At 42.8% G+C, this 576,716-nt stretch overlaps 1 long non-coding RNA gene across 1 annotated transcript; it reads left to right on the top strand.

The window, feature by feature from the left end:
* The first annotated feature begins 492,434 nt into the window (after positions 1 to 492,434).
* On the top strand, positions 492,435 to 493,969 carry LOC144798927 (uncharacterized). Its single transcript, XR_013603700.1, has 2 exons — positions 492,435 to 492,739; positions 493,456 to 493,969. It is a non-coding gene; the product is annotated as an uncharacterized LOC144798927 (long non-coding RNA).
* The last annotated feature ends 82,747 nt before the right edge of the window (positions 493,970 to 576,716 follow it).

Consider the following 576,716-nt stretch of genomic DNA (forward strand, 5'->3'; position numbering starts at 1 on the left):
GGCATTTTATGCTTTTAAGTAGTGCATCTCTGTTTAATCCTTAAAGATTCATTTAAATTAAATATGGTAACCAGTCACAAACAATGGGCGCTCTGCACAATCAGGGAAAGTAATACTGTCCAAGTCTCCAGTGGTGCTCCAAGGGGAAAAGAGGTTGGTTACCATGCAACCCCACCACAATCCACAAATGTAGAAAACAATAAAAACACAAGCTTTCCCCGAGCACCGGGTTTCAAAAAGTACATATTTGCAATAATATTCTCTGACACTGAGGAGAACTAATTTGTGTGTAGATATGTTCCCATCGATAAATGGAAGAATGCTGTCACTCACAGTGAATGGTTGCAGTGGGGTGACGCATTGCCCTAGGGTATGATGTTGTTATTGGAAGGAAAATATGAATGGTATAATGACAGGCCAGTGGACAAAGAGGGCTGGTTGAAATTCCACCCTACAGATATAAATATCTCTGGTTTTGTACGAGTGAAATGTTAGCCTAACTAGAACGTCCCATAGGTAGAACATCTACAGAAAGAGGAAGAAAGGTGCAGAAAGAGGTAGAAAGGTACAGAAAGAAGCAAGAAAAATACAGAAAGAGGCAACAGAAGTCATGAAAGAGAAAGAGAAGTGCAGAAAGAAGCAACAGAGGTGAAGAAAGATGTCTACCTTGGCTGTACTTTTCCACAGACTCATAGAATGTAGCCTAATCACTAATCCTTCCACCAAGATGTCTTAAATTTCACTTTTCTCATAAAGATTCACTATTCATCAACTGCTCAGAATAATAGGCCTACCAAATGTAAAACAGCAATCCTAACTATATCACTGTTGTAAGTCTGACCATGTTTGTGAAGGTATGCATGTGTGTGTCTCTGCTTTTACCACATGACATGTTACATAAAAATAAACATAAACATACTTGAATACCTGTGTTTTGAACAGCATACTTTTTACATTTGTGTACAAACAGTTGTATGTATTTCTTTCTGGTCTTAATTTAGGGCACATGGGTATTCAATAGTATATTTGAGGGTCTCTATCACACCTATATATAAGATATGTCTGCCTGTGCAACCGAATGATAGAGCCGAACTAAGAAGATTTGACCTCCTATTAGAGAAGGTACCCAATTTTTTACGCTACCATCTCCAGATGCATAACACATGTGAGAATACATGTGCAAGTAGACAGATACCTCAGTCACAAGACCGCTCAAACCTTTAAACTTGACAGCTTGCACTTCCCATTTAAATACAGAAACAGGTGAGAGAAGTACAGAAAGAAGCAGGAGAATTGCAGAAAAAAACAAGAGATGCGCAGAAAGAGTAAGAAATGTGCAGATAGAGGCAAGAGAAGTGCTTAAAGAGGAAAGAGAAGTGTAGCAAGAGGCAAGAGAAGTGCTGAAAGAGGCAAGAGAAGAGAAGACAGAGGCAAGAGAGGTGCAGCAAGAGGTAAGTGAGGTGTAGAAAGATGCAAGAGAAATGCAGAAAGAAGTAAGAGAAGTGGAGAAAGAGACAAGAGAGGTGCAGAAAGAGGGAAGAGGGGTACAGAAAGAGGCAAGAGAGGTGCAGAAAGAAGCAAGAGAGGCACAGAAAGAAGCAAGAGAAGTGTAGAATGACGCAACATGGGTGTAGAAATAGGCAAGAAGGGTACTGAAAGAAGCAAAAGAGGTGCAGAAAGAGGCAAGAAAGCTGTGTAAAGAGGTAAGAGAGGTGCAGAAAGAGGGAGCAGGGTGCAGACAGAGGCAAGAGAGATGCAGAAAGAGGCAAGCGAGGTGCAGGAAAAGGGAAGAATGGTGCAGAAAGAGGCAAGAGAGGAACATAAAGAAGCAAGGGAAGTGCTGAAAGAAGCGACAGAGGTGCAGAAAGAGGCAAGAGGGGGCAGAAAGAGGCAAGAGATGTGCAGAAAGAAGGAAGACAAGTGCAGAAAGAGGCAACAGGGTACAGAAAGAAGCAGAGAGGTGCAGAAAGAAACAAGAGAGTTGAAGAAAGAGGCAAGAGAGTTGCAGAAAGAGGGAAGAGGGGTACAGAAAGAAGCAAGAGAAGTACAGAAAGAAGCAATAGGTGTGTAAAAAAGAGACTAGAATTGTGTAGAAAGAGGCAAGAGAAGTGCAGAAATGAGCAACAGGTGTAGAAAGAGGCAAGAGAACTGTAGAAACAGGCAGGGGAAATGCAGAAACAGGCAAACAATGTACAGAAAGAGGGAACAGATGTTCAGACAGAGGCAAGAGAGGTGCAGAAGGAACAACAGAGGTGTAGAAATATTCAAGAGGGTTACAGAAATCAGCAAAAGAGATGCAGATTGAGGGAATATGGGTGCAGAAAGAGGCAAGAGAGGTGCATAAAGAGGCAAGAGAGGTACAGAAAGAGGCAAAAGGGGTGCAGAAAGAGGCAAAAGGTGTGCATAAAGAAGCAAGAGAAGTGCAGAAAGAAGCACGAGAGTAGTGCAGAAAGAAGCAACAAAGGTACAGAAAGAAGTAGCAGAAAGAGGCAAGAGAGGCACAGAAAGAGACAAAAGAGGTGCACAAACAGACAAGTGAGGTGCAGAAAGAGGGAAGACGAGTGCAGAAAGAGACAACAGGTGTACAGAAAAAAGCAAAAGAGATGCAGAAAGAAGCAAGAGAAGTGCAGAAAGAAGCAACAAAGGTGCAGAAAGAGGCAAGAGAAGTGCAGAAAGACCAAGACAGGTGCAGAAAGAGGCAACAGAAGTGCAGAAATAGGCAAGAGAGGTACAGAAAGAGACAAAAGATGTGCACAACGATACAACAGAGGTGCACAAAGAGGGAAGACGAGTGCAAAAAGAGACAACAGCGGTACAGAAATAATCAAGAGAGGTGCAGAAGGAGGCATTACAACTGCCGAAAGAGGGAAGAGAGTTACAGAAACAGGCAAAAGAGGTGCAGAAAGAAGGAACAGGGATGCAGACAGAGGCAATAGATGTGCAGACAGAGGGAACAGAGGTGCAGAAAGAGGCCAGAGGGGTGCAGAAAGAAGCAACAAAGGTGCAGAAAGAGGCAAAAGAAGTGCAGAAAGACCAAGACAGGTGCAGAAAGAGGCAAGAGAAGTGCAGAATGAAGCAAAAGAGATGCAGAAAGAAGCAAAAGAACTACAGAAAAAGGCAAGAGAGTTGTAGGAAAAGGGAACATGGGTGCAGAAAGAGGCAAGACAGGTACAGAGAGAGGGAAGACAAGTGCAGAAAGAGGCAAACGTGGTGCAGAAAGACCCAAATACCAAAAGTGTGACCCCCAAGGTCTTTCACATGCACTGGGTGAAACAAATGAGGAAACCACATCGAGGCTAATACATATAGAGCAACCAAGGCCTTCGACAGGGTTAACTGGATGTACCTGTCGGAGGCCTTGGCCAAGTTCGGCGTGGGAGCGGGGTTCCGCCGGACAGTCAGTCTACTGTACCGTAATCCAACTGCTTGTTTATTAGTAAACGGAGAGCTCTCAGACCCATTTACCAAGGGGGACACGCCAGGGCTGCCCGCTCTCACCCTTACTTTTTGATATCTACATTGAACCCTTCGCGCAACAACTGAGGGATGAGGGTACTATTAAGCCTTTTTCATATAGAGGGTGGGAGAAAAAAGTTGCCCTATATGCCGATGATGTGCTTATTTTCACCTCGGAGGTTAGCTCTGCACTTCCAGCAATTCTAAGAATAGCCTCCGCTTTCGGTGAAGTTTCTGGGTATGAGATAAATACAGCTAAGACCGAGATGATGGTTTGGAACGACGAGGAGAGCGTCATCGTTGTACAGGCAGGCTCGTCAATGTGGTATTTGGGCTTGAATATCGTAAAAGATATCAACAAAATTTCCCAAGTCAATCTTTTAGCTGTAGTAAAGGAGTGCCGTAAGCTTTTGCAATCATGGTCTCACCTCCCTCTTTCTTTGATTGGGAGGATCAACTTGATTTTACCCAAAATATCCTTTTTATTTAACACTATTCCCTTATATTTTGACCAATCTTGCTTAGTTAAATTTCAGTCAGACATTTCATCTTTTATTTGGAACAATCACTTGCCAAGAATAGCGTGGAAGAAACTCAGGAGGCGAAGGGACAAGGGGGGCTTGGCGGCCCCTGATTTAAAACTATCCGCATGGGCTTTCCAGCTCTCCCATACCTGAATGCTGTTCAAAATCCCCACTGATCATGGGTTGGGCTTAATGTTTTCTGCTATGTTGGATGGTGAAGGTCTTAGTCACTCTGGTTTTCTTTTTAAATTCGGTAATCCGAAGTTCTTTAAAAAAATTACATTGAAGGTCTTGCAAGGGCTTGCAAAAATGTGGGCAGATGTAACAAAATCCATAAAACAGGTGTATTTTTGTGATAAAGCACCATTATGGGGTTTGCCTGAAAGTCCGGCTTGGCTAGGAGATACCTTAGCGCACCCTTGAGAGATACAGGTTTGGAAGTTTGGGGAGACCTATTTTTTGATGGGGACCTACTCTCATGGGAACACCTTTGAACTAAGATCAGCCCCAATCTCTCACGATTTAAATACCTGCAAATGGCCAGCTGGACTCAAGCACATAAACCATCACCCCATAGAGGGAATACACTTGTTCTTGGTGGCTATAGCCTCCTTATTACCAACTTAGTGAACAGAGAGCCAGCAAAAAAAGAGGTCTCTCAATTGTATAAACTTATACAAGAGGAAACGGATGGGGACTTTAGCTTACCTGACTTGTTATGGGGCTCTTTAATCATCGGTCACAACTTGCAAGAACTGTGGGCTGCCTCTTTCGAGCTTTTATGGAATATTGTGAAGCCCTCTTGGCTACGTAGAAATCATCTTTATACCCTTCACAGGGCTTATTATTCTCCACTTAGGTTATCTAAATTCACCGAGGGAAACTCAGTTTCATGCGCTAAGTGTGGGCTTATCGCTGCATCAGACGCACATATGTTTTTCGAGTGTCCCCGATTAGGCACTTTCTGGGCAGCCATTGGCGACACTCTTACAACATCGTTGGGATTCAAGATAACTATAAATTTGCCTTTGGTGATATTTGGGCCTCTAGATGCACTTCAGATTTCAGCTAAGAGTTTGGTGTTCTACGCAGTACTGATTGCAAGAAGGGAGATATGCAGAAGATGGAAAGACCCTCTACCTCCCTCGTTCAGTGACTGGCAAGCCTCTCTCTTGCAGACCTCTCGTATGGACCTTGCTAGGTCTGGTAACCAGAGTAAAAGGGCCTTTTGGTATATGCTCTCATGGATGTAATGAACTACCCGGGGTTTTTTTTTTCCCGGGTCCGATGATTACACTACCATGGGGTCCTTTGGCACACACCATCTGCACAGCCGTTGCCCGGTCCTAGCCCGGCCTGTGTTGGGTGCCATTCTTACTTAGACTTGGTCTTTGCTTTTCGGTGGGGTCTGTGACAGCTGAGGGATGTTTGGCCCCCACCATGTCCGTTTTTATCCCTACCAGTTTGGATAAACTGAGACAGCTGTTTGTTGGCTAATCCGTTTTGGCATATAGACTCATGGTGGCTATGAGATCACAAAAGAAAAAAAAACCATATAGAGCAACCAATGCTGATTAATGGAACTCACTTAGATACTTTTTCATATTTCAGCTCTCTTACAGATTCTCTTACACTTGAGTTTGTTGTAGTGAAGTGAAGTTATTTACATTGTCACAAGTAAGCACTGGAGCCAGTTCACGGTGTTACATCTCTTCATACCATTTTCACTATATGCTTCAGCTTTGGTCTAGTTACTTTACAGATTGCAGTCAGATTTCGTTGGCTGGTGTTTTGCTGTGAGTGTGAGCACTCAAGCATGTTGAGGTACGATTAGTACGATTATTTTTTTCAGGGCACATTTTCATTTAACAGAAGGTGGATGGGAGCACACTGCATCACCTCCCAGCACAGTTCGCCCCTTAGCATTGTGGTAAATGCAGTTAGTTCACAGTGATTTATTACTTGAATTTTAGCTGTAGTGGTTCACCAAAGTTGTTGCAGGTTAGTGCTGTAAATGTCTAGACACAAGTGTTTCTGGATATTATCCTTCATCAGTAGAGATAAAAATGAAAATTCCTTCTGGGGTTGCTGGAAAGGCTGCCACAGTCTCTCAGGTCTCAGTACCTCTCTTTGGCGCACAGGTGCATCTCCAAAAGCTCATCAGCTCAGTGGCTCAAGGGAGCCTTTTCAAACAGAAGGGGGATGGGAGCACACTGCCTCACCTCCCAGCACAGTTCGCCCCTTAGCAAGCTGACGAGCTTTGGAGATGCACCTGTGTGCCTGTGTGTGGTACTTTGACCTGAGAGGAACTTCGCATCATTTCCAGCAACCCCAGATGATATTTCTTTGCTCTCTAAAACTGCTGCTCTCTACTGATGAAAGGCGCAACCCAGAAACACGTGTCTAGAGATATACAGCAATGTCTGCACCAACTTTGGTGAAAAACTCCAGCTATTTTTAAAGTAAGGTTGAACTGTGCACTGCATTTACCAGGATGCAAAGGGGTGAACTGTGCTGGCACTGTGAGGCAGTGTGCTCCCAACCCCCATTCTTTTTAAAAGGCTCCCTTGAGCCAGCAAGCTGACGAGCTTTGGAGATGCACCTGTGCGCCTGTGAGTGGTACTGTGACCTGAGAGGAACTTGGCAGCATTTCCAGCAACCCCAGATGATATTTCCTTGCTCTCTAAAACTGCTGCTCTCTACTGATGAAGGGCTCAACACAGAAACCTATGTCTAGAGATATACAGCAATGTCTGCACCAACTTTGGTGAAAAACTCCAGCTATTTTAAAGTAAGTTTGAACTGTGTCCTGCATTTACCAGGATACAAAGGGGCGAACTGTGCTTGGACTGTGAGGCAGTGTGCTCCCAACCCCATTCTGTTTAAAAGGCTCCCTTGAGCCAGCAAGCTGACAAGCTTTGGAGATGCACCTGTGTGCCTGTGAGTGGTACTGTGACCTGAGAGGACCTTGGAAGCATTTCCAGCAACCCCAGATGATTTTTCTTTGCTCTCTAAAACTGCTGCTCTCTATTGATGAAGGGCTCAACCCAGAAACACGTGTCTAGCGACATACAGCAATGTTTGCACCAACTTTGGTGAAAACTTCAGCTATTTTTAGCGTAAGTTTGAACAGTGTACTGGATTTACCAGGATACAAAGGGGCGAACTGTGCTGGGACTGTGAGGAAGTGTGCTCCCAACCCCCATTCTGTTTAAAAGGCTCCCTTGAGCCAGCAAGCTGATGAGCTTTGGAGATGCACCTGTCTGCCTGTGAGTGGTACTGTGACCTGAGAGGAACTTGGCAGCATTTCCAGCAACCCCAGATGATATTTCCGTGCTCTCTAAAACTGCTGCTCTCTACTGATGAAGGGCTCAACACAGAAACTTGCGTCTAGAGATATACAGCAAAGTCTGCACCAACTTTGGTGAAAAACTCCAGCTATTTTAAAGTAAGTTTGAACTGTGTCCGGCATTTACCAGGATACAAAGGGGCGAACTGTGCTTGGACTGTGAGGCAGTGTGCTCCCAACCCCATTCTGTTTAAAAGGTTCCCTTGAGCCAGCAAGCTGACAAGCTTTGGAGATGCACCTGTGTGCCTGTGAGTGGTGTAGTACTGAAAATTCTGGACCCGTGTCATAAACCTCTTCGTATCATGACGATTTTGGCATCAGCAGACCGAGAATGACGAGTATACTATATACAAGCATTTTCGGCGTATTTGAGTGGCGAGATCACCCTGAAACCAGGAATTCCGTTCTGAACCCTCGGGTTCCATTTTGTATATGGGAGCCATTTTGTGGTTGCCCTCACATAGGCTGATGACTAAGGCCCAATAAGTCTTTTGGGACACGTACACCTTTAGCTGACTTCTATGTGACCTGGGCAAGCTGACTCCACTGCCCGAAGCCAAACCTGTTCCGCCAGTTCCTTTCCCAGTGGCCGACCGAGATTAGGATCAAGGTGCCACATGCCATAAACCTTTCATCGCACACAACTATGCCTAATCTTTCACACACCTGTCTCTGTTTCTTGCTTTATGGCCTGCTTTACGAGGAGGAGGTGCCCGATTTTATTAGGGGTCCGTTCGATATCTGATGAAAGTATTGGGCCTTGCCGGGAAATTGACTGTCGGCTGGGCGAACTGAAAAATGGGCTTGTCATCATGATTCTGCTTTTTCTTTGTTGTGAAAATATGTGAATGGTCAACTGTAAAATAAGGAATGTTTGCCTAAAGCATAATACTTTGTATAAAAAGGGATGGCTGGCTTTGTAAGTTGAGCAGTCTCCTGAGAATATACACCGTGTTGTACTTCTAGGATACCTGTTACTGGCTGCAGCCAATGAATTCAATCTTTGACTTCACCAAGAAGACTCAGTGTTTCTGTAGTCTGGGACATGAAGGACTCGAAGTCCTAGGGTGTGTTCCCTGGCACCGCTGGGTTCTTAAAAACCCAGTACTTCAGTGGTACTGTGACCTGAGAGGAACTTGGAAGCATTTCCAGCAACCCCAGATGATTTTCTTTGCTCTCTAAAACTGCTGCTCTCTACTGATGAAGGGCTCAAACCAGAAACACGTGTCTAGAGATATACAGCAATGTCTGCACCAACTTTGGTGAAAAACTCCAGCTATTTTTAAAGTAAGTTTGAATTGTGTACTGCATTTACCAGGATGCATAGGGGCGACCTGTGCTGGGACTGTGAGGCAGTGTGCTCCCAACCCCATTCTGTTTAAAAGGCTCCCTTCAGCCAGCAAGCTGACGAGCTTTGGAGATGCACCGGTGTGCCTCTGAGTGGTACTGTGACCTGAGAGGAACTTGGCAGCATTTCCAGCAACCCCAGATGATATTTCTTTGCTTTTTAAAACTGCTGCTCTCTACTGATGAAGGGATCACCCCAGAAACACGTGTCTAGAGATATACAGCAATGTCTGCACCAACTTTGGTGAAAAACTCCAGCTATTTTTAAAGTAAGTTTAAACTGTGTACTGCATTTACCAGGATGCAAAGGGGTGAACTGTCCTGGGACTGTGAGGCAGTGTGCTACCAACCCCCATTCTGTTTAGAAGGCTCCCTTGAGCCAGCAAGCTGACATGCTTTGGAGATGCACCTTTGTGCATGTGAGTGGTACTGTGACCTGAGAGGAACTTGGCAACATTTCCAGCAACCCCATAAGAATTCTCTTTGCTCTCTAAAACTGCTGCTCTCTACTGATGATGGGCCCAACCCAGAAACACGTGTCTAGAGATATACAGCAAAGTCTGCACCAACTTTGGTGAAAAACTCCAGCTATTTTTAAAGTAAGTTTGAACTGTGTACTGCATTTACCAGGATGCAAAAGGGTGAACTGTGCTGGGACTGTGAGGCAGTGTGCTCCCAACCCCCATTCTGTTTAAAAGGCTCCCTTGAGCCAGCAAGCTGATAAGCTTTGGAGATGCACCTGTGTGCCTGTGAGTGGTACTGTGACCTGATAGGAAATTGGCAGCATTTCCAGCAACCCCAGATGAATTTACTTTGCTCTCTGAAACTGCTGCTCTCTACTGATGAAGGGTTCAACCCAGAAAGACGTGTATAGAGATCTACAGCAATGTCCGCACCAACTTAGGGGAAAAACTCCAGCTATTTTTAAAGTAAGTTTGAACTGTGTACTGCATTTACCAGGATGCAAGGGGGTGAACTGTGCTAGGACTGTGAGGCAGTGTGCTCACAACCCCCAATCTGTTTAAAAGGCTCCCTTGAGCCAGCAAGCTGACGAGCTTTGGAGATGCACCTGTGTGCCTGTAAGTGGTACTGTGACCTGAGAGGTACTTGGCAACATTTCCAGCAACCCCAGATGATATTTCTTTGCTCTCTAAAACTGCTGCTCTCTACTGATGAAGGGCTCAACCCAGAAACACGTGTCTAGAGATATATAGCAATGTCTGCACCAACTTTGGTGAAAAACTCCAGCTATTTTTAAAGTATGTTTGAACTGTGTACTGCATTTACCAGGATGCAAAGGGGCAAACTGTGCTGGGACTGTGAGGCAGTGTGCTCCCAACCCCCATCACATTTTCATTTAAGTCACAACTCGGGTTGCGTTTCTAGCACTTTTTCTCTTTGGTTTCTTTCTGGATTTATGCTATTTTCGGTGTGGCTGACACATAGGACTGGGTGATGAAGATGGGAATAGTTTTTCCTGCTCTCTTCTGTACCCACATGTTTCATGATTAATGTTAACTCCATGTTTTTGTACATTGTTCATTAAAATCAGCTGATTGACATATTGAAGATTCACCCAATGAAGGGCTTACGTGAAAAGCCCAAAATGCATTGGGATATGTGAAGTTTTTTGTTGTTACAAGCTGAATACGAGCTACATATTTTCGTTATTTTTTAAATTGATTTAATCTGCGACTATCAAGAATAATTCTCAGCTAATGATTCATTGACAATTGGTTGGAGTACTGTCATTTATTGAAGAGTAATAGGATATTATTTATTATCACCTTTTGATAACATTGTGTACACTTTATAGTGACTTGACAGTAGTGCACTTTGGTATTCCGGATACATTTCCGGGTTTTTTCTTTTCACTGAAACCAATATAAGGCATGTGAGCACAGGATGTTAATAAACTTCATGTCCAGCCACCGTGAACAAGACTGGAATGGTTGAAACATGTAGGTGTTATTCTGGTTACAGTTGCCAAATACATGCTGTGAATTTTAAGCCCCCTGGGAGTGCAGCATTGTACTTTTGTACTCTTTGTTTGCTGATATCATTGGGGATAATGGTCATATCCCTATGCTAGCACCAGCAGTAAGAGCACTCTGCTTTGTATATATAGTATATATCATTTTAGTAAAATCTTAAATGTCTTGGCTAACAGCAGATCTAAAAGTGATGAATAGCTTAAAAAAAAAAAAGTGGAACCAATAAAAAATTGTGCAATTTTCTAACTCATATTTATGACAGTTCATTGTTTCATTCTCAAGTAAGGTCTAGCTTTTATGTCCAAGACACGTTCATAATTTACCTTCGAAGAGTAAACATAGAGAGGCCCCCTGTATGACTTTCTAGCCTTTAATTATGTCTCTATGATCATTGGGTTTGGGAGAGGCACTTGTTCCATGAATGAGCAGAGCGAGCATAGCGGACGCACCAGTGATTATTTAAAGAAAAATGAATCCCTTTTACAAGTGCTATATGGCTTGGCAGGATCAAAGAAGGGAGACACGCTGAATTGTTATGACACTGCTGAGTGGTTTGAAATTTTTCAAGAAAGAAAGAATGACTCTGAAAAATAAGTCTTGCTAGGGTTGAGGTTTGGAATTTCAATATTGCATTAGTAACGCTATTTTCCTTACGAGAAACACTTTTTGTGTATTTTGGATTGACTTTACCCATGTGCTTCTGGGAAAAAATTCCATACACCCTTATGAAAACGAGGCAAGCCCCTCTGCTCAACCACAGAGGACGCTACATTGCGTGCTAGTGCGAACGCAGGCGTTTGTTCTGGGGTTTAATTAATTAATCTTTGGCTGAGTGGCTGTGCAAATGTTGGAACGCAGGCCTATGAGTTTTGCCAAAGACAGTTCCATCCAAAGTGCACTATTTTCCAGATGATGCCTCATCAGAAATGACAGGCAGCTTCTGTCTTAAGGGATTCAAAACCTGACCGCTTGTACATGTTGCATGCAAGAAGGAGGAGGCTACTAACCCACAAAATATGCACTCACAAATACACCAACACATTCAAGGAAAGCAAACATCACAGCTGAAAACACACACAGACATGAAATGTACCCTACGTATACACAGCAATATACCGGCAAACACCTACAGACACAAACATATGCATGCACACATCACAACCCGCTACTCGCATAAACATTTGCGCAGTCACTCATTTCACCACTCACACACTCTCACACACTCACACTCATCAACACAAATCAGGACATCATCATCCACAAGCACCAATATACACAGCACCATGCTCAAATTAAACCGACCCCCAAAATAACACACCCCAAAACCTATCCACTAACAAATGCTCAACTGAAGCAAACAACACCATCCAAATCACACACACAAAACCCACACCAATACAATCGAGTAAACATACCTTCAAGCCAACACTTATACACACATGCACCAAAGCTCACTACATATGCTAATGTACAAATGTACGCACACTCATTAAATTCCAAGAGGAACTTATAGAACAACACAAGTAGGTACATCATGACACTGAACAAACAACATACAGGCATCGTGTCCCATTAAGCTCAGCTAGACCTTGAGGTTCTTCATGGCCACTCTTGGCCCCAGTCCCTCATTCCAGCTAAGGGCACGGCCTTCAGGCTACAAAATTCCCATGGCCCACATGCAGCACAAACACACAGACAGGCTCGGCCAAGTGCTGGAAGTCTGTACCAGTCATTGCCAAGAAATCAACAGTGCAGCAGAAAACTGTTATCAGGTGGACAATAGGCAAGGTCGTAACTTGCCACAACATCACTAAAATGCTATCTGTATCAGGCAGCAGAGAGGCCACATCTATGGAAAATATAGCCATGCAGGGGACATGCCAAAGGCAAGCCCATCTGTGCCCATCTGTGACTGGACCACGACCAGCACCAGGGACCCTGGCCCTCCGACCACCCACTGCTATACTCAGCTGACCTCCTCACTCTCAACCCCGGAAGGAACACCAACTGCCAGCTGTCTTCGCCAAACACCAGCCACGGCCAGTTCTCCTGCTGACACTGCCGACAATCCTTCACAATCCTCCGCACCACTACAACTGCCATACCCACGCCAGACAACAGCACCACCTGAGCCCTGAAGTGCATCCTCCTCAATGTGTGCTCGCTGCACAGACATGCTGTAGATATCTGGGACCTCCTCGACACCCTGTCGCCAGACGTTGCCTTTTTCATGGAAACCTGGACCAACGCCTCCTCTCCCCCTGGCATTGCCACCGCCATTTCTGACAGATACAAGATCCAGAGGAAGAACTGCCCAAACTGCCAAGGAGCAGGACTCACCATCGCACACAAGAGCCCCCTCCGACTCTCCACCTCCAGCACGAGCATCTCCCCTTCCACAACCGAACAGCTCCACTTCCAGATACAGACCAGCCCCAGAACTATGCTACACGGCACCCTCGTCTACAGACCCCCCCGGGCCTCGATCTTCATTCACCACTACCATCACCAACTTTATTGCACCCCATGCCATCGCCTCCATGGACTACATACTCATAGGAGACCTGAATTTCCACCTTGACAACCTCAGCGACTCCAACTCCACCGCCCTCCTGGACTACCCCGCCAACATTGGACTCAAAAAGCTTGTCACCAGCCCCACCCACAAGGCAGGACACACCTCGACCCCATCTTCACAGGAGGGAACAACACCTGCTTCAGCTACAAAAGCTACAACACGCAGCCTCTCTGGACAGACCAGCACTGTGTACACTTCTCTATCAACACTACCACCACTCACAAACCAACTTTGCGCCCACTGTGTGAAAACTGGAGCAAGGTCACAGACAAGCACCTCAACTCCACCCTCATCCACAACCCCCTGCCTCACCAGACGCTAACTTTGCCACCAAGGAACTACACCAATGGATCACCACCTGTGCAGAGAAGCTCGCACCCCTCCGCAACCCCGACAGACAACGCCCCTTGAGGAACACTTGGTTCACCACCGACCTCCAACAATCCATGCGCATCTGCAGATAGCTCAAAAAAGGATGAAGGAACAGCAAAAGCACAGAAGATCAGACCACCTTCAAGAACGCCATTACAGAATACCACCAACTCATAAGTTGACAGACTACGCCCCTTGAAGAACACTTTGTTCACCACCGACCTCCAAGAATCCATACGCATCTGCAGATAGCTCAAAAAAGGATGGAGGAACAGCAAAATCACAGAAGATCAGACCACCTACAAGAACGCCATTACAGAATACCACCAACTCATAAGATCCACGAAAAGGACCTTCAACCAGAACTAAAATCCTCACCAACTCCAGCAACTTGAAGGAACTCTTCAGCTTCATACAGCAACCCACCAAACCCCTCAGCGAAGCCACAAATGTCGCACCCTCCAAGGACCTCGGCAACAAACTCAGCTCCTACATCCACCTGAAATTCAAGGCCCTTTACGACAACTTCCGTGAACAGACTCCTGAAATCTTCCTTCCCACCAGCAATGACAGCCAGCCCATCATCACCACCTGGACCTCGGTCACCACTGAAGATACCACCTCCACCACGAAGAGCACCCACTCAGGAGCCCCCATGGATCCCTGCCCGCCGCACATCTTCCACAGAGCAGTCACCAGCATAGCGCTTGTGCAACGTCGCACCATCAACACCACCTTTGAATCTGGCACTTTCCCCAATGAGTGGAAACACACAGTAGTCAAGCTCCTCCTCAAGAAACCCTCGGCTGACCCGACGGACCTGAAAAACTACCAACTCTTCTCTCTCCTTCACTTTGCAGTCAAAGTCACTGAGAAGATCTTCAATGCCCAGCTGACAAACTTCATCAAGGAGAACGCCATCCTCGGCTCCTCCCAATCCAGATTCTGCAGTAACCACAGCACCGAAACCATCCTCCTCGGCACCACAGATGACATCCGCACGCTCCTCGACCAAGGCCACACCGCAGCCCTCATCCTTCTAGACCTCTCCGCAGCCTTCAACAACATCTCCCACTGCACTCTTGCAGCCAGACTCCAAGACGCCGGCATACAGGAAACTGCCCTCGACTGGATCTGCTCCTTCCGCGCCAATAGAACACTAAGGATCACACTCCAGCCTTTCCTCTCCAAACCCAGAGATCAACTGTGGAGTTCCCCAAGGATCGTCGCTCAGTCCCACGCTCTTCAACATCTACATGGCCCCCCTCCTCACCATCGTCAGACAGCATAACTGAAATATGTTGTAAAATAATGGAAGATATAGCTTGCATGTGAGAAGTTTGATTAATTCTGCTCGGGTTGCCGGAACTAGACAACCACATACAGACCAAATTAACTAGGTACAATGTGACCAGTGGCGTAGCTAACCCTTGTGCCTGCAGGGGACTTGAGACAGTCTCACTCAACATCCACGCCACCCGCCCCCCCCCCCTCACTACACCACTGAATGTGATTCAACAGCGTCTAAAATGTGTGACCCTGAATGGGCCAGCATGCCTCCTGTTTACAGAGGAAATAGGATTGGGGAGGGAAACTCGAAAACAAAGCAGTCTCGGCCACAATACACTTAAAAACACTTCACAGTTCAAAATAAAATAAGACTTTAAATGAATGATGTAGAGTGCAGAAGCTTAAAAGCCAAAAGAAGCAAATTCTGATCAGTGTCAGATTGGGATCACAATTAGGCCCATGCACACCACAAACAAGTGGACTACATTCCAGAATCATTCATTTTTTGTAGTTTTATGAAGGAGAACAGCAGAGATTAATTTTTGCACCTCCCCCCTTCCATGATGGAGAGGGACACAAATAACCTGAGGAACTCCTTAACATGCCCTAACCAGCCCCCCACCAACCTAACTTCCCATTTCTCCTCTGCAAAGCGAGTGATAATAACTTCCCATCAGCAGTTCACTGAGGCCTATGTCACACCTGGAGGGAGCTAGGGGTCAGGGGCATCTGACTGACTGAATATTTAGTAAGTGCACTATTGCCAAGGCGTCTTGGTGCTGAGGTAAGTATAGTCCATGCAACTGCCGGGTCAAGAGTATTGAGAAAAGCCAGGTTTTGATAAATTTTCTGAAGAGGGTCCTGCTGGACTGTAGTCTCATATGAGTGGGGAGGGAATTCCACAGTTTATCCGCATGGGCTGAGAATCCCTTTCCTCCCCATCTAGCTCTTCTGGTCTTGGGGACAAGGACCAGTCCAGTATTGGATGACCTGAGGCAGCGTGAGGACATACAGCGGGGAAATAGTAGTTGGATGCCATCTGCGGCTCCTGCATAAAGGGATTTGGGAACTAGACAGAGGGCTTTAAATTCTATTCTCCATCTGACAGGAAGCCAATGGAGGTGTTTTATACTCGTGAACATTGGATGATGTCTGGACAAGTCGAGCAGTACTCTTGCAGTTGCATTTTGTAGTGATTCGAGTTTAGAGAGCTGCCCTACACCTGCCCCCAGGTATAGTGCTTTGCAGTAATCTATCCCTGACAGGACTAATGCTGCAATTACAGTTTTCCTTAGTGAGAAAGGGATAAGTGGAAGAATCTTAGGCAGGACTTTCAGCTTGTGGAAGCAAGCAGAAGACACCTGGTTGACTTGGGGGGCGAGTGGTAGGTCTTTGTCGATCAGAAAGCCTCAATTCCTGGCCTTAGGGACAGGGGCAGGAAATGTTCCGGCTTCTGATGGCCATCACAGTTGGCTCCAGACCGATCATTTCTGGCCAAACTCTATGACCTCGGTTTTTCCTGTGTTTAGTTTCAGGAAATTCGAGTTCATCCATGTCATCAGAGAGGTTAGGCAGTTCTGAAACCGTTCCGCCATTAGGTCCATGCTGGGTTTGACTGACACCACTAATTGGGTGTCATCCGCATACGACACAAGCGAGAGACCATGGATTTTTACCAGTCTCGCCAGCGGTGCACCATACACATTAAACATGGTGGGAGACAAAGCAGAGCATTGTGGCACTCCACGTGGGAGAATGGACTTTCCTGATTGAAGTCCTTTCCAATGTATTGTTTGTTCCCTGGATGACAGATAGGATGCTAGAAGGGCTAGGGCCTTATCCTTAATGCCAACCTCTTCCAGCCTCTGCACCAGTACCGCATGGTTTACAGTGTCAAATGCTGCGGTTAAGTCGAGCAATATGAGGATGGCCCTTCCACCTTCATCCATCATCTTTCTGATCTCTTCTGTGGCAATTATCAAAGCGGATTCTGTTGAATGCTGAGCTCTAAAGCCATGTTGTGTGGAATCAAGAATTTTATCTGATCCAGGTAATCCGCCATCTCTCTAATTAGTGCTTTCTCTAATATCTTAGATGGAAAAGGGAGACAGGATATTGGCCAATAATTTTTACTATTGAGTGGATCAAGAGTGTTTTTCTTTAAGATAAGCCTAATACAGACCTTTTTCCAGCCTATAGGAAAGATCCCTGAGCTCGTAATTTTGTTTAGTATAGGGGTCAGGGCAGCACTAATCTCCTCCGGGACAAGATGTAATATATGAGGGGGGCATGGGTCAAGAGGACAGCCATATTTGGTTTGCACCAACATATCCGCCACCTGTATTTTTCATAACGTAGAAAACCTTGATAGGCTACACTGAGGAGCAGTTTTTTCCTGACCTGCTCTATTTTATTTGTTTTATTATTTATTTAACGATGTGTAGAGCGCCTGGTGACCCGGAGGCATCCCCGCGCTGTGAGAACTTGAGTTGGCCAAAGGGGGAAGTGGGCTTATTTTGGAAAGAGAAGAGTTTTTAGCTGTTTGCGGAATTGTAAGTAGCAGGGTTCCAACCGCAGACAGCGGGGGAGCGAGTCCCAGCGTCAGGATGCTTTTACTGAGAAACGCCACCCTCCAGTGCGTACCCTCCTGAATTTGGGGACATTAGCCAGATGCTCGATGTCCGAGCGCAGAGGTCTCGAGGCTTTGTACGGGGTGACCATGTCTCTAAGAATGGAAGGGCCTTGACCCCTAAGGAGTTTGTGGGCGATGCACATTGCCTTAAACTCGATCCTCTCTCGCACTGGCAGCCAGTGGAGAGCCTTAAGCGCTGGTCTGGCAGAGGCTCTAGAGGGAAGGCTCATCAGCAGTCGGGCAGCCGCATTTTGGGTACGTTGTAGCTTGGTCAGAGTATTTTCGGGGGCTCCTAAGTAGACGGCATTGCAGTAGTCCAATCATGCAAGGATCAGTCCTTGAATCAGGAGTTTCCTGGATGAGGGGGGGAAGCAGCGGAAGGATCTTACGGACTGATCGCATGAGTCCGAAGCAGGTTCCCGCTGTTCTGGTTGCCTGGATTTTCATAGACAGGTCTGGTTCTAGCCAGACCCCCAGACTCTTGATTTCCTTCTTCGGGGCGGGCACCTCACCCATAGCAACGGGCCAAACAGATGGTGGGATTGCTGACCATTTCTTGCCCATCAGCATGACTTCAGTTTTAGACCCGTTGAGTTTGAGTGAGGAGTCGCACATCCAAAGGTGGATTTCCTGGAGGCAGTGCAGGAGGTTGTCTGGGCAGTGGTCAAGGTGTGAGAGCGAGACGACCAGTTGCGTGTCGTCCGCATAGCTCACAATCTTGATGTCGAAGGGGGCAACTATGTCCTCTAAAGGGGCCATATAGGCATTAAATATGGTAGGACTAAGTGAGGACCCCTGGGGCACCCCACTAGTCAGAGGCAGGGAATCAGAGCGGGAATTGCCATCCCAGACCTGGAAGGAGCGGCCCGACAGAAATGACTCTATCCATGCCAACGCGGTGCCCCCGAGTCCCGCCCTGGCCAGCTGGTGGAGCAAGACACGGTGGTTCGCCGTGTCAAAGGCTGCACTCAGGTCCAGGAGGATCACTGCCACTGACCCCCCTGAGTCTAGAATGCACCTTGCCTCCTCGATGACTGCGAGGAGGGCGGTGTCCGTGCCTTGGCCAGGACGGAACCCAGTTTGGGACTGACCCAACAGGTTATTGGATTCCAGGAACTGGAATAACTGGGCGTTGACCAGTTTCTCGGCCATTTTGCTGATGGCTGGGAGGAGCGAGATCGGTCTGTAGTTGGCCAGATCGGTGGGGTCTAGTTGGGGGTTTTTAAGAAGGGCTTTAACTACCGCCCCCTTCCAGCTAGGAGGGACAGCGAGGTGTTGATCAGCTCCATGATTGGGGACACGATCGCAGGGGCAACTGCTTGCATAAACCTCATGGGAGCAGGGTCACACGGGGAGCCGCTTTTTACCTTGGCCAGAGTCTTTCCAACCTCGTCCAGCGAAACCGCCCTAAAGGCGGTCAGCTGTGGGAGGGAGGTGTCTCCTGGACGGGTGGCAGGCGCAGCGTTGTCCCTGTCGGTTAGCTGGGTAGGCTGCGGGAGTGAAGCTAGGATGTGGGAGATTTTGGAATCAAAGTAGATTGCAAGTTCATTGCTCCTGTCTGGAATGGTCCTGTGGGAGGGTTGTGGTATTTTTAGGAGCTCTTTGGCAATGAGGTAGGATTCCCTTGCCGAGTTGGAGGCATTTTTTATCCTCTCATCATAGTAGGAGGCTTTAGTGAGTTTCAGAGCAGATTTATATGCTCTCACCGACCCTCGGTAGGCTTCCTTACTAGAATGGAGCCAGTCCTTCCTCCACAGTCGCTCCGCTTTTTTACAATCCTTGTGGAGGGTTCTGAGCTCCGGGCTGAACCAGGGGGCTGACCCTGTCTTTCCGCTTTTATCTTCGCGGGTTTTTATAGGGAGGATGGAATCGAGAGAGTTGGAGATCCACTTCCTGAAATTACTGTCTGCTATGATAGGATCCTCTGAGGGAGCGGGGATGGTTGATTCCAGGGCTCTGGCCCAGTCCTCTGATGAGAGTCTGGACCATGCCCTGTCTTGGATGTACGTGACCGGCTTGTGGGGCTTCCTAAATTCTACTGGCCAAAAGAGAGGGACCAAAAAGTGGTCCGTCCAGGGGAGGGGGCAAGAAGCTTTGGCCTGGAGGGTGTGAACATTCGTAAAGACTGGGTCTAGCAGGTGGCCCTTGATGTGGGTGGCTCCAGAGTTGGCCAGTTGGAGACCATAGGCAGCCAAGTCTAGAATCAGGTCGGCGGCCCCTGAGTCTAGGGGGTCGTCAAAGTGGATATTAAGGTCCCCTAGCACAGTGAAGTTGGGGGTGGAATGGGCCAGTGCTGATATAGAATCTAGTAGGGCGCTCGCAAAGGGGCCAAAATGCCCAGGGGGGCGGTACACCAGAAGGCCTGCCAGTGAAGTTGTCGGGGCCAGATGGATGGTAAAGTGGCAGCTCTCTGAGTCCATGATGTGTGCGTCGCTGATTCTGCAGGAAAAGTGATCTCTGTGCAGGATGGCTAGTCCGCCTCCTCTGCCAGAGGGGCGTAATTGGGACTGGATGAGAAAACCCGGGGGCAGGGCTAAGACCACATCCGAGTCTGAGTGTGTGGTGAGCCACGTTTCCGTAAGGAACAGAATGTCTAGCTCATGTTCCACAAGTAGGTGATTGATAAGCAGGGCGTGCATGGGGAGGGACCTGCAGTTCAGTTCTGCTAGTTTTAGGCCAGAGCATGAGGTCGGTGCCTGGGTGAGTTGTAGGTGAACTGGGTGGCAGAGTGTACAGTTTGTAAAAAGTCCATCTGAGTCATGTACATAATTACACAATGTGTTATTTGTAGGTCTAAGACTCAGAAGGGCGCGGCGCGAGTAACTCACCCTCTTGGTGTCTGGGTCCAGCATAGGGTCTGGCCCAGAGCCCGTTCGAGCGCGGACGGGCGCAGACGGGCTTGCCTTAGGCGCGCCTTCGGCGCGCAAACGGTGCTCCCGCTGCGCTCGTCCGCTGCGCTTCCTGGCCAGGCACATTTTATGGCTGATTGCTGGGGGGAACGACCAGGAGGCGTGGCCTAAAGGGGGCATGGCCACCGTCCTCGCGGTGCCGAGGTCGTTGGGGGTGTGGGAGAGGGTCAAGGCGGCGTGGTCACGCTAGGGTCTGCTGCCCGTGCCGAGTGCCGCTCTACAGTGCCCAGGTAGGAATAGTGATTTTAAAAACAGAGTGGTCTGAACACAAGTAATATTTTTAAAAAGAGTAAATCTGAACACAGGTAATTTTTAAAAATAGCGAACAAAAGTCCCGGCTTTCCGCCTCAGGACACAGCAAGATCTGAACGCCAGATGCTAGTAATCAGCGTTTTATGCTGGTCTCTGGAAGGGGGCGTGGCATAAAGTTGGCGTGGCCACCGTCCTCGCGGTGCCGAGGTCGTTGGGGGCGTGGGAGAGGGTCATGGCGGCGTGGTCACGCTAGGGTCTGCTGCCCGTGCCGAGTGCCGCTCTACAGTGCCCAGGTAGGAATAGTGATTTTAAAAACAGAGTGGTCTGAACACAAGTAATATTTTTAAAAAGAGTAAATCTGAACACAGGTAATTTTTAAAAATAGCGAACAAAAGTCCCGGCTTTCCGCCTCAGGACACAGCAAGATCTCTACTATTCCTCTCTGGACTTGAGTCTGTTTTCAGAAGTTCGTTGTACACTGACTGAACTTTATTTAGAAAAAAATAGGCCCTTTTTATCCACAAAGTGTTGGTCGGGTGTAAACGTTGTTTCCCGTGGGCACTTGGCTAGGATGGTAATTGTTTTAAACAGTTCCTTAGATGAATTAGTGGACTCCTGAATTTTGGTTGTGTAATATTCAGTTTTGGAGAGTTTTTTTGCAGACATATTCCTCTAGTACTGCGTTATAGCCATTCCTATGTCCCATACTGAAGTCTGACCTCCATAATTGCTCCTGGTATCTGCACTTGATTTTAATTAGTCTAAGGTTGGTCGAGTACCAAGGTGACGAGGCTTGTCAAGGTGACTTTTATGTGCTGCACTTGCAGTGGAGACATGGATGGTAGTGGTTTTCTTAGTCCACCCAAAAAAAGGGCCCTCCAACTGGGTTTGGCAACAGACCTAGCGGCCCATGTCCGATTATCCACCTTGCCAATCCGAGCCCAATTCTGAAGCACATGCCGATAAGTCTTATTCTGGCCGAATAGTATACTAGATTCTGGCGGTAGATGTTGGAGTAGATTGGACATTCATTGCACCCCTAAGGATAACTAGGAGGGAGCTCACCCAAAATCTAAAGGCAGCTCAGGTGAATACATCAGCAGAGATGGCTGGATAATGTTTTTCGAGAGACCAAGCTATATCTGCACAAGCTAAGGAATGCAGACTGTTCCCTTGGGTTACTCTGATCAACTTCACTTACATGGGATAAGAAGGCAACCTGAAGAGCAGGAATAAAACATGAATGCTGCATTCCAGGAAACACGCAAACAAAGGTGAAATGGTGAACCTGACAAGTGGTGATAACACCAAGAAGGGAGAGAGTGGTAGTGTCAAATAGAAATCACGGATAGCCTATGTCCCCACCAATTCTATGATTAATTGTCAGAGAATAGATGGAAAATCTGAGAATCAGTATCGTATAGATGATTGACTCCTTTCAGTTCCTGATGTAGTCACAAACCCGATGACAGCAGGAGCTGGAGCAAGGATACAGGTCTTTCCCAGCAGGATCAAATCAATTGTAAATAGCAGAGATGAAAGTAATAGTTAGAGTGGACCGCACCTTTGGAATCTGAACATTTCAAGACGCATGGGTTGTAGAGCTGCCAATAATCACATTGTGCCAGTTTATTGGTACAGCAGAAGGCAACATAAAGCTGTCCATGCTTAAGAAAACAAAGTTTGATTTGCTCTACAGCTATGTTCACTTTTGAGACAAAGAGAGTGTGTGTGTGTGTGTCAATCTGCTTTATAACCTTCCCTACAATCAATGTGAACATGGAGCTAGGGAAGAAATTACACATTTCTTTTGGTCAATGGGCAGTCCTCATAATAATAGGTATGTTATGTTTTGTGTGTGTGTGTGGATTTAATAATCATTGAGTGATGCCAGCCTCAACCATTAGCAGTTCTGGATGAAGATGAGGGTTCTTCTCATTTTTTCCTCTAACCTACAAACTCTAAGTTTCATGATCCATAAGTCTGTCTCTTTGTGTTTAGCTTAACATAAAAAATGCTGGTTATTGTATAGATCCATAAATAGCTAAACAGAACTCCTCAAAGTCTTCTTTGAAATGATGTACACAAATATACTTTAAGTTGGAGCTTCAAACTCACAATAATTGTCTGGGTATTATTTTTGTCAGTTTTTGCAAGGGTTTATGCAGCACATGAATAGTAGGAGGTAATGTGTGTAGGTGGGTGTGTCAAAGCTGGCGTTCTCCGTGGCTTTTTGCAATAATATTGTAGTTCTGGTAAACCTTGATGTTATAGCTTTTATAAAGTACCCAAATATCTCTGCAGATGTTGCTGGTGCTACAAGAACTGCATAATAAATTCAGGGGAGAAAAGATGAAGGCAAGCTTCTTTAAAGCCAGGTCTTCAAAGCTTTTCTGAAATGCAGCAAATGAGATAACTTAGTGTGGTAATTCCGTTCCAGAGTTTGATTGCCATTACCGAAAAGGATTCACCTCGGGAACGAGAATTCCTAACTTTGGAGATAGCTACTAGAAAGGCGTCCTTGGAATGATGTCCTGAAACAGGCACATATACATGGCGGAGAGATTTAAAGACAATTCATTTTTTCCACCGAGGCCAGTTTAGGTTATTAAGTGCAGAAGAATCAGATTAGTGCTTCGTTAGCCCTAGGGCCAATTTTGCAGCCACAGTTTGGATCCTTTATAACTTTGCATCAGTCCCGTAGCCAAGCCTAAAAATATGGAATTGCAATAATCCAAGCAACTCAAAATGGTTACCTGGATCACCACTGGATGGGCTGATTTTTGAAGAAAAGGTACAATCTTCCTTTTTGTCCTAAGTAGGAAGAAGCATGTGGAAGCAAGATGATCAACCTGCTGCTTTTCCATCAAGAGCCTTGGTTCTACATAGAACCATAGAATTTTTACAGTTGGAACTGAAACCAGAAAGATGGACCAGGATGGAGTCCAGCGGAAAGGGTGAGGCAGGTGATAATCATTTATCCCGAGAACTTTGATTTTGTCAGAGTTAAACCCTAAAGAGTTGAGGTGCAACCAAGATGAAACAGATGGACAGATTAGAAAAGGCAGCACTCCGCTGGTCCATTGCAATAATTAATCAGGTATTGAACAAATTGGGCTATTAGTTGAGTCAGGTGACTACCCACCTCAAATAATAATCATAGCCTTTGTCAGTGTGAAGCGCAAAAGTCACTAAATTAAGCCGAGCTCAACCCACAGGTAGCTGTGACACAGACTAGATAGTCCTAATGTAGAGGCAATGTGCAAAGTATTATGCAGTACTAGAACAGTATTAGAGTTGAAAAGCTAATCAATAAAAATCCAAAACAAATTAGAAAATAGGGTAAAATGTAATAAATACAATGAAAAAAATCCAGTAAGGGGGACCAGAGACATTCATTTTTAAAGGTTAAAAGTAGAAAAACACATGAAGCCTAAATTGCCAATAATAGTCAATAGTTGTGGTAGAACAGGACCTAGGTGAAATTTGACACTGACTGCAATTGAGCACGGATCTGACACATTAACCAGATTCTTCCTGGTTAAAGAATTTACCTTTTGACTTGAGTCTTTTAGGTCCTAATCCAGAATAGGAGTACACTTCTAAAGCCCCCAAGACCTAATAGGAGGCACATAGAGACTCACAGGATGTCATGCAGGGTCCAGTCCAGGTCCAGTTGCCACTGATTAGCTGGACAGTTGCAGGAAAGGCCTCTTGCAGTTTATTGTATCCCTGTACCTTGAACAGATAGTTAGCCTTATGACCCTTAGAATCCACTTCCTGGAGAGCAGGTTTAGTCTTCTAGGCTCTTCTCGAGGCTCAGACAAAAGGTTCGGTCATCTACTATCTTCCACAGGTTCAAGAGTGTTCTGAAGTTGGTGCATCTAGATGTCACATTTATGTCTGACGTGATTAGAGAGTAGGAATGACACCATCTGAGGACTTCCTGACCAAAGGGGCAGTGTTTCCCAGGGCTAATCCTTGCCACTTTGGGCATTTTCAAGATGGTGGAAGTCTTCGGCCACACTAAACTTGGGCTCCAAGGGCTGTGTGTGTATGTGGGAGTAGGAGGTGTATTATGACAATCCTAACGTTAGCCCAATACCAACACTAAAATCCAGGTCCTGTACCCACAACAATCTCAGAGACAGAAGTCTGGCAGAACAACAGCTGAGTGTTCAGCAACCAGACACTGGATACACAAGAATTGTTTTAGCATTCTGTTTCCTTTCTTTGAAGTATGCCGCAATTGCTATATAAAAACCATCTGCAAAAGAAACAATTGATGGACGGAATGCTGGACAATGCAAACATTCACCCCCAGTCACAAGGATCTGGGTTTGATCCATCATTCTTTTTCTCACCACACCACCCTAGTTTGGACCCAGCCATATGCAAATCAGTCTTGACCCTGTTCCTTGTGGGAACAGTCCAGCCCGAACTGCCAAGCCAGATCCTCCCAGGACAGGAAATGAGCATCCTAGGACAGGTTTCACGGCATCACCCTTCATCAGCCAGGATAGCTTGAATCCAGTGGTGTAGTGAGCACAGGACCCACGTCTGGGCATACCCTGTTGGGATGTAAGAGAAATAGGGCTTGGGTGCCTTCCTTTTGTCCCCTTCGTTTTTTCCTGCATGATTGCCTGCATGATTTGGTGCACATAGGAACTTGTTATCCCATAAAAGGACCTACCTCCAGGATACCGGCGCTTGGTTTCTTTTACAGTCCCTTGCCTCGCAACTTCCGGTTCCTGTTTTGATGTCCTGGTGCCTTGCTGTTGGATTATTGCTCGTAGGGCTCTCGTGTGCCTACTTAGTTTACTTCCTCCCTGTATTCTGGCTCGGGATGAGTCATTCATTCGGACCCACGGAGAAGAAGAAAAGATAACTGAGAGACGCGTCTGCGTGTCTCCACATTTCCTGGCTTGGACTTCCTGGATTTCTGTAACCCATCCGCCTTGTTTTGTTTGTGTAGGCAGAAACACGAAGGAGCTGAAATTCGTCCGTTTTTCTGTGCTCCTCTTATTCTTTCGTGCTAGGGGCTTTTTTGTTTCTCGTGAGAGACTTCTGAGACTCTTTTTTCCCCCTCCTTTTGGTCTACTTGGAAAAGGTGCATTTTGTACTGCTAGAGACAAGGCTGTATTTGGCATTACCGCAGTCCCCCTTCCCCATCCCCATTTACGTTATTGTGTACTTCTCTACCCACTCAGGACAAGTGGAGTCAATTATTGGGAGAACTTACTCCTCTTCATACAGAGAGCGTCTTTATCCACATGATTGGGTAAGGCAGGGGTTCTGTGAGTTCTTGTGTGCACTTAGTTATGCCTGTAGTGTATCTTTAACATGGTGTGTGATCCCAAAGTAATATCTTGTTGTCCTTTCTTATTTTTAAGGTCACAGCTGTGGTCTTTCAAGTTCTGCTGTACGTGAGAAACCTCTGAAATCTTTGTTCCCTGTTTTATTCCCCCACCTTCTCCCTGCATTGGGGTCGCCCATCACCCTGATTATTTAGTCGGGTGTAGGGTGTCTGCGGTGGGGGTAGTGGACTTGGATATTCTTCACTCCTGCAGTGTCGGGCAGGTTGGCAAACGGAACATACCCTTCCCACTTAGGGCGACATATGCAAAATAAACAATTGATGGACGGAATGCTGGACAATGCAAACATTCACAAGGATCTGGGTTTAATCATCCATCATTCATTTGCTCATCACACCACCCCAGTTTGGACTCAGCCATATGCAAATCAGTCTTGACTCCATTCCTTGAACAGTCCGGCCCGAACTGCCAACCCAGGTCCTCTCTGGACTGGAAACAAGCATCCTGGGACCGGTTTCAGGCCATCACCCTTCATCAGCCAGGCTTGCTTGAATCCAGTGGTGTAATGAGAACGCGACCCACATTTAGGCATACCCTAAGTGGGATGGGTATGCCTAGACATGGGTACCTTGCTCACTGTCTGGACTGTTCCCATGAGGCACAGGATCAAGACTGATTTGCATATGGCTGGGTCTAAACTGGGGTGGCTTGGTGAGCAAAATAAAGATGGATTTAACCCATATCTCTTGACTGGAGGTGAATGTATGATTTATTCAGTATTCTGTCCATCATTTGTTTGCATAGCGCGTATAAAAACCATGAGCAGATCTGTCAATCAGAATTTGACACTCCACCAAGGCATGACACTGTGATGTGAAAAAGAGGCCCACTGTGGTTGGAGCTGAAGAACTGGGATTTCAAGTACCCAGTGGCGCCAGGGACACGCCCGAAGTCCTCTGGGTTCCCTTGCCTTGGTATATAGAGACACAGAATATTTCTAGGTGGCGTCAGAGATCAAATGTATTAGCTGCAGCTAGTAACAGTAATCCCAGCAATACAACACGGTGTACAACTCAAGAAACTGTTCAATTTTTGTAGAGCAAGACTTCAGTATTTATACACAATATTCACATTACAAATGGACACCCACTGCAGCAAATTCTGACCAATAGAAATACATTTCTATACATTATCACATTCTAAAAGGTTCACTTTACATTGTACCAACCCAACAAGTTAATTATTAGGATCGTCCCAAATTCAATTACCAAAAGCCGGACAAACCCATAATTGAAAGCACAATGCATATAACGCAGGAACATAAAAAGGAAACGATGATAGATAACGAGCAAGATAAAGCATGCGTAGAAAAGCTAAAAATTAACAGTGTCCTGAACTTTGACTCGCAATGTCAGACAAGGATCAACTAAGGAAATTGGCCTAGCAAAGGGTCAGTTTCAGATAAAGAGGTCAATTTCTTACAATGCACCTTAGAGTCAAGAAAAGGCTTAGTTAATAAGTGTATGAACAATGAAGCCCATGCAACTTTGTTCGTTTGGTTACTTCCACAGGCCTACGTGAGGCCAACACAAAATGGAGGTAAAGACAAAATGGAACATATATTTGAAACAAAGTCTCTGAATACGTAATGAACTCGTTAGTTAACATGACGAATTCACTCCACATTAGTCGTACTCGCTAAATAGGGTACAACATCACCAAAATCGTGATGGAACCATAATATCACAGGACAAGGCAGATTTTACAGAACCTCAGCCCCTCCTTTTGCCATTATGTAGGCAATAACCTAAACTCACGTCAATCTGAATCTAGGTCTATGTCTATTCTCATCAGGTCATCAAGATGTTGCTGTAACATCATCTTATTATGCTTCACTTCTCTCGAGACGGGTCTTCTCACACAGATTGTAGCACAAATGCCACAAATGGCGGGACCACACTGGATGCATAAACAACACAAGAAAAGGATAGCTAACGCCATACCAAGGAACATCAGAACCTTCCATCCCCATTTGGACAACAATTCCCAAAACTATCCCATCAACGACCAGTTACCTTCGTCCACATGAATAGACTCAGAGATCTTATGTAGTCTAGAGGTGGCATGGTACACTGTCGGGGCATTATCTGGTATGAAAACGCAGCAACTAGATCTAATCAATTTGCATACCCCACCTCTATCTGCAAGTAGAATATCTAAAACAAAGCAGTTTTGTAATGTCATAAGGCGATCCGCTTGAAGCTCAGCTGTAATATTGCTAAGGGCACCTGCAGTCTCATTTATAGTGGCCTCAACCACTCTCGTAAGCTGACGAATATTCCTACTATTAGCCATAGGACCCCAAAAGGGTAGGAAACCCTTAAAGAAGTCTCCAACTTCTTGTGCAACAGTATCTTTCGCATCAATTACACCTCTACCATATCTTGTCTTATGGTAATCGGAAACAGCAGTGTATGTAGGGGGAAGCAAAAAATGCCACGTAACATGTGCCGGAAAAATCAGATGGCAACCATGTGTATGCTCTATCGTGACAAACAAAATACGTGCCTTTAGCTGGCACGAACGGAGGAGATTTCTGGGACGTATAAACGTATGTGTGAACACACACACTCTTACCAAGCTGAGCTCTCGGATTCTGACCATTACCTTGCAAACAAAGATGACCTCGGTGGGGTACAATCCAAATAGGAGGAGACCTTCGCTGCCTTTCTTTCTCCGTCAAGCTAACACTATATGTCGTCTTATTCCAACCGACCTATGCTCGTACCTCATCTTTAGGGATAGCATTATACGCGTCAATATCTCTAATCATATCGACTATTCCCCGTATCAAAGCATTCTTGCTCACGTTATCGTTAACAGAACGTACTGGAGAGACTTCGTTCGCATAAAAAACATCGATTGGAGTGCCCATACTGACCCATTAGGTGAAAAAGGCAAAACCAAATATGGCATTCCCTTGTCTGTAGTATGTGGCAATAAGACCACACACCCAACAATTCGTGGTATTTATGACTAGCTGATGCTGATGCAACATCTGTATAAACGAATTGTTCACAAATTCTGATCTTCGTGTCTGTTCATGTTCAGGTAACGTATGAAACTCATGTGGAGAAACAGTAGAAAAAGAAAGAGTAGGTTGGGAGGTAGATGTAAGCGGCAGTTGTGTGACATAGAAAATCCAACCCACACAAGCTAACGTAATATTCACAAGCATAAGAAAACACATTATTAAAAAACATTTGCTACGAATCAATATACATATTCGGACTTTAGAATCTACTTTCCTAACACTCTGGTCAGCATCAAAAAACTCCATCCTCTAACGTGCTGCTCACGGTCGTTACCTTCTTCACTTAAGTGTGTGCCAAGATCGTACTAACGACCCTGGACCACGGACCTTGTGTCACTGCGCGGTTCACCCCTTAAGAACTTCCTACCGTGACCCTGCAGCGGAGTCCGGATGGTGACTCAAAAAAGGAAAAAGCAAAACAAGTTTCTTGATCTGCCAAAGTGTAAATTCACTATCTAAAAAAATATTTCAGTTTCACTTTATTTGTCCATATGTACAAGCTTTCGCGGTCTTAGATCGTAGTGTTCTTTATCAGGTACAGTCTGGTCCTTGAATAGAAGATCCGGATTGGTGGTGTCAATCTTTAGATGAGGAGGCAAAGCAGCTTGCAGAACATCATCATCCTCGCGTTCTGACCATGTCCATGTCAAATGAGCATCACTAAAAGGCACAAATCTGGGGACTTTCTCACAATCTGTGTCAGCTATTCCATCCCTCACCCACTGATCATACGGTAAAGGCAAAGGAACTTTTTTACAGTGGGTGGCATGCACCCAGTTCTTTTTGCCAGCTACTCTAACAGCGGTTCTAGTAACCAAAAGGACTAAGTAAGGACCAGTCCATCTAGGTTCCAAGTTCTTGGTGTTGCTGAAAGTTCTTGACGAGGACGTATTGACCAGGTTGTATTGAATGTCCTGGATCTGTAGTAGCTGTCGGCAAACTGTCATAGACATGTTGGTGGAGAACACGTAATTTAGCAGTCAAGTCATGTAAGTAATCCACCAACATAGGGTACTCAATATTGCTGTATTCTTTAGGACGAGGCACACCCCAAACATTGGCCGGACGACCAAACACAATTTCATACGGACTAAGTCCCACTCGAGAATGCACAGTCGTCCTTGTTGACAAAAGGGCCAACGGCAAGGCATCCGGCCATGTAAGACCAGTGCTCGCTTGTACCTTAGCTAATTTCAGCTTCAAGGTACCATTGTAACATTCAACAAGTCCAGCAGACTGGGGGTGATTCGCTGCATGGAACTTCTGATTTATTCCCAATCCAGCACACACTTTCTTCATGATTTGACCCACAAATTCACTCCCATTGTCCGACCATACAATTCTGGGCAAACCATACCTAGGGAAATATTCTTTGAGCAAAACCTTGGCTGTAGACAAGGCAGTATTATCCTTTAGGGGGTAGGCCTCTATCCACCTGGAAAAGGCACAAACAACCACAAGGACATACTTCAAATTATTGCATCTCTCCATATGTATATAATCTAGCTGTATCACCTCAAACGGATACGTCGGAGGAGCAAAATGACCAGCTTGAGTTGGAGTTCCCTTACCAGGATTATACTTCAGACAAATCATACAATGTTTCACCACGTTCTCTGCACATTTCGGAATTCCAGCATTCTGCCAAACTGGAGCCAACAACTTGCATATTCCCTTCGATCTAATGTGAGCCATTCCATGAGCCATAGTAACCACTGGGAGCACATACGCATCTGGCAACAGCCATCGCTGGTGTTCTGACAACTCCACCCAACAACCTGTCGAATCCAACATACCCGAAGTTTCTCTCCAAACACTCACTTCTTTCTCAGTCGCTTCAGCCGGAATCATTTTCACACTTTCTATTGTGTCTTCACATATTCCACCAGCCATAACCCAATTAGCTGGGCCTGCAACATACATACGGCTCATCATGTCTTTCGCCGTTTCCTTCGCAACTTCATCCGCAAACGCATTCCCTCGACCAACATCGTCCACAACTTTCTTATGAGCACTACACTTCACAATTGAAATCTGCTTTGGGAGAGTGAGAGATTCCAAAAGTTCATTCACCAACTGCCCATGCTGTATTTTTGTCCCATGCGAAGTAAGGAACCCACGCTCTCTCCACAAATGCCCAAAACTACGGGCAACACCAAACGCATACTGGCTATCGGTGTAAGCATTCACTCGCTTTCCTTCTGACAACACGCACGCTCTAGTCAGTGCAATCAACTCTTCTGCTTGCGCAGAATTCTTTGGTATGCGTGCTGTCTCAACAACTGTATGTAAAGTTGTAATAGCATACGCTGCAGTCGTTTCACCTTTCGGAAGCTTAGAACACGAACCATCTACCCATAGGGTACCATCAACATCCGTAAGGGGAGTATCCCTCAGGTCAACTCTAGCTTTCGTTTCTTCCTCTGTACGAAGAAAACAATCATGATGTTCCGGAGGATCCGTCTCTGTAGAGAACGGTAACAACGTAGCTGGATTCAGCACATTACATCTTTTAATGTGAACATGACTAGCCAACAATGTCAACTCGTAACCTGACAGACGTGCACTAGTAAGGTGCTGTGTCTTAGTCCTGTTTAATAAGGTATCTACTGCATGTGGGACCATCACAATCAACGTATTATCCAATACCAAACCAGCAGACTGTCGGATAGAAACAGCCGCTGCAGCTGTAGCTCTCAGACAACTCGGCAACGCCTTAGCAACTGGGTCTAAAGTTGCTGAAAAATACGCACATGGACGCTGCTTGTCCCCAAATGGTTGTGTCAATACTGACAACGCACAACCTTCTCTCTCGTGCACGTACAACGTGAAAGGCTTACTATAGTCTGGAGTACCCAACACAGGAGCCGAACACAATGCATCGCGTAGTTCAGAAAAACTTTTCTGACATTCGTGAGACCAAGGAAGAGGATGCGGAGTATCTTTCAGAGTCAATGCTAACAGAGGTTTCGCTAGCAAGGAAAAATCGGGAATCCACTGTCTACAATACGATGTAATACCTAAAAAGGCACGCACTTCTCTCTGTGTGGATGGTACATTCATTTGCGCAATCGCTTGAATTCGTTCTGGGGTCAATCTCCTTCCCTCCTTCGACAAGAGATGACCTAAGTAGGTCACTTCTTGGCGACAATATTGCAACTTTGAAGGTGACACTTTATGATGAAGGTCAGACAAATACCGCAACAAAGAAAGAGTAGCCTCTTTACAAATCTTTTCATCATCAGCAGTAATCAACAAATCATCAACGTACTGAATAAGAGTAGCACCAACAGGTAACACAAAACCGTCATGCTGAGTTTTCAACGCCTGACTATCGATGGAGGGACTTTCACCTTAACCTTGGGGAGCTCTCTTAAACCGGAAGCTTCGGCCTCCTAATGAGAAGCCAAAAATATCCCTGCTATCCTCAGCAATAGGAATACTGAAGAAAGCATTCTTCAAATCGATGACAGAAAACCAAGCTGCCGAAGCAGGAATCAAAGTCAACAAAGCAGTGATATCAGGTACCACAGGAAACTGTGGCATGACTATCTTATTGACCTCTCGAAGGTCGATCACAAACCTGTACACAGGTGGCTGAGAAGCATGAGTACGTTTAAGGACAGGCAAAACAGGACTGTTACACACATTACCTCTCGTTTCCTCAACTACACCCTTCTCAACCAGATCATAGACAATCACTAAAAGAGCTCTCTCACCATCACTCAAAATCTTGTATTGTGGAATACGAGGTTGCCTAGCATTCGACTTAAGGGTAACAACATACGGAGGACTCTGCAAAAGACCAACATCATTTGGACCTGTGGCCCAAAGTGTATCAGGAAGCGAACGCAATTCCAGTGACAAACAATCCTTAGACAAATACATTGGAGAAATCACTCTCTTACCGAGGGTACGTTTTACTCCTGAAGGAGAACAATGCAATGTTGCATACAATCTTTTCAGCAAGTCCAAACCCAACAGATTCTCACCACAACCAGTCGTTAAAATAAGTGGAGCTTCCAATTCACAAGGGCCAATGGTAAGAGACAAAGGACTAGAAACCGGATTATGAACTGGGGCGCCTGAAAATCCTACTGAAACATTGGTCAAGCCAGACAAAGGTGCGCCAGGAAGTTTAGAGTGCATAATAGAACTCTTCATCGCACCAGTATCCAAAAGAAAAGGTTCTTCCACACCTGATGTAATCACTTCAACATAAGGTCCACTCTGATCTACTGGAACTGACACTACTCCCTCACTTTGTCCTTGGCTGTCCTAGTTATCATTATAACCAGAACTCTCACCTTCGACATAATAATCCTCAACATAATACTGGGCGGACTGACCACTCGGAACATTCTGTCTATCAAAATATTTCGCAGAATTCTGTAGGGAAGAGGAACGCTCATTCTGAGGGATCACACCCACCACGTTCCCTACCCCTAGGAGCTTGCTGAAAACTACCACGACCTCTCTGACCAGATACACCATTCGCACGCTGTAACAAAGCCAGGCAACTATTCTTGTAATGACCTTCCTCTCTGCAATAAGCACACGGATTAGGACCAGGAAAGAATCGCGGAGCATAGGGCTCAGGCTTCTGTAACAATCTCTGAAATTGTGGAGGTTGCTGAAACTGAGGCTGATTCTGACGAGGCGGATAAGCTTGCTGCAAAAGAACTTTCGTCTTTAACTCTTTAGTTTTCTTCTCCACTTTATCCTTCTCATCTTTATCCCTATTCTCGTAATATTGTGCAGTAGCCAATATCTGGGCCGACAAAGAGACAGCCCATGAACTCTCAGAGTCCTTTAACTTATTAGAAAGTTCGGGAAGCAAATTAAAGACAAATTTATACACAAACAACCTTTGACCACCCTCAGTACTCATATCCTGACCACTATGATCAATAAACATCTCTTCAAACCTAGTGAAGAAATCAGATACACTCTCGTCTCTCTTCTGCTTACATGCTGCTAACTTATCCCAATTCACTCGTAAAGCGGGCATCATCGTTTTCATCAGATTAATAATTCTACCTGGTAATTCTGAATCTAAAGGTTAAGGTTTAGCACCTCCCTCCTGTCTACCATCTGCGGCAACGATATTCGCCCATGTATCACCTAATTCAGCAGCATGATTCTCATGACGAATCTTCGCCCACAAGGGTTGGGGGAGTACATTACCCATCAACATATCGATGTCAGCTGAATTCATAATACACGCTTCAACTGTCTGGGACAACTCCTTGTAATAACCAGCAGGATTCTTACGAGGGTCAGGTAAGGTCTGCTTAAGAGCCAAGACCTCTGCTCTCTTCCAAGGGACATGTACCCATACTCGCTGAAAATGAGCCGGAGCGGCCTGAATACCCAAATTTACATTAGCCTGAACAGCTTCTTTCCATACAGGAGGAACTTCTCTCATAGGATACTGTTTCACTTTCCTCCTAACAGAAGAATGAGGTTCATACAATGTCTGAGGCGGAAGTCTAGATCTGAAAGCAAGTATCGTCTCTACGGCATCTGTAACATCGGATTCCACTATCATCCCTTTAGCAAAATCTGACTGAACATCGAGCACATCCTGCGGAATCGGACCTAACTCATTATCTTCCCATTCCTGACGCAGAAAAGTACACATTACATCAAAAACATACCTTTGCTTAGGCGGTTCCCACTGAAAGAAAACATCCATAACTGCTGGCAAATCATACCTCGGAGCATTTAAAATCCACCTACGAGCCAACAAATCCAACACTGTCCGTTTTTCAGAACTAGGAAGCTGACTACGACTCTGCTTACGTTCCGAAACAGGGGTCATATTCAGTGACCCAAGCAATGGTGACAACAGATTAACAACAGTTTCGGTCATTCGTTTTCGAGCAGAAGGAGAAGAAGTAGACATAAGAACAGGAGAATAAGTATTCTGAGGCAAAGAAGGTGTAGAGACAAGAACAGTAGAAGTCGAAGATGCAGAAGGCAAAGGAGTTTGAGGCAAAGCTGGTAGCAAGGCTGGCGACCCTAGAATGGGTTGCGCAGGAGGAGGCAAAACCATCTGTGGAGCACCGGGTGGCTGAACAACAGCAGGAGGTTGAACAACAAAGGGTGGAACAACCAGGGGTAATGGAGGTGCAGTAGCACCCTGTACATAGGGAGGTGGCAATCTCAGTAAATGAGAGATCAAAGGATCTTTTTCAAGGTCTTCACTCACTTTTGGAGGAGAAGACGGCAAGGCCGGATAACATTTATCTATGGCCATACAACGCTGCCTATCTGAGACTTCATTCACACGCTCTTCTCCATCTTCCTTAAACTGCCTAGCAGCTTGTAATACTGACATATTCTTATCTTTCCTATCTCTTTTTGCTTGTTTAATTTCTCTCTGTTTGGCTTCCTTACGCCAAAGGCGGAAAGAGTCAAGCATTGCCGGCCGGGCTTTCTTCTTCAACAGCACAACTTCCAGATTATCTAAAATATTTGATTCGAAACTACCATATTGGGGCCATAGTAAGACACCATCTTTTTTAGTGTAGCGGACCCATACTTCATTATAAGTAATAGGGCCCACTCCGTGTTTTGAATAGAGCTCATAAGTCGCAGTTCCAACCGGAGGTATCGGACACGAATCCTCCAATCGGGAATCCCTGTTACTACCACAAACAAACCAATTACCAAATTTACCAAGACGAGGCATCTTGCTCACTAGTCTGGTTTCAAACTTCAAAGGGAATAAAAAAAATGATACACTCGTAAATATACAAGCCCTTCGGCTTTGGGTACTGTAGCAACCAAATGAAAACCAAGGAACCAAACAAAGTCGTGGGAGCGACCCACTTATACTTAAACCAAATATCTGTCACGCCACCAGAAGACCGTCTATCGTCTCGCTTTACAAACATCAATCAGAGGGTCCAAGACAAGGCGACAGTCAGGGCAGCAGTCCTTCGTAGCCGTTGGAAAGCTGGAAGCCTCGCCGAAAAGACCTTCGGTCCAGGTCGACATGCAGGGTTCGATGAAGTGGGGGCCCTCCTCCAGAGTTTCCTCACGTGGCTCCTCGCAATCTTCGGGCTTGGACCGGTACCACTGAAGTCGCCCCACGTTGGCCGCGCCAACTGAAGAACTGGGATTTCAAGTACCCAGCGGTGCCAGGGACACGCCCAAAGTCCTCTGGGTTCCCTTGCCTTGGTATACAGAGTCACGGAATACTTCTAGGTGGCGTCAGAGATCAAATTTATTAGCTGCAGCTAGTAACAGTAATCCCAGCAATACAACACGGTGTACAACTCAAGAAACTGTTCAATTTTTGTAGAGCAAGACTTCAGTATTTATACACAATATTCACATTACAAATGGACACCCACTGCAGCAAATTCTGACCAATAGAAACACATTTCTATACATTATCACATTCCAAAAGGCTCACTTTACATTGTACCAACCCAACAAGTTAATTATTAGGATCGTCCCAAATTCAATTACCAAAAGCCGGACAAACCCATAATTGAAAGCACAATGCATATAGCGAAGGAACATAAAAAGGAAACGATGATAGATAACGAGCAAGATAAAGCATGTGTAGAAAAGCTAAAAATTAACGTTGTCCTGAACTTTGACTCGCAATCTCAGACAAGGATCAACTAAGGAAATTGGCCTAGCAAAGGGTCAGTTTCAGATAAAGAGGTAAATTCCTTACAATGCACCTTAGAGTCAAGAAAAGGCTTAGTTAATAAGTGTATGAACAATGAAGCCCATGCAACTTTGTTCGTTTGGTTACTTCCACAGGCCTACGTGAGGGCAACACAAAATGGAGGTAAAGACAAAATGGAACCCATATTTGAAACAAAGTCTCTGAATACGTAATGAACTCGCTAGGTAACATGACGAATTCACTCCACATTAGTCGTACTCGCTAAATACGGTACAACATCACCAAAATCGTGATGGAACCATAATATCACAGGACAAGGCAGATTTTACAGAACCTCAGAGCTGGTCTATCTTGGGGAATAAAAGAGGGGTGCAGCCCTGGGTGTTAGCTACATCTACGTATGACAGGACAGGCCTCTTTGAAAGTGGAAAGGTTTTTGGGCCCAGCTCATAAGCCATCCTGTCAAGGGCAGGCTTGCACCTCCCCACAATGAAGGGCTTTTGCCCCTGTCCTAGGAGCAACTTCACACTTCATTCACACCTTTTCAAATTCTAACTACTGCTTGGCAAAGTGGCAGAACAAAATGCAGAGTAGCATCCAGGGACTTCAGGCAGAGCAAAAGTTACTTTCTAAAAGTGCCTTTCCCTTAATTGGCATTACAGATTCAATTATTCAATTTTACCCATGAGTTAGATTTGAAATAACTGTAAAAAAGAGTCCTTGAATTACAATTATAGCTCCTTCTAAACCGAAATTAGCATAATTAACGGTAATAATATAACTCATGCCTTTCCTAAGAAACAGCCAGATAAACAAGAAACTTTCAACTTTTAAATACCATGCACTCTGCTTTACTTGCTGCACGGCCTACTTAGTGGTGTCTTACTAATATTCAAAATGAAGGTTTAGCTCTGTCAAATTATTTTGATAATTTGAATTTACAGTTTATAACTATACAGGCAAGCTACAGAGGGTAGGCCGGGATTCATGTTTACATGTTCACTGTAGTGGATGGCACAGCAAGTGCTGTAGTCCTTTTGTGACATTTAACATACAGGCTCTGGGTACACTTTGTGCCATATACTTGGGACTTCTACATAAGTTAAATATGCCAATTAGTAGTATCCCAATGTTATCATGTTGAAAGCAGGAGCATAGTACTTTGTCACTGGTTAGCAGGGTTAAAATGCACAAAGTGCTATAGCCAGCAAATATAAGGTTATTCAAAAAGGCAAATAAATCCAGGTGTCCTGCTGAAAGAACAAAGTCCAACAGGTATGGTCTGCATAATTCATGCATTTAAAATCAAAATATTTCAGACAGAAACAGAGGCACATAGACAGCCTGGAACCTATCCTCCAAATAGGACTTGCACGACTGACGAGCCAAACACACTACCAATCTCCAACAGTCTGGATAACTAGATAGTGTTTGACATAGTACCAAATGATGCAGCCAGGATCAATAGCTAAAATGCTGTTCGCTCTGCCCTGTCTGCCAACAGTCACAGGTCGTTTACGACTGACAAACTGTACCTAATTCAAGATCTGATTTTGTTTCATAAATCCATAAAACAGCTGATTGACATGTTTCTCCAAAATCTTAACTGCAAAGTGCAATTAGGATATCGGAGATAAATTGATTAGATGGCTGGGTCTGCATTTTATTTTTTCAATAAAGGGACTATTAAGGACTTTTTCACTCAAGTGGAACACAAGCACTTGTTTAAGAGGTGTTGCATACTTCAAGTAGAGATAGCGTATTGTATTATATATGCTTTATTTTGACAACTAGGGTCATAGCAAACATTTTATGTAGCAATAAAAGAGTACAAAATAAGCATAATAAAAACCAATATACACAGATAATCCATAAAAGTACACTATTGCACCCTCGGTGAATTATGCAATTGCCAAAAGCTGCTAGATAAAAACTATTATAGAGTTCATCAATACAAACATGAATTAAAAAGATTTCAAAGGAGAACAGCATGACAATCTTTCATAATATAGGCCTCATGTGTGGGGGCCTTGTTATGGGCCCAGTATGGGCCCAGTGTGGAACCCCCAATGCTCACCTGGTTAAAATAGATTAAGCCCTCAATGGGATAACAACAGGGGAGATCAAATATAGTGTATGCGCATAAAGTGTGGTCTCAGTGCATAGCTAAGTGGCCTTCAAACAGTGCAACAAAATCATCTCAGTTTCAAATAATACAACGTTAGGCCACTCTTCACAAGGCTTTTCGTCTAATTTGCCATGCATGACTTAGAAACTTGGCCACGCCACACACAAAATAAGGTCTGGGGTCAGCACTGAGAATGCGCAGGGCTACCTGATGTTGCTGTCTGCCCAATTGTCGGCAAATTATTTTTAGCCACTTGGACCTCGAGCGTATATGCCGGAACAGCAAACATAACATGTTCAACACTTTCCATTGGAACCCTGCGGCATGGGCAATCCTGTGATGTTTGTTTGGGTGGTCACCATTTTGCAGTTGTTGCGCAGACAGGAAGTGTGCCGAACCTAAAATGGGTGTACAGCGTTCTGTTCCTCGGGACCTGAATTAGGTCTAAATAGGGCTCTAGGCATCTAATCTGCTTATGTAAATAAAACTCTGCCTTGGTGGTTCTTGCCTATCCTAATATTATTGGAGTCCCAGTGCTAACATTGTTTTCTTGACATTTGAGATCCATCCTATTTTGCAGCCAGTGTCTATTCCTATGACCTCAGTAAGCGCTTCAGCATACAAGCTCAGGGGTCCGCCTAATGCGACCCCAAAAGAGCAGTGGGCGCAGCCTTGCTGTGTCGCCGATCAACCTCATGTCCGTATGAAGCATTAAAGGTGGAAGTGGGGTAGATTGGGTCAGCATCACCAGGTCCCTAAAGAACTTATGTTTGGATCTGCAGAGGTCGTCAACAATATCAAATCTCCATATTTATGCATTGTGGGGTTCCTGAATGATCTTCCTTGAGTTCCACTTTGTCTAATATCTATTTGTAAACTCTGGCAGGCATTGTCAAGGCTTGGGGATTTCAAATCCTTACTTATGCTGATGATACTCAGCTGGTTATTTCCATTGATGATAAGCACACTGAGACTGACGGGAACTTAGCATACTTCCTCTTGGAAGTAGCAAGGTGGTTGCAGGAACACTGTTTAAACTTTAATGAAGACAAAACTGAAATGTTGCTTTTGGTGGGACCTGTAACGTCCGGAATGAATCTTGATGGTTTGTTGTTAGGTCCTTCACCAGGTCAAAAAGGGTGGTGAAGAATTTGGGTCTACCAATTGATTACTCTCACAGCAAGATTAGGTAAGTACTGTGTAGGAGCTGTTTTGGACTTCTACACACTCTTAGCAGACTATTTTGGTGGAACCCAGTAGAATGGCAAAGAAATATTGTTTAAGCTTTGATTATCAATATGCTAGATTATGGAAATCTGTTGTATTTTGGTATGGTGGATTATTGGTTTACGCACCTTCAGTCTATTTGATTTGTAATAGGCCTAGCAGGAGCTTTGCTTCTGCCTGTCCTCATTCTCTTCACTGGCTTCCAGTCTGCAAGAGTGTTATTTTTAAGTTAGTTTGCCACGCTCATAGAGCACTTTATGACAACGGTCCAGCAATTGTACATGGTAGATTTACTTTCTATTAGCCAGCATGTGACCTCTGCTCCGCTAATCAAGCTTTGATATAGAGCAGGCAAATTAATAAATCTAAAATAGGTGGCTGCGCCTTGAATTTTTTGGCAGCTGCCCACTGGAATAACTTGCCTCCGAATTTATGTTTGACATCAGATTTGTTAGTTACTCAGAGGATGTTGAAGACTTGGCTGTTTCCGCTCTAATGATTTTTGAGATGGTTGGAGTTGGGCAAATATGAGGTCTAGTGCCGGGATATCTCTTTGGAGATGATGATTCACTTTATAAATACATTAAATAAATAAATCATGGAAACGTGATAAAGAGCTATTATAAAATATTTGAGAAAACCATAAGATGTCTTTGTCAAATGGTTCTTCCAGAACAATGACCTATTATTCGTTTTAATGAGACTCTGATACCATATTGTACAAATATAAATCCAGTATTTAGAAAAAGTTAAGAAAATAAAAATGAATGCAAAATATCATGAATGTTTCACAAGAGTAAGACTAGGACACTTTTGGGTCTCTGACCATGTGTAAGGAGATTCAGTATTACTATCTTACTTGTGGATCTGTGAGCCACATACATGTTTACTTTTGAGCTATACAGAGCGATTTTATGTTTTTACCAAGTAACTCTGAATGCGTCCCAACTTTGAATAGAGGTGTGGCATGTGAGTATTTAAATGCTCCATTACAGAGTAAATGTGTGTGCAAATAAACCTCTGCCGCATGCACCCAGTTTCTTATGAATGTTAAGTCATTCCACCAGTGGGTCTCAGGTGTGTGGCTTCTTGGAACTCCTCAACTAGGATACAGGTATTTATGATCTCATTCTGAGTCCAACTGCGAGTTTGGAATCAGACGTAAGATGTGTGTTCAATACTATTTGTGCTTTGGTTCTTCTGATTTTCACAAAGGTATATCCCTTGAGGTATTACCTGGAGGGCAGTGCATCTAAAAAATGGGCTAGAAAGAGGAATTGCAAGCAAATTCACCATGTGGGAACCCCAAAGGTCAACATTAGTAACCATTCTGCATTAATACATTGTGAACAAGAATTTCTACCTTAAAAATGTTATATTACGAATAGTGAGGGTTGCATTATATTAAGAATAGTGAACTTAAAAGAGTGGAAGGAACTATTGATATGAAGTTTGAATTACTTTCATGGCACTTTGGAATTGTCCCTGTCAATGTCCAACTCAAACCCCTGTGCTTGTTGTAGTTGTTGGATTTGGCTGATTGCTAAATATTTGCCTGTCATCCCCTTACCCCGTCCCGCCCCTGCTCCTGTGTCCACTTATTAACTACCCAATTATCTCGTCACTGTCCATGTCCTATGATTTATCTCTTTCCTCAGATGTTTCTACTCTAACTTTCCAGGGAAAGGATTTTTCTTCACAAAACAAGGATTTTTATTTTCAGGATGTCATCATAATTTAGCTCTAGGATATATCTTGCCCATTACCCTTAAAATCCTGACTCCAGCTTTTCACTTTCAATTTTATTGTATATACTTAAGAGTATTACTTTCCCAATTACATACATCTTCCCATAAAAAATGTATTTGAGCTGACGTTATTCTAATAAACTGTTATCATATAGGAAGTAGACATTCCTTGAAATTTACGGGTGAGGCAATGAAAGCTCGCCACGGTATGGGAATCTCTTGCTAGGCTATCTTTAGTGAGACTGGCTGGACGGGCGTATTGTACCATAAACACTGTAGCAAGAAGACATTTTGGTAGCACGATTTGCCATGAATACCACCATGTAATGTTCTTTTGAAAGACACGATTTAAATGCGTCCATCTGTACAGTTATATAATTTTGATACAGGAATCCTATTGGCTTACGAATGATGACATCTTCAACTTATATGAAGACATTACGCTTTAACTTCCGGTCTGAGGGGGAAGCAGTGGTGGATGTATATGCATGCCAGGGCCTTCACTTTGGAAGGGATGGGTTACTCAAAAACTGCCTTTTACTTATCTGTGCTGCACAGTGGCTGCTTGCCACCATCCAGCACATAACTAAACAAATACATAAACAAACACATTTATAACTATCGATAAAGGTTGTCTCTGGTTTGGAAAAGTGAAAATAAAAATATAGGCAAAATAGATTGTGAGTAGTGATCCATTCAGAGGAGCTTCTGTTTGCATTCCTATGCCTAATCATAGCACCAAGACTATAGACCAGGGATCATTACTCAAAATAAAAGCTGATTATTGTCAGTTTTTGTAACAATATTAACAGCTCATCGACAGTAGAAAATTGTGCATAGGGACAAACAGCAGGTATGGCTGGGTTGCCCCACCAAAACACACGATACTGCATTGTGAACATGTCGATTAGTGTAGGGCCCAAATTGGGTATGTCGAGGCGAAGGGAATGCCACAAGTCTGCTCTATTCGTGGAGTTACAGTCAATGAATTTGTTCAAGTGTAGAACATATAAGAGCTAATAGCACACCAAGAATTGAGACGTAGATGTGTCACCACTGACGCTTTCCCACTAAAGTGGAACTAAGATTATTGAAGATAATGACTATAAATAACATAGAGTAAACGATTACTTAATATTCTCTAAAACAAACTATTGCAACATGGAGTTCATGCACCTGAGTCCTGCGTTTCCCATCACGATTTTTGGATAACTTAGATTTTGGCCACAGCTCACTCAACAATTGTGCTTTGTGTGAAGACTCACTGTGACATGGAGTGCGACCCACAGGGGGCTCTGTGGTCTGAAGGAGCACCATATGCATCCCTCTTTTGCTAAGTGTGACTCCCGTCAGCTGACCGAGCTGTGGAGGACCGACAATGGTGGCACCAGCAGACTGTGGTTATAGGACAGGCCCTTTGACCACTCACCTACCAGGGACACTTTCCTATCGGCCTCTCCCATTTTTAGGTCGGGCCTAAAGTGTATGCATGCAGTATTCAGTATGGAGTGGAAGCTCCATGGAAGTTTCGCCCACTCGCCACCCATCGTTTTCATTGGCTTGTGTCTTTGTCATTCCTAAATGCTGCCTTTCAATTGGTTTTAGGTTTGTTAGTCCCTCCTTATGACGGCCATGTCATCATTTGTATCCTTCCATGGCTACTGGCCCCTTTACTAGAGTGTTGCACAGTATGTTTTATTTAGATTGGGGGCACTATTTCCTTCCCGTGCCTCCCCCCTCCCGCAGTCCATGCCTCCTCGCCCCCCTGCACTCCTGTTGCTGTGCCTTTTCGCCCGCCCACACTTCCGTTTGCAATGCAATATGTCGCGCATAAATGCGAGTCCTATTGCTTTGCAAATACTTGTTAAATTGGTCTTTCTGTCCCCTGCAAGCCGAGAAATTTGCTCCATCCTCAAAGGAATTGAATAACACATGTATGTTGCAATCTCAAAGGATGGCGCTCAAGATTCCATTTTAATTTCCTATACCGAAGTGGTACATAAAATGGAGTTTGGAGAGTTCCTGCCAGACAACAATGTGAATTACACGTCCTCTTCAAAGGTTTATAGAGAACCTTTGCAAGTATCCTTGCACAGAAGAAAGAGTGCCTAGAAGCGGATGGCTGGATGAGATAGGTAACAGTAACAGAACACTTGCAGGTTGGAGCCGATTAGAGGATCAACATCAACAGGCTGTGGTAAGGCTATGTGGCTCTTGTCCCTGTGCAGTGTGCACCAGAGCAAAAATACTCGTTCCATAATGCAGCTAGGCACCATTGAGGCATTGCAGCTGTTTTTCACAGTTTCATCGAAAGAAGTAGAAACAAGTATGTCAGAGACTATATGAGATGGTGACTGCATTTGGCATTTATCTTACCAGTGGCAGTTGGTGGTTTTATTCTTTGCCTTAACAGAGAAAAAAAAAACAAGGTCCTGTCTTTCAGCTGGCCTTTGGACTTTGGAACCACTACTTTCAATTACTCTTGTTGAAAGAAAATGACCTGGTATTACTCAGCGACTGTTACTTTCATTTACTGCATAAATCGAAGCATTACACAAGGATATCAACCACCAGCTTTCCTTTACGCCAAAAAAGTTTACCTCTACTTGAAGCTGACCTCGGAGTAATATTTAACAGTGGTTTGGACTTGGCACAACTTAAATACTGTTACATTATATACATTGACCACCACAATAATCTCATTGCAAAGTTACATAGAAAGCAAAATCAATCGCCAAACTGTGCCTAAGTCTCTGCATGTGCAACCACATTACACCTGATCTGAAAGCATTCAGTGGTTTTCCTGTTGACACAAGGATGAAATAAGAATCTCTCTTCACAATCCATAAAGGGCACTGGAACTCAATCCAGGAATAGTTTTACAGACAAGCAATTCATTTAACACATTCCAGTTTTTTTTAATATAAAGTATTGTAATACACTATTTTGAATTTAAAAAATGAAAGTAACTATATTCTTTATTAAGATTACATTTAAAATAAAAGTAAATACATTTTTAATAAATGCTATATATATGCTTGTAAATAATTATTAATGCATAATAGAAAGATGATTATTCTTTCTTTAGGTGGCAATTGATTTTAAATTTAAATTTCAGAAAAATGATTTGAATTTGATTTGATATATTTTTCTTTAATTGCAGATTTATTTCAAAATTAAGTTAATAATGTTGAATTTTTATTTTGTTCTACAATTTAAATAAATATAAAGTTAATTTGCAAAAATGTTTAATATAAAAATACTTGAAATATTTATTTTCAAGTTAAATATTTTTTTTCCTATATACTTTGCCATAGGGAGTCTATGCAGTCGGTGGGTGTGTCTGTCAGCAAATGGCTTACTAGCTTCGGAAGGAGGAACCCTTTCCAACTTATAGAACACCTTGCTGTTTTGTCCAGGTTTATAGAAGTCAGGTATACTCTCACCATGCTCTTGCTGTGGCCATTGGGTTTCGTGGTGAAGGCTGCAAGCAAGACAAAGCAGGATTCCAGAGGTGCCAAGATTGCGTGGCTGCTGGGATAGATTTGTTACCTCACCCGACTTCAAGCTTTTATTTTCGGACCTAGTTACTTCGGCTGGGCAAAGCTGTAACCTGTAGCCTGGCAGGCATCCATAAGGCCCAAAACATTTTTTGTATGGCAAAAAAACTCTAAAATGGACAAACATGGTTTCTTGCCTGCCTAAGAGGGATCCTCCCTGAGGAAGTCTTATCAACAAGAGGTGGAAAAACACAACTAAGTCCCACTTCTCTCCAGCTGCTGGAACAGATTTTTCTTGACACTTCTTGACACTGCCAGAACCCTCATGTTTGAAGTCAGGCTTTTAGGCACCACATCTCTCTCCCGTAGATGGGCCCGTGAACAGAATCTCTGTCAGTGCTCTGGAGGTTCCCTTGACCAGTTAGATCCTGTTGGTAGAATGACTTGTCTGCCCAGAATAGTACACACTGGGTGGTATATATGTTAGGTGAAGAATGCCCATTTTATTACTGTCCTATGGGTATGGCTTCCTTAAAGTAGTGGGGGATAGTTGCCCAGACAGAGGTAGCTAAATGGCCCTGCTTAATGATACATTGCATTCTTGGTAGAGAGCTACTGCAGTTGGGAAGGCAACATGTGAGTGAAAGTATCAAGGTTGACCCTCCATAGTTCTCTGAGGGTACTGGCCCCGAGATTAGAGTGCATGGATCAAAGAGGATATTAAGGGGGGAGGCAGGTGGCACCTCCAGTAGGAGGATCAAAAGGTCATGGGTTACCTTTTCCAACAGGGGAAGACCTAAGACTGTCCCTGGTCAAGCCTTATTTCCTGGAAGTGCTGCCTGTACTATCAGAGAGAAAGGTAACAAGAGGCCTTAACCAGGAAGACCCTTGAAGAGATGAGGGTGCTACTCTCAATGTTGGCTATGGGTCCATGGCAGAATATTTGGAATGCCAGGCAAACATTCAGCCTTAGGGTGCAGACCATGAGCAGATAGGCCAGCAATGGGGGTGTTGCCCCTGAGATGGTTAAGAGTGAGAGTGAAAGGATGTATTTTGTAGTTTGAGACTGTAGCCTCAAACTCTGAAACAATAGGTAGTCCGAGATATGTTTGATACGTTCTAGAGCCAGTGGCTTAGCACAATAGAAGCAGTGATGCATTTTCCTTTTTGAAGCTTTTCAGGGATCCAGGGGGCTCAGTGGTGACAAGAAAGAAGGGAATCTTATGCTCTGTGACTGACTCTGTCCAGAGAGACATCTGTTGTCCCCCCTTGACAAAATGTGTTTAAAGGATCTGGTGGTGTCTGTATAGGCCCTAGCGACCATGAGGTGACCCCTTGCAATATCCACCCCTCTGTCCGTCTGCGTCTCTTGTCCCAGACAGACAGGAGGTGAGCAACCTGATCCTTGAAAAGCGAGTTCAGCTCAAGTACAGGAGGAACCTTGAAAACTTCAGTTTATGTCATTCAGCTGGGACTTCTTTCTCTTTCTTTAGGTATTGTCTTCCCAAGGCCAGGAGTGTTCTGAAGTGGGGGGTGGGGGAGTGAGGTTCAAGTCTTATCATATGCATCAGACATTGATGGAAAAGATTTTCCTATCCAATGCCCACCTTCATTTTCAGCACCTTCACTTTAATTTACTGTAAAGATTTCCATAATCAGAAATATCTCTTAGCCCTTTCTAAATCACTCTGTTATGTACATGAGGTTTCTTACCTCTGTCAGGACAAAAACTGTTTTCCACCCTACCTGGGCCTGGAGACAGAAAATCTAGAAGAGTTACTGGTTTACTGGTAGCACACCTACAAGCTGATATGCTTATATTGTAAGGTGAAAACACCGTTTCCAGCACATGCTAGAATTACAGTCCACATGTGTGTAAAAGCCAAAGTAGACAATCAATAAATCTTCTTTTATTTCTCTTTTCTTTATTGCTTTTTTCTTTTTTTGTCGTATTGAATTCTTAACCAACATATGTTTCGTCGCCTGGTGGGCACAATATCCCACGACTTCTTCAAGGCTAAGTGAAGAAATAAAAACAAACACCATTGTGGCACCCTACGACTTTTTGGTGTGTATTTCTAAAACATTTACTTCACTGTGACTTGTGAAGCCCAGACATAGATTGGGTATTTCTTCTTCTTCATGCACAAGGTGGAAACGAATGCACTTCCTATGTCATCATTATATTTTATGACTAGTAGTTTTTACCAAATTAAACAAAAATAAAAAATGTAAAAAATGTCACTCAGAAAGTATATAATTCTACATTATTTGTGGCTCATTTATAAATCAGCATGAGTAATTCAAAGTCCCAAGTGCACATAGAGAGGGCAACATATACCTATCCTGTCCCCAATGGACATGTAAAAAGTTGGTACCAAACAAATACCTCAAACTTCCATTCGTGAAACCTGATGATATATGAAGGGGAAAGAGGAAATATTAAAAGCCTCAGAAATCGCTATCCTAATCTAATCATGTGAAACACTCTTACACCTACTTCTCTTTTGGTGATAATTCCATCCCAAACGATAATCAAATTGAAATTTCGTCCACGTATTATAAGGTAGTCATCAATATGATTTCCACTACATATCAAAACGCCCTGTGTATAGTAATAATACACACAAATCTTCAGGTTCGGTCCCTAAATTAAAAAAATAAGCTGTGACTGTCGCTAGGGCCTCTCTTCACATAAGCCGTGGCCCAGCACCATCCCCTGTACGGGGATGTCTATTTGTCCAGTTCCTAATGCAAACAACAGTAGGAGAAAAAACACAGGGTTGTGTGTTAAAACCAGGGCACAAGTCCTAAAAAAAGAAGTGGGGGGACGCTGTCACCAGATGTGACGTCACGGCAGGAAGTGACGTCACGAAAGGTGGCTTGCACCATCGGGCCCATTGCCTCCCCTCGCTCACCCCTTAGATGCGATTGCATCTGAGAAGTCAGCGCGTGAGCAGCGTGCTGTGAGCTCTGAGCTCATCGTCCCAGAGAGACCACAGAGTGAAGTCCAGCTGTTTGGCAGGGGGGACTGTGTCTACCCGGTAAAATAAGTGGGGGGACGCCCTCTCCCCGCGTAGTACCCTGACTCGAGCCCTGGTTAAAAAAGACCATTGTTCTATAAATATCTGCCTGTCAGCTATGGAGAAGTCCCTTATTTGACCCCTGATCCACTCCCTACCGGGATAGGGAAGCAAACGTCCCTCAATTTTCCTCTCTGCGTTCCTGAATGCGATAAAAGCCACTCTACCACAAGGTTTTTCATAGAGCCCGCGTTATAACACGTAATCGACATTGAAATGGGACCAGAGTCCCTAAGGGTTTTCAAACAGGCCCCATGTTGTAATATACAATTGGCTAATAACGCTATAATAATATCAGCAAATGCGTGATGAATTCTGTAGAATGAACCTGTCAGTTGGGATATCTATTGATACCAAATTACAACTGATAATTTCTCCAAATTACGCATTATATAAAACCAATCATCACTTAATCCATCACAATACATTGCGAATATCCATACAGACTGGACTATTCTCCATTATATCTAGTCTAATTGCAACACACTACATAATAATTATCTCACATTTCATATTAGAACGTACCAGAGTAATTCTGTATAGTACCTCAGTACTCCTAAATGTCCATAGTTCTATATTACTTTCCCACAAAAAAGGGTTTATATATCTATCTATCATAGTGTATAGAACTCTGAATGTGGACTCATAGGCGTCCATATTATGTGTATGCTAAAATTCTAAACATCCAAAACATCTATAGTAATTAACTATAAGCCAATTATGGTTCATAAAGATATGACATCCATCTAATACAAACAATTGTATTAAGCAGTTTCAAAGCATATAAGTCATCTCTATTGTTCAATTAATATCTATAACAGTATTCTAGGTGTCATTGATCCCGTGTTTCGCCAATAAAACATCTGGAACATTCTACAGATATATTCATGAATGAACGCAAATACATCACAACATAATATGAGTCGTAGTATTACTGTAGTGTTCAAGCTATCTATTCTTTTCCCCTCGCTGATGGCTAATCCCTGTTAAGAGAGCAGGGTTGTTAACTCCAGCCAGAAATGTATATGGGTTCTCTGAAGATGGGACAAGCGGCAAACTGATTCTATTCTACTTTTGGCTTAAGCAGGACGAAGTATATTTTCATAACGTTTCTTCATCCTTAGGTTATCAAAAATCTGCATTCACCTTTGAATTAGATTTCTGAAATTAAATAGAAAAGAAAACAACTTTGAATCAATTTGCATCCATTTTCCGAAGCAAAGATATACCAATAAAGTAAGTAGTTACATCTAGGTCTTTTCATGAAAAATCTAGTCTAACCTACAGAGTGAAAACTGTGGGAGGACATTATTCCTAAAATGATAATAATAATTTTTAACCTACAAATTAGTAGTGACTTATTAATGTATAAAAATATGTTTTCTCCATTGGCAAATAACTTTTGATTACTATTTGGCTCTAGGGTGCACTTTAACATCCACCTACTAAACAGCTGTATTACTTCTGACAGTCATGTATATTTGGCATTGATGTGGATGGTGTTAATAGACACTGCAACCTACATATTACATATAACTACCATGTCACTGGTGCAAGTTGTGCGCCAATGTAGAGGCATTACTGGAGATTTAAATACACCAATTGAAGGAATTTGATTTTATAGTACCATTTTAGGGACCAAGCATCATACTCTAAAATGACCATGTAAAATAAACAGTGAACCTTGTAATATAGCTCCATTTTGTCCTTAAGTGGTTCATGTGGCTTCATAAACAATGACTCCAAAGTCTGAGTAGTTTGTAAATGTCACCAGACACCCCAAGGATATATTTTTTATATTACATATTTATATTTACATGGTTAGATGAAAAAGCTGTTTTCTTCACAGTGCAGCTAAGAATTAGCAAACAATTAGCCGTGAATGGAGTTAGAATTTCTAGGTCCTTGTTTTCTTTAATGAATTAGTTGTTGATAAAACAATGGACAATGGTGAGGACGGGTAGATTTATGTGATTCTTTGTCTGAACTATTTACTGCTTACTTATGGGTTTGCCCCATTTGTCACATAATTTGTAGATGCCACAAAATGTTTATTGAAATGAATAAAAATAACACTGCCAGAGAATGTGCTGCATAATTTGCATATTTGCCCCATAACATAAACAAGCTTCCCTTATATTGATCCTCTATGCTGCATAATTCTCGTTGCACTGGTAAAGCTCTGCAGATTAGTTTGGTGGCTGTCATTATGATGATAAAAACCATGTTTCACAGTGAATGGTGAAATATTTTCTATGTTTCATGAATCCCTGTAATAGGGGTTTTATATCACTTCATTTTGTATATTAAAATGACATACACTAAACAATAATACACACACCCGCACACACATTTTCACCTGATATATTCACCTAAAAGTCTATAGTTAAAGGGGAGCCAACATTACAGCGCAAAGATACTCACCATGGAAGAACCCTAACAGAGGGATGTGGGCAACCCCGGACAAATTCCTAGACTCCTACGAACCCCCATGAAGGAAAAAAAAAAAAGATAAGTAAATAAACAGCCGGTACTTTCCAGCGGATTCATCTATAAAAAGAGCGGTGATAGCAGGTCAGAGTAGTTGACTCGACAGGGGGCTGGACAGACATCAGACTCGATCACTCATAACAGGCAGACGGTCACCCCTAGAACAAAAACTACTACCTATATTTTTCGTGTTAAATGTTGCACCTCTGGAACCTAGAACAAGTGCCAATACCTATATGTTTAAATGTTAAATGTGGCAAGTCGGTGAGGTAAGGAAGCGCAGGAATATGTACCCGCCCAAAGGCCTAAGAAACCCAGCGGCCAAATATCATAGGCTGGGGTCCTTGCGAGAACGCGCGCAACAACGTTTACATGTTAAATGTCATATGTTGTAAATGTGAAAAATACCAATAAAAATATTTTTTTTTAAAGTGTGTTTGCTATGATTTTGAATCAAAACCAAAAAGGAATTCACATAAAAGCCATTTAAATTATAACTTGCACACAAAGCTCATGCCCTCACCTTCGATGTAACAGATGAAAATACAAGTGTTATCAATAAGCTTGGATATTAAGGTACATATCACATTACACTCACCACATAAAAAAGGGATGACTTTGAATGTAGTATTATTTATTGGTTTAAGAAGGTGTTGTCATTTATTGGTATCAATAATGTAAAGTTATGAATGTTGTGCCTGATGTGTGAGTTAGGTATTGTGGTTCTATTTTGGACAATAGGAACATTTTAGCCATGGGTGTTTTTAATAACAAGGGTAGGTAAAGCATGCAGCCCTTAATGCATGCAGAAATGCATGTAATCTTCACAAGCAAAGAAAAGCTGAGCAAGGTGTAAGAAGGTAAAATCAAATGGGTGTGGCAAATTTTCAAATTTCGTTTGTAGGGAGGAAGGAAAAGTGGACATGAGAAATGAGGTGACTTTAAAATTTGTCTAGCTTTCCCAAAGGTAGTCTTTTTGTCGGGGTACTTTTTAGAAGTGGAAAAAGGGAGTGTTAATTAAAATCTTTACAAAAACGCAAATACTCCATTATGTACATTTGATTTACAATACAACATTAAAATCGCATTTTAAATATCAGTGCATCTTTAAAATTGTAAACATTCGTTATTGAAGGTGCTTGATTAAAACAAATTCATATATTTAAAAGTTAATGGAGAATATATTCATTCTAATATCCAATTTCATGTTGTTCTAATTTTTTCCATACGATCGTTAAAAATTTTGTCAAGGCAGAATTAATGAGTACATAGTCTGAAGAGAGACATCAAATCAATGCTTGTCTGCATGTCCTTATTCCTCTTTCATTAAATAGCTTTTTTAGTAATGTTAGTCTTTAATTTTTTAATTCTGGACAGAGACACAAGAGATTTATAATATTTTCCTCTCCGGATTCGCACAGCCTACAAATTATGTTATTTTCAAGTTTTTTCCAAGGTGGTGCATGGGATTCTCCCGGCCATACTCCAAATCGCGCTTTGATGAAAATCTGTTTACTTTTAAATGACCATGCCGTGTCCAGATATTGCTGAGGCCTCTTTTTTGTATAACCATTTGTTATGGACTATGCATGTTTCCTTTTAACAAAGGTAGCTTTGTCGCTTATCAATGATAGGTAATCTGTTGTTTTATTCACAACTTTTTAAAATGATTCCTAGGTTATGGTAGAGGTCCAAATCCCCCGAACCTCAAATTCATCCACAGCCTTATCCAGGTATTTCCAGGCAGATGATTTGTTGTTTTCTTCAATTTCTTTCCATAAAAGCTGTGAAATTAAGTTATCCTTATCATTTTCACTCTGTTCCATACTTTGATTATATGACCCTTTTGTGCAAACAGTTGATTATTCAAGCCAAATTCCAGCCTGATTTGGGCTTGTGATCCATTTTTTGGAAGGAGAAAGAGGGATCTAAAAGTTTTTGAAATAGCATTGTTAACAATCATTGCGTCTTTTCCGTTTAGGGCCTCACTGCCGTAAGTTAAGGATGGTAATAATTTTGCCGATATCACCTTAAGAAGTGGTTGATAAGTTAGATTACTCGTTGACTTTTTGATAATTCCAAATGCAGCAGTTGAAGCATTTGCTTTCCTAATGGTATCAAGCTTCTGGGGGACAAAGTTGCCATTGTCATTGAAATGACTCCCAGATATCTATAAGTTTCAACTTGTTCCATGTTCTCCTTTCCCAGAAACCATTTGGAATTATACTTCCGTCTGGAATTTTTTGCAACAACCATAACTTTCGATTTGGTCTCATTTATTACCATATTATTTTCTGTGGCATATTCCAGTGTGCGTGTAATTAGATGTTGTAAGCCCACCTTTGTGTTGCTTAGAAGAATAACATCATCTGCATAGAGTAGATTTGAAATATGTTTATCAGCAAGTTTAGGTGGGTGAGCATTTATGTTGTTCAAGGCCTCCATCAAATCGGCTAAAACAGATTAAATAACAGGGGAGCCAATACACACCTTTGCTTCAGTCCACCTAGCGTTGGTATTTCCTTGGTTAGTGAATGACCATTACCAATACGTACTCTGGCCCAAGTATGTGTATGCAGAAGACGAATCAAGTATAGTAACAAAGGAGGAATCCCTTGTATACTTAATCTTCCCCACAAACGTTCTCTGTCCACACAATCAAACGCTGATTGAAAATCAACAAAGCATAGATACAGAGGTTGTCTTTTTGTAATTGCTTTGTCGACTAATACCGATAGGGCTAAGATGTTAGTAGCTGTTCCTAGGCCTTTAATAAATCTGGTTTGAATAGGTGGAAGAATGCTGTTGTCCTTTGCCCAGTCAGATAAAATTGATAACACGATCCCTGCTAACAGTCTTGCATCGGTGTCCTGTAGGGTTATTAACCGATAGTTCCCAGGCAATGCCCAATCGCCTCTTTTGTATATGCGGGATATTAAAGACCCTCTCCAGGTTTCAGGTATCACCCCTTTCCTGACTACTTCTTTGAAAACCCTGGCAAGATGTTCTGCCCATGTGTCAGGATCCTCCTTATACAGGGCAAAGGGTTTACCGTTTGGCCGCGTGCTCCATTTTTCTGTTTTTTTATTAGCTTGGCGACTTGTACTTGAGTTATTTCGAGAACAGTTTCTTGTTTTGGATTTAAAGTTTCCTTCCATCTATAGTGCAATTCGATTCCGGTTTCCGTAGACTCTGGGTTTAAATGGTGCCCCAGAAAATTCACCCATTCCGTCTCGGTCAGTACTGATGAAACTACAGCTTTATCTGGTCTAGTTAAGCTGTTTATCATCTTCCAAAACTCCCTTGAGTTTCCTTGGTTGCAGGCGTAAAAAATTTGAGTACAACGATCATTATTAGTAGCGGTTTTTTCATTCCAGATTAATTTCCTTAAGTTTTGATTTAACTCCTTTAAAACAGCTTTCGTTTCTTCTTTATTGGGGAACTTTGTCAGCTCTTTCCTTAGTCTATTTCGAGTCCGTTTCATTTTTTGTACCGCATGAGATAGATTAATATCGGTTACCCTTTTTTCTGTCTGAGTTATATATCTGTCTCTAGGGTCACTGTGGTTACGATTATAGTTAGGTAGCTTGGATATAAAGCTTGCCCATTGATCAATTGTTGATGTAGCTAGTCTATCTTGAAAGCATTCCCTAGCCAGTTTTAAAGCTAAGTCACTGGTCATTCTTTTGTTGTTTGCTTCCCAGTTTAGTTTCCGATAGTTGGTGGTTCCAATTTGACCTTGCGTTGTTGCGTAAATTTGATGTTTTATTTTTTTAAATGATGTGGTGATTATTTGCTGGCTGTGATCACTCTCTGGGACCTTCTTTAAATAGTACGCGGTGCAGTTGTTAAAAATATTCAGCGATGCCATAGTATAGTCAATTCGAGATTTCGCGTTGTGGTTATAGTAGGACCATGCCGGCGGCGTGTCAGTTGGAAATCTACCATTGAGTGTTCGTAGCCCAAAAGCTTCCATATCCTTTACTAAATTTAGGCCTATTTGATTTTTTCTCGGTTTAGATGTAAATTCTATTATTTGTGCGGGAATGAGCCATTGATGATCTTGTGACTGTGTCACATCATCTCTTGTAAAAGATATTAGCAGGTTTAAATTGAAGTCTCCTGTAATAATAAAGTCCATAAGGGCATCCTCTATCCTTTGCTCTACCAGGTAGGTGGAAAGAGTAGCACACATGGTCTTCCTAGAGGTAAGTGTTGGCGGAATATATATGTTAACCAGTTTTAACGATCTTTCTTGTATTTTGACAGCACAGACTGAACATTACTGTTGTTCGTAACAAATTGCATATGTTCTGTGTTTAGATCAATTGAAATTAATATAGCTAAGCCGCCAGAAGGGCGACCATAGTTGCTTTGCTTAATAGCAGGATCGAAATATCCCTTATAACCATGAATAATAAACGGAGCTGTTGCCCAGGTCTCTTGTAATAGGATTATTTGATAATTCTTAAGTAATTGAGCTATATTATCCACATTTTTGCCTATACCATTTATATTCCATGAGCAAATGGTTATAGTGCCGTTGCCATCGTTTAAATTTTCAAGTATTGTTTTAGTTTTTACTTGTCATTGTTTATTGTTTCCATGTAGGGCCGTTTTAATCCATGGCTCATTTATCCCATTTTCCTTCTCTTTCTTTTTGTCACCAGATGGATTTGCGACTCCTCTATCTACTTGTTGTATTGGATTTTTTAGCACAGAGAAGGTTGGTAGCCCCTTTTTTTCTTTCTCAAAGCTTAGCATATTTTCTGTTTTTATCAATGGTGTGGGATATTCCTTTGGTGCAACTTTACTGATCATTATTCCCCAACTACGAAAGATGACTTCTTCCATCATAATTTGTTCTGCTACAGAAGAAGATGTTACTGTTATTACTTTTAATGGCAGTAAGCCTTCAGGATTTTGTTGAAAGCCAACACATTCAATTGCATTAGTTGTCAGATTTGCTAGACATGGTATCGATTTAAATAGGCACAAAAGATTGCCTCTATTTAACGTATCTTGTTTCCCTCTGGACTCATATACTGGCTTGAAGATTAGTTGTTCCGTCCTTTGATTTACCAGGACCCTTTCATTGCTCTTATTTAATTCTTGTTTAACTTTATGTATGAGTCGTTTGTTGTTACCACTTCTGATTATTACTAACTGATCTCTTTTTATAGAATCGGTTATATTCTCTATTTGGTCATTTGCATCAACTGGTTTCACCAGTTCGTTGATTAGAAGTTGTTTTGCATTTGTTTCTTCTTTAAGAGTTTGCGTAAATATTTGTTGTTCCATAATGTCAGCGTTCAATTGGCCTGGATTCTTTTTTCCAACCACAATTTCAACTATTTCTGGTTTAAGTGAAATAATTGTGAGGTCACTTTTTATTTGTATGCCACTCGGGATAACCTTTTCTGGCATTTTTTCCATGCAGCCAGCTCTGGAGTTATGATCCAGAGGCTCCTTAAATTGGAAATTTTTCCAGGCTTTGGTAGATTTATCAGGTGTGAGGTCAACTGTGTCACTTTCAGATTCTTTGTCTATATCGGTCTTCTTTTTCAGTTCATTTTGCGTGTTCCTATGGTTTTCATGTTGTACAAAAATAGCATAATACTTAATGTTTGTTGTAATGTTTTTTTTTGGGGGGGTCACTACCTGTGACCATTTTGTTTCCCATTATTTCCTTTAATGGTGGTTTCTCATTATTGATTTTATTTTGTTTTGTTCCCCCATATGAGTTTGGGTCTATTTGATCCTGCACCTTTGCTTTGTTTCGTGCTTTGCGTAATTCTTTTCTATGCCTTTTTTTCATTATGAAGGGATTTAGGACCGCATCTATTTCCTCCTCATCATCATTATCACAATTTTCATTTTCCACCATTTGGTTAGTTGATCTATTACTTTTGGATTTTTGGTTATCCTGTTGAGTATTTAGGGATGTTTTAGTAAATGTCTGATTTTTAACATCTAACTCACTTTAAACTGGTAAGTAATCCTTTTTTGTGTGCTTGGTTTCTGTTGTGCAACATATACCTTCTTTATCAGGTATTTTTTCGCTTCGGTCCCATTGTAGACTTGCCTTAACATCCTCTAATATAGTTCTAATGACATCTGGTATTTTAGTTAGTTTGTTAATTATTGGCGCACAAGAGCATTCTATATAAGAGGTGGATGGATTCGCTTGAGCTCTGGTTATCAAGCAATTAAGGTTAGCTAGTTTAAGATCTAATCCTGCAACCGCTTTTGCAATTGTTCCTAATATTTCAATTTGTATATCCATTTTGTTGGACTGAAATGTCAGTCCATCAAGGGTAAGTGATGATGTTTGATAAAAAATATCCCAGATGGAACCCAAATCCTGATTATCAATGGATTTAATGTTTTTATTCAGCCCTGCTTACTGTTTGGTATTAGGGGATTTTGTTAAGTGGCTCCTATTATAGCCATCAAATTGTACTAATTGTACTGGTTCAGAATTCCGTCTTATTTTTATTTCTACAGGTTGTATCATTTCCGTGAGCAAATTTGATTTATTCGGTTGTTTAACTAGGTCGGTAGGCAATAATTTCAATTGTTCGCTTTCCAGAGTGCTCTGATCGCTACATGTTGTTTGCAGGCCTATAGCTTCATCATTGTCTGAACGCATAGCTGTCTCCAACGTGGTGAAAAAAATTATTTTTTCCTAATTGACTTTCCTGAAAGGAATCATCCGATATATTATGGTTATCAGCTGTCGGTGCCATATTTTGAGCAGTAATTTTCCTTATTTCAACGTTAACCTCTATAGGCATCCTAGATGACATGGGTACTACACCAGATTTCATAAACTGTTCAACATGAAGGATCTCGGTTTTTGTTTTCTCTATAGTGTTCCCTTCATGTAGGTCCCTTATGCACATTAAAGTCTGGTTAGGAGCTTCCGTAGATGCTTGATTTATTGACTTATCCAGTTTATATAGCTCGATGTCTCCATTATTTATTTTTTCCTCAAGGTCTTGGATTAGTCCAAATTGTCGAGTCATAGCTTCCTGATTGCTAGTAGGCATGATAGGTGTCTGTAAGTTTCCAATTCCTGGGTCACTCTGTATTGACATCAAGGCCCCCGTTGGATCTTTTAGAAAATCAAATTTATAAGGGATTTTTACGCTTTTTTCAAACATTCTCGCAATTGGTGATATAAGCGTCTGGTTCAACTCCTTAGGTTGTGCTTTCGCTTTTTTTAATATATTTGGTGCTTTAGATTTTCGCGACCTTCGTGCTGGTAGACCAGTCACCCTTTCCTTTCCTGAACGCATTTATTAATTTATTTGAAAGCGTTTTAAGAAAAATACGGGAGCAATCAATCCCCCGGTAATAGACCAACCAATATTACCTTATAACCTTATACAGCAGCACAGCACAGCAAATATTTATCCTATGCAAGTATATGCAAATATTCAGCTCACACCATCAAGTATTCAGCTTCTACAGCTTTAGTGCAGTTTTGTAGATAGTTTGGCAAGGTGAAAAACATATATTGGTTCAAATAGCTTCAAATAGCTTCTACAAGTTACCTCAATTGAACCATGTATTCCCAGAACTCCAGGAGTTCAGTGAAGTCCATATATTTCTATGTGTCCCAATGGCCCCCTTTTCCAAAGGAGCCATTTCCTTTTCTTCCAAGTTGACCGAGGACTGGGACTAGGACTGGGACTGTACCCCCTCTCCCTTGCCTCCCCTGCCTTCACCCTGGTACTACTCCCGCTCCCACACCCTCTAATCACTTTGCTCACTCTGTTCTCCAACCCCTGCAACCAGCAGTGTGCTCTTACCAATTCTGTAACAATGCTCCCTTCACCAGTTTCACAGAGATTCACAGAGCATGTCAGAGCATTGTCACTGTCACTGCCACTTTTTAAAAACTTCCCAAAGCTTATATTGTATATTGTATAATGTATTGTATAATGTATTGTATTGTATGTATGTTTGTGTCCCTTTATCACTCCAGGGCGAGTTTTATCCACAAGAAAAATAGTTAAAGGTGAAAAGTCAGAGGACTAAACACTCCTCACCACATCTAGCAGGTGCCATTGCTCCTTTCCCTCGTTCTTTTCAGGGGATGCTTTTCACCCCACCTCCGCCTTGACCGCACCAAAGAAAGACAAAGCACGGCTCACTGGCTCCGGCACGCCGCAGCAGCTTGCCTCCCAGCCTGTCTGCTCCCGATCCTGTGCCGAGCACAGGAGGAACTCCAAGCCGTAAAAACCGCCAACCGCAAATAGCCGACAAGCAACAAGGCGGAGTGGCGAGGCGGAATGGCCGCGGCAGTAAAGCACTGGAAGCAGCAGCCGTCAGGGAAAAGCAGCGGTAACAAGGCGGCGTGGAGATCAGCAATCGGCAATTCAACAGCAGGATGCACGGCAACACGGCACAGCACACAGCACAGCTACGGTACGTGGCTCCTCCTCCTTCCTCGTCACTATTGCACTGCAAAAAGAGAAGAAGGTGGGTGAGTCGCTGCTCCTGGGAGCGCATTTGCTCATCGGTGCAGTCAGGAAAAAGGGAGTGGCAATTCTTAAATTCTGCATGTAAATTTAGATGGCAGGACTATAAGGAGATGAGTGGTGCAGGGCATTTGTTATTCCCCCAATCCTATACATTTTCAGGCCCCACACTCATGTTGCAATGTTTACCTATTGATTTTAAGGAAAGTCTGCCCTTTTTTTATGATGAGGCAGCTACCATGGCAACTACCACTAGCTAGTGACAGACATCCTATCTGATTTCTTTACTTTTACCTGTAGGGCTTTTTTTCGAAACGGTATCCTATGAGAGCCCACTTCAGGTTGTTAAATCGAGCCCCACAAAAACGCCTGACAAGCCTGGCCGGTGGTGGGCATTAGCTCTCATTGTTGGTAAACAGGATTTATTTTCCGTCATCTTACTTTAACCCAGACCAACAAAGAAAAAGGCATAAAAGGGAGAAAAAAGAATGGAGAAAAAGATAGGAAAATAGTATTAAAGGGAGAAAGGAAGGATAAAGAAGCTGCAAGATTGAGAAAAAGATATTTTTGGGACGGGAAGTCTCCTGCATGTCTCTGGAGAGAGTGCTTCCCCTGCCTTATGCTAATCTCCAGGCAAGTCACTCCAAAGCTACTGTATAGTTTCTAGATCCCTACCTCAGTGAGCATGACAATCATACATGTCTACTGAGGGTCTCCCTGTTTACATGGATTGAGACCCTAGAGCTTGGCCATGAGGTCGAGGGGGCATGCCTAGTGCACCCCTATTTTTCAGAGAGTGGCTACTGCCCTCTCTATTAAGGCTGTGGTAGACTGACAGTGGTGGCAGCAATAAATCTATAGTCAGTAGGGGTGAGGCCCTAGGCACCCTCCTGACCAAGTCTGTGCAGTTTGCCATGCCTGTGGTCCTGTTGCCTTTGTCTGACTGATGTGTGTTTGAGAGCCCGTGGGTGTACAGGGGAAGAATGGGGATTTGAGCCAGTGTGAGGAATGCGAGCTGTCCTGCTGGACATCCCAGCTCCCCCGCCCCCCTCCCTATTTCCTTGGAAAGGCCTGGTGGGCTGGGGGAGACACTCAGCTCCTATCTGGGTTTAGCTGCACTAACTGTGTGGAGAGGACCCTCCCCCACTGGTCAGGGCCTCCTGGGCTGGAGTTAATTAAAATTCCTCTCTAGGGGGTTGCACAGCCTGATACCAGAACAGGACCTGCTACATGCTTTACCCATGCATTGAACACGCGGTGAATGGTCTGTGATTGGAGGTGTATTCAGGATGCAAAAAGTAGCAGACCCTCTGATTGGATGAGCCTATCAATCAGAGGTGATAAAAGTCTGGCCTGAGTGGTCAGCTGTTGTTCAAAGACTGGTCTATGACAGAGAAGATAGCCAGGCACGGACCCCGCGGTGTGAAGACAGGAGATAAGACTGTTCACTGCGGTCTGGAAGGAAGGCAAAAGCAACATTAAGGACCAGCTGTTTTGTGAGGCTTGGAGGAGCGTTCGCTTTGGACCAAATAAATTACAGACAGCTGCCCAAGGTGTGGAAAGGTAGCTTGCGACACATCACCCAGTGTGGAAAGGAAGCTTACAGCACATCACAGAGGCTGGTGGAAAGAAGCTTGCAGCACATGACGAGAGCCAGAGAGGAGGATGCTTGATTCTAGTCTTTGAAGGTGAGATCAAATCCCCTCTAGGCTCCTCCCTTGCGCTGTGGGAGCCTGTACAAGCAGTAACTGGGAAGAGAGGCCAGTGAAGCAGACCCCCACCTTTCTTTTTGTGATCTCTGAGGGTATCAGGGTGAACTGGCACTCTGTCCAGCCACTACCCTTCTACAGCTAGCCAGTGGCTACTGGACTAGTGGGACTCCAGTAAACTGTGCCAAGACATCCGGCACCTTTGATTTAGATCCCTGACACCACTAGAGCGGTGTCCTCACTCACAATGGGAGGGCACTTCTGTTGCTTTGGGTGGGGGGTTATGGGGCTGATCATGAACATTTGACTTCACATCATATGCTGAAACTATATCCTTTCAATACAAAGTTTGGTATCAAGGCTCTAGTGAATGAGAACAGCCCTGCGTAACATGATCTGTAATATGCAATGCTTACTGTGTGTTTTCATGTTAACTGTGTTTTTATAGTGCTTGGCGTCTAGGTGATATAATACTGTTTGGGGTCAGAACTCTGCCCCAGAGGGTTGTAGAGACTTCTGGTTTTCACTGTTTATCCTAGTTGTATGTGTAGAATAATTATCTTATTCGTATTAAAGTACTTTTCTTTTATAAAAAGTAAAGCACTGACTGGACATTGAGTTTACCAGCTGGTGGTACGGTTTACACTGTATTCTGAATGTCTAACCCCACCTCACCTCCTTGAGTAAGCCTTGGACTGCTCTATCTCGCTACCCTGAGAGAGTCAAGTGCTGGAGAGGAGTACTTGGTTATCCAGTTTTGGGTCCCTTAGTACTGAGGCCCCAGGACACCAGTGAGGGAACACTCCAGTTGATGCGATTGGAGCGCAGTTACCCCTGAGTGCCCTGGTACCCAGGAAGGCGGGTCTAACATTGGTGGCAAGCGGTGACGGATCACTAGACTTCAGACTCAGTGGACACTGAGGCCAGTTGATAATTCCAGCAGATATCCATAAGCTATATGTAAAATGGCAGATAACATTGGAGAGGAATTGGATTTGCAGAACTTGACTGTGGAGCAATTAAAGCAAATGTGTTCTGAAAGGGGGTGGAAGGTCCCAAGGTCTAAGGACAGGGAGCACTTGATTAGCCACATGACAAAATGCTATGAGCAAGAGGTCACTGTTGTGCAAGAGTTGGAGAGCACTGTTACCACAAGCCTGCCAAGTCAGTCAGTGCAGGCTTCTCCTGTACCAGCCCCAAGGCATTCCCCAAGGCTTTCCCCTAGGTATTCCCCTAGACCTGCCCCTAGACTTTCGCCTCCCCCTATCTCCAGGGCTACTTTTTCCCCTGTCCCAGGATTCGCCTCCTTAGGAGGGACTGAGCTAGCAGAGACCCTTAAACTGCAGCTGAAACTCCAGGAATCTAAGGATTTAGCAGAGGAGAAAGCAAGGGAGTTGGAAAGGGAGAAGCTAAGGATGGCCCCCCAGGCAGAAGAGGAGCAGCGAAGGGTCAGACAGGAAGAGTGGGCTTGGAAGGAGAAGGAGAGGGAAAGGGAGATGCTGGAGAAAGAAAGGGAGAGACAGAAGAAAGAGAAGGATAGGGAATTGGAGAAAGAGCGGATAGCCCTAGAGAAAGAGAAGCTCAAGTTAGCAGCTGATAGAGGGCTTAGCTCTGTGGATGGTGCATCCACTTCAAAGTCCCATGGAAAGAAAAATACCACCAAGGTACCATAAGAATTGATACACATGTATGTCCCTGGCACTGATATTCTCAGTTGGATGCGTGCCTTTCATCTAGCATGTAAGGCTCAAGGTCTTTATGGTCAGTCCAATGCAGCGACTTTACTGAGTCGCCTCCCTCTGGAAGGGACTGAAGTGATTGAAAGGATGCCTGAGAAAGACAGTCTGGCATAGAAGTGCATGAAGGATGCTTTGATTAGGCGGTTTGGGTTGAAACCAGCCCAGTACTTGCAGAGGTTCCGGGAGAACAAGAAGGCAGAGCGGGTTCCTTTTGAGAATTGGGTCCATGACATAGTGAGAGACTGGAATGAGTGGGTGAGAGGGATGGAAGCAAATGATTACCAGTCCCTAAATCAGGTGATGATTGCAGAGCGTCTCCGGGAAGAGTGCTGTGTCCCACTCAGACAGTATTTGTCTGACCTTCCTGAGAGGGATCCTGAGAAACTTGCAGTGATGGCAGATAAGTGGCTTGCCAACAGAGTGAACAGGGGGCAGGGGCAACCCCTTTCCAAGCCCAAGGGGGAGAAGAACTCCCAGCAGGCTGGCCCTAAACCAGAGGGGAAGGGCCAGAACGGTTCCCAAGGCTCTCAGTCAGGACAAGAGTCTAAGGGGAACGGGGCCTCTAGTCAGTACCAGGAGGGTAAAGGAGGAAAGGGTCCTTTCCCTCCCACGGTGATTAATTGCTATAAGTGCCACCGAGAGGGACACTTAAAGCCAGACTGCCCAGTGAAGGATGTGGTGCCAGTGGCACCCGTGATAGCAAGTGTGCTTTCAGTGAGGGCAGACATGAAGGGAGGCCCAAGTGAGTTTAACTTAGTCACCAGGGACATCTGGGAACTTGACCCAGAAGCCCTTAAGCATATTCACCCTAACTCAACGGGGTATATGAGTGTGGCAAGTATCAATGGAAGGAAGGTTCCTGCCATGAGGGATACTGGTGCCCACAGGACTATGGTTGAACGTAAATATCTCAAACCTGAAGAGATCATTCCTGGTTCCAAGGGGTATGGACTTGTAGCTAGTGGTGATGACATGGAGTACCCTCTTGCTAGAGTGCAGGTAGGGGTGAATGGCAGGAAGGCCATGGTCAATGTCGGGGTGCGAGAGAAGCAGGGTGCTGGGTGCTTTCTGGGGAACTATCTTGTTGAACCTGGGTTAGTAACAGGCCCTGAGGCCTATATGGCCTGGATTTCATCAGCTGTGCTTACTAGGGCGCAGACTGAAAAACTGCTTCCTAGTGAAGTGGGGACAATTCTAGCGGAAGAGACACTAGAGGAGAACAGGACAGAACAAGGACCAAGGGCAGATTCTGAGAAGGCACCTGTCCTGGTGTCTGCACCTCCTGCTCCGGTTTGAGAGGAGGGCGAGCATCCAGAGGCGGATAAGGTGTTGGAGTCTGGGTCCCTGCCAGAGCTGCATGAGCTGCTTGTGGCAGGAGGACCGTCCCGTGAGGAGTTTTGTAAGGCACAGGCTGAGTGTCCTACTCTTGTTGGCCTGCGGACGACTGCTCAGGAGCAGGTCTCCACTGGAGTAGTCAGAAAGCACAAGGTGGCTTGGGAAGATGGACTCCTTTACAGTGAGCCTCCTGACCCAGAGCAAGGAACCAGCAAAAGGTTGGTGGTTTCTCAGGTACACAGGAATTTCGTGCTGCATCTAGCCCATGAAGTACCCTTAGCTGGTCACTTGGGCATCAAAAAGACAAAGGACAGGTTAGCACCTCTGTTTTACTGGCCAGGAGTAGGTCAGGATGTGGAGAGGTTTTGCCATACCTGTCTGGTCTGTCAGGCCAGAAGCATGTCTGGTGGCCCGCTGAAGGCACCCTTGGTTCCCCTACCAGTCGTGGAGGTACACTTAGAGAGGGTGGTGTGTCTTCCCAGGAATGACACGGTTTCTTTACTTTGCAATGGCTGAAGAGTTGGAAGAGGAGAGTGAGTCCCTCCCTGACTTATTGCAAGGTGATGAGAAGGATGTTTCACTTGAGGTAGTTAAGGTTGCCTCTGAACTGACACCTGAACAGCAGGTGGAGTGTAAAGAGCTGTTGGGGAGATTGTCCTGTCTCTTTTCACTTACCCCTGAACTGACGCCTGTCTGTGCGCTTGACATAGACACAGGGGACACCCTGCCTGCTAAGAAGCAGCCCAGGAAGGTGATCTGGACTGAAGAGTGTCAGAAGGCATTTGATGGATTGAAGGCTGCACTATGCAATGCACCTGTGTTGAAGGCCCCTGATTACAGTCAGACCTTCATTGTGCAGACAGATGCTTCAGACAAGGGAGTTGGGGCAGTTCTTGCCCAGCTCAATGAAAAGGGAAGGGAGCATCCGGTGGCCTTTATCAGCCGCCGACTACTCCCCAGGGAGCTGAACTGGTCTGCAGTGGAAAAAGAATGCTTTGCCATAGTGTGGGCCCTTCGAAGAATCAGGCCTTACTTGTTTGGTGCAAGGTTTGTGGTTCAGACAGATCACAAGCCCCTCAAGTGGCTTATGGCAATGAAAGGGGAAAACCCAAAGTTGCTCAGGTGGTCCATATCTCTGCAGGGACTAGATTTTTCAGTGGAACATAAAGCAGGCTTACAGCACGGTAATGCAGATGGACTTTCCCGCCAGTTTATCCAATCAGATGATCGGTCTTCTCCCACTGGGAAGTAAGTACCGGCCATTCTGATCTGGAGAGGGCATATGTTGGGACGAGAAGTCTCCTTCTTGTCTCTGGAGAGAGTGCTTCCCCTGCCTTATGCTAATCTCCAGACAAGTCACTCCAAAGCTACTGTATAGTTTCTAGATCCCTACCTCAGTGAGCATGGCAATCATACATGTCCACTGAGGGTCTCCCTGTTTACATGGATTGAGACCCTAGAGCTTGGCTCTGAGGTCGAGGGGGCATGCCTAGTGTATCCCTATTTTTCAGAGAGTGGCTACAGCCCTCTCTATTAAGGCTGTGGTAGACTGACAGTGGTGGCAGCAATAAATCTATGACCAAGTCTGTGCAGTTTGCCATGCCTGTGGGCCTGTTGCCTTTGTCTGACTGATGTGTGTTTGAGAGCCCGTGGGTGTACAGGGGAAGAATGGGGATTTGAGCCAGTGTGAGGAATGCGAGCTGTCCTGCTGTACATCCCAGCTCCCCCGTCCCCCTCCCTATTTCCTTGGAAAGGTCTGGTGGGCTGGGGGAGACACTCAGCTCTTATCTGGGTTTAGCTGCACTAACTGTGTAGAGAGGACCCTCCCCCACTGGTCAGGGCCTCCTGGGCTGGAGTTAATTAAAATTCCTCTCTAGAGGGTTGCACAGCCCGATACCAGAACAGGACCTGCTACATGCTTTTCCCATGCATTGAACACGCGGTGAATGGTCTGTGATTGAAAGTGTATTCAGGATGCAAAAAGTAGCAGACCCTCTGATTGGATGAGCCTATCAATCAGAGGTGATAAAAGTCTGGCCTGAGTGGTCAGCTGTTGTTCAAAGACTGGTCTATGACAGAGAAGATAGCCAGGCACGCACCCCACGGTGTGAAGACAGGACATAAGACTGTTCACTGCGGTCTGGAAGGAAGGCAACAGCAACATTAAGGACCAGATGTTTTGTGAGGCTTGGAGGAGCATTCGCTTTGGACCAAGGAAATTACAGACAGCTGCCCAAGGTGTGGAAAGGAAGCTTGCGGCACATCACCCAGTGTGGAAAGGAAGCTTACAGCACATCACAGAGGCTGGTGGAAAGAAGCTTGCAGCACATGACGAGAGCCAGAGAGGAGATGCTTGATTCTAGTCTTTGAATGTGAGATCAAATCCGCTCTAGGCTCCTCCCTTGCACTGTGGGAGCCTGTACAAGCAGTAACTCGGAAGAGAGGCCAGTGAAGCAGACCCCCACCTTTCTTTTTGTGATCTCTGAGGGTATCAGGGTGAACTGGCACTCTGTCCAGCCACTACCCTTCTACAGCTAGCCAGTGGCTACTGGACTAGTGGGTCTCCAGTAAACTGTGCCAAGACATCCGGCACCTTTGATCAGATCCCTGACACCACTAGAGCGGTGTCCTCACTCACAATGGGAGGGCACTTCTGTTGCTTTGGGTGGGGGGTTATGGGGCTGATCATGAACATTTGACTTCACATCATATGCTGAAACTATATCCTTTCAATACAAAGTTTGGTATCAAGGCTCTAGTGAATGAGAACAGCCCTGTGTAACATGATCTGTAATATGCAATGCTTACTGTGTGTTTTCATGTTAACTGTGTTTTAGTAGTGCTTGGCGTCTAGGCGCTATAATACTGTTTGGGGTCAGAACTCTGCCCCAGAGGGTTGTAGAGACTTCTGGTTTTCACTGTTTATCCTAGTTTTATGTGTAGAATAACTATCTTATGTGTATTAAAGTACTTTTCTTTTATAAAAAGTAAAGCACTGACTGGACATTGAGTTTACCAGCTGGTGGTACGATTTACACTGTATTCTGAATGTCTAACCCCACCTCACCTCCTTGAGTAAGCCTTGGACTGCTCTGTCTCGCTACCCTGAGAGAGTCAAGTGCTGGAGAGGAGTACTTGGTTATCCAGTTTTGGGTCCCTTAGTACTGAGGCCCCAGGACACCAGTGAGGGCACACTCCAGTTGATGCGATTGGAGCGCAGTTACCCCTGAGTGCCCTGGTGCCCAGGAAGGCGGGTCTAACAGATATATAAAATGCAGTGTGGTGGAAGAAAGAGGCAGTAGGTGGACTTAACACTAGACAGCCTTAGAATTCATCACCCCAACATTCGGCAGCTCGATTCTAAACAAGCATTAGTGAAACTTTGAGCTATTGTCGTGGCAAATGCTAATGTTTATTCTTTTTTTGGGGGGGTGAAAAATATCCAAGCAGTAGCATAAGAAATAAAATATATTTCATGAAGAAAGGAAAGGGTGCAGTACCTTATATGGCTTTTAGAGATCCCTTTACAACTGCCACAGGTACTCCTAGTAACAGCGTGTGGTACTGCACCCTTTCCTTGTTTAGTGGATTTTTATTTATATTACTTATGATATTGCTGTGACATTTAAAACAAAACAAAATTAACATTTACAATGCGAACAACTCAAAGTTTCAGTAATGAGAGACCTACTGCATTGCAAATGCTTGTTTTATCATCACTATTAGCAGAGTAAAGGTATGGACAATCACTTTTGCTGACAGGCGAAACCTAAAGTGGACTAAATGCAACGCAAAGCCATGCTTGGTAGCCCAACCACAAGGTAGGGATGTAGAATGAAATGGTCAACAGTCAAAATCTTCAAACAAATTAAGCAATAGTAAAGTGCAACCATTCTCACTAGGCAGATGTTTACAAGGCCAGAGACCAAAAATAAGATAGCCCCCAGCATTGACAGCTGTCTTACCTTGTAGACAGTATTACCAAATGAAAATACCAACCTTAAAGTAAGCTCAGACTTCTCAAGGCCAGATTATGTGCAAGGAATAGTTTTTAGTACCAGATGCACAATGCACATTCCGCACAAAGGTGCACAATGCACATTCCTCACATGTACCGCAAAGTGGCAACGCACACTTGGCAGAACTTCATAAAATGCTAGTATATGCTATCATATGTGCACTGCAAAAAGGAGGTAGCTTCTTCATACGTATTTTTGCCGTGATGCGGAAAAAAGTATGGGGGAGATGATGTGACAAATAGGAAAGCATGAGGAGCAGCCCAAAGGCTAAAGAACGGTGCTAAGCAATAACTCACTGGTCCAGGTCTGCTCACAGGAAGACTAAGACCTAAATGTAGTTGTCCAACCTCATTGGCTGGAGGTACAGGATGTCACTAAAGATGACAACCCTTCAACAGATGTACCCGATGAGATGTTGTCCTAACATTCATTTTGCTCACACACGGATGTATGTTTACCACGTGAGACTTTCAAGGATCAGGTAATAAGCACAGATAGGGATTATCTCAGCATGTCCATGTTGCTCAGCGAGCCCCACTCCATTGAGAGAACACCATCAGACTTGAGGGATTCAATGGGGCACTTTTGTTCTAAAAGATTCTGTAGTGGGCAAGGGTGTGGAAAGCTGCAGGAAGTAAAAACACGGTTAGTTTGCAACGTTCCTATCTTGGGTTGAATTTATATGTGTCTTTCATATCATTAATGTTGGTTGAATGGCTGAGACCAATCAATGACAATCCACCTTTAGAAGAACATCCATCACAATGCGGGGATTACCCCGCACTGCCAATACAACGCAGGGATTACAACGAAAGTCGTTCCAACGACTTTCGCTGGAGGGCACTGTTGGATAAGGAATAGTTTAATTTTCTATCTAACACCTTCCCTACTGTCAACGTGGGCTGGAGTTGGAATAGAAAATTAAACTATTCCACTATCCAGCGCCCTCCAGCGAAAGTCGTTGTAATGACTTACATTGTAATCCCCGCGTTGTAATGGCATGCGGGGTAAAAGCCTGCGTTGTAATGACATACAACCCCACCTGTATACCCTTCTCAAACGTCTTCATTTATTCTAAGCCTTTGTGTGTAACTGAAAGGGAGGCGGGTTTACATTGCCTGCTATGTTGGGATGTTTGTGTGGGAAAACAGCCTTTACAACGAGGTAAATACATGGAATGCTTGTGCCTCTCATTTTTTTTTAGCACACATATTTTTACCGCGAATATGCATTTACAAAGCATGCCAATACCACGTATTTAAGGTAAGTGTGGGGGAGGATGTGGGGTCGCCCCCCCACAAATACATTGTTTTTAAATCTAACAACAATGTGTGGTATTGGCATGCTAGGTAAATGCATAATCACGGTAAAAACATGCGCGCTAAAAAATGCAAGGCAAAGGCATACGATGTATTTACCAGTGTTGTACTGTTGTACAACCGTTTGTGCGCAGAGTACAGATATCAGCATAGGGATCGAAGCCCTTCAAGTACAGTATAAACCTGAGGTCCAATAACATCCCAATTTTAGAGTTCCCCTAGGATCCTGCACGTTGATATCTCCTGAGGGCTCCTGCGACCTAAATCAATAATTGTGAGTATCATACAGCATGCTTCCTTCCGCAGTTGAAAAGCACAGTCAATTATAAATTAATTAACATCATTGTTTCGCATAGGGTAAAAAACAAAAACAGAAAACAGCACAAATACCTTATCTTCTCAATTTATGGGACAGTAAAGGAGGTATTTTATTTAACAATGGTCGATTAGATGGTTTGAGGTTCCGTGATTTCGAACCAGACTCCATTTTGTTTGAGTTGTTCAAGACTCCTTTTTTGTGTTGCCCTCACGTAGGCCGTGGAGGTAACCGAACAAACAAAGTTGCATGGGCCTCATTGTTCATGTATGCATTAACAGGCCCTTTTCTGACTTGTGAGTGAATTGCAGAGAAACTGACCTCTTCACCTGAAACTGACCTCGCAAAACCAAATTCCCTTAAGTTTGATTCTTGTCTAAAATTGCCAATCAATGTTCAGGATATCGTTAACTTTTAGTTTCTTGCACATATCTTATCCTACTCAACATCTGAATTGTTTCTTTCCTTACGACTTTTCATTACATGGGTAGTGCTTTCAATTATGGGTTTGTCCGGCTTGCAAAAATTGAATTTGAGAGAGTCCTAATAATTAACTTTTGGGTTGGGTTACTGTAAATTGGGTTTATGCTAATGTGATACTCAGTTAGAAAATGTGTCCTATTGGTCAGAATTTTGCGCAGGTGGTGTACATTTATAATGAGAATATGGTGTATAAAAAGCGATGTCTTGCACTATGAAAATTGAGCAGTTTTCCTGAGTTGTACACCATGTTGTATTGCTTGGTTTACTGTTACTAGCTGCAGCTAATAAATTTGATCTTTGACGTCATCCAGAAGTATTCCGTGTCTCTGTATTCCAAGACAGGAGAATCCGAAGACTTCGGGTGTGTCCCTGGCACCGCTGGGTTCTAAGAAAACCCGGTTCTTCAGTTGGCGACCAACGTTGGGCGACTTCAGCGGTACCGGTCCAAGCCTGAGGATCGTAAGGAGCCTTGTGAGGAAATTCTGGAGGAAGGCCGCCACTTCATTGACCCCTGCATGTCGATGTGGACCGAAGGTCTTTTCTGCGAGGCTTCCCGCTTTCCAACGGCTACGAAGGACTGCTGCCCTGACTGTCGCCCTGTCTTGGACCCTTGATTGATCCTTTGTAAATCGAGACGATAAACGGTCTTCTGGTGGCCTGACAGATATTTTGGTTAAGTATAAGTGGGTCGCTCTCACAACTTTGTTTTGGTTCTTGGTTTTGATTCGCTTGTTGCATTAATCGAAGCCGAGGGGCTATTATATTTACGAGTGTATCGATAGTTGATAACCCCTTGAAGTTTGAAGCTAGATTAGTGAGCTATAAGATGCCTGGTCTTAGCAAAATTAGGAAATGGTGTAGTTGTGGTTGCAACAGGGATTCCCGATTGGAGGATTCGAGTCCGATACCTCTGGTTGGAACTCCGACTTATGAGCTCTATTCAAAACACGGAGTGGGTCCTATTACTTATAATGAAGTATGGGTCCACTATACAAGGAAAGATGGTGTTTTACGATGGCCCCAACATGGTAGTTTCGAATTAAATATTTCAGATAATCTGGAAGTTGCGCTATTTAGGAAGAAAGCCCGGCCGGCAATGTTTGACTCTTTCCGCCTTTGGCGAAAGGAAGCCAAACAGCGAGAAATCAAGCAAGCAAAAAGAGATAGGAAAGATAAGAATATGTCAGTACTACAAGATGCTAGGCAGTTTAGGAAAGATGGAGAAGAGCATGCAAATGAAGTCTCAGATAGACAGCGTTGCATGGCCATTGATAAATGTTATCCGGCCTTGCCGCTTTCTCCTCCGAAAGTAATTGAAGATCTTGAAAAAGATCCTTTGATCTCTCATTTACTGAGATTACCACCCCCTTATGTGCAGGGTGCTACTACGCCTCTATTACCCCCGGTTGTTCCACCCTTTGTTGTTCAACCTCCTGCTGTTGTTCAGCCACCCGGTGCTCCACAGAGGGTTTTGCCTCCTACTGTGCAACCCACTCTAGGGTCGCCAGCTTTGCTACCAGCTTTGCCTCAAACTCCTTTGCCTTCTACTTCTGTATCTTCGACTCCTACTGCTCTTGTCCCTAAACCTCTTTTGCCTCAAAATACTTATTCTCCTGTTCTTATGTCTGCTTCTTCTCCTTCTGCTCGAAAACGAATGACTGAGACTGTTGTTAATCTGTTGTCTCCATTGTTTGGGTCACTGAATATGACCCCTGTTTCGGAATGAAAGCAGAGTCGTAGTCAGCTTCCTAGTTTAGAGGAACGGACAGTGTTGGATTTGTTGGCTCGTAGATGGATTTTAAATGCTTCCAGGTATAATTTGCCAGCGGTTATGGATGTTTTCTTTCAGTGGGAGCCGCCTAAGCAAAGGTACGTTTTTGATGTAATGTGTACTTTTCTTCGTCAGGAATGGGAAGATAATGAGTTGGGTCCGATTCTGCAGGAAGTGCTTGATGTTCAGTTCGAATTTGCTAAAGGGACGATAGTGGAAACTGATGTTACAGATGCCGTGGAGACGATACTTGTTTTTAGGTCTAGATTACCGCCTCAGACATTGTACGAACCTGATTCCTCTGTTAAGAGGAAAGTGAAGCAGTATCCTATGAGAGAGGTTCCCCCTGTATGGAGAGAGGAAGTTGTTGCTAATGTTAATCAGGGTATTCAGGGTGTACCGGCATATTTTCAGCGAGTATGGGTACATGTCCCTTGGAAGAGAGCAGAGGTCTTAGCTCTTAAGCAGACCTTACCTGACCCCCGTAAGAATCCTGCCGGTTATTACAAGGAGTTGTCCCAGACAGTTGATCCGTGTTTTATGAATTTAGCTGACATAGATATGTTGATGGGTAATGTAGTTCCTCAACCTTTGTGGGCGAAGATTCGGCATGAGAATCATGCGAAAGAATTAGGAGATACGTGGGCTAATACTGTTACTGCAGATGGTCGGCAGGTAGGAGGTGCCAAACCTGAGCCCTTAGTTGCAGAATTACCTGGTGGGATTATTAATTTATTGAAAACTATGATGCCTCCTTTACGAGTGAACTGATATAAGTTAGCAGCATGCAAACAAAAGAAAGACGAGAGTGTGTCTGATTTCTTCACGAGGTTTGAAGAAACGTTTATTGATCATAGTGGTCAGGACATGAGCACTGAAGGTGGTCAAAGGTTGTTCGTGGACAAATTTGTCTTTAATTTGCTTCCCGATCTTTCTAATAAGTTAAAGGACTCTGAGAGTTCATGGGCTGTTTCTTCGTCGGCCCAGATATTGGCTACTGCATAATATTATGAGAATAGATATAGGATAAAGATGAGAAGGATAAAGCAGAGAAGAAAACAAAAGATCTAAAGACGAAAGTTCTTTTGCAGCAAGCTTATCTGCCTCGTCAGAATCAGCCTGTTTCAGCAACCTCCACAGTTTCAGAGATTGTTACAGAAGCCTGAGTCTTATGCTCAGCGATTATTTCCTGGTCCTAATCAGTGTGCTTATTGCAGAGAGGAAGGTCATTTCAAGAATAGTTGCCCGGCTTTGTTACAGCGTGCGAATGGCGTATCTGGTCAGAGAGGTCGTGGTGATTTCCAGCAAGCTCCTAGGGGTAGGGGACGTGGTGTGTTACCCCAGAATGAGCGTTCCTCTTCCCTTCAGAATTCTGTGAATTATTTTGACAGACAGAATGTTCCGAGTGGTCAGTCTGCACAGTACTATGTTGATGATTATTATGTCGAGAGTGAGAGTGCTGGTTATAATGATAGTTAGGACAGCCATGGTCAAAGAGAGGGAGTACTGTCAGTTCCAGTAGACTAGAGTGGACCTTATGTTGAAGTGATTACATCAGGTGTGGCAGAACCTGTTCTTTTGAATACTGGTGCGACAAAGAGTTCTATTATGCACTCTAAACTTCCTGGCGCACCTTTGTCTGGCTTGACCAATGTTTCCGTAGGATTTTCAGGCGCAACCGGGTTCGTAATCTGGTTTCTAGTCCTTTGTCCCTTTCTATTGGTCCTTGTGAATTGGAAGCTCCACTTATTCTAACGACTGGTTGTAGTGAGAATCTGTTGGGTTTGGACTTGCTGAAAAGACTGCATGCGACATTACATTGCTCTCCTTCGGGAGTACATCTTACCTTGGGTAAGAAAGTGATTTCTCCTATGTATTTATCTAAAGATTGCCTTCCACTGGAATTGCGTTCTCTTCCTGATACACTTTGGGCAACAGGTCCGAATGATGTTGGTCTCTTGCAGATTCCACCCTATGTTGTTACCCTTAAGTCGAATGCTAGGCTACCTCGTATTCCGCAATATAAAATATCTAGTGATGGCGAGAGAGCTCTTTTGGCGATCATTTATGATTTGGTTGAGAAGGGTGTAATTGAAGAAACGAGAGGTAATGTGTGTAACAGTCCTGTTCTGCCTGTCCTTAAGCGTACTGAGGCTTCTCAGCCACCTGTGTATCGGTTTGTGATCGATCTTCGAGAAGTGAATAAGATTGTGGTTCCACAGTTTCCTGTTGTCCCTGATATCAATGCTTTGGTGACTCTGATTCCTGCTTCGGCAGCCTGGTTTTCTGTTATCGACTTGAAGAATGCTTTCTTCAGTATTCTAATTGCCGAGGAAAGTAGAGATATTTTCGGCTTCTCTTTAGGAGGTCGAAGCTTCCGGTTTAAGAGAGCTCCTCAAGGTTATTGTGAAAGTCCCTCCATCTATAGTCAGGCATTGAAAACTCAGCTTGATAGTTTTGTGTTGCCTACTGGTGCTACTCTTATCCAGTATGTTGATGATTTGCTGGTTGCTGCTGATAACGAAGAGATTTGTAAAGAGGCTACTCTTTCTTTGTTACGACATTTGTCTGACCTTCATCATAAAGTGTCACCTTCAAAGTTACAGTATTGCCGACAAGAAGTAACCTACTTAGGTCATCTCTTGTCGAAGGAGGGAAGAAGGTTGACCCCAGAACGAATTCAAGCGATTGCGCAAATGAGTGTGCCATCCACACAGAGAGAAGTACGTGCTTTCTTAGGTATCACCTCGTATTGTAGGCAATGGATCCCTAACTTTTCCTTGCTAGCGAAACCTCTGTTGGGACTGACTCTTAAAGATACTCCGTATCCTCTCCCTTGGTCTGATGATTGTCAGAAAAGTTTTTCTGAATTACGTGATGCATTATGTTCAGCTCCGGTATTGGGTACCCTGGACTACAGTAAGCCTTTCGCGTTGTATGTGCACGACAGAGAAGGTTGTGCATTGTCAGTATTGACGCAACAATTTGGAGACAAGCAGCGCCCACGTGCGTATTTTTCAGCGACGTTAGATCCGGTAGCTAAAGCATTGCCGAGTTGTCTGAGAGCTGCAGCGGCTTTTTCTGTCCGACAGTCTGCTGGTTTGGTATTGGATAATACGTTGATTGTGATGGTCCCACATGCAGTGGATACCTTATTGAATAGGACCAAGACTCAGCACCTTACTAGTGCACGTCTTTCAGGTTATGAGTTGACATTGTTGGCTAGCCATGTTCACATTAAGAGATGTAATGTGTTGAATCCAGCTACGTTGTTGCCGATTTCTGTAGAGACAGATGCTCAAGAACAGCATGATTGCTTTCTTCGGACAGAGGAAGAAACGAAGGCTAGAGTTGATTTAAAAGATACTCCTCTTACGAATGTTGATGGTACCTTATGGGTAGATGGTTCGTGTTTCAAGCTTCCGAATGGTGAGACGACTGCGGCATGTGCTGTCACAACTTTACATACAGTTGTTGAAACAGCACGTATAGCTTAGAATTCAGCACAAGCAGCAGAGTTGATTGCATTGACTAAAGCGTGTGTGTTGTCAGAGGGAAAGCGAGTGAATGTCTATACTGATAGCCAGTATGCGTTTGTTGTTGCCCATAGTTTTGGACGTTTTTGGAGAGAAAGAGGATTCCTTACTTCTCATGGTGTGAAAATTCAGCATGGGCAGTTAGTGAAGGAACTTTTGGAATCACTTACTCTCCCAAAGCAGATTGCAATTGTGAAGTGTAGTGCACATAAGAAAGTTGTGGATGATGTAGGTCGAGGAAATGCGTTTGCGGATGAAGTTGCGAAGGAAACGGCGAAAGACATGATGAGCCGTATGTATGTTGCAGGCCCTGCTAATTGGGTTATGGCTGGTGGAATGTGTGAAGACACAATAGAAAGTGTGAAGTCAATTCAGGCTGAAGCTACGGAAAAGGAAGTGAGTACGTGGAGAGAAAGTACGGGTATGTTGGATTCGACAGGTTGTTGGGTTGAGTTGTCAGAGCAGCAGAGATGGTTGTTGCCTGATGCGTATGTGCTCCCAGTGGTTACTATGGCTCATGGAATGGCTCACATTAGCTCGAAAGGGATATGCAAGTTGTTGGCTCCAGTATAGTAGAATGCTGGAATTCCTAAATGTGCTGAGAATTTGGTGAAGCATTGTATGATTTGCTTGATGCATAATCCTGGCAAGGGAACCCCAACTCCAGCTGGTCATTTTGCTCCTCCGACATATCCGTTTGAAGTGATACAGTTAGATTACATACACATGGACAGATGCAATAATTTGAAGTATGTCCTTGTGGTTGTTTGCGCCTTTTCCAGATGGATAGAGGCCTACCCCCTAAAGTATAATACTGCCTTGTCTATAGCCAAGGTTTTGCTTAAAGAGTACTTCCCTAGGTATGGTTTGCCGAGAATTGTATGGAGCGACAATGGGAGTGAATTTGTGGGTCAAATCATGAAGAAAGTGTGTGTTGGTTTCGGTATTAATCAGATATTTCATGCTGCGAATCACCCCCAGTGTGCTGGACTTGTCGAGTGCTATAACGGCACGTTGAAGCTGAAACTAGCTAAGATACAAGTGAGCACTGGTCTTACATGGCCGGATGCCTTGCCGTTGGCCCTTTTGTCAACAAGGACGACAGTGCATTCTCGTGTGGGACTTAGCCCATACAAAATAGTTTTTGGTCGTCCAGCGAATGTTTGGGGTGTGCCTCGTCCTAAAAAGTACAGCGAGATTGAGTACCCTATGTTGGTGGATTACTTACATGACTTGACTGCTAAATTATGTGTTCTCCACCAACAGGTCTATGACAGTTTGCCGACAGCTACTGCAGATCCAGGCCATACGATTCAACCTGGAGAGTACGTCTTAATCAAGAATTTCCAGCGAACTAAAAATTTGGAACCAAGATGGACTGGACCGCATTTGGTGTTATTGGTCACTAGAACTGCTGTTAGACTAGCTGGTAAAAAGAATTGGGTGCATGCCACCCATACTAAAAAAGTTCCTTTGCCCGTACCGAATGATAAGTGGGTGAAGGATGGAATAGCCGATTCTGAATGTGAAAGGATTCCTAGATTTGTATCTTATAGTGATGCACATCTGACATGGACTCAGACAGAATGCGAGGATGATGACGTTCTGCAAGCTGCTGTGCCTTCACATTTGAAACTTGACACCACAAATCCAGAAATACTTTTTAAGGGCCAAACTGTGCCTGGCAAAGAGCGCTACAATCTGAGATCGAAAAAGGACACGTAAATGGACAAATAAAGATTGAATATTTTTATATAGTGAATTACACCTTGTCAGATCAAGAGACTTTTTTACTTTTTTCTTTTTTGAGTAACCATCCGGACTCAGCTGCAGGGGCGTGGTACAGCCTTAAGGGGTGAGCCGCGTATTAACATAAGGTCTGTGGTTCAGGGTCGTTAGTGCGATCTTGGCGCACACTTAAGTGAAGAAGGTAATAGCCGTGAGCAGCACGTTAGAGGATGGAGTCTTTTGGGTCTGATAGGGGTGTTAAGAGAGTTGATCCTAAAATGAAAGTGTGTATATTGATTCGTAGCAAATGTTTTTTGATATTGTGTTTTCTAATGCTTTTGAATATTACGTTAGCTTGTGTGGGTTGGATTGTCTATGTTACGCAACAGACGCTTGTATCTACGTCCCAACCTACTCTTTCTTTCTCTACTGTTTCACCACATGAGTTTCATACGTTGCCTGAACATGAACAGACACGAAGATCAGAATTTGTTAACAATTCGTTTATACAGATGTTGCATCAGCATCAGTTAGTCGTAAATACTACGAACTGCTGGGTTTGTGGTCTTATGACACATACGACAGATAAGGGAATGCCATATTTGGTTTTGCCTTTTTCGCGTAATGGGTCAGTATGGGCACTCCAAGCAATGTTTATCTATGCGAATGAAGCATCTCCTGTACGTTCCATCAAAGATAATGCGAGTAATAATGCCTTGATACAGGGAATAATAGATATGATCTGAGATATTGATGCGTATAATGCTATCCCTAAAGATGAGGTACGAGCATATGTTTGTTGGAACAAGACGAGATATAGCATTAGTCTGACAGAAAAGGAGAGACAGAAAAGGTCTCCTCCTATTTGGATTGTACCCCACCGAGGTCATTTTTGTCTGCAAGGTAATGGTCAGAATCCGAGAGCTCAGCTTGGTAAGAGTGTGTGTGCTCACACCTATGTCTATACATCCCAGAAATCTCCACCGTTCATGCCAGCTAAAGTCACATATTTTGTTTGTTACGACAGAGCATATACATGGTTGCCTCCTGATTTTTCAGGCACATGTTATGTGGCATTTTTGCTTCCCCCTACATACACAGCTGCTTTCAATTACCATAAGACAAGATATGGTAGAGGTGTTATCGATGCGAAAGATACTGTCGCACAAGAAGTTGGGGACTTCTTTAAGGGTTTTCTGCCCTTTTGGGGTCCTATGGCTAATAGTAGAAATATTCGTCAGCTTACGAGAGTGGTCGAGGCCACTATAAATGAGACTGCAGGTGCCCTTAGCAATATTACAGCTGAGCTTCAAGCGGATCGCCTTATGACATTACAGAACCGCTTTGTTTTAGATATTATACTTGCAGATAGAGGTGGGGTATGTAAATTGATCAGGTCTAGTTGCTGTGTTTTCATACCAGATAACGCCCCAACAGTGTACCAAGCCATCTTGAGGTTACATAAGTCCGTTGAGTCTATACATGTAGACGAAGGGAACTGGTCATTGATAGAATGGTTTTGGGAACTGCTGTCCAAATAGGGATGGAAGATTCTGATGTTTCTTGGTATGGCTTTAGCAATCCTTTTCTCGTGTTGCTTATGCATCCAGTGTGGTCCCGCCATTTGTAGTCTTTGTGCTACGATCTGTGTGAGAAGACCTGTCCCGAGAGAAGTGAAGGATAATAAGATGATGTTACAGCAACACCTTGACGACCTGATAAAAATAGATATAGACCGGGATTCAGATTGACGTGAGTTTAGGTTATTGCCTACGTAATGGCAAAAGAAGGGTCTGAGGTTCCGTGATTTCGAACCAGACTCCATTTTGTTTGAGTTGTTCAAGACGCCATTTTTGTGTTGCCCTCACGTAGGCCGTGGAGGTAACCGAATGAACAAAGTTGCATGGGCCTCATTGTTCATGTATGCATTAACAGGCCATTTTCTGTCTTGTGAGTGAATTGCAGAGAAACTGACCTCTTCACCTGAAACTGACCTCGCAAAACCAATTTCCCTTAAGTTTGATTCTTGTCTAAAATTGCCAATCAATGTTCAGGATATCGTTAACTTTTAGTTTCGTGCACATATCTTATCCTACTCAACATCTGAATTGTTTCTTTCCTTACGACTTTTCATTACATGGGTAGTGCTTTCAATTATGGGTTTGTCCGGCTTGCAAAAATTGAATTTGGGACAGTCCTGATAATTAACTTTTGGGTTGGGTTACTGTAAATTGGGTTTTTGTTAATGTGATACTCAGTTAGAAAATGTGTCCTATTGGTCAGAATTTTGCGCAGTGGGTGTACATTTATAATGAGAATATGGTGTATAAAAAGCGATGTCTTGCTCTATGAAAATTGAGCAGTTTTCCTGAGTTGTACACCGTGTTGTATTGCTTGGTTTACTGTTACTAGCTGCAGCTAATAAATTTGATCTTTGACGCCATCCAGAAGTATTCAGTTTCTCTGTATTCCAAGACAGGAGAAACCGAAGACTTCGGGTGTGTCCCTGGCACCGCTGGGTTCTAAGAAAACCCGGTTCTTCAGGTTACAGTGAACGGGAGTGACAACAAAGGGGCACACTGCCATAATCTTGTAGAACGAAAGTCAACTTTGAAACCAGCAATTGTTTATTGGAGTTCCACTTGAAGAATACGAACAATCATGAAAACATTAAGGCGATTAACTTTATGAAACGTTTAAGTCATCTATGCAGGCAAATGGCGAAAGGGTCAGGAGAGCGGCAATGCTGGGCCAAAGATTTGAAAAGGTTGTGCTTGTATAGACACAGGGCTTTAAGTGGCCCAGTACCCGGCAATGCTAGAAAAGTAAGTTCTGAGATGGGGCTCTATCGGGCTCTCCAGTTTTTGCCCTCACCCTCGGAGAAAACAAATCTTAACTCTGCAGCAGAATCACCCTTCACTGCCTTTGATGTAACTTCAGAGAGACTCCTAATAGTTCTGTCACAGTCTCATCATTTCAGAATGGAAGCATTTTCAATATTTTATACATCGAACCCATAGCAACTAACAACCATTGACAAAGCCAATAGTCCAGGCACGGCTCGTGCAGGGCGTTACACCGGGCGGTGATGTCAGGCAGAGGAGGGGCAGGGTGGGGGGTTGTAAAATGCGGGATATAGACGATGTCAGGTAAGTACCCAAACCCCCCCACCCTGCCCCTCCTCTGCCTGACGTCACTGCCCAATGTAACGCCCTGCACGAGCCGTGGCTGCAAAAGTCTAGGCTTGTTTTAGGTGTAACGTTACTTGTATTATATATCTCGATGCAATGACAAAAGCAGTACAGTATTCTAAACATAGATTTTTTGCATACCTGTTTTTAAGCCACGCCCTTAATTACATTGGTCACACCTCTGGGAGACCCCCCAGTTTTTTCATCCCACTTATTTTATGTTACCACACATTTATAACGCGCGCTGCTACCCGGAAGTGTCGCGGCGCGATAGACCAATCCAGGGGTGAGCGGAAGTAGAAGTAGGAACCAAGCCATCTAATTAAAAAGTAGGGTTTTCGATTGCTTCCTAAAAGTCCTCAGATCATGATTATTTCTAAACTCAAAGGGCATACTATTCCAGGCCCTAGCTGCCCTTACAGAGAGGGAACTCCCTCCTGTTCTGACAAGGCGATAACGTTGAATGGCAACAAGACATTGGCCTGTTGACCGGAGAGGCCTGGATGATGTGTAGAAATTAAAACACCTCCTGAGATAACAGGGTCCAAACTTGTAAAGGGCACTGTGAGTGATAGTTAGTGCCTTAAACAAAATGCACTGGTCAACAGGGAGCCAATTCAAGTCGCGAAGAGACTGCTTGATTCCAAGGGTACGCGGAATGCCTAAAAGCATTCTAGCGGCTGCGTTCTGTATGGTCTGCAGCTTTTTTGTCTGATAGCACGGAAGGCCAATATAAAGAGAATTGGCATAATCAAGTCGCGACGGAATAAGAGCGCAGGTCACCATTTCTTTGGCCGCTTTTGGCAGGAGCGGCAGGAATTTCCTAAGAAGCTTCAATTTCCCAAAGCACAATCCTGCCAGCTTGTTGATCTGAGTTCGAAATCTAGACAAAATGTAGATGTGCAGAGATAGTGAAGATAAATAAAAATTGAGCAGAATCATAACCAGAAAACAGAGAGATTTGAGGGATTGAAGGTGTGGGAAGCCAACGTTCGGCAGTTGGGGGAACAGATGTGTGCAGATGTTGAAGAGAATGATATACTAGAGCGCAGTAAGGACTGCAACATAGAAAGGATTAGGGAAGGAGACAGTGAGCTGACTGATCTTAAACACTTTAGTGAACTGCTGAATCAACTGACAAAACGAAAAGTTCAGGGGTGTTCTGCATCACATGTGAAGCAAAGTGTGATTGATAGGCTTGAGGACATTTATGGAAGGCTCTCACAAGTTGGATGTGTTCTCACTGAGGGTTGCAAAGTCTAGAAGCTTTGAGTGGGACACGTCATAAGGGTAACAAGGGTAGGGTCCCACTAGTGGTGCATTCAGACTGTCATTATAAAACTGAAAGCGCACACAGCGCGCGTAAAAAAAAATGAGAATCGTCCGCCATTGCTCAAGGGCAGCGTCACGCAAGTAGTGTATTTGGCGGCAGCTGCCATTGTGAAACACATATAAATGTAACTTGATGCACTTTGAGCACTGAAGATAAAATCAAGAAGCGGATGACATTGCTTAAGGGCAGCGTCTTGGGAGTGGTGTGTGCGGCAGCGGCTGCTATTGTGAACCTGAAAATTATGCATGGTGTGCTTACAAACAGAAGAAAAATGGAAAGCGTGCATGGCACGCTGAATATATGAACAGGAAGTGGCCGTCATTATTGCGTGGGGTGCTGGGCTGCTTGGAAAAAACACATGGTTATTTAAAATGCAAGGGGGCTAGATTCCATGCTAAAGCCTGCTTTAAAGTGGCAGTGCTGTGTCAGGCTGGATATGAAAGAAGTGCCTGCCTCTGCAAGACATTCATTAATTAAATAGTTCTCTTTAGCTGCAAATGAAAACTACAGAGGAAGGACAGATGTAAGAGGGGCTGTCCTTATGGGAGGTAACAAAAGGAGTGAGGGAGGTACTAAGGAGGGACTACTAAGCCTATTGACAAATCAAAAGCCATAATTTACAAAGGACAGAAGAGTAGCCAATTGTAATGATGGGCGGCACACAGGCGGAGCTTAATGCCCATGTCCTTAAGTGCAAGCGCTGCCTAGGTGAGACCTAAAAATCACCTTGGGTCTTTGTGCTTGGTTTCTTTGTTAAATTTGGCATTGGACAGCGGTCTGGATCTCTGTGAAAAGTTTAAAGGAGACAGTAAAGGAGTTTGTAGTGTTGTAATTTAGCAATGATTAGGTTAAGCATTAGCAGAAGACATCTTGTATTTAGACACTATCTTGTCCGTTTTAGGGAATCCATTTTGTATTTCCGTCAGCCATTTTGTTTGCCATGTGTTCTGTCCTAACTTCCTGTTAACTGCTCTTGAAATCTGCCTAGAGACAAGATATATTTATCCTCTTCTGCTTTGCACATGCCCAGTTGAGCTTACAGCTGTCCCCAACTTGTAACTGTCAAGATGTGTCCACCAGAATTAGCTGTCAGCCCCTCCCACTTGTTGCTAGTACACTCTCTGTATGACCTTATATGTATTTGAAACCAGCATTCTGTACCTTGTACTACCTTCATTGAGCCCCTGTGTGGGTTTCAAAGGACCGAGCTCCTTCCAGTCAGTGTGCTACCTCATACTCTACCGAAGGGTGTTGTGTGAATGTAGTTCCACCTCATGAGGTTTAATAAACTCTGTCTTTTCTATTCCAGTTTCTGTGCCAACTTCTTTCTATTGGTCTGAGGACTCAGAGCAAAGAAGGGCGAATCCCTTGCACTGGTAGGCCTGGCTGAGGCTTGCTACTACAGTAGTGATGAAGTTAGTGAGACTATTGTGAAAATTAGTAAACGCCCAAATTCCTATCAGATAGAAAGGGACTAGAAAATGGAAGGAAATACAATCAGAGGGGTCAACAAAAGTACCAAATTGTTGTTTTGAAGAAATTAAGATTCAGGCACCTCATTTAATCCAGTGGCAAGTGGCAGCAAGGCAGATTGGCTTGAAGGTGTACTGTGCTGAAAGGCAATCTAAAGAACAGTGCAAATATTTGAGTTAAGTATTGACTCATTTGTTGCAGTGAAAGGTGTTGCATGTTCTGCTCTGTGAACCTCTGGACACTAATGCAATATTTATGTTATGTTAATTTTTATTGACACAGATGAAGCAACATGACTCGAAGCTGCGAAATGGTAAAAGCATTGGTCAAATCTATTACAATTATATTTGATTTTATTTTACATTAAGACAACGTAGCTAGTTAAATATTGGAACGGGTTTGCAGTAAAATGTGGTGTTTTTACTGGTGATTCCTACGTGCAAACAAAACACAAAATAGTGTAACTTTAAAAGCACTTTGCAAACCCTGGCCTGTAAAATGAAGCTAATCAGGAGAAACCAATCTAAAAATGAAAGTATGTTAAGCAAAACCAAATCATATAGAAAATAGATCCCGGCCAATATTGTTAACCTAATAAAATATATTCTACTTTCTCTTTTTGTGAGCGTGTTAATCTATATTCGAGTAGATTAAACCAAATGTGTCTCATTACCTCGATATTAATTAAGGCAGTGATTATTTCAGAACAAGTATTAACAGTTAAGAATCGTGAAATTAACATTATCGATACTTATTTAAAAAAGGCCCCAATTTGTGAGTTATTCTTGATGTTAATGTTACTGGTAATATGTTCTTCCTATATTTATGAAAGAAGGTGTTAAAGGGCGCCCACAATCTGCAGATGAGCATGAAACCCCAGCCAGCTGTAGATACTCCCTGTTAGTGTTTTAAGCAAATGTGCTGCTCTAAGTTGCAGTTTATGTAATGTAAACAAATAGGAACAAATTATCTTTAATGGAAAATCATATACAACTTTACCCAAAGTGTCCTGTATCACATTTCTCCTGTGGCTGCAGCTGGCACACATATACATACAGTATGCAGGCAGGAATGAAGTACATTATAATGAAATATCTCCATGTAATGTACCTAATGTATATCTAAACATTTTTATATGGGAACTTGGAGGGAGGTTTATTTGGACAGAGTACTCCATGCTTTCCTATTCTGCCTGGTAAAACTTGGGTTTTATGTTTACAGCCAAACCAAAGGTCGGCAGCCACTGTAGCAGGGCAGTTTCAGTAAATCAGAGTAACAGCAATCTGTTGAACATTACTGCAATAAACGACCCATCCTAATCAAAATCAGCACTTTACCAGCTTTATGGGCTGCAGTGTAAATTCCTACGAGTCTTGATGTTATCAGGAATCACGTTAGAGATATTTTCTTCATGGATTCCAAAGGACAAGACTCAGGGCCTTTCATACACATCGATTTCTAAAACAGACTTTGGCAGTTCTCTCTGCATACCACTTATGTAAGGTTCGTGTATAGGACTATTTAAATGGGAACATGTTTACGTGAAAGCACTTTTGCTTATTAAATGCATATTAGTAATTATGTGTGTATCGACCAACAAGCTTTTACCCCCTACTAGTTATGGAATAATAATGACTGCTGTCATCTGTGTGACATGCACAAGTTAGGCTGCAATAGCATGTTTGATTGATAGGTGGCTGGCATTGTACCATTCCTCGGATTGCCCTCCCAACCAGAATATCAGCCAGTGAGCATTGTCGTAACCTCATCTTTGCACCATGACGCAATGATCTTTTACAATGCATTCACCTTTACAATGAGTTGCATTATGTTGTAGTACTTTACCATATATATATATATATTGCAAAGGCTTTGCGCCGAAACACGTAGATGCTATTTTACCGATTATTACCATGATGGAATAAGCTACATCCTGATTCAAGCAAGCCCTGTGGAGTGCCGTTCCTTCCTGGTGGATATTTTGGGTTGGAAACTTTCAGCAAAAAAATAAAAATAAATATATATATATATATCTATATATATATATATATATAGATATATATATATATATTACCTACTGGTGGTCGCCAGTAGGTAGTTATAGTTAGGATTGTTTTCCATAGGAAATCCGCAACATTCTATTGGGAATAACTTTGGCGCCGGTGGACGAATCTTTGCGAATTTCTCAAAGAAGATGGCCCGCTCCGCTCTGCTCCTTCCCGGAAAGTTTGGGGGGGATTCGTCAAGCGGGGGCCGAGATAAAAGGGGGGTCCCAAAACGTGTTTTCCCCATGTTAATTTCCATAGGGCGGTTGGACTCACTTTTAGCCCGAATGGCTGAATGGATTTCCACCAAACTTGGCAAAATTGTAGGGACTGGTAGCCCGATGGGCCTTTGCTATGTCTGAAGATATGTGCTCCAGTGGATTTAGAGTAATTTAGGTTCAAAAAAATATATATATCTATAAGCGCGCCCCGGTACGCGCACCGGGGCGCGTACCAGCGCGCTATGCGAGTTCGCGAGCGGAAAGCTGATTGGCTCTCGGGTGTCTGTCAACATTCCAAACAGTCCGGAGCAGCCGCCATCTTGTGTCTCGGTAGGATCGAGACACAAGAGGTGGCAAAAACAAAGGGGGAAATGACCAAAAGGGGGCAGGGTAGACCCCCTTGACCCCATAGGCTTGATGTGGGGGCCATAAAAGGGCTTCGCGGGGCAAAAAAACAATTGGTTGTTTTCGATTTTCGCGGGGGGAGTGCCCGGTACTCGCACTGGGGAGCGTACCGGGGAGCGTACCGGGGAGCGTACCTTGGGGAAAACCCAGTGAAACAGTAAAATAATAATTTAAGCCACTGCTCTTTTCTTACCCTTCCACACCCCCGTTCCTTTACTACATTTTATTCGCATATCCACATTCCCCATGTTCACTCTCCTTCACCTCACTCTCCTTCCCCACACTCACCTTCTTTCAGTCCCCCTAGTTCACTTCCCTTCTCCTCTCGTCCCTTTCTGTGCTTTCTCACTCATTTTCTTTTCGTTTATCAATGCACTTCACTTCACTTACTCTTTTTCATTTTTTTAAGAACACAGCTCTTTGATGAGAATTGGAGGTAGTTCTGAAAAGAACTTTTTTTTCTTCTTTTTTTCTTTTTTTAGAACAAAAACAAAAACAGTGAATGGGAAACTGCTCAACAGGAGCAAAAAAACAAAACAAAATTAGGGCTGGGAACGGCAGCGATGGTTATCCAATGCTCAAACCATGAGCAGAACACTTTGTTCCCCATAGCAAAGTAACTTATCGCAATATCTGCATTTAATAATGCCTTTATTAAAAGCAGGCTGGATGTTGGGAATCTGTTCTTGTGATTGCTCCGTCCCTGATGCAGTTTGTCCTCCGGTTGAAGTAGAGGCCCCATCACTGGGAGCCTCTTTTGCCAGAGCCCTGACACTCTCCCGGGCAAAGTTCTGGGGGTGCCTCCTCTCGACATGTCGAATCATCGTCGAGTTTCCAAATGAATACTTCTTTCTGGGGTCACCCTGTGACAGGACAGTTTTACAAATCCGGCACTCCACCTTTGGAGCATTTACTTTTTTCTGATCAGGTAGAATGGAAAAAAACTTCCATATGAAGTGTTCTTTTATTTTCGGCTGAGGAACCTCTTCATCCAGAAATCCCTCTGACTCATCTTCACTGCTGGATGCTCTGGCAGCCATGGTAATGCAAGATATTAATTCAGCAAAGAGCCAACAGCAAAAGAGAGGTCTTGCAGTCACAAAAGTGAAAGAAGAAGTGAAGGAAATGGGTGGGGATTTCATTCCTTCTTAAAGAAAAACTGTTAGCAACCAATGAAAAGAGTTATTTTCAGGTCACATGACCCGACGCGCTTACGCTACGCGCCCGGGGGCGCGCCCGGCGGCGCTTACGTTGCGCGGTGATATGCGCTCGGGCGCTTCCGGGTGCGCTTACGCCTTGCGTCATGAAACGCATCACGCGGCTACGCGATACGTCACAATGTTGTTTTTGTTCGCGGCAATAGCGCTAACAAGACGCTCACCGGTACGCGCACCGGGGCACGCCGTAACACTGCGCTTACCGGTGCGCTCACCGGTACGCGCACCGGGAGCGCCCCTGGGCAAAAAAAAATAAAAAATAAAAAAATGAGTATTACATAAATATACAATATAAAATTCATTATAAAAAATATTATATTTGCTATTAAAAAACCTTTGAAATTCACTGAAAAAAACATAGGTTCGAGGCCCTATATTTAGTTAGGAATTAGCATTTAAAAAAACTATGAAATTCATTGAAAAAACCATAGGTTTCACACCAGTTATAGTTAGGAATTAGCATTTAAAAAACCTATTAAATTCACTGAAAAAACCATAGGTTTCACACCAGTTATAGTTAGCTGGAAATTTTACTCGCATAAAACCATTGAAATTCCCACGTTATAGTTAGTTGGACTCACTATAACTTGCGCGTGCAATGCACTGCTGATGACGTCACATATTACATCACTCATGACATGGTCAGTGACATCACTCATGACATCACTGATGACACCATCCTTGTGACAGAGTGACAGACCTCCTTTCACTGTAATGTAACCCTTGAAACATATTCAATAATAGAAACTAACATTTTCAAAAAAATGGAGATACCCATACCAGTTACAACAACCAATTCAATAATTCCACCATCTATATACACATCCACTCATTCACCAACAGTTCTATATAGTCACTCATACATATACTCATTCATCATATGTAGTGATACACCTATACATCCTGTTACACTCTGACAGTCATCCAAAAGATACTCTCACACATACTCACACATGCAAATACACTATTAAACATCCATTTATTTGCATATACAGCTATACACAAACTACCACTTTACTTCTAAGGAAACTTACACATACTTACTCCCTTAAACAATCACTTATAGAAACACATACTAATTTAAACAGGAACTCTTACATTCCCTCACTCTCACATATACTCACTTATATACATCAATATTCACATATACTAGATTAAAACATATGTAGTTACTGATAAAGACACTAGCGAGACAGTCATTCACTCACTAACACACACATATACACACTCATCCGCCCATACAGTCCTGCACATATGCTGTCTTCAAAACACATACAAAGAGAGAGTCAGTCATTCATGCATCTATGTGCTAAGTAATACCCCTACCAAACCATACAAACACTCATACTGATACTAAGAAAAACATCTAATAACCCATATACATACACATGTAGCTACTCACCAACCCATGCAGCCACTTATACACAAAGTGAAACACTAATACATATCTTTAAATATTTAAACATTACTCTCTAATATATGTATTCACTATGATACACTTAATAAACCAGTTAACCAATCATTTTTTTATTAAAAACATCCATGTAAACACTTATTTAAACATTTATTCTTCCATCAACTTTTACATATACATATATAACACATATTTATTTTGTAAAAAGACACACATTCACTGGATGGTGTCATCAGTGATGTCATGAGTGATGTAATATGTGACGTCATCAGCAGTGCATTGCACGCGCAAGTTTTAGTGAGTCCAACTAACTATAACGTGGGAATTTCAATGGTTTTATGCGAGTAAAATTTCCAGCTAACTATAACTGGTGTGAAACCTATGTTTTTTTCAGTGAATATATATATATATATATATATATATATATATATATATATATATATATATATATATTTAATTCGAAAGAGTTGTCCACTCGAAAGAACCCTCAAGCTGGTGCATTTCAAGCGTTTAATGCATGCAAGGTACAGCCAAGTTGTTGCGACATCACCTCCTTCTTTATTAAATGCCGACGCGTTTCGTGCTTGCAAAGCACTTTCTCACAGGCTGGAACAGAGGGCAAGTCGTCGAGCAGAAAGGCACCTGATTTATGTTCTGAAACCCGCCCATGTGGGCGTGCACAGCCGCGCTGCACCCTGGTTTCTGTAGTGCTTTATAGTTTTACTGCAGTGAGTTGCTCGTCGTGGCCCCAATCAAAGTTCAAGTATTACCCCAGTGGGTTGGGAAATATCACAATCATACTTCGCTGCATCATAATTCTTACAGCACGCCTCACCAGTCCATTTTACGCTGTAAATCGACTTGCGTTTTCAGCGATGGTCCGTTCCTGTGCGGCGGGGCTTCCTTCACAGCAGGACTGGCCGTTGCATAATTAATTCGAAAGAGTTGTCCACTCGAAAGAACCTTAAGCTGGTGCATTTCAAGCGTTTAATGCATGCAAGGTACAGCCAAGTTGTTGCGACATCACCTCCTTTTTTATTAAATGCCGACGCGTTTCGTGCTTGCAAAGCACTTTCTCACAGGCTGGAACAGAGGGAAAGACGTCGAGCAGAAAGGCACCTGATTTATGTTCTGAAACCCGCCCATGTGGGCGTGCACAGCCGCGCTGCACCCTGGTTTCTGTAGTGCTTTATAGTTTTACTGCAGTGAGTTGCTCGTCGTGGCCCCAATCAAAGTTCAAGTATTACCCCAGTGGGTTGGGAAATATCACAATCATACTTCGCTGCATCATAATTCTTACAGCACGCCTCACCAGTCCATTTTACGCTGTAAATCGACTTGCGTTTTCAGCGATGGTCCGTTCCTGTGCAGCGGGGCTTCCTTCACGGCAGGACTGGCCGTTGCATAATTAATTCGAAAGAGTTGTCCACTCGAAAGAAACCTCACGCTGGTGCATTTCAAGCGTTTAATGCATGCAAGGTACAGCCAAGTTGTTACGACATCACCTCCTTCTTTACTAAATGCCGACGCGTTTCGTGCTTGCAAAGCACTTTCTCACAGGCTGGAACAGAGGGCAAGTCGTCGAGCAGAAAGGCACCTGATTTATGTTCTGAAACCCGCCCATGTGGGCGTGCACAGCCGCGCTGCACCCTGGTTTCTGTAGTGCTTTATAGGTTTACTGCAGTGAGTTGCTCGTCGTGGCCCCAATCAAAGTTCAAGTATTACCCCAGTGGCTTGGGAAATATCACAATCATACTTCGCTGCATCATAATTCTTACAGCACGCCTCACCAGTCCATTTTACGCTGTAAATCGACTTGCGTTTTCAGCGATGGTCCGTTCCTGTGCGGCGGGGCTTCCTTCATGGCAGGACTGGCCGTTGCATAATTAATTCGAAAGAGTTGTCCACTCGAAAGAAACCTCACGCTGGTGCATTTCAAGTGTTTAATGCATGCAAGGTACAGCCAAGTTGTTGCGACATCACCTCCTTCTTTATTAAATGCCGACGCGTTTCGTGCTTGCAAAGCACTTTCTCACAGGCTGGAACAGAGCGCAAGTCGTCGAGCAGAAAGGCACCTGATTTATGTTCTGAAACCCGCCCATGTGGGCGTGCACAGCCGCGCTGCACCCTGGTTTCTGTAGTGCTTTATAGTTTTACTGCAGTGAGTTGCTCGTCGTGGCCCCAATCAAAGTTCAAGTATTACCCCAGTGGGTTGGGAAATATCACAATCATACTTCGCTGCATCATAATTCTTACAGCACGCCTCACCAGTCCATTTTACGCTTTAAATCGACTTGCGTTTTCAGCGATGGTCCGTTCCTGTGCGGCGGGGCTTCCTTCACGGCAGGACTGGCCGTTGCATAATTAATTCGAAAGAGTTGTCCACTCGAAAGAAACCTCACGCTGGTGCATTTCAAGCGTTTAATGCATGCAAGGTACAGCCAAGTTGTTGCGACATCACCTCCTTCTTTATTAAATGCCGACGCGTTTCGTGCTTGCAAAGCACTTTCTCACAGGCTGGAACAGAGGGCAAGTCATCGAGCAGAAAGGCACCTGATTTATGTTCTGAAACCCGCCCATGTGGGCGTGCACAGCCGCGCTGCACCCTGTTTTCTGTAGTGCTTTATAGTTTTACTGCAGTGAGTTGCTCGTCGTGGCCCCAATCAAAGTTCAAGTATTACCCCAGTGGGTTGGGAAATATCACAATCATACTTCGCTGCATCATAATTCTTACAGCACGCCTCCCCAGTCCATTTTACGCTGTAAATCAACTTGCGTTTTCAGCGATGGTCCGTTCCTGTGCGGCGGGGCTTCCTTCACGGCAGGACTGGCCGTTGCATAATTAATTCGAAAGAGTTGTCCACTCGAAAGAACCCTCACGCTGCTGCATTTCAAGCGTTTAATGCATGCAAGGTACAGCCAAGTTGTTGCGACATCACCTCCTTCTTTATTAAATGCCGACGCGTTTCGTGCTTGCAAAGCACTTTCTCACAGGCTGGAACAGAGGGCAAGTCGTCGAGCAGAAAGGCACCTGATTTATGTTCTGAAACCCGCCCATGTGGGCGTGCACAGCCGCGCTGCACCCTGGTTTCTGTAGTGCTTTATAGTTTTACTGCAGTGAGTTGCTCGTCGTGGCCCCAATCAAAGTTCAGACCATCGCTGAAAACGTAAGTCGATTTACAGCGTAAAATGGACTGGTGAGGCGTGCTGTAAGAATTATGATGCAGCGAAGTATGATTGTGATATTTCCCAACCCACTGGGGTAATACTTGAACTTTGATTGGGGCCACGACGAGCAACTCACTGCAGTAAAACTATAAAGCACTACAGAAACCAGGGTGCAGCGCGGCTGTGCACGCCCACATGGGCGGGTTTCAGAACATAAATCAGGTGCCTTTCTGCTCGACGACTTGCCCTCTGTTCCAGCCTGTGAGCAAGTGCTTTGCAAGCACGAAACGCGTCGGCATTTAATAAAGAAGGAGGTGATGTCGCAACAACTTGGCTGTACCTTGCATGCATTAAACGCTTGAAATGCACCAGCGTGAGGTTTCTTTCGAGTGGACAACTCTTTCGAATTAATTATGCAACGGCCAGTCCTGCCGTGAAGGAAGCCCCGCCGCACAGGAACGGACCATCGCTGAAAACGCAAGTCGATTTACAGCGTAAAATGGACTGGTGAGGCGTGCTGTAAGAATTATGATGCAGCGAAGTATGATTGTGATATTTCCCAACCCACTGGGGTAATACTTGAACTTTGATTGGGGCCAAGACGAGCAACTCACTGCAGTAAAACTATAAAGCACTACAGAAAACAGGGTGCAGCGCGGCTGTGCACGCCCACATGGGCGGGTTTCAGAACATAAATCAGGTGCCTTTCTGCTCGACGACTTGCCCTCTGTTCCAGCCTGTGAGAAAGTGCTTTGCAAGCACGAAACGCGTCGGCATTTAATAAAGAAGGAGGTGATGTCGCAACAACTTGGCTGTACCTTGCATGCATTAAACGCTTGAAATGCACCAGCGTGAGGTTTCTTTCGGGTGGACAACTCTTTCGAAATAATTATGCAACGGCCAGTCCTGCCGTGAAGGAAGCCCCGCCGCACAGGAACGGACCATCGCTGAAAACGCAAGTCGATTTACAGCATAAAATGGACTGGTGAGGCGTGCTGTAAGAATTATGATGCAGCGAAGTATGATTGTGATATTTCCCAACCCACTGGGGTAATACTTGAACTTTGATTGGGGCCACGACGAGCAACTCACTGCAGTAAAACTATAAAGCACTACAGAAACCAGGGTGCAGCGCGGCTGTGCACGCCCACATGGGCGGGTTTCAGAACATAAATCAGGTGCCTTTCTGCTCGACGACTTGCCCTCTGTTCCAGCCTGTGAGAAAGTGCTTTGCAAGCACGAAACGCGTCGGCATTTAATAAAGAAGGAGGTGATGTCGCAACAACTTGGCTGTACCTTGCATGCATTAAATGCTTGAAATGCACCAGCGTGAGGTTTCTTTCGAGTGGACAACTCTTTCGAAATAATTATGCAACGGCCAGTCCTGCCGTGAAGGAAGCCCCGCCGCACAGGAACAAACCATTGCTGAAAACGCAAGTCGATTTACAGCGTAAAATGGACTGGTGAGGCGTGCTGTAAGAATTATGATGCAGCGAAGTATGATTGGGATATTGCCCAACCCACTGGGGTAATACTTGAACTTTGATTGGGGCCACGACGAGCAACTCACTGCAGTAAAACTATAAAGCACTACAGAAACCAGGGTGCAGCGCGGCTGTGTACGCCCACATGGGCGGGTTTCAGAACATAAATCAGGTGCCTTTCTGCTCGACGACTTGCCCTCTGTTCCAGCCTGTGAGAAAGTGCTTTGCAAGCACGAAACGCGTCGGCATTTAATAAAGAAGGAGGTGATGTCGCAACAACTTGGCTGTACCTTGCATGCATTAAACGCTTGAAATGCACCAGCGTGAGGTTTCTTTCGAGTGGACAACTCTTTCGAATTAATATATATATATATATATATATATATATATATATATATATATATATATATGAAAAGCTCCGAAAAATGAAAGCCAGCACTCGCGGGGGGTTAAATCCTGATAGGATTTATTAGGCACAAAGGAAATATGCACAAACGCGTTTTAGCGGTACGCCTTCGTCAGTGTAAGGCGGCCGCCATGACGCTTCTCATTAAGTAAACAAAACAAACATCATAAAGTCATTTGGGATGTGTCACTAAGAAGTGCCATCTTGATGTCAGGCATAACGAATGTTACTTGCAAACAATTAAATAAAGCATTGTTATTAAAGAAAAATGGCATGGTATATCAGCGTTAGAGCACAGCTTAAACCAAAATTCATAACACGTAATCGAGGCACAGAATGAATAATTGCCAAATATAAAGAATAATTGTCCGTTGCAGTCACATGATGAAATTATAACTTGATAGCAAAAAATATATCCATAATTCGTTCAAATTGAAGACACAACATAATATCAATCTGGGTGCACTCGCTTAATTCATGATTATCCCAGTAGGTCTGTCACTTGATTTCATATTATAGCCCTGAATGGGTCACCTTTTCAAAGGGAAAACTAGTAGCTACCATAGATCAGACGAGACATTCAATAAAGCCCTTAAATGGGCAATGTTGCAGAGAAAAAGGAAAACCACATGATTGTGAACATTACACACTAAGACTGCTGGAAACGCTAACTTAATTCATTACTAGGTGACCTACAATCCCACTACTGACTACTGAACCCAAGTTGTGGTATATACAGTATTTACAAGTGTACCCTGAGTTCCTTCCCCATGTTCAGTCCCAAAGGTGTCTTGGTGGCCAGATCTATAATATAACGAGACTCCAATCTCCTCAGGCGTTTCTCCCTATCGCCGCCTCCTGGGTCTCGAGCCACGTGATCTAGACAGAAATATCTCAGAAGTCTGTGGTTACTATTGTGATAAGCTTGGAAATGGCGTGCAATGGGATAATTACTGTCATTGTTTTGGATGGCCCTCTGATGTTCCAATATGCGTATTTTTGCTGGGTGGATCGTGCTGCCTACATACCTAAGGACACATGGGCAACTTAGGCAGTGGACAACAAAGGGTGTCAGGCACATGATGAAATTTTAACTTGATAGCAAAAAATATATCCATAATTCGTTCAAATTGAAGACACAACATAATATCAATCTGGGTGCTCTCGCTTAATTCATGATTATCCCAGTAGGTCTGTCACTTGATTTCATATTATAGCCCTGAATGGGTCACCTTTTCAAAGGGAAAACTAGTAGCTACCATAGATCAGACGAGACATTCAATAAAGCCCTTAAATGGGCAATGTTGCAGAGAAAAAGGAAAACCACATGATTGTAAACATTACACACTAAGACTGCTGGAAACGCTAACTTAATTCATTACTAGGTGACCTCCAATCCCACTACTGACTACTGAACCCAAGTTGTGGTATATACAGTATTTACAAGTGTACCCTGAGTTCCTTCCCCATGTTCAGTCCAAAAGGTGTCTTGGTGGCCAGATCTATAATATAACGAGACTCCAATCTCCTCAGGTGTTTCTCCCTATCACCGCCTCCTGGGTCTCGAGCCACGTGATCTAGACAGAAATATCCCAGAAGTCTGCGGTTACTATTGTGATAAGCTTGGAAATGGCGTGCAATGGGATAATTACTGTCATTGTTTTGGATGGCCCTCTGATGTTCCAATATGCGTATTTTTGCTGGGTGGATCGTGCTGCCTACATACCTAAGGGCACATGGGCAACTTAGGCAGTGAACAACAAAGGGTGTCAGGCAATTCATGAACTTATTAATGGCTATCGGATCTGTCCTCCCTGGTATGGAATAGGTGCTATTCAGGTGTCCGATGTATTCTTGGACTGACTCTTTGCTGCCTCGCCAGACCAAAAAGAGGTCGTCAATGTACTGTCTCCAAATTATGGTATATATATATATATATCATTCCAATTACTGCTATCGCAGTTCTCCTTCCAACTGTGTCGGTGCCTGCGGCGGCAGCTGCCATAATTAATTTATTCACCAAAAGACTTCTCCTCCAGAACTCCAGATGAGAAAGACAAGCGGTACAGCAGGGATTTTAGCACAATTATTTTAATGTGCACCAAGATGATGCTTTTCGGAGTTAGCCTTTTTCGAGTCAAAAAAGGCTAACGCTGAAACGCGTCGTTTTCTTTATATACTGGTGGTCGCCAGTAGGTAGTTATAGTTTCTTGTTTTGCTAATAACTTTGGCTCAGTTTGACGAATCTTCACCAAACTTTCAAAACTAGTTTGTCAATCACTTCCACTGCTGATTAGAAAGTTTTGGGGGGATCCATCTATTGAGGGCCAAGAAAAAGGGGGGTCCCAAAGGATTTTTTTAGACATGATTCCAACCCAAATAGCTTAACAGAATTACACTAAATCTATCAGAATGCTAAATCTTGGTCCAGGAAGAGTGCTTTTTGTAATTTGGTGTAAATGTGTTCAGTAGTTTTGGAGTTATTCAAGTGAAATGATTTATGTATATCTAGAGACACAATTCCATTGTGGATCAACAGCTGTGAGGTAATTGGCTGACCGCAACCTGACAAGAAATTTGCGGCTGACATTTTGTGCATTAGGACACAGTTCTCAGGGTAGAGCCTTTTTTAAGTGATAGAAGGGGCCAGGGTAGAGGTACACTGACCCCATGGGCATCCGTGGCCGGTAGTGGGAGTACCGGCCGGGTGGTGATGTGGGGAGGGGGAGGGGCAGGGTGGGGGGTAGTAATGTATGGAATCCGGACCTTAACAGGTAAGTAAACATAAAAATAAATAAAACGAATTTCATTGCGCGCACTGCATTGCATTTGGTGATGCAGTGCGCGCAACGAAATTCGTTTAATTTATTTTTATGTTTACTTACCTGTTAAGGTCAGGGTTCCATACATTATTGCCCCCCCCTGCCCTTTCCCCTCCTCACGTCACCGCCCGGCCGGTACTCCCACCACCGGCCGCGGCTGCCCATGGGACTGATGAAGGGGTCTGTGATAAAGCCATCATGGGTATGGAATTGTCCAAAAACTTGTTTTTTTAGCACACAAGGATCTGCGGAATCACCTTGATCCACTGGATCCTCACAGATGTAGGTGGATACAGGTGGATCCATGGATCCTATCCCAAATGTAAAAAACACATACACCCACTCACAGACCCGCACATCTACTCACACACCCTCTTACACTCACAGTCCCTCAAAACCACTCACAGACCCACACACCCACTCATGCGCACCCCCACTCACAAACTCACATGCCCACACACCTCTCACACAGCCACTCACACACCCATATAGCAACTCACACACCCACACAGTTGCTCGTATTGCTACTCCCACACCCACACACCGGCATTGATACACTTATAGAAATAACAATAGCATATGTTTGTATTAAATTGTTTTTGTTTTATTATTAAATGTGTGCGATATAACCAGCAAACCCCTTATTTGTCTAAGGATAAAAAAAAGTTGTATAATTTATAATAAAAATGAATATGTGTATAAAATCTATTTATAAACTTGTGAAAATGTATAGTAAACTGAACTTAAGGGTCAAATTGTAGTATAATTTATATTTTTTTTTAAACTGTGAAATTCACAAAAAATCAAAGGTTACATTGATGTTCTAGTTAGGAAACAGCATAAATATATGCAGGAATTCACAGAAAAAACAAAGGATGCAGAAACATTATAGCTATGAACTAGAATAAAAAAAGTTCAAATATCACAGAAAAAAAGCAAAGGTTTCAGGGACATTACAGGTGGTTCAGATTTTACACACACAAAACCATAGACATTCAGCAGTTATAGTCATCTTAAGTAATTAAAACTCATGCTCTAAGGTAACTATAACTTGTGCCCTTCCTCTCACCTTGCACTGCTAATTACCCCACATATTACATCACTCATAACATCATTGATAATGTCAATGCAACATTTGCAGTGAAAGTATTGATGAGAAAACTGTGCATGACGGGCCACAAGTTATAGTTTCCCTAGCAAGTTTTTTAAAATTCTATTTCCTAACTATAATGTCCTTGTAACCTTTGGTGTTTTTTTCAGTGAAAAAAATAAAATTATATATATATATATATATATATATATATATATATATATATATATATATATATATCAAAGCTCCAAGGTTCCCACCAGTTGGAGACGCACTCTGACATCCACGGCAGCAACCTTCATGAGGTAAAAGCCAGATCCGTGGGCGGATCCAGTTTACAGCATGCCTGTCGATTCACGCGTTTCGTGCTCATTGCACTCTTCAGAGGCACGACAGTCATTTTGGCATACAGGCCACACTTCCCAATTAAAAATATAAGCCCTCCAATGGGCGACTCAAATGAGTCAGCGTTGGTTTGTGGGTCTTGTAGTGTGTGCCTCAGTAATGTGCCGCTGTCTGAGACGTTTCAAGCCTACCAATGGGCCTCCACTCGCGCATCCGGCTTGTCAATCCTCCATTGAAGAACCGGGTTTTAGAACCCAGCGGCGCCAGGGACACGCCCAAAGTCTTCGGGTTCTCCTGTCTTGGCAAACAGAGACACGGAATACTTCTAGGTGGCGTCAGAGATCAACTTTATTAGCTGCAGCTAGTAACAGTAATCCCAGCAATACAACACGGTGTACAACTCAAGAAACTGTTCAAATTTCATAGAGCAAAAATAAATGTACACCCACTGCGCAAAATTCTGACCAATAGGACACATTTTCTAACTGAGTATCACATTAACAAAAACCCAATCTACAGTAACCCAACCCAAAAGTTAATTATTAGGAATGTCCCAAATTCAATCTTTGCAAGCCGGACAAATTTATGATTGAAAGCACTACCCATGTAATGAAAAGTCGTAAGGAAAGAAACAATTCAGATGCTGATTAGGATAAGATATGTGCAAGGAAACTAAAGGTTAACGAGGTCCTGAACATTGATTGGCAATCTCAGACAACGATCAGCTAGAGAAATTGGCTTCGTGAAGGGTCAGTTTCAGGTGAAGAGGTCAGCGTCCTGCAGTTCACTCACAAGTCAGAAATGGGCCTGTTAATGCATACATGAACAATGAGGCACATGCAACTTTGTTTGTTCGGTTACCTCCACGGCCTACGTGAGGGCAACACAAAAATGGCGTCTTGAACAACTCAAACAAAATGAAGTCTTGTTAGAAATCAAGGAACCTCAGCCCCTCCTTTTGCCATTATGTAGGCAATAACCTAAACTCACGTCAATCTGAATCCAGGTCTATATCTATTCTCATTAGGTCGTCAAGGTGTTGCTGTAACATCATCTTATTATCCTTCACTTCTCTCGGGACTGGTCTTCTCACACAGATCGTAGCACAAAGACTACAAATGGCGGGACCACACTGGATGCATAAGCAACACGAGAAAAGGATCGCTAAAGCCATACCAAGGAACGTCAGAATCTTCCATCCCCATTTGGACAGCAGTTCCCAAAACCATTCTATCAATGACCAGTTCCCCTCGTCTACATGTATAGACTCAGCGGACTTATGTAACCTCAAGATGGCTTGGTACACTGTCGGGGCGTTATCTGATATGAAAACGCAGCAACTAGACCCGATCAATTTACATACTTCACCTCTATCTGCAAGTATAATATCTAAAGCAAAGCGGTTCTGTAAAGTCATAAGACGATCCGCTTGAAGCTCGGCTGTAATATTGCTAAGGGCACCTGCAGTCTCATTTATAGTGGCCTCGACCACTCTCGTAAGCTGATGAATAGTCCTACCATTAGCCATAGGACCCCAAAAGGGCAGGAAACCCTTAAAGAAGTCTCCAACTTCTTGTGTGGCAGTGTCTTTCGCATCGATAACACCTCTACCATATCTTGTCGTATGGTAGTTGAAAGCAGCTGTGTATGTAGGGGGAAGCAAAAATGCCACATAACATGTGCCTGAAAAATCAGAAGGCAACCATGTATATGCTCTATCATAACAAACAAAATACGTGCCTTTAGCTGGCACGAACGGTGGAGATTTCTGGGACGTATAGACATAGGTGTGAACACACATACTCTTACCAAGCTGAGCTCTCGGATTCTGACCATTACCTTGCAGACAAAAATGGCCTCGGTGGGGTACAATCCAAATAGGAGGAGACCTTTTCTGTCTCTCTTTCTCTGTCAGACTAATACTATATCTAGTCTTGATCCAACCAACATATGCTTGTACCTCATCTTTAGGGACAGCATTATATGCATCAATATCTCTGACCATATCTACTATTCCTTGTATCAAGGCATTATTATTCGCACTATCTTTGACAGAACGTACAGGAGATGCTTCATTCGCATAGATAAACATTGACTGGAGTGCCCATACTGACCCATTAGGCGAAAAAGGCAAAAACAAATATGGCATTCCCTTATCAGACGTGTGTGGCATAAGACCACACACCCAACAATTCGTGGTATTTACAACTAGCTGATGCTGATGTAACATCTGTATAAACGAATTGTTCACAAATTCTAATCTTCGTGTCTGTTCATGTTCAGGCAACGTATGAAACTCATGTGGGGAAACAGTAGGAAAAGAAAGAGTAGGTTGGGAGGTAGATGCAAGTGTCTGTTATGATGCATAGAAAATCCAACCCACACAAACCAATGTAATGTTCAAAAGCATAAGAAAACACATTATTAACACTATCAATGCTACAGCAATTTATCCTCTGTGCTGCAGATCCTTCTTTCCCATTGTTCATGACGAGCTCAGCTTGTCATGAGCACACAAGCAGTGTACTGCATGACGAGCTGAGCTCGTCATGAGCATGGAAGGGGTTAAAAAACATTTGCTATGAATCAATATACACATTTGCACTCTGAAATCAACTCTTTTAACACCTTTGTCGGACTCAAAAGACTCCATCCTCTAACGTGCTGCTCACGGCAATTTTCCTTCTTCACTTAAGTGTGCGTCAAGATCGTACTAACGACCCTAAACCACAGACCTTGTGTCAATACGCGGCTCACCCCTTAAGAACTTGTACCGTGACCCTGCAGCTGAGTCCGGATGGTGACTCGAAAAAGAAAAAGTAAAAAAGTCTCTTGATCTGACAATGTGTAATTCACTACATAAAAAAATTCAGATTTATTTGTCCATTTCAAACGTCCTTTTTCGATCTCAGATTGTAGCGCTCTTTGCCAGGCACAGTCTGATCCTTAAAGAGGAGTTCCGGATTCGTTGTGTCGAGTCTCAGAGAGAGAGGCACAGCAGCTTGCAGAACATCATCATCCTCGCGTTCCGACTGAGTCCATGTCAAATGTGCATCACTAAAAGGTACGAATCTAGGAACCCTTTCACACTCGGAGTCAGCTATTCCATCCCTCACCCACTTATCATACGGTAAGGGCAACGGAACTTTTTTCGTATGGGTGGGATGCACCCAGTTCTTTTTACCAGCTACTCTAACAGTAGTTCTAGTGACCAGCAATACCAAATAGGGACCAGTCCATCTCGGCTCCAAATTCTTGGATCACTGAAAATTCTTCGTCAAGATAAAATCACCAGGTTGGATCATGTGCCCTCGATCTGCAGTAGCTGTCAGCAAACTGTCATAGACCTGTTGGTGGAGAACACGTAATTTAGCAGTCAAGTCATGTAAGTAAACCACCAACATAGGGTACTCAAGGTCACTGTATTGTTTGGGACGAGGCACTCCCCAAACATTCGCTGGACGACCAAAAACTATTTCGTATGGGCTAAGTCCAAAACGAGAATGCACTGTCGTCCTTGTTGACAAAAGAGCCAACGGCAAGGAATCCGGCCATGTAAGACCAGTGCTCGCTTGAATCTTAGCGAGTTTCAGCTTTAATGTGCCGTTATAGCATTCGACAAGACCTGCTGACTGGGGGTGATTCGCAGCGTGGAACTTCTGATTTATCCCTAATCCAATACACACTTTCTTCATGACTCAACCCACAAATTCACTCCCATTGTCCGACCATACAATTCTCGGCAAACCAAATCTAGGGAAATACTCTTTGAGCAAAACCTTAGCTGTAGACAAGGCAGTATTATCCTTTATGGGGTAGGCCTCTATCCATCTGGAAAAGGCGCAAACAACCACAAGAACATACTTCAGATTGTTGCATCTCTCCATGTGAATGTAATCTAGTTGTATCACATCAAATGGATACGTCGGAGGAGCAAAATGACCAGCTGGAGTTGGGGTTCCCTTGCCAGGATTATACTTCAGACAAATCATGCAATGCTTCACAACATTCTCAGCACATTTCGGAATTCCAGCATTCTGCCATACTGGAGCCAACAACTTGCATATTCCCTCAGAACTAATGTGAGCCATTCCATGAGCCATAGTAACGACTGGGAGCTGTGCTATGCGTGCTGTCTCAATAACTGTATGTAAAGTTGTGACGGCATATGCTGCAGTCGTTTCACCATTCGGAAGCTTAAAACACGAACCATCTACCCATAGCGTACCATCAACATTCTCAAGAGGAGTATCTTTTAGGTCAACTCTAGCTTTCGTTTCTTCCTCTGTACGAAGAAAACAATCATGCTGTTCTTGAGCATCTGACTCTACAGAAATCGGCAACAACGTAGCTGGATTCAATACATTACATCTTTTAATGTGAACATGGCTAGCCAAAAGAGTCAACTCATAACCTGACAGACGTGCACTAGTAAGGTGCTGTGTCTTGGTCCTGTTCAATAAGGTATCCACTGCATGTGGGACCATCACAATCAACGTATTATCCAATACGAAACCAGCAGACTGTCGAATAGAAACAGCCGCTGTCGCTGTAGCTCTCAAACAGCTAGGCAACGCTTTAGCTACCGGATCTAACATCGCTGAAAAATACGCACATGGGCGTTGCTTGTCTCCAAACTGTTGAGTCAACACTGACAATGCACAACCTTCTCTCTCGTGAACGTACAACGTGAACGGTTTACTGTAGTCAGGAGTACCCAATACCGGAGCTGAACACAATGCATCACGTAATTCAGAAAAACTTTTCTGACACTCATCAGACCAAGGGAGAGGATGCGGAGTATCTTGAAGAGTCAGCGCCAACAGAGGTTTCGCTAGCAGGGAAAAATTAGTGATCCATTGTCTACAACACGAGGTGATACCTAAGAAAGCACGCACTTCTCTCTGTGTGGATTGTACACTCATTTGCGCAATCGTTTGAATTCGTTCTGGGGTCAACATTCTTCCCTCCTTCGACAAGAGATGACCTAAGTAGGTTACTTCTTGTCGGTAATACTGTAACTTGGAAGGTGACACTTTATGATGAAGGTCAGACAAATGTCGTAACAAAGAAAGAGTAGCCTCTTTACAAATCTCTTCGTCATCAGCGGCAACCAACAGATCATCAACGTACTGGATAAGAGTAGCACCAGTAGGCAACACAAAGCTATCAAGCTGAGTTTTCAACGCCTGACTATAGATGGAGGGACTTGCACAATAACCTTGAGGAGCTCTCTTAAACCGGAAGCTTCGTCCTCCTAAAGAGAAGCCAAAAATATCCCTACTCTCTTCAGCAATCGGAATGCTAAAGAAAGCATTCTTCAGGTCGATAACAGAAAACCAGGCTGCTGAAGCAGGAATCAGAGTCAACAAAGCAGTGATATCAGGGACAGCAGGAAACTGTGGCACCACAATCTTGTTTACCTCTCGAAGGTCAATCACAAACCAGTACACAGGTGGCTGAGAAGCATCAGTACGCTTAAGGACAGGCAAAACCAGACTATTACACACATTACCTCTCGTTTCCTCAACTACACCCTTCTCAACCAGATCATAGACAATCGCTAATAGAGCTCTCTCGCCATTACTAGAGATTTTATACTGTGGGATACGAGGTAGCCTAGCATTCGATTTGAGGGTAACAACATACGGTGGAATCTGAAAAAGACCAACATCATTTGGACCTGTAGCCCAAAGCGTATCAGGAAGAGAACGCAATTCCAGTGGAAGACAATTTTTAGACACATACATCAGAGGAATCACTTTCTTACCTAGGGTAAGATGTACTCCCGAAGGAGAGCAATGTAATGTCGCATATAATCTTTTCAGCAAGTCCAAACCCAACAGATTCTCATTACAACCAGTTGTCAAAATAAGAGGGGCTTCCAATTCACAAGGGCCAATAGAAAGGGGCAAAGGATTAGAAATCAGGTTACGAATGGGGGCGCCTGAAAATCCTACGGAAACATTGGTCAAGCCAGACAAAGGTGCGCCAGGAAGTTTAGAGTGCATAATAGAACTCTTCATCGCACCAGTATCCAAAAGAAAAGGTTCTGTCACACCTGATGTAATCACTTCAACATAAGGTCCACTCTGGTCTTCTGTAACTGACACTACTCCCTCTCTTTGCCCATGGCTGTCCTAACTATCATTATAACTAGCACTCTCACTCTCGACATAATAATCATCAACATAGTACTGTGCAGACTGACCACTCGGAACATTCTGTCTGTCAAAATAATTCGCAAAATTCTGAAGGGAAGAGAAACGCTCATCCTGGGGTAACACACCACGTCCCCTACCCCTAGGAGCTTGCTGGAAACCACCACGACCTCTCTGACCAGATACGCCATTAGCACGCTGTAACAAAGCCGGGCAACTATTCTTGAAATGACCTTCCTCTCTGCAATAAACACACTGATTAGGACCAGGAAAGAATCGCTGAGCATAAGGCTCAGGCTTCTGTAACAATCTCTGAAACTGTGGAGGTTGCTGAAACTGAGGCTGATTCTGACGAGGCGGATACGCTTGCTGCAAAAGAACTTTCGTCTTTAGATCTTTTGTTTTCTTCTCTGCTTTATCCCTCTCATCTTTATCCCTATTCTCATAATATTGTGCAGTAGCCAATATCTGGGCCGACGAAGAAACAGCCCATGAACTCTCAGAGTCCTTTAACTTATTGGAAAGTTCGGGAAGCAAATTAAAGACAAATTTGTCCACGAACAACCTTTGACCACCTTCAGTGCTCATGTCCTGACCACTATGATCAATAAACGTTTCTTCAAACCTCGTGAAGAAATCAGATACACTCTCGTCTTTCTTTTGTTTGCATGCTGCTAACTTGTCCCAATTCACTCGTAAAGCAGCCATCATAGTTTTCATTAGATTAATAATCCTACCAGGTAATTCGGCAACTAAAGGCTCAGGTTTGGCACCTCCAACCTGTCGACCATCTGCAGCAACAATATTAGCCCATGTATCTCCTAATTCTGCCGCATGATTCTCATGACGAATCTTCGCCCACAAAGGTTGAGGAACTAACAGCCTGATTCATCAAGCTTAATTGCGCTCGCAAAGGGCCAGATTCTGAGAATCTGGCCCATTGCGAGTGCAATTTTTGCATTTGGGATTCATCATCCCAAATGCAAAATTCGCTATTAAAGAATTCGCATATTTGCGAGGAATTGCATTTACGGAATCTCTATTAGAGATTCCTTAAATGCAATTCATGAACCATTTTAAAATACCGAAATCGCTATTTTGGGCCGCTATTTACCGCTAGGTCAAACCTCGCGGTAAATAGCGAAAACTTAGAAAAATGCATTTAAATGCATTTTTCTAAGTTGCATGTTACACACACACATGTCCTTTGGACATTTATGTGCGCAACACCAATGTAGATTACATTTCAGGGGTGCTACAGGGTGTCCTTTGGACACCCCAGGCACCCTTGAAATCTCTATCTTATTTGCGATTAGCAAATTGCTATTCGCAAATAAGGAATAACTCCCCATTGATTCCTATGAGCCTTTAGGCCCATAGGAATGCATGGGGAGTTATTCCTTATTTGCGTTTAGCAAATTGCTAATCGCAAATAAGGAATGTGTAGGAATCGCATTTCTTTATGCAATTTCTACATGAATCCCGTTTTGCAAGTCCTTAATAGCGATTCCTTATGAATCGCTATTAGGGGCTCGAAAAACGGGAGAATGATGAATCAGGCTGTATATTACCCATTAACATATCTATGTCAGCTAAATTCATAATACACGCTTCAACTGTCTGGGACAAATCCTTGTAATAACCAGCAGGATTCCTACGAAGGTCAGGTAAGGTCTGCTTAAGAGCCAAGACCTCTGCTCTCTTCCATGGAACATGTACCCACACTCGCTGAAAATGGGCCGGTGCGGCCACAATACCCTGATTAACATTAGCAGCAACTGCCTCTCTCCATACGGGGGAACTTCTCTCATAGGATACTGCTTCACTTTCCTCCTAACAGAAGGATCAGGTTCGTACAATGGCTGAGACAGGAGTCTAGTTCTGAAGGCAAGTATCATCTCTACAGCATCAGTAAATCAGATTCCACTATCGTCCCTTTAGCAAACTCTGACTGAACATCAAGCACTTCCTGCGGAATCGGACCCAACTCATTATCTTCCCATTCCTGACGCAGAAAAGCACACATTACATCAAAAATATACCTTTGCTTAGGCGGCTCCCACTGAAAGAAAACATCCATAACTGCTGGCAAATTATACCTGGAAGCATTTAAAATCCATCTACGAGCCAATAGATCCAACACTGCTCGCTCTTCGGAACTAGGAAGCTGACTACGACTCTGCTTATGTTCCGAAACAGGGGTCATACTCAGTGGCCCAAACAATGGAGACAACAGATCAACAACGGTCTCTGTCATCCGTTTACGAGCAGAAGGAGAAGAAGTAGGCGTAAAAACAGGAAAGTTAAAATCTTGAGACAAAGTAGGAACAAGAGCAGTAGGAGTTTGAGATGCAGAAGCAGAAGGCAAAGGAGTTTGAGGCAAAGCTGGAAGCAAAGCTTGCGACCCTAGAGTGGGTTGCGCAGTAGGAGGCAGAACCATCTGTGGAGCACTGGGTGGCTGAACAACAGCAGGAGGTTGAGCAACAAAGTCTAGAACAACCGGGGGTAATGGAGGCGCAGTAGCACCCTGCACATAAGGGGGTGGCAATCTCAGTAAATGAGACATCAAAGGATCTTTTTCAGGATCTTCAAGTCACTTTCAGAGGAGAAGGCGGCAAGGCCGGATAACATTTATCTATGGCCATGCAACGTTGTCTATCTAAAACTTCACTCACTCGATCTTCCTCATCTGACTTAAACTGCCTAGCAGCTTGTAGTACTTACATATTCTTATCTTTCCTATCTCTCTTTGCTTGCTTAATTTCTCGCTGTTTGGCTTCCTTTCGCCAGAGGCGGAAAGAGTCAAACATTGCCGGCCGGGCTTTCTTCTTAAATAGCGCAACTTCCAGATTATCTAAAATATTTAATTCAAAACTACCATGTTGGGGCCATCGTAAAACACCATCTTTTTTAGTATAGCGGACCCACACTTCATTATAAGTGATAGGACCCACTCCGTGTTTTGAATAGAGCTCATAAGTCGGAGTTCCAACCGGAGGTATCGGACAAGAATCCTCCAATCGGGAATCCCTGTTGCAACCACAACTAAACCATTTCCTAATTTTGCTAAGACCAGGCATCTTATAGCTCACTAATCTAGCTTCAAACTTCAAGGGGTTATCAACTATCGATACACTCGCAAATATACGAGCCCCTCGGCTTCGATTTTTGCAAAAATCAAATCAAAACCAAGAACCAAAACAAAGTCGTGGGAGCGACTCACTTATACTTAACCAAATATCTGTCACGCCACCAGAAGACCGTATATCGTCTCGCTCTACAAAGGATCAATCAAGGGTCCAAGACAGGGCGACAGTTTGGCAGCAGTCCTTCGTAGCCGTTGGAAAGCCGGACGCCTCGCAGAAGAGACCTTCGGTCCACGTCGACATGCAGGGGTCAATGAAGTGGTGGCCTTCCTCCAGAATTTCCTCACGTGGCTCCTCACGATCCTCGGGCTTGGACCGGTACCGCTGAAGTCGCCCCACATTGGGCGCCAACTGAAGAACTGGGTTTTAGAACCCAGCGGCGCCAGGGACACGCCCAAAGTCTTCGGGTTCTCCTGTCTTGGCAAACAGAGACACGGAATACTTCTAGGTGGCGTCAGAGATCAAATTTATTAGCTGCAGCTAGTAACAGTAATCCCAGCAATACAACACGGTGTACAACTCAAGAAACTGTTCAAATTTAATAGAGCAAGACATCACCTTTTATACACAATATTCTCATTATAAATGTACACCCACTGCGCATATTCTGACCGATAGGACACATTTTCTAACTGAGTATAACATTAACAAAAACCCAATCTAGAGTAACCCAACCCAAACGTTAATTATTAGGAATGTCCCAAATTCAATCTTTGCAAGCCGGACAAATTTATAAATGAAAGCACTACCCATGTAATGAAAAGTCGTAAGGAAAGAAACAATTCAGATGCTGATTAGGATAAGATATGTGCAAGGAAACTAAAGGTTAATGAGGTCCTGAAAATTGATTGGCAATCTCAGACAACGGTCAGCCAGAGAAATTGGCTTCGTGAAGAGTCAGTTTCAGGTGAAGAGGTCAGCATCCTGCAGTTCACTCACAAGTCAGAAAAGGGCCTGTTTAATGCATACATGAACAATGAAGCCCATGCAACTTTGTTCGTTCGGTTACCTCCACGGCCTACGCGAGGGCAACACAAAATGGCGTCACGAAAGACGCAAACAAAATGGAGTCCGGTCCCGAAAACCACGGAACCTCACCATGGATGCCTCCACATTGAGACTCGGTGATTCACTCTTTATATCCTTGTTTAAGCGTCACTCACAGACCCATTCACTCATGCACCCACTCACATACAAACTCAGACATATACACCCACTCACAGATACAGTCAGACACTCATGCACCCACTTATAGAATCACTCCTACTCTCTCTCACCCACTCATTGATCTACTTAGAGACTCACAGACACACTCACACACTCAGATACCCATACACTCTCACACCCACTTACAAACCTACTCAGAAACTCAACCACCCACTGAGACACTCATGCGCTCACTCACACACACAGTGTCAACGATTAGTGTTTATAGTTAGGAAAAAACACAGGTTACAGAGACTTTATAGTTAGGAAATGGAATTTTTAAAAAAACATAGACATTTACTGTAAAAGCTGAAGGTAACAGACGTAATAGTTAGGCTGAGATTTCACTCACCCAAAACCAGTGGAATTCAGCAGTTATAGTTAGCAGAGCTAGCTATAACTTACGCCCGCAATGCACTGCTTATGACCTCACATATCATATCACTCATGACATGGTCAGTGACATCACTGATGACAACTCAAATTACATCACTGACAACATAATCCACAGACCCACTCAGACACCCACTCACACCTCAATACAACCTCTTGTACACTGACTCACACACCCACACAGCCACTCACATGCCCATTCACAGACCCATGCTAGACTCACACAGTCACTCACTCCTCCATAGAGCCACTCATACACCCACTCACTCACTCATACAACCACTCACACAACCATTTACTAACCCACACAGCCACTCATACAACCAGTCACTCATCAGTACAGCCAGTCACATAGCCACACACTTACCATACAGCTACTCACACATCTACCTTTTTACCTACACAGTCACTCACACACCCACTCACTCACCCACACAACCACTTACATACCCATTCATACATCCATTCGAGTATTCACACATATACTTATTCTCCAATATAGCCACTCACACACCAACTCACATTACCAAACATCTGCTCATAAAGCCACACACTCACCCATATAGCTACTTACACACCCAATCACTCGCTCATACAGCCATTCACACACCCACTCACTCACCCATACAGCCACCACACGCCCACTTACCCACTCATAGAGTCACTTACACTGCTGCTCGTTCACCAATACAGCCACTGACACACCCACTCACTCACCAATATAGCCACTCACATAGCATCTCACACACCCACACAGCTACTCACAAATCTGCTTATATGCCCATACAGCCACTCACACACCCAAACATACAGTTACACAGCCACTCACATAATATATGTTAGAAGTACTATCACTCAGTAGGAGTGCACCAAATATACTAATTTAACTTTTGTAGTAGGTTAGTATATATATTTAACACCCATAAACTCTTAAAAACACCTACACTCACTTGATGATGTCATAAGTGATGTCATTTGAGATGTCATCAGTAATGTCACTGACCATGTCATGAGTGATGTAATATGTGAGGTCATAAGCAGTGCATTGCTGGGGTGTAAGTTTAGTTAGCTCAGGTAACTATAACGGCTGTATTTCTATGGTTTTGTATGAGTAAAATCTGAGCCAAACTATAATGTCCTGTAACTGACCATGTAATGAGTGATGTAATATGTGAGGTCATTAGCAGTGCATTGCAGAAGCGTGAGTTATTAATTTCACTGGTTTTGTACCAGTGAAACCTGAGCCTTGCTATAACGTCCCTGTAACCTTTGTTTTTTTCAGTGAATATATATATACATATATATATATATATATATATATATATATATATATATATATATGTGTGTGTGTGTGTAAAAACCACTGCGTAAATGCTATTCACTCACCAAGCCCTGCAACCGCAATGCCCAGCAGGTTAAGCAGGCCTTGTTCCCGGTCAATGACGTCTACTCAGCAGAGTGCAGCTGCTGCTGGATGTGAGTGATCCCAGTGCAGTGGTGCACAGTTGCTATGCTTGACAGCAGCGCACTTGACGCTCCCACAATGCATAGTCCTTACCGGGCCTGTGACCTGCTTCCAGTATGTGGGGGAAGTGGTACTGAACCCAGAAAATGAGTGGGGCCAGTTTCTCCATACCCCTGCCAGTCTATGCAACCCACATTGTGTAGGGCTGGTGCTCATGCTGCCTGCCTCTGCCATCGGGAGGAGTGGGAATAGACTCAGAAGGGAAAGTGAGAGAAACAGAAAGCAAACAAAGAGAGGACAGGCCAGGAAAGGAAAACAAAAACCAAAGTACAAAAAAGTCACCTAAACATATAATAAACACAAAAATAAACACAGTTAAAATGAAAAAATAACAAAATAAGTGCAACAAAGTTGGGATTGAGAATAGGGAAGAGCAAATGGGATTGGATTGGTACTACTAGCCTCAAGTAATGTTATAGTTAGGTGAATATGTCAGTGACAACATTCAAGTTTCGAACTAAAAAAAGCACAAAAATTCACCAAACTATAACTTGCGCCCCCACCATTCACTGCTTATGACCTCACAAATCACAACACTCATGACATGTTCTGAGACATCATTTATGAAATCACTGTTGACATATCAAATGGCATAATTGATTACATAAGTGATGACTTCTTCCAATGAGTGTGGTAGTTTTTTTTATAGTTTATAGTGGCAGGCAACTACCATGTTACTTTTCTACCTATTTTTTGTGCGTCCAGTTAATCAGTAATGTATACACCATAGGTGTGTAGAGGTAAGAAACATATTATACATCTTTGTATTGAAGAGTAACTCTGTGTGCAGGTTGTTTTGAGTTATTAATTAAAATCCTAATTTATATATCTAGGGACTTGAATGCTAAATGGATCATGCTAAGATCTGGGTGGCTGCCACCACTTGAACCAGGAAGTGCTTGCAGTCATTTTGGGACTCAGCCGAGTCCCCAAACAAAAGTTTAAAAAAAGAAGGGGGCAAGGTAGGCACACCTTCACCCCCTAGTCCTGGTGGTGGGGTCTCACAGGAACCATGCCAGTGCCAAGTAAAATGTACAACCCCAGGGACCACCACCTCCCCGGGGCAAGGCTTATGTTTTCAAAGGGAAGGGGGGCCACATTGACCCCCTTCCTGTGCCTATTTTGGCCCGGGATCACCCCCTCCCCATGGCAGCCTGTGTAATGTGAATGGATAGTGGCTGCAGAGACCCACACCTGGAGCCGTTAATTGCCCTGAGAACTGCCACCTACTGGCTCCCTATGACCCGAGGATCCCACCCTCAGAAAGATGTTTGCTTTTGTTTGGTGCGAGCTATGCCAGCTCCCACCAAGTGAGAGCAAACAGTAAGTCTACTCCCAGCAAGCAGGAGCAGGAAAACTATTCCCCGCTCACGGGAAGTGGACTTTTATTCTGTTCTCCTGCCTGCTGTCAAAATACAGATGAAAATATTGCTCCCGAATGCAGGAAGCAGCAATCTCTTGCTGCTCCCTGCTTGCGGCAGCAATGGCAGCTCCTGCTGGAGGCGGTGGGTCGCAACGACCACATGGACATTGAGGCTCCACCTGCAGGCCTCCAACAGTGCATGCTGGGTGCCCTGGGTAGGGCCAGGACACCCAGCAACAAGTGGCTGGGCCCCGGGGGATGGGGTCCCTGGGGCCATAATCAGCCTGGGAGAAGGGCTGCGCAGCCCCCCTTCCCATTTAGTAATTGGGTGGGCCCTGGGGCCATATTTGGTGCAGGAGCAGGGCTGTGTGTCTCCCTCCCAGGTTGCCTACATATGGGGGGTTGGCCATGTGAGGCATGGGGTTGTGTGCCTGAGAGGGGTTGGATGCAGGGACTGGCCGTGTGTGTTGCATGGTTGGGTGTTTACGGGGTTGGCTACAGAGCCTGGCTGCAGCCCAGGCCCTGCAGCCAACCACCGATGCACATGGTCAATGGTCTTGCATGGCATGGGGTTTGGTGCCTATGAGGCATTGGCCATGCTCATGGGGGTTAGATTAACGGAAGGTAATTAAATATTACTCAGTGTTAAAAACAAACCTTGAAATTCACTGACAAAAAGCAAAGGTTACAGGGATGTTATAGTTAGGGAATTGAATAAATAAAAATCTTAGAAATTCACTAAAAAACAAAGGTTAGAGGGATGTTATAATTAAGTTCAGATTTTACACGCATAAAACAATAGAAATTCAAAAGTAATAGTTATACTTATCTCAAGAAACTATAACTTGTGCCCTAGCCATGCATTGAAACTTACCCCACATAATATATCAGTAATTACATCTTCTATGACATCATTTATGATATAGCTGCAACATTTGCATTAAAATTATTGATGATAAAACAGTGCATGGCGGATATGCAATGTATAGTTACCTTAGGGCACGGTTTATAGTTTTTTAGATAAACATAACTCTAAGTGTTGAATTTCTATGGTTTTGTCTGTGTAAAATCTGAACCAAACTATTACGTCCCTCTAACCTTTGGGTTTGAGTGAATATACATATAGTGTCAAATACTATATTTATTAAATTAAAAATGCCATAAAGAAATGAGTATATTTTATAGAGTGGCTGTGGCCATTATATAGTTATTGTTCGGGTAACCAGAGATACGATTTCCTCAGATTTTTCACCATTAACAAATGTGTGCCTATTTGGCAGACCTCAACGAAACTTTGCAGACCTAGTCTTCCTTCTACATTGGTGGATGAGCTAAAGTTTCACATGGATTGGTCAAGGGGGCGCAAAGATTAAAGGGAGGAACCAAAACACGTTTTTCCACCAATGTATATTCCATAGAATTTTGTATTGGATGTAGGCCGAAAAAAAATTGGGTAGGATTAGACATTGCAGTTTGCAAATTATCCTTTTGGGTCCTACAGGTAAGTAGGATAAGTTATAAGGAATTTTAACTCAGTGATATCTGTTGTCGTGGTACTTTTACAAGATTTCACAGTATTTTGCAGAACTACTGCTGTACCTAGCAATGGCAAGTCATTAGGTGATTTGATAATGACTGCCTTTACAAAAGTTAAAGGCAGCCATATTGTTTTTGATACAGTTTGACTGTGTTCTGTAAAAGATATGGAAAAATATTTATCAATAATAAATCAATCAGCATTTGTATAGCGCGACACTGCCACTCCTAGGGGTATCTGGGTGCTGTGGTCGCTGTGTCTCCATTAAAAAAGCAGGTCTTAAGTTTATTTCTGAAGTCTGCCAGGGAAGCGGCTGTGCTGAGATGGAGAGGCAGGTTGTTCCAGGTCTTGGCAGCAATGTAGGAGAAGGAGCGGCCCCGCTATGCTGTGACAGATGCAGGGGGTTTGGGCAAGGGCTAAAGAGGAGGAGCGCAGGTGTCTGGTGGACAGATTTAAGTTCAGTCGATGGTTCCTCAGTTATGTTAGCTTTGTAGGCACGTGTGAGGATATTGAACTGGAATCTCTTCAGGATTGGGAGCCAGTGGAGGTTTCTGCGGAGTGGGTTATATGGGTCCATTTGGGGGGGTCCAGGATGAGTCTGGCTGCAGCATTCTGTGTGGTCTGTAGTCTTCTCAGGAGCTGGATGGAGGTGCCGACATAGAGAGCATTGCAATAGTCGAGACGGCTGATGACAAGAGCCTGAGGGACGGTCTTTCTGGTTATCCGTGGGCGGTAAACTCTGTTCTGACAACGGAGGTCTCGAAGTTTTGCATACTCCGCACTTCGCTTAGATTGCGGAGTTTTGGCAAAATTCTGCTGACCCAGCAACTGCTAAACACGCTGGAGTAAAATCTCGGTGGAGCAGTTCCTCTAGCCCCAGGGTTTCGCAGCGTGCCGACTAAGTGCCGGCCAAGTTGTGCTCTCAGTTTTTTTTGTGGGTTGGACTTGTTTGGGGCTTTTTTTCAAAGACAACGGAGCTTGTTGTGAGATTGTCTTGGCAACCCAGTGCAAAGCTTGTTCTGACATCAGTCTGACTCCTGGCTTTTCCTCACTCTGGAGGATATGCTGCTCCCTCTGCCCCTATGTGTGATCGCAGGCAGCCTGCCGTTCTTGACCCACCATCGCTGCCCCACCTGGAGCCTATGGCCACATCTGCTGCTTCCATAATTTCTTTTTTCCATGGACTCTCTTGGTACGCAAGAACAGAGAATACTGTAAGTACCCATTATGGCTATGAAGCAGCCTTAGGGTCGTAGTGGAGAGGGAGCGCGAACATTATTGCGCATGTGCAGGGTGCTGCGGAATTGATGGTTACGGCGATACGGAGATGGAGATACATGCGCACAGAGCCACAAACATTATTACAAATTTCACAATTTTGCTTTTGCAAGTATAATTATGGTGCTGCTGCAAAAATTACTGCTACAGGGAAAGGGTGAGGTTTACTGTGTGATTCGGAGCCAGAGTGCCGTGGTGAAAGGAGCCTGGGAGGGAAGCACTCCGGCATCTGCTTATTCAGCCCATGATCAGGTACTTTGCTAGTCATTTGTATGAAAAACCCCAAGGAAAGGGAGAAGGTATGCGTGTTTGTGTGTGCAGTGTTTTAGAGCACGTAGGAGTCTCCCAGAAGGATTGTGTTTTCACTTCGTGAGAAGCAGAACTACGCATAATCACACAGGGTTTTCAGGTAACTCTGCAGAATTACTCAGAGTGAAACGGTGCAAACTCCACCCATCCTTACTTCTGGTGTTGACTGTGATCCATCTGAAGGTTCTATGGAGCATGAGAAGGTTGTGGAAGCAGGAGGCGATGACTGCATTGACGTCATTTCATGATCAGATTGCTATTTAGGAAAATGCCTACGTTCCATGCGTGGTCGGTGGGTGTGGGTGTTAGTCTGAGTTCTGCTGGCCACCAGCTTTGGTCCCAGATGTAGGTGTTCTTCCTGAAGATCAGTAGTCCAGTCTTGTCGGAGTTGAGTTTGGGGCAGTTGTCTCTCATCCAGTTGGCTATGTTGACCATGGCATCGCGGAAGATGGTTTTGGTTCTGGAGGGGTCTTCGGTGAGCGAGTGGATTATTTGAGTGTCTTTTGCCTAGGAAATTATGTTGAGGCAACGGAATCTGACGATGTCTGTGAGGGGGTCATGTAGGTGTTGAACAAGTTGGGGCTGAGGGAAGACCCTCTGGGTACACTGCATATGATGTCCTTGAGTTGGGAGGTGAGAGGAGGCAGTCGAATGCTCTGGGTGCGTCCTGTGAGAAAGCAATTTATATGTTTCTATATATTTTTTTTAAAATGCACAGAGTATTGCGATACTAACCCCGGGAGTACAGAGTTACCAAATACAATGTAGAAAAATAAATATGGTAAAAAATGTCAAATAAAATATACTACATACACTATATTTTATAAATGTATTGTACTGAAGTGTATTTTCGATATTAAACATTTAAGTATGCACAAAAATGTCTACAGAGTAGCGCAGTAATACCTACAAATGTCTGCACTACTTAAAAAAACTGTATATGTAGAAATTCTAAATACATTTCTCGTCCTCTCTTGCTACTTTAATAAAGTGAACACCAATAAAACCTACTACTTTCCAGTATTTAAGACCCTAACCCAAAACACAGCGAAATGCAACCTGCAGAACACAACAAAACTGTGCTAAAACTACATGGCTGCCGACGCTAAACACAGACATCAGCCAATTGCATATTGATTTTGCATGAATGTACTGCGTTATACCACAAACTTACCACAGCATACCGCAGCACAATATATAACTACTTTTTAAAAATGTATAACTTTAACGCTACTTACACACTTCACACGTATTACTATTACTAAAAATTACCATTACACCTCATATTCCTACCATATTACATCTACATCCGTTAAAACACTTTCTCGCTACATCTGTTTCATTTAACACACTCCAGTCTACACCACGTTATTCTATGTCACTCCACTCTACATCACTTCACTATATGCCACTCCACTATACACAACTATAATCTACACTACTTGACTGTGTGCCACTACACTCTACTCCACTCCACTCTACACACTCCAGTCTATGCCACTCTACTGTATGCCCCTCTACTCTACTCTACTTCATTGCACACTAATCCAATGTATGAAACTCCACTCTGCTATGCTACAATCTCTGATACTGTAGTCTATGCCTCTCTATTGTACGCCATTTCAGTGTAAACCATTGCACTGTGAACTTTTCCACTTTACGCCTCTCCGCTCTATGCCACTCCACTCTACGCCAATGCACTACGAGCTACTCAACTCTATTACAATGCAGTGTATGCTATTACATTGCACACCACTACATTCTATGCCACTCTACTCTGTCACTATAGTCTAAGCAACTACACTCTACGCTATTACACTGTACTACACTGCACTCCATGTCACTCTACTCTACGCTACTCCGCCATATACCACTCCACTCTACGTCACTACACTGTGTGCCACTAAACTCAACGTTATTATACTCTACCCCCTCCACTGTATGCTACTTCATTTTATGCCACTCCACGTCACTCCTTTTCTACGCCACTACACTCTATGCTATTACATTCTGCGCCACTCCACTATACAACACTCTACTCTACACCACTCCAGAGAACGCTAATGCACTCTTCACCTCTGCAGTCTACTCCACTCCCCTCTACTCCACTCCTCTCTATGCTATTCCACTCTACTGTACGCCACTCCACTCTATGTCACACAGTCCATGCTATTGCACTGTATAGCACTACTGTACCTCACTCCACTCTATGCCACTCCACTGCACGCCACTGCACGTTACGCTAGTCCACTCTATACGTTACTCCACTCAATGCCACACCACCCAACCCCACTCCAGTGTATGCTATTTCACTGTACACCACTCCATTCTATGTCAATCCACTCTGTGATATTACACTTTACTCCACTCCACCACACTCCCCTCTACGCCACTGCATTGTACACCACTCCAGTGTACTATTCTACTGTATGCTGCTTCAATGTACGACACTCCAGTCTGCGCTACTCTGCTGTATGCCTCTACAATGTAAGCGAGTCCACTCTACACTATTCCACTGTACGCAACTCCACTGTACAACACTCCATTCAATGCTATCCCACACTACACCACTGCACTCTATGCCTCTCTACTATACACTATTCCTTTGTACGCCACTCCACTGTATGCCATCCATTCTGCACCACTCTCCTCTACCACACTCCATTCTACTCCACTCTATCACACTCCACTCTACGGCACTCTGCTCTATGCCACTCCAGTCTATGCCCCTCCACTGTACACTATTGTATGCTAGTCCACTCTACACTATTCCACTGTATGCAACGCCACTCTCCCCACTCCACTCTATGCTATTCCACTGTACCCACATCCACTCTCACCACTCCACTGTATGTTATTTTACTCTGTGCCACTACACTGAAGTCATTGCAATGTATGCCATTCTACTCTAAGCTATTTGACTCTATGCCACTCCACTCTTCACCACTTTGCTATACGCCACTGCACTCTTTACCACTGTACTGTATGGTATTCCAATGTACTTAACTCCAGTGTATGATATTTCTATGCATGCTAGTCTACTGTATGCTATTCCACTGTATTCTACTCCACTCTACGACATTCCATTCTACGCCACTCTACTTCATGCCACGCCACTCTATGCCCCTTCACTATACTCTATTCCACTCTGTACCACTCTACTGAACCACACTCCCTTCTGTGCTAGTCTACTGTACACCACTACACTGTACTTCACCCCACTGTACTCCACTCCACTCTTTGCCACTGCACTCTGTGTTACTCCTCTGTACCCTAATACATTATACCACACTCTATTCTACGCAACTATACTCTTTTCCACTCCACTGTATGCTATTCTGTTGTATGCTACTCTATTCTACACCACTACACTGTACAACACTTCACTGCATGCTATTCCTCTCTATGCCACGTCACTGTACCCCACTTTACTCTACGCCACTTCACTCTAGCCTCTCCACTGTACCCAAGTCCACTCTATGACATTCCACTATACACTATTCCATTGTGCACAACTACCCTCTACACTACTGAACTCTACGCTATTTGAGCCTATGGGGCTTCAATGTACCCCACTTCACTGTATGCCACTCCACTGTACCCTATTTCACGCTATGCTACTCAACTATACCCTATTCCAGTCTATGCCATTCCACTGTACACTATTCCACTATACATTACTGCATTTTAGGCCACTCCACTGTATGCCAATCCACTCTACCAGACTACACTCTCCCCTATTACACTGTATAATACTCCATTGCACGCCACAGTACTGTACGCTATTTATCTATATACCACTCCACTCAATGTCACTACTCTGTATGCCAGTGGCACTCAACGTTATTGTACTCTACACCACTTCACTCCACAGTGTGCTAATTTACTGTACACCCCTCCACTCTCTGACACTACACTCTATGCTATTTCACTGTGCACCACTCCAATCTACAATACTACACTCTACGCCACTCCAATTTGCTATTACACTGTAAGCCGCTACATTCTACCCCAGTACAGTCTACCCTGCGCCACTATACAACACGACACTCTACAGTATTTCACTCTACAACACTCCACTCTGTGCCACTACAGTGTATGCAACTTCACTCAACGCTACTCCAGTCTACGCTTTTCCAATGTATGCCATTACACTGTACCTCACTCCACTCTATATTACTCTACTGTACGCTAATCCACTGTACGCCACTCCACTCCTTGCTAGTCCACTCTAAGCCATTCCACTCTACAGCACACCATTCTACCCTACTCCAGTGTACAGTGTCCATTCTATGCCACTCCTGTGTATGTGACTCCACTCTACCCTATTCCATTGTACACAACTACTCCGTACCTCACTCCACTTTATGCCAGTCCACTGTGGAACACTCCACTCTACACTATTCCACTATATGCCACTCCACTGTAACACACTCCAGATTATGCTACTGCCTTGTACAATGTTCTACTGTACGCCAATCCACTCTACACCAGTCCAATGTATGGAACTCCACTGTACGGCACTTCACTCTATGCTACTCCACTGTACGCAATTACACTCTACCACACTCCACTATTCGCCACTCCATTATGCATTATTCTACTGTCACTCCACTCTACACCACCCCACTCTACAACACTCCACTCTACGCTAGTCCACAGTACACCAATCCACTACATGCCACTACACTGTACCACACTCCACTGTACAACACTCCACTCTATGCCACTCCACTCTACACCCATCCACTGTACCCTATTGCACTGTATACCACTCTATGACACTATACTCAACACCTCTCCGATTTATGAAACTCTCCTCTCCTCCACTCTACTGTACAACACTCCCATTAAGGAAACTCAACTCAACAACAGTGAACTGTACGATTTCAAAATTGTTTTCTTAAAAATGAAAAAACTATTAGACTGCAATGAAAAAACCAAAGGCTGAACCTTGGTTATAGTTCGGAAAACTTAATTTATTCTTTCTATATAAACGAAACTTAAACTATACAAACATTAAATATTCTAAAATTATAGTTATAGCTTTCATTTAGAATTACTCACCACCTCCAAATTGCTATAAATTACACAACTCTATTCAAAATATTGTCACTGCTTATAATCTCACTTATTACATCACTCATGATATATTCTATCACATTACTGATAACATCAATACAACAACTGAAGTTACATCATTGAGGACAACACTGAGCATGGCAAGAGTGAAATAAAGAGCCAGGTAGTGTTTGATGGAGGGGTAAAGAAGAATGATGAGGAATCAAGTCTTTGCATCCTTGGTATGTTGCATCCTAATATTTGATTGTGCCTGCTGAAGAGTTCTGAGCAAACGTTTGGCCCCATACACTTATTCTTTTACAAATTAATAACTCAGAGTGTAAAAGAGCAAGTGCGGTCCCTTCTGCGACACCCATGAATTTTGTGAATCAACACCAGTAGAATCGCCGGAGTGCTCACAAGCACTTCCACCAATTTGAAACAGTACATTGCTATTCATACCATGAATGGCCACCACATCACTAGTTTGAGAATTACGATACCATACTTGGAAGAACAAATTAGAAAGCAAATACCACCTCACATCCTTATAGAAACAGGTCTCTGGTTTTCCTAGCCAAGCAATTATCTGTCAACATTTACCACTGATTAAACATACATTGTTGATTGAAACCACATCAACAAACGATTGTTTATGTTGCAATGGTTCTCAGGGCTAAGTATAAAAATAAGGAAATGAAAGTAGACTAGGGTGGCTTAGAGCTTCATGGGAACAATATGCTTCTTAAAGCAAATATATTTGTGCATTTAAACACTTTTATACTTGCCGAACAACTTCTCCATGTAATTACAAGCGCAAAGCTATAATTTATGTATCCTTGTTTAAAAGAGTACACAATGTTGCAATACATTGTGAAGAGAGCAAAAAGGAATAATAGGCTGATTTAGAATGTTTTAGGGATGTGTGGAATCTGCAAAATTTGTTTTCACATATTTACACGAAATGACGGAAAGATTGAGTGAAATTATGCAAAATGTAAATCTGTCATCTCATGTTCTATTTTACCACATCATGTGACCTCGCAACAATTTTTGAGACATCCGATCACTGAAATATGCTCCACTATTTTTGTGATTGGATTTCTCGTCACCTTTTTATGCCATGAGGATAGAGGTTTCTCAATGCTTAGGAAACAAAAGATAACATTTTACGAAAGTTTTCCACTCTTTTCAATGTCATCTTTTACATTTTGTTTTCACCGTCACAGAATTGTCACCATCTTTGGCAGAGAAGGTAGAGCACATTTACAGATCCAGTGATAGCGGCATGGGTTTCTCAGCAGTAGGGACCTCTGCCACTGAGGCAGCACTAATTCGGGAGATTCGACTGTAATTGGCTAGGATGCAGGCAGGACTAACTTTTGGGGCAGTGTGACCGGTGCAGCCGCAGCTGGTGCTGACATTGGAGGGCACTGTAATTAGAGAAAGCAAAATACCTTATGCACCTGCTGCAGCATTCCTTGGGCCTCATTTATGAGGCCTTGCGTCAGTTTTGCGCTTACGATGCGTCACTTTTTGTAACGCATCGGTGGCATAAAACATGCCTCCTGTTGTGCACTATTTACAAAGTGACGCATCTAAGCAGATGCTTCACTTTGTAAACCCCTGCGCTACATTATACCTGCGTCAGGTATAATGTATGCAGAGGGGGCGTTCCCCCGCAAAAAGCCTCGTAATAGTGACGCAGTGAAATCTATGAGATTTCACTGCGTCACTTTTAGGACGCTGTTGCGTCAAAATCTTGCGCCTGCCTCACAGCAGGCGTAAGACTGACGCAAGCCCTTTCACATGGGGCTTTCCCCATGTGAAAGGACGCATTGCTGGAGTTGCGTCACTTTTGTGACAAACTCCAGCAATGTGTGACTTTTGCGATTACAGGTACGTCAGAAATACTGACGTATCTGTAACTTCTTGCGCCATGATGCGTCATACTGTAAATATGACGCATCATTGGTCTCGCAAGGAGGGCGCAGTGAAAAGTGACGCATCACTGTTTTCACGCAGCGATGCGTCACTTTTCATAAATGAGGCCCCTTGTGTGGCCACCACATTTCAGGCAACAATAAAAAAATGTACTTAACTTAGGTGCTACATGTTCATGCTGGAAAGAGTTTTGTCTAGTGGCAGTTTGAATCCTCATAATGTAGCAGAGAAAGAATGTGTACTGTGCAGATCACAGAACTGTATTTTATGTGGCTACCTCAGTGGGCTATTGCTTTTGTCACAGAGATCATTTTGTTACTTGCAGTTCATAAGTTGCAATCCTAATTTAGCACAGTGACTCATGAACTGTCATCAAAGAACTGAATGCAAACTGCATAGTATAGGTTAGACTGTTATGTTTCTATTCATAATGTTGGAGAAAAGGTTTAGTTTGTGTAGACATGTTTAGTAACGCCAACCTCAGACAGATCTTTAAAACAAATGAAATGTATGTGATTGGGGGACTATCGAGAGCTGACGGCACTCTTTGAGGGTGGTAGTGAGGGAATCCATGGAGATGAAGGTCATTAGGGGGGTGCCAAAGATATATCGCACTGGGCTCCACCAGCACCAAAGCCTGTGTGTAGGATTGTAGGATAGATCATAGATTTGTGGGTGCTCTATTTCCACTTCCCTCGAAGAACCTAGAGCAGCCAGAAGATGCAAAATTATTGAGAGCATATTATTCACGCCTCTCATGCTTTAAGATTCTCTTCTTACTCCACACACAGGCGAAGCAAACTCAAAGGTTCTTCCTATTAAAGGTTCCTCCTATTAAGTTTAGAATCAGCCAACAAACATAATCATGTTCTTGATTCCCAGAGTAATTTTCACCTGGATTTCCACTTCAGGTCTATATTAGTACTTTGGAAAAGGTTGCAGATGGGAGAAGAAGGCCCTAAATGTAATCTGAAAATCCACTTGCATAATCAAATTATCCCTACTTACTCTGTCTCTCTGCTAAATTCATGTTTTGCCAGCACTGACAAAAATGGTGATCTCTATATTACCAAGCAAGTCAAATACCAATAACTAGGACGAGATGCTCCTTGCAAAAAAATAATTGCTTTCTCACCCTACTGTGAAAAGTGAGAGGCGAATGAGAGAAGAGCAACAGGGTAGCAGTCGCCACATTGAGGCTCACAATGAGAGCAACCACATTTACTGCGAGCACAGATCCACCCAATATAGCAAAGGAATAGTGTCAGACAACTTCAAATTTGGAACGTGACTGCCATCTCTTTGTGGAGCTGATTGGACTGTATTATATAAAAGTACTATACCAAAGCTGCAGTGTAAAATACTTTGCATTATTTTCTTGACACATTTATGCTTGGATAGTTTCCTGTACTTTTTTTGAGAAGTGTTTTTTATTGATTCAATTGTGCATTTGCACTGTATTAGTCCACAGGCTTTTTATGTAAGTGGAGTTTATTTGTACATTGAACAATATTGTTGTATATTTTATTCTGTACACTGTAAACTTTGATAAGTGTTTTTGTAGATCTTTGGGTGTTTTTTATGTGTACCTATTTGAGTTCCAAATCATAATAAACTGGACTTGACTTCACATATAATCCGCACGTGTGCAAACAATGCATGAACAAGGAGATACACAGAAGACCGAACAAAAACTCCTGATATGCTGACAGCTTTCAAGGAAGCTGAAAATAAACTTCAAGTACTATGGGGAAAAGTCATCTGAAGCAAGGTCAAAACAACCATCAGTAAAGAGTGACGGTGAATGTTTTTTATGGATGCCCCAAAAGGCAAGTGCCTTCTCTTATATTTATCGAAATCAATGAACCGTATCATTTCCCTTCGCGACAAGGTAAAAGTTACCACCCAAGGGCATTACAAAGCCCAGCAACCAGTTGAGAACAACTGCTTCCTCCTGTCCACAGAAAAAAAGAAAAGAAAATATGTGTATTACAATTTGTGGAAGATTAAACCAGGGAAGAGATTAACATAGAAAGCCATAAAATACTGAAGGAATCTATATGACAAAAGATCAACTAGAAAGAAATACAAACAAGTGAATGGTGGAAAGTTTGATTTAATCTCAGCTACCCGTAATTATAAAGCATGACAGGGCAGCTTCTGATAAAAGAGAGATAGATTTGGGCTACAGCAGCAGTACAGAGGAGCCATTTATGCCCTTACCCATAGTGACCTGACTTAAACGCTGTGGAAGCTGGGGGCGCAGACAGCTTTGTTCCTTTTAAATACGCTCCACTGATTTAGGGGCATCATCTGTGGCTTTGGCCGATTATTCTGGAAAGGGTATATATTTTAGGGAGAAAGACAAAGTGAGGCACTTGGCTTGAAATCCAGAAGGATCATAAAAAGTGAGAAGGAAGAGCTTCCCAACAGGCCTCTAATCCACCAAGGAAAGTGGACATGGAAAATGGTAAGACTCACACAATTGAGAGAGAAAATATTATGAAATGTAAGGTTCAAAGGTCATGTATTGCAAATAAAAACTTGTAGTAAGACTAGAAGATAAAAAACCTGTACCATTATCATTATTAATATGGAAAAACTATCATTAAGTAACCCTTGAAATACCCTGAAAAATGAAATTCTACTGTGGTTCAAAACACAAAGGCCCAGATGTAGATAAATCTGATTTACCGACTCTAGAATACAGAATTTTACCGATTCGGTATTCTTGATTCGGTAAATCAGTTGTAGGTAAAAATTTGGTAATTTTTACCGAATCTGTATGATTCGGTATTACCGAATCGGTATTTACCGATTCGGTAATTGCCATTGACAGGCCCATAGGAATCAATGTCAATTACCGAATAGGTAAATACCGATTCGGTAAAATTACCGATTTTGCAAGGGTGACAGGGTGTCACTTTGACACCCTGTTGCACCCCTGATTTTGACTTGTGTGCCATGTGACACACATACATGCCCTTAGGGCATGTCTGTGTGCCACATGGCACAGGTGTACATGCACAGATGTGCATGTACACAGGTATTCGTTATTTACCATGCAATAGAATTACATGGTAAATACCGAATCGGTAAGGGCCTCTGCCACTGTTTTCTGTGCCACCTACATATTGATTTACCGATTCGGTAAATTTACAGAATCAGTATTTTACCGATTCCCGATTCGGTAAATATACCGATTCTGTACATTTTAAGGCCCCTACATCTCCATTTGTAAATACCGGTCGGTAACGGCCGAAATCGGCCGTTACCGACCGGTATTTGCCGACCTACATCTGGCCCAAAGTTGTCTTTGGCCTTAGAAAAACTAAAGCTACAAGAACAATGTAGATAACTCAGTCAAATGAGTCATGCACAAAATCAGATTGCATTGGAGAGCGCTGTGGAGCAGGTAATTGCACACTTTCTAAGGATGAGAAAGCAGCTGAAAATGTCAAACTTTTAAACAAGCACAGAGATTTCCAATGCCACAGTAATCTGAAATTGCAGGATGAATCAGAAATAAAATAGACCCTTAGGTCATGCTGGAAGCATACAAGAGGACAACCCGGGTGATGCCTGATTATGCAGTTGTTACATTTGGCAGAAGATTATGCTCAGCACCTTCATATAACTTTTCGATCTGTCACCAAACTGCTCTCCTGTTTCCTTAATTTGAAACAAACATTCATTTGATTTGAACTAATTTTCAAAAGTTAGTCACCAATAAGAACGATCCTTAGTAAGTCCTATCACAAACTCAGCAACACAATAGCAGCTAATGTTTTTATTATTAATGTGTTTGTTTTCAACGTATCTGTTTTGTGTAGCCCTATGGACCATTGGATATATTTTAAATGTAATCATGCTTGCTAGTATAGAGAATATTTTGTAAACTTGCACATGGAAGCCCTTTTACTTAACAGTCTCTAATATTAATAGCTCTGGTGTTAGCCAAGGGCTTTTTTCATGTTACTAAATTATATGTGTGACACTCATAGGGGCTTTTAGTTAGCCCTCTTTAGCCATTGGTTTGATTTTTGTCATTTACATGTTCTTCCAACCTCTACAGCATACTTCATGGGTCAGTTGGTCAGCCCACCTCACCAAATGGCTAACTTCAACGTGAGTGGTCATTCTGCTCTTTTAAAAGGATCACATTGTGTGAGAAATTGGGTTGTTGGTTGACTGGGTTGTGAGCCTGGTCAAGCGAAAGTAACAATCCATTGCAGGGTGAAAACACAAAAAGTCACTAAATTAACCTATGCTTAACCCTGAGTAGCTTGGCCCAAAAGCAGTCAGGCTTAACTCAGAGGCAATCTGTAAAGTACTTATGCAGCACACAAACAGTAATAAAGTGAAAACACAACAGACAAAAAATCCCAAACCAATTTGGAAAAATAGATTATATTTATATGAACTATTTGACGCCAAAAGACAAGCATTCAATAAGTACAACTGGAGATATTTATTTTTATGTTTTAAGTGACAATAGCGCCAAAAAGTACAAAGCGCCAACAATGGGTATCTGGTTGTGCTGGACTGGGATAAAATTACGTGTTTAGGTTGATCGCAATGGAGTGTGGGCCGGCTACAGGGCCCAGGCTTAGCCTGCTGTGTAAAAGTACCTTATTCTGGAATGTGTTGATGTCACGGATTTTTTCGAAGGCGAAGATGCAGGGTGTAGGAGAGGTGATGTGTCGGCTCTGATAAACGTAGCAGCGACATTGTGTCAGCCCCAATGAGAGCAGGGGCTCTGATGTGGAGTTCGCAGGGTCATCGTATTGGATGCCGTCAACGGGGATGCGAGGACCTTGTGCCGGTAAGAAACATCCTGCTGTGGTGGTTCCAAAGACGATGTGTTGACTCCAATTCAGCAGAAGTAGCGATATGCCAGTTCCGATACACGCAACAGCTGTGATACATCGGTGCTGACCCATGCAGTCATGATGATGTACCCATTCTGATCTCCGCAACAGCAGCAACACATTAGTTCTGCTGGAGTAAGCATCTTAGGTCCACTTCAAGGGTCCAGGATAGGGGTGGCAACACTTGGCTGTGCAGACTCGTAGAAGGCAGAGTCCAGGTGCAGAAGCAGGGGGGTTGAAAGTCTTTTATGTCCCTGATACATCTGATCAGGTGACCAGCCAAAGAAACCCTTGGATTCACTCTGGGATCAAATGATGCAGGTCCAGTCCTTCTCACCTAGGCCAGGAGGGAAGCAGGACTGCACTGCAAGGCATCATTTCTTCTGGAGCATCGCATCAGTCCAGCAGGGTAACAATCCTTCAGCAGCACAGCAGTCCTCCTTCCTGGCAGAGTATCCACAATTCCAGAAGTGTATCAAAGTGGTGGGGTCTGAGAACCAGTTTTTATTCTCAGTTTAGCCTTTGATGTGGGGAGGACATCAAAGACAGGCCTTTGAAGGGCATAGAGGTCCTCCCTTCCTGCAATGGCCCCAGACTCTCTACAGGTGGGTATGAAGTCCTTTGTGTGTGGAAAGAACACAACCTATTCAGGTGTGAGTGAGGCTGTGTCCAGCTCATCCCTCCCATCCTGCCAGAATGGCCAATCAAGTCACGCCTAAGCTCCCATTGTGTGTGGCTGTTTAGGGAGCATAAACAAAACCGAGCTGTCACCCAACCAAGACATGCAATCAGGGACAGGCTGCTCACAGGGATAAGGGCAGGAAAATGCCAACTTTCTAAAAGTGACAAATAAGACTCTGCCATTAAAGAAGATTTATCCATACGATTCCATAAGTACCAAACATGATAGCTCTACCTTTTTTCAATTAAGAATTACAACTTATTAAATGTAATAAGGAATCACCAATGTTATCCTATGTGAGGGGTCAGCCTCACAGTAGTGAAAAATGAATTAGGGAGTTTTTCACTTTCTAGGACATGTAAAACTTAAAATGACATGTCCAACCTTTTAATTACACAACACCCTGCCCAATGGACACCCTCGGACCTACCTTAGGGATGACTTATATGTAATAAAAGTGGAGTTTAAGGTCAAGTCGAAATTTGCAACGGACACTGCATTCGCACTACAATAGCAGGCCTGCGACATGTTTTAGGGTCCTACTTAAGTGGATGGCACAATAAGTTGCAGCAGGCTCACTGGTAGCATTTAATTTACCGGTCCTGTGTGCATGGTATATAACACTACAAAGTACTTACAAGTACATTAAATATGCCAATTAGGTATATGCAAATCAAACCATGTTTAGGGGAGTGAGAACAAGCACTTTAGCACTGGTTAGCAGTTGTAAAGTTCACAGAGTCCTAAGGCCAACAGAAGTAAAAAGCCAGCAAAATTAAAGGCAAGCAGGCAAAAAGTGTCGGAGAAAATTACCTTATGGTTGACAAGTCTAACACTTTGGCACACAAAGACATTCTTTTCTATGCCAGGTACTACAGTGATAATGTTTCTTTGGAGCCAAACATATTTCTCCTTTTAGCCATTCTTGTATTGGAAAGGGCCTTGTAGCTCTACTAGCAGTAATGTTTTGCATTAACAATGGCACTACAAGAATTGCAATAGCCAAAAACTCAGCAAACACAGACCAATAGGCTCTGCCACTCTTTGTTTTACTTATATTTTTATATTTGTTTTGTACAGACCCTACTATATAATCAGCAGAGCAATATATACTGGTAAAGGAGACATAATATACAATGTGTTCACTATAATACTGCATGCAGGAACATTACAGTTGAGGAGTTAGGTAGAATCAAGTTTCTGTCCGAGGGTGGTCGAGACAAAGCTGAGCCTGGATGAAGTCCATGAGGATAACTTAAAACCACGGTTCTCCAAAAAGCTTGTGAGCTACTGATAGCTCTCCAATTACCCATAAGAAGCCTTCCTGTGTGCAGCGCATACTACTAAATTAGAAGTATTTGCTTGGTTAAAGTCATTTTTGTATACCAAAACTGAAAAGCATGTATTCAAGGCATACATTCATGTGCTTTCAGAACTAATAAGCTGATGTTTGGAGAGAAGTGTTTGAATTTCTAAAATATATATAAAGCTGATATTTCCGTGGTAAATCCTGTTATGCTGTGGAGACTAATTACTAATATTGACTTTGTTATAAGGGCATTGTTGCTATGACTATTGTGTAACTCATGTAGAGGTATTCTACTTTGACAACATATTTTTTACATTGTAGCTTGCAACTGTGTCTGATACACTGAGGTGGTGCCTGCAGTGAATCTTGCATATTGTAACCACTAATGTAATCTTGTCTGATGTGGTCACTATTACAGCACTAATTGTGTTAGTAGCTGCGGAAGATTTTTATTGAACATAAGAAGTTCTTTTTAAAGAAATGGTTGGAGATCCTTGACTTAGATTATCGATGTGGGGAATTGAATTATGTTCCAGTGATGCTCAACAAAACTTGATGTAAGCATTTGCTGTGATTTGGAGGTCAAAATGTAGGATCCTAGCATGACTAACTCAGCGTTCCATTTGCAGACCGTTGCTAAATTGAATAGCATTACATTGGATAGGTATAGCACTAGACGTGGTAAAAGTATGATAAGGAGAGCAATGGGGACAAGTTATTAAAATTAATGAAGTTAGACCCAAATGAAAACTGCTTTTTACATATGATAGTGTAATTATTAGGAATGTAATTTTTTTTTCAGTATCATTTGATATAGACCTACAAGTTTGGTGATGCTGATTGAGAAGTACTGTGCACACTGTTAGAGGCTGATTCGTAAAATGATTTACGAATAAGGAAAGTAATACTGCATAAGTATTTATCTAAATAGCCTTACAGGCATTTGTGAATGGGCCTGAAACATCCAATTCCCCATTACTAAAAGTGCAAACAGGGCACAGTTGTTTAAATCTGTACAAAGTGTACATTAATATTCCATGAATTTCCCATTTTATTCCCATTTTACATATTTTGGAAACGACTCCCGGAGACATGTAAATGTACATAAAAGAGCACTACAGGAGCACTACTTTCCATGCACCACAACAGCCTTGTGCATAGGTCCCTTGGATTTTAAAAGTGTGCTCTCACTGTTTGTGTTGGACTTTCTGTGTCATTCGTCACTCTAATATTGAATTGACCATCCAGAGGACAAATCCACTTCACTGTTATTCTCTCACGAAAGCAGACTTGTTCATAGGTCAACGGCTTTGTTCCTGTTATGTTTAGAGGAACAAGTCCATATAGTGTAAACAATTTATATAATAGGTTTGGATAGAATAAACCTTTCTCCATGACACATTGCTTATAAACCAGGGGAAGGAATGGGGCGGATCCTCAAAAGAAACGAATGGCTTCTTCACCGATGAAACCTCACTCATAAATCAAGATCTTCCACTACAATGTTCAAGCATGCATCTTGCATGGCACTTCCATGCTTGAAAATCGATGTAACTAAAAGGTTCAGGATGCAGGCAAGTTTATCAGTACCCCTCATTCCATTGGGAGAAATTCGGTAAAGAGCAGATTAATCTAAATATTCTTTATTGCTGGCTCATCCTGCAGGCCTAGATCTACGGAACCAATCTTCACAAAATATCCATTTATACCAAAATGTGTCTTATACGAAATGCAGCACCATAATTGTTCTGGATTCCTGGATGGCCATGCAGACTAAAGGAAGCAGAGAAGGTTTTAAAGCATGGGGTTCCATGCCACCTTTTCTCAGTTGATGGGGTGACTAAGAGAGGTTTGCAGTAATTCCATCCACAGATCTTTCTGGCAAGGTAACTGCTAATCGCAGTCTATAATGAGTCTCTGCTGATACCGGGAGGGGGCGGAGGGGGCAGGGAATTTCGGCTTCAACTCAAATCTCTCCCCATGTAAAAGTGGTGTTTTCTACCTCATGGCCTGCACTGATAGCCTCCTTTTCTTTAGAAACCATTGTTGTTCTTTAAGATGGCACCACTCAAGGCTGCTGGTAGTGGGGTACCATAGATGCAAGAGCCCATCTGAGTCTAGCAACCTTTCCAGATAACTGCCTGTGAAACTTTTGTGTCTGCACCCCACAGCTTCCTGTGCTCTGCATTGTTTCAGCATCCTGCAGTGAGGATTCCCAAGGTTCCAGCCTCACTGCACCAGTGATGACTTTCCAAAGCACTGGCCACTCTTCACCATTTTTGGCTCCCTTTGGCTCCCAGTGCATTATATTGCCTTTGTGCAGTACCAATCGCTCTGCATCAATATCATCTCCCTATGGTGCTTGTTGCAGTTTACTAGTGTTGTCTTAAACATCACTGGCTGCTCTGCTTAACTGTAGGTTCTTCTTGGCATCTGCCTCTCTGCAATGGCGGCAGCTTCTCGTGGCTCCGGTCACTTTCTTTTGGAGCACTCACGCACTGGACCATAGATAGCCAAGAAATACAAAGTTGTTCATTTCTGAGTACTGTTGCCAACTTTCCTTTTGCTTTGTGACTTGGACTTGTTTTCCAATCTAACTAGAAGTGCATCAGTTTATCAGGCTAAGTTTTGCACCATTCATAAAACAAAGCATTCAAGCAACAACATCCCCAGTATTTCCTCCAATGCAGAGTTCATCTCCCCAAATGTCAATGTTGAGTTAGGTCTAGGATTTAAACTATGATTTATTTTTAGCACATGGTTTTTCGGTGTTTTAAAATTTTCAATATTTTCTGGACATTTCCCATGCAGATGATAATGACATTTTTTGCAACAGTCAACACATATTTCACTCCGTCTGCTGGTTGACTTAGTGCTATTTCAAGATTTTTTAGGGTCTTGTGACAGCAAATCCATTTAGAAGTCAAGTACAGTATGGCTCTGGTCCATTGCAGTGTGGACCTAGGTACGGGAGGATTGCAGCTAAAACGTACTTATAGTCAGACCACAATGCAGCATAGTCCGCAAAAGTGAGATAGAGGCAGGAAGTGCAGGGTAATGGAAGGAAGACGTGTGAGGCGGTATTCAGCAATCCCGGAATTCAATCAACACCTCCTCCATCTGGCTACTATGAACAACTTTGGGCCTCTGCACATATATTTATCTATTAACACATTAACAACTACTGTGGTTGTGCTGCAGCAATCATACAAGGAAAGAGCTGTGCGGTGCCACACCAGTGGTAGAAGCATGCTAAATCAGTGACTGGACACAATACCACCAACAGCAAAAACCTCAGCAGGTTTAGATTGGTATTTAGTCAATTGACTCACAGGAAACAAAAAATGTACCCTCTGTTTGGGGGTCAATGAGCAGGTCAGGTGATTAGATGTGGCTGAGGCAAGGAACATTTGCATAATTCATGTCTAGGCCTTAGGCGTCCTGCTCGGTCAACCTTTCGATTGATTTAGGCTGGTGCAAAGCAGACCCCAGCATTTAACCCCTATAATATGTTTTGGGTTCACGTGTGTTTGAAAACAATCGCCACCCCAAACAGCATTTTTACAGAGTCACAGGGGTATATGGGTTTCAGAATTCAGAGCACTATCCTTTGCCTACTTTCCAAAACCCTAAACAATAAGAAATGCACATTTTACTATAACATCATTGACAGGCGCGATTAGCTTAAAAGTATTTCAAATGCAAATACTGCTAGCGATGGAAGACGAGAAAGGCCCCATTCTCTCCTTAAAACAACACCAGACCAAACCCCTCCAGGGAAAGGGAGCTTTGCAACCAGGACATAGAAGGCAGACTCTGGCTCAGTGTTATCCTGTTATGCAAACATTGCCCTTGCAAACCTCCAAGTAACCAATTCAAGCACAGGAGACGGTGAAGCCAGCAGTTTGACCCCTGACCCCTCTTGTTCAATGGGTCTAGTTATTGAATTTATCTGTCAGTGAGCCAACAAATGACCTATTGAGGTCATCCGAGAAGAGACTCATTTCTTTGCCCCGTCCTGGAAAGCTCTAATTTTATCCTACAAGTACGGGAGGTATTTAAAGGGTGTTTAGCGCGAGCTTGCTTTAGATGCTGCACTACATAGCTAAGGAATAATCTGTTATTCAAGCAATGAAGTGCGGTTTAGTAATGGCGAGACCGTTGGTAACGTTCTTTGTTGAGAACGCACAAATAATACCGTTGACCGGCCTCCAATGACGTAAGGGCACGGCAGGTATATTTAAACTACAAGCATGCTCTGAATTCCCTCAGATGATCTATTGCACAAATGTTCTTTGGTGTAAAATAATTTTCCGTTTCTGGTCCTAAAAAATAAATTGCAGCCTTCGAATATTAATGTAACAAATTAAATTCATTTGGCTTCTATTTGCTGGACTGGGAGCAATTCTGGCCACCAAATACAGTTTCCAGGCAATTGTGGCTGCTAAACTTCATGCATGTACACACTTCCCAAAACCACAGACGCTATGCAGAACAGCAAAGAACACGATTAAAAAAACAAAAAACTAAATTATAATCCATTATGGTTAACTAAAAACGACTCGCTGGCTTGTTATGTAGACCCCATAATGTCACCCAAGGGTCTGGGCAATTTATTACAGCTCTCTGCTCTGCAATCTCTTCCTGCATCCAGTCAGCACTGAACAAGATTCATAATCCCTGACCAGCAGAGTCGGATTGGGAACAAACATAGGCCTGGGCATTTCACAAAAAATGACCCACATTTGCGGATCCCACCTTCTGCAAACCATTGTTTGGGCAGGGCAATAATTAAAGGAGAACTTTGTGGTTGATAAAAGATTTTTTAACCTGTAGGGCCAGTTACAATAGAAGGGACTGAAAACGTAATCATTTAATGCATCTCCCGTTCATCTTCAGGCACATGAATCTCCCTACTCCTGTGCTCACCCTCAGATCCCTGAGTCATATTCCTGGTCTTGGGTATTAAAGCTTCTACTCATTCATAGGAATCCTCATTGTACTCTGAATGACAGGTCCCCGGAGGATCATGTTCACCCTTAGGTCAACCTTCTGTTCATTCTCAAATATCTGGATACCCCAGTCACCCTAAGGCATTAAGGTTCTTGCTGATCGTTAGTTGGTCCTAAAACTACCCACTCTTTCTCAGGGCCCTTAAACTTATTTCTACTCTATGGTCCTAAGAGGCTCCGGCTCACACTCACATCTCTGAGGCTCTTACTCACATTGAGAACCCAAGAGGCTGCTGTTCACTTTCAGGTGCCCTTTCAGTTGGGCTCATTCCTAGGTGCCTTGAAATCCTGCTTGCCCGCAGGTCCGCTTAGATCCCCGCTGACCTCAGGCCCTGTATGTCTTGCTCAATCTTACCCAGAAGCTGCTGCATACTCATTGCATGTTCAGCAAGAGATTCCCTGAGGCTTCTGGGTACTGTCAGCTCTCCTGGTGCTCTATGACCCTGAGGTTCTCACTTCCTGATAGAACTCGGAAGCTCCTGCTTACAACTAAGCCGAACAGGCTTCTTCTCACACTAAGGTTCCCTGCAAAAGCCCTTCTAAATGCAAGTACTTGAGGCTCTAACTAATACTCAGGTTTTCAAGGCTCCAGCCTCAATCTTTGTTGCCAGAAGCCTGTGTTAAGAAGCTCCTGCTTATCTCCCTTAACCTCAACTCCCTGAACAGCCTGCACTCTAAGATCTTGAACGAACAAAATGAATCATGGTCAACCGTTGAAAGAGATTTGATTGATGGTTCTATGAGTTTGAAACAGAGTTTAGGGGAACAATGGGACTTCAACTTATATGCACGCTAAGTACGGAGTAAAATAATATTTGAATATGGAAAAATATGGAGTGCCAACACAGAGGTTTCTAAATTCAAAAGTACACTGCCTCTCACTTACTATAAGCAGCCTACTCACTACAAGCCATCAACTAGTAGAACCCCATCTCCTGCAGTGAAAGTATTGATTCATTAAAGCACCTTCCATAAGTGTCTTTAGGAGAACACACCATTATTTTGAGGCTCAAAATGTTTTTTTGTTTGAGTCCCTGCTTCCAACCCAAAGCTTTCAACTCATCAAGTATCTGGCAGGAATACCTCATTCAGTCATGGGTTTTATTTTGTATTCTGGCACTTGTAGTTTGTATGGTTACTATAAAGGAAGTACTAGAAATGCTCAAATCCAAAGGAAAAAAGAGCAGTACCCATACTTGACATGGGGGACGCCAGAGAGCTGTGTGACTTGAATTGAAATCCCATAACTGTGCCACTTTGCCCTGCATCAAAATGTCACCTTTGGACTGTTTCAGAGGACTTGGTGACAGTAATGGAACTCCCCAAAAACGTGGGTAGTCACATTGTATCTATTGTTCTTGAGAAGGTGTGAGAGGGGAGTTGAGATTATGAGTTTATAAAAACAGCTGTTTGCAAATTGCTCTCTCGACATCGACCAATTGAACTTTGTCATGTGTGACACCATTGGCCAACTTAGTTTTATAACTGACAACACTTTGCATAATTATATTTTAAGGTCATGCTACTGGTTTTAATATGGAAACGCAAGTTCCAGAATGCAATCTGCAGTCGTTGAAAATGCCCAAACTTGCTGGCTGTGTCATATAAGACATGGAACCATTTAGCAGCTCGAGATGCTATGAAAATAACAACAATCTTGATTGTTTTTGTCTGTGGGAGGGTCTATACACATTTGTTCTATTTAAAAAAAAGCCATCTGGTCCTAACCAGGACTGTTCCTGTGGGGTGTTAACAGAGAGTCCTAGGAAGGTATTGAAGACAACAACTTGTGATTATTGGCAAATCACTTAATCCCAACCCGTGGCTACAACAACTGGAATGTCCTTGTGTAATGTAACCTGTGCTCGTGCTCAAGTGAAGCGTTCCGATAACTTTGTGTTGAATCCCCACAATATAAAACTGCAAATAAATAAATATAAGCCCCTGGATAAAAGTAGAACCCTCTCAATTGGCCCCCCCACTTCCTTTGGAGATCATTATGACTGCCCAATGAAGCCTCACCAAGCAGCCTCCTTGTACTGGCATGCCCTACAGCTTGTGCAGAAGGATGCGCGCTGCATGCTGTGCCTGTTCAGGCTGGCCCATTGATATTCTGCATGAATAATGGGTCGGCTTGGCTTACAGTCTGTGCTAGACCGGGGAGGTCCTGCTGCGACATCTCTAGTTCACAGGAGCAGAGCAAGCCGGCCCCAAATCTGACAATTGTACCAGAAAAAAAAATGGCCCACATCTGGCTTCGGGCACTGGGCCTCGGGCAAAGGCTGAATGTGCCCCTGACAAATCTGAGCCTGGTGACCTGCACCTCTATTCCAAACAGTGCCTCAGTTCATAAAGTGCCATTCAAAGTTGCGCAAGAGCTGCATTACAAAAGCCTGTCCAACAATGAGCATCTGAAGGTACTTATGTCTTATCTGGAAAGCTTTCACTTTACTCAGTAGCGTAGCAAGGTCAGGTGGTACCCGGTGCGGAAAATGACAAAATGGCAAAAATATGCGTTTAAAACACATATGTTTGCCATTTTGTCACCCCCCTCAGTGATGACACTTGTCACCTCGGATTGACAAACTGGCCAAAATATGTTTTTAAAACACATCTTTTTGCCATTTTGTCTCCTCCCTCATTGATGACACCTGGGGCGACCCACACCCACTGCACCCTCCTTCTTACGCCACTGACTTTACTCTGAGATAAAATGACTTGTCCCACAGGAGACAGACAGCTGCTGTTATTCAGCTTTGTGCCTTTTGAACCCCCCTTGGACCAAATACTAGCATGGAGAGCTGTGAGACTTAGAGGATTGGGGAGAGGGTAGAGAGAAATGGCAGTAGCAAAGTAGGAGTGCAAAGGAAACAATAGCTGCTTCCCACTGTCTCTGAATGTACTGTCAATGAGAGCAGGAGGTGCGATCTTGATGGCAGAACTCTCCACACATCATGTCTCAGGGCGAACAATCACTTGCCTTGAGCCAGGGCATAATTACCAGGTACACCAGTACCTCCTTTTCCTCTCTGCTACCTAATTGACACACACTGTTCCACATGCAATATTTGTGCCACATCGAAGTTGTAGACCTTGCATTTCCATTGAGTCGCTAGACTGCTCTGCTGAACCACAAGGTGGATCTGATTACATTGTAGCTTAATTGGTCAGAGGTGAGATCAGATCTCCCTGATGTTGAAGACTTAAAGACCTCTTGAATACATTTAAGGTAGGATTGTGTGTGTTTTGAAGGATTAGTATGAAGAATTTTGGAATGAAGATCATTGTTATATTATACAATGTGTAGTTGTAAAAAGTACTATCACTCGTGAGGGTATCCTGCCACTGAGCAAGTGTGTGTGCTTAACCCTGCCTACAGTAGGTTGGTTAATTGAAAAGCCAGGTCTTTAGCTTCTTGTAGAATTCAAAAAAAGGAGAGGAGCCTCTAATGCAGAGTAGGAGGTCATTCCATATTTAGGAGTGAACGATATGCCTCTTTATCTGGTTCTATGTATGCATCGGATGTGTGATTTGGATCCCTGCAAAGTGAAGGTGTCTGGGTGATTGGTGGGAGATGCGACTGTTCAGGTAGGTTGAACTTGAGTTGTGCAGTGCCTTCAATGTGTGTGCAAGTCTTTAAATTGAGCATGTTGTGTATTGGGAGCCAGTGTAGTTCCCTGAGGTGTGCTGTGATGTGCATTCTGTGTTGGAGGTTGAGGATGAGTCTGGCTGCCAAGTACTAGATGGTTTGTAGACTTCTAGAGAACTGCTTGATGATCCTGACATAGAGGGCATTCCCATAGTCGAACTTGCTGGTGACTAGGGCATGAGTGACAATTTTTCTAGTATAGCTTGAGAGCGATTTGAAGATCTTCCTCAGCATCTTTAGAGTGTGGAAGCAGGATGCAGTGATGGCATTTAACTTGTGCGGTCATGCCTAGTTTGCTGTTGATTATTATTCCAAGGTTCATGGAATGGTTTCTGGGTGTGGGTCTGAGTTCGGCTGACCACCAGTTGAAGTCCAACCATAAGGTTTTCTTACCGCAGATCATAACTTCTCTTTTGTCGGTGTTGAACTTGTGATAGTTGGCCTTCATCCAGTTATCAAATTTGGTCACACAGGCGTTGAACTTGTTTCTTGTGTGGGGGGGTCTTTTTCGAGAGGGAGAGTTAGAGTTACATGTCATCTGTTTAGGAGAGGATGTTGATGTTGTGTGCATGGATGAGGTTGGCCAGAGGGATTGTGTATGCTTGAAGAGGGTAGGGCTGAGCAATTAACCTTCCGGCACTCCACTTATGAGTTTGCTGGCTTCCGAGAAATAAGGTGCCAGATTGACAACTTGTTTTCAATCCATTAAGAAGGAGCAGGTCCATTGGAGAGTGGGTCATTGGGTGTGAATCTTGTGCAAGCAGCTAATTAAGAAGGGGTGTGAGATCCTGTCAAATGCTGCAGAGAGGTTCCGGAGAAGGAGGGCAGCCATATCTGCTCTGTCAAGGAGCATGCAGATGTCTTCTGTGGAGGTTATGAGTGCTGTTTCTGTACTGTGGTTTTGCATGAATCTCGACTGTGTGGCTTTGAGGAGTTGGTGGTAGCTAAGGTGGTCAGTGATGTTCCTGTTGAATAGCTTCTCTAAAACCTTTACCGAGTAAGTTAGGAGAGAGACTGATCTGTAGTTGGAAAGCGTGACTGGGTCAGCAGATGGATTCTTGAGCAAACCAGTTATATTAAACACAGTAAATACATTAATCATCAATGTCTTCGCATGGAATATGTGTGCGGGGGCTTTCCTTACCTACCTCTTAAGTTCACCTAACCAAACTTTTGAACCTCTTCAAGAGGCTTGTGCTCTGATATGCGTGCATTAATGCATAGGTATTGTGAGGCAAAACTGAACAAAAACAAATGTTATCATTGCACACCACAATGGGTACTATGGATGCCAGCCCCCCCACCAATGGCATAAATTGGGTTATTAGTTGTGAAGGATGTGAGTCGTTCATAAGTAATAGGTCCACAATTGCCTTATCGCTAGGAACCAAGCACCACATTGTAGAACTTGAAGCTCTCAGGGTAGCGAAGTAGAGCAGTCCAAGGCCTACTATGGGGAGGTGGTGATGTCTAGTAATCTCAATGATCATATTCTGCCCTTAAAAAACATACTTGCTATTAAATACTGTACAAAATCAATTGAAATTAATTTGAGACATTGTTATATCAAAGGATATTTTCAAATTTTATTTCTATTTTTGACTTCATATTTGATAAGTTTTTGATTATTTTTTTCTCATTTTTTTACCATAAAACATTATATAAAGTTCATAAAGTTTAACAATCAATTACATATAATAGAAATAGGTTGGATAAGACAGTGCAAATAAACTAACAAAACATATAACAGACACAAAAAATACTATACGGTATAACTAGTCGATGGAACATTAGATGAAGGCAATGCGGTGGAAATAGAACATTACGCGCGTTTCGGCCAGTTGGCCTTCGTCAGGTGACCGTCATTGATGATTAAGGCCTGATTAAAAACTGACATATCTATATTTTTCTATAGTATTGTCTGTCACCGATAATTATAGAGACAATACGGTACATAATTTGCCTTCGGGATAGTATTATATACCTTGAATATTCCGAAGACATGATATAAACTAATTTTTATGACAAGTTCTAGGTGTAAATTTTGATAACTAAGATATATAATAATAACGGATATATCTTTATTCACATTTAGTACTGTCTGTTACCCACTAATACAGAGACAATATGCTATACAATCAGCTACCAGGATAGTACCATATAAGACCAATACATGTTCTGTGACCGCAATGATTAGTATTAGTCTACTATACAAATGCCGTCTATTCTGTCTCCAAACCTAGGCCACTATAGAGACCGCCCATCAGGAAGAATTGTTTATAACGTATTTGTAATTGTAAACAAACCATCGAACAGCATAAGATATCGCCAGCCATAGGGGAAATCAAAAAGAAAAGCCAACAGGTATATCTATATGATGAGCCTTTAGCTTCCACAACGTAACATAATATATACTAGGTTGTGTAAATAAGTTCGTATGCTTGCCTTGCAGTTTTTAAACAAAGTCGTCGCATCTAGAGACAACTAACCCTCATAGGAAAAACAGTCTATATGCTCTATCAAGCATAGTTTTTGTAAGTATAACACCTGCCTCTGACTTATTTTGATAAATTGGATTAATGAAAACACTAATATCACCTTCACCCCACTTACAGTCATGTTTGTTTTGATTTTTTCTCTCCTTCTTTTCTATACCTTTAAATAAAAGAAATACTCAGAACTGAAGCATCTAAAAGGATAGATGCAATACATTTAGATATAAAAAAATGTAAAGATATAAATCGTAGAAGGTAGAATGTTTTAATGTGGATGTTTAATGAGACATAAAATAGAAATCAATCTATATAAATAAATGAATGATCAAACAAATGTGATATCAAATGATAATGATTTAAATAACAGGCAACTGAGTACATCATAATATATATAGATAGACTGACATGACAGTACTGTATATAGTTTGAATCTGAAAGAATAAGGCTAACTGACCCTGTAGTAACTGTACAAATAACAAAGTATATTATTGATTGAGATGATAAATATATGTGATTTTTATATATACTATTTATATATTTTTTGTCTAGGTATATGTTACACGTTATTATGTCTGTAACGTACGAATGACGGTCACCTGACGAAGGCCAACTGGCCGAAACGCGCGTAGTGTTCTATTTCCACCGCATTGCCTTCATCTAATGTTCCATCGACTAGTTATACCGTATAGTATTTTTTGTGTCTGTTATATGTTTTGTTAGTTTATTTGCACTGTCTTATCCAACCTATTTCTATTATATGTAATTGATTGTTAAACTTTATGAACTTTATATAATGTTTTATGGTAAAAAAATGAGAAAAAAATAATCAAAAACTTATCAAATATGAAGACAAAAATAGAAATAAAATTTGAAAATATCCTTTGATATAACAATGTCTCAAATTAATTTCAATTGATTTTGTACAGTATTTAATAGCAAGTATGTTTTTTAAGGGCAGAATATGATCATTGAGTTTGCTATATATTTCCTTTCTCTAAACTGTTTACATATTCCCTACGAATAGCAAACTAAACATTTTGTAGGGGTCCCCCTCTTTCCATTTGATGTCTAGTAATCCCCATTTGCTGGCACACAACACTCAAAAAATACTTTTCCCGTTAGTGCTTTTTTATAGAAAGGGTAAAACATTTATTACACACACACACTACTAAATACCGTGCATTCAATTACAAATCTATACATCAGGTAAATGGAAAGTACCTTTGGTGACACCTACACATTATTCAACACCTCTAGTTGGTTCTGAACACCATAATCACAATACCCACAACCTATACCTGATGTAACATCCTATTATAAGGGGGTTATTATACATAAGGAAGGCTTATGGATTTGTGAATGGGTCAGCACATCAAAATATAACATAGGCTAACTGGCTTTGTCAAAGGGTCAATTCAATAATAATTCAATCACATGTGATGATCTACCCGTAAACCAATGAAATCAATAACCATTGTAATGCATTTATTTTTAATACAAGCATTTCAGCGTCAATTAATAATAATTGTAAAGAAATTGTTTGAAATAAAATATTCTGATTCAAAACAACCATTACCATGTGTGTTTGGGGCTTCTTTATGGCCTATGGGTTACCGAATATAGCCATAGGACCAACGAGGATTCACCTCACTCCAGAGCCCAAGAGTAAATCCTAGCGCTGCCGCGCCGCCAAACGCACAGCGGATCCTAGCGCTGCCGCGCCGCCAAACAGACACGCCATTCCCGGCCCGAGAGAGGCCACGCCCCTTTTTAGGCCACGCCCACCGCCGACTTAAATAACCGCTGATTACAAGCGACTGCAGACAGATTGCTACACCCTCCTGAGGCGGAAGCAGGGAGGCGCACTTGCGCTCGATTTATTTTTAAATTGTTTGTGTCACTGAGTAAAACTTGATTTTAAAACCACTCACTAGCTACTGGGAGCACTTCCTCTGTCCCTGGCACGCACAGCGGATCCTAGCGCTGCCGCGCCGCCAAACAGACACGCCATTCCCGGCCTGAGAAAGGCCACGCCCCTTTTTAGGCCACGCCCACCGCCCCTCTCCCTTTCCAGGACATATCATGTGCATCCACCGGAAGCGCAGCGGGAGCGCCGTTTGCACGCCGAAGGCGCGCCTAAGGCAAGCCCGTCTGCGCCCGTCCGCGGCCGACCGGGGCTAGGGGCATGCCACTCTGCTCAAATAATCTCTTACTCCTCCACTCAACTCCGCAGTCTTCAGGGCCCCTGGCCTCTCCCTGCCTCTACTTGCACTCTCATATCTACGTACAATCTTTCACCCGCCCCTTCATCCCCCAACCTTCTCGTTCCCCCCATTTCCTCCCACCCTCCCAGAGAGGACGACAGCCCAGTCTTATCTCTCGGCCTTTTACCTTAACACCCGGTCAGCAGTAGCCCACTCACACGAACTGTCGGTACTACTAGACCTCCACGCACCCGATCTCCTCTTCTTAACAGAGACTTGGTTCTGCGAGGATTCTCTTCCTACCTTACTGGCCACCCTTCCTGTCCCATACTATGCTCTCCGAGCAGATCGTTCCAATGGCAGAAATGGAGGCGGCGTAGCAGTGATCGCCCGGTCCGACCTCCCCTTCCAATGTCTACCCCTGCCAGATATCGCTACAACCGAGTACCTAGCCATTCGTACTACTTCTATCACTCCTCCTCTCACCTGTGTCCTCACCTACCGGCCCCCTCAATCACCCCTATCCTTCCTCCCCGATTTTCAGGAGGTAATTTCCACACTGACGGTCAATAACTCCTCCATCCTATTACTGGGAGACTTTAACTTTTGGCCTTCAGACCCTGCGGAATGCCCTTCTTCTAGGGAATTCTCAGAGACACTCCTATCCCTTAACTTTGTACCACATGTTCATTCCCCCACTCACGTCAAAGGACACATTTTAGACCAGATCTGGTCCTTGAACTGCCCTATAGACTCTCTGACCATCTCGCCATGCACTTGGTCAGACCATCACTTGATCTCGTTCACCCTTCCCATCATCCCCTTTACCAGGCCCCCGCTTCCAAAGAGTGTTTGGGTCCGCTCATGGAGCCGAGTGGATCCAGAGAATCTATCCGCGGCATTAGCCTCTTCCTACCCTTCCCTACAAGGCCTTTCCACCCTTTCTCAGGCCGCTGCCATTGAACATTGGCTCTCCTCTAGCTGCGATTCAATCGCCCCGTTGAAGCGGGTGTCCTCTAAACGGGAGAAAGATGCCAACTTATGGTTTAATGAGGACCTAAAATCCACCAAACTTGCAGTACGCCGCGCCGAGCGGGCCTGGGGGAGGAACTATTCCCCCTCACTTAGAATTGAGTTTACTACTCTCCTTGCTCAATATAAGAACGCCATCCTGGCTGCAAAAACGGCCTATTTTTCTGCAAAGATCCATGCTGCTGAGAATAAACCGAGGGAAATCTTCTCAATTGTCCACAATTTGGCTTTCTCTGACAGGACATCTCTCAAGCCCTCCCCGTCCCAGGACCTTTGCCACTCCTTGAATACATTTTTTATCGAGAAGATTGCTACTATTAAAGCCAACATCCCCTCTCCCTCCCCGACTTTTGTTGACCCTCAGTACCCCCCACCCAAAGGACAACTCAATGCTTTTCCCCCCCTGACCAAAGATTCCCTGGCCTCAATAATTCCTCTTGTTAAATCTGGATCCCCACTGGACACTTGCCCTGCACACATCCTTCGCCACATCTATACAACCTGTCCAGACCCCCCCTCCACTTCCTTAACAGTTCACTTTCCCAGGGGGTTGTTGCCAATCCACTGAAAACCGCTGTTATCGTCCCAATCTTAAAAAAACCTGGCGCTGATCCATCGATCTCCGCCAACTATCGTCCTATCTCCCTCCTACCATTTCTGGCGAAGGTGCTCGAACGCCATGTCACCAGGTCTATGAGCACCTTTGTGGAGGAGTATGGGATCCTCGCCCCCCGCCAGGCCGGTTTCCGCCCCGCACACTCTACGGAGTCCGTAGTTCTCTCGGTCCTTGACAAACTCTGGGAGGGAATGGATACCAACCAGACCCAGGCCTTGGTTCTCCTCGATCTATCAGCCGCCTTTGACACGGTGGATCATACCATCTTACTTTCCCGTGTCAGGGCGGCGGGGATCGGAGGTTCCGCTTTGGTGTGGCTATCCTCCTTCCTGAGGGGCCGCACCCAGGCTGTTCGCCTGGGTGAGTTTTCTGCGGACTTCCAGAAAGTTCAGTGCGGGGTCCCCCAAGGTTCCTCCCTCTCACCTCTCCTGTTTAACCTTTATATTGCCCCTCTCATTTTTTCACTACAACAAATGGACGTCAGCATATACAATTATGCTGACGACCTCCAACTTGTTTTCAACCTGTCTTCTTCCCCTACCTCCATTTCAAACTTCCAGTCTATTATGATTTTCATCCAGGACTGGATGAATTACAACCACCTGAAACTTAACCCGGATAAGACCGAGTTAGTATTAACAGGTGGTTGCTCCAGTCCTTGGTCCTCACTCTTCTGGCCCCCTTCCCTAGGCTCCCCCCCGGTTCCCTCTACCTCAGTTAAAACCCTAGGTATCAAACTCAATTCTCAGCTCACCCTGCACTCCCAGGTCAGTTCCGTGGTATCCTCCTCCTTCCTGTCACTCCGCACCATCCGCAAGGTATCTCGCTTCTTTACCTTCGAGGCCTTGAAACTGATCATTTTGGCAATGGTCATCTCCCGCCTGGATTATGGCAACGCCCTATATGCAGGGATCCCTGCATATAGCTTACGGCGGTTGCAATTAATCCAAAACCAGGCGGCACGATTAGTGTTCAATCTCCCGAAATTTCACCATGTAACTCCCCTTCTCAGATCTCTACATTGGCTCCCAGTCCGTGAACGCGTCCAGTTTAAACTTGCCTCCATTACCTTTCAAGCTAGACTGGGTGCGACTCCGGCCTTTATAACATCTGAAATTGTTCCCTATGTCCCAACCAGAGAATTACGCTCCTCCTCGCAATTCCTGCTATCAGCCCCCCGCTTTCGGAGAAAGAAATGGGGTGGATCAAAGTTCGCTACTCTTGCCCCACTTCTGTGGAACTCCCTCCCTCTCGAGTTCAGATCTACAACCTTGTACACCCAATTTCGGAAGAAACTTAAAGCCCATCTATTTGCCAAAGGTTTTAACTAAACCACCTGGTGTTCCCCCCTCCTCTTCTGTTCCCCTACTCCCACCTCGGAGATCTGTCTAATGCAGCGCCATGAAACCGCTGGTGAAAGTGCGCTATACAAATATTTTAAACTCAAACTCAAATGCTCCAGCTCAGACATGGCTTAAAATGAAGGTAACTTTATTTTGGGGTTATAATTTCAGTTCCCCATGGCTCTTAGGGCCAATTTATAAATGTTTTTGGGTGGCGGGGGAATGCTACTTCTCCTACAAACACCCACAGCCCTTTGATTAAACATTGGTGATGCCCATGCCCATTTAGGGCACCACAAGCACCAAGAAAGAATGCAAATAAGCCTGGTTGGGGCTTTATGGGGTGATCTTTGCTGTGTTTTAGACGTTTTAGTGATTGGTGTCTCTCTCCGCTTGTTCCTGTGGCCTCACGTTGCACCTGTGCTCCATTTATTGTTTACATTTAGGGTGCTTCGGTCCTACTAAGGGCAAAATCAGCCTCACATAACATTGGGGCAGCGCGAGGAGCCCACTTCTGCACTGACTGGCCAGCTTCCCAACCAGCTGACAATGTCTCATACTGGCACAGGCGCCAGATGCTCCCTTCCCCGCTGACTTCCTCATGGCTAGGTTACTGTTTCTGATGTGCATCCCCACTCCCCAAGCTACAAGCACTGGGAGCAGGAGGTGGTGAACTGCACTCAATAGAATTGTGCCATTCCTGTCCTCTTCAGTGTCACAGGTAATGGGGTTCCTGACCATTTTAGGTTTGCCTTGGGCCTCCCATCTTCTTACATCCTTTGTCCCACTGGGGTGAATGGTGTCCCCATGACATTTCTTGCCTCACAACCAAATTAAAATCTCTCCTCCTCATTGAAACCCCATGCGTCATCTTCCACCTCGACCACCTCCTCCACCTTTTCCTCACTTTTTCTGACTCGGCATGACCAGTCACCTGGCAGCACCCACTCTGAAACCAGTGTGTACGAAACAAGCTCTTGTATCACAATTAAAGACTGCCCAAGCACCAGAGTGTTGGACTTGCCTTCTCCCTATACTCACATGCCATTGAAACACAATGCTCACCCACTAAAGCTTTCAACAAGTATAATCTTGGAAACCTCAGGTCCATTAACTACCCTTCCTCTACATCACTTTCTCCCCAATGAGTGCCCAACTCATCCACTATGCTCCCCAACCCACAGGCTTCAACTAATCTACCACACAAGAGGTCTTTTGAGGAAACTAATCTGACACCTTTTCCGACCCCTCTTCCTCTTTCCACCTCCACCTCCAGTACACCATCCACTAACCCACAACTTCGCATCACCTCCCCTACTACTTACCTCCTTACCTATGAGGAATCCACACTGCATATCATCACTCCTTCTGAAGGATTTCATTTACTATCTACCCCTAGACCACCCACCCATACTTTAACCCCCCCTCCATTGAGAATAAACAGGCAGACCTCAAGCATGATCTTCAACTAGTTAAATATGGCCTTCAGCACCTATTACACTTCTCTATGAAGATGGAGAAGCTTTGGAATCTAAATATGATCTCTTAGACTAACCAACCTTGCCTTCCCACAATGGCTGAAAACAACCGTAATAGAACTTTGTCCATGTAAAACCCGTTGAGTCTGCACTGGAAATCACGGCCACATCTTAATCATCACTCCAGGCCCTATAGGATTACTGACCATTTGTCTGATGTTGACATCCACCCCCTTCTACTTTCTTACAACGGCTCTCATTTCTGTCCCATCACCCGCACCATTCAATATCCTAAGCACTAATAACTAAATCGCATGCAGCTGATATTGCTAACGTCATACTTACACAAGATCTGGACCTCCTGATCTTAACTGAAACTTGTCTGAATGACACCTCCTCACCAATTTTGGATATTTTTGTTGACCCTGAATATGACATCATTAGACTGGATAGACCTGTTAAAATTGAGGGCGGCGTAGCATGCATCTTTCACTCCATTCTCACCCTGAACTATACACAAACTGCTCCAATGCCCACCTGTGAACACCAGACCACCAAAATCTGGAACAATCACAAGATGGTTTGTACACCCCACATGCTTTATCACCCCCAGGTGATAATCTTTTTATTGAACAAATAATGGAGGCCATATCCTCTAACTCTGACCAACATCCTAATCATATTTTCCTTGGGGATTTCAACTTACACTGGAACAACGCAAATTATCCCTTAGAGTGCACCTTCAAGGTTTTTCTCTCTCACCTAAACTTCACCCAGTCCTGCAACGGACCTACTCACAACAAGGGCTCCACCCTTGATTTAATTATAGCTAAAGATAATGTAATACAACTGGATGGCAAAGCACCTTGTGACTGGTCAGATCACTACCTAATCTCTTTTCTCATCTTGGAAAGGGTGCTGATTAGACAGGGACAACCTCGTGAGTCCAAACAGTAGTCTCGAAATCTAAGAAACATCAACAAAAATGATATAACCTACATGAGTATTAATCCCTTCTTCCTCCACCCTCTAATATAAGAAATCTGGATGACCTTACTGAACATTACATCCTCTCCATGATGCATGTGTTTGACTCAATTACTTCAAAGTAACGCAAAAGGATTCCCAGCAAACATTCCAATCCCTTGTTCAATTGCTTCCTTAACATGGAGCAACACAAACTAAGGCTGGTGGAGAAATCATGGAGAAACTCTCCTTTAATAACAAACCTCCAGTAGTTGAGGATGGCAAGAAGTGTGTATAACAAAACACATCCATTGCACCAAAGCTGATAACTTTAAGTTACAGCTTGAAAATCCTAAAAACAGACCCAAAACACTTTTCAAAATCATCCAACAACAAGCTAACCACTCAACTAATCAATGCTGTGCACTCAAGGACTCATTCCCCAACGAGGAGTTCTCTACACACTCCATTGAAAAAACAAGAAAGATTGAACTTGAACTGCAACTCACATCTCCAAATACGCATTATCATCCCCAACCCACTCCCTCTCCATGGCTATCTTGGAGAGTTCCCCTATTTCTTGCTCTATGGACTACACTAAGAAAAATAATGCACTGTGGAATACCTTTATACTACAAGACAATGCTGAGCTACTCAAAATTATAACTTTATGAAAATCTTCAAATCATTTCAATGATCCTCTGCCCGCCAAGTTCTTCAAAGAGCTTAGATCTTCCATTCTATCACTCTGGTCTAAGATTGTCCATGAACCTCTTATGCAAGGCTTGGTTCCTGATTGCCTCAAGCTAGGACAATTCACCCCATCCCAAAGAAGCCAAATGCAGACGTATCTGAACCTAACAACTTTTGAGCGATTTCTGATATCATGACTTTAGCCAAACTACTTGAGAAAGGGTTACACACACAGCTCTGTAATCACAAGGAACAGTTTAAGCTCCTTGACCAATACCAATCGGGCTTCACTTTGGGACACAATACTGAAACTGCTGTAACACACATTGATGATGACGCCCTGAGACTGCTTGAGTAAAATTAACTTTGCATACTTATAGTTCTTGATCTTTCCGCAGCATTTAACACAGTCAAACATGACAACATGATTGATATTCTTGAAAAAAGGATGGGGTTATCGGGTCTAGTTCTATCTTAGTTTGCCTCGCTCCTAAATAGCAGAGTGCTAATAATCAAAGTCAACCATTTCTTTTCCTACAGTACGCCGGTCTCAATTGGAGTGCCTCAAGGATCCTCACTCCCAACCACGCTTTTCAACTTGTTCATGGAACCTCTCAACGAAATTCTGAACCGCTCAAACATACAATATCACATGTATGTTGATGATACTTAATTGTCCTTGAAAATTTCTTCACCGGATGATATCAAAACACTTAACTGTGCTCTTCTGAAAACTCAACATCACAATCACCTCTGCTAAATACACTCAAGACGGAATTCCGCATGATTGCCCCCACAATCACTCTGCCCCCATTCAAGACTGGTTCAAGCAACTAACAGCTCGCAATAGCGCTCCACTTGTTGTTGACCCCTCTAAATAATTAGGCATAACTGCAAGACAACATCAGTGCCACAACTCAACAAATTTAAGAAAATCAAATCATTCCTGCCTCCTGATGGCATGCATCTAGCAGTCCAATTCCTAGTTATCTCCCACTGATTCGGTAATTTACCAAATCGGTATTTTAAGGAATCGGTAAATTACCGATTCCTTAAAATACCGAATCGGTAAATTACCGATTTTGCTATGTAGGGAGCACTCAAATGAGTGCTTTTCCCCTTTTAGGATTCGTTATTTACCACCAACTACAAGTTGGTGGTAAATAATGAAAACCTTGGAATTTTCCAACAGTGCCATGTTGCAGACATACATGCCCATAGGGCATGTATGTCTGCAACATGTGCACCCATACACAATTGAGGGGTGCAACAGGGTGTCAAAATGACACCCTGCCACCCTTCAATGTTTCCCCCTTTTACCGAATCGGTATTTACCGATTCGGTAATTACCGAAACTTACCGATTCGGTAATTTTTTGGGTAAAATTACCTACACCCCATTTGCCTGTTCTTAAATACCGAATCGGTATGATTCGGTATTTAAGAATCGGTAATCTGGCCCTTAATCTTGAGAAAATAGAATATGCCCAGAGTATCTGTGATTTACACTAGCCATTGTGTTCCATATTCAACATGCAAGAGGCTCAAATGAGAAATGTAATACTGTAGATGTATAACTAAATTTGGAGGACATTTTTTATTTTTTTGAAATTCTCTTCTTATGTGTATTACTAGTCACTTCAATGTGAATTTTTTGCATGGGCAAATATGCAAATTGTACCCTCATTCACCCTGCAAATGCCGGGCCCAAGTACAATTGCACATGTCAATTTATATATTTGTTTCTTCATATACTTACCCTTGCCCGTCACAGGAAAAACTCTTTGAATATCCAGGGCGGGAATGTTCTTGCCATAAGTTTGAGATTACCAACAAACTGGTATGGTTGTGAGTATTCACCTATTCATCAAGGCACCCCTCCTCTAAAGCCCCTTGTAGTAAACAAGCTTACAGTGAGAGGTCAGTTATGAGTAGCGCATTAGGTCTGGAATCACCAGTTTTTTTTCTAAATAATTCCTCCCTTCTGCACTGCTCTATTATGAGTTCCTGGGTCTGGATTGGGGGAAAAGCATGCACAAACAGTTTGGCCGTTTGTTTTTGCATGCAAAATTCTAACAAGGGCCGATTCTGTAGGACGTTCTGTGCAGAAATGGAGGAAGAGACACGGGGGACTAATCTGTGAAAGGCCTGCGCCGCTGTTGCATTACTAGTTTAGACATGAGGCCTGGCACAGCCAGCACTCCATATTTACAATTTGGCAGACATGGACAAATGCATCAGTTAGGGTATACCTGAATCAGAAATTACCAGCACCAGAACTGGATGTGTCATACAGACAATGATATATTCAAAGTAGGAGTTCCTTTGTAAAATCCAGCTTAAAACCGACACAGTGATACTTATGGTTTTGACAATGTGTGATGCATTATCAGCAAGCGGTGCACAGAGTCTGAGATGTGACAAAACTCCTGCTCATCAGCAGCCCAATTGTAGCAAATGATGCCTTGGTACATTAAGACAAGCCACACTAAACAGTTTTGCTCACTCAACTACATCATGGAGGTGCTATTTTTGCAGCTGGGTGTTGTGAGTAGACCACCACCACGCAGGCAGCACAGGAGAAGGAAGCACATTTTTTGTCAGCGGAATATCCTCATTGATCACAGGGAGGATGAGGTAATCACATACTACTGACTCAGGAGGAAGTCCATAATAGAATTACTAAACCAGATAGTGCCAAGGCATCAGCCACCAACAGCCAGGCCCTCCAACATCCCACCGCAGGTAAAGCTGATAACTCTCCCTCATGTGCTGGCATCTGGTTCATGCCAGATCACAACAGCCACAGTGGCAGGAATATCACAACCATTATTTCTTCCTTCCTACCCTCTGTCCTGGATGCTACCACCCACCTCACACCACTGTGCCTCCTCTTCCCCAAGATACAACAACAGTAGCTGGGCACCAAGCAAGGTTTCTATACCATTTCCAGATTGCTGGGTGCCATGGAGTGCACATATGTTTAACTGGTTCCCCTGCAGCAACATCACATCTGTACAGGAACCGGAAGCGCACATACTCTATTAACATACATGCCATAGTGGACCATCGGGGGATGCTTTCAAATGTGCTGGCTAAATATCTATAGAGAGCGCATGATGCCTACATCTTCAGGCACTCCATCATCAATGACCGCTTCCAGAATGGACAATATGGGAATGGACTACATCTTGGTAAGCAAAGCTGAAGTACATTAACAACCCACTAACTGTAACAAATGTATGACATAATACCCATCTCTCTGTCTGTTGATAAAGGTGCCTCTTACATGCTCTATGCATCATGGTACACATGCAATGCAAATCCCCAAGTTATACATGTAACGATATGCAAAGCCACTTTCTGCGCCTTTGAATGGCGTAATAATACAGAGCTATGCAATGCTGGCCAAAATTAAGTGTAGCATCACAGTGTGCAAGGGAGGGATACCATGGGCATAGTTGGGGTGTCTCCATGCAACTCCCATGGGCCATGAGGCATGTAATGTATGCCACACCAGGTAGCATTTGGAATGTGACAAATCGAATGATTTCCTCAAGTAATTTGTAACAAGGAAAATTAACTGAAGTCATCCAAGTCACTCCCACTTCCTGTGCTGCAGTGTGCGGGAAACAAACATAGACGATCATGGCTCAGAGGATATATCATGTGCATGAATTTGACCGCTCCTGCACAAAGACAATCCTTGCATTCAATGCAGGCACCCAAGAACCATGGTGCAAGTGTGTCTGTGCTTGTGCTAGGCAGCACACTGTGTGCCAGGGTAGGGGAAAGATAAGGAATATGCTATATGGCCAAAATACTGTAGAATACTGCCCTTTCTCAGTAACACAGTGCAGTTCATACAAGTGACTTGCTGCACTGCAGAGTGCTACTTACCAAATAATCTGGGCCCTTGTCTCATCTGCACATACTGGTGACAATGCACTGCAACGTGGAGAAAATGGTGTCCCACATTGACTTGCACTTACTACTCTGTCAAATGGCAGTAGCAACAGAACTTCAGTGAGTAGTAATGGGTAATTTCACTCTGTTTGGATGGATAGAACCACATCAACTGCACTGAGTAAAGAATCCTGAATGAAATCATGTACAATGAAAGACAAGGCAATTATGAGTACAAAGGCAACCCAATAGAAATCTGAGGTGAGAGTTTTCTCAATGGCATACCTACTCCTGCTATCAGTCAAATTCATATATTCTTTATTCGGTTTTTAAAATACATAAAAAACCATAAAAGTAATATCACAAATAAAAACATTACACATAATTAAAAATAAAAACGTTACAGTTCATTTAAGCACATTATCCATAAGTACCAATTGGGGATCCCTCACCATGCTAGCTAATATATCAACATTCTTACTTTTTAAAATTCGTTAATTTTCACAGAGATGGGACTTGTAAAAGGTTTACTCTATGTTTAAAATGTATTTTCAGAAATTTGACAGTATATTTATAAGTCCATTCAGTCTCTAGAAACTGAAATCGCAGCATGGCTGGGCGACATCTTCTAAGACCCAATAATTTTAGCAACAATAGCAGCCAAAGCTTACGATGACCATCATAAAACTTACAAAAGAGAACAGTGTGAATGGTTGTCTGCTCTGAAGTTTCATCGCATGGACAGGATGGGAGAGTTCGATCCCAGCTATTTTGCTCCGGAAAAACCACCAATCGGTGAAAGATGTTAAACCTAAATCTTATCAAAAGGAAACGGTCAAATTGCGTCAGATCATATGATAGATATGGCTGAATTGAAAGGGTAGTCTGGACCGCCAGTGAGTGTTGAACGGAAGCTTTCGTTACTTCCTTGGCCATGCGCAGCTCTTCTAAATGGCCCAGGGCCCTTACTTTCAGTTCCTTTCTAGATATTTTACAGATCGTATTAGGAGTGGTGTAACAGTTCCCCAATCCCAGATCAGTCAAAAGATTTTTCACATACCTAAGCCAACTGATTTTGAGTGAGCGATCTAGTGACATACAGTCTGCCAATATTTTCTTAGTAAGTGAGTTTTCCCTTGATGACCAGATTCGGCGCCAAAGTAAAAGTGGTTGAATTTTTGCTAAATCCACCAAATACGGGATCCCCAATTCCGTATGACATGCAAACGTGGAAACACATTTAGGTGCCGCTAATAGAAATCTTAAAAAGGTGTTTTCTGCCACTTGTAGGGGACTAATGTTGGCATACCCCCACACTCCGGCCCATACAGGGCTATTGCCTGGCATTTCAGCTCTATAGATATGTAACAATTCTGTGGGTGGCCTTTTTCCCAGCTTCTGAGAAAAGTTTATAAGTGCAGCAATTGCTCGCATCAGATGATGCTTCCTGGCCTCAATTGCGGGTTTCCAATTCATTCTATCATCAATTATAATGCCTAGATAGGGGTATTGGCCAGTACTTTCGAGTTTTTCTTTGCTAAGAAATATATCTTTACCCCCTTTTTTCCCTGTACCTGCTGCCATAACATAAGTCTTTTTTATATTTATGCGTAAATCTAGGCTCCCCATGAAATCAGCATACCTGTCCAGGACCTTCTGTAATTCGCGTGGGGTGCGAGCCAGTATCACAGCGTCGTCTGCGTAGAGCAGAGCAGGGACCGGGCGATTTCTTACTTGCGGTAGGTCTTGGCCCCCCCTCAACATTGCCACCTCCAAACCATTTGAGTAGAGTGAAAAGAGAAAGGGGCCCAAGACACAACCCTGCCGGACTCCACGCTCTACTCTGAACGACTGCTATCAGTCAAAGTTCAACAAGGTCAGTGGTGTGAGGACAAGTACTGTGGAAACAAACAAGTGTGTGATACATGGCAGTAACCGTGTATGTTGACCAAAGTGTCAGGAGCAACATAGGAAAAAGTGTATGGAAAGGCCAGTTATGGCCTGTCATGTCAGTGTAGACCCCAGACATGTGTAAATGTCAACACTGGATAACATTGCGATACCAACAGTACAAAACACACATATGTCTCAGCAATACTGAAAGTCTGCTTACACACATACAGGTAAGTCGAACACAATGCTGCCAAACATGTCATACATCAGTCACCACCTTAGAATAAATCCCAAACTGGACAAGGCACAACAATGTACTCAGAATACCAATGTCAACATACATTTGCCACAGCAGAAAGGAAAAAATCAAGGCATAGAACTACACATTATCCTACAGGTTAGAGCCATACACATACATGTGAATAACCGATGGATTGTGTCTAATTGTGGAGTGTACAACTCATGCTAACAACATCAGTGTGTGCCATATAAAGATGGGCCACAAAGCAATACATATGTGTATCAAAGTGCACCATGAGAACTTCTCTGGAAAAAGCAATAGTTGAAGGATGACAATAAATAGCAGAATAATGCATCTGACAGGTTTGAACTGCACCTAACTGATGCATCAAAATCACATGGCAAACTCAGTGAACTGTGAAATGGCTGGGCCAGTGTCATGTAGGACACCAACAAAATCTGTAGTATAACATGGAGCTATGTATGTGTGAGTGTTAAACATATTGGCAATGTCACAACCTACCCAGGGAAGAACAACTAGCCAAATTACATATCAATAATCTAACACTTCTCACATGAATGGAGTGCACATAGCATAGTGTGAGCAGGCCCATTTCTAAATAGCCATCACAGTAAGCTACTGTATAAACATAAACAACCGGATGTAGAAGTATACAATGTATCAGGTCATGCTGAGCTTTTGCTATTACACAGAGAACTTGAACAGACATGTGTAAATCTATTGCCTACTCTATAAGTAACACATATTCTCGTGTATGAGTCATCCAGTACACATGGTCCACATGGACAGGAATGTAGCTGTAACAGACAGCAAAAGTATTGACAATTGTAATTTCTGTTTAACATTCAGCTGACCAAATACTTTGTCTTCAGCCATGGGTCCTGACCCCTATAGCACATTCCCGCACTGAGCCAGAATGACACTTCAACCAGGCACTGGTCAAGACCTGCAACATTGTGGAGGGAAGTTTTGGTGTTCTAAAGTCCCAATACAGATGCCTGGACATGTCAGGGGGGAGATTGTTATACTTGCCCCCTATGGTCTGCAATATCATCCTAGTATGTGCTATTCTCCACACCCTCTGAGTACGGACAAATGTCCTGTGAGAGGTGGGCCATGATGAGCAGGAACCAATTGAGGATGAGGATGAGGATGGAGGAGAGATCCAAAATACAGTGGCTGGTATTAGGAGATGCACCCACATTGTGCAGAATATCTTCACTTAAAGCACATGTAGTACGGTGGACAGGATTTATAAACATAATAGGAAGGTCCAACTTGGGAATAAAAGTTTTAAGCCATTATTTGTGTGGGCGTTTATGTCACTGTCCCAGAAAACGTCAACTTACCCACATCTTGTCAAATAGGCCTCGAATTGTAATAATCATGATATCAGACCTGTTCAGCAACATGGGGCTATGTGTTTCAGGTATCAATTACACATACACAGAGATGCAAAGTAAAGCAGTGTACTGAATACAAGATCCAGGGTAGGCATGAGACTTTTGCTATTCAAAAATAATCATTACACTCCCCTTGCAATTGAGCAATGCAGAGCCACACAACTGGCAGCAGCAAAGTGTAACACAGATGTCACTCAGTGAATTTAGGAACACAAGTCACCAATTACAATATCTGAGGATAAACTCACATTGTAGTGTGTCATAGCAATGTGTCAGCATTCAGAATTATAATATTTAGCTGTAAGTGATATTGTTAGCAAATACCATCCGCAATAATGAGTGACATGTTCCATTGACAAAGGCCTTGTGTCATGCAAATGTGTACAACCAGACACTTGTCAATAATGCATACAAGCATATATGGCTTACCAGAAACACAACACGTGTAATATTTCCTGCTTACTTTGTCAAATAAAGCACATCATGCTACAGTAGATAAAGTACACATTTGCAATGCATTGCTACGCAATGCAATGACAAACAAAGGCATGTATGTAATTGGATGGGTTATATGCCAACATCAGAACACATTAGAAATACTGAGATCTCAAGAGTGTAATCTCAAATGCTTATCAAGGCTGACAAAACTGTATGTGCATTCACACTAAATCATTGACCATGGTCAGATGGGGGGCTTGTGATGGCAATTTCCCTTTGCATGGCAAACGTTGTGTGCCTCTCTCCTGAGTGTGCAAGTGTATAGTTGAGCGGATCACAAATCTCGTACTCACCCAAAGGTGAAATATACATTGAGTGTGTGCCATAACATAAGCCTGTGTCAGGGAATGCAGTATCCTTGTACCAGTAGGCACACGCAAAGGCCTGCCCTCAGAGTAGATGTACTGCTACTAACGTTGACAGGAGTAAGACAGAGACCATGTATGAGTGCCAGCATCATGTTAACTGTACATAACAAGTTAAATGGACTATTTAACCATATTTCACTGCAGTGATGACTAATGTCTCACTCATCTGCTTGAAAGGTCTGTTGCTATGTGACACACTCACTCCAGACCCGAATATTACTAACTGACAATTTAGTACATGATAACACCATGTGCAGAACATGTGTGCCTGAGCAAGACATACACTACATAAAGGTAGCAATGTGTATCAGAGTGTACATCCGGAGATTGTGTGTGCTGCTACAGTGTGTTCAGCTACAGACTCTCTGTCACAGTACAAAGTGAGTGTAGTACCAATGAGTGTGTGATAACTAAGAATGAGACTTCATGATGGTTTCTGACTCACATATATGGATGACAAATATACCACATCATACATGGTGTCCTGTGAGTGTCAAGTGAGGGGAGTATAATGGCCATGGCCACAAAGTGCAGCACAGATAGACTCCTTATGCACAGCCATGTTACCAATCACATTGCAAGAAATCTAAGCTTTATAACTTAACATATGCAATTGTGTCCTCTTGCCCAGTGCTGGTCCTGGATTGTCCATCTATGCCCAACACGGGCACCCATGTACCTGGTGCAAGTGCCCCTGCATTGTAGCTAGGCTGCTGGAAACACACTAGTGCAGGGTGAAAGGACAGGAATGAGCCATCATTGATGAACATGGTGGAATCCTTCCCTTTAACTCTGACGTAGGGCAGTGCAGCAAGGTACATAACTGTGATGCCCTATGCCAACTGCCCATTAATTTGGCCCTATGAGAAAGAGAAGCAAGCAAAGTGAGACCAAGGTGTCTTTTCCTGCATTGCATTAGTGCCTGCAGTGTATCCCAGACAATATGCCTCTAGGGGTCCCGCAATGGTCTCCATCCCCAACCACATCTCATCTACCAGCTGCCGCTGGACTCCTACCGCTAGCCACTGGAAGACAACTTGAGGGTTTTTGGAGTCCAGGCATGGGCTTTGGCTAGCAGATGGGGCATGTTCTGTGGTAGGTGGTTCCTCTGGAGACCCAGCAACACTGTCACACCCTAGAGTAAGTGTTCCAAAAGATTCCAGAGGTTTCTGAAAGGTGTCATCATCCATGGGGCTCAGGATGTTATTGCCAACAAACTGGTAATCCAGGACAGGCTGCTGGTCAGGAGGTGTTGTTTTTTTCACCCCTATGAAATGGGAATATGGTAATGGTGATCTATGCGGGATGTTGACAGGAGCTACCTTGACTGACACACAGATGTTATTCTAATTCAGTTTCAGTTCAACATTGATGTGTAGGACATATGTTACTCATAGGAATTTTGGGCAAGATTCACTGATGCAGCCTTTCAGATGGCAATATCTCTACATTGTTCACAGGACCACTGTGAGACAAGGGTGATATTTTGAGTTATACCACACATTGAAACACAGTTACACAGCTTGCTGGCCTGCCCTGCCAGGGAGGGTGAGTTGAGGTAAGGTCCACGTCTGCCTGGGCAATAGCCTTTATCTTTTTTCATGATGACGATAATGAATGTAGTTTAATTTGTTGACACCACTGCTGTACACATTGCACCAAGTCACCAGGATGCCTGAATTTCCTCTGGTCAATACTCATCCCACAGCCCCTGGGTAAGTGATGTAGCTTTGGTCATGTATTATTGTTGTTCCTGCAATCTGTCTTTCGCACACCACACCAGTCTCCCTTGTTGTGCTGTCTTGCATGCATATTGTGTATTCGTATGGCCCAGGGCTCATATTTGACACGCATCCAGAAAACCGTACAAAACTAGCAACTTGTTACACTGCAGGTATGTGTAAGGCCATGTACTTGCAATGGTTTTCTTAATTGTGTTTACTGATGTGATTTCAGTACACACACAGTTGTCCCTATAGCTCTGTACCGTAGGCACTGTGTACCAAATCTGAGGGGATAGGCCCAGGCAAACTAGGAAGGTTGCTACCACTGACACTCACCCTATTTTGTAATTGTCAGATTTGTTTATCTGCAGATTATCATACATCGCTCAACTCAGTCACACTCACTTGTGCCTGTACATGACCCCCCTGCCAATCCTCTAGTGGACCCAGGGACTCTGCTTTCTGTCACAAACTGATGGCACACAGATGGACATTTGACTCTTGTGTGGCACCAACACCTCTGATGTGAGTCACCATTTGCAATTGACCAACATGGCTGCCTGTATCTGAGGGCTATGGCTGAAGCTGTGGCCCACCTGCGAGTAATTACGATATTCTGTGACATGTACCTACCCAGGTTGTCCACCCAACTAAGGCCATACACCTCACCATCCAAATTTCACTTAGACCTGCCAATTGTTGTGGAAACATATCTCATCCAGTCACTTCACAATTCCCTGTTTGCCATCCGTCTGCTTTGACATATGTGGCATAATCAGATACTTCTCTTTCATAATCCCTCCTGACAGGTGCTATATCTTCACTAAGGTCCACATCACATGTAGGATGTAGTACACTAATGTCCTCTTCTATGGCATCTCTTCCCAGCTGCATCAGAAGTGTGTTGATGCAAGGGGGCATGCATTGTCAAAGTCAGGGTTGGCAGGGTTCAAATGTCCATGCATGCTGTGGTGTTCCAGTCCAGATTTCTGGCTTTGCATTGTGGGACTTGTAGTCCTGGCCACTAATACTCTGTATTCTACTACAAGTACAAGTAAACAAAGATGAACCAGGATTGGTGCTGCACATCCCACATGGAATGGACAAACTTGACAGAACTGGACTGGGCTGTGCAACATTTAACTAAGCAGTTTGATTGACACTTATATGATGTATGACTGGACATGTGAGCAATTCCATCCCTTTCCCTTACACTCAGTATAGTGCAGTGCAGGAATGTAGCATGCTGCGCTGCAGAGCATTACATTTTTGGTCATATTGTCCCTCCTTGCCACTTACCCTGTGGGTCTTGTTGGTCCTCATAGCTAGCATTTTCCTGCCCGGGAACTCCTGCCACAAACTCTGCTGGGATGACAGCTGCCACCTGCACCTCCAAGAGGGTCAGCTCCTCCTGGTCCTCAGGCCCTCCTCCTCCGGTCTGCATGGCTGACTTCAGGTTCTTGGTTCTTCAGTTTCTCCTTTGTCCTATGCTTGCATTCTTGCACTGTCCTTTTGGCATGCCGGACACTGTTAATCACGTCCTCTATGGACTGCCAAATAACCTCTTTATTCCCTAATGGGAATTTTGAGTTGACAAAGAGTTGATATTCATACTTTTTAAACCCTGTTAACAAAATTTGATTCACGTCCTCACTAAAATCACTCTTCCTCATCCTCTTCCCCTGGGATTCTGTCTGGACATCCTAGCTGGGCCTGGGGTTTTGCCCTGGCTGCTGCTGCCTGATCCATCTCTCCCTTTGGTGGTATGGGGAAAAGTTTTTTCTTAAAATGTGTCACTTATTAAGGGATTTTTGACGCATGATGCATTCCAATGTGATAGTTGAGTGATCTATGTTGCTATATGTGCCTCAAAGCAGCCTAGCATCACTTTGGCTGCAGATACGTCAGTTTTCTTTGTGGTAGTCATCCCACGGAGGAGTCATCTTCTGGACGCACCATGGAACCTTACACCATGGTGTACCATATCATAAATACAACCCATCCACACATTTTAAAACATCGGAACACAGCACAACTTTGTCTGACTCATCACTGCCTTGCCACAGCGATGGGTCAGTTCTCATGAATGAAGGTCCAGGTATAGCAAGTGAACATGTAATTAGGCGGGGCGGCATCCTACCTGAGGGCTACCTTTACACCGGTCTCAGAACTTGCCCCATAATATTATACCATACTGTTTTAAAATTACCTGTCATAGGGGTGTGCAAATTTGCATTTGTTTTGTTCTTGCAAGCATTATAATTTTGCCAGAAACTACAATTAATACACATGATTTGCATCCTTTTCAGCCCATGGATTTTTTGTTAAAACAATTCTATTGTGCCCTTTTTAATTTGTTGCCTGGAAAACATAGATTATCATCATCCACCCAGCACCAACATCCATACAATATTAAAGTTACCTCACTACAAAATTGCATCTGCATTTTCAGCGCCAAATAACAGCAGAAAGGAGATATCGTGAGATAGTATCCAGAATTGTAAAGAAGATAGGAAATTAGAAAGCTCAGCAAACTATTGATAGGACAGTAAATTCATTACATTAGTTTAGGTAATCAAACCTTTGCACACTCCTACTTGTGAGTAAATCATATCACAAGTTTTTTAATCCTGATTTTAGACGACTATATGGAGATTTGGGTGCACATAAGTATAACTTAACCAAAATCTTAAAGTGCGTCATAAAAAAAATCTGAGATGTCCACCTAACTTTCTAATTTGCTCCAAATGGAATCTTTGTAACCGGGCTCTCGGTGCATTCTCCTCCAATGTACTACAAGGTAGATGTTCTAACTTCCTAACATAGATAGTACTTTTACTTACATCCTTCCTTTCTCCAATCACTCAAACACGGACCTGCTGGTGCAAATGTTTTCATTAAAAAAAAAGGCCAAGAACATACATTTCTAACTCATCATGCTGCTAATGTCCTAATTCACTCCCTCGTCATCTGTCCGACTGACTAGATACACCTCTTAATCACCGGCCTCCTCCTCCAGGCAGCTGACAACAATGGTCATTCATCAAACCACTCATTCATGCCCAAGTCATTCCTCCTCTCCCTCCCCCGTGTCTGCTGCCTCCCCAGCGCATCCGCGTGCACACTAGTCACACTCATCTACAAAGCCTTGTTCTTTCGACTCAGTCTGCGGGTCACTCCTGGCTGCTCCCTCACGACACTGTCACCTGCCCTCTGCCCTGCGACTGCTCGTCTCACATGTACCCGTGTCTCCCACTCAAGCCTGTCTCTACCTCGCCATACACTCATTCCTTCTGTCTGAAATGCCAGTGACTCACTAGTCACGTCGCCTTTCCAATCTTTAGCCTTAATTCACTTAGCAAAAGTCATTCATTTCGCAAATTAGGTGACCTTGTATGAGTGCACTCACTCCCTCGGATACTACAGTGTGCATTGCAAAAGAAGGGTAGACATGATTACGTGTGGGCAGGAACACGGGTAGACAAGCACACATACGGAAAGTATAGTGCTGTTGACAGGACATTTATTTATGAAATTTGTTGATGCGCAATAGACCTGAGGCCTGATTCACAAAGCCATTTCCAGGCACAAAACTATGTTTCAAGTCCCATTGGTTGAATTTATGAGTACGAAGCAGTAGTTAATTTGTAAAAAAAAAAAAAAAAAAAGTGCTGTGGCTCTTGTCAGGAGGCAGCTTACACCAGCCCATTCCTCGCCTTAGCGCCGCCTAAAACACAACCAACTACTAACCATGAAACTGGGAGGAGTATGTGGCATATAACGACCAGAGCTGCCAATTTCGGAGCTGGGGAACCAGGTTCAAGGCTCGGCTTGGGCACACAATCCACGGCCGTGAAGAAGCCCGGAATCGGGTGAAACGCTTTGCCACTGAGTAGATTCTCTTCATTGGAACCACACTCCGGAGTGCAAGGCTTCCTTCGGGTTGATTGACTCCATTGTTTCTTTTTGTTTGTGTGTGTGTGTGTATATATATATATCGACACCATCTCACACGACAGACTGCTTACCAGGCTGAGTGAGGATGGTGTCGGAGGAGCAGCGCTGGACTGGATTAAATCCTATTTGTGCAACCGGACGTTTCAGATCTCGTCTTCACAGGCTCAGTCAGACACCTTTGTCTCACCCCATGGCGTGCCTCAGGGCTCAATTTTGAGTCCGCTATTTTTTAATCTGTGTCTCCGCCCTCTCGCCGATCTAGCAGAGCGAGTTGGTCTAGAACTCATGACCTATGCGGATGATTCGCAGATTATTTTTTCTCTTACCAATTCGGACCCTTCATCCCCCTCTGTGCTGAAACTAGGTCTTCATGAAGTCTTCAGCTGGATGTCATCGAACCAGCTGAAGCTAAATGGGGAGAAAACGGAGATCCTTCTCTTAGGCAAAAATAGAGACCTTTGGCAGGATACTCACTGGCCGCCATCCCTGGGCGCCTTTCCCATTCCAGCTACCCATGTCAGAAATTTAGGGATGCACATCGATGACACATTATCGATGAAACAGCAGGTTAACAAAGTAGCTGGTACTTGCTTTACCATCCTCAAATGGCTGCGGAAAATTATCTGGATGCTGCCTGTTGATACCCAGAAGACCGTAGTCAATGCCCTTATTACATCACGGCTTGACTACGGTAACATCCTTTATCTGGGTTCCAACTTAGCCGTGATCAGACGGCTCCAGCTAGTCCAGAATTCCGCAGCCAGGTTGTTGTGTAAAATCCCCAGGAGAGCAAGGATCTCTAAGTACCTCAAGGACCTGCATTGGCTCAGGGTGGAGAACCGGGTTCGGTTCAAAGCCCTGAGCTATATGTTCAAAATAAAGGCAGGTACCGCACCAAAGTACTTGCAAAAGTTAGTTAGGCCCTACACCCCTGCACGTAATCTCCGTTCCTCAAATGGAGCAAATTTTGTGGTACCTAGATTTAAACTGGCCAGAATGGGAGGGAGATCCTTTTCCTATCTGGGACCCGTCCTTTGGAACTCCCTTCCCCCAGCTCTACGTAAGGAGGGAAATTTTGCCAGCTTTAAGAAAAGCGTTAAAACCTGGCTCTTCAATAAATAATCTGGTCTCTGACCGTTTTTGCTTTCTGTGTTGCTGGCTTCTTAGTCCTGGCACCGGGAAACCCTTTGTGGGTATCTGCGCGCATTACAAATGCAAAAAAATAAATAATAAATAAATAAATAAATATATATATATATATATATATATAATTTTCACTGAAAAAACAAAGCTTGAAAAGATGTTATAGTCAGTTGAAAATGTCAGTCACAACATACTATTTTAAATTAACAAAACAACTGAAATTCACCAGCTATAGTTATCTCAAGTAACTATAGCTCATGCCCTAAAGTAACTATAAGTCAGGACCCCACAATGCACAGTGTTATCATCATTGATGTAATTTGAGATATTGCAGTCATGTTATCAATGATGTCTTAGAACATGTCCCGAATGATGCATTATTGGAGGTAATTAACAGTGCATGGCAACCGCCACTGGGGAATTTTACAGATATATGTGATACTTCATAGGTGGACCCACCGGTTTTAGCTGTGGCCCGATGTGTGCCCCCATAAATTTCACTTCTAAATACACTACTGCAGAATTTGTATACTAGGTACAATTATGTCCAGGGAAATATCAATCCACAGATGGGGGCATCATTTGAGAAAAGCTTTCTGAGAGTACACTTGGAAAGCTGTGAATGATACAGCTTTCCTAGCATACTCCATTGAAGGCGTCATAAATAGTAAAAAAAAATCACAGATCTGCACGCAAGCAGAGATGTAACTCTGTGAGATGCAGAGCTACAACGTTTTTAACCCCTTCCCTGCTGCCGCTGGCTCACTCGGCGAGCATTCCCGTGGAGGCTCGTGACAGACGCGCTTCTCCTCTGACGACCACGGACCTAACTTCGAGGCCCGTTTTTGCTGACATCGATCAAGCGACCCCTCTACCCGAGACAACACAGTCTTTCAGGCCGATTGATTAACTCACGAGGAGGTGCCTGATTTTGACACCACCCAATACTTAGGATTGGGACTGGAAATTAAGACATGTAGTGCCACATGATTACCCATCGGATAAAAAACCTAACAAGAACATAGAGACTACTTGGATAACTTCCCTGGAAACTTAAGGACTGAGTATATGTGGATTGGTACACTTGACCATTATCTCCTAGGAGGGGTCACCTATGGGATCCCTATTGTCCCGTCCCCACCTGTCCTGAAGAAGACTCGCATGGCCCAGGAAAAAAACGACCGCATGGCCGCTAGTCGAGTCGAAACGTCGACATTTCATTAACTAACCTGGACCACTAACTGTATCACCCTTGTAGATATAGTGCAGACATTTTTTGCCATCTGTTGTCTAGTAATAATTAAGGAATTTATGTTGACTAATTGAAGTGGCCAGGTTATATGGTTCCGGCCTTCCTTGGCTGGTGTTTCTTTTGAATTGCTTGAAGTATAATTTCTTAAATCTGTGTGATTCTTTTCCGTTCACTTCATCACGCTCACTTTCCTTTGACACCCCTTTGTTTGCTTTACTGCACGTTCTCAATACGGGACAATGCATAAAAAAAGTACATAACACTGTGAATTTTGCTTTCGCTTCAAGAATTTGACAATAGATTGAAATATTGCATATTGTGTTTCCGTTCCGAATCCCAGACAATAGATTAAAATATTGTGTATACATCTTGAGTTTGTTGCTGTTGCCTCTCTCTCTTTATTAATTGATCTGGCCGGTTAAAATAACAGACGCCTTTTGATTAATTAAATTTTGATTTTTCGTGTTTAAAATAATAGGTCTCGGACCACTGTTTGTTTATCCTAATACGTTACCCAGGTCCAGTACCGTTTTGGGTCACCCCATTTCTTTAATGGGGCCGCTGGCCGTTGGCAGTCACGAGCACTCCCTCCCCAGTGCTGCGCACGACCAACGGCCAACGCAGCCCCACCCACCCTTTAGAACGCCCGCACTGCGGCGGAAAAACCGCCGCTCTTAAGGCATTAATCAATTGCGCCTTGTTTTGAGCTTGTTCCAATGGGTGAGCTAAGGGAATGATTGCACTACTACATTTCGACACCTACAGAATTGTGGTACAAGAATATCGAGGACAGGATATCAACGGACAAAATATTGAAAGATAAGTAGATATAGGGAAGTAAAGATTTAGTTAAGTATAGAAAATCTAGACTTTTCACCTGTCAATATTTTATTTCCGATATTCTGTACTCACTATTGTGTCCCTTCAATACTGGGGTTTCAATATTAAGGGTGCGCACCCTAGAAGTGCAAAACAATCTCCTTCTCTAATTGTAGGGATGTTTTTCAGCTCCATTGATAAGCATGAGGCCCACTTTGTAAAGGCCGCTGCCTTCTAAGGGTTACAAAGATGCACAAAACACTAAATAACTCGTAATTTAAAATTTTTTGATTCTGAACCTGGATCAAGATTTATGAATTTTTACAATTTCATATTGCTCCGAAGATGGCTGAAAATATGGTAGATTTTCAATGTTTCTACTGTGGCATGTTAACGGTAGGGTGAAAAATGTATCACTGCATAAATCCGTTCATAATATAGTAAACATCAATAAAAGTCTATGTTTGTGAGTGTTCACAACCATTTTGCAAGAAGCTTCCATTCCTGAAAACATGCAGATATTTACTTGCATAAAAATCTGGACTCGGTGGAACTTTGTGTTGGGGAAGTAAAGGAATGCCACACAATTCATTTGGGCTTTCTGCACACTCAAAATACTTCCCCGTGGAAGTTTTACTCAATAAGCTACTCATGCAGGCTTTCCTCAGTTATAAAATATGCAGAAGTAAATTTGATAAAGTGTCCGCACTCCTGGAAATTGACATAGCTTCGTTGTAAAAAAAACACTTGGTCTCTTTGTGAATCCCATACAATTTGAGCATTAACTATATTTCAAACTTTCATACTCCTGCTGCCTGAACCTCGGCTCAAATTGTTGACAAGTGAGCTGCTTGGGAGTTGAATACCAGGAAGGGGGGCGTTCCTACTACTGAACTCTTTCAAAATACATTTTTGTGTATTTGTTGTTGTTTAATCACACTGTGAAAACCTAATTGATATTATCAAAAGTGTCTACATATTAGGAAAAATCATACACAATAGCTAGCAACAATTCCTTCCATTCCCTCCACTCTCTACTCCTCTGATGTTTGCTTTTGGTTCCAGCCTCATCCCTTATTGGGAGCAGGCGAAAGTCGGCACAATTTTTCAGAAAATGTTCCAGATGAAGGCAAGTGGCAGCCACTAAATTAATTTTCAGGACTACCTTATTCTGGAGTAGTATCGCTTCAAGGTGCAGCCGTAGTACTTGCTGTAGCAGAATTCGTCTCTCTGGACTGCTCTGCAGAAACAGGCGCATTGCACCCCATCTGGAACTCTTCAACTTGATGAGTAGACAAATGACCCCGGACTTGGACTATTCTGTTGTCAATTATTAAGCTAAGTGTTGCATTAGCAAGTCCCGGGGTTTCCTGCAGTCCTTTTAGATGCTTGAAGGACTTCCCTCCACAGGGAAAATAAGATTTGACAGAAACCTGTTAAACTGCCATGTTAAGTTGTAAGAGGAATCACAAACTGGAATGTCTTCAAAGAGTAAGCCTTTTCAGCACATGCTCAACAGTCTTTTTGGTTCTACGGTCTGGAAACCAAGTAACAAATTCACAAAGAAGTAAGGTATCCCCGCTTGCATGTTTGAGCACTAATGACTTCTGGAGATTTGTGATTCCGAGCCTGGGTTGTGGGTCAGGAACATCGAATACAGAATATCAAGGGGTCACAATATGTGGAACTGAATATCGAGGGGAAAACATGAGAAAATATCAAAAGGTAAGATTGTATATATTTTCTATACCTAGACGGACGGACGGATGAACGGATAGATAGATTGGTAGGTAGGTAGGTAGGTATATATATATATGTATGTATATATATATATATATATATATATATATATATATATATATATATATATATATATATATATATATATATATATATATATATATATATATATTACCTACTGGCGGTCGCCAGTAGGTATATATAGTTAGGATTTTTTCTCTATGGGATTTTTGAAAATTCTATGTCTAATAACTTTGGCGTTTGTGGACGGAATTGGCTGAAATTTTCAGGAAAATGGCACATTTTGTTTCTGAGCAGCCCTTGAAAATTTGGGGGGGGTTCGTCAAGGGGGGGCTGAGAAAAAAGGGGGGTCCCAAAACGTGTTTTTAACATTGAGTTTTCCATAGGGCGGTTGGCCTCACTTTTAGCCCGAACGGCTGAATGGATTTGCACGAAACTTGGCAAAATTGTAGGGACTGGTAGCCCGATGTGCCTTTTGTAGGTCTCAATATATGTGCTACAGTGGATTTTGAGAAATTAACGTTTAAAAAAAGATATACATCTGTAACAGCGGACCGGGCAGCGCTCCAGGACGCGTACTTTTCGCGCAACGGAGCTTTGTGAAGCGAAGCTGATTGGTTCTCCGGCGTCTGTCAACATTCCAAACAGTCCGTAGCGGCCGCCATCTTGTCTCTCGGTAGGATCGAGAGACAAGAGGAGGCCAAAGCGAAGGGGCAAATGACCATAAGGGGGAATAGTAGATCCTCGCTGACCCCGTAGGTTTGATGTGGAGGTTTTAAAAGTGCCCCGCGGGGCAAAAAAAAAAAATAATAATAATAATCGAACGGCTGAATGGATTTGCACGAAACTTGGCAAAATTGTAGGGACTGGTAGCCCGATGTGCCTTTGCTAGGTCTCAATATATGTGCTCCAGTGGATTTTGAGAAATTAACGTTCAAAAAAAGATATATATCTGTAACAGCGCTCCGCTTCGCGTACTTTTCGCGTTACGGAGCTTTGCGAAGCTGATTGGTTCTCCGGCGTCTGTCAACATTCCAAACAGTCCGTAGCGGCCGCCATCTTGTCTCTCGGTAGGATCGAGAGACAAGAGGAGGCCAAAGCGAAGGGGCAAATGACCATAAGGGGGAATAGTAGATCCTCGCTGACCCCCTACGTTTGATGTGGAGGTTTTAAAAGGGCCCCGCGGGGCAAAAAAAAATAAATAATAATAATAATCGAACGGCTGAATGGATTTGCACGAAACTTGGCAAAATATTAGGGACTGGTAGCCCGATGTGCCTTTGCTAGGTCTCAATATATGTGCTCCAGTGGATTTTGAGAAATTAACGTTCAAAAAAAGATATATATCTGTAACAGTGCTCCGCTTCGCGTACTTTTCGCGTTACGGAGCTTTGCGAAGCTGATTGGTTCTCCGGCGTCTGTCAACATTCCAAACAGTCCGTAGCGGCCGCCATCTTGTCTCTCGGTAGGATTGAGAGACAAGAGGAGGCCAAAGCGAAGGGGGAAATGACCATAAGGGGGCATAGTAGATCCTTCCTGACCTCTTAGGTTTGATGTACCATTTTGCCAAGTTTGGTGTAATTCCGTTCAGCCATTCAGGCTGTAGACGTATGTAAATGTCCTATGGAAAATTGCATGGGGAAAACACATTTGAAAGTGTTGAAATTTAGAACCAATTAAAATGTTAGTTTGGTTTTGTATTTGTGTGTGATGAAAGTTAATTGGTTATGTATATATTTCAAATGAGAGGAAACCACAGCCATTTTGTGATACTACTGTCTGAGGTACATTTGTGAGGAATTTTTGGTGGTGAATTTCTGGTGTTTGATTTACACAGTACTAACACTTCTCCTACTTTTAAAAAGGTGAGTTGTTAATTTGTAAGGGGAACTATGTTGTACACTTGAAGATAATTTGAAAAATGTTTTCTGTTATTTATTTGCAGTCCTTCTGTTATACTAAATACTTGATAAAGTTAGTTTTATATTATGTATTACTAAAAACGATAAATGAAAGTGATTATTTTTTTCTGCAATTTACAGCAAGCAATTTCAAAATAAAATGGCTCACAATGAAGAGACCGTGGCAATTTCTTTTGAATTGTCCACTACATTGATTGAAATTGAGAGCACCAATAATGAAATATTGTCACAAGGAGGAGATGACTTGTATGATTCCATTAGATTGATTGAAATGGACAGCACCAATAATGAAATATTGGCACAAGGAGATGACTTGAATGATTCCACTACATTGATTGAAATTGAGAGCACCAATAATGAAATATTGTCACAAGGAGGAGATGACTTGTATGATTCCATTAGATTGATTGAAATGGACAGCACCAATAATGAAATATTGTCACAAGGAGGAGATGACTTGAATGATTCCACTACATTGATTGAAATTGAGAGCACCAATAATGAAATATTGTCACGAGGAGATGACTTGAATGATTCCACTACATTGATTGAAATTGACAGCACCAATAATGAAATATTGTCACAAGGAGGAGATGACTTGAATGATTTTTTTGATCAATCTCTTGATGGCGAATTTATCGAATGTTTGGAGACCATAGAGTTACAAGAATCATCATTGCAGACTTTTCATGAGGACATTGCTGATGAGGACATGTTACTAGTTCTTTCAAATTTAGAAAATTCTGAAGAATAAATTTATATTTAGAAATCAAAAATTGTTTGAGACATTATTCATTTTTATTTTTAATTTATGAGGTTGTAGCGAAGTGATTGTAGTATAAAATGAGACTTATAGTATAGAGTGCAACATTTTTATGTTACATGGTAAGTTTACTCATATTTACTTCCCTTCTGCCACTATATTATCTCCAATGTGTATTTGACATCTCTTCTTCATCTCCGGCCTCCTTTCTCTCACTGTGTGTCTCCGATGCATCTTATCGCTGCTATTTTGTGTAATTACAGAAGAGAGTAAAATAAAATAGTTCGGAACGTGAAAAGGGGGCAAAGTAGAGTACTCCTCACCCCCTAGGCCTTTTTAGGCGGTCCCAAAAGGATCAGTTTCTGCTTTCCTGAGAGATTATGGTATGAGTTCCATATACCACAATAACTTGCATTACAACATGCAAGATATCTATCTCCTTTTGGAGATATTCGCGCTAAGCGCGAATATCTCCAAAAAGTAACACCTGCCCTGAGCAGTTCTTAGCCATGTTATCCAATGGGAGGTGGATAACATGGCTAAGAGCATTAGCTCGGTAATGCATGAATATCGCTGAGTTTTTAGCGATATTCATGCATTGCGGCCGTTTATTATCGCATTTGCGATAAACCTTGATAATAGCAAGGTTTATCTTCGATAATTTCTGACGATGCTTAGCGGTAAAAAATTTGTTGGTAAGCATCGTTAGCGATAAATATCGCTTAACTTTGGTAATATGCCCCAACGTCTGTTAACGTTCGATTCGAAGGAAATGAGGAAGTGTTGAAAAACATTGTTTGCGCCATCTTGCCTTTTTTGAAATGCCACACTTTTGTGGTGCACGGCAGCCATTTTAGATGCCTTGACCAGACCCACTCTCTGCACGCTGTCGATTCGTAGCATGGCTCCTCACCCTCGCAAGCATCTTCCCCAGGCACTGGTCACCCCCGCTCTCTGTCTTATGCATGGGCAATAAACCTCCCCCCATCTGCGCTGCTCTTCCCTGAGAATCACACTCTGTGCCCGCCCGACACCTCCCTTTCGCCCTATTCACTACCGCACCCTCTGACACTCCTCTTCCTCTGTGTCCGATTGTCCAGGCTATCAGCTAGCCCTGCAGATGTAGTTTATGGCCCCAGCTGTAAAGAATCACCCCTCTTCAAAGGAGTTATAGTAGATCAAGGCCCACACCCGATGAGATCCGTCACACCACACATGTTCCTGCTATCTGAAAACCATCCTGTATTGTGATTGGGGAGGGGACCGAGCCTGAAGCGGAAGATTCCAGGAATGACTCTTGGTACATCAAAGTTTTTACAATTATGTGTCACATTAAAAATATGTAGCACTCCAACAAAGTAGTAGGAATATAAAACTTTAATAACATATAAATATATACAACAAAACAAAAACAGTAAAAACATTTAAACAACAAAGAGACCGTGGCAATTTCTTTTGAATTATCCAATAGATTTATTGAAATTGACAGCACCAATAATGAAATATTCTTGTCAGTAGCGGTCTGTTGTGCGAATAGTTCCAAGGCAGCAGAACGCGCTGAAATCTAGATGGCACGAAAGTGATGTCTAGTAAGTTGCCGCCCAGCAAATAACGGCGTGGGGCGCCGCGGGGGTGAGTGAGTCCAGTAGGCACCACAGCTATTCTTACCGGCATCGCAGAATTACTGCTGGGGACAATGCCTGTGCTGTAGCAGGGTCACAGCAGAAACAAAAAGGATTTTGTTGAAGATGTTGTTGGTTTTAAATTTGAAAACAGTTCTGGTGTCAACTGCTATGCTAATGTAGTGGTTAATGTTTTGTTTTCTCTAGAAAATGTAAAAGAGGGGGAGGCAGTCCAAAGTTCCGTTAAAAGGGCAAAGGAAAGGATCGGTGGTTTGAACTATCAGTGAAAAAGGGGAGGGGGTGCAACAATTTTTCCTACCGGGTCACACTGTGCTTTCACTGGAACTGAGGTCTGCAGGATTCTAGTAATTCAAAGTGAGGCTGGCGCCAGCATGGGAGCGCCGACGTCCCACGGATACAGTTTCGTCACTCCACGGGCGATCCTGGCAGTCATTCCCCATCGGGGGTCGGAGACTCCCGCGGCTCCTCTAGAATCTTCAAGGTCGTGGAGGACTACGGTGGTGGAGTCAACCAGTGACCGGGCCATTTCTTTATGCTGGGCCCGCTCTTGCCAGGTCGACCGCCATTTTGAGAGTTCGGTAGCTACTGGCGATCGCGGGGTCAAATGAGCGTACGGGCTCCACCCTGCCGGGCGAGACGTTGCAGCATGGCCACAGTGGAAGAACCCTTTTCCGGGCGCCTGGAGCGCTGAGGGTGCAGCTGGGAAGCCTCCACCTGGGGAGGCGGGAGAGGCCTGTTCGCACCGTCTCTCCCTCCCAGTGCACCCCACGGCGTCTCGCTTGAGATTTGTTATGGCCGGACCAGGCGAGGAGGACGAGGGGGGGGGGTCGGAGGCATGTGCAAGACATCCCCCCCCAGTGTTGTCGCAGCCATTATTCATGAAAGAAGAAGTGTCCCGTCCGTCTTCGGGCCGGGCTTCCGGTAGATGTCGGCCGGACGCCCCTGGCTCTGGCCCCATGAACGGGTTTCTTGGTTTATCGGCTGCAGCCGGATCCCGTCGTCCTCGGCCCCCCGACCGTTGGTGGCCGGGCCGGAAGAGCATGTGGCGGGAGTACCTGCAACTCTCAAGGGCCACCGCGGCCGGACTGGGAGAGAGAGGGGAGGGTCGAGGAGACATTCCCCCCCCCTGCAACTGTTCAGCGTTGTAAAGGCAATCCCCTGGCCGGGTCCCGCTGGCCTCGGCCTCTCCTCCGGCTACACCCTACGTTAGGATCTCCTGGCCGAGGCGTGGCAGCAGGACCTGCCTTATATGGGCTGCTCCCGGCTGGGCGTAGCCGCAACCCTGCCCCACCTTGGAAGTTTCCAGAGTGGGGGCGGATGTTCTACTGACTTGCATTTTCCCTAGTCTATCGATTTTTTTGGCGTGGCAGGCGGTGGGACAGCGAGGGGTGATTTGGTTTCTCTTACTGTTTTTCTGGTCTCTCACCACTGGCATATTTTAACGTTTTCTTGTTTCTAGGACATTAATAGGTTTTATCATTACGTTATGTTATCGTTTCTTTGTTCGTTGTTTAATAAATGTTCATGTTCATCAGTGGCCTACTGATTTTCGTTTTCCTATTCTTTTCTTTCCAGGTTGTTTCATGCTAAAGTTTCTGTTAACAGGATACAGTGATCACTTCGTTATTATTGCATATGTCCTTTTCACTAGGGGTGCTCTCTGGTCGGGCCAGATGACGTATCTCTAGTAAATGGTCCGGGTGAAACAGGTGCATCAATCAGTGGGGAGTAGATAGGCATGACAGATTACAACGGGGGAGAAAGGTCCGCATTACGTACCCTTTCACTACTTGCAAAGATTTTCCTACGTTTATTTGCAAACAGGGAATACCTCCAAAAAGAACTAATTCCCAAACAGTCAATGTTCGGACAATCAATCAATCAATGAGGAATGAAATAGGTACGACGTGTTAAAGGCTTGCGTTACCTACCCTTCACTATCTGCAAAGGGAGAGAGAATATTCCTATTCTTCCTCGTTTGCAGGCAGAGAAGATCCTCAAGAGAACCAACTTCGAACAATTCAATGCTCGATTGAAACAACCAACAAGGGGTACTGTGAACACAAATGAACGCCGCTTATGTACATACGCATTGCTATTTTCAACAGGTTGTTCCTAATGTTTCTATTTTAGCGAGGTCAAAAAGAGATCCCATTAGTGGCCTACTGATTTTGTTCGATTCCTTTTGTTTTTTTACACGATTTTTCGCTATCTGCAAAGACTAAACAGAGTATTGCGACTCTGTGCTTGTTTGTAAATAGAGAATGAACCAAAGAGAACAATCAATCAAATGGAGAGAGAAGCAGGCACGACGGATTACAAAGGGGGCAAAGGGCTGCGTTAACTACCCTTCACTATCTGCAAAGAGAGAGTACTCCTAATAGAAATGAGGGGTGGGGGCAGCATTCAAAGCAGATCAGTGTGCATAAACACGAAAATGTTTTTACTTACCACGTACTTGACATTCGACAGCTTATGATATTTGCTATTAAAAAACCATTGAAATTCACTGAAAAAACCATAGGTTATAGACCATATATAGTTAGGAATTAGCATTTACAAAACCTTGAAAATTCACTGAAAAAACCATAGGTTATAGACCATATATAGTTAGGAATTAGCATTTACAAAACCTTGAAAATTCACTGCAAAAACCATAGGTTAGAGACCATATATAGTTAGCTGGACATTTTATTGACATAAAACCAATGAAATTCCATATATAGTTAGTTGCACTAACTATATATCGCGCACCCACAATCCACTGCTGATGATGTCACATATTACATCATTCATGACATGGTCAGTGACATCACTGATGACATCACTGATGACATCTCAAATGACATCACTGATGACATCACTGATGACATCTCATTTGACATCAATGACCACATCACTGATGATATCATTCATGTGACAATACAATGCATCTCCTCACATTTTAATATAACCTCTGTTTCACCCAGTGTTAAAAAGAGAGTATAATTTTTGAAACCATTGACACACCAATACTAGTTACTACATACGCACTCACTGATTGCTACGTCTACACACACCTTCACTCATTCACCCATACAATCATTCATACATAAAATCACTCATCTTTACAACACTATCATATGCACTCATACACCTATACAGACACTCACAGTCTGCCACTCATCCATGGAGTTACTCACACACCTAGTCAGTCCTGTAAAGAATCAATGACACTTCCATTTTCTTGTCTATACAGTTAAACATAGAGCACCTTACATTTTCAAACATATACTAACACATACTTACCTTCTTATACAATCATTGATACAAGTACAGATTGATCTGCACAGAGTCACACACCTCCCAGCTAGCCACACACACACTCAGTCTCCCATACAAATACTTGGGCAATCAATCAATAACCCATATAGTTACTCATATAGCTACTGATCAACACATGCAGCAGTTTACAGAACAACAGACATAATGATGCACAAATTAAGACAGTTTAGTCACTAACCCATGCACTCAGTGAGACACATTTAATCACTCACTCATACAGTCAGTCATGCACCTACTAAATCCTTCGTCCAGACACTTACACATCCACTCATTCTTCAATATGTAAGACATATTTAAACTTTACAGAAACAAAAAATCACTGGATGTTGTTATCAGTGATGTCATCAGTGATGTCATTTGAGATGTCATCAGTGATGTCATCAGTGATGTCACTGACCATGTCATGAATGATGTAATATGTGACATCATCAGCAGTGGATTGCGGGTGCGCGATATATAGTTAGTGCAACTAACTATATATGGAATTTCATTGGTTTTATGTCAATAAAATGTCCAGCTAACTATATATGGTCTCTAACCTATGGTTTTTGCAGTGAATATATATATATATATATATATATATATATATATATATATATATATATATATATATATATATATATATATAATACCTGGTGGCGGTCACCATTAGGTAGTTATACATAGGTGTGCTTTTCCACAGAAAACACGTTTTTTGGTTTGCTAATAACTTTTCCCTGTAAGAAGAATCTTCACAAAGCTTTCTAAAAGAAGGTTTATCCACCTCATCTCATTCCTGGAAAGTTTCAGGGTGACCTTACCAGCAGGGGCTGAGTAGAAAGGGGGTTCCCACAACTCAATATCCCCATACATTTTCTACAGACTTCTTTAACACGGGCTACAGAAAAAACTGCTGAATGGAATTACACCAAATTTGACAAGAAGCTGGGTCTTGAACTGTAGGTTGTGCTTTTTGTCATGTTGCTTGCTTCAAGTTCTGTGCCCGCACGAAGGTGGCACGTTTAGTCAGTGAAGCTGCCAATCATAAATCATACAACTGTTCAGGAAAAGGCACACTCAGCTGTGCTGTGTCATGGTTTTCTAAGGCGCCATACTGGCGCATTACAACCACCCAGGTTCTTGTTCAGAATAATAGCATAACATTACAAGTGCTCTTTATATACAGTGCTTAATTGAAAATAAGCATAAACATAAAAGGGACAAGATCCTATCTATCTATCTATATACATAAACATACATATTCTCTGAAAAACCTGAAAATTACAGACTCAGGTTTCAAACGCACAAAGCCATAGCATTTCACCAGTTTTAGTTACCTGAGCTATAAATAACTTACATTCCACAATGATGCACTGTTTATTACTTCACATATTAAATCACTCATGACATGGTTAGTGACATCACTGATGACATATCAAATTACATCAATGATGACAGTGAGTGTGTTTGTGAAGCTTAAAGATATATACTAAGCTACAGCATTAGTTAAAATACTATTCTTTCCATGCTAATACTGAGTGATACTATTTCTAACATATGTCATGTGAGTAGCTATATGGCTCTCTGAATCAGTGTGTGAGTGGGTGTGTGAGTGGCTGTATGGGTGTGTGAGTGGCTGTATGGACATTGGTCTGTGACTGGGTGTGTGAGTGGTTTTGTGGCTTTGTGTGTGGCTGTGAGTGTGACTGTACGGGTGTGTGGGTGGCAGTGAATGGATCTGAGTGTGACTGAATCAGTGTGTGAGTGAGTATTTGAGTGACAGTCTGTGTGTGTCAGTAGCTCTGTGCATGACTGGGCAAGAATCAAACCTCATCTGCTCCTTTATCCAACAGTTTTACACAATGTCTACCCAACCGGAGAACTTTCTACTGTTTAATTAGTCAGTGCTACTTTGTTGGGTAATGTCTAGCTCCTATTCTACACTGCAGCTGCGTAATGTACCAGAAGGAAACGTCTCCTGTGACCTTCTGTGCATTTCATTTTGGCAATGTGATTGTTCCTCGAGCATACAGTATTTATAACAATCTTACATATTTCTATGATGCAAACCATAATAACCCTGGGCGGAGCTGGCCTACAGGGAGTGCCACGGAGTTGGCAACAAAGTCTGTGGAACTCCGCATAGCTCCGCTAAGCTGCCCGCCTCCACCCCCCTATTAAGGTATACCTTAAGAGTACATTAAAACAATTAAAAAACCACTTACCTTAACCGCGATGTCCCCGGGCTGCCCTCCTCCTCTCTTCTCCCGCATTTGTATACAGCTTAAGAAATCTGTGCATGAACGCACGGCAGCGCATGTGCATTTCTCACATCTCAGTCAGGGGGGCCCATCTCCTCAACTCTTCCCCCGTTTCCCTTTCCTTAAATATATAGCTTTATCCAGATTATAAATTGCTAGCACCCGTGCTAGCTATTGCTGAAACACTGGAGGTTTTGGGTCCAACCAAGCGGAGGCAATACATAGTTGCCAAATTGTCATGGCTATAAATAGGAAAGATTTACCTATTTTGCCCACCTCCCCTTCTTGTATTCCAAGTAATATCAGTGCAGAGGTTAGCTGGATCCCTATCTCTAAGTGATAATTACCAAATGTGGAAGTCTCCTCTATCACTCCCGCTAAAACTCTACAATTAGCGACTATGTGCACACATTGCTGGCACTTAAGGCATCGTGACCCTTTACGCTCCCCCCACGTGATAATCCTACTGTGAATATATTATAAGTTAAAACAGGTTTAAAAATATTGCACTTGAAGTTTTGAAGACAATAAGATTGTTCTAGCTAATGAGAAGGATTTATGGAAAAACGACTAGTATACATTCAGGGCCTCATGTATGAGGTTTTGCTGTAGAGCAGCGCAGGCCTTCCTGCTGCGCTTCCCTACGGCAAAAGAAAAGGGCATTCCTGTCCTTTTCCCCTGCGCCGGAGCACAATGGGCTGCCTTGTGCAAACGCAGGCACCTTTGCACCACGACGCAAGGGTGCCTGCATTGAGGAGATGATTATTTTTGTACAGGAAGGGAAACCTTTCTGTACAAAAATAATCACAAGAGGCTTCTTCCTCTTTCTCTTCTTTCTTTCTTTTTTTGAAAAAGGAAAAATGAGGACGAATAAAGATATTTCTCCTCGCTGTGCCTCCCTTACGCCTCCCCTCGGGAGATGTAAGCTTTTGGCGCTGCCTCAGATTTATGATTTCTCGTAAATCTGGGGCATTGTCAAAAGGCCATGGATGTTGCTGATAACGCCCCCAGCAACACCCATTGCACGCCCCTTTAACGCAGAACACTACATTAAAGGGACTGATATTTATGAGGGAGAATTAAGCCAAACAAGTGGCTTAGTGCTGCCTGATAAATATCATGCAGGCTTCTGCGCCACAGAACGTCCAAAAAAGTGATGATCTGGAGGTGCAAGGAGTCTCATAAATGAGGCCCTCAAGTTCTCTTGCATCTCAGGGAATGCTTATTCAAATCATCTCTTGTTTCTGCAATCATTAAGCGACAAATAACTCCAATAGGGAATCTCTGTCTACTGATAGGGCTGTCCACTAAATTGACTCTCTGGAAGCCCACAGGGCTGTCCACTAAATTGACTCTCTGGAAGCCCACAGAGCCACACCCTTTCCGTATGATGAAGTTCAGCACTTGGAGATACTTAAAAAAAATCTCTATGTTGTAGTCATTCTTAAGATCTGCAAACAAAATAATCCAGATAGAGCAGAAGTGTCCTAATCTCTTTAACCCAGAAACAGTCCATCGTGAAATACATAGATCACTAAAAATATCTGGTATTAACTTATTCTTCCATATGGGTGTTTAATAGTTAAATCTACCAATCCCATTATTCTGCATACTGCTGACCAGACCTTAAAGACACTCTGAAGAGTCTTATAGTGAACTCTTTTGTAATAACTAATTTCGAGTTGCTGCCACATGATCCCCCATGTGTCAGCGCCAATTAACAATTTGACTGGAGTAGGAAAGTGGTAACCTGCATCCACCTCCATTCTTTCTTACAGTAGGACTATTGTTATTCTGCAACTGGTTGCCCAGTAATAAAATGTAAGGATGCTTCAGGAGCAAACAGTCACACTGGAGCTTCAAATGCAGTCTGGTAATCACCAAAGAATCCTGCACAAACATGAACAAATGGATCACCATATTTTTAAAGAAAATAATGGGAGTGCCCCTTTAAAGGTTGTATGGGATACATTTAAGGCAGGGTTTCGGGGGAGATGTTGCAGTTTACTCTAAATAGAGCTAAGAAGGAGAAACAGAAATGGGGTGAGCTATATGCAGCGCCAGCTGCAGAGGAAACCACACTCGTTATTGCAACATAGCTGGGTGACAAGATAGCTGAAGTTCAAATGGGGGTCACAATCAAGGTATGAAGGGAAAAAGTTTATGAGTGCAGCGAGCAGATAGGGCACTGATTGGCCATCAGAAAAAGGGCAGAATATGTGTGAATTGAGGTTCAGGAAATAAGAGATCCAAGGCGGGGTTGGTATCTGACCTAATGAGCATAAAGGAGTTTTTCCAAATATTTTACAAAGACTTATATACAGAAAGTATGGTGAGAGAGGAAGAGAATATAACACACTATCTGAACTCTGCTTTCCTTGATACACAAAGTAAAGAAGAACAGGAATTACTGGAGGGGCCTCCTGAATGGGAAGAATACCTAAGTACAACTTTGTGGACACAGAGTGTGTAACTACAGATTTTTATATGATATTCGCACCTCCGCTTAAAGAAGGTTTATTAAATCTATGTGGGTACATTTATAATTAGACTACCCCACCAAACTCTAGGTCACGTACTAAAACCGTTGTGTTTCCCCCAGAAAATATACCAATTGTAGAACATGGATCATGTCGACCAATTACCTTGATTAATGGAGATTCCAGTGTACTCTAACATTTTGATCACCCGCCTAACTCCAATTATCAATAAGGTTGTCTCTAGACAACAAAACAGGTTTATCCTAGGGAGAGGCACAACTGACCACACTCACAGGCAGCCGCGGTCGGTAGGGGAGTACCTGCCGGGACGGTGACGTGGGGAGGGGGAGGGGCAGGATGGGGGTTAGTAATGTATGGATAATGGAGGTTTGCAGGTAAGTAAACATTTAAATAAATCAAACAAATTTCGTTGCACGAACTGCATCCCCAAATGCAATGCAGTGCACGAAACAAAATTTTAATTTTTGTATTTTAATAATAAGTTAAAAAGGTTGTTACTTATTCAAATTAAGTAATTTGTACACGTTTTAACAAATTAGTATTAATCAATTATTATATATTTTTAAATGTACAAATAATTTAAATATTCTAACAATTCCTTTTGGTTATTATTTTAATTATTTGTCTCCACTTAATTCTAAAAGAGTGTTTTGCAGTTTGAGTGGTTGGTTATATGTGTTGCTTGATTTACTCCAAGTCTGTGTTTGAGTACGTTTACGCATGTTTTGACACCTTTCATGTATGTTATTGATATTTGTGTAGCTGATGAAGGCAATTGGCGCTAAAGGATCCCTGGTATGTGCATTATCACAAGCCTCTGGGTTGTTTTAAAAATGCCTTTCAAATCACACTTGTCTTTGATTTTTCTAAAACTGCACCTTAGTGACCCATCTACTGGCCTATAAGTACGCTCTGCAACGGGAATGATGGTCCAGTTGTTTTCCTTATGTATTGTTACAGATGAGGAATAAAGATTTTCCCTGGAAACATGTTGACAATTAGAGATAGGTCAAGCCTGTAAACCTCCACCACCTACAACTAAGTTATATCGGAAATATATCGAACGGACAGTCTCCACAGGATATGATGCACTTTTTAATGTTTTGTAGTTTTTTTTTTAGGTTCCTAGGAGGGCTTTTATTGTTCCTATTCTTCAGAAAGGTTGTTTTAAGCAGTTTAGTCCAGCTTTCCTTTTTTTACAATTACTGTCTTGCGACTCAGTATTGTATACACTTGGTTTTTTAAGAGCTGCAATCAGGCCTAGGTCCAGTTGTGACTAAATTTGTTGGGTTGGACTCTCTTTTTAGCTTTGTATTCATGTGATTATATTGATTACGTTGTTTTATTCCCTGTATTTTGCTGGAATTTTTAAAGATGTTTGTTCTGATCTAGTGACTTTTATGGTTTTTCTGCAAAAAAACAAATAAAGTTTATTGATTGATTGATTGATACTGACCATTGAAAAATTCAAGAAATTTTATGTTTTTCAATATCTATTAAAGCAAAATAAAATACCAATAAATGCTTCAGTCAATCACTCAGGTGGCTTGTAAAGCATGACTACGTACCCTAAGGGTCTTAAGGCAGTGGCGGGGTGGGTGGGGGGTGGGGGGGTAGGGCTACTGGTCAATCGAAGGTGCTGTGGTTCAGTTGAAGAGCCAGCTCTTGAGGTCCTTCCTAAATTGAGACATTGGTAATGGTTGCCTGAGGTGGAAAGGCAGGATATTTCAGGTCTTTGCTGTGAGGTAGGAGAAGAATCTTTCTCCAGTTGTGGTCTTGCGGATACGTGGGATGGTAGCCAGGGCAGTTGGACGGATCAGAGGTCTCTGGTGGGTGCTATGAATGCAAGTCACTGATTGAGGTACACAGGTCCCATATCATGTAGGGCTTTGTAGGTGTGTGTGAAACACTTGAAAGTGATTGGTTTGTTGACTGGGAGCCAGTGGTGGGCTCTAAGGTGGCTGGTGTTGTGGCTAAGGTGAGGAGTTTCGGGGTGGCATCAGTGTAGAGTGCATTGCCGTAGTCGATTCTGCTGCTGACAAGTTTGTGGCTGACTGTCTTACTGGACATAGTGGGGATCCACTTGAAGATCTTTCAGAGCAGGCATAACGTGTGGAAGCAGGATTATGAGACAGAGTTCATCTGGGGGTTCATAGTGAGTGATGAGTCCAGGATGAGGCCAAGGTTTGTGCATGGTCAGTGGGTGTGGGGGATTTCAAGTTCTGCAGGCCACCAGGAGTCATCCTAGGTGGAGAGTGTGGAGCCTATGATGACGACATTAGTCTACTCTGAGTTGAGCTTGAGGCAGCTGTTCTTCATCCAGGAGCTGACAGCCTTCATCCTGTTGTGGAAGTTGTTCTTGGTGACTATGGGTTCGTTGGTGGGGGAGAGAATCAGCTGAACGTCGTCGGCATAGGAGACAATGTTGAGTCCGTGGTTCCTGACAATGGCTGCGAGCGGGACCATGTAGATGTGGAAGAAAGTGGGTCTCAAGGAGGAACCCTGAGGCACTCTGAAGCTGATCTTTGTGGGTTCCAAGTGGAACGGTGGTAGTCTGACTCGCTGTGTTCAGCTAGTGAGGAAGGAGCAAATCCATTCCAGGGCTTTGTCATGGATGCCGGCATGATGGAGTCTTGTGCATAGGGACAGAATCTAAGGTGGCTGAGAGGTCAAAGAGGATGAGGGCTGCAGATTTGCCTCAGTTGAGGAGGGTGTCAACATCTTCTGTGTCAGTGAGGAGGGTTGTATTGGTGCAGTGGTTGCTTCGGAAGCCAGATTGGTAGAGGTCCAGGATATGGTTTACTTCAATGAACACAGAAAGTTGAGTGTTGAGTGCCTTCCCGATGACCTTGGCTGGGAAGGGGAGAAGAGAGTTGGGTCTGAAGTTCTTGAGGTCCGTCAAGTTGGCAAAGGGTTTTTTCAGCAAGGGATTGATCTCTGCTTGTTTCCAGTATTTGGGAAGGTGGCAGAGCACATGAAGTAGTTGATGGTGCCACAGAGTTCAGGGGCGAAGGTGGTTCTGCCTCTGTTGAAGCTGTGGTGCGGACAAGGGTCAGAGGGTACGGCGGAGGGAATGCTCTTCATGATCTTGCGAGTGTCATCAGTGGTGAGGGTAGTCCAGCTAAGTACGGTCAGTTGGACTCCAGTGTCATAGGGTGTGGTGGCTGCAGGTGCAGTGGGAGGGTCTTGAGTATCAACGCTGTTGAAGTTGTCATATATATCCTTAATATTGTGGTGGAAGTAGGTGGGAGGTCTTGGGCGGGTAGGATGTCTGCTTTCTCTAGGTTGGATTTGGTGAATTCTTTGACCACGGCAGAAAGTTCTTTACTACTGAGTGCATTGCCATTGATCCTTTCTTGTAGGGCTGCTTTCTTTGTTGTTCTAATGAGGTGGTGGTGTGAGATGACAGCAGTCTTTAAGGCTGAGTGGTCATTTGGGGTCTTGCTGCTTCTCCATCTCTTTTTGAGCCATCCACAGGTGTGTCTGGACTCATGAATAGTGGGAGCAAACCTGCTGGCTTTCTTGGAGTGTCATTGCTTGGGGCATTCTTCAGGCAAGCCAGAGTGTTGGCACAATCGGAGATCCATCAGTGGAGGTTGTGTGTTGAAGTATTAGCATCAGTGGATATAATCGGAGGGATTTTGCTGAGGGAGGTGGTGAGCTGTTCTTCAGAAACCTTGTTCCAACTTATGCAAGGGTAGCGATGTGTGTGGTGGTGTATGGTGGGTTTGGTGAAGGAGAAGTGAATGCAGCAGTGGTAGGTCTACATGAGCTCTGCAATTTTGTCACTGGTGGAGAAGATGGGGTCGAGCTTGTGTCCAGCTAAGTGAGTTGGGGAAGTGACCCATTGTTTGAGTCCAAAGATGGTGAGGTTCTCCCACAGGGATGAGGTGTTTTTGTTGTTGGAGTTGTCCAGGTGAAAGTTGAGGTTGCCGAGGAGGATGGAGTCCATGGAGGCAAGAGCGTGGTGTGTGATGAAGTCAATCATGAAGTCGCTGAAGTGTGGTTCGGGTTGGGGGGACTGTAGATGAGGGTTACAGTTAATCTTAATGTTAATGTTATTGACATTTCTAAAGTGTGAACTGCTACCCGAAGGTGTCCGGGCGCTACATGGAGTCCTACAATAGTCCTGAGCGAATGGGGTGAAAACCAAAACCTGAGACTAGACAGAAAAGAGCCAAGTCTTCAAAGCCTTTCTAAAGGCAAGCAGGCTTGGCAAGGCTCTAAGATGCAGTGGGAGGCCATTCCATGTCTTGGTTGCACCAACCACAAAACTTCTTCCACCCCATGCCACGAAGGGTGGTATTCGGGTTGGTCTAGATCCGAAAGTTGAGGTGCACCATGTTGGTCGAGTGGTCGTCCGCGTGGGTAGTGAGGCGGAGGGTATTATTGATGCAGTCCTTGTGAATTATCTTGTAGCAGTCCAGGATGGCGGTGGCGATGTACAAGGCAGAGGTGGAGTTCATCTAGGTTTCAGCGAGGAAGGCGATGTTGGGATCAACAGAGTTGAGCAGGCCCAGAACTCCATGGCATGTTTGTGGAGAGGGTGTGTGTTGAGCAGAATGCAGTTGACCCGGTCGCGTCTAGTGTTTGTCAGTTGTGTAGTGGGCGGGGCTAGTGTGTCATGGAAGGCGAAGATGCATCTGAAGTTCCAGCAGGAAAAAGGGCACTGAGTGTCCTTCGGTGGTGCCTTGTGGCAGGTAGTATGGTGTCCTGTGTTGAGGGCATGGAGAGTGCTGGGGTTGTAGCGGTGGATGGTCCAAGAACCAGGGTCCGTGGTGTTGGGCGCAGTCCACGTCTGGTCAGGTACAGACAAGCTTGTCTTTGGTGCACCTTCAGCAAGTCCGCTGCGTGCATCCATTGTTGGCCACCATAATTAAAGTGAGGGGGAGGGCAGGACAGCTGGGAGGTCGGTAAGTGAGAAGTGCCACTGGAGTGGTGCGGGTTTGCAGGAGATGAGGATGGAAAAGGAGATAAGAAGGCAGAAAGATAGAGGGCAGTGCAGTGGTAGAGCAGAGATGCTCCCCACTGGACCACCAGGAATTAGGCACAAGAGGGTGCCTGTGGGTAAAGGATGGCCTCTAACGTGGACCAGCAGGGGTCAGAGGCCGTAGCTACCTAGGCGGAGCTGTGCTGGAAGGGAAGCAGTTCACTGTCAAGGTCAGTGAGATTGCTTTTGTAATGGGCGAGGAACTTATCATGCAAAAACTGTAGAAGCATTCTCCTGCAAAAAAAACCAAAAACATTTTAAGTTGAAAAAACTTTCCTTCACTGTAAGGGGTGGAGCAAATTCACTTGACAGCTTTTTAACAGTGAAATCTTTCATTCACATGCAAGCACCTTGAAAGTAGTTGCAGAAATTCTGAGAATACATATTATTTATCAGCACCCCTTTGGGTTTGGTCTCAGTCAGACAATAATTACTGCTGAAGCATTGCTGCTACAAAAACACTTAGCTGCCAATGTGCTCTTTGCACATGATACATGGGAAGCAGAGATTTGTAGCGTAACATAGGCCCCAGCATCCCCGCAATGCGAAGGGCCCCCAAGCTCCACAGGGTGACCGTAGCACGGTACTCTGGCCAGAGAGCTCATGATTAAGTCTGGAGGGGACCCCTTCATGTACCTTGCAGTGGGTCCCCCCCTCAAGTTTTCTTACACCAGCGGCAGAGAATTATTTTATGGCACTTTGCTTTACATACAGAAACATTAGGGTGACAGAACCCCCATTTATAAAAACATATTTCTCTGTTACAGCTAGAGGTGCCCTTCTCAGGCCAGCAGCCATTGCTGATCTTTTAAACCTGAGTCTCTTACAGTGACTAGTCAATCTGTCCTCCTGCAGCTAAGCCGTGGAACTCTGTTTAGGTGAAATACCCTCCCATTTAGAATTATGCATATTTACAATTATATAATTACAGGCAACGTGTGAATACATGATGTTTTCTGCAGTTACGTAACTATTCAGCAACTATATTGCCAAAATGCTTTTGAGGCGAAGTATGCCTAAAAATGTTGTGTGGTATTATTAATTCAGTTCAGTACCCTGTTCCCTACTCTAAAGCTATACAACCTCCATATTTGTGGATATGCCTTGCAGTGCCTAATACATTACTAAACCCCAAATAGACCACCTCAGTGCCATCTCTTGTACTCAGACAGGCAAAGACCTCCTTAATGTGCCACCAAGTTGTCAAGAGTTATGTAATATTGTTGTATGAAGACAATCTATCAATATTATTAAAGTTTTTGACTTGGAATGAGGAGTTCCTAAAAACTAATATTTATCATCCAGACCTACTTTGAGCTAAACAAATTTGGTTGCTGCTATGGTTGCAAAAGGCAAAATGATGAGCATAAAGAGAGGATGGAGATATATTTTAAGTCATTTCAATAGATTCCTTGCCCTGGGAACAATTCATTCCTATAGTAATTTGAGTAATAGATGGCCATGGCAATTTTATGGAGTCACAGCTAATATAGTGAAGATTTATGTGAAGGTATGTATTGTTTTTCCCAAAGGTGTGTTGAAAGATATGGTGTCATGTAGTTCCTATCAATCCGTAGGACCTGTGCATTTTTCGGACAACATAAACTAAGGGCTTGGTGTCAAGACTGATTCCGGACACCGCGCAGGATATGTTTGCCAATAGACCAGCTAGCACACAGTGCCACCGTAAGCCCCCCTAACCTAACATGGAGCAAATGGTTTCTGGCAGCACTGAACATGACAACCCTGACCCCTCAGAGATTGTGGAAACAGTAGAGTACCATTCGCTCAGTCACTCGTGCTCACTTATTCTCAGAGAACTATACAAAGAATACACAGTGGGACATTTTCAATAATAGTTATTAAACCAGCGTTATTCTTGCATAAAATACATGTGCTGCAATGATTAGTAGACAGAAGCAGATAAATATGATTACTAGCACCAAAAGCATAAATAGTAGATATAGTTATACCACGGTGCTAAACAATTGTATTTATGCAGGCATATCAATAAGACAGTAATCAAGCATACTCCTACTTTGCGGATCCTTCTCTAAGTGTACCTAGAGTGTGTGTAGGTGTAGAGCCAAGAATCCCCCCAAGGGACGATCCAACCCCATTCATTACCTGATGGGATAGAGTGAAGGGCCCCCTCTTGGTCACAATCTGGACATCCTTTTCGAGATGTCAGGTTGCCAAGTGGGGATTTCTCAGCATGTAAGGACCCTCGGTGTCAGAGGAAGTACTGCCTCTACTAATCTATTGTGATGCTCATCTGTTATGATAGAAGTTGCCTTGTGATGTATCCATAAATTAGTGATGCTGTGGATATTTAGAGAGCCCTTTCGCCCTGAGGATAGTGATGACTTTAGTACATAGTAAGGAACAAGAGCTTGTACATGATGTTCAGGGTGTTGTGATAATGTTGTATGAAGGTAGTTGTAAACCAAGTTTATTTTCAGAGACCCTAATCCAAAACTGTCGTACGTACAAGTGTATGAAAAATGTCACAGCTTGGAAATGTTATTTGTGAGGACAATGTATGAAATAAGTTGCTTAGCTACATGGGCCTAACCCAGGAATATAACAACCACTCCTCATACTAAGGTTCTATATCTAAAAAGCTATCTAAAAAAACAGCAGAATGTTTAAAAAACATTTAAAAAAATACTCTTTAAAAGCATCAAAAAGCAGGCTTCCGAATAAAATATATAAAAAGTTTTATAAGTCATTATATTATTTGAGATCCCAAGCACTCACAAAGCCATGGTGCCTAAACAAAGAAAAAGTTGTTTGGGTACATTTTGTTTAAAAAGAGATCAAATTGTTCCCACATGGAAAGATGCCAATTGTTTATGTGTTCTAAGTGGTAGATGCAACATTGCAGTTGCCCACATCCACAGACGTTCCCAAAGGCGCACCTCATAGTATTTTTAAGGAGCAAAGTTGATTCCATCGGGTTCCCACAGCAGCCGCTGAGGGAGGAGTTGTCCCACAGGTTTTCTGCAGAGACTGTGTTCACAACAGTTTGAGCTGAAGCATCCCAGGGTGACTCTAAGAATGCATTTATCTTCAATATGAGATGCTGGGGACAGTAATACTCATGGGCCTTTAAGGAGTCTATCAGTACGTCAATGTTTGGGGGTGCAACCACTTCTGATCTGAGAAATATATCCAGGACGATTGGTGGCTGCAAAGCAGGCAGCGGAAGACAAGTTTTATCCAGTCAAGCCAGACCATCCTGAACAACAAGAACCAGTGCTCATTTAGTTCTTGAAGCCGAGGTGTGCCAAAGCAATGTATCATGCGCGCATGGAAAGCAGCACTAGGAGTTGAACTGGGATGCCTATTGTGGAGCAGATAGAAAAAAATCAGTATTGCCGCCACAAGTAGAGGGAGCCCTCCAAAAACACTTCCCACCACAGAGTGTGTGAAAGATGGTATAACTTTGAATATCTTCTACAAGGCACTAACCAAACCAGAACAGACATTTAAAGAAGTACACAATTCTTTTCGTATCGGACATGTTAAAGATAGAATGCACCAGCTCCCCAAAATTCAACGGGAAGTTAGTGTGGAGTAGTGTCTGAATCTCAGATGAGGTCCTTGCAACCTGGATGCCAATCTTTACCTTAGCTGAAATTAAGGCAACATCCTTCTGCAAAAGCATGCATTTCAGTTTGTTCAGGGAGTCAAATTTTATGTTGGAAACATTTATTGAAGGCCATAGCGCTGCCTCCCTAAGTGTGCGGGCAGGTGGAAACAGCACTTTTGTACAACAAGTGACTATGGAAGTACCCGCCACTAGATAAGAAATGCCCTATTCCATTCTGCAGCAACCTTGATCATTCAGCATCAAATAGCTCCCATTTGAGTGCAGCCTGAACACTGGCTAAATCACAGCAACTGGGAAACCCTTCCGATAACAAGACAAGTTCGCCATTGAAGCATTGCATGCTCCATGAAGAGAAATGTCCTTGCAAATCAAGGAACCGCTTGAGGCGTCTTCACAGTCAGAGCTACTAAGAAAAACTTCTGTGTCCCATTCCTGCATCAAATCAGAATGATAACTCGCAATACTCGTACACATATCCTTCCCCTAGAACGTCATATCTGTCTACCTGTTGATATTGGAGCCAATATTGGAATTGAAAGGTCATAACCGGTAGGTGGATGGAACGATGGATTATCCAATCAGTCACGGTGAAAGGTAATTGGTCACATTATTTTATGTGAAACATGGTATATATATCACATCTCTATGTGCTATTGTCATCTGTCTTTCTGTTACATAGTATGCTGAAAACAGATTTGTACTGTTGGTGTAACACCATGGCACGTGGCCAGAACGTAATGTTTGTAACGTCCAGCTCAGTATTAGTATTGACTGTAATTGCTACTGTCTATGTTGTAATATAGAATTGTCTTGCTGTATTATGTCAATTGTTGAAGACACTATGTTGCCCAGAGAATGCATTCTGGATAACAGTGGTTATACTATTGTCAACCATAGCCAAAGTCTTTACTAAATTAATTCTATCAATCTCTCAGCTGCGTCCTGTTGAGAAATCTACCACAGCTCTTTGTATATTCCACACAAAAAGCGCTTTTTGTTTAAATTAGTTTTATTGATGTTCAGCGCATCAAGCACAATACAATATAACAAACATGGACCCCGAGGGCAACCCTGAAACTCATAGCTATACCCCTCTCCTGCATCAGTGAGACAGCTACGCGAGTTACCGTGTGATATGATGTGTCCATGCAAACAAGTAGCGGAAAGCCCTCGGTCAGCAGTGCGTCCAGATACCTCATAAACAAACAAACAAACTCCCCCCCGCCCGACCCCCCAACTACCTCCCACCCTGCACCTCCGGTGTGTCGCTTCCTTCCTCCTGATGGTGATCAGGTATCTTGCCTGTGCGGGCCCTAACTTGGGGAGACGTCCCTTTTGGCAGGCTCATTCATGAGTCGCAGCAATCTGAGATATTTCGGGCACGTGAGTTTATTGAATTCCCTAGCTAACAGTGTTAGGAAGGGTTGCCATATAGTGGTAAATGAGTCCGAGGTTTGAGTTAAGGTGTCCTGAATCCACTCCATCCCCAGTATATACTATAGCCTATGAAGCCAGCCCGTGTGTGTAGGTCTCCTTGTGGTGCCCCATAGTGAGAGGATTTGATGTGCCACCCCCCACCCGCCAAGCCAATCTGTCACCCCCTGTTCCGTTTAAGTGGAAATGTCAAGGCGTTTGGGAGGCCTAGTAGCGTTTAGGCAGGGAAACGGGGGATCTCCGTCTCAAAATGCATGTCAATCTGATCTAGTACTTCCTTCCAGTAGTCCGCCACCTCCGCACATTCCCATAATAAGTGGTTCAGCGTCCCTACTTTGCTGCATCCCCTCCAGCATGCCGAACTGCACTTCAGGTTACCTTGATGCAAACTAGCCAGCGTCAAATACCAGTAGTATGCAATTTTAACTGCAAACTCCTTACTTGCCTCGTTCCTAGCTGTATGATGGGCCCTATGATAAATATCACGCCACTCTTTATCTGTGAGACTCCTTCCGAGCTCCGATTCCCAGCGCTTCTGGACAGCAGAGTGTGAGATAGACATGGGCGGGCTTAACATTTTATATAGGTCTGTGATCACTTGCCTGTCGGTCTGTTTCGTGATGAGTCATTTCTCATACGTTGTGAGACGACGGCTCACCTGGGGCAGCATGTCTCGTTGTGTCAGCCAATGACAGATCTGAAAGTATTGAAACAGATGCGGCTTTATCAAAGTATACATCTCCTGCAAGGTGTCAAGCGGATAAAGCCGTTCAGGTCAAACAGGTGACCAGCTGACTTGCATTCCGAGGCTGGCCATGGGTCAAACGTTCGAGACTCCAACCCGGGGGGAAACTCCGGGTTATCAAACAGTGGTGTAATGGGAGAAGGGAAAGTAGTAGGACCCCTGTTGACCGCAACCGCGTCCCACAACTTGAGTAGCGAAAGGGTAATAGGCGACTTTTTAAGATACAACGGTCTGTCTGACCGATTCAGGAAGGGGACCTTCCAGAACGACATTTGCGTCATTGCTCTGTCCTGGAAAAGCCACCACTTTTCTGACTCCTGACGGTTCCATTCCAAAAGGGATTGAAGGGATCGAAGCTGCGTCGCTTGGAAGTATCGAAAAAGGATGCCCAAGCCGCCCTCCACTGGAGCCCGTCTAGCCAAGTCTCTGCGAAGCCGCGGGTGCTTGCTCACCCAAACGAACTGCCGTATGGCGTCCACCATTTTCTGAAGCATCCCTATTGGTGGAGTCACTGGAATGGTTTGGAACACGTAGAGGATCTTGGGTAATAGGGACATTTTTATCGCCGCCACTCGCCCCAACCAGGATAATGGCAACTGCCGCCATCTCTTCAGATCCCCCTGAATCTGAGCCAATAGTGTTGCATAGTTGTGATCAACCGTTTGCGCTGTGCTGGGCGTCAAGGTAATCCCCAGGTGCGGCAATGACAAACGGGAGGAGAGTCCCCCAAACTTTCGCTGGCGTCCAGCGGATCTGCGAGCGTTACGGCCCAGAGGAAGAATCAGGGATTTTCCCATATTCATTCTGAACCCCGAGACCCTCCCAAAAGCCTCCAAATCAGAGAGAAAGCAGGCACGGAGCGCATGGGGTTGTCCACTGCCACCAGTATGTCATTGGCGTAAAGGCTTAGGGTGTGTGGTTCACCCCCAAACATGATACCCGTGATATCCGGATTATTGCGGATTTTTTGCGCAAATGGTTCCATGTATAGCGCAAACAATAGGTGTGATAGGGGGTATCCCTGCCTGGAGCCCCGTCGGATATCAAAGGGCTGCGAGCCAACACCATTTACCCTAATTTGCGCTTGAGGGGTGTCGTAGCAGCTGGCAACCCACGAGCGGAATTGTTCCCCAATGCCAAAGCGCACCAGAGTCTTGTCTAGGTATCCCCAGTCAACTTTGTCGAATGCCTTCTCGGCATCAACAGATAGGAGAGCCACGTCCGAATCATTAAAGTGGGCTTTATCTATGACTTGGAGGATACGCTTGGTATTATCGCTGCATTGCCGATTGGGAATGAAACCCGATTGATCGGGCTCTATAATGCCTGGCAGGCATGGCCCAAGCCTCGATGCCAGAATGCCCGTGAATATTTTAAGATCCAGGTTGAGCAGGGAAATAGGCTGGTATGCGGCACACTGTGAGGTGTTCTTGCCCGGTTTGGGCAGGACGATGATATCTGCTGCGAGCATGTCAGGCGGAATGGAGCCCGGCCCCTGGAAGGAATTAAACAGTCTGGTGAGGACTGGCGCCAGTAATGGGTAGAAAGCTTTATAAAAGCTGGCAGAGATGCCGTCCGGCCCTGGTTTCTTTTAGAGGCTTGAGGCGTGCTATTGCCGCAATCACTTCCTCTGTCCGTATCTGGGCATCCAGGGAAAGCGCGCCAGCTCTGTTAAGTACAGTAACCGCTGCCTCGCGAAGGTAAGCCACCCCTCTTTCAGGATCTGTGTTTGGGTCCGAGGCGTACAGCGAGGCATAAAACACCCGAAACGTTTTCGCTATCTGCTCGTTTTCAGTAAGCATTTGCCCACCTAGGCCTTGTATACTGGAGATCTTAGATCTTTGGACCCGAGTTCTAAGCTTACTGGCTAAGAGGCGGCCTGTCTTATCCCCTCCCACATATTATGTATGTCGTTAGCGTAGGGCTGCGTGTTCTGCACGATCGAGATTGAGGCTCGCAAGCTGCGCCCTAGCCACTTTGAGCTGTCGCCAGATCCTAGGGGCACTGGTCCGGCTGTCTACCCGTTCTAATTCCCGCACTTGTGCCAAAAGAACCTGTCTTCTATCCTTACGTTCCTGAGCTTCAGCTGCAGCGATTGCTAGGAGGTTCCCTGCGCAATACGGCCTTAAGCGCCCCCCAAACCGCCGACACCGAAACGTCTGCGCTGTCATTAAGGCTCAGGTAATCCGAGATGCTCTTATGTAACTGCTGTGTGACCCCTTTGCGCTGCAACAAGGCCTCCTGGAGGCGCAATCTTCCTCTATATGATTTTGTGCGAGGGACCTTCAAGTGGAGTGTGACAGCGTCGTGGTCAGAAAGGGCGACTGGGACAATGTCCGTGTCTGTTACTGAGGCAGCTAAGTCGGGGGTCCCCAGAAAGTGATCTGCTGCTCATGTGAATAAAAAGTATACCCCGTAGAGTTGAGATGTGCCTCTTGCCAAAGATCTAGAAAGCCTCTACTTGTCAACCATTGCTTACCCTCTAGTGAAATTGCCCCTGTGGCGCCAAAGCGGTGGCCCGATCTGTCTCTGACCTGATCCATCACCAGATTCATATTGCCACCCACCAATGTCTATTGCGATTGACCTGCAAGGACATCAGCCAGGGCCCCTGTAAGGAAACTTTCTTGCTTGGTGTTGGGAGCATAAATCGACCCGATGACTAGTGATCTGCCACCCACTTGAACAGTGTACGCCAGGAGCCTGCCCTTGTTTTCAGCAACCTTGTCACCCACCTGGCCCTTGAAATGGCTAGCAAAGAGAAGTCCTACCCCGGCATTTTTCTTTGTAGTGGAAGAGTAGTATTGCTGGGGGAAAGCCCTGGAGAGCATTCAGTGCCAGTCCCTGGAGCGCAAGTGTGTTTCCTGCAACAGGCAAATCGAGGCTCCTGAATTCTCTAGGAAAGATATGACAGCCCTTCTTTTTATGGGGTTGCTAAGCCCCTTCACATTCAGGGTGAGAATTTTCAGGACATCATCAACCATGGTGGGAACCTTATCAAATCACTCTGGTGCTACAGAGAGTTGAGGTTCCCCCTGCCCTGCCCACCCCCTTCTGTAGTGCGACACACTGAAGCCCTCACTCCCCTCCCACACCCCCCTTCCCCCTCCAAAAACCCCATGCCCAACAACCCAAATTCCTCCCCACGTCAACCCTCATGCACCTCCACCCGCCACCCTTCTCCCAAACCCCAACTCCAACACCCCAACTGATGATCATAGTCCCAGGCCTGATGCCCCACATCGCAGGCCTGTGGTGAATTTACTTTGTGGAGCTTGCAACCGTGAGGACCTCTGTGTTCCCCCCACCCCCTCCCCGACCTACATTGCAGAAGTGCTATAGAGCCCTAGCCCTTAAACCAATTAATCCGTCGGTGAAGTGTCTCTCGTAACTTCTTGGATAGCACTGGCCCGCTCTTGCGTCATGGTGTGTGAGTCCAGCTTCATGTCCTTGAGTGGAGAGCGTCTGCGGCAGACCCTTTGCCAACCTCCATTGACAGACTGCTGGGATGGCCTTCGTGACATGTGCTCCTCCGGCCGCTCTAAGCCCAGCAGGACACAAGTATCCTGGAGTGATCTCAGCTCGTGCAGCGTGCTATTCCATTTAAATATTAGCCAAAAGGGGTGTCCCCTAAGAATACAGGATCTCTTTATCGCTTAACAAGTCCATGGCCACTTTGAAAACCTTTCGTTTTTGGAGCGCTATGGTTGAAAGATCCTGATACAAGGCCACCGGCTGGCCCTTGTAATGAAGGAGTTGCTTCCGTCTTGCCTCCCGTAGAATCTGTTCTTTAAGCGGGAAGTCTGGCAGAAAGGCCAGGATATTGGGGGGGCGCAGGCGCATGCCTCGCCAACCCCATCCTGTGCACCCTATCGAATCGATTATGATGACAAAGTCCTCAGCTTCCTCTAGGATGTCTCGAAACAAACCCTGCAGGTATCCGGTGATATTCGCCCCCTCTTCCTTGAGTGGTACGCCTCGGAACCGTATGTTGTTACGTCGGGACCTGTTCTCCAACTCTTCCGCGTGTGCCTGTAAGTCGACTTGCTGTTCTTTAAGATGTAGGACTTCCTGCTGGAGCTGCTCTACCTCCACGGTTCTGGTTTGGTCCGCATCTTCTATGGCTGCCACCCTCTCTCCAAGGCCATCCACTTCCCTCCTAATCTCCCGTAACCTCCCCCGCGACCTCTTGCTTCAATGACTGAAAGTCCTCGCAGAGGGAGTTAAAGAGAGACTCTAAAAAGGATTTTGTAATGGGCATTCGCTTTCGTTAGTGTAATTTTGGTGTTTTCCTTCCCCTGGGGAGGACGGCCCCTTTTCCACTTTCAGCGGGCCTTTATTGAGCATCTCCATGAGTGTGCGCTCCCTCTTCCTCCTCGAACTGGCCTTGTTGTGCCTCTGGACGATGCACTCGCTGCCTACGTGGTATCACTCTCCTCGGGAAGGCCTCCACAATGGACACTCCGTGCCTTCTGTGCACACCCTCGTCGTCCCCTGTGCCCAACTGGACGTATGCTCGAGGTTCCTCACTGCCAAATGCTGAGGGCAGGGCCTGACTCACCTCCTCTCTGGGTGCCCCCTCCGCTTGTCCGTCACCTCAACTCGCGTCTCAGGGCTCCCCGCAGCCCAGGTCCCCCCATGCGGGCACTCACCTCTGCTGGCCTCGTCTCGATGGCACCCGCCTCTTCCCAGTCCTAATGTGTGAACTCTGTGGGTGTACACTCCGCTGTCTGAAAGTCCTGTGGGAGGGCTATCCCCAAATAGCCACCCGCCTCCCTTGGTGTGCGGGGTTGTAGGCCATTTTAATACCCTTGATGCACTACTGCTGCCCAAATTGTTGCACCGGCCGCTGCTCCTGGGGCTGGGTTTTGATGATGCCTCTCCGCTGGTGTGTCGTGGCTGTTCCGGCGCTCCCGGGCACCGTGCCAAGCCGCTACAGTACTTGGGGAAGCACCCGCCCCCGCGCCACCCACGAACGGGCCGGGTATTAGGTATCACCCCACTAGATGACTTCCGCACTGCCCACCGGGCCTCACCACAAAATGGCACTGAGTCACCTCTGGGGCCGTGTTCCCTCTCGGTGCCGCCCCAAACCTCCTCACCTCCACCACTGAACGGATGCATCTGGCTCTGCTGATGGTCCTGACTTTTGGCGGGCCCGGTGGGGAAGAGCACCAGATGACTCGACTGGGCGCTGGGGGGGGGGCGCCGCCTGTTCCTTGCATGCCGGGCCACAAATCCCCGGCCTGGATATCCGTGCCCCGGCCTTCTCTCCTCACACGGGCCTCGGGTGAGCACCTGCCGCCCACCCCACCGCTGGAGACTCACAACCGCCCCTGGGCCGGATGCGGAGGCAGCTAGTGCTCGTAACACTGCCGGCGAGCGTGGAGGGCCCCGTGAGCACAGGGGCTCCTCCGCTAATCCTCCATTTGTTCCAGTCACCAAGCATGATGTCCGGACACCAGTTTGCGGCCACCAGCAGCTGAACACTGGATTGCTCGTTCACGACCCCCTAATCTCCGTGGGCTCTCATCTGTGGCTCAATGTAGTCCTCTGGCTTCCTTACCCCCGGTAAATCTGTGTGGTGGGAGAAATAAGTGCGATTTGGTCCCCGGAGAGGGTTTGAGATGGGGAGCCTGCAAAACCCACTACCGCTTAGACCGCCATCTTGGCCACGCCCCACAAAAAGCACTTTTGATGTGGGTTCTGAGATTCCAGCAAAAAAAAACCTGAGATCCATGTAACAGGAAAGAAAGGACAAGTGTTGTTTTATCTGGGAGAGTGTTGAGGTTGTTAGCCAATCTAGGCATAACTTGCTAACACTATATGACGTCACTGCCTCAAGTGTTCAGTCTGTTTATATTGTTATTCAGGCCAATATGATCCTAGACCCTCCAGTGTTACCCAGGAATCTAGATTGACAACCGTTTATATCTACAGGCCAAACTAACCTTCCAGTTTTGGTCCGATTAATTGAAAGAATCATCAAGTATCATGGTGTCTAGTGTATCCTCACTAAAGTGTGTAAAGTGCTGCCAATTCCGAAACGTGAGAATGCGGGAATACGAGGTGTGTTCAAATCCTTTGATTTTGCTATACCTAGACGTGAAGTTTGTTGCACTGTCTTGTTCTGGAAAATCATTTGGTGTGGTATGAAGTATTCTCTAAATAAAGCCTCCATCCTCTGAACATGTCAATCTTTAGTCCCCAGATAGATTTAGCGTCTTTTGTGTCTTTAAACCCTGAAAATACATTTGGGAAATAAAGGAAGCACAGTATTTTTAGCTTGGTGTTTGTTAGCATATTTTTCTTTGCAGGTGTAGGTGCAAGCCTATAGTAATATGAGGCCGGGTCTGATGTTTCAAAACCTGAAAAATAAGCAAACCTTTATGCAAAAGTCTTTGAACTACCTTTTGGCCGTGTTCCAAGTGTGTGTAATTATAAACAGCACATAGGATACTGGCTTTATGTAAAAAATAGTGACCCTAATGTTGGTAACAGAACATGTCTCTAAAATTACTTATAACATCATACAATTAATCTTTGAAAATTCAGCTGATTGTTGTACATCTGAAAGCAAATTATGCACAGTTTCAATGTCTCAATCATCAGAGAAAGTACTAGAGGTGATGATATCATTAAAAAAATGTGAAAAATAAGGAATTTTCAAATGTTCAGTAGGACAATAAACATCATACGATACCCTATCCCATAAATTTCCTTCAGGAACTGGTACTGCTGTAATGTTCACCAGAGACAAGTCTCTTAGTTCACGGTGTGATGATGCATGTGGCTTAAGAACCAAGTTCACAGGTTGCACTGCAAAGAGTTCTGGGAGAAAGCGTCCATTTAGAAGTAGGAAAAAGACAATTACAATACCAATCCAAAGTGCCAGGAAAAGTGAGCCAATTGTATTCCATAGATGTATCCAGGGAACTACAAAGTTAGACTTTTTCAGCGAAAGATAGAAAGCATAAACTCGAAGCTTTAAAGGGAGAGGTGGCATCAGCAGCTCAGGTTCACTTGGGTCTGATGAGAAATTGTCATAATGCACGAAGTAGCCAGATGCCGTCCGGTCTATTCTTGGCAGCTCAGCATGTTTTGTGGAACTGGGAGATGGCATGTTGACATAGACGTTGTCAATTTTTAAAATTGAAATTACTGTACTTGTTGGCTGTACAGGTATAGTTGTTTCAATAGTGAAAAGCAGGATTACATTGTCATTCTCAGCTTCTCCTTGGAAAGTGGAGTCTTCAGTTGTCATAAAAGCATCCCTCTGAACTTCCTCTGCAGTAGTGAGAGGAGTGTGGTGGCTTCCCAGGAACCCACGTGGCCTACTGTTGAGAATCGACCACATAGTGTGGTTTGATCAGATCAATTGAGACAAACCTTTTATCTCGACAGTCAGCAAAAAGCAGAAGAAGGACAGTTCTGGTACCTTTGAAAGCTTGGACAGGTACAGGCGCTTTGTAAGATGGCCCGATTTTTTTTTTGTCCACTATGTTCTCTCTGACCAGGTCCACAATCTTTAGGATCCAGGCAGGTATTGTCGTTACAATTTCACTTCCCCAGTGGCGGTGCATTTTGCTTGGATGCTGCTTTTTAAAGCTCAGTATTGTTTTAAGTTCTGTAAAACATCCAAACGATCACTGAGGTCAAATGGGTTTTCAGCCACCACTATGCTGACACGTTAATGAAGTTGGGTGCCCACATTATTACCACAAACAGGAGCTCATAAGGTGTACGACTCCCGAGGGATTTTCTTGGCATGTTGTTAAGTGTCCTCTAGGTATCAAATTGGTGATTGACCCACCTGCCACCCAAACCCTTGCTGTTAAGGACTGTTATAAGTCACAGTTTATTCTCTCAACTACTGAATTTCCCTCAGGATGATAGGATAGATGAGTACCGCAAGGCCACACCCAAACTTCCCATGGCTTCTTTGTAAGCCCGAGAGCTAAATGCCGTGCTCTGGTTGGAATGTAGTGTCCCAATTGCGTATGTCCTGATAAAGACTCGTAAATCCTTTATAACAGTTTGAGCATCAGCAGAGCGCTGGGACCAAACCCACAGGAATCTAGAGCATGAATTCACTGCCACCAAGATGTACTTGTAAGTCCCGTCAGAATGTAAGGGGCTGCAGTGATACAAATTGACACATATGAGAAGTCTGTCTGAGATCAATAAAGGTGTTTGTGGTGGACGTTCTATGGTGGAGCCCTTCAGCTGCAAGCAGATGTCACATTTGAGGACAAAGTTCTTGGTCTGTTTAGTTAGGCCTGGCCACCAATAGCGCTGCTTTAGTAGTGAAATAGTAACAGAGATCCTTGCATGGGCTAAACCCAGACCCTCATGTGCGGCTAGTATTAAACCCAATCTGCGATCAGTGTTTGATATCCCTCTATCCCTCACTCTTGGAATTTGAGAATACGGAATGTTTTGCACATTTAATTTTTAGGAGTACTTTAGTGGAAAGCCTTTCAGCAAAGCTGAGCTGCTGCACGTGGCATTGACAGCTATCATAGTTGTTCAGTCTATTCTTGTGCTAGAATGAGTTATTGCAACAATGGCAGCAGTGCACACTGTTGCCTTGGCGTCCTCTTCTACAATTGAATTCCCATCAACGTGAATGACAATACGCTGATGGTTCAATGTATGAATAACATGAGTTTGTGGCAGTCCTTCTTTCAGCTTTGCCACTTGTTCCCAGAGCATCCTATGCTTTACTGTGCAACCTTTGGAATCCATAAACCCATTCTGTCCCCAATAATGTAAATATTTGTTATAGTATTTGACACAGTAAAATGAATCACGTACTCTGAGTATGGGGAATTCATGATCCGTATTTTGTTGTGCCAGTATAAGGGCCTTTAGTTCAGCCAGCTCTGCCATACAGTCTCCTAGAGACTTTGTGTGTGTTTTCCAGGAAGAAACATTCTGTCCTGCATGTGCCCTTTTTCAATTACACTTGCTGCAGAATATTGCTGTTTCATTCCTATGGCTGGCTTGGCAGATCCATCGGTATAAATGATATATTCATATCAATCTTGAGCAATTATTTAATTTGGTAAAGGATATTTTTGTTCGTACTGCAGAAATGTTTGTGTCTGTAATATAGAATCAAATCTGTAATTTACATCTGTTGCAGTGAGAGAGTTAGATCATTGAATCCATTGTGGATGAAGTGCTTTAGCATTCAAAAAGCTTGCCTTCATAATGGCCTCCAAGCTCACTACCTGGGTTTTCTCTGCACTAGTGCTCTCTCTCTCTCTCTAAAGCAGTCTGTACTGCTGTCTGTATTTTTTCTGTTGGTGCAAAATGCATTTCAGCATTTGTGTACAAATTTGTTTTGTATGCAATAGATACTGAATTGCCTTCATTAAAAGTAATGTAGTTGTAACCGTTGGTCCAGTGACTAAGTGACTACGCACACACCAGGTTAGTCGTGTTGATGAATGTATGTAAATGTCTGTAAGCTATCGTGTCAGCTTGTCTGGAATGTAGGGTATCATTATGTTTCTGTGCCCAATGGTGCACTTAAAAATCAGGTCTAATTAAATCATAGAAATGTTTCACCTTTTCTCCATAATCCAAAATGTTTGTCCTGCCAAAAATTAAAAAATCCTTAAATGGATTTTAGTCTTTTCAGAGCTGTTGGAGGCTGGAGCAGTGCATATTTGTCTAAAAATTGTGCAGCAAGGATTTTGCCTTCACTTGACAATGCATACCCTAAGAACAGGACACTAAGGTGGTCAATTTTAGAGATTTTTTAATTCAATTGTTATCCCAGGTGGATGAACCTAGGAATTATGTGGCTCACCCTATGCAAGTGTTCCATTAATTCATCATCCGTCAGATATATGTCATCAACATAGGACAATGCCTCCTAATCAAATTTTGAAGTAACTCTTTTACCCTGGCTAAAAAGCACCCTGGGCTATTCGTATAGCCCTGGGATCATTTACAAAATTGGCATTAAAAGCCTAGCACTGAGAGTGCAGTCAAATATCTGATTGTCGTTTACTTCAGGACCATTCGCAATGAGACTGCCTACTTTTTCAGGTTTATCAAGACCTCCAACTGTTTACAGAACGTGTAGTGAGAGAGGATTCCTTTCACTCTCTAGACTACAGGTGTCACACGTTCAGCGCAGGTGGTACACGTCTTACATGGACGTAGAACTCTTAATTATACAATGGCTCTCTTTGGGCATTAGCCTTGAGAAAGTCCTTTCGGAAGAAACCCATGTCGGCTGCCTGTTTCGGATTATATGAAAATTGTACTTGATTTCGAATAAAGGATACACAAGAAAAATGAAGACTGTTTTATGGACTTCTTATCTACTTGAATGGCTAATAGACAGCTGCACAGTATTGGACTTCTTTTTGTGCCTCGGCATTTGTGCAACTCTAAATATCTGATTCTAGGTGCTATATTTTGGCAGAAAAATCCATTTGAGATGTCCAGTGTTGTTTTGTATTTCCTCTCCACAATGTTATTCATTAGTGCAGTACTGTGTGCATTCTGTACTGCAAATGTACATGTGGATGTGCTTACATATCTGAAATCTAAGACTAGATGATTTGAATTATCGTGTTTCACTACTAGAAACAAGGGATTATTCATAGGTGCGGTGCAATTTTCAATCACACCCGATACTCATATTGATGCAAGATCTCCCTGACTTGTTGCTTTGCTTCATGTTTGATCGGGTATTGTCTCTGAGGTTGAGGAATTATTTAATGAGATTTTGTGATGATGTGACTCATCATCCCACCGAACATGATTGCGATAAAGTGCAGGAACTAATGCACACTCTTGCGCGCATGAATTTTTAACAGATTCTTGTGCAAGGGCAGAGAAAGCAGGTTTAAATAACTTCTTTTCCCATTGGTCAATCCGTTACGAACTCAGGAGGCCAATCCTTTTCGGCCAACAGAATGTCGTAACTGTAGGTGAGGTTCTCCCAAAAGAGACCCTTCACTTTGCTGGGTATATCTCCCTCTATCTGGAGCGGTATTTCGTATAAACAATGTGGTACACTTATCCTTGTATTACGTGTTTCCACCGTGATATGTGCTTCTCTCCCCAGAAAGTCCATCAGGTTCTGCCCAGCTATGGTGATGTGCTGTCCAGCATCATAGCATGGGCATTTCTAATTTTAATCCCGGCTACCTTCTTCTTTTTGAATTGAGGTTTTGAAGACTTTTGTTTGTCTTCCTGTTTAATGATGTAATCCGAAGTATGATGTGTCTTCCTTTTCAGCTTGACTCGCACTTCTGATTTGTACTTTGACCGCCTGTCTCTCTCCCAACGCTTTTCAGGTGTCTCCTGAAAGGAACGAGATGAACATGTGTCAGTATCCTAATACCTGTCATGCTTTTTAATGTTTCATGGTTTCGTAAATTGTATGTCCAGTCAGTGTGTTGCTGTTAAGGAGACCCACACCATGACAATGTTTTTTATTTGGTTATTTTTTAAGTTTATTATACCATTTCTATTTTTGAAGAATCAGGTGCTTGCTTACAATTATCTTTTTTAGAGCCACTATTAACTGTTGCTTTCCCAGGCTTGACTCCCAGATTATCTCTGCCTAGAGAGGCATATGTATCTTTTATAATCTGAGGCTATTTGCGCTTTTGCTGTGCGGAAGTGAATTCCTTCAGGTGTTGGCCTATAGCCACCTCTGCTGCCTCCCTATTTATGTTACTCAATATAATGGTAGATACCTGGGCAAAATTGACCATCAGTTTCAACCCCAGATCTAAGGCAGGCTCTGCCCCGTAATCATTCTGTTTATGGATTTGAAGATTGTACTCCAAGTGGCACAATCTTCTAACTGAGGAGCCATCCTCATTAGCAAGCAAATTGTCAGTATTCTGTGTTTTTCCTGTGGGCCCGTATGGGAAAGACTGCTTCATTCTGTGCTGTTTTCTGTGCTATCCAGATTGGGATTTGCTCCCGGCTGGTGTAAACCTTTTCCATAATGACAATAGGGGCAGATTTACAAGCCCTTTGCGACATGTTTACGACACCGGTGCATCAGCAGTGTCGTAAACAATGCACCACCATGCGACAGATCTACAACGTGACACATCTAGTGAGATGTGTCACGTTGTAAAGCCCTGCGCTACATTATACCTGCATCAGCTATAATGTATGCAGAGTGGGTGTCCCGTTACAAGGAAGCCCCGTAAAAGTGACGTAGTGAAATCTACAAGATTTCACAGAGTCACTTTTATGTCCATGCTGCGTCAAAACCTTATGCCTGCTTGAAGCAGGCGTAAGTAGTGACGCAGCATGTTAAGCATAGGGACCCCTGAGCATTGCTGGAGTTGCATTGCGCTTGCAACATGACTCCAGCAATGGGCTGCCCGTGCACCAGAAGATGTGACAGACATCTGACTATCCTTGTGCCATGGTACGCCTCATTGTAAATGCGATGCATCCATTGTGGTGGTGCAAGGGGAATTCCTGTGTGTTGCATCCTTACTGTCACATCCCTGCTAATATGCAGGGATGCGGCAGTCCTTGTAAATCTGCCCCGTAGTGTTTGTGGTCTAATACCTGTAGTAGCCATATGTGGTTTTGTAGCCTGAGCATCTCCTGCAGGTTGGACTGTCAGTGTTCTTATTATGTATTTTGTTAGATTTCTGTTCATCTTTACAAAATCTCTGTAAAGTTTGCCCATTCCCGCTGCAACGTTTGGATGCGGTGTGCATGATGCTAAGACTGGCCAAGTGGCTCCTTCTCAGCTGAGTGGACCGAGTCTCACTTGTTCTGTTGTATGGGGTAGGGCACCCTTAAACATAAGAATGTGCTCTTGGTAAGTTAATGGAACTTCTAAATCCTTGTATGGAAATGTTCATCAGGTGGTTATCTTCAATGTATTCATTAAGAAACTGAGTGTGTGCATCTGCAGGCAGGAACTTAACCCAAGAATAGAGTACCTCTGTTCTGAATGCTTTGTGTGCCTCAACAACGAAGGTAACATATCCAGCCATTGCCAGGAGGCCATGTGGTGGCAATATCATGGTAACTGCCTGTGGCAGTTTCATGAAACATTTAGTCCATCTATATGTTCTCCAATTGTCGTGTAGTTCCTATATGGCCTATACTGGATCTGCACGTTTGGATAACATAAACTGTCGGACTGGAGGCAGACTGATTCCATGCACCCTCACCGGGTATGTTAGCCTGTCTGTATCAGGTAGCTCACAGTGCCACTGTAATCTCCTCTTACCAAGGAGAGAATAGATTCTGGCAATCTCAGAACATGACAACCCTGATCCCTCAGGACTGTGGAAACAATATACTACTTTTCGCTCAGTTTCTCGTGCTTACTTAGTATGTCTAATACAGATACACCGAATAAGAGAAGCTGGGCGTTTTCAATAATCATTTATTGAACAGTTGTTATTCTGGTGTAGAATAGATGTGCTGCGACAACGTTGGACAGTATAAGATATAAATGATGAACAGTACTACAAAGGTGAAAGGATGATAGAGTTCTACCAACTTACTAAAATCATGAATACATCCAAGTATATAGAACACATGATAAAAGATGGTACTCCTACGATGCCTCCCTATATAGATGTACCTAAGTGTACCAAGCATGGGCGTAAGTGTTAAGCCAAGAATTCCTCTAGGATTCAGTCAATCCCATTACAATCCCATTACATTAAGTGAGACTGTCCAGCTCGAAAACAGAATGGGGTCCCACAGCCAAGTTGACAAACAAATTTTTTTTTTTTGTGTTTGCTAATGCCCATGCTGCGCTTTCACTTTAATGGCGGCCGCTCCCCTTTCCTTAGACTTGGCTTGTTTAAGGAAAGGGGTGCGGCCTCGATGAATGTGAAAGCGCCACATGAGCATTAGTAAGCAAACAAAAAATAAATAATAAGCAAGCGCGGCCTCTATACTTAAAGCATTTTGCACTGCTAAAATATATATATATATTTTTTTAAAAGGTGGCAGCTATAGCTAAAGTAGATCGCCATTAGTAAATAAAATAACAGTGGGCGACGTGCTGCAACATAGTGGGTGGAATAGGGGCAAATCATTAAACAAAATAGTGCTCACAGCCAAGATGAAACAAGACAAGTAAAAGGTCCAGCTGTCATGACGAAGTGTATATATAGAGCAAAGCGACTGAATGTTTAAAAGTTATAAACATCGAATCAGAAAAAAGCAAGTGGCATCACAGAGTCATACCGAAACCCATAGCACAACACATGGACTGAAGGGACTGGAAGACTTCACTCACTACACGCTTGCTGCCGCGCGGTCCTCTGAGTTTGCGCCAATTAAAACTGGAAATTGAACTGTGATAGAAATATTGTGGGAATTTTTAACTGGGATTGAAATATTGTGTTTTTAACCTAAAACTTACTTACCGAATCGCGTGGGGCACTGGAATTGAATTAGAACACTGCCTGAAAACCTCACAGCGGCCTTAGCCAATCAGCCAAAGCGGGGCGGAGATTAGAGGCGGGGTCAGAGCACGTATATATGTGCATAAGTACGCGGGAGCGCAGCGGACGCGCGCAGCTTGTGCGCCGGCGACGCGCCAAAGGCGCACCAAAGGCAGGCCCATCTGCGCCCGTCCGCGCCAGCCCGGGCCCAGGGGCCACAAACCTTGGTCAAATTATGGCGTATTGCTCAGATGAGCTTAGATCTCTGGAGCAATATGAATCCAGGTTACCATCGGATATCATGGACCGGATTGGGATGCTCGGTATCTCCCATGAACAGGTAGATTATCCTGCCCCCTCGTCAGAGGCGTACTCTGCGGAAACCGTCGAGTCGTCAACTAAATCTAATTCGACTTCCCTTCGGGTCATGTACCTTAACACTCGCTCGCTGGTGAGGCATCAACTTGACATTTTTTTATTGTTGGCGTCTGTGAAACCCGATGTCCTACTGCTCTCCGAGACTTGGCTTACTCCCGACTCCACCCCTGACATCTTAGCTGCACTTCCTTCTGATTATTAAATTCTATCAGTCAATAGGCGGGCAGGGAAGACGGGAGGGGGAGTTGCTGCCATTATAAATAAAAGCCATAAGTTCAACAAGTTGAGCTCCTTGATCCTCCCTGAGGTTGAGAATATGGTCATCACCTTTGATACAAATTATGGTTCTCTGGCGTTGGTACTCATGTATCGCCCTTCCCAGTCTATGCCCTCATTTCCCCTTTCACTTAGTGAACAGATAGCCAACCTCGAATGAACCACGCTAGAGACATGCTCATTGGAGATTTGAATTACTTGTTTAACGATGAAGGGGGAGGGCCTCAGTCGGAAGAACTGACTGAAATGCTTTCCAATCTAAACTTGGTCCAACATATCTTGGCTCCCACGCACATAGAAGGCCATATCTTGGATCAAATATGGTCGTATAATATCGAACTGTCACCTCCGCTCATTTCCCCATGTATTTGGTCGGATCACCATTTAATCGAATTCACAGCTACTTTTAATTGAAGGGTTAAGCCATCGAAGGTCGCAGGAGGCATGACTAGGAAATGGAAAACACTTGCTACCCAGGAATTTATGGCTACCTTAGCTAGCTCCCTCCCTTCTGTTGACACTAATTCTAATGTTGACTCTATGGAAAAAGGTATTTCTAACTGGTTACTAGCGGCTAGTGACATCCATGTCCCTCTCATTAAATTCTTCCGGGCGAGAAAGGCCGAAGCACATAAATGGTTCACTTCTGACCTGAAATCACAAAAACTATTGCTGCCTCAGTCAGAAAGGAAGTGGAGGCATAGTTACGCCAGTGATGAAAGACAACTTTATCTCACTGCCCGCAGGGACTACAAGAAAGCCCTACTGGCTGCGAAGACTCTATACTTTTCCACAAAGGTGCTCGCAGCGCCCAATAAATCTAAAGAAATCTTCAGGATTGTTAATGACCTCAGTAGCGAAGATAGAATTGCCCCTTGTTTGGTCCCTACTCAAGAGCGGTGTAATGCATTAAACAGCTTCTTTGTGGAAAAAATTGAAAGCATCAGGGTGAGTATCCCCTTGGTAGCGCCTGAGGAACTACCAGGGGTTAATCCTGATAACCCATTTATCATAGATCAAATCATGGAGATTGATCCTGATACCCTACTTGAACTAATGTCTCAAGTCAAGTCGGGCTCTCCCAAAGACTGCTGTCCTCCCGCTATTTTGAGGGAAGCATACTCAGCCTTACCGCACAGCCTCCTTCCCCTCCTCAATGAATCTCTGAGTAAAGGGGAAGTACCTACGGCTCTTAAAAAGGCCATTTTAGTCCCCCTGCTCAAGAAACCAGGAGCAGATCCCTCCGTATCTGCAAACTACCGCCCGATCTCGCTTCTTCCCTATCTCTCAAAAATATTGGAGGCCCATGTGGCCAGATGCCTTTCTAAGTTTATCGAAAACTCCAACTATCTAGAACCGAATCAAGCCGGCTTTCGGCCTGCCCACTCTACAGAATCGGTAATCATGGCGGTGATGGATACACTAAGAGCTAATGCTGACAAGGGGACCCCGCAGGCACTTGTGCTGTTAGATCTGTCGGCCGCGTTCGACACGGTTGATCATAACATCTTAAAGCACCGTGTCGAACAAGCGGGAATCCGGGGAACAGCACATGGGTGGATAAAATCTTTTTTAACAGGTAGAACCCAGGCGGTACGCCTTAGGAGTTATAAGGCTCCTAACCTGACTACCTCATGTGGAGTTCCTCAGGGTTCATCCTTGTCCCCATTGCTATTCAATTTGTATATCCGTCCCTTGATTCACTCACTCAAGGCTAGGAATGCTACAGTATTTAATTATGCTGATGATCTCCAGTTGGTCTTCAAGCTGGATTCCCAAAATGCAGTCGCTGAATTTCAAGCTACAATGCTGCATATTCATGGTTGGATGGATCAGAACCAACTGAAGCTTAAACCCGGGAAAACCGAATTGTTGCTGCCTGGGAAGAGTCTTATTAGTTGGGGACCTCACTTCTGGCTGGGCAAATTAGGCCCCCCTCCTGTTCCGTCCCCATCAGGGAAAAGTCTTGGAGTGACCATAGATTCTGATCTCTCCCTGAGGGGTCATGTCGGCACTGTGGTCTCTTCTTCTCTGTTCCAACTACGTAAAAGAAGAAAGATCGCTTACCTGTTGTCTCATCAAGCCTTGATCCAGGTGGTGATTGCGCTGGTGCTCTCACGCCTTGATTTTTCCAACTCTCTGTATACCGGCCTCCCCGTAGGCCTGGTCAATCGTCTACAAATAATTCAGAATCAGGCGGCGAGACTGATTTACAAGCAGCCGAGATGGCAGTCTGCCAGGATGTTATTGCGCACCTTACATTGGCTACCTATGGCGCAACGTTCTGCGTTTAAGTCGGGATGTATAATTTTTAAGGCTTTGCATTGCACCAGCCCTAAATTCCTTAACAGTTTAATCAGGAGACATGTCCCCACACGCAATCGTCGCTCCGCCCATCTTCATCTTTTGTCTATCCCATCAATAAAACTAAAACAACTAGGCAGTCGAAGGTTTGCCTATTTGGCCCCCAAGGCTTTGGAACTCATTCCCACTCTCATTCAGGAACTGCGTCAGTGTCTTGGGATTCAGAAGGGTATTAAAAACCGGGCTTTTTGGACAAACCGATTAATCTGGATCCTCGCAGCTGCTAGTGTAGGAACAGCGCCAAGAGACCTATGGTATAAGTGCGCTTGACAAGTTTATCTTAACATAACATAACATAACTCAATCATCATCATCCCCATCTTTGTAACACTGGCCGCTCATGAGCGACCTTGACTAGATGTGGACCTTCTGGTTTTGAGTACCTCCCGTGACATGGTTCCAAGAGCGATTGTCATTGGTTTACTGTTGGTCTGTATGTTCCACACCGAATGGCTATTCTCTGTAATTCTTGAACTGTTATGTAGTACCTGAATACTTATGTGTACTATGCATTTACCCTTCCCTTCTGCCCTCCCCAATGTTCGCTCTTTTCCTACTGTATCCTGTAAACTAAATAAACATTTTAAAAAGATTGACTGTGGGAGGGCTGTGCAGGACTCCCGTGGGTGAGAGGGACACAGCAGAGTCCTGCAGGAGCCATTTTACACTTCCTCAACGTCAACTTGTGTGGCATTCATTGAGTGGGGCTCTATGTAGAAGTGAGGGCCTGCTCTGATGAGGTTCCTATTCCCCACCCCACATGAAGAAGCTGTTAACTGCAGAGGGCAGTCAATCTGCTGCTGACTTACAAAGTAACTGATACACGCAATGTGATATATAGCAGTACATCAGTTTAACGCTTGACACCGTCGTCCAAGTGCCTTTTGCAGCCTTTTGTGGAAAGTTAATGATTTGTCTGACCTGTATTAAACGTACGAAAGCATGTTTGAGAGAGCGATGCAGGCATTTCTCTTCACCAAGCCCATCTCTGCTCTGCTATTGGAGTTCACATCAGTTAAGACTTCCAGGGCCACTATGCTGCATCCTTTCCACACCTCTAACACATGTAAAGATCCGATACGTAGGCAGCGGACAACTTATCAGTCAAGTGTACCAAGTAGAGTTGGGGTTATGGACGTCAATTCACTGAAATGCCAGGGGTAGGGAAAGTGGCATCACACGCTGTTTGTCCTTCACTTTCACTTACACACACGCATATTTACACGTGCACACAAATTCACACATATACACTCTCTCTCTTGCAAGCACGCACACAACATACATTTAACAGCAAGTTTTTCTTACTTAGCTGCAATGGGAGGGCATATTCCATCTAATTGTACTCAATTTTTATTACGCTATTAGTTGATAATATATTTTATTTATTCATTATTACTGTAAAAAAAATGACAAAAAATAAAGAGAGTGGCGCCCCAGCAGCCTCTGTGTTCATGGCATTGAATTTGCCACCTCTGAGGCTAGGGGTCGCAAGGGGAGCTAAGGGCAAGCCAGGGGTCGTAGCTGCGTCCCCTAAAATTGTGGTGATTTCAAATGATTTCACGTTGCAATTTCTTTGCCTCAAAGTTGCAAAGCTGAGAAGTGTTGGATATCGGTCAACACAGTTGGTTAAAACAAGTAGGAAGTTCTGCTATGTCTGCTATTGCTGCTACTACAAAAATTGTTTACTCAGACTTATTTATCTTTTCTATTTTATTTTAGCCACTGGTTTCTTATTCGCTATTTGCTCCCCACAAGTTGACATTTTCGTCTGAATACAGCTTTCAAAGCATGTTTACGAGGATATTGGAAGATTGGAACATATTGTATTGAAAAGCCGGAACAAAAGCTCTATATTTTATAAATGTTTTCTACACCATTGCTTAATTAGCACTGAAAAACAATACAGGGACCTAAAGAGTTTCTCATGAGTCCTCCACCAGCATTGCTGAATGCTGTGTTTCTAAATACCAAAGCTCTGTAGTCTTGGTTCCACCTCTTGCCTCATTCTTACACTACCCTAGTTTCTGACTCTGTATTGCATGTTTGCAGGCTCTTTTTCAAACCTCCTGTCTCCCCTTGTCACTGTTTTTTAATCTTTTCTTCCTTGTTCTTCGTTTTCTGCCTCTCTTTTTCTGGTGCCTACCATCTACAACCACTAGCTCAAACTAAGCACTGGCTACCATCACATCAGGTCTCTCTCAACGGTACTATGGCCATTCGTGTCTGTCAGTCTGAGGTTGAGAGTTAGCAAGGACCTGCACTGCCACATCCTGGGTAGTTTCACTTTTCTATGTTGTACATTAAGCAAAAATGAAGTTCCCGTCATTAGACCAAAGTACATCCATGTCAGTGGAAAACAGCAGGTCACCACTGAATATTAATGAGATTAGAAAGCTGAATTTGTCAGAAATGATTGAGACTAAACCTGTAGAAATATTAAGACCATATTTGCATGTTCACTTTGTGGTTAGCCCTTCATCAGTAAAAGGCAAAAATACTGCATGTGGATATTATTTAGGTAATGTTTGGGGGTCAATAGGAGGATAACTCATGGATAGACGAGTGAAAGAACATTAATTGAATGGTTGGTAACATATCACTGACTCCTCCTAGTAAAACAATGCCTCCTCCCCTGAGAGAGGTCAGCTCCACACCCACCAAGCAAGGGTGGTTTATGTTGTCTGGTAGTTATGAGGGTCTTAGCGGTTTTGAAAGAAGAGGAGTATTAAGGTGTGGGAAATTAAGTATATAGGAAATAAAGCAAGGTGATCGCCGGACCTCTTTACTAGAGTCAACTAGGGGCTGTGGTGGACAGACCCAAGAATTTGTAACAGGGTGGATAAAGAATGATTTGAGTCAACAGGGATCGGTGGTTTGGTTCAAACATCTGTGGATTGCCTATCTAGAAGAAATGCACAGGAAAACTAATGTGCAATGACAATGTGCTCAGAGGCCTTGGTTATCAGATGGTGGCAGAATGATGTCCCTCATTGTCCTCTAGCAAGAAAACAAAATCTTTCCCCTTCCTGTATACTATGGCTTGTGGGGATGGTTGCATTCAGAAGCAATCGCTCTCTCTCAGAATCGTATATTGAAACCTACTTCTGCAAAGAACATGTGCATCCAAATTTTGATCGGCAGTTCTGTGAGTAAGGTGCAAGAACATTAAAGCAATTGGGAAGGCATAAATGTGTTCACAGGGATCTTGGGTGATCAGATGTGAGAGCTGGGCAATTTTTATAAAGAGCAATTGTGAAAATGGCAAAGTTAACCGTGGACTCAGGTAAGAATTATGCAAGATGTTGGGTGGCTTACAAGGGTGACGGTGAGGTTGATAGAGTAAGTTAGACTATCTACCTGTTTCTGTTATAGAGTTTAGCTGTCAGAATAATCCAGTTATTAAAGATTGGACACCCATTGTGATGGTGAGAACATTAGTGGTCAAACATATTCAGGCTGACACTGACTTTAACTGATGGAACATGAATGTTGGACTTAAACATGCTCATCAGGGTGGCATTTCACTCATGGAAATGTAGTGGGAATGGACCGATGTGGCTACATGAAAGTGAGTTCAAGTATGATGTTTGAGGGGAGGTATTGAAAGAGAGAAGGTATAGGTTGAGACATGATATAACATTTACCTATCTCAGACACAAGGGAAAGATGTACTGCCTGTCTCATTGGCACCAACGCAATACGCCTTGTGATGGCATGGAGGCAGAAAACATTGTATAATGCAGACCAAGAGCTGCAAAAACAAGAAGCTTGGGGTGTTTAACATTCACATTGGAGGCAGATGCAAAGGAAATGAAGACTCAACAAATCACTGAAGATTTATATTACACATGGGGACAAGGATGTGATGGCCTTTGCAGGCAACATGCAAATGAAGTTAATGAAAATGAGGTGGGGGGCGCTTAAAAAGGAGATAGTGTGAATGACAACATGGATGGCCCAGGCTCTGTTACTGTAGAAGGTTGTGTCTTTGTCATTGACATCTACATGGCACCCATCCTGGGTGTAGTTTGAGAAACAATTAGATATTGCAAAGCCTGTAGCAAAAAATACGATGTGAATACATGTTTGATTAACACTGGTACAGTTGTGAAGAGATTGCAGATAACAGCTTCACCGCAACATCCAACATTACACATAGAGACAGGGACACAATGAACTGTGCATGTGACATGGGAATGTTGAAAGGGATAATGTGGTGTTTGTTGACTTTCATTGACGACAGTGTGGGTGATGCCAGACACCAATACACATTCCTGGCTGTGGCACAGAGTTTTGGGTGCATGACCATTTTACATTTAAAGACTGTGACACTTTAGATGTTTGATGTGGCAATGGAAGGCCTCTTAATATGTCATGGTTGGAGCAAGCCAACTAGATACTTTGATTATGTATTGTCCTTATCTGGCTTTATGACCATGATCTCAAAACAAGCAAGTGATGCAGCATGTGTTGGTATATGGCATTGACAACTCTTTGCTTTGTGAGGGTGAGACCTCGCTGACATGATTCATTCCAAGTTGGCCAACAAAGAATGGAGCATCCATCTGTATTCTGCTACAGTTCTCATTAACAAGCATCTTCTCATACCGCCATTACTTCGTGGCCTCTTCCTCAGAGCATCTTTTCCACTCCAATGGCACACAGCCAACGAGCCCCTGAAAATAGACAACCGCAATGTCTGCCCCCTAACACCATCAGCAAAATTTCTCTTCATTGCTATTAGCTCTCTCTTGTGTTTGTGTCTGAAGAGCACAGTGCTGATGGGAAGAACGAGGGTGAGGATTTATCAACAAGATATTTAGATGCTTGATTACTCTCTGTGAGTGACATTTCTTTCAGGTATGACTGGTTTCCTGGTCACTTCAATAGATATATTTGCATTGTCTAATAACATAACGCCTTGGCACAGGCTTAATATTCTCCCTGAGCTCTTATTTTGCATTCGCTTAGTAAGAAAATGGGTTCCTAGTTGAGGGGGGTGAACCCTTCTCAAGCAGCAACTACAATTCTTCTCAGGGTGAGGCCACAAATAAACTCTAAATTAATCTGTGCTCAACCCTTGGGTAGCTTGGCACAGAGCTGTCAGGCTTAACTCAGAGGAATGTGTAAAGTATTTGTACAACACTTCAAACAGTAACATAGTCTAAACACACCACAAAAAGAGCCCACAACAGACTAAGAACAATTGAGTAATTTTCAATAAATATCAAGACCAAAATGACAAAAATGCAATTAGTAGAATCAGAGATATTCAATTTTAAAATGTTAGATAAAATATCACCAAAAGGCATAAAGTGCCAACTGTGGATATCTGTCGCCTCGCACCGGGACAAAGTCACAGGCCGACCACGATGGAGCACGGGCTGGTTACAGGGACACAGTTAGGCCTGCTGAACAAAGTTCTTTCAATCATAGTTTGCAGAGTGTTGCAAGGATCAGTGTTGAAGATGTGGCACACTGCTGATTCGATCCACCAGTTCCGGGGTACTGTAAGGGTGTAGTGCAGGGTCGTGTTGCGTCATTGTCGAGGATCTCAGCAATGAAGGCTTGCGATGAGAAGTCTGGAGTCGGGGATGCAGGGCACTGTAGGGGCATCGGTTCCGAGGTGCTGCGATGCTGATTTTATTGTCGTTGTCGATGCTGTCTATGATGAGGGATATGAGTGAACGCACTGAGTACGCATCATGCCGAGGTGGTTCTGATGCGGCGACTGGCTGCGATGCGATGCAAGTCTTTGCGATGGGTTCAATTCACACAGTGGGGTTGCACTGCACAGCACAGGAGATGTGTTGGTTCCACCGGATCCACAGACGCTGGCAAAGCACCTTAAGCACGCTTCCAAGGGTCCAGGACTAGGGTGGCAACACTTGACAGGGTAGGCTCACAGATGACAGAGTTCAGGTGTAGGTGCAAGGTTCTGGGAAGACTTTTATGTTCATGAGGCTTCAGATCAGGAGGCCAGCCATCTTACCCTTGAAGTCACTCTGGGTTCAAGAGATGTAGATTCAGTCCTTCTCACCAAGGCAGAATTCAGCAGGTCAGCAAAGCAGCAGCACAGCAAGGCAGTAGCCCTCCATAGTGCAGTCAAGAAGAGTGGCAGTCCTTCAGCAACACAGCAGTCATACTTTCTGGTAGAGTACCCACAGGTCTATAAGTAGCCTGAAGTGGTGGAATGTTAGGTGTAGTGTTTATCCAAGTTGCGCCTTTGAAGTGGGGGAGAAGCTTCTAGAGGTTACCCTTTCAAGTCCCCATGCATCCTGCCTACCTGTCCTGGCTAACTGAGGGGGTATACATCCCTTTGTGTGGAGGCAGGACACAGCATATTCGGTGTAAATGTGGTTGTGCCCTCTCATCCTGCCAGTAATGGCCCATCAAGGCACACCTAAGCTCCTTATTGTGTGTGGCTGTCTATTAGGATTAGACAAAGTCCACCTTTCAGCTACACCCAGTAATGTGGTCAGAGACAGGCTATAGGCACTAAGGGCCAGATGTAGCATGCATTTTACCAGTCACAAACTATGTATCAAGACTATTTTGTGAGTTAGTAGCCTATTAATATCTAGTAAAATAGGGTTTGGTAATTGCCTTTAGGAAGGGGAGTGTAAAGAGCGTCCCTTCCTAATAGCGAATTGCACTGGTATGTATGAGTGTTTTGTGGCCGAAAATGAGGTCGCAAAATATTTGCAGATTGCCACCAATTTCAAATTGGTGGTAAGCCATTCGTAAACGTGAAGGGGCCCCAAAGGGACTCCTTCCCCTTTGTGAATTAGGTACCCATATTTTTATCAGAGTAGACAGTGGTCCCACGAATCACTTCCTATTGTACAAATTTTTTTAAAGAAAACTATACATTTTATTATTTTTAATGCACTCCATTTCCCTTTAAGGAAAATGGGCTGCATTTAAAAGAAAAACTGAGTTATTTAAAAAGCAGTCACAGACATGGTGGTCTGCTGACCCAGCAGGGGAAACAGCAACTACAATGCGGGCATCACAACGCGATGCCCTTACAATGCGGTTGTTGCAACAACTGCATTGTTACCACGCACTGCCATTACTACGCAAGTCATTACATCGACTTGCAGTAGCTGGCATGCTAACATTAGAAATAGTATAGTTTACTATTTCAACACCTTTCCTACTGTTACGTAGGCTGGAGTTGGAATAGTAAATTATAAATTTCTAATGTCAGCACGCCATCTACTGCAAGTTGATGTAATGACTTGCATAGTAATAGCTTTGTGTGGTAACAACGCGGTCATTGTAACGACCGTGTTGTTATGGAACGCATTGTGATGACTCGCGTTGTAATGAGTCATATTCTCCCAGCAGGCCTCCATCCCTGTTAGTGCTGGCCATGCCCAATGGGTTGCAAATTGCGACCTGCTTCATGAATATTAATGAGACATGTCTCTTGCCACCCATTTGTGAATCGCAAACAGTTGCTGAGACACTGTAGTAGATCAGGTTTTGGGACTTGTAAATTACGAGTCGTTAAAAATAGTATTTTGCGAGTCGCAAAACTTGACGGTTGTACATGTGTCCCAAAATGGCTAGGGTAAGAAAATCCCAACTTTGTACAAGCAGCACTTTCTAAACTATAACTTAAAATCAAACTTCACAATAAGTTAGTATTTTAAATTAGGATTCCAGAGACACTGAGCATGAACTTTTTCCCATTTACAAATTAAAAATATAAAATATAACAAGGTATCTCCAATGTTATCTTATAGGAGAGGTAAGCCTTACAGTAGCACACAACTAATTTAAAGATGTTTTACTACCAGTACATGTAAAACTTTAAAGTACATGTTCTACTTTTTATAATATTGCACCTTGCTCTCTTGGCTGTTGAAGGCCTACAATAGGGATGACTCATATGTATTAGAGTGGAAGGTGCGGTCCTGGATAAATGTTTATTGGCAAAATGTTTATTTTGCCAGGTCAAAATGGCAGTTCAAAACTGCACACACAGGTTGCAATGACAGGCCTGAGACATGTTTAAAGTGCTACTTAAGTGGGTGGCAGAATCAGTGCTGCAGGCTCAATAGTAACATTTGATTTACCATCCTTGGTACATGTAGAATCCCTTTTCTATGGACTTCTACGTACATTTAATATGCTAATTAGGTGTAAGCCAATTCTACCATGTTTTCTACCAAGCACGTTAGCACTGGTTAGCAGTGGTAAAGTGGTAAAGTGCAAGGAGTTCTAAGGCCAACAAAAGCGAATACAGCAAAATGCGGAGAGTAAAGACAAATGTTTGGGGGTGACCCAGCAGCGAGAGCCAGGACCAGCACACTTTTTTACACGCGCTTAGACTTTCATATGCAAATCTGTGCACCATGAATTTGCAGATCTAGGCGTACGAAAGTTGACAGTCCTCCCATGTTTTTAATATTCAAATCGGTAATGGCATATCAAAGTCCTCCACTAGCGTAATTCGGCTTGAAAGTTGTGTGGTTTAGGCTCAGTGGGAGATTTTCGTACATTTATTTCTGCGACCCTCTGTTATCTGCTGTCTGCGATCAGTAGGAAATCACTTATGAGAGCCACTGTGGTGAAAACCGAGAATGGAAAATAAATTCAGAGTGCACTTTGACACTGCACTGAAAAGAAGGGCCGCGAGGCACAGCCCCGGGATGTTGGAACCCACAGAGCGAATCTATTAGCTGTGTTGATTTAGCTTGGTGAGAACAGTAAGAAAACATATTTTTCATAGTTTGACTGATGCATGAAGTGAGCCTGGGATTGCCCCAGGGCCAGGAAAGCCTAACATTGCTAGTACACTTTCCGACCTCCTCAGAAATCTTACTCCCTCCCCAGGGCTTTGCTCTGAATACAGACATGTTTTTTTTAATCCTTTTGCTCGTACTATGCCTGGTGGAACTGGTCTGAAATAATGGTGATGATCTAAGAAAAGACATGTTTATTAATAGGACCTCCTTCGCTATTTCATGCAGGATTTCTTCTGTGACTTTCTGTGATAATGTTCAGACAGACGAGAAGTGTAATTCAGTGGGTATCACACAATGTCTGGGACCTCCCTGGAGAGTGGGATGCGGTACCGCAGAGATATTGATTGGCATTTAGCTGAGAAGGGCCCCTATTTGAAAGTTGTGGGGCACCTGGGGGGTTTGAGCTCCCCCTCCCGTACCACAGGGGTTGAAAGAGCATATGTTACTCCCCTGGTTAAATTGTACCACCCACTGCCTTCATTTCACTTCTAAGCAGCTAGACATTGAACTTATAGGCCAAAGAATTGAGATACCCCTGTCCTGTCTTCTGTAACGCTGAATGTGATAGTACACAGGCTTCTGATGCATGTACTTTGTGCCTTTGCTGAATCATACAAAGATGCTGATCCGAGATCTTACAGCACTGTGAAAAAGGCCACTTGTTTCTTTTGAAAAGATATTTTGATCTTTGCTGCATAGATGCATTTTTAGATATTTAGGGTTCTCAGTTGCTCTTGGTCTACATGGGCACAGTCTGAGCAAGTCCACCGCTAGGTCACAAGGTCACAGGGATGGTAGTGCCGCCCTATTGAGTTGAGGGCTATGGTCACTGTTTTCCCTTCCTGAGGCTGCCATGCAGTTCCAGGAAGGAAAATGCTCAAATATTCATGACATGAAGGAAGAAATGTTCCTGCATGTTAGGGACATGTGTTTTACCTTGCAGCAACATGCCTTCACTTTTCTTTTATAAAGCAAAAGGGAAATTCAAAAGGACCAACTCAACGTTGTAGCTCTCCTGTCAGTTTAGTAACCCACATGGTCAGCGACTAGCTGCCGCCTCCCCCCCAATCCGGCACCCAATACCCAGGAACGTGGACACGAGACGTCTTTACTTTTTGGAAGGCGGGCGCTAGTCGCCCGGCCGTATTTATTAAAGTATGAAATTAAAAAAGGTTTTAATTGCATAATCAACAATTTATACAAAATTCAGCAGGACATTTAGGTACATAATTCTTAGCAACACTAAACATCCTCATCTAGAATTTTGTACATTTCTGGCCATATGGCAGGGTCACTACCGGTGTCAGGTCCTACAAGCCGCGCCTCCCCTCTGGATGTGCGCATGCGCAGTGTTACCCCGGGAATTGCCCGGTCTACGCCCTGAACTCCATTTACCCACTAAAGGAGGGCCCTTACTCTGCGCCGGTGGCGTCATGAGTCCACGCGCGCGGGGTGGCTACCAGCCTAAGGAAAGCGTGAACTACTCCTACCCGCGCTCCTTTGTTTTGCAGCATCTATTACCTTGCCCCTGGAGTTCTGGGAGTGGCCCGCAGGCCCCTCCCCCTGGGCGGGAACCTCCATAGGATGATGCCCGCCCCCTCAGACCTCAAATATGTGCTCACCGATAATGACCTTACCGCATGCCCCATACCTAATAAATACGACGACCTATGGAAAAAACACTAAAGGACAGCTACACTGGCTAATCAATAACAGCATCACCGTATAGCTACAAAGGGAAAAAAGGCCTAAAGACACCTGGCATCAAATACAATTCACTTCACACAATGATTGCTACAAAGGGAAAAAAGGCCTAAGGACACATGGCATCAAATACATTTCACTTCACACATTGTTTGCTACAAAGGGAAGGAGGCCTAAAGACACATGGCATCAAATACATGTCACTTCACACATGGTTTGCTACAAAGGGAAAGAGGCCTAAAGACACATGGCATCGAATACAATTCACTTCACTCATCGTTTGCTACGAAGGGAAAAAAGGCCTAAAGACACATGGCATCAAATATATTTCATTTCACACATCGTTTGCTAACAAAGGGAAAAAGTACCAAACAAAAGCATCACAAAATATACCAACGGATCCATCTCTACTACCCTGTGAGACCTGTGTATCGTACCTTCAAAACTTCACCATTCAACCAGACATAAAACTGCTACAAAACTTTTGTTCCAAGGGATGGTGGGTGGGTAAACAAAGAAGCCCCGAGCGCGGGGCACACCGTTACGGCGAGGGAGCGTCCAGGGACAAGGGGGTCTCCTGGGCGCTCCCTATCTCTTTATTCTCGAGGGGCCAGGTGGCCCCTCCTATCGCCCGCCCCCCCTGACCCGGACCCACTTCCCAGGATCCGGGTCAGGGAGGCCGCCAGCCAATCGGCGGTGGGCCGCGCCCCCCAGGGCACGCCCCCACCGCCGAATGGCGACAAAGGAGAGAGTGGGGGCGACGGCCGCCGCGCCGCCATGCGTGCGGGGGGGCCGAGGGCCCCCCCTTTTCACATGGTCAGCGACTAGCTGCCGCCTCCCCCCCAATCCGGCACCCAATACCCAGGAACGTGGACACGAGACGTCTTTACTTTTTGGAAGGCGGGCGCTAGTCGCCCGGCCGTATTTATTAAAGTATGAAATTAAAAAAGGTTTTAATTGCATAATCAACAATTTATACAAAATTCAGCAGGACATTTAGGTACATAATTCTTAGCAACACTAAACATCCTCATCTAGAATTTTGTACATTTCTGGCCATATGGCAGGGTCACTACCGGTGTCAGGTCCTACAAGCCGCGCCTCCCCTCTGGATGTGCGCATGCGCAGTGTTACCCCGGGAATTGCCCGGTCTACGCCCTGAACTCCATTTACCCACTAAAGGAGGGCCCTTACTCTGCGCCGGTGGCGTCATGAGTCCACGCGCGCGGGGTGGCTACCAGCCTAAGGAAAGCGTGAACTACTCCTACCCGCGCTCCTTTGTTTTGCAGCATCTATTACCTTGCCCCTGGAGTTCTGGGAGTGGCCCGCAGGCCCCTCCCCCTGGGCGGGAACCTCCATAGGATGATGCCCGCCCCCTCAGACCTCAAATATGTGCTCACCGATAATGACCTTACCGCCACAGGCCAGCATTGTTAACCGACGATCTGGCCTCCCCCTGCCTAGACCTACCCTAGAAAGTTCTCACTTTAGCAAAAATCTTCCACCCAGGCCCTGACATCATCAGACCACAGGACCCTTCCTCCCTCCGTCAAATGGACTCCCCTCACCAGGTAGTACAAATACACCCATGTTGGATCATCTGCAACCGAGGGGGGGCTTGAAATAATTCGTCCCTCTGTGTGTCGATCCTCTTTATCGAGTGATTCAACGCCCTGACAGAGTTCCTGCCACCACGGGATAAGTTGAGACCCTACTACTGTGCCACCCGGGCAAGTCTTGAAGACCCACCCCCAGTGGAAGATGAACTCATCAATGAGTATTCGCCTCGCCAGTTTGGCCAATTCAGTCTCCCCTAGGTGAAGTATCACCACTGACAAGGGGTCGGGCTGCTGGGCTAAAAGTCCCTGAAAGAAGTTCCTGAACTGACCATGGCACAGACCCTCAAACCAACTCTTCCCTGACCTGCGTCAGCCTGTTGCCTGAGCTGGCACATTGTAGCTCCTCCACTTCTGGTGCTGAGTTCCTCCCCTGCGTGACAGGTTTGAGAAAATGCAAGAACCAGAGAAAGACCAAGAAAACCTGGGTGACAATTCCCACTTCCACCTTAGGGAATGGGTAGCACTTACACCTGCCAGCAATACTTGGGCCCTTGGTGTCCTCTTTCTCGACGTATTCTTTCGCTTTTGACGTCCACCCGCTGCTGATGTTGCGGTGTGGGGCACTCCTCAGATATCCGCCATGGACCCAGCCGTGACTGACGTAAGCCCCCCTTGGGCTGTCCACCTGTTGCCGCTGTTGTGATGTGAAGCGCTCCAGGTATCCACCCGGTCATACATAAATTGAAAAGATAGACACACACCATTAGTGTTTCCGGTGATAACTGCTGTACACGCGTTAGACTTACATTACCATCAATTGCTAAGTTTTAGATAATCTTAGTGCCAGATTACAACACATTAACACGTCGACAGTAAATGTTAAGCATAGCCTCAGTTTGTCAGTTTGCTAGTGCAGCATCTATGTCGCTAAGCATAGGATCTGCGCCGCCCCAACCATGGTAGGCTGTAAAAATTGGCTTCCTATTTTCACAATCATTGTTACACAAGAAAGTTGAGCTGTAGGCGAGGCCATCGCCTCTGAATCCTGGTTGTCTACCCACGTCACTATGCATAGGGTCCATGTGTAAAACCAAGACAGTCTATTTAACAGTGCAGCATCACCGTCTTTAGCTAAAAGAATTAGCACAGCCCCAACTCCGCCAGGCCATAAGCTGGCGCAAGGACCTTTTCCGCTCGCCACTTTGGCTTCTGGGAACTATCTTCCCAGCCAACCGGACATGATCACATGCATCCCCAGGACTATATGAAGCCACAACTAGGCTCTTGGGCACCTCTTAGGTGTGACATCAGGGTGTGTAACATTATCAGGACCCCGAGTAGTCCTTCTTTAGGCTCTAGGCCCTGTCTCTTATGCCATTCGTGGTTCCCCCACCATATTAGTAATATATGGTAAGGTACACCCCTAGAGCTCAACGTATATGGTGCTAAATTACTGTGTGCCATATAGGTTTTCACACTGTAATTATTCGCCTCAAATCTCATTATAGGCTCACGTATATTGTGCTAACTTACTTGTGTGTCAAATAAGTTTACTGACTGCAATTTCTTGCTTTTAGCCTCGGAAAGCAACTAAAGGGGTGTGTTTAGTAAAATTACATATATTTGCTGTTATACTCCTGTTCTTCCTTCATTTACTCATTCATGATATTAAAGACTAGTAAAACAAGCTGCTCTATATTCCCTCAAGACTTAACCTGAAAGCTGCACGCAATACTGCTAACCCTGGGATAGCTTGCTAATGATGTTGACTTTAACCTATCATCCCTGAAAGGTCGTTTGGACACCTATCATCCATGAAAGGTCTTTTGGACAGGTGCCATGTTTGGACTGGTGCCACTTCCCCCCTAGAATAGTGAACAGCACTTCACATGGTAATTACCTCCACAATGAAAGCAGTCCATTGTTTAGCTTACTGTTTTGGCTTGGAAAGTGAAGTGGGACCTGGGAAATTGGCTCTCTCTGTCTCGTCAAGCCCTACCCGTAGAGTCGTTAATCCCCAGGATGACCCCGGGCGAAGGTGGTATACCCTATTCGTGAGTGGTTCCATGACTGTTCTAACTATCACCTAGCTGGTACCAATGATAGTTGTTCTAGAGTGTCAAAATTGACTTATGTCAATGACTGTCCCTTGCGTGAGAGACATAAGCAGCAACCATGGCTCAGATCAAGTATTGCAAGTGCTTAGAGGACATCAATAAAGCAGCCCAGGAAAGTCAACATCCATCCTACTCTCCAGGTGAAATTTAATGTCCCATGTAGCGTCAGCTCCGATTTTGACAATGAGTTTTCCAAAACTGAATTCTGAAGCAGCATTTTCACTGTTTCTGACCATACTATGCACTCTGCGAAAAACAATTTGCCCCTGGTTGGCAAAAAAGCAATTAATAATCAATTTAAAGGCAATGAATTGCCGTTTACATCACCACTCCTTAAACCAAATGCTCTTTCTATGTTAAGCCTATATGCAACAGCCAATGCAGTTACTAGGCAGCATTTTATTTAACTCTACATGTAAATTGAATGCAGGATTTCATGCCACACTCCCCGGGGTGATGTATATGGATTTTTAACCAGATGGCAAAAGAGTTAATCACAACTTGAATTTTACAGACCTATTGCTTTCTGAAGTTCGAGCTCACCTTCCTGTCGGGCTCCCCCCTGCCAACCCGGGCACCAACAATGTGAATTGAAGACCTAAAACGATGCCTCAGACGAGGGGTGCATCGGTAATTAGGAAGCTATTAACCTCTCTCATAGGCCCCACATCAACATACCCATGCCGCAGGAGACTCACATGGACAATGGAATAAGCCACCCCGTGGCGGGAACCTATGCACCCACTTGCGATAGTGTAAAGACCGGTGTGTACAAATGATTTGGAACAGAGATGCGAATTAATATCGTACCCATCCAATAGGAGGCCTAGAGTGTCTGCCTTATTTCTCACACCCAGGTGGACAGAACCTAAACCTTCTAACGGCAACCATAGCCCCTTATTAGCTGTACCTTGTAGACAGCAGAGTCTTAATTGTTTATTTGCCGTAGATCATATAAACAGTAGGCAAATCATTATGGTACAACAACAAATGTAGGTTTAGTTAGATCATTTTAGCTAGTGGCCCGTTTACTAGGGTACAGGTGAAAGGAAGGGGCCACAGTATTCTAGAAATGTTCTAACACACGCATAGGGAAAAACCTGTTAACTGTTCCAAAGCACATCAAAACATCTCTAATTATATATATCAGCGGCATGGAAAGCACAATCAAGGTACTTAAGTCGGGTGATGTCGAGTTACATGCCGAGGGCCCCCCCCTTCTCATTTAGGCTGGCATGGACTGCTAAACTTGGGTGAAACGACGCACAGGATGTAAGTGATTATAGAATACCTGACCTCCTTGGATGCGCAAGATACGTTCCAAATATGGTTTCGTTAAATGATTGAAGACTGCCTATTGACATAAATGTGTCTGTACCGTACATATATATGGCAAAATAGGATTAGAACATCAAAAGAGAACGGTTTCTCATGTCTATAGTTAAAGCCCTGCTGGTGGGAGAACAGGACGGTTTGCAAACATCAAATGAACATGTTCTAGGTTCATTGTACGGTGTCTATGCAGCTCGTAGGCCGCTTCCAAGAGTGGAGGGCTCGATATTTCGGGATGCGAACGTGAGAAAATAGAATTGTTTTATGATGTGGGAGAATACGCCATTGCCATGTGGCAATGGCTCCCACTAGTATTCAGTGTGCAGTTCACTATATGAAATTGAAGACCCCTAGCCCACAAACGCATTTTTTGTCGCTTTTTGATTCATAAATAAGCAGGGGGCGCACAGAGGCGTTTCTAGTCCCTTCCGAGCTGTAGAGAGTGATGTTGCCGCCTATGGCGCCTCCGTGTTAGCTCCTAGAAATGTCTCTCTGGATGTAGTGCTGTGATTAATTTAAGAGTGCTCCATCATGAGATAATAAAATAAACCAAATAGCCCTCGCATGGGATTTGCAGCATACAAGCACTAGACAACTCACTTCGTGGCACTGTGACATAAAAAGGTGTTCATTAATCCGCACATTACGTCGGAAAGCCTGCCTCCACCCCCGAGCTAACACGGCATGATCCCGTGACACCCAAGTGTCCTGAAATACAATGTAGCGCCCAGAGAGGCCTCGCACGCGGCGCTTATGTGCTAGTCGAGCCTCTTCATGTAGTAGTTCACTTGTCCACTATGTGATTCTGACCACATGCCAATGGGACCAATCGCAACTCTACCGTGGCCATGCTGGCCGTCTAGCTCCTGAAGGCCGTTCAGTATCGCGCTGTCCCGATGTCCCCATCCAAACATTCATTCTATGCGTCCCTCTCTCATCCCGTCAAACAAAGGGGGGGGGGGGACCTATTGTACACGCTCCTTGTGCTTGTCCCACCGTGTTATGTAGCGCCCAAAAAAACAGAGGATCTTCCGCTAAGCCGCCAAAATCTCAAGTTCAATCCCAGCACAATTAAGGAGAATTGGCAACCACCTCCCATTCCTAAAGGCACTAAACGCATGGCTCATCTTCTCACTGTAACCAAGGGTGCTGGCGGTGATGAGTATAGTGGGTAATTAGGTCGGCACCATTGTGGCGCGGGTCTTTGAATCATATTCGCTGCAAACACCACCCACAATGTAATTAGAGCGCCCTGATGCCCCGTAAGGATAAGCAACATACAACCTCACCATTCCAATACCCATTGGGAAGCAAAATTACACCCGCCTGTGAGCATTTCACTATTCGCTATAAAGCGACCGCATCACCCCAGCACCAGCCACTCCCCCATGCAGGATTTTCCCCGGAAAGTTTACCTTTAGCTGCGCGCTTCTAGTACACCGTGACAGAACAATGTATATTTCTCTAGTACATATTATGGAGAACCATATATTGCTACCCTTCGAAATGGAAATGTGCAAAACAAAGTGCAGCCACATCCGTTTTGCCGCCCATGAAAAGGGGGGCGCACAGAGGTGTTCCCAATCGGCGCTACGTGCTAGTAGTATATTTGAGGCAGGCATGATGAACAGCACCACAGTGCACCTTTCCCCCTTTGTTCCGCCTACATGAGCACCACATAGGCGCCTAGCATGCACAGGCCCACGGCAAGCTCACCTTTGTTTCGCCCCCAGACCGAGTCGTGCCCCTACTGGAGCCCTATGCTGGGTTGGCGTGTTGTTCCTGTTCGCCACGGCACTCCATGGACGCCTCCACACCCGCCGCCTCTGCTGCCGACTCACGTCCCTTTAAAGGCGATGATTTCCCGGCGGCTGCCCAACGACGCTGGTCTTCCCGGCGACGCTGCTGGGCGGCTGTTCGTAGCTCCACGCGGGCTCCCTACACAAACATATTAAAAAATTCCACCACTGTCGCCTCGCGTCCACGGTGATCTCGGATCCATCTCTACGGTCCGTTTTCCCGCCTGAAAAACAAAGGGAAAAGATTAACTAAACAAAGAAGCCCCGAGCGCGGGGCACACCGTTACGGCGAGGGAGCGTCCAGGGACAAGGGGGTCTCCTGGGCGCTCCCTATCTCTTTATTCTCGAGGGGCCAGGTGGCCCCTCCTATCGCCCGCCCCCCCTGACCCGGACCCACTTCCCAGGATCCGGGTCAGGGAGGCCGCCAGCCAATCGGCGGTGGGCCGCGCCCCCCAGGGCACGCCCCCACCGCCGAATGGCGACAAAGGAGAGAGTGGGGGCGACGGCCGCCGCGCCGCCATGCGTGCGGGGGGGCCGAGGGCCCCCCCTTTTCAAGTGCATCGGCCACACCACCGATGCACTTGCACTAGTGATCTCCATGATGCACTTGGTGATCACTAAACACTGCAAGCATTCCTCCACATAGAGAAGAAGGGGCTGCTCCATCTTCTCACCCAGTGGGGTTGAGGGCCACCAGTCATAGTCTAAATGACAACCAAATCATTTCAAGACCTAAATATTTAGATCCAAATGATTTTTAAACTAAGTGTTAATTTCTCAAAGCCATTTGAATATTTAAGTTCATCTTACAAATGTAAATGGAATGGTTTGAGACGTGATTATCAAATGTGACTCACACTGATAAATCTATTTCTTCACATGAGATATATCCTGAGAATAGGCTACTTGTACATGAATTTAAATCTCCTCCCAATGGAGAGTATTGGACTTTCTTTGGATGTATTGGAAAGGAATAGTTTGTGCGCTCGCAGAAATATCTGAATTTGTGGTTATTCTCAAACCTTAATTGGACCTTACGAACTAGAAAAATCAGAGGATTAGCAATGTTACTGGCAGAAGTAAACACTTTTCAGAATGCATTTGGATGGAACACACGCAACATTGATGAGTTATGTGGGCGGAAGGAGTTTTTCTGGGATAAATAAAAACTATAAGTGAACTTGCATTTGCTCTGATAATTTCAGTCGAGTAAGAGTGCACAGAATGCTCTAATCATGCCCCTTCCAAACTGCTATTCGGTATGTACTCTGAAGACTATGCAGCATTTTGGTATCATGTTGTGGAATCTAATTTTCAGCTTGTACTTCCCCATATGCTATTTTGCATTTGCAAAAGCTCCGTTTAGCAAATCAGAGGCTTTTTAGCCTTGACTCAAAACTTCTGATTGTCTCCTCCTTTTCTTTTCTTTAAATGGCCCTCAGATGCCTTTCCATCCTCTGTATGACTCCTCTCTTTGAGTCCAGTTTAGTATAAGTCATGTGCATGTTTTCCTTAATTTCTGTTGTAGTAGTTCTGCAAATTAGCCTCATCTCGTCTAAAAGATCACAACCTCTCCTTCTTTGAAAGTCATATCCTTCTTCCTAGCAATGCCTAATCTCCTCTATCTCGTCTACTAATCCCACTAACCATCTGAATGAATTTGCTTATCCCCTACATGATTAAATGTTCCTATTTTTTTTAATCCACCTCAAAAACACAGCATATCTTTCACACGTTGATCTCTTTTGAATCAATCAATGTGTGTTACAAAATATCAAAATAGTGAGATAACAATTCCTGAAATGCATTGCGTCATTTGCAATGTAATGCATAAAGTACCATCTAATATTTCTTTCTTTGCCACGTAACATTCCTTTTGTTTGCCATAGAAGTTAGACAAGTATGCCTCATAATTTTACATTTTTCTGTATAGTATCAACGATCCTGGTATGAGCTTAGTTTAGTTCTTTTTGGCTTCTGAGTCTTTGAACCCATAAAATGTATTCAAGTCACTAGTGCATTTCAACCACACCAGTGGTTAATTTGTAAAAAAAATAAGTGCCAGGGCACTTGCACCAGCCCATTTCTCCTGTTAGTGCCACCTAAAAACAGAACCAACTACTAACCATGAAAGTGGGGAAAGGATGTGTCATAATGGACAGAGCAGCCAACTTTGGAGCTGGGGAACCTGGTTCTCGGTATCAGCTCAATATCCTGTGATTCTGGGCAACCGTAAATGAATGTGTCCTTAACTGGTGCTCATGAAAAGCGCCGTTGTTGGTGATTAAGTGCCGGTGCTGTGCACCGGCAACCACAGGTTCAAATTAAGCAGTGGACCACAATCATCAGACGTTTTTTACTTGCCCCTATCCCAACCTAACAGTTCCCTCTCATTGAGCTGAGCATTGTCTGACATGCAACATGGTCCCTGACATCACAAGATGTAAATATATTTTCGAAGTTAATGTGAGTTGAGATTAGAAAGATTTTGGAACATTTTGGGACAGAGCACAAGATGGATGCGAGCTTTACACCGGAGGGTTTTGTTCCTGACAGAATAACAAGGACATTCATAAAAGGAGTGACAGGTCTCTCTGGCTGGAGAGTGTCTCCGGCCCTTCTGGGCTCTGTTCCTTGTCACGTGTTCATGCCTGTTTCTTAGTTACTGCTTTGTAGGAGACACTGTAAGGTTAGCACACTCCACACTGCACTGCTTAGGCTCCACGTTCAAAGGCTGCAGAATCGTCGCTCTGTCCTTTAAAAGTTTCAGCATCCAGGCTACATAAATAATGCCCTCTTAACTGGAAGGGAAGTGATGTTTAAACTCTACACGCTGCACGGAGAGTAGAATGCCACTGTATTTTCACTGGAGGAATGACCAGGGCAAGTTCAGGCATCCAAAACAGGCTTGTATAAGCTAGGGCAGGGCAGATTTTGCATAGTCGTGCTAAGCAAATCCCCGCGAAACGGTAAAAATCTACACAAACACGCAGTGTTCTGCGAACATGCGGAATTGCTTGTTCCGCCCGTTCGCGATGCTTTTTTCCTGTGCGTGAACGCTGTTTGCGTGCTTTGGTGGAAATATCTCGCGAACATGTATTTAGAAAGCGCGAACAAGCAAAAAAATATGCGAAGCTGCAGATCGTGGAATTTTTGGCAATTCCGCGTTCTCCGCGGAACGCTAAATTATCCAAATTTTGCAAATTCCGCGAGCGGAACGGAATTTACCGCCCAGGCCTAGTATAAGCTCCACACACATTGCAACCCATCTGGGCTGTTCACAACAGATTCTTCGTTCAATCTTTAAACTATTTGTACAAAAAGACTGTTCTACATAAAACAAATGTGTCCTAATCTGGCATTGACATTTATAAATATTGCTTCTGCAAGTACCTTGACTTCCTTTTTTGTTTTCAATGGATCTCTCTGCCCAGGTCTGCCTGATCAGTGGAGACAGAGCCGTTTTAAGGCAAGGGCAAAGTGGGCTCTAGTCCAGGACCCCAGCCTTTCGGGGGGGCCCCTGATAGAGCCGGCTCTGAGAATCTTCCCCTGAGGACTTATGTAATTCTTAAATATATTGTTTTAAATACCATTTTCATGGAGCATCTATAAAATAGTTTTTTTGGATCCAAACAGGTCCTCACATATGAGAAATGGAGGATGTCACTGAGATTATTTGCAGTAATATTAGTGAGCTGCTGTTGTATTTCAAAACCTAGGTAACTATCCCAGACTATTAGATTTAAATACATTTGGAATTTGGACGAGTGTGCCTGTGGCCTGTCAGTGACCTGGCCAAAGAGGCCATGAAAGGGCTGAAATTGGATCATAAATCAAAAGTTGTTCACATCAGGGGCCCTCAAAATTTGTTTGACCAAGGGCTCCCAAAATCCTTAAAATGTCCCCTATTGCAGACACATCTACCCACACCACCTCTCCCCTCCTCTGTTCCTCCTAATAAATGGATGACTATGATTTTCAAACCACACAGGCTGTCTGCAAAAGAGATTTGCCCTGCGCGGAAAATGTTTCATAGCCTTTTTCACTTTCTTTGTATTGCTGAAATCTTGAGCACGTGCGTTGATATCCCTTAACATTGTGAAATTGTATGACTTGGGTATATTGAATGAGTACATTTTGTAACACATTTTTAAAAAGTCCCATCTGGCAGCTCATGAAATGAAGATTTTATTTTGTGGTGTGTGAAGTAACAATGTCCAGGACTACACAACTTTGCAATTTTGTTTCTAGACATCATAGGATAGCAGAAAGGGGGCAAAAATGGGTTTCAAGCAGCAACAGGAACAACCCCACTGATTTCTAGGGCCCCTCTGCCACTCAGGGCCTCAAGCACTCAGCTTTGACTGTTGCCTACATTATGGACACCTTTCTGTAATGGGGAAGAAGATGATGCTGCCCGGAAAGATAAATACTGTCTACTCTAGGCTAGGACAGCCTTGAGTGACAGCGGATAAGGTTTGTTCCCTGCATCCTGAGGTCGTGTCAATTATGGGCCAGACATACAGCTGCAGACAGTGGGTCAGCTGATGTGGACCCTTGCTTTGGGAGTAGTCAGGAAACTCTGACCACCTTTCAATGCGGAGAAACAGCGGCCCTCATCCTCCTAGACCTCTCCGCGGCATTCGACACTGTCTGCCACCGCACCCTAGTACAGAGCCTCAGCAACGTCGGAATCCAGGACAAGGCGCTGGAATGGATCATCTCCTTCCTCGACGGAAGAACACAGAGAGTCCGCCTCCCACCGTACAAGTCAGAGGCATCCGAAGTCATCTGCGGCGTCCCTCAAGGATCCTCTCTGAGCCCCACCCTCTTCAACGTCTACATGAGCCCACTCGCGGCCATCGCACGCCAACACAACCTCAGCATAATCTCCTACGCCGACGACACCCAGCTGATCCTCTCCCTGACCAACGACCCAGCCGCCGCCAGAGCCGACCTGCACGAAGGGATGAAAGAGGTAGCCGAGTGGATGACGACCAGCCGCCTGAAACTGAACTCCGACAAGACGGAGGTCCTCATCCTGGGCTCTTCACCCTCCGCCTGGGACGACTCCTGGTGGCCTCCCGCCCTGGGCACCGCACCCAAACCGACAGACCATGCACGCAACCTGGGCTTCATCCTGGACTCCTCCCTCTCCATGACCAGGCAAGTCAACAACGTCTCCTCGGCATGCTTCAACATCCTACGCATGCTACGGAAGATCTTCTGGTGGATCCCCACCGAGACCAGGAAGACCGTCACCCAGGCCCTCGTCACTAGCCGACTGGACTACGGCAACGCCCTCTACGCCGGTACCACCGCCAAACTCCAAAAAAGACTCCAGCGGATCCAGAACGCCTCTGCCAGACTCATCCTCGACATCCCACGAACCAGCCACATCTCCGGACACCTGAGAGACCTTCACTGGCTCCCCGTCAACAAAAGAATCACCTTCCGCCTCCTCACCCACGCACACAAAGCCCTACACGACCAAGGCACGAGCTACCTCAACAGCCGAATCAACTTCTACGCTCCCAAACGCCACCTCCGATCAGCCAACCACGCCCTCGCCGCCGTCCCCCGCATCCGAAGAGCGACTACAGGAGGAAGGTCCTTCTCCTACCTGGCCGCCAAGACCTGGAACTCCCTCCCAACCGACCTGCGCCTGACCCAAGACCACCTCTCCTTCAGGAAGAAGCTGAAGACCTGGCTGTTCGAGCAGTAGCGGCACCCCCCCTCCCCCAGCGCCTTGAGACCCTACGGGTATGTAGTGCGCTCTATAAATGTCATTGATTGATTGATTGATTGAATGCCATAGGTGCCTGACTTAGCTGGCATATGATTCACTATCCCTACTGCTAATATTAATGTAAAATAAAAGTATAAAATGAAATTATAATTTATATATCTGGTACTGTAATGGCTTGAGCAGGCTAATTCCCGCTTCAAAATGTTAATTCTTTGAAAGAAAGTTTACCTTAAATTAAGAAAAATTATACTGTACAGAATGACAGTGAACACCAGGAATAAAAGGATCTGACAGAAACTGACAATGAGGTGCACCATTAACTTGGATGTCAGTGTTTGTAGCCCCTGGGACCAGGGGCGGCTCCTCTGTAATGGCAGAGGAGCACCGCCCCCCTGCTAAAAGAGGAAAAATAAAATTATAACAAAAGCATTTTATTATCATTTTATTTTTGCCTAAAAGCTACAGACCGAGTCTTCAGTGGGGCGGGGCGGGCCAGGCAATCCTGTTGGAGAGGTGTGGCAGGGGGACGAGTGGTGAGCACTTTTAAGTGCGCAGGTGTGTTTGGCCAGCTGTCCTAGGCTGGCCAAACACACATGTGCACTTAAGTTTCTCCAACCCGGCTGTGCTGCACAGCCAGGTTGGAAAAACACCCAAGGCTACAATGCACTGCCTGAGTGGCAAACAAAGCCGCTCAGACCAATCCCAGAACTTCTCTCATGCTTCTTGCATCTAAGAGCCTGCATAGTCACAGTCCAGGATCTGCAGAGAGAAGGAAGGTCGCGGCTGTCAGAGCACAAGGTAAGTGTGTTTTTAAATATTTTTTTGTTGTGTGTTTAGTTTTTGATTTGATTCCCCCCGCACACCACTAAGCACTAATAGTAGCCGCTACTGTCTGTGACCTACAGTGCGACCCTTGGGATTTTACAAATTTGGCTATTAATGCATCCCTATCATCAGATCAGTCACTGTTAATTAAGATGCTACAGCCTTAGGTGTTCAAAAAGAACCATTTAAACTTTGTGTGGTGTATGTCAATTCCTAATATTTTGTGGGTGTATAAAGGCATGAAGTTTCACCTGTACTACCCATGTAATTATGTAGAAATGACACCACTGTAAATAATCTGGAGCTGGTTAACAATGCTTTTACTAGGCTTAGCAACGTTGATGACAGGTAAACAAAATGAGATATTAATGGGACCTGAATACACAAATCTATTAGTTAATCAGTGATCGGGCAAACATTAGATGATATATAATATTTGTAGAAACCTAACGCCTGAAAATCAATGCAAAAATTATCCCTGCCTATCAGCAACTGTGCAGTTTTCTATTAAAGGATTATATTTGTCTGGCGAGAGGCTCTTTTTGTCCCTTTGGCAGTATTTGGTATAATGTTAAAGATCTAAGTGCATTTATTAACCTGTGGAGGAAAGGTTGCACGTTTTTGGATGTGAAGCTTGAAGAAGAAAGGGTTCGAAATTATTCTATTTTGCATGGGCATTTGAGAGCAAAATAATTTATATTACTTACAGGTAAGTGGAACCTGGGAACACACTACTGGAATGTAGTGCATCCACCAGTCCATGCTTCTGTCCCTACATCCTGCCACTGGTTGGTCAATATCTCTATTCTTATGAGCACTCATACATCTGGCCATTTATTCATCCCTAAATCTATTAATCCGAAAACCTCAGTACACCCATTGCTCTGTACACCCCTCTGTCCATCCAGTAATATATATGTGTGTGTTTAGAGCCGGTTCCCAACTGGCTAGCATCCAGCTGCTTAAAGTTGAATGGGGACAAAATGCAGGTCCTGGTGGTCGGCAACAATCCATCAATATGGGACAACTTAATTGGCCCACTTCCCTAGGTGACCACCCACCCCACAAATCAGAAGTAAAACGTTTCAGATCACATTGGATAAACATCTCACCATGAAATCCCAGGCAAAGAAGGTGGCAGCCAGCTCCTTCTGCCTCAATAGACCTTTGAGGAAGACCCTGAAATAGCTCTCCATGGCGATATGCAGAACAGTAGTCCAAGGCTTAATTCTTTCTCTCCTCAACTACAGCAATTTCTTTTACTTGGGCAGCCTGCACTCTGTCAACAACAAAAAAACTGCAAATCATCCAAAATTCTATTGGGTATCCCTAAAATCCTATCAGCATGCCCGGCCCTTACCTCCTTCCACTGGCTGCCAATAAGTAGTAGGATACAATTCAAAGCATTATGCATTACACATTAGGCCAAAGACAAAGTAGATCCGAGTATCCTTCATCACCTTGTCAATCCTCACCAGGTCAATAGAAATCTTAGGTGAAATAACTTGGGCCTTCTTGCTGTCCCCAGGATCCTCTAGATGTGACATTATGAGCCTTAACCGCTGTATGCCCTGGGACTCCTGAAATATTTCCCTCACCATCACAATAACAATATTTTGACATTGTGAGGTTATGTATCTCCAAGTAGTTAATCACAAAATAAATAAATTAAGCACAACTTTAATATCTGAAATGAGGCAGTTCAAATGTTTGTTAAAGAGCAAGTTGTAACTCCATAGCACATATTTTTTTTTTTTTGCAGAGTTTTATAAAGCGCGAACTAGACCCGAACCGAATCGGGTATCAGAGCGCCTTACATAGCACCAGTTACGTTACATAAGGACACACATTCATTTAAAAAAAAAAATTTTAGGCACGGGGAGATTAAGTTATTTGCCCAGAATCACAGGAGGTTTCGGCCTCGTTACCGAGACTCTAACCCAGATCACCAGGTCCGAGGTAATACTTCCCTTTCCCCCTGCTATGTGATGTGTGATAGGGTGCGAGGAGAGCTCATTCACAACAAGCACTTCAAATTTTCAATCAGATTCGCCCTTAGGTCTCAAGTATTGTTCATCCCATGTTAAATCCAAGCACGGACACAGACCTTCCTGGGACATCCATGAAGATACACCCCAGAATATGGTAATAGTGGAGGAACTCATGACTCCAATTGGAGAGAAAACAATAAAATATGGGTACTTTTTCCAGCAATTTTTGCCCATGCTCAGCAGCACACAGCCTCAGTCATCCTTTTTGCAGCACATGTGTGTGACACGGGGTACCTTTTCACTGATCCTTCCAAGGCCATCACTTGTGTGGTAATGAAGTCTTACTCCTTTCCCAAATTAAGACATTACCATCATGTGGGGTTGAAGCATAGGTTGCGTTTATGCTGCCTTTGTTTCAAAGGGAGCCAAAAGTAACATAAATCTGTTCATTAGTTACAACAACAAAAAATGCAGGTCCTTACCAAGAGACTGTTTAGTTAAAACCTAAAATTAAAAATCCTCTTTTTGACGTATTTGAGCCTCAGCATCCATTTTCACTCCCTCAGTGGGTCCTAAGAGATAAGTCAAGCAAGGGACAAGTAGATGTGCTGTACAGTACACATACATTCTTACCATCCACCTATGTGCATCTTAAGATACCCATCAATGTGGCCTCCAGTCATATACACACTTTCATTAGGTGTTTTTTAATCCCACTCTATATTGCAAGAAATAGACCTTGTGTCCTGCCACACTCCCACCACTGTCTTTATGCAGCCCCTTGAAATATATAGTATACTTCTCTTCCTGTTTCTATTTATTTTTGAGCAGACATCTTGCACAGCAGCAACTGAGCCAATGCAGACTGCATGTGCATGTCTACCATTTACCCCCTGTTTGCACAGACCTGCATACCACTCTCCATCTGCATGCTCCCTCTTGTAACACATACCTGGTGTCCTTCTATTCCATGATCATCAGGGCCACTCTATTTGTTCCACACACAGAAGCTATTATACCTGGTTTACTGCCCCAATCCCTGCCTATCCGTGCCACTCTATTCCACCCTTCAGAGTTTCTGGAGCGTTGTGCTTTCTTCAGCAGAAACTTAGCCCCTGCTGAGTGCAGGTGCAGGTCTCCTTTCTCTCATTCTCCATGGAATTGAGGGAGCCAGGAAATAGTAGATGGAGCTAGGGCTAAAGCGCCCAACTCACATTTCATTCCTCAAGATTGTGAAGATCAAAGAGTAGCGTCCTGCCAGCTCAGGTACTCACCACACAGGGAAAGTAGTTGTACATGCCTATATTCAGCTGCATAAAAGTCAGAACTCCACATTCTAAGCCTGCCTTCAACTCATCTCTTTAACGCTTACGACACAGGCCTACAGTGGGAAGCAAAAGAGTTCCAGTGTTCTTTAGCTTACAAGACACTACATTTCCTGCTTTGTTAAATAACGTTACAGCTTTTTAAAAATAGACAAATAAGTAAATAAACAAATAAATACATAGATAAAAATGGATGTACAGGCAATTATAATTCTTCAATTAAGCATCCTGGCGCATGCATCACACGCCCTTATCGGGCCACTGGAAAACAGGAAAGGGCAGTCGAAGTGTCAGTGATCTGCACAAGTGAACTGATATTTTCAGGAGACACAGAGTCATCAACAGTCTGTCAGTACCCAGTCTCTACATTGGCATCAATGTTTGGTGACTGATGGGCCACATATCTAACATGAGCGGAATCTCCTGTAAGGGACTTTCCAGGACGCTAGGCAGTCACTATGTGTGCTTTGGTGTTAGTGATGGTATTGGTTCAGCCTCAAAAGGAGTATCAGACATTATTTTTCTATGTTGTCTGACAAGCACCCGAACGCCTCTTGGTAAGGTGACATCTTTTACATGACATCGTCTCTCAGCACATATTTAATCTTCTGTTCTGGTCCATTGGGGTGGCTTGGACGTCATAGCTCTTACAAACATGAGAGTTGCAGGGGTACGGGTAAAATGTCTTTATTGTTTGGTTAGTTAAATCCTTTAGAATTATATTAAAACATTGGCATGCCAGCTGGTATTTAAAATTGCATTGCAAGTAAAAAAACATGCACAAGTAACAAAGAGTTAACATTTTAGAAGTAATAGGATTAAAATTGGATGTAGTGATGTTTTTGGTCAACTAAAGTGCAAGGTCCTACTTAAATCACCATCAGGGGGCTTAGGCAAGAACGATTAATATTGTAAGGCACTTTGCTTTTGTAAAATTGGGATATAGTTCGGTATAAGTGGAGCTGTCCCGCAGAAATAAATAAGCATTGCATCGAGTGGAATCGCATCATAATTCGATTTGCCACATTGCCCTCGCTGATGGCCTTCCACGAGCTGTCTGATCCATATGGCTGAGTTAGGCAACCCAACAGCTCTGCTCCAGGTGTGGCCCCTGGTCTGATAAAACCGTGTGCAATTTTGAAAGACTCAAATGGTACAGATTCCCACTTGTTACTGACGTGCCGTTGTGGCTTGAGTAATTGTGGTTTCAGTTTTAGTTTCCTTTCCATGTGTCACACAGACTCTCCCAGACCTCTTGCTCTCCTTCTGCTGTGCTTGTAGCTGTTTGTTGACTGAAGAAACTTTGTTGCCCTGCAAGCAAGCTGCAGCAACTGGCTATTCAAAATTGTATTCACAGCTGGTCAACAAGACCGCAGGGCTGGTAGTAATAGTTGCTGTCTCAGCGTGCTGACCGCGAGGCAGATGCACAGGAGATGTAATATGGTTTTTTCAGAGATGCTGCATAACCTGCAATGGGGCTTCTGCCAAGTTTGACTCCAAGATGGGACTTGGGGGCATATTACCAACAAGTAGCGATAATTATCGCTAAATAGGCTTAGCGACGATTTTTTTTATCGCTGCCTATCGCTGGATATGTTAGCGGAGAAAACATGCTATTAACAACATTTTTCTCCATTGTGCTAAAATATCCAGCGATATTGGCGAAATGCGTGAATATCGCTGAGAATACAGCGATATTCACGCATTAGCGATGAAATGCTCTTAGCCATGTTATCCACCTCCCATTGGATAACATAGCTAAGAACTGGTCTGGGCAGGTGTTAGTATTTGGAGATATTCGCGCTTAGCGCGAATATTTCCATCGTTACGCCTGCCTTGCTAATAGGCGATAGCGACGTTAGCAACTGCTTTCAGTCGCTAACTGGTTGGGTACGCCCACTTTGTATGTCATTAGTGATAAACATCGCTGACATGCAAAGCGGGCCCCAAACCGCTCGCTATCGCCTAAAAGCTGTCGCTAACATCAGTTAGCAACAGCTTGCTAATGGGGGGATAGAATTATCGCCGCTTAGCGGCAGAAAACGGTCGCTAAAGCGGCGATAATTGCCTATAGCCCTGCTTGATAATATGCCCCTTGGTCTTTTGATGTAAGGCTCCCAGGCGAAAAAAGGAGGAGAAAACGCTGTACTGATGAGGACATATGACTTATGAGGTAGGGTTGTGGGCTCGAGCTCTCACATGATTACAAGACCATCCATCCGATTTTTATCCATGTCATCTCAGCTTTATTGAGTGACCAGGCTTGTATTTTTGATGCTTTGTTGGTGATTTTTTTAAAGGCGGAGAAGCTGATGTTAAGGTCCCATGCTTCATTTAATTTGAGAGAGGTTAGCGCCTGTTGGAGCACTGTTGGCCAGTCATTCTCAGTTTTTGGCTGGTTCTCTATTTCTGTCCAGCATAGGGTGGTCAATGATTCTGGCTCTGCTGCTCTCAATCTCCAGCACAGTTTAATAAGTGCGGAAATCCTAACCATAGACTGGTGGATAAGGCTGAATTCCAATTGCACCAGTGCCTGAGAAATGAATTGCGGGAGGCGGAAGATACATCTAAACAGAGTGGGTTGCTGTTGGTTCAGTATAGTAGCATCCTTTGCCTTTAAGAGTTCTGAGCCATACCTTAGTGCGGGAACAAAGTTGGCTGCAATTACTAGTAAAAGTTTTTTGTGGGACGGGCACCACAGCTGTGTTCGTAGTGTGTTAAATGCAAATCAAAGTTTATGTGCCTGAGCCCGTCTGTGGACTTGGTGATTTTTGTATTTAAATTAAGGGTCCGGGACCACCCTTAGATATTTATGCGATCCAACCAGATCTAATTTTTTCCCTGCTACCGTCCACTTGAATTGCACATCGTGAATGTGCCCATTTGCAGAATAACAAATCACCTTTGTTTTGTTATAGTTTAACTTAAAACCAAGCTCCTCCATGTATTCGTGTAATTTATATATCAGGTGCTGGAGACCAATTGGTGTCTGGCTGCATAGGGCTATGCTGTCTGCATATTATAAGCACCTCACTGGATGATTCACTAGCTTGGGTGGATCGCTTTGAGTTTCCAACAGCCATTTGTCCAAGTCTGCCATGTGGATAGTAAATAGACTGGGGGCGAGAACACACCCCTGTTTTAGGCCTGTGTACGTAGGAATCTTCCCTGTTGCCTAGTTTGACGCGGACCTATGTTTCTGAGTAAAAGTTAACTATGGCCTCGAGTAGCTTGGAGGGAATACCCCATTTAAGCATATTTGACCATAGACGCTTTCTCGGAACTATGTTGAAAGCCGCTTTTAAATCGAAGAAGCAGGTATACAATTTGGTGGTTTTGTAAACAGCTTTTTCAACAAGCAAGGTAAGGGCCAAAGGGTTGCTCATTGTGCTGGTGCCCGGTCTGAAGCTAGTTTGTGTGGTTGGAATGATGTTCTTGTCCGTAGCCCATGCACCAAGGTCTAAACCATGCCAGGAAGTCTAAAAGAGTTTCAGGGCTTTCCCCTGTCGTTGAGTGAGGGGTCGAATGATAAGCTCAAAGAGTAGTGTTCAAAACAACTTTGAAGTTGAGCGTCTGCAATGCAGCATGCTGAATATCTCTCTTTAGAGTACTTATGAACTGTTCTACCAGACCATGGGCCTGGGGCAAAGAGGAGTGCTTTTTTCATATTTTATATTGAGTTGATTTAAAAAGTCTTTGAACTCTCGACTATTAACCCCTTCCATGCTCATGACAAGGTCAGCTCGTCATGAGGCACACTGGAGCTGTGCTAATGACGAGCTGACCTTGTCATGAACAATGGGATTCTCAATAAATCAGCACCAAGCGGGAATTGCCTTAGCACCAATGTGGTTAAAAGGTGGGCCATTGTCATATTTTGAGATTGCAGGTACACCACATGTCACAAAGATGCCATCTAAATTCTGAATAACCTTTTCATGTGTAGTGGATGAAAGGTCTTACACCAATGGAAAATGGGAGTATTCATCAACAATAACTAGGAGAGGATGTCCAGGCTCCAGAGGATCAAATAAATCATTACTAATGTTCTCCCAAGAATGGTGTGGCAATTCTGACATGTTCAAAAGATGCTGAATAACTTGAGATGCTCTCTTAGTGCCAACTATTCCTAGTTGTCCCTCATGGGCAATGTGGATTACTTGTTGTCTGAGACTCTCGGAATAACAATTTATGTACCTCACAGAATGAGGCCTTCTTAAGTCTCTGAAAGCTTATCTCTTTCATTTTCGAACTTCAAATACTCACAGTCATTAGTGAGAAGTCTAGAGTGCAGGATCCGCGATTTATGAGCAATAATATCTTTTAACTTTAACATGTAACTATCTTAGCTTGCGGCAGTGACAATTTACTCTAAAAACATTCCCGTTGGGGCCCCTTGATTTCACGATACAATTGAGTAAGCCTCTGCTGTCTTAGATGGGGTACCAGAGCATTGCAATGGCACTCTTGAAAAATAATCAGCACGGTTCTGATCTTTCCCTGGACAATGAAGAATTGTATAGTTGTATTTGTGTAACCTCAAACCCCATCGTTCCATTCTAGGAGGCATTTTGGCTTTGGGATTGCTGAATATCATCAGGAGTGCTTGATGATCAGTCACTACTGTGAAGGGCTTTACACACAAAAACACATGGAAATATTCGCAAGCCCTAACCACTGCCAAACTTTCTTTCTCAAGCTGCAAGCATTTTGTGACAGGCTTTTGGTGGTGTATGCCACAATATGTCTCCGGGCATTTGGCTCTCCATTGTGCTGTGCAAGGAGTGCATCTAACCCAAAAGGGCTAGCATTAACCACAACCTCTGATTGCAGTGTGGTATCAAAGTACGTCATTTCCCTGGCACTCTCAATGGCTTGCTTGATTTTTTTGAAGCTCTTCTCACACTCGTGTGACCAATCAAAAGACACATTCTTTTTTATTAGTTCTAGTATCTGGGAACTGACCCTAGTAAAGTCTTGTATGGATCTAGAACAGTAACTTGCCATTCCAAGAAATGATCGTTACACAGAAATGTATTGTGGGGAATTTACAGTAGAGAAGCCATGTCCTTTAGCTGGATCAGGTTTCATACCGCCATCAGAAAAGGCATGCCCAAAGAATTTCAAGCTTTTCTTGTGGAATGGACATTTGTCAGCATACAGAGTTAAGCCTGCATCGTTCAGCAAATAACATACTTGCATAAGACGTTTGCCTTGCTCTTTCTGTATGGCTCCAAGAACCAATATGCCATCACTATAGTTAAATGCATTTACTACAGGTTGTATGATACGTCCAATGACTTCTTGAAAAAGTTCTGCAGCATAGGCTATACCAAAACTCAATTGCTTGCAGTGAAACAAACCAATATGACCAGACAAGGTTGTAATTCTCAATAAAAATTGGCATCTTCTAAAAGAAAATCCCACAATATCGGAAGTACTACATGAAAAACCTCAACTTAGTTTATCCAGAAGCAGAAACCTGAGGGACATCTTATGTACTTCCTTCCTGGATATAAAACAAGAACCCATCAAGCTTCTACAGCAGCCAAAGGGCTTTTATACTTACTCTAACTGTTAAATATGCAAGTTGGGAAAATCTTAGACAAAAGAGATCAACATCAATAACAATGTCTACAAAATAAATGACTTCATCAATTGTGAAAGCACTAACACAATCTACCTCATTCCTGCCCCTGTAACCAACATTACATTGGGAGCAACATCAGGCCATTGAAAATTCGCATCCAAGAACATTACCGTAACACCCATAAATCGGATACCCGACAACCGTTGGTGGATCATTTCTTGAGACACCATTACCATCAACAAAATTTCACTTTTGTTGGCCTAAAAAAATTAAAGCAACACAAACAAGGTAGAAACTTGGAATCACGCCTTCGCAAATAAGAGAGTGCACTCATAATAGGCTTTGGACCAGGGGAAAGAGGTCTGAATATAGAATATGAATGGCATCATTGGCTCTAAGAGAATCAGAGGAACCTTTCCCTTGCTACAGAGACTGCTACACTTTTGGACTGTTGTCCCCTTTTTTGATACGACTTGAACCAATTACAAATGGTAAAAAAATCTGTGTATTATAGAACCATGATGCCAAGTAATACCTGTATGTAATATAGAGAGCTATTTTGGTTCCTAAAAAGTTACTGTGAATATTTTTTCTGGCACAATACAAAATGAAACCGGTATATTCCATCTAGTTACTCTACGTTAATGTATCTAACTCTATAAATTCAATGTTAGTATACCAAATGTAAAAACACTCTGCCTACCTCTTTTCTAACAAATCGGTGAGGACTAGTATTCTCTTTATCTAAAAACAGGTTTTTCACCTTAGGTAACTGTGAGAAGTTTGTCGGCTATTGTAAACAGTGCATGAAACACTCTGTCACTGTCTCCACATTTTATCTTCTCATAAAGTGGAACACTCTTACTATAACAAAATAAGGCATTCATTTTGCTGAATAATTAGTCTAAAAAAGGTTCTATGAACCATAATGACAAAATTAGGTTTCCCAAAAATTTTGTGTCTGAAATTCGTTATATTAAGAATATGCTCAGCTGAGACTTAAAAAACCATTGGGTCTCGCTTTCCTTGCCTATTCCAATATGGCACCCGTATATATTTCTTTCGTAATATCCCTTTCATTAACACTTGAAATTTTATACAAGGGTTTCGTCAATCTCTCCAATCATGACTTTTGACGTAACATTTTGAGGGGTCTTATGACTATAGAGGAGCAAATGCAGTTTTCTCTCTCGCACGCGTCTGGCTGAGACTCATACTCATACGGTCTCAATTTCTTTGCCCATTCCATCATGGCGGCTGTGCATATATTCTTCGTATTACCTTTTCCAAAAATATTTGGTTTTCTAAAATATGGGTTCCCCCAATCGATATAATCATGATTTTAGAATAAAATTTTGAGGACTATGATGATAAACTAGGCACAAATGCGATTTCTTTCTCGCTCGGCTATCTAGCAAACTCCTTGTGATCATGTGGGTGAGTTTTTACTTCCGGTTCGATAAGGTAAAACAGGGTATTTCAAATGGCCACTTAGAGATTGATATTAAGCATAGCGGATTTATCCGGTGAAAAGAAGTGACACTCCTCTTCGATTGCGGTTCAAGTAAGTGATCCTTCTGTTAAAAAGTAATCGACGAGCATGAACATCACCGGCGCCATCTTGCCTAACAAGAAGCCATTGTCCGCACGTAAACGGCATCCATTTTAGGTGCCGCGGCCATCTCGCGCTTTGCAAGTCACCTATGATTCACCCTGACCCTGCAACAATCCCCGGTGCCCTGATTCAGCATGACCAAATGCACTAGGTCATAAAACCTTGTCAGCCTGACAAAGCCCCGGAGCCACTTCCCACCGTAAAACACATTTGTCCTTTTATCCCCTGCACATGAGCCAGGCCTTCTGATAACCCCCAACTGCACCTGGTCACTTGATCCGGTCCCAAGCTGTAAACCAAGCCTTGCGGACGTACTTTATTGATTTACTTTACACAGCAAGACATTGTTGCACAAACAGAAATGCTTGATCTTTTCACTTGCACAACCTTTAGATCTGACCGATCCCACACACTATTATGTCCTGTTGGAATGTCCAGCTGCAAGATGGCAATCATCTGTTAGATTTGGAAGGGGGAACGACAGCTGGTGGGTCTGTGTGGGAACCGGCTGGAGGCAGGAATTCCTAGGATGTTTGGCCACTAATAAAGTTACTGTAAATGGTATAAAAAGGAGGGCAGCAGAGAAATTGTTAGAACACCTCCTGAAGACATTGATTGTGTCAGGCCTGTTGTGCTCTCCTCTGGAGTAATAAACCTGTTCTTGCTTTTCAGTTCCCAGCGCCTGTCGCTTTATTTGGTAATTATTGATATTGGGGATTAGAGGCGTCTTGCGCCAAACAGCCTTGGTATTCGTTAAAGATTGGCTGTTTTCCCACACTTCGTGCTACTTCTGGTTGAAAGTTGCGTTAGCCCGGTTCTAATAAAGTCTCGTAAGAGATAACTTCTAAGCAACGTCCGTTATATAACTCGGCAGTCATAGAATGTTTTTCCGATTCACTTACTATGTCTCGCTCTTTACTTAATCACTTACGGAAATCACTCTTCCGAAATAGACTTCGGCCAACAGCACCCCAGTATGCTTACACTCTTTGTAGCTATTTATGTCAATACAAGGTTGTGCTCGCCTCCGTCAAAATATGTTTTATCGGTTTTTCCAGCCTCATTTCAATAGTGACAAATAAGGCCGACCACCGTACAATATTAATAACCTGACCATAAGCGCATCACTGATTAAGATGTATTGTCGAAAGCGGAAATCAGACCATAACTTTTATACTTGAAAGTAATTTTTAACTTTGAAAGTATCACGCTCAATACCTGGCGTAAGATGTTCATATACACAAAAATGCCAAAACGTTTCACTGTTTTGCCACATTATTATGAACTATGACTGCGAGTGTGCTTACGTAACATGATTATTTTCACAGACTTGGACACTTGCTGATAAATTTCAACAAAAATATGTGAAAATGTAAGAATTTGACGTTGAAACACTGTACACATAGGAGGATTGTAACTAGGTATTATACTTTGGGGTTTTTCCCCATTGTCCATCACTAAGCATGATCTGACCCTGCATGACATCTTTTCACACCTGCATGCCGCTGTTTTTTCGGCAGATTTTTTAGAAAGCATTTATCTCTTACCTGTCACTCCATTCAATTTAAAAAAATGTGAAATATCTGCACGCCAGTACCACCTTTTTTATGGACTATAATTGGTTTTACTAACTAGCTATAGCAAAGAACCATGGAAATAGATGTTGGACCCTAATGAGTGTACTCCCTTGACCTTTTTGATCACATCACTGTCTATAAACAAACCGTTTTACCACTTTTTCATTTTCCTTTGGCACTTTCGGGATTAAGTGACACCACAAAACATCTCCCTTCAATATCCCTCTCCACTTTAACACTTAGTTGGTATCCCTCACCTTATCCAACAAGAGTTATTGACCCCAATAATTATAAAATTTCCCTTGTTTTTCTCCCCCTCCCCTTTTTCTTTTCTCCCCTGCAATTAACAGCCTTGAGAAAGCCCTGGCTCTACTCGCCAAACAGGGCAAAACACGTGTCGGCTGTTCCTTTTTGCTTTATCAAGAATATTTAATATGGTAAAATTACATATGAGTGAAATGGATGAAATGAAGTGAAAAATATAAATAAAAAACCATCCTCACACCAACGAATATGTACTGTGCTGTTTTCCCAAAAAAATACAAATAGAAGATTGACCCATTTATGGGGGTGAACATATGTATCTGGAAAGGAGGAACAAATGCTCAAAACTTTTTCTATACAAAGTTGTAATGTACCTGGCCCCAATTGGTGATATCATTTATTTAGGTCGAGTTGAGAGATGAACTTCGCACCCTTCAATTGAGTTATCATATCAGCAATGTGCGGACTGAGATGTCTCTCTCGCTCATTTGCCTTGTTGACCGGATATATGTCAAGGCATATGTGTACAGCTCCTTCACTGCCTCTTTTAGGTACATGGACCACTTGAGCATTCAATGATGTCATGCTTAAGCAACAAATCAAGTTCCTTTTCAACAGCTTCCTGCAAGTGAAACGCAACTCATCTGTGTCTTTGAGCAACATGACGAACATCCTCATTAATTTGCAACTTTACATTCATTGTTTCGAGTTTTCCTAATCCATGAAATAATTAAGGAAATTGACTTACAATTTCATGATGAGCATTCATATTGTAGTTCATTGATATCATTCCCATATCAGCAGCAGTGTTGAAACTCAGCAAACAGGCACTTGAAGATGTTCCTTGAAGTACATGAATAGGATGTTGCACCACAGTTTTCTTATGTTTCATCGTGGCTACACATGAACCTTGATTCTTTAACGGCATTGAGGCAGTCCATGTGTATACCTTAGTCTTCGTAAGCTGTGGTAAATGAGATCATTATTGATACTTCTTCTCAGGCATGGTATCAATTATGAATGGCCTTGAAGATTCATTCATCTTTAGAGTGTTCTATGGACAAAGTTTTAATGACTGGTGCTTTTTCACATCGATTTTTCTTCACTTTGGATTTTTCCTCATATTTTGCTGGTCCCATATAGGCATGCCTTTTGGAAGTAAGCATCGATATTGCTCAATTGTCATTGTCACTTTCACTGGAAACTGATCCTGAGGAACTCTTTTTCAATGATTTATATGATGAGCGACTTTATTTGATGTCAATTTGCCTCAGTTGTAGTGTCTCTGCTTGACCTGTGTAAGCACGTCGAATGTCGCTGAGGTCGCGTTCAGTCAACCGTTTTCACCCTATGATGCACTTACTTTTCCCTTTGTCTTGCATGTCACCACAAAATGGTTGCTTTGCCACAGTCGATGCATATCTGTCCAATGGCGGGACATTTACCTTCATGTGGAAATGACAGTCTACATCTGTAACACATTTTCTTGTTCTGTGTAGACATCACCTTGTGTCTCTCGCCATTCTACCTTGGCTTACTTTTCATGCTCATGACTGATTTGGGCCTCCGGCCTCCATGTCAGTCACTTGACGATCAGCGCGCTCTTCAGCATGAGCTACCTTCAGGGCTTGTTCTATGCTCAGATGTTTCTTCAGCACTCATCTTCGAAAGGAATCTGACAGACATCCATTGATTACTCTGAGGCAGGTAGCTTCCTCATCGTTGAATTCACTGAGCTTGGAGTGCCTCAACAGAAAATCCAGTCTCTGAACAAACTAATCCATCCTTTCACCTGGTCTCTGGCGTTCTTTACTGACTGCATATCTTTCATAATCCACATTTGGCACTTAATTAAATTTGACATTAAAGGCAGTTTTTATTTGATCGTATGTCACTTCATATTCATGTGGTTTCTTTTGTATGGCTTCTTTCACTCCTTCACCAGCCATATTTTTCAGGTACTTTATAATCTTTTTATCGTGTTTTTCATATATTGTACCTATGAAATCTACAAAAGTCTCTATCCATGCAGACCATCTAATGCCAATATTGTGATTTTTGGCAGTATCAAATGCAGATGGTATTTTTAAGAATGTAGCAGCCGATATACATTGATGGACAGTAGTGTTCTCAAAGGGACTTCTTTTGAAACTGGATCAGAGAGAGTCTCTCTAGTGCCTTGTGACGTGCTGGCTTCGGGGTCACCCTTAACTCTTCTCAGAGCTTGGATCTCGCCCTGGCTATCCTTCGGAGATCTTTACTTGATGGTAGTCTAGGGAGTTGTTCTGAGCCCCTGCCCGGCAGCCTTGGTGGTGGGTTGATTCATTTTGGGAACAGCTCTGGTAGTACAACCCGACCATCTATCTGGGTCCTCTCTGCAGCACAGTTTTGCATGATGAGTCATTAGTGGTTGCGGTAAGTTAATACATCTTTGTACACTTAAAGTCCGTGAAAGCAGATAATGTTATATTTGGTCAGCTTTATGCTTAAATATTTCTTCACAAACAACGTATTATTCTCACCTTCAGAGCACATGAATTTCAGTTTGACTGGTACTGAACTATTGCTGTGCACTGCTGTCATAACTGGGCTGCATCCGTCTTTAGAATTCTTACTCCGTATAGCTTATGGCGTTAATATTTACCACTGTTTCATTCACTTCCAGGCCACCAACACATACACTTTCAAATGTTGCTTTCTTTATCTTGAGGCATTTTATACAGGCTTGCATTGCGCTGATACTCCACAGGTGCCAACGTTGATTCTGCACTTCGACTGCGGCACACATAAACAGTTTGTTGGACCACTGCAAAATCTTTGGAAGAGCACTTTCAGTGTAAGGGCTTCACATCCCATATCTCATAGCCATTTGGAGTGTCCTGCCAGCCTAGTCACTTGCCATTTACCACGTAACAAATGGAGAGTAGTTGCGCACGTCTTTATTCTGCTGCATGTAAGTCAGAACTACACATTCTAAGCTTGCCTTTAACAAATCTCTGTAAAGCTTACGTCACAGGCCTACAGTGTACATTTGGAACCTAAAGAGTTCCAGCATTCTTTTATTTACAAGATAGTACAAGAAGTTACCCAGAAAAAGAGTGGTTCACACAATGTGCCTCTCCCCCCTGTTCCCACATGTCTGCAAATCTTTAGTAGGGACCAGTGAATATGGGAAAAAGTGGTGTTGTCCCACCTTCTTCATCTCCATTTCTTGTGGGTCTGTATAGATGAGGGAGTAATCAAACTAGAATCAGACTTTCCCACACTTCCCTCATTTGCTAGGATACTCAGAGGAAGAGATGAAAGGCAGTTGCCATCCCTGGGGGGTCATGGCTGTTGACAAATAACTTGGTGTTTACTTTAGGTGATGGCAATGTAGTTGATAGCAACTGCCAGAGCCTTGGTTTATTAAACAACACAGCTTTTATTTCAATCATATAGAGCATGCTGTTCTCGAACATTAGAGAAGAGGTCTCACATCTACGACATAAACACCTGATCTAAGACTCTGTCTGTGTCTCATGACATGTTAGCTCTCTAGCTTCATGGGGACTGCTCTTAGGGCCTCTCCAGTGACCATAAACTTGGCTTTTAGCCCCCAAGATGTTAGCATGTTCATTGTTGGAAATTGAGTTTCTGGCTTTCAGAGCATGCACCATGTACAAGAAGGAACCACAATCCTAGTCAGTCATTATCAATTAACTTTTTCTATGAACAAGATACATGTACTTATGTTGCTATTCATAGAACATCAGAAGACTGAGGTGAGACCAGCTCCATGGCTCACCCAGCACATGATGAACATCCAGGCACAGGCTTTGAGCAGCAATGTTCTTTGTGGTGAGTACAGGGATGGGGCTAGTCAAAGACACGAGGCCTTTCTTATCTAAATTAGTGGTCCAAAATCTTTGAAAGACCTTTCCCTTAAGAGGCAATGATAGCAATAGTACAGGATCACTGTGCCTGGTGTAATATGAAGGTAGATCAAGTGGCCTTCCTCTTAATATTCACAAATAATACTGACCATATAATTACCTTCCTTCCGCTCCACAACATTAAAATGTAATACCTCCATTATTTAGTCGGGGTCCTTCGGTCTCCTCTCTAAGGTTAGCTCTGCTCCCTAGCTGACGTGAGACAGTCAGCATAAAAAAGCACAGTGTTTACTATGGACTGATATTTCAAAACATTTGGTAACACAGGACACGACTCTTGAAGAAAAAGGTTTATTGTAGATGAAACGCAACGACCCCCAGAGACCAAACCTCTTAGCTCCACAGCCAAGCTTCTCTGCTGGACTTCACAATCCAGATTCCAGCAGAAGAACCTTGTTACTAGGAGCTGATAAGAATACAGCAATAGCAATAGAACATAACACATCTCCTTTCTCAATAAATGAAGCAAAACACAAACATAAATCTAACAATAAACTTGGTTATGTACACGCATAATCTTCTAATTTCTTAGGTCTTATTTTAAGTCGTTCACTAGGATTTCTATTAAAATCTTCTGTGGAATTGCTAATGCTTGCAGTACTATTCTTCAACCAAAATCTCACTTCAGCATCATTGCATTTGACAACCTTACAAATATTCCACCATTTCCCTTCAGAAACTTTAACTAAATTACCTTCAACTTAAAAAAAAATTCTTAGGATCCGATAATTTAGAATTTCCCATTTCACAATGGTGCCTGGACAAACTCTCACAGTCTCCTTGAATAAATACTCTTTTACACTTACCAATTTTGTCATTGTGTCTTGATTGATAACCATCCTGATATTTAGCAACTTTTGCACGTACTTCTCTTCATTTATATCCTTCCTACCACTCCTACCCATCCATGCCGGTACAGCTGCAGTACAAGGAACCCTTCCTTTTAGTAGACAGAAAGGAGTTTCTCCAGTTACAGAATTTGGATTAGTTTTGTAGTTCCATAGCATTTTTTTTACTTGTGTCCTCCAACACATATTTAAGGATACAGCCAAATGAACACTCGCTTCTAAAACACGGTTGAAGCGCTCAACTAAACCATTTCCCCATGGATGATAAACTGGAGTTCTCAAGTGTTTCACCCCCCATTTCCTCAGGAATTCACTAAAATCACTTGAAATGAATTGAGGGCCATTATCTGATATGATAGACATCCTTTTCTCCTAAACATTTCTTCACAAAATGCAATGACATTATTAGTTTTAACATCAGTCACAAAACCTACTTCTGGCCATTTAGATTAATAATCAACCGTTACCAATCCATATTTTTCCGAAGTACCTAAACCTTCAAATGGTCCACAAATGTCAATAGCTAATCTTTCCCATGTTTTTCCAGGAAATGTTGTTGCTGTTATGGGAGAATCTCTCAACACATGAGATTTATCACTACAAGTACAAGATATGCATTCCCTCACAAACCTTTCTATATCTCTATCCATTCTAGCCTTTCTTTTGACAGCAGACATTCCTCTGTGACCTTCATGTAGCAAACCCATTAACTTAAGTCTCAATGCAACATCTACAACCAATTTGTCACACCATCTAATCACACCATTTACCACAGATAATTCCTCCCATACATCCTTGTACATCAAAATATCATTCTCCAACTTCCCACCAAAAGCAGTGGATAAAGTGCTGATCACTTTAACCAGAACAGAATCAGCAGCAATAGCTTATTTCCATTCTTCCTCACTAATAGCTTGATAAACATCTACAATGTTAGTTATCAACAATTCTTCATCTTTACTGGCATCTTCCATTTTATCATCCACTGGTAACCGCGACATACAATCGGCATTAACATTCTTCACTCCAGGTACAGATCTTAAATCCAATGAATACTCTTGCAACCGATATATCCATTTGGCTGTGAGTGGAGTTGCCCTTCCTGCACCTGTGTTAGTGAAAATGTCTGGCAAAGGTCTGTAATCAGTACACAGTTCAAATTTGGTGCCCCAAACATAAACACGGAAATGTTGTACACCCCACCAACAAGCCAATGCTTCCTTTTCAATGGTGGAATAAGACAATTCTGCACCCTTAAGAGTATGTGATGCAAATACTATAACACTCTCTTTGCCATCACATTATTGCATTAAAATCGCGCTTAAGCCATATCCACTAGCATCTGTTACAATTATTGAATGACTTCAAAGCAATAGAATTAGCTACAGCTTTCTTCACTGTCTCAAAAGCTGTTTGACACTCTTTAGACCATAGAAAACGTACTCCTTTCTTCATGATTTCACGGAGTGGATGTGCCATTTCAGAAAAGTGATGCATAAATCTGGCATAATACTCGGCTAAACCAAGAAATGATCTTAACTGATCCTTGTCCTGTGGTGAAGGGGCATTTTCCAAATCTTCCACCAAATTTAACTTAGGTTTGATACTCTTGTGAAACAGTGTATGTCCTAAATACTCTACTTCTTGTTGACAAAATTTACATTTTTGCAAACTGATGGCAAGGCCAGCAGACTCAAGCTTAGATAGTACTTCTTTCAAAACGTCATCATGTTTATCTTCATTCATTCCCATACAAGAACATCATCTTGAAATACTAAAGCATTTTTAACATCCTTCAATATCTTTTGCATAATCCTCTGAAACACAGCAGGTGCTGAGGCTAGCCCAAAAGGCATTCTGATAAGTTGATACGCACCTTCAGGTGTAATGAAGGATGTTAAATGCTTTGATTCGGGTTGTAAACACACCTGATGGTAAGCACTCGATAAATCTAATGTGGTGAAATATCTACCACCAGCAACACTCGATAACATTTCATTTATACGAGGTAACGGATACCTGTCAACCCAAATACAATTGTTCAAATCTCTCAAATCCAAACACATGCGGATCTTGCCATTAGTTTTGTGTGCGGTTACATTTGGATTTAACCAATCTGATGCCTCTATAGGTTCAATTATCTTCTCCTTGCATAATCTCTTTAATTCTTTGTTCAACTTCTCCCTCAATGCCATTGGAACGTTCCGTACTTTGTGTACCTTAGGTATAGCATCTTTCTTAACTATGATTTGATGCTCAAATCCTTTTAGACATCCCAGTTCTTCCTTAAATAACTTGGGATATTCCTCCACCCATTTGTTCGACTTACCAACTTCTGTCAATAACACTTGCAAAGGATGATTTGGATTAAGAACAATGCCTAAGTTTTTCTGTTCCTTCCACCCCAATAAACACCTGCCAGTTTCTACCACGTATATCTTTGCTATGGTAGTTCGTGCTTTAAAATTTACGCTGGAATTATTATACCCCAACACAGGTAGTCTAGTTCTACAATACCCTAAAGGTTCAACATCATGATTTACTGGTTAAAAATATGAATGAACGATGAGATCACGCTTAATCATTCAATTATTAAGGATTGTCAGACGCTGGACAATGTTCATAAAATCCCCTGGTTGGCATATATAAGAACTGGATTCCAGAGAATAGGACGTACGGGTTTATTTACATCTCCAGAAACCATAACTAAAAAAGACATCAGTTTAACGAAAAAAGCCCTCTTGGATCTTCTCTCTCTAGAGCGGGAAGGGATTGAGATGGGAAAATCCAGGGTACGAGAAAATTATGCACTGATAACTTGTACAGGGCCGGAACCGTATCTAGTCATAGTAAATAAACCCTATCATCGGTTTCTTTTGACCAGATTCCGGCTCAACTGCTCCCCTGAAGAAGCAGTCCCCTGCTCTTGTGACAGTTTCTCACCCCAAAATACCCTACATTTCCTGATGTTCTGTGAACAGTTTATTGAGTGCAGGAGGAAATATTTGCTGCCAATCCTGCGAGAGGCAGGATTTTTACAAGTTAGACCGGCACTAGTGTACCTAAAACAACTTGGTTCACCAAAAATAATGTTTCATGTTGCCTGTTTTCTAATTGCAGCAAATCGAATAAGAAGGAGAAATGTCGCATTCCCACCACTCTTAAATATTTGTGATAATTAGACGCCTTGAACACGTATACTTAATTTTACTAAGTCATGAATTGATTTTTAAGGCAAACATTGCTCTATTTTTATGAATCTTCTAATCTTATTGAATATTTATTGCAACTGTAATCAATTGTACATTTTTTAATTCAATTTTCTTGTAATTACTTGTATGTTTATATGACTGTGCTTTCTGTCTTTATATGATATTAATTTATCGAGAATAAAGGAAATTGACTGACAACATCAATAGGGATTATTTTGATTGATCCCAAATTCTGCCAATTAATCCTGTCTATCAAAGTAAATGGGAAACACGAATCTGCCCACACTTGCACATCAGAATTATTATTGGTTATGATACACTTGGGAGGAGAATATGTCATAGATTGATTATTATGCAAGGTGTTGACATGTTCTAAAACCATAACTTCAATGTCAATGTCATCCTCAACATTTACCTCATCTCTTGTGTGTGTCACTATAGGATTGTCTATAGTATTTACCCTTTTCTTCATCTTAGAAGCATCATTGGTTTTGCATACCCTTGAGAAATGACCAATTCTCCTGCAACAACGACTTTTAACAGCAGGACAATGCATATCATCGGAATTGTGTCTATAACTTCCTCTCCTATAACAAGACTTTTGGTTATTCCATTCCTGTTTTTTATAACATTAGTATTTTCATCATTATCTGCTTTAACACATTTTTTGTATTGGAATTCAATGCGCATACTTTATTTGGATCTATGTCGCCCCTTGGAGTTATTTTCAGTTAATTCTTTCACATATTGGGAAGTATTTTCAAAAAGTCTAGCAATTTCTATAGATTTGTCCAAGTTGAATCTTTTTAATCTAACAACTTTTCTTGAACTCTCTTGTTGTTAGTTCTATTTATAAGTTGATCCCTAATTATGCCATCCCTTATATCTTTAAATTTGCATGTAATAAATAATGTCCTTAATGCAGCCACATATTGTTAAATTTTTTCTCCTTGTTTCTTGGATCTAGAAAACAAATGGTGTCTTTCTACAACAATACTTAATTTCTTTCCAAAGTTATCAGCTAATGCTGCTAAAGCATTTTCATATACATCTTCTCCCTCTTCGTCTGCAGAATCATCAATATTTCTAACACTAGGTAGAAAATTAGGTAGCGTACTCTAAACATTTCAGAAGGAAGAAATGTATTGAGTATGTTACCTCATTTTCATCATTATCTGCTTCAACAACATTTTTTGTTTTGGAATTCAACGTGCATACTTTATTTGGATCTATATCACCCTTGGAGTTATTTTTAGTTAATTCTTTCACATATTGCAAAGTAGTTTTAATACATCCAGCAATTACTATAGATTTGTCAAGATGGATCTTTTAAATCTAACAACTTTTCTTGAACTCTCTTGTTGTTAGTTCTATTTATAAGTTGATCCCTAATTATGTCATCCCTTAAATCTTTAAATTTGCAGGTAATAGATAATTTCCTTAATGCAGTCACGTATTGTTCAATTTTTTCTCCTTGTTTCTGGAACCTAGAAAAACATGTGTGTCTTTCTACAACAATACTTAAGTTCTTTTCAAAGTTATAAGCTAATGCTGCTAAAGCATCTTCATATACATCTTCTCCCTCTTCATCTGCAGAATCATCAATATTAGGTAACGTACTCAATACATTTCTTCCTTCTACTCCTAAACACACTTTTAGAATAGCTAATTTTCTTTTGGCAATAAACACATCAACACCAATTGCTTCAAAATATGTTGTAAAAGATTCCTTCCAATCTTCCCAGTCTATGCATGGAGATCCAGGTTCTTGTAGGAATGTTGGTGGAGTAGAAATGGATGATTGCGTAGCCATATCCTTAATGATAGTAAAATAACTAACTCTAAGTACACCTTCTTAAAAATAATAACTATTCGCAAATTTAAACAACTGTACTTTGTCAGGAATCAGCAAATGCACTTAGTCAAAATTGTCTTATACAAAATTTTGAATGGTCACACTAGGTCTCAACAGTGCGGTTGATCGATCCAGTGCTGAAATATCGTAGTTGTAAATATTCATAAAAATAGCTCCCTGCATACGAAATGTACAGTCACGGAAAAAAATTGTATTACAGCAGAATCTGCGATGTACAGTCATAAGGGTAAATGCAAAATGACGTCTACTCTTACTGATTGTAGCTCATGACCCCTTCTTTAATGTAATTCCACTCACCGGATAACAAAGCTTTTTGTACCGTCTTCTACCACTTCCAAATTGCTTTCAAATACAAATTGGACCCAAATACAAAACAACTTCTGTATGTGAAGCTGTCCACTAAGGTATGGTAACTCGAACAAATTGGAGATTAAGTCAAAACAATCTTTTTTTAAATTAAAAAAATATGGCGGAACACGCGCCTTCAGGTCACGATAGCACGTACATCGTTGGTTCACACTGAAGTAGTAAAGCTAGATCCGTTGCTAAGAAACCGCTGTTGCATGGTAAACATGCTGTGACATCTCCCTAAGCGTATCCTTGAGTCTCCTGTGATGTCTGCCTGCGCGTATACTTGCATCTTCTACGTGGAACAGCTCGGCTCTCACCTCTCGAGACAGAAATCTCTAATTCATGTGATGCTTCTTGTGGAACACCACCAAGATGAGAACGTTGGATTCCACCACACGACTACAGCAGTCCATGCATGCGACTGTCCCTCACAACAGTGCCATTGCCAGGTTGCACCGCCTCGCACTCAGGTAAAAGTTTACCTTTAAACTGCAACTGTCACACCAAAAGATCGTGGCTCTAATGACTAGGAGTATGCTTTCAAAAGTCAAAATCCAGTCTTGGGCACCATCCACACGACTGACCTTTCTATAGGGCGATGATCAAGCTGGGGGTCATAAATCCAACATTTTCCGATGTTTTTTTTCTGAAAATCATTCCAAAAAAATGTTCCAAATGCAGTCTTTTAGATACTGAGCGTGTCCTCCATGGTGATGTATCCCATCCTCGTCGCCATTTTTGGGAAAATGGGACACAACTCTTGAAGAAAAAGGTTTATTGTAGATGAAACGTAATGACCCCCAGAGACCAATCTCTCAGCTCCTTAGCCAAGCTTCTCTGCTGGACTCTACAATCCGGATTCCAGCAGAAGAACCTTGTTGCTAGGAGCTGATAAGAATGCAGCAATAGCAATAGAACATAACACAATTGATCCAGCGCCCCTATAGAAATTCTGTCTCAAATACATTACCCTACATCAAATACTCACCATTAATCATAAATCACTCACAAGGCCCATTTACTAACGAGACAGTTTTTGGGCAACTGAATCATGTGACCTAATTAATCAGAACTTATTCATAAACAGTTAATATATTTATATACATTACCATGGTTTTAAGCAAATAACATATTAATTAAGTCACTAAGGTAAATGGATCAACTAATGATAACAAGACCATGAATAAACAAGACCTGCTTGTTGTTTCAAAATCTTAATTTTATTAACTTTAATAAAATAAGTGCATTTTATTTAATACTTTATTAATAATTTTAGCAGCTTCATTGAGGAATAACACATTAGACTGAAAATTCAAAGTAAATCAATAAGCATATTTTTAGTAAAATAAACGGTTTCCATCACCTAAGTTTCCTGTCAAAAACTCACTTCATTCAAAGGAAATAGTCATTAACCCTATTGATCCTTACGTGCTCCAAAAAGTCCTTCAGCATGACACGCCTTTCTGGATTCAGGAAGCGAGAAGCGCCCTCCCTCCAAAGGGGTCAGTGTTTATACCTTTTCTGACTAGCTAAAGTAACTTTATCACACATTCTTTCTGAAAATCCAAACTTCTTATTGGCTGAGCCATGTCAGTCCACCATTAGGTCATATTCTCCTGACCAAGTCCGGGGCCTCATCTTAGCCCTTATTGTTCTTAGTTTCTCCATCCTTTTTGCTTGCTCAAAAAGAAACATTCTCCGAGCACGAAACATTTCAATTCCTAATCTTGGCAGGCCATGCCGAATCCTGTCCTTGGAAATGTCACCAAGAACACATTCGACTCGACCACATTTACTTCTGCATTAAAACGTTGTCAGTTCAGCAAAATTGCTCTTTCATCTGCGCATGAGTGAAGGCTTCACTCTGGTCAAGTTTCATATTCTGCAGCATTGGCAGCCATTTTCTTAGGCCCATTCGTAAAACTAATGTTTAAACAAACACAAAACATCAATTAATGAAAGAATTAGAAATCATTCTGGTACCCAGCCTCCTTTGCTAATTATTAACCCATTAATAAATATTACCTAGCCAAAGCATTTCTTGTGCAGCATAAAGACGAAAAGACAAAACATAAGCGCACACAAATAAGCACATGCCATTAGTTAAACAGCCACATTTAATACTGACAAAGACAATAGACAAGGTTAGTATATTATTTTACAAACATATACTTGCAACAAAGAGCACATGTATTAGTCCCTCATGTCATGTATGCATTTTAATCTAGGTTGGTTAATACATTTCACTTCATACCGATTAATACAATTATTTTATTATTAAAGTTTAACTTTGCGAGTCAAAAACAAATATATTTCTGAATCTCGCTCCATCAACTTCCTCATCTGGTGATTTTAAAATCACCAAACTACACCCAAACATTTAGCAAAATTTTATTCCAAGAACATGTTTTGATTTACACTGTATTAGTATTTCTAAAGATTTGTCCCAGCTGTTTGCCTACAATTCTCATATTGAGTTGTACGAAACTCTTCCAGTTCTATCTCCCTCTCTTGTTCCTTTCTAAGCTTATTAATTCTCTTCTTCTCCCTTAGGTACTTCTTTCTCTTGTGTAACATGCAACTGATCTTCAACAAAAGTATCACAAAGACTATAACTAATAAAGGTGTCAGTATTGTGCCTAAAATTGAACCACCTAACTCTTGAAACCAGGTTTGTTTTGATTGCTGTAAATCTTTTGCTCAAACATTCTGAAAAGTCCTCCTCCTCTAAAGGTTCAATTTCTGAATGAATCTCTGAAATATTCTTGATATACATCTCAATACTCTGACTCTTATCAGGGATATAGGTACAGCAGTGTTGGACATGTAAAATGCCACAAACTCCTCCTTCTTTTGCTAGCAGAATGTCAAGTGCAAGACGATTCTGCATTACCATAGACCTTATAGCAATAAGCTCGGTATCCACTAATTGGAAACCACTAGATGTATCAGTTGACAATCTGTCAACTATTGTGGACAGTTTTCTGATTTTAACCACATTCAAGGTTATACCTACTAAAGGTATTACTGCTTCAAAGATGTCTCCCAACATTTCTGAGAAACTTTCTCTTTTAAATCTACTCAGATGACTGTTAATCTCAAATGAACCCTCTGCATTTCTGTCAACATGAAAGATTTTTGGAAAAACTAAACCACCAAAGCAAGCCCCATACCAGTGAGCTGGGAGGTTGTAATAGGCTTTATCTCCACACACAAAATAAATTCCAGGGAAAATTGGATCGTTGCCACCTTTGAATCCCCAACCCCCCATGATTTAATAAGTGTCTTCACATTGACTAGCACCCACAAAGTAATTATCAAACAACGTATTATCTCTTCTGATACAAAATTTTCCACTAACAGGTTTATCTATGTGAATAGCAACATTTTCATAAGATTTGCCATTTAACTTTTCATCCTCTATTTGACAAAATCTCGATTTGGTTTGCTTAAGCATTTAATTTCTCTTATAAATTGCTCTTCTCTCTTCAACTAAATTAAAGAAAGATTTTTCTTCAGTTCTCAACTTACAAGTTAAATTATTTTTAAAAGCATACTCATAGGTAAGTTCATTAGTAACAATAAAGAATTCCCTCATCTGTTTAGCTTGTTTATGCTTATTCAAGCTTTTGTCAATTTTCAAATTTGCAAAGATTTCATCATGGTTCGAATAGTAATATTCTAGACGATCAGTCTGATAAAATAAGCTAGCTATCACACTACAGGTTATGCCATAAGTAAGAGGTAGCATGTTGTATGTCACTCCCTCTGAAAGAGAAGCAGGCAATTTTACACAAATATAACAGTCTTTGACTTCCATCACTTTAACATACTCTGCTAAAAGTCTTGAAAAAGTATTACTAGAAAAATCACCAGTAGATCTATCTTGATGAATCTCTGGTTTATGATCAATAATTCTGTTAGTTTTACTTATTACAACATGATTATCTTGTTTCACTGAAGCTTTACTTGTCATATTAGTTTTGTGCGTTTCCTTTTCAATCCCAAAAGGGAAAATGACAGCTAAAATTAACCAAAGCAAGATTATTAAGATCAGACAAATATAAGACATTTTACAGCATCTCCTTAAAATAGAACATCTAGAATTGGTATTAGTATAAGTATAAGGCATTTTCACTCTGATAACAAAAGCCTTACAAAGAAAACAAAAATCAAAAATTAACATTCTTCTAAAATTTCTAAATTATTCACCCCCCTATTTTTTTTTTAAAGAAAACTTAACCTACTAACAGCTTTTCTTCGACCTAGCGTCTTACATCAATTGTATTTTTCAACTAACACAATTTCTTCGACCTTGTGTCACCTAACACATTTTCTTCAGCCTTATGCCAAAATTAAAACCTCAAATTTTTACAGGAACATTTTAATCATTGTCACTAATTTCATCTATCTCTTCCTGACTACTACTGTTCACCTCCACCACAGGTGGGATGATTATATAAGTCCATTCAGGGGACTTGTATTTCTGGTTTGGTTTTACAACTCTTTTTGCTCTACTGCTAATAACTTCTATTTTCTTTCCTACTTCACTTTTCTTTTCAGAGTCACCTTTTTGACTTGACACCTCATTCACTTGTCCTTTTGATCTGTTCACCAATTTGAATTTTAGGCCTTCATTTTCACTTGGCCAGTTATCACCTTTTCTTAGAAGTTTCTTCTTTGGCTCCGTTACATTGCATTCAGTTCTCCAAGCTCTTTTTCTGAAATTTCTTATTTGAGAATCTTCATCACTCTCATCTGAGTCTGTATCTGAAATTTCAAAACTGATTTTAGGATCTTCTTTACTCGGCAGCTTCACTCTGTTAGGTACATTATCCTTATGGATGTATGACATTACAACGCATACTTTTAGCACGCATACCTTTACAACGCAATTTTTACAACGCAGGATCCATTACAACGAACTACCATTACAACGCATTTTTTTACATCGCAGATGCCTTTACAACGCATACCATTACAACGTAAGTATTGGTAAGTATATAATATTTTTAAAAATGTAAGTAATTAAAATTAATATAATTTAATTTAATTTAATTTTAATTTAATTTTATTTAAAACCCAAACCTAGCCTTCAACCCTAAAAATACCCCTGTACCCCAAAACCCAAACCTAGCCCTGAACCCTAAAAATACCCATGTACCCAAAAACCCAAACCTAGCCCTGAACCCTAAAAATACCCCTGTACCCAAAAACCCAAACCTAGCCCTAAACCCTAAAAATACCCCTTTACCCAAAAACCCAAACCTAGCCCTGAACCCTAAAAATACCCCTTTACCCAAACACCCAAACCTAGCCCTGAACCCTAAAAATACCCCTTTACCCAAAAACCCAAACCTAGCCCTGAACCCTAAAAATACCCCTTTACCCAAAAACCCAAACCTAGCCCTGAACCCTAAAAATACCCCTGTACCCAAAAACCCAAACCTAACCCTGAACCCTAAAAATACCCCTGTACCCAAAAACCCAAACCTAGCCCTGAACCCTAAAAATACCCCTTTACCCAAAAACCCAAACCTAGCCCTGAACCCTAAAAATACCCCTTTACCCAAAAACCCAAACCTACCCCTGAACCCTAAAAATACCCCTTTACCCAAAAACCCAAACCTAGCCCTGAACCCTAAAAATACCCCTTTACCCAAAAACCCAAACCTAGCCCTGAACCCTAAAAATACCCCTTTACCCAAAAACCCAAATCTAGCCCTGAACCCTAAAAATACCAATGTACCCAAAAACCCAAACCTATAACATTTTTAATATAATTATATACTTACCAATACTTACGTTGTAATGGCATGCGTTGTAAAGGCATCTGCGATGTAAATAAATGCATTGTAATGGAAGTTCGTTGTAATGGATCCTGCGTTGTAAAAGTAGTCCGTTGTAATAGTTGCATTGTAACGGTTGTTTACCTTATCCTTATAGCTGGTACTTGATAACTCGTCTTCTTCTTGAATTAATTCTAATTTCCCAGTTTCAAAATTTCCGTTCTTGCTTTCAGAGCTTCTATTCTGCTTTTCAATACTCTCCTGATCATAGGTCACTTTTTGCTCAGACTCTTTTTCCACTTCTTTTTCTAACAGATATTCATCATTATCAGAGTCTACTACCACGATTTCTAAATCTTTTCCATTCAATGCCTCATTCGCAGTTGAATTTCCCAGATGTCGAATTTCTTGTCGATCTTTAGAATCTGGATTTTTCTCAGGTTCTCCTTCAGAATCTGAATCTGCTGTAGTGTCACCTTCGTCAGGATTTTCAGGTGGTGGTACACGAATTGTATGACTTGGATGAATCCACTTTTTCAAACCCTTACACTTTACTGCATTTGTTGTGACAAGAATTATCTATCTTGCTTTTTGCCACCTGGGTACTAGACAATTTCTTCTTCGGTGAACTTTTGTCCTCACCCAGTCTCCTGGTAACAGATCATGTGCTTGCTCTTTGTCTCCTGATATCACTTCAGTTCCCACCTGATGGAACACAGAAGTCACGACGTCAGAAAGATTCCTGCAGTACTCCAAAATGACGCTATCATTTATACTCATCAACTTGCCTACAGGTACAAATGCTTGTCTCATGACTCTGACCATAACAATGTCATGTGGACTTAAACCTGTCTTTTTATCAGGAATACTTCTTAAAGACATCAAAACAAGTGGAAGTGCATCCGTCCACTTCATTCCTGTGGCTAGACACATTTTACTAATCCTGTTCTTAATTGTGCCATTAACTTGCTCAACAACACCTGATGCTTCTGGTCTGTAAGCATAATGTAACTTCTGTTTTATGTTCAGTGCTTCACAAATCAATTGTAATAGTCTGTTTTCAAAATGTGTTCCACGATCACTTTCTACAGTCACCGGAAAACCGTACCTTGGTATGATTTCCCTTAAAGCAATTTTGCAACAGTAACTGAATCATTGTGACGTGTTGGGAACGCTTCAACCCACCTTGAAAACAAACAGATTATCACAAGGACATAACGTAGTTTGTTGTGAGGTGGCATATCAATGAAATCTATTTGCTACCTAGTGAAAGGACCACCCTCCCGTCCTATGGTTCCCATGCTTACAACTGTTTTTCTGTTAGGGTTCATTTGCTGACAGATTAGGCATCTCTGACAAAAAGATTCTGCAATTATCCTGAACTTTGGATTAAACCAAGTCTGTCTGAATAGCCTAATCATGGAATCTCTTCCAATATGTCCCTGACCATGATACATTCTGGCCATATCAGCAATCATGCTATTTGGTAAAACTGGTCTGTCATCTTTGTAGACCCAAATTCCATCTTCATCTCTCTGTCTACATTCTGCCTTTAACCATGAATCTTTCTCCTCATCATCTGCCTCATCTTGCAATTCTTTTACTCCTTGCCATGTCTCAACTACAGATGTTAGCATAAATGAATTCAGAACATGTTCATAATTTTTCTCCCGATTAATTGAATAATTGTTTTTTACGCAATATTTTGCGATTTCATCTGCATAAGCATTCCCTTTTGTGATATAATCCTCACCTTTCTTATGAGCTGCACATTTCACGACAGCAATTTTTTCTGGTAATTGAATGCCATCAATTAATCTCTTGGTCAATTTTGAATTTCTGATTGGTGTTCCTTTTTTTGTGACCAGAGCTGACCATAATCATGGACAACTCCGTATCCATACTGACTATCAGTCACTATGGTGATCTTCAATTCTTTTGCTCTTTCACAAGCCCGAATCAAAGCAATCAATTCCGCTACTTGAGCTGAACGAATTCCTTCGAGACATGAAGCTTCAACCACACTTGCAACTGTGCGGACAGAATATGCTGCTCTCAGAAACCCTTTGTCCGTCCTCAAGCAAGAGCCATCAACAAAGTAAACAAAATCTGATTCAGGCAAAGGAACATCTTTAATATCCTGCCTTGGCTTGGTACAATATTCTAAAAAATCCAAGCACTCATGATCGATGTCATTTTCATTTCTGATTTCAGTCACAGTACCATCAGGCAACAATGTGGAAGGATGTAAATTTACACACCTTGCTATCGAAACATTATCTGATCCCAGAATAGTTTTCTCATACTTTGTTAACCTGTTACTTGTCAAATGCTGTGTTTTGCTTCTAGTAAGAAGAATTTCAACAGAATGTGGTACGTAGACTTTTACAGGAAATCCCATTATTATTCCCTCACTTTGCTCAAGGCTCACACTTGTTGCAGCTACTGCTTTTAAGCAACCTGGTAATGCCTTCGCAACAGGGTCAAGAACTGCTGAGAAGTATGCTATTGGCTTTCTCAATTTTCCATGTCTCTGAATAAGGACTGATAATGCACATCCTTCTCTTTCACTACAGTACAACTCAAAATCCTTTTCATAATCTGGCATGCCTAAAGCAGGGGCTTCACACAAGCTTCTCTTTAGTTTCTCAAAAGCTTCCATCTCAATTTCTGTCAGAACAATTGGGTCTTTTATGTCAGCTTTTGTTAATCTCTGTATTAGTTTTGCAATTACTGAAAATCCACTAATCCATTGGCGACAATAGCCAACCATTCCTAAAAACACTCTGACCTGTGTTTGTGTTTTTGGAGGTTGCATTCCCTGAATCATTTTTATTCTCTCAATTGTCACTTGTCTAACTCCCTTTGCAATTCTATGACCAAGATATTTTACTTCTTGTTTGAAAAGCTGTAATTTTGCAGGAGATACTTTATGTCCTTCATCTGCCAGATGATTCAAAAGAGTTATCGTATCTGTAACACAATTTTCTCGTGTTTCTGCAGCCACTAGCAAATCATCTATGTGTTGGACCAATGTTGACTTTCCAGGTAAATCTAGGTTTTCCAAAGATTTTTTAAGCAACTGATTAAAGATAGATGGACTCTCTGTATACCCTTGAGGGATACGACACCATGCTAGAATGCGATCCTGGAACCTGAACGCAAAAATGTGCTGGCTATCTGGATGCAATGGAACAGTAAAGAACGCATTGCAGAGATCAATGACTGTATACCATTCTGCATCATGTGAAATCTGGTAAAGAATCACTGCTGGGTTTGGAACAACTGGGCAACATGGAACAGCTATCTGATTAACCTTTCTCAGATCCTGAACTATCCTGTAAGTTCCGTTTGGCTTTTTAATCCCCATAATCGGTGAATTACAAAGACTGCTTTCAATTTCTTTTAATACACCCTGTTTTATACATTTTTCAATCACAGGAATAACACCTTTAATTGTTTCTGCTTTCATTTTATACTGAGGAATATTTGGAAAATCTATTCCCTGTTTCACTGTAATTTTAACTGGATCAACATTTTTCATTAAGCCCATTTCATTTCCTGTCAGATCCCAAATTTCAGCTTTCACTGTCTTTTTTTATTTTTCAGGAAGATTATCCTTATCAAATGCAGGAAACGATTTACTTTCCTCTGCCTCAACCATTAACATTGTTAATTTGTAAAGTCCATCCTCTTCAAGAGTTTGGAGTTTAATACCTTCCGGTGAGCAATATATTTTGCAGTTCATCTTACATAAAATGTCCCTTCCTAACAAGTTCACAGGACTGCTATTACAAACTACAAATCTATGTTTGTCTTTGAATTTACCAATTTCGACCTTTACAGGTTCTGTTAAATCTGTTTTAATTTGTTGATTAGCTACACCAACTACTTGGATACAATCACCAGAGAGAGGCAGCGTTTCTATTTCCACTGATCTAACAGTAGAACGGGAAGCACCAGTGTCCACAAGAAAAGTGATTTCTACATCATTCACTTTACCATTTATAAATGGACCAGACTGGTCAACCTCAAGAGTGGCTCCAAGCACACACTCTTCCTCCTCTCTCAGGCACCGTCATAAATAATCCTCAGAATCACTTCCTCCATTTTCTGTCATCAAAAATTGTCGAGAAACATTTGGCACATTCACTCTTTGCGGTCTGATTACCTAATCACCTCCGCAGCATCCCGTTTCCGAATTGAACCTCTGCACATTCATACAGTTTGGAAGCGGTGGTTGTGGTATCTGACTCTGCTGATTCACTAACTGTTGCTGTAGCTGTTGCTGCAGATTTAGCTCATTTAACTGTCGCTGTAGCTGTTGCTGCAGATTTACATCATTCTGCATCTGTGGATTCAATGATGCATTTTTTAAATTTCTGGACGGATTTTTACATTCGCGCTTCCAGTGTCCAATTTTGCCACAATTAAACAAGGCAGCTTTTGTTTCAACTCCTCTATATTAACATTGAATTTTGGCCTATTACCTTTAAATGTATCTTGATTTTGATTCTGATTAACATTAACACTTTTACTTTCTAAATTTGCAATTTGTTGTTCTGCTACCTTCACTTGTGCCCACATTGCCTTTTCTTTTAACTTTTTCTGATTCGCATCTGTCTCATCACTGCAGTATTTAGCCTTTCTCAAAATGTCGTCAACCGAGAGGGATTGCCAACCGACAATCCCATTTCTAATCATCTCCCCGATTTCAGGTCTTAAGCCATAAACAAATCTGTATATAAAATGGTTAATGTCCTTTTCTCTTAACTTTTCATAGCCACTGTATTGTTTAAATACTAACAATAATCTTTCATAGAATGAATGTACTGATTCTTTTGGCTCTTGATTTGTTCTGTCAATTTTAACCCAATCCACTTCTTTCGGGGGAATCTTGTTTTTCAACCAATAAATTACCTTGTCATACAGACCCATGACTTCTGATGATGGAGCACCTGTTGCTGCATCTCGAACAGGTTCTACCTTAGGCCAACTTACAGGAACTTTACATTCTGTCCAAAGATCTGATGGGACAACTATGTCAAAGAATCCGACAAGATCAATCCACAGAACTTTTGAAACTTTAATGAATCTATCTACCTGTCGATACCATTCCACTGGCTTTTCTCTCAGCCGAGCAAAATCATTTGTAAACAATAAGATGTCCTGTCTTGACCAAGGAATATGCACATATCCACCTCCTGCTATTTCCCTCATTGGATACTGATTTGCTACCATACCCCTTTCTCTTCTTTCTTCCTCTCTTTTCTTTGTCCATTTTACTCTCCATTTACTTAAATCTCCCAATCTTTTTATATATACGATCAAATCTTTTATATGCAATATTCTTCCCATTGTGTTGAAGTTCTCAATGTCTCTTTCATTGAACTCTAATCTGTAGTGTTTACCCAAATCCTTCTGTTTGGTCAAATCAATTTCTAATTCATTAGCTAACTCTTCCAACTGTTCATATTTATTTTTCGTTTTCCATTGTACACTTTTACAAATAAATAATAACTCATCGTCTTGATAATGCTTTAAATTATCAGGTCCAATTGTGCCAATTATTAATTCCTCTAAATCCGCGTTTAGTCTTGCAACATCAAGTTTTGGGGAAGTTACATTTGAATTTTCAACACTTTTTTCTGGGGTTTCAGTATCAGATTCTGCACCAGCTGGAGTTTTACATGTTGGACTTTGATTAAAAGTTAAATCTGGCATCCTCATTGACCTATCTCGGTGAATTTCTGACAAATCTGAATAACATTTTTCAGCTACTTTCTGAATTTCTGTATTCAATGGAATAGTTAAAGCTGAATGTCCCATTTCCTTTTGACCAAAAACTGGGTTAACTGGACCAATCGTTATTGGAACTGTTACTGCTTCCATACTTTTAGTTAATTGCTTTACTAATTCTTCTTTCGATCGGAAGTAATCTGAAGTATCTGGTATTTCCTTACTTTTTTCTAATCTTGGGGTTTCAGGGAAATTTCTACTTTCACCATATGTACTAGAATTAGTTCTCGAATCTACTCTTTCAGGAGTTTCTTTATTATTTGAGTAAAATCTAGATGATTCCTCATTGAGTGGTGGTGCACTTGGAGTGGTTTCTGTAGAAACCATCGGGGTAGACCATGCACAAGCTGGTTTAAAAGGAGTCTGTTTTCTATTTGTAAGATAAATTTCTTCTAAGACTGAATCCTCTAATTCACTTTCTTCAATATTCTTCTTCTTTTGGGTGTTCTTTTGACCTGGTATCTCTGTAACCATCACTCTTACTGGGTACAAACCATCACACATGTCTGCTTGTCTCCATCGACGCATTCTATCTTCATGATTTTCTCTATTTATATTTAATTTTGGGCCTCTTATAATACCACTATTTTCTCGTGCCAGTTCAAACATCTCATCTTCCCATTCAACAAGAGCTTCAAATTGAGTAGGTCTAGGCTTTGGCACAAGAGCCATCATTTTTTCTCTCAAGTTTTTCAAAATCCTCATATTAAATGACCCATCTTCCGGCCATGCTAATACACCATCATTTTTGGTATAATCCATCCAATTATCAAACCAAAGGCAAGTATGATAACCATATTCACCTTCCATATATGCTGCAGGTGACTTGTATTTATGAAGCAATTTCCCACCTCGCGTTTCGATTTTCTTATCAGGTGTAAATATATTTTTTAATTTCTGAAGCCATGTAAGCTTCTTCTCCTCTTTTTTGTAGTAATAGCTCATGTTTCTAATCAAATCCACTTAATTCTAAATGTTTGTAAACGTTTCCTGGTTGTTCCGCAAAATCAGCCAATCCGTGCGCGAAACTCACCAACAAGCCAATCAGGTTAAGCTACGTCACCACCTTGCTCAACCAATAGAATTGCCGTTTTCAGAATGAGCCAATCAGCTAACAGCTCGTCTGAGTCACGTGAGCCAATCAGCTCGCTAGCTGTGATGTATGTTAGCCAATCACAGCGCGGACCCTGTGACGTACACTGCCGCTGCAGCTTCTCGTCTCTCACTCCTAGAGCTCACCCCTCCTTTACAAAATATTTTCACAGCGTCATTTTAAGAAATCTTTTTCAATGAATTTCGATTAATAACAACAGAAAAAACATACCATTTGTCTGTTTCACTAAATAAAGTGATAGTTTATACAATCACTCAGGTATTCTTTTGCGAAGAATAGACAACGCTATCTTCACAGAATATTCAATCGTTGATAAAGTATCACTACTCTACCCTTCAAACAGGCATTAACAAACTCATTTCCCTCTGAATGCACATAAAGTAACAATTCATAGTTTGACTCGAACGCAATTACAAAATCATTTACGCACATTCAAACGGAAGAAACCCTAACCATGCATAAATGAAATCTTGGTAGGACTTTAACCAACGATAGAAATCCACATTTGTCAGTAAAATAAACGACGTTACCTTACCCGTCACTCAAGTTTGGATAAATTCTACTACTCTTTTCACAGTGAGTTTTAAAACAGGCACCAAGTCCTTATTCTCAAAAGCTACGATTTCATAGACAATCCTCACTATACATTCTACCTAGCACACCTAAAATCCCTAAACTTGTGCTGTACGTCCACAACACTAGTGATATATGACAATACCACTATTTTGAAACAGAACAAATGCACTGTGCAACATTACCTGTCACACTACTCCTGTACCGGTACACAACCAGGAATTTTCACACTGCTAGAAAAAACCTTTCGACTACATGTAACAAGTGAACAAACTCAACATATGTTAAAACATCAATCCTATGTAACTACCATGTAGCATGTCTGTTACCATAGTAACCATAACTCTGCTACCAGAAAATTGATCCAGCGCCCCTATAGAAATTCTGTCTCAAATACATTACCCTACATCAAATACTCACCATAATCATAAATCACTCACAAGGCCCATTTACTAACGAGACAGTTTTTGGGCAACTGAATCATGTGACCTAATTAATCAGAACTTATTCATAAACAGTTTATATATTTATATACATTACCATGGTTTTAAGCAAATAACATATTAATTAAGTCACTAAGGTAAATGGATCAACTAATGATAACAAGACCATGAATAAACAATACCTGCTTGTTGTTTCAAAATCTTAATTTTATTAACTTTAATCAAATAAGTGCATTTTATTTAATACTTTATTAATAATTTTAGCATCTTCATTGAGGAATAACACATTAAACTGAAAATTCAAAGTAAATCAATAAGCATATTTTTAGTAAAATCAACGGTTTCCATCACCTAAGTTTCCTGTCAAAAACTCACTTCATTCAAAGGAAATAGTCATTAACCCTATTGATCCTTTCGTGCTCCAAAAAGTCCTTCAGCACGACACGCCTTTCTGGATTCAGGAAGCGAGAAGCGCCCTCCCTCCAAAGGGGTCAGTTTTTATACCTTTTCTGACTAGCTAAAGTAACTTTATCACACATTCTTTACTGAAAATCCAAACTTCTTATTGGCTGAGCCATGTCAGTCCACCATTAGGTCATATTCTCCTGACCAAGTCCGGGGCCTCATCTTAGCCCTTATTGTTCTTAGTTTCTCCATCCTTTTTGCTTGCTCAAAAAGAAACATTCTCCGAGCACAAAACATTTCACTTCCTAATCTTGGCAGGCCATGCCGCATCCTGTCCTTGGAAAAGTCACCAAGAACACATTCGACTCGACCACATTTACTTCTGCATTAAAACGTTGTCAGTTCAGCAAAATTGCTCTTTCATCTGCGCATGAGTGAAGGCTTCACTCTGGTCAAGTTTCATATTCTGCAGCACTGGCAGCCATTTTCTTAGGCCCATTCATAAAACTAATGTTTAAACAAATACAAGACATCAATTAATGAAAGAATTAGAAATCATTCTGTTACCCACCCTCCTTTGCTAATTATTAACCCATTAATAAATATTACCTAGCCAAAGCATTTTAGTAACAAACATGATTCTTGTGCAACATAAAGACGAAAAGACAAAACATAAGCACACACAAATAAGCACATGCCATTAGTTAAACAGCCGCATTTAATACTGACAAAGACAATAGACAAGGTTAGTTTATTAGGGAAACAACCATTACATCGCAACTTTTACAACGCACTACCATTACAACGGAACTTTTACAACGCAAAAACCATTACAACGCAGGTATTTACAACGCAGGTATTTACAACGCAGGTGCTATTACAACGCATACCATTACAACGTAAGTACTGGTAAGTATATAATTATATTTAAAATGTTATATGTTTGTTTTTTAAATGGGGTATTTTTTGGGTTAAGGGTCAGTTTTGGGTTTTAGGGTAAAGGGGCATTTTTAGGGTTCAGGGTGAGATTTGGGTTTTTGGGCAAAGGGGTATTTTTAGGGTTCAGGGTCTGTTTTTAGTTATTGGGTAAAGGGGTATTTTTAGGGTTCAGGGTCAGTTTTCAGTTTTTGGGTAAAGGGGTATTTTTAGGGTTCAGGGTCAGTTTACAGTTTTTGGGTAAAGGGGTATTTTTAGGGTTCAGGGTCAGTTTTCAGTTTTTGGGTAAAGGGGTATTTTTAGGGTTCAGGGTCAGTTTTCAGTTTTTGGGTAAAGGGGTATTTTTAGGGTTCAGGGTCAGTTTTCAGTTTTTGGGTAAAGGGGTATTTTTAGGGTTCAGGGTCAGTTTTCAGTTTTTGGGTAAAGGGGTATTTTTGGGGTTCAGGGTCAGTTTTCAGTTTTTGGGTAAAGGGGTATTTTTAGGGTTCAGGGTCAGTTTTCAGTTTTTGGGTAAAGGGGTATTTTTGGGGTTCAGGGTCAGTTTTCAGTTTTTGGGTAAAGGGGTATTTTTAGGGTTCAGGGTCAGTTTTCAGTTTTTGGGTAAAGGGGTATTTTTAGGGTTCAGGGTCAGTTATGGGTTTTTGGGTAAAGGGGTATTTTTAGGGTTCAGGGTCAGTTTTGGGTTTTTGGGTAAAGGGGTATTTTAAGGGTTTAGGGTCAGTTATGGGTTTTTGGGTAAAGGGGTATTTTTAGGGTTCAGGGTCAGTTTTGGGTTTTTGGGTAAAGGGGTATTTTTAGGGTTCAGAGTCAGTTTTGGGTTTTTGGGTAAAAGGGTACAGGGTAAAAATAAAGTAAAATTAAATTTAAATTAAATTAAATTAAATTAAATTAAATTAAATTAAATTAAATTAAATTAATTAAATTAGAATTATTTACATTTGTAATTAAAATTATATACTTACCTATACTTACGTTGTAATGGCATGCGTTGTAATAGCCCCTGCGTTGTAAATACCTGCGTTGTAATGCCATGCGTTGTAATGGCACCTGCGATGTAAAAGTTGCGTTGTGATGGCATGCGTTGTAAATGCATGCGTTATAACGTCATACATCCGTTTATTATTGTACAAACATATACTTGCAACAAAGAGCACATGTATTAGTCCCTCATGTCATATATGCATTTTAATCTAGGTTGGTTAATACATTTCACTTCATACCGATTAATACAATCATTTTATTATGAAAGTTTAACTTTGCGAGTCAAAAACAAATATATTTCTGAATCTCGCTCCATCACAATCACTTAGAAAGTATTAGACACATAAATCATTCAATATATAGGCAATATTATCCCCAACAAAAATTAACTGAAAAAATGTATTTGTTAGTACAAATCAGTGCTCAGAAATGTGATCAGACAGTGTGACAAACATGAGAAAGTGAAATGTGTGTATTTATTTTTTTTTATTTATTTTTTTTATTGAGAAAAATACATTGGTACAGAACAATATTTCACAACAAAAGATTGCAAAGGGGAGAATGATGATTCAAGACACAAGTAAATTATAGATTACATCCATCAACAAGTCCCGCTGTACCAGAAAGTATACCATTTTACAAAAAAATGTCTTACATCAAAGCGGTAAATAAAATAGAGATACATACAAATGCAAAAAAACCTAAGAAACTAATAACCTAGGCAGGTCAGGGGTAATCAACCATTTGTTTCCATATATGAGCTAACCGAGCCCCAGATTTGTTGTCCCAAAAGCCTTTTTCGTCGCCCTTTCATGGCATATAAGCTATATTCAGTGTTAAACATAAAGAGGAACCTCATCCGCCATGATTCAAATGAAGGAGCGTCTTTTTGTAGCCAACACGAAGCTATACAAAGCCTCAGCACAGCGGTGGCTACAAATATCAGATAAGCAGTGTTACTAGAGGCCGGGACTTCACCCATCCCGGTTTCTATGCCCAATAAAATCTGTGCCAATGAAAGCTGGACAGGAGTACCCAAAATCTCAGACAAAAATGTGGCCACATGCCCTAACAAATGCCTCAATTCTACACAAGAGCCAAAAATATGTAGCACATCCGCCTGTGCTACACCACATCTGAAACATTTTCCATCCGGGTCACCCCCCCATTTTGAGATTTTGTCTGGCGTGTGATACAGATAGAATATAGTCTTATAATGTTGTGCAATCAAATTAGCAGACATAAGTATTTGTCCAGCTAAATCAATAGAAGTTTCTAATGAGATCCCTTGGCATCCTAATCTATTCTCCCACTTACTAACATGTGAATCTAAATCATTAGGCATAGCATCCAACATTAAGTTATAAAGCACCCCTATCCTTGCTGCTTTCTTACTGGCTTCAATTAGCGGATTAGATTGGATAGATGGGCGAGTTTTCAACAGATAGTCGCGTATTTGTAAATATTTACAAAAATGCGAGTTTGACAGCTGATATTGTTCCTTAAGCTGTTCATACGATTTAAGTCCGCCTGCTGTATATAGATCACCCAAACATTTTAGACCTTTCCTTCTCCAACTACCCACTACGCTATCCCAAAAGACACTAGGGAGAAAAAAAGAGGCAGTCAGTGGGGTATATCTGGAAACCTTTTCAATTTTATATAATTTTTTTATAGCACTCCACACTTTATAAGCTGCCATTACTACCTTAAATCTTGTGTGTTTGTAGTAATTCCAATCAAGATTGAGAAAAAGGCGATTTCTTACTTCAGTACCTAGCAGTATACTGTATATTGAAGGTTGTTCGGCTGGGTCAGAGGGTCCCGCCCCAGTGAGTAGTATATTCATGTGTTGGAGCATGCAAGCATAATAATATAATACAAAATCAGGTACCGCCCAACCACCAACTGCCTTTAGTAAAACCATGAATTTTTTTGCACGCCTAGGTTTTCTCCGGGACCATAAAAATTTCATACAGATTGACTGTATTTGCATGAGACTGGCTAGAGGGATCTCTAATGGTACGCACCGAAAGAAGTACAACATTTTGGGGAGTACCATCATTTTTAAAATGTTACGTCTGCCTACCAATGTCAGGTGCAGACATTCAGCATGATTAAGTTGTTTGCGAATCCCAGTCAATAACCTCTGCCAATTAGATTGTACCAAAGCAGCTGCTGAAGCTCTGATCTGTACCCCCAGATAAACAACCTCTGAACAAACCCTCAAATCTTTATAAGATCCGATATTCACACAAAGAATCTGAGTATTAGCAGTATTTAATTTGTACCCAGATACCGAGCCATATAAAACTGCTATTTCTTCAATCTCAGGCATTGCCACCGATGGTTTGGGGGAGATTACAGCCACATCGTCCGCATACGCAAGTACACGATAATCTTGCTGGTGTATTCTGACTGACGGGATCTTGGGATTACTCTCGATCATTTTTAAAAAGGGATCGATATAAAGGGCGAATAGCAATGGTGAACAAGGGCAACCTTGCCTTGTTCCCCTCTGTATAGGAACTACAGCCGATTGTAACCCCATTATAGAGATCCGAGCGTTAGGTTGCTGACACAATGTCTGTATGGATTTAATGAATTGTGGCCCAAACCCACGCCTTCTCATCACGTCCCATAAAAAGGGCCAAGAAACTTGGTCAAAAGCCTTCTCGGCATCTAAAAGTATAAGGCTCAGGGCTTCACCCATACCATTAGCGTAATCTATTAAAGTGATCCCACGATTAACGTGATCTGTTGTTCCACGCTTCGGTATAAACCTGTGCTGACGCGGTGACACCAGCAAAGGAATCACTCCTGAAAGCCTTGCCGCCAAGATTTTAGAATAAAGTTTACCGTCCACATTTAACAATGAAATGGGCTGGTATGAGGCAGGTTGATCTGTAGGTTTTCCCTTTTTGCTAACGACCACTATACTGGCCTCGTCCCATGATTTAGGATATACACCAGTCTGCGCCAGCCTAAACATCACTAGCATATCATACTTCAGGGCCTGAAAAAAACTTTTATAAATCTCAAGCGGAAGCTTATCAGGGCCCGCCGCCTTACCCGCAGGAAGTCCCTTTATTGCCGCTTCAAGTTCTGACATCGTTATCGGAGCCTCTAGCCTCGATGCTATATCCATGCCCAAGTCATGTTTACAGAATCGTTCTAGTAGTGCTGCAGCTTTGTTAACATCATAGGCTTCGCAAGTATATAGACTGATATAAAACTGCCTAAACACTTCCACTATTTCCACATTGCTCTCTACCAGTTGCCCACTGGAGTCCCTTAAAGCACTAATTCTTTGTGAGGCTTCCCTAGATCTCATCTTCTGGGCCAGGCACCTGCCACTTTCCTCCCCATACTCATAAAGCAATTGCTGTTTAGTGGTGTATGTTTTAGCCGCCTCTTGACTCCACTGGTAATTTACCTTCGCCTTACACCGGGCCACTTCTTCTTCAGAGTCCTGAGTGTCTTTTGCTAAATGTATATCCTTTGCCAACCACTCTTCAGCCTGCCCTAGGCCTTGATATAACAGCTGCAACTGCATCCGTGCCTGCTTTTGAGCGTATAGCCCAAAACTAAGAACCTCTCCCCTGAATGAGGGCTTAAACTCATCCCAAACGAACCTCATCTCTGTGCTCTCCCTGTTGTGATTAAATAACTCAGCAATCCAATTCATCATATAATCATGAAATTTTATATCTAACAACAATTTACGGTCAAAAGAGAATTGCCGGGACTTGCTAGCTGCCGATATAGAGGTTAAAGTCCGGACTACAGGACCATGATCGGAAGTGGCTCTTGGGTAGGCCTGTATATGTGCGCCAGAAAGTAGATATTGTGGAGCCAAAAAATAATCAAGCCGCACTAACTTCTGATGAGGTGGAGAGTAAAAAGTATAACCGGGGTTGCTACCCCTAAGATGAGACCATGAATCAATCAGCCCGTGTGCAGTAAGGAATGCTTGCAATGACTTGAACACTTTTGGTTTTCTACCTACATAACGATAACTTTCATTGCATAATGAATCTGGTTGTAGGTTTATATTCAAATCTCCGCATACTATTACAGGAGTAGGCCAGAGTGCCAGCTCAACATTAAGATAATCCAAAATCACAGATTCATCAAAATTAGACCCGTATATCGAGCATAGCGTACATTTTAAAGAACCAGCAACACATTCTGTTATTGCCCATCTTCCCAAACCGTCCTCTAATACCCGGCCAGATCCTATAATATTATTTTTTGCCAGAATAGCTACACCACGGGAAGTACACGTTTGTTTAGTGCATACTAAAACATTATACCCCAATTCAACTAGAAGATTCCTTTTGGACCATGCTACGTGTGTCTCCTGGAGACATACAATGTCACAGCAAAGCCACTGAAGTTCCCTAGCTACACGCTGTCTTCTAGTCTTAAAGCTCTAGCTATCATTACATAGTTTCAAATACACAATAATGTCATTCATCCACCACCCTGCATACCAAAAATAAAGAAAGAAAATGCACTCATGTATTGCTTTTATGTTTACCTACCCCCCACCCTGCCCCCCCCCCGAGCCATCCCCACCCTCCCTAGTGCCCTCCCCTCCCCTACCACCCAAAACAGGGCTTAAGGACATTGTCCTCAGTGATGAGAGTGTGTGTATGCTCCACGCCCCCCCAGGGACCGTACCAGACAGCCACCCGCTATTCTTGCTTAACCCACTTCCTAAAAAAAAACATATATTTCAGCACTGGTTGGCAGAAATGAATTCATATCTTCAATAATGAACAGTGTATGATGTACCATGTCAAAAAGAGAAAGAGGAATCTCTAATGCATTTAAACCTTTAATCAAAAAGAAATTGCCATCCAGTCATTTTCCCTCAATAACAATTATCCTTGTTGATCACCTCACAGTTGAGTTTTTGCTTATGAATACATAATTTGTGTATGTAGTTGAACTATTAAATAAAAAAAGAGTACACAACCAAAGAAGAGTTAAGAAAAACATTACATAAGCACTCCTATACCGGTGGAGGTGATTTTTAGGGCCCAGCACACAAAAAAAACCTGTTAGAAATTATATATTACATTGTATCATTAACCATCCAAGGACTTCAGAAAGTCTTGCGCCTGTATTTCAGATATGAAGTATTTAGTTTGACCTTTATAAATCACTTTGAGTTTGGTGGGATTTAACAGAAATACTTGTGCCCCCTTAGCTTGGAACAAAGAAATCAGCTTCCGCAATTGCCATCTCTGTTGTACAGTGGCAGGGCAGAAGTCTGGATGCACGAAAAACTCACACCCTTTACCTGTGCGACGTCTATCTGGACGCGCCAGATCATAAATTACCTCTCTCAGTATGAAATTGTTGAGACACATTAAAATTGCCCTAGGCAGGGGGTTTGACACCCCTGCTGCACTAGAGGTTCCTGATTTCTTTCGCTGGGTGAAAGGAAATCTGTGTGCCTTAACAACCTCATTCTCCCATTGCCAATCACTTAACTCAGGGAAAGCTTCTGTAAATACTTCAATAATGAACTTGCGGACATCTTTCCCTTCTGTAGACTCAGGTATGCCCAAAACGCGTAAATTATTGCACCTTGCGCGATTTTCTAAATCTATTATTTTCCACTCGACATCCGATCTTGTTGTCTGTAATGTCTCTATAGCTGCTTGTTGTTTAGTCAGCGAGTCCTCTGCGCTAGAAATGCGCTCCTCAGTTTCAGTGACTCTGGTGGCTAGCTCATTGTACGACTTTGCCATGCGTCGCATTGTGTTTTGGAGCTTCCGCACTGCTCCCTGAGTACGGCTACTTTCTGCCTTAGTCTCTGAGCGGTGTGCCATTATGTGTATGCAGTAATACAGCTGACTTGAGGCTCAAAATATGAACAGACAAGAGCACAGTTTTGGAGTCTAGCTATGAAAACGTCGACAGTGTTTTGGCCTCTTATATTACTTGAAGGTCTTCATCAGAACTAAGAAGAATTTGAGCACTATGGGGCTGAAAGAGGGGGATAAAAAAGAAAAAAAGTGAGATTAGACATGCGGAAGAAAAATAGCAAGAACTGTAGGAAAGTATTGGGAACTTACAGAGAGCCAAGGGCCCAGTAAGGATTCTTCCTATAAATTCAGGTAGTCCCACAAACGAGGAAAGTGGACAAGGCACTGATCAGATTATAACGAAGTAAAAGAGGTGGTAATTAATGAAGAAATGGCCAAACAGATGTGACTGGGAAAGGCTAAGTAGCTGTTAGTACTCACAGAGGCAGGAACCAAAATGAAAATATTCACAAAGATCAAAAAATGAGAACACTCACAGAAGGAAATCCAAGCACTGAACTGAATTTTACTATACTAATATTAACTATGTTTTTAATAATTTTTGCATCTAATAATTGTCTTTATGTTGTCTCTGCCCTTAGTTTCTGGGTGGCATATAGGCTTTGTATTCCTTTGAATGACATGAAAAGGTGTCTTTCATTTGCAGTTGTTTTTACTGGTTTATGCATGATCACTGAATATCATACTGTATTCTTTATTTGTTGTTTGTTCTTTAGTTCTATTCTAAGCATTTATTTGTAATATTTTTATTCCACAATATTTTCATTCAATGTTACTTTGCTTGTTTTCATGCATCGGCTTTAACAGCATTGTATAGTGATTGTCTGAGTTACATATTAAAATAAATGCAGTGGAGACAAAATTTGTTCAGGTTTGAACGTATGGGATATCACTGCTCTTCCCTATTGTGAATAGTTTTCACTTTCCCTGGGCTGTAGAAATAAACGTGTGCTGTTCTATACCATTAGTGCATCTGATTGTGCATCATATTGGATTCGAACACACAAGCAAGTATATTCATGGTGCACTTTGTTTATAAATAATCCTGTTTTCAGATCACAACATGCTATGCGGTTCAGGTGTGCACTTCTAGTGAGTTTTGCGCTCCTGGAAATCTCACAGTATGAGCTGCGTTAGGTTCATTATGTTCCAACCATTAAATTATAACTATGTGGCCCAACATGTCATTTAAAAGCAAATATACATTGGTTTCCATAGCCTGGTGGCCCCATTCCAAGTAATCATTAATACGGGGGAGAGTATAATCAATAACGGGCTGTTTTGCCAAGCCGTTACTGGGCCATTATGAGTTGTGACTTCCGGAAAGTGGAAGAGCATGCCAAAAATTGGTTCTACTGCACTGATTCCTTCATATTTTCCCCAACTTCCGCTGTGTTTTCCAAGCATGCTCAGGCCCGTAGCCAGAAGTATATGTTTGGAGGGAGCTGACCCCCAGGTATTACCAAACATTAAAGCTGCGCTCTATAGGTGCATTCTATCCCATATACTGGTTGCACTATTAAATACAGATTCCTAGAAGATTGGGATTCAAGAATATCAAGGACAGAGTATTTAAAGGTCAGTGTGTATAGGGAATTATAGATTAACTACTCCTAAGCCTGCATCTACATACCTTGAAGATATGTATTATGTAGGTACATATATGTAGAGTAAGGTATATAAATACTATACTTACCTGTCAATATTTTGGATAAAATATTCAGCCCTTGATATTCTGTGCCATTGATATTCTGGTCTCTATATTAAGGTACACACTGTGTGATTCTATGTGAGGGTATATGTGGATTTTCTAAGGCACATATTAAAGCACACTCAATCAACTTTTCACAATGCAACTTTAAATCCTATCAATAAGATGTGATTTAAATTAGAATAATTTAAAGTTGTAAAGTAGGCTGATCACAAACTGTGGATTTTCTATAGTGTTCAAGCTTTTTGCAATGCAAAGCTTATCAAGTTCTATTTTTGTAAAAATAAGTTGGCCTCAACTGAGAACCCTGCCTCCCACACCTTTTGTCTAAGGTGGAGAATGTTCAGCCTCCACATTTAAAATGTTGTTTGCTGAAGGATGTCCTACCATAATCTGCATCAGCAAATCATCACAACTGGAAGGCTCAAAAGGAAAAACTTTTCTAGGACACATCATCTGAATCATAAAGCATTGAGTTGCCTAAATCCTAACAAACTTTGTAAGTGAAGTTTTGATTTGACTCCCCCCTAATTTATAGTAACTTTACAGAGAGTTGAGAAATAAGAGGCAAAAAGTGTGTTTTAAACATTTAAGGGATGCAACAATGTTGAAATGAAATGGAATTTAAATGCCCTTTTCCAGGGGAAGTTGGGAACTTTCCACAATGAATTTCACTATAAGGTTGTGACAAAAGATGGATTGTTTAATTACAATTCATCAAAAGCACCAATCAAAATGGCATGGACTTGAAACAGGATCCAGCATTGGCATACACTTCTCATAGTTATAGGCAGGTTGTGCAAAAAGTGTTGTACAATAGGAGACCATTGTTAGAAATCGACCAGCAAGACAGGTAGGCATGGAAAACTGTAGATGATTGTGACAGCCAGGAATGAGTCCATTTGAGGCCTGTGGCCTGACTAAGGACAATAGCAGCAGCATGGCCTCTAATGATCTGAGTGGTGGTTTCACAGTTTGCAGCTAAGACCCTGCTCTATGATAATATCTCTGTTTAATGCTGCCTGAATGGCATCTCCCATTTGGAGTCCTCTATTTCTTAAATTATGAATATTTTCTACTCTTTCACTTGTAGTAGACTCCCTGCATAGGATGCTCAAGGTGGCACCTCTATGTGGCTACAATTGCTTGGATGGGCCTGGATATTTCTGAGTAGTTAATGAAGAAAACATGTTAGCCTGCAATGTTTACTGAAAATGGCAAATGTTTTCATGCAGAGGGATTGTTTGACATTACTACGGGTGCAGATAAAACTCAAGCTCATGTTATGAAAACTGTTAAGAGACTGCCATATTTGAATGTACAATAGGAAGCCACATCACTTCCTTAATAGAACGTTAACTTCTCAGTAAGTGGTTTTACTTTCCTGTTACTATACCAGCAAATGTAGACATGGCTGATATGAATTAAAAGAGAAGGTTTCAGAAGTTCTCACCAAGAGCATATAGTAACAAATAACAGGTGGGTTCCAATGTAAAGCAATTTGCAAAAAGCAATGTGGATCAGGTAACAACGGTTGGACCTTATTAAGATTTTAAAGACCACTATGCAAGGTGATTTTTGGATCTAATTCTAAGATCCCTTTTAGAAAATAAAGTGCAAAACTGTGCTTTGAAATTACACTGGAACAGTTGCATTGGCCAAAACTTAAGCTATAAATTCCACTTAAAATCTCCAATCACCATTTCTCTACATGTGTCTAACTCTAATTATGCTCATTTAGGCTCCCTCCTACTTTTTCTATTCACTCCGGATCTCCCAATCTCTGCCCCCGCCTCTTCTCTCAACCTTTTCTGCACTATTCATTTCTGTTTGCTGTTGAATCTATCTTTTCATTCCTGTCTCTCATGCTCTCTCTTGATGTTTCTGTTTATTCTCCTTTCCCTCAATTCTCTCTCCTTTTCAAGAATCTCTTCTCTCTATCTTCTTTTCTATCTTCTTTGTGCGTCTCAATATTTTTTATTCTCTCTCTAGCCCTCCTCCATATAGACCATGTATGACAACTGAAACTTTATCTTCGCTATGCATGGCCATTAGCAGAACCTGCCACCTTTCTTTATCCACAATGCTTTTCACTGTTCACCAGTCACTGTAGCCTATCATCCTGGGGTGCTCCTAGATCTGAAAAAGTCCACCAACGATCATGGAGCAAAAAAGTTACTGCAATTGGTCTATCATATCCCTGCACCTTGTTGTCAATTTTTGTTGGACAGGACATCAGGCTGCATGGATTTGGTGGGCTTTACCTGCTTTAGGGCAGACAACAACCCTTGACATCTACCACACTACTTTCACAGTATAGTTTGCTTCAAAGAGTCATCAACAGTACTGGAAAAGAAAATGCTACTTTTTAAAACACTAGAAATGTTTTCTTTTCCAAAATCAAAGTTGACATTCAAGGAAAATGCTTTCCACAAATCCCAAGTTCGATTTTTTTCTTTTGCTTTATTGCACAGCACATTGTGCTAACTGATGTTACACAGCGAAACAAACGTGACAGCAGATCACGCTAATAGACTCTGCGGGGATCCACAAATGCCCTATCACACAGCATTCCTACACTCAATAGTACCCCATTTATGTGACTGACAGGGACGGCCCCTCCATTAGAGCGGAACAGCGTCACACACCAACTAAAATGCCCCCATAAAAGTCCCAGAGATGAAAAATAAAATGGTAATAAAGTTAATTTATTACTATTTTATTTTTCATTAACCCATCCCAAACCCAGTGTGAGGACAGGGCAGGACCTACTGAGTGGCACCAGCAGGGAGGAGTGGTGGGTTACATCTGCACTTAAATTTAAAGAGTGCATCGCCATTTGGCAGGCTGTCTTGCAATGGCCAGCCAAACATGTTGACTTTAAACCTCTCTAACCTAGCTGTCTTACGACACCTCTCATGCTGGTTAACAGAATGAGGGCAGCGCAAGGATTGGATAAAGGAGTTGGTCGGGGGCCCACTTTGGAACCTGGATTAGTGAAGAACACCGGACATGTTATTTACTTTACCAGTACCTTATATGCACTTCATATGTTTAATTGCATTCTGCATAGTGCAATCCATCGCTCGGTGACACCTGACTTAGTAATGATTGTCACGCGCCTTTCATGCATGTCGTAATCTCGCTCTAGCTCCGCTTCAGGGAATTTCAGAGAAGCCCAGCAACTACTACTACTGTCTTCTGATGTTTACTTCTCTCACGGATAATAATAATAATAATAATAATAATTCTGAGCTTTTAAAGCGCCTGGTTACACTTGCCAGTGTGTCCCCGCGCTATCAATGCGTGTGTTGATTTAGTGGATAAACTGCAGATTTGGGATAGAAAACAACGTATCGCACACAAGAAAATGTCTTGGTGTAGGCCCTTGGTAGGTTATTTCTATAAGGGAAAAATTAGCAGCCGCATCACTGCTGCCCTTCGCGAGCACTGTCATTACAGTGTCTCCGTGCCGGTATACCCCCACCACGTATTTGTGTGCCTCACCTTTCTCGGTAGATGCCAACCGACACAGGTGACTGACCTATCATCCACAAAAGGACAAGCTCCATCAGACACAAGGAAAGATCCAGACTTTGCCTTGCAAATTGACCAGTTCTGGCAATATGGGTAGCTGTGGTACATAGTCCAGAGCTCAGTTGGCACTGAGGGAATCCTGCCCGGCCCAGACATTTATGAAAACAAGGTTCAGTCTGGGGTGGTGTAGTTTGCGGGGATCCCAATACATTTTCTTAACCAGACTGCCCTGCAAACACCAAACTTTAGCTACGTCACTGATTATCCTCATATTTCTGTGAGGGGAAATTCCAGAATCAGTGAGGATCCATAAAATTCCTACCATCCAGTGTTCCCACACTTCTCCCAATAAAACCACTACCCCACATGATTTCCAAATAATATGTATTTAGTATATTAATTACATAGGACCTCATAACAACAATTTATTTGATATGACCATAAATTAGATGAAAATAAAGTTACATTTTAAAGGAGTCAATGCATTTCACAAAGCAGAATCTTACTACACAGATCATAAATTACAAGAACAAGAGGACTGAAAATGTTAGTTGATGTTCTTAATATATGTTTAGAGAGGGAAATTATAATACAAATACTTTCAGCCTCAGATGCCCTGATTATGGTTCCCACATTTAGTTCAAGGATGTATCCTCAGTGTATTGACCCTGGCAGGATCAACTAGATGTTAATCCATTCCAGGTAGTCTATGATAGCAGCCCTTTGTGACATGGTAGGCTATATTGGGTCATTTCAGCTTCACACTACTGCTAGTTAGAGTATCTGCACTGCTCTGCAGCAGGCACATTAACCTAACAAACTTTCTCACTCCTGCAAACCACATAAAAATCTGTAGAGCAGATACATTAACTGACCAGGCTATATTTCACAATAGGTCAGTGTATGCTGTAGCACTGTCAGTGAAATACAAATCGCACCTGATTTTTTATAACTCTGCCCCAGCACAACAGGCTAATCAAAGCACCATACCATATTGGAATATGGAGTTTCCTGACTGAACATTGCTTCTGAATGACTGGTAGGTTTGGGTAGTGTCAACCACTTATATATCAGGAATAGGAAATTCCATGAAAGTTACTGGTTTAGGAACAATATGACTCAATGTCCTGTGCAGTTGTGTAATCCCTTCACACATACAATTCTTGTTTGACACACCAAATGTGAAAGGTGAAAAGGGAGTTTTTCTTGGCCTCTCATCTGTGACAGTGAACTAGTGTTGACAATGTTGATCTTGGCGATTTTAATCTTTGGGAGAACGATAACTATGAGATTGCCGTTAAAGAACTGCACCAAGCCTGTGAGAATACTAATTTGCAGCAGTTGGTGTCGCGCCCCACCCATCTGGGAGGTCATGCGCTGGACTTAATTTTTGCTAATGACACAGATGTAGTTGTGGGGGAAATAAGCCTATTATGCTGGACAGACCACTTCTTGGTTATTTTTTCACTAAGGCTAGCCACCATAAAAAAACGAATCCTTAACCCGACACATACTCATAAGGGTAGGGTCTGGTCTAAATTATTAAAACTGAAAGAGCTCCCACGACTTATTAATGACAGTAGCTTTGATATTAATAAAAAAGGTGGATGAGAATTATGAGAATTTGAGCAATCAGATTACCAATACATTAGATCATGTGGCCCGTTGAAAAAAGTCAAAAGCAAAAAAAAGCTGTCTGCTCTGTGGTACAATGAGGAGTTGAGGCTTATGAAGACCGAATGCAAACAGGCAGAAAGGAAATGGAGAAGGAATTATGAGGAGTTAGATAATGTTGCGTTGAAAAAACTGCTACATATCTATGAAGAAATGGTGGGTAAGACCAAAGCTAAATACCTTGTAAATACTATCCTGAATGCACCTAATAAGTCAAAAACTTTATTCAACATAGTAAATAACATGTCTAACCCTGACTGCGCAAAGAATAAGATTACGGCCTCACACGAGTTGTGTGATGGTTTGGCAGTGTTTTTTGAAGAAAAAATCAATCACATTTTAATTGGGCTAAATACTCCTAGTGAAGGAGAGAAGGATAATAAAGCTGATACTCAGGTATTGCTTAGTAGCAGTACCCTTTATGAAGGAACTACCAGAGAACCTATGCCGACTTTGGAGATCTTTCAGATCCCTTCACAAGAGGAGTTTAACATAATTGCAGCTGGTATCTCCTCAGGCTCTCCCTTGGACCCACTCCCACATTAGTTGGGAAAGCGTTCGGAATGGAGCTTTTTCCATATCTACACCAATTATGCTCCCAGTCTCTAATTAATGGCACAGTCCCAAAGTTCTGGAAAAAGGCAGTTGTGTCCCCTCTTCTAAAGAAAGCCTCATTGGACCCTCTGTGTCCATCTAATTATAGACCGATCTCGCTGCTACCCTATCCGATAAAGATCCTGGAAAGAGTAGTGAGTAAGGCCATCTCGAAATTTGCGGAAGAAAATAAGCTAGATGATGTGCAATTTGGGTTCCGCCCAGGACACGGTACCAAAACTGCTCAGTTGACAGTCCTTGATGACCTTCAAATGCGGGCCGACAATGGCCAAACTGCCATCTTAGTGCTATTAGATATGTCGGCCACATTCGACACAGTCAATCATAAGATCCTGATTAAAAGACTCAAGGAGAATGGTATTGGAGATAAGGCACTGGACTGGCTACAGTCTTATCTCTCAGGTAGGCAGCAGGTAGTAACCCTGTCGCCATTTCTCTCTCAGAAAGTCCTGTAAAACAGGGTGTTCCACAGGGTTCGGTTATTAGCCCAATCATTTTTTACTTTTATCTGCGTCCACTCATTTCTCCTATAAAATACTTTGGCATTGATGTTATTAATTATGCTGATGATACCCAACTTGACTTTTCTTTTGAGGGCAATAAGGCAATTCCCCTGGAAAAAATGTCATAGCTGTATGCAGGAAACAGCAGGATGGCTCAGGGTTAATTCTCTGCAATTTAACGGCGATAAGACGGAAATACTCTACTGTTCCGCAAGTATAATTTCTCGTCCTCTACCGTCGGATTTCTGGCCAGCCTCTGTAAATAATCCTCCGATGCCTGTTAAGACAGCTCGTAACTTGGGAGTACTATTAGATAGTAACCTACAGTTTAACTTCCAAGTGGACAAAACAGTGAGCACCTGTCTATCTCTGCTCCGAGCTTTGCGAAATATTCGCCCATTTTTAACAACTTCAGCTAGACCTCAAGTGGTAAGGAGCATTATTATGAGCAGACTAGACTACTGCAATGCGTTATTACTGGGAGCCCCTGACTCCCTGTCAAAAAAGCTGCAAAGGATTCAAGTAATTGCAGTTAAGCTTGCATTAAACAGACAATGCAGAGCTTCTGCTTCGCTTGCCTTACAGGTTCTCCACTGGCTACCTATTGCACAGAGAGTCCAGTTCAAGGCACTCTGCATTGTCTACAGGGCAGCTCACAAAATGAGGCCTAAACCTCTGAAGAGGAAATTCTTCTGGTATTCCCCAACTAGAAACCTCCGCTCTTCCTCAGCTAATCTGATGTGTACACCACATTTTAACAAGGCTCGATTAGGAGGCAGATCGTTCAGTCTTGTAGCATCCAGACTCTGGAACTCATTGCCTATCTAGATTAGACAAAGTAATACCTTGCTGAGGTTTAGGAAGGAACTGAAAACCAGACTCTTTACGAGAAACTCATTCTTAGTCCCTCTGTTTAGACTTTCAGTTATGCACAGTGTCTTTTAATGGTAATCTCAGTGCCAGGATACCCGTTGGGTGGCAGACGCGCTATAAAAGTGTTACTTACATTACGTTACATTACATTACATACCACCTTTCATATCAGCTCTGCACGTCCAACACTGTGGCATCCCACAGGGGTCCATCATATCCCCTCTACTATTCAACATATACCTAACTTACTTACCAAACCTGATTAAATCATTCAACCTCACGTGTTACAACTATGTAGATGACACCCAAATCATTTTTTAAATTGATGGTCTTGAAGACCTCTATGTCTTAAAACTTGATGACTGACTTTGGGCCATAAACACTGGATGATGAATAACCATCAAAAGCTAAATAAAGCTGAGACAGAGCTTATGACCTACATACACCAGCATACAAGTACCATCCTACTTCCATATGACCCGAGGAACATGATGCCCCTCCAACGATATCAAGAAAAGTCATAAACCTAGGAGTAACCATTGATTCAGGCCTATATGTGATACCGTATTCTAACAACATAAAACACAGTGCCTTCTACACAATGACAACACCACATCACCTCCTTGGATACCAACACAAATTGCATGCCATTATCTCACTCATAATCTCCAAGCTTGACTATGCCAACAGCCTATACCTCGGCATACCCTCATTCATAATACAAAATGTATTTTCTACCTTCACCCAAGAGAACACATACACATGACTCCATTCTTACAATCATTCCACTAGCTACCTATATCATTAGGACAAAGTTCAAGGCACTTTGCATTGTTCACAGAGCCTCCAAGGAAAAGGACAGCAATAACTACAAGCCAAATTCAAGCAATGCAAACAAATCCGGCACTCCAGGCTTGCACTACTTATACCACTTTGCCATGAGAAATCCGTGGGCACACTGCTTCCTCAGTACAAGCCGCCAAGCTCTGGAACACACTACCAGCTAGCATTAGAAGCATCCAGGAGCCGATACACTTCAGAAGACAGTTAGACAGTTAAAAACATTGCTATTATGAAGACAACTACAAAACCACACATACCAGGAATAGAACCTGGAAAGACAGTTACACCTTCAGACTCAATTGTTATCTTAAAATACACAGGTTGGAAACAACCCATTCAGCGAACTACTTTTGATAACTAGGTAAGTTAAGGAGAACTGACGTGTGATTTTGGTGCATTTCCAGATTTACTAAAATTAGTAAACCTGGGAATGCATCAAAATGCTACGCCTTCCCCAGTGAGGCACAATGAGGAGAAATATCTTTATTCTCCTTGTTAAGTGCTGCATTTTGCAGCACACATAGAAGGAGGAATATGCCTGTAAGAATGGTTTTTGTGCAGGAAGTTGCCCATTCCTGCACAAAAACAATCCTGCCTGTAAAACAGACACACTTGCACCTTGGTGCAATGGGTGCCTTTGTTGGTGCTCGGCTGCACACAGTGTGCCAGCGCTAGGAGACAGCAGAAATGAGCCATATCTTTGTAAATATGGTGCATTTCTGCTCTTTGCCTTTCATGCAATGCAGCACAGCAAGTTGCCTTGCTGAGTTGCATGAAATTTAAGTAAATATGCCCTAAAACACAGTGCAGTAACCAGCTAAGCAGACTATAATCATAGGAAATACCATAATGGGGCCCACAGAGCTGTTTAAAGCTGCTAGTGACTGAAAAACCATGAACAATAGTTTGTCTCTCACACCTTATCCACCACACTGGTACATTCTGCAACCTATAACATGATAACCGCACCTCTGTGTTCATCACACATGACATGGAAACTCTTCCTACATTGGATAACAAAACAAAGACAAAACCCTTCTACCACACTCCACCTTATAGGGTGTAATTTACTGCCCATGTACGTAAGCATAAGCACTTCAGTGCCACATACAGGGGTAGTAAGCTCTATACAAACGGGCAATACAATACAATATTCATCACTTGCATCCCCAAGATCTGCTTATGATCCTGCTAAAATCTTTGTTTCCATTACACTTCAGAATTAATAAACAAAATGCACTGCTGCTATATGTTGAGAGATATGTGTACAGTTCATTTACAGGTATATTATTTTTTTGTGAATTAGACACACATTTACATCCTACAGTATTTCTTTTCAAACTCCCTGTCCGTAAGGCCACCGCAATTATGAGATTTTGTGGCCATGGAACTATCCGCTTCTGCAGCCGATGAATTTTCAGCATAATTATGAATTTACCGCACTTGCCACACAATCCATCACCTGCTGCATATTCTGGAGATTTTCAAAGAAAAATGTGTTTCTTGCTGAAACAGATCAGAATTTACAAAAAATGCTGCAACATATGCGGCCGTGCAATGAAAGGTCCTCTGCAAATTGAATGGCCACCTTTTAAATACGTACAGCTGTAATTCGACGTTGAATCAGTACTAATGAAGTGAAAACTTTGCCTACATAGTGCTAAAGTGTAAACAATGACATAATAATGAAGTGATACTATTAAAAAATGTAGAGCATTAAGGCACGTAATTTGAGTTTTCTTGCCACCTAAATTAATCAACACTGCTCCAGAATTTAGGCCTCAGATGCTGCCTAATTCCAGTGCCCATGTCTATACTACAGACAGATTGTCACATAGTTCACTTTACAAAATCCTCTCACGTTCCAAAGGAAGAAAAGTAAACAGCATTTTCATGTTAAAAGAAGTAATTTGTTAGAAAGAGCCTGAGATTTAAAATGTCTTGGAACAGGCAGCAAATGTAACAAGATAAAAACAATACTTAAAGGGATTTTATTGCTCATTCACCTTCCTAACTCCTGCACCTTTATAGTGTGCCAGCTGCCTCACTCGTTTGGGGAGGGGTGGGGATTATTATAGGCTGGCCAGCCTTCAAATGCCCCCTCCCCTAGGCTACGACCCCAGACCTCTGACTTATACCTGCTTTTAGAAAGTAGACATGCCCAGAAATACCTCAAGACTTGCAATCCTATTTTTGGCCAAAAATCTGATTACGGACTAACTTGCAATGTGACCTTTATTTTTTCTTGATTTATTTTTTGAAATGTTATATAGCACAGCCATGGCTAAAAGGCTTTAGTCATATAAGTGTGTAATTTGGTAGTAGAAGGACAAGAGCATTTACTGACGCACTCACCCTATTCTATTGTATCTCTTTATGTTCTATTAAATTGTATTGCAACATATATAAAGCACTTACTAACACTTTGTGGGTCATTGAAGTTCTTGCCTCCATGGGTAGTAGGCCACACCTTGCAGGGTATGTGTTGGAAATGTGTTGTTTTTATTTTTATCCTACATAGGAAGTGTTTCTTTGTTATGCATGATAATCACCAAGTTGCGATTATTGTGTTATGGGACATAGCAAATAGGAGTGTGCTGAATGAAGAAGTGTAAGGGACAGGTGCACAGTTTATTATTTGCCTTGTGCTGGCACTGTTAAACAGCTCTGTAGGTCCCTTTATTGAATCTCTTTTGAGCATGGTCTAGTTTGCTGGTTACTGCAATGGGATGTCCATTGGAAGTACGACTTACTAGATCTAGACCTGTACTTCAATGTGTATCGGTCTTCGACAATATTATCTATCCAGTCAGAGCAAATAATCCTGTTTACCAATTATCATTTTAATTACTGTTCAGATGTTACAGTGTCTAAACAAATAGATACTAATATTTATTTGTAGTACCAGAGAGATGATAGAGGATATTTTTCCAAATAATGAAAGAATGTTAAAACAGGGAGGAACTTGCCTCAGAGAATGGCCACCTTGAAGTGGTTGAGGGGCTTCGTTGTCTCAGTGACCTGGAGAGCTATGCTGGCGGGATCTAAGGGGCCCATTATGATGTCAGGCGGATTCAATCCGCCTGACATCCGCATTTGTTTTCCCCCCGCAATATTAGTATGGCGGGGGGGACCTCGGCGGACGGAAAGACCGTCCGCCGCGTTTTCGCCCCGGTCGCCTTGCGGCTGGGGCGGAAAAGGAATAATATGGTGGCGGTGTCTATCAGACACCGCCAGCCATATTATGATGGGCAATTGTGGATGCCTTTCCGTGGCAGCAATGCCGCCACGGAAAGGCACGCGGAGAATCCCTGCGGGGGCCTGTTGCGGGCCCCCAGGGACTCCGGGGGGGCTGGGGGCTGCACATGGGGGGTACCTATTGTACCCCCCAGCAGTTCCATGCACAGCATGGCAGGCACCGCGTGGTGCCTGCCGTGCTGTGCATGGAAGTGCACAGCATGCTTTCCTGCCATTGTGGCGGGCGGTGCTAAGAGCACCGCCCGCCACAATGGTAGGAATGCGGGATGCACCCGCCACTGTGGGGAGCGCATCCTAATGCTACCGATGGCACCCCCGCCCTTATGGCGGGCGGTCCCTACTACCGCAAGGATGGCGGGCGGGCAAAGTCCGCCCGCCATCCTAATGGGCCCCTTAGTGTCCTGGTATGGTTGCCTAAACCAGACAGATTAAAATTTAGAGACCAGATGAAGTGAGATCCACCGGTCCTCCAAGTTTGGATTTATGCATAAGGCTAACAACCTTGTCTCATAAAAAGCATTTGTTACGGAAACGTCAGTAAGAAACACTACATCTTCTTGGCATAAAGGTCATCCAGAGTCACTGCATGAAATATGCATGATTGACAGTAGTCAGACTGCAAGGAAGCAACTGATAGGATGGCAGAAGTTCAGAGTGCCAAATGCAAGAGCAGAATCGGATTCTGGAACATATGGACTATGTATTACACAGTAAAGTTGGCTCAAGTAACATCTGAGATGAGATATTACAACCTACAAATCCTGCTTGTCAACGAAAGTAGGTGGCGTGGCTCTAGCAGAATGAAAACTAACACAGGACAGATGGTACTGTTGGTTGGAAGGGACGATGACTAACATCACAAAGGAATAACCATCATCCAAAGCAAGAGCACAGAGAAATGCCTAATTTAGTGGAAGCCAGTTAACAGTAAACTCATGAAAGCCAAGTTAGAAGACAGACACATCATTAACACCATTATTTAGTGCTATGCTCCTACAAATGATGCAAAGGAAACAATCAAGGACGTATTCTACCAATAGATGCAAACTGAGCTTGAAGCTGTGCTGAACCACGATCTGAAGACTGTGATGGGAGACTTGAATGCTAAAGTGGAGAATTACAACATGACAAAGCCATGGGAAAGGAAGGTTGTGGAACAATGAATGGCAATGGAGAATGACTGTTGGGATTTTGCACCATAAATGATCTGGTCTCTTCCCCCACCGTGATTTTCACAAGCTAACTTGGTGTTCATCGAGTGGCAGAGGCAGAAACTGGGTTGACCATCTGATAATAAGCGGCACCTGAAGGTGCTCACTGCAAAATACCAGAGTGAGGAGCGGAGCAGATGTGAGCAGTGTTCACCATCTAGTGATCTCTCTTATGAAGCTATACCTCGGAACACAAATCATCAGGGTGACAGTACATCGAAATAGCAAAATTAGAGGACTCCAAGACCAAGAAGGCATTAGTCTTAAAAAACAAAAACAGGCTCTAAAGCCTGGCAGATACGGAAGATTGTCCTGGGACAGCTGCAGATGCAGTCAATAAGAAATGGGAACAGGTCTCGTCAATATATGTGAAGAGCAGTGAAACATGCTTGAGGACCAAGCCAAGGAAGAGGAAAGATGATAAGCTACTGAAGGCAGGAAGGCAACAAAACAAGGACTCATTTAGGTTAAATCTGAAAAGCTGCAGAAGAAGTACAAGCAATAGAACATATAAGCAAAGAGAGTAGACAAAAGGATGATAAGAGCAGACGAGCAAGCATACATGGATAACCTTGCCAGCCAAGCAGAGGAGGCAGCCAGTAAAGGGGAATGGGGGAAGATCTGCATGATCACGAAGATAGGATATGGTAAATCTCATGCAATCATGGACAAGCAAGGCTTACTGCTGACAATAAGAAAAAGCAGGAAGCACACTGGGCCGAGCACTTCAGAGAAGTCTTGAACAGACCAGTACCAACAAGTAATAGATTACCGAGAAGCAAAGACAGACTTGGATATGAACACCTCCCCAACACAGAAAGAAGAAATTGTCACTGCTATCCAATCTCTCAAAAAAGGAAAAACTCCTAGCCAAGACAAACAGAACGCAGAAATGTTCAAGGTGGACCCTGATCCATTAACTAAGATCTTTCAAGCATGTTTTACATCAATTTGGGAGAAAAACAAAATACTAGACAACTGGAACCAAGGCATCATTGTCAAGATTCCATAGAAGTGAGTAATAACTGAGTTATAACTGACATTGAATAACCCTTCTGTCAATCCTGAGTACAATCCTGCAGTGCATTTCTGATGCCATGGACACGCATTTAAGGAAAGGGCAGAGATGGTGTGCTGATCAAATCCTTCCTCTACGAAACATCATAGAGCAGTGCACAGAGCGGCAGAGACAAATATTCATCAGCTTCATTGATTTTCAGAAAGCTTTTTACAGTATATAACAAGCAATAGACATCCAAGGAGAAGAGACATACTTGGATATGAACTCCTCCCCAACACAGAAAGAAGAAACTGTAACGGCCCTCTGGCGTCTACTGAAAGCCTGTGGCATTCCACTGCAGATAGTTCTCATCAAGAGCTCCTATGATAATTTTACCTGTAAGGTGGTAGTCAGTGAGTATAGCCTCAAGTCAAGACTAGTGTGAGACAGGGATGTTTGATGTTAGCATTTCTCTTCAAACTATTGATAGACTGGGAGATGTGATGCACCACAAAAGACCAAGCCAGTGACATCAGATGGATCTTATTCTCTACACTGGAGGACTTTGACAAATGGGGATAATACAGCCTTGCTTTCTAAAACACTGAGCATTTGCAAGACAATATATCTTGCCTCAACAATTATGCAAGGCAAGTGAGTTTGAAGATCAACACAAAGAAATCAGAAGTCATGTCAGTCAACTTCTCAAGCTCTTCACCAATCAACATGGATGGATAAGCTCTAGCCATGATTCAAGTGTTCACCTACCCAGGCAGTACCATCAGACATGATAGAGGATCAGGCAGTGACATCAAGAGCAGACTGCACAAGGTAAGGATGCTGAACAATGAGTGAAGAACATTCCAGTTGAGGACCAACACCAAGCTGAGGCTTTTATAGAGCCGTGTTCTGCCCACACTCTTATATGGGTAACATGGCATGGTAGATGGCCAAAAGCAACATTTCAAAACTGTTAGCATTCCACACTACTAACCTGAGAAGAACCTTGTATTTTTATTGGCCACAAACCAATCTCCAACCAGGAACTACTCACAAGATGCAAGCAAGAGAGCATTGACATCATCATTATGAGAAGAATTTGGAAATGGATAGGTCACACCATCAGAAGACAATAAGACTCCATCACAAGAGTAGCTCTCCACTGGACCCCAGAAGGCAAACAAAAGAGAAACAGGCCAAAGAACACTCAGAGGCAAACTGTAGAAACAGAAATGAAGACCCTGAACCACAGCTAGGGCACTATACAGAAACGTGTTCAAAACAAACAGTAGTGGAGGTCCTTCGTTGCTGTCCTATATGCTACCATGCTTAACAGGCAGTAAGTAAGTTTGGCCAGGGCAGACAATAAAGTTGGCAAATCTCTGGTTTACCTATGTGTAATGATGAACACATCCATAGAAAGAATAATACCAGAAAGACAGACAAATAAAGATAGCAGAAGGCCGATTGTGTCCGAATACAATAGGAACATGGAAAAGAAAGCAGGAATAGCTCACATGTAATAAGTGAAGAAAACCTCCATCAAATGGTACATACACTAATCTGTAAAAATCTCCAGCTGCACACACTATGCAACACTGATTCCAACCAAATAGATACAATTTTACTAATGCCACACTAGCAACGACCCAATGACTCTACTCTGCAGAAAACAGGCGCTGATCTGCAATGGAATACATGAGACAAAACAGTTGCATATAAATATGTTAGCCTACAATAAAGTAGTATTGCATGCATGTATATGTTATATTATAGGTTGAGTGTGCAGTAGTGTACAATTAATTTAATTTCCTCAAGCCACCTCAAAGCTCAAGCCACCAATTTTATCAGGTATCAGGTAGAATGCATTTGTAACCCAGAGCATGTTGTAGCAGTTAGTGACAGTATGTCCATCGGAGAGTCCAGATTATATTTAATGGTTAAATTGAACTACAGAAGGGCCAGCCTTGGCATGGAAGAATGGTACAGAGAGTGCTAAAGAAGCTCAAACTGTGCATTTTTCTCTTGCGTTCTCTGCATAATGTAGGTGAAATCTACACATTTTACTCAAATTGTGTGATGTACGCCATTTGTGTCAAAAACTGGACTTTGCAATGCTGTTTTTATCATGATATTCAAATTTTCACCATTTCCCTGAGAGTAAAATGACAATATTTAGCTTTCCATTGCAGCTCTCCACTGTCCAGTCACTCCTGAGGTAAAGATACATAAAGTATGCATTCACGTGCAAAAAGGTGTGTGATAAAGCGATGGTAACCCAGTTACTTAATTTGTGCGATGCATTTTGCTACCACAGATCAGTACATCTGAATGCAAGATGTTTTCCGCTCAAACCAAGCCTTGTGAAATACATGTGATGCCATACTTGGGTTTGAGATGAGACTGAGCTTCCAAAAGAAAATGTAACCACAGCCCTAGCCGACAGTCTAGCTATGACATGGGACAGTGTACACATTTGAAACCATGACCTGGCAATGGTGTGCAGAGTGGCAAGTCAAGCAGTGTAATCACTGGGGTTTCGCTGATGGAGTTTACAAGTGAAAGTCCAGTTATGGTCCCCAGAGAGGATAAGAGCAGTGGAGGGAACCATCAGTGATAGTGCAGGAGAGTGTGTGGCACGGTTATTATGCATGTGGAGTAAAAAGTGCAGCTGTGCTAGAGTAGTGCCAGTGATGGACTTTGCTTGCAATGGTGAGACCAACTGAGATAGTGCAGAGCCAAGTGATAGACTGCACAGAGAACAGTCTAGCAGTGGTAAAGAAGGGTTCTTTGGTGTATTGCAGACTGCGTAATAAGGCTACTACAGGAACGTGCTGGGTCTAGTGATGGACTGTGCAGTAAAGGGTCCAGCAGTACAGTGTAAGATATGATTGGGCCCTGTGGTTTAATGTGCAATGGAGGGCTAAGCTTTGATTATGTTGGCCAGTGGTAGATCAACTGATGGAGTATTCTGCTGCACATCTACCAGTGACAGTATGGGACCTAAAGATTGAGTGTGCAGGGGAAAATACAGATGTGATAGTGCAGGTAGTATTGGCTTCTGAAACTGGAATTCATGGTGTGTCAGTGATAGCATGAGAATATGTGGGACACATCTGTGGAGTGGGCAGTGAAGGGTCTAGCTGTGATACCATAAAATCTTATGTGCAGTGGAGATCCAGTGGTGCTCACTTAGAGTATGTTAGGCATAGCTTTGGCACTTTATGAATCTGTGGGTTCCTATGGGAGGTTGCGTGGTAGTAGGTCTAGTACAAAATGCTACAGGATATTGATGTAGCTCATAACGGATTGTGGAGTGAAACATCCAGCAGTGGTGTAGGATGTTGTGGGAAGGCTCTGGTTGTGACAGTGTGGAACAGTATTGGATCCTGTGACATTATTGACTGGAGAGTGGGACACTATTGGCCCATTGAAGGACTATGAAATGGAGGGTCTATTGGCTAGTTTTACACTTATTGCAAGTACAAAGTCATCAAAAGTGACTCAAATGCACGAAGTGCTGATTTGAGATTTTCGAGCTACAGAAAGTTGTTTTAAGGTAAAGCAAAGTAGCTTAAAAGTAAAGTGAGGTAGCACAAATGGAATGCAGAGTAGCACTATACTTTGCTATTCTGTGTGCTACTCTGCATAAGCGAGTGTCCCATGGGTGGTGCATGGGCTGTCCCATGCTACCAGTCATGTATTTTGACGCAAATACCTATCTACTAACATTTCTAAAGCGGGCGATGTGCCAAAATCTACACCTCCTTGAGGGAGGTGCAAAGTAGAAGAAAAGTAATATTTTCACCAAACTTTTACCAATATGCATGTTTGATGCCTGTACAGTACACGTCCACAGTGAGAATAGATTTAAAGTTAGTCTAAGATTAGTGTTTTGCACTGGAAGCTACCCTTCCAATATGCAAACTATGTTAGATTCAATCACACAACTTTGCACAATGGTGCAATGTGTTTGAGTGGCTTTAGGCAACTGATTTTCCCCCAGCACGTGGGAAGGGAGCAGAATCATAACTTTGTAGGTATAGCAGTGTCCTACTCTCCACATTTCATGAAACGTAGAGCAACAACCTTGGTTACTGTGCTGCCCAGCGTTGCGTGAAAAAATAGTACATTTGCTCTACAAGTTGTAGTGTGGGGCTGTGTAATACATAACTATGGCATTTTGGTGTACGATTTAACAGTGATAGTGTAGGACAGTACTCATTGACGGTTCTTGCAATGGAGCATCCATTAGCGACTTGGCATGACAATATGTGAAGCGCAGATGGAGTGTCCAGTGAAAAGACCACCGGTACGGGTGTGTAGAGCAGTGACGGTTTCTGCAGCATCTGATCCAGCAGTGATATTTTATTCTGTATTAATTGTTTCTTAAGTTTGTGCCATGAACTGTGGTTGACTTAAGGCACTGCTATATCCTAGCACGTGTCTATAAAGTATTGAACCGAAATGATGTCATCATCATCATCAAATTACTTTAGTCGATTAAGGCAAAAAGAATCATAAAAGTTCAAAATATACATCACATATAAAAGCTATGGGGCACATGCATCAATATTGCATTTTGCGATTCCTTAATTGCGAAAAATAAGGAATTGCAATTAAGGAATTGCAAACTGCAATGCATCAAAAAATCGATAAAAAACATAGGCCCACATGCATCAAGCATTTTTGTAGTCGCAAACGGTGCGATTCCTTAAAATCGGCCGTTTGCGAATGCAAAAGTGCTTTTTCGGATGCATGAAGCAATTTTAGAATTCGTAATATTTTTGCGAGTTCTAAAATTGCGGGTGCTTTTAAGAAGTCGCAGATGTGCGACTTCTTAAAAGCAATGCATCATTACTTTGACAAGTGGAAATTCGCAATTAGGGTGCCAAATTTACCGAGTGGTTGAACCACTCGGTAAATTTGGAAAAAGTGTTTTAAATGGTGAAAAAGTATTTTTTTCAACATTCATGTTTAACACACACATGTCTTTAGGACATGTGTGTGTGAAACATGATGCGAAAAATACATTTCAGGGGTGCATGGGGGGGTCCTTTGGACCCCCCCCTGCACCCATGAAATTTTCTAAGTGCCACTCGCAATTTGCATTGACTCCTATGGGCCTTTTGGCCCATAGGAATCAATGGGAATTGCGAAAATGTACTTAAGAATTCGGTATTCATTTGGGATTCGGTAAAAATTGCGATTTTTACCGAATCCCAAATGAATACCTGAAAATAATGATGCATAGCATTTTGCACTTCTTAATTTGCGATTCCTTATTTTTCGCAAATTAGGAAATGCAAAATGTAACAATGATGCATGTGGGCCATAGCGATTTCTTAAAATTCCTTAATTGCGATTCTCTAATTGAGAATCGCAATTAAGAAATACCTCCCCATCTATTCTTTTGGGCCTAGAGGCCCATAGGAATGAATGGAAAGACATTCTTAATTTGCAATTCACCATTAGAAATTCGCAAATTAAGAATGCAATTTCAAGGGTGAAGGGGTGTCCAAAGGATACCCTGTTGCACCCCTGAAATCTGCCTAGAAGTACATTTTGCACACACATATGCCCCAAGGGCATGTGTGTGTGTAAAATGGAACTTTGAAAAATGCACTTTAGTGCATTTTTCAAAGTTTTCGCAAATTACCATGAAGGTCAATTTCATGGTAATTTGCTCCCCTTATTTGCGAATGCGCAAATTTTTAAAGTTTGATGCATTGCATTTAAGGAATCTCAATTTGAGATTCCTTAAATTGCGAAAATTACAAAAATGTTAATGCATCCCAAAAATTGGAATTGCATTCGCAAACGGCCTAATTTTGCGATTCGCACCATTTGCAAATGCAATTTCCATTGATGCATGTGCCCCTAAATGATGTCCCGTCTAAGTCCCTGGCTAATGCTATATCCTCTTCCTAAGATCTTAATTTAGCTTAGTTTCTCCATGGACTGCAAGTGTTTGGACTGGTGATCTGCTTTTGAACACGCATGTCAGCATTAAGTATCATTAATTCAATTATTGATAATCTAATGGAGAACAGTATTCTGCCAAGCCTGCCATCTAGCCATATAAAGGCATTTCTTAGCTCCAACACAGAAACCACCCCAGACTGGAGTGCCTGTGACCTCTGGGCTGCTAAACTCCCACTAACTAAATAAAAACAGCCCAAGAGGGAGAGGGGAAGCATAAATCACTGCGCCTGAAGCAGACCACCTGGTATATACACTGCACGGAGGCCCACAGCTTGTGGTTCACTGCTGACTCTGCGACTTCAGACACTTTATAGACAGAGCTACGGGAGATACACCGTGTTTACATGTCGAATGGAAAGTTCATCATTGCTGAACTTGGCCTCACTTCCTTAACTTATTGTTTGTATGTGTGCAACTTTCTGTGCAGCTTCATGGAGAACTTCAGAGTTGACAGTGTGGCTGATGAGCAGAGGTCCTCCCCCTTCCTTCTTGTTAAGTGCCTCGTAAATGATGGTTAGCAGGTGTTGCAGACACCAGAGTTTTTCTAATTGCCAACTCTATGGCATTAGTATTTTATGATCCAATACTGTTAGAAGCTGCTCCTTGCTCAAGTTTGAAATCAAGCAGCATTGTACTGCCAGCCCCAAGAACCACTTTGCTCCAGGTGAACCCCACACATAAAAGGACCCTAGCATGGCCCAAGGTCTTTGTCTGTGACGCGGTAACTCTAAGCAGCCTTTTCTTGCACCATTTCCAAATGTTGTTCCAAGGTTATGCTAGGACACGGGAAAGTGCTTGGTTGGTTTTGTGGACCAAACATTAATGTTTAGGCGAATGGTCCAAAATGGGTTTTACTGGTTGGTACCGTTCTTTGTGGATTGGTTGGACACCCTACAAGATCACCTCAGCTGACAAATACCTCCAATAACAAGGTTGTTTTTAGAAGTTCAAATGTTGAAGGCCAGAACAGTGCTGTTACCTTACCTCCTCCCACAAATAAAGTAACTCACTTTCAGCACCCTATGCTCTATTTAATGTTGCAAGTGTAAACTGACTGCTACTGAGAGCTCTAGAGTGCAAGTTCTGTAACCCTTTCCTACTGGGAGACTCCACCTCAATGTCACAAACATTTTACTACCACTCTCCAGATCTTCCACCATATCAAGCAATTTTGAAAGAAATACAAGAGTTCTTACAACTTGGTGTGAATTATTTACTCATCAAATACGACCAGAGATGTATAACTATGAGGGAATTTCCCACAGTCATGAATGTAAAGTGGGGTTGGGGGGAACGTTGTTCCTATGGCATTATCATAGGTACTAGCATTGTAAAAGTGATGAACACAAGTGAAGCCTTGAATCTGTGATTATTCATCACCATTGTTTTCCCACCTTCGTTGCTCCTTGGGAAAACGTACCTGGCAAAATAAGCCAATGGAAAGTGCTGGAAACAAGACCAATTTTAGGTCTGGCCGTTGAGGCACCTTAAGACGTCGAGCCAAACTTTTTCGTTTTTCACAAATATACATATCATTGGACTTCATGCATTTGTCTGTTTAATTGTTATTCACGGCTTTCTTCTACCCAGCACATCATGCAACGCTGGTTAATGGGTCACCCCCTTGCTCAGTTCACTTTGACTGACCCCACAAAGACTGTACACATTGTTCACTTCCTCTTAATAAAATAGTTCATTTCTCTTCAGTGACAAAGCAAACTCATAGCGCATTTTTTATTTTATCTTCCATAATAACTTTACATATAGTTCCTTTCTGTTTGTGACAAAGTTGGTTCAAAGTCTATTTAAAAAAAAAAAAAAATCTTAAACACTGGCTACATTGCCTGCATTTGGTTCCCAGTTATTTTCTATCTTCTTTTTACAGATATAATTATGTAGTGGCTCTGTAAAACTGAGTGCTTGGTTAGGTGATTACTTTTTCCTCTCTCCTTTACAAATAGCAATAAAATCCACGCCACATCTGAAACCATTTTTACTTAAAAAAAAAACAAAAAAAACTAGTAAAACATACACGTCAGTTCATATTTTTTTTCAAAAGCAAATTATATTGATTTATGAGATAGTAAATCACAACATACCATATTGCGCAGTCATTTCGATCCATATCCTCATCACGATCAGCTCATTCCCCGGAATGCATGTTAGGATAAACTAGAAAGTTCCCACCATTTCCCCCATTTCTCTACATGTTTTCGGGGGCAGCCCCTCACTGCATAGATGGGTTCTTTGGTTTGTGCACACCAGTCCATTGCACACTTCTGCTCGATAATGCTAGGTGGTTGTCTTGAATTTCAATAAATATTTGAAAATTTTAAATGTGTATTGCAAGCACAACTCTAAAAAAAATATCCCCTAGCCAGATCTATTTGCAAGTGGCGGCTGGCATGTACTAAGGGTGATAGGGCAGGGGGCACAAAATAAATAAATAAAATATACTTACCTTCTTTGCTTGTTGCATGACGTCCTCCTCACTCGGGTCTTCTCTCATCAAATCAGGTTCAAAAGCTAGACCCAGCCAGCTCCCCAAACCATTCCTGGCACTGCTCTCAAGCTGCTCTGATGAAAGCACCAGAATTAGAGGGAGCAGCCTCTCTCCTTGCTCTCAAGAGCACGGCAAGCCAGTGCTTTCTCTAAAGACAGTTGGGTTAGAGAGGCTTAAAATGTGCATGACTAGCTGGCAGTCGCAAGACGGGCGGCAAAAGGGGCTGCACATTTCAAACTTTAGCACACAGCTCCCTGCTGCCGCAGGGCAGCAATGGCCCGACCTGTACTGACACTCAGTTTGGGACAGGTTGCTAAAAAATTTAATGGTAGTAAATAAACTTTATTACAATTTTATTTTTCAGCTCTGAGGCTTATGGGTCGAAACTCTTCCGCTCAAATGGAGGAGCTACCCCTGCTGTTTGCTTTACCAATGATTATTAGCTTATTTTCAAGTGGCATTGATAAAGTGATTAATTCACTTGGATAAATGTCTGTCATGAGAAGTGAAGAGCTAAAAATAAATGTGCTTTTAGCTCATTTACACTATACCTACACTAGCAACTTTGGTGTGTGGCTAAAAGTCCCTCCTATAAGAAAATATGAGTATTGTAAACAGCAGTCTCCCTGGTTTAAGACATGAAACTGTGATTAGTCTGAAGAGCAAAAATATTTAAGAGCAACCACCTTTCGTATATCAAAATATAGGCTTGTGCAACAGCACTAATACATAAACACCAATCATTTGATTTATAGATTGCTCAAGAATATGGACGGTCACACAGAAATAAACTTAAAACTGAAGTGTGCATGCCGTTATTAGTCAAAACCATAATCTTCAGGTTGTCTAAGGGGATGTATGTCGTTACAACGCTCGGTATTACCATGCGTACCATTACAACGCAGGTTTTACAACGCAAGTCGTTACAATGACTTGCGTTGGGGGCGCTGGATAGTGGAATAGTTTACTTTACTATTCCAACTCCAGTCCCTGTGGATAGTAGGGAAGGTGTTGGATAGTAAATTAAACTATTCCCTATCCTACAGCGCCCTCCAGCGCAAGTCGTTGTAACGACTTTTGTTGTAAAACCTGCGTGGTAACGGTACCGCATTGTAAAAGATTCGTGGTAAAGGATGTTCCCCTGTCTAAGGCAGAGAAGAGCGGACCCAATTTTTCAGGTTTCGCCTGCACGGCGCTGGTGCTGTGCTTGCAAAATCTCTTGTATGTAGAAAAATAATCTTAAGAGGGGCTTAGAACCTTCCACTTACTTTCCTTTACTTACCGTTGACTCGCTCCCACATCACTTAACTCACCGTTGGCTGTCCCCCCACGTGGTTCCCATGTCATTCTTGTATCCTTGCTGGTCAGCGCCTCCTCCTTGCTTCTGGTGTCATGCTGTGGAGCCTTAACCAAGCACTGTTTCGGTGGCCAGTGTCCTTCCACTGCAGACTCCAGCAGGTACTTTTTTTTGTTTGTTTTAGACATGCACTCTTATTGCTGATTGCAAGTCTCAGCAGTCCATCTCCTTATAAAGCACTCCCTGCATGCAAATATAATTATTGAAAGCACCAGGCTTTCATATGGGTTCAAAGAGGGCGGAAACCCGAGGCTAGTCTGCTCTTATCCAAAAAGTTGAAGGTGAACTTTGCGTGGATCTGTCGCCATCTCATCCACGCTGCATCCAAACTTGTTTGTCTGTCTAAAACGTGACTATTTTGCCAGGATTTTGCCAGGATGGCATCTTCAAAATGTTGCATCATCCTTCCCCCTGCTTTGCATGAAAAAAAACAATCACTAGGCTTTCTGAAAATTGAGATAGACTTATTTTTTACTGCAAGGTTCTAACCACCTCACTTATTTTGTAGGGTTAACACTAGGACATCCTTTGTGCCAATTATGCACTGTGATAATACTCTAAAAAAATCATACATGCATGGAGGGGAGTACTACAAGGATTATGCTACTTTTACTTTCACTCATTCAAATTATAATCTTTCTGTACAATGTATTTAAAAATAGATTGTATCATTTTTTAATGTAGTATTTTGAAGCGCTTCATACTATATTGGTGTGGGTGCTGAAGCAAATGTTCAAGTGAGTAGCTGACTGCTCTGGGGTAGATGGCGGTGTTCTTGTTGGGGTGCTGTATTTGTTGTAATATTAGCATTTTGATATCATGTGTTACCAGAGAGGTGTTCTTATCTTGTTCCGGGGTGCAGTGTCTAGCTATGTGATGAAGGAGGAGCCTCAAGGGACAGCTGCACAATTTATGATGATAGTGAGGACTAAAAGATATAGGCAGCTTCTTCACAGCACCTGCTTAGACAGAGGGGCAGTGGAATGTTGGAGGTGTAATCAGAGACGTTCCATTAATTCAAATGGTAACATACTAAAGGTAGAGATACTGTCACATGTCCAAAATGATACCAAATGGACAAGAATGGGAGTTGAAAACTGGAATAATGTACATGCACTTTTAACAAAGGCCGTGGCACTGCCTAATGGTGTGCAAATACACTTCATGAACGTGGAGGAAAGTGAGCGCGTAATCAAGGTTGCCAAACTAAGCAGAAACAACACTATTTTTAAAAGGTCCAGCTTCTGCCTACTCCTGCTAGGCTGAAAAAAGCCTTCATTGTGACAAAGGATTTGTGCCTCAATCCCTTCTCATGCTCCCAAAGGCCTCCTAAGACTTCCAAAGAAGGAAGAGTAGCAAGCAGGTGAGCCCTAGTCGTGTCACGACGAAGAATTTTATCACACTGGCATTCTGCACATATGATGATGAGAGACAAAACACTTGCTTCGTTGCTACCTAGACAGGGCAAGGGAGAATTGGCCAGGCCCATGTTACCCTTCTTATCCCCTTGTACGGGACCCTTTCTTTTCTTGAATACCACAGACACTTACTGAGTATAGTTTACACGAGGAGTCACCCTGCTGTTCCTCAAGAATTTCCTCCCAGGCAATTTCCACTTTCATTAGTAGTGAATAACATTTAGTGTAAAAAAAGGACCTGTGCATCATTGGATACACAGGGGCAGATTCACAAGCACCGCACGCCACATTTGCACTGCTGTTGCGTCACTTTTGTGATGCAGCGGCGGCACAAAGCCAGCGCCATGCTGCGGGGTATTTACAACGTGATGCATCTAGGGAAATGCGTCACGTTGTAAAGCCCTGCGCCACATGTGGGTGATCCGGCGCAGGGGGGGGGGTGGCGTTCCGGTGCAGGAACACCTCCTAAAAGTGGCTGAGTGAAATCTACAAGATTTTTACGGCCATGCTGCACCAAAATCCTGCGCCTGCTTGAAGCAGGCGTAAGGGTTGACGTAGCATGTTAGGCATAAGGGCACGCCGAGACTTGCTGGAGCTGCGACGCGACTCCAGCAATGCGTCACCTTTACGGCAGAAAATGAGTCACGCATCTGTCTATTCTTGCCCCGTTGCACCGTTGCCCCGTTGCACGGCACACACCTCTTGCGCCACCATGGATGCGCCGCATTTACAATGCGGCGCATTCATGGTGGCGCAAGAGGTGTCTGCCGTGACGCAAAATAACTGGTGCATCTCTGCTGATATGCAGGGATGCGACAGTTATTGTAAATCTGCTCCACAGTTTTTAAATATTTCTATACATTATATTTCCCTCTGACCTCCTCAACATGGTCATATCTCATTCCCCCTTTTCACCCCCATTAACTCCGCTCTAACCTCTAGCAAGTGTGTTTATTTAGTCTATTTAATGCTGCGGCTGACATCTACCAAGAGAGAGTGGAGTATTTGCCTTCCTTGTTCATATTAAAACTCTGACTCTATAACCTTTAGTCATATTTTAGAGAGGGATTCAACTAACCGATTCTACTTCAAGGCTACTTGCACTATCCTAGGCTAACCTTCCTGGTTCCTGGGCACATGGTCCAATCATACCCACTCTACCCATTGCTAAGATATGACTTGCAACCTGCCTTTATTGGCATTATAATGTAAAGGACATCAAGCCCTACCAACCCCAAACATCCAACTACCTTCAATCCTTTAACACCGGTAGCAATGTCTCACATGACTCTTCCTGATTCCTGGCCACTTGCTCCTAACCCTTAGAATTGTTTCGATATAACTCACAAACTGCTTTTATCAGCATTATAATATGAAGTAAGCCGTACCCTGCCAATAGGAAAAATCAACTGACACCCACTAATTTAATGTTGGCGTTAATGTCTAGATGCATTAGGACTTGGGCCCATCCTGTTTCTTCTTAGCATTGTGAAGATATTTCCTGTAACCTGCTTCCATCAGCACTAGAAGGCGAATGTACGCTGGGCTCTGCTATCTATGAAAAATCAAACAACCCTCATGCTCATCATTACTACCATGAGGCTTCTTTCGTATTTCTCATGCATTTCTTGCACAAGAACCTCTCAGGAGATAATGAAGTAGTAAACAAAGTAGGGCACCTTATATTATATTTGTGGAAATAGTTCATTGAAGAACCTTTGTTAAATGCTCAAATTTTAAAGATCTAGGTTTATTATACTATAAAATGTGAAAAACACATGAAACAAAACAAAAGTCAATAGTCAATTAAAATATTCTCTCAAGGTGCTCTTTTTAGTCTCATTGTGTTTGTAGAGTATTCTGACAATTGATTGTTCTTTACTTGCAGACTAGAACATTTTAGAAATGATTCACAAATGGGATGTCAACATACTTTTCAAAGTATTATTTGATGACCAGTATGAGGCTGAAAAACGTTAGTGTCTCTCAAGGTTCTCAGGGCAACTAAACATACAGGGGCAGATTTACAAGCCCTTTGCACCACTACTGCGTCACTTTTCCCATGTTAAAAGTGATGCAAAAGTGGCACAAGGGGCTTGTAAATCTGCCCCACAAACTTTAGAACGGTAACCACAACTAAGAATATTACAATATGATCAAAATAAAGTGTTGTTCTGTAATTTCCTTCTGTGTTTCACCCGGAGACCTAAGTTGCAATGTCTCCAGGTGAAACACCACGTTATATAGCTGGTAGTTCCCTTTACTTGTCCCATAAGGATTACAGGGGGCATTTTAAAAAAAAAACTATTAAATTCTGTATCAAAAGAGAAGTTAATTCCAATTAGGAATAACACTGCTTCCATCTATGGCTGTATACCTGGAATATAAGGCACATATTGGTGTGCTTGATTGTATGGCTGTGACAACTGTAGACTACAAAAATTATTAAGAAAATGGAACAGAAATAATTGTATCTGTGTATTACCACTGGGCTGTCATGGAATTACTGCAACAGTACAAGTTTTGAAGAAGAAGAATGACTTTTGAGGTCCCAATGGAGATACATATGGCTCTGAAATTAATTACCAATTAACACACAAGTTAATACAGTTTCAGTTTCAATCTTTATTTCAATCGGTTTTAGATCATAAAAGATGTACAAACATGTATTCAATAAAACAAACAGATAATATAGACCCAAAATCATTAAAAAGTCATTAAAAAGAAAGTGATAAATTCATACACTATACATTAGAATTACGATTCATTAAAACAGTTCATTTATCCCATTGTTTGCTCCTGTTTCAAAGTGCGGGTACGGATGTGCCACATCGCAGTCAAAGATTTAGCTACCGCGAACACAATGTGAGGTGAGAGGTCAGTTTTTAAAATCCTATAGGCAGGGAGATGTAGTTTAAAGCCCAGGTTTTTAAGGAGAGGGACGAGCCAGTACTTCCTAGGTCTTTGGTACGCCTTGCCGAAAAAGAGAATATGCAGGTCGTCTTCCCGATGGTGAGGGCAGGACGGGCACTGCTCACTGGATATGGACTGGGCCCAGTGAATAGTAAAGGACCTTATGGGGAGTGTGCTATAGCGCCATTGCATAAAAAGTTTCCTGGTGAAGACAGGTGAAATGTCATCTAGCACACATTCTAATAGATACAAATCTTTTAGTTTAATAAACGAGTCTGCCAGGGACCCCTCTCTTATTTTCCCCATTGTTAGTTTTAAGTTCAACTCATGAAAGTCCTTCACTAAAAGTTTCCGTGGGATCCTAGTGCATATGTTAGCTGGATCTAGCCATAGATCAGGTCTGCCTAGTGTCTCGCATGATTGCTTAATATACCTTAACCATGGTATTTTTCTTGATTTAGGCGAGGAAAGAATCTCTTGGAGCTCGTTCCTGTAATCAATAAGTTCAGGCGTGCTCCAAATGTGTCGCCAGAAAATAACTGGTCTTAGACCCAGTTCCTCCGATATAGGTCTTAGACCCAGATCGAGTCTCAGCGGAAAAAGCGGAGTGCTTGCAGGTAGCGCCGCCAACTGCCTAATAAAGTTATTTTCCGTGGTCTGGAGGTTTTGGGCAGGAATATGCCCCCATAATTCCCCTCCATATAAGACTGCACCTCTAGCCTGCATTTTATAAATTTCTAAGGCGGCACCTAGAGGTTTATAGGTCGATTTGTTTGCCATTCTAGAAATACCCCCCGTTAATTGGGCCAGTTTCATATTAGCCCTGGTCCGGTGTGTGTCCCACGTCATGTCCTGATTAATGGTTAAGCCCAAATATTCGAATGTAAAAACCCTCTCTAGTCTTAATTGGCCTATGAAGGGGTTAGGGCGTGTTGAGGGAGGGGGGTTGAGAATCATGAATTTAGTTTTTACCGCATTAATCTCAAGTCCCCACTCAACACAGAAGGCTGAGAAACCATTCAGGACTCTTTGGATTCCCATTGGGGATTTAGACAGCAGCAGGGTGTCGTCTGCAAACATAATAGCAGGCACCCTGCTGCCGTTTAACTTCGGGGCATCAATGTCGTCGATCCCGGTCAGGTGCGCGATTACCCCGTTGACAAAGAGGCAAAACAGGGTCGGTGCAAGCACGCAACCCTGTCTCACCCCTCTGTCAACGGGGAACCTGTCTGAGAGAACCCCGTTTCTACCACACCTGACACGTGCGAAATTTCCATGATGTAATCTTGACAGGATGGTCAGGATTTTAGGCGGGATACCCAGCTCCTTCAATACTGTCCATAGTCTGTTTCTAGGTACAAGATCGAAGGCGGCTCGCAAGTCCACGAATACCGCGTACAAGCTGCCGCCCTCGATGACCGCAGTCTTCCAATAAAGGAGATTCAGGCGGAATATCTGGTCCATAGTAGAGACCCCTCTTCTAAATCCCGCCTGGTAAGGGCTGAGAATGGTAAATTCATCTATCCAGTTTTGGAGGCGATCTAGTATATGCCTACCGAATAACTTCTGGGATACATCTATGAGGCTGATAGGCCTGTAGTTGGCTGGGAGCAGAGGTGACCCCTTCTTAAATATGGGGACAATCTCTGCGCCCAGCCAAGTTCTAGGAACCTCCATACCCCCGAGAACCGCATTGAATATCAGGACCAGTTAGGGAGCCCAAACATCAGACTCCTGTTTAAATAGGTCGCCCGGTAGGCCATCCAAACCGGGCGCCTTACCTGGTGCCAGCCCTGCGATAGCGGCTCGAACTTCCATCTCTGTGAAGGGATCACCCTCCACTGATGCGTTAGTATTGAGAGAAGTATCATTAATAAAATCATCAGGTAGCTTATAAAGGGACTGAAAGTGGGCCTGCCAGGTCTTGGCTGAGATATTAGGTTCTATTGCGGAAACTGGTTCTTCGGACCCTGTATTAACCAAGCGCCAAAATTTGCGAGAGTCCCTAGTGGCTAGAGTTCTAGCAAGATTTTCCCATTTTTCATGCTCCCATTCACTTTTAGCATTGGTAGTCAGGCACTTGTAAGCCCTTCTGCTTTCCTTGATTGCGGGCCTAACCGATCCATTTTTAATTAGAGCCAGGAGATCTGATTTAGCCTTCCGGCAAGCCTGATTGTACCAGCTGGGGCGGTCATAGTGCCGCCTCTTTCCTGTGGTGAAAAGGACTTCAGCCACAGACTCAACTAGATTCTCATGGGTGATCCAAAGCTCTTTATGTATGCCCTGGGAGGTAGGTAACTCCATTATCGTACAAACCTTTTTGAGGGTTGGTATGAGCCGGAGGTAGATTTCACGAACCTTCTCCGGGTTGGAGGCTAGCTTCTACAACTCTTTACCAGTTAACCGAGGTAAGTTGCAATTAGCTAAGTTACAAAATTCCAACTACAACACATTTAAGGGTTTAGGGTAGGTGATGCATAGGGGTGGTACGAGATTTTTAGTGCTCCTAGAAAGGTAGAATTTAGGGTTCACGGCTGGGTAGTGTATTGGGATAATAGTATGTTTAAGTGCTCATGAATGGTAACTGCGTGTGGTAGAAATGGGTTTTAGGGTTCCGGGTAGGTATTGTATAGGGGTAGTAAGGGGTTTTTATGGGTCAGGGATGGGTAATGTATAGAGGTAGAAAAGAGTTTTAGGGTTCATGGATGGGCAGTGTATAGGGGGGTTGAGAACTTGTAAGAGCTGTCTATGTTTCAGGGTTGGGCACAGTATTCAGGTGCATGGAATTAATAGGGTTCGGGGATGTGTAGTGAATAAAGGTAGAAATGAGTTTTTAGGAATCAAGGATGGGTAGTGCTTAAGGGTAGTAAAATATGGTTTTCTTTTGTAGGGAAGGATAGAGTGAGGGATAGTAAAGATATTCTAGGGTTTAGGAATGTGTAGTGTTCCTAGGTAGTGTGGATGTTTTTAATATATATGTATGTGTATGTGTGTATGTATATGTTTGTTATGCATGTACATGTCATATATTGAGCTGTTATGTAATGTGTGGTTGTGTTTTGTGTTGTATTTATAAAGGCATGGTTGTGAAAGAAAATGATTGGTGAGTGCAGTCTTTATTGTGCATACATGATAAGTGGGATAGATGGTGTTTGCATTTTTTGCTGTTGTCTATATTCATTCACACGTAGCCTGGATATAGGTAAATCTATTTAAGTATATGTACACACAAAGAAGCTACCCTGAAGGGAAGTGTCCAGGAGTTACAAGGTACTAGGTGGAGTACCGGGCATCTAAACAAACACCTTCACTTTTTTTAGATGCCTAGGTACTCCACCTAGTACCTTGTAACCCCTGTTCACTTTTCTTCAGGGTAGCTTCTTTGTGTGTACATTATTGGTTGGAGGCCAGCTCACCCTGAATACCCTGTAGCCTCTAGTTCCCTCCCCTGGGAAAACCCAGGGTGTTTTGAGTTTACATTGTATTCCATTGAATCCACAGTGAAATTTGACCATTATAAGTTATTTGGTCCACCATGCGAAAAATATTCTGACCTGCCATTTATAACTTCAAAACCACATGTGGAATTTGCGAGCCCTAGTCAAACATCAACCCCAATCCTTGTCAGGGTGAGGCACAAGCCAACCCTAAATTATTCTGTGCTCAACCCTCTGGTAGCTTGATAGAGAGCAGTCAGGCTTAATTTAGAGGCAATGTATAAAGTATATATACAACACTTCAAACAGTAATAAAGTGAAAACACCACACAAAAAGGATTCTATCTCAAGTAAGAAAAATAGAAGTAGTTTTAATAAATAAAACACAACCAGAATGACAATAATCCAATCAGTAGCACCGGAGATATGACATTTTAAATATTTTTGTGAAAATTACACCAAAAAGCACAACGAGCCAACTGTGGATATCCGGTCGAACCTGACTGGGACAAAGTCGGAAGTTTAGGTCAACCGCAATGGAGCATGGGCAGACTACAGGGACCCAGTTAGGCCTGCTGTACAAACTACCTCCAATCCTGGTTTGTAGGAGGGGTGCGAGGGTGTACATCGAAGATATGTTGTGCAACTGAAGCAATGAAATAGTTCCAAGTTACCACAGCCCGTGTAGGTAAGAGCAGTGGGGCTGGGTTGGGGGGAATTTAGCAGACGACCAAGAAGGTAAATAAAAAAAATAATACATTTTCTCTCATCCTCGTCTGTTGAAATCCCTACCACCCACCACTCTTACCTGCAGTGACCGCTGCTGGTTCTGAGGTGCCGGAAGGCTACGATGCAAGATGCCATCATCGTTTAGGATCCCATTGATGAGGGCTTGTGATGCGAAGTCCGACATCAAGGATGCGTGGAGCAGTCGGGCAATGCATCGGGTCCGAGGAGCTGCGAGGCTGCATAGAGGAGTTTTCTCACCTGTCACTCGCGCCGTCACTCTTTGTTTCACGAACACCAAGTGCACAAAGCCCCCTTGGGTTGCCACCACATTTTATGCCAACAGTGCTTCTACAACTGTCCTGTAAAAAATGTGTTTTTTTTATATATGATGCTACATGTACTTGCTAAAACTGATACCGAGAGTCTCTCTTTCTTTCGCGACCTTGTAGTGTCTTGTACATACACGTATATTTGCCTTTCTCATTAAATCTGATTGAAATATTGTTGCTTAAAATGCATAGAGGAGTACGGCATCATCAACGAGGCTGCCGTCAACAAGGGATGTGAGGGCCTGCACTGAGGATGTGCATGGAATTAATAGGGTTCGGGATGTGGCAATGCATCGGTTCTGTGGCAATGCATCTGTTCTGCCCGGGGTAGCACCACACAGCAGAGGGGATACATCAGTTCTGCTGGCTACACAGAGGCTGGCAGAGTATCTTAGGCCCACTTCCAAGGGTCCAGGAGTGGGCTGGCACCTCTTTGCATGGAAGACTCACAGATGGTAAAGTGCAGGTGCTGGGGTCAAGATTGATGGAGCCTTTTGTCCCGGAGGCTCAATTTAGGACGACAGCCAGCTAGCCCTTCGAATCACTTTGGTGGCCCTGGTTTTAACAGATGCAGGTCCAGTCCTCTCACCCAAACAAGAGGGCAGCAGGTCAGCACTGCAGGCCAGCAGTCGTACAAAGCAGAAGTCCAGCAGAGAGCCAGTCCTTTCAGCAGCACAGCAGTCCTTTCGCTTGGCAGAGTATTCACAGATGTGTATTGTAGAGTTGGGGTCTGTGGTACAGTATTTATACCCAGTGGCTACCTTGAAGTTCCGATGCTCCTAGAGGTTTTTACACACCTGAGGTGTCAGGCATCCCCTTCCTCCCAGTCCTGGCCCCAGCTAGTCTGGGGTCACAATAGACTGGTGACAAGCTCTTTGTGACTGTGCTCGGGCTGAGCCTTTGTGATGTGGAAATGTGGTCGTTTACAGATCCTCCCTTTCGTTTAGTCAGAGTGACCCTTCCTGCCAACACCTAGCTTCACTTTGTCATATTGTCTGGGAGCAATATACAAAGACCAACTGCCAGCCACACTTAGTCATGTGACCCCGGATCAGGCTGTGCGCACCAAATGGTTAGGACTAGAAACTGACAATTTTCTAAAAGTCGCATTTTCAGAATTGTGTTGAAAAATCCGGCATTACCGTTAAAGAGGGCTTTTATTTACTATTCTTTAGAGACCAAACACAACCTGTCCACCTGGTCTCAATTGAAAGTATTAGCTGGTTAAATGTAATAAGGTAACTCCAATGTTATCCTATAGGAGAGGTAGGCCTTGCAGTAGTAAAAAACTAGTTTCAGAGTGTTTTACTACCAAGAGATGTAAAGCTTAAAAGTGCATGCCCTACTTTTTAAATACAGTGCACCCTGCCCTTTGGGCTGTCTAGGACCTACCCTACGGGTGACTTAGATGCATTTAAAAACAAGGTTTGGACCTGGTAAAAGTATTATAATGCCAGGTGAAATTGGCAGCTTAAAACTGCACACACAGGCTGCAATGGCAGGCCTGAGACATGTTTAAAGGAGCTACTTAAGTGGCTGGCACAATCAGTGTTGCAGGCCCAGTAGTAGCATTTAATTTACAGGCCCGGTGAACAGGTAGAGCCATTTACTAGGGACTTAAAAAGAAAATGTAATATGTCAGTTGTGTATAAGCCAATTCTACCATGTTTTAAGGAGCGAACCCAAGCACTTTAGTACTGGTTAGAACTGGTAAAGTGCAAAAAAACCCAAAAGCAAAACAAAAATGGGATCGGGAAGCAGGACAGTGAAGGCAACAAGTTTGTGGATGACCCTGCAGAAAAAGTCACGTCAAACACAACCCCCCTCCATTCTAAAGCCAAGGTAGACGTATACATTCCCAGCTTAGGCGATAGAACATGGAAGAAGCCCCATTTATGCTGGGGCATTTGTCAGTTCTATGCCTCTCTGAACTCAGTTGGATCCCTCTATCTGTACTCTCCTAAGTCACTGGACTGCCACATGGGGAACACTTCTCCTCACCTGTGGACTCCATCTCTGAAGCACCTAACCTTAACTTGCCCACAGATGCACCCCAATAGGCAGACATTACCACCACGATCAACAAAGTGATGTGGCATATTCCACCACTTGAATCAGACATCTCTTCATAACCCAAGGAGAACTCTGCCCATAAGGACGTAATCAACAGAGGCCAATGACAACTGTCAGTGTCACGAGCCAGGCCCCAGGCCATCCAGGGTTCTCTGGCCTCTGAGGTTTCTCAGAGTGGGGGTTGGTAGCCCCAGGTATTTTGCACCCTACTTAAACTCTACCTCCATCTGGTACAAGGGTGGTATTCTGAGACTGGCCACTCAGTTCAGGGTCTGTACCATGAGAGTGAACAGGGGATGAGGTGAGTCCTCCCTCACCCAGCCCTTCCACTGAGCTCCCGTACCCTCCACTTGACGGTGGTACCCTAGAAAACTATACACTAACAGGTAGGGAAGGGTCCAAGGGATATTTACAGACCAGCGCGGATAAATCCCCAATCTACCAATACCAATACAAAAAAGATCCGCGGGTCTACATAAAATAAGGAAAAAACTGATAGGACTAAAAGGTAAAGAGCGACACACAAAAGTGCACAGAGCAGAAGAAGGGATCTAGACTGTAGAGAATCTCAATAATGAGAATAGATTCCCATCAGTCACTGAGGTGATGTGCTTCATCATCTGGGGATCTTATCTTAGCTGCATATTGGTGCAACCATAGAGCTAAACCTCCTTGTTGACATCCAGAAGATGCTCACAAACACATGAATCTAAAATTCAAAAAGCATGCCCTGGTGACCTTGCATAATTCTTAAATAGACTGCTCTAAATACCAGTTCACTTTAAAAAAATTCCAATATGGGTGATGTGTGAGAGTCTATTAAGGACATTTTGCAGAGATTTGTTTTTTGTTTCGCACAAAATCCATACAAAAACTTTATTTTACATCCAAACAGGAACTCTAATATGAGAAATGTGAGGTTGTCGAAGAGATAATTTGCAGTAAGATAAGTGAGCCACTGCTGTGTTACAATTTCGAAAACACACATCACTATCCCTGAATATTAGATGTAAAAACATTTAGAATTTGGATGTCTGTGTCTGTGTACTGTCAGTGACCTGGCCAAAGAGAGCATGTTCCGAATCGCGTCCCCCAAAATACTTTTGGCCCAGGGCCCCAAAAATCCAATGATGTCACTGAATGTAGGCCCTGCTTTCGTTTACAGACTAGCATTCAGAGAACATTTTCTCTCTGCAGTTCGTGTGTTTTTGTAACTATTCCCATATAACCACAGTATGTTGGCTCTTTCCTGGGAGTCAGTCAGGTTTGGAGGCGAGAGGAAAAAAAAGAGAATTATTCAGTGACGTCAATGCAGCCGTGACACTTGCTAGAGGTATGCGCTTTTCCTGCCAGAGAGGGGGAGAGACGGATTTTCTGAGTGTGTATATATTCAATCACATAAAAAGCCATTATGAATGTTTTCTAAATTCCCTGGACTGTTTCTGGGGTACGACACGCTTTTAGAGGGAAAGCGTTACTGCGGATCAAAACAGTTCCACCGTCGCCCAGCTGTGACACTGAGAAGGCTGATCTACCGAACATCAGTCTTTTTCCGTGTGGACTAACTAATTTTGGCATCACTGTTGATGCCAAAAAGAAAACATATGCAGTGTATTTCAATCAGCCTTTTATTATCTTGCGTGGAGTTGCTTTTCGATGTGGGTTCTTTGTCGGTTCAAGGTCATCTGTCAAGGTCATCTGTCAGGGGGCTGAAGGATGCGCACACACTAAAGCTCAAGTGCCACAAAAACCTCCTCAGTATTTTCAAAGTGTAGCAGCACACAGACTCCCAAATCTCAATTCTTCTTCGTCGTCTTTTATTCACAGACACAAACTTACAAACTCCTCCAGACAAAGTAAACTAAGGAATATTCCTAAGGCCATGGGTGCTTTCAAAAGTAGAGCATGCCTGCCTGTTGAAGGGCAAAGAGGCAGCCAAAGCCTATGGAATGCCTGTTGTAGGCACTAACATATCTACAGTATTAGACTACTGAATATATATAATTTACTCTTACTCGCTTTAGATCATTTTTTCAGGTTCAGGAGGATAAAAGAGTTTCTTTGCTAACAACCATATCTTTGGTACTGAGGGAGGCCATTTATTGACACTGAATGTTCAATCTCATGCCCAAATCACAGAGTTAAGGCACATTCTTGGATTGCTTCGGGGTAGGGTAATAATATCCACACGAGCTCTCCTATGAACACTGCGCGTTGTCCCACATTTGGGAATATCCACTGTCTTTGAAAAAATGATAATTCTTTGAAAGTTGAGGCTGGGCAAAAAGGTTTTGTCTTGCAACACAGCTGATCTTTTTAATGTCAGCTTCTTGCCCCTGGTTTCTGCTACAGTAAATTAGTTATATTTTTATTTAGGTTACAAGCCATAAAACTGTGTTCAAATACAATAAAATTGTGAAACAATATTTCTAGACGGTCATGTACATACAGCAATTTTAGATAACATATTGTTCACTGGTCTGCAAAACGTCTCCTAATTTTCTAGGCGACTATCAGCTGCGGCTCCTCTGCTATGGTGGAGAAAAGTCGCCCCACCCCCCACCAAAATGGCAGGTAAGGAAAAATATAACAACACACATTTTATTTTTCCTTTCCTAGCGAATATTGAGGGTAGGGCCTGATCGTGACAGGCACTGAGGGGAGTGGCAGTGAACTCCCTTCACTACGTCTGAAGATTTGGCCAGCTGCCTCATGCCGGCCAAACCTTCCTGCACAGTAAAAGCTTTCTAAACTCAGCTTGGTTGGACAGAGCAGGCACAGACTCACAGTCTGTCCTGGAGTGCAAATCCAGGGCGCTCACGCCAATCCTGAAGCTGCACTCATGCGTCAGAGCAGCTTCAGGATTGGCCGCAGGGCATTATGGCAGCCTGTGCCTTCCTGAACAGGTGAGGAGAAGCAGAAGAGTGCGACAGGGATTGCTGCAGGTAAGTAAAAAAAAGAAATGTCCCCCATGTACCCCATGACACCCATTCCCCTTCCCCCGGCCCTCTCCACCGCTCACCCAGCATTCCTGACACTTCTGGTGACTATCACATAACGTGATACTCAAAGCACCACATGTTATTTGTTGTAACTAGATAAAGCGCCGACCACTGGTTGTGAATTACCATGTTTTTTATCAGAAGATGGAGCCTTTGGACAATCGGGTGACATATATTGAGCGGAAGATGAAAAAGTGCATCTCTTTGTCGACCCCATTAGAACAACTGTAGCACTGTTACGTATGCTGAATGGAGGACCACAGTTAGAGGTAATTCATTTAAGAGGTAAAACACCAACCCTGAACTTAGAATATAGGACCTCTACCAGTGTGTTCTCAAGATCGTCCAAATAGAACTTGAGTTTGGGTACACATTTATGAGTTAGGAAATCTTTGGTCAGACTTCCTTGGGAGATGTTTCAAGACAACTTCTCCTGTAACCATAGTTTGTACCTGTATTAAACATCGAATTTGTTTTCAATTGGTTTAAACATCAGATGCTTTACAGATTATAATTGACTTGGGAGAGGACCTCAGGCGATGTTGACCTATCTGCCCGACAAGGCAGAGACATGCCTAAACCAACCAAAGGACTCTTCCCCGAAAACCCTAGCACATCATGAGAGACTACCTATAGTGACTTAACTCTGGCACTGGACAAACATGGTCTAAATCTAGCTAAAGAGGAATTGTGCATGATACTAAGGTCTAAAAGCAATGGAGATGCAGGGTAAAAGATATAAGGGATAAAACATACAACTGAATGTAGACTGCTAACTGTCTGGCGCTGACTGTGGTCCTCACAAGCTCTTGAACCCTATCAGGTGGGCCTAAAAGATCTCATGGTATCTGCATGTGAAGTTAAAATCTCCTGATTGAGGTCCATTAAGGCTCTTCTAAGGAATTTGGGATTGGTAAATTATTGGACATCACCAGAGGAGATGTGATCATTTTCTAGCACAAGGGTAAACTACATTTTTTGGGAGTTTATAGCCATAGAAACTGTGATTAGGTGCAAGGGAATGCTATCATTGGAATGTATAGACACCAAACCCTGCCAGGGGTATGAATCAACAACAAACAAAATTACTCCTCCTTTTGCATGAAAATTGTATTTTCAATTTAGATATATAAATCTTCATACTAACAAGTTAGGGGCCGATTCACAGAACTAATCTGAGATAAAATCCTTAACTTAATAGTTTTGTTATTCACAGAAGGTATTTAGTAATAGTAAAGTTAGGATTCCTAACTTTACTACTACTAAACTGAGATCAAATCCTAAACTTACTACTTTTGGTATTCACAAAAGTCATTTTGTAGTAGTAAAGTTAGGACTCCTAACTTTACTACTATTAAATGCCTTCTGCGAATACCAAAAGTAGTAAGTTTAGGATTTTATCGCAGATTAGTTCTATGAATCAGCCCCAAGTTAGTTAGTGAAGGAGAACTGAATTCAATGGTTGATGACATTTGCCCCGCATGCTTAGAGGTGCCCAAAACATTGACCTATATTCAACTTTTTTGCCCATATTATCATAGCTTACAGGCAAAGTGGATGGTCCCCCTCTGCATAACAGCGGTACAAGGCGGCATCTAGAAGCCCTTAAAATCCTTAATACTGGTACAAGCAGAGTAGTGGTCTTTTCTATGGCCAAACTCTGATGGCAGTTTGAATTAGACGCTCCAAGTGTATCCAAAGAAAATGACTAGCTGAAAAGCTTTATGCCCTGCAGTACGTTTTCTAGTGGTTGAAAACAACTGCCACATAGCCCGGGGGACTGCAAAATGACTAGTTTTCCTCCCCAGCTTACTGATTAATTCATGTTGTAACTGCACGGGCCATTTTATACAGAGACAATTTAATATATGCTGATACTGATTTCTATGGATCTTATAAACACTGCTTGAAATTTATGTGTTTTGTTAACTAATGAGTCGAATTGACCCAAGGTACTGGCCCTTTTATAACACATTTTTTGGGGACTTTGATAGATATATGATGCAAACTGCATGGACCACTTTACACAGAAACAATTTAATGTATGTTTTTTATTGTACTTCATTGGTTGAAATGAACTGGGACGATGGCCAGGGGGTTAGGAACCTTCTTGTTTTTCTCCCCAGTCCTTTGATTGATGCAAGTTGTAATTGCACGGGTCATTTTACATTGAGACAATTTAATGTTTGCTGATATCGTCTTTCTTGGACTGTAAGTGCAGGGGTCACTTTACACCAAGACAATCTAATTTATGTTGATGATGTCTTCCATGGACCTTTCTCACCAGCTCATTGATTGATGTAAGCTGTAAACGCATGGGTCACTTTACACAAGTCAATCTAATGTATGCTGCTACTGTTTTTTATGGACCTCATATGTTGTCGGATCTTCTTTAACCCATGAGTTGGATTGATTCAAGGTACAGGCTCCGGCCTGAATTATTTTAATACACCTTTACCCTGTAGCTAATGCGATTTGATCCTTATTCTTTTATGGGGTTGCATGCAGCCCCTTTATTGTACACTAGCAGCCCGTCCCAACGTTGTCCGGGTATGAATTGTTGCCGGCCAGTAGTATATTGTTTTGTAGGATATCGTTTTGATAGCATTTCTTATCTGTGACAGGCCTGTGAAATGCTCCGATTCATAGTGCACTGCTGATGCACTTAAGAGTGCGCGTTCAGTAGTGTGTGAGCTCGAGTTTCCCTACTTTATTTTTCCTTGCAATATTATATAGCGCGAACTCGACAACATGGCATGAGCACAATTTACATTACATAAGAACACATTCATTTGTGGTAGGCACGGGGAGGCAAAGCGATTTGCGTGGAATCACAGGATGTTGAGCTGATGCCGAGATTCGAACGTAGCTCCCGAGCTGTAAAGTTCGCAATTCTAGAACTTGTGGCGGGAGGTGTGTCTAAAGTGTATGTCGGTGCTGGCCATCAATGAGAGAGACCTGTGCATTTTTCAAATGGGTGGTGAAAAAATATGAGTATGTTGCTGGAGATGTGGGCCGCCGTGCCACCAATGTACTTACCGGGGAGGGTAAACACCCATTATTCCGCAACTTTCTTTCCGCATACCATCACTCCGCATACTTTCATTACGAAAGTACCATGACTCCGCAATGCCATTATACGCATGGCATTACATTTTATATGCTTTTACCACGCATACATTTACAACGAAATTCGTTGTAAATGCATGAATGGTAAACACATGTTTTTTTAATGTTTGGATAAGGTAAGTATGGGTATAGGGTATATGTTTTGGGGTACTGAGGTACATGTTTTGGGGTGTTTGGGTATTTTAAGGGTTCAGATATAGTTTTGGGTTATGGGGTACAGGGGTAGTTTTAGAGTTTAAGGATAGGTAATACGGTATGGGTTTTGGGGTACATGGGTATTTTTAGGGATCAGGGCTAGGTTTGGGTTTTGGGGTATAGGGGTATTTTTAGGGATCAGGGGTAGGTTTGGGTTTTGGGGTACAGGGGTATTTTAAGGGTTCAGGGCTAGGTTTGGGTTTTGGGGTACAGGGGTATTTTTAGGGTTCAGGGCTAGGTTTGGGTTTTGGGGAACAGTGGCATTTTAGGGTTCAGGGGTAGGTTTGGGTTTTGGGGTACAGGGTTATTTTTAGGGTTCAGGGGTAGGTTTGGGTTTTGGGGTACAGGGGTATTTTAAGGGTTCAGGGCTAGGTTTGGGTTTTGGGGTACAGGGGTATTTTAGGGTTCAGGGGTGGTTTTGGGGTACGGTGGTATTTTTAGGGTTCAGGGCTCGGTTTGGGTTTTGGGGTACCGGGGTATTTTTAGGGTTCAGGGGTATATTTGGGTTTTGAGATACAGGGGTATTTATAGGGTTCAGGGCTAGGTTTGGGTTTTGGGGTACAGGGGTATTTTTAGGGTTTAGGAATAGGTTTAGGTTTTGGGGTGCAGGGTATATTTATAGGGTTAAGATGAGTTAGTGTTTAAGGGTGTTGGGGTGTTTTAAGGCGTAAGGGTGGGTTATGATTATGGGGTGCAGGGGTATTTAAAGGGAGCAGGGTGGGATTAGCACACAATATGAGACATGGTATGAAGGGCAGAACATACCACACGCCTCCAGCGTTTGTCACGCCCCCAGCACACGCCCACAGCACAACGCAGACACGCCCACAAGGGACTACTTTGCTGGCACGGTTCATTTACCTTTTAAATGTATATGGTGGGTGTCTGCATAGCCTATGTCCTTCTGCTACAACTGCCCTTTCCAACGCTGTATTGGGTGTTGTGATTGGTGCTGTGGTTCCTGAGATTACCCGCCTCAAAGGTTTGGGCTCTCTCTTTATTATATTAGTATAAATATGTATGTGAGATTTATTTTTATTATGAGGTATGTATTTTATGCAAATTATTTATGTGTGCTGTACTTTTATGACCTTGGTGATCGAATTAAAGCTTTTTGATGATGATGATAAGGGATAAAGTACTCCCTGCTGTATAGTTAAAGGATATTGCAAGTCACGAAGGAGTTCCATAACCATATAGAGGAACGAGCCTGAAGGCCGAGTTCCATTATGAGGTTATGGAAGTCACAGGCCAGTTTAGTCTCCCGCTCCAATATTGGTTCAAGGGAGTATACTAAATACCAGGAACACACAGTCACTAGGAGCATCTGCTCAAAGGGGCACACTCCTTCACTCACTGAGGGTGGCACGCTTCATCATTAGGCCTTGCTCCTTGTTTGGCTGGTGCTGCAATGCCCAACAGGCCCCTCAAGTGGGCTCTTTGCCGGAGATATTTTTTTTACCATTTGGAGTCTGGACGTGTTGTTGAGCACCAGCAACTGAATTGGAAGATTGGTGTAGGGCGATTAAAATTGATTAGAGATACTCAACCGTTTTTTTTTATTAAAAAAATGAAAGATCTGTGTCAAGGTTAAAAACACAATATGAGAAAACAGGAAATAATGTTCCTAGTGTTCTCTTTTAAGTAGCCTTTCTTTGGTACAAAACACGTAAAGAGTTAAATTAGAAAGGAATTCTGGTTTGTTGAATTCTTTTCAGACTAAACAACATTGCACCAGATCACCTAATTTCTGCACACCGCAAAGACACCCCAAAGATGTAGTTTTTTTCAAAAGAAATGACAGACACTTTGTTCTTTGTGTTATGGGCTGCATTGCAAATTGAGGGACTTTGTGGCAGGACCAGCCTTTGCATTACAGAGGCCATCCCAAAACTCCCATCAAAGCTAAGGGCTTGATTTATATCTTAGTAGTATAAATACTCCCTCACAACAGAGATGGAGTATTTATATCACCAAGATAATGATCCGCCTGTCAAATTTAGATGTGGGTGGACTTGGGGTTTAATCACAGTGAAGACTACTCCTTCTCCGCAGTGATTAAACACCTCTGATGGCTCTGCGGAGTAAGGGCCTCTGAGGCAGACCTCTAATTCGACCCACCAAATTTAGATGGACTGTATTAAAACTCAGTTTTCACTGTCTGTCACTGCCAGAAAAGCCCAGGTGTTAAGAGGCAGTGAAAACGGCTAAATACTCTCCTCGTAATGGGAAAGGACTCCATGGCATGGGGAGTAATTTCTTTTTTACTTTAAAAAGAAAATCTTGGTTCAGAATTTCCTTTCTGAAAATAAAAAAGAAAACAGTTTGGTATGACAGAGCCCCTGCACCAAACGTTCAACAGCATTGACTGATACTGCTGTGACGCCCGTTCCTGACAGTGTGTTAAAATGACCACCAGCTTGATGGTCATTCCTAAATTTGGCCATTCACCAATGTATAAATTGGGCCCCTAGTTACTGCTACTGAAACATCAAGAATTAATGCTGTAAATTTTGAATAATATGTTTTATCCCTTTGATCTATATAATTTCTTTGTCAGAGTAACCCTTGCAGATGCGGCTGAGAGAGTGCCATGAGCTTCTTGGAAAACCCTACTGTTTCTCCAATGGATAAAACTGGCTATGGCCCCAATGCTAATCAGTTTTCTAGAGTTTAATGGGGGTCAGATCTCTTACCCAGGAGGTGCTAGGCAACTCTGATTTTGACTGTGTGTCCTAAATGTGTGCATACATTGTAGTTTTATGTGCAGTTAAAATACTTATAATTTTAAATTAAACAGCTTATTGAAAGTTGCCCTCATTAACTTCTATTGTCAGACTGTACTCTGAATGTCTAACCTCACAATATCTCCTAAATTAAGCCTTGATTGCTTGACCCCTCTAATTTGAGAGTCGAGTACAAAAAGGGGAGTACTTGATTAATTGGTGGCCCTGATCCTCCTTCACCTCTCCGCAGATTTCAGCACTGTATCCCACCACATACTCATCAAGAGACTGTACACATCGGGATCCAGGAAGGCACCCTCAGATAGTACACATTGTTCCTCACGGGACGAACTCAGAGAATCTGCCTACCTCTTTTCTCCTCAGTGCCCAAGTGCACCATCTGTGACGTCCCTCAAGGTTCGTCTCTCAGCCCCACCCTCTTCAACACCAAGATGATACCTCTAGCCGACGACATCAGAACCCACGACCTCAACATCATATCCTACACCGATGACACCCAGCTCATCCTCTCACACTCAGCAGACCCCACCACCAGGCCCCACCACCACAAGGACCAACTTCCGCAAGTGTATGAAGGATGTCACCGAATGGATGAAGACCAACATGTCTGAAACTCAACACTGACAAAACCAAAATGTTGATCTTCGGCAACAAGGTCTCCCACTTGAAACAACACCAGGTGGACCAACAAACTCAAACCCACATCAACAGACCACGCCCGCAATTTTGACATCATCCTGGATAGCAAGCTCACCCTAAAGTGACAGATCAAAAGAGTCTCCCGCTCTGCTTCCTCACCCTCCGCAAGCTCTGAAGAATCTTCAAATTTCTCCCCATCGGCACAAGGAAAACCATAACTCAAGCCCTAGTCACCAGCCAGCTGGACTACGCCAACCCACTGTACGCAGGAACCACCACCAAACTCATGAAAAGACTACAGACAATACAGAATTCAGTGGCCAGACTCATCCTCAACCAACACAAATGGACCCACACCACCCCAGTAAATGATGCACCACTATTTTCATTCTATGAAACATCCACCTTAGCTTCACATTTGCTTACTCTACCGAAATCCCAGCCTAATTTCTATGTGCTTGGCATCTGTATAGCCGGGATAGCTAGAGTATTATCTATTTGATGCTACCATCCCCAGTGACATGATCATATTTACAAGAAAGATGTGAAAAAGAGAACTGTTTTTAGGGAGATGTTATGCAGCAAAGAATCATCTGTTCATAGAAGGAACGGATAGGACCAGCACTGCAACCATTTTATCCATCACAAAACTAAGAGGATTCACATATTTTGTGTAGTGGAGACCTAAACCCCTACATGTACATTGACATGTCTCTTATTTCCACAGATAGGAGCCCCTTGGGACTAGAAATATGAAACCATTTGTCCAGTTGTCCTTATTGTTTATGACCTAGGCGGGTTTTAGAACCAGTGGATGTATGGCAATCCCACACAAAAAATTACGAAATACATGTCCTTCAAAGTATCCTAGTCTGAAATTCATGAAGAAAGCAATGCTCTAATGAATCAACAGAACGGAAGAATCAAAGAACATGATTTTGTTTAACTTCATCTCAGTTGCCTGGTTGCTATCCAAGCATCCACCTTAATTAACATTCAAAATGACCTCTTTGGAAGCTAAACAATATATATAAACAGCCCCAAACCATCATCGGTGTAGTTTCTAAACATATATATTATAAATGAATAAACCTTCTTTTTTGTGAGTGCTTTCCAATGGGATAAAGTTGAGGGCAATTTCCCAGGAGTAGTATGAGGCGATTGTGGTTATGAGAAAGTGAAAGCCAGAACACCTACACAATGGAGGAATGTGTTGTATTCCTCTGCTCTGTAAATTGTGAGATCGCATGGTGTCATTTATTTCACTATTAATGGGAACAATGGTCCTTAGATTTAAGGATTATTAACATTTCAATGGCATATAGACTCCAATCAGTACTATATCTGAGAGTTTTTCAGTACCCAGCCGGGCCTGACTTTTTATTCAAAAATAAATATAAATACAACGACCAAGCGAGAGGTCTGATTAAGGATCTGATAGGGTACAAGCCTGTACCTATCCAGAGCACACTCGAACAAGGTTCGGGGGTGGGAAATTGAGAAGAGAGAAAGGGTAAAGAATTTCAGGCAAAAAGAACATGGGAGCCAGTTGTCCCTTGCAACATTAATACTCTTTCAAAGCAAGTTCAGACAAACAATAACTGTAACAAAATTGACACAATAGACAGGTTACAGAATTGAAAAAAGTGTCGAAGGCGTTTCGATCCCCGGGCTCCTATTGAACTGGGATCATCATCAGGACTTTATAATGTTTTGCCTGTGAGTACTTTTGACATTAGCCTTTCGGAGCCTTGGTTACTCCGTTCCAATGAATCAAAAACGTGTATATTTCGGAGGGATTGGACGATGCCTCTATTCCTACTCGGTAGACAAATTATTGTCACCAATCTTGAAGGATTCTTCCATGCCGCAAAGTTGCGTGTCAGTTCAGGTCACACGGGGGTGGATTTCCAATTATTACCCACTCTTTAGCGTGCAGACGATGCTGCCTTGCTCCAGAATCGAGCAGAATTCAATCGGTGTGCTCAATGGCAGTGAGCTGACTCCTTAGGAGCACACCGATTGAATTCTGCTCGATTCTGGAGCAAGGCAGCATCGTCTGCACACTAAAGAGTGGGTAATAATTGGAAATCCACCCCCGTGTGACCTGAACTGACACGCAACTTTGCGGCATGGAAGAATCCTTCAAGATTGGTGACAATAATTTGTCTACCGAGTAGGAATAGAGGCATCGTCCAATCCCTCCGAAATATACACGTTTTTGATTCATTGGAACGGAGTAACCAAGGCTCCGAAAGGCTAATGTCAAAAGTACTCACAGGCAAAACATTATAAAGTCCTGATGATGATCCCAGTTCAATAGGAGCCCGGGGATCGAAACGCCGTCGACACTTTTTTCAATTCTGTAACCTGTCTATTGTGTCAATTTTGTTACAGTTATTGTTTGTCTGAACTTGCTTTGAAAGAGTATTAATGTTGCAAGGGACAACTGGCTCCCATGTTCTTTTTGCCTGAAATTCTTTACCCTTTCTCTCTTCTCAATTTCCCACCCCCGAACCTTGTTCGAGTGTGCTCTGGATAGGTACAGGCTTGTACCCTATCAGATCCTTAATCAGACCTCTCGCTTGGTCGTTGTATTTATATTTATTTTTGAATAAAAAGTCAGGCCCGGCTGGGTACTGAAAAACTCTCAGATATAGTACTGATTGGAGTCTATATGCCATTGAAATGTTAATAATCCTTAAATCTAAGGACCATTGTTCCCATTAATAGTAATTTGCCCAAGGTCCTTGATACTTTTTGGGTTCCCTTGTTTTTCTGTAAAGTCATTTATTTCACAGTAGGTGGCATGCTATATTGATGGATTATCAAAGTCGTGGCCTTTGTCCTCCCCGCAGATGACCACCTACAATATTTAGAGACCCCTGAATATCTTCAGGGGATGTCTATGGGAAAGTGTATCTACTGAAGTTGGAATGCACTTTCATCAGTGCTGAATTTAGAGGGATAGGTTTCTTTACACCTATTCAGCATTTTTTAAAATCTTTTACAAAAAGCTCCCAAATGAAAATCATAGTTTGTTTAAAAAAAAGCAAAAAAGGTTTTTCCAAGTGTGTGGGGGACATTGTTTCATTACCCTGCCTTGGACCACCATTCACTGTTCATTGTTCTCCAGATGGGCAATGATAATATATGCAGAATATTTTTAGACTATTCATTCATTCAAACTTTTTTTTGGCTTTTATAAACCATAAAAGTTAATAGATTTAGTTAGCACACGTGTGAGATATGTACAAATTAAATTCCTTATAAAACTGGATGGAAAAAAATGTAATACATTTTAGAACCAGATAAACCAGAGTCAATTGATAAAAAAAATCAAAAAATAAAAATTGATTGCTTTATTAGTCCACTGCACAAAGTGCCAGAATCGGTTGCCATAAAAACAAAGGACCTAACTTTGACTACCTATAAAAACCCTAAGGTCTAAAACCATAGGCACTATCTACCCCTTATCTTGGAAACCTTTTCCTAACACACCATATAGAAAACAGAAATCTGGTTATGGCAAAAACTATTGCGTGGTGAGGATCGTATTTCAGTATTTTAAGGGGCTTCAGATGGTTGGAGATCCCTAGATTCCTACACATCTGTACTATCCATGTTTGTCTTTGTCTTTTATATATAGGACAGAAAAAGTGCATGGACATCAGTTTCTTTTGCTGCTTCACATGACGGACATTTCTGATCACATTCCCTTGACCAGGCACTAGTGAAAGTGCGCAGGGGAAGTAAACCATGTCTAAACTGCAAATACAGTTTCCTGGCTAGAACTGGCTGGATCTCATCTCATGTCAAGTCAAGTCAAATAACACTTTATTCGATTAATTAAAATCATAAAAGCAATGACGATAATACATTTCATGTAGAAAGGTCTCATAACTATAGACCTCTTTAATCTGTTAAAAATTCTTAGCTAAGATGCGCTGGGTTGAACTCATCAAAAGAGAAGAACGTCAGGAACACATTGAACAGTTCCCAAGAGAGATTGCTAGAGGGTCTTCCCATAGGGATGCTAGTCCTATGCTTATCAGAGTATCCCTAAAAAAAATCTGCCAAAATAAAAATTGTAGTTTGTTTTTGAAAGGCAAGAAAAGGTTTCTCTTGGAAGAAAGTGTGTGGGGGACATTATTTCATTCCTGTGCCTTACACCACCATTTATTGTTCACCGTTCTTCAGATGGGCAGTGATGATGTATATGGAATATTTTTATGCCTATTCTAAAATGGATCTCAGGTTACAAGAATTTCTGTTCTTGTGTCAGATCCTTTAAAGTCACTGTCTCTAATTTATGGAAATAACACACCCACAACTAGAGGTAGCGTACACCTGTTCCATTTGGTTGGATGCAGAGATTCTCTCCTTTAATGTAAGCCTTCAACAGCAAAATCCTGCTGACTGAAACATGAGACTCTATATTTTGCTATAGCTCTCAGCTCTCAGGAACTCATGGAAGTGCACCCCCGGCTGAAGTACACAGCTCTTATGGAGAAATGGGTGCAAATCCTCACTGTCTCAACGTGCAAGAGCGTGCAAACTAAGGATCTTTCCCCCACCTCTAGTGAGCAAACTAAGATGCTGAGTTATGAGGTCATCAGTGTCACTTTCAAAAAGTATATTGTTACTTCTTATATTCATTGCCTCTCGTGTGCTTCAGTGCGGTGCTTCTACGTGGACGAAAACATCCTCTATAATTATGCACCAACAAATAAAAAATACAAAATTCAATGATGTAGCAGAATGGTGTTAGATGGATGGTGAACTGAGATCAGGGAGTGCCCAAGAAAATAGGAGGTAGCTCGCGCTCCACTTCCTTTTCTCCCCAAAATGTATGCAAAATAATACAGATGACAAAAGTTGTGGTGTTATAGATCACGGATTAGGCGCATTGAATTTGCCTGCATTGTCCTCAATGACAGTCACAATCCCAGGATTAATCTTGTGAAGATCCAGCCCTAAAGCGCATAATTTTGGGGATGATGGGATGAGGACAGGAAGTGATCTGTACTCTTGTAATTTATCCTGAACAACCTGCAGCAGGACCTTGTAAGCGGAGAACAGCTTTCGGATTGCTTACACTACGACCTCTTCCAAGGAAGAGATTCTGCCCTCTTTGATAAACAGGAAACCTGGGCTGATTGCCTGGCCTGTTTTTTTCTGTCATGGAAACCATCCAACACTCCCTCCAAGTGCAACACGAGGAAAAAAAAATATTCAAAGGAGTGAGATGTCCTGTCGACAAAAACAAGATTGTAGGTGCAGGCGGGGAATTCATCTTGTGAGATTTTAGGTAGCAGCAACATCCGTCAATGCTGAAACTGGCATCGCACGTATTAGAGAAGATGGAAAATGTGATTACAGAATTATCTGGTCTGTTTCACTGGCATTTCTTCGCCTTCCAGCACACGTTTTTCAAAAGGCCTGGGTGGTGCAGCCTTAGCGTGTGAGTGGTGGTTCCTGGCGATGCTAGGTCCTGTAATCTGCATCTCTGCTCTATCCCGCCTCCGTTTTATTTTGCATCAGACCGTACTGCAGGTGTTAGTGGGTGTAAGCACCAACGTTTTGCAACAGATACGCGAGTCAATCTCAAAGATTCTCATTTATTAGAGGTAGCCTTTTTTTTCAAACCTTAAATTGCTCGTCATTTATTATATAAACGAACGTGTGCACTCCAGATATAAACATGTAAGCCTAAAGAACTTTTATAGATCCAATGGTTTTAAATTACTGCTGCTATTGGGGAAAGGATGTGGCTAATGTACCCCTCTTAAATTAGAGTATCAATAGTACCACTGTATAATTATTTTAAAGCTATTTTAATTATTTAATTGTGTATATAATATTGGAAACGTTGATGCTATTAGGGGAGAAGGTGGATACCAGACCCTTTTAACATATGTATTAAGCTAAGCTAGTTTAAGATATTGTATGGTTTTATTTGCTAACGAGATCTTTTTGTGTTTAAAGACTACGGTCTAAATAAACAGAGTTCTCTCTCTCTCTCTCTCAAACCCAACCCGGATGCATTAGCACTACAGGTGAACATAAAAAGAAGTAAAGAAGTAAACATTTGAAAATCCGCCCGCTTCATCTCACAGCTTGCGCTGCACAAAGGCTGTGTGAATTAAACTAAAGAAAATGTAAAGTATTATTATTGCGGATCACTGCGAAGGTCAAGAGGTCAAGGATTTCTCCCGGGGAGAAGGTGATGTCTTTTTGGAGAGGTGTATTAATGCATACAGGAAAGAGAGAAAGTTGGAGGATGTCCCTCTAGGTTGTGGTGTCACAATGGATGTGGGATACCCCATTCCTCTGCTTGACCGGGGGTCCATTAAGAGTCCAGCGGTATTTGAGGTTTTACTACTGAACCCCTATAAATGCTGATACTGCATGGTACAGTATTTTGCAAGTGTGATATTATGACATAATTCCGAGTTCCTGACCCACACTCCTTTTCGTTCCAGAATCAGATTCCTCTGTGACCTCCCAAGTTGCCCTGTATTCCCACACGTCCCTCAATGTGTTTATGAGTTGGTGGAGATAACGTTTTCTCTGGGAGAGCCTCATTCCAATGTTGGTAAGCCACTCACTTGGTCCTAATGAGTGCTTGAGGATTCTTGTGGGATAGTCCCTTGTGCATATACCTTCCTTCTAGCCACCATGGTCTCACTCTGTGAAACCCAACTGAGCTACCCGACCGCCATCCATGCCAACTTGCGAAAAAGGTGTTCGTCGACATAATCCAGTGACTCATCAACCCATTCCACATGAATGAGTAGGGAATTGTGTTCACCCAAAAACCAGTGAACAAGCATCACCATGCACAATAACCTTGGACCCATGATATATTCATGAGACTCCACACTTGATTATTTATTGAACTAGTCAGTAAACATTCTGTCCTAGTCTTTCGACCATGATAACATTTGAATAATTCTGGGTCGTCCCTCCTAGCAGAGTGGGATGCTTTTAAAGTGGTTGTGCATGGCACTTGCATCTCTGAATTAGTGGGGCTTCGAAAAACACTCTTATCAGAAGTTTTGTCCTCTGAGAAAGAGCTGAGAGCCCTTGAACGACATATACCGGGACACCCTGAATTAAAACCCAAACACTTGTGGCTCGGGAAAAGGTTGCAGAGCAAGTGGAGCGGTTAAAATGCTTTGACTATAAGCAATATATGATACAGGCACATCTAAAGAAAATATCACAAGATCATTGTTGGCTTGGCTGGTGAATCTGTCCAAGCGGAGCTCACCACTGCTGATGGTTCTAAGCTATTTAGACAAGATGCCATTAACCAGGAATTTTATGAATACTATTCTTCTCTGTATCGTAGTATGGCTGATTGCTCACAGGCAGATGTTGCAACCTTCCTGCCACCCTTGCAATTTCCCACTATGTCCCCTGAAGAGGCTGGGGGCTTGGGAGGGGATATGACTCTCACAGAGAAACGAGCTGCCATAAAGTCCATGGCTCGGAATAAGACATCAGGGATGGATGTACTGCGGGTTGTGTTTATCTCCACCTATGTGGATATGCTTGCCCTCAGGTTAGTCAACCTTTACAAAACTGCCAAGGCTACAGGTTTGCTCTCTTCTTATACTAGGGAGGCTTTGAGAGTGCCACAATTGAAGCCAGGGAATTCAGCATGCAATAAGAAGGCCTATAGACCATTATCTATGCGGAACTTAGATTATAAAATACTGAGCAAGATCCTGACTACCCAGCTCCTGCCCCACATGTCTACTCTGGTCTATGCCAATCAGGCGGGATTCATTCCAGGCCGAAATAAGGCACTCAATATCCGTAGACTCCTCATACTATTAGAAGCAGACTCCTACAATAAAGCACATGCGGTGATCTTTGCGGTGGACATCGAAAAAGCTTCCGATAGTCTAGAGTGGAGCTTCTCGGCCTAGGGAAGGGTTTTGTAAATTGGACCAGTTTACTGTATTCTGCTCCCTCGACCAAAGTGAAGATGTGTCACATCATATTGGAGAGTTACACAGTGGATCACCGCACTAGGCATGGCTGCCCCCTGTTACCACTGCTTTTCATCCTGGATATGGATCCGTTGGCTTGTCATGCCAGAGCTGGCAATGCTTATGAGGGTATGAAGATTGGAAACCATATTCATCATATTGCTTTATATGCAGATTATCTCTTACTCTCTCTCCGAGATGCCGTGGAGGCCCTTATGAGTGCTCGGGACTTATTGGAGTGCTTTGGCTTTTGTTCTGGGCTACGCATTAATTAGCAAAAATCTTACATCTTCCCCAAATCTGCCAGAGGACATGTGTATCCTCCAGTTGGAATCCATAAGTTTGCCCTATCTGGGGGTACAGATTTACTGGAAGGGAACGGTAGGGAAAGTGGAGCAGGCCGTTCAAGCACTTCACTCTAGTAGTAGTTTTTGGAAATCGATTTCCCTGTGGGTGGCAGGCTGTGTGGCTTTACTGAAGATGATAGCCCTTCCCCGGGATTATCACAGTCTTACTCTGGGGCACATGGTGACAATGAGTGCCGTTGTCCACGATCCTGCAAGCTAGAGGTGTGGGTGGTCAGGGTGTTCCTGAATTTGAAGCATACTAATTGGTGGCGCAATTACAATGGCTCGCACAGTGGATTTCTGGCAGACTTACCCCTAGGAGGGAGATGAGACATCTCCCTCGTTTGATCAGAGTGCTTTTCCAGCTTCCCTGTCCGGGGCGGACTGACCACATTGAATTTCAAGTGATGTGCCGTTGTTGGTCTCGAAGTAAAAGAGGGCAAGGATACGACTTCCTTACTCCCCAGCTATTACCTTGAAATCCTTGGAGGCACTACCACATGGGGGAGATTCTAGAATATTAATGGTTTGGATGGAGGTGGGTGCATTGATACTTGGGTCCCTGCTTGAGTATGGCGTACTACTTCCATTCAAAGACTGTGACAGCGGTCATTCGCATACATTGGTTTGGGGGCGCATTGTAACCATCCCTTATCAAAAGCTGCCAATACTTAGTTACATTATCGGGGACCTATAAGGCCATCATTGTCTCTATATAACAATTCAGGGTAAGGTGCTCCTACCCCTAGCGGCCTTTGGAGGACTGTGGGAGGGTGAGCTGGGGATCCCCAACCTGGAGGATGTCTGGGATCGATTCTACAATGCATGCCTAATGCTTCTAGGAATACCAGGAATAAACGTATTAATTTTCATAGTGCTTTAGAGTGCATATATTATACCTGGAAGGATTGCCAGACACTTTGTTGAAGAGGGAAAGAAATGCCTGAGATGTGGAGAGGTTTGGGCTGCATTTCAATATATGTTTTTGGCATATCTGAAGCTAGGGCATTATTGGTAGCATTCACTCTAGACAGTCACACAAAGGGAGCTGAGGTGTGCCCTCCATATCTTGATTGCCCATCACCAGGCTGATGAGTCTTGCTAAGCTACAGTAGTGGGAGGAGTTGTCACTGACACCTGAATAGGGCTGTGCAAGTCCTCTCACGATGCTGTCTCCTCCCCCTGTAATGTATCCAGTGGCGGTTTCTATGCACCAGCGTCGGGGCTCCGCCCCCTTTATTTCCACAGCAAAGCAAACATTATCATTATAATGTTAAATCCGTTTTTTTAATTTAAAAAATCACCCTTATAAGTTTATAGCACAAGGGAGTGGCACTGCCTGCTCCACTCTCCTACACCAGCATTGTTGCTGTGCTCAGCGTTAGCAATGAAGGCACGTCACGTGACTGGTGACGAGACGAACACAGCGTTTTAACTACTCTCCTGGGAATGCCGAAAGTCCAAGTATTTGCCGGGCTGACAATCTCTCGGCCCTGAGGCCTGTGAGGTCATCAGCTCGGCAAAGACCTTGCATTCACGCCCAGTCTTCACCTCCTGATGGCGTGGAGGTTAAGTCAGACCCGGGCATTTTGAATTGAAGCCCCGTATCTCTAAGCCTCCAATCAGGGAGTGGAGAGAGCACTGTCACCCCGCCCTTTCCCAACTTGTTACAGGTTGGGAAAGGATGCTGCAGCCTGGCAGGCGGGAAGGCAATAAATCGAGACTGCGCAGACTCCGAGTAGCTTCTGAGTCAGTGAGTGCTTTCATTAATGAGGGTTCGGTCATGGGTGTCGTGCCATTTAATCAAATGAGCATGCTGTGTGTCTGTTCGGACAAACAAATGATTTGTGAAGTGCCTGCAGCTAGAGAGAGTGAAAGCACTGCAGGTTCCTGCCTTCGTGAAGCCTGTGAAGGAATCGGGCCCGAAAGCACTGCAGGACAGACAGTTCCATCTTGTCGTCATGATGCATGTGAAGAAGTCGGGCCGGTGCACAGAAGTTCACCAAGTAAGAACTGCAAAAAGAAATTGACAGCTGCCAGGCCCAGGCCCATCTTGTTGGTTGTAATTGGGCCATCAATTGTACGTGGGGGTGTACTACAGCAGGCTTTGGGAGGTGGTGGGGCACTTAAAATTATGGGACCCCCATAAGCAAGGGTATATTATTGAAAAGTCAATTTGTCAGAAGCACAGCGCCATCACTATTTTAAAACATATCTTGTCCTGTTTAAATGAGTTACAATTTACAGTGGTACTAATATAAGCTGGCACACATGCTGTTAATGAGAAAATTGGGATTATAAGAGTGCAACATTACTTGATAATGTTTGCTCAAAAAAATGTTTTACAAGTTTCTTTTGATGGAATAAAAATGTGTTTTTGTAAGCGCCATAGGAGAAACTCTGTGGACCAGAGTATTTAGCAAAATATGCAGTGCAATTGTTATGAAAATTGCATCCGCCTTTTAACATGCATGCACCTACTTTTCACTCACTACCCTCAACTTTGTTCATTTCAAATCGCAAAAGGCATCATAGCTGCCAAGCTCCGAGACTGCTTATGTATGGCACTTAACCACAAGTTGAGGAAACTAGTTATGCATATGTAATGTGAAAAATGTCAGAAATGATTCTAATACACCTTCAGCTATTTTTACTTTTTTAGCCAATAGCAAAGTTGCATTCTGGGATTTTTAGTTTTGTTCTTGGAGATTTCTGGAAGACAAAGAAGTAGATTGGATTGAAACTTACATGTATGCCAGCCGCCTGGATATTTTTTTTTTTACCTTACGTCCAGGTAGGTATGTAGGGGGTAGTAAAGCATTGTTTTTTTCTGACATACTCAGTTAATTAGGTGACAACTGCTGGGGGCATGTATAGTCTGTCAATCAACCCTTGCTGGTCTTGTGCTCAAACTTAAAAAGGCTACTTCTGCTGTGCACATTAGCATTTGCTAATTCTTTTTTGTTATTCACTATAAAATTATGCGTGCATAGTTCCTCTCTCATGGCTTTGTGTTGAGATTCGTATTACAAAAGCTACTATTTCAGCAGCAGGATGAGAAATAGATTATGTACTCTAAGGTCATTTGATAAAGGAGTAAACATTTCTAGGAAAGCTATTCCTTTTTGCTCTTTTTATTTAAACAAATTGAACTGAAAAATGCAGCTTTTTATCCCACTTTTGATATATATGATTTGCACAGGAAACAGCCAATAACCTCCTCAAAAACTGCCGTGCCATTCCTATACACACCAAGCCCAGCCCCACCACTCACAAATCTCACCAGCCGCCGCTGAATGTATCTGGAGCCAGGTCAGACAAAGGCAGGATCTTGTGCCCTACAAAGACTTTCCTTTGAAGTTTGCCAACTTCAAAGGCAGAAACTGGCATAAGTATTAGAGCTGTGACCCCACATTTTAGAACACTTTAGGACTAAGAGGAGATTCTGCCATGAAGAAGCGCTGTAGGAGCTGTAGGAGGGGAACTGCCACTCTGCTTGATGCTGTGTTGTGGGGGCCTGCTGCTTGATGCTTCTGTCTTGGACAGTGAAAGGACTGTACTTTGCTTTCTTCAATCTGCTTGCCAAGGTTTTCCAAGGGCTTGTTTATGCTTGCCTCCTGTTGGAAGTCTGAGGGACATCAAAGACTTCATCCACATCTTTCTGCCAGCACTGGGGCTCTTCTGCTGTGAGACCTGCATTGCTAAGTCCTGGGCCACTGGAACTGAGTAGTTGTACTGAAGTACCGGGTTATTTAAGACCCGGTGGCGCCAGGGGCATGCCCAAAGTCTTCGGGTATCACCTGTCTTAGAATACAGAGACACGGGACTCTTCTTGGTGGTGTCAAAGATCAAATTTATTGGCTGCAGCCAGTAACAGAAGTCCTAGAAGTCATCACGGTATGGGTTCTCAGGAGACTGCTCAATTTTACAAAGCAAGTCATCCCTTTTTATGCCAAAAATCACATTCCAGACAAATACCTTACATTTACAAACTGTCCAATCACATGTATCCACACCAAAAGTATTGCATGACGGTAAAACCCACTTTTCAGTTACCCGGCCCATGATCAATCATTGGTCAAACCCAACATTCTTCTTAAGACAGGTCGAACGAACCCATAATAAAAAAGGGCACATCCCCATCGTAAACAGACCATAAAGAAAGGAGCAGAAACAGGTGTGAGTAGGATAAGGCATATTTGTGTGCAATAAAAGGTTTACGATGTCCTGTGCTCTGATCCTTAATCTTGATCAGCTAAAGGGCAGGAACTGGTTTAACAAGGTCGACTTCAGGCAACAGGGTCAGTTTGCTCAGGTCATTCAGAAGTCAGCACGAACTGGAGGTACATCTACTTAAAGGACTTGTTCAGCCACAGTCATCGGCCTATGTGAGGGCAACCACAAAATGGCTACCATACACAAAATGGAACCCAAGGGTTCAGAACGAAATCCCTAAATACGTAGTGAATCCATCAGACTAACATGACGAAAACACTCATACTTGCCGCACTAACTAGTTATGGTTCGCTAATATCAAATTCATAACGAAACCATGACCTTTATGGAACGGGTTCAGAATTCACGGAACCTCAGACCCTCCTTTTGCCCTTACATAGGCAATAACCTACACTCACTTCAATCTGAGTCCAGGTCTATATTCATCAGATCATCAAGATGTTGCTGGAGCATAATCCTATTACTTAGTACCTCTGTTGGGACAGGTCTCCTTGCACATGTAGTAGCACAGAGGCCACATATAGCAGGAGCGCACTGCACACAAAGACAGAACAGGAAAAGAATCGCTAAAGCCATCCCAATGATCATCAGAATCTTCCATCCCCAGGTCGATAACAGTTCCCAAAACCATCCAATCAACTACCAATCTCCTTTGTCCACATGTATAGACTCGGAGATCTTATGTAACCTGGAAATGGCCTCGTAAACTGTCGGAGCAATATCTGGGACAAAAATGCAGCAACTCGATTGGATCACTTTACATACTCCACCTCGATCTGCGAGTATGACGTCTAAAACCTTACGATTTTGTAACGTCATAAGGCGATCCGCTTGAAGCTCAGCTGTCAGATTTCTAAGGGCACCAGCAGTTTCGTTTATGGTGGATTCAACCACTCTCGTCAACTGTCGTAAACCTCTACTGTTAGCCATAGATCCCCAAAACGGTAAGAAACCCTTGAAGAAGTCTCCCACTTCTTGTCCAGCAGTATCTACCTGATCGAAGACACCTCTAACAACTCTCGTCTTGTGGTAATCTGAAGCAACAGTATACGTAGGAGGCAACAAGTATCCAACATAACACGTTCCCGAAAAATCAGGGGGCAACCATGTATATGCTCTGTTGTAACAAACAAAATATGTGCCCTTAGCTGCCAAAAACGGCGGGGAAGATTGAGACGTAAAAACGTACGTCTGAGTACAAACACTCTTCCCCAGCTGAGCTTTCGGATTTTTGCCAATACCTTGCAGACAAAATTGACCTCGGTGGGGTACGACCCAAATCGGAGGTGACCTCTTTCGTTTCTGCCTTTCACTCAGACTAACACTGTAACCAGTCGTGTTCCATCCAACATAAGCTGCTAACTCTTCCTTAGGAATAGTCCTATACGTGTCGATATCTCTGCTCATATTCATAACTCCCTTCACCAAAGCTTGATTACTTAAGTTATCTCTCATGGAATGTAGAGGATAAACTTCCAGGGCGTAAATGAACATAGTCTGAAAAGCCCATATCGACCCATTCTGACTAAACGGTAAAATCAGATAAGGAACAACTCTACCTGTAGTATGTGGCATAAGACCACACACCCAGCAATTAGTAATGTTCACTACCAACTGATGCTGGTGTAGTAGCTGTATGAATGTGTTATGTACAAATTCTGACCTTCTAATCTGCTCGTGTTCAGGTAGGACATGAAAAGAATGCACAGAAGTAGCAGTAGAAAAAGACATAGGCTGGGAGGTGGGTGCAGAAGTCAATTGGTTAACTAAAACAATCCCACCCGCCAATGCTAACGTCATGCTTAAAAACATCAGGACACATGTTATCAGAAAACATTTGCTGTACATTAATTTACACAGTTTCATTTTAGAGTTCTTTCTCTCAGCAGCTCTCTCTGTCCCAGGAAACTCCATCCTCTAACCGTGCTGTTCGCGGCAGTTGGTTCTTCCGTGCTAAGGAATGCGTCTGTCAGTCCAGGGAACGCCCTGAAACCAACCAGAACCGTCGACCTTGTGTCTATGGCCTGCAATCCCAAGTCTTTATACCGCGACCCTACAGCTGAGCTCGGATGGCAGCTCGAAAAAGAAAAATAGGCCAAAACAGTTTCTTGGATGAGAGAGTGCAGTTCTCCAAAAGCAAAAGGAGGAAAAAAATTCAACTTTAATTGTCAATTGTTTCTCGGTCGTAAATTATAACGGCCTTTACCAGGCACTGTGCGATCACGAAACAAAAGTTCAGGCTCAGTAGTGTCTAATCTTTGAGACACAGGCACAGCTTCTTGAAGGACATCTTCATTTTCTTTCTCGGAGCCTCTCCACACCAACTCAGCGTCGCTAAATGGTGCAAACTTCGGCACCCTTTCAGTCTCTGAATCTGCAATACCTTCACAGACCCACTGGTCGTAAATGTAAATGTAAATGTAAATGTAGGTGTACTTATATAGCGCAAACCTGTCACCCAAAGGGCATCCTGGCGCTTGCTTAGGGAACCCGTCCTGGTATTCCCCTGTGAGAAACCCCGGCAGGGTGTCCACAAGGTGAAAGCCAGGCATCCCGCCGCGAGGGGCCGTAGTGGAGATTAAGCAAGCTATTGCCCAGAGTTGCAGAGTGTGACCCCGTGATTCGAGTAGGCACCAGAGCGAGAATTATCGAGTCCGTGGAATTTTTGAGCCCGAGACCCGCCGAGGCGGGGAATCGAACCCTGGTCCACGGTCGATCTCAGCTTCCGGGTCTGCCGCCTCTAACCACTGAGCCACGCTTCTCCACTACGGCAGAGGCAACGACGCCCTCTCACAATGTACGCCGTGGATCCAGTTCTTTTTCCTGAAAACTTTTTTTCCTGAAAACTTTCACTGAAGTCCTTGTGGACAGGAGCACTTGGTGGGGGCCGGTCCAGCGGGGCTGCTCGTTTTTGGTCCGCTGAAAATTCCTCACTAGGACCCAGTCACCGGGATTGATGGTGTGACCTGGATCCACAGATGCTGGTGGCAAGTTATCATGAACCTGTTAATGCAAGACACGCAATTTAGCTGTCAAATCATACAAATAGTCCACCAACACAGGATATTCGATGTCACTAAGCTTCACTGGCCTCGGTACTCCCCACACATTCGCCGGACGGCCAAAAACAATTTCATAAGGACTAAGGCCAATCCGGGAATGCACTGCAGTTCTAGTTGACAAAAGTGCCAACGGCAAAGCATCTGGCCATTGGAGACCAGAACTCGCCTGAATTTTGGCTAACTTTAGCCATCGTAACATTCCACTAGTCCAGCTGATTGGGGGTGATTTGCAGCGTGAAATTTCTGTCGTATTCCCAACCCTTCACACACTCTCTTCATAACCTTCCCCACGAATTCACTCCCATTATCACTCCACACCATCCTTGGCAACCCAAACCTAGGGAAATATTCTTTGAGCAAGACTTTGGCTGTGGACGAGGCAGTATTGTCTTTTAGGGGGTATGCCTCTACCCATCTAGAAAAGGCACGAACAACTACAAGGACATATTTCAGGTTGTTACACCTTTCCATGTGGATAAAATCCAATTGCAGAACCTCAAACGGATACGTCGGAGGCGCAAAATGACCAGCTGGAGTTGGAGTTCCCTTGCCAGGATTATACATCAAACACACCATGCAATTCTTGACCACATTCTCCGCACATTTGGGAATTCCAGCATTCTGCCATACTGGAGCCAACAACTTACAAATCCCTTTCACACTAATGTGAGACAAACCATGTGCCATCGTAACCACCGCAAGCACATACGCATCTGGCAACATCCATCTTTGGTGTTGTGACAATTCAACCCAACAACCAGTCGAATCCAATCTACCCGTAGTTTCTCTCCATACCCTCTTCTCACTTTCAGTAGCTTCAGCCTGTATGAATTTCATACTTTCAATCGTATCTTCGCACATTCCAACATCACCAAACCATCTCGCAGGGCCTGCCACATACATTCGACTCATCAGATTTCTTGCTGTGTATTTCGCAACTTCATCCGCAAACGCATTACCACGGCCAACATCATCCGTAACCTTTCACTCTCTTTCCTTCAGATAAAAACACACGCTCTCGTTAATGCAATCAATTCCGCTGCTTGTGCTGAATTATGGCTCACTCATGCAGTTTCAACAACTGTACTTAATGTTGTGACGGCATATGCTGCAGTCGAATCACCATTCGGAAGCTTGTAGCATGAACCATCAACCCATAACGTACCATCAGGATCTGGAAGAGGAGAATCTTTCAAGTCAATCCTACCCTTTGTCTCCTCTTCCGTCCTCAAAAAACAATCATGCTGTTCCTGACCGTCTGTATCCACAGACGTCGGTAACAATGTTGCTGGATTCAATATATTGCATCGCTTGATATGCACATGACTAGCCAAAAAGTGTCAACTCATAACCCGACAACCTCGCACTAGTAAGGTGGTGAGTCTTGGTACGATTTAACAAGGTATCCACTGCATGTGGAACCATCACAATCAACGTATTATCCATCACCAGTCCAGCAGACTGTCGGATAGAAACAGCTGCTGCCGCTGTAGCTCTCAAGCAACGCTCTAGCTACCGGATCTAACGTTGATGAAAAATACGCGCATGGACGCTGCTTGTCCCCAAAAGATTGTGTCAACACTGACAACGCACATCCCTCTCTCTCATGCACATACAACGTGAAAGGCTTGTTATAGTCTGGAGTACCCAACACAGGAGCCGGACACAATGCATCACGTAATTCGAAAAACTTTTCTGACAATCGTCAGACCACGGAAGAGGATTCGGTGTATCTTTACAAGTCAAAGCCAACAGAGGTTTCACCAATAGAGAGAAATTTGGAATCCACTGTCTACAATACGATGTAATACCCAAGAAAGTTATGGTGAAATTGAGTTTCCACCCAATCGCGCACTGTTCATTTGGCGCCCTAGCGCTTTTTATATTTATTATTTTAATCCGGCTTGAACCACACTTGTTTTTGTTTGCTTAAATTTTCCTTTTATTTCTTTTATATGCTTTTTTTGCTGATTAATTGTCATTTCATTATTCAACATTCACATATCTGTTTAGTTGCAAACTGAAATTCACCACACAATTTCACATCATAATGAAACACATTTTTAGCACATATATTACAATATATCAAATCAACATTTCTCGAATGAGCCCAATGCATTTCGGCACTCATGTGTGCCTTCATCAGGGGAAGTCTCTATGAAAGAAAGTAAGAAAACATAGTGTAAGTGTTATTGTTTATGTTTAACGGGGGGTTCTCTTAATGTGTGGCCTTAAAATATGCCTACCTGGTCGTTGTTGTTTTGTGCCTTATAATATTCTGTTCTTCGTTATTGCCACTATTCTTCTGTTTGAAAACACAAATGCAAATGCAGACCCATATGTAACTAATCGTCTGGTATACCTGTGATTGTTTATAATACTCAAATATGTACCCAACATACCTCCAGCAATACTGTCAAGTGTTGCTGTGGAAAAATAAATAAAAAACAATGGTCTTAGCTCCTGTGTACAATCCACTGCTACCATATTCCAACCTTATGAGTTAATTACATACCTCAATCGGAAGTGCCTTTTGACTCTGAAAAACACAAACCGCAGCTATTCCTTAGTTACACCATAGAAATCACTGTAAGAAGAAAACGGGTCGCAGTAGCTCTCCGTATTTTTACCTTATCTTCTTCTGTGCGTTCTTTATCTACAAACCGAAAGTCAACAATGTCACTAACCCGCTCTAACCATTTCCAATCATTTGCGCTACTCACAAAGTATGCTGCCACCATACCTGTGCCAATTCCTTATCTCGTTTTCATAGAATCCGGATAACTGCTACGTTGTGTATCCCTCCCGGTCTGTTTTTTAACAACTGCTCCGCTACTTCCCCAAACAACTGCGCGATGTTAGCAAGTGACGACGGACTTGCTCAACCGTCCTCGTTACCATTAGTTGCCGTGAGCGCCATCTTAACACTGTACTCACAAACCTCGTTTCTGCCTGACAACCGTCGTAACCGTATTCTAATCCTATGGATCTTTACTTAATCTGATGCCTGCTGGTTGTTAAAGTGCTCCCCTCTAAATATATGCAATTGATGTTTATTGGACCCATGATTACTATTGTACAACTAAATACCTCCGAAGTATTGCGTGCAGCTAAATGCCACTCATGTTTGCGATTGGGTGTTACATTGTCCTCTGACCAACAAGGGAAATATTTTCAAATGTTTACTAGAGCTGCTTTGATAGCATTGTCTATGGGTAGTAATATGTTCAATAGATTACTATGTAGTGCTCAAGGGTTAAGTTTGGTGTTTTGTGGGCTAGGTGTCATATGTTCTATACACTGAAAACCTCTCCCAAAATTAATTATTTTGGGTATCATTTTGTATAATCAATGAATTCATTACTCTTATTTCTGAGTACACAACTATTGTGCTACATCATTCTCTTTTATATTGTTGACTCGCTTTATACTTGATCTTATTTATGTAAAGCAATGCAACCTGCTGTGTTTATGTTATTCCTGATTATCCTTATAAAAAACACGCTAAGTCATACTTGTCATTGAGACCAGTTGGCGTCATGGTCTGTAGATATTTGATCCAGAATATTTCACGTTGCAGTAATTTCTGGTGATTGTTTACACCTTGTTTCAATGGTACTTGTTCTAAAATTTGAAATCTTAATTGCGAGATGCTGTGTTTCTCTTGCATCCAATGTAGTACCAGTGGCGATGTTAGAGAGTTGTTTCGAATGCGACTCTTGTGTTCTGATATTCGCACTTTTATCTTGCGCTCGGTCTTGCCGATGTACATTCTTCCGCACGGACACTTGATGCCGTACACCACGTTTTGCGTGTTGCAATCACTTGTGTGTCTTAAACGTATCTGTTTACCAGTTGTAGGATGAGTGCAGATATCACCTATGATTGCGTTATTACAATTGATGCAATTGTGACACCGTATCATTCCTTTCTCTGTGTGACTTGTATCTGGTTGACGTTTTAGTTTCAGTTTCTCCTTCAAGTTTAACCCTCTGGTGTAGGCATGTAACGGCAACTCCTTAAATAATCCATGAAAATCTGGTTCCTGGGTTAATAACTCCCACCTTTTGTTGATAATGTTCTTGATTTTGTTTGATTGGGTAGTATATTTTGTTACAAATACCATTCTGTCATGTTGTGATTTGGGTCGTGATTGTAATAGTTCCGTTCTGTCCATTGCTGTGACCTTTTCAATGTGTTCTTGTAATATGATGTTAGGATATCCTCTATCCTCATATTTCTTCATTTGTCTGTTCAAAGTCTCCACACATGTTTGAGTGTTGGAACTTATGCGTTTTATGCGAATAAATTGGGACAATGGTAGGTTTTTAATTAAACTCTTCGGATGAAAACTTTTGTAACTGAGGGCACTGTTTCGGTCTGTAGGTTTTGTATACAGTTCTGTTTCAAATCCATCTGTGGTCTTAATTATTCTGACATCTAAGAAGTCAATCGTTTCATTGCTTATCTTGTGTGTGAATTGTATTCTGGTCTCCACCTGATTGAGTGCAGTTATTAGGTGTTCTAATTTGTCCTGTGTATCGTCCCAGATCAAAAAAATGTCATCTATGAAACGACAATAAAACTTGACATGTGACCATTCGTGCCAGCTCATCAGATTTTGTGACTCAAACTGAGCCATAAAGGTATTCGCGTATGCTGGGGCCCCAGCAAAGCCCATGGATGTACCAGTCAATTGGGCAAAAAATGTGTCCTTCCATGTAAAATAACTATTGTGGAGACAGAATTTCAGTAACTGTAACAGAAAAAAAAATTTCTCTGTTGGTATGTCGTCCAATTTGAGTAGTGCCCATTCTACAGCTTCCAGACCTGCTGCATGTGGTATTGATGTATAAAGTGCCACCACATCAATGGTGCACAGTATCCAATGATTTTGGTAGCCTTCCTCTATCCAGGATAATTTGTTCAAAAAATCAGTTGTATCTCTGATGTAAGAACCCCACTGCTGAACACATTTTTGCAAGTGGTGATCAATGAATTGTCCTATGGGTCCCACAGAAAAGAACAACACCGGCCCAACATTCTTCAGAAGAAAGTCTGGTCACTGACAAGGAGACATCAATACAGAGAGGACCAGTTAGAGTAACACAGGAAGGAGAGATATTATCAACTGACAGTAGCCAACATGCAACAACAAGTAGACACACAGCTTTTTTGTCACAGGACCAGGATCAAGGACAACCACCTACGACGCAAACAACATTATCCACAATAAACGCAAAACAAGGCGAGGAAGTGGCCGGCAAAGCATTACGGAGCGGACGGACAGTAGTCTAATTATAAACATTTCGTCCATAACATTAACAAAACAACAAATAACAACGTTGAACAAAGGACTATCATTCGTGCCTACCACTCCAACAAATGAATTGGAAACAGAAGGTGCATTTTTCCGGTTCATGAGAACACTGAAATTAAAACATTACTTTGGCAATGTGGTTGAACCAACAGGTGTTCAAATTGAATCAACAGAGAAACTATTCAGACCACAAAGTGTATTCCAAGCCCCAACGTCGCACAAAATGCTAGACACCTTTGAGATCATGGTGAAGAAGGACCTAAGGACGCTAGATTACAAGAGGAAAAGACACAACAATTTGACGAAAAATGAACAGCACACAATTACCAATCTGGCCAACGATGAGAGAGTAACAATACAAACAGCTGATAAAGGGGGAGCATTAGTGCTCATGGACACCTGGTATTATGAGCACAAAGTACACGAACATGTCTCTAACCAAGATACATATCTTCAGTTGACTTCGGATCCAACAACAGCACTTCAGAAAATGTTGGAAGGAATACTACGGACAGCTAAACTAAATGACATAGTGGATGATCAAACAGAGGCATTTTTAACAGTCAAAAATCCAAAAAGACCACATATATACATGATCCCAAAGATACATAAACACCCAACCAATCCGCCGTTCAGACCGATAGTGTCAGGGTGCGGATCTATCTTTGACCCCATAGGACAATTCATTGATCACCACTTGCAAAAATTTGTTCAGCAGTGGGGTTCTTACATCAGAGATACAACTGATTTTTTGAACAAATTATCCTGGATAGAGGAAGGCTACCAAAATCATTGGATACTGTGCACCATTGATGTGGTGGCACTTTATACATCAATACCACATGCAGCAGGTCTGGAAGCTGTAGAATGGGCACTACTCAAATTGGACGACATACCACAGAGAAAAAAAAATTTCTGTTACAGTTACTGAAATTCTGTCTCCACAATAGTTATTTTACATGGAAGGACACATTTTTTGCCCAATTGACTGGTACATCCATGGGCTTTGCTGGGGCCCCAGCATACGCGAATACCTTTATGGCTCAGTTTGAGTCACAAAATCTGATGAGCTGGCACGAATGGTCACATGTCAAGTTTTATTGTCGTTTCATAGATGACATTTTTTTGATCTGGGACGATACACAGGACAAATTAGAACACCTAATAACTGCACTCAATCAGGTGGAGACCAGAATACAATTCACACACAAGATAAGCAATGAAACGATTGACTTCTTAGATGTCAGAATAATTAAGACCACAGATGGATTTGAAACAGAACTGTATACAAAACCTACAGACCGAAACAGTGCCTCAGTTACAAAAGTTTTCATCCGAAGAGTTTAATTAAAAACCTACCATTGTCCCAATTTATTCGCATAAAACGCATATGTTCCAACACTCAAACATGTGTGGAGACTTTGAACAGACAAATGAAGAAATATGAGGATAGAGGATATCCTAACATCATATTACAAGAACACATTGAAAAGGTCACAGCAATGGACAGAACGGAACTATTACAATCACGACCCAAATCACAACATGACAGAATGGTATTTGTAACAAAATATACTACCCAATCAAACAAAATCAAGAACATTATCAACAAAAGGTGGGAGTTATTAACCCAGGAACCAGATTTTCATGGATTATTTAAGGAGTTGCCGTTACATGCCTACACCAGAGGGTTAAACTTGAAGGAGAAACTGAAACTAAAACGTCAACCAGATACAAGTCACACAGAGAAAGGAATGATACGGTGTCACAATTGCATCAATTGTAATAACGCAATCATAGGTGATATCTGCACTCATCCTACAACTGGTAAACAGATACGTTTAAGACACACAAGTGATTGCAACACGCAAAACGTGGTGTACGGCATCAAGTGTCCGTGCGGAAGAATGTACATCGGCAAGACCGAGCGCAAGATAAAAGTGCGAATATCAGAACACAAGAGTCGCATTCGAAACAACTCTCTAACATCGCCACTGGTACTACATTGGATGCAAGAGAAACACAGCATCTCGCAATTAAGATTTCAAATTTTAGAACAAGTACCATTGAAACAAGGTGTAAACAATCACCAGAAATTACTGCAACGTGAAATATTCTGGATCAAATATCTACAGACCATGACACCAACTGGTCTCAATGACAAGTATGACTTAGCGTGTTTTTTATAAGGATAATCAGGAATAACATAAACACAGCAGGTTGCATTGCTTTACATAAATAGGATCAAGTATAAAGCGAGTCAACAATATAAAAGAGAATGATGTAGCACAATAGTTGTGTACTCAGAAATAAGAGTAATGAATTCATTGATTATACAAAATGATACCCAAAATAATTAATTTTGGGAGAGGTTTTCAGTGTATAGAACATATGACACCTAGCCCACAAAACACCAAACTTAACCCTTGAGCACTACATAGTAATCTATTGAACATATTACTACCCATAGACAATGCTATCAAAGCAGCTCTAGTAAACATTTGAAAATATTTCCCTTGTTGGTCAGAGGACAATGTAACACCCAATCGCAAACATGAGTGGCATTTAGCTGCACGCAATACTTCGGAGGTATTTAGTTGTACAATAGTAATCATGGGTCCAATAAACATCAATTGCATATATTTAGAGGGGAGCACTTTAACAACCAGCAGGCATCAGATTAAGTAAAGATCCATAGGATTAGAATACGGTTACGACGGTTGTCAGGCAGAAACGAGGTTTGTGAGTACAGTGTTAAGATGGCGCTCACGGCAACTAATGGTAACGAGGACGGTTGAGCAAGTCCGTCGTCACTTGCTAACATCGCGCAGTTGTTTGGGGAAGTAGCGGAGCAGTTGTTAAAAAACAGACCGGGAGGGATACACAACGTAGCGGTTATCCGGATTCTATGAAAACAAGATAAGGAATTGGCACAGGTATGGTGGCAGCATACTTTGTGAGTAGCGCAAATGATTGGAAATGGTTAGAGCGGGTTAGTGACATTGTTGACTTTCGGTTTGTAGATAAAGAACGCACAGAAGAAGATAAGGTAAAAATACGGAGAGCTACTGCGACCCGTTTTCTTCTTACAGTGATTTCTATGGTGTAACTAAGGAATAGCTGCGGTTTGTGTTTTTCAGAGTCAAAAGGCACTTCCGATTGAGGTATGTAATTAACTCATAAGGTTGGAATATGGTAGCAGTGGATTGTACACAGGAGCTAAGACCATTGTTTTTTATTTATTTTTCCACAGCAACACTTGACAGTATTGCTGGAGGTATGTTGGGTACATATTTGAGTATTATAAACAATCACAGGTATACCAGTGAATTAGTTACATATGGGTCTGCATTTGCATTTGTGTTTTCAAACAGAAGAATAGTGGCAATAACGAAGAACAGAATATTATAAGGCACAAAACAACAACGACCAGGTAGGCATATTTTAAGGCCACACATTAAGAGAACCCCCCGTTAAACATAAACAATAACACTTACACTATGTTTTCTTACTTTCTTTCATAGAGACTGCCCCTGATGAAGGCACACATGAGTGCCGAAATGCATTGGGCTCATTCGAGAAATGTTGATTTGATATATTGTAATATATGTGCTAAAAAATGTGTTTCAATATGATGTGAAATTGTGTGGTGAATTTCAGTTTGCAACTAAACAGATATGTGAATGTTGAATAATGAAATGACAATTAATCAGCAAAAAAAGCATACAAAAGGAAAATTTAAGCAAACAAAAACAAGTGTGGTTCAAGCCGGATTAAAATAATAAATATAAAAAGTGCTAGGGCGCCAAGTGAACAGTGCGCGATTGGGTGGAAACTCAATTTCACCATAACTTACTTTGGTACCAGGACTGACAACCCTTAACAATCGCGGCACCAGTGTACAAGAAGGAAAAAGCAGATTAATACGGAGTGCTCCTACAACCCTTCAAAAAAATTCTTACAATTCAGTCACAAGTAAGGAGGCACCCAATCATTCAAGATGCAATTCGAAACAATCACAGCAATTACGGACAACAGAGCCAACACACTGGCCTTCTCTAATGACCAAGCAGACCAAATCTATTCCCTCATAAAGGAAGTCAGAAACATGGATGCACACGGGGGGTCCATAAGTCAACAATTAAGACAACTGGAGTACATTACACGAAGACAATTAAACCAAAGTATGCATGCATCGACGCTTATTCAATATCACAAAGCCAAACGCATACCAAGGGGTTTAAGGCTGTCAATAAAACCAATGTTGTTCCGATTCAACCTAAATGCAAAGTTCATGGATAAATGGTATTGTATCCTCAACAAATGCTCATTGGATTTAATACTACTTATAATAGAGGAACTTGCCAAGACTATAAGGGAACTAGAGGAGGAGATAAACATACTGAAAACAGAACTGGAGACCAGGATGGAGGCTGATTGTTGGAAAATTAGTCTAGAGGGAATCAATCGTAAACTTGAGACATATGAGAAGGAATTACAAGAGGGGAAGCTTCGCAAGTATAAACGGGACACCATAGATTACAAACTCAACGAGGTTTATACATGGGCAGACATCTATGCCCGTCGTAAGTTTGTCCCACAGAAAAGAACAACACCGGCCCAACATTCTTCAGAAGAAAGTCTGGTCACTGACAAGGAGACATCAATACAGAGAGGACCAGTTAGAGTAACACAGGAAGGAGAGATATTATCAACTGACAGTAGCCAACATGCAACAACAAGTAGACACACAGCTTTTTTGTCACAGGACCAGGATCAAGGACAACCACCTACGACGCAAACAACATTATCCACAATAAACGCAAAACAAGGCGAGGAAGTGGCCGGCAAAGCATTACGGAGCGGACGGACAGTAGTCTAATTATAAACATTTCGTCCATAACATTAACAAAACAACAAATAACAACGTTGAACAAAGGACTATCATTCGTGCCTACCACTCCAACAAATGAATTGGAAACAGAAGGTGCATTTTTCCGGTTCATGAGAACACTGAAATTAAAACATTACTTTGGCAATGTGGTTGAACCAACAGGTGTTCAAATTGAATCAACAGAGAAACTATTCAGACCACAAAGTGTATTCCAAGCCCCAACGTCGCACAAAATGCTAGACACCTTTGAGATCATGGTGAAGAAGGACCTAAGGACGCTAGATTACAAGAGGAAAAGACACAACAATTTGACGAAAAATGAACAGCACACAATTACCAATCTGGCCAACGATGAGAGAGTAACAATACAAACAGCTGATAAAGGGGGAGCATTAGTGCTCATGGACACCTGGTATTATGAGCACAAAGTACACGAACATGTCTCTAACCAAGATACATATCTTCAGTTGACTTCGGATCCAACAACAGCACTTCAGAAAATGTTGGAAGGAATACTACGGACAGCTAAACTAAATGACATAGTGGATGATCAAACAGAGGCATTTTTAACAGTCAAAAATCCAAAAAGACCACATATATACATGATCCCAAAGATACATAAACACCCAACCAATCCACCGTTCAGACCGATAGTGTCAGGGTGCGGATCTATCTTTGACCCCATAGGACAATTCATTGATCACCACTTGCAAAAATTTGTTCAGCAGTGGGGTTCTTACATCAGAGATACAACTGATTTTTTGAACAAATTATCCTGGATAGAGGAAGGCTACCAAAATCATTGGATACTGTGCACCATTGATGTGGTGGCACTTTATACATCAATACCACATGCAGCAGGTCTGGAAGCTGTAGAATGGGCACTACTCAAATTGGACGACATACCAACAGAGAAATTTTTTTTTCTGTTACAGTTACTGAAATTCTGTCTCCACAATAGTTATTTTACATGGAAGGACACATTTTTTGCCCAATTGACTGGTACATCCATGGGCTTTGCTGGGGCCCCAGCATACGCGAATACCTTTATGGCTCAGTTTGAGTCACAAAATCTGATGAGCTGGCACGAATGGTCACATGTCAAGTTTTATTGTCGTTTCATAGATGACATTTTTTTGATCTGGGACGATACACAGGACAAATTAGAACACCTAATAACTGCACTCAATCAGGTGGAGACCAGAATACAATTCACACACAAGATAAGCAATGAAACGATTGACTTCTTAGATGTCAGAATAATTAAGACCACAGATGGATTTGAAACAGAACTGTATACAAAACCTACAGACCGAAACAGTGCCCTCAGTTACAAAAGTTTTCATCCGAAGAGTTTAATTAAAAACCTACCATTGTCCCAATTTATTCGCATAAAACGCATATGTTCCAACACTCAAACATGTGTGGAGACTTTGAACAGACAAATGAAGAAATATGAGGATAGAGGATATCCTAACATCATATTACAAGAACACATTGAAAAGGTCACAGCAATGGACAGAACGGAACTATTACAATCACGACCCAAATCACAACATGACAGAATGGTATTTGTAACAAAATATACTACCCAATCAAACAAAATCAAGAACATTATCAACAAAAGGTGGGAGTTATTAACCCAGGAACCAGATTTTCATGGATTATTTAAGGAGTTGCCGTTACATGCCTACACCAGAGGGTTAAACTTGAAGGAGAAACTGAAACTAAAACGTCAACCAGATACAAGTCACACAGAGAAAGGAATGATACGGTGTCACAATTGCATCAATTGTAATAACGCAATCATAGGTGATATCTGCACTCATCCTACAACTGGTAAACAGATACGTTTAAGACACACAAGTGATTGCAACACGCAAAACGTGGTGTACGGCATCAAGTGTCCGTGCGGAAGAATGTACATCGGCAAGACCGAGCGCAAGATAAAAGTGCGAATATCAGAACACAAGAGTCGCATTCGAAACAACTCTCTAACATCGCCACTGGTACTACATTGGATGCAAGAGAAACACAGCATCTCGCAATTAAGATTTCAAATTTTAGAACAAGTACCATTGAAACAAGGTGTAAACAATCACCAGAAATTACTGCAACGTGAAATATTCTGGATCAAATATCTACAGACCATGACGCCAACTGGTCTCAATGACAAGTATGACTTAGCGTGTTTTTTATAAGGATAATCAGGAATAACATAAACACAGCAGGTTGCATTGCTTTACATAAATAAGATCAAGTATAAAGCGAGTCAACAATATAAAAGAGAATGATGTAGCACAATAGTTGTGTACTCAGAAATAAGAGTAATGAATTCATTGATTATACAAAATGATACCCAAAATAATTAATTTTGGGAGAGGTTTTCAGTGTATAGAACATATGACACCTAGCCCACAAAACACCAAACTTAACCCTTGAGCACTACATAGTAATCTATTGAACATATTACTACCCATAGACAATGCTATCAAAGCAGCTCTAGTAAACATTTGAAAATATTTCCCTTGTTGGTCAGAGGACAATGTAACACCCAATCGCAAACATGAGTGGCATTTAGCTGCACGCAATACTTCGGAGGTATTTAGTTGTACAATAGTAATCATGGGTCCAATAAACATCAATTGCATATATTTAGAGGGGAGCACTTTAACAACCAGCAGGCATCAGATTAAGTAAAGATCCATAGGATTAGAATACGGTTACGACGGTTGTCAGGCAGAAACGAGGTTTGTGAGTACAGTGTTAAGATGGCGCTCACGGCAACTAATGGTAACGAGGACGGTTGAGCAAGTCCGTCGTCACTTGCTAACATCGCGCAGTTGTTTGGGGAAGTAGCGGAGCAGTTGTTAAAAAACAGACCGGGAGGGATACACAACGTAGCGGTTATCCGGATTCTATGAAAACGAGATAAGGAATTGGCACAGGTATGGTGGCAGCATACTTTGTGAGTAGCGCAAATGATTGGAAATGGTTAGAGCGGGTTAGTGACATTGTTGACTTTCGGTTTGTAGATAAAGAACGCACAGAAGAAGATAAGGTAAAAATACGGAGAGCTACTGCGACCCGTTTTCTTCTTACAGTGATTTCTATGGTGTAACTAAGGAATAGCTGCGGTTTGTGTTTTTCAGAGTCAAAAGGCACTTCCGATTGAGGTATGTAATTAACTCATAAGGTTGGAATATGGTAGCAGTGGATTGTACACAGGAGCTAAGACCATTGTTTTTTATTTATTTTTCCACAGCAACACTTGACAGTATTGCTGGAGGTATGTTGGGTACATATTTGAGTATTATAAACAATCACAGGTATACCAGTGAATTAGTTACATATGGGTCTGCATTTGCATTTGTGTTTTCAAACAGAAGAATAGTGGCAATAACGAAGAACAGAATATTATAAGGCACAAAACAACAACGACCAGGTAGGCATATTTTAAGGCCACACATTAAGAGAACCCCCCGTTAAACATAAACAATAACACTTACACTATGTTTTCTTACTTTCTTTCATAGAGACTGCCCCTGATGAAGGCACACATGAGTGCCGAAATGCATTGGGCTCATTCGAGAAATGTTGATTTGATATATTGTAATATATGTGCTAAAAAATGTGTTTCATTATGATGTGAAATTGTGTGGTGAATTTCAGTTTGCAACTAAACAGATATGTGAATGTTGAATAATGAAATGACAATTAATCAGCAAAAAAAGCATACAAAAGAAATAAAAGGAAAATTTAAGCAAACAAAAACAAGTGTGGTTCAAGCCGGATTAAAATAATAAATATAAAAAGCGCTAGGGCGCCAAGTGAACAGTGCGCGATTGGGTGGAAACTCAATTTCACCATAACTTACTTTGGTACCAGGACTGACAACCCTTAACAATCGCGGCACCAGTGTACAAGAAGGAAAAAGCAGATTAATACGGAGTGCTCCTACAACCCTTCAAAAAAATTCTTACAATTCAGTCACAAGTAAGGAGGCACCCAATCATTCAAGATGCAATTCGAAACAATCACAGCAATTACGGACAACAGAGCCAACACACTGGCCTTCTCTAAGGACCAAGCAGACCAAATCTATTCCCTCATAAAGGAAGTCAGAAACATGGATGCACACGGGGGGTCCATAAGTCAACAATTAAGACAACTGGAGTACATTACACGAAGACAATTAAACCAAAGGATGCATGCATCGACGCTTATTCAATATCACAAAGCCAAACGCATACCAAGGGGTTTAAGGCTGTCAATAAAACCAATGTTGTTCCGATTCAACCTAAATGCAAAGTTCATGGATAAATGGTATTGTATCCTCAACAAATGCTCATTGGATTTAATACTACTTATAATAGAGGAACTTGCCAAGACTATAAGGGAACTAGAGGAGGAGATAAACATACTGAAAACAGAACTGGAGACCAGGATGGAGGCTGATTCTTGGAAAATTAGTCTAGAGGGAATCAATCGTAAACTTGAGACATATGAGAAGGAATTACAAGAGGGGAAGCTTCGCAAGTATAAACGGGACACCATAGATTACAAACTCAACGAGGTTTATACATGGGCAGACATCTATGCCCGTCGTAAGTTTGTCCCACAGAAAAGAACAACACCGGCCCAACATTCTTCAGAAGAAAGTCTGGTCACTGACAAGGAGACATCAATACAGAGAGGACCAGTTAGAGTAACACAGGAAGGAGAGATATTATCAACTGACAGTAGCCAACATGCAACAACAAGTAGACACACAGCTTTTTTGTCACAGGACCAGGATCAAGGACAACCACCTACGACGCAAACAACATTATCCACAATAAACGCAAAACAAGGCGAGGAAGTGGCCGGCAAAGCATTACGGAGCGGACGGACAGTAGTCTAATTATAAACATTTCGTCCATAACATTAACAAAACAACAAATAACAACGTTGAACAAAGGACTATCATTCGTGCCTACCACTCCAACAAATGAATTGGAAACAGAAGGTGCATTTTTCCGGTTCATGAGAACACTGAAATTAAAACATTACTTTGGCAATGTGGTTGAACCAACAGGTGTTCAAATTGAATCAACAGAGAAACTATTCAGACCAAAAAGTGTATTCCAAGCCCCAACGTCGCACAAAATGCTAGACACCTTTGAGATCATGGTGAAGAAGGACCTAAGGACGCTAGATTACAAGAGGAAAAGACACAACAATTTGACGAAAAATGAACAGCACACAATTACCAATCTGGCCAACGATGAGAGAGTAACAATACAAACAGCTGATAAAGGGGGAGCATTAGTGCTCATGGACACCTGGTATTATGAGCACAAAGTACACGAACATGTCTCTAACCAAGATACATATCTTCAGTTGACTTCGGATCCAACAACAGCACTTCAGAAAATGTTGGAAGGAATACTACGGACAGCTAAACTAAATGACATAGTGGATGATCAAACAGAGGCATTTTTAACAGTCAAAAATCCAAAAAGACCACATATATACATGATCCCAAAGATACATAAACACCCAACCAATCCACCGTTCAGACCGATAGTGTCAGGGTGCGGATCTATCTTTGACCCCATAGGACAATTCATTGATCACCACTTGCAAAAATTTGTTCAGCAGTGGGGTTCTTACATCAGAGATACAACTGATTTTTTGAACAAATTATCCTGGATAGAGGAAGGCTACCAAAATCATTGGATACTGTGCACCATTGATGTGGTGGCACTTTATACATCAATACCACATGCAGCAGGTCTGGAAGCTGTAGAATGGGCACTACTCAAATTGGACGACATACCAACAGAGAAAAAAAAAATTCTGTTACAGTTACTGAAATTCTGTCTCCACAATAGTTATTTTACATGGAAGGACACATTTTTTGCCCAATTGACTGGTACATCCATGGGCTTTGCTGGGGCCCCAGCATACGCGAATACCTTTATGGCTCAGTTTGAGTCACAAAATCTGATGAGCTGGCACGAATGGTCACATGTCAAGTTTTATTGTCGTTTCATAGATGACATTTTTTTGATCTGGGACGATACACAGGACAAATTAGAACACCTAATAACTGCACTCAATCAGGTGGAGACCAGAATACAATTCACACACAAGATAAGCAATGAAACGATTGACTTCTTAGATGTCAGAATAATTAAGACCACAGATGGATTTGAAACAGAACTGTATACAAAACCTACAGACCGAAACAGTGCCCTCAGTTACAAAAGTTTTCATCCGAAGAGTTTAATTAAAAACCTACCATTGTCCCAATTTATTCGCATAAAACGCATATGTTCCAACACTCAAACATGTGTGGAGACTTTGAACAGACAAATGAAGAAATATGAGGATAGAGGATATCCTAACATCATATTACAAGAACACATTGAAAAGGTCACAGCAATGGACAGAACGGAACTATTACAATCACGACCCAAATCACAACATGACAGAATGGTATTTGTAACAAAATATACTACCCAATCAAACAAAATCAAGAACATTATCAACAAAAGGTGGGAGTTATTAACCCAGGAACCAGATTTTCATGGATTATTTAAGGAGTTGCCGTTACATGCCTACACCAGAGGGTTAAACTTGAAGGAGAAACTGAAACTAAAACGTCAACCAGATACAAGTCACACAGAGAAAGGAATGATACGGTGTCACAATTGCATCAATTGTAATAACGCAATCATAGGTGATATCTGCACTCATCCTACAACTGGTAAACAGATACGTTTAAGACACACAAGTGATTGCAACACGCAAAACGTGGTGTACGGCATCAAGTGTCCGTGCGGAAGAATGTACATCGGCAAGACCGAGCGCAAGATAAAAGTGCGAATATCAGAACACAAGAGTCGCATTCGAAACAACTCTCTAACATCGCCACTGGTACTACATTGGATGCAAGAGAAACACAGCATCTCGCAATTAAGATTTCAAATTTTAGAACAAGTACCATTGAAACAAGGTGTAAACAATCACCAGAAATTACTGCAACGTGAAATATTCTGGATCAAATATCTACAGACCATGACGCCAACTGGTCTCAATGACAAGTATGACTTAGCGTGTTTTTTATAAGGATAATCAGGAATAACATAAACACAGCAGGTTGCATTGCTTTACATAAATAAGATCAAGTATAAAGCGAGTCAACAATATAAAAGAGAATGATGTAGCACAATAGTTGTGTACTCAGAAATAAGAGTAATGAATTCATTGATTATACAAAATGATACCCAAAATAATTAATTTTGGGAGAGGTTTTCAGTGTATAGAACATATGACACCTAGCCCACAAAACACCAAACTTAACCCTTGAGCACTACATAGTAATCTATTGAACATATTACTACCCATAGACAATGCTATCAAAGCAGCTCTAGTAAACATTTGAAAATATTTCCCTTGTTGGTCAGAGGACAATGTAACACCCAATCGCAAACATGAGTGGCATTTAGCTGCACGCAATACTTCGGAGGTATTTAGTTGTACAATAGTAATCATGGGTCCAATAAACATCAATTGCATATATTTAGAGGGGAGCACTTTAACAACCAGCAGGCATCAGATTAAGTAAAGATCCATAGGATTAGAATACGGTTACGACGGTTGTCAGGCAGAAACGAGGTTTGTGAGTACAGTGTTAAGATGGCGCTCACGGCAACTAATGGTAACGAGGACGGTTGAGCAAGTCCGTCGTCACTTGCTAACATCGCGCAGTTGTTTGGGGAAGTAGCGGAGCAGTTGTTAAAAAACAGACCGGGAGGGATACACAACGTAGCGGTTATCCGGATTCTATGAAAACGAGATAAGGAATTGGCACAGGTATGGTGGCAGCATACTTTGTGAGTAGCGCAAATGATTGGAAATGGTTAGAGCGGGTTAGTGACATTGTTGACTTTCGGTTTGTAGATAAAGAACGCACAGAAGAAGATAAGGTAAAAATACGGAGAGCTACTGCGACCCGTTTTCTTCTTACAGTGATTTCTATGGTGTAACTAAGGAATAGCTGCGGTTTGTGTTTTTCAGAGTCAAAAGGCACTTCCGATTGAGGTATGTAATTAACTCATAAGGTTGGAATATGGTAGCAGTGGATTGTACACAGGAGCTAAGACCATTGTTTTTTATTTATTTTTCCACAGCAACACTTGACAGTATTGCTGGAGGTATGTTGGGTACATATTTGAGTATTATAAACAATCACAGGTATACCAGTGAATTAGTTACATATGGGTCTGCATTTGCATTTGTGTTTTCAAACAGAAGAATAGTGGCAATAACGAAGAACAGAATATTATAAGGCACAAAACAACAACGACCAGGTAGGCATATTTTAAGGCCACACATTAAGAGAACCCCCCGTTAAACATAAACAATAACACTTACACTATGTTTTCTTACTTTCTTTCATAGAGACTGCCCCTGATGAAGGCACACATGAGTGCCGAAATGCATTGGGCTCATTCGAGAAATGTTGATTTGATATATTGTAATATATGTGCTAAAAAATGTGTTTCATTATGATGTGAAATTGTGTGGTGAATTTCAGTTTGCAACTAAACAGATATGTGAATGTTGAATAATGAAATGACAATTAATCAGCAAAAAAAGCATACAAAAGAAATAAAAGGAAAATTTAAGCAAACAAAAACAAGTGTGGTTCAAGCCGGATTAAAATAATAAATATAAAAAGCGCTAGGGCGCCAAGTGAACAGTGCGCGATTGGGTGGAAACTCAATTTCACCATAACTTACTTTGGTACCAGGACTGACAACCCTTAACAATCGCGGCACCAGTGTACAAGAAGGAAAAAGCAGATTAATACGGAGTGCTCCTACAACCCTTCAAAAAAATTCTTACAATTCAGTCACAAGTAAGGAGGCACCCAATCATTCAAGATGCAATTCGAAACAATCACAGCAATTACGGACAACAGAGCCAACACACTGGCCTTCTCTAAGGACCAAGCAGACCAAATCTATTCCCTCATAAAGGAAGTCAGAAACATGGATGCACACGGGGGGTCCATAAGTCAACAATTAAGACAACTGGAGTACATTACACGAAGACAATTAAACCAAAGGATGCATGCATCGACGCTTATTCAATATCACAAAGCCAAACGCATACCAAGGGGTTTAAGGCTGTCAATAAAACCAATGTTGTTCCGATTCAACCTAAATGCAAAGTTCATGGATAAATGGTATTGTATCCTCAACAAATGCTCATTGGATTTAATACTACTTATAATAGAGGAACTTGCCAAGACTATAAGGGAACTAGAGGAGGAGATAAACATACTGAAAACAGAACTGGAGACCAGGATGGAGGCTGATTCTTGGAAAATTAGTCTAGAGGGAATCAATCGTAAACTTGAGACATATGAGAAGGAATTACAAGAGGGGAAGCTTCGCAAGTATAAACGGGACACCATAGATTACAAACTCAACGAGGTTTATACATGGGCAGACATCTATGCCCGTCGTAAGTTTGTCCCACAGAAAAGAACAACACCGGCCCAACATTCTTCAGAAGAAAGTCTGGTCACTGACAAGGAGACATCAATACAGAGAGGACCAGTTAGAGTAACACAGGAAGGAGAGATATTATCAACTGACAGTAGCCAACATGCAACAACAAGTAGACACACAGCTTTTTTGTCACAGGACCAGGATCAAGGACAACCACCTACGACGCAAACAACATTATCCACAATAAACGCAAAACAAGGCGAGGAAGTGGCCGGCAAAGCATTACGGAGCGGACGGACAGTAGTCTAATTATAAACATTTCGTCCATAACATTAACAAAACAACAAATAACAACGTTGAACAAAGGACTATCATTCGTGCCTACCACTCCAACAAATGAATTGGAAACAGAAGGTGCATTTTTCCGGTTCATGAGAACACTGAAATTAAAACATTACTTTGGCAATGTGGTTGAACCAACAGGTGTTCAAATTGAATCAACAGAGAAACTATTCAGACCAAAAAGTGTATTCCAAGCCCCAACGTCGCACAAAATGCTAGACACCTTTGAGATCATGGTGAAGAAGGACCTAAGGACGCTAGATTACAAGAGGAAAAGACACAACAATTTGACGAAAAATGAACAGCACACAATTACCAATCTGGCCAACGATGAGAGAGTAACAATACAAACAGCTGATAAAGGGGGAGCATTAGTGCTCATGGACACCTGGTATTATGAGCACAAAGTACACGAACATGTCTCTAACCAAGATACATATCTTCAGTTGACTTCGGATCCAACAACAGCACTTCAGAAAATGTTGGAAGGAATACTACGGACAGCTAAACTAAATGACATAGTGGATGATCAAACAGAGGCATTTTTAACAGTCAAAAATCCAAAAAGACCACATATATACATGATCCCAAAGATACATAAACACCCAACCAATCCACCGTTCAGACCGATAGTGTCAGGGTGCGGATCTATCTTTGACCCCATAGGACAATTCATTGATCACCACTTGCAAAAATTTGTTCAGCAGTGGGGTTCTTACATCAGAGATACAACTGATTTTTTGAACAAATTATCCTGGATAGAGGAAGGCTACCAAAATCATTGGATACTGTGCACCATTGATGTGGTGGCACTTTATACATCAATACCACATGCAGCAGGTCTGGAAGCTGTAGAATGGGCACTACTCAAATTGGACGACATACCAACAGAGAAAAAAAAAATTCTGTTACAGTTACTGAAATTCTGTCTCCACAATAGTTATTTTACATGGAAGGACACATTTTTTGCCCAATTGACTGGTACATCCATGGGCTTTGCTGGGGCCCCAGCATACGCGAATACCTTTATGGCTCAGTTTGAGTCACAAAATCTGATGAGCTGGCACGAATGGTCACATGTCAAGTTTTATTGTCATTTCATAGATGACATTTTTTTGATCTGGGACGATACACAGGACAAATTAGAACACCTAATAACTGCACTCAATCAGGTGGAGACCAGAATACAATTCACACACAAGATAAGCAATGAAACGATTGACTTCTTAGATGTCAGAATAATTAAGACCACAGATGGATTTGAAACAGAACTGTATACAAAACCTACAGACCGAAACAGTGCCCTCAGTTACAAAAGTTTTCATCCGAAGAGTTTAATTAAAAACCTACCATTGTCCCAATTTATTCGCATAAAACGCATATGTTCCAACACTCAAACATGTGTGGAGACTTTGAACAGACAAATGAAGAAATATGAGGATAGAGGATATCCTAACATCATATTACAAGAACACATTGAAAAGGTCACAGCAATGGACAGAACGGAACTATTACAATCACGACCCAAATCACAACATGACAGAATGGTATTTGTAACAAAATATACTACCCAATCAAACAAAATCAAGAACATTATCAACAAAAGGTGGGAGTTATTAACCCAGGAACCAGATTTTCATGGATTATTTAAGGAGTTGCCGTTACATGCCTACACCAGACGGTTAAACTTGAAGGAGAAACTGAAACTAAAACGTCAACCAGATACAAGTCACACAGAGAAAGGAATGATACGGTGTCACAATTGCATCAATTGTAATAACGCAATCATAGGTGATATCTGCACTCATCCTACAACTGGTAAACAGATACGTTTAAGACACACAAGTGATTGCAACACGCAAAACGTGGTGTACGGCATCAAGTGTCCGTGCGGAAGAATGTACATCGGCAAGACCGAGCGCAAGATAAAAGTGCGAATATCAGAACACAAGAGTCGCATTCGAAACAACTCTCTAACATCGCCACTGGTACTACATTGGATGCAAGAGAAACACAGCATCTCGCAATTAAGATTTCAAATTTTAGAACAAGTACCATTGAAACAAGGTGTAAACAATCACCAGAAATTACTGCAACGTGAAATATTCTGGATCAAATATCTCCAGACCATGACGCCAACTGGTCTCAATGACAAGTATGACTTAGCGTGTTGTTTATAAGGATAATCAGGAATAACATAAACACAGCAGGTGCATTGCTTTACATAAATAAGATCAAGTATAAAGCGAGTCAACAATATGAAAGAGAATGATGTAGCACAATAGTTGTGTACTCAGAAATAAGAGTAATGAATTCATTGATTATACAAAATTATACCCAAAATAATTAATTTTGGGAGAGGTTTTCAGTGTATAGAACATATGACACCTAGCCCACAAAACACCAAACTTAACCCTTGAGCACTACATAGTAATCTATTGAACATATTACTACCCATAGACAATGCTATCAAAGCAGCTCTAGTAAACATTTGAAAATATTTCCCTTGTTGGTCAGAGGACAATGTAACACCCAATCGCAAACATGAGTGGCATTTAGCTGCACGCAATACTTCAGAGGTATTTAGTTGTACAATAGTAATCATGGGTCCAATAAACATCAATTGCATATATTTAGAGGGGAGCACTTTAACAACCAGCAGGCATCAGATTAAGTAAAGATCCATAGGATTAGAATACGGTTACGACGGTTGTCAGGCAGAAACGAGGTTTGTGAGTACAGTGTTAAGATGGCGCTCACGGCAACTAATGGTAACGAGGACGGTTGAGCAAGTCCGTCGTCACTTGCTAACATCGCGCAGTTGTTTGGGGAAGTAGCGGAGCAGTTGTTAAAAAACAGACCGGGAGGGATACACAACGTAGCGGTTATCCGGATTCTATGAAAACGAGATAAGGAATTGGCACAGGTATGGTGGCAGCATACTTTGTGAGTAGCGCAAATGATTGGAAATGGTTAGAGCGGGTTAGTGACATTGTTGACTTTCGGTTTGTAGATAAAGAACGCACAGAAGAAGATAAGGTAAAAATACGGAGAGCTACTGCGACCCGTTTTCTTCTTACAGTGATTTCTATGGTGTAACTAAGGAATAGCTGCGGTTTGTGTTTTTCAGAGTCAAAAGGCACTTCCGATTGAGGTATGTAATTAACTCATAAGGTTGGAATATGGTAGCAGTGGATTGTACACAGGAGCTAAGACCATTGTTTTTTATTTATTTTTCCACAGCAACACTTGACAGTATTGCTGGAGGTATGTTGGGTACATATTTGAGTATTATAAACAATCACAGGTATACCAGTGGATTAGTTACATATGGGTCTGCATTTGCATTTGTGTTTTCAAACAGAAGAATAGTGGCAATAACGAAGAACAGAATATTATAAGGCTCAAAACAACAACGACCAGGTAGGCATATTTTAAGGCCACACATTAAGAGAACCCCCCGTTAAACATAAACAATAACACTTACACTATGTTTTCTTACTTTCTTTCATAGAGACTGCCCCTGATGAAGGCACACATGAGTGCCGAAATGCATTGGGCTCATTCGAGAAATGTTGATTTGATATATTGTAATATATGTGCTAAAAAATGTGTTTCATTATGATGTGAAATTGTGTGGTGAATTTCAGTTTGCAACTAAACAGATATGTGAATGTTGAATAATGAAATGACAATTAATCAGCAAAAAAAGCATACAAAAGAAATAAAAGGAAAATTTAAGCAAACAAAAACAAGTGTGGTTCAAGCCGGATTAAAATAATAAATATAAAAAGCGCTAGGGCGCCAAGTGAACAGTGCGCGATTGGGTGGAAACTCAATTTCACCATAACTTACTTTGGTACCAGGACTGACAACCCTTAACAATCGCGGCACCAGTGTACAAGAAGGAAAAAGCAGATTAATACGGAGTGCTCCTACAACCCTTCAAAAAAAAGTAATACCCAAGAAAGCACGCACTTCTCTCTGTGTGCTTGGTACAGTCATTTGCGCAATCGCTTGAATTCGTTCTGGGGTCAATCTTCTTCCCTCCTTTGAATAGAATAGAATAGAATAGAAACCATTTGTAAAGCGCCTGGTTACTCAAAAACAGAGTGTCCCCGCGCTGAAAACCGCAATAAAAGCTCAGAGGAAAAAACACAGGAAGATCCCACAGGGCATGGGAGGAGATGATGATTAATTGCGAGGAAATAGGAAAGTTTTATGTTTCCCCCGAAACCTGATTTCGGAGGGTTCCATACGGATCTCGAGAGGAAGCTCGTTCCAGCCCTTGGCAGCCAAGTATCTGAACGAACAGCCGCCCATCCTGGCTCTGGTGATTTTAGGGATTTTGAACGTCATCATTCCAGAAGATCTCAAATTCCTGGTAGGTCGATGTATTATGAGTAAGCGATGAAGATAACCAGGGCCAGTGCCGTGGGCAATGCGATGGGCAAGCATAGAGATTTAAATTTAATTCGCTCCTTGATGGGGAGCCAGTGGAGTTTGGACAAGGCAGATCTGCCTGAGGCTCTTCGAGGAAGTTTGAGCACAAGACGCGCAGCAGCATTTTGGGCACACTGGAGTTGGTGGAGTCCCTTTTTGCTCAACCCCAGTAGCAGGGCGTTGCCATAGTCCAGATGGGGGGTTACAAGGGCATGTACAATGGTCTTCCTGGAATCCATGGGAAGGAGGTCCAGTACTTTCCGAAGCACTTTCAGTACGCTGAAACATCTGGCTGTGGTTTTACTGATTTGGGGCTTATATGAAAGGTTAGAGTCCAGTATGATGCCCAAGTTACGCACCGAGGCCGTAGGACTAGGAGGACTGCCTAATTCCGCAGGCCACCACATGTGAGACCATGCGGAGGAGGATTTCCCTACCACCAGTGGTTCGGTTTTGTCGCCATTAAGGCGGAGACAGTTGTTATTCATCCAAGCTGCCACGGACGAGAGACAGTTGGAGAAATTGGTGGCCTCTTCACTGTGGTCGGGAGTAAGTTTAAACATCAATTGGGTATCGTCAGCGTAGCTGACCATGCCCACCCCATAAGCCTCAACTATGCGAGCCAGGGGTTCCATATAGATAATAAACAAAGTGGGGCTCAGACTCGAGCCCTGAGGAACCCCATGGCTCGCCTTTCTGAGAGAAGACCTAAATGGGGGGCAGTGCAGCTGAAAGTTCCTGTTCACCAAGAAGGACTCCATCCACGCAAGGGCTGGCCCCTTTACTCCCATACCAGATAGCCGAGACAGCAGCGTTGAGTGCAGCACAGTGTCAAAAGCTGCACTTAGGTCTAAAAGTACCAACGCTGCTGTCTCTCCCTCATCAACTATGTGTCTAAGACTCTCGGTGGAAAAAAGTAGGGCTGACTCAGTAGAGTATCCAGCTCTAAAACCTGATTGAGTGGAATGCAGGAGAGAGTGTTCTTCCAGATAACTCATGAGCTGCCTATTCACTACTATCTCCAGAATCTTAGCACAAAAAGGGAGGAGTGAGATGGGGCGGAGATTCTGGAATTGGGAAATGTGGATGTTGGCCTTCTTTTTGAGGGGGATTACTTGGGCGGTTTTCCAGGCATCTAATACCCTGCATTCTTTAAAGGAGAGCGAAACAATAAGACTAATGTGGTCAATTATTGTGGTCTCCATGACTCCTCTACAGCGGGTAGGTGGGCAGATATCGCTGGGAGAGCCAGATTTTATGCTGTTTGCGATGCTAAGTAGCTCTTGCTTGTCAGGAGTAGTAAAGCACTCAAGGTAAGGGGTCCCCGTGTTTCTATGGTTGTTATCATCTGCGAGTTTGCTAGAGCTGGCCTCATCCTTAGTAAATCCTTTGACAAGAGCTGACCTAAGTAGGTCACTTCTTGGCGACAATACTGCAACTTAGAAGGTGACACTTTATGATGCAAGTCCGACAGATGTCGCAACAAAGAAAGCGTAGCTTCTTTACAAGTTTCCTCATCATCAGCAGCCACTAACAAATCGTCAACATACTGAATAAGAGCACTACCAGCAGGCAACGCAAGAGTATCAAGCTGAGTTTTCAAAGCCTGGCTATAAATAGAAGGACTTTCACAATAGCCTTGCGGAGCTCTCTTAAACGGGAAGCTTCGGCCTCCTAAAGAGAAGCCAAAAATATCTCTACTTTCCTCGACAATTGGAATGCTGAAGAAAGCATTCTTCAGATCTATAACCGAAAACCAAGCAGCTGAAGCAGGAATCAAAGTCAACAAAGCAGTAATATCCAGAACAACTGGAAACTGTGGCACGACAATCTTGTTAACCTCTTTAAGATCGATCACAAACCTGTAAACAGGTGGGTGAGAAGAGTCAGTGCGCTTTAGGACAGGCAAAACGGGACTGTTACACACATTGCCTCTAGTTTCTTCAATCACATCTTTTTCAATCAAATCATAATGATTGCTAAAAGCGCTCTTTCACCATCGCTAGAAATCCTATACTGGGGAATGCGCAGCAATTTAACATTCGCTTTAAGCGTTACAACATAAGGTGGAATCTCCAAAAGATCCACATCATTAGGACCAGTAGCCCAAAGAGTATCAGGGAGAGAACACAATTCCGGTGGAAGCCGATCTTTAGACAAATACATCGGAGAGATCACTTTCTTACCCAATGTAAGCTGTACTCCCGAAGGAGAACAATGCAATGTCGCATTCAACCTTTTCAACAAATCCAAGCCCAACAAATTCTCGCCACAACCTGTCGTTAAAATGAGGGGTGCTTCCAATTCACAAGGTCCTATAGAAAGAGACAAGGGACTAGAAACTGAATTACGAACTGGGGCGCCAGAGAATCCTACCGAAACATTCGTTAAGCCAGACAAAGGTGCGCCAGGGAGTTTAGAGTGCATGATAGAACTCTTCGCTGCACCAGTATCCAAAAGAAAAGGCTCTACCACACCCGATGTGGCTACTGCAACATAAGGCCCACTCTGATCTACTGGAACCGACACTACTCCCTCTCTTTGTCCATGGCTGTCCTAGCAATCATTATAGTCAGCATTCTCACTTTCGACATAATAGTCATCAGCATAGTACTGAGTCGACCGACCATATGCAATTTTCTGTTGATCAAAGTAATTCATAGAATTTTGTGGAGGAAAGGAACGTTCGTTCTGAGGAAATGTACCACGTCCTCTACTCCTAGACATTTGCTGAAAACCACCACGGCGTCTCGGGCCGGCATAACCCTCGCACGTTGTCGCAAGACAGGGCCCTCATTTTTATAATGACTTTCCTCCTTACAATACGCACACTGATTCAAACCCAAGGGGGGTCTTGGAGGAAAATACCCAACGTTCTGTTGCGGTCTCTGAAATGGCGGAGGTTGCTGAAACTGTGGGCGTTGCTGTGATTCTTGCTGAATCGAGCGAGGCAGATACGCCTGCTGCAAAAGAACCTTCGTCTTTAAGTCTTTAGTCTTTTTCTCTACTCTATCTTTCTCGTCCTTATCCCTATTCTCATAATACTGTGCAGTTGCCAATATCTGGGCTGACGAAGAAACAGCCCAAGAAATTTCAGAATCTTTCAACTTATTACATAGTTCAGGCAGTAAATTAAAGACGAACTTATCTACGAACAATCTTTGCCCACCTTCCGTACTCATATCCTGACCACTATGATCTATAAATGTCTCTTCGAACCTAGTGAAGAAATCAGATACACTTTCGTCCTTCTTTTGCTTACATGCTGCTAACTTGTCCCAATTTACTCGTAACGCTGGCATCACTGTTTTCATAAGATCTATAATTCTGCCAGGTAGATCTGCCACTAAAGCCTCAGGTTTAGCACCACCAACCTGTCTAGCGTTTGCAGCAGCAATATTGAGCCATGTGTCACCTAATTCAACTGCATGATCCTCATGACGAGTTTTTGCCCACAGAGGTTGAGGTACTACATTACCCAACAGCATATCTATGTCGGCTAAATTCATGATGCATGCGTCAACTGTCTGGGACAATTCTTTGTAATAGCCAGCTGGATTTTTACGGGGATCAGGTAAAGACTGTTTAAGGGCCAAAACTTCTACTCTCTTCCATGGCACATGTACCCATACTCTTTGAAAAAGTGCTGGTATAGCTGGGGGAACATTATTCGGACCAGCAGCTACCGCATCACGCCACACTGGAGGAACTTCTCTCATTGAATACTGTCTCACTTTCCTCCTAACTGCGGAATCAGGCTCAAACAGTCGCTGAGAAGGGAAATCGCTCCTTAATGCAAGTACCATCGCAACTGCATTCTCAATTCCGGGACCCACTATCGTCCCTTTCGCAAACTCAGACTGGACATTTAGCAATTCTACAGGGACTGAACCCAAATCATTATCTTCCCATTCCTCACGAAGGAAAGTACACATAACATCAAAAACATACCTTTGTTTCGGTGCCTCCCACTGTTGGAAGAAATCCATAACTGAGTCTAAGTTATACCTCGAAACATTCGAAACCCATCTGCGAGCCAAGAGATTTAACACTGCCCGTTCTTCGGGACCAGGAAGCTGACTACGCATTTCTTTACGTGCAGAAACAGGGGTCATACTCAATGACCCAAAGAAAGGAGACAAAAGACCAGTAACAGTATCAGTCATTCGTTGTCGAGCAGAAGGAGAAGCTGTCATAAGGACAGGAGACAAAGTATTTTGAGGTGATAGAAGCGTAGGGTTAGTAGCAAGAGAAGGTCAAGGTACAGGAGAATAAGGCAAAGTAGTTCCAGACAAAACTGAAAGCAAAGTCGGCGGCCCCAGAGGAGGCTGCGCCGTAGGAGGAAGAACCAGCTGAGGAGGAGCCGGTGGCGGAACAGCAACAAGAGGTTGTGCTACTGGAGGTTGCGGAGGTGCCGTAGCACTCTGTGCATAAGGGGGTGGCAATCTCAACAAATGTGACATCAAAGGATCCTTCTCAGGGTCCTTCGCTGCATTCTCAAGAAAAGGTGGCAATGCTGGATAACATTTATCAATAGCCATATTATGTTGCCTATCTGACACCTCAATTGCTTTATCTTCTTCGTTTTCTTTAAACTGCCTAGCAGCTTGCATTATTGATACATCCTTTTCTCTTTTATCTCTTTTAGCCTGTTTAATTTATCGTTGTCTGGCTTCTGTTGTCTGGAGTCAAACATTGCCGGCCGGGCTTTCAAATTATCTAGAATCTCTGTGTCATAGCTACCATGATGTGGCCATTTTGGACCCATACTTCATTAAACATAATGGGGCCCACGCCGTGTTTAGAGTAGAGCTCATAAGTCGGAGACATGAATCCTCCAATCGGGAATACCTGTTACAACCACAACCAAACCAAGTACCAAATTTGCTACGATTAGGCATCTTCGCTCACTAATCGAGCTTCAAACTTCAAGGGATTATCTCTCCTGATACACTCGTAAATATACAAGACCCTCGGCTTTGGAAATTGCAATTTTCAAATCAAAACTAAGGACCAAACAAACTAAGAACCAAAGGACCAAAGACTAAGGACTGGGAGCGACCCACTTATACTTAACTGAGGTATCAGTCACGCCACCAGAAGACCCGTCTATCGTCTCGCCATACAAAGCATCACAAATAGGTCCAAGACAGGGCGACAGTCAGGGTAGCAGTCCTTCGTAGCCTTCAGGAAAGGGGGAAGCCTCGCAGAAAAGACCTTCAGTCCACATTCGACATGCCGGGGTCGATGAAGTGGTGGCCGTCCTCCAGAATTTCCTCACGAAGCTCCCCACGATCTTCAGGCTTGGACCGGTACCGCTGAAGTCGTCCTACGTTGCGCGCCAACTGAAGAACTGGGTTATTTAAGACCCGGCGGCGCCAGGGGCACGCCCAAAGTCTTCGGGTATCACCTGTCTTAGAATACAGAGACACGGGACTCTTCTTGGTGGCATCAAAGATCAAATTTATTGGCTGCAGTCAGTAACAGAAGTCCTAGAAGTCATCACGGTATGAGTTCTCAGGAGACTGCTCAATTTTACAAAGCAAGTCATCCCTTTTTATGCCAAAAATCACATTCCAGACAAATACCTTACATTTACAAACTGTCCAATCACATGTATCCACACCAAAAGTATCGCATGACGGTAAAACCCACTTTTCAGTTACCCGGCCCATGATCAATCATTGGTCAAACCCAACATTCTTCTTAAGACAGGTCGAACTAACCTATAATGAAAAAGGGCACATCCCCATCGTAAACAGACCATAAAGAAAGGAGCAGAAACATGTGTGAGTAGAATAAGGCATATTTGTGTGCAATAAAAGGTTTACTATGTCCTGTGCTCTGATCCTTAATCTTGATCAGCTAAAGGGCAGGAACTGGTTTAACAAGGTCGGCTTCAGGCAACAGGGTCAGTTTGCTCAGGTCATTCAGAAGTCAGCACGAACTGGAGGTACATGTACTTAAAGGACTTGTTCAGCCACAGTCATCGGCCTATGTGAGGGCAACCACAAAATGGCTTCCATACACAAAATGGAACCCAAGGGTTCAGAACGAAATCCCTAAATACGTAGTGAATCCATCAGACTAACATGATGAAAACACTCATACTTGCCGCTCTAACTAGTTACAGTTCGCTAATATCAAATTCATAACGAAACCATGACCTTTATGGAACAGGTTCAGAATTCACGGAACCTCAGTACTGTAACACAAAGAAAAGCAACCCCCGACGCCGTCATCAAAATCACTACCTGGACTGAAGCCGTGGTCACCACTCGTGAGACAGTGATGACATCACAGCCCCACCCTCATGATGATGACACAATCGACTCCGTCTTCATCTCTGACCCAGCTGTCTGCACCATGGATGAGGGCACCGCTCGTGAAGAGCCAACACATCGCCCGGTCTCATAATGCAGCTCCACGTTTGCGAAGGCAGCGCTTCAGCACTGATCTCGCTTCTCTGCCTGCACCCAAGCCATGGTCAACGCTCGTAAAGAGCTTAACGCATCGACCCCAATGCCATTGCAGGCTCTGCCCGGCAGACACCAGCACTCCTGTCCTTGACATTACGGATGTGAGGCCACTGAGTGCGTTGAACATGCTTTCTTTTGTGGTATGCAAAGAGCACTGGAAACGCTGAATAGTACCATTATCTAGAATGTTGACCCTACCGCCGGGCTTAGAATATGTATCACAGACACAAGTGGACCAGTTGTCTTTTCCAATGGCAAATTTCTGACAGCCATATGGCATTTGAGACAAGGAAAAGAACTAGAGAGATAGGTTTTTACGGATATCTTAAATTTCTCGATTGTTTACATTTCTCGTCAAAAGGTCTGCAACACTGTTTTATTATATTCTAACCTACAGTATTCATATGTGGGCATATGAGCACTGGTATTTTACATTGTTATTTATTTATGGGTTTTTTAGGACTAGAAATAAAAGATATGATGAGCATACCTGTTAGATAGAGGGGGCCTTATTTATGAAGGCCTTGCGCTGCCGGTGCGTCACTTTTTCCCAAGTTAAAAGTGACGCACCGGCGGCGCAAGGCCTTCATAAATAAGGCCCAGAATCTTTAATATTTGGCGCTTTTTGTCAGTGCAATAATTCCCTGCCTCAGCATTTAAAGCACTTTACACTTTTTTGCACATCTGATACATAGCCCAAGCTCTGTTTTCCTCATTTTTCGATCAAAGGATTGTGCATTTAAGCAACATAGGTCTATGTTAACTTATCTTATGGTGCTGTCTAAACCACTTGTTTTATATTCGGCGACCAGGCTCGTAACTGCTGTGGTTAACTCTCGCAAATGTCATAATTCTAAAGATATTTTTTCTTTTTAAAACACCTCTTGTTGTTTTTTGAGATTCAAACAGGAGTGATTTGACTTCCTTAATTAGTTGGACTCACATGGCGGACCCCTGAGGTTTTTGTCTGTTCACTACTTATGCCTATGACAAATTCTAATCTTCTGTTTCATTATTCTATTTTATATTAGGATCTGCTCATATCATCCTGAAATTGACATGTTTGGTGCTGTACTCAGTGAGTCTCAAATATTAATCAGCTTTGTTTAGTCCGTCTTTTAACCTTGCATTTTAACATTGGTGATTTTTTGCACATATGTATACTTTTATGGTTATGTATTTTAACCGAATAAAGTATTGATTTAATGACATTTCAGAGATTGACCTGCAACACGTGTGACTCCAAGGCCTCAACGACTTCTACCTGGCTTTCAGTACCAACGCCTGCCGCCGCCGGAGACGTCTCATCTTTGGATTTCATTGCAAGGTCTAGAGTCCTCTTAAGTTCTAAAGGTACTGTTTTGCGGGTCTTCCCGACGCTGCCCGACTGACCTGTTTGATTCGTCCTGCTAACGATGCCATGAAAGCCCCGGTTGGCACTATCCTCTTCAAGGAACTGTACTTTTAAATTATTCTTGATAAATGCATATCTTTTCTTGTGTATGTTGGATGTTTGTCGTTTTGGACTTGTTGTGTTCACATAAAGATTGGTTATTTTTCTAAACAGGTGTGATATCCATTTGTAGTGTTTTTAGTGTGCTACTGTGTGTGTTTTGTACAAATGCTTTATACATTGCTTCTGAGATAAGCCTTTACTGCTCGTGCCAAGCTACCTATTAGGTGAGCAAGGGGTTATTTTAGCTGGGTAATCTCCTTAACCTGAATAGAACAAGGGTCCCTTCCAGGACAGGGTGAAAGTCACTACCAACTAGAAACCCCCATTTCTAACAAATACATACAAGAGTATGTACACACATGGGATGGTGAGTATGCGTGCTATATAATGTGTGTACAAAATACCCTGCCACAAATGGCACTACAATTGAAAATATATCAGGATATAATGTATGTTTAATGCACAGATTTTGTTTGCTACCAGCTTCAAAGTTATTACTCTTATTAAATGTTGCTAGAACAAACAGTTTCATACCAAAGTACCAGATTAGCATGTCCCAAAAGGGCTCGTTTTGAATTGGCCTACATTGGTCTGCCAATCCTTTTAAGTTGTCAGCTTCTTGTTTAAAAACAAAACCTGCTGAAAAATAGCTGATGAAAGCGAATGTTTTTGGAAGAAAGGAAATACAAACTCAAGCAAAAATACTGTCTGGGAACCTTTTGATTTAATTAACCCTGAATCCTGGATTTTCAATGTTTTTCCTGATGGATGTCCAAATCAAATTCACAACTAAATTAGAGCCTAAAAGTGTGAAGTACAAGCGTAGTCTGGCCCTAATGTTATTCTTTCTACACCATTAAAACAACAGGAATGTACCCTGAAATATTGTAACGCAGTAAAAGCTTCTGCCAAGCCAAGAGAAAACAGTGCATTATCTGTGTGCCGCTGACCCTGGTATGTTGTGAAGGAGCTGCAGTAGCTCATGCCAGAAAGTGAAGTCACTTTTAAAATAAATGAATACTCGATGAGTAGAAAATTCTCTTAAACACTTGCGGTATTTAATAATATGAACTCGCCCTGTTACCTTTCAAAACAGTTCAATGAGCAGAATACCTGCTGCTGGCAACTTCAGGGTTTTGAAGATCATACATTTGAATCTCAGGCTTAGGCTTCCTGGAGGCTTAGCCTTCCATCCTTCTGAGGTTGGTAACATTTTGCACTATAAGTTGAGAAACAGTAACAGCTGATATTTTCAGCCCCAGGTCACTCAATACAAATGGCCATTTAATTGCAGTCCCTAGGCAGATACCTATATGTGCACGGATAGCAATTCTAGGTTTATAGAAGTTTACCACACTGGGTAAATACCAGATGCAAAAGATAAATATGGCCCCGGAGATAGTGGATCTGGGGGTCCTAAGTATAGTTGTTGGGGATACAGGCACCCAGCCCCCACCCACCCTCCTACTTCAGCTGGGGGTAGCAGAAATAGCTCATCCCAAGAGATGTTAAAGAATCTCCTTCCTGCCCCCTCCATCCTCCCCAAGACCCCCACCCCCCGCCATGACCGAGCAGGGCTCATTATTTACCTCAGAAGGGATAAAAACAGGCAGAATTGAAAACTTTTTACTGAATAAGTGTGTTATTACCCATTCTGGGGAAAAAATCATAAAACCCTTTATCTCATAGGGTGATATCAAAGCAGTATAGTTTAAATCTGTATCCCGGTCTCCCCCTGCGGATTTAACAAGGACCTCGGAATGAGGCCCATTGTAGTAATTATGATGACTTGAGTACTACTTCTTATTGCCACAATTCTCCTGGAAAAAAGAAGGGAACTGGACTTCTTGAAAAAATAAAAAATGGTAAATAAATAAACACTCCCCTCTTCAGTATACCTTCAAAAAGCACCCACCTAATCCGGCAAGACCTGTGTCGACTACTGAAGATTGTTGGAAATTTGCACTTTCTGATATGTTTGCTGACTATAGAACCCTATGCACTTTACCCATGGCAAATCACTAGTGCACCTCCTATCAACATAGTGAAATCGACATACCACTAATTGGCATATTTAACTTACCTATAAGTCCTTAGTATATGGTACCAAAATTGAACCCAGGGCCTGTAAGTTAAATATCACCAGTGAGTCACAGCACATGTTGTGCCATCCAATGCAGTGAAAGAACAAACATGACAGCAGCCCTGCCATATGAAGCACAGTGGTGTAGGGTTAGACTGCCTCCCTTTAAATATTTATTTCACCCCTCCCAAGGAAGCCATATTGCCTATTAAGGCAGGGTACACATTGTGTAAAAGTAGGACATATGAAGGTTAATGTTACATATGTTGTTAAAGTGAATAGCACCTCAAAGCTATTTTTACTGTAGCAGGGTTGGCGGTTTCATAGGAAAGCACTGGGATATAATATTAATAATTGTTCTCTACACCTATGAACAGTTAGAGAAATAGTAAGATTCTTTTTAATAGTTCAACAAAATCCAATTGAATGGTAAAGTAGAGTTTTGTCTATTACAACAAATTAACTTTAGAAAAGTTAACTTTTTTCTGCCTGAAGCCTTTGTTGGCCACTCTGTGACTAATCAATTGTCACCTGGCAGCTTGATGTCTCCAATGTGGCGAGATATGAGCTGCTCCCAGGACAGGGACAATGGGTCTTGGTTGTGGGGAGGAGTTGTCCTCCCCTTGATAGGATGGCCTAAGGCTGTGAGCAGAGCCTTGGTATGGTTCAAATGGGCTTCCCCTGCCACTGGAAGATAAAGCTCACATTTGGGTCCACTACTGCTTTTGTACTCCTAGTCAGCCAACACCAATCCCAGTGGAGGGAGAGCTGCCCCAAAAGTGGTTTAGAGTGAGCACAGTGGTGGGGCTGTTGGCATCCTCTCTGGCATTAGAGTGTCAAGTCCTGCTTGAATGTCATATCCTGTTTGACAGGTTTTCTGGGGGGGGTTATATGATACTTGTGGAACACTTCAAAGTGGCCTCCCCTATCACAGGCAAATGTTAGCTGGCACTTCGGCAGTGCCCTTATTTTGTCCTTCCAGCCAGTCAGGCTTCAATCACAATGGGACTATCTTACATTATAGTATCAACGCATGTTTCACAAGTCTGATAGATTTACATACAACATTAGGAGTACACCTCAAAGGAGGGAGCCAGAGTTCCAAAACAATTTGGGTGTACCCACTCCCTGGTTGTTGAAAGCTCAGCTATAATTTTACCAGACTTCTCTCTCTAAGTTTGCTGGGGGGTACAGGGACCGCCAAAAAATAGATTTTTGTGTTAGATGTGGGAGGACACCAGGAGTTCAATAGTACACTCGCCACACACACCTTAGCCCTCAGAGCCCAGGTTTAGTGTGGCTGAAGAATACAGCTGTCTTGAAAATGCCCAAAGTGGCAGGGCTTGTTCTGGGAACCTTTACTCCATTGGTAAGGGCGTCCACAGTGATCATTTCCAACAACTGGCTCATGCCAGGCATAAATGTGGCACCTTCAGACATTCACCTCAAAACACTCAAGGACCTGTGGATGGCATGAAGAGGACTGACCCTGCTGTCTGACATCTGTGAAGAGCCTAGAAGACTGCACCTGCTTTCCATCCTGTACCCAGGATGAAGAATTGGACTTCAATGTTCAGATGTGTGACCTCCTGTTAATGCTACAGGGACACAACAAGCTACAAGAGGCCTTTTCCTGCAACTGCCGAGCCGATCAGTGACAACTGGACCTGGCTGCACCCCACTGTGGCCTCTGCTTTCCACCCTATGAGTCTCTAAGTCCCTCCCCATAGGACCTGGGGTCTTTAAATGTGTACTCATGTGGTGGATTGTGACTTAAAGGTCTAAAGTCAGAAGGTAAAATCTTTCATTAGGATAGACTTGGTTAATGTATATAACCCACACTCCATCACGACCAGTGTCAAATTGTGTCCCGGTCCTGTTCTAACGTGACCATTGACTATCATTGGCACTTTGTGCTTCTTAGTGCTATTTCTACATAACGCTTAAAAAAATATATATCTACGATTCCCCTTATAGGAATTCTGCCTTTTTATTACATTTTACTCTATTTTACTGATTTATTTTAGTGTTTTTTATTGTTTTGCATTTCAACTTTATTACTATTTAGTACAGCAAAATACTTTACACATTGTCTCTAACTTAAACCTACCTGTTCTGTGCATAGCTACTAAGGGTTTAAGCGCAGGTTAATTAAGTGACTTCGAGTGTTCACCCTGGCAAGGACTGTAAATATTACTTGAAGTGGATACCTAACCCCCTCAATCAATAACCCAATTCCTTCAAAGATAATTTGTAACTAAGGGAGGTTTTCCATTCTTGCGACTCTTCCTCATGACAGCCCTAACTAAGAATGTATGAGCTGTAAAATTGCATGGTGCATAACTTTGTAAATTTCTTTAAAAACTGTGCAAACTTTGTAAAGTGGGACACTACCAGAGTTAAATAAAACAAATTATAAAAAACATAGGAGCAGTCGTGGACTACTTTGGGTCAGGGAGGTATGTTCCCATGAGAGGTTGTGAGTGCCAATGTTTGGGCAAGCGTTGTTTGGTAGCCGGGCTTGCACCTTGCTCTGAGCAATATTGAAGCAAAGTCGAAGGTCCCACCTTTCCCGTTGCCCCAACCTTGTAGGACTACCTGTTCCTTTGATTTGGCCCTCCTGTGCGACCCACTGTTGTGGCCTGCCAATCCATTCTCCTACACACCAAGCTTAGGTTCCTGTCAGATATCAACAATGCATGCTTACCTGATAGCACCCGCTCCATTCACAGACACGCCGTCGAACTCTGGAACCTGCTCGACACAACATCACCAGACGGTAAACATCGTTTACAACGATGTTTTCACAACGCGGTACCTTTACACCGCGGCTGTGACAACGCAAGTCGTTACCACGACTTGCGCTGGAGGGCGCTCAAGGTCTAAAAATAGTTAATTTACTATCCTAACACCTTCCCTAGGGTCCACGGGGACTGGTGTTAGAATAGTAAATTAAACTATTCGAAATCCGCGCCCCCCCAACGCAAGTCGTGGTAACGACTTGCGTTGTCACGGCCGCGTTGTAAAGGTATGCGTTGTGACGGTACGCGTTGTACCGTCATATATCCTCACCAGACGTCGCCTTCCTTACAGAAACCTGGATGAATGCCTCCTCAGTGCGTGATATCGCCATAGCCATCCCGGACGGATACAAGATCACCCGGAAGGACTGCATCAACCAGACTGGAGGAGGCATCGCCATCGTTCACAAGAACACCATCCACATAACGACCAACCCCGACGACACCTTCACCGCCGCCGAACACCTCCACTTCCACATACACACCGATCCCAAGACCACCCTCAGAGGCACCCTCATCTACAGACCCCCGGGACCACGCACACAATTCAGCGAAGACATCGCAAACTTCATCAGCCCGTGCGCTCTCCCCTCCGCCGACTACATCGTCCAAGGGGAACCTCAACTTCCACCTGGAGAACAACAAGGACAGCAACACCACCACCCTACTGGACAACCTCGCCAACCTCGGACTCAAGCAACTGGTGAACACCCCCACCCACTACGCCGTCCACACGCTTGACCCCGTCTCCTCCTCCAGCAAGCATATCTCCTTCAGCCACTCCACAAGACTCCACCGGACTGACCACAGCAGCATCCACTTCAGCTTCAGAAGAACAACGACCCACCATCACCCGCAACAGATTCCTCACAGAAACTGGAGCAAGATCACCACCGAGCAGCTCACCACCTCCCTCCGCCAGAACCCTCCCGCCAGCAAAACGGACCCCAATGAAGCAGCCAGCAACCTCTCACAGTGGCTCACCAACTGTGCAAATAACCTTGCACCACTGAAGAACCCTCCCAGCAGACCCGGCAGCAAGAAAGCCTCCTGGTTCACCGACGAACTCAAGAACTCCAAGAAGAACTGCCGCACCCTCGAGAAAGCCTGGCGCCACGACCAGACCACAGACAACATGACTGCCCTTAAGCATGCCACCCGCAAACACCACCAGCTGATCCGCACCACCAAGAAGACAGCATTCACAGAACGACTGGACAACAACGCCCACAACAGCAAGGAACTCTTCAGCATCGTCAAAGAGTTCTCCAACCCCAGCGCCGGAAACAACGACATCACCCCCTCACAAGACCTCTGCGACTCACTCGCCTCGTTCTTCCACCGCAAGACCACCGATATAGACAACAGCTTTGGCGCATCTACCACGCACCCAACGACTGAACCAATGCCCCCCACCACCACCCTCTGCGCCTGGACCCCGATCAGCACCGAAAACACCACCCGCACGATGAACACCATCCACTCCGGATCACCAACCGACCCCTGCCCCCACCACGTCTTCAACAAGGCCGACTCCATCATCGCACCCCAACTCTGGGACGTCATCAACACCTCCTTCAACAGCGCCACCTTCCCGGAGACCTGGAAGCACGCCAAGCTCAGCGCCCTCCTGAAGAAACCAACTGCAAACCCCACCGACCTCAAGAACTACCGCCCCATCTCGCTCCTCCCTTTTCCTGCCAAAGTCATCGAGAAGACCGTCAACAGACAGCTTGCCGCCTTCCTCGAGACGAATGGATCCCTCGACCCCTCGCAGTCCGGTTTTCGAGCCAACCACAGCACCGAGACCTCCCTCATCGCAGCCACTGAGGACATCAGATCCCTGCTCGACAATGGGGAAACAGCGGCCCTCATCCTCCTAGACCTCTCTGCAGCATTCAACACTGTCTGCCACCGCACACTAGTGCAGCACCTCAGCAACATCGGAGTCCAAGAGAAAGCACTAGAGTGGATCATCTTGTTCCTCGCCGGTAGAACCCAGAGAGTCCTCCTCCCCTTTCAGATCCAAGGCCACCGAAGTCATCTGCGGCGTACCACAAGGATCATCACTCAGCCCAAAACTCTTCAACGTCTACATGAGCCCTCTCGCAGCCATCGCACGCAAACACAACCTCAACATCATCTCCTACGCCGACGACACCCAGCTGATCCTATCCCTCACCAACGACCCCGCCACCGCCAGAACCAGCCTACACGAAGGGATGAAAGACGTCACCAAGTGGATGAAGAACAGCCGCCTGAAACTGAACTCAGACAAGACGGAAGTCCTCATCCTGGGATCATCGCCCTCCGCCTGGGAGGACTCCTGGTGGCCCCCTGCCCTGGGCACCACTCCCAAGCCAATGGACCACGCACGCAACCTGGGCTTCATCTTGTACTCCTCCCTCTCGATGACCAGACAAGTCAACGCCGTTTCATCATCATGCTTCAACACCCTGCGCATGCTCCATAAGATCTTCCGATGGATCCCCACCGAAACCAGGAAGAGGTAACCCAGGCACTCGTCACCAGCCGACTGGACTACGGAAACACCCTCTACGCCGGAACCACAGCCAAACTTCAGAAAAGACTCCAGCGCATCCAGAATGCCTCCGCACGACTCGTCCTGGACGTCCCCCGACACAGCCACATCTCCGGCCACCTGAGAGACCTGCACTGGCTCCTCACCCACGCACACAAGGCCATCCACGACCTGAGCCCCAAGTACCTCAACAACCGCCTGACCTTCTACGCACCCACCCTCCAGCTACGATGGACCAGCCTCGCCCTCGCCACCGTACCACGCATCCGCAAAGCCACCGCCGGGGGAAGATCCTTCTCCTACCTGGCGGCCAAGACATGGAACTCCCTCCCCATCCACCTTCGACTGACCCAGGATCACCTTTCATTCAGGAAGCTCCTCAAGACCTGGCTCTTCGAGCAGTCGCGGACCTCGTCCCCCAGCACCTTGAGACCCTTCCGGGTGAGAAGCACGCTACACAAATGTGATTGATTGATTGATTGATAGCACATACTGTCTGATTCGCAAGGGTGATATGGGCCCAACTCCACATTGCCTACCTTTTTGTCTGTGTATATGAATTCCCACAAGGGAGATTGGTAAGGGCCAGGGAAGAGGGCCTGGTTGGATGGACATTGTCGTTCATATCCTTGAGTAGTTGCTGACCTTTAAAATAAGAAAAGGGTGCATAAGTTGTCTGAGTCTTTAAATTCTGCCTCACCTTAGTGTGGCAGCCATCTAACACTATAAACCACTCATCCAACCTACGAGTCAACTACAGTAGTCGGGACATCCGTGCATTTAGTTGGCATTATTTGCTGTTGTTGTGTTGGTTGCCTGTCTTGTACGATACACCCCCATTCTTCTCTGCAATATGAATGCAAGACGCAGGTTTAATAGCTATTGCGCTGATAACAAAAACAGAGAATGTGTATATTGTCTCTACATTCAAGTTTTACACACTTTACATCAAATATACCTGACGTCTTCACGTACTATAGTGAGCTTGTTATCGCAGTACTCTATAACTCCAGATTAGATGAAGGATCAGCAGATAACAGAATGGTAAGCGTGACTACTTAGAAAACTGAGAATAATACAGTGTCTTACAACACAGTTACTTTAGTCATGCACTGGACCTTGTTAGTAGCAAGGTCTGCAAATTAGAAGATCATTAGTACATCAGTTAGTCTCAAAAGTTAGTTCTAGTTGCCAGTATTTAAACAGTCATGTGCTTGCTTGCATTGGGTACCTTTATATGATGACCTTCTCTGATTTCTTGAATATTTGGGTAAGACGAGCGGCGTTACTCACAGTTTTCTGTATCTTTTTAGGAGGGACTGAGCGGCGTTGCAGGATGACGGATGCGGTATTGCTGAATGTCGGGGTTAACAGATGCGATGCAGAAGACAAGTGGCAGCAGTTGAAGTGAGTCGCAGGGTTGCTGAGTTTGCAGGAGTTCTAAGGAGAGTTTTTGCAGGATCACTGGAAGCACTTCAACAGGAGGTGTTGCCTCGACATCTCTTGAGGCAAAGCACCTTCTGGAGTCTTGGGCGGAGTTTAAATAACAAACAATCAAACCCTGCTTAAGATGACCACTGGATTTTCCACAAACCTGTGAGGTCTCAGCAAACCCCGCAGTATGGCTTTGCTGCAGTTCCCAATGAAACATGGTGTTGGAATCTGTGTTTGAGCTTCAGTATGACTGTACTGGGGGGCTGAGATCACAGGGGTAATATTGAGAGCAGATATAACTTGCTGGTGAACCTGTTTGACACACAGTGTCAGTACTCATGCAAGAATACCATGAAACATGTATTTACAAGCATAATGGCATAAACAGAAACTGACACCCAGTGCCAGGAAATCATAGTATTGCTGTGCACAATCACTACACATACACAGGTGCTGGTGCACTGGTCAGTGGGTGGATTTTCATGAATCCCAAAACAGTCTTGGAATAATGAGAATCATGACAGTCCCTCATGCCCTCTCCCCCTTTCCCATCCACTACGTCCCTCCACAAAACTTCTTCCCTGATGCATTCAGAAGGGCTAAAGGAGTTTGGATCTCATCTAATCTACTGCTCCACAGTATATAGCCCACAGATCATCAGTATGCAGGAAATTGTCAGAGAAAGGTGGGTAGAAATTGTAATACATCATGAGAATCAAGTACAATCATGAAATATTTGCTTACTCCACAAAGGCCACCTTTTTCCAGAATCAATAAAAATGAACTCACCGCCTGTCCCAATCGCAGAAACATGGTTGTCCCTATTTAAAAAAAAAGGGTCCTGTAATGTTCCAGGTAACTACGACCCTCTTATCTTCTTGACAATGTACAGAAATTCTTTTGTAAATAAATCTTAGATACACTTAGTGAGTAGATGTCAGAAGCAGGGATACAACAAAAAATTACTTGCATGACCCATAAAGCCTTACATTTCAACACCCCGCTATACCTCGGACAAAAACTTGTCCTCCAGAAGTGCCAGCACCCTACTGTTGAAACTGCAGAAATTCCATCCAAAGAAGACGTACAATCGAGATTTCTTGGGTATCGCCCTGAGAATTTGGAACTCCCTGCCCACTGAAAACAGGATGTACCCCTCAACAATAACTTTCAAAAAGGAAGTTAATTAAAGTGTTATTGATGAACAAATTCCTGCCCTAGAACCCCCTCACCCAACAAGCACTCAAAGACTCGTCTTCCTCTCCCTTGTTTATTACCAGACTTTTTATGATTGTATTTTGATTTGGGCTTTCAGAGAATTACCTCTACATGCACTTTTTCGTACTAACTTTGCTATCAGATGCCCTAGCTTCCTCCTGGGTGACATTTGTAGTCTGCCTTGCTGATTCTTGATCCTATGTTCTCCAAGCCTGTTCTGACACATGTCTCTCACCCTTAGTACATGCTTTCGACAGTTTATGTTTATGATTATGCCTTGTTATGCCAGCCTACAGTTTTTCTCTGCCTCTACTTTTGATCACCCTGTTGTCTGATCTATTTGCCTTCTCTCTATCGCTCAATTGTAAAGTGGTCTGATACTCTAATGGGTCTTGTTCATGCTAAGTAAAACCTTTTAAATAAATTGCATCTTAAGCCAATTCCAAGCGAGTTCTAGATATAAAGTAAGTACAATTGACCATGCCTTTTTTTCCAACTCATTAGCTGGGAGACAGTGACTTTGGTAAGGGGCAGGTTGTATGTAGCATTTGTAGATCTTCAGGCTGTACTTGATATGGTCCCCAGGGCTAAATTATGGAAAACCCTTGAAGATCTGGGAATGCCATGTGAAATGTTAGCCATTATCAAGTGCTTACACTCAGATCTATGCCAGAATCCACAGTGGTCTCAATGGTGAACTCACAGAGAAGATAGAATTTAAGAGAGGGGTCCTTCAAGGCTGAGTGGTAGCCCCTACACTATTTCTTTTGTTTATCAATGGCTATCTTGAATATTTATCCAATTGGGAAAATGAGCCTACCCTGCCAGTCCAAAAAGTCTTGGCATTACTTTTTGCTGACAATACACTGTTGATCTCCAAAACCCAGAAAGCTCTTTAGACCCTAATAGAGCAGCTTGGCATGTTTTTCAGGAAAAGCGGTCTAGAAATAAATGCCCAAAAAACAAACTAATAGTATTTAATACCAGAAGGCAATACAGTGTGTAAATTAAGCATCAGTCAAATGTTTTGGAAAGAATCAGAGATTTAAATTATCTGGGTATTAGGATAACAAAGTCGGACACTTGGGTTGACCAAAACGAAAAGAGTATGTTTTTTTTTAAAGCACAGGGCATGTACAATAGCCAAATGTTTTTAAGGTTTTTCAACTTTCCCAATCATCCCAGTAAAGGAGATTTATAGATCCCAAGCCATTTGTGCAGCAGCCTATGGTACTGAAATTTGGGGCCATAGCAACGTTGAAGGTCATGCATCCTCTAGGAATTCCTTCATAAGATCACTGCCAAGGCTGCCACAAAGTACACCTTTGTTACCCTTGCTGCTGGACTTAGTTCTGCGGTCAATAGATGAGCACGCAGCCCTTAAATACATTTTTTATTAGGTCAGAGTTTGGCGCATTGAAGAACTTGCGCTCTTTAGAGCTGAACTTCAGGATATTATTACTAGACAGCACGTGCTTAAAATCTCATGGTTGAGGTACATCAAAGAGTGCCTTGCCAACCCTGGACTGGAAGGCTTTGGTCTAACCCCACCTGCATTCCGCACAACGTGCCTCTTATTGTGAAGAAGAACATTTGGTCCCAAGCTCAGCTCAAAAGATTGAACTCATCCTCTGTGGTGACCTTAACTGCAAATCCGAGAGGGCACACAGCGAGGGGGACGAACAGCTTACCTGCCTCACTGGTTCATCTGGGCATCACGACGGCTCTGGGTCCCTGACGCTGTGGTCTCCCCCGCCGCCGAGCTGGTGGCAACGCTCGGACATGGAGAGGGGTCGAGACTACAGCTCCCAGACTGCCTCGGGGGAACTACGCCCACTTCCTGTTTGGCGCCACCGGAGGCGTTCAAAAACCATCAGCTTCCACGGAGGAGCGGGGGTCGCCGCAAATCCGAGAGGGCACACAGCGAGGGGGACGAACAGCTTACCTGCCTCACTGGTTCATCTGGGCATCTCGACGGCGCTGGGTCCCTGACGCTGTGGTCTCCCCCGCCGCCGAGCTGGTGGCAACGCTCGGACGCGGAGAGGGGTCGAGACTACAGCTCCCAGCCTGCCTCGGGGGAACTACGCCCACTTCCTGTTTGGCGCCACCGGAGGCGTTCAAAAACCATCAGCTTCCTCAGCGTTGCGGACGGCGCCAGGCGGAGCCCGGGCAGAGGGCAGGCCGTCTGTGGCCGTCCGGGGACGACAAGGGACGGGACGGGCTACCCCCCTAAGCCATCGATATGGGTAAGCGCAAGAACCTGTGTAATGTGTCCCAGCGGTCTCAGAAAGCGAAGATCCCACGAAAGGCTGACACAATTATCTCATACTTGACATCAGCCGTAGGGGTTATCACCAAGGAGATTGCCCAAGCGGAAAAAGAACTGGGATTTAACATCACCGCACCTCAGCTGCCTGACCCTGTAATAATAGAGGATACACAAGACAATGTTTTAACATCATTGAACTTACAACATGAAAATCTCCCTGTAACACTGTCTGAAGGAGAACTAGGGGAAACCTCTAACACAGGGGTGATTGGAAGTGGGCTAGTTATTCCATCAGCACAGGTAGCATCGCACGATGTACCTACCAAACAGGCTAATGGGGCCAAACAATCTAAAAAGTGCACCAAAAAGACTAAACATCTAACCAACTTAACAGAGTCGATGGAAGAGGACCTGGTGGTAAGACTCAGTAACAGAATTGAAGGGCTCATAAACCTCCATATGGAACCCATACTGACCAACATAGCCAAGGATATCGTTGATGTCCTCAATACATGTGTGTCAGGGCTGCTAAAAAAGTGTAACCATATTGAATCTTTTATGCAGGAGCAGCGGAATCTCCTAAAAAGTAAATTAACAGTGACACTTCTTCCTGAGGGGGGTTCTACTGTAGCCATTGCCAGCGATGCACCAAAGGAAAATAGCTGCCCATCAACAGACACAAGGGAGGAAAAAAGGATAACACGTGATAAGCCCACAAGGGTATGCCCATTAGATAAAAATGCCACTAAAGACGGGCCTACACCTAGAGCAGCTGGTAAGATAGATGCTTTAGCTCCTAATATATCTACTGGGCCAACTCCGTGTAGCACCAAGTTATCCCTCCCGCCACAAGCCGCTCCCCTGGTAGCTGTGTTAGTGGGTGTCCCGCCTTTGCAATATAACGTGAGGGAGAGCCCAAGAGATCTTTTAGAAAGAACTAGAAAATGGTGCCAACAGTATAGCAGCGGGGATGATGACATTGCACTAGATATAATCACTGCGAGAAGAGTGGGCTGGGTTGGACCCAGGGAGAAAACTACAAAAGGGGACTGTGTAGTGATTAATTTCAAAACACGCTTTATGGTGGAAAGACTTCTCTGGGATGGGTCTGACCTATTACACCCAGGCATCAGACCTCTCCCTCTTGGTTATTTCTACCCACCCCCTCACCACAGATTAAGGAGGCCCCAAATAGTGGTGGCCCGCCCGGTGAGTGGGACAAAAACATCTAATACACACACCCCAAAGGATACCCAGCCTGACTCAAGAGTGAGGACACTGTTGGGGGAGGGCACCTCCAATATGGAGATATTAAACCCAGTGGGTTGTACCCTGACCAATCGTTTTGCACCACTGTCGAACCTCTCTGAGAACGATTGACTAATCAAGCAGTGCCCACTGATAACTGATTCTGTGACATTACATCCTGTTTGCAAAATGATAAGCTGGAACATAGCTGGTTTAAGGGCCAAAATGAGGGACCAGATATGGAGGGAAAATATCTCTCAATTTGATATCATATCCCTACAAGAAACCTGGGATCCACACAATTCCTTCTCATTGGATGGCTTTTGTCATTTTTATACTCCCGCTAGGCAAAGCATTGCAGGTAGAGCTAAGGGTGGACTACTGTCATTGTTCTCTCTGGAGCTCAAAGGCTCTCTTAAGCAGCTAGACACAGGTACTCAGAACTGTTTAGCGGTAGAACTCTCTGTGTCTGACACAAATAAGTGACTATTTTTAAATTTTTATAATGCTGTGGATACAGAAAATAATCTTGATCTATTAGACCAAAACTAGTCTATAGTTATAGTAGGAAGTCATATTCTTTTGAGAATATGTTTATGGGGGACCTAAATATCCACCCTTGCGTGAATCAATGTGGGAGCAAGGATTACGAGGGGCCACAGTTCTCTGTGGTATCCCATTTTGAACACACTAAAGAGGGGGAGAACCTGGAATTATTCCTGGCTAACTGGAACCTCTATGAATCTTGCTGTGGGATGGGAGAATCCAGGATCCCCACGTTCAAGGGCAAGGACAGGGGTACAATCATTGATTATGTTTTTGTTACATCTTATTTGTTATGTTTTGTCTTAAAATATTGTGTGGAGGTCTCTACCTTTAGTGACCACAATCCTGTGTTAATGGACTTGGCAACGGGTGGATCTTTGTCCTTTAGAAATTCTCAACCAAGGGTACAAAGTGATATTGCCCTAAAAGACCAAGGCAGAAGACTAAAGTGGACGAAAGTGGTACCTGACACTTTCATAGCGGATTTATTGGCATCGACAAGGGCAGAGATAGCTATATGTCTAGATAATGAGGCAATTGGTTCTGACATTGTAAACGCTTATAATTCCATCTGCTTACATGTAAATGATAATTTAACCATCAAAGGAAAGCCAAAAAACGGGCATGGAGAGAGGTGGTTTGACAAAAGATGTTCAAACACGCATGCTGCACTTCTTAAAGCACTTAAAGTTACCCCTAGGGATAAGGGACTAGTAACCAAGCATAGATTGGCATATAAGCTAGCGATAGCTGATAGGAAGCGGGAATTAAGGGATGAAGCCTGGCACAACCTACTGTCACCCGAAGTTTTGAGAGACAGCTGCAAATTCTGGGCCACAGTAAATCAACCCCTCTTTGCAAATACAGACCATGCGTCTCTGGATTGCAATATCACAGATGAGGTCTGGATTGCACACTTTGAAGGGATCTATAGTTTACCTTCCAATTGCCCAATCGCTGAGGCTCATTTATCCGAAAACACTTTGCCACCACTGAAATTTGAAGCCTCAGAGGTTGCAAAAGCCATTGAGGAAATGTCCAAAAACAAGGCGCCAGGACCGGACGGGGTCCCCGCCGATCTGTTCAAGGCTGCCCCTGGTATGTGGTCAATAATTTTAGCAAACCTTTTTAACTCCATTAATCAAGACAGTATCCCTTCATCATGGTTAACCTCAACTATCATCTCGGTCTATAAAAAAGGTTCTAGGCAGGATCCATCTTGCTATAGACCAATTTCTTTGATTGACTTGTCTGTAAAGGTCTTGGGTCGGGTGGTCCTGCATAGACTGAGCGAATGGTTGAGGGTGAAAGGGGTCCTGTCTAATGTACAATACGGTTTTAGGTCAAATAGAGGTACCATTGACCAATGTTTGAATCTGCATCTTTTAGTTAGCAAGTATACGGTGGCCAAGGAGGGTAACCTATATATGGGCTTCATGGACCTATCCTCGGCGTTTGACCTAGTTAATAGGTCAAAGCTTTGGATGGGTCTCCTTGAGTTAGGTTTTGATCCTCCCTTGGTACACTTCTTGGCAAACTTACACACGAATCTCTCCGCAAAAATTAGAGTCAACACTGAGGGGCGATGTACTAGGCCATTTAGATCTGAAAGAGGGGTAAGACAGGGGTGCATTTTGGCACCCCTGTTGTTTACCCTCTACATAAACGCCCTTGAGACTGAGCTGGGGGGGTTTCCCCGGACATCCCGCACATGGGGGAACAGGTTACACCAGTTCTCCTACACGCGGATGGCGCGGTACTCATGGCTCGTACCGGGGTGGGCCTCCAGAAATTGTTGAATGCCTTTGGTGCCTTCATGAGCAACCTTGATCTCAAGGTAAATGCAAAAAAATCTCAGGTTCTAATAGCAGGGAGGAGTAAAAATAAAGGGATATTAAAAAGCTTTTATTGTAACAACGAAGTAGTATGTAGGGTCTCCTCGTTTCCCAATCTTGGTGTAGTATTCGACGAGAAGGGCACATGGTGTCCTCAAAACATAAGCCGTAGTGTGGCTTTTAGCAGGAGTGTTTCGGGCCTTATGGGGTTTGCCAAAAAATTGGGAGGTAGACCAGTTGAAGCCATTATTAAGGTTTACAAAGCAAAGTGTTTGGCAGTGGCCTCATATGGATGCCAAATATGGGGCTATAAATCCAGTTGGTGGAAAATAGATTTTTAAGAGGGCTCCTCTCAGTTCCCCAATCAACCCCCACTTTCACTACACATACTGAAGTGGGGATCGAATACATCTCAGACCAAATTAAAATAGCACCCCTATTATATTGGTTAAAAATTTGGTTAAACGAGGAAATTACCTTAAACCACTCTATTGCTTACACCTGGAAATGGCTGCTAATATTGCCTGGCTGACTTATATCAAAAAGGGTTTTCAGAAGATAGGCCGCCCAGCTTTGTTTCACTACCCTGAAACAATAACCAAAAAAGACATCGTCCTAACAAAAAATGCTCTAATGGATCTCTTAAAATTAGAACGGGAGGAGATTGAGATGAGAAAACCTCTTGTAAGAGCTAATTATGGGCTGGTTAGCTGCTCAGGCCCTGAACCATATTTATCGGTGGTAAATAACCGGTACCACCGATACCTCCTTACAAGATTTCGTCTAAATTTGATTCATTACATCCTGGGTTCCTTCCATACTTGGTGTACTCCTGATAAAGCAGACCCTTGTTCTTGTGATTGTTTTTCATCACAAGACACCCTACATTTTGTAATGTTCTGTACATTTTATGAACAGTGCAGAAGGAAATATTTGTTACCAGTCTTGAAGAAGGCGGGCTTTGTTCAGGTTAGACCAGCTTTAATATATTTAATGCAATTGGGTAGCCCTTATATTATGTTTTCTGTAGCCAGTTTTTTAACGGCAGCCATTCGTGTAAGGAAAAACAATACCAGCTTACCACAGATTCGAAGTTGCTTTGAGTAAATTATATTCTGTTAAATTATGTAATATACTTGTGCACTGAGGTTTGTAGATTTAAAGGATTTTAAAGGTACCAATTTTAGGGTGATATAAATCTTTTTAAAAATGTACAGTATTTTTTATTAATGACAATGAACTGTTTTAATTTCTTTGGTGATTACTGTAAGTGTTTTTTTATTGCTACTTAAATGATTGTACCATGTCTTTTATGATATTAATTTTATCGAATAAAGAATTTTTGACTGACTGGCATCCTTTTTAAATTTTAAGTTCTCTTTTAACTTTGAGGAATGTTTAGATAATCTGCCAACTCAGCTTCTTAGAAAATTGTATATACAACTCAGATAGGTACACTTTAGCAACATTCACAAAAAATTGGTCTCACCCAAAGTAAGATTATTGAAAAATGTCCCACAGATATTCTCAGCAATGAAAGTGTTTAGCACATTCTGTATTTTCTGACCTGCGTACAGGCTGGAGCGATCAGTATGGATTAAATCTCTTTGTTTATTTCTGGGACTCAGACATTACTGGGAAGCAGCAAGGATTTGCCAAGCAGACCCTAACCTACTGGTGGTTTTTGCTGTGAATAAATTACTCCAACTAGCCTCGTATAAAAGATAAAAACTACTTAAGCACTAATTAGGAAACCACACTTTTTGCCTTTGTATATGTATTTACCTTGCACTTGTCACTTTTTTCTGACGTTTAATGTTTATCAGCTACTACTTATGTCTAAAAGCTTGATGAGTCGTAGTCCTAAAAAAAAAAAAAATTGTTTCCCATGTGTGCTTATCTCTCAGGAAATTTCAATGTATTCTCATTACATGCACTGGTTAAAAATTTGATGTGCTATTTCTTTTATACCAAGCTTTTATTGTACGTTCATCTTTTATTATTGCAAAATTGTATTATGTTTTCTTATCTTGTATTTGTTGATGAATTTAAATAATGCACACTTTCAAATCAAAAAAAGACTCACCACCTGTTCTAACTCGAATTTTAATTATATATGTAAGAAATGTTGGGACTATAGTAGTGGCACAAACAAATGATGTCCACTGATGAACAATGTAACATAGAGCAGACTGAAGCAACCAAACTAGGATCACCCTTATAAGTGAATGGGAGAACATTAAGTAAACTAGTCCAACTTGGCTGCTATAAAGGAAAGGATGCTGTACACTAGCAGTGGAGACCTCAGAGAGTTAATGAGTTATTGCTCATAATACATTTGCTGACAGGACTTGATGTTTCTCTGTCCCAATCTTGCAAAGATCTCAAATACCCATAGAAAAGGAGAAAAGACAGAAACAACTGTCATGCCACTGACAGCCTATGAGACACAATCATTTCTGTTGCTGGTACAGTATTGTGGAAGGAAGTAGTTTTCCCAGAAGATGCAAAATCTCACCCAAGGAGTTTCCATTTCTGAAAGGATGAATTATTCAGATCAGTACTTACTACAAATGTCCTTCCACATCTGAATCTCTTGCTTCAGCGTCAACCTTGATCCTTATTTTGTTATAGTTGTTTAGGTGGATGTGTTTTATTCTATGTAAGCAGTGTTATCTCAAACATAAAGTTAACCTAAACCAAGATAATGCAGTTCTTGGTTTACCTTGTACTACTAGCCAACCAAGATAACGTTTCTTAAATTCCTTAAGTCTTCAGCAAGTTGTGCGTGCAACAGTCCCATTGTCCATAACTCCTTATACAAACTAAATGCAGAGAAGAGTGACTTTAATATAAAAAACTGGGATACCACTTAAAGTGCAATCAAAGCCAGATATTGGTGGCAGTTCTGAAGGCTGTTAATTTAGGGAGTTACAAACCAACATAATATATTTGAGTCTATTTAGAAGTGAACTGTGGTACCATCACTTTAGTAAATTACATGGTATGCAGGTACATGGCTCTCCTAATATGGGCACTAACATTTAACCTACGGACATTTAGGTAAGACTACTCCAAAGGACATTTTCTATGAACACATGTTACAAAACAAAGGGAATGTCTCTAGCCCTGACAGAATCCCTGGAGACATATAGCTCCACTACATTGACTTATGGATGCTTTTCCTATCCCAATTGCTTAGCACTGGTATTGGAGTGGTTGAAATCACATGACTGTGGTGCTATCCAGAGATCATTTCTGAAAAAAGTGATAAGACTAGTCTAGTTAACTACCACCCTCTTTCACTCATGGTTAACTCTTGAATAACCTGGGTAAGATTTTCTGTACAATCTGCTTGGCAGATTGACCTACTTTATTAAAGTAAATAATGTCTAGTTACCAAGCCGGATTTAGATATGTAATTGGCACGATAGAGCAGTGGCCTGTTCTTTAATCATCTTTATTATGTTAATCACTTTAAAGAATGCTTGCACATGGCATTTCTTAACCTGTGGCATTGTTTTGACTCTAGAATACTTATAATGCAAATGTCTGTTGTGGAGCCCAAGTCAGAGGCACAAAGTACATCTCTGAAAGTATGGGCATTAGACAAAGCTTTATTTTGAGCACACCATATGTAACTATCTGTGAATTTATTCTACGAAAGGAATTTATACAAATTGCTTGAATAGTTCGAACTTTATTATGATTTTAAATTAATTATTAACCAACATTAGTAAATGTAAGACTAGGTTTGCTGGAAGGCTCTACATTTAAAAGCTCTCTTAAGTTGAGGGGCTCACCATCATCATCATCATCATAAACTTTATTCAGCATTTCAGATAAAAAACATAAAATTCACAAATAAAACAGTACAGACAAAAAAAGGAACAAAATGCCCCCAACCAGTTAATGTAAGCAGTCAACAGATAACATACATATATCTCAGACATATTATTAAGTTAAAAGAATAAAAAAAGATCTAGCAGCCTGATAAACATAGAGTTGTAATCACAGCTTGATCTGAGCCTAACTGCCACCTTTAAAAAGCTAAGGACGTACCATAATGTGGACACTGAAAGCAGAGCTAAAAATGTAAAAGCGGGACTTACTTGATTAACATGTAGGGATTTTAAAAGTGGGATTATATGTCTTCCTCTGTACCTTCATAAAAACTGCAAAACATTACAAAATAGATCATGTCATGCGGAGACCTATTGTTGCAACTCCATAAGGGCAAGGTCTGACCTTTGTTACAAATCCCCAATATATTTTAACCAGGGGATAAGGTGGGCAGTCCTTTATGATGTCTCTGTGTAAGGAGGTCCCCTTGTTCCCCCACACTTTAAGCCAGTAGAGTAAAGGGCAAGGCAACAATAGATCTCACAAGGGGGGCATACCCAATTCTTCGTGTACCAAAAAGGTAGGGGTTCCCTGAGGTACACATAGGAGTCGTCTTAAAAATCTATTTTCAATTCTTTGTAACTCATCAGCCCTGGAGTAACCCCAGATTTTGCTACCATATGATACCAGCGCTAGGCACTTAGCTCTATATATCTCTAGTATTCCACCTATTGGTTTTCTGCCCCACCGAGAGGCAAAAAAAATAATTGCTGCATTGGCTCTGAAAAAATCCTCTTTCTTCTTTCTTCTTAGCAAGCCCCAATTTAGTTTTGCATCCAACAAAACCCCCAAATAGGGAAAAGCCTCAGTTTTGGGGACCTATGTGGACCCCACCTTAAAATTAAAGGACTTCCCTGTACCAGGTCCCACCTCCATCACAAAGGATCTGGAGTTGCTGAGTAACAGGTCCCGGTCATCCATAAATTTCACAAAGGAATTGAGAAGGGTTTGCAGTCCTCTCGGTGTCCTAGACATGAGGACAGCATTGTCTGCATACAATAGTACGGGCAGACTACGCCGTACCACCTGTGGGGCATCTACCTGAGTAACGGTAAGGGCCTTCTCCAAATCATCAATATAAAGGTTAAATAAAAAAGGGGCCAGGATACAACCCTGGCGCACTCCTCTCTGGATAGGGAATTGCAGAGTAACCTGACCCTCTTTCGTGAACAGTACCTCAGCTTTAGTGTCCCTGTGTACCTTTCAGAGGAAAAGGACAATTTCTTTATCTACAGCCATGCCCAGTAAACATACCTATAATGTAATTCGATTAACACAATTGAATGCAGACAACAAGTCCATAAAAGCAAGATAAATACTGCCTGAACGAGCAACAGTGTGTTTACTGACGATCATGTACAAGTCCAGGCATTGATGGATGGTGGACATCCCTGGGCGAAAGCTATATTGTATATCTGTCAAGATATTGTTAGCATCAGCCCATGTGGACAACCTTTCCAACAGGACCTGTCCCAACACCTTGACCGATACATCCAATAAGGATATAGGCCTATAACATAGGGTGCTAGCTCTGTTTCCTTTCTTGAAAACCGGAACTATGATTGATAGGGACCAAGTACTAGGCAATTCCTTGCTGATAGCAGCATTTATAACCGTAGTGAGGATTGGAACCCATAGTTTGGGTTTAGACAAAAAAAAGGTCCAGAGGGATGCCATCAGGACCAGGTGCTTTATTCTTAGACAGCCCAGCTATACCTTTGCTGACTTCCTCGGCTGCAATGAGAAGGGACAACTTCCCTCCCACTCCAACTTGATGTATGTCTGCTTGCTGACAGAACATTTCCTGAAAATGACAGACCCAATCCTCTTCTGTAATATGTGCATCTAAGGGCTCAGAGTTTTCCCCTGACAAAAAGGGGCAATTAATAATGCTCCAAAACTGGGTACTATTATTCAGGTGACAGGTCTCATTGAGTTTGCTCCAAGCCTCCTATTTTAGCTCAGTCTTTCGCCTTGCTATTTCAGCTTTGTATATCCGTCGACACACCCTTACCGCAGCGGGATTCCTTGGAAGGGTACTGAAGGTTGCCCACAGATTCCTGTACAGCCATGATCAAACCTACTCATGGCACGTCCCTTTCGGGGCCTCAAGAAGGAGTCCAATTGTATGTGAAATAGCTGAAAATGCCTCCAACGCGGCATGTGCCTCCCCACATCCAGTTGTACAGATGTTGATTTCCCTCCTGCGTTTTGTCATAAGGGTCTCATAAAAAGAGTCAGAGGATATCTGCTCCCACCTAGGCCTTCTGCCTTGATCTGCTACCCTTAAATATCCTTGAGGGACAACGCTGGGGGATTTCCCTACCTTGGGCCAAGTGGTCGAGATGCACAGCGGGTTATGGTTGCAATAAATGCTGTCCTCAACCGAGAAATTCAAAAGAATTTGGAAAAAGGGGCTAGAAACAAAGATATAATCTATTAGCATTGAGCACCCCTTCTAATGAAGGTAGGGAGTAAATACTTCCTACTATGAGACATCCTGGTCCTTGACATAGTTAAATCAAATTCATCAGCTAGTGCATTAAGACTATCTCCATTGACAGTGTGTTCAAACGTGCAAACCCGCCAACTTGGGGCATCCCATTCTGGATTTGGAACCTGCGTCTGGGTTCCTACAAAGATGGATGTTAAAATCTCCTGCGATAATGAGGTGACCTATCAGGGAACCCTTTGTGTCCAAATTCCTTTAGAAAGTAGTCATTCTAGTGATATTATAAAGAGATAGATGCCCAACATTAGCGTTGTAAAATTTAACAGCAACGTATTTGTTGACCCTTGAGAAAATGTAATGTCCTGCAAGCAAACATTATCGGTGGGTAATTCCTTCAATCGTCATGGAATGTCCGGAGAAACGTATATTAGCAGACCCCTCTTCAGTTTACCTGACTGAGACGCAGTAGCTGGTGCAAAAAAGGTGTTGAAACCCTTGAGGAAAAAAAGTTAGAGGTAGCCCACGTTTCCTGGAGGCAAATAATACTAAAGCCTTTAATAAAAGTGATCCATCCGGGGTCAATTATCTTGTTTGCAAGCCCTGCAATGTTCCAAGAAATAAATCTGCAGTTTTTAGCATGATCCGCCCCAACTAGGGAGGCCCCCGTGATGACTCCATGTAGCGGTACTGGCTCTGCTGACTCGTCGACCAGGAGTCCATCACAAGCATCCAATGATTCCAAAAGAGCAAAGGGGTTAAAGGTAGGAATGTCTTGGGTTACCTGCTGTCCAACCTGTTCCAGACGTCCTGGATGAGTAGGAAGTTGCCATGTGCCCACCCGGTTTGGCCTCCTTGGGGTATCGGAGGAGAGTTTGTAAAAGTAACCTAGGTGGAAGGGCATTATGGTCAGAGCAGGCCCCCCTGATTGTTCTGGGACACCGAGTGTAAGATTCTCTCTACTAGGTGGGGTCTGTTAAAATTAACAACTACGCAGTCTCCTGCCAGGTTTTAGTTGACCTACCCACCCAGGAAACTCTACACACCATGATGATGTGTTTCTCCACCCTTAGTCCATGAGTTGTGTTCCGATCCAGCCAATGTAAAATCTTATTCTTGAGTTGGTCAAATTCCTCAACAGCACCCAGGGGGAGTTCCGGGACATTGCCAAGTACCACCACATAAGGAAGACATTCCGGGTGGGAGATGTATTGTTGGGAGCAACTGCCATATGTTTGCCCCCATAAGGTCAGGTACAATAGAATCTGGGTGAACATCCCCTCCTCTTGCAGCTATTCCAGCTGGAGGATTATCTGGACCGGGACGGGCTATAGGGCACTGTGACTTTAGCACCCTTATTCCATCCTTTGGGATCAAGGTAGGCTGTGTAAAGAAAATACTACTATTATACTCAGGTGTAACCAAACACCGGTGCCCACTTGGGCCATATCTCTCCCGCTCTTCAGATAGGGTGGCAACTGCGCCAGGACTAGAGGGGGCCCCCCTCGAGGATCCAGACCCCCTGGTAGCCTCCATCGGTTGATCTCTGTTAGTTACTGCTCAATTGCGACTAAACGTATCCTGATAGGGTCTAATTTGCACTCAAATTTAGTCATTAGTGAGCCTATCCAAATGTCCATCAAGGCTTCCATGTCCACCTTGGTTAGTGAAGTGTGTTTTCTCACACAATGTCCGTTCCCTTCTTTCCTTGGGAATTTGGCTTTGTACCTGTAACTGGACCTTTCCTTTTTACCCCCATTCTTTCCCCCGCTTTTAACATCCCTGGGTTAACCATGTTATCCTCACCATTTGATGTGGTTGGTGCTATAGGGACAAGGCTGTTAAGGCTGGCTCTAGCTGCCTCTGGCCTGTGAGATACCACTCGCTGGTTTCCCTCGATCACAACCCCCGGAGCCGGTGAACTAATTTGACCTGATGAAGTCCCAGATGCAAATTGTTTACTTGAGCGCAGTGCAAGGTGCTACCCCCACTGCACCTGGTGCACTAGAGGGAAGGCAAAGTACAGGCGAGCAGGAGAGCCGACGGGACACCAGCTCGATTTCTTTATCAATAATCCCTTCTGCCCGCATTAAAAAGCCGTCCATCGTAGTGGGTGGAGGACCTGAAGGTGCTAACACAGCACCTTTACGTCTTCCGATAGCTAGGAAGGGTTCTACCCAACTTGAAAACGAACTTGCAGTACCAGATGGGGCAGCTGAATATTCAGTCAGAAAAGTGCTACTCTGCTTCAAGGGAAGAGTACAAAAAAAGATCTCCTTCCTCACAGGTTTCACAGGTTCATAGCTGGGAGCAGTCAAGAATATCCTTGGGGGCACTTTCACAATCCTTGTAGATCAGGCCTGCTCGAGAGTCCAATCCCCTGCTGTTGGACTTGGCCCTTTTTGCAGGGTCTTCCCTGGACTTTTTGCCTTCCTCCTGTATTTTGTCTGACCTGTTTTTGTTGGTTTTATGACTCTGGGCACTTTACTATGGCTATCAGTGCTAAAGTGCATATGCTCTCCCTATTATAAATTGATGTATGAATTAGTGATTCCATGATTGGCTGATTTGGTGTAATGGTCAGCCCCTAGTACAGTGCACTGAGTGTGCCCAGGGCTTGTAAATCAAATGCTGCTAATGGGCTTGCAGCACTGGTTGTGCCACCCACAGAAGCAGCCTGTAAAATTGTGTCTAAGGCCTGCCATTGCAGAGCCTGTGAGCAGTCTGGTACAGCCTTGCTGACTGGGCAAGTGCACCCACTTGCCAGTCCCTAAACCTTCCCTTTTCGTCATATCAGAAACCCCTATGGTAGGCTCAAGGACAGGGTGCAGTGTAAGTATAAGGTAGGACAAGCCCTGATGTGTGTGGCATGTCCTAATGGTGAATTACAGCCATTTTCGTTTTTCACTATTGCAAGGCTATCTGTTCTCCATTGGCCAGAATGGGCAGTTAGAGTATTACATTTTATAATCCTAACTGACTCAGAGAACATGGTAGAAATTTGAGTTTAGTATGCCTGAACTCGGAATGATAAAATACATATATTAGGGAAGTTGGTTTTAACATTCTGTGTTTGAAAATACCACTTTTAGAAAGTAGGTATTTTCTTGTCTAACTACCCAAGCCTGCCTCTGCTAGGTTGTGTATTCCTTGTCTGGAGTTTGAGTGACAGGGCTGGGGGAATCCAGGATGCAGGGTGAGTCCGCCCAGTGGTGAATAGAGAGATCTGCATGATACAGGCTTTTTATATATATATATTTTTTTAAATTTCAAAATATCTTTTATTGTTTTTCCAAACATACAACATAAAACATATAAACATCAGCGCTTAATCGTTACAAGTTTGTAGCCCACATTGGTTATGTTAACGGTGGTACAGTTACACAGTATATAAGCTTGGCTGCCCCCCTATCCACTGTCGTTGTAAGAGGAAGGCAGTATGAGAAAAGGGGAAAGGAAAGGATTTAAGGTAGGGAGAAAAAGAGATAGCATACAGAAGTTTACTTTCTTCACGTGAGAGTCTTGAAACCTGTGGGGATGCGGTGTAGAGCCACTTGATTGATTTGTTAGTATTTATTCATGGCGGGTCATATGGATTTACCAGCTCGTCCAAGGTCGCCCACATCCCCCTGTTGGCATGTCTCCATGGTGAGTTTCGTAGGGCGGTGTTGTCAGCGCCTCAAAGGTACGTCACCCAGTTAAGCCAACCCTTGAAAGTTGCCTTGGAGGTGTCTTTCCAATTGGTGAGTACTATTTTGACTACCGCTGTTAGTAGGAGATCCAGCAGGTCTCTGTCCTGCTGTAAGTCTATCTCAGTTGTGATGAATGCAGTGGCGAGAGTAGCAAAGTCTGCTTTTAGTGTGCATCCTGTTTTATATATCAATGTTACTTTTAATTTGCATCAATAAACTTTCTATTTTTCTGTAATATCCTTTAAAACTAAAAATGATTTTAACACTTGTCTGATAGGAAGTAACTGTACTGTTGTATTAACATTTTATAAACGAGTTAATTAAAAAAAATCTAAAACAGCATGTGGTTTCGCACATTTTGGCAAATGCATAGTTTCTTTTTTTGAGGCATATGTTTGTAGTAAAAAATGTAAAAAAAAAGCTGTCACACCGCTTACAAAAGCCAGGCTTATAGGTGTTGCCAATGCTTGTTTTCTTTTGTACTTGTTTTGCAGTTCTTTACTATCATCTGATTTTCTATTTTTGTTTAGCATTCATTTATGCTCTTGCCGAAATGGGCACTTCTTTTTGTTCAAAGCAATATTTTAAACCGGGGGGCGTGGCTTGCGCGCCGCTACAGTATGGCGGGTCGCGCTTGAGCTCCGTGGCAAGTCTGGCCCGTTGAGCTGATTTCTCCGTGTCCAGCTGCCCCTATCGGCGGAAAAGTCACCATTCGGCACCGGAACATGAGGAGCGCTGCCTGAAGGTGTTTTCATGTGCTTCTGGCCACCGGCTGCATGTCTTCTGCTTATTGCTTCAGAGGCGCTCGTTTACCTCACAAGCGGCCGCCATCTTCCCGCTCTTCGCGCTGATTTCTCTTCTCCTCAGAAGCGCCGCCTGGGATACAATATTGCAGTTTCTAGCGGATGTTCCTTTCGTCTTGACACGGATGCCTGCAATTGGTAACGTTTATAATTTTTTTCTGCTGTATCTTTGCTGCTTGGCTGGTGATTAAGCTGTCCACGCGCTGTTTTTCTCAGGGCAGCTCTCTCATGTAGGTATAAATCTTTTTCCTACGAGCTCATTACTGTGCTCCCCTGCGTTCTTGTAGCTGTGTTATTTTTTGCTACTTGTCTGCCTTGCATATAAGTCCGCCGCTGTTCATATCTTAGCGCCCATTGAGCTCAGTGTGCTATATCTATTTTTTTATGGTATAGTCTGCGCAGTTTTTTCCTCTCCTTTTTTCCTCAAGTGGTTGTATATTTTTCTGGAGGCTGCTTCTTTATGGCTGCAACTATGGGGCGTTCTTTGACCAATAAAGACTCAAAAGATGTTGGCACGTCGTTGAAAAGGCTTAAGTCACTGTCTCCTACGCCTGACCCTCCTCAGTCAGAAGCCGCTTCAACGCTGGACACAATCTTAGCGCGCCTCAATGAAGTACATGATATTGCGCAGTCCACGAAAACAAACACGGATTTATTACAAGTGGAGGTGGCTGCTATCAGGAATGACTTTAAGGCCCTCTCTCTTCGTGTATCCGCGACGGAATCACGAATCAGTTGTGCAGAGGATGGTATACAAAAGCACTCCAGATCCCTCAACCACTTGGAGCGCTCCATGGCGGCATTGCGCAGAGACTTAACTGAGCAGGAGGACCGTAATCGTAGATCTAACCTACGCATTTTTGGTCTGCCGGAAGATTCAGAGAAGTCATCTTCATCTATGATAGAATTCTTATCTCATTGGATTCCGGACACCTTACAAATTTCTTTCCACAGAGACTTTGAAATTGAAAGAGCACACCGTGTTCCTACGTTTCGGTCTAAGACAGCTACCCAGCCGAGAGCAATCATTTTTAAACCATTGCGGCATCAGCATACTGAACTGATTCTATCTCATATGCGGAAAGCTAAACAAGTCTTTTGGGACGGTCACAGGATCTCCATTTCTCAGGACTTTGCCAGGGATACGGTTATAAGGAGAAAAGGTTTCCTGAATCTTCGAAAACGTCTTTCTGAGATGGGTATTCCCTTCTCGTTTTCTGGTCCATCGAAATTCCGCATCACTTATAAAGGACGTTCTAGAATTTTCGAGGAGCCGGCTGATCTAACTACCTTCTTGGACAACCAGCTGGAGATCGAGATGGAGATTCAAAAAGCGACTTCACAGGCTCCTGGTGCCTCGGGCACTTGAACTGTCTCCTTCTTTTTCTCTGGATGTATTTTTCTGTAGGACTGGTTTCCTCTTCTCTTCTGGTCAGCTTCTTGGCCGACCTTAACTTCCATGGATGTTCATGATCTTTTTCTGTTTTTCTTGTGTGTCCACTCATGTTTGTTCTATTCTTCTTTCTGGCATCCACAATTGTTCGTTCCTTTTATAGCTCTCTTTCTCTTGGTACCTCTTAGTATCTCTTTACAGTTTTTCTCCTTCTATTTTCCTCCACTTCTCCAACTTGTGGTTCTTTATTCTTTCTCTTTTAATCAACTTATTCTGTATCTTTCACTTGTCTTCAATTATTCTTCTCTCTCACCTCTGTCATCCTTTTTTTCGACATACTTTTTCTATTTTCTTGCTGATTATCTCTTACCAGTTACATTGCTTTTTCTGGTATGGAACATTCTCTACCCTTCTTTTTTTCTTTTTTCTCCTTCTATTCTGCTCTCTTCCTACCCTCTTCTTGCACATATCTACTGTTATTTTATACAGATGTAGTGTATTTACTGACCATGTAGTTATTTGTTTCGGATCTACATATTGCTTGTTTTGCATTAATCTACTGTTCATAGTTTTCCTCATGTTTTTCTTTTTCTTATCAGTTTTCTAATAGTACTTAGGAATATAGTTACGTTTCTCGACATTGACTGTTCTTTAACTGTGTTTATTCAATATCTTAGTTAGAGTATGTTTATTTACATTATTAAGCTGCTTTGCGGTACTGCTTTTGATTGTTACCAATTTGTTCTTTTTTTTTCCTGCTAACCGATTATTGTAGTTTTTGGGGCTATTGTTCTCAACTGTTTTTAGGCTAGTTCGGGTACCTTGCTTGCCTTTCCACGTTCTCCCTAGTATGATGTGGGCCTTTTTTAGGCCTCCCCTCCTGCTTCTCCTCTCCTTCCTCTCTTCTCTCCTTTCTTCTCCTCTTTCTTTCTCTTTTTCTTGGATTCCCCACATAGACGCTCCCGTACTATTTCTTTTGTTTGCTGACTGGCTCCTTGTATTCATGATGTTCGTCCTTTTTCTGTCATTCAGGTCGTCTTTTTTCTATTTTTCTGTTTCCCTATGCCAGGTTTAAATGTATTATCCCTTAATGTTAAGGGTTTGAATCACCCGGTGAAGAGGTCGAAAATCTTAGACTACTGTAAGTCTTTGTCTTCTGATTTGGTTCTTTTTCAAGAGACCAAGGTTACTAACAAAGAGGCGTTGTTTTTAAGGAAGGAGTGGGTTTCGGATGTTTGATGTTCTGATGCCCTCGGTAAACACAATGGAGTCATTACGCTGGTTTCAAAGAATTCTGGTTTATCGATACTGTCTTCCGATCATGATTCGGAGGGTCGCTGGCTGTTGTCTAAATTGTCGGATGGACAGCATGATCTGTATGTGATGAATATCTATGCTCCTAACGTTGATGATCCATCCTTCTGGAAATCGGTCACTACAAAATTAAATGACACCCCGCACTCTGGTAATCTCATTGTTGGTGGAGATTTCAACTTACCAATGGATCCTCTTTTAGACAGGAATTCTGCTTTTCAGTTTCGTCCTCCTAAATCTCACAAACACATGATCAACATGTGCTCCATTATTCATCTTCAAGATATTTGGCGTCTTCATAATCCCACTGGTAGTGATTTTTCTTTCTTCTCCTCGCCTCACTCTTCCTTCTCTCGTATTGACTATCTCCTGGTTCATTCTTCTCTTGTTTCATCTTCCTCCTCTCCGCTTATACATCCTATTTTGATCTCTGATCACGCTGCGGTAACTTTTACGTTGTCATCCTTTGCCCCTAAATCACGTACTCGTTCGTGGAGATTAAATACCGAAGTATTGCATGATCCTTCTCAGGTTCATGAGTTTTCTGAAGCTATAGATACCTTTTTCCATGAAAAAGAAGGTTCTGTTTCTTCCCCAATTGTTCTTTGGGACTCCTTTAAATGCACTTTCCGTGGTCAAGTTATTAAATGTATGTCCAAACGTAATGCAGATATTAAAAAGGAACTTATGGATTTGTCTTCTGATATAAAATCTCTGGAAGCTTCCTTTAGGCAATCTAAGGATCCAACTTGTTTACAACAAATAAAACTACTCAAATACAAATATAATACCATTGTTACTAACCGAGCTTATATTGGGGTGCAAGCTCAAAAATCCAAGAAGCTGTTATTAAAAAATCGGGCTGGGAAACTTTTGGCGGCTACGTTAAAATTTCAGGATTTTTCTTTCAAATCTTCGCAAATTTCTTCCATTACTGACCACACAGGCTCTAAAAAATTCCAAACAGGGGAAATTCTTGAAGTTTTTTGTGATTTTTATAATAAGTTATATACTCCTTCTACTCATTCCTCTTTTGAACAATGTCAAGATTTTTTAAATTCGGTTCCGATTCAATCGGTCTCTGATGCTGATCGCTCTATTTTAAACAAGCCTATTTCTCCCGACGAAATCGTGTCTGCGATTAAAGCTACTCGTTCTGGCAAGGCTCCAGGCCCTGATGGTTATCCAATTTTATTTTATAAAACTTTTCTCCCTACGCTTGTCCCCAAATTGAAATCTGTCTTTGACTCCTTTGTTAAGGATGGAGCTGTTTCTGGTACGGCTGCTGAGGCTACCATAGTGGTGCTCCCGAAGGACGGGAAGGACCATTCGGATCCTAAAAACTTCCGACCTATTTCTCTCCTTAACATGGAAGCTAAGATTTTTGCTAAAATCCTGGCCAGAAGATTAGAATCCTTTATCCCTCATCTTGTGCACCCTTCCCAAACTGGTTTTGTGAAAGGACGTCTTGCGCGAGACAATGTCCGCACATTCTGTCATATTCTCGGTGCGGCTAAACGATCTCATCTTCCCGCCGCGGCTGTGGCCCTTGATGCGGAAAAGGCCTTTGATAAGGTCTCTTGGCCTTTTCTTCGTGCTGTTTTGTGTGCGCATAACCTAGGCGACTCTTTCATTAATATGGTGATGTCCTTATATTCTCAACCTAAAGCTAACATTAGAGTTAATGGTGCTACGTCGTCGTTTTTCAATCTTAGTCAGGGCACTAGACAGGGATGTCCTGTATCCCCACTTTTATTCTTACTATCTATTGATCCCCTTCTTCGTTTGATTGAGTTACACCCTGACATCAAAGGTTTTTCTTTTGGGCCTCACTGTATTAAAACTGCTGCATACGCAGATGATGTTCTCATCTTTTCAGATGATATCGCTTTGGCAATCCCTGCTATTTCTGACACCATTTCCTTATTCTCTTCGGTTTCAGGGTATACCCTCAATAAAGATAAGACGGAAATGTTCCCTTTGAATGCCTATTGTTTCCCCTCTCATATGGGCTCAGCGGGCTTTAAGTGGCAGTCTACACACCTGAAGTACTTAGGAATTTATTTTTGTTCTACTCTGTCTGCCACCGCTGCCTATAATGAATCCCAGATTATCCTTAAAGTGCGTCGTCTTTTGGATACATGGTCTCCGAAACATATTTCATGGTGGGGTCGCCTTCAGACTCTCAAAATGATGATTACGCCGATTATTAATTTTGTTTCATCCATGATTCCCCTCAAATTGTCAGATTCCTTCTTTCGTGAAATCGATACTCTGACTTCTAAATTTTTGTGGAATGACAAACGTGCTCGCCTTGCATACAAATTTTTGCGTCGCCCTTGTGATATGGGAGGTTGTAATTTTCCTGATTGGGAACGATACCAAATTGCCTTTTTGGCCTCTCAAGGTGCTTTGTGGTTCTCTCCGCCGCCTCTTCATGTTCCCTCTTGGCTGCTAATAGAACAGGAACTAGCATCCCCTTTGCCTCCCGCCTCTTTTTGCACCACTTCTACTTTCCATATCCTGTTTTCCCGTGCTATCATTCTCGATACAATTGCTGCGGTCCGAAAAGTAGACAAGAAGGTGGCGATTCCTTTGCATAAAACTAGGTGGTCATCTATCTGGCAAAATTCCAAAATTAAGTTTATCACTACTCCAAATCTCATGTCCTATTGGGCAGGTAAAGGGATTTCTCTTGTCAAACATCTCTATGGTGCTTCTGATGAACCATTACCTTTCTCTACCTTGGCTCAAAAACATTCTTTAACAAACCTGGATTTTTATACTTTTCTTAAAATTAAGGTGGCCATTGCTAAAGTGCGTCTTCATCCTACTTCCTCTACAATCTCACTTTTCCAGCTATGGATTAAATCTGGTCATGTCGCCTCCAAAATTTATAAATTTTTGTTTTCTGCTTCACTTCCTGCACAGACCGTTGCTCAACAAAAATGGCTACATCATTTTGACCATGCTATTACGGAGCATATTTCCCCTGATACTTGGCAATCAATTGGTAAATTTTCTCTCCGTAATAAGATCGCACCTTCTTTAATGCAATCTAAGTTTTTCTCTATTAATCTTCTCCATTGGACACCTGTACGTCTCCATTCGCTTAACCTTAAAGATGACAACTTATGCTGGAGCTGCGGTTTGGTGGCAGGCGACTTTCCTCATATGTTTTTCCATTGCTCCTTGCTTCAACCTTTTTGGAACCTCATCCAGAAGCATCTCTCTCTTATCTTTGGTTTTGAGCTCCAACTTTCCTTCCCCTTGATCTTATTAGGTCCACTGGCGGCCCCTACTCCTCTCCCTTTAGATCCATTGGAGTTGCAGTTGTTAGATCTTCTCCTGACTGTAGCGGTGAAAATTATTCTTATGAAGTGGAAATCCTTTTCATCGGTTTCCTATCATACGTGGTGGGCTTGGGTCTCCTTTTTACGCAGTGCACACACTTCGGTTGATCAAGCTCACCTCTCTCCATCTATTTCTAGTGGGGTTTGGCATGCTTTGGATGATTATATGGAGTTGTCTTCCAAAGGGTTGGTTCCTCAGTTTCCTTTTGATGTGTTTGCATAATTGTTGTCTGCTATTTGGTTTCTAGGCTGGGGTTGTCCTGTGGGAATCCGTCTTTTCTCTTTTTTCTCTTCTTGCTTTCCTGTCTTCTTTCCTATTCATCCTCTCTTTACTCTTTCTCTTTTCTCCTCTCTTCTTCTTTTCTGTTTCCTCCCCTATCCCCTTCTCCACATTTTGATAAGTGATACGTTTGTTTTATTGCCTTGATAGAGGCTTTAACTTGAATGCAATTTATATCTCTCACAGGCTAATGTCCCTTATGTCTATATATTCTCTTAGTTTACCTATTAATTTTTAGCCCTTTTTGCATATGTCTCTTGCATCGATTGTATCACTTGTATTGTATTTCATATTCATTATCCTTACCGTTACTCTCATTAATAAAATTTTCTTGAAATCAAAAGCAATATTTTAAACCTTATTGCCTATAATAATGTTATTTGCTGAGAGTGACTATGTTGTTTAAAATAATCAGACTATTACTAATATTTAATATTGTTTTTCCATTCTCTTTAGTATCTGACTGTCAGAATTATGCAGGTAACACAAAAAGAATATAGCACCCAAGACGTTCATATCCGAGCTATTGAGAACTGACTCCTTAAATATACACAGAAACGTATATATTGATAATCTGTGTATGTCATATGCTGTTAGTCACATAGGTGATAGACCTTATCCACATAGTATGACATGTTTCATCATAATGCTCACCATCAATCACTGGGGATATAACCTGTGGAGTATAAGTCCCTTGAAAGCCTATGGCTCTAGATCAAATAACTACCCACAGTTTCAATAATGTTTAACTAGAGCCTATAAAATGTAAAAGGTGTGAGAGTGGGTCAAAGTTGTTCATTATTCTTTATTATTGTCCTGCTCTTCATATAAGGAGGACATATATTGCACGCGCAGTCCTACCCAACGTACGTCTGACGTAGGGGATTCTGAAAGAACATGGGGAGGAGGAGCAGGGCAATCCGGAGACGAGCGATAAAGGTAAGTGTACTTTATTACCCTTCATTTTGATTTTATAAAATATTTATTGAGGGGGGTTAAAGGCGCGGAGCCGAGTTTTTGCCCAACTCCGTGGAGCTCCGTAAAGAGCAACTCCGCCTGCTCTGCCCGGGGTTACTTTAAAATCATGCTTAAAATCACACTGTGAGTTAAAACTTGTATGTGGTCACCCCTACATTGCACATTCTCGAAAAATGTGCAATCGCTCAAAAACTCCAGGGAAGGTCTGCATCAAACTATGCACACCATTTGAACCTCCATTTTGTCTAGAGTTCTGTATAACCAACTTTTAACAAGGGCTTGTGATCAGACATAAACAGATGGATAATCTTTTGAGACCAGATAATTTTACTTTTTTGACAGATTTTGGTGCCATGCTTTGCCCCTAAGACAGAACCTATTTTCAACAGTGCTTTTGCAACCCACACTGGGTATATTCATTTGTTGAAGACGCAATACTGTTTCACCCAAATCTTTACTGCTTGGAAAATCATGCACTATATGACCTCCACCATTCACAGCTACACTTGGCTCCAGAGCATGCTGTTTGTATATTAAATGCACCAGCACATGTAATCACACTAATTATTCCATGTACTTGACTGAAGACCCTTTAATAATAATTGTCTTTATTTTTAAATGGTATAAGGGTTTATGGATAAATGTGAATAAGAGCATCATGGATGATGTGATCAGTACCAGGCCCTACACCCAACATTCCGCTGATGGTCAATACTTTCGCTGCACACGGCCTATAGCTGTATGCAGTGGAGAGTTGGTTGCAGGGCCTTGCCTCGGCCAGACACTGCACCGACCCCCTCCTCTGCCAGCAGTGCACATGGAGTGTTAGCCACAGGGCATAGCCTCCAGCCAGGTCATGTTCCCAACCCTTCACATGAGGGCCATGAGCATCAGTGTGCTGGCTGCAAAGCCTCACCAGAAGACAGGCCCTGTGACCAACTTTGCACAGGCAGCCAACCCCTTTGCTATGCACCAGTCACCTGTATGCTGCAGAGGGTTGGTGGCAGAGCACAGCCTCTAACCAGGCCCTGCACTGACCCCTCCACCGCCAATCCCTCTGTTTTGCATGGCCTTCTGAAGTGGCCAACTGCAAGCTTTGCTACCAAGGTGCTGATTTCCCTTCAAAATGACATTAGCTGGTATTGGTACCACAGTATGTGGATTGGTACCACGGACCAGGTATCGTCAAACCTTACAAAAGACTGAGTTTTTGGTGAAGAAGCTTGCTGTGTGACACTCACAGTCATACCACGGAACCACACAGGGTGCCTCGCTGTGTCCCATTGCAACACCACAGATCCATGTCCGAAACAATTATTTTTGTTAATGTTTATTATTAAACACCAGCATCAGGGTGCTTGCCCTGCACCCTAGTGCAGCCTTTCCCAACTGTTTTCAGGACTCAAGGACTGATGCCCGAGTTCCATAATGGCAGCTGCAACATTTTCTCCTGATGTTGTAGTCAGTCAATCAGATAATTCTGGTCCTGCAGACTTTTCTCCACAGTGAAATAGTATGTGTATTCTGTCAGGCATAGGTTTTGGCGTGGAAGGCAAGCCTTCCAGTGCAAAAATGATGTGGTAGTATTGTTTCGCACTTTTCATATGTCGTAAATGATTCAAAACGTGCAAAATTTGAGAAGTGTGAAGAAATGAAAACATTTGTTTTCCGTTAGGCCTGCCTCATGGAGGCATAAGATTTTGGTGCAATATTTGGGTCTGTAAATATCGCCACAATACTTTGTGCAGAGTTTGTGTTACAAAAGTAATGCAAACCCATTGTAAAGGGTTAGTAAATCAGCTCCTTTGTTTTCCAAATGGCATCTCAATGTGGATCTTTGTTTGCTGCTGGTTGGTTAGAAGAAGAGCACAGAGAGAAAACTGTATTTGGATATGAACAGCCTGTTTGAAAGATGAGATAACGACCAGGGGTAACAAAGGCAGCCACATGGCTACCATAGGGCAAGCCAGGAATTGAAGTACAACTCCTCGATACCCAAAAATTGACATGCATGCCCTGATCATACTCATTATTGCAGAGCTGACCTATACTGAGATGTCCACTCTCTATAGACACATTTTATTAATTTATAAGATCAACCATTTTACCTTCCTCTTTCTAAGGGTTACCACATTATGTTTTTTAATAGCATCTGTTTGGATTCACGTTCATATCACATTGATGAATCAACCTATCACTAGTCTCTGAGGAAACCTTAATGTAGTAGTAAGCACTCGTTTCTCTGCTGGATATGCCCTTGTTCCCCTCCAAACACATTTTGGCTTTCTTTGATTTGGTTGTACTTGTGTTTTTGTTGATGTGCTGAGAAAGCAAGAATAAGCTTCTTCATTAATGATACTAGCTCTTATTTCCCTTGAAGCAACATTTTCATGATCTAATTCTGCTTCTTGAATATTTGACTACCAGTCTATTCAAGCGAATTGATCACATGGAATTTTACTCCACCTGATTCAGACTTTGAAGGACTTTTCCTGCCAGATATTTTTGGGGTATCGAAGAGACAGACCCAAGAATCTCACCAGGCTTTGGCTGCAGCAGCCAAACATTTTTTCCTGTTTTTTCCTTTTGATGAGGGAGCATGTAATGCTCCCCAGCAGCGGAAAAGACCTTGCAGTAGTTAAACCTCCGAATATACCATTCCCTCTGTACCATAAAACTCAGAATCAATGCTATTGTGTTAAATATGTCCAAGGATCTCTGCTTCATTTCAAACAACTGTTGGACATTAGGCTGCATCTAATTTCCAATGCTGTCAACCTTGTTCAAGGGCAATGACAGTCACATAGATTCCTGCTGGATGAAGAAAACAACAATATAGGAGATGCAGGATCTCAGATAAAGGCACAGAAGGAAGGACGTGGAGTAATCCCACTTTGGCCACGTGAGGTATGTTCATTGGACAATCCATTTAGCAGCAGTCACTATCCCACAGCTGAAGCAGGACATGGATTTGGGTCACTGTGTTGCTCAGTGGAGACCTCCGCCTTTCTCTCATCCTCTTTTCTACCCATTGGGACCAAGCAACTAGCCCTCTTGCTGCATCCCCATGCCACTAGGGTCTGGCTTCCTCTGTTCCTAGTACACAGAACTATCACCAACTCAGGTCAGCCTATCAGCAGAGTTGGGGTTGTTGTCTCAGCATGTGAGAGGTTGCCCATCTAATGTCGCCATCCTGCATCGGTCCGGAAGCTGATCTGCCAGCTCCAACCTCCCACAACCATCCACCCATCCACATAGATGCCAAGCTTTCCGATTCTTATGTGTGACATTTCTATGGTTTCATGTAGGCCTTCCCCCCAATTCTCTTACTGTCTCCCTCTATCCGCCCTCTCTTTCCCTGATTTTCAATTGACACTGTTGCACTTGCCCTTTTGTTACCTTTCAGCTCCTCCCGTTCCACTCTCACCCCCTTATCTTCCATCTTACTCCCCTTCTCCATCTGTCTTCCACCTCCTGCCCAATGTCTTACTTCGTTCTACCTGCAGCCCTCTACTCCTACCTCCTCTCATATAGCATATCATCTAATGGGTCTTATGTTTATATGTAAATAGCTTTTTCTACTATCTGATTGTTATTCTCTTTTTGTATAAGCATAAACAATGTCTGCTTTATTAACCTGTTTGAATGCCATGTTATTGATTTATTATTGTTGTACCATTACTGTCATCACACTTATGTAAAGCGATCTAATACCTCTGGGTCTAGCCAGCGATATATAAAACCTTTAAAATAAATAAATATAAGTGGCATTCAACTGCCCTAACGTGTTACATTTGAAAGTGACACTGTCCTGTCTGTAAAACTGTGTAATGAAGAACATGGAAAGAGTTAAATATGTGAAATTACACCCTTTTGAGCAATGAGAAGCTCTAAAAATGTTTAAAAACTGCTGCAATACTTGTTTTATATAAAAACCATCAAATCTCTCCACATTTGTTGGCATTCTATCTTACACTGTGCATAATATGGTTGTAAAATAATGACATTCAATGCTTTCTTAAAGCTGCAGTAAATAACTAATAAAATAAATAATAAATACGACTGTGCCCCTGCCCGCTCTGCGACCCTCACATTCCACTAAGCACAGGTCGCACGCACTATGGTACAGTGAAATTCGTCATGATACAAAATGGGAGGTTAATGTGGGTGAATGAGGGTGTCTGGACAGTCTCCCCACTGACAGGAGTCACAAGGGAATATACCCCCTGCACGCCACTTAGACAAAAGCAGGAAAAAAGTAAAATGCTGCATGGATCTGTAATGTCTAGGCAGACTGTAGCTAGCCTTGGTACGCTGTGGTATTATAAATGCCTTTTTTGTCAGTGGCTAACAGAGGTATTTCAGCCTCATTACATCATCTCTGTGTTTGTTGCTGGTATAACGAGCTCCCCCTCCTTCGAATAAACATGGCTGATCATTGAATAGACTTGTCTATTATTTTTGTGAATGAAGCGGGGCAGCCCAACCGGTAGCCCTTCAAACTTCTAACCGAACCTAAAGTTGACAAGGATTTCAAAAATGTTTAGTTTTGTAAACTAGAAAAAAAGATTATAGCTAAACAAGTGGTATACATTCAAACTGTGAAATATTGAGCTCTGTGAATTTAGAAACAGACAATCCATGAATCTGGGCCAGACACAACTTGGAAGTTTACAGTTCTAAAGCAAATAAATAAAAATAAATAAACCAATTTAAGACAAATGTTGAACATTTTCTACAACTGTATTTTCCAAAGCAAACACAGTGGTTATGGCTACCATTTACAACAATGAAGTTAGCTAGGAGATTTTAGTGCTCAACGTGCTACTTATACTGCAAGTATTTCTTATTTTAATTTCTGATTAAGTGCAAATATGTTTTTTTACATGTCTCTTTATACTAGAGCTTTTGCCATCTTAAAGAGATTTTACTCCTACCACTGCAATGGCAATTTACTTTAAAGTTTCAAGATTCAAATGTATGGCTCGCAGACCTCATCAGATGTCTGCAAGGAACATGTCAATCAGTCAGTATTCTTACTGATAATCAACGCTTGTTTAAACAAAGCAGCTGAAAAAAGTTAGTGCACCTCACCTAAAGACTGAGCGCCAGATGTATGACCTTTCCATTTTATGAGTCGCAATTTTCAACTCGCAAAATGGAATGTACAACAGTGTCTCAAACAGTGTCTGTTTGAGACGCTGTTTGCGATTCCCAAATGGGTCTCAAGGGACCTACCTTGTTAATATTCATGAGGCAGGTCTCAATTTATGACCCATCGGGAATGGCTAGCACTCATAGGGATGGTAGCCTACTGGGATCAGCAGACCACCATGTCTGGGACTGCTTTTTAAATAAAGCTTTTTTAAAAAAAAAATGCAGTCCATTTTGCTTAAAGGAAAACGTGATGCATTTAAAAAAGAGAAATTATGTGTTTCTGTTTAATTTTTTAAGAGTAGGCAGTGGTCCCTGCCTGCTCTTAAAAAATATTTATGCTGCCCGAGGAAGGGGAACCCTGGGCATCCCTTTCCATTTGCGACTGGCTTATCATCACCTACTTGAAGTAGGTGGTAACTATGATTGTTTTGCGACCGCATTTGCAGTCGCAAAACAATCAAACGTACCAGTGCAACTCTCTCTTAGGAAGGGATGTCATTATAGATTACTGACTCGCAAAATAGGGTTTGTACATGACACAGACCTATTTAGTGATCACAAGTAGGCTGATTTCCCACTTGCAACTGCTAAAACCTGTAGTACATCTGGCCCATATTCACTTGTAGTTGTAATACATATGTGGTGAATAGTTCTGCACCCACTGGGATTGGCTCTGATACCTAGATGTTTATGTTATTTTTATCCAGGATACAAATCAGATGTAACATCCTTGAGTTTGTTTCGCATAGTTCCTTGAAATAAATTCCATTTGAAAGTTGAAAAGTCAGTTTTTCCCGTTTGCTGTTTTAATTCTGATGCAAGAATATGAAATGTTTTGAAAAAATAAAGCGAAATGCTGCTGAGAAAAAGCTGACACTTTTTTCGCACTGTCCCTCTTGTGTAGCAACGGCTTTCTCAAGAATGAAGCAAATGATGTGAATATACTGTTAATCGATGTGGCTGTGTACACAGATTTATGTATGAAAAGAATAATGAGTTTTATGTGCAGTAACACACCAAAAACCCTCCTCAACGTCAATACAAAACCAAAAAAATAGAGCCATGACCAAGTATCATCGCAGTCACTTTCATTATAGAGCTCATTCTAAAAAATGTGCACTTACTAAAACAATCCTATCCATTCAGACAACCTGCCACTAGACATTGTAATAACATTCAAAATGGTTTCAAATCTAACACACTTACCATGTGCATCAGAATTAAAACACCAAGGGCCATATGTATCAAGCAAAATTGCGATCACAAATGCCGAAATTCGCAGAATTTCGGCGTTTGCGATCGCAATTTTGCTAAATGGTATGTATGAAGGCAAATCTGCGTGCAAAAAAAGGAATCGCAAAATTTGCGATTTCTCATTTAGCGATTGCATTTAAGGAATCACAGATTTTGCGATTCCTTAAATGCAATGTAAGAAACACCAAAAAAACTCAATTTGGCCTCAAGGAATCGCAAATTACCATCAATTTTTCAAAGTGCAATATGAAGCACATACATGCCCTTAGGGCATGTATGTGCGCCACATGTGCACCCATGCTTATTTCAGGCGTGCAACAGGGTGTCCTTTTGACACCCTTGCACCCTTGAAATTGCATTCTCAATTTGCAATTCTCTAATTGCTAATCGCAAATTGAGAATGTCTTCCCATTCATTCCTATGGGCCTCTAGGCACATAGGAATGAATGGGGAGGTATTCCTTAATTGTGAATTGCAATTTGAGATTCGCAATTAAGCAATATGAAGGATTCGCAACATTTATTGCAAATCCTACATACATAGCATTTTGCGATTCTCAAATAGCGATTCGCAAAAAATCGCTATTTGACAATCGCAAAAGAGGATTTTGATACATATGGCCCCAATTTTGTAACAAATCCACACTATTCGCAAAATCCAAAGGTGTTTATGTGGGCCACAACTGTTCAATGTATACATGCAGTGCCAACAAAATGGTACAATTTAACTATAGAGATGCAAGGAAATATAAAATCATGAAATGGTTGAACTGTTAAAGTAAATTTTTGGTTTACATGATAATATTCCCTGCAAGATGGTTTATATTAGAAGAACATTTCGGAAACTCAGAACCAGAATTCAAGAATCCTCCTATAGGATCCATAAACCAGACACCATATTTCCTGTAGTAAAACAGTAAATCATCAATAATGAACATCAAAGGAACTTTATGAGCCAGACTATGAAGATAATACAGAAGTAAGCAGCTGGAAAGGATACCCAAAAACAGTTTTGCAAAAATAAAGTGAATGGTTCATTAAATTAAACACCATTACACAAGAATAAGGGCCTGATTACGGCTTTAGTGGTATTGAAGCAGTCGGCCATGCCCCACCCCATTCCCACACCACCAAACTGACCGCCACCCGCCTGCCAGATTACGAGTTTTCTCGTAGTCTGGTAGGCGGCGAGACGGCGCATATAAGAAAGACACTGCAATGGGAGCATGAAAGGCCATTCCTGCATGGAATGGACCTTACAGTCCATGTGGTGCAGGAAAGGATGGTCATGCACACAGGGAGGCACAACATGTGTTTCCCTGCATGCATCCCCATGCACAGGTGCAAAAGGGGGCCCTGTAGATCTCACGTACTTGACACCACAAGTTGTGTAGCAGTGAAATGCCTATTTGGGCTTATGAAACATACAGCGTGCTTAGAGCTGGTTCATTGCTCACTATTGGTTGGTTTTATTAACACTCACAATAGCTTGTTTCTCGTTCAGCAGCTGCTGTCGTCTTCTTGTATTTGCCACTCTCAATATCATGGCCTCTTTAACATCCTGTAGCAGGGATTCTGCTCATACACAGAACCGTGCATAGAGACTTGGAACCTCAGTGAATTAGGGTGTACCAAAACTCACCTTAGTAGCCAAAATCCCCTACCAGACTAGCAATCAGTGTCTCATTGGTTCTTCCATAACCCCAATGATTAGACAACCCAGAACATGGAATTTAGAATACCTCAGGCAATGTGGAACACATGAACACTCTTTCGTTATACTCTCATACCAGTCCAAAACAGGGAGTAAAAGGAGACACGAGCAAGTTTGAAATATTTATTTCTAATGCAGTGTTCTCCTGTACAGTATCTTAGCTAATACAAGCAAACATATTATAAGCAACAAGATTATCAGCATAGTTACTATTCCATAAAATACAAAGGGAGAAAACATATTACAATGCTAAATGGAAATGGGTTAGAAAACACCTATATCCCACCCTCCCTTGCTAGTAGGTTATTTTATATCTACAGAAGGTCTCTTGGGATTACAAGGGCGGCCCCAGACCTCTGGTCCTAGCAGAAATGGATCACATCAGTTTCTGCAACTGCTCTCTGCATGCGAACGTTCTTCCAATTGTGTGTGATCATGCCTACGCAGTGCATTATTAAATGGAAACGCGCCAAATTCAGAGGTGGCCACAGCTGCATATATGTTATGTCTAGAACGTGCGCTGATCAGTCCGAACAACAACCACTGTGTTGAAATAACCTTGAAGGCCTCGGCACTCACTGTTCAGACAAAGCTTACCAAGCAAAGCTGCTAATATAGAAAAACATATTATTCTCGTGTGAAGCAAAACACTCTGCTAAAATCTAAACCTTTATAATAATGTGTGCCGTGTGCAAAGGCAGCAGAAAGGAAAAATGGCGTTTAAACTTCTAATAAGCTCATGCCAACTTAACACAGTGTAAAAGCAAGACACATCCCCATGACAATCCTTTTGATTGGCTGACTTGTGTCTTTCCACCTTCAGGGAACTCACCTTCATGGAACTACATTTTCCTCTTAAGCCCTCCATTAGACTGTATGTGTTTTCCAACTCTCTTCCTTGTGTGTCTCTCTTGCAACAAATACTGGCCTCTAGGCTCCATGCTGCTCTCTTTCTTGTGTGCTGCTTACTCTAACTCCCCCACACCGTATTGGTCTCTTCCTCATTTGCTTCTCCCCATTCCATGGTAGTCTCTCTCTTGTCCACTGGTTCTCCCCCTTCTCGCTTCAACACCCATTGCTTCACCCACCCTTCTCCTCCATTGCTCCCTGAACCAGCTGTGGATCTATCATACATGTTATCTATATTTTTGTTTTGAAGGCCCACCAGCTGCCAGTTGCTCCTCTGCAATGCTGAAAGTGCATTTGTGTTAAGAAATGTGCATTTTATATTTCCTGATCCAGTGGCATCTGCCATGTTGGAATGGTAGATACAAAAAACAAAGCAAATGATGCCCATGTCTTTCCGCTATTGCATGCAGGCGGGTACCACTTGACAACATGCAGCAGCAGTACCATTCCATCTCTTTTGTTGCAGGAACAGGCATAGTGTGCTTTCTCGGATGCTCGACAGCAGCACCAAAAAGCATTCTGTGAACATGTGCTCCTTGTGTTCTGGTTGTTCACATTGTTCCTGCCTCTAGTGCTATACTTTGGCTGCAAACGGCAATATAATTATGTGATGTGGCAAAATGGGGCAATTTTAGGAATTGTATATATTAACTGTAATGCAAAATTCCCGAAATTACATGAATTATACCAGCATAATTGAAATGTCTCCCAGGCCTACACAAAAATTTAATGAGAAGCACAGAGAGGAAGTAAGAACGTTTGAGTCCCTAAGAAAAATGGTAAAAAAATTAGAAGAACCAAGCAAGAGCTTAATTTACACTAACCATTCGTGGTACAGAACCTGTCTCAAATCTACTGGTGGTAATGTATATATTATATCTAATGTGGCTAAAAAGAGTTATAAAACCCCTTGCTTTATGTCCATTGTCTTTCATGGCGCAATCTCCCTGGGACTTATACACTGGCCTTACGTCACTCCAGTCTACGTTGTACGAAGAGTACATTGAGAATAACAGTATAGGTACTTTACAATACATGCTCAACGAACTCTGGAAGAGTGACACACTCTGATGTAGTCAAAATATAACAAAACATATCCTTGCATAACAAATCAGCAAAGCCTCTTTCAAAAGCAGTGCCATTTTAATGTGAAATATACTGCATAAAATGAACTGCTTTTCTTTTCAAGCAAATTTATTTCATGATTTACCAGCCAGACACCCACTGTCATAATGATGGTAGATGCCGAAAAAGCATTTGATCAAGGAAACTTGCATGCTCTTATCTTCGACTTTGAAAAATTTGGCTTCCCTCCTCAGTTCACTGATATGCTTCAAAGGGTATATCATTGCGCACTTGCAAAGGTTCTCATGAATTCGAATTAAGCAGGAGTGATTAAAATAAACAGGGGAACGCATCAGAGGTGTTCCCTCTCTCCGTTTTTTTTTTTACCTTCTTCATTGAAACTTTAGCCATCAGCTTCAGGGCCAATAGGGGTATTGAGGCACCAATTTTGGGAATGTCCATGGTTAAACTATTTGCGGGCGATATAATACTCTATCTTAGGACAGAATGTCAAAATATAAAAGAAATACTCACAGAATTTGATCAGTTTCAAGCAATAAGGGGATACAATATGAATCATAGAAAAACAGAATTGCTTTTATTTAATACCTCTCTCAGTACACTCCCTTTAAATTTTCAGCAACAGCCTTCTTATAATTAACCAATTCGTCATTTAGGGGTAAGAGTAACTAACCAGTTCATAAGTCCATAGATTGAATTATGAAATGATGCTGAGAAAGATCAAAGAATTATTGGATGGACGGGCATTTCTCCCTCTAACATTGATAGGGCACGTAGCTTTGATAAAAATGTCTATCCTACCTCAGTTGACTTTTCTTTTTGCTGATATCCTCATCAAAATCAACAGAGCATATTTTAAGGAATTGGATACACCTTTTAGTTGTTTGAATTAGAATAAAACGGCTACAAGAGTTAAATTTCCAGTACTTCAGATGGATATAAATCTGGGGGGATTAGCATTATCCAATATGTATTGTTATTATGAAGCAGCCCTTTTAGATACATCAGTGCGGATTTTAGATGCTCAAGGGTCTCAGGATAATTTGTTTATAGAGAAGATGGTGCAGGAGGGGGGATCTCAGCTACCAGCATTTATACAGACTGCAAAACTCCCAAAACAGACACGATATAAAGTACTTCAGGAGAATTCTTCGAGACTTCAAACATTCAGTGCCTCAAAATCTGCAGGATATAGGTATTTGCAGCTAGATGAATGCCAGGTGCTGGGTCTGCAAATACCAAATAGCCATATGAGGTATTGGTATTTGAATGGATTTAAAGAACTAGGACATTTCGTGGATGGAAGGAATAATATATCTTGGCAAAATCTCCAAGTAAGATGCAGAGACCGCTCCAAGCTTTTTTATTTTGGATATCTGCAGATTGTGCACTTTATGACAAAATATAATATTGAAACAAGCTCCATCTCTTCACCAATAATGAATGCCCTTTTAGGACAAGGATGAGAGGTATAGAAAAGTGCTATAGGTTATTATGGAGTCGACGGGAGAGCTTCTTGACAACATGGTTTTCAAAAAAGATATCATTGATAATTCAGTGTACTTTCTCAGAATGGCAGGTGATCTCAGTATTAGGGAATAAGGCCTTAAGAGCCACCAACTACAAAAGAACATCTTTTTTAGTTTGATAGGTGGCATTTTATACCCCTAAGGTTATACCAGAAGAGGAAGATTGCTGGTTTTGGTATAAGCAGTTGGGGGCGGGACAGATTGGCTTCATATCTTTTTTACCTGTACTGGGATTGTGCTGTTTTGGGAGCAAATATTTAATACTTGATGCCTTAAGTAAGTAGGGGTTATATATACAGATGGAACCTGATGCAGGTGTGGGCCTCTTCGGGTACAGTACTCAAAGGCAAAGTCAACTACTGAGAAAAGGGCTGATGTATTTATAACTATTACCGCTCTAGTTTCTCGCTCCATGATCCTGCAGAACTGGAAGACTAACAGAGCACCAATTTATCAGGAATGGAATAACAAAATGATTCTAACTCAAAAGGTTGAGAAAGCATAAACTAGAAGGTAGGGCATCTTAAAAGATTTGCCTTCTCTTGGCAATTTATGACGGAGGTCGAGAACTATACCTTTGGATTTGTTGCTGACCAAAGCACATCTTTGAGCACATTAGCACTTTCTAGATTATATTATATAGTACGGATAGCTGCAAAACTTCACATTTTTGCACTTTACTGAGAACATATTGGATATTTGCACTTATGCACATTTGCACTTTCTAGTCATATTTTGGATTCAATGCATTGTTGAAATTATAATGATGAAAGCGTTGTATACTACCTAGTAGCTGAAGTGCAACTTATATTTTATTAGAAGAATAATCGATAACTTTGTTTTACTACGGAATGAGTTGTATTGATGGACAAATTTAACGCTCTTGCGCTTCTTAGAGATTATACTGGATTATTCCATATATTAAATTTTTCACTTTATAGAAATATCTTCTAAATGTTCTTGTATGGTGGAAATGATTGTGACGAACATGCTGTATCTTATGTATCTGCTTAATAATAAAAAAATGAATAGTTTACCACCCTCTTTATATTACTACTATATGGTAGACCATGGAGGTAGTTACATTGGGTCCATCAATTCAGCGCTCCTGTTCCACGAATCGTGCAGGCATGCCGACCTGCATCTTACTTAGCCCAAAAATGAGCAGTGATGAGGCTTTGGAAGAGACCACCCTATTACATCTTAATAATTGCCTCTCTGCTCTTACGGCAGTGCTTAATTTGGGCAAGTGATTTCCGGTGCTTCCACTGGTAGTTAATTGTCAACACCAGTGCTTGTGGCAGTCTCCCAGTAGGTGGCACTTTCTGGCTCATTTAGGGATAACAAAAACAGTTAATTATTCAATATACATTAAAAACTGAATACACCTACCATCCAAGCCCCTATTATAGCTTTGGGTGCCTGAAAGGGGCAATGTTTGATGCAAGCTGCTGTGACCTTCTGACGAGAGCCCTGGTACTTATGTTTTTAACAAATTAAGCACTGTAAGGTATTGGCTCAAAAATCAGTTAACTGACCATATCATTATTATATGTGTCTAGAAACTACTTTACTGCAACTCGTACACAATCTATGTTTTTTCACTCGTAACATCTTCTGGTTTGTTGTTATTATGTAATACTTTTTTTGTGTTTTTTTCTTTTTTCAACAATTTTGAAATTGTCTTACTGCAGGAAACATAGGCTTTGGATAACAAAACCTTGGATTGTTATTTTAGCTAATGTCTGCCTGCTCTCCCATCTCTTTCTGGCAGACCTAAGGGTGTGCATTTATCTGGAATGTATGGTCGTAGATATACTAATTAAATGCACTCTTGAGACAAGCTTATAAGCATAGACACCCTATTTGAGGTAGTTCAGATTTTGAAAGAAAGGGTATCTTCTACATTGCAATGATTTAATTTGCTTCTAGGCAGCAACTTAAATGCCAAATAGGAACCAGCATCACTTTCTGAACCTCTTTTCTGTGGAACCAATGGAAATAATTTATCAGAACATGGACACTAGGGGGGCCCTGTTTTATAGGCATCGGTCTGTGTTTAATGTATGTAATAAAGCTGTTATTTTTGGGAAGACTGAAAATCAAATGGTGGTCTCTTTGGGCCATGGCTGTGGGACCATCGTTGAATAAATTTTTCTCCCACACTCATTATCTACTTTAGCCCAGTGTGAGGGAACTAAAAATTGTGTTTTCCGCAATCTCATCCTCAATGTCTTATCTCTGAAACTAACCAATAAAATACAACGGCTACCCAAGAAGGGAATCACTGGTTTAGTACTCAAGGACAAGGGTCATATGGTTAGTTGGAAGAATGCTGGCATTGCTTTACTGTTTAGTGACTTCATTAGTGCCAACCCAGCCTTAGTTTCTATGTGTTTAACCTATCATGAAAATTATGGAAATTCTATCTTTGAGGTCTTTATTTGTTTCGAGTAGCTCACATTGGAAGCTCTGTTAGCTCCAGACAGATGTATCAAACCAACCAGCCTAGCTGTTTGAAAAGGCATTTAGGGAAGCTAATAGATTGCTGCTCAAAGCTCTAAATAGGATCACCAGGGACTGAGATGATATTCTTGGCTGCAGAACCATTTATAAATCCACCCTAAAGAAGAAGACGAATCTAGCATTAAAAGAAGAATGATGGAAGAATATATTTGCTTCATGCACCTACAAGGATGCCAGAACTTTCTGCAAAATTGTTTACTCAACTAAGGCTAACATGGGGGAGAATGTGGTCCTAGGTCTGAACATCAAGGCAGAGTAATGGGAGGAACAATATAAATCCATTCACCAACCGGAGGGGCTGCAATGAGTAATCTGTTTCATCCCTACCACCGCACCCTTTAATCCTTAGGTTTGAGCTTCAGGACGTGGCCAACACTAGTGTAGAGAGTTCCTCTGGTAAGGTGTAGGACCCTGATGTGGCTTCTATTGACCTTTACAAATGTAATATTCACTTGTGCGCCACTGTTATTACTAATGCCATTAATTTTAAAAATAAATGTAGGAATTTGTAAAGCGCACAGCTACCTCCACCGGAGGTGTCCCAGCGCTGTCTGTATACCGCTTAGGAACCCTTCCTGGCTGTTCTGGGAAAGGTCCACTCCTGGGCAACCCCCAGGTGCAGCCAGGCATCCCAGCGCTTTTGGGGCCGTTGTGGAGACTAAGCAAGCTATTGCCCGGAGTTGCAGCGTGTGACCCATAATCAGAACAGGTTCTGAGGCGAGAATATCCAGTCAGGGGAATTAATGTGCCGGAGACCTGCCGAGGCAGGAATCGAACCCTGGTCCTTGGCCAAAGCTCTGCATCAAGGTCTGCCTGCTCTAACCATTGAGCCACACTTCTCCACGAATTCTGCTTGTAGCATAAAATTACCATCCTTATGGCTCACTGCCAACATCGTACCAGTGTTTTTTAAAAAGTTAATAGACAAGATCTGTATTGCTACAGACCTTGTTCTCTGTTACATTCAGTTGTTAAAGTATTCAGCTGGATTATCCTTCATAGAATTATGACATTGGCAAAAGCAACCAATACCTTACCTGAAGATCAACATGGTTTTAGAACTGGTTTAGACACCCTTGTGTAATGTGCAAATCTTCTTATGATAGTAAATATACAGTGGCTAAGCGGGCCACTTGTACTTATAATTTATGACGCTCGATAGTGCCTTTACTGGAAAAATTACCAAAGATTTGGGCAATTTTATCAAGTGTGGGTCTGGATCAGACTCTATTTGAATTTCTTCGATCATTGCATACTGGTGTTACGGCATCTGTGAGATACAGAGTAGGCGGGATGAATGTACTGATTCATTTGTTGTACAGTTTGGGGTCCATAAGGGTTGTGTCCTTGCTCCAATATTGTTTTTAAAGGTACATAACTAAACGTAATGCCTATTTTATTATGCTATTATGTTATTATAGACTTTCTGATGATGTGCTTGTGATCGGTACCAGCTTTACTATATTCTGATGATGCTATTTTAATATCAAGAACGCCCAGCAGTTTTAAAGGCCTAATAAATAGATTCTTATTATTTATTGATAATTTACACTTGAAAACTAACTTTACTAAAACATGTTACATGGTGTGTGACAGAAAGGCTAGTAAGAGCTGACCAATTTTTATTAAGGGAAATAATATTGGAAAGGTTAACCACTTTGTTTATTTAGGAATTACTTTTGACTCTTCCAGCGTGTGGTCCCATTGCCTATCCACCAGGTATATGGTTTAATCAAGCAATTAGTGTACTTTTTATTTTTGTCCAGAGGGTTGGCAACAAACCTATTGCAGGATCTTTTAAAAATGTATAATCAAAAATGTCTCTCCATTTCAACACATGTGACTGCCGTATGTGAATAACGTACTTCACACTGTCTCCAGCTAGACCAAAATTGATTCTCTAAATCAGTTTTGGACCTGCCACGTAACAGTTCTCAGACCTTTTTGCATGATGAACTAGGCCTTAGATACGTGGAGGACTGCATGAAATGATCCCCAATATTATTATGGCTGTCTGTGTGGGTGAATATCCTAAATCACAATATTAGAAAACGTTTCGCCTTTCATGTGTACTAACCCTCAAAATACCAAGACTGCAGCACATTACATCGATAGCCAATATCTTAGGAAGCCAAGATCTATTTGATAGACCCCATCAGATAGCACAGGGAGAAAAGCATGGGTCAAGGGCAAGTTTAGTGCTTATGCTACACTCTCCAGGGAGTGGGAGTAGAGGAAAAAACAATCACACACGACTATGCTATAATTCAAATTACCATTGGCATGGGGATGTATGACGTTACAACGCATACTTTTACCACGCCTACCATTACCACGCAATTTTTACAACGCAGGATCCATTACAACGAATACCATTACCACGCATGTATTTACAACGCAGATACCTTTACAACGCATACAATTACAACGTAAGTAATGGTAAGTATATAATATTTTTTTTAATGTGATTTAATTAAAATTAATATAATGTAATTTAATTTAATTTAAATAATTTAATTTAATTTAATTAAATGTAATTTAATTTAATTAATTTAATTTAATTTAATGTAATATTTTTTAAAATGTAATTTAATTAAAATTAATATAATGTAATTTAATTTAATTTAAATAATTTAATTTAATTTAATTTAATTTAATTTAATTTAATTAATTTAATTTAATTTAATTTAATTTAATATTTTTTAAAATGTAATTTAATTAAAATTAATATAATGTAATTTAATTTAATTTAATTATTTTATTTAATTTAATTTAATTTAATTTAATTTAATTAATTTAATTTAATTTAATTTAATTTAATCAATTTAATTTAATGTAATTTAAATTTAATTATATTTAATTTATACCCTGTACCTTTTTACCCAAAAACCCAAAACTGACCCTGAACCCAAAAAATACCCCTTTACCCAAAAACCCAAAACTGACCCTGAACCCAAAAAATACCCCTTTACCCAAAAACTCAAAACTGACCCTAAACCCTAAAAATACCCCTTTACCCAAAAACCCAAAACTGACCCTGAACCCTAAAAATACCCCTTTACCTAAAAACCCAAAACTGACTCTGAACCCTAAAAATACCCCTTTACCCAAAAACTCAAAACTGACCCTGAACCCTTAAAATACCCCTTTACCCAAAAACTGAAAACTGATCCTGAACCCTAAAAATACCCCTTTACCCAAAAACTGAAAACTGACCCTGAACCCTAAAAATACCCCTTTACCCAAAAACTGAAAACTGACCCTGAACCCTAAAAATACCCCTTTACCCAAAAACTGAAAACTGACCCTGAACCCTAAAAATACCCCTTTACCCAAAAACTGAAAACTGACCCTGAACCCTAAACATACCCCTTTACCCAAAAACTGAAAACTGACCCTGAACCCTAAAAATACCCCTTTACGCAAAAACTGAAAACTGACCCTGAACCCTTAAAAATACCCCTTTACCCAAAAACCCAAAACTGACCCTGAACCCTAAAAATACCCCTTTACCCAAAAACCCAAAACTGACCCTGAACCCTAAAAATACCCCTTTACCCAAAAACGCAAACTTATAATATTTTTAATAAAATAATATACTTACCAATACTTACGTTGTAATGGTATGCGTTGTAAAGGTACCTGCTTTGTAAATACATGCGTGGTAATGGTATGCTTTGTAATGGATCCTGCGTTGTAAAAAATGCGTGGTAATGGTAGGTCGTTGTAAAAGTTGCGTGGTAAAGGTTGTATACCGGCATGGAGCAATATCGAAATTAGGTTAAGAAGTCATGAGAAAGATTGCTGCTCACAAGAACAACTTCAGTGAATACCTGCTCTTAATAGTAATGATTTTTAATAGTGCAAATCTGCACTTTTTTCTAAAGAATGTTGGTTACCCCATTAACATGCAAAGCTGTTTGTAGTTTCTTAAAATCTGCAACACAATATCGCATAGTCTTGCTTTTTTCGACATACTTGGTCAAACTCTGGTGTTGTTAATCTTATAATAGTCTAAGCAATTGTATCTGATTTTAAACTGCGCTTTTAAGAGTATTTATAAAAATCAAAAATATATACAGACTGATTTGCTAAAATATGTAATAATTTTCATTCAATGTTCTTCAGCCATTGGGTTGAGGGAAACAATGTAATGCAATGTGCCTACAAGGACCCCACTGAACTATCTAGCATACAACAGAAAACATTGGACAGAACACCAAACGTGCATCCAACACAACAAGCATATTTTACATAGTAGGGTCTTATTATCCTCACAAAAGCATTAACCATTAAGAAACCACATGCATAAAACATTCAACAAACCCTTTAGAGAGAACATGACACGGACATTCAACACTTCACTGGTATGCTGTATAAATGAGTATTGTTTTGCTCATAACATCACTAACTACTGAGAATTAACACAGATAAAACATACCACTCTGTAAAAACAGTGTGCATATATCCAACAAAGCACAGCAGAACTCCTAACACCTACCAAACACAATACATACAGTCTAGTGTATGACTATCTGTGATCCACATCAGCATCAATTGTGTCGCCTTACCTCACTCACATACTACGTGCTGGGCAGTACTCATCAAAATGACATAACACAATTCCCTATCAACTTTGCAAGAGGTCTGATCACACCCATGAAATATCCTCACTCTCAGGCATATCAATGATTAAGACACCCATACTGGAATCAATAAAAAACATACTGATGTTACAGCATAGCAAATCAGACTTTGGTCTGTCATGGGATTTGCACAACTATGGTGATATGTTGTCTAGGCTTGGTTAGCACTCCGAGGTCATACTGATAACATAACCTCACGTCAAACATTCCAAAATTAATGTATCCACTTCAAAGAAATTGATCGTGTTTGTTGATAAAATACAAATCACCTAAACTTCAAATATTTCAGTCTTGTTTGTTGTGAGGTTCCGTGAATCCTGAACCCGTTTCATAAAAGTCATGGTTTCGCTACGAATTTGGTATTAGCGAACCGTAACCAGTTAGTACGGCAAGCATGAGTGTTTTCGTCACGTTACACCAATGGATTCACTACGTATTTAGGGATTCGTTCTGAACCCTTGGGTTCCATTTTGTGTATGGCAGCCATTTTGTGGTTGCCCTCACATAGGCCGATAACTACGGCCGAACAAGTCTTTAGCACATGTGCACTTTAGCTGACTTCTGAATGACCTGAGCAACTGACCCTCTTGCCTGAAGCCAAACTTGTTAGACCAGTTCCTTTCCCAGTAGCTGATCAAGATTGAGGATGAAGGCACAAGACATCATAAACCCTTTATTGCACACAACTATGTCTTATCTTACTCACACCTGTCTCCGCTCCTTTCTTTATCGCCTGTTTACGATGGGGATGTGCCAGTTTTTATTATGGGTTCGATCGACCTGTCTAATGAAGAATGTTGGGTTTGACCAATGATCGATCATGGGCTGGGCAACTGAAAAGTGGGTTTTACCGTCATGCGATACCTCTGATCTGGAGGCATGTGATTGGACAGTTTGTAAATGTAAGGTATTTGTCTGGAATGTGATTTTTGGCATAAAAAGGATGGCTTGCTTTGTAAAATTGAGCAGTCTCCTGAGAACTCATACCGTGTTGACTTCTAGGACTTCTGTTACTGGCTGCAGCCAATAAATTCGATCTTTGACGTCACCAAGAAGATTCCGTGTCTCTGTGTTTTGAAGACAGGTGATACCCGAAGACTTTGGGCGTGTCCCCTGACGCCGCTGGATCTTAAATAACCCGGTTCTTCAGTTGAACTATTTTAAATTACTCTACTTTTAAAATGCTGGACTTGTTTGTGAAAGTATTTCAAATAATTGAAAAATATATAAAATCTTTGAGTTTTTATTTTATATAAATATATATGACCTTTTGAGTCAAAAATTTATTTATTAAATATTCAAACTTTTTAATGTAGACGTTCTAGGTATGCATTGGAGGTACTTTAATGTGTACACAATATAATTAATAGAACAATACAAAAGGTAACAAATTCCAAAAACATTTTTGCAAACCAAATTTTTGTTATGTACTTTTTTTAAGTTTATGTGTCTGGCCAAGACAAATGGGAATACATTTTCTAAAGTTATTTAACAGTTGATTACCACTCCAGCTTTCATTATAGTCCTTCCTTTCATTGTCTCTTTCATAGAAATGAAAGAAAAACAATTAATAAGGCCTCCTTGCCATCCAATCTTTCTTTGAAAAAAAATCCGGATTGTTTTGAAGGCAAAGGAGTCGTTCATACAGCTGTTTTTTTCATGACATGATTATGCTGCATGCGATAGCAGATCAAACCCAGGTATAGTGTCTTTGTTAATGCTCGTTTAAAATCTTGCTGCCTTTTGTAAAAACAATTCTAGTTTATAAGAAAAGCATTGCCCTAAATCCACAAATGAAGATGGAGTGCAAGTCCAGGTTAGGCCCTTTGCCTTTTGCCGAAATTCATAACAACTCACACAAAAAGTAAGTCTTTCTCTAAAAACTGCTCATATTTCAGTCCAGAAGTCTTATGCTTGTATGGATGCACAATCTAAACTGAAAAAAGTAACTGAGGTAAGCATAACCTACCATTAAAGTGGCAATTAGTAACACCTGTTATTTACAATGCTTAGAAATGCTGGCATGAAGCAATTATTGGTAATATTTTTTTATTAATAACAACTTGTTCAGGTATGTAGGGTGTAGTGTTCACGTTTCTTTGCATTTATATAAACTCTAAACCTATAAGGATACTAGCACAGTTTGGTGTACATAAGTATAAACATCTTGTACATTTTGTTTTTTTCAGAGCACACTAGTGTGTAGCAGGGTAGCGAGGATTTCGATTCAATGGCCTTTAGTAGTTGAAATTGCCATATGATTTGCAGATTTTAGCACTAATGGAGAAGCAGTTGTTCCCCCAATTCGCCTACCTACTTCTTTCTATATATCGGGTGTGGTTACTAACTTGTATAGTCTGTCAACCAGGCTAAAACACCTATCTAATTTAACTTATTGACAAGACCAATGCCTAGTAGAGGTGTCATTCAAGCCTATGTCTCTACTATTGAAAAACATGCACTAGTGCCAGTTCAGTTAAGTCGCCATCTTTGTAAGTCTAGAATGTTCTGAGCTGTCTGAGCGCTGTCCTACGGCCTGGTATGCTCCCACCTGTTCAGACTGGTAGCATGATTTGCTTGGTTGACTGTAGCGCCCTTGCTGTGAGCATTTTACATTCTACTTCACGTTAAAGAAATGATAACCACAGCTGTGTTTACTCCAGAAAATCAACTATTTGTAATGTGTTTGGTTTCCTTTTATTAGTCCTACATAAAATGGAAAACTTTTATTTAATGTGAATGTTTGAGACCACACACATCCCTTCCACAAATGCTGATGTGGTTCAAGAAAAGTATTAAAATCTCTACCATGACAGAAGCATGCGTCTGGTCTCCAGAATATTTTTTCAGGCATAGCCTATGCTGAAATTGCACTTGCATGGAACCCCAAAAACATTATTAGCTGTCAATGCAATTTCCTCTATGACTCTGCATGAAGAACTTACCTTGTACATTTGTTCCTGGTTATGCACGACTAGATGCGCATAGTTGCTGCATTGATATTTTAGGTGATATCTTTCACTTAAAACTTTAAAAATACATAACTCTGTTTCTACTAATTGGATTTAATTCATCTTGGTGTCATTTTATCTATGAAAGGTTAGACCTTTTTTTCTAGATTGGTGTTATATTTTTCGTGTGTTGTGTTTTCACTTTATTATTGTTTATGTGCTGCATACATATTTCCCACTTTGCCTCTAAGTTAAGCCTGACTGCTTTTGTGCCAAGCTACCAAAGGTTTAAGCATAGGTTAACTTAGTGATTTTTAGGTTCACCCTGACAAGGATTATGGTTGTTGCCTGAGTGTTGTTTCCAATCCCCCCTCCCCCCATGCCCGTCAATCAATCACCTCGGTCCAGATGCATCAAGCATTTTTCTCGTTTCATACAGGCCAATTCGTAGAATCTTACTTTTGCAACGATTCAAACATTATTTTGTGATTTACCAAATCACAAAATGTTTTGCGATTCGCTATTTGAAGGGGCATGTTTAGGGCGTCTCTTCCAAATAGTGAATCCTAACAGTTTGCATGAATGTTTTGTGACCATGAACGCGGTCACAAAACATTTGCATATTACCACCTACTTCAAGTAGGTGGTAAGACTTTCGCAAATAGGTAGGGGTCCTCAAGGTACCCCTTCCCCTTTGTGAATGTTTGTAAAAGCATTTTTAAGAGCAGGTAGTGGTCCCACGAACGAGCTTTACAAAAAAAGTATTCCTTTATTTAAAAGCAATCACAGATATGGTGGGCTGTTGATCTCAGCAGGTCCTGTGATTTTTGCGATTCCTAGGAGGTCGCAAATTGTGACCTACCTCATTAATATTTGTGAGGTAGGTCATTTGCGACCCCTTAGGAATCACAGAAAGTCTACTGCACACTTTCATGCATGCCGTTTTACAATTCCCAAATTGTGAATCGCAAAGATCCACAATTAGGGAATCTCAAAAAAATTTTTGATTCATCTGGTCCCTAGTTTCTTACAGAAACATTGAGTTTAAGGTCAGCCCTTTAAAATGCTCTGATATCATACACGTGTATGAGGGGCTTGCTGACGTGAGCCAGATCCTGAATCTCTGTTTATTCCGAAGACAAAAACGAATGATTGAATCGGTATGGAAAGCACGCGCGAATACATAGCCATTCCAGAATACCCAAGGAACATATCACTTGGAAGTGTCTGGTCCTATTACTACAACACACACAACCCCTCCGTGAATAGGGTGACCAATTTTGGGCAAAATTAGAACTTGTCTATAACGTAATTTATATCTGTGACTGTAAATTTCTGAAATGAACCCTAAAGTCATTTATAATATAAATCTATTTATTTACACTATATAAGTGACTATACTCGCGAACTGATGCCCTCATTAAAATTGCTCCTAATTCAGACCCTCATTACAAATGGTCGTAATTCCCCAGTCATCCGGTAATTTTCTCAAACCACTCCACAGATGCACATATGACTCAACAAAAGTATCAAAATCTCTACCATGACAAAAGTATGCATCCCTTCTCTGGGGTGTTATTTCAGGCGTAGGCTCTTTGGAAATAGCACTTGTCTGGAACCCACAAGACATTATTGGCAGTCAGTGCGTTTTCTTCTATGACTCAGTGTAAAACATTCCTCCTTTAGCATATTGTTTTAGTTTAGCTATATAAATCATGAGTTCATATAACAATGCCTGAATATATGATATGCTTTACATGTTGTAAAGCAACTAAGATACAAAAAAATCAAATGCAAATTTTACAGAAATAAATACGTACGGGTTGATTCTCGATAAATATTCTTGACTCCACACTGGACTTCTACATTTTCTGCAGTACTTTCTGGCCCAAGTGCGCAGCAAAGATAGATTACAGAAGTTTCTGTCCGAATCCTAAATTGCAAGAGATGAGGGGATTACCACACTCCTGGCTTTTTACTTGCAGGAAAGTCACCTGCTGAATATTCAGATAGGACACTGGATGAACACTCAAAACACAACAATCTTCTCACATTCAGTAATGACTGATGCATAGGGTATCATTCATTTTGGACACAGGCCCAGATGTGATGAGGACTTCTTTAGCTAACTCTTTTACTCACATGCCCACTCATACACCTGCAGATGTGTTAGATGTTGGGGAATTCTGACTTATGATCAACAGTGCAGTTATTTATTTTGGTGTTTGCATACCATGCAAACATACTAGTGTGCTCCTGTGCACAAATGTGAAAGCACATTATATAAACATCATGCATTACATTGAAGATATTTTGTACATACTGTTTAATTGCAGCTGATTTGCACCTTGTTTGAGAGCATCTCAGGGAGATGAGAAGGTTAGTAGGGTAGAGTGTGGAAGCATTGACGATAAACAGTTAGTTTTTAATGTGTATCTTTTAAATTATTTTACTATGAGTTTGGTCTTAAAAGGATCTCTTAAGAACACAGGCCAAAAGGTAACCCGAGCTTATGGTTCCTGGAGTAGTGTGGCTCACTGGTTAGAGGCGGCAGACCCGTAAGCAGAGAACGGCCCGGGACCAGGGTTCAATTCCCGACGCGGCAGGGTTGTGGACCAGGGTCAAAACGGACTCGATAATTCTCGTCTCAGTGCCTACTCTAACCAGGGAACACACTCTGTAACTCTGGGCATTAAGCTTGCTTCATCTCTACAATGGCCCCCCACGGACGCCGGGGATGCCTGATTTCACCTTGGAGATACCCAGAAAGGGACCATCTCACAGCGAAAACCAGGACGGGTTCCCCAGCGGTCTTCAGCGCCAGGATACTCTATGGAGTCGCAGTGCGCTTTACAAGTACACCCACATTTACATTTACAGGATAGTCTGTATTTGTTGCCCCGCTACATGCAACAAGAAAGTACTGGATGTTGCTACAGACTGTGAAAAGCACTAATGTGGAATAGCCCGACAATGAGATGACTTTGGCCCCTTGCTATGGAATTTGGTGCACCAGGATGTCGGAGTTTTCTCCCAGTAAATGGAAAAAACAATGTCTAATTCAAACATAAAGAGGAGGTCAAAGATGAAATCCTGCAAGTTCTGATGTGAGGCACCTTTAGAGAACTGTGGAGGTCCCTAACTTTGAAACCCTAGAGTCCAAGGAACCTGTAGTGTTAAGGAATAAAGGAAAAGGTAGATGAAGGATACATATATAAGCAAAGCCCAGAGTCATAAAGGACCCTATTACGAGTTTCCCAGATTTGTCCATGATAACTCCGCTGGCCAAGAGATACTGATAATGGGAGTTCCAGTAACTCTGGAGAGAGTGGAGTTTCCGGGGATTACAAGCAGCACCCCAAAGTTCTCCCAATGAGAAAAGAGGGGTTACTAGTGGTGTCATAAATAACATAATCCTTTCCCGACACCCCAGTAATAATTAATTTTATCCTGAATTTCATTTGACGATTTCTGCTGCTTTCAGTGGCCGGAGTCCAAGGTAAACGTTTAAGCATGATGGGGCCAAAATGGTGAAACAATAAAAGAGGAAAAGAAAGCAAAACCAATCCAACCAGTAGAGACCAGCTCAACATGTAATGGAATTTGGTGGGAATAGAAAATGGGCAAAATAACTGAAAGAGAGATGATCAGCAGGAAAATAAGGCTCTGGGCACTATGATGGTATTCGATTAACTTTCTGTAGCAAGAAGACAAGTAAGTAGGACTTACCAGTATATTTTCAGATTTCCAATTACTATTGCACTAATGAGGAGAGACAAAACATTATGGCTATGGTTCAAGGGAAATTGATGCATGAGAGAGGAAGAATACAATGGATGTGATGCAAACAAAGAGGGAGACATTCGGATAATAGACATAGCTGAATTTGTTTGTGGTAAAGAAAGAAACCACAACACAATAAAATATATTGCCACACTGGAAAAGAATGAAGAGACACTGAGGGGAGTGCAAATTGTACCATGATGCATCGGAGCAAACGTTTCTGGGATATGATGTAGTGTCTGGCCACACCCTTTTCCCTGCCCAAACAGTTTTTCATGACCTTGTCTACCATTTATCACAGGTTCCTAATGTTCTCTTTTGTAAAAATTGCATTCTGGCCCATTGATTAAACTTCATCCAGCCCGAGCCGGAGAGTATGGCCTCAGCCGGAGAGTACAGATCGGGTGCGGAGAGTATGGCCTGGGTGCGAAGAGTAAGGCCCGGGTGTGGAGATTCCGGCCCGGGTGCGGAGATTCAGACCCAACTGTGGACATAAAGATATGACTCGTAAATGATCTCTTTGAATACCAAAAGTTATAAAGTTATACTTTTGTCTCAGATTACCTTTGTGAAACGGCTCTGCAGTTTTTAGCACAAAAAGAGTCAAACCCAGGATGCTTCAAATGGCTAAAGATGACTAACGTTCTGTGCCTGACTCAATAAAAAATATGCTATTAAGACAATAAACTTTCAAATCAATGTATGAACAGGAAGCCTACCATCTTCAAAGGTGAACGTGCACAGTAGTATTGAGGGTCTGGCATCAGAGAAAACACACATGGTCAGCCAAATTGAAAAAAACAAACAATTTCTGGTAGGAAACTCAGCTTAGAGTTCCTGGATCAAATTCAAACTGCTATTTGCATGTGTAAATTTGGCTTACACAGCTTCTGCCATTTTTATGGGTTCAGAAGTGGTTTTGAAATTCATAAATGTGACTTTGCATTCATACAATTATTGATTTACAAGAGGATTTTGTGTAAAGACATCCACTAAAATGGGTAGACAGTGGACTAAGCATGGGGACTCTAGAGCTGGAATTACCAGTAAGTTTGTGCACATGTATTCACTAACTTTAGCCCCATCTCTTCCTGGACTTGATCAGACATTTACTCCTGGCAAGGGCAGGAGTATATCTTCTTTCATGTACGGTGGAATATTAACCCCTCTACCCCCTAAAATTAGTGGTGGTGTAGCGAGCTTGGCTGATGAGGGGTAATACCCGAAAACCTGTCCCAGGTTGCTTGTTTCTGGTCCAGGGAGGACCTGGCCAGGCAGTTTGGACTTGACTGTTCCTATAAAGAGCACTGTCATGACTGATTTGCATATGGCTGGGTCCAAAGTGGGGTGGCTTAGTGAGCAGAAGAATGAGGATGGATTTAACCCAGATCTGTGTTACTGGTGGTGAGCGTCTGAAAAGTTTCAGCACTTTGTCCATCGTTTTATTGTGTTTGCTATGTAGAAACAAAGTTCTTCAAAGCAAAAAATATTTTGTCTGTGGAGAAAAAGAAAGAAAGAGAAAAAACCTAGCACATGCACTTGTATTTGTTCAGCAAATTCACACTGGAGCAATATAAATAAATACACCAGCAAAGGGAAAAAGGGATTCACATGTATTTTCTATAAACAAGCCTGTAATCCAGTGCTGGGAAGAATTGTCAGGGTTCAATTTACATCTCATTAGTAGTACAGGGAAACCTAGACATTACAATATTACTATTCTGTTGATAGTCCTTGTTTTAGCACATAGTGCCTTTAGAAACTTAAAGGGAAACCATTGCCTGAACGAAAAACGTCATTTGAACATTCCCAAAATGTTATTGTTTGAAGTTAGGCGGTTTGCCAGGACTTCAGGATTAATCTGAGATGAATAACTATTTGAATCGAAAACATTAATAGTAAGCAATAAATGCACAGACTGTTACAGGTAGAAGACTTGAAATATAGAGCAGAGAGTGCTAAAAGCCACTCTTCATCATATGCCAATTCTCACCTTACCTCCACTTTGAAAGAAGCATTTGCAAAGTCAATAGACCACACCTGTTAAACCTGAGTGCTGAGCTACCAGCTCATGTAATGCTAGTTTGATTCTGTATTGCTGAAGATTGAAAAATAAGAACATTTAAAAATGGCTGCAAATGTGTCATAAGGCATACTCATACACGAGCAACCACCTTGGAATGTTTTTTCTTTTACTCTACAAGAAAAGCTATTCCAAGATAGGCACTGGTGCATCAACATACATACACATGGATGGGTGGGCATTTTGGAATAGCTTGTCTCAAAAAGAAAAAGCATTTAAAAATGGCCTCCTCTACGTGCACATCTGTCAGCGATGTCCTTTTCTCAAAGCTTGATCGAAGATCTTGGAGGTTCACCTCTAGGCACCACCAACTTTGATTGCCTTTTTAGCACAGCGGATTGAAGTGGCCAAGTGAGGGGAAGTGTCTTGGGGAAAGGAACCTCTGGTAAGGAAACATGAAAGAGAAGAATTGACTGTTTAAAATCTTCAGCTCTTAAATTCCCTCTTTCACTATTACTAATTAAGTTGAACATAAATTATTAACCTATTCCTTGGGGAAGTGAAGGGAGTCATATTGAAGTGAGGAAAATTTACAGTGTCTTTAGAGTAGCCACTGTAATAGCAAAATAAACCTTATGAATTCATATTCTTAATCAAAGCACTTTCAAGAATAGACTGCCACATGTGACTTTGGGTCTTCTTGTGTCTCTCCATAGATTAAGCAGCAGGACAGGGTCCCATCACAATGGCTTTAGAGACAATATAGACACAAATTACTTTACACCAAGGGAATCATATATTGTTGTGTGAAATAAATTACTTTTCTCTTTACCTTTGTTTTCAGTTTTTACCTTTGAGTTCACAAATGGTTTATTCCTGAAACACCTTGAAAACTTTATTTCAAAGTTTCATTGAGATTTTGTCACATTGTTTACAATGTGACATTGAAAACGGTCTCGTAAATATTCAAATGGCCAACTAGGCCCTTACCACTTGAGACCGGTTTTCTATACTTACTCAAATCCACTCTGCTTTACAAAATCCAGATGGATGCAACCAAAGGTTCAACAGATGAGGCCAACAGTGAAGCTGATGTGCCCTTGCCTTGGAAGCACTCCAGAACTAAGAGACCAAGGAACACATGATCAGAAGACTGTCCCCGCTCCAGACTTCCTGAATTGTGAGCATGAGTGCTGGGTGGGGCCAGCGTTTATACACACACCCCTCCCCCTGATGACTCAGCACATTGGAGAGACCACCAAGAACGATCAGAAGTGTGCCACGCCTGATGAGTCACATGGTCTGGAGGGAGCATTGGGCAACCTGGGAAGTGTGCCCCACCCAAGGAGTCAGCAGTCTGGGGGAAACCAGGGAACCTAGGGATTGTGATTTCCCTTCACAATGCAAATTCCCACTTTAGAGATGGATTTCAAGAAAAGAGTTTATAAGACAGTTTATCAACTCAGCACACTTCTTATTTTACATTCAGGGTAGTAAATACAAAATTCTTGATTATTTGTTTTGACACTTTAATCACCATCGCCCATCATTCCGTTCAATGTGCACACGTGCCAGGAAGTCCAACATGCTCTGTGAGAACCGGATACCTGTGTGAGTGCATTTGTGGCCCTGGACTGCGCACTGCTGAGATCCTGACAACATGCATGGTGATGCAGCGGTGGATATTTTGGCACTTGTGTAGCTTAACTCACCATTCTTACCCTTCCAAGGCAACTGATGGTCGTTTATTCAACAGTAAATGCCTTTTTCTTTCAAATAAAAGGATACGAGGGAGAGCCAAAAGAACAGGAACACTGACTCTGTAACAGAAGTCAACATAAAAAAAATTACAATTAACAATAAATCAAGGTAACAAACAAAAAGAAACAAGCATTTACAATGCAACGGTTTCGCCTTTGGAAAAGTTTGAGCTATTGGCATTGTAAATGACAAAATTTGTATTTATGTGTTGGTTTTGAAAACAGATAAATAATAGGCATTGTCATTTACATTGCCAATAGCTCTAACTTTTCCAAAGGGGAAACCGTTGCATTGTAAATGCTTGTTCCATCATTGTTGAGGTAAAACTCCAAATACTGTGTTAAAACTGCATTCTGGTATTATTGCACCCCTCACTGTCAGTAATTCTGGACGCAGAATCACTGGTATGACATCCATACACCGCTCATAAGAGGTGCCATAATAAGGACCTTGGTGCACACGTTTGGTTTTCTGCTGCTAATTTCTTTGGGTGGATTTTCTGCATACAATATGCCTACACCGACTTATCCAATATTTGCATTGTGTCATTGCACATGTGTACATAACGGCAATTGTGGTCATTGCAGAAATAGCAAATATAGTCAGTTTCCCCACCACATAATTGATGCATGCCTGCTTCTGGCTGTAAGCACTTTTAGGTCTGGCTATCATGATGATTGTTGTTGTTATTATTATTGTTTTATTGTTATTACTAAGGTAAAAAGTAGCTCTGCAGGGAAGACAGGTACTGCAGGTTTTTGTATCTGATTTTTTGTCTTGGTATTGTTTATTTTCCACAAATTCAGAGTGCAAAAACTGCAGTAAACCCCTCCGTTCTCTGAGCTGCTCCTCATCCCTTTAAATATCATGGGCACTTCTATTGACCGGCGCTGAGATTTTGCCCCTCAGTGACTTTGTCCGCTGGCTTCTCCCTCTCCGCGGGCCAGATTTAATAATTTTTCATGCAACACAGAGAGAGCAGCAACCAAATTTGCTGAGCTGCGTTCTGCGTTAAAATCTGATGATGAAAAATAAGCCTGAGTTCCAAAAAATGAGCACAGCCAGCCACCTACCACCGGCCACCACCAACGCAAATTAAGCACTGCCGCCCAGGTGTTCCTGGATGGTATATCCTCCTTGGTCTGTGCACACTTTACCACTGATTCTATTTTTGAAGAAGAATCTTTGCTACGTTCTCATCATTGCAGCATCTAGAGATGTGGAGCCTGAAGCACTGACTAAAGCAAAAAAGCAGAAACAAATTGCTGTCACAAATCCTGCGGTCTGCACAACTACAGGGTTTGCGACCGCAAATTGCCTTTTGCGATGTTCTAGACGCCTTTTGTATTTCCGATAATTCTTCTCGAATTTCAAAAGGGATTTTGCGAATTATTCTGAATCGTAGTTAGGGGGAGCATAAAAGGGGTGTCCCTTACTAATTGCTGTTCACAATGAGATGTTTCAGTGGAATGTGACCATAATTGCAGTTACAAACCATTGAAAAGTTACCTCAAACGAGGTGGTAACTAAATGGCAACTGGCAAACTAGTGTCTATGCCGGAATCATGTCGGCCCGAGTTTTCAAAAAGTGCGTGGTACTACAAGAGAGAGACAGGGAGTCATTGTGTGAGTGAAAGAAAGAGACAGTCAGAGAGAAAGGGAGCCGAGATATAGAAAGAGTCTGCGAGAGAGAGGGGGAGAGTAAAAGAGAGTGACAGAGACAGAGCCCGAGAGAGAAAAAGTAACTGTGGAGTTACTTCGCAAGAGGGAAACAGGATAGACAATGACAAAGGGACTGGGCTGCAATTAAGGTAAGCACTGATAACACTAGCCTACAACTTTTTAATAGAAAAATAGCTACAGGTCTGTAGCAACAGTGTTACAAGGCAGAAACTGATGCTAGGTATTAAGGCTTCTGTAATACAAATATAGTTGGCTTCTTTAAGGTCATCAGCGGCTGTTCTAACATTAAATATGGAAAAAGCATGCGCATTTACATTACAGTGCAGGCGCAGATTGGAACTTTCATTTTTATGCACCCAGTAGAAAGCGTTTTACCTGGAACCTTCTAGGACTAGAATAACTGACACTGTCTCCCCCCACCCCCTCCCCAAAATATATATTTTTTACGTTTTACACAGTAAACTGGTCTAAAACAGCAGTGTTGAACTTGCTTCATCAAGAGTGGATGAATCACCACAAAAGCGAGTGTGTAATATGACAAAAATTCAGAAGAGAAAGATGGCGCAAACGACAAAAAATGTAGGTGGCTCCCGTCATGCCCTGGAACACCACCAACATGTTCACGAACAGGACTTGTGGGGAACGTCAGCATACCTCTGCAATAGACGTACATTTATAATGGATACATATGACACAAAACTCACTAACTGCATTGGTTATTGGTGCAAAATCTACGAGCAATTTAGCAAAGTTAACGTAAATTTGATGTTTAAAACTGCCCCCTTTGGTATTGACCTCAATGTCAAATGTATCAATGATCTGCCCAAATGGCTGGGGTCTAAATCCACCAAATATTTGCAGTAGCAGATGTAAAGTTTTTTAAGATTTGCTGAATGCAAAATTCTAATTGGCAGCGTTACAAGGCCAGCTAAAAATGTTACTGCAGTTTATTTACTGTGTCACGTGCCATTCAGGCCTTCGGCCACACTTGTGCTATAAATGCAGTTTTAAGCAACACGAAGTAGAATTTAAAGTTGAGCTGCAGCACAAAGAGAGGTAAAATCTCCAATACAAATATCGACGCACAGGTGCCCACGTAATAACCGCATGAGTGTAATATTGTAGAAATTACAAGCTGAGTGGGAAATCATACGAGTTATCGTATGCCCGCTTTTGCTAGGATGCCTTTCATAGCCTGGTCGCGCTACTGTGCAAGTATTTAGATGATCTGGCTTTGCATTGAAAACTGAGGGGGTTTCCCACAGTTCGTGTTCCTTTACATCCACTTTAAAACAATTTTCCGGAAGATGGGGTATGCAAGGAAGTGCAAAATCAAACAGCAATGCACTTTTAGAAATTAACTCCTTCCTTACGGAAACCAGTCATTTGTGACAAGCGTCCACCCGACTACGTATTCCAGAAATATGGACTTTATTTTTTACCAATCAAATAATGGAGGAGACTCGCGTTCTGTAAAGTGTTTGGGAAGGGCTGCCTTTCATCATTTGGCATTCCGAGGTTTGTGCCTTGATCTGCACGCTAAGGGCAGCACTTCCCGCAATGCAAAACCAGTACTTTTTCAAGCGCTTATTGAAATAGTTTGGGAATGCTTAACTTTTTTTCTAAATATTCTAGGACTGGAAGAGTTAGAATAGTAAATTTACTTCTTGACGTCCCCAAACCTTGTACTGCCTCCAGGGACACAGTTCAAGGCAAGAAACTCAATCAAAACTGGAATGGGGGATGCAAAGGACGAGGACGGCGCAGTGAAGTTTCCGCCTTATTTTGCTACGAGGGAATTAGTTTCTCTGTACTCCGACCTCGGCTCATACTCAATTCGTAAGGCGTAAATCGCACACTTTAGCTCTGTACACTGAACGAAATTATTAATTCCTGACATCTCACGCAGGGAGAATTTCAAAACGAGTACGATTCAGGCGAAAGTAGATTAATTGAATACAAGGGCATGCAGATCAGGATCAAAGGTCCTTCTATTCATTCACTCGTTAAGGAGGAGCACAGACTTTCGACGCAAGGCCCCAACAAACTGCTATTCCCTCAAAAATAATCGGCTGAACTTTGAAATACAGGCTAAATCATCTGGCGGCAGAAAGGATTTTTTTTCCCGGTAGATGCCATTTATGGGTTCGAAAAGTAAAATGTAACGCGACCCGCCTGCTACTTACACAGCGCTATCGATAAATCCGGCTCATAGACCGTCGTCGGTTATCGATCTTAGATTGACGACACACTTTGCCATAAATTCACTACTTCCGGGTCACATGGCAGCCAATCACCTAGTTGAACGTTTCATGTCGTCGCAGGAGAATGGAAGGATTCGTACAATGCAATGTGACCAGCGATTGGACAATTGATAACACCTCAGCCAATCCTGCACCGCTGCACAAAACTCCGATTTGCCCTTTGGCTGTGGCCGGAAGTTAAAACTTCAAGCCCCTGAGACGATAGTATTTATTTAATGCGATTTTTTAAAGCACGACCTTTACCCGAAGGTGTCAGAGCGCTTTACTTAAGAACCAGTTGCAAAACATAAGGACTACATGCGTTACATACAAGTTAACAAGCATTAACAAGAAACAAAGGCACAAAAGGGGGGCAGAGGCTTACCTAAAAGCCTCGGTAGCTGCTCAGAAAACACAGCGACCTGTAGGGATTCGGGGGCGTGCTCTCCCCTTCCCATTGGCTGGAAGGTAAAATTCCAGCCAATGGGAAGAGGAGAGGGCGTGACTTAAAAAAAGACACGGAAACGCCCCCGAATCGCGTTTTCACGGGGAGAAAGTGATTGACGCAGATGTCTTCCAATGGCTAGCCTCCATTTATGGAGCTAGCCAATGAAAGACAAGGCGGGACCAAGCCCCACGCTGTAAGAACATGAGATTTCTCCTGGGCGGAGCTAGGAGCTCCGGCCCAGGCGAAACCTAAAAAGGAAAGGGATGGGACAGGGAGCCACAGATCAGGGCAGGGGGGAGAAGCAGGAATGGAGAACCAAGGGACATGGATTTGAAGGAGAACAAGCGGATGGAGGAGCGAACAAGGAAAGACGTGCAATCCTAGGAAGTGCTAAACACAAATAAAAACAAGCATTTGCAATGCAATAGGTCTCGCATTAGGAAAGTTTGAGCTATTGGTATTGTAAATGACAATTTTTTTATTTATGTGTTGGTTTTGAAAATAGCAAAATTAATAGCTTTGTCATTTACAATGCCAATAGTTATATCTTTCGCAAATGTGACACCTGTAGCATTTGTAATGCAATATGTGTTGTATTTACATGACTTAGATGTATTGATATTACAAATAACCATGGCTTTTCATTTTTTTAAATAATTAATACGTAAATAAAAGTTATTGTAATGTATAATGGCAATAGCTTAAACTTTTGTAAATAACTTTTGTGAAGATTATGTTCAGTCTATTTTATTGTGTCGAAAATCCAAGAGCAGAAGTGAAATATTAACATATTTTTGTGACATTTGTAATAAAGCTTGAAACATTGATAGAACATATTTGAACCAATTGTTGTTGAATGGTTGCACAGATTGATGCAGTGGTGGTGACGAGTGATGTTATGGCGGCGACGAGTGATGCTGTGGCGTTCAGGGAGGCTGTGGTAGCGTATAGTGATGTTGTGGTGCCCCTGAGTGATGCTGTGGTGGTGCTGAGTGATGATGTGGTGATGCGATAGATAGAGTGCGATAGATAGAGTGAGGGCGATAGATAGATAGAGGGAGGGCGATAGATAGATAGAGTGAGGGAGATAGATAGATAGATAGGAGTCAGGGCGATAGATAGATAGATAGATAGAATGATAGATAGATAGATAGATAGATAGATAGATAGATAGATAGATAGATAGATAGATAGATAGATAGATAGATAGATAGATAGATAGATAGATAGATAGATAGATAGGAGTGAGGGCGATAGATAGGTAGATAGAGTGAGGGCGAACGATAGATAGATGGATAGAGTGATGGCGATAGATAGAGTGAGTGTGATAGACAGATAGAGGGAGGGCGATAGATAGAGTGAGGATGATAGATAGATAGAGGGAGGGCGATAGATAGAGTGAGGGGTGATAGATAGATAGAGTGAGTGAGGGCGATAGATAGATAGATAGAGTGAGGGGGATAGATAGATAGATAGAGTGAGGGTGATCGATAGATAGATGGATAGAGTGATATCAATAGAGTGAGTGAGATAGACAGATAGAGTGAGGGGCGATAGATAGATAGAGTGAGGGTGATCGATAGATAGATGGATAGAGTGATGGCGATAAAGTGAGTGCAATAGACAGATAGAGTGAGGGGCGATAGATAGATAGAGTGAGGGGGATAGATAGATAGATAGAGTGAGGGTAATCGATAGATAGATGGATAGAGTGATATCGATAAAGTGAGTGAGATAGACAGATAGAGTGAGGGGCGATAGATAGATAGAGTGAGGGCAATAGATAGATAGAGTGAGAGAGAGAGAGAGAGAGAGAGATAGATAGATAGATAGATAGATAGATAGATAGATAGATAGATAGATAGATAGATAGATAGATAGATAGATAGATAGATAGATAGATAGATAGATAGATAGATAGATAGATAGATAGATAGACAGATAGATAGAGTGAGGGCGGTAGATAGATAGATAGATAGATAGATAGTGTAATTATGTGGCGTGTAATTATGTGGCACTGAGTGGTATTTTGAGTGTATGTTGCGTTGAGCGCAGTGTAAATATGTAGCATCTAATTATGTCGCACTGAGTGGTATTTGGAGTGTATGTTGCATTGAGTGCAGTATAAATATGTGGCATGTAATTATGTGGCACTGAGTATGAATTCTCACAAATATGTATCACAACTGAAGCCTGGAGGCAAACTGTGATGACCGGTAGGCTGGGAGCATTCCTGAAAGGTCAGTGTCACTGAAAAGCAAGTACTCTGGGGCAGAGTCAGTCATATGCAGACACCCTCTGTCTAGGGCAGATGGCGGGGTGGGGTGAGTCACGCTGGGGGGGCCCTCTGACAGGGCACAAGGGCTGGCGCAAGTATTGGCAGGCAGACGGCTGACACAGACTTACAGATAATTGATTACAGCAAGGATTCAAACTTGAAAAGAACATAATAGATGCAGGAAGAGTTAACAGTGCAACTGTAGGCTGTGAGTTATGAACTGAATTTGATGGCACTTCGAAAGAGGCAAAGTACATGTGGCAACATTAAATATTTTAAATGAATAATTCAGTGAAAAGAACTTGCAATATGTACTAAAATCCCACAGTTTGAGAAGTCAATGCTAAACTGTGCACACTATGATGCTGCTTGTGTGGGATTGCACACAAACACAGAATATAGCGGGCTTAAAAATTACCTCCTGGATTGAATGTGAGGTTTGGAGTTCCGGGCATTCTGAGGATAAATGTTGCCCTAAAAGTGCCCAGTCTCACTGGCCTTGCAGTGGTAGCCTCTTGAAGGAGGTGGAGTGGAGCAACTCTGTCTGATGGGAACAACGGAGGAAGGCCCTCTGTCCCAAGCAGAGAACACAAAGAGTTCACTGCAGTGACTGCCTGACCGGAATGACTCTAGTGGGTGTGCAACATCTAGCTGAGGCAAACGCGGAAAGCGGCACATGCACCAGAATGAAGCGATAATAGACCGAGGAAAGAGGCAGTTCCTGAAGGGCACGTGGGTCAGGGATAAGTTCAGCATATGCGTCAAAGACCCAGGCGGCATAAAAAAAGGGTATGTATGGCCACAGAGGGCATAATACTCTGTGTGAAGATGGCAGTATTCGAAGGGGCGAGGGGGAGGGGGAGAGAAATGTATTGTGTCCTTGTCACCAAAGTTATCCTGTTACTTGAAAGGCTACAAGGCCAAGTAATTAATCAAGATTCATTAGTGTGAAAATTTGAGAAATAATAAGTATGGCGCCTCATCAGGAAATGCCTTTGGGGAACCGACATACTGACAATTAGAAACTTCATGAGGTTCTTTGGGCACAACCAAGGGAGGACAGGGAGAGGGGGAAACAAAGAGGGATAGGATTTAACAGTAACAAGGAAGAAAATGAAGATCACTACAGAAGGAAGGACGGGAGTGTAGAAAAAGGGAGGAAAGTGAGTGATGAATGAAGTGGAGATGGGGAGGGACAGACTGCAGTGTTGTATTGGAATTAAAGGATAGAAGAAGGGGAAAGACCAGCGGTGATGGTGGGGAGAGGTGTGGGGCGGGGGCAGCAAGACAGAGACATGCTGGGTGGGTGGAGAAAGGGAGCAAGTGAAAGCACGAGTCCAGTGGTGACGATATGGAGGGGTGTGGGGCTGGGGGGGCGGAACAGATTCCTTTGAAGTCTGATGCCGAGGCTCAGACAAATTGAGGTGTGGGAAAAAAAGTCCCTATCGGATATTGACCATCCGTATATAAACCTCACTCGAAACGCTGCTGTCTAGCAGGGACAAGGGTCATATTATCCAACGTCACAGTAACCACTGTTTTGCCTTCCAGCCCAGGGTTGCTGGGCCGGCCCTGGAATCGAACCCGTGCCCAGCTTGGAACGCAGGCCTCCATGAATAATTACCTTTGTGGGGGATTTTCAAGATGGTGGTCGGCTGAACCTCTTTCACTGAAAAGAATTTACCCTTCAAATGCCCGTTCAGAAGTATATGGCTTATAAAATACCATACAGATGGCTAATTTGACATTTCAGCAGCAGTGGTCAAAATCCACTGTATTCTAGTCATAGTAGTAAACAAAAAGCGTTGTGGGTGAGAGGAAGCATTCATAAGAAACTAGAGGAGCACACTAGGCAAACACGGTCAGTAGATCCAAGGTGAGTAGAGGGATCTACTTGGCAGTAACAGTCACAGAGGGGAAAGCATGACAATTGGGCTCAGAGACACAGCGGGGGCTAAGATGGGTAAATGGAGAATTCGGTGATATAGATCAGTATGTTATGCACATGCTGCAGAGAGCTTGTGACGTCAGCAGGTTATATGTCTGAAACCCAGTGCAGCCACCAGATGTTCAATAATGAGATTGATAAAGGAATTATCGAATTGGGTGGGAATAGCACTGTGTATTAATCCGAAAAAGGCCACTAAACGCGGCAATGATCAACGGAACTGGAGTCTATACAAACGGGGCATGTAGAAAACATGACCAGAAGAATGCAGCCTGAAAAGACCATGGGATTCACAGGGTCGCAGAGAGGAGGGAGCAAACAGTAATGGATTTGAGGCGAGTGAAGGTGTTCAGGACGCCTCAATGACAGCGGTAGATAGGGCTGGTGTGACAGATGAGAGCACCAGGGGTTGATTACTGCCTAAAATGGGCGCACATGAGATTCTGCTCATTAACAAAAACCCAGCGGGAGGGATGGATTTGTGTCGACAGAAGAGGCAGCGGCGCATCAGTGGCAACCTGCTGCGCATACAGAGGGAGGGAGGGTGCACGCAGAAAAATCATTGGTCGGATATCAGAGTGGAAAAGGCGAGGGGGAAATGAGGGCGGAGCAGCGGGAGATGAGTGGAAGAGAAGCTGAGTGTAGCCTGGACAGTGAGAGGCAGCGTAGAGGTGAGGCAAATTTAGAGGTTGGGAGGAAAGGGGGGCTTGAAGAGGCACGGGCAGGGAGACAGTGAGATGAAACAAGAAGCAGGCGTAAAGAAAGAGCAAAAGATGGGAATGAGAGCGCAGAGATGAGGAAACAGCCCAGATATGAACAAGCTCTCGGCATTGCTGTGGTGGGGGCGGGGGAGCACATTCCTTTGAAGTCTGATGCGGGGGGAGGGGGAGCGGATCCCTTTGAAGTCTGATGCCGAAGCTTGTGGTGTGCTTTGTGCACACACCTGGCTCACATGAACTGTACGCGATCCGCAGTTAGGTAGACTTTTCTGACCGCTTACTAGAATCTCGACAAACAAGCATACATTCAGGAATATGAGTACTGGCAAAACACATGTAAACATGAAGCAAATGCACCTAACCAATTTTACAATCATTAAATACAAATCTATGTTTCCAAAGTCATATCGAGCACAACTGTGATTTGAGTGAGTGTGATTACATAGATTCTCAGGTAGGAGAAGGCTGAATTGATTTCCTTGCATTGTCTCACCTGGAGGGACTTTATTGGTTGAATCCCTATAAACGCCCTACATTTCAAAACGTACATCTACTCGGAAATAATGAGCAATTAGAAATTGGGCATGTGGACATGTAATGGAACATATTGCTTTCCTATCAGTGATGCTCATGGACGACAGTACGTGTAATAGGATATGAAACAGCCAACTTAAATCTGAAAGGTAGGATCAGCAGGCCTACTTAATCACAAGTGCGATCTTACTTAAAAGGGTATTTGATTGATTTAACTGAATTTCTAGAAAAACATTTTAGTTCTACTCATGTTGACCATCTGGAAATCGCAGATGGACCAAGGCATTCTAAAGCAAGCAGCAATTTCAGAAAACTTTTATTTGAGGGCAAAGCTTGAACATAACGTTTACATAGGGCCACTCCAAAGCATGTTCTATGTCACACATTCTTCAACTCCAAAAGTAAATAGGTTGTGGGAAAGACAGGCACGAGTAACAAAGCTGGTGTGCTTTTGTCAAGAGTACTAACATGACCAGTTTGAGAATCAAAAGCAATCAAATGTTCAAACCTGCCCCTCTTCTTTCCTCCGCTCTCTCTAGCTCTGTTTTTACACCCATCCCATCCCTGATATATCTCTTTCTATCTGACGTCCCAACTGTGTTTGCTGAAGTTATTGCCGGGGAGCTGCAAAAAGTGAAGACCGCTTGGGGAATTTCCAGATGGGATAAATGGCAAATTCGGCCCAGAGAATGACTGAAATGTCTGCTTGCACCAGAAAAAGTTACTGACAGTCCAACAATAAAAAAACAAATACAAAGAACACCGTGCGGTCTTACAAAGATTACACACTTACTATTAAGCTATCAAATATTTTATCTGAATAGTTATATGTATATTTACATAAAATCACAAGAACATGTTCTTGTTTATTTTTGCTTTGCCAAATAGCTCTATTTAATATCCCCCCCACCCCCCGAACCCAGTTGCATTACTTCTCACCGAAATAAACATACCTTATTCTGTAACGACCAAAAACATGTCAGAACAAATTGAAATTAATCTAACCTACCCAGTGCACATGTTCGTCCAGGAATATTTCCTACCTGGCTGAAAGAATTGATTGTCCCAGGAAGAACACATTTCAGTATTTGATACAAGAGTTTTGATCAAGTAATCACCAGGATTTAAAATCATTACCCGCCAAGACATTCAATGTGGCTTAAGTTGTGCTCGGCCTGTCTTGTAAGAATTCAATGCAAGCTTAATCAGGAGAAATCACTCCTCTGTGTAAATCTGATGCAAACCATTCCCTGGCATTCACGCATCAATCAAATCGAATGTGCCTATGAACCATCAAACACCAGCTTCTCCAAAACAGCCTTATTGTAGAGTTTATAATATGGTATGTTGTTCCTATGCCAGAACGTTTTCATTTTCTTTAATTTAGAACTGTACTCACGGCAAGGAGGCACTTAATTGAGGAAAAGGGGCTTGGGTATTGCATCTGGTCCCACTCTGTGGAGTAAACATTGCCGAACCAGGATTTAGAATAGTTTACGACTTGTAAATAAATGCAGGAGATGCAGAAGTGCTAACGGACACACACAAAAAAATACTTTTTTTCTTGCAGCAAAGCACATGTTTTATATAGATAAGAATCAGGATCCAGGGATGCCATGGATCAAAGTCCACACACTTGAGGAACTAGCAAAAATGAACTTTGTCAATCCATCAATAATGGATACAAGCTGTCTTGTCTCAGGCGGTGACGGTCATTTAGTAATTCGTTGACGTGGGGCTGTGCCAAATATTAGCATATTGCAGGGCCACCAATTCTGTGGTTCTACCATTTTATGTAGAGGTGAGGAAACTGCATGGCTTCTGATGGAGAAGCCTCAGCTGGCTCCCCTGTTGGCAGCTTTTAAAAGGTAACCCATCGATCAGCACTGTAAAATACATGATCTCTGTTCTCTTCTTTTTTGTGCGAGTTTGAACCTGCCCGCCATTGAGCTTTTGCCAAAAGTGATCCCACCGTGTCAGTCGACAGATCACTTTTACTGAAAATGTTCTCCCGCAGTAGCATGGCACTGAAAACATGGCGGTCGCTTTGCCACTGGGAGAGCAGATTTGTAGGCTGGCCACCCAGGGAAACCTTTTGACAGGGGGTTAATGACCCACTGACAAATTGTGCTGCAATGACACACTCTTAAACACAGCACTTTACTGAGCAGCTTTCCAGCACACCTCAGACCATTTAAGGGCATTGGCTTGATGATGTAGGTATGAAATACACTACAACTAATGAGAAACTACTGATGCAAAAACACAATCCCCAGGCAACAACCCAGAAACATAACGCTCACCTACAGCTACAGTGGGAAAAAAACCTCCTTACACATGCTACAATGTAGGGACTTTCATACACACACTCCCTAGTGTGGGCATGCACCTATTGCAGCCAAGTATCTAATTAGTAATTGAATTGCATGTCACAGACCATAGGACTGGAGGATATGATAGCTATGAGGTCACTGAGAGTGTGGTTCTAGTTAAACGTATGTGCATTGCAGCTATCAAAAAACATGGGCATATACTGACACAGCACTTCAGACACAGGTCAGGAGGTGCACAGGTCTATACAAAATATTCCTTATCTGACAAAATCCATAATTTAAACACAAAAACAACAGGTAATGAGCATACTCTAAACAAGGGCAGTATAGGCTCTTCATTTTAGACACAAATTGTTGTGTAAAGACACCTGCAGTTGCTTATATGGCTAGATCCACAATAGATACAGTTATCTGTTTGCCCATGCCCACACCATCAACAAAACTGCTGGAAAATGCCACTGTAGGCAGCTTCCACAGAACTGCAGGTCATCAACAACAATTTCTGCACTTCATACACGAAAGTCTCCAGAAGATGGAAAGTGCCAAGCAGCAACTTCCGCATTTCATCATTTACAAACTGAAAACCTCGCCATCCCCACTGTTGTTTGGACAAAGAAGTATCCTGTGGCCAAAAAGAGAAGGGCACCCATTTCCTCAATCTCGGATGATTGCCATATAATGCAGTATTGTATACAAGGAAGTTAATAAAATGTATTGCAATTGAAAAGTAACATTGACATGGAGAACACATACTGTCCGCTCAAGCTGCATTAAAACCTCAAGACCGAAATCGCATCTATTTTGTACCTGTCAGTCACATCCAGCACACGCACACATGCATTAAACCATTAGCAGTTCATGCAGAACACCTCCTCTGCCACTCACAAAAGCCCAGATCGGACAAATATAATCCTTCCAGTGATTCATGAGTCACAAGGAATGTATGTCAGTACAACGCGATCTTTTAGATCGCGGTACTTGACAACGCTGCCATTACAATGCAACTCGTTACAACGACTTGCGTTGGAGGGTGCGGATTGTAGAATATTATAATTTTGTTTATTCCAACACCAGTCCACGTAACAGTAGGGAAGGTGTTGGAATATAAAATTACAATATTCCTTAACCAACAGCGCCATCCAGCGCAAGTCGTAGTAACGACTTGCGTTGTAATGGCAGCGTTGTTAAGGTAGTGCGGTGTAAACACCGCGTTGTAAACGATGTTCCCCTTCACAAGTGCAGGAGAACATCCCCAAAATATGCTGACAGACACAAATTTGCTAAGAGACTAAAGACCTGATTACGGCGGGGTGGTGGTGCGGGCACGGCCGCACCGGTGGTCCAACCGCCCTATTACTAGTTGGGCGGTCAGACCACCATGGAAATGCTGCTCCCACCAGAAATCCATGATCCCTGTTGGTCTTGCAGCAATCTGAGGACCGCAATATGCTGGTGGTGCTGCTGCTGCACCGACAAGCATATTACGAGTTTTCTCACCACAACAGTTTTCATGGCGGTGAGCCCGCCATGAAAACTGTGGTGTGAGGAAACTAAGTGCCTCAGGGCCATGGGGATGCATGAAGAGGGGCACATGATGTGCCTCCCTGTCTGCATGCATGCCCAGTTCCTGCACGGCATGGATTTAACAGTCCATGCCATGCAGGAACTTGCTTTGTCGTTCCCATTGTGGTGCCTTTCCGAGGCTCACCACCTAGGACCGCCAAAGCACTGTTCACCAGGCCAGAAGAAAACTCCTAATCTGGTGGGTGGTGTCAGTGTGGCTATGTCGGTGTGACTGCGTGGCGCTGGTGGGGTGGCCCGCTGTGACAACGCCATAGTCATAATCAGGCCCTAAGACCACAGCACCAAACCAAGCTCACACAAAAACAGATGCTGCTATCATTTTTTGAGTTAAACAAACATTTTTTTTTACTTTTCTCTTATACTTTACTATTGTGGGAGATCACAGTAGGGGTTGAGATCTCTCTATAGTAAAGTATAGGAAAAATCTAAAAAGTTTATTACATTTTATAATAAATTGTACAAATATTGTTACACTAAATATTAATGTAAGGTAATTTTATATGTTTTTTTAAATGTTGAAAAAAATGAAAAAAATACTCACAACACTATCCCAATTTTGAATTAAATCTGTAATTAATTTCAATATGCTAAATTAAAAATATATATTTTTATGAAGTTTAAATTAAAAAAATTAATTCCTAGCTCAAGTAAAAAAGGGTTTTCACCATGCATTAATGATTATTAAATGTAATGTACAGAAATAACCAAAAAGTTTTTAATTATATGTTAGTAAAAATTAATGCTACATTCATGTGTTAAAGATTGCAGGGATTTGTTAGCATGAGCTGAAAGCCATTTTGTATTTGGCAGCCATTTTAGGTAGCCATGTGCTCGCCATGTGCTGTTTCCCTCTTCAGAGCCTTGCACATGATCAGAAGGGCCTAGCTAGTAGAATGCACTTGCTCCTCTTGTATAACTGTCAGGCTATTTTTACTGATGTATGGAGAAGTAACTCTCCTCCCACTTTGTTGAGCAAGCAGATCTTGCATGCCCATATTAGGCATTTTGCATGCTTACATGTGCCAGGACCACCCTTTGCTCTTATGCTGACTATGTAACTCTAACCATATATAAGGCCCCTGTTTTCTGTACTCCTTAGACTGCCTCATACAGTTGCTAAGGGTTCTGTGTGACGTAGTCTCCCTCATCTGAGGTTAATAAATATGTATTTTATATTTAAGCTTCTTTGCCAATTTCTTCTATGTTGGTTTAAAAGGACCAAGGTGTATCAGTGAGACCCCTGAGAAGGTTTCTATGTTCTCCACATGTATACATTTTAAAAAAGTTGTTAAAATATTTTCGAGTTAAATAGTGCATATTTTACTTTATATTCTTTTTAACATTGAATTACATGTATTTATAATTTAAATGTAAATTTTAAACTATTTTCAATAAGGTTTTCCAATTTAACATTATTTCCTATAGGGTTTTATTTTAAGTCCCTACCTACATTATTTTCTAAGGGAGAGTGTTGCAGCACCAGTGGTTGATCATGTGTTGTGCTGACCTTACTCCAGCTCTGAGCTGGAGTAATTTACTACTGTATTAGGTCCTTTTTTGGCTGAAGTGAGTTTAGAAGCGCCTGTTTGAGAATAGCAATACGTTTATTCGTTTGTTCATGGGTGCAAATGCCTTCCTAAACCCTCCCTAAATCCATCCTTACTTTTCCCTAAAGCACTCCCATTTAGTATTAAGTAAATCCCAACTTCCAGCCTCTCCGCCTGCCCTCCCACATTTACTTCTACGTAGTAAACTTACATGTGTGAGGATCTCCCCACAGAAAAGATAGCAGAGGTGGAGTTGGACATTTACATTCACAGGATTGTGAATAACATTTTGCAATACTTTGGAAGTACTATTGTTGTACAACTAAATTTACTACAAACTGTTTGTGAGAAGGCCCCTTTAAACAGAAGGAGTGGGAGTGGAGATTCTTTTAGGACCCTGATCTTACCTTAGGTTAAATTAAAATTGTCTAGTATTACACAGTGTATTTGGCCTGATATAAACAGCTCAATTCACCCAATTGTCACTCTAAAATGGAGACCTCAGTCCACAAAAGGTTCCAAGAGTCCAAAGCCCAAGGTATTGAAGGCCACTGCCGCCTGCAGCACAAGCCGCAATAGAAAATGTACACATTAAAAATATCCCTGCACCCTGGGGCAGGCACTGCATGGGATGTTAAGGGCCCACAGCAGAAAGTCAGGGGTGAGGGGGGCCTGCTAAAGGCCGCCAAAGTCACTTTCCACCTGTCTCTTCATGACGGGCGAACCGCCATGAAAGGGAAGGTGGAAAGGAACATTGTAATCCCTATGGCAGTGCCTGAGAAGGCACCGCCCCTATTGTAGGGATTGCTGACCCTCCGATAGAACGATGGGCTCCTTGAGCCCGTCAGAAAGCGTCAGACTATCCCTTCGCCTGCTGCCTCTGACTGCGCGCATTGTAATGCGTCGGTCGGACCGCAGCAGCAGATGGCGCTAGACCGCATCCGATGAGCTATCGGAGGCAGTACCACAGCCATCAGAATGACCCCCTTAGCATTGAAATCAAGGCAGCTGGGAGTCTTTACTTCTGATGCAGAATTCTACATCAATCCGCAAAGTAATGAAGGCTATCAACTTATAAGTGTCTACAAGGAATCATCCCACCTCTCTAAACAGGCCACTGGGAATAGTTTACAAGAGCTTTGCTCATGGCACAATGATACCATTGCATTATTGGGTACACCAGGGAACAAAGAAGCATGTTACCCAGATGAAAAAGTTTTAAATTCAAGTGACTACATGCTTCCTAGATCTGAGGATGAGTGACTCCATAAAGCCAGTCTTTAAGATGTTACATTGAGATCCTTCCTGTATCATTTTTGAACTGCTCTGCACTATCAACAAGATTTAAGTTGAGACAGAGGCTGGGAATTTGGCAACCCAGGCTGTGAAAATCTTTAAATAAAATCTAAGGGTATAGACCACTAAGATGCACTTCAGGGGAGTGTGGGTGCTTGAAAACATCACTTTTTGACTCCTTTTCTACTGAACAGGGCTGGTATGAAGAATATCCGACGATATCTGCTATCAACAGGTGGACATTAACTCACACATGCATCACCAAAGACAGACTCCAATACACTTACATTGCTCTACAACAGTTAAGAGGTAAACTAGTGCTCCACAAAATCTTCCAATTAATAATATTTAATGAAGAAGCCCACCTTAGTGAATGTTCCAAAGCTGTGCTCTGTTTTACTCCTTTACTGAATGACAGCAAGACACCTCTTGTAATGCCAACCAGCATGATAGAAAAAGCAAGTTTTGAGTTTTGGCTTGTTTCCTACTGAATGAAATGAATCTTAATGAGATAAAAACCCACAGTAATGTACACCATGTCTTGAGTCACTTGATACTCCAAACAGTGATTCACATTTAAGAGCAACTAAGCACACACATCTTACTAATACGAATACAGTGATCTGTTGTACTGAGATCACATTAAGGTCCTCATCTAGGGTCACCTCTTAATTCCAATAGGATCGGTAACAGAAGTTACTGGCACCATCTGAAGTATGAGATCTGCAGAAACACAATAGATCTCTTAACATTCACCCAGATATTTCAGCAGCTAAAAGCAGCCGAACTTTCAGGGGTAAGTCTGGAAAAAATAGAGCAATTACCGGGAGATTCGGACACGGAATTACTGATTCCCCATTAATTCCTCATAATTTTGTGGACCCTCAGAGTCAAACTTGTAAAAGGCCAGATTACCCCCACCCCCTAAGGTTTCTGGTACCCCCCTATCAATAACTTAGTGGTAGGGAAAGTCCAGTTTACTTAGAAAGCCACTTACTTTGAGGAGATAATGTTACTTTCAATCATCTTACACTGGGTCATTCTACTCACCTTCTTTAGCAATGTGTGCACCATTTGACAGTAATTTCTCGCTCTTGCTCACAGGTGAGATATGGTTATATGTGCAAATAATTTTATGGCTGTTGTTTGAATATATTATTAATTTCTTTTGCAGTTTATTTCAATTCTTTTATATTTCTTTAATTTAAAAAAATGCATTTATGATTTAAAATATTTTTTACTTATTCTTAATGATACTTTTGTTGTCGATACACTATTTAGGTCTGGGTGAGAAATTCCACTCCGCTTGCGGAGTTTTCCCACTCCACGCTTCGCATTGTGTGCAGAGGTTTTTCCTTGCTCGCGCTCACCAACAATAAGTTGGCGAGCTTGAACGAGGAAAATATTACTCCAGACCACCTACCAGCGTGATTTCTCAATGCAGATGGTCACGGATTGCCACTACAGCTCGCATTTAGAATCCTTCCATTCGCTTTGAGGGAGCTGCTGCTGAAGTAGAACATCTGCTTGAGTGGCACAAAGAAGCAGCGCCCTCTTGATCTGTGCATGGTGCAGTTAGCCATGATTTTCCAGCGGGGGACAAACACCCGGTGCAAATATCAGCATGAACAGCGCAACACAATGCACTCTGCTGCTTGTGTAATTCCACATAGCGCAACAGAGTTTTTTGGTCACTTTGCAGAGTTCTGCCCAGGCCTAAATGTATGTGCCGATATTTTTTATATTGGCTATATATTTAAATAGTAGATAATACTTGGTGTTTTGATATCTGTATTTTCTATATTGTCAGACTTTAGCAATTGCATACAACATCTGCTAGTAACTTTATATTTTAACTTTTAACAGAGGGTGTTAATCAATCAATCAATCCACTTTATTCGATTTTCTTTTAAAAATCATAAAAGTACACAACACTGATACAAAAACACATAGATTAAAAACATATAAGTCATCTTTAAAATACCATAACTGAATAGTAAGTTAAAAAGAGCAGAGTACCCTTGTTACAAATTCATAAAAGCAGTAACATTATAATTTTAGGACTGTATAGACCGGGACATCTTTTCTTCTTAGATCGAACAGCAGCTACCAGAAAGCAGGCAACATTAAAAATATCCCATGAGTTACTCAACATTTGAAGATAGAGTAAAGCTGGTTTGACTTGCACAAAGCCTTTGCCTCTCAATAAAGGAATTAAAAACGTCCTCCTGATATTGTTATTGTAATCACAGAACATCATGAAATGCAAGGAGTTCTGTACGGAGAAGTTATCACAATTGCAGGGTCCCGCTTCCTCTGGTTTGCACCAACCATGGAAAACACCCAACAAAAAGTGAATCAGATTGAAGCGGTACCTAGTCAGGAGCCAACGGTGAAAGGGTTTAGTCGCCGTTATCAGGTAAGGTTCAATTAACAGAGTAGTTTTAGTCAAACAATGAGCCCTAGCTGATGGATTCTGCAGCTCCTACTCTTCCCGCTCCATCTTTAAAATGTTTAAAAAATTGATTTTGACCCACTTTACATCCTCCTTACAAATCTATTCAGGATAATCAAATAGCTCTGTGCGTCCTATTTTGGAGAGGGTGTTAATCATTTATAATTGATTCACTTGTATCTATGGGCATGATCCGGAGATGTTTATTGAGGTCAATGGCACCTTATAGCTGAGAACGCCTAGCAGCATGTAGTCAATAAGCCTCTTCACACTCCCTCCAACTACATCCCATCTATCCCCCACCCTTACTGGTAATTAAGCTACCCGGACTGCTTTTGCCACTGTAGTCTTCATTCTCAGGGAATACTTACTAATAGAAAAAAGAACTTGGCACAGAAGCTGAAAATATGAAAAGACATTTTTATTAAATTTAATAAGTGAGGCCACGTCACACAGAAGCCGTAGCAACTGAATGAGGTAGTCTGAGGAGTACAGAGAACAGAGGCTTTATATATGCTCAGGGTTACAAAACTCAGCATAAAAGTAAGGGGCAGTCCTTGCTTTTGCAAGCATGCAAAAAATGCCTAACATGGACATGCAAGGTCTGCCAAACGACAAACCCATTTTACAGTTGTCCGGCCCATGATCAATCATTGAACAAACCCAACATTCTTCTTTAGACAAGCCAGACAAACCCATAATAAAAAGGACCACAACCCATATCGTAAAGAGACCATAAAAGAAGAAACAGAAACAGATAGAAGTAGGATAAGGCATGTTTGTGTGCAGTAAAACGTTATGATGTCCTGTGCTCTGATCCTTAATCTTGATCAGCTAAAGGGCAGGAACTGGTTTAACAAGGTCAGCTTCAGGCAACAGGGTCAGTTTACTCAGGTCAAACAGAAGTCAGCATGGACTCGAGCTAAGGTGTACATGTCCTTAAAAGACTAGTTCAGCCACAATCATCGGCCTATGTGAGGGCAACCACAAAATGGCTGCCATACACAAAATGGAACCCACGGGTTCAGAATTCACACAACCTCATGCAGTTAGCCCTAATTTTCCAGCGGGGAACAAACACCCGGTGCAAATATCAGCACGAACAGCGCAACACAATGCACTCTGCTGCTTGTGTAATTCCACATAGCGCAACAGAGTTTTTTGGTCACTTTGTAGAGTTCTGCCCAGGCCTAAATGTATGTGCCGATATTTTTTATATTGGCTATATATTTATATAGTGGATAATACTTGGTGTTTTAATATCTGTATTTTCTATATTGTCAGACTTTAGCAATTGCATACCACATCTGCTAGTAACTTTATATTTTAACTTTTAACAGAGGGTGTTAATCAATCAATCAATCCACTTTATTCGATTTTCTTTTAAAAATCATAAAAGTACACAACACTGATACAAAAACACATAGATTAAAAAACATATGTCATCTTTAAAATACCATAACTGAATAGTAAGTTAAAAAGAGCAGGGTACCCTTGTTACAAATTCATAAAAGCAGTAACATTATAATTTTAAGACTGTATAGACCGGGACATCTTTTCTTCTTAGATCGAACAGCAGTTACCAGAAAGCAGGCAACATAAAAAATATCCCATGAGTTACTCAACATTTGAAGGTAGAGTAAAGCTGGTTTGACTTGCACAAAGCCTTTGCCTCTCAATAAAGGAATTAAAAACGTCCTCCTGATATTGTTATTGTAACCACAGAACATCATGAAATGCAAGGAGTTCTGTACCGAGAAGTTATCACAATTGCAGGGTCCCGCTTCCTCTGGTTTGCACCAACCATGGAAAACACCGAACGAAAAGTGAATCAGATTGAAGTGGAACCTAGTCAGGAGCCAACTGTGAAAGGGTTTAGTCGCCGTTATCAGGTAAGGTTCAATTAACAGAGTAGTTTTAGTCAAACAATGAGCCCTAGCTGATGGATTCTGCAGCTCCTGCTCTTCCCGCTCCATCTTTAAAATGTTTAAAAAATTGATTTTGACCCACTTTACATCCTCCTTACAAATCTATTCAGGATAATCAAATAGCTCTGTGTGTCCTATTTTGGAGAGGGTGTTAATCATTTATAATTGATTCACTTGTATCTATGGGCATGATCCGGAGATGTTTATTGAGGTCAATGGGACCTAATAGCTGAGAACGCCTAGCAGCATGTAGTCAAAAAGCCTCTTCACACTCCCTCCAACTACATCCCATCTATCCCCCACCCTTACTGGTAATTAAGCTAGCCGGACTGCTTTTGCCACTGTTCTGTCATTATCTGAACTTAGATCTTTGGTAAAGAGTACTAAATTATAATATTCCAAGACTTCACAATAGGCTGACACTTAGTCCTCACTGTACGCAGTGTCATAATAGAAGATTAAATTACATTTTCAGTCTGGTCAGTACTGCTCAATTCTTTAGAATGTATTCTTTAGTGGTACATGACCAGTAGTTTGACTTTCTTTCACACAATTTGTAGCACTGATTGCCATACTGCTCTTCTCGTCTATGCCTCTCATTTACCTTTATCTACTGATCCTGCTGCTCAGTGGTCTGTGGAACAACCACCCCACGTTATTGGCCCTTTATAGTCTCCATGAGGTTAGCAGTAAAATGCATCAATACTTGCACAGCGAGACTCCGCTCACTTTAATTCAGCAGTTTATGAAACTCCATTGACCTATGGTAAATCCATGAACATTCTGCTGCCACACACGACAACATATCCAAGGACCAATGAGCAAGGCTATTTCAACTGTATTGCACATTGACTGACAGCATTTTCCTGATCACATTTGCAGGTCTATTTGAAACTAGCGCACGTCTTCATCAGGGCTGGTGGCCATGCTGGTAGCTTAAGGGCTGCAATGGTTTATTTTTACTTTTTTTTAGTATATGTCCACAACCTTTAATCAACAGCAATAGAAAATTGCACCACTGCCAAGGCTAGATCTATTGTCTTTGCCAATGCTTGTTATAACATGCTCCTGACGTCTCTCTCCTTATCATCCTTTCATTCCATCATTCCATGGTACAATGTCACTCTATGTCCTCCCTTTCTCCCATCATTTCATCACTTTCATTTCCACCATTATCCTTCAGATCTCCAGCTTTTCATTGGCTTTCTCTCTGCATCTTGCTTTTCTGTTCCATCAAAGGTCCCACATTCAGAGTCCTTTCCATTGTGGCTACTATCTCAGTGCAGCCTCAGAGTGGCCTGAGCCACCATCTACCACCCAGAGCTGTATGTAAAAGTGACAGGTTAGTTGAGGCAGATATTAGAGGATCATGGTGCAATCACCCGCACCTTTAATCCATGCACCTGCATAGAAAATGCTCTCTTTGGAGAGGAAACAGAAGTGAGCATCCTTGTACCTAGCAGAAGTACAGGCATCTCTTGTCCAGGTGCCTGGGCAGGAGAGAAGATGGGACTCATACGGGGGAATCAGGCATTACTGACACACCCTTCATGCATCGCTCTCAAGCAAGTGATTGTCAATGAGGCTTAACCCACAAATTCTATTAAATAAATGACCTTTCGAAAAAGTGAGATGGACCGGCTTTTAACCCCCTGGCTGCGTCCGGAATTCTGCGCCTGTTAGCACATTCTGATCGCAGGCGTGGTCATGGCGGCTCCCGGCCGTCATCAGCACGCGCCCATCGTAAGTGATGACGACCGGGAGCCGTCATCAGCACCGAACCGAAGGGGTTAACCATCTTAGGGGGCTCACAACTGATTGAGAGCCAGTGCCTCAAAGAACTTCAAGGTTGCCAGTGAAATACGTATGTGCACAAACTAAGGCTTCGCTGGAGCTATTCCCAAAAACCTTTTACTGTCCGAAAGACCAATCTATTGGATTTGCCAATACTTGTTTTGCAAGTGCAGCACAATGTGCCTTGAGTGAGTGGTTGATATTATGCACCTTCATGCTAGCGCAAGGGAAGCATAATTTATGATCAGTGTAATTCGTGGATTACAGGATATCGTCTGAATTCGTACATTCAAGTGAACATAACTTATTATAGTGTGGAAAATGCTCGCTTTGACATTCATGTAAGATGAAACTATTTTAAGCTAGCAAATAAATCAAGGATTGGGACACAAAAAGAACATTTTTGAGCATCAGGTTAGTCGGTGTAAGCTCTTACTTGAAATCAAATCAGGTTAATACTTTCTTGCTCAGAGCAGCCCTGGGTTACATCAGAATGCAACTTCTAAGAATATCTAAGATATACATAGTGTTCAAGTCCTATTTACATTGTTTCCTTCACAGACCGCTCAAAAATTCAGATTTTTATATCAGTGTATTTCTATCTTATCAAGTCTGTAGAATGCCCACTGTTCTCGGCGTATAAATAGCTTGGATGACATTGATTGCAAGTGGATTTGGAGAGTGGTTCATCAGATATCACACATTCAGCATTTTCTTTTAGGCATGAAACAATACAGGGATGAGACTGAAAATAATGGCACGTCCATAAAAGGACTATTGTCTGGAACCATAGGAGAAAGAGGGATGTTTTACATTTCTATCAGAGGCAAAAATACCTTGTGGTACTTTTCAATGTGTAAGTCATGAAACATATTTTTGCAAGCACTACTTACTTTAGAACATGCCGATAATGTTACAGAACAGAAGAAAATGACCGATAAAGTGTTTTTTGATCATTTTTCGACTCTGTAGCATTACAACATATTTTCAAGATTATCCAGAATGTTAGCCATTTTCTAAAATGTCTTCATCTCTCATAGATGTCTAAATGACTGGCGTCACCATTGGTTATTTCTACATTTTCCTGGTTTTACTCACTGTCTGCACCATGAGACCCTGAACGTACACAAAAATAAAACTGGAAAAAAAAATAAGAAAGTTGATTTGAATAAATACTGAAAGTTATACTAGGTGGACTGGGGAAAGTTTGAAGGGGATGATCTACACCGATGTGAGAGACTGGTTCACCATATACTATACCAAAAAGAGGTATAGTGTGTAGTGAGTCCAGTGGATCTCCAGATGTTGTACAGAGGCTAAATGGATAACATTAATGCTCTATTTGTGTGGGCGAGCACTTAGGCTTATTTGAGTGTTGTGTTAATAAATCTGTTGTACACACAGTGGCAATAAATAAGACACACATTCAATGACTAAACATGAGACTAATTTATAAAAATAGTACTTTGGTATATTTATTTACTAAGACCACAAAACCTTTACAGAAGCAAGTAAATTTTAAAATAAAAAATGCTTTTCTGTTTCAAAAGTGGACAATTTCCAGTCTTTGCAATGTTAACCTATGGGAGGAAAAAAATAATGTGGATTTGCAGGTAAGTACACAACTTACAGTTTCAGTCTTCGGAGTTAGAGAGGGCAAGGTTCAGGTAACTACCAACACTACACCACCAGCGACACAGGAGCGGCCGTTTTAGAGGTCAAATCTGGGATTGGGAGCTAATGTTAACCAATGGAGTCTGGGGGGTGCTTGAAGACACACTGTTTGCAGGTAAGTAAAGCAGCTGCTGGGTTCAAGCTTCAGAGGTTTAGGCAAGTACAGGGGGGCCACAAGACAGCAACAAAAATACACCACCAGCTGTACAGGGGTGGCCAGGTGCAGGATGCACACACGGTGACGGGCGTCCAATGCAAGTAAATGGAGGGACTCGGTTTTGGAAACAGGCTGCAGGTGTCGAACCGGAGAATGCAAGAAGAGCACCAGCAACAGCAGAGGTAAGTTGGGATGCTGTGATTCACAGGGACAGCATTGGTTGAGCTCTCCAATGCCCAGGGGCATTCAGGTGCAGGGGTATCTTTTAACATTTGAGTTTCTCTAACTGGAGCCGGTCGCAGTTGGGGGGAGCCTTCGGATTTGCACTGCAGGTGTAGTCGTGGAGACCAGAAGAGGTCAACCAATGCTGGGCTTGAACTCAGGATCACTGGGAAACCTTTTCTGGACCAGTGGGCCGTCTGGACTCAGGCCGCAAGTGTCAGGTGCACAGTGGTCAGGGATCGCTTTTCCAGAGGGCAGCAGAGACCTTTGTCTTGATTTCTTGGGGACAGGTTCACTGTCCTCAGGAGTTCTGGTCTTTTTCAAAGGAAGACAGTCCTACCAGGGGATTTGAAGGTTGTTGGCTGCAGGCAGGCGTAGTTTCCTTTTCAGGGTCTTTGAAGCTGCAGACAGGTCAGTAGGGCTGTGCCAAGTCATTGGGCGTCTCTTCTCTGCATGGCATGTTCTTCGTCCTCTCTCTTCTTAGGTCAACAGGAACTGGTTTTAGGGAGCCACCTACATATTAGATTTAGGGGCATTACAGGGGAGTAGCAGGTAGGGACCAATAAGTTTCTTACCTGGGGTGATAATTATGCCACCCTCCTGTGGGAGGGGTGCAAAGCCTTAGCCCTGATTTGATAAGTCCCATGATCTTAAAGATGGTGGCCTTTAAAAAAATGTGCTGCACTTTACCTCCTGCACCTGAGGGGTGGAGTTGATGAATGGGGCCACATCTCTTATTCTTCCTAACTTTTGCCACCGGTTCTCCCTCCAAAAGTGGGGGTTTGAACTGGGGGCTGCCCGCTGCAGAGGCTGGAATCACATTACAAAGGTGGCAGGCCTTTGAAGCTTCCCTCTTGAGCACTGTGACCACCATGGGAGAAAAGGTGTGACACCTCTGCTCAGGATGTGCTTTGTTTCTGGCCACAGAGAGCAGAGGCTCTTGAACCGGGGGATCAGAAACATGTCTGGTGGTGGAAGGCTGCCTAAAGCCAGTCAGAGACCACACCAGGGTTGGAAGGTTTTCAGAGGGCACCTCTGAGGTGCCCTCTGAGTACATGGTTTAATGCATACAACACTGGCATCAGTGTGGATTTAGTAAGGGGCTTCGTTTGGTACCAAACACTCCTTGGTTCAGAGAAGCCATCATGGTTCCAAGGGACTTGAGTTGTTGAGTTTCCAGGCCCTGTACTCTCTATCAAAAGCAAATAGGAACAAATGATAAACGGAATGCTGAACAATGCAAACATTCATCCCCAGTCACAAAGATCTGGGTTTAATCCATTGTTCTTTTGTTCACCACACCACCCCAGTTTGGATCCAGCCATATGTAAATCAGTCTTGACCCTGTTCCTCAAAGGAACAGTCCAGCCTGAACCGCCAAGAAACAAGCATCCTGAGACCTTTTTCGGGGTATCATCCCTCATTAGCCAGGCTAGCTTGAATCCAGTGGCGCAGTGAGCACTGGACCTACGTCTGGGCATACCCTTCTCACTTAGAATGACAAAAGCAAAACGAACAAATGATGGACGGAATGCTGAACAATGCAAACATTCACCCCCAGTCACAAAAATCTGATTTTAATCCATTGTTCTTTTGCTCACCACACCACCCCAGTTTGGACACAGCCATATGCAAATCAGTTGTGACCTTGTTTCTCATGGGAACAGTCCAGTCCAAACTGCCAAGCCAGGTCCTCCCTGGATCGGAAACAATCATACTGGGACCGGTTTCGGGGCATCACCCTTCTTCAGCCAGGCTAGCTTGAATCCAGTGGTGCAGTGAGCACAAGACCCACAGCTGTGCATACCCTTCCCACTTAGGGCGACAAAAGCAAAAGGAATAAATGATGGACAGAAGGATGAACAATGCAAATAATCATCCCTAGTCACAAAGATCTGGGTTTAATCCATCGTTCTTTTGCTCACCACACCACACCAGTTTGGACCGAGCCATATGTAAATCAGTCTTGACCCTCTCTATGGTTTCCCTGGTACTTACACTATACTTACAGAATATACCTAAATATTGTAGGGGTATATCTGATCATGCAGATATGCCCACACCGGTGATATAGTGCACAGTGCTTTAGGGCCGTAAAGTCTGCTAGAAAGGGTGACTTACCTATACTTTAGTCAGTGCATGTTGGCATGGCACACAGGCATTGTTCACTGTCGCCAGGCATGCCAGATGGGGGGGTGTTTTGGTACGGCCTTGGTGAGGGGTCCTTAGGGGGCCCACTTCAGTACCCAAGCCCTAGACACCAAGGGCACCATTTACTAAGGACTTACAGGGGGCTAAAGCTGCCAATTGGGATCAGTTTTATGGAAGAACACTAGTACTGGGAACCTGGACAGCAAGGACCCAGTACTCTATAGTCAAAGTTGCATCAAAAGCGAGGCAAAAAGTGGGGGGGTGTACTGCAACAGAAACCCACTTTCCCACAAAAAATCTTTACAAGTCGGTAAAAGCTACCGAACCACAAATCAAGATCGTGTCTCAACTACATAAACACAATCACATTAAACCCACATGAAAGGCGCTCCATTGGCTTCTGATATAAAAGAGCCTCAAATGTAAAGTCCTGCACACCATTCAAGAGATTTACTTGGACAAGAGCCATTGATACCTTTAGAAACCTACACCACAATTCAATCCTGCAAGAAAATAGAGGTCCACTTCTGTCCTCTTGCTCCACAGGTGATCTTTTAGGAGACTCAACATAATGACATATGCTTGGTACATCTTTGAGAATACAAGGTCCAAAGCTGTGGAATGTTTAGTAACTCTCCCTGAGATCTTACCATAACGATTCATGATTCTCGATACTTTTGAAAACTGAATTTTTCAAACTTGCCTTACAACTGATCCAATAAATGCTCAAAGGTGCCAGTATAAGAACATCAGGTATGGGTGATACCCATTCCATAGTGCTAAATCTTCCCTTCCTTGAACATTCCTCTAGTGGTCTGAAGTATTTCAGAAGAGGCATGAAGTGCTTTATAACATTCTTAAATAAACAAACATATTCAGGGCTATTCACAAAGGTAATTTACGCTTGTGACAATTTACACATGTAATTTATTCTTATATATTTGAGCAACTTTACTTCTTTTAGCTATTCACAAATTCTGAGTGTGAAGTTACTCAAAAGTGTAGACGTACATGTGTCCACCTCTAGAAAAAGAAGAAGGGGCCACATTTGCTACAGTAAGTTACTAGTGCTTAGAAGAAACAGTAGTAAGTCCAGCACCAGAAACGGCTAACCCCTGATACTGCAACACCCTCCCATAGACAATCAATCAGGTGGTTTCTAAAGCGTGACTACTCACCCGTAAGTTACTCAAGGTACCGGGAGGGGTAGCTGCTGGTCTGTCAAAGGCACAGTGTTTTCAGTCAAAGAGCCATGTCTTTCAGTCCTTCCTGAATTGAGGCAGTGACAGGGATTGCTCTAGGTAGAGGGGCAGGATGTTCCAGGTTTTTGCTGTGTGGTAGCAGTAGGATCTTCCACCGGCTGTGGTCTTGCGGATACTTGGGACGTTAGCCAGAGCCAGTTGGGTGGAGCAACGGTCTCTGGTGTGTGTGTGCAATGCTAGGCAGTAGTTGATGTACGCAGGTCCAATGTCAGGTAGGGCTTTGTAGTTGTGTGTGTGGAACTTGACGGTGATTCTTTTGTTGATTGGGAGCCAGTGGAGGTCTCTCGGGTGGCTGTGGTGGAGAATGTTGAGGATGAGTCTGGTGGAGGCGTTCTGAATGTTCTGCAGTTTCTTGAAGATTTTCTGGGTGATGCCGGCGTAGAATGCATTGCCGTAGTCAATTGTGATACTGATGAGTGCGTGGGAGACTATCTTTTTGGGCTTGGTGGGGATCCACTTGAATTTCTTTTGGAACAGGCATAGCTATAGCCTGTGGAAGCAGGATGATGAAACAGCGTTGATCTGGAAAATAATGAAGGCAAAGACTTAAAATAAAACTTAAAAAAATATATATATTTTTATTGTTTTAGAAAGTACACCAATGCATAAAGAAACATTCAGGATGATGAGAACAATGCTTATGTGCGGTGACAGTTACATCATGAATGAAACATCTAAATTTTCCGTTTTTCCTCTTTCAATGCAACTCTCCCCCACCCACCCCTCCCCAGCACTTCTTGTTGTAGAAATCAATCTTTAATTGGCAATGACTCGGTTTTACATGTCTCTGTGTATCCCTAGTGTGTCGGTTAGACTTAAAATAAAACTTAATAGGAAATAATGTTAAATACATTTACTTATTCAGAATAGTTTAAATATTATTAAAAGCAATTTATTGTTAAGAAATATAAAAATAAAGCAACATATTTATTAATTAATAATAAAGTTTTTAGCAACCTTTTTTAATGTATACATTTATGTAACATTGACTTTAATAACTATGAATGCGTAACAAAAACTTTTTTACATGATGTGGGAATTTCTTTATAATTTAAAATCCAGAAACATGATTTCTAATATATATATATATATATATATATATATATATATATATATATATATATATATATATATATATATATTCACTGAAAAAACCATAGGTTTCAGGCCTTATATAGTTAGGAATTAGCATTTAAAAAGCCTTTGAAATTCACTGAAAAAAACATAGGTTTCAGGAGTTATATAGTTAGGAATTAGCTTTTAAAAAACCTTTGAAATTCACTCAAAAAACTATAAGTTTTAGTGGTGTTATAGTTAGCTGGACATTTTACTCATACAAAACCATTGAAATTGCTCCTATATAGTTAGTTGTACTAACTATATTTCGCGCACCCGCAATCCACTGCTGATGATGTCACATATTAGATCATTCATGACATGGTCAGTGACATCACTGATGACATCTCAAATGACATCACTGATGACATCACTGATGACATCATCCAGTGAATGTGGTTTGCTTCGTTATTTAAATATGCATTATATACATAGCAAATTGCATTGAAGAATAAGTGGATATATATAAATAAATATTTGGATGGAGGATTTAGTAGCAGTGTAATTGACTGTTTACTTGACCAATTTATAATGTCTCACTAAATATAGTGGATAGTGACTAAACTGTGTGAATATCTGTATCACTTTGTCAGTTGTTGTGTAAACTGATTCTACAGTTGGTTACTAGCTATGTGAAAGTCTATATTAGTTATTGATTAGTTAACTGAGTATTTGTATGGGAGTGTGAAAGTGTGTGTGGTTCGGTGGGGGGTGTGTGACTGTCCAAAGATGTGTGAATAGTTGATTCAGTAGATATATGAAGTTAAAACTACATGTTCTAACAGTTGTTTGGGTGAGTGAATATCTTTATGGGTGTGGTGATGAGCAAATATATTTCTCAATGGTACAGGTCCAACAAACTAGAAAAATAAAAGGCAGTGTATGTGTCAGTTGTTGTATATAAATAAGTATACATAAGACACAATGATTGTGTGAGTGACTGTATGGATAACTGTATACTTGTAATAATGATTTTATAATTCTCTAAGTATGACTTACTATCTAAATGAATAGAATAAGTGGTGTTTGTATAAGTGTTTTGCTAAGTAAATATGTAAGTATGATCCATTGTTTGCATAAGTGAGTAGGATGACTTTATATGTGAATAGGATGCGTGCTGTTGTTTAATGTCGATATAGATGTATAAGTATTTTTGATAGTGTTCTATTGTTCATTGACAGCATGTATGAGTGAATCCATAGGTAAGTGATTAGATGTGTGTATACATCTATGAATCACTGAGTGGATTTTTAGATACTTGTATTGCTGTGACAATGGATTTAAATATGATACTCTGTATTTTACAAAGAGTGATGAAAAATTGTAATAGTGTATGAAAAGGTGTATGTGATTGTCACGTGGATGATGTCATCAGTGATGTCATCAGTGATGTCATTTGAGATGTCATCAGTGATGTCACTGACCATGTCATGAATGATCTAATATGTGACATCATCAGCAGTGGATTGCGGGTGCGCGAAATATAGTTAGTACAACTAACTATATAGGAGCAATTTCAATGGTTTTGTATGAGTAAAATGTCCAGCTAACTATAACACCACTAAAACTTATAGTTTTTTGAGTGAATTTCAAAGGTTTTTTAAAAGCTAATTCCTAACTATATAACTCCTGAAACCTATGGTTTTTTCAGTGAATTTCAAAGGCTTTTTAAATGCTAATTCCTAACTATATAAGGCCTGAAACCTATGGTTTTTTCAGTGAATTTCAAAGGTTTTTTAAATGCTAATTCCTAACTATATAAGGCCTGAAACCTATGGTTTTTTCAGTGAATTTGCAAGGTTTTTTAAATGCTAATTCCTAACTGTATAAGGCCTGAAACCTATGGTTTTTTCAGTGAATTTCAAAGGTTTTTTAAATGCTAATTCCTAACTATATAAGGCCTGAAACCTATGGTTTTTTCAGTGAATTCGCAAGGTTTTTTAAATGCTAATTCCTAACTATATAAAGCCTGAAACCTATGGTTTTTTCATTGAATTCGCAAGGTTTTTTAAATGCTAATTCTATTAGCGGATAACGTTTTTATATATTAAAACGTTTTTTAAATCTCAAATGCCTGCTTTGCTAACAGAGTTTTTAAGCACAGGCTCTTTTGTCTCTGGTGGCCATCTTGGGAGACTGCATATCAGAATTGTTTTAATGAAATATAAGAGGATTTGAGAAGTCACTCAAAATGTGCCCTAATTTTTCTTTCTTTAGCACTAATCATAATTTCTATGGCAAAATGAACCCCCTCATGTTGTTCCTTTGCAAATTAAATGTTTTAAGTGTTAACACTTTATTCCAATCAAGATGACTTCAGGTGTGCCATACTTTTGTCATAAGTAAGACTGTTAGCGCTCTAGTTGTTCTTTAGAACACTCTGGGACATTCTGTCATTGGGCTATAGTTGGGCTACATCTGGCTGATATTTGGGCTACATTTGTTTTTTTTTGTCTCTGGTGGCCATCTTTTGGCTACATTGGGCTACATTGGGCTACATTTGGGCTCTAACATATATATAGCCCAATGTAGCCCAATATATATTTTTTCAAAGTTAAGTTTCGTAAAAACCACTGGAGCACATATCTTGAGACATAGCAAAGGCACATCGGGCTACCAGTCCCTACAATTTTGCCAAGTTTGGTGGAAAACCATTCAGCCGTTCGGGCTAAAAGTGAGTCCAACCGCCCTATGGAAATTAACATGGGGAAAACACGTTTTGGGACCCCCCTTTTATCACGGCCCCCGCTTGACGAATCCCCCCCCAACTTTCAGGGAAGGACCGGAGCGCCGCGAGGCAAAGTTAAGGAAAATTTCAGGAAGATTCCTCAACCGGCGCCAAAGTTATTCCCAATAGAATGTTGCGATTTCCCTATGGAAAACAATCCTAACTATAGATACCTACTGGCTATTGCCAGTAGGTAATATATATATAAATTAATTAAATATTTACTTAAAAATTGCATTAATAGTTCTGTACTATTTTATTTTAACTCAATATTTAAAAAGATTATATATAATTAATTTACAATAATACTTAACATAAAAATATTTTGCACTAATTTAATATAAACTTTAATAAACCTTTTTCATGTGTCTTACACTTTACCATAGGGAAGTTTCAACACCAAATGTGCAGTTTCCCTATGGTAACTATATGAGAAAAGTAATTAAAATGTTTATTGAATCCGAAAACAAATAGTTAAAATATTTTTATGTTAAATATTCATATAAATAAATGTTTATTATGTATTTCCAATAGAGAATAGCTCTAATACCTTACTTTTGGATTGCATCTTTAATTAATTTAAATATATTAAATTGAACAAAACATTATTTTCTGAAGTTTTAATTAAAAAATAATTTTCTACCTGTGTTTCATTTAAGTCCCTTTCACCATTATTTTCTATGGATGAGCATTCCAGTCCCAGTTGTTGGCCATGTGTGGTGCTGAACTTAGCCCAGTTCTGAGATTGAGAAATGTACTACTGATTTAGGACTCTTTTTGGCTGTAGTAAACTTTATAAGTACATTTTATGAATGGCAATGGGCTTGCTCTTTTGTGGGTGGGTGCATGTCCCTCCCTAACCCCCCCCTAACCTTCCCTAAACCACTCTCATTTAGTAGTAAGTATTCCCCTTTTCCCAGCCACTCCCCCTGGTTCATCCCACAATTAATAATGGGTAATAAACGTACAAATCAGAGGATCTTCCCATAGAAAAGATAGGAGAGATGGAGGTGGAGATTTACACTTGTAGGATTGTGAATAGCATAGTGTGGTAGCTTGATAGTACAATTGTAGTCCTACAACCCATACTACAAAATGCAGTTTGTAAATAGCCCCCTTAAATTGGGCTTTCGGTCAGGCGATTGATTATCAGTGATTGGCTTCTTTGTAAATCGTATGTTCCTACTTCTTATTCAATGGCTTTCTTTCCTCTCCTTAGGACTGTCATTCCATGGAAGCCTCGTTTTTTTAATAGTTTTTCTGATTAGGTAGTTGTGGTGTGAGTTGTTACCTTCCACTGCTTATAATCAGGGTACTACTTTTGTTTTTGGCAACAATAAATAGGAGTGGATGTGTTTTTTTCCCCCTCTCTCTTGTATGAGTTTTCGTTTTATATTTCTACCCCCTTTCACTGTTTGGTTTGCTACTCCCACTACCTCCCTTCCTCCCTCACCCCTTTCCACTGTTATGTTGCTTTTCATCCTCTCACCAGTTTCTCCATTGCTCTGCCACCCCTCCCCATTCCAATATTACTTTTTGTCCTCCCAAACCAGGAGTTCCTTGCTGTTTCTCCTCCATCTATCTCCTTCCCACTTTTTATTATTCATCTTCATTTTTTTGTAAGGGCCGGGGAGTTGCCCATTTCTACGGAGCTGCTTACTCCATTACTTTTTGCAGTCCCATGTTTACATTTTTGTAATTTAATTTAGCAGATGACATCATGAATGCATGCACACACTGGCGGCCATCTTGCAATATTTTTTCTTTCAGAACACCAATTTCAAATTGGTTACTCATGGCACACATGCATCGTGAAACATCTGGGTTCCTCTTTCTCATAATTACAGAACATTCAAGCATGGCCACTGTGGAGTCCATATGTAATGCACCCTCACCCACCTTGATACTTTAAAAATGTTTAAATATTTTTCATTTTGCGTTGCAAATAGACATTACTAAAACCAATAGCGTAGCCCTCACATTTTAAACGCTATAGCCTATTGGTTTTGTCAGTGCCTGTTTCACTATTACCCTATGCCATATGCATAAATAATGTGGCAGAGAAGTTGGCAGCAGTCACCAAGGACATTCTAAGAATAGGGAACAAACATATGCCATTACCCTTAAGTTCTCATGATTCAATCCTTCTTGCCCTCACCACCAGTGCTCACTATCACCTGGTGGAAATTGTGGAAGAGCTCTGCAAAGACAACATCATCAGGATAAATAAACCACATCCAGAATTGCAGTATGGGGCTCACAAAAGAAAATGAAAATCTTCTTGGAAGAGAACCAATAGAAAAAGTGAAAGGCTTTATATACCTGGGAGTAACCCTCACCTCATAATTCATTTGGAATTTGCATACAGCTGGTTTTTTGAAGAGAGCAGTAAGAGACGCAAGGAGCATTGAAAGGAAGTCCACATTTTATAGTGCAAATATGTTAATGTCATTCGAGAAATGTATGTGAAAAGATTGATAGCGGGCTACTCTTTGTTTTGCAACATCTAAACTTGTGATATTTAAGTAACATTTTATTGTGTTGCCGGATTCTGAGACCATAAAATGGAGGAACAATGTAACTTGAGCTGTTGGTTTGCAAAAAACAGCCTGAGCCATAGAGACCTCTGTCTGAACCGGAAGTGTGTAGTGTTGTTAGCTTCTGCTATGATCTGCTCAACCGAAGGGTTACATTTACAACCAGATGTTTAAGCTGGTTCAATATGCTTGACAAATAGGGTATCTTTCCTGCTACATGATGACTCTGTGAGTTTTGAGCGGTCTAACAGGAACTTGTTTCTGTAATCTTATAGCGTATGATCTTTGTGACCTGTGGGATGGATTATCAATCCGAACTCTGAGCTTGTGACATCTGTAAACTCTGAGTTTTTGGGAAAGTTTAAGAGGTGTGAGCATGAAAGATGTCTGTAATTTAAGGGATTGCTCTGCTGTCAGGGTACAGTCTGTATTTCCTGCGTGACCAGTGCCTTGGCTTCTCTGGCAGAAAGCTTGCCTGTAGAGTATATGTAACCTGATGGATACCGCTGCTGCTAGTGAACAGAACTTTTTAGATCTGTGTGACCAGAAATATCTCTCTGCTGACAAAGCTGTGTAATCTTTTTTATCAGAGGCGGGAGATGCTAAGACCTGTGTAACTTCAAAGATCTCTCTACGGACATAGTCCTCAGCCTTAAAGATTACTCTGACATTTGAGTTTGCAAAATCAGATGTATGACCGCTGTAACGTTAGTGATAGTTCTGTCAGATCTCTAAACAGCTACTATCTGTAACCAGAGTGATAGCGTTACTGTGAGGAGTTTGCTGTATGAAACCTGAGCTTTAGAGATGTTTGTAAAGTAGGATAGCTCTACTGCCAAAAGTGTGAATCTGTACAATCTGTGTGGCTTAGGACACCACTATGAGGCCTGAACTTGTAACAGGTCTGCAAACTTGGTGAACCCTCTCAGAGCAGTATATTCTGGAGAGTAACTCTATGTTAAGGAAGCCAAAGCCTATATTAAGTCCTACAACCGTTTGAATGAGCATGTCTACAATTACCTGAATGATGGCTAAAGTTTCTAAGGGGAGAGCTGAAGTTCCCTAACATTAGAGCACACAGTATCTTTTCTGACCCCAATCAGCTCTACCTAAAACTGCATTACAGAATCTAACCTCTCTATAAATGAATACATTTTCTGAAAATGTAAAGTATATCAGAACTTCTGCTGCAAATAAACAAACATTTCTAAACATCAGCCATTATAGTTCTTGTTTTTATGTCAAGGGCCGTTCTAGTCTGCCTTCTATTTATATTGTTATGTGTTTGTAGCCTTCTATGTCTGAGGAATTTTGTAAAATGGTGTGCTCCTTTCGGACACTGAAATTGGATGGTGTACTGGGAGATGTGTAATTGCTACCACATATCAAGTTTAAGGGGATCACTTAGAGAAGGAAGTGAGTGGAGCGTCTACCAGAAGAAATAGATATGCCATCCATCCTCATCTTTGTTCTGTTGCTGCATGTAGAGTACAATGAAAGGTAGGTTTCCAGATGACATAGTTTTGGCTGGCTCAACCTTGGGAACAGCCGCTGTAGTGGTGATGCCACTATTCACGGCAGTAACCCTTTGTTACAGGAGTCTAGATTCTCTTTAGGCAATTGAAATGCTAGACAATTCCCATGATGTCCTGGCAGATAACTCCCTGTACAGCATGGACATTTTCAATGTGAGTTCTGGAAATATACCTCTGAATGGGGAATCCATTTCAAAGGTACACATTCTGTATGATAGTGGTGATGTCAGGGGTGGCATATTCACGCAGGAGGCAGTAGCAAATAGGTAGATTAACACTGAGGAAGCAATGTGGGAGAAGAGTCAGAGGGGAATCAAGGAGCTGGTATACTTGAGGCTGGATATGGAACTGAAGGGGCAGAGTCAGCAACAATTTCTCTCCAAAGCGGCATCCTGACAGAAAACTCCTGGGTGCAAAAACTTAAATTAGGTTGACTGTACAGTCTGGAGCAAATTTTTCCTGAACACCATGAGCCAGGTCTTGGCCAGTCTTCCAAACAGAGGCCCTACAATAACTATGCACGCAAGCTCACAACTCAATAAAAACAAGCATTGGCAAATTGGTCTCACTTTGCCGATGTTGAACGAATAACGTGATCAACTTTGCCAATTTTGAACAGCCAGCTTAAAGTATATAAAGCAATCCTTCTATACTATAATCCTTCTATATTCCTTCTTATACTGTTAAGATAGCCGTCATGTTACATAATAGAAAGTGTGTTGCATCATCGCACGCTTTGAGTCGACCCGACAATGCAATGCAATTTGCAGAGCACAAGGTGTAGGCCACCTTGAAACAAGAGGAAACACATTTTTCATTGTTTTCTAGACTCTTAAAAAGGCCAGTTGCCTTGCTTTGCTTTGCTGATGCCATCGACGTTTAAAAGCCTTTTGCACTGGCAAAGCAAATAGCGGCTGTCAGCATAAAGAGGGACAGCATTATATACTGCAATGGACCAACATCGAGAGCTTTACAAAGGCCGCCATCTGGTGCCTTGCTTGCCACAGTAAACCATCAGGAAAAAGGGTGGAAGGAAGTGAAAGGAGAACGTCTAGGGCATCACCAAGGCCGCCATCTGGTGCCTGGAGCACCACTGAGGAGCATCATGATGGAGGGTGGGAAGGGCGAGATGTTGCAAGTTGAGGGGATCAAACGAAAAAGTGCAAGCGCATTCTGGAATACAAGATATTCACTCTCATTGAGTGGTAAACAAGTGGTGACATTTTTAAATAAAAAGTAGTTCCATGGCATCAGCAGTGCAAGACTACACCCTAGCTACCCAAAAGTAAGTGTAATGAAGTTATACTCAAGGGGAGAGACAAAGAGAGAATATTGAGGGCAGCCACCAACTGAGATTGCCAAGAAATCCATCTAATGACCAAGGAAATATGAATGAATGAAAATGTAACTCAGCTATCCACATTGTTTATATCATGAGCATGCACTCACATTCGCCTACATGCATATTTGTAGAACTTGTACGCTACAGATTCAAATCTGGTTTGAAACGCCTCCACATTTTATTTACAAACATTGAGGCTGTATTGATGAATAATAGTAACAAATGATAGTTTTAACCCAATGAGTAGTATCAAAGTAACGCTATTCTTCTTCGTCTTAATATTATTATCATTGTTGTTGTTATTATTAATAATAATACAAGAAACATCAGTATTGCAATGATATTAACAGTAACCCATTTATATGCATACAAAATTAGTATAATCACATTTCTTAAACACAAAGAAACATTTGAGGGGCAATGCATGAGCCGGGTGGTTTCATCAAAATAATTTTAAGTATTTAAAAAAAATGTTTAAAGTTGACAACAGACAAAGTTTAGCACCACCAACCTGGTGCATTTCCTTACTATCTTTTACTCAGAAGCCATGCTCCAGCTCAATCCCTTGTTTATCAGTCCTATTGTTTTTCGTTTTCTTTCTAAACTAAAAAGCCTAATATTGTGTGGTTATAGATCTGCCGTTTGGCAAATAGCTCTCTCATGTCTTCTGTAATTTTTCCAAAACTGATATTTCTTTCTAATGTTACTTTTGAACCTTCAATTGCTATCTGTATTAAGCCGTTTATTTTCAATCCTTTAACTTGATGGGCCTCATTTATGAAAAGTGAGGCATCGCTGCGTGAAAACAGCAATGCGTCACTTTTCACTGCGCTCTCCGTGCAAAACTAATGATGCATCATATTCACAGTATGACGCATCGTGTCGCAAGGAGTTACAGTTACGTCAGTATTTCTGACGTATCTGTAGGCGCAAAAGTGACGCATTCCTGGAGTGTGTCACAAAAGTGACGCAACTCCAGCAATTTGTACTTTCACTTGGTCAAGTCCCATGTGGTTAGTGCCTGCATCAGTCGTAAGATTTTGACGCATTGCCATCCAAGAAATGGCGCAGTGAAATCTTATAGATTTCACTGCATCACTTCTATGACGCTTTCTTGCGTCAAAACCCCCCCTTGCATACATTATACCTGGGTCAGGTATAATATGACGCAGGGGTTTACAAAGTGACGCATCTACCTAGATGCGTCACTTCGTAAATATGGTGCAACAAGGCACATTTCTTACTCCGCTGGTGCGTCACAAATAGTGACGCACCAGCAGCGTAAAAGTGACGCAAGTGCTCATAAATGAGCCCCGATGTATTTTAGGTCACAAAGAGAGCAAGGAAGTAAGAGAACACAATCTCGGGCCTCATTCTCAGTCCCCCAGTCCACATAGTGTTAATTCTGAACACCTGTTAACACCAGTGGTGAAGAACTAACAGGGACTATGGGTTCAACTCTGAGCATCATCCGAGAAATTGTGAATTATTACAGGAATCAGTAATTCCAGGTCTGATTACCCCAGTATTCCCTCATTCTCCCCGGCAGATTCCAGCTAAGATTTTGGTGGAAAAATCTCTGGAGGAAACAAGAGAGGTCTCCACTACCTTCTCGGACTCCCAATGGTATCCATAAATGTAATCGGTCCCTCGAGGCATTACAGACTTCTCATAATGCACGCAAAATGACCCGTTTGCAGTATGCCCCCTCATCAGAATCCTAATTAAACAATCTTATTTGTTTATGTTATATATATATGGAAAAGTTACAATTTATCTAATTTTCGGGGCAGTCCAGGTGCATTTAGTTGACCATACATTGTTTATGACGTTTCTTCTACCCCGGAAGCAGTGGTTAGAACGTAAGATCCCTAATTCACTCTGTTTGTTATCAGGGCCGGGTTCTCTGAAGTGATGGGCCCACACGTCGTCAGAGTGGGCCTGCATTTACCTTCTGCCCTCGGGGACCTTTTCGCTAATGCCGCATGTCATGACTGTACTTACATCTCTCAGATAGCAGCTCGTTTGTCAATCAGCACAAAGCTTTTCTGTTGTCAAATACTCCGGGATCTATGTCCGAGCAGCACCAAATGAGGTCTTTAGAGCTGAGAGAAGAAACAGCTGCTGGATGCGAGCCTGCTGCCGGTGCTTGGACCCGGCCGCGAGCGGCATGTGCGACCGCCCCGGAACCGGCTTTCATCTCTCCTCCTGGGCCAGGGAAACCGCACAGCGAGGCCATATTAGGCTCCCAATCAAAAACAATATTAGGGATATAAATACACTTTTTCTGTGCTGATGTTAGCAAGCAGTTTGGGACGTCAAGTATACTGACAACCGGGAAAGAAAGGATGTTATAAGCCTTACATGAAACATTCACAAAACAAAAAAGTTGCTTTTGGTTACCTAAGAGAACATTATTAGTGGACCCTGTGTTAATCATGGCAGGTTGATATTTAAAGATTAAACCTTGTTGATTTAGAGTTTTATTGGTGGATTTTCCACCTGTCTCTGTTTCAATCCTATGGGACAATGGCAGTGGAAAATCGCCACTATGATGGAACAGGATTTTCCATCAAAGTGTCTCTTTCCTTTCTGCCGGATGAGTAAGGCACCTAGGGAGCAAAACCATTGGTGGAAATTACTGTTGAGGACACTGGAAATGTAGCCCCAAAACGCAAATACCTTTTTTTGTGCTCACAAGGCTTGCCTGCCTAACATGCTAAGGGGTTGGAGAAGGGTGTTTGCCCCACTTTAGTTACTCTGTTCTAGCCTTTGCAAGGCAAGCTTTTGCACTAACTATGGTGGCCTATCTGCTACTCTACATGGAAAGGCTGAACTGCCACCATCTTTTTTGGTGGATTTAGACTCGCACCTTGACCGGGTTCAAAGACGGACTCGAGATGTCACTAGTAGTGTATGCCATGAGGATGGCCATTTTAAGACAAATTCTGCATTGTACCCTCCTCTAAATCTACCCTTAATTATTTTTTAAGCGGTTATAGATGAGACAACTACTGAGTGCCTGAAATGATACGTTTCGCAAAGGATGCACCAGAAATGAGCAGAGCTGCACTTGCCTAGAATTGCAACATCAAAGAAACCCCTTATAATTAGATAAACAGGCAGGCGAACCAGGCAAGCATACGCAATACGAAAAAACAAAACCAACCGCCTGAAAGACATTTAAGTAGGTGGAATATCTCAGCCAACTTCAAAAAAGCTTCTTAAGTCATCATGGAGTCATGGTGTGAATTATGTATATATCTGTCACAACCATATAAATCATACATATAGAGAATAATTAATAACTGAATCCAGATTTCTATCAAAAATATTAATTATTTATTATCGTCATCATAATATGAACGTACCTGTTTATATATGAATCAAATACATACAATTATAGAGTTAACATAGGCAACATAGGCAACTAAGTGTAAATATATCCTACATTCAAGCACAGATATACACTTGGAGAACCAGCGGCTTTTGCATCTCCCTAGTGTGCAGCAGCCAATGCCATTTGTAGGTTGTTTGATGATCTGAAAAACAGAAAATACATTTTTGTAATGTAAGCGTACATGTGGAGTTGCACATTTCCCTTTTTTAACTTTTGTTTCATGAGTGACTTTACTTATTTCTATGTGAGACATCACTTTACCAAAACACTGAATAGCATGAGGCATCTCCCACGGTCATTACACGTGTTATAAGGTGTGTAAAAATTCTCACACAGGCCCCTTGTACTAACAGACAGAGCACAAACAGTTGGCTACGAACACAGGGGGGCCGGCATCCACAGCCGGCCTGGCGGGGGCAATCCTCTCGACATCTACACTCGTTTCCCCACCCCCGCCATATTAGTATGGCAGGGGGGACCTCGGTGGACGGAAAGACCGTCCGTCGCTTTTCCGCCCTGGTCGCCTTGCGGCCTGGGCAGAAAAGGAATATTATGGTGGCGGTGTCTATCAGACACCGCCAGCTATATTATGATGGGCATTTTTCAATACCTTGCTGCCACGGAAAGGCATGCAGTCTTCACTTTGGGGGCCCCCTGCGGGCCCCCAAAGTGAAGGAGAGGTGGGGGTGCACACGGGGTGTACCTGTGGTACCCCCCTGCATTTGCATATACAATGTGGTAGGCACCGTGCGGTGCCTGCCGCATTGTGTATGCAAATGCATACATGCATTTATGGCATTATGGCGGGCGGTGGAGAGAGCACCGCCCGCCACAATGTTATAAATGCAGGATGCGGCCACCACTGTGGTGGCCGCATCCTAATACCACCCACGGGACACCCGCCCTTATGGCAGGCGGGCCCTAGTCCCGATAGGATGGTGGGCGGACTAAATCCGCCCGTCATCCTAATGACCCCCCTAATGTCGAAAGGAGAATATGCAGAATTTGTACAACATATGCACGTTTGTATATCTAGAAATAATTATGATGAGACGAGATAAGGAGAGGATACGCTAACATTAACACAGGGGAAAAACTACAATGAGTATTTTTCATCCGGTTTAATGAAGGGCAAAGGTGGAGTATGTTAAGATATGGTGGATTAGGTAGGAAAATGGCAAGTAGTGGTACAAGGGAATAGAAAATAGGGTGTTTTAGTAGTAGACCTCAGCAGGGCCTACCAGTGCTAGGGGTTCGCCCTTCTTTGCACACAAGCCTCAGACCAATAAATAGAAGTCGGCACGGAAACTGAAATGTCAAGAAAACAATTTAATAAACCTCATGAGGTGGAACTACATTCACACAACACCCTTCGGCAGTGTATGAAGTAGCACAAGGAGTAGAAGAGCCATGGGTCTTTTATACCCACACAGGAGCTCAAAAGGAGGCGGTACAAGTACACATAGGAAGAGTTACATGCATAGATGGTCAGTATTATGAATGTCAGGAACTGGAAGCTAAGGTCAATGACGATAAGAAGACTAAGGAGTTGAAAAGGAAGGTTATGTTAGCTCAGGCTTATGGCCCATCCTATGGAGGTGGTGGCAGAGGCGGACCTGCCTCTTAATATCCAACCTTACTCGCTTATGCTCGACCAACTCTATCTTCTGAGCAGTGTGCGTATTGTAGGAAGATTCGACACTGGGCTGTTGATTGTCAAGCACTGCGTGCTCAGCAGTATCCGTGTGGACGAGGGCAAACAAGAAGCTGTCTGGGATATTCTGGGCACAGAGGAGGCATGGATGTCCTTGCTAGGTTTGACACTGTTGCACATGATCAGAATGCTTTCAATACTTTTGATAGACGGAACCAATATCAAATGTATGATTATTTATCATCTGATTTGAAAGATTCTGCTTATGCAGAATCTTTCAAATCAGATGATGGTTCTTGAAACCAATGCCTGCCTGGACATGGCCCAATTCGGCTTCAGGCCTGCCCATGGCACGGAGTCTGCGCTGGTGACCGTTCTGGATGATCTGCGCTCGCGGGTTGACATGGGACGAGCAGCGTTTTTAGTGCTGCTCGACATGTCGGCCGTGTTCGACACGCTCAATCATGCTATGTTACTAAGCAGGCTTCGGAATATTGGGGTGACCGGCCTGGCCCTGGACTGGCTGACTTCTTATCTTTGTAATAGGTAGCAAGCGGTGGCTCTGCCACCTTTTCGGTCTGGTACTAGAAAGGTGGAACAGGGTGTTCCCCAAGGCTCAGCGATTAGCCCTATTTTATTTAACCTGTACCTCTGCCCACTGATTAGATTGATCAAGTCTTTCGGCATATCAGTCAATAATTATGCCGATGACACCCAACTCATCTTCTCCTTCGAGGGTAGTGATGCAGTTTCTAGGGAAACTTTTCATAGCTGCATGACTTCCACGGCGGATTGGCTACGCCATAATTCTCTTCAGTTTAATGGGTCAAAAACTGAGGTACTGCACTGTTCTTTGGATCGCATGCCTCGCCCCCTGCCTGAGGAGTTTTGGCCTTCTTCCATTCTAGGCACAGTGACCACAGCAGAGTCTGCTCGTAATTTGGGTGTCACGTTTGGGCCAAGTCTTCAGCTGGACGCTTTTGTTAATAAAACCACTGCGACATGCATGTTGCTGCTTTGCACTCTGCGGAAAGTCCTCCCTTTACTTCCTCCTTTGGCAAGACCTGAAGTAGTGCGCAGTATCATTCTCAGTAGGCTCGACTACTGCAATGCGCTGCTTCTGGGAGCCCCTAACATTCTGATTATGAAGCTGCAGCGTGTTCAGAATATGGCAGCTAAGTTGGCTCTTTCTCGTCCACGCTCTGCTTCTTCTTCCCTTGCACTCTCGGACCTCCACTGGCTGCCGGTTCACCAGCGGATTTGTTTCAAGGCCTCTTGCCTTGTCTTTAGAGCCCTTCACGGCTTGGGACCGGTGATGCTGCAGGACCTTTTCTCCTGGTACTCAGCTGCTAGAAATCTTAGATCTTCTTCTGCCTTTCAAGCGAGAGTCTCCAGGATTAAAAGGGTGAGGATGGGCGGCCGCTCTTTCAGCTTCACTGCCGCTAAGCTTTGGAATTCTCTGCCTTTGTCATTATGGAGCAGGCAGGATCTGTCCTCCTTCAAAAAGGGCCTTAAATGCCACCTCTTTCCAAGGGTAATGTAATGTCTGCTATATGTGGGTAAAGTTAAGGTCAAAGCGCCAGGATACCCTCAGGATGACAGCCGCGCTCAACAAGTATGTGTAAACATTACATTACATTACATTACGCATAGGACTGCCTAGGATGGGGGTAAGCAATCAGTTAAAGTTCGAGTAGATCAGAAGAGTCCCTATGTCCAAGCACATGTTTAGGGTTCTACTGATCGGATTCTGGCCGACACAGGAGCTACTCGTAGTGCACTGTCTAAGCAATTGGTTCCAAGGGCTCCCCTGGCTGGCTTACACATTACATCGATAGGTTTCGATGGCACACCTTCCCATAGCCCACTGTCGCAACCACTTACATTTCATGTTGATAAATTTGCTGTTCCATGTCCATTTTTGTTTCCCCCTAATACGCCGGACAACATTGTGGGGCTTGATATGCTCAAGTATTTTAGGGCTACGATACGTTGTTCCCCAGAAGGTGTGCATGTCATTTTGAATGATAACTACCCCATGGTTGAGAAGTCTTGTCTCGTTAGAGAAGATGTTGCGTTGGCTTCACTTCCTACTACTTTGTGGGCTACATCAGATACCGATGTGGGACAAATGGTCATTCCACCAGTGCATATTCAGGTGAAGGAGGGTGCTTCATTGCCTCGATTGCCTAAGTATAGAATTTCTCATGAAGGTGAAGAAGCACTCGTAAGCATTGTTCATGATCTGATTGACATGGGGATTGTGGAAGAAGTCCCTTACAATATTTGCAATAGCCCTATTCTTCCTATTCTGAAGAAAGACACTGATACTAAAATCTACAGGTTTATTATTGAGTTGCGTGAGGTTACCAAGATCGTAGTGCCACAATACCCAGTAGTTTCTGACATCACGACGCTCCTTACCATGGTTCCTCTGACAGCGACTACCTTTTCTGTGATTGACTTGAAGAATGCTTTCTTCTCAATCCCTATTCATCCTGACAGCTGATATCTGTTCGGCCTTACTTTGAATAATCGATCCTACAGATTCTGTAGAGTTCCTCAAGGGTATACGGAGAGTCCTATTATTTACAGTCAAGCATTGAAGAGACAGCTTGATTCTTTCCCTGTGCCGACTGGGTTGACTCTCATACAATATGTTGATGGCATCTGGTTGGCAGCTGATATGCCTGAACAGTGTGAAGAAGGAACACTGTCATTGCTTTCATTTCTTGCATTACAATCACAACATTTCTCGGAAGAAATTGCAGTATTGTAAACAGATGGTTACCTATTTAGGTCACTTCCTGTCTAAGGAGGGACGTGCACTTACACCAGACTGCATTCAAGGTATTTTAGACATGCCTGTGACCCGTACTCAGAAAGATTTTTGTGCATTCATTGGCCTTACTTCTTTTTGTAAGCAATGGATTCTTGGCTTCTCACACATTGTTAAACCTTTGTTGGCTCTTCTGAGCAAAGACACTCGAATGCCCCTATGGACGACTGAATGCCAGAATGCTTTCCAACAGTTGGGACAAGCTCTCTGCTCTGCACCAGTATTAGGCACTCAAGACTGCACTAAGGCTTTACACTCTATGTACACAAGAGAGATGGTTGTGCACTTTCAGTTTTAGTACAGACACATGGTGACAAGCAGTGTCCTGGTGCATATTTCTCAGCTGTTCTCGATCCAGTCGCTCGTGCATTGCCGGGATGTTTCCGTTCTGTCGCAGCGGCAGCCGTGTCCATACGTCAGAGTGAGGGGATAGTCTTGTCACATAGACTATTGGTGTTAGTACGCCATGCAGTTGATGCCATTTTGAACCAAACTAAAACACAGCATTTAACTAGTGCTAGGCTGACAGGCTACAAATTGACACCTTTCGCCCCTCATATCACTTTGAAAAGATGTTCAACCCTGAATCCAGCTACTCTGTTGCCATATTCAGCGACTCAGTCTCAGTCACAAGAGCCTCATGATTGTATATTCCTTACTGAGGAACAGACAAAGGGTCCTGTCGACTTGCAAGAGACGCCCCTCTCAAATGTTGATGGTGAACTGTGGGTTGATGGGTCTTGTTTGAAAATACCAGATGGCACAACATCAGCTGCATATGCAATTACAACGTTTCAGACAGTAGTTGAGACAGCTCATAATCCACAGGAGTTAGCTCAGGCAGCTGAGCTAACGGCTTTGACACCATCGTGTGAACTTATTACTGACTTGTCCGTGAACATTTATAGGGATAGCCGCTATGCTTTTGGAGTGGCTCATGATTTTGGGTTACTCTGGAAAGAAATAGGCTTTCTTACATCTCATGGGATGCAAATAATGCATGGAGAATTGGTACACAATCTTCTGACTGCTTTGACATACCCGAAGAAAATATCGATTGTTAAATGTAGTGCACACAAGAAAGTAACTGATAAGATAGGACAAGGCAATGCCTTCGCAGATCACACAGCCCATGAGACTGTAATGCAGCAAAGTACCACATCTATGTATGTAGGGAAGTCACAGGCTGAACGCTGGCATGATACTAGAAAGAAAGTGCTAGACATGCAAAGATCTGCTTCTGCAGAAGAACTTGAGCAATGGTCTAAAGAGGGAACGTTGGATGATGAGGGCTGTTGGAGAAAAAAAGAGATGACCAAGTGGAGACTGCCCACAGTCTATTTGCAGCCTATGATTCATATGGCACATGGGCCGGCACAAGTTGGAGCTTCCTCGATAACAGAATTGCTTACGCAAGTTTGGGAGCATCCAGAAATTGCTGGCACAGCCAAAAAGTTATTGCAGTCCTGCTTGATTTGCCCCTAGTACAATAGTGGTAAAGGGGCACAAACTCCTACAGGAGGGTTTGCTACACCAACTGCATCGTTTGAAGTTTTGCTAATGGATTACATCCAGCTTGAACGCTGTAATAATCTGAAGTATGTGCTAGTAGTGGTGTGTGCCTTCAATAAGTGAATAGAGGCATACCCTATGAAAGATAATACAGCTCTTTCTACAGCAAAGGTGCTTCTAAAATAATTTTTTCCCCGATTTGGTGTTTGCAAACTTTTGTGGAGTTATAACGGACCCGATTTTATTGGGCAAGTTATTGAGTATGTCCTGAAAAGGATTAGGGATTAAGCAGAAATTTCATGCTATCTCCCATCCACAATCAGCAGGGTTAGTGGAGAGATACAATGCTACCCTCAAGTTTAAGGTAGCTAAAATCCATGCTTCCACATCCTTGAAATGCCCTGATGCACTACCCTTGGCATTGTTGTCCATTAGATCAGTACCACGTTCACAATGTGGTCTTGCACCATATGAGGTGGTATTTGGAAGGCCTATGAATATTTGGGGAATTCCTAAGCCACGCCCCATACATGATGTACCTTGTGTCTTGAAGAGTGACTACTTATCACAGTTGACTGACAGCTTGATTTCTATTCGTCAACAGGTTCGAGAAGCTCTTCCTGACAGGTCTGAAGGTGAAGGCCATGGACTACAGCCCAGTGACCATGTGATGGTTCAGTCCTTCCAGGGATCGAGCAGCTTGGAGCCTAGGTGTCGCGGCCCAGAGCAAGTCCTCCTGGCAACGAGAACTGCAGTCCGAGTGACGAACAGGAGGAACTGGGTGCATTCTACGCACTGTAAAAGAGTGACGCCTACCCTGGTGGAACCTGCTGCCCTGATCGACCATCGAGACATCCTGGACACGGAGAAAGGCCAAGCTATATCACCTGAAGAACCTGAGGAAGTCTTCCCGGACCACACTTTTCCTGGTGTATCTCGATATCAACTGCAGCCCCGGAAAGAAACTGCATTGTTGAAAAAGACTGGTTGAGCAACCGTCCTGGGTTAGTGAGAACCTGAGCTGATGAGGGGGGGGGGTCTTTTTGTGTAGTGACACCCGTCTTAACACTCAGTAAAGAAACCAACGGCTGCCCAGGACTTTAGAGCCCCAACGGTTTTGCTACTTCAACAACGAGATGAATATGCCTATGGAGAAAACATTAACTGCTGCGTGGATCTGCGGCAAGAATAGAATGTGTATTACTAGGTTTATTGTCACTGTGGCCACTATGGCAGTGATAACTTGGTTTGTAGAGGAAGTGGCTCATGCCCGACAAATGCTGAATGCCACTACTGCAGCTCCTATTGAACATCACAATGTTGCTCTTCCTTTTCATGAACAGAAGCATAGACAATCTTATCTGAACAACACGTTCATCCAGATGTTGCACAACACACACAATGCTATGAACATTACTGACTGTTTGGTGTATGGAATGATGCCAGCTCATCAGAAAAAGGGAGGAACACCTTTAATTCCTCTTCTATTCTCTCATAATAGTTCTTATCAAGCCTGGTTTACACTTCTATTGGCTTCTGAGGTGGCTAAAATTACTGATTTTGGTGTAGGGGGATTGAACTGCTATCTTAATAAAGCGTGTTATCCTGATGAGGTATAGAAGTAGACCTCAGCAAGGCCTACCAGTGCTAGGGGTTCGCCCTTCTCTGCACGCAAGTCCTTAGACCAGTAAATAGACATTGGCACGGAAACTGAAATGTCAAAGAGATATTTTATTAAACCTCATTAGGTGGAACTACATTCACACAACACCCTTCGGCAGTGTATGAAGTAGCACAAGGGGTAGAAGAACCATGGGTCTTTTATACCCACACAGGGGCTTAAAAGAAGGCGGTACAAGCACACATAGGAGAGTTACATACATAGATGGTCATACAGAGAATGCACAGTCAACAAAGAAGGAGGGGCCATGAGTTTCTGACCTCATTTAAAGCATCCTGACAGTAACAGACTAAAGCAGGTGCATGTGCAGCTACAGACTCTTCTGAGCATGTGCAGAGTAGCAGGGGCTAAGTATAGCCAGTTCTTGAGCAAAGCACAAGGGCAGGCAACAGCGAAGAAGGAAAGAGCACATGGCGAGCACATGGTCAGACAAGACGGCTGCCGCAAAAGAAAATGGCTTCATCTAAATGCTAACAGCGATCTCTGCCAAATTTCCACGGAGTGACCCATGCCAGTCAAAGAAAATCAGTTGGCACATCCTCCTCCATAGAGGATATGATTTGCCCACCACCCCCGGGGAATACACTTTATGAATCCTGAAGTGGGTTTTCTAAAATTATATCCCTGAGGGGTTTTTTGTGTAAGAAAAGTTTTAAAAAGATGCCAGTGTATCCACTTCCAAGGACTGAAATCAGATACAGTAACATTCTGGGCCCTACACTCAGACTCCAAACATCACAGACTGGGCACCCCTGTAAATATTTATACTGCAGTAACCAGAGCAGTGGTGGCTCCTCCACTAAGACGGAGGAGCGTCACCCCACTGCTTTATGCAGTGTAAACAAATGAAAACTAAAATGATATTAACCAGCGTTATTATCATTTTAGTTTTCCGTTTCCTGGTGTGGTGAGGGGTGGGTCTGGACAGCCAGAGCAGGGACAGGAGGAGGTGTGGTTGCTCCATTCTAAAGTGCACATTACCATTTGGCCAGCTCTCTCAAGCTGACCATAACAGTCATGAGCACTTTGCATGTTCTGCACCCAGGCTGCATTACAGCCTGGGTGCAGAACATGCCCAGGCCCTCATTCCCCATCTGAGCGCTGAACCATGGCGCTCAGACCAGTCACATTGCTGCTTTGGAGCATTGTGTTGGCAGCATTGTGATTGGCTAGGGGAGTCAGGAGCCTGGGTGCTTCCTAGTTCCTGCTTCCGAGGAGTGAGTGGCGGCGGCGAGTAGACTGAGAGGTTGCAGGCGTCGGGGTGGCCAGCCGGAAGGTAAGTGTTTTTAATAATTATTTAATATTTTATTTTACAACCCACTCCTCTTACCCCTGCCAAGCCATTCCAAGTAAACGGCAGTCACCACTGAGCCAAAGGGTTGCTTTGTGTATGCTTCAAAACACACCCCAAACCTCTAGAATGTTACATGAGAGTCCACAAAAGGGTGATTTGCTATATTTTTTGCAGTTGTGTGTGGCACAAACTCGACCAGAAGGCATTGGCGCACTTTACATGAGGAGGAATTACATTTCAAAAAGTTGCATACATTTTTTAGGCATGAAGAGATGTGGTTTGCCCAGATTCGCAAGATGACACTGGAAATATAGCTCCAAAACACAAGTACCTTTTCTGCCTAATATGCTAAGGGGGTTGAAGAAGGGTGACTTCAAGACTTGAACTCAGTTCTTAAGTGGGCAGATCTAGCCCTAATGCCACATCCTCTGTCTATCATTAATGTGGCACACACACTGGCAACAGGGCCCAGAGATGTGAGTGTCCCACTACACCCCAATGATGACTGCACAAACGTGCATGATCCTTGGGTGATGCCTTGAATAGATTGTTTTTTATTCATGACATGGAAGTTATGAATTCCGTAGACCCTAGATCTGGCATCTTACAATATACATTTTATTTGACTAGCCAGGGTTCCGCCCTAGATTCTTAAATGATATCTTCATCCCTTAAAACATTTGTTTCCAAAACTGTAATTATGCCCTTCCGGTTTAGCGATCATGATGCCATAATCATTGACTTGGAATGGGGGAAACTCACTTAGAGCAGAAAAGGCATCTCAAACCCACAATAAAAAGGAAGAACAGGATCATTTTAAAATGGGCAATGGCAGACAAATCAAGTATCACTACTGCAGTGGTTGGTAAAAGAAATAACAACATCATGACTTGCCTGGCAGCCAACCCTGATTCAAGATTGATAATCAAGGCCTTCGACCAGATATTACCTGAAGCCAAACAAGACTTAACCAGGGCCAGCCCAACCTCAAAGTCATCAGTCCCAAAATGGTTTGATCAGTCATGCACCAAGTCTCAATCCACCCTACATAATGCTCTTAAATGCCTCCCCAGAGACGCAGAACTAGTTAGGATCTGGCATCACGATTACTCAGAGACAAGGAAGCTAAGATCCAAAACCCTTAAGGAAGAGGCGTGGGAGCAGCTGCACTAAGCGGCCCTCTCGAACAATGCCAGGGATTTTTGGACAGTCATAAATGTCCCTTTTCCTAAACCTCCAGAGGAGCTGAGCACAGATTGCCATGTAGATGAGGAAGCTTGGATTGCAATTTTTTCTTACATATTTAACCTACCTGTGGTGGGAGTGGTCACCCAACAGAAACCAGGTATCTCTCTAATTAAGTCTCCCTGATTTTTTAATTTATGAGAGAGGCTCTCTCACAGTCTTCGACCAACAGAGCTCCTGGCCCTGACGGCACACCAATTGATTTTTTCATGGAGCAGCCAAATCTATGGGGTCGGGTCCTGACCAATGTTTTTAACACTATCGCAACTGTAGGGCCTCCAGATTGTAATTCCAATCCATAAGAAAGGAAACAAATCTGAGCCCAAAAATTACAGGCCAATTTCTCTACTGGACAGCACTGCCACATTGATGGGTTACATCTTATTAAATAGGCTAGAAGAATGGGCCACCCACGATAAAGTTTTGATCCCGGTGCAATATGGGTTCAAAAAGGGGAGCGGAACTCAGGATCAATGCCTCAATCTAAGCTTATTAATGGCCAAGTACACCCAATTTAAGCAGGGGAGGTTATACCAAGCATTCAAGGATCTTTCAGCAGCATTTGACTGCATCACTCATCACTATCTGTGGAGCATAATGGCAGAAATCAGCATTGAGGAGCTAATAATTAATTTCATCAGACAGCTCTACTCATCACTTCGGCAAGTGTCCATTACGGGAAACAGGTTGAGTGCTCCAGGTCATTCCCAATCAACGGGGGGAGTGCACCTGGGTTGTGTTCTAGTCCCATTCCCTTTTCCCATCTACACGAATGGGGTGGAATCACCCCTGCTGAACTCCACACAGGATGTCCCGTTGATCAACAAAACGTGCACCCCAATCCTGCTTTATGCAGATAACGCAGTACTAATTGCCCGTACTGTTCGAGCCTTTCAGCAGCTATTGGATACCTATGTTAGATACATGAGTAGCTAAGATTTAAAGACAAATGAGGCGAAGACCTTCATCCTAATATTAAGCAGTAAACTAAGAAGGGCTTCACATTTCCATATTGCGGGACGTAGAATAGCACACACAGATACTTTCTCTTATCTCATAATAACGTTCGACAAACAACTAATCTGGTCTAAAATGATCACCAAGAGGGGTTTAGCGCTTGAGAAGAGCATTATTGCATTAAACTCTGTCATCAAGAAACTGGACGGCAACGCCCCATGACATGGTTAGAAATGTTTACTCCAGCAAAAAGCAACCAGTAGCAACCTATGGGGCCGGGATTTGGGGAACTGTTAATTCCCATAAACTCCAGATCATCGTGGACTCCTTCTGGAAAAGACTTGTTGGTCTTCCATCCAGCTGTTTCATTTGTCATGCAGAACTCGATATCCATTACATTAATGACACAATTAGGCTGGCACCAACACTTTTATGGCACTCGATCTGGAGGAGAGAATCTGTGAACCTCAAACAGAGGCTGATAGAAGAATGCCTCTCCCTCGACCATTCCCACAGGATCTTGTGGCTAACACTCATCAAAAATAGTCTCTCTTCCCTTGGTTTTAGGCACTTGTTCACATCTCCATTAAACTGCATGGACGGCCACACAGGGTAGTGGTGGATGTACTGTTGCACTTCAACAAGGTATTATCAGACACTGGTTCAGTTAGATAGCTTGTCACATGGGTGTACTGAACACCAAAAGTTTAGTAGGTGCCAATCGGGGTAAGATACCCCACTACCCAGGGTATCGATAGACAACAAGACACAGAATAACTTGTTCAATATATGGAAGAGACAAAACCCTGGCACTGCAAAATATTTTGTATACAATTTACAAATAAATTTGCTAAAGCAATGAAAATACCATAATGATGAGAGAAACTTACTGTCACAGGAATTATATTGACAAACCGGATTAGATGATTATACAGTGATTTATTTCCTCAAAAACATATACATTTCACATTCAGTCCTAACATTTACAAAGGACAGATTCTATAATGTGCTTAGAATTCCAGTTCTTTGTCTTGTAGTGCAAAAACAGCCAACCCGCGTTTCGTCACCACCGTGACTTCCTCAAGGCTTTAATCGTAATGTCACAGGAGTCTGAGAAACTTTTCCTGTTTTGGCTCCGATATCTCGGACTATTGATAATCCTTTGTCCTCACTCGTTAACCTTATGTAGATGGACTAAAGAAAGCTCACTTGTGATAAAAGCTTCAGATACTTTCTTCTCTTGTGGTGTCCTAAGCACTGAGATTTGATTTCCAAATGTTTGATAGGCCGCAAATACTTGAAAAACTGTCAAATAATTATCTCGTTGACAGGTCTTTCATTAGGTATTACTGGTAGTAAAACCATTTCGCAAAGTTACTATTGGAGAATTCACTAGAAACAAAATAAAATCTACGTTGTAATTGTCATCCGACAGTAAGAAGTCCAGATCGCTAGGGTGCCATAGTATGACCTTCCAAAATATAGTGTTTATTTCCCTTTAGCTTGATCTGGTGAGAAGTAACATGCAGTATTCAGGGTGCTGTGATAAGACCCTGTGGATGTTGTCGATGCGACCCCAACAACCCTTGTCCGTCTGTTTCCCTGAAACCTCCATCAAACTGCACGAGTGTCTCAAAAAAAGAAATTAAGACACTATATTCCAAACAAAGAACAGCTGAGCCATTATAGGGGAATTGCTCAAAAGTGTCTGTAAAATTATATCTCGAAGGCCCAATAGATCAGGAAGGCATAGCCCCTTATTTATCTTTGTGACCAATCCACGCCACCGATGTACTTTAGTGAGGTCCAGATTGAATTTGATCCCCTGTATGTTCTCCTATCCAGCTGGAATATATTCTATCCTGGACCTCCCCCCTTGCCCGTGCAATGGTATTTCCCCTCAATCAAATTTACATATATTTTTCTTTTGCAAATTTTACAAGGATCTTTGTATTAGATTCATCCGGCCGCTCATGTGCAAAAAACCGTTTTACTCAATGTTGTCCTGGGATGTATGTTTTACAATCATTGCCTGATCAATTAGTGTCTTATTCTGTGGCTTCCTTTTTACTACTCTCATGGAAGACTAGACGTCTGTGTAATCCTTCTTAATGAATTATGCATTTTTACTCTGATTGTAAATCATTGTTTTAAATGTCTGTATTTTTATAATGTATATTTTTGTATTTTTATGATCTTAATTTCTTAAGTCTATACTAATATAATAAAGAGAGAGCCCAAACCTTTGAGGCGGGTAATCTCAGGAACCACAGCACCAATCACAACACCCAATACAGCGTTGGAAAGGGCAGTTGCAGCAGAAGGACATAGGCTATGCAGATGCCCACCATATACATTTAAAAGGTAAAAGAACCGTGCCAGTAAAGTAGTCCCTTTTGGGAGTGTCTGCATTGTGCTGTGGGCGTGTGCTGGGGGCATGACAAACGCTGGGGGCGTGTGGTACGTTCCGCCCTTCATGCCATGTCTCATATCGTGTGCTAATCCCACCCTGCTCCCTTTAAATACCCCTGCACCCCATAATCATAACCCACCCATACTCCTTAAAATACCCCAACACCCTTAAACACTAACCCATCTTAACTCTATAAACATACCCTGTACCCCAAAACCCAAACCTATCCCTAAACCCTATAAATACCCCTGTACCCCAAAACCCAAACCTAGCCCTGAACCCTATAAATAACCCTGTACCTCAAAACCAAAACCTACCCCTGAACCCTAAAAATACCCCTGTACCCCAAAACCCAAACCTAGCCCTGAACCCTAAAATACCCCTGTACCCCAAAACCCAAACCTAGCCCTGAAGCCTAAAATACCCCTGCACCCCAAAACCCAAACTTAGCCCTGAACCCTAAAAATACCCCTGTACCCCAAAACCCGAACGTAACCCTGAACCCTTAAAATACCCCTGTATCCCAAAACCCAAACCTACCCTTGTACCCTAAAAATACCCATATACCCCTGTACCCCAAACCTAGCCCCAAACCCTAAAAATACCTCTGTACCCCAAAACCCATACCTATCCCTAAACCCTAAAACTACCCCTGTACCCCATAAGCCAAAACTATATCTGAACCCTTAAAATACCCAAACACCCCAAAACATATCCCTCAGTACCCCAAAACATATACCCCTATATCCATACTTACCTTATCCAAACATTAAAAAAACATGCTTTTACCATTCATGCATTTATAACGAATTTCGTTGTAAATGTATGTGTGGTAAAAGCATATAAAATGTAATGCCATGCGTTATAATGGCATTGCGGAGTCATGGTACTTTCGTAATGAAAGTATGCGGAGTGATGGTATGTGGAAAGAAAGTTGAGGAGTAATGGGTGTTTAGCCTCCCCCGGTAAGTACATTGGTGGCACGGCGGCCCATATCTCCAGCAACATACTCATATTTTTTCACCACCCATTTGAAAAATGCACAGGTCTCTCTCATTGATGGCCAGCACCGACATACACTTTTAGACACACCTCCCGCCACAAGTTCTAGAATTGCAAACTTTAGAGCTGGGGAGCTATGTTCGAATCACGGCATCAGCTCAACATCCTGTGATTCCAGGCAAATCGCTTTGTCTCCCCATGCCTACCACAAATGAATGTGTTCTTCTGTAATGTAAATTGTGCTCATGCCATGTTGTCCAGTTCGCGCTATATAATATTGCAAGGAAAAATAAAGTAGGGAAACTCGAGTTCACACACTACTGAACGCGCACTCTTAAGTGCATCAGCAGTGCACTGTGAATCGGAGCATTTCACAGGCCTGTCACAGGAAAGAAATGCTATCAAAACGAAATCCTACAAAACAATATACTACTGGCCGGCTGCAATTCATACCCGGACAACGTCGGTACGGGCTGCTAGTATTAAATAAAGTGATTTGATTTGACTGACTGACTGCGCAAACCACAAGAAACTGCTTCTAGGCCACAGAGGGGGAATCTTACTACTGTCATCAATACAGCATGTATCATAAAGAAGCAGGACACTCCCTAAAATCATAAAATGCCATAATTATCACATTACTGAAACAGTTCAATTTATTTATTTATGTGTTTTATATAGTGGCAACAAATAGCCGAAGGGCTTCCTTGGGGTGCCATGCATACAGCAACTTCAAAAAGTGTGTAATCTGGAAGTATGCAGCATGGACGTTGATTCACCAAAACACCAGGGATAGCTGAAGTGACATCACACACCTTTGACCTTAATAACATAACAGGAAGTGACATCATGATTTTTGACCATAGTGTGTTACTTGAATTGGGGCTACAACCATTAGTGTACTTATTTAGTAAATCTTGGGATCTAAACTCCTTTCTCTTTTTGTTATATACAAAATTGTGTGCTTTTCTGAAGAGAATATAGTGCTTCAGAACGCTGTTAGTACTGGTAGACTAACATATTGACACCACAAAGAGCCATAGCTTAATGGTTCCCCCAGTGTAAAGCAGAATGGGATATCTATTAATAGATCGTAGGAAGTATTTAAGTTCACATGTGTTAATTGATATACACCTTATAATGAATAATAATATATTATTCCAGATTGCCAATACAATTTGATTGCTGATCATCTTCAAGGCATTTTCACTTGTCCAACTAACAGAAGTTTAAAGTTTTTTTACACACACAATTTTTTATTTATTAACAATAATGAAACAAAGCAGTAATGTACACAAATGTATTTTCTCTGCAGTCACCTTTTACTTAATTAGAAGAATATGCCTTAAACTACTGAAATTGTTTATTGTACAAAACCTAAATATAAAGCCCTGGTCCCAGAGAAAGCTGCAGCAATTTAAACATGGCTTATTATGATGCCTCCCCCATATGCTATTGGTGTCCTCTTAAGCAAAAACACCATACAGTAGGCCAGTGCCACAGTTTTTCTATTAGTGCTGCCCATGTACCATGTGTGACCCTTATGTCAAATATTACCTCTTGTATGTTAGGACCGAACTTTGGCCATGGTTGCCTTCCCCATAGTATGCCACGGTTGTCCTCTATTAAGTAAGGAATTACTATTAGCCAGTGCTAGCATTTTGCAATGTGTTCCCCTATTCCAAGAATTTCCTCCCGTATCATGCTAAGAATTGTCTCTAGTATGCTAGCACAAGCATCTTGCCACGGAGGGCTCTATAAACCAAGACTTACTGTGCCAGGGCCAACTGCAGACTTGCAAGCATAACGCCACGTTCTCTTTCATACTCACTTACATTAACTCACCCATTCACTGAAACTCGGCTACATTCATAAATTATCACACACTCACTTGTTCTCACTCATTCTTTCCCACTCATTCCTATATATTCCACACATACTCACTTATTCTAAATTTTTTTGCACTCATTTTCGCTCACATTTAGTCATACTCATACTTTTAGCCTCCTGCAAACTCACTTGCACGGTCCTACTCTCATTCATTTATTCACACTTATTCACAATCACTATGAAGCATTAAGTCTCACTTACAGTTACGTTCACTCACAGTAACTCACTCACATATCAATAGCCATTAATACTACCTCACACTCTCTAACAGTCTGCACCCTCATTCCTGTTCATTCTCACTAACTCACCCTCACCTCCATTACCTCTCCCACTCACTAATGCTCACTCACTCTAACTCACTTAAAGACTCAGGGCCAGATGTAGGTAGGCTTTTACCGGGTGGTAACGGCCGAAAACCGGTAAAATCGGCCGTTACCGAGGAAATGAGATGTAGGAGGCCGGAAAATACCGATGTTCTTAAAATCCGAGTCGGAAACATACCGACTCGGTAAGAATGACCCGGTAAAATTACCGTGTCGGAATCTACCGTATACATAAATACCGAGTTCGTATTTTCCGACTCGGTAAATCAGAAACGGTAAAATAAGCCTTGGAGATGTAGGTAAGCCCAAAAATACCGATTCTGCCGAAAAACGGTATTTTTAAGTCGGTATTTACCATGCATTGAAAGCAGGTGGTAACCAAGGGAGGGCTATAAAAAAAGTCCCAAAATGCACCTCAGGACCCATGATGGCGGCTTTCTACATCATAGCAAGACGGCAGAGACTACAGGCAGCAGGACAGAGAGAATGGCTAAGGGAGGAACAAGTGTACAGGCAGAGGATAACACTGTTCCAACTGACAGAGCCTGAAATACTGCAGAGGTACAGGCTACACCCAGACACCATCAAGCAATTGATCAGGGACCTACACCCTCTCCTGGACCACCCAACACCCAGGGCCCATGCCATCCCACCTCATGTCCAGGTGCTATGTAGCTTACACCTGCTGGCCTCAGGGAGCTACCAGAGTGTGATAGCTGTAGTGGGTGGCGTGTCCCAGGGCTGCCTGTCCCGCTTCTTCAGGAGGTTTCTTGACGCCATGATGCAGAGGATGGGGCATTATATTAAATTCCCTGTTACACCGGCAGATTTAGCCAAAACCAAGACTGACTTTTATCAACTGGCACACTTCCCTCACGTGATCGGCTGCATCGATGGCACCCACGTCCCACTCTGTCCACCTGCAGCCACAGAGCACATATACAGGAATCGCAAATCGACGCACTCCATCAACGTCCAGGTCATATGTAATGCAGGTAACCTCATCACTGACATCGTAGCCAAGTTCCCCGGAAGTACCCATGATTCATACATATTCCAGAACAGTGGAATATACACACGCCTACTTGCCGGAGAATTTGGAAATGGATACCTGCTAGGTAAATCACATTGACACACCCTGACACTCACATCAGATCTACGTCTCAAGTACTTGCAATTAATGTCTATCTTTCTCCCCCTAGGCGACAGTGCATATGCCCTGCGGTCCTTCGTGCTCACTCCCTACCTCAACCCATCCACCAGGAGTGAAAGGCGATACAACGTGGCTCACAGATCCACACGAAACGTAGTTGAGCGCACATTTGGACTCCTAAAGAGCAGGTTTCGCTGCCTCCATAAGAGTGGAGGTGCACGGCAGTACACCCCAATCATCTGCTGCAAAATAATAGCGACCTGTGCAATGTTGCATAATCTCGCCACCAAGCAAGGCACTGAGGTGGAGCTCACATTTCATGAGGACATTGATGACGACCCAGAGGTGGCAGAGCCCCAAGCCACAGTGGCAGCAGCAGCTACAGATGGGAGACTGAGACGGGCAGAGGTTACACAACAATATTTCTGAGTGAGTAAAGAGACACAGGCATGAATGTAACTTTGTGTAAGTAGTTTAATAATCACTACGCCACAGCATTGTTAGCTCACATTGGGCTCACTAATACTAACACTCCATGAGTGTGTTGTCACGGTTCACACCACCGTGACTACAGCCTTGGGTGGAGTGCAAAGTCATTGTTTGTGGCCACGGGCCACAGGGCGGGGCTGCTGTGGCTGTGAGCCTATGTCCTCACGCTGGCCTGTCAAACTTCCCCCACGCCTGCCACTCCTCCGTAAGTCATGCACAGGAGTGCTTGCACCACTCCTGCTGGTGGACCCCTCGCTTTCGGCAGCACAAGTGTCGCCTCCAGTGCCAGTCTGATGCGCGAGCACTAGCTCCATGGCAGTGGTCATCCTGGCCATACCTTCACTTAAATTGGTGCAGCACTGCACTATGGCATCCTGCATCGTGACTGACCGTCTGCACAGCAGAGTGGTAGCAGTTGCAAACCTGTTCAGGGCCTTGGTTTGCTGGCGCACATCCACACGGGCCTTGCGTCTCTCCAAATGGTCCCTGTCCAATTTGTCACACAGGACAGTCATGCACTGTGTGATATCTGAAATTCCTGACGCCATGGATTGTATGCCTTCTGCCATGTCCCCTATGCCCTTGCCTACTGCTTCCAGTTTATTGTTAGTTGTGCGTGCGTGCCTCTGAACCCCCATCATTGCTTTTGCCTGCAGGCGCTGCACCTTCACCATGGTGGCCTCCAGTCCGCAGAAGACACCTTGGACTTGCCGCACATCCTCTACCTCCCGTGGCCGTCGCCCTCGGACACTGGCCCGCGTGACTCTGGGACTGGGCTGCTGCTCGGTGTTGCCTCTGTCCTGTGTGTCACCCTCCACCTCCTCCTCCTCCGATGATGTTTGCAGTATTCTGCGAGGGGGCACATCATGGCTCCTGACTCTTCCCAGCACTGGGGATGGTGATGTGGGGGTGGGTGATAGTTCTGCCGCTCCTGTGTCCTGACTACCAAATAGGAGAGGGGAACGTGGATATTCAGCAGTTGCCTCCTCAGGTATCGGGGCAGCCTGCTCTTGGTCCTGCCCTCCGTGAGAAGTGCTAGGTCCGGCTCCTTCCCTCCTCTTCTCTCTGACCTCAGCTGTGCTGCGCTTTGACTCTCCTGTGGACAGACATGGACATTGTGTCAGTAATGTTGTTCACCTGTGTCATGAGATTAAATACACTTCTATTGCACATTTGCCTGTCTCTCATTTGCCTATGCTACTTGTCTGTTGCTCCCCTTGCTGCAATGCACGCTGACTGCTCTGAGGTATCTACACATGACTACATTTCCCAGGATGCATTGCAGGACATTAGTTAAACCTGTTGTGGAGTCTGATTTATCCTGTGAGGGGAATAGGTAAAAGGGTAAATGATATTGTTCCTGCATCTTACCTGCTTTCTTTGCTCCTCTTGCTGAGCTGTCTGCGTCTCCTATTCCGTGTATACATTCCTTCTCAAGGGTTGTAGCGACCATCTCCTCAATGTCGGTGAGTCTGGGGGCTCTGTTTCTTCCGCCTCCTGTAGCAGCACTTTCCTTGCGGTGGGCAGCAAGCTTTTTTTTGGTGATTATGCGGATGTCATACCACCGTTTTTTTAGGTCTTCAAGGTCACGGTGGGTGACACCAATGGCATTTACCTTGCCTTGTATGTCCAACCAGGTGCTGCGCTTGATTGATTCAGCAACATGCAGAGTTTGCTTTCCAAATATTTTCCCATAATGTCTGACAACCTCCGAAATCAGCACCTGCAGTTCCTCCTGGCTGAACTTCTGCTTCCTTTTGCGCTCAGCAGCTTCTCTCTGTGCCTCCTGGCTCTCCATCTTGCTGTGTAGTTTGTGTCAGGAAAGGCTGCTCCACACTCTGTCCTCCTGCTCTCCTGACTGTTTGTTTCTGCACCTGCATGGGCGTGGCCTGTCCCAGGTACTGGGGTGTGGTGCTTGGATCTGATTGGTTAGTTCCCCTGTGGCTTGGAATTTGGGTGTGGTTGAAGTACCTGATTGGTTCACAGGCACACATGTTTGTCAGTTTCAAATTCTTCGGCGGATAGTTCCGACACGGTAAATACCGGGTCGGTTTTTCCCGACTCGGTATTTTCCGGGTCGGAAGTTGCCATTCATTCCTATGGGCCATGGCACCGGTGGATCGGTTTTGGTTTTTCCGTCTCGGATTTTACCGTGTAGGTATATTCCGAGTCGGTAAATACCGTTTCCGAGTACCGACAGGTTCCGAGTCGGTATTTTATACCGTCATTGTTACCTACATCTCATTTTCCTCCTCGGTAATACCGAGTCGGTATGACTCGGTATTTAAGAGGTCGGTAAATATTATTTACCTACATCTGGCCCTCAGTCTCACTCTTTCTCTCTCATTACAAGTCACTCACTCTCTCACTTTAACACACACATGCTAACACATACTCTGTCTCACATAAACACACTCTCACATGCACACACGGATGCAACACACATTTACATTTACCTTAGCTCTACTATCAGTGAATATCTTGTTCCAGCTCTTTGCAATACATTTTTTATTACACTAACAGAAAATAAAAGGTTATTAATTACATTAGTAAACTAAACATGAGCATAAAACAAGGAGTTGGAGCCCAATAACTATGATGAAGAATACTGATTACAATCTCTTGTTCTTGTATGTTTTCCTCTTGCTGCCTCTATGTCTCTTTCTGAGTTTTCTCACCCCACTCTCTCTTTGTCACTTCTAGTACTACTGTCTCATTACCTTTCACTCACCTTGAACTTTCAATTTCACCTCTCACACCTATCACCCCTTTCTCTCAGATGTCTGTTTTTCACATGTCCACCCTCTCTGCTCACTTTCTAGACTTTCTCTTTGTCACACCAGTCTCTTCCCCTACTTCTCTCTCTCTTAACTGTGCCTTTCAATTTTTTCCACCTGTCACATCTCTCTCTTGTTTTTTCTTCTCTGCCTCTGCAGTCTCTTTTTGTTGTTTCTCACCTGTCTGTGTGGTGACTCCTCTTCATCTCATCTTGAGCCACATGCATCAACCAAAAACCTGACGCAAATGGGAAGATTCGCAGAATCTGCCCCTTTATGACTGGTATTTTTGCATTTGAGATGCATCATCCCAAATGCAAAAATCACAATTTAAGGAATCACAAAATTTGCGATTACTTAAATTGTGATTGCATTTAAGGAATCACAAATTGCAATTCCTTAAATGCAATGCAATAAAGCAAAATAATTGCAGTTTTGCAAATATTAATCCCAAATTACCGTCAATCTAAAGTTGATGGTACTTTGCAATTTCTTTGAAAAATGCACCAAAGTGCATTTTTTAAAGTCCCATGTTACACAAACAAATGCCCTTAGGGGATATGTGTCCACAACAATTGGATAAATTGTGATTTCAGCGGTGCAACAGGGTGTCCTTTTGGCACCCCTTCAACCTTGAAATTGCATGCGCAATTTGCGAGTACCTATTGGGTACTCGGAAATTGTGCATGCAATGCCCATTCATTCCAATGGGCCTCAAGACCCATAGGAATGGATGGGAATCAATTCCTTAATTGCGACTCGCAATTTGCGACTGGCAATCAAGTAATGTGTTGGAATCACAATTTTGTTTTGCAATTCCTAAATGCATAGGCATATGCAATTCATTAATTGGGATTCCTTAAAAATCGCAACTATGGAATCGCAATTGGCTTTTTGATGCATGTGCACCACAGTCTCCCTACTGCCTTGGTTCATCTATTAACACTCCTCTTTCCCTCCCTATTAACTCTTCCTTTTCCATCCCTCTCATCTGACAATGCGAGAGAGAGTGTAAGCCTTTATTGCTGGACCTCTAAACTAGCAACAATAATTCAATTATGTTGCAAAAGCTGTTTTGGGTTTAAGGACACCCCTTCACACCAGGCTGCAAAGCCAGCTCTTATCAGGGCCCTAAATTCACTAATGGTGGTAATATTGTGTTTCACTGCTGCTGAGTTTATTCCTTTCAGCCAAACGTCCCGTCTGCTGCAGGATATGAAAGTTTTAAAAGGGTTTTGTTCCTGGCTCTAATGTAACGACGCCTTGAGCCAGAGGTTACAATGCATGTGCCAGGGGTTGCAAAGGAGAAACCAGGGGTCACAGTTGCTGCCTCTGTCAACCCCTAAATGAAGTCCATGGTATGCAGGTGTTGGCACAAGCTGTCCACTGATTAATTCGCCCGCACAGGCGGGAAATTAATCGCGCGGCGGAGGAGCGGCAATGTTACCACTTCTCCCGGCCGTCATGAGCACATGACTACCGTGACTCATGACGACCGGGAGCCGTCCTGAGTACGGAACCAGTTTAGGAGACAGCATACTGTGACTGTTTTATCTAAGGTCTCTGGATGGTGTCAGGTTACATACATTGTTGCTGCATCCAAGAGAGATACATGCTGAATCACATTACATTAAGTCAAGATACCTCCTTGCTTTTTCTTGGGGTATGAAAGTAGAGAGACAAGTATATACTTTGGGGCAGTTGTTCTTAGAATGCACATAGGCGGTGAGGAATATCTTTGTGCCAAATACTTAAAATGGATGATGAAAGCAGCTCACACAGACCAACATTGACAATAGATTTCCCACTTCTCCTCCATCTTTCCTGCAGGGACTGTCTGTGTGTGATACTCATGGTTTCCAACCAGAACAGGTACGGAAGAAGTTCTTTGTGTGGTGGTCTGCTGGACATAACAAACAAGCATTGGACTAGCCTATTGGTCTCACCTTTGGGACCTTACAAGTGTTTAGCCATGCAGCACATTCTTCTGACTTTAAAGTTTGTGGTGAAGCATCTATGATTTCCTGGTCCGATTACTACCAGGCATTAATTAAAGTCTTTTGACAGTATTGGCATGTGTATTACTTTGAGAGGAAAGACCGGAACTAACTTGAGGAACAAGCTGACAACCTGGGTAAAATATTTGAGCCTATAGAGAAAAAGGATCCAAGAACAGAAAGGACACTATTGTAGTGCAGATCCATCACTATGCACATTGTGACTTGTATTTCACCGTCACTGCTGCACTTGTGCCATGTTAGCACTAAAAAGGTTCCTACACTGGTACCAGAAGTCTGATGGCTGCCTACTGGTGATAAATAATAATCAGATATATCTTGATAATCAGAGGCTGTGTGAATATTTAGGGACAGTCTGTTGTATACCTAGGATGGAAGTACAAATTCCATGTAGAACCGGCTTTTCAAAACCCTCCCCCACTAGGAGAGTCGAAGCCAGTGGCGAAGGGAGACGCCTTAAATCTACGGGTCCTTCTTGCATCAATCATACATTACCAAAGAGACCAGGACAACCAGCCGTGGAGGGAAGCAAGTAATTTATTAGCTCTAGCTAAGGACAGAGGTCCCAGAATGGTACAAAGACAATTCTACGGAGATTGCTGCTTTACTCCACAGCATTGTTTCTCCTTTCTCGTTGTGGTCACGGGGCAGTTTGTTCGTGACTGGCTGAGTCACCAACGATGCACAGGACGTGGCTAAGTCTTTTGACACCATTGGGGGTGGTGAAGCATACGGGCAGTTTCTGGGAATTGGTTTGAACATATAGGGTAAGAAGGGTTTGTGCAAGATTCAACGGGTACGTGGAAGACGGGCCTTCGTCAAGTTGCCGAGAGCATGGCAACACAAAATGGCGTCTCGAGGGTTTTTCGTTCACGGTTCAACATTCCACAAGGATTTTTATGATTTTATACTGGACAAAATTACCTTATCTAACTAGAGAAACGTAGAAGCCAAATAATTAAAACCAACCCAACTCAAATCCTTTGATAACGATGAATGGATTCACCTCTCAGACTAGGAGTGAACCAAGCCACCCCCTTGCATTCATTCACACAAAGGAGGCAGAGGAATGCTGGAGAGCACCCTCTTAGCAGAGGACAGAACCTGTCTGCCCTTTGGTGCTTTATAATTAAATAAATACTCAACGAAAATAAAATTGGGGTTGGTTGCTATCTCCCCTAGCAACCACAGGCACCCCAATGAGGACATAGAGCTGAAGGAAGCCAGGGGAGGGGATGCAGTGTGAAGTTGTGAGAAAGGTGGTGATTAAGTGCTTTAGGATGAGCGAAGCGTGCAGGTAAAAGCGGGGGGAGAGCAGTGTGCTAATCGAGAGCTCAATAGTAAAAGGGTGGGGATGAGATGTGACTTAACAGCTACAGCTGCCGCTTTGGAGCCAAGGAACTGGGTTTGGAGTTTCAGCGTCGGTTCAACACCCTGTGGCTAGTCATTTAATCTCCCATGTCTCAAACAAAATTAACGTGACCTTGTGTAATGTAAGTGTTGCTCTTGTAAAGCTTTTTAATGCCTTTCGGTCAAACTCAGCGGTACAAAAGGGGGTGGTGATGGACGGTGCATCTGAACGAATCAAACACTCACTCCCACTCAAGAGATCTGGGTTTAATCCATCACCGTTCTTTAGCCCACTCTGCCACCCCAGTTCAGACATGGCCATATGCAAATCAATCTGACCCTGTGCCTCATGGGAACAGTCCAGCCCGTACTGCCAAGCCATGCCTTCTCTGGACCTGAAACAAGCTTCCTAGGACCAGTTTCTGGCATTACAGCCGTCTTCAGCCAGTCTTTCTTGAATCCAGTGGCAAAGTGAGTAAGGGACTCACGTCTGAGCATACCCTGCCAACTTATGGCAAACAAAGTGGTACAAAAGGGGGTGGTGATGGACGGAGCATCTGAACCAATCAAACACTCACACCCAGTCAAAAGATCTGGGTTTAATCCATCACCGTTCTTTAGCCCACTCTGCCACCCCAGTTCAGAATTGGCCATATGCAAATCAGTCTGACCCTGTGCCTCATGGGAACAGTCCAGCCCGTACTGCCAAGCCATGCCTTCTCTGGACCTGAAACAAGCTTCCTAGGACCAGTTTCTGGCATTACAGCCGTCTTCAGCCAGTCTTTCTTGAATCCAGTGGCAAAGTGAGTAAGGGACTCACGTCTGAGCATACCCTGCCAACTTATGGCGAACAAAGCGGTACAAAAGGGGGTGGTGATGGACGGAGCATCTGAACCAATCAAACACTCACACCAAGTCAAGAGATCTGGGTTTAATCCATCACCGTTCATTAGCCCATTCTGCCACCCCAGTTCAGACATGGCCAAATGCAAATCAGTCTGACCCTGTGCCTCATGGGAACAGTCCAGCCCGAACTGCCAAGCCATGCCTTCCCTGGACCGGAAACAAGCTTCCTAGGACCAGTTTCTGGCATTACAGCTGTCTTCAGCCAGGCTTGTTTGAATCCAGTGGCAAAGTGAGCAAGGGACTCACATCTGAGCATACCCTGCCAACTTATGGCGAACAAAGTGGTACAAAAGGGGGTGGTGATGGACGGAGCATCTGAACCAATCAAACACTCACACCCAGTCAAAAGATCTGGGTTTAATCCATCACCGTTCTTTAGCCCACTCTGCCACCCCAGTTCAGACTTGGCCATATGAAAATCAGTCTGACCCTGTGCCTCATGGGAACAGTCCAGCCCAAACTTCCAAGCCATGCCTTCCCTGGACTGGAAACAAGCTTCCTAGGACCAGTTTCTGGCATTCTAGCAGTCTTCAGCCAGGCTTGCTTGAATCCAGTGGCAAAGTGAGCAAGGGACTTACGTCTGAGCATACCCTGCCAACTTATGGCGAACAAAGCGGTACGAACTCAGCTTATATTGAAAGATGAGGAAAATAAGCTAGATGCATGTGCTAAAGCATGCTCTTGCAGGCTCAACCTTAATAATAACCAGTCAGTTGGCAGTGAAGAAGGTACAATCATTTATTATACAACAACTCTGCCAGAGAGCCTCTCGCGACCTAACCACTCGAGGTCCGCCGAGAAGACTGCTGGCACATTATCAAGAGATCACATATATACTGTTACATTTCAAAACCGTTACCTAAGAAGGAAAAATACAAGTTGGTACAGGTTGCTGAAAAGGCAAGACCATATATGGCATACAAAGCAGCTTCAGTTTAGCTCAGATCATTATAGCAAGGTCGATGAGGGTAACTCCCTTCTGCCTGTCTCAGGAGGGTTCGCACAGTGCCTCCTGGAATGCGCTTATCGGGCCTACCCCCACCTATAACCTTGACAGGCCTAACATGCAGGAGCAGCAGTTTGTTGCAGTTGTCATGCTATTTCTTAAGGGAACAGCCCTTACCGACTATAACGATTGGATTTTACTAGTGCTACAGGCAAGCTAGGCCACAAAAGGGCGCTGGTCGGGTTAAGTTATAATACCCGTCAAAAGGCAGAAACTCATATAGCGTGTTTAGCAACCAAAATAAACTAATTAATGTGAAACCCACTAATGCACGGGTACCTATACTGAACTAAATAGATTCATCACGCTAATTTCTAAACGATACTATGTGCCTTCAGTTTACTCACAAGGCCTGATTTAGACTTCAGTTCCTCAGAAATCCTTCATTGAATGACGTAATTGACATTGCTATCAGCATAGAAAGAGAGTCAGTTTCTACAAAAGTCATCTTTGGATCTGAGAGTAATTCAGATTCAATATGTGCTGTTTCAAGCAAATCTAAAGTTTATGAAAACAGTAAAAGTAAAGGAAGTTTCAACGTAAAGAAAAACTTGATATGCTATCGATGTGGCTCAAAACCACACATTGGAAATAATCCAAATTGTCCAGCTCATGGAAAAATATGTACTAGATGTAAGAAGATAGGACATCTGGAGAGTTCATGCAGGACAAGTTTCAAAAATAAAAACATATCTCACACACGTGTAAATGCAATAGAAGAATTGTAAGAGGACATGGTTAATAATATTATTGTTATTGTAAATATAATTGATTCTGATGTGTCTTTCAAAGCACCTTTGGGTGAAGCAACTATAGGAAATGTAAAATTAGAGGTTATGGCAGATTCTGGATCGCCAATAACTATATGGTCTGACATTACTTATTATAAGAATTTTTTTCCTAATGAACTTTTCATTACAAGACATAGACATGGTAGGTTATTTTAATAAAAAGTGGGACTTTTGGGTAGATCGATAACAACTAAAATTTATGTAGCTAAAAAAGGTTGTGATATAATTGGTTGGCGTGATTTAGGAAGGATGGGAATAATGCTTAAACGTGGAAGTGATACTCCAATCATTCTTGGGGATATTCCTATTTCATCAGTTGAATTGTGAACCGATAACAACATTTCATGTCAATTAAATGAGATTATAAACAAGTATAAAGATGTTTTTGAAGACAAAATAGGATGTGTGAAAGGAGTTGTGCATGCGATTAAATTAAAAGAAGGTGCAATACCTGTAAAACATAAAGTGAGAAGTGTTCCACTCAGTGTTAGGAAGGAATTGAAAGAACACTTAGATAATCTATGTAAAGATGGGATCATCAAACCTACTGATTCTTCTGAGTGGGTTTCGGATGTTGTTTTAGCTAAATTGCGCATGTGTGCTGATTTACGCTCCTTAAATAAGAACATTTTGGTGGACTGCCACCCATTACCCCTTATTCAGGAAATGTTAGTGGCAATTGGAGAAGCTACTCATTTTTCTCTTATTGACTTAAAATCAGCTTACCATCAGGTTTCTATTTCAGAAAAATCACAGGATCTCACTACCTTTGTTACTCCCTTTGGTGCCTTCAAATATATGAGACTCCCATTTGGATTAGCTTCTGCAGCTAGTGTTTTTCAGAAGCTAATGGACTCGTTATTTGGAGACATCAAAGGGTACAAGCATTCCAAGATGACATTCTTATCTTTGGAAAAGGCATTGAGGAACATAAAGTTCTTGGAACAGTTCTTAGAATTTTGCATGAGAAAGGAATGACAGTGTCGAAAGATAAATGTAATTTTTTGGAAAATGAATTAGAGTATTTGGGACATTCTATTACAAGGAGGGTATCAAACCAAAAACAAAATCTTATTGATTCGATCACAAATGCACCAGCACCAGTTGACAAAGACTCACTCAAATCTTTCTTAGGACTCAGTGAGTAATATGCACGTTTTGTGCATGGATATGCATTTAGTGTCAAGCCTCTTAGATGTTTAACTCACAAGAACGAGAAGTTCATTTGGAGAAAAGAGCATGAAGATGCTTTTAAAAATATAAAGGACATGATCAAAAATGCACCAGCTTTACAACCTTTTACATGTGGCATTAAATGTACTGTTACTGTGGATGCAAGTTCTGTAGGACTTGGTGGTGTGCTAACTCAAGCCTATAAAGGAAAAGAAAATACTATTGCTTTTATTTCAAGTACATTAAGCAAGGCAGAGTCAAACTACAGCACTATAGAGAGGGAGGCTTTGGCCTGCTCTTGGGCTGTTGAGAAGTTCAAAAGCTATTTATGGGGTACACATTTTGATTTAGTTACTGACTGACCATAAACCTTTGATATTTTAAATGAATGAAAACGGAACTGGTTTGGCATCTTCTAGATTATTAAGAATCATATCAAGGTTGCAGGAATACAATTTTGATATAAAGCATACATCTGATAGAGCTAATTTTAGAGCAGATTGCTTGTCTAGATTACCAGTTAACAACACTAAAGAAACTTCAGAATTTAATGATGATGAATATGTTGTTGTCTCTGCAATTGATGCTTCAGAAAATTCAATGGGGGTAATTTCTGAAGATGATTGGATTAATGGATATAAGAATAATGATATACTTATAAAATTCATGAAGTATATTACCAATGGGTGGCCACCATTAGGACATTTAGAGAAAAGCTTGGTACCTTACCAACAAGTTTGTTCAGAATTAAGTGTAGAAAATGATATTGTGACAAGAAACGGTCTTTTTGTTCCGCCAAAGAATCTTATTGATGGTTTAATTAAAAAAGCACATATTGGTCATCCAGGAATGTCAGAGACTAAAGAATTAATTAGAAAGTATTACTGGTAGCCCAGTATGGATTCACATGTAGATCAATTCATCAACAAATGCCCAGAATATTTACTTTCAGATAAACATTGGAAAAACACAAACTTCTACTTCAAATAATATATTGCCAGATCAGCCTTGGGAGTAATTAGCTATAGATTTTTCTGGGCCGTATATTATTTTGAGTACTGACATGAAATATCTCATTGTTTTAACAGATTACTATTCCAAGTAGATTGTGTATGATTTTGTAAGCTTATCAACAACTGACGTTGCCATTGATTTTTTGGAAAAAAAATTTGTACTGAAGGTTTTCCCCAAAAATTAGTTTCAGATAATGGCACACATTTTATTTTTAAAAAATGGCAGATTTTCTAAAAAACGTATGATATTAAGCATGAGAAAACTCCATTATATTTTCCATCTGCAAATGGTTTAGTAGAGAGAGCAAATACATTTTTTCAAGGAAGGTATTCAAACAGCTTTATCTTCTGGTTTGGATGTAAGAAGACATATAAAAGAGAAAGTTTGGAGTTATCTTAATACTCCACACTCTATTACTGGTTTTACGCCTTTTTTCTTATTGAAAGGTAGAGATGCAAAAATTGTTTTAAACACTTGTGTTTGATAACAGACTAGCAGGTACATGCATCAGTGTAGTCATTTGCGATTTCTTAATTGTGATTATTAAGGATTCGCAATTAAGAATTCGCAAATACCCTTGCATGTAGAAATCGCAGAAAAATGTGCGATTTCTAAACATTCCTTAATTGCGACTCGCAAATTGCGAGTCGCAAATAAGGAATCCCTCCCCATTCATTCCTATGGGCCTAGAGGCCCATAGGAATGAATGGGAAGATATTTTCATTCTGCGAATCGCAATTAGAGATTCGCAAATGGAGAATGCGAATTCAAGGGTGCAGGGGTGTCCACAGGACACCCTGTTGCACCCCTGAAATTGATATGTGCACCCATGTTACGCACACACATGTCCCAGGGGCTTGTGTGTTCTTAACATGGGACTTTAAAAAATGCACTTTGATGCTTTTTTTAAAAAAAAAAACGCAATTTACCATCACCTTTCATGTGATGGTAAATTGCGATTCTTAATTGCAAAATCGCAAATCTTTTTACTTTCTTGCATTGCATTTAAGGAATCGTAAATTGCGATTCCTTAAATGCAATTGCAATTTAAGAAATCGCAAATTTTGCGATTTCTTAAATTGCGAGAGGCTACTTGTTTCATGCATTCCAAAAGCAATTTTTGCTATTGCAAACGGCCGATTTTTGCGATTCGCACTGTTTGCGATCGCAAAATGCTTTGATGCATGTGCCTGTAGATTCATTGTCAAAAATTGAGGATGGGAAATCTGAAAATTCAGTTGATGATTGTGTTAGAATTTTTTTTTTAAAAAGATACAAACGTAGAACAAATATACCAATTGTGGAAAAGAAAGAATATGCAACTGGAGATTATTAAAAAACCTAAGAAAGTAAATAAGGGAGAATCTAAATATAGTTCTCCACAACAGGTCGTAAGAGTTACACATTCATCAGTATTGCTAAAAAATAGAGGTTGGTGGAACAAAAGTGCAGTCATTAAAATTAAACCTTTTCAAAAAGACTTTATTGAAAAAAAATACGTGAATGAGAGAATTTGAAGAGTTCATCATTCTTGTGTTTTGATGAAAATGTATCTGATGATTCAAATAACTTATCAAATTTACAATCTAACATTTCTGATTGTGAAGAACAATTTGTTTCTAATGAACTTCTGGAACACAACAGTAATGATTATAATCAACAATATGTTTGCAATGATTCTGATAATGGTTCTAATGATATCCAAAACGACACTATTCCAAATTCAAATTGTAATTCTAACTTGATTAATGGAAAAAGAAATGTTGTAATTCCAGCAAGATTTAATGATTATTATTTGTATTAATTTATTTTATTTGTTTAAGGAAAGGAGATGTTGTATCTGTACGCCTTTAATTTATTAGATTACCATATTGTATTCTTAGTTTCATGTTCTGGAATCCATTCCTGATGCGTTGCTGTCCAATCCATTCTTACCTTGATACCGGACTGGACAGCATCACATCAGGAGTTCTGCTTTCTTTGTGGGTTTATTCTTTTGGAGTTAATGATTTTAATAAACTCCCACTTAATCACAATATATACTTCTATGTTGTGTTACCTTACAACAAAAACCCTGCTATGTGTAAGCTGGATTCAGCAGTACGGTGCTACTAAAAGACTGTGCAAGTAAAATTGAACTGATACATACTGCTGTGCATGTTGCTCTTCTGTGAGTACTAAATTAGTTACTATTCACATGGGTTACACATAAGGAGGATGGAAGAAGTGTCTAATATCTAGTTGCCACAGAGAGGGTGGCTAGAGCATTTAATACCTAGCGGTGCAGTACAGCTGTGAAGCCCTGTCAACCTAGGGATGGGAAGGAATGCTAAATGGAACCATCATGCGCAGTGAAGCTCTCTCCAGTCCCAGCTGTGTTGCTGGGGCTCGAGAGAACTACCACAGGCTCCCAGTCAGCCTGAGAGTGCAAAGTCCAAGCGCTTAGGCCAATCCTGATGCTGCTTTCATGCAGCATCAGTATTGGCCAGAACCAGGGAGAGCGCAATGTGGGAGAAAACAGTACTGGCAGCGGCATTGGTAAGTTCTTTTAACTCTTATTTTTTATCCCCTGACCCCACTTCCCACCGCCAACCCTCCACCGTCCTGCCAATTTGGGATGGGACGGGCTGCTCCTCAGTGCACTCCCCCCTGCCAGCAGCCCAAAAATGGAAAAATTAAATAATAATAAACACTTATTTATAAGCCTGGGCGCAATGCTACGCTCCGCCCACAGAGCGTACGTAGTGTTGCCTACTTCGCACATTGCAAAGTAGGCGTAGTAGGCAACACTATGCACACTCCGTGGACGGAGCGAAGTTGCCTGCCACCCGCCTCCCTCCCTCCCTCTTCTACATACCTAATTTCAGCTAAAAAATACTTGGATAGTATATTAATGGCACTTACCTGGTCCGCGGAGTCCTGGGGCCCCCTCTTCTCTTTCGCGCCGCGTCTTCCATCCAAATGCACATGCACAGCCGCCCGCGCATGCGCATTTCTCGTGAGAAATGCGCAGGGGGAAACAGAAGCGAAAGAGAAAAGAGAAGAGGGAGCCCCGGGACGCCGTGGACCAGGTAAGTGCCTTTAATATACTTTTCAAGTATCTTTTAGCTGAAATTAGGTATGTAGAAGAGGGCGGGAGGGAGGCGGGCGGCACGTAGTGGGGCTACGTGAAGTGCGTGTGTGGGCGTAGCTTCATGTCCACTTCGCGTAGCTTCACGTAGCCCCACTACGCATACTACGCCCACCCTTACTTATTTATCACCATTTCATCTTTGCTCTTGGAGCTGAGGCCTACGGGTAGGGAATTACAGGGACCAGGGGGAGTAAGTGCACTGCTCAAAGTGTGCATGAGGGTTTGGCCAGCCGTCTCAGGACAGCCAAACCATCATATGCACTGAAGCTCTCTCCAATGCGAGCTGCGGTTCTGAGTTGAAGAGAGCAGGCAGAGGCTCTTACTCTAACTGGAAGTTCAAATCGAGGGCACTCAAGCCAATCCTGATGCTGCACTCATGCTTGAAAACAGCATCAGGATTGGTCGCAGTGGATTCCGGGAGGGAGCCTGTGCCTGCAGTGGAGAGAAGCGCAATGCGTCAGGTAAGTGCTTTTTCTTTGTTTGTCTCGCCATCCACCCTTCCCCTGAGCCACCACTTTATTAAGGCACTGGCCTCTACAGTGTTTTTGTATGTTACACTTTATCTTGTCACAACTATCTTCTGATTTTCGGGATCTTCTAAAATATTTTATGTGCATCATGGTAGGTGTAGCCTCGGAGAGATGTGCTCTGGCTGATGCTCATGAAGAGCAGTTAAAAATAAGTTAATCCTTACTTTGGGATAGAAGGTTATTACCAATGTGACTGTATGGTGTGCTGATTTTAATTTGACTTTTTATAGCTAGTCTGGACCTTTGTCAAATCTTCTTCTGGGGATTAGGAATTGATAGTATACAGCAGACTGTGACACATTGTCTCCAAAATGAAAGTTCTAATTTCAGTAAGTGCAAAGAAGATCATCTATTGTTTAACCCGTTGGACGCTCATGACGAGCTCAGCTCGTCATGAGCCATGGTGGCCGTGTGCTCATGACGAGCTGAGCTCGTCATAACGGTCATAACGCTCGCACATGGGGCTAATTCCCCTGCTGTGCTGAACGTTCTGAAGAAAAGGGTGTGGCCGTGACGAGCTCAGCTTGTCATGAGCCCAGGGCCACCGTGGCTCATGACTAAGCATGGGCGGATCTAGCGGATCTCGCGTACGCGAACTTGCGGATTTACGGATTCGCAATCCGCGAAGATCCGCGAACTCTAGCGGATTTGCGGATTTTCCCATTTTTTGTGTTGGCGCGCGTTCGCGCCGATTTTGGGACAAGTTCGCAATTGCGAACTTACTTTTCGGCTCGCAACGGCCGCGACTATGTTGTTTCAACGTCTGGTTTATCATCACAGGTTCACAGCACCCTCTGTTTCACCACTGCCACCCTCTGGGACACCCATGCCACCCTCTGGTACATCCTCACTGCCACCCATTAGGTTTATTTATCACTGTAGATTATGGTGGTTGAAAAAAGCAAGCACACCTGCCCTTCTTCAACTGCCATCAATTAATTTGTGTTTCATTAATGTGTCAGTTATTTAGAAAGTTCCAGTCTGGCTGGCACCTGCTTCCTTCCTTATCTGTAATTTGCTTTTTGTTGCAGTGAAATTTTTTTTTCACAGGACCTTTATGGTCTACTTGTAGCTATTCTATGAGCCTGCTGTTTGGGTCATAGCAGGGTCATAGAATAGTTGCAAACTTTGGAGGGGCCCATCAGGAAGCACTACCTTGAATGTTACTAATGTTAAGTTTGAACTTTTGCACCTGCTCATTGCTTTCATTTTAGCTAAAATCGTTTTTTTTGCAATATCGCGCGTTATTTGGGGCGCGAATCCGTGCGAGATCGATTTCGGAAGCCGCGAATACGTGCGAATACAAAATTGTTTTTGTTGCGACGTGTATGTTCGCGTGATCTTGCGCGTGTTCGCGAGGCGCTTCTAGCTATACGTTTGCCAAGTTACCCTATCGGTCGTACACGGGCGCGGCCATCTTGTTGGCATGACGTAATTCCGTTTCCGCCCGCTATGTGTAATCTCGCAAAGTGTGCTGCTCGCTAGTACAATTTCGCGCGTACTCGCAAGGAAAATCTCGCGCGAACTTACCCACGCGGTCGTGAACGGGCGCGGCCATCTTGTTTCTCATTCATTGCTATGGTTCTGGGCATGCTTTCTCTATCCTCTCTCAATCTCTGCCATCCTTTGCTTGTTTGAAGTTTTTTTGATCTAATTTTACTTATTATCTATCCCTCTATTTTTCTAGCTCTATATTTTTGTGTTTTCTGCAGCTTTTAGTTACTTTTAAAGTACTTTTTTAAACTCTTTTCTTTTCTTCTTCACTATTCTATTTCTTGTTTATCATTTAACTCTATTTCTGCCCAGACCATGGTAAAGGGAGCCGGGAAGCACCCTGAGAAGGGGAAGGGTCCCGCACCCCGTGCCCGGCTCCCGTGCGGGCGTTTAAGGGGGGAGCAAGTGGTCCCGAGGGAGATCTTCAGCGCGGAGGAAGTGGCGGCACTGATCTTCCATGTCCAGCGCCGCCTCCCCAAGACGATCCTGGGAGGCGGCAAGATCGCGACCGGCTATGGCATCCGGGAGCGTCGCAAGCGGTGGGAGAAGGTGTGCCGGGCCATGTACAAGATCTCTGGGGTCCGGCGCACATATAACCAGGCCACCCACCGCTGGACCGATGTCATGGACCGGGAGCGGGACTTGCTGGACGCGCTCGGCGTAGAGGTCCCCGGGCTTGGTGAGTAGTAGTAGTAGTACATTTACTACTCTGTTTTATCCTGCTCTGTTATTTGCAAATCTTTGTTCTTTACCAAGAGCAATAATGCTGCCGATTACATTGAGGTAAATTATATTTCAAAATCTTCTATGCATTTCAGGTGCACTGCTCTCCTTCTCAGTAGCCTTGCTTGCTACTATGCTTCTTTGTTTTGTATGTTGTGTTCAGAAGCATTTCATTGGCCTGAGAAATTATGTATGAGTGTAGTGTAAAGAAAAGAACTGCGTACTGCTAGACAGTAAGGGTCATATTTTCAATTACCGGCGCATCCCTGCAAAGTAGCAGGGATGCGGCAGTAATTGTGTGCCATGCCACCACCACCCATTGGCCCAAAACGTCACAGAAGCCTTACGCATCTGTGCCGTAAAGGCAGCGCATTGCTGGAGTTGCGTGCCAACGATGGCGCAGCTCCAGCAATGCTCTGGGGTACCCTATCTCCCCAATGCTGCATCAAGCCGTACGTCGGCTTCAAGCGCGCAGGGTTTGAGTCATGCATCATTGTCCTAAAAGTGACTGATTGACATCTTGTAGATTTCCCTCAGCCACTTTTAGGATTCGTTCCTGCGCAGGTACGCCCTCCCTTGCGCCGGAACGCCCCCTGATGGCGCAGGGCTTTACAACGTGATGCATCGCCCATATGGCCATATGTGTTTTTTTTTAATATATACGCCGCACCAACACCATGGCGAGTCTTTTGTTCTGCCGCTGCGTCAGAAAAGGCACGCAACAATGGAGGAAAATGAGCCGCAACTTCCGCAAGGGACTTCTATCAGCCCCAACAGACTGAAGTCCAGTCCTTCCTTTAGACACATGGCTATAAGAAGAAATAGTGGCGGTGGTGGCGGGTGGATTGATAGTTTGAGTATTCACTGATCTGCAAGCAGGATGGACTTTGTCTGTCACGTGTTGCGCACTGCTGCCTGCAGTGCCAGGCCTAGGCAAACCTCTTTAGTAGTCTGTTTATTGAGTTACATAGGAACTTTCTAAGTCAACGTTCCGCAAATCAGGCAATACGAATAACGTAGTATACCACATGAGATAGATCCCGTGGAATAGTTGTCTATCTATTTCCTATTTTTCCAAAATATGTTGTTATTGTTCTTTTGAAATGTTTGATTTGGTTGAAAAATCTCATCCATGTTTTCTGGTTTTTCTTTCTTTCATGTTGTACATCAGCTCCCCCCAAGGGCAAGAGGACACAGGAGGAGGGTGCTGAGGATGCAGGCCAGGATCGGGCAGGCGAGGGCTCCTTTGCTGGCCCCAGTAAGTTTACATTTTAATAAACAGTACCTATTTTTTCCTAGCGTTCCTCATTCGATTTTTTCTAAATCGTCTTTGATCTTCTTGTAGACTGGATATAAATTCTTATCCTGCCTCGAATATGACTCCCTGTGGTATTACTAGACTATTCTTATTAGTCTGTCTGTGTAGCTAACTAAGATTGGACATTTGGCAATTCCATTGGACTCCCATTATATTCAGCAATACCTCTATGCACTGTCTCCTTACTGACTAGATAGTGTGGCAGAGTCATTCAGCTCCCGAAGTCACCGATTATAGATCCCCAATGATCTCTAGATTATCGTACGCAGGACAAGAGAGTAGTACGGAGTCACAGCACAGTCAAGAAGTGTCAGAGGCACTCATGCTTGCAAAAATTCCAAAACCTTTAGCTCATCCACTCTAGTCTAGAGGAACAAAAACCACAGAGTCTATTTAAGTTTAAAAGCTTTATTAAAAGTAAACACATTTATTAAAATCTACTTTGTCATAAAACTATTTAACTGAAAACGGAAAAGTGGTTAGTGCTGACGATTAATTGGACACATTTCTTGTGGTCGAGCCGAGCTCTCACCTGGTTTGAACTTGATCCTGGTCGTGTTCTTAGGACTCAGGAGTCAAGCTTCTGTCTGTTAGGAGAAAAAGTGGTGCGTGTTAAAAATCAAAAGCAAGCATTCATCAGTTGTGCATAAAAGTGCAGCAAGACAACAGCCTTCCCTGGAAAATGGGACATTTTTACTATGGAGTAGACAGTCACAAATTATTACATTGTATTCTGTTTTTTTAACATTTCTCCTAGACCAAATATTATATAGTAGTGAGTGGTGTATTCTAACATTCTTAAATGTACTTTGTAGGTGTAACATCTGGTGACGGGGCCAGCGCGGAGGTGGCTGTGTTGGACCAGGACTCGGAGGCCTCTGGGGAGGAGGCGGTACAAGAGCCGGCGGACGTTCCTGTGGGGGATCAAACGGTGGTGGCGGAAACAGGTAAGCTATATATTCCTTACTTATTGAGATTGAAGACTGCATAGTGTGCTTTCTGCACGGGTGTATTACAATTACAAATCAACCAGGTAGTAGCCTCCTCGAAATGTACTTCGACTTAGCTGTGAAGTTTTTGGTGAGAAGAATCCCAATAAGTTCTTAGACGAACGTGATGGATGGGATGAACGGAAAGCGAAAGAAGGGTGTAAGTAAGTGGGACGCGAACTTGTATGATGGCTGGCAAAGAAGAACGATATGTGTTTGCTTGGCCCCCGAGGTGGCTGGGAAGGAAAGAATATGGTATGGTGCATGGCTGGGTCAATGATGAAGCAAGGATGGGTGGAAGGACAGCAGCCTGGGTGGGTGAAACAGAAACTGTATGTGTGCGTATACTTTGACTGAATGGATGCCTGGAGCATGGTATTCTCTGACTCTTAGATAGCACATGTGTATCTAGAGAGAGTAGATGGTCGCCAGGTGAAGTAAGTGTTACCTTGAAGAGCATGTACCACCGCACCCGCACGTCCGTTCCAGTGCAGGGAAGGCAAGGAAAAGAAATTGTAAATGTGTCCAATACTACCATGAATAGTAGCAGTACTTTGTATTGCGTTTGCATTCACAGCATATATCTGGTTATTACGGTGGACACTCCGTACCTCTCTTAATAACTTTAGTTTACTTGTAGTACGTCATTCATGTGTGGGTGTATCACTGTTCACTCAATATTAAGCAAAGCACCTAAAGTCATCTCATCTGTCATTAAATACGTCCCATGTGAAGTGATAGATAATCAAATTAGTTAGCTTCTTCATTTTCCTTTTCTAGTACTCATTTGCACTGTAGGGTGAAAGGTAAATTAATTAAGCAGTAGCCCTTGTAACAGAGTATTCTCAGTGCCACCCGTAATAGAAAAGTAATAGCTTCACCACCTGCATGTACTGGACCGGTACAGTAACGCAAGTCTGTCTCACTCATCATGGTGTGCAACTTTTTTTCTCGGGTGCAAGTTCACTGTGCTGTCCATGTCATTCTGCCGGCTTGCATAAGATAACGTACCAATTTCCCTAAACAAGAGAGAAGAAGAAGAATAAGACTGGTGTACTGTCATAGTCGACTGTAATGGAAGTCCATAGTGGTCGTAGAATTTGTTCATTAAACTACCACTAATGTTAGTGCAAGGATGCAGAAGTGGGAGGTTACATAGATACTGTCCTCAATAGTTATGTACTGTGCTTTCAATTTGCTACTTGTACTCTGTGACCCAACTTTCGGCTCAATCACTTTGTGTTATTAATAAGGAGCATTGGTTACAGACTATGTCTTTCTTTCTTCATATAGTTGCTCCTTCCAAATCAACAACAAGGAGGGAGCAGGCTAGATTGGCCCGGCAACGGAGGCTGGAGGCCACAGTCGCCGAATATCGGCGGCTGGTGGCCCTGGAGGAGGAGGAGGAAACGCAGTCGAGCGGGGGTGCAACAACGACATCCTCGACTGTGACCACTGCATCCTCCTCCGTGACTAAGCCAGCGGGACCGAGCCGGGCTAAGAAAGACGACCGCCACCGCCAAGCAACCGAAATACCAGCTGCCCCCCACAGGAGCTGCAAGGACCGCCAACGCCGCCTACGAGTCCGCATGTCCAACCTGGAGCAGGAGGTCCTGAGGTATAAGAACTTGGTTAAGGGCCTCCGCTCCGAGCTTGCCACCCTCCGCAAGGAGTATGATGCCCATGCCGCATCATGCACCAGCACCAGCACCCTCCAGTAGTGTCCCTTGCCCTTTTTTTATAGACTTTTGGGGGGTGGGATTTGGGAGTTGGGATCGTTTTGGGACGTTTCAGAGACAATCGTTGGGGTTAGGGTGGGTGAGGGAGATTATTTTGTTAGGGCTAAATAAATATATTTTTCAACTTTATCTGACCATACCTGTTTTTTACTGCTTTTCAGTCTGGTGGGTGGGGGGCGGGGGTGTAACAGTAACTTTGTTTTCCTGAACAGTCGTAGGACTTTAGTAGTACAACCGTCAATCTCTTGTCTACTCCGAAATAATACTCCATTATACTACCTCCCACCAAACGCTTATCTTACCTGTAATTTGTGTTAGAAATTAGGGCTAGGTCCAGGGCTGGCTCCAGGTGAAATGGGGATTAACGTTGTCAATCCTGGGCGGGTGACATTTCCTCATTGCGGTGGTACTAGTGGTGTGACACAGTGGCAGTTGCATGCCTATGGAAAAAAAGAAAACGAAACCTTGTTTGTCCTCCTTACTGTAGCATTACAACGGTTACGGTACGATCGAGAAAATAGCAGGTGACAGTACACTAGAACAGTGCCATAATGTAGCCTAACAAATGGTAAAGTATTTGCTTGCAAGTATAACTAGTACTTGCGTTGAATTTATTTGACATTGGCTACTACTACTAGAAGATATAGTACTGAAGCTGAGTAAGTCTAGAAGATATCCTCGTATTCCTTCACCAGCCTGTTGCTGCTATGACCTTATCCTCCCCAGCAAGTGTGTGGAATTATTGATGTCATTTTAGTCAGACATCAAGCAAAACAACACAGCCCGGGGGAAGAGGGTTAGGGTTTGTAAAATGGATGGGAATGGGGGTTTCTTTTTGGGTAGGTTTTGTTGAGAGAAGAAAAAAAAAGCAGAGCATGGACAAACAATAATTGAAGATACAGACAATCTTTGGTTACAAACTAAAGGTAAGCACATGCAGTCACACTCATAGAATAAAAGACAACAATGGATACTGTATCTGTATTGCGTATGTTGTTGGAGTTGTCCTGTTGAATTTGGTAAGTAATAAGCATGCAGCAAACAATTCCTCTTATTGGCGGCACTCCTCCATTCCAGCTGACGCTTCGTCCATCAATGTGGTGACCACTGACAGAAGACACCCTGTCCACTGCCTGCCTGGCGGATGTTGACTGAAACCCGGCCTGTAATTATTGAACGGAAAACAGGAAGTGCTATTACAATACCACTGATAAATAAATAAAAGGTATGTACGCTGTGTGGTTCAAAAAGTGACACTTTGATTTCCCTAATAGACAGTACAATATTTTTGAAATTGCGTGCTCTGTCTGAGTCACCTTTTTAAGGATCAATAAGTATGGCCAAAATATTATAGCGGATCTTTCCCCTCAAGGTAGGTGTACTACTGTGTTTTAGAACAAAATTTGACCTTCCCAGCAATGCTCCCACCAAGACCCTTACTAAAGCCAGTCGCAAAAATATAGAAGAACCCCAATCATATCTCCAAAAACGATGCCTAGCAGAAAAATGGTTACAAAACGTACTTTGAAAGTAACAGTAGGCCCAAATACAGACCGTGGATTGTATTCAAACCACTTGCAAGCAAGCAAAAGTATCCATAGCCAGCATCGCTCCAACAGTGCTCTACAACAACAGAACTGCGTTGCAATAGAACCCCCCGAAACACATGCAATCCTGCTGCTAGGGCTAACCGTAACGAACCCTAACTTACAAAACGTGCCAAAACTGGTGTTTCCTTATGGATTTTGTCCAACAAACTTCTATCCGGTATTAGACCTTCCCAGGAATGCCCCAGGCAAGACCCGCCAACCCACCCGCAAAAAAACACCCGACACAACACCCCCAAACAGCGAAAAAGCTAAATCTCATACTTACAATGTCTCTCGGCCTTCGGTCCAAACGCGGCGCTGTGCAGCTAGGTCATCATCATCATCAATCATCATAACTCCTGTTTTCCACCACGGATTTCCTGAAAAGCAAATGCAATCAAGATTAGACTGTCGCAGCAGTGCTTCGACAGAGACCCCGGCCGCAACCCACCCACGAACAGCAGGAAGCCCCCCAAAACGCTACATTGAGCAAGATGTCAGAAGAAATAGCAAAAAAAAGGCTGTTCCTTATGGATTTTGTCCAAAACACCTCTATCCGGTATTAGACCTTCCCAGGAATGCCCCAGGCAAGACCCGCCAACCCACCCGCAAAAAAACACCCGACACAACACCCCCAAACAGCGAAAAAGCTAAATCTCATACTTACAATGTCTCTCGGCCTTCGGTCCAAACGCGGCGCTGTGCAGCTAGGTCATCATCATCATCAATCATCATAACTCCTGTTTTCCACCACGGATTTCCTGAAAAGCAAATGCAATCAAGATTAGACTGTCGCAGCAGTGCTTCGACAGAGACCCCGGCCGCAACCCACCCACGAACAGCAGGAAGCCCCCCAAAACGCTACATTGAGCAAGATGTCAGAAGAAATAGCAAAAAAAAGGCTGTTCCTTATGGATTTTGTCCAAAACACTTCTATCCGGTATTAGACCTTCCCAGGAATGCCCCAGGCAAGACCCGCCGGCGCCAACCCACCCGCAAAAAACCACCCGACAACACCCCCAAACAGCGAAAAAGCTAAATCTCATACTTACAATATCTCTCGGCCTTCTGTCCAAATGCGGCGCTGTTCAGCTAGGTCATCATCATCAATCATCATAACTCCTGTTTTCCACCACGGATTTCCTGAAAAGCAAATGCAATCAAGATTAGACTGTCGCAGCAGTGCTTCGACAGAGACCCCGGCCGCAACCCACCCACGAACAGCAGGAAGCCCCCCAAAACGCTACATTGAGCAAGATGTCAGAAGAAATAGCAAAAAAAAGGCTGTTCCTTATGGATTTTGTCCAAAACACTTCTATCCGGTATTAGACCTTCCCAGGAATGCCCAGGCAAGACCCGCCGGCGCCAACCCACCCGCAAAAAACCACCCGACAACACCCCCAAACAGCGAAAAAGCTAAATCTCATACTTACAATATCTCTCGGCCTTCTGTCCAAATGCGGCGCTGTTCAGCTAGGTCATCATCATCAATCATCATAACTCCTGTTTTCCACCACGGATTTCCTGAAAAGCAAATGCAATCAAGATTAGACTGTCGCAGCAGTGCTTCGACAGACACCAAAAATTACCCACAAACCCCCGGAACCCCGCCAAAGAGCACCTCAAAGGCAAGCAAGTCAGCAAAAACGGCAAGAAATTTCCACCTCATATTTGGTCCAAAACACTTTTGTCCATTATTAGAGCTTCACAGCAATGGGCCCAAATCCGTCAACTCACCCGCAAAGAAGTACAACACCCCCACAAGTGCTGAGTCTTTCTTCATTGGGCGTAATCCAGCACTCTGCTTGGAGGGAAATCGCAGTCTGGAGGAGGAGGATAGAGGAGCATGTTCTTCGGAACTTGTGAACCTGAGGAATGTAGACTGCGGCACCTTCAAAGCAATAAGCAAACAAGTGAAGACAGTTCTGATGATGGTCTTGTTTTTGGGATTAGGTGAGTAAAGTTTGAATTTAATTAACTGTGCAAAACAAAGAAAGAGAGACACAAAGCACACAGGAATAAAAGTGAATAAGGACGAAAAAGAAAGTTCTTGATTGATTGTCTCATTTTCAGGGCTCGGTGTCAGGGAATAAGAACAAGATTTCGTCATCATACTCTGCGAATTCAGGCTGGATGAGGTCAGTGCCACCGAACAGAGAAAAAATCCCCTCATCCACGTTGCCGTCCTCCTCGTCTTCATGCGGCGTGCTTTCTCGTACTTTGTAATCTGGTGGTATGAGGTGCTGATTCATCTTGATCATTGTCAGCCGCTCCACATTTTTGGGCGAGAGGCGGCTCCGTTTGGGAGTTACAATGCCACCAGCAGCACTGAAAACACGTTCAGAAGACACACTTGCGAGTGGGCAAGACAAATAGTTTATAGCCAGGTTGTAGAGCTGTGGCCACAATTGTTTTTTGCCATGCCAATACTGCAATGGCTCCTCATTAAGAAAGACCACTGTTGAGTCATTCATATAGTCCTGCACCATCGACTCAAGGTCATCAACGGTTCCTCCACTTTGCTTACTTTTTGCTGTGGCTGTGAAATTTTTTCGAGAACCATACCCAAGCAAACTTAGCCAATCCTCTACAACAGCCACTGTTTTTGTTGTGTGTGGTGCAGATGATCCAGTTGCCGGTGTCTTTAACGGCTGAGAGGTCACTTGTGCCCCAGCCACAGGTGCAGAAGTGGATTCTTGTGACTGGGGATGGCCTGCTGATGCTGATGCTGATGTACTGGCTTCTCCTTCAATAACCTGCCGTTCTTTTTCAAACCTCTTGGCTGACAAGGCTAACCAATGTTTGTACTTTTGAACATCTGCATATTTCAAAAGGAAAGAATGCTTCGCCTGCCAGCGCCTTTTTGTAGCGTGGATCCAGAATAGTAGCACAAATGTAATGCTGATCTGACTTGATCTTTTGAAGACGTTCATCACCACGTAGGCGCTCTAATAATTTCTCTGACAAAATGAAATGGTTTTTTTTTTCTTCATCTTCTTTTTCAAACTCAGAAGACACCGCCATCAGTTGGTGCTCCAGCATGCACAACAATGGGATAGCTTTTCCCAAATTACAGTCCTCCTGGCTGACTGCACGCGTGAAGAACTCAAAAGGACGAAGCATGTCTGTCAGGCTTTTAACTATGTCCCATTGCGCCGCACTCATCCGCAGGTCCTCCTTCTGAGATGTACCCTCTGTGAAGAAATATTGATCGAGTACCGTATACTGCTCATACAGACGCTCAAGCATGTAGAAGGTTGAGTTCCAACGTGTTGCCACCTCCTGGATGAGTGCTTTCACTGGCATTCTATGTTGAAGTAGCAGTCTCCGCAGATGCTTCCGGGCCTTAAAAGAATGGCTGAAATGGTTGCACATTTTGCGGCAGGTGGCCATTACCGCGAACGCTGCACTGTCTCTATCACTCAAGAATTTTTGAACTACCAGGTTGATACAGTGCGCCAAACATGGCACTCTGAAATAGCCACCCTCCGACATGGCCTTAACTACATTGGAGCCATTATCCGTGGAAACATAACCAATCTTGCGTTTTAGGGGGGATAGCATTGTCAAGACCTTTTTGTTAAACTCTTGCAAAAGGTTTTCTGCTGTGTGACTTTTCTCCAAGCCAAACATGGCTAGTGTTGCATGTTTCCGAGCAGCTTTGAAAACTTTGTCCGGGTCAACATCTGCGTTTAGCTTTGCTTTAACACCTGAAAAAGAGACCCAGTGTGCAGTGATGCACATGTAATCATGGCCTGGGCCACTGGTCCACATGTCTGTTGTCAGATGTATTGTGTGAACAGCACTCTTCTGCAAAGCTGCCCCAATCGCCTGCAGCACATCTTCATGTAGTGCTGGAACCGCAACTCTGGCAAAATAGAACCGGCTCGGAACTTTCCATTTAGGGCAGAGCGTTGCCACTAATTCAAGAAAACCTACCGCTTCTACAAAAGAAAAAGGTAGAAGGTCCACAGCTAGCATTTTAGCCAGCTTAGTGTTATACAGACGCGTCAGTGGGTGGTTGCGTTCATATGGCACGTCTGAAGTAAGCATTGTTCTAATGTTGGCCTGGACCAAGCATTTACGGGCTGATAATGACTTTGTTGACCCAATTTTGCTCGCTGGTGAACTTTTGTGCGTTGGTGTCTCACTCGCTCCAACACTCTTAGTGTGCCTCACATTGGGTGTGCTGCTGACAGGGGTACTGGGTGTAAGGGACGTGTTTGACACGTCTTCTTCCTGCTCGTCATCATCAGATGAAACATCAACGTTTCCTTGATTTTGGCCTTTCTTGATCGCATCTAGGTGCGCAAACCATTTGACAGCGTGCTTTCTCTCAAGATGACCACTCTGGCCGCCGGTACCATAGTTGGTACCTGACTTACCACGACTAACTGCAAGCTTACAAAGGGTACAAATGGCAAACTTTGGATTTTTGGGACAAACAGTAAAGAAGTCCCAAACTGGGGACTTGAAGTGTCTGTGGGACCTGGAGGAGGCGGCGATACTGGTGGTGGTGGTCATGAAGCTAATGCCAGATGAAGTGGAGGATCTGGATTGCCCAACATTTGTACGTTTTGCACTTTCACCGCCACTAATTAAGGTCGAGGTTGACGGAGGTCTCTTCTTGCCAGAAAGAAATATCGAAGCGGGACGAGTTGGTGTACTACTTAACTCCAATGATTGTGGTGTTTCCACTGCCTCCTCATCGACAACATCATCATCATCATCACGCGCAGCAGCTCTTCGGGCTAGGGTCAAAATGTCTGTTTGCTGCATGCCCGCTGGGGCTGCAGTGACCTTTATGATGACTGGGTCGTCGTTGGCAGAGTCTTCATCAACAGCAGTATCCGCCACTTCTTGTTGAGCCTCATCACACTCCATAACTCTGAGACTTTGGACGAGCTTCCTTTTACGCTTAACTACCTTTGTTGGATCATGGTGTGCCTCACTCTCAGACGGCTGTGGTGCTGGTTCCCAAGTTTGATCCGTATCATCAGAAGGAGGTGTGCTTGAAGAGGATGTAGACACCACCCTTGATCTCTTCCTTGCTAGGGGTGTGGAAGACAATGAAGGATCATCAGGAGGAGTGGCTTCCTCAAATGATACCTTGCCTTGATTGTCGATTTCCTGATGTGCCCCTACTTCGGGAGGAACAACTATTGTGGGCACTTGTGACCCTCCATGCACCTCTGCTTGCGCATCTCCTTGCGCTGCCTCTCCTTCCACATGTACTTGGGCTTGTACTTGCACATGTGATTGTTGTTGCGGCTGTGGTTGTTCAACACTCGTCAGATGAGGTACAACAACCTGTGTTGATTGAGGGACATTGCTGCTGCTTTCTTGCGATGAGCCAACATCACTGGTCGATGGTGATTGAAGAACTATACTGGCTGCCTCTGCAGCACTCAAGGGCTTGGACTTAAGTTGGCGTGGTGGTGGTGGTGGCACTGAGCCCAATGGAGCGGGGGTGCTGCTGCCAGCTTGGTCCCCAGCAGATCCCGCTGCTGCTGCTGCAGGCATACTTTTTTTTTTACTCCCAAAAAAAGGGGCGGGCGGCACACCAGTCTCCTTGGTAACTTGCTTCTTCTGCTCCTTACTGGCACCTTTCTTGCTAGAGGAGCTACGGGTTACTTTTTTTGGGGCCATCCTCTTCAGAGCAGGTCAGCAGGCAGCAGTTGCACGAGTTGCAGAGGGTTCTGTGTCCAGACGTGACGTCGCGTGACGTTATGCTGCACACACCGCTGCAGGACTTCTTCCTGGCACTGGTGGTTCTCTTGAGTCTTCTTGTGCACCTAAAAGCAATGGAAGACAGAGGAACATCAGTTCAGTTATACACCCCAAAAAATCGACAAAACACAGAAAAATGAGCACAATCCCATGCCATCCTTGATGTTTACATTGAAGACACCCCACAGAAAGACTACGGACATGCAAGTATGCAACACTCACTACCCCTGGGCATAATGGATGAAAAGTAGGCAAAATAAGTGCAGGCCTCAGACACTGCCTCTCCTCAAAATGGCCCCCTTACACCCCAAGCACATGTTGCCTGTACCAGCCAGCACTCAAGATGGCCACCACCACCACCCACATGGCCAGTCCACATCAACAGTACACCCCCAAAAAACAGAAAAACAGCCAGAAATCACCACAATCCAATGCCATCCATGATGTTTACATCAAAGAGAGTGAGACCACACCACAGGCACACTCAGTCCATGCACCACCACCACCCCTGGGCAAGCAAAAGGCCACACCAGCAGCCCCCCAAAAACGACAAAAAACAATAAAATAAGCACAATCCCAGCCCATCCATGGCCTCAATTATGTTTAAATTCAAGAAGACACCCCACAGAAAGACTAGGCCCATGCAACACTCACCACCACCCCTGGGCAAAGGGCCACACCAGCAGGCCCAAAAAAACGACAAAAAACAATAAAATCTGCACAATCCCAGCCCATCCATGGCCTCAATGGTGTTTAAATTCAAGAAGACACCCCTCAGAAACACTAGGCCCATGCAACACTCACTACCCCTGGGCATAAGGGATGAAAAGTAGGCAAAATAAGTGCAGGCCTCAGACACTGCCTCTCCTCAAAATGGCCCCCTTACACCCCAAGCACATGTTGCCTGTACCAGCCAGCACTCAAGATGGCCACCACCACCACCCACATGGCCAGTCCACATCAACAGTACACCCCCAAAAAACAGAAAAACAGCCAGAAATCACCACAATCCAATGCCATCCATGATGTTTACATCAAAGAGAGTGAGACCACACCACAGGCACACTCAGTCCATGCACCACCACCACCCCTGGGCAAGCAAAAGGCCACACCAGCAGCCCCCCAAAAACGACAAAAAACAATAAAATAAGCACAATCCCAGCCCATCCATGGCCTCAATTATGTTTAAATTCAAGAAGACACCCCACAGAAAGACTAGGCCCATGCAACACTCACCACCACCCCTGGGCAAAGGGCCACACCAGCAGGCCCAAAAAAACGACAAAAAACAATAAAATCTGCACAATCCCAGCCCATCCATGGCCTCAATGGTGTTTAAATTCAAGAAGACACCCCTCAGAAACACTAGGCCCATGCAACACTCACTACCCCTGGGCATAAGGGATGAAAAGTAGGCAAAATAAGTGCAGGCCTCAGACACTGCCTCTCCTCAAAATGGCCCCCTTACACCCCAAGCACATGTTGCCTGTACCAGCCAGCACTCAAGATGGCCACCACCACCACCCACATGGCCAGTCCACATCAACAGTACACCCCCAAAAAACAGAAAAACAGCCAGAAATCACCACAATCCAATGCCATCCATGATGTTTACATCAAAGAGAGTGAGACCACACCACAGGCACACTCAGTCCATGCACCACCACCACCCCTGGGCAAGCAAAAGGCCACACCAGCAGCCCCCCAAAAACGACAAAAAACAATAAAATAAGCACAATCCCAGCCCATCCATGGCCTCAATTATGTTTAAATTCAAGAAGACACCCCACAGAAAGACTAGGCCCATGCAACACTCACCACCACCCCTGGGCAAAGGGCCACACCAGCAGGCCCAAAAAAACGACAAAAAACAATAAAATCTGCACAATCCCAGCCCATCCATGGCCTCAATGGTGTTTAAATTCAAGAAGACACCCCTCAGAAACACTAGGCCCATGCAACACTCACTACCCCTGGGCATAAGGGATGAAAAGTAGGCAAAATAAGTGCAGGCCTCAGACACTGCCTCTCCTCAAAATGGCCCCCTTACACCCCAAGCACATGTTGCCTGTACCAGCCAGCACTCAAGATGGCCACCACCACCACCCACATGGCCAGTCCACATCAACAGTACACCCCCAAAAAACAGAAAAACAGCCAGAAATCACCACAATCCAATGCCATCCATGATGTTTACATCAAAGAGAGTGAGACCACACCACAGGCACACTCAGTCCATGCACCACCACCACCCCTGGGCAAGCAAAAGGCCACACCAGCAGCCCCCCAAAAACGACAAAAAACAATAAAATAAGCACAATCCCAGCCCATCCATGGCCTCAATTATGTTTAAATTCAAGAAGACACCCCACAGAAAGACTAGGCCCATGCAACACTCACCACCACCCCTGGGCAAAGGGCCACACCAGCAGGCCCAAAAAAACGACAAAAAACAATAAAATCTGCACAATCCCAGCCCATCCATGGCCTCAATGGTGTTTAAATTCAACAAAACAGTTGTATCATGCACCCATAACCAACCCTGGTCCTACTGGATACTGTGGCTACCCACAATATAATTTATTTAATTTTCTGAAAAAGTTCAAAAATTGTACTTGCAGCAACTGTAATGCCCCAAACAAACTTACTTGTGAAAGTTGATTTCTAATCCAAAAGTGATCCGAAGACAGTCAAAAAGGCCTCAAATCCAAATATCCAGCAGCACCCACAAAAAGTAATCCTTCCAGCTCCAGATCCAAATGAAAGTGACCAGGAGATGGACAAAGCACTGGGAGGAGCCTGCTGGACAGGAACAGGAAGTTGGAGACTGTGGGGCACTTCCTTACTCCCCCCCCCCCAAAATGGACTCCTTGCAAAAAAAAAGGCCATGCAAATGTCAACCTGAGGAGTGATTCTGATAAAAATCATAATTTTCTGAAGGTTTATCCTGTTTGCTGGTGATTTTCTTGTGCGAAATTGCAAAATCTCTATTTCGCAAGTGCGAGATTGTTCCTTTCCGCCGCAACTACGTGTTCGCAATTGCGAACTCTCGCGAGGTGTGCTGTGCAAGGTGGCAAGCCGCGAGTACGTATTCGCGGGCGACAAACTCCCGCGGGAACATGCAGCAAGATCTAAAATGGCGCGTCACTCGCAAAGAAAAACAACTCGGCAAACGCTAAAATGACGGAAAGTGAACGCCGTGCACCACGCCGCGCGCCGCAACCAAGCAAAAAATCCGCCGCGAGCGGATTCACGGATTTTCGACAAATTCGCAAGCGTTCGCGGATTGCGAATTTGCCGAAAATCCGAAAAATCCGCGAGCGGAGCGGATTTTACGCCCATGCTTACTCATGACGAGCTGAGTTCGTCATGAGCTCCGGGGCGCTGTGCGCGACCACCCACCCCCCCAGCACAGCGGGGGAATTACCCAAGCGGCCAACGAGTTAACTGACCTGTTAGCATTGGGTGGTTGCTCCTCTCTAGTGAATTCAATATTTCCTCTTGCCACACAGTTGAATGGTGGGATAAAGAGCAGAAACCTTCAACTTCTGCTAACAATGACTGTAATACACATATTTTTACTACAGCTAACACTGGTACTACTGCTACTTCTAATACTGCTACAACTGCTATTACTACCGCTAAAACTACTACTACTACTCATGCTACTATCACTATATCACAAGCATTGTATTAGATAATAAGCTAGCAAAACTATTTCAGCTGCTCTAAAACAAACTGCAAGACTAATACTAGACGTAATATGGTTGGGCAATTTATCAACCACACTTCAGTTTACATCGGATCCCTAGGGAACAAAGAGCTGAATTTAAGACGCTGTGCAAGACAATTATGAAACTGCCAGGTAGAACACAGTCCAAAAACATCTGGTACACTGCTTATAGAAGGCAATATTCAGATAAAGAAAACAAAAAGAGAGGTGATGAATGCACAATCTTCTCCTAAGGTCCAAAATCACTAAAATGAAAGGTTATGTGATGCAATTTCCCCAATTGTGTGTATTATCACAAAAACTCCTGCTGGTGAACTCTCCAATCTAGCAAGAAAGAAAGAACCATTCAGCCCATCGGAGGTGCATTCACACTTAAACACTGCATGAGTGTCAAAATATATATAATTCTAAGAGCAATGTTAAAAACCTTACCCACTCAGAAAAAACAGCCATAAAACAAATCACAATGAACTAAAACAGGTGAAGACATACACATTTGCAAAATATTAATTACATACCAAATAATTGCTAGACAAATAGAAACAGAAGCAATTCAAGCAAGTAAATGCAGTAATGCTAAAATCACATGAATCTCAATGAAAGTATCTTCAACATAACAATCACATCTGTGTCCCTGGACAACCACCCATGTAAATAAATATTAAAGTAGTGATACACAAGCATTCCCAACTACGAACCCAAATGCAGAAAATAAGCTGATCATGATAGAATACAATGATGCTGATACCTTGTAAGAAGAGTACCATAAGGGGATACACAACTTAACCTAAGTCAGATACTGATGTGAGACACCTAGATATCCACGACGGCACATTAATAAGCATTTGAGTGTCTGTAGATGTAGATGTGGACACCAGGTTAAATGTTTACCAGGTACAGTAAAAATTAAACAATTTGAAGAGCAAATAAAGTTTTGCAGAGGTTGATGTGGAGATGAAGTTGGAATAGAGAGAATTGAATGAAGAAATTAATTATAGAGTGTGGCGGGGTACAGAGGAAAAGACTGGAAGGATCTCTTTGACGGAAAGGAACTTAAAAAGGTGAGAAATGGAAGAGGTGACAAAGATCATAACAAAGAAGGAAAAAAAGTGAGAGAATATATTCAATGGGCATAAGAGAGATAGGGAAAGACGCGAGAGGTCAAAAATAAGGAGTAGAATTGAGCAATATTTATTCACTTTCTGCATCGTACACAGCACATACAGCAGCCACACTTTGGATCTTAAAACATTCAGCAATAAAAATAAAAATATTGTAAAGTATATTGACATTATGGTAGGTTGAAAATTTAGGTTGTACAATGCTGCACCATTATCTAAGAATATGTGTTCGGGTGGTCCCTGAGAATATTCAGTAGACCCATCTGAAGTCACTTGTAAACAAAGTCTGCATGAGTTTTAGTACATTTTGAATGAAATAAAGAAGAGCTTCATAACCAGCATGCATTTGGTGTGCTGCCAGGGACTCGGTATTAATCAGCTGCAGTTCCTGTTATAAAGAAATAGTGAAGACAGGCAAAAAGTGAGACCCTCCTCCCGTGACAGCATAAACAATATTTGTCTCACACAGAAGAATAATTATTTTCTTAACATTAAATGCCTCCTTTTACATATGCTATCAAAAGAGTGCTACCTGAGATAGTTTTGATTCCATTCAGTAGGAGTTTGGATGTTGTTGTACAGGAAACACATCTTGTTGCAGCCTGACTATTTAAGAGGGAGGGGGTTCAAAGAAATCAGAATTTCTTTGATGGAAGAGTGTGTTTCTTTTGTACTACATTTCTTGCCATGTCCCAAGCCCTGATTAAGGAAATCAATGAATCTATGGTGGAGTTTCCAGCAAAGGTAAGCAGTGACGGTGGTGTTAGTCATTCGATAGTATTTAATTCTGTAATAAATGAGTTTATTTTTAATATATCATAAACTCATTAAATTGTTTCAATAAACCATCAATATATGCATCACCTAAAAATCAATTACTTTTGAAATCTGAGAAAATATTTAACCAAATATATACAATTATTACTTATAGACATCAACAATTTCATTGCAACAGCATCAGTTTTTTTACATTGGAAACTTTAACAATGGGTTAAAACATATGTACTTGAGCAAAGGAAGAGTAGTACTTCTATATTTGTTAGGCTATGCACACCCATGTGTTTTTATCACAGAAATACACATGTCAATGGTACTCATTTTACCATCCTCGTTAGCCTTTTCTCCTGTCCCTCAGAATACATTAAAAAACCCACCATTCCCAATTATTTCTGAAATAAGATTGTTCCAGATGGTATTTTTAATTGAGCCTACTAACATCCGTAGCCCTTACTCCTAGGTACAGTTACAATGTAACTTGTTTCAGTTCAAATGTAAATCCTTATTGTTTTTATTGGTGAAAGAGTGCTATAGAAATCTTTTAAATAAATACATACATCTGCCATCCTAACCTGCTAAATGAAATAGTACCCAAAGCAAAATCTTTAACAATGTCCACTTTAGACTGAGGAGTTCTTTTAAGAGAATGAATTGAGTAAGGAAAGTAGTATTAAACATAACCTTCCCAAGATAGAGCATAGACCAAAGTTGTAGGATTTTCTTGGCTGCCTAGCATTTAATTAGTTGCTGGTTTGTAGTATTTAAATAGTTGCTGGTTTGAACTGCAGTCTATTTGCAATAATATATTTCTACCTAAATAACACTGACAGTGAGTACCCATAGAGGAAAACCCACCCTCCCTTTATCCTTCACCCAAAGTTATAAGTGTATACTTGAGAGTTATTATAGGCAAAAACATTTCAGGGGAAATATGTATTTCGTTTTCTTTACTGCCCTGTTTTAAGAATAAATTGCTTACCAATCTGCAAACAATGGTTATCTTTGTATATTAAATTATATCAATCAATCAATCATAACATTTATATAGCGCACTACTCACCCGGAGGGTCTCAAGGCGCTGAGGGGGGGGGGGTCCGCTACTGCTCGAACAGCCAGGTCTTGAGCTGCTTCCTGAAGGCGAGGTGGTCCTGGGTCAGGTGGAGGTGGGTCGGGAGGGAGTTCCAGGTCTTGGCGGCCAGGTAGGAGAAGGATCTTCCTTCTGTGGTCGCTCTTCGGATGCGGGGGACGGCGGCGAGGGCGTGGCCGGTCGATCGAAGTTGGCGTGTGGGAGCGTAGAAGTTGAGGCGGCTGTTGAGGTATCCTGGGCCTTGGTTGTGGAGGGCCTTGTGTGCGTGGGTGAGGAGACGGAAGGTGATTCTCTTGTTGACTATATCAGTTGTTTTGAGAAAAATAATCATTGAATCTACTATTGTGGCTGAGCAAAATAAAGGAAGCAGTTTGTGGGGCTAATCCTAAAAATTCTGGCCTAATTCAACCCAGATAAGATAGAGTCTAAGTTCACAATGAACAGAACCACAAAAGCTCCTATCAAGGACTGATACTTCAAACCGGAACTGCAGTAATGCATTGTATATGGTATTGTTATAAAAAAATCACTTAAATTCATCATCGTCGTTGACTTTCTCTTCCAGACACTTAAAACTATGAAAGCACAGACAGCCTCCCATCAGCTATGGCACATATACTGTTCTAAGCCATGGTTCTCTGATACAGATTTTAGAATCATAATCCAAGTGCTTCATCTACCTCAGCTAGACATGGGCAATATTTTGTTCTTCATTACTTATGGTGCACACAGAGAACCCACTCAACAGCAAACCCAATGCCTCTGTGTATCTAATTAGTGTGTTGAAGAGTGAAATCCCATGGATCTAACCTTGGTGGGTCTACACGGGCTACCTCTACATGCCTGCATCAACTTCAATACCTGCCACATTTCCTTCAAAGCACTAAGAATCAATGTACCATATGTACAAAATGTAGGGACTGTATTTTCCTAATTGCGATTCTTTGTGAATCACAACAACAATCTGAAGGTGTGCACTCTATGGGGCCGATTAGGATCGCGGTGAATCCGCATCCTCCGGGCCGGCGGAAGCCACCGCAGGCCCGGGGGATGCGGATTCACCGCTGGGGAGGTTCCAAAGACCCACCGCCAGATTAGGATGGCTGGTGGGTCAGGAAGACCGTCCGCCGCTTTTCCGCCGCGGTTGCATTCCGACGGCGGCGGAAAAGCTCTGATATGGTGGCAGTGTCTATCAGACACCGCCAGCCATATTAGGATGGGGCAGAAGACATTCTTTTCTGCTGCGGCTTTTCTGCCGTGGAAAAGCAGGTGGTCTTCCGTTTTTGGGGGCTCGTTGCGAACCCCCAGGGTGTTGGGGGGTGGGGGGTGCACATGGGGGGTACCTATGGTACCCCCCTGCATATGCATGCACAAAGCGGCAGGCACCGCACTTTTAACCTTCAAGCAGCACCCGCCGCAATGTTAAACATAGAGTATGTGACCACCAGGGTGGCGGTCACATCCTAATCTGCATGGAGGGAACGCCGCAGCCCCTGCGTACGTTCCCTCCACCTCGGGGGTGGCGGACCGACGCAGGTCCGTCCGCCATCCTAATAGGCCCCTTAGTTTCTTCTTCCCACACTGTGGAAATCAGTCCCAGAAAAGCAATCCTTAAGGATGTCTTAACCTGTTTCAGAATGAGGTGGCATTTGTGGCTAGATTTGTTTCACTGCATTTTTCTTTGAATTTTCAGCACTTGTCGAGTTTTAGGAGTTTTCAGCTCACTCTCAATCTTTGTTAGTTTTTTCATTTTCTTTCTGCTTAAATTATCCACATGAACTGGCTAACTTAAAGTCAGTAAAAGACAACATTTATTGATTCCTAGAGGAAGTGGTAAATACTTTGTTGAGGATTCTCTACCAGAAGAATAACTGTCTATCCCATATTATCCGTATAATGGATGCTATGATGCCAAAGCCTAGAATTCTACAAATAATTATTTACTACTTCCCCACATATCAGAGTGTTTTCCCTTTAACAACTGTTGGCCTTATTAAGTGATTGGTGAGCAGCCCACTGTCCTTCCGGGAGGTGATGGTCATTACAGGCACCAACCTGGCAGTGGGCCGCTTGCCCCATCTAGAGATACACCCTGCCTGGAAGAGATCTCACTGTTGTAGAAGGAGTCTACACCATGGCAGCTCCTTTCAAGGCAGCAAAGTTTGCAGAGCAGTCTCCATGTTTAAAATGCCTATTACATAACTTTTTTTGTTTTCAAGAAACACAATCCCAGATAGGAATTATGTCTTAAAATTAAATAACTAATGGTCCAACAGGCACAGAGTTTTTTCCTTGAAAGTGGAACCCATAAATAATTTCCCTTGCCTGTGTTCGCTATGGTTCTGAAACATTGACAAACATATTGATAATAAAATATCGTGTGACATGAATATTGTATAAGAAATACGGTCACAATAAAAATAACGAGTGACAATATATACAAGTTAAGAATATAATTGCTTAGGTATATAACATCCTTTGAAAAAATATTGTTATACATAATGTTATTTCATTCAATGTAATTGTATTAAAGTTTTTTTTAATTAATTTAATGTATACTAGATATATTCATTTTAGGTGTCAATACTAATAATGTAAATGTTTTAAATTGTTTTGAGTATACTTTGTAATTTTTACTATGGCATTAAAAGGTTTTTTAATTTAATTAGAAATGTATAATTTAGTAATAGGTTGTTGCATTTATAGGGAAATAGGGTGGGAAGTTATTTAATGATAAATTATTGTATTTTAATTTTAGCTGATAATTTATGTTAACCCCTTCACTGCGGGGTCACAAAGGTACAGACCACAGCGTGCTATATCCAGTTTCAGTGCAACCTTATTCCATGCATCTTGACATGACGCGTTTCGGTCGTGTTTCAATGACCTTTATCATAAGGTATATATATCCATGGTAATCCTTACTCCACAATTATATATATATGAATATTATTTCATTTCAGTAATTATTTTGTTAGTTAATTATGCTATTTGCTAGTTGATAATGTTGTGTGTCAATTGGCAGTTGTTTTAGTTTATTGAATATTTTATTGTCACTAATGTTTTATGTATAGTTTATTATAACTGTTTGGGGCATTGTGTTTTTTTGGGGGGAAGTAGGAAGGAAAGTTTTTTTTCCCCTTTTTTTGCTTATGTTGGATTGAGATTGGTAAATGGAACCCCTCCAAAAACCAATACTTTCCTTACTGTTTCTTAGATTGGAGTGGGAATGGTAAATCAAACTGCTCAAAAGTCGAACACTTTCCTTACTTTTATTTACATTGAAGTGGGAATAGTTAATATAACCCCTCAAAAGTATAACATGTTCCCTCATTTTGCCTATGTCGGAGTGGGAATGGTAAATTTAACCCATAGAAAGTCCAATATTTTCCCTACTGCTGCTTATCTTTGAGTGGGAATAGTAAATCTTCAGAGTTCAACACCTTCACTGATTTTGCTTACATTGGAGGACAAATAATAAACCTAACCTAACCACCTCCACATCTTCGAATGCCACTTCAGCTCTCTATCCCAATCTCTCACACAATCATTGAACCCCTCTCTCCCACCCCTTCAACCCCTAGACCCAATTACCCCCATCCTGTCCCCGGCCCCCCTACCTCCTCTCTTGGACTTACCCCAACTCTCAGCCCCCCTTTCTCCCACTGTTTCTCCTACCCCCTTTCCCTTCCCCCTGACTCACCCTCCTCCTCTTTTACACCCAACATCACTACCCTTTCCCAACAGCATCCGACCTCCACTGCCTCCATCACTTTTAGAGACGAGTCCCTTCCTCTCCTTCCACCTTTATCCCCTCTCACCATACCACACTCCTCTTCCCCCATCAAGCTGATTATTCCCAATCTCTACTTACCACCCTCGCCCTCAACATTATAACTTGTTATGACACCCTTGTCTCCTTGTCCCCTAATATCTCCAAGTGCCCTAGTGTCTCCCAATCCTCCAATGTACTTGTCCCCCTCTCTTCTCCCCCCACATGTGACCCTCCCACCCCCCTCCTCACGATTTCCCCAAACTTCATATTTCCCTTGTAACCCGCACACCAACTCAGGCTCCCTCTCCACCCCCGAATTCCGCACACTCCCCTCCTTTTGATCACCTCTTGTTTAATCCCCCCTCATCCTCCACCCTATTCAACACCTCTGCGACTCCTCCAGCCCCACCTACTTACCCCCTTATATCCCCCCTATCCAATAATTCTCTCTCTCCTTTCCTCCTCCCTCCCTCTGACTCCCACACCACATCACCCTCTGATGCTCTTCATCCTCCCCCACCTCGCTTAACCGTCTCGCACACCTCCCTAGCAGCTCCACCTTTCCCCCCACCAATACCCCCTTTCACTCTCCCTTGTTCCCTCTAACAATCCACAATACTCTAGGTATACCAACCCTTCCTGACTTTCCTCCCCTTTCACCTATCGGGCCTCTGAAATTGAATGCCACTCCTGTGACAACCTCCGTTACACCCCCTACCCCCAAAAATCTTCCTCCCCCTCATTATAACTCCCCCCCCTCCCACCTCCATGCTTTCCCCCCCCTTCCGCCCCTGGATATCCCCCCTCTCGATAACTCTAACCCTACCAATTTCCTTAAAGCTACTGATGCACTTTACTCATCTATTCCTACCCAATCACTCCTTAAAGTAGAACTTCTCCTTTCATCCCTCGTCTTAGAACTCTCCTCACTCAGAAGCGACATTTCACACCATTTAAAGGCCCATCCCTCAGAGCTGGACCACACAGCAACCTCCTCACAACGCACCTTACCGTCGCACATTGACACCCATCTCAACCCATCCTCAAACAAACCACCTATTGTTGTTACCAACCATGACATCCCTCCCCTCCCCTGTAATTACGCTACCCGATCCAAACACACTGAACCCTCCTTAAGCGTCCCGCCCTGCAGTACCAGCACGACCTCCTCTCATCACCTCGATACTTGCCCGATAACGTCAGGAGCTAACTTTTCCAAAAACTCCCCTGTCTCTCCCTCTGTAGCCCTACCCACTTCCCCTCCTCTCTGTCATTCCTCTATCCCAGTTCTCTTAGGAACGAACAGACTCCACCCTCACCTGACTTCACCGAGACCTCCCCAACTACTTAGATCTATCCCCCCTGCCCCCCCACCCCATCACCTGTCCCTTCTCCCCTCTGCTGCATGTTGATAAACTGCAGGTCCGCCTCCTGCCACGCAACTGAGATTGCGGAAACCATCCTTAGTGAAAACATAGACATCGCATTCCTAACTGAAACTTGGCTCACCACCCACTCTACCCCTATCCTCGACTTGCTCATCCCACCAGGCTACTCTATCATTAAGAAAGATAGAATTGTCAAATAGGAGGAGGCCTTGCCCTTATTTTTAAAGATGAACTCGACATCTCACTTGTCCAACTCCAAGACCCCTCGTCCTTCGAATACCTTTGCGCCGATCTCTCCTTTCCTGGCTCTCCCACCACGCGGCTGCATACCATTTACCACCCCCCTGGAAATTGTCTCTCCTTCACTGAAGAGATGACTGATCTTATTATTCAAGCATCATTCTCCCAAGCCAAGAATCTCTTCCTTGGTGACTACAATATCCATTGGAACAATAACGATGACCCTTCAGTCATCCTATTTAAAGAAACATTAGACATCACTGACCTGACCCAACTCTGCCATGCCCCTACTCACACCAAAGGTGCCACCCTCGATACTATCTTGACGAACAAGGACTTGGCCTCTCTCCCTAATATACTCCCTGTAGACTGTGGAAAATTAGCACGGTTTGGTGAACATTATCTACGCCATCTTGCCTCTTCCCCCGATGCCACACTTTTCGTGCGCACCCGCCATTTTTAATGCCCTGATCAGAACAAGATGCCACTGGCCCCCGACATGGCCCTTCGCCCTCACCAAGCCTGCACGCTGACCAACCCCCTGCTTGCACCTGCCTTGAATCATAAACCCCTCTTCAGCGCTGCTCTGCCTCAGACCCCCATCCTGTTCCCAGCGCAACACCTCCCTTCTTCCCTTTCCTGGTCCCCGGCCCTTTGATGCAAACCCTTTTTCCCCGTGTGCCCGTTTGTCTTCTTCGTTCCCAGGCCGACACCCAGCTCTGCCGATACTACCCCTTGCCCCTCCCCGTGCAATAGAAAGCTTCCCTCATCAAAGGACCCCCGAGTTGATCAAAGCCCCCACCCCATGAGATCCGATCGAACCCCGCATTCCATGAATTGGCGGAATATCCAGCTGCGCGATAGTCATCACCTGCTGTGACCAGGGGGGGGACTTCTACTGTAAAAATGTGTGGGAACGGGCCCAAAGGGGGATTCCGGGAATGTCTTTTCCGTACATCAAAGCATTGTCATGAGTATGTAAACTGTAATAAAACCGCTAAAGACTGAATATAAGGGCCAGGCCCCAGAAATAAGTTAGAGCACCTCAGAACGATACCTGCTGTCTGTTTTGCTGTGTTCTCCTCCGGAGAGAATAAAACCTTGTTTCCTGCTTTCCAGTCTCCAGCGCCTGCCTCTTCATTGATTAATAATTCGTGGGTCACAGAGGCAATACCGCCGGGCAAATCTCGATTGCCCCCGACCAAATACAGGTTTTTACATTTGGCGTCCCAAGCGTGGGGCCCATCAGCGACTCGTGGATCCAGTGGGAGAGGTCCCGACGACAGAGTGAACGACTGCAACGATCGGGAGAGCTCTTGCCCAATAGACCCTCGTCTGGCAGCCGATCATCCGAACTTCACTAGTTCCGAACAGACCTCTCTCGAGCGATCTACGGTCCTGACTGGGGACCATTAGGAGTGCCGTGAGAAATACGAGAAAAAGAGGACGAACAGGCGCTGGATTCGGAAGACAAGAAACTGTCCATACGGTCCGGGTAAGGTCGTGTAAACACGACGGATTGCGAAATAATTGCTTGATTGTTTAAAGAAAAAAAAAATACTAGTATTACTCTTTGTTAACTTATTTTGGAGATTCACTGTCTGCACGCGGAGAAACAGTAGGCTCTTTCCCTCTTGCAAACAGTGAAGGATAGGTAATGCAGCCGTCGTGCCTATTTTTCTCCCCCACTGACTCTATTATTTCTTAAACGGTTTTTGGGAGATTCCCTCTCCCTCACTGATTAACTGGGTTCTTTGACCCCGAACTACTGGTCGCAGATTGTCTTCTGGAGATTCTCTGTCTGCAAACCGGAAATAACAGATTCCTCTTTGTGGATAGTGAAAGGGTAGAGGACGCAGACTTTTGCGCCCTACTTACTCTCCCCATTGATTCTACTCTATCTTATTTATTATTGATTGTTCCTCGTTACTGGTTACTCTTTTTTATTTTTTGTTCATGAGGTATTCACTGCCCGCAAACAACGTAGAATAGAAATATTCTGTCTAGTCTTTGCGCACAGTGATAAGATAGGCAGTGCTGACTTTTTGTCCCTCGCTACGAGCCGTCATGTCTGTCTTCTCCCCACTGATTGATAATTGGTTCAGCCCGGACCGTGTATTAGAGGTGGACCATATAGCTCCACTGGAAGGCACCCCTAATAAGGACATGTTCATAAACTATGGATTAGTCACCATAGCCTATAATAAATTATGGCACAGGTATACCAAAGAATGTCAAGACAAACAGTGGCCACTGGTAGGGTCCTTTGACCTTGGTAAAATAGAAACGTTGGAAATCGCCCTTCGCAATAATAAGACAACGCCTATTATGCTCGACAGTCTCGGTATGTGGCGCAGAGAGGCTATGCAACGACAGAGAAAAGACGAGGACAGATCAGGTAGAGAAACATACCGACAGGACAACCCCGAGGCACCACGACCCAAAAGTTATCCCCCGACACTACGCAAAAGACGGCCAGACTTAGGGCAAGACCAATGCGCTTTTTGTAGATACGTCGGACACTGGAAAGCCCAATGCCCGACTCTACTGAGCGTGAGTAGGGGCAGAGGGCCGACAGGAACGACAGGCCGGCAGAATGAGAAAAAGCGCGAGGCAAAGAAGAATCAGACTCGCATGGACAGACCAGATAGAACCACCACGTTTGATTATGCCCGATGGCACAGATTTCGCCAGAACGATTTCAGCGACATGTTCGAATTTTCCTAGGACCGGACAATGTAAAGACGGGAACCCAGCCTAGTTCTAAATTAACAGACAGAAAGAGAAAAATTATGGCCAATCACTGTTTTATGTTTGTCTTTGAATCTTGTGTATCATGCTTTTTACTGTCCCCGCACCCCCCGTTTGAGTTTGTGTGTACGTAATATATGAATCTGCGTCATCCCCCTGCACGTGCTTCCTTGTTACATAAACTATGTTAATAGAAAATGGGAAACGACATCAGTAAGCCGCTGATAAACATGAACTTTTATTTTAACATAACAAGCAAAGGAAAAACACAAAAACGCTAGAAACACAAGAACGGTAAACTGTAGAACATGAAAGCCAACTGAACACCACCCCCCCACATTCTGGAACCTTCCAAAGCAGGGCAGGGTTACGGCTACGCCCAACCGGCGGCAACCCATATAAGGCGGGCCCTGCTGCCAGCACTTGGTCAGGAAATCTCAACGTGTGGGGGAGCCGGAGGAGAGGCAGGGGCCAGCGGAGTCCAGCCGCAGCGGCCCTAGGTAGTTGCCGGTAGTCCCGCCACATGTCCACCCGGTCCGGCCACCAATGGCCAGGGACCGGGGCCAACTGAGTCCGGCTGCAGCCGATGACCTAAGGAATCCCGGTCCAGAGAAGAACGAGGCACCTCTTTCTTTTCCCCTCCGTAACAGCCGCAGCAGCTCTGGGCGGCGGGATGTCCTGCACGTACCTCCACAACAATTTGTCCAAGTTGGGCTGGGAGGGAGAGGCGACGCGGACGAGCCTCTCCCACCTCCACGAATAGGAGGTCTCCCAGCCCCCGGCCCAACACCGAGCACCCCCAGCCAGGTGATGGTGCACCAATACTTGCGCAGCACCGAACGTGCAATGGTACCCATATTTTCGGAGCACCGAATATGCAATGACTGCACCGATACTTGCGCAGCACCGAATGTGCACCACAGGTGGCCATACTTCCACTCTTACAGACTCGATGAGTGGAGACTGCTGCAGGGCCTCAAAATGGCGTCTGGGTCCGCTGGAAGGCGGGCCTCGGCCACTAGAGTAACTTTGAACGGCAACGTAACTCGGTCGCTCGCCCACCGGAGCACGAGCCCCCACCTCTGACAACATCTCCACAGCCTTGAAGATTCTGCAAAGGTCACCGGAGGAACCCTCGGCCACTGCAGGCCTCCGGTAAGGGACAACTGCCTTGATCGCCAACGGAACAAACATGACATTGCCACTCCTTCTGTTAGCATGAATTCTAGAACTGCCGAAAAGGACTCTGGTCCAACTGCCGATTGTAGGAAACATTTTCCCTGATGCTACTTCCGGACTAACCCGGCCCCGCCCAAAATGGCGCCGGTATCGATAGGAACTTACGAACACCTCGTGGTGTCCCTTTGTACTATACAAACTTAATGTTCTGAGACATATATGACCCTTTTTGTACACTTGCCAAGAAGAAAGGAGAGCTCACTCGGGGAACATGTAAACGGATCCCGTTAAAATGATGATTATAAATGTACGATGTATTATGTTTTTATATAAATATAGCCGATGTATAACCTCGCTTATGATGCACGCACACGGTATGCATATAGGAAAATCTGATTGCAACTAGTCTGAACTATGCTTCTAAATTATGAAATAAACGCCCCCGAGCCCCCGGCCAACTGATAGACGTTCTAAGCTTGCTACAAATGAATTGCTAAAACTTTATAACGTTCTTATTGCTGCAAAACGACACCCCACTGTACGCACTTTAGCCATTACCGTGTCCGGCCAAATACGACTGCACCCTCATAAGTCTACGTGCTATGATTTTGCAAAAATAAAGGTCTTCGAAATGATGAACGGGTATTGCATGCTTTATTGAAAATATGGGATGGGCGGGAGAGTTCTTTTCTGTGCACCCTACTATGCTCCCTCTTTAAGGTTATTAATAAGATGGCTGCCCAGCCCTGGAGGACGGATCGGGTCTACGACACGACACTCTGCCTTCAAGGTACGCGACTGACTCATGAACTCTCGCATGGAGGAAGACCTCGACTTCCAAGGATGGGTAAGAAGAACGGTATAAATGAGGGAATGTAAAAGAAAGGGTAAAATAAAATGATGTAAATGTTATAAAGTACAACGACTCAAAGGTATTAGGGAACAGAGCTGACCCTAGAACTGAAGAACCCTAGAACGTCACAGCGTTGAAGGAGATTTTTAAGGACCCCGATAGTGAGATACATCTGCTAACTAGACACCTCGCACTAGGCACCTCTGGTTCCCTTTTCACGTTTCCCCGCACACGACCTATAAGGACACACTGCCCCCCCCGACTCCAGAAACCATATCCCCGGGGACTCTACCCCGATGAGGAAAGACGAGTATGAGGTCAGTAAAGGACTCTCGAATCCATGTATTTTATATGCGCGAATGTTGTCCCCCTCCCTTCCCCTCTTTTTCCTCCCTCTACAGGTTACATCAGGGACCGAAACCGAGGTATGATGAGGATCTGAAGCCTTGCCCCGTCTAATACGCGAAGCGGACCAACGCTGCAAGATGGCACATAAACACGCCTGCAAACTACTCATTGTAGCACACCCCCGTAAAACTAGTATGATCTGAGGAAAAATGATCACCCTTAAACCAGGCTGCACGAATGAACCCATGTCACGTATGATCCGAAACTATGAGAGAATGTGTGTGTGTGACTGAAGCGTTGACTCAACTGGTCGAAGGACCAAGAGTGCAAGAAAGTGCGACACAACGGTACCTCCCCTTTTTTCTCTTTTCCTCAAAGCATGCCCCCTCTACCCTGTCTAATGCTCGTCCGCCTCAAACTGCATGTTTTCAAGATTCTAACGCAGACCCATAACTGTCCTTTGCTGTGTAATGCACTAAATAGCCTTTCTCGAATACACTGCCACCCTCCCGTCGCACGTGTACTATTTAGCCTGCCGTTGCACTCTCTCTCTCTCTCTCTCTCTCTCTCTCTCTCTCTCTCTCTCTCTCTCTCTCTCTCTCTCTCTCTCTCTCTCTCTCTCTCTCTCTCTCTCTCTCTCTCCTTCACACTCCCACTCTTCCAAGCGATTAGCTCCGAAATTGGCAGACTACCACCCCTAGCACACCACCCAATTGGCTTCAAATACCGCCAGTATTTGCTCAAAACTTGTCTTTAATACAATCGCCCTAACGCTGTGCCACTACCTCTCCTTTCCGAAAACTATTTTGAATTGGCCATAAGGGAAAGGACGGGTAAGACGACTGAGGTTCCCTAATCTGACCCGTAATAAGGGAACTACGTCAGCGGCTCCCCTGATGGAATAGAGTGCCCCAGATAGCGCGCCCTTCCCCGTTCCGAATTGTCACGATACCCAAACCATAAAAGTAACCGAAACCCCCCCATCTTCCCAGGACGCGCCCAGTACTGCGTTCAGTTGCCCCCCGATAAGAGTTTTTGACTATCCCCCACCACCGTTTTCTATGTCCCTAGTTGTTTTCCCATAAGATCCCTGTCTTTTCAAATTTTGTAATTAGGCCGTGAGAGGCCGCATAGGAACCAGAATGATGTTTTACAAAGTCAAAGATTAGACCGAAGCAAAGATAACCATTACAATGAACATTGCCGAAAAGCGAAAATGTTTAGGTAAAAAGCAGGAGGCAGTGATAATAGGAAAAATGTTTTGCCTATGTTCGTCCCACGTCGAGATGCCTGTTAGTACTGTGCTGATAGCTCACGACACCCTTTTTAAATATAGACCCCTAGAGAACGGTATAGCATTGTCAGGCCTGTATTCAGATGAACTGTCGTGATTATATTAAACAATCGTGAAGAAAAGTCATAGTAAAACCGGCAGGCTCACCATCGATCATTTATATGTCAGTTGTGAACACTAACATAACGGACGTCCCTATTCTCATTTACTTGGGGCTGGGAGAGAAATAGACTTATGTGGTTACCTTCCTCTACCAATTCTCTAAAAGACTGTCTTTTTCGAACTCCTGCAAGGGTGCGGCTGCCGGAGGAAAGAAGGACCGGATGTGGGAGCACGTGGCCTGACTACGGACTATGGAACGTCTGCGACATGGGCCAAGGCGAGACCGCGACAGAACAGAGCTACAGGACGAGGCACTATCTACAACAAAAGGAGAGGAAAGGGCTAACTTGATGCCCCCGCTCCATGTTCGAATGTGTGCCGAAAGGTCCCCGCTCTCTAGACGCGGTCATGAGCCCGCTCACCTGAATATCGCGTTCCCCTAGTTTGTTCCCGATCTGGCCTTGCTCCATCCCCCCCCCTTTTTTTCCTCCGACCTACCCTATGGACTATTTGAGCACTCTTCTTCCTCCTGAACTTATTGACTATTGATCCCAAAGGACGCAGGGCGAAAAAGACCTTTCTGATCAGAAACGCGAGGAAAAGGTCGTGCTCTGCAACACGGAACTTAGAATAGAGCTGGACTCGTAGCTCCACCGCCGGTACTCCACAGTGCCAACAGAAGACGAAAAAAATTGCCGACAACTTACTAAACTTCGAACATTCCTCACTATCATTTCTGCTACGTCTGGTTTCTCTCCCAGCCCGCATTGTATTAATTATGTAACAATCCATCAGTTCACCTTATGAAATGTACGCACTTCGAATTATTTTTGTATTGCATTACTATGACTTTCCTGCTACACAAGTTTATCAAAGTTTATCAATAGGTCCGCCTCCTAAAACTAGAGATCTTAAATGTAATGTTTACTACTCCTTCACCTAGGGTTCCTACTGCTTTTTCTTATGCCCAGCAGAGTAGAACTGTGTAGAAAATGAATCAGCAAGATGTCTTGAATATGTTAAAGGGAGGACTGTGGAAAATTAGCACGGTTTGGTGAACATTATCTACGCCATCTTGCCTCTTCCCCCGATGCCACACTTTTCGTGCGCACCCGACATTTTTAATGCCCTGATCAGAACAAGATGCCACTGGCCCCCGACATGGCCCTTCGCCCTCACCAAACCTGCACGCTGACCAACCCCCTGCTTGCACCTGCCTTGAATCATAAACCCCTCTTCAGCGCTGCTCTGCCTCAGACCCCCATCCTGTTCCCAGCGCAACACCTCCCTTCTTCCCTTTCCTGGTCCCCGGCCCTTTGATGCAAACCCTTTTTCCCCGTGTGCCCGTTTGTCTTCTTCGTTCCCAGGCCGACACCCAGCTCTGCCGATACTACCCCTTGCCCCTCCCCGTGCAATAGAAAGCTTCCCTCATCAAAGGACCCCCGAGTTGATCAAAGCCCCCACCCCATGAGATCCGATCGAACCCCGCATTCCATGAATTGGCGGAATATCCAGCTGCGCGATAGTCATCACCTGCTGTGACCAGGGGGGGGACTTCTACTGTAAAAATGTGTGGGAACGGGCCCAAAGGGGGATTCCGGGAATGTCTTTTCCGTACATCAAAGCATTGTCATGAGTATGTAAACTGTAATAAAACCGCTAAAGACTGAATATAAGGGCCAGGCCGCAGAAATAAGTTAGAGCACCTCAGAACGATACCTGCTGTCTGTTTTGCTGTGTTCTCCTCCGGAGAGAATAAAACCTTGTTTCCTGCTTTCCAGTCTCCAGCGCCTGCCTCTTCATTGATTAATAATTTGTGGGTCACAGAGGCAATACCGCCGGGCAAATCTCGATTGCCCCCGACCAAATACAGGTTTTTACAAGACTGGTCTGATCACCACCTCATCCTCTTCACCTTGAATAGCCCCATTACTCGCCCCGCCCCTACAAACACTCTACCCATGAAACCCACTCGCAACCTGCACCTTATTCCTCCTAACGAATTGGAGTCCACAATTAAAACTCGCTTACTTCTCCCCCCTCCCTTTCATAGCACCAATGACCTTACTGACCATTACAATAAATCTATTATTGATGCCCTCGACCTAATTGCCCCAATTAAACTAAAAAAACTGAAAAACATCCCTCCCAAGTCCTGGTTCAATGCCAAACTCAATAATGAAAGACGGGCCCTCAGACAAGCAGAACGTGCTTGGAGGAGTCATCCCTCCTCTGACAACTTGGCTCTCCTGAGAACCACCAGATCACATTACAAAAAACATATCTTCAACGAAAAGACCTTCTTTCTCCGGTCTCAACTTGACCAGGCCAGAAACTGCCCCAGAGAACTATTTAACATCGTGAAAAAACAAACTTCCTCTGGCCCTCCTAAATTAGCAGCCTCTGTGGAAAGATGCGAAGAAATTGCCAGCTTCTTTGCGAATAAAGTCAACAACATTGAACTATCTTTCTCTTCCCCTCCTCTCTCTCTCCAACCTCCCCTCAACCAACACACCCTCCTGAACATTCCTAAATCACTTTTGCCCTCTTCTCCCCCACATCTCGATCCATCTTTTCTTTCCCCTCCCGCGGCTCCCCGACTTGACTCATCTCGGACGGATCTCTTTTCCAAAAATAAGGCCTCATGGAACAAATTTAGTCTAATCTCTGAAACCACTATCATCAACATCATCTCTAATCTCAAACCATCCTCTCACTCCAAAGATCCTCTCCCCGCCCAGTTAGTTCAAGAACTCATATACATCATTACCCCATTATGGACTGATATCATTAACTCCTCACTGTCCACTGGCTGCGTTCCTGACTTCCTTCAGCTAGGTCAAATCTCCCCCATTCTTAAAAACCCCACAGCTGATCCAAATGACCTGAACAATCTACGCCCTATCTCGAACCTTCCCTTCCTCTCTAAAGCCCTTGAGAAATGTGTCTTATCTCAATTAGACAACCATATCTTCTCCTTCAATCTCCTTGACATTTTCCAATCTGGTTTCAGAAAGGGATGCAGTACTGAAACTGCTATAATCAATGTTACAGATGACATACATCGCTCATTAGACAAAGGCGAATCCTCACTACTAATCCTCCTTGATCTCTCTGCTGCTTTCGATACTGTCCACCATCCCACCCTTCTCAACACCCTCAAAGATCGCTTTGGCATTAAAGGCACTGTACTTAAATGGTTCTCCTCATTTCTCCAAAATAGATCACAACAAATTAGGCTCAGTCATTGCCTCTCCAAACCTCAACCTGTCTCACTCGGAGTCCCTCAAGGATCTATCCTCTCACCTACCCTATTTAATCTATTTATGGAACCACTCACCCTCATTCTCAAAGAAGCCAAAATCAGTTACCACCTCTATGCAGACGGTACTCAACTATACTACAGAATCAAATCCCACAATGACATCCTTCACATCAATGACACGCTGATTAAAATCCAAACTTGGTTCCATCTCAATCATCTCAAACTTAATCCTAAAAAAACTGAACTCATCCTTTTCACTCCCAAAAACAGGTCCCACAATGACATCCTTCACATCAATGACACGCTGATTAAAATCCAAACTTGGTTCCATCTCAATCATCTCAAACTTAATCCTAAAAAAACCGAACTCATCCTTTTCACTCCCAAAAACAGTTCCCTTCCCATTTAACTCTGGATCAAAGATATCAAAGCGCTTAATTGCTCCCTCTCCACCTCTAATTCTGTCAAATCCCTAGGCATCAACATCGATCAGAATCTAAATCTCATCCCCCACATTAAAAATGCAGCCAAAAGTGCTCTTTTCACCCTTCACCACCTCCAAAAAATTAAACCCTTCATTCCAGCTGATGATTTCAAAATCGTTGTCCAATCTCTTGTCCTGACCAGGATTGACTATGGTAACGCCACTCTTGCCGGCACCCCTAAAGTCCATCTAGCTCCGATTAAATCTGTTCACAACCTAGCCGCCAGACTTATTTCTGACTGTAAATAATTTGACCATATCTCTCCCATCCTCAAAAACCTAAACTGGCTCCCAATTGAAGGTCGATCCACTTACAAGATTGCTTGCATCACGCACAAAGCTCTCCACCAAAACACCCCCTCTTACCTTTCTAGCAAACTACAAAAGGCAGGGTGCTCCAGGTCCCTGAGGAGCACTAACTCTCTTGTCCTTATACCTCCTAGACTTAAATGTAAAAAGACCCAATCACGTGCGTTCTCTGGTAATGCTCCTACGATTTGGAATTCACTACCCAAGGATCTTCGCGGCAACCCTCTTACCCTCTCCTCAAAAAAAGACTCAAAGTACTCCTTCTCAATAAATATTGGGGTCCCTAATGTTACTGACTCTGACCCTGTTCATTATCTCTCTGCTCTGACCCACTCTTTACCCAACCCCTCTCTCCCTTTCGAATCACTCTCCTTCACTTCACCCCCTCTCTTTCTCCAACCTCAACTTCCCCTATCCCTTCTACTATCCCCCTTTTCCTTTGCCCCTTCACTCATTTAACACAAGATTTTTTTATCTTGTTGAATTTTTTCTGCTCTGTTCAATTGTTTATTATATCTTATCATGTATATTCACTATGTAAAGCGCTCTGATACTCCTGGGTCCTGCAGCGCTATATAAAACCTTTTAAATAAATAAATAAATAATTAAATAAAATAACCACTCCACAGTCCAACACTCTTCTTACTCTTGCTTAGATTGAAATTGTATAGTAGATCTAACACTTTCCCTTTGTGGTTTAGATGGGAGTAGCAATAGTGAGGGTAACCATTCTGAAATCCAACCGTTTCCTACTGTTGCTTAGACTGGATTTATCATAACAAATCAAACCCTCGAAAGTCCAAAACCATCCCTACTGTTGCTTTTGTTGGAGTCGAAACAGTAATTCTAAAACCTCCAAAATCCAACACTTTCTTTGCTTTTGTTTATGTTGGAGTTAGAGTACCCCTCCAAACTCCATCATGTTGCCCAGATTATTTAAATTGGATTTAGATTACTTAGTATGACTCCTTTGAAGTGCAACACTTTTGCTTGTTATATTTATTGTTTATTGTTGTTATTTTCCTAATATTGTGTATTTTTCAATGTTCATATGTTTAATAAAATATGCACCATTTTCTTCACCTTTAACATTTATTTACATTATTTTGTATTTTTTATTGATTGAGAAATATATTGTTAATATCTGTTTGTTAATTTTCATGTTTAAGTTATTGTTAACATTATGAATTATTTTGTTTTAGAAACTGCTTAAATATTTTTTTATTTTTTTAAATATAAGTCTATTTATTTACTTATTGCAAGGTATTTATCAAACTATTTTTATAATAATTGCCATTTTGAACTGAGGTTGCAAATATATTATGGTGTTGTATATGTTAGTTCATTTTTACTTTTGAGTAATGGCTAATATAGTTAATTAATACATTTAAAACAAATTGTAAATCACTGTTTTTATATTTTGTATTCTTATATATTTAGGTAATTTGTATTTAAATGTAATTGTATTTCTATTTTCTAGTTTAATATTTTAAATACATTACTTATAATGTTATGTATGTTTTATAAATTCAATATTCTTATGTTTTTTTGGTGATTTTTTTATCCCACAGTATTTTTGACACAATAGTTTGGTAGCTTACATACAAAGAATATAAACTCAATATTTTGTAGGCAATATTTTCGATACAATATTCTTGTGTCACAATGCTATTGTTCACGATATTCTGTCATAGAAACAAAGAGTCACTGGATATTTTAACTCTTTCTGAGCAGTCTCAACCTAACCTGCAATTGTGCTGATATATGAATGAAGAGACAAGTAGTTTAGTATTTTATCTCTGAATTTACAAGCCAATCTTTCCTATGACATATGGCCTTATGACAATATCTGCATTTCTGACTCTCTGGGGCCAATTTCCATGTCATTAGGAAAGCCTTCACGACGAGTCGGTTCCGGAAAGCTTTTCATACGGATCACACTTCAAGATTCCCACGGATCGATTAAGATGTGTCCGTATGTGTAAGGATTCTGTTTGGAAAGACTCCCATTTAATTCAATAAAAGCCTGTCTACCCAACGTGAACACAGGCCCCATTGAAAAAAGGGGTGGGTGGGGAAAAGCGTGAACCCTGTGATGGGAATCCCATGGTGCCTGCCACACTGTGCATGCATGGAAAGGGGGGAGCCATGGGTGCCTCCGCGACTGTTGCAGAGGGCCCGGGTAGAGGAGGTGACTACTATAGGCCCCAAAGTCCAATTCCCACAGCTGTTTTGTTTTGGCAAAACTGAGTCGGCACTGCTGTCGCTCATCGTACTCGCTGCTTCGGAAACCGTCACCATGTAAAAAATGTAAATTGATACTTGTATAGCGCACTACTCACCCGCGGGGGTCTCAAGGCGCTTGTACGAATACCGCTGTGGAACCCATCCTGGCTTTCCCTGTGAGGTGTCCACTCCTGGGCACCCCCAAGGTGGAGGCCAGGCATCCTTAGCGTTGTGGGGGCCGTTGTGGAGATTAAGCAAGCTATTGCCCAGAGTTGCAGAGTGGGACTCCATGATTGGAATAGGCACCGAGGTGAGAATTATCAGGTCCGTGGAATTTTTTAGCCCTGGACCCGCCGAGGCAGGGAATTAAACCCTGGTCCCGGGCTAGAACTCTGCATCAGGGTCTGCCGCTCTAACCATTGAGCGCTGCACAATTCAGCTCCGAATGCGTCAGGCTGCCTGAATCACATTCAGAACCGATTCATTCAGCCCAGATGACTTCCTCGCATCATACTTGGTCATCAGGAAAGGTGGACAATTCTGTCGGAAACATAGGCTCCGAATCGGATTCTCTTAATCCGAATTCTGTATGTAGTCTTTCCTCACAACATCAAAATCGGCCCCTCTGTTGTTGGTTGAAACTCTGGGACTTACTTGAGATGCAAATTAAATAAAAATGAAACCTCTATAAACGATACCAAAAAGTACCAAAATTATGGTGCTGAGTTCAATATTGAATACTGCCTTCTCTGAAATATAAAGTAAATCTGGGGTCTGAATTTTTTTTAATGATGCAAGTTCATCAAATACAACATCATGGATATACATTAGTTTGGTACCTTTTCCCTTGTCTCCTGTAGAGTGAAAAGATGACCTGGATACAAAGTAATTATTCTTAGAGCCTGATTTAAAGTTTAGCAGATAGGTTATCCATCACAAACATGACAGATATTTTGTCATAAGATGTAATGCAGTTGTAATATGAGGGGTGGAGTATCCATGACGTTTGGACCGGGTAACCCATCCTCCAAACTCTTAATCGGGCTGTTAGACTGGTCCAAAATTCCATTAGATGTACTCAAAGCAAATATATATAAGAGAAAAGGTATGAAATCATGAAATACTTCCATATGTTTCCCTTGGACTGTAGCTAAAATAAAACATCTTCAACTGTCCAGCACAGACATCATTTATAACTGCTAGTTGGAGAAAGGCAGACTTACAGAATAAAAGTAAAGTACTAGTTCATAGACTGGTAGCTCAAGATTAACATACACAATGCCATCATCTAAAGTAGAAAACGTCATAATGTGAATAGGGATAAGTAGAAAGAAATGCCCTATCTGTTGGATTCTTCACTAATGAATATTTGGTTTGAAGATGGTTTGCTAATTTTAAGTGTGGATATTATAGTTAATAAAATAATTAAATATTTCGGAGATGAGACTGGTTAAAAAAATGGGTTTTGCTTTAATTGTGCTATGTATTATTTTTGCATGATATTTTAGCATGGACTTACATTTCCCTCTAAATAATGATCACTAATATGATAACATTTTATGTAAGGAAATAAAATATTGAAGAAAATGAAAGCGGGTATTACATGACCAGACAAGTCGTCAATCTGTTCTGTGGCAATGCTTAAATGTTGAGGTTTTCTGTAGCATCAAAACAGAAACTACACGAATTTGCATGCAGTTCTAATGTGGACAGGGGTATAGAATCCTACAATTATGTATGTCCTGGTGGCAAGATTGTGGCCAATCTAAGGGCTTTGGTGGGTGGGACATTCCATCACAAATGTGATGGATGTCCCTTTCCCCATATTATAGGTGTGTTACAGCCTAAGACACTTGTAATACAGGGGATAGGATTTTGGTCAACATTTTGACTGAGTATCTCGTCTCCCACACTCTAAATTAGCCCCTATGTGCTGTTATGCCTGAAATCAATTTGAGGGCAAAACCCTTGACAAACAGCGCCATCCACAAGAAAAATAGAAGACAGGAAAAATACTTTTGTGGTGACAATGCCATGTCATCAAAGTTAAAATTAATAATGTACAACAAAAGCATGAGCTCTTTCACTGTGTGGTATTGGAGGTTGTAACGCGAAGAATACATTTTGAATTGCAGGAATAATGTTCACATAACAGACACAGATTTTTTTAAAAGTTAAAACAATAAACTTCCTTTAGCAGAATTCTACGTTGTCTGGCAATAAATATTTCACAAAATCATGCATATGTCAGAAATGTAAGTACACCAAACAAAATACTTAACTGTTACAATAGAAATATATCTTTTACTTTAGTCAAGAGCAACGAAGAAGAGATGACTTTTCACATTTAAAAATGGCTTTTATAGCACTGATTTCATTCCAATGGTTGGAGATGCATGATCTTGATTTGTTTTGTTTTCAATTGCTATTTCGAATTCAAATAGAATGTGCACATTGTCCATGAAATCCAGAATTTACAATTCATGCTGTCAGGAAGTGCTTAAACTCTAGAACACACCAGCTCTTCTAGTAGGGATGGTGACCATCTATGACTGCCATTTTGAAGGCAAGATAACAGTGGCAGCTCCCCCGCTAAGGTGGAGAAGCATCACCCCACTGAGTGCAAAAGGAAAATTAAATGATAATAACACAACGTTAAAAATGTATGCTATTATTATTTTATTTTTAGTGCAAGTCAGGTTAGGCCAGGCGGGGCTGGGCTATGTGACAGCAGGGGGAGGAGTGGCTGGTGCACTTAAGTGCGCATGACCGTTTGTCCGGCTGTCTTGGGCCAGGCAAACAGATATGCGCACTTAGCATTAACATTTCCCCACACTGCTGTATTGCACAGCTGAGTGGAGAATGTGCACAGGCTCCCACTCCCTGTCTGAGCACCAAACCAGGTCGCTCACACCAATCACGATGCTGCTGTCATGCTGGTAATAGCAGCATTGTGATTGAATTGGGGGAGTCAGTGAGCCTGTGTGCTGCCGGGAGCTAGGAACAGTGGCAGGATGGAGGAGAGGTGGCGGACGTACTCAATAAGTGAGCTTTTATAATATTAGGTTTTTATTATTTTTAATCCCCCTCACCTCACCAGTACTTTTCTCCAGCGGCTGCTACTGCAGGCAATCTAGAAATATCAGTGTGTGTGAAAAGTTAAAAACGTCCATCATCATTATGAACCAAACTGTTTTTTTCCAATGGTTAAATGTGTGGTTCTCTGGATAGATAAAAGGCTTTTTCACATGACATAAGAAAACTGCAACAATTTTAAACATTCATTAATTAATTATGTCTTGGATTTTGTACGATCGCAGAAGGCTTTTCTTTGACACTTCAGATCACTTTGATGCTTTGAGGATTTAGGGGAAACGAATGAGAATGTAATGGTGAAAGAGTGGAGTGGTTATTATGGTTGTGGGAGGGAATACCAGAAGAGGAGGAATGGGAGGCATAAATGATTAGAAAGGGTGACAACGGGGAGCAAGAGAAAGGTTGATGACCAGGAATAGAGATCCAAGTGGAGAACAGAAGTAAAGATTTATTTGATTATTTAATTTGGAAAAGTTCTAACCCCACTTGAAGCATCTTCTGGTATCTGAATGTATCAAAGCCGCCAGAGCCTGAGGGAATAGCCATGTTTATGTCAACATCCAGCACATCCAGTAAAGTAGAGCAGACCATTGGCGGCTCCTCTGCTAAGGCAGAGGAGCATCGCCCCATTGCTTTTTAGCAGTGAACAATGAAAAATAAAATGATAATAACAAAGGTTGTTATCATTTTATTTTCCCATGCTCACTTCCTGCAGCTGAGCTGAGAGTGGGGCCGGCCATTCTGGCACGACACAGCTGCATGAAGTGGTGTGGAAGAGGTGTGGTGCAGCGGCCAGGACGACTGATGCTGGGGATCACTGTTCGATCCCCGGCACCGGCGGCAGAGGTCTGCCCAGCACCATGTGACTCTGGGCAATAGATTGCTTAATCTTCCCAACGGCCACCAGTGACGGGAACCCTACGGGTAGCTTTGCGCTTTACAAATTCAGGATTATTATGAAGTAGGAGGAGTGGTAACACTGCTTCAAGTGCTCATGACAGTTTGCCTGGCCGTCTAAGGCTGGCCAAACTGCTATGAGCACTTCGATCTCTCCACTCAAGCTGTGCTGTACAGCTGGGTGGCGAGCAAGCACAGGGTCATAGTCCCTTAGTGAGCGCCTAACTAGGACACTCACACAAATCACTGCGCTGCTCTCTTGCTGGGTAATAACAGCATGAGATAAGTGTCTGGATTGGCAGGGGAAGCCTGTGGCATGCCTTGAGATGAGGAGCAGAGACCAGAAGAGCACCAGCACTGCAGATGGCAGGAAAGCATTTTATACGTTATTTTCCCTTGCACTGCCTCACAACTTTAATGCCCCAACAGCCTCCACTGGAGCAGACAGAACTCTAGAGGCTGAATGATTGGCAATGAACTGTAATGTTTGAATTTGGATATGAGAAACTGTGAGCCCATGCAGAAAACACCCCATAAAATACATAACTTTAAACTAGACCTTAAAATTTACAAGTAGTCAATGCCACAAACAAATTAGTAATAAAGGCTGTCTCACTGCCTACATCAAAAGATTAGCTTTTCTCGCGAAGAGCATAAGTAGCTAAATTGCAGAAATTGTTCTTATGAAGTTTTTGACTGATAATTCTGTGACCATACACTACCACGTTAGGCACTCTCTGTTTGAAGGTGCCTCAAAGGCACATTAAGACCTTGAACTACCTTCATTCTGCTCACATTAGGTTTTTCGAAATATGACTGTATTTAAATAGATCTTGGGCTGACTGTGATACGGTTGGACTAACTACAAAATACACTCCTAATGTTAGTTGTTTTAAACTTACCACACTTCAGGTTTTTCTCTTTCATCTTCCTACATTCTCATGTTTAGTGAAGCTATGTTTTTTCAGTGGGCAAAATGAAGTTTACACTTCTGGTTCTGAAACAGGATACACCCATTTTTGCAGTGTGTCAAATAAGGCAAAATAAGTAGCGTCTAGGTCCATGCAGCCAACCACGTTTAGAAGAAATAGAAAACATACATTGTGAAACCAGACCTGCACCCAAGTTTTCCTTAATAGACAGTCGCATGTGCTGTCCAATAACAAGGGTGCCTAGTAACCACGTACACTTTCTGTCTCTTTATCTCACTCTTGTATATTCTTTTTCATCCATACTTTCTCCCTTTGTCACTGTTTCCTATCTTATCCCCCTCATGTCTCCCTTTTCTGCCTTTTTGTCCATTCCTCTTCACCAAAGTCTAATGCTTACAACAAATGAGTACCGTTGTAACAGGCTGTAGTATACCCCCAGTCCGGAGTATACCCAGGGTTAAAATTGCCTACGCCAGATTATACCCGGGTATATTAAGGCCTGGGTCAATTTATATGCTGGGGTATATTATGTCCTAGGCAAAACCATACCCCTCTAGGTTAAATTATACCACATTAATATCAATAGTGTTGAGCAATATACACATGAATTACAACACTTTTCAACATATTATTTAAAACTGTAAACACACAGGGGCTCTTTAGTATGGCAGGGGGACAAAGTCTTGGGAAATGGAACCGCCCGCTATGTATGTGGTGGTCCCAAATTAGGCTTTAGGATGCCCCCGCCATACTGGTGGGCGGATCCCGCATTCCTGACATTGCGGTGGGCGGTGCTTTCAGCAGCACCCTCCGCAATGTCAGGAATGCATGTTGTGCATGCAAATGTAGGGGGGTACCATAGGTACCCCCATGTGCACCCCCACCCCCCGCAACACCCTGGGGGCCTGCAACTGGCCCCCAAATAAAAAAACGCATGCCTTTCCATGCCAGAGAATCCGCCATGAAAAGGCACATCTCCGCCATTATAGTAATATGGACGGCGGTGCCTGCAAGGCACTGCCACCATATTGCTGTGGTTTTCCGCACTGTAGGCAATCGGGAAGACTTCCTGTCCACCGTGGTCCCCCCACCATAGTAATATAGCGGGAGAGAAATGGGTTGCGGGCGGTGACTTTTTGCGGGTGAATCGCCACCACCATACGGGCAGTGGGGATCCGCCCGCTATAATAATCACCTCCATAGAGTTTGATTGCTTCAACCAGAAAAACTTTAATCAGAAAAAATAATAAACTTCCACAAAGATCAAAGATTAGTACCATACTTCTCAGTAGTGTTAACACATTAAAATAAAAGCACATATCTAACACTCTATAATGCTCACTCTAGTATAAATGTTCACAGTTCAACACTGATAACAACATCAAAATGATCATGCTTGTAAATTACAACGGTACGACAGGCAGCTCAGAGTCAAGCTAATACAAGCTTATAAGTAAGGCGAAGGCTGAGGCGCAACAAACCCCCGACCAGCAGACCGTCAACTGCTTCAATTAATAAAATTGAAAATCTTACTTCCATTATGCGCTTTTTAGAAATAGGTGGGATTTCTTTGTCGGATATCGGCAGAAGTTTGTTGTCAGCTGTTCTCTATATTGATAATTGCCATAGAACAATTAATTATAATTAAGGCTTCCTGTTTTCCGTTTTTAGAGATTTTTACAGATAAATGCACACAGAAAACGATTTATTTTCCTGTCTGTAATTATTTTTAAATGTGGATAAAAATGGATATTGGGTTGTTTTTGAGTGATTCCAAATGCTGTCAATCATGACTGCCAGGCCGATAGCTGTGCGTACTGACAGGCAAGAGGATTAAAAAAAGGAGATTTTTTGTAAAGAGCATTAAACAGCAGTAGATTTGCACAGGCTTGATATTAAGTTTTACATATTTTCTTTCAAGTGCATATTTTACTACCTGAGTGTGTATATATCATTGAAACTTGTCAGGCGTTCAGGCACAAGTGCACAAGTGCACATTAGCTGGCTAAATAAATGCAGAATAATACACATTTGAGCTTCATTTTTTCACAAAACCTAAAATAAATATGAATAAATACGAGTGCAATCTGCAAAATATAAATATGGATAAATGCAGACAGAAATTACAAAAATATAAATACCACAAAACCAGGAATCCTAATTATAATTAAAAGGTTTCATTATAATTAAAAGGTTTGGTTCTCTCAGTCTTCTTTCAGATGGGGCATATTCTTGCCTGGTGGGGTATGGTCTGGCCCAGTCAATTTTAAATCCCTTGGTATAGTTTAGCCTAGGACACTTTATCCCCCGGGTATACTCTGGCATGTGCCAAATTATACCCGCGTTAAATTTGGGCAGTGGTATTTTTGGCCTGCTACACTTGTGCTTACCAGTTGCAGCAACCTACCTGTATTAAACACAGCATTCTGGCATGCAACCCAGATTTATTGACTGAATCACACCCCATTCAGTTTCAAAGGCTCGCTTACATTCAATTAAAGGTGTCTTGCAAGCTCAGTCACCGCTCTCTAGAATATTCCTCCGCAAATTACCTGTCACAAATTTACATGTAAATACACAGGAGCAATTCCTGATTACTATTTTTTAAACACAAAAACTTCTAGAGAAGGGGAACGAAAAATATCCTCAGTTTAGGAAGAGTGGTTTTCAGTTTCACTAGAATAATTTTTTACATTTATTTTTCCACTTTTATATACCGCAAACTTGGCCCCAGGGCATTAGAGTGCTTTGTATCAGCACCACATTACATTGCACGAGCACAAGGTTAGATTTTATATTATTATTATTTATTTTCCTTTTTTCACGTACAAGGCCATTAACTGATTCTCACAGAATTAGAGGATGTTGAGCGGACACAGGGACTCAAACCTGCCTCACTAGTTCTTAAGTTGGCAACTCTAGTCATAACTCTCCTCTACTTTACATCTTATGACAAGATATCTGTCATGTTTGTGATAGATAACTCATCCTCTAAACTTTAAATCAGGCCTTAAGTTTATTATTTTTGTAACCAGGCCATCAGTTCACTCTACAGGAGAAAATAGAAAAGTTACAGAGCTACTGTGTATCCAATTATGTTGCATTTGTGTATTAAGCCCTCTGACAAAGTAATGTTGTGTGCTTGTCCTGCAACTTGTGTTAGGTGAAACCTGATGCAAATTACAATAGAAAATGTGGGAGGGTTTCTAGATGTGCAGCTCAGAATGAGGAACAACAGGTGCTATCAGTCCGTTAGCCAACATTCAGAGATTTCAAACGTGGAATCCAGCAAATAGTGTACAACTGATAATTTGCATATCCCACCCTAATGGAAATTATCAGGAGTTTAATTATGTTCTGAATTTTACATGCCACTAACAGACAGGCCTGATCTCTATACCCCTAATATATATTTAAAAAACTTGCTTCCACAAAACAGCATCTAAAACTTACAAGCAATGGCACATTCAAATACTTGTCATAAAAACTGAACATTCTTGGTTCGCCAGAATGGTGAGAAGCCACAAAAATGGCGAAAAGCCACAAAAAAAATATAGAAATATAATTAGTTTGCAAAAGATTTAGGAAAGTGTGACCTACCACATCATATGCCTCACAGGTCTAGGTCTAGACCTAGAAATGACTTAGACAGAATACCAGCAAAGCCTATTTGCTCAACCACTGCAAATGCTCTGGGAAAGGCTGCTTAGGACTTCGTTACAAGTGGTCCATTGATATACATGGTACTACCATACCTTTAATCATTGACACCACATATTATTAATGCATGTTTACTCTATCATTCTGAGATTGGCAGTATTCTTGTCTAACTTATCATCCTTAACACCTGTCTCATGAGGATTACTGGTGACTCATAATGAGATTGATTGATTGATAGATCACTTGTAAAGTGCTGTGCTAGCCTATCAGGGTGTCTGGGGATAAAAAATCACACAGATCTGTAGCATCATAAGTAGAGTAGCAGCTGGTGCTCCAGCGAAAATACATGTTTTAGTGGTTTTCTGAAAATAGAGTGAGAGGGATTCGTGTGAAGAAAGAGAGGAAGATGGTCCTATGGCTTGTCTACAGGTTGACAGAAATAGTGTCTTCCAAGTCTTGCTTTCTTTACATGAGGACCCATAATGAGCGAATAGTAGTGTACTGTTATAACAACTTTTGGATGTAGCTGGGTCTCTCAGACTGAATTGTCCGGTGTCTGGGATACAGGACTTTACACACCGTTTTGCCAATGAAGGTTGTGCAGATGATGAGACATGCGGCAGATCTTTCTATCCCCAATAGGAGATGGGATGCAGACTTTTGTAGGATTTGCAGTTGATATGTCAGCTTTTTAGGAAGTTCTAAATAAACAGCATTGCAATAGGAGAGGTTGCTCACAGTCGCAGCTAGAATGTTTGAATTCTTTTAACCCTGCTGGTGTAAAGGGAAACACTTTCTTTAAAGCATTTAACATTTTTAGAAGAGAGAAACAGATGGAAACTGTTTTAGAAATATGCTGTGGAAAAGTAAAACTGGTTTCAAACAGTATTCCCAGATTTCTAGTAAAGGAGATAGGAGGGAAGCTAGTGCCAGCTCAGCTGGCCAACAGTTGGAGCTCCAGACACGGGTTTCTCCAAGCACCATAATATCATTGTTATTCATCCACAATAGGATAGAGGACATGTCGTTCTTGAATATGGATTGGGGGAACAGCAAATTCTCATTCAATCTTAGAATATGTTAGCTATCATCTCAATGGTAAAAAAGTACAACCAAAAAAATGAGTAATGGATGTGAAAGGAATAACATAAAGATTAAACTCCAAGGGGCTGAGACTTGAGCCTATCAGTATGCCCCACTCAGTGCCTGTCATCCCTCTCATATATTTGCATGAAGCAACCAGCTTAGTTATTCCTGTGTGGGGTGAAGCATGCATCCATTGGAACTATTCACGAAACCTGTAGGAGTCCTGTTGGTCCCTGATTTCACTTTCAGCACTGTAAAAAAAATCACCATAATGACACAAGGTTGGTTTAAAGTAGGGGTGGGCGGTAAACTCTGCTCCACCAGCGGAGTTCGTGGAGTTTTTCTCTTTCTGCGCTCCACCTGGACTGCGGAGTTCTGGAAAAACTGTGAACTGCCGCATGCTTAGTTGGCGAGTGAGAACATTCTGCGCTAGGACAAGCCCTGGCGTTATTTCTGTATACAGGCAGTCATGACAGATCACTACCATTTACATTGATAAAGCTGGAGCTCGAATAGAAAAAGTACTTGAGTGGCAGAAAGAATCAGCGCCCTCTAGTACACTGCTCGTTGCAGTTTGCGCTGTTTTTACACCACGGGACAAGCTCCTGGTGCTAAAAATCCTAGTACCAATACAATATATACCTATAGTCTAAAGAAATGACAAAGGCACAATAGGTGTGTCACTCCAAATACCCACAAGTAAAGAATTAATAATAACAGAAAGGAAGACAAGACATCCCTTAAGGATAAGATCCCTCACTCACCCGAAGGTGACATGCTTCATCATTGGGGTCATCCTTACCAATGTTCAGACATGGTCTGCATTGGGAGCTGCTACTTCTGATGGATTTAGGGAAGTAGCTCAAAGATGTTTTCACTATTAAGGACTAGGATGTTAATCCCAATGGAGCTGGAGTGTGTAGTGAGGTGTGCAGCGCTGTGAAAAAATATATACGCTAAGTGGTGAAGTTAAAACTGCCACCGAGTGACAGTGGTTTTAAATCCATACCACTGGGCTGTTACCTTTCTTTTAATCCTGTCAAGTACAACACACTATTAAAGCATTGCTCTGTGATTGCACCTAGGCTACTTCCCTAAATCCATCAGAAGTAGCAGCTCCCAATGCAGACCATGTCTGAACATTGGTAAGGATGACCCCAATGATGAAGCATGTCACCTTCGGGTGAGTGAGGGATCTTATCCTTAAGGGATGTCTTGTCTTCCTTTCTGTTATTATTAATTCTTTACTTGTGGGTATTTGGAGTGACACACCTATTGTGCCTTTGTCATTTCTTTAGACTATAGGTATATATTGTATTGGTATTTGTATTAGGGAACATACCTAGTAGTCTATAAACTTCCCTTCTCGACCCCCAATCTACGGTAGTGTGACAGCTAAAAATCCTAGGTCAGATCACACTCACGTTTTTAGATCTGGGCTCCAGAAACGGATGTTGTTGTTTGACAGAGCACACGTCATTTACAAGTACAAACACACCTGTTCCAAACTTCAGTACAGAACTGATTGTTTTGAAGTTCGATCAAAATATGGCAGAAAGAACGTCTAAGAAAAGGCAAAAAAGAAACTAGCCAGTCAAGGGTATTGCCTCAACTAACAGTTTATTTTAGGTGGCCAGCCAAAATGGAGAAGGAGACCGTGCCATGAATTGTGCAGAGATCCAATTGAATTAGATGGCAGATTTGCCACGGTTCAAAAATATATAAATAAATTAATGAGTGCTACAACAAGAAATACCTCTGTACTAAAGTCAGAGCCAATCCCTGACTGCTGCGATTCCATGTGATGGATGGCCTTAATATGGGAAAATATCTGCATATTGACAAACAATTAAAGAAGATTAGTTGGCACAATAAAGGTGAAATATGTATATGATAAGATAAAATCAGAGGGTCTGTGAGAGAAACGTTTAGTAATGGAAGGGCTAAGGACTTTACTGTTGAAGAACCTATGATGATCCTAAATATGTGTCTCTCTAACTCCATGCTTTTGGATTAGCGTGTTCCTCAACCTTTTTCTAATAATCAAATGATTATTCCTTCACCCTGCTATTGTGGTCTCCTTATGCACATGATTTGAGATAATTATTATTGAAAAAGTATCTACTGCTGTTCCTTTTTGAAGATAATCTTGTCCTGTTGTTGTTCCTCAACAAAGTTTTGTAAATACTAGCAGGTGCTCAGACATCCCTTTTCTGCGCATTCGTAGCGGTAGTATTAAACAACATAAATAAGTCACATTTATGCATTTTGTGATTTATTCTTAATTTGTGATAATGATCTACAGAATTCCATTCTATTTTATTAAGAGAAACGTATTTTTGCCTAGAGGAAATTAATACTTTGTGAAATAATCAAGGGTGTCATAAGCAACATATGAAGTGTTATTTTTATTATTTGAAAAAATATGAGCCTGCCTTACTCTTGTTGGAATGAAATAAAAGACTAAATGGCATTCCCAAAGTGTATCAGTTGCATTAGAGGGAGTGGAGAGGGTCACTGAGGTGGCTGAGGTCAGGTTAGGACGGAATTCCTGATCAACATTAGATAGACCAACTCACTCCCACAAATGTACAGGTTAACGGTTGGTAGAGACTCTCCCCAGACCAAACAGATTCGTACTAAACTGTGTGAAAAGTAAATTACTCAAGAAGACATCTGCAACATTCACAACTTTCCTACTTTGTGAGCAAAAGGTTTTGTTGTGAGATAATATTATCTAAAACTTTCTTTGCTTGAGAATTGTATCTCAGATGAATTCTCCCATAAAATATAGGATTTGCATGTTTTTAAGGGCATTTTTCATATCCATTTCTTAAGAAAATCCTTTTCAACATCACATTCATGAAGCTGAAATTGCATGTGTTAGACAACATTTTCCACCCACAGGTTTCTCAAGGAGCAAAGTCACAGCACAATGCCAATCCAATGGTTTTCAATTGTTTCAGTTGACTTATTTGTTCAGGTATTTAGTTAGCAGTATTAACAATTTGATTAGTAACCTTGTGCATAGCAACAACGACGGGACATAGTCAAATGAGGATGGGATCTTAAGCATAACCAAATAGCAAATGCTGGATAAAGAGGTAGGGGTGGCATAGGGTGGTGTGGGTGTGGCTAGAGCTTTATATTATAGATTTTCATAGCTGTGTATCAGCATAGTATGTTAGATTAGTTCTTTGAGCCAGACCATTTACAGTTTTGAAAACAGTTTGAGTAGGATGGTTAAGGCCCAGTTACTTTCACTAGGCCAGCTGGCTTGTGGAGGGGTATGCTGACTAGTGGTATACATCAATACGGTGTACCCATTTTAAGTTTCACAGTTTCTGACCTTATCTAGTAGTGTGAAGGCTTGTGAAGAGTACAACTATAAGACTACTAAAGCAGTCCAGTCTGTTTTGTAGTAATACATTTATTAATGCTTTGGTTTTATTAAACCATATCTTACAAATCTTCAGTAATTGAAACTGTGCTGCTCTAGCTGTGTTGGTAATAAAGAACTTCATTTTGTATGTATGGGTTGACTAGAGAGAACCCTAAGGTTTCTGGTCATGCTAGGAAATGTAATAGAACCATGATTTTAATTTGATAACATAAATAAGAGAGTTGGGTGCTGTTGTATATATCGCACCCAACAGTTTAAGTTCAGTCAACGATGAGAGTTGGGATATGATTTGAAAACAATTATTTTCTTTAAAACATTAGTAAAAATTATTCTATTTATTTTGTCTTTATTTCAGGTAGTCCATGAACCTAATACATGTTCATAAATCTCATAAAAAAGAATGGTTAGAATAAAGCATCAGATATTTCATAAAGGAATAAGTCTCTATTCTAGAGATCAAAGTCTGAGTATTAGATTTGATGAACCGATGTAAAGCTGAGAGTCAAACTGAAAAGAGTGAGATCAGAGGAGCATAACGCTTCAAAGCCACAGTTGACCAGCAGAATTTCCCATAAAGAGTAGTTCATAAGACTCAGCTGAGTCTCAATAAATTCATGTAGATCCGCATAGAGTTGTGGTAGCAATCTGTCAAAACCAAATAGCAAAGTCAGGCAAAAGGGAAACGGTAGCAGTAGTAGCCACAACCATAAGCGGTCCAGTAAGGAAAACGTATTGCATCTTTCTAGGAACACCTACTAATATAAAAGACAGTTAACACCCCATATCAGGCTTCTTCCTCCATGAACAAATAGGATGGCAGCATTCTTTGATAAGCAGGTTCAGCTCCTCCATTCCTACCAAATAATTGCAGCTTGCAAAACATTATTGCAAGGTTAGCTACAGACATTCTTGCGTTGATAGATTCTGGAAACACAAGGCTTACTTCCCATAAGCATTTTAGCATAGGTCAACCTTGTACACTCCAAGAACAATGAACTATTAACTAAAAGGCAAAATCACTGTTAGGTAATGAGTTCCATTCAATGCCAACAAGAATTATTGTCTTTAATGCACAAGTTATTCTATTCAAGTGTTCTATTAAAACATGAGAAAATAGGAAATTCTTAACATCTCTGAATAAAATGTTGCCTATAAAGTAATACATTTGTTACACTGGACATTCTGCAGTTACGACGAGCTTTTTTAGGCATGTCCCTTTAAGGCCAAGCTTCTAATTTAGCAATATTAGGTTTGCTTCTAGTTAAAGAACTTGATTGTTAGTTTTATATGGTTTATACAGATAACTGTGGCTGCCTGTTGCAAATCAGCACATTTCAACTGCGTTTCATTTTAACATTACATTTTTCGTTTATCATGACACATTTCAACTACTAAGCTAATTAACGTTCATGTTAATTAAGAGACTTTCTCAGCTCTGTGGGCAGTATCCCATGTTCTTCCTTTAGATCATGATTTTCCCAGATTTTTCCTTTTTCCAAATAATTGTTTTCTTAATTTTGTTTGCAGTTTTATATAGCCGAAACTCGATGAAGGTATTGTAGTGCTTTACATGATTACTGGTTACATCATACAAGGACACATTCATTTTTGGTAGGCACCACGAGATTCAATGATTTGGCTAGAATCAGAGGATGTTGAGCAGGGACCAAAGACTAATTTATACAAATTAATCAGTGCCCATCCGCTGCTCCGGACTTGATTGAGGTACTATTTTGTTCTGTTTAATCTTAAGAGAAGGCATGTGACTGGCAAAAACGTGCCCAGCAGGACAAACAAATATTTATTTTCTATAGATAATATTCTTTTTTTTCAGTAAGTCTTCTTTTCTCACTTTACACTCCACTCATGTTTTCTTTTTTTTTTGTGCGTGTAGTTGCTGTTCTGAAAAGATGAGGATTATTTTACCTCAAAGCAACATTGATTCTTTCTTATGTGTGATTTCTGAAATGATGCTTTAACACATAATCGTGTAGTACACTCCAATCCACCTCACTCCAATCCACACCAATCTACCCACCTCATCCCACACCAATGCACCCCACTCAATCCAATCCACCCAGATCAATCCAATCCCCACCACATCACTCCAATCCAAACCACTCACCCCAATTAAATCCACCACACCTCAATCCTCTGAAAACACCCCACTCCAATCTGCCCCACTCCGATTCGCTCCACTCCAATCTAAAGCAATCTGCCCCACTCAAGTCCAAAACAATCTGACTCACTTCAATCTTCTGCCCTCAAATCTGCCTCATTCCAATCCGAAACAATCTATCCCACTACAATCCAAAACAATCTGTCCTATTTCTAATCCAAAACAATGTGGCCCACTCCAATCCAAAACAATCTGCCACACTCCAATCTTCCATACTCCAGTCTGCCCCACTCTGATCTAAAACAATCTGCCCACTCCAATCCAAAACAATCCATTCCACTCCAATCCACAACAATCACCCCACTTCAATCTGCCCCACTCCAATCCACCCCACTCCAATTCAATCCACCTCACCCCAATCAAAACCACCTCACCCCAATCCAATTGCACCCCACCCTAATCAAATACTGCAAAATCCAATGTACCCTACACCAATCCACCCCACCTCAATCCAATCCAATCTACATCAATCAAATCCACCCTTCTCCACCCCAATCCAATCCACCTCAATCCAATCTACCCCAATCCACACCACTCAATCCAATCCACCCAAATCTAATCCACTCCACTGCAATCCAATTAACTCCACTCCAATCCACCACACCCCACGCAAATCCAATTCATCCCACTCAAATTCACCCAATTCCAATCCACCCACTACCCTGCAGCCAAATCCACCCCACTCTATCCCAATCCATCCAACTCTATCCCAATCGAATCCACACTACCCCAGTTTAGTCCACCCCACTCAATCCGATCCATCCAGGCCATCACACTCCAATCCACCCTACTCCAATCCAAAGCACCCCTTTCCAGTCTAGTCAAATCAACCCCTTCCACTCCAATCTAATTCACCCCACTCCAAACCTCCCTACTCTTATCCAATCCACCCCACCCCACCCCACCCCAAAACAATCTAATTCACCCCACTCCAATCCACCCCATCCAATCACCCCATTTCAATCCACTTCACTCTAATCCAATCCACCCCATCCAGTCCACCCACACCAACCATCCCACTCCACTCAATCCAAGACACTCTACCCCAATCCAATGCACCCCAATCTACTCCAATCCAATCCACCCCACTACCTCAATCGACTCCAACCTACTCCTCCCTATTCCACCCCATTCCATTCTACACCACTCCACTCTATGACACTGCACTCTACGACACTGCAATCTATGACAATGCACTTTACTAAACTCTGCGACTGAACCACTGAACTCTACTCCTCTCTACTCAACTCTACGACACTGTACTCCCCCTACTCCACTCTGCGAAACTCTACACCAACAAATCTAGTCTACAACACTCTACACCGCCGCCCCCACTCAATTCTAGGACACTCCACATCACTAACTTTTAGCCATGCTGAACAGCAGCCACACTGGTTTACAAAATGGCAAAACAACATTGCCAAAGGCAATAGCTCTTCTTGTATAGGAGAGACCTACTGGCTTTGCCAATGCTTGTTATATACCTGGCATCACCGTAAAAAGCTTAAACAATTCATTCATCAATTAAACTCTGTGGAAGTGGATTAGATTGGATTTTGTGAAAATAATTTTTCCTTCTGAAAACGGCATCAGAGCATTGAAAGCGAAAGTATGGACATCCGGTAGCTTGATATTTTTGTTACTTTTTAATTCCTTGTAACTGACATCAGTTTAGCAGCTATTGGTAAATTGGGGTCAAAGAGGGGAGTTAGATATTCGTGAGGGGTGTGCTTGAGACAAATTGTGAATTTTGTTTGTTCATTTAATTTATTTAAAGAAGGTATTGATTGATTGTCGTACAGAAAATTGGCTAAATGGGGCTCTCCTTTACTAGCCTTTCAGTGAGTGTTTCGTGCTTTGTATCATACTTATATTTTTGTGTATTCTAACAAAGCCTGCTGCCTCAAGAATATTATTTATCAAGAACTTTAGCCATATTCCAGGCAGATGAGGATTTGCACCGTATATGGGATCGATACGTTTCAAGGCTTATTTGTCTTTCAGACACACCAGCCTTAAATATGACTTACCATTTTTCAGCTATCATGACCTTTACGGCAGTAGCAGAATTTGATTTAACTATTGCCTAGCTGTGTTGGCCTTGCCAAGGCATTTAATTTAATTTCATAATTTTTTTAAGTGTGCACCTGCCAAAGGCGTATTAGCGCTAAGCGTTCCTGCTGGATAGAATGAAAGGATCAGCTAATAATGAACTGAAAATAAGGCAAGGGGCAGATTTACAAGCCTATTGCGCCTCTTTTACGCCGCCGTTGCATCACTTTTGTGACGCAGAGGCAGCTCAAAGCCAGCGCCATGGTGGGGGGTACTTACTACGTGACGCATCTGGGAGATGTGTCACGTTGTAAGCCCAGTGTCACATGTAGGTGTTCCCGTGCGGGGGGGGGGGGGGGCGTTACGGCGCAGGAACGTCTCCTAAGAGTGGCTGAGTGAAATCTACAAGATTTCACTCAGCCACTTTTAAGGCCATGCTGCCTCAAAACCCTGCGCCTGCTTGAAGCAGGCGTAAGGATTGACGCAGCGTTTTAAGGATAGGGCTCCCCCGAGCCTTGCTGGAGTTGTGTCGCACTTGCAACGCAACTACAGCAATGCGCCGCCTTTACGGCAGCAGATGCGTCACGCATCTGTCCATTTTTGCCCCATGGTGCGCCGCATTGTAATTGCGGCGCATCCATGGTGTCGGAGCCGTGACTCACAATAACTGGCGCATCTCTGCTGATATGCAGGGATGCGCCTGTTATTGTAAATCTGCCCCCAAGTCTTTAAAAATGTTCATAAAGCAGAAATATTAGATTGAGACCTTAATGCAATGGGTAGAGAGTTCCACAAGGTGGACGCTAAAAACAAAAAACGTCTACCTCCCCATTTGGAACTTTACATTTTGGGGACTACTGCTAGCTTAGCAGTGCAAGATAGTAAGTTACCATTCAGAACATCCCATCAGATATGCTGTTGAAAGAATGCAGGACCAGTGGAATACAGCGCTCTGTGAGCAATACAAAGGGCTTTGACTTTAACCCTTTCAGTAACTGATAACCAATGCAGGTCACGAATGCCCTTAGAGATTGAACTAAACGTAGGTATTTTTAGAATCAGGCGAGCAGCCAGGTTCTGAAGTAGTTGAAGTTTCACCTGGTACTTCTTCTGGATGCCTAGATAGAGAGCTTTGCAATAGTCTATCCTAGACAGAACCAATGCCACAATGACCATTTTCTGCAAATCTAATGGATTAATAGGGAACACTTTCCTCAGAACCCTGAAGTGAAAACAGCACCTACCTTAGGAATACTTTTGGATTAGCAAGAGGTGCACCTGGAGTCGTAAACGCTGAGTCACGGAATTAGTGAGTGTAGCTGGAGCAACTGTAGTGGCTGCGGCGAGAAATGCAGCAGGGGCCCCATAGGCCACTGTATACATGGAAGCGACCAGGGGTGATGGATTACCTATGGCATGAGAATCATCCCTGGAAATGTGTACAGCAAATGTTCAAAGTAGAGATTTCAGAGCAATGGGCTACAAGCGGAGGGGTCAGCTGGAGCTGGAGTCTGGATCAGCATCTTGGGATCATGTCTGCATTTTGTGCATTAGAATTTGCGAATTGTGGCAGCTAGCATCAATTCCAGCCCAGAGCCATTACCTATGTCAGCACTTGAAGGGTCTGCAGGGTCTGGGATGGTCGTTGGAGTCTCTATGGTGAATGAAGAGGGTGCAACAAAATTGCTGCTTGAAGGTGGAAAAAGAAGATTACTGATGGCCCTCTTTGAGAAAAACTGGGAGTGCCGAACCTGGAGGCACTCCCTGGCCCCTGCAAGCACCAAAACACCCATCTCCGCTACGACTCCAGCACCCTCCACACACTCAACACTGGACGATCATCCACCTGCTGCCTGGCCGCCCCGAAACGCATCCAAGGACCCTTCTCCTGCCGGAACTGCAGCTTCACCAGCATCCGGCCCGCCAGCCCACCCACCGAAGAACCCAACTGCCTCAGATGTATCCTGCTCAACACCCGCTCTGCCCGCGAACACACCGTTGAACTCTGGGACCTTCTCGACTCAACCTCTACAGACGTCACCTTCCTGACGGAGACCTGGCTGAACCCCTCCTCGGCACCCGACTTCGCCATAGCCATCCCGGAAGGCTACAAGATCACCCGCAAGGACCGCAATAACGGAGTAGGAGGAGAAATTGCCATCATCCACAGGAACACTCTCTAAATTTTTACCGACACTGAGGACACCCTGAGCACCGCCGAACACCTGCACTTCCAGATCCACACCGACCCCAACACCACCCTCAGAGGGACCCTCGTCTACAGACCCCCCCGGACCCCGACCACAGTTCAGCGACTCCATCGCTGACTTCATCAGCACACACGCTGTCGCCTCCACGGACTACATCCTCCTCGTCGACCAGAACTTCCACCTCGAGAACAACAACGACCCCTACTCTTCCACCCTGATCAACAACCATGCCAACCTCGGACTCAGACAACTCATCACAACACCCACCTACTCCGCTGGTCACACACTTGACCCCATCTTCTCAGCAAGCCCCCACGTTGTCTTCAACCGCACCTCCGAACTCCACTGGATGGACCACTGCTGCATCCACTTCACCTTCCGGAAACCCACCACACATCACCACTCCCAGCAGATGCCTCGCCTCTGCTGGAGCAAGGTCACTGAGGACCATCTAACCACCGCCCTCACCCAGAGACCACCTGCAGACCCGACCAACCCAGACGCCGCAGCCCGTAGCCTCAGACAGTGGATCACCGACTGCATCAACACCCTCGCCCCGCTCAAGAAGCCCTCCAGCACCCACACCAGCAAGAGAGCCAGCTGGTTCACCGAAGACCTCCAGGCCTCCAAGCAAACCTGTCAAAAACTCAAAAAAATCAGGATCCGTGAACAAACTCCAGAAAGCTACACAGCCCACAAGAACGCCACCCGCAAACCCCACCACCTGATCTGATCCGCCAAAAGGACCTCCTTCAAAGATCCCCTAGACAACAACGCACACAACAGCAGCTCTTAAACATCGTGAAGGAACTCTTCAACCCCAGCACCAACTCCAATGACATCCCACCATCACAAGACCTGTATGACTCGCTGGCCACCTTCTTCCATCGCAAGATTGCAGACATCCATGACAGCTTCAACGCCGTCACCACCCCGCCAACTGCTGAAACCCCCGCTCCCACGACCACCACCCGCACCAACCCTCTGCTCACCTGGACCAACATCACCGATGACGACACCATCAAGATCATGCACACAATCCACTCCAGATCCCCGGAAGACCCCTGCCCACACCACATCTACAACAAAGCCAGCAGCACCATCGCACCCCACCTCCGGAAAACCATCAACATCTCCTTTGAGACAGCGACCTTCCCAGAGAGCTGGAAGCACGCAGAGATCAATGCCCTACTCAAGAAACCCAAGGTGGACCCCAAGGATCTGAAGAACCTCTGACCCATCTCCCTGCTTCCGTTCCAGGCAAAGGTCATCGAAAAGGCCGTCAACAAACAACTGCCCAGTTTTGTCAGGAAGAACAACATCCTGGACCCGTCCCAGTTCGGGTTCCGCAGCAACCACAGCACCGAAACTGGCCTAATTTCCGACAAAGATGACATCAGGACCCTGCTTGACAATGGAGAAACCGCGGCCTGCATCCTCCTGGACCTGTCAGCCGCCTTCGACACAGTCTGCCACTGCACACTACAAGCACGCCTCTAGAACGCCGGAATCCAAGAGAAGGCCCTGGACTGGACCACCTCCTTCCTCTCTCGTGGAACACAGAGCGTCTGCCTCCCCCCTTCCAGTCCAAACCCACCGAGATTATCTACAGCATACCCCAAGGCTCATCCCTTAGTCCAACGTCTACAAGGCACCGCTTGCCCACGTCTCACGACAGCACAACCTCAACATTATCTCCTATGCCAATGAAACCCAGCTGATCCTCTCCCTCACCAAAGACCCCCACACCGCCAAAACCAACCTCCACGAAGGAATGAAGGTCATCGCCGACTGGATGAAAAACAGCCGACAAGCTGAATTCAGACAAGACAGAGGTCCTCATACTCTGATCCACCCCCTCGGCCTGGGACAACTCCTGGTAGCCGACTGCACTTTGAGCACCCCCCACACTCGCCGACCAGGCACGCAACCTAGGGGTCATCCTCGACTCCACCCTCTCCATGACGAAGCAGGTCAATGCCATCTCCTCCTACTGCTTCAACACCCTCCGCATTCTTCGCAAGATCTTCAAGTGGATCCCCTCCGAAAGAAGAAGGACGGTCACACAGGACCTCGTCAGCAGTAGACTGGACTACGGAAATGCACTCTATGCAGGAGCACCGGCCAAATTCCTGAAATGGCTCCAACGCATCCAGAACGCATCCGCACGCCTGATCCTCGACATCCCTCGCTACAGCCACATCACACCCCTCTTGAGAGACCTATACGGGCTCCCCATCAACAAGAGGATAACCTTCAAACTCCTTACCCACGCACACAAGGCACTCCACAACACCGGACCAGCATACCTCAACAGCCGACTCAGCCTCTACACCCCCACCCGCCAGCTCCGCTCCGCAGACCGCACCCTAGCCACTGTCCCCCGCATCACGAGACTCCTCAAGACCTGGCTCTTCGAACAGTAGCAGCTCCCTCCCTAGCGCCCTGGGACCCTCACAGGTATGTAGTGTGCTCTATAAATGCTATGATTGATTGATTTATTGAGGCAGCCTGTCCTGTCCCTATTGCTGGATCACAGGTCAGTGAGACTGATGTTGGGAATGATCCAGGGATCATCATATGTACTGTGGTGGGACGAGCAGTTGGGGAGGCTGGCATTTCACGGATGGGCCCAGACAATGACACAGACCCGCATCCCAGCCTCACAGCTCTTTGGAACTGACTCATCGCCCCGACTGCACGCCTCATCCCTGATGCCATACTTTGCATCTCGCACTCCCTCAATGGGATCCTCTATTTATTAGAAACTTGCACCGCAGCTTCATCGCATCTCGGAACTGATGCTCCACCTAGGCAACTCTATGCATCTTTGGAGCTTATTCACGCAGCTCTCCACAACCCAGGATTTAAAGTACTCTGTTCAATAGGTCTAATGGGGTCCCTGTAGCTGGCCCCCACTCCATCAAGGTTGGCCTGAACTTGTGACTTTGTTCAGGTTCAGTGTGACTAGATGTCTACAGTTGGCGATTTATAATGTTAGCGTTGTTTCCTCTAAATGCATTAACATTCAATATCTGCAGTTCTTCTAATTGTTTTACTTGTCATTTTGGTCTTGTTTAATTTATAAAAAACTGCTCTATTTTTCTAATACTATTAAGGGCTTCTTTTGTGATGAGGTGTCACTGTGTTACTGTTTGAAATGTTGCACAAGTACTTTACACATTTTCTCTAAATTAAGCCTCACTGCTCTGTGCCGAGCTACCAAGGGTTGAACACAAGTTTATTTAGGGTTTACTTGTGCCTTACCCTGATAAAGATCGTGGTTGCTGCTTGAGAAGGGGTTCACCTCCCCAACCTGTAACTCCTTTTCTTACACTGTTGATCTGTGGTGAAGATTTGAATTGTGTTTGTGCAGTGCCATACAGTAATTTTGTGTTACACTACCACCCCACATAAATAATCTCAGACTAATTTGAGGAAATTCTCCCTAATTGGGCTTTTCGATTTTTCAAAATTCCTTCTCTGTCTGTTGTCCCTAAATCCACCTCTTCAACCATGGAGTTTGCTCTGGCAAACATGGAGTCCTACACTGTTGCCGAGCTAAAAGAGTTCTGAAAGAGAGGAGACTTCCATGAGCGCCACCAGTAAGGTAGAATTGTAAAAGGCACTGAGGACCTTGGAGGAAGTCCACCAATCACTTGCAACAGCAACTGAGGGAGAGTTGGAGATGGACAGCCAAGGAAAGGATTTGGATCTCGGTCCAGAAGGCCAACAGCCTGCAGATGGGGATAACTTAACCCCAAATCTGGAGCTCTGTCCCAGGGCAGGGAGCAGTGTTTCTTCCCACAGCCTGTCCCCAGATGAACTGGCAGAGAGGAGGGAGGAGACAGAGTTCAAGCTGGAAATGACCAGGCTCAGGATGGAACAGACGAAACTGGCCATGCAGGTGGAACTAAAGAAGGCTGAGACTGAGAGGGCCTTAGTGGACATAACGATACTATGGCTCAAGAACTGAGTTTGAAAGCGCTGATCTCAAGGCTAGACAGGAGAGTCCAGAAGGGATGGTTGCAGCATACCTGCTGTGTCTGAAGGAGATAAAAAGGTCTGCAACCCCAAAGATTTGGTGTCCAACTATGTTGTGGGAGATGACATTGACAAGGGGTTTTCTGTCTATGTGGTAGCCCTGAGGGTTCACAAGATCCCATAAGAGCACAGGGGTATGGAAACAAATGTCTGCAGTGGGTAGGGACTCACTTCTTACTCTGGGGACCAACCCAGGTACTCTCCCATGAAAGCCATCTTGGTAACCAAATTTGTGTTGACCCCTGAAACATACTGCCAAAGGTTCAGGGTCACCCAGAAGCTCCCCAACCAATCCTGGGTATATTTTGTGGACTACTCCGGGAAGGCACTGAATGGTTGATTGCGGGGCAGCAAGGTAATGACTACAATGAGCTGTACAATCTAATTCTGAGAGAGCACCTGCCTAATACTTGTCTTCTAGAGCAGCAACAGAACCTAATTGACAGCATGCTATCTGACCCCAGGAAGTTTGCTGAGAAGGCAGAACTCTGGGTCAGAACCACAGTGTCCAAAAAGGTATCTGGGGAGACTTCCACAAGGGTGGTCAGAGGTCCCACCAGAAGAAAGAGGGGGGAGATAAACTTAAAAATAAGCAGTTCTCTAAAGGCCCCAAAATAATTCCTAAGGGAGCAGTCTTAGCCAGTCTCAGTCTGAGCCTAAGAAGGAGGGGCTATTTGACAGGCAGACAGGGTGTTTTCTACCTCAATGAACAGAGTGCCATAAATATGGGCATTCCAAGGTCAATTCTAAATGTCTCAAGGGGGCACAGACCCCCACTGGTGGGCAGCTCCTGGGTTGGCGAGTGTAGCGCTTGGTGAGTAGCTAGTCCCAGTTAGCTTTGTGGAGCAGACAGAGGTGACCCTATTTTTCCTGGGAATAAGGAGATGGGCCAAAAGCCAATATGCCTGCAAATACTTCTAATTACAGGCAGTGGGACACCATCAATAGGCAATGGGTGAATGCTTTGAGGGACACAGGAGCCAGCATGACTACTGCTAAGTCTCAGCTGGTGTCCTCAGAGCAGGTCCTCCCTAACACAGTCCACCAACTAATATATGCCGACAATTGTGAGAGTCAATTATCAGTGCCTGTGGTTCCCTCTGAGTGGGGAGGGGTATCAGGTTCTCTAAAAGCAGCTGTGAGCCTCACCATTCCTGTAGATTGTCTGGTAGGCAACGACCTGCAGCACACTATCTAGAGGGAGGTAGAGCTAAGGTCACACTTGAAGATGCTGGGTTCAACTGAATAGGTCTGTATGACCACCAGTTCCATGGGTGCCCTGGAAGGAAGCCAATGGCATCCGGAGCCAGGAACAATGGCTCAGGCACCTGTCTAAAAGGAGAGGGGCAAGGGGTTCAGGAAAGGAGCCCCTGATATTTCCACAGTCAAGGTTGACAGAGTACCTGAGGAGGATGCCCCTAGCCACTGGTGAGAATATTGTAGCCCTGGGTGGCCTGCCTGAGCTTGCTAGCTGGCAAGTGAAGGGTGGGACCACCAAGGAGGATTTTTTCAAGGCTCAGAGGGAATACCCTACTCTAGAGGGCTTGAGGTGGCAACCTGAGGCCCAGGCAGAAGGTGACACCTCTGAAGAGCAGCTGATCTATTGGGAGAATTTAGAGATTAGTTCATCTAAACCGATACATTGACCAGTGTCTATGACAACTCATAATAGTGCTGTGCAACCGGAGTATTGGAAAATAATGAAGCTGAAAAAATATGTCCTTTGTGTCTATTTGTTGTGACTTTTGCAAGGACAAATTAGTAAAATGCCAAATAAAAATATAATAGTTGTTGAATGAGAGGTGAAGAATGGTAACAGTGAAAGGAAATATAAAAATAGGAAATTTGCAGAAGCGTATGGATGAAGTATGGAGAAGGTGGAATGCAACCAATTAACTTTTGCCTACAATCCATAGAGAATATGAAAATCATGATTTGCATTATTGCGTAAGTGCTAATTTGTTAAATAGAAAGTGTGCTCACTGTAGGCAAAGGGCAATTCATAAAATGGAATTAAGAGTGTTATCATGTGTGGAAAATGATACAGTATAATGCTTTAAAATTTAAGGAGACACATTTTAAAAAACTCCAATAGAGAGTAAAAGGAAAACAACATAACCCCTGCCTGACTAGACCTTTATGTTCTCAGCAGTGACATCTGCCCAGGTTCAGAATACATCTTGATTGCAAACTATGTTTTATGTTATGTTTTGTCGATGGTATCAGGAGCTATGTAAATAATATATTGTTTTTTTAATATATTATTTATACAAGTTTCTCTCAATGTCCTTCTGGGATTCATCGTCTCTCCCCTGTAACATCTTTGCTGGCACAACAAAAACAGTTGGATGACAAAGGCGTAAGGACGTCATGATTATTTGGTTGTAGAAATGTAACCAGTTTGCCTTTCATGAAGTGAGGGGAGATCAAGCTGTTCCTACAAAGCCTCAAATAGTCTAAGCTGCTGCATATGTGATTATTTGCAGCTTAAAAATAAGGACTTTGGGCAGTAGAAGATAAATGCTAGTGCCACAGTCCTCTTGGGAAAGATATTACCACCAGGCCAACATCTTTTCGCAATATTATGGAATGAGAGGAATCCATTTTTTCTAAAGCTTTGAGAAACTTAAATCTTTAGGTAACAACCCCATTCCACTGAGGGTTCAATGTGAGTGTATATTCAAAAATGAAGCTGAGAGCAGTGACATTTGAACCTGGAAGAGGCAACCAGGCCGAAGACGAAATAGATGGGGAACTCTGTGGACCATACCTATTGCTGGTCTTTGCAATAACCTTCCTTTATTGTTTCACACCTGTCTTCATTCTTCCATGTGCCTCTATGTAATCTTTAAACAACACTCAAAATTACCCATCCCCACAAAAGCCAGAAGTAGGTGCACCGTTCCACACAACTCATCCTCTGTTTTCAGTGTGTGAATCTGGTCATATTCGGCATCATCCTGGATTTCTGCTAGACACAAGCCCCCCATGGGTCCCTAATGAATGGATGTGACCACTAGTGCATCTTCTCCAGTGATGTGTGTGTTGGTAGCAGCAGCTGCCCATGGATACTTTAAATAGGAAACAAGCCTTCTTTCAATATCCTCTCACTGTGTAGGGGTCACCTTTTTCTATCTGTGTGCATGTGCGTGCATGTGTGTGTGTGCACACTCCTGTGTGTGTGTGTGTGTGAGAGAGAGAGAGAGAGAGAGAGAGAGAGAGAGAGAGAGAGAAAGACATTAGCACCATTAAAAAAATCTAATTCAAATCAGGTAAATTCTCTACCTAAATTTGAAAGGCAGCTAATTTTTTTGCATCACAGCTCAAATATATACACCTAACTCCAACACAGAAAACTTGTCGGGTGGTGAGGGTGTCATGGGCCCCCAAGAGAGCAAGAATAATGGACCCTAAACCTTGGTTGGATAATAGCAATAGCCTCAAACGGGGTGCATTGGGCCCATCAACACCTGGACCCTCGTGCCACCTGCTAGGCTATCCATCTTTACGCTCCTGCACAAACGGGTGTTAATTGGAATCAGAACTACTCTGGGTGCACCAGGAAATATTCTGGCCTAACATAAGTGTCATTAAGGTCTGGGTTCTGCTTCAATGTCTAGGACCATGTTTGAATGTCTCTGCATTTCTCCTTTGCTTTTCTGCTTCTTTCCTCCAGAGGTTAAAATTCATGCTTTCCCTTGTTTGATTTCATGCCTTCCCTCAACTGATTCTCCACGATTGAATTTGACACTGCACACTTTTGGTTTGGAAGAACATAAAAATAAATTTCAGGAATATGTGACTTATAAACATAACAACTGCAACATATATCTTGAGCCGCATTGAGCCTTGCCAAGTCCAACAAGAGCGGTGAACACGATAGGGCGCTGGTAGCCTTCTGCTAGCATCAAATTCAGGCTCTCCTAAGGTGATGGCCACAGAGACAAAAGTGTTTGAGATTCAAAGGACTTGGCCAGCTCTGCAGACCTAGAGCTACCCATGCAAATGCTTAGCAGACGACGTTCAAGACTTTATGTATTGGAATTTATATATTACTAACCTAGCAGGATAGCAGTTGAGCACTGCACATAATCACAGATTCAAATATTTGCATTTCACAGTTGCATTACATTTTACAATTTTGCAACTGGACTACATGTTTAGTCATCAAAGGACTCGGTAATTTGCCAGCAATCACACCATTTAAGGTCAAGTGCCAGAGCCAGAATAAGAATCTAAGTCCTCAGGTTCCATGTAGGCAGCTTAACCCGAATAGACCATATATTCTAATTATCTGTGCTACTATAGGGCTTTGTAAATAAAAAACAGATTTTTGGCAAAATTCAGAAATAACAACTTGACATATTAATGTACCAGTCTGTTACCTTATTCAAGATTTTTTTCTGCAGCAACATGTTCAACCACACCATATCACAAAGGATGCACAAAAATGTTCACTCTTAAATTTAAGTAAAATTCACGTGTTAAACTCACAGGTTTTTGGGAGACCCCTTGAGAACGAAGCCCTGTAGATTGCTCTGGTAATTGGAGCAGGAAAGGCAAGTATAACTTGCCATATCGGAACACAAATAAATAATAATGTATACACCAGGGCAGCCGTTCTATGATGTGGAGGCAAATTACAAAATATTACATAAAAGACAACTCACTAAGGCTAGCGGCCTGATTTGGAGGAGTGTGGCAATAGAAATTCTGCCCCCTCCCAAAAAAAACCAGAATTTCCATCCTAAACTCGGTGCAGGGCCATATCATGAGAACGCGTTTATACACGGAGGAACTCCCGTAAACAGTAAGTGAGGAACCGTTGTGTGACACATAATTAATACACGGAGGTAACTAGAACACTTGGTTTAAGATGTTTACGCCTTCATTTCCCCTGAGGCATAATGCCATGCCATATCGAACATTGAATTCTGGTGAGAGTCTTATTAAAAATAACCCCTCAAGGCAATATTGGTTCACCATAAAATGCATGCATGTTTACTCACACACATCCTGGATCCACCACACTTACCCTCTTTACTTTATTTGTCAGATTATAATTCTTCCAAAATGACACTGAAAGCCAAATGAGCAAGGTATCTCTTCAATTTTGTGGGTATGTAGACAAGTGTTCCTATTAATGCAATCACTCATTAATCAATGTACGAAATGCAGGCAATCATTAATCTATTCCCTAAAAAAGAACCATACTTTTACTAGGTGTTTTAATTTGAATGCTTTTTCAACAGAGTGGCCAGATGAAAAATTAATTGAAGCCCTGATGATGACCTCCCTTAAAATTCATAATATCCCATTAATATTGAGCTCGAAATACGTCGGCACTTTAGTTTGAGAAACGTGGATGAGCCATATCTACTCCCAAAACGTGTGAATAAAGCGTTCGGATAAACAAAGGGAAAAGAATGTTGAAATGGGAAGACACGATTAGAAATAGGACTGTGAACAAAGTTTTCCACCCCCCTTCTTGTTACGTAATTACATTTTTCAAGCACACATGTGAAACACCTTATGTTGCTACTTCTTTTGTTTTAAGACTTCTGGACCACTTGTTAAACTGATCTACGTTGGGATGTATATTTTAATACATGTATAATGTTTGTCTTTTGTCTTATACATGTTTTATTGGGATGAATGACGGAATACGACTTACGACACACATTTGTTATACTTAGGAGCACAAAACTTTGATTTCCGTTTCACGTCTTGTACTTTTAATTTGTGTGAGTTTATTTATTACAGTGCTACTATTTATAATAATGAAGGAAAATGATTAAATAATTGTAAAAGAAATGTTCTTCATGTCATACATGATTTATGTTCATAGTGTGTGATATATTGAATAGATTTTGATTCATGGCCACTGGAGGGGATCTTTGTGTTTTGCATAAGTATTAATGGATCCCTCACCTATGCTGTCCATATAGGACCAAACCCCATGTCTATTATTGAATATCTCTAAGCCATTGGTGATTGCTTTCGGTGGCTTTCCAGTCTGCCATTTCTCATCCACAGAGCCAATCTAGACAGATAACTGCAATATACAAATTAAATTTGCTCCTGCTCCAATAGAAACAAAAATATGTCCCTTGTTCTCTGTGCCACAGGGTGCAAAATATATCTAACTTATGAAACCCAAAAAGTTCAAAACCAATGTGGGTTGCTTGTGATCCCTTTTGAAGTTGCCATTGTCAATAGGGGTGGGCCAAACTTGCGGAGTTTCACTTCATGGAATTCTGCAGAGTTAGATGAAAACTCTGGAGATTCCGCAGAGTTCCGTGAGTGGGCGGAATCAGCATATCACACTGATTTTTAGCTCCGTGAACCTGTTCTGCATTGCAAAATCAGTGCAAACTGCACCATGCTGTGTGCCTGAGGGTACTGCTTCTTTGCTGCCACTCTAGTAGATTTCCAATCATGCAGCAGCTTTCTTATCGCAAAAGTTTGTGACCACTCACATTGAGAAAACCATGCCAGGGGTTGTCCTAAAGGTGCTAGGGGACACCAATTCTTTCTCACACTTGCCAACTTACTGTTCACGGCCTGCATGCAGGAAAGAACCCCCCACATGATGGTTGGCGGAGATTTGCTGGAACTCCACATAAAAAGCGTAATGTGAAGTGGGCAAAACTCTGCAAACTCCGGTGGTGGAGTGGAATTTATCTCCCATCCCTAATCGAGAAGCAATTAGGAAGGGCTGGTCCTATGAGGAGCTGGGTCAATACTGATTTGAAAAAGCCAGGCCTCTCTCAAGCATGGGACAGTGGGAGAAAAATGATGAGTTGGAATGCTACCCAGGGAGACTATTTGTAGGCATTCCCAAAATCATCTTTTGAGTATCTATCTGTCATACAACACATGGAATATCTCAAAACCAAATTGACACAAACCAGTGACTACAACGTAAAACTCTTCATCATTCTGCAAAATATCTTATTCTACCATAAAAAATGAAATGGATTAGAGGTGCGGGAAAATCGTCTGCATACAGAAAATCATACATAGTCTTAAATCCAGTAATGTCCAATAAAATACTTCAAATGTATCCCATTACTGAACTTCAGGTGCAACCAGGGTGTAAATAATGCATTCCAGTAAAGAAACCTTCTAGATGTCCCCAGATCA

This window comes from Lissotriton helveticus, chromosome 12 (genome assembly GCF_964261635.1).
Source record: "Lissotriton helveticus chromosome 12, aLisHel1.1, whole genome shotgun sequence".
Lineage (NCBI taxonomy): Eukaryota > Metazoa > Chordata > Amphibia > Caudata > Salamandridae > Lissotriton > Lissotriton helveticus.